The sequence below is a fragment of the Stegodyphus dumicola genome, chromosome 1, assembly GCF_044657685.1.
Source record: "Stegodyphus dumicola isolate Sdum_Otavi_A_Nest chromosome 1, ASM4465768v1".
NCBI classification, from domain to species: Eukaryota; Metazoa; Arthropoda; class Arachnida; order Araneae; family Eresidae; genus Stegodyphus; species Stegodyphus dumicola.
Window position 1 is genome coordinate 211,186,645 of NC_140768.1, and position 537,491 is coordinate 211,724,135.

The 537,491-nt window shown below is 33.3% G+C and overlaps 2 protein-coding genes and 2 non-coding genes across 4 annotated transcripts; 2 read left to right on the forward strand and 2 right to left on the reverse strand.

The window, feature by feature from the left end:
- The first annotated feature begins 37,350 nt into the window (after positions 1–37,350).
- LOC118184450 (uncharacterized) lies at positions 37,351–421,712 on the forward strand. The gene is made up of 12 exons (XM_085825143.1): positions 37,351–37,703; positions 82,910–82,955; positions 354,336–354,566; positions 367,500–367,709; positions 377,548–377,664; positions 381,297–381,546; positions 386,613–386,771; positions 386,893–387,222; positions 387,988–388,432; positions 393,020–393,121; positions 394,507–396,412; positions 408,865–421,712. Exons 1-12 carry the CDS (start codon positions 37,635–37,637, stop codon positions 409,557–409,559), a joined length of 4,560 nt encoding a protein of 1,519 aa, XP_085681269.1. The 5' UTR covers positions 37,351–37,634; the 3' UTR covers positions 409,560–421,712.
- Positions 421,713–424,572: 2,860 nt separating this feature from the next.
- Positions 424,573–474,709, reverse strand: LOC146999454 (uncharacterized). Its single transcript, XM_085825145.1, has 2 exons — positions 474,566–474,709; positions 424,573–428,317 (listed from the first exon to the last, which is right to left on the reverse strand). The coding sequence occupies exons 1-2, from the start codon at positions 474,575–474,577 to the stop codon at positions 425,048–425,050; spliced, it is 3,282 nt and encodes a 1,093-aa protein (XP_085681271.1). The 5' UTR covers positions 474,578–474,709; the 3' UTR covers positions 424,573–425,047.
- TRNAA-CGC (transfer RNA alanine (anticodon CGC)) lies at positions 440,160–440,231 on the reverse strand. The gene has a single exon. It is a non-coding gene; the product is annotated as a tRNA-Ala (tRNA).
- Positions 474,710–498,683: 23,974 nt separating the features above from the next.
- TRNAA-CGC (transfer RNA alanine (anticodon CGC)) lies at positions 498,684–498,755 on the forward strand. The gene has a single exon. It is a non-coding gene; the product is annotated as a tRNA-Ala (tRNA).
- The last annotated feature ends 38,736 nt before the right edge of the window (positions 498,756–537,491 follow it).

Here is a 537,491-nt window from a genome sequence, read left to right on the forward strand (position 1 = left end):
CTCCATTAACGTAATAGAATGTTATAAAACAATTTAAAGAGGAAACATTTGTTGCCATAAAACCAAAAACGTTCTCATAAAAGAAAAAGAAACTACATCAAACATAGTATCATACATTATATGAATAAAATATATGCCTCTTCAGTACCATACGATCATCCGGAAGTCACGTGTTTACAAACAATGAGGTCACGTCCGCTTTTAAAAGAGAGGCAACCATATCAAAAATGCATGTAATGGAGAAATAGCATCGTCTTGTAGCACGCCCAGTTCGGTGCTCTAAATCTAAGAATGTTCCAATATATACTGGTGTAAGTCAAAGAATGAACTTAATTTTGCTTTTGTTTTGTATAAAATATCTATATTTATCCTATTATAATGATTAATATTTTTTGTGGATTTGACCTAGATTGAAGTTAGTAGTTATGTTTGACTATTAGATTAATGGTATAAATAGGCAAAATATTTATTCTCTTTATTTCTCTTTCTGAAATTCTTTAACTAAAAGCCAAGTGTATGAGACCAAATACATTTCTTAAATAACTAAGGATAAAATACTTTCTCGATTTTTTTATTTATTTTCTTAACGCAAAGTGGCGTTAAGAAGAGCTTTTAGTCTCGAAACGGCATTTTGCTCTGAATCACGTAAGGCGTTGTATCACTTTTCAAATTGTTGCCACCAAATATTATCGCCCTGTGTTATTTAAAGAAATTAGACAATGACAATACGTATGCATGCATGTATATTTATTCCACTTTGAAAAAAACAACGGTTCCCTGAACCATCAAATTTTGAGTGATTTAGTATTCCACCCGAATATGAGCACCTAGAAACCTTAATTTGGAATTTAGAGTTTGTTTTATTGTCTATTTTATATTTAGTGAAACTCTGACGAATTTTTGATCAAAAAATTCAACATTTTAAAGTGAGAAAAGGCAACACTACGAAAAAAAAATATCTCCAGCGCGCGAGACTGTCTCCCGGAAGCGTAATGGCAGACCGCACATTGAGTTGAACAGTGTTAAACGAATGTCGCATACTGCGCATGCCCAGAAACAAATTTGGCGTAATTATTATGTTGGCGCGATTTGAAAAGAGGATAAATACGGTATGTGGTAGATGTACCGCCATCTGATTGTAAACAAATCCGGCGTTTAAGTCTTCGTAGAGTATATGTGCAATGTAAAGTAATTACTGTGTAAAATTAGATTTTTTTCCTGTACTGCTCCAACAACTGGAAAGTTGAACGATACGATCAAGTTTAAATTCGATTGAAGAGTGCAAAAAATGGGTAAAGGAAATCAACGTAAATGCAGATGCTCCAGTGGATAGCGCGAGCTTCAAACCAAATGCTATTGCAACATTGCTTTCAGGTATGTATATATTTTTCCATTTCAGTAAATTTGATATGTTATATGTGCAATATGTGATATATTGTATTTTAACACATATACAGTTCATTAACATTTTCTAAATTTCTATATAATGTAGCATTAAGAAAGATGTTTTAAGAAATAATTTGTTTCCTTACTGGTTTAATTTTTTCGAAAAGAAACATTATTTTCGAGAAACTTCAAGAAGAAAGTTATTAATATGTACAGCGTAATTTTATTACAGCTAAAACTGATGCAAGGTACTTGAGTCTTTTATCTCCAAATGTGTTGAAATGCTTTGGTTGAAGTTAATATGATATAAAATAATGTAATGAACTCGTAATGTAATGAATTGTGGTATAACTGTAAAGAATTGGTAAAAATAAAATATAATTAGTTCAAATTTACTTAACTCCTTATATTATCAAATATCTATTGAATAGAAAAACCTGTTGAAATATTAAATGTAACATGTTCTATTTTTAAAAGGCAGATGATTGTACAGCATGTAGGAATTGATGATGATTTTTAATAATCCTAAAGTAATAGTAAAGTCAACAATAAAGTATATTTTGATGTATGTAATTTTCATCAATGATTACATATCATTGCACTTTAATGTAAAGTATGCTTGGCTTGTTTTCATGTGTGCTATATATTATTGCAAATTAGTTCTTCATAAAATTGTATATTTCTGCAGTGAAAAAGTATGTATGCGATCATGCAAGTTGTAGGAAAACATGTACGTGTACTGCACATGTACCAGGATAACAATTATGGCTGTCAATCATCATTTGCTGACTGTAACTATCAAGCTGACTACGCAGACTATAGTAGCCAAAGATAAGTTGTAGAAAGTGTGTTTCAGAGTTGAATATATGAATTAAAATTAGTAGGATAATTATTCTTAACTAAATAGTAAAATTTAAATAAAATAAAAATAAAACCCCTTATTTCATTTTTTATAAATTCTCTTATTATTATGATGTGATTTCACAACCATTGACCCTCTCCTATTGTTAAATAATTCATTCAGCACTGAACAACATATTATTTTATTGGTATAAAAAATAATATATTTTGTGTGTATGACCAAGTTATGATCTAAGATTTTTCAATACTTGAATCACCCTTTTAAAGATTTTTATAAAATGATTTTTTTAATTTCAGGCATTGGCACAGTGAATGGCAGCTGAAAAATTTTAACCCTTGTTTCTGGAAGTGAAATGTTAGATGTAAGTAATGATGTCTGAGACCCTTATCACACGACATTTGTTCCACATGAACAACTTGTTTCGGACAATTTTTCTGCATGGTTTACTATTGAAAGAAAGACATGCGACTTTTTCCTTCCTTTCTAAAAAAATTGCAAATTGTTCGTTTTCAATCTATCAGCTTGTTTGCAATGGGGAACCAGTTTCCCATGTTAACCCCAAAGTGATCTATGATAATTGGCTGTTGTGACAAAGCAGAAAAAGTGTTCCAAACAGTTGTTCTTCCAAAACAAACCGACGTGTGATAGCATCCTTACTGTTAATAATACTGTGAAGCACTTAATTGTATGCTTTGCTAATGAATATGTACTAGGCAATTGTGGTTATTATGAAAGAAGTGAAATTTCAAATACAGTTGTTTCAGTTACAATTATTACAGATATTATTTAATTTTGTAATAATGCTAATTAAAAATATGAATTAAGAAAATGCAAAAATTAGTGTATAAGCATACTAAGTAGTTCAGAGTAAGACTTGTACTTAGTTTATAGTACGCACTTATTCACACATATGATGACTCGTACACTGATATAAATTTAGTATGCTTTTATACTGTTTACATGTCTTCTATATTCAGATTTGAATCATCATCTGCCAACAAATTCAGTTAATCAGGCATTGTTGACCTTATTAGTTTCTTGCAGATGTGTGAACTTTGGAAACATTTTTAGAATTAGTGTAGTTTTTGTTTGCTTTTCAGGTTTCCACATAATATCAACTAGAAACATTACCTCTTCATTTTAAAGGTCAAAGAGATAAAATAAAAAAAAAAAAATAGTTAATATCATACCTAAAATGTTCTTTTATTACACAACTATTATTTAAGCCATCCAAATGGATGCAAAATTTTTATAATACTTTTATTTAATTTTTCAGTATATGTTATTGAAGCCATTCAAATCCCACTTGGGCATTTTCAAGCATATTAGTTGTTGAATATTACGTCTGACTGTAAACACACAGGCAAAGTATGTATAATTATTATGTAATTTAACCTATCTTTCCTTCAAATATTTCTTTAAAATTACTGGAGACAGGCATACATTTGAGCTTCGATTAACAGACTTAGTGTAGTCGCCATAACGGATAAGATAACAGATGAATAATAGACCACCCATAATCACTAACATATAATGCAAGGATTTGAGAATAAAGATTGCTTATTAGCATAATAGTGCACTGAATATTAGATATAAAAATTATAGAACTGAAAGATTTGTCACATATCATCTATGCTTATTATTATATATATTGAAAATAAACAGTCTGCTTCTGCAACAGAATAAATATCGAGTGTCTTGAAATGTTTTGTATACCTGGAGCTTTACAGTTCAGTACATTATACAAAGAGCAGTACATATAATGATTATCAGGTCTGCATCAGGTCTTGTGTATAGATTTAGTTGATATTTCGTATCTTGTGTACAGATTTAGTTGATATTTTGCAAGACACGGCAATATTTCAGACTTTTATTCTAATTACTGTGACAAATCAATCGTAGTATATTACATTATGTAGCTTATATTAATACAGTCAAAAGTCTTTAATCCGGACTCGTCGGGACTTTGGCGATTCCGGATTATCGGTTTTTCCGGATTATAGATCATCAATTTAAATCTGGTAAGAGGGCATGCAGAAATTATAAAATTAAAAATATGAAACAGTAATTTATGAAATAAAGAGCAATTATGATCTAAAAGGTATCAAAACTTACAGAAAAAACCTTAATATTTATTTGTTTACTTTATTAAACATTTCTTTCAACGCGCGCATGCGTAAAACATACATTACGCATAGTCGAAATTAGAAAATTGCAACCAGAAAACTATTTGATGTGTATTCGTGATATTTATAATGACGATGAATTTGATTTAAATCATATCAAAGACGGAGTACATCGAGATAAAATACTACATTTAGTAAGGAATTATAAGCCAAATAAAATAAAAACATCTGCCCTGAAGATAAGGATAGTGCTGACAGGTCAACTTCCAGTTCATTGCGCGCCGCGACGTTCCCTCCCCCTCGTAGAGCAGCGTGAAATTGATAAAAAGATTTCGGAACAGTTAGAGAAACAAAGGATATGCCTTTATCCAATTTTTGCAGCAATTCCACTTTTTGTTTGACGGACATCGAAACATGCTTTCGCTTTGTAGATCCTTTGGCGGCTCCAGAATCGGAAATTCTTTTTGACATAATCGAAAGTTCAAGCTTACTTTTATAAAATTGCTCTAACAGTCTTCACAAAATAATAAGCCGGATCCAATTAGAAGATTAAGGAACAACGCAATCTGCAACATTAACTGAAATAGATAATTAGATAATTTTAGCTTAGCTTATACCGTCTGTTATACATTAAACGCGCATGCGTAAACGTATTATGCACGCGAGTAAACGCATATGCGCATTCGTAAAGGTATGCGTTTACGCATGCGCAGAAAGTTTGTAACTTTGAGGTCCGGATTATAGATCATTCCAGATTATGGACGTCCGAATTAAAGAATTTTGACTGTAATTTTCATACTTGTATATGTAATATTTTGGCAGGCACAGGAATGACCAAAGTTTGACAATATAACTGCATCATAGGCCGGTCATTGTTATGGCTGAATAGAAGGTTGCAAAATGACGACAAAGAAGGATTTAGCTTTTTAGATCCCACATCTTTATTCAATTCTTCCAGCAGATCATTTTGCCTTTAGATGAAATTCTCAAAATTATATATTCAATATTGATTTAAACTAAGTAAGATTAAATTTAGACTTTACGTCATATCTGCTTTAACAAAAGAAAGAACAAGATGGGAGGAGCAGCTGCAAGGTCTTGTAGCAACGGTAGAAGAAAGCAGTCTGACGAAGAATGGCACGTATTCCGTATGCGTACTAGCGGTTATATAACATGCCAGAATGTTCTCGATAGTACTGGTCTAGGATAAGATCCTGAAACTGCAGTAAGTTAATTATAGGTTGCATGCTCGCGCAGAACAAAGCCACTGTATTTTCTATATTTTACATGTATGTAATACATATTCTTTGTGTCTTGGTGAATACATTCTACCTCTCTGGCAGGTAACAGAAATTGACGAAAAGATTGATGAACATTTAATAATTTTAATGAGATTATCTAGGAAAGTAAAATAGTTTAAAACATATTAAATGTGGTTTTCCAGAATGTTTCCTACCATAGTTTTTAATCTCAGACTAAATGATACACATTATCTGGAAGTTCATATTCTTGTGTCATAAAGTATGCTTTATTGTAATTAGTCTTAGATTGTAAAGTTAAATTTATGAAAATATGATGAGTTAAAAATATATTGCAGATATTAAACTAGATTTTAATTATATGCAATTTTGAAATTTTAGAGATCTTGCTTCATGTAATTATTTTTAATGTTTTTATTAAATTCTTAATTAATGCTATTATGCATGCATTAGAAAGTGAAATGAAATAATACCTAGGGATATCATTTGGCTGCATTCTGTTGTTTCTCAGTTAAACTATTCTGCATTCAAAAAATTACTCAAGGATTCTCACGAATACCAGCTCAAACAGTTCCGAAGTATTTCTGCAAAATATACGTAATTACTTAAGAATTGTATCTTTTTGATAATATTTTTTTAGCCTTTACAAGTTACTGCCAAAATTATTTTGTAAATCAGAAATCTTCGAGGGGATTAGTGTGTCTGGCATAGTTACCCTGGTGCCACACTATAACACTGAAATTGATAGATGTATAATTGAATGTTTAATCAAAAATGTCTAATTCCTCTTTTATGATATTTCAAGAATTTATACTACTGAAACAAGAAATATTGGTACATTAACATTTTCTTAATATTCATTGTGTATTTGTTATGATGCATGTATTAATGTCATTACAAGTTAGCATTTGGTAATGTTTGTTTCAACAATTTAGGGTTTGATGAAGTGCCACAGAGATTATCGCTTAAAGAATGCGTGCAAGCCAACCACCAACACAAGATATTAAAAGAGCAATGAAAATGAAGATTTAACTATAAGGAAAAGTCTGACTAATATTACTACTCATAACACTGAATTGTTTCATATTATTGTAAATTTATGTGAGTTTTCTTGTATTCTGTTTATTTTGCAGCTTATGTTATTGTAAATTCATGTATGTTTTAATTCTTGCTCTGTCATGCATTTCATACAATAATCGTTTGTTGTGCATATTAATTATATGTGTATATATTACATCATTGAATCACTGTATTTGAATTTTAATAAACCTTTTTACCATTCAGTAGTACTTTTCCATAAAACCCTGAACATTCTAAACATCCCATATCACTAATCCTCGATTCTAAATAATACTTGAGTTTACTTAATTCATGTATTAATAACGAATTTGAAAAATAATACAATAGTGACATATTTTGAGGTAAAACAAATACTGCTCAATTGGACATTTTAAAATGTTTTTCCTTTTAATAGAGGAACATTTTTTAAGGATTTAATTATTAGTATTTGAATATTGTATTAATATATGATTAATTAGTATATGAATATATTGTGTGTAATGAATAAGTAAGGCAGTGAATAAATTTTGAACAATAATTTCAGATGAGGAAATATGATCTACCTGGGTTAAAAAATTAATCTTTAAATGCTATTTATGAGATTATATAGCTGAAATCTGTAGCCCAAAAGCAGTTAAAGCAACCCATCCCCAAAAAAGAAGACATTTTAAATAGTTTCTTCCAAAACTTGAAATATTTAAACATTACACGACCCTAAATTTCTAGTGAATTTAAAATACTCATTTCATTAACTTCAGCTATTGGCCATTATATGAAATTTTCCTATATTATTAAAATGTTCCTCATGATTTTGCAAGGTGAAGACCACAAATATTCTGCCCTCATAACTAATGATGATATAATAAGCATGAAGTAGATTTCAGTGTAAAGAATATGGAACTATATATTTTGCTCTTTGTTTATTAATTAGCTCACTTTTAAAAAATTCATATCATATAGTAAGCAGTATTCCTAATTTTTCTCATTTTCTTAATATTTCATTGAAGTATTTAAATGTTAATTTAATTAGCAATACCTAATAATGTCAAATGCATATATTATTATACAGAATGGGATTCTGACCATAACACTCGGGCAAAATGATATACATGTTAATTTTTGAACAAGTTTCTGCGTTATGCTTTTTACTCTCTACACAGTGTTTAATTTTTAATTATTATTTTTTATTATTTGTAGGACCTTAGGTCCTACAAAATGAAAATGGCTAAATTAAAATAGTGAATTGAGGTTGTAGAGTTCTCATTTATTTTTATTAACCAGTTATTTTATGATAATTAGCTTTTCCTTTCCATTTTCCTGCCAGAATGCTAATTTTGAGTGTATTCGAATGAGGTAGAAAGCAGTAGTATTGAAAGGAAGAGGTTTTAGATGGGAGAATCTATTTGAATATCATACTACAATATTAGGTCTGAGATAATTTGTGAAGTTTCTTTCTGTGTAGCCTTCGGACTAAATAAATTTACTTAGTTGAATTCATTTCGTTACTTTTGATTTACGCCATAAATGCTGGCTGATTCTGTATGAACACGCTGTGCACTCTGTTAATTTGTAAAAGGGTTTTTTTACACATATTCCAAACCTCTGTTGTAATTTCCAAAACATAACGAAAAGTCGCTTAAGTTTTCCAGAGTTCTCACACAGTATACATTACCAAAGTGGGTGAAACTCGTATAAGGTGTAAGAAAGACCAAAAGGAGATTTATTAAATCAAGAAAAGTAATCGGTGGAAAGGGCATTTAATCTTAATAATGAAAAATCGAATTTTACACCAAATATTCAAACTTTTGTAAATGTTTTATATTTAATTAGCGAGAGTTAAAAATAAAAATTACCTTTATATTCATAACATAGGTTACATTCTGTTAATTTCCCATAAATAAACATAAAGAATACATTGACAAAATCATTGTACTAAGCTATTTTGGTAAAATAAAATCTACTTTTTTCATTGTACTTCAAATTTAGGTTGTGTTCATGAAATTCTTTAATTAAACATTAACTTATACTTGATAATCAATCTTCATGTTCGAAAATAAGGTAACTGTAATTACATTTGTTTTATGATCAAATATTTTAATTTAGCATTTGAGCATTTCTAATGGCATTTCTTTTCCTGTTTGACATCTCTGCTCTGTTAAGGTTATAACCAATTAAATTGTTACTGTGTCTCTGAAAAATCAACAGCATTCTTAAACACCATTTTAAAAATATTTCTGTGTGTAGTATTTTATCAGAAGAATTATTTCTAAATAAATACAGAAGTTGTTATGAAAACATTTGAGAGTATATGTCTTGAAAGCGAAACAGTATTCGTAATGTTTAGTCAATTATGATATATTAACAGCTATCATAACTTTGCATGTATGTTGTATGCATTATATATATATATGCATAAAGACATAAGTAGAGCTGTTACAAAATAATCACGAAGTCTAATGGAACGTACTCATCACGCATACTGGGGGGGGGGGATCAAATTTATGTACGTATTTGCCAGTCTTAAAGAATTTTTGGGGGGAATTACAAATGTACCAATTTCTTATTAATATAAAATCATTTCTTAATTTTAAAGAAAAATTTATTTCTTAACTTACTAAGCCAGCTAAATCATAAACCGAAATACGTGTTTCTGCAGATATTCAGAACTTCCGGAACTACAAATACATTCACAGTTACAAAATATGTAAAATATATTTCTTTTAAATTCTTGGAATATTCGGAAAAATATCTAAATTCTAAGAAATGGTAAAATACGTTTCACTTGCAGATTCTTTGTTATTTATTTGATTATATCACCATTAATAACAATGTTCACCCCCCAAAATAAAAAATATATTGTTTATGTACTGAAGTCTTGGTTTGTTTCCCTTGACAAGTCAATTAATCTATCACCAATGACAATAGCTACCTTTTAAATACTTTTAATTTTGGTACTTAAAATGTTTGCATTTCAAAATAATATTTCTATGCAGCTTTTAAATAATTTTTAATGCAACAGAAATCTAAATAACATATTTTCCACTGCACTGGAATTCTAAATAACTTCAAATGCTGACTAAAATACATTCCAATATTTCATCCCTTTAAATTTCTATTCCTTGCAGATGATACAGGAAAAACCTTTCTAATCATATATTTCTAATTCTACCAGGAATTATTGATAAATAACCCGATGAAAAAATTGATACAGGCATAGATGGAGGAGATGTAAATAATTATTACGAAACAATGTGAAGCAGTGTTTGCATTCAAAATGTAAAGATGTTATACTTATGAAATTCTGCACTTCACTTTGGAACTGTACGAATTTTCGCTCAGAAAAAGACTGAAATTTAGGATATATTAGTTGAAAATTTATTCATTACACTTTTAAGGAATAAAAACAATTCAGAATTTACCATACGTTACATTCGTACATACGTAAAGAAACACGGACATACGTAAAAAATGTAGCAAGTGTTTGCAAATAACATTGAAGAAATTTTACAATTCCTTAATGCTGTTTATTTAATTCTTTTAAATAAGAAATAAAAGCGCGAATATACGTTAACAAACTAAGCGGGAAAATCCAGTTTACATTAATGAGAATTATAACATGTAAACAAATTACATCTAAACGAATTATTAAGCAAACGAATTATTAAATAACGAATTATTAAGCACAATATATGGTAAATATTATTAAATGCACTGTTAGACAAATTAAAATGAAACATATATTAGAAAAATAAGCACGTGCAATCGGTATGAACGTTAAAATAACTAATAAACAAAGTTCCACAACATTGCGGTTGTACACATCACTCGAAAAGACTCGACAGCCATGGAGATCACGAATAAGCTAGCGTAGGGTTGCTTTTAGTCGCCAATATTTCTTCCCGCGCCAAAGCTACACCATCAAGCATGCGCAGTAAGCGAAATTCGCTTAACACTGTTCAACTCAATGTGCGGTCTGCCATTACGCCTCCCGGAAATACTATATAAGCTGTTTTTAAATATTTTTATCCCAAAGGAACATTAGTCCAAAAGCTAGAAAAGTGTAAAAAACAGAGGTACCTAGAATTATCAAATTTTGGATAACATAGTCTTCCACCTGAACATGGGCACCTGAAAGGCCGAATTTGGAATTTGTTTTATTGTCTATTTGATATTTTGTAAAACTTTAACAATTTTTTTTTATTTAAAAACCAAACAGTTTCAAAGCGAGCCGTGGCCACAGTTTAGGGAATAAAGCATTTTTATTTCCAGTGAGCGAAAATATCTGTTGGAAATTCTAAAGATATGTTATTTTTCAAGTATTTTTAGCCCTAGAGGGAGGTATCCCTCGAAATGCTCTCGAAACCTGTACGTGCCTGTAAATGAAAAAAAAGCCCGTTTGGGCGTAATATAAAATCCGAAAGCTTTCAGGGTTTTTTTTATTCATTTATTTTTTAGCTTGTTTTTTAGCTCCTAATTTAGAAAGAAACTATTAAGACTATCAGGGAGTCTAGGAACTTGAAAAATCGTCAGTCCTTTTGTTGGATCAAAGCTACGGGTTTTCTAGTGTTCGCCGAACGCTCTAATCACATGCATCCCGAGGCCACGCACGGGAGATACAGTAATTTCCTTATATTCTGATCTATTTGAAAGGCGACAGGGAAAAGGCAAGAGACCGAATCGAGATGGAAGGGAATCCAGATGGTGAGCATTTATTTTGTACCACATATGTAGAAGTGATTAAAATTTTAGCCGCTGTACATAAAATCATCAGCTACGCCCTCGCCAAATTTCATATCGCCTTTGATTTGGTTTGGATTATTTAATTACGGCAAAGCATTCCAGGACTATTTGCATAAGGGGAGGGATGCATGCGAGGAGGAATTTCTACGATAAGCTGGTTCGTATACATGTTGCCATGAAGCCAGTCCATTCACAGTGATTCGATGATTTGGTTTGGTTTATTAGATTACGGCAAAGCACTCGAGGGCTATTTGCCTTAAAGGAGGGATGCCTTAGCGGAGGACTTTTTAATTGAAACTAGCTCGTATACACGTTACACATGGGGAAAACCACGAAAACACCCATGCAACCAGCCCGTTCGCGGGATTCGAACCTCGGACCGAACTACCAGGGTTCAGTGACGTTACCGCTCGGCCGCTGGTGAGCCCACAGTGATTCGAACCCTCGACCAAAATACCATTCTACAGCTACTTTACCGCTCGGTCGCTCGTGATCCCGCATTCATACCACGGATTTTCCTGTTTCCTAAAGGAATGGACTAACCGCTTACTAGGATTGCTTTTTTTCTTTACAGAATTTTGTTTTTCACATAAATGTGTTAAAACTGGAGAGGAATTAATTTTTTCCCCATTTCCAATCTTCTAAGCTGCAATAGTGCATTTGTGCTATATGAAATTTTTCTACCTGTATATTTTAGATTACATCGACAATAAAAATCTCATGGTCGTATTAATTCCGTAATAACGCAATTATTATAACATCAAGAGATGCATTTATACTGAAAATGGGCAATTATGCATTGAAATTTCATTTCATTCATTAACAGTATTCACAGTTCATACATATTCACAGTTCATATTCACAGTTTTACATAACAGAATGAAATTGGGATGGTATTAAGTTGCACTTTATAATAAATTTCTAGCTTTTTAAAGGCAGTTATTGATAGTGTTAGATGATATTACATTTTATAAATCTGAGTCAAACTTCATCTCGCTGAGCATAGGTGTCGTTATTTCATTTCCAAATACGTCAGTATTCTTTTTATATTTTATTTTACTCAAATGAATTATTCCTGTGTCCAAAGGTTGTATTTCACTTGAAGGAAAAATAAATTTTTCAATTAAAAAAAAATCATAACTTTTCAAATAAACATTAATATAATTTCTCTCAAATTCTTTGGTTTTAATTAATTTTAGTCGAGATTCAGAAATTCTCAAATATAAACAACATTTCGTAAGACCTAATAGCGAGATTTTCTAGTAAATTTCCAGATTTATTGCAACGGGATTTCAAGTAAAACTGCTAAATGGATATAAATAAAGGAACAAATATTCCCTTTAATGAGAGTAAAATATGGTTTGGCACTGCAAGACAGCTTCTTTAGTGTCCTTCAGAATAACAATGAAACAAATGGCAGTTCTGTGAAAGTAAATATCAAATGCATTAAAAAGTAGATAGATTTCACTTCTAATCGAAAAACATAAGTAGAAAGTTAAAATGGGCAACTTCTACTATGGTATGCAGTACAGGATTTATGCATAAGGCTACGCAAGCTATAGCTTAGGGCCGCCACTTTCTTGAGGGCCATTCAAAAAATTAAAATATAGTATAACAGACTTATAAAGGGCCCCATATCTCAAATAGCGTAGGGCCTTATCAAATCCGGCTCTAATGGTATGATTATTATGGTTAAATGAGTGAGTAATTGATGTTTTCTCAGATGAAAGAAATTCAGCTTAGATTATTCTGACGCCAATACCTGTTACTGCATGGTGTGTGTCAAAAAGATGACGAAACTTTCAAGGAAGAGCTGCAAGAGGTTTAGAGATGATTCGTATATGCTTAGGATAAACAATCAGATATGACATTGTCATACCAATTCAAAACATGGTTTAGCATAATTAATGAGTTATGCAGATAATCATTTAGCTCCATTTTATTCGTTATTAAGTGGCAATGATTGTTTTTTTTTCCACAAGACTATGGCTCATGTTTTGCATCTGTGCGGAAAAGTGGTTTTAAGAAAGAATAGATAAAGAATAGTTAAGAAAAGAAAGCAAAAGATAAAGAAAAGAAAGCAATAGATATTATGTACTAATATCAACAGGCTTAGACGTTAATAAGATTGGAAACGTGCTGGAATACTTTATAAACCGTTTTACTACAGTAATGAACATAGTAATTTACATAGGGATCGCAAATAATGAAAGGTTTCTGCTTACATAAAATGTGTATAATTTTATTGACAAAAAATTAATTAATGATAGACCAGTTATACTTGATTCATTTGTTAAGTTAGATTGATATTCAAAGAATAACCGAGTTTGTGATTAAAAAACGTTTCTGAAAGTTTTAGCTATTTTTAATGTTTTGCTGGAATCTGATTTCAAAAGTGGCATTAACAGATAATTGCCTTGTAATATCCTAGCTAATTTAGTAGTCCTTTAGAGTTAGATTACTTGAAAGCTGTGTAGCGAATTATCTCGCAGTTCTATTCAGCAAACAGTCCAAAGAAGGGTTAAATTTACCCTTTATACCAACGCAAAGTAATTGATAGACGTCCCCTTCTCGGGCTTACAATAAGCCTCCACTTGGCTTTAACTCAAGATGGAAAATATGAAACTAATCTAATACTAAATAAATAAAACCAGCCGCAGATGCACAGAAATAACAACAGAGTAAACCTTTAATTAATATTATCGATAAATACTAGCAGGAATGTAACAATACGGCCGAATAGTAGTAAGATTAGACTTTTAGCAACAACGTGGCCAGAAGGCAGAACATGCTGTCCTAATGCTCTACTAGGCTCTTCTAAAGTCTTCTAGTGAAGTATCCGAGATTTCAATTAAAATATTTGTTTCTATTTCTTTTACATAAAACGTAATCCTAAAACCTCATTCTAGTAGGAAAACGTATGTGGGAAACAAGAAAGTAAAGAAAAGGCTTGTTAAAAAAATACCTATTAAAAATAAACCATGTAGCTTATCACGTATTTTTCCCCACAAGTTTAATTTTTATCAGTTATTAAGAAAGGTTAAAAGTTGCTTTCCATAAATAAAATGCACTTATTACATAATTATGTAGAAATTTCAGCCCGTTAAAGCCATTCTTTTGCCTGTTAAGAACAAATAAGAGAATATTTCTTTACCTGTTGACAACTGCGTACATTTCTAAAAAAGTTTAAAAAATTTATATTCAAAAGTCATCATTAATTTATATAAAATACAGCTGTTCCCAACGGATGTTTTGTGTGGGGATTTGACGTATAATAGATGCTTCTTGGTCACTTGGGAGGGGAGTATTATATTTTTGCACACTTAATGTTCAAATGAGGAATAAGATAGAAATGACAACCAACGTCATTGTAAATTTTCTCAAAATGACGAAGGAACTTAATCTTTAAATCTCTAAAATGACTAAATTTGAAACGAAAGTTTAGACTGCCTTAAAGTTTGCTTTTTGGGTAATAGTTACTCCAAAAACATGGCTATACTTGAAGTTATGCTACAGAATATTAAATGCTTAATCTGCTTAGAGAGCACAAAACATCACTTTTAAGCTGAAAAGTCAGTTTTTAAACTGAATCTTAAGGAAGATGTGAGAAGAAAGAGGAGCGTTTTCGCGAAGACATTAAGAAATTAGAGAAAGGTATGGATGCTGTTCGAATATTACTGTGTAAAACTGCAGGTTAGTGCAGGATGCTGCGTTGGAATAATTTAGAGGGTACGCAAAAGTAACAAATGCAGCTTTACTGATGAAAGACTTCAACAGTATGAATAATCATATTTAGTGCATCTTTAAATTAATACACGCAGCACCTTTTACTTACACATACTATTATCTACTGCGCTCTGTTCCCTCATTCTAAGTCCTTCACTGATTTTTTTCTTTATCATCAACATTAGTATGTATAATAATTAAAAGAAATGTTAACAGAATGATAGTAAAATTTTGCGTTCTGGGAAATTATGATAATTTTCAGATTCAGAAGCCGAAACATTTGTAAAACAATAAATTAATAAATTGTAAAATAAAATATAACTATTTTGAAAAACTGAATTCGTATGCATAAAAATTGCAAGTTTCTAACTTCTTTATAAATACTCTGAAAATATATATTTACGTTTGAGGTTTTACGAAATGAAAAGCTAATTAGTTTTACTAACAGATATTACTTTGTAAAGGCATTAGGTATTTTTGGAAGCAGGAAAGATGAAAAATAGCAACCGCCTTCCCGGGAATCGGTCCACGGACCTCTTGGAATGCCGGCCCAGGGTGAAGAACCATTACACCACAAAGGCACGCTAGGGAAGTGGGAGAAATACCTTATGACTTGAAAATTCTAAATAAATCTTAAAATTAACAGCAATAAACCTAAAAAACTGCAAACTAAATAAATAAATTTATTTAGTTTATTGCAATTTTGTTCTACTTAAAAATGAAACCATAAAGCAATGACGAATTGCATTTACAGTTTTTACAGTTCTAACGTTTGCACTTCATGCGACAGACGTTCATTTTCATTATACATACGTTACGACTTCTTCAAATATTTCATATATGAAGTTCATTTTTACTTCCTTGTACGAAGTAAAAAGGAAGTATTGTAATCGCGAAAAGCTTCAGGCAGCATATTTCAACGAAAATATCCACTTTGACCGCTTTCGAATGCAATTTAACGATGTTGTTGCGTGATATCTGTACGTAAGGACAGAATAAAAAGACTCTTTTCCTCCAAAAAAAAAAAAAAAATAAAAAACTGCTTTAAAATGATTTTTGAAGAGAATTTTTCGGGGCGTCTGTACGAGCGTATGCACGTACGTGCGTACGAACCTGCGTACGTACATATCTCGCATAACTCAAAAACAAGTAGCTTCAGAACGTTAAATTTTGTATATAAGACTACTATAACATGTAGATGTGCACCTCGTATTTTGGTTTCAATCGGCCAAGCCAAACGTATATAAATAAATATATTTATAAATATATCCATTTTGTTACCCGGCTCAGTGATCTCAGTTTCTTTACTCTTATATGTTTGTATAAATTGTACATTTTTTGCTTTAAAAAATGATTGAATTATATTATTCTTATCTTCCGGTTAAGGGTTTTATGCCTTTAGTAAATCTGTATGCAATACTTTTAGAATTATCAACAATTTTAAAGTTGTTTAAGTGCCGCTAAGCCTAATAATACTTTTTTTGATGGCTGCCATTGCTTGTTTACGTTTGAAACAGCAGGATAGCGGATTTGTTGCCAATCTAGAGAAACTTAGCTTCGCAACAACAAAGATAACGCCTTCGTTTATTATTGAGAATTAAATCATGCTTATTCCTTTCTTGAATTTTTTCGAGGAAATAAGCGTTTAGAATTTACTTCGTAATTTTTAATACAGATATTTTGAGTTTTTATGTATTTTTGCCTTGTCGCGAAGTGAGAACTGAATTAATTGAATCAGAAATACTCAATCGTCTGTGAAAAACTGTTTCTTTTTTGTTTTGTTTGCTTAATTTCTTTTATACATCGTTCTAGCTTTATTATAGTATTTGAATAGAACATGTGGCAACGATTAGATAATTCTTTAAATGATATAAATTTTGTGCATTCAGAGTTATAATATGAACGCAATATAATACTATATGTTAAGAAAACCTAGCACCAGAGTGTCGCTATGGTAAACACAGTGAATTTTAAAGAATGCATTTATTCTATTGTGGTTTATGCACTGTCGGCGAAGTAGGTTTAATTCAATCTAATAAGTTCAAATAAAATGCAAGAAAAAATGCGTATAATTTAATATTCCGTACAAGGAATTCATCTGGTGTACACATCAAATTTTTTCATTTAAACCTCAGAAGAAGCCTCTGGGTATTTTTCAACCAGCCCCGAGAATGTGACTCTAAAGAACTGCTTTTTAAAATGCGAAAGAAACTGCATTAAGCCTCCAGAATTATTTTAAGTTCTCTTGTGGGCTCTTTTGATTTTTTAAGGGCTTAACGTCTAGGTTGTAAAATCCCTATGGTTTTTAGATATTTCTATTCTTTCCCTTTCGGAAGATATGACTAGCATTTAAAGTTTGGGGTTTAGTAGCCTTTTCCAGAGAATGAGAGCTGGAAGTACTTTGCGGTCGTAAGGTTTTTTTTTTAGTTTTCTATGAAGAATAAAAGCATTACGATTGAATCACATTTTAACTCGCTCTCCTTTTTACCCTTTTAACTTTTCTACTCATTTTCTCATATTGCTTTTCTCATTTTTTCTTCCTAATGTTTTTCACAACCTCACAGTCATTTATTTTTCTTTGAAGTAGCGGACAGACGGTAACCTTAATGTGAAAGCAAACTCCGCAAGCTTTTGTTCAAAATTCCTTTTTAAGTTCATGTTTAGATTACACAAGTTTTATCTGATGATATAAAAAGGTAACGAACTATTTCAATGTGCTTGTGATTAATTTATTTGGCAATAAATGCTAACGGAATATTCCATCCTAACTATTTTAAACTCAATATGATAAGCATTGCCAGTCTGTAAATGTAGCGGTAATCTTCAACTGTAAAATACTGCATACATTTATTTGAAATCCATATTTTAATGCAAGTAAAGACATTTAAAATATGCTTCTCTAAAAATAAAATTTTACTATACAAGTATATATTTATACTAAAATTCTATGTAATGATTCGATGCCTCATTAAAATCACATTAAGTTTTACTAAATGTGGATCGGTAGGAGGAACTATTCATTCTAATTTCCTTAAATCATATACGACACTCATTTCGAATATCTGCTTATTTTTTATTCATAAAATGCAGTGATTATTCAAGCAAAGCATTTTGTTTATTTACTTTTTTACGTTTCCAGAGATAGCAAAAGCGCAGAATCGGTTAACCTGCAAGAAAGCGATTCGTATTATTAAAAAAAAAGTAGTGAAAACAATAGAGATAAAAAATTAATTTCTTTCTAAATGCAGTTGCAGGAGCTTCTAATTTGTGATTTATTGGAGAAAGTAGGAGCTCTTTTCCGTTAATTTCAGAGTTTTTTTGGGGTACATTTCTTCTTTAACTGAGTATCCAAAAAATTGCTTTCTCTCTCTCTCTTTTGCTATTTTTTAATTTTGAATTTTTTATAAAGTATATTTTTTGTATATTAATGATATTTGTTTAAATTTTTTAATCTATTCCCAGAGTAAAGTAGTTCAATTTAACACAACGAAAACTTACAAAAAAATATTAGTCCACTATTCTCATTTAAAAATGTTTTCGGATAATAACCGAATAGATACTAATCTAAAACTAAAATAGAATACTTTCTACTTCTACATTTTTACAGTAATATACATGACCTCGCTTCCGCTGATACAGTGTATGCGAGTTCAGTTACTCACGTTTAATGCGTCTGAAAACTGAGGAATATATATAAAGAACAAAGTATGTCTGTTTGTCCTCTAATAACTCAGTCACTACTATAGCTATCGTCGCTAAACTTTATTCTTTTCTAGGACCTGGAAAAAACCGACGTTGACTTTTTACAAAAAAAAAAAAAAAAAAAAAAAAGTCGCTTAAATCAGAGATATTAATTAAAAACTCTGAAAAACGATAATTTTCGCCCTCATTTTTCCGAGTGGCAATAGTCTCGCAAGCTGGAGATGAAAATCTGCAGTTATTTCCACAGCTCTCTTTCAGATCCTAGAGTTTGTTAATAAAAAATTACTAGGTTTTACAAAGAAATAAAAATAGCATTGCCAAACATTAAATACATTATTTCCGATTCCAAAAATTTTTGGGAAGCCATTTGGACTATTCCCATCTTCGTACGATTTTAATCAGCTGAAATATTAATTGAAAACCCCCTAAAGCGCTAATTTTGGCACTCATTTGTCGCTATAGTGGCAACAGTCTAGCCCGTTGGAGATTAAAATGCTTTATTTCGAAAAGTGTTGCAACTGCTCGCTTTCAAATCAAAGAGTTCGTTATCAAATTTTGTGACTTTTACAAACATATACTACATAAAGAAGAATGCCTGTGTGTTTGTTTGTTCGCCTTATTGATTTCTGATGAATTTTTTGCCATAGTTAATCGACTAAAATTAAATATAGGTGAATTATTGGATGGAATATGAGCTTTTACAAACATTTGATTAGAAAGAGGAAAATAATTAAAAACTGTGTGTAATTGTTGCTGATATAATAAGAGAAAATTAGTTTATTTTTCTATGGAAATATTTTGTGTGGGTTCCATATCGCATCAGAGTGAAAAATGTATGAGTATGAATCGTAATTTTTGCATCGTTATTAGAGAAGGATTGCAGCGGTATCGTTCTCTCTGTTGTTAAATACATTACTCTCAATCTAACTCAACTGGCATCGGGTACTTCAGCTAGTACCTTATAAAAAGAATGTCTAGGAGAAATGGATCTTAACGTTATGAAATACACCAGGCGAAACAGGGTTTATTACATTTTCTCATGGCTATTCAGATTCTTTTTGTACGGTGCCCGATGTTATAGTGCTTATTCAATGCTTTGTTATGAAACCTAGATTTTTATTTAATATTCAGATAATTTGTATATCAATTTGATAACCCTTAATCTACACTATCTTTCTAATTTCCAAAGACTTTTGTAGTATAGGAAGAGGTATTTTATCCCATTCCTTTTGAACAGCCTTCCAAAGTCCAAAGAGGGTTGTAGGTCGACATCTGGACACTCCGCTTGTAGAGACATTAGGTTATTTCGAAGCAGGAGACATGAAAAATAAGTAATGCTCTCGCCGGGGCTCGAACCTTGAACCTCTCGAATACGCGTCGAGTCCGCTGGCAATTACACCACGAAGGCTTGCTAAGGCGAAGAAGGCGGGAGAGATACCTTATGTAAGCCCGCTTTTAAAGGGCGACTGGGAATTAGGGAACACAATAGCCAAATCCTGGTGGTGAAGAATAATCATCCACCACCTTAGAGTTTGGGCGCTATTGTAGATACATTAGATTACTTTTGATGTTGGAGAAGTGAAAAATGAGCAATGCTCTCGCCGAGACTTGAACCCTGGGTCTCTCGAATACGCGCCCAGCGTGCTGACCGTTACAGCCCGAAGGCATGCTTAGAAGGTGAGAGAAATACTTATACGCTTTTTAAAAGTCGAAAAGCGAAATTATCCATGGGTATCATCCATTGGAATATTTAGTAGGTATATGAGTGAAGAATAGGGGATTGATACTGTTTCTCTTTCCATTTTTTCCAGGAAATTGGTAGTGGATTTTAATTTGTGACTGCTTGCTTTGTATTAATGTTACTGATTGATGGGAGTGTGGCTAAAGCGAAGTTATTTCGTATTTTAAAATTGGATATCAGATATATTCCTCATAATATGTGGAATTTATCTTAACATTTTTCACCACTCTCTTTGTTTTTAATTTGCCGTTATATAAAAAACCAGCAACAATCATAAATCCGTTTGAAAAACTTTCCTTAGTTTCTTTGATCCATGCTTTAAGATTTTTTCTCCTCTTTGGTGGCAATAATGAATCTCTTTTTTATTACAGTCATTTAAATACACCCAAGATTCATCTATTATGACAATATTTTATTTTTGGGCGGATAAATATTTCTCATAAAGAATTCTGCAGCGCATTTTGCACTCTGCGATGTCTCGTACACAAAGATGACGCACATTGCGTCTTTTCGCCTTTTCAAGATTCAAATTAGATTTAATCGCATTGCTTACAGCTGACAGGGAGAATTTTAATGAATTTTCCAATGTCCTTTGACTTGAAAAAGTTTCTTTTAACATTAAATATCTTACCTTTGCAAAATTCGAAACATTTCGTTTTTCCTTATCTTATTTTTTATCTTATTTTTTAAACTTATTTTAGTATTAGGAAAATTTTTTCCACTTGAAGCCAAGCTTTGACGATTTTTTACTTTCTTGTCGACAATATTATCGATTGCAGCTTTAGATACTGAAACTCCGTGGCTTTCACATTGTCTTTAATAACTAGATACGAATAAATTAATTCAGAAATACCACAAACATAGCCTTTCAACCACTGCTTCTGTAAAAGTGCCATCTTGCATGAAAACAAAACTGTCAATTAGTAGAGGATAAATAATACTTTCAAAAATATAGCTGCAGTTAAAAAATAGATTTACAACCAGACGAACTGTTTTTATAGCAAAACAAAGTCGTCTAAAAATATACGAATAGCCTTTGTTTTTTTAACTGGAACAGAAGCGTACCGATTCGAATTTATAAAAGGGAGTAGTGTATTTTATCAAAAATTATTTTAGTTGACCTTAGAAGTTAATTTATTTGTTTTGAATTCTATTTAATCATAATTCTAGCGTATATTACTGACTATTTTAAATGAAGTTAGGTTTTCGTCTCTTAAAAATATGGTGCTCAATCAAGATTTCCTAAATTTTCTAGCTAAATTTCTAGCTGTCGTAATTTACTTTGCAGAAGCCTAAAAAAACTGAATACTTGACTTAGACTATTATTCCAAGAAGATATCAAAACATTATGGAATATAACCTTTTATGTTTCTAAATTCAATCAAATCTTTTAAGGTTTACTCCGCTTTCTCATCTGCGAGATGGATCACATGATGTCTATGTGCTATCACGTAACCGCAGTCATGGGTAACAACTTTAAAAGAGATTCATCTCGATTAGGATTTTATAGGAGACGTGAGAGTCTTCGAAAGAAAACCTAGTGAAATATTCAAATCAGTTTTAAACCTCAATAAAACTACTTTTTTTCAAAATTTGAAGTATATATTTTGAGATATCTTATTGTCAGTTTCGAGCAATAGTCAAAGAACTTTAGTAATATATGGAAGAATTACGCAGTGCTCTTCCAAAATGTGTTTTTAATCTTCCTCAACCAGCAAATAAAACCCTTGTATATATGGAATCGATGAAATTATTCCAATGATCTTTTTTTAAATTATCTTATTTTTACACCGTTCTGTATTTTATCACATAAAAGCTGTAGCTACAGAATTAAATAAAAGAAAACGTTTTGCTGATTTCAGATAATTTTGAAATGTCTTTCCAACCACATGACACGAAATTCAAACTGCTGCCATTGTACGCAAGGCTGGCTTTTGATGTCATGTTAAACTTCAAAAGTCCAATTTCAAGATATTGCTAGGACAGAATTTGCAACACTTGTGTAAAAAAAAATCTTCAAAATTAAAACATATACCGTTTCGAGAGAATTTGGAATAACGTTCCTTTGGGGGAAAAAAAGTAATATTAAAAACATCATATCTTCTGAATTTCCGATTGACAGTCTCGCGTGCTGGAGATAAAAATATTTTGTTCCGTCCAGTGTTGCCACTGCTCGCTTTGAAATTTTTGAGATTTTTAATCAAAAATTCGTTTAAGATTTACAAAATATGAAAGAAATAGTCAAACAAGTTCAAAATTTGAGCTTCTATGTGCCCATATTCGGCTGGAGAACTACGTTATTCAAAATTTGATGGCTCTTGAGTCTGATGGTTGTTTTTTCACAATGCAAGAAACATACATACATTCATGCCCATTCTTCATTATTTGATTTATTTAAATATAACGCAGGTCGATTATACTTGATGGCAACAACTGAAAACGTGATTCGACGAAAATAAGATTTAAAAAGTGATTCGGCGACGTTACGAGGTTAATAGACCTTCTGGGCTAACTCCCCTTTCGACTAAAAATATGAAGGTGTGTTATTGTTTATACACACATCAGATGTTAGTATTCTCTTTAAGAATAACATTTATTTGTAAGCTATGTAAATGAATTTCCGACGCTGGATAAAGAAACATTTTGAAATATTAAGAACAAAGCTGAGCAAAATTAAAAATCGTTTGCCTGCGAGTTCAGAAGACAAACAATTAACACTTAGAATGATCGCTCTTCCTAACACTCGAGAAACAGCCGCAGGTGTTATTTTGAGATCGCTGGCATCGAAATAAAGCTTTTAAAATTTTTATTACAATCTCACAAAGTTTATTGTTTATGTAAGCTTAATTAAGCATATTCTGTAATGATTTTACTAAAATGATTATTTTATTTTTATGTTAAGAATTTTTATGCCAAAAATGTGTTAAATAAATCATTAACCTGTAGAATAGAAAAGCAGACGATTGAAAATTCACAAAGCAAATTGACGTTTTTTAATAAGTCCGGAAATATAGAATTCAAACAGATGTAAACTTTAATTTAATAAATATGAATTTCATTACAGTGATATAAAATTTGAAATTTAAGCGTTTAGTATATCCCATTTTTGGAATATCTACATCTTCTTGCAGATAAGACCATTTGCTTTAAAATAATCGTTGTAATCTCACATTTTTTCGAATTTTAGAAAACTTCCATTGAATTATATATATTACAGTTTAATATCTTTCATTATTTACATAACATAAACGCAATTTATTTAAAATTATGTAACTGTACTACATTTGTCCCTTAAAATGTGTTTACTTACTATTATAAATTATTTAAACGCTTATACCTGTTTCACAAAATGCATAAAATTGACATGGATAATGGTCTTTTGTTGGTATAACAATTGATTTTTATTATTAAAATTTAATTGCTTCGGATGTTTTTCTTCATTACGAACTACCGGAGAACTTTAATTTAGGATCATCACTGAGGTAACATAGTATGAATAATTTCAATCTTGTACGCATTCGAGATCTAAGAAGAACGATCTGATCTACTGTGAAACTTCGGTTTACGAATGTAATTTTTTCTTAAAGGCCTTTCATCATCATAAACGTTCATAAACCGCAAATATTCCCATAAGCGTTAATATAAAAAGAAATGATTACACATTTTTGTTTATTTCGTAGAGTCATTAAGTCATATCGATTCAGTAACGTGAAAAATGTGCAGTGGCCTTGCTGAGATTCGAACTCCAGTTCGCTCGAATACGTTTCAAGAATGCTTCCAGTTACACCACGAATGCAGGCTGAAAGGAGGGAGAAAATACCTTACTTACTCCCTCTTTTATAGGGAGACTGGAGATCAGGAGCCTCAGTAGTCAGATTCTGGCGATGAAGAATTATCGTAGACCAACTTTTTAGTATACAGGAGCTACTTTTGATTTTTTACGATTTTTTTTATGTCAGGAGCTGAAGATATCCACAGTGCCCTCTTCAAGGACTCGAGCTCCATGCTTCTCGAAAACACGTCGGACGTGCTTCCAGTTATACGATGAATGCATGCTGAAAGAGGGAGAAAATACCTTATAATTGAAACTTTACAACAGTATTTTATGCACCACTTCATGACACAAAGCCGATGGAAGTAATTAAATGTAAAGAATAAATAATGAAATAAAATTATAAATAAACCATCACAATATTAAACATATGAAAGAGGATTTCATTTTACCATACCTCTCTCTATACAGTAGAATCAAAGCCGTAAATGGAAATTGAACGAGAAAGCAGAGGTATTATTGTTTTCATGGGAATTCCCCTTTGATAACTGTCTTTGGGAGAAATCTTGTTTATCTTTTCTTTGTTTCTTAGCACCGTTTGATTTCCTTAACATTTACTAGGCATTCGTTTCAGTCATAATTTATCCAATACAATTTATTGTTGTCTAATTTTTAATGTGTTTCTTAAAGTTAGACATAATCATGTTGTTGAAAATACTTATGATGTGACTTTGTTTCATCAGGACGTTATCGCTGCATAAAAAGTTTTCACCTTATGCCGTTTTGCACAAATTTAGCTGACAGATGAGCTTGGACTCTTCGTTTCTCTTATTCTGAAGACATTTCCTCAACAATTTTCCTTCATTGCCGCTTATGAAGTTGTTCCATTTCTCAGCTGAGCTCATTTTTTAACTCTGCAATATCTTCATTGTTATTTCCAAGTCCATGGTTTTCGCCTATAGACAAAACAGCATAGATTAAATAACATCATCTGCCTCAAAGCTTTCAGTCTTTGTGGACAACAGAATCCAGTGATAATTTTCTCCAGGTTGTATTTATGGTCCTTTACATCACTTGCTGCCATTCTTCGTAAATGAGGATTAAGCGATGGAAAATGTTAAAATGACTTGCTCCAGAAATCACTGAGTGTTGAGTCTACTCTTCAGACTTTGCGTCTGTAAAGGAGCTGAGTATGGATGTCGTTCCGTACTCATTTACATTATAAGGTATTTTCCCTCTCCTTTTCGCATGCCTTCGTGGTGTAACTGGAAGCATACACGAAGCGTATTCGAGAGGTCCAGGGTTCGAGTTCCGACGAGGGTACTGCACAATTTTCAAGTCTCCTACTTCAAAAAAATTCTAATGACTCTAAAACCTATAGCTAACTTTGTAACCCATACAATAAACACATTGCACATTCTAAATGCCTTTTCTTTCTCTATATATCTTTTTAATGTTCATGAAGATAAGAAATTATTTTATTTCAAAGTAATACATTAGAGACACTAGGTAAGGCAACTATTATCTGTATATATTGTATAATGTATCATGCAAAGTTTCAAATGGTCGGAGAGTAGCAAAACTAGTGCTTCTCATCAAAGCTCTGAATAAGCAATGAAATGCTGGTTCGAATCATGCAGATTTGTGCTTATCTTCGAGTATGCTGTAGGAAGACAGGTAACTTTAAAAGGAAGAGTATATAAGGTATTTTCTCATTCCTTTCCGCATGCCTTCGTTGTGTAATTGCAAATATATTCGTATTCGTTCGAGAGGTCCAGGCTTCAAGTCTTGGCGAAGGAATTGCACATTCTTCGCGTCTTCTGCTTGAAAGAAACCTAATGACTTTACAACATGATGATAAATCTCAAATTAAAAATGGAACTAAATATATTCTAAAGCATCTAGCACTATTTATGGGGTCTCATAGTTTGACGTTATGAACTTTATTAGTCCTAAATATTAACCAATAGCAAAATGGCATACGAGAATATAGTAATTTATGTTTCAGAAAATATTTTAGGTCACTGATATTTGATTATCACAGCATTCTTACTTACAGTTAATTTAACTTCATTTGGCATCGCCCTTTTATTTGCATCAGAGTTGCTTTAAGTCTTGAAGTGCCTTTTTTGTCCGTATGACATTTGTGACCACCTCAATTTTCAAATTGTTGTTATCAAATGTTATCGCGATATATTATCAAAAACATTAAATAACGAAGAATCCGTAGGTATGTATGCATGTTCCTCCCACTTTGTAAAAACGAGAACACTTTAGAGACATCGAGTTTTTAATACACATAGCCCTCCATCCAAACATCTGCACACGAAACCCTCAACTATGAATTTCGAATCCGTTTAATTTAACTTAATCAAATTTAATCTTTCTGCTACAGAGTAGAAAACCAAGTGAGTGTAAAGCAGCTAACGCAGTTTTAAAAAATATTTTTTCTACTTTTTAGCCTAATCGATTTAAATGAAAAACATTAAAATCTTTAAAAAAGCATAAAAATAAAATTAATTGAATTTAAAAATGAAAAAGCATAAAAATAAGAAAAGATAGGAAAGGTCTAATAAAAAATATTAAATATGTTTTATGAAATGATATGAACTAGATTCATTAAACTCATTTAAATTAAAAATTTTAGTATTAATTTCTAAACTCATTAAAATCGTATAAAATATATACTTTTTAATGATAACTCTTTTAGGCGGCTGGCAAGCGGCTATTATTCAAAGAAATAATATAATGAACATAAAAAAAAATTACAGCAACCCCTAATACTCTATCGTGAATTCTAAAGATATGCTGTTTTTAAATATTTTGTGATTTTGTTGCGAAGAAAGCGATGCTTAATAATGAAGTTAAACAGGCAAATTGTGTCAGCTGGAGCGACTCCAATAGCAGTTTAAATAACCTGAAATTCTCAGCGAGAATCTAAAGAACCTTAACAAACCCACTAATGCGACTTAAAAATCTGAATCCTTTGAGATTTTCTGCCTTTATTATTGTTATTTTAATATTCTGGCATAATTATTATTTTTGAAATTGTCGATGTTGGATTCGAAAAATTAAAGAAGGTAACTTTTAATACACTAGATTAAAATTCTCTTTAAAATACTTCTAATTCATGTTTAATTTAATATCAAACAACAGGTGATTGCAGTTTACAAGATTTGTATCAGATAACGTAACGTAGAGTCATGAGGCAAGAGACGCCATTGAAAATTATTGGAATCCTACTCTGCTGAAAAGAGATCGTGTGAAAAGTCACTTCTACCCAGGAAGATGTTACACGTTTAGGAGTGGCATTGAATCTGACAAGTGAGAGTTGTAAACACACCCTTTTGCGAAGTGAGAACAAAAATAAGAAAAGAAGGTACATAAATAAACCGATGGGTGAGAAGCTTATTTCACTCAACAACCGCCAGTGGCGCCACTGTAGTCTCACCTCAGCCGCCAAAGTTAGCAAGAGTTTCGTTACATGCATGTATTCCATTACTTGGCGATATATCGCCTAAGAATTTCTTACAGGAATACAAGTTTTAACTCGATTTTTGGATAGCAATTTTTAATTTTATTATGCAAAGTAACAGCAGTAGATTGCAATTTGAATTTTATGGATCTTATCCATTTTAAGATAACATGAGACTTTCTCAATATGCTGTGTCAATATACCACTCAATCCTCAATAATTTTCAGTATACTACATAATATTTTCTGGGATAATATTTCTCATAGATTCAAGGTGATACTTACGGAGCCTGAGAATGAAAATTATATCTCGTTTTTCCGGTGAAGCAAAGCTTGATTGTAGAATTCTTTTATAAGAAAACAAGAATACTATTATATGAGATATAGGAATACATTTAAAATGATGACTAGTGTGGATCGTTAGCTCATAATCTTCCTGTAGAAAACTGTTTACCACGTGGTGTTCTGTAACAAGAAAAAAAAATTTCTTCTTGTATGATATCAGACATTATGTGATACCTGCCAAAATGAAGGGAGGCCTTCGTGGAGAACTCTCTGAAAGAAACTGGAACTTATTCGTGTTCCAAAGGGACTTGGAAAAAACATGAAAACCGACCATGCAACTAGGCAGTTTCCCTGGGTGCGAATCTGGGACAAACTACAAGTATTCATCTGTTTGTAACCGCTCCGCCACTAGTTCAGCCTTCAAAGTAAATGAGTTTTCAGTGGGAAAAATTCAAATTTTTTACGTATGTGTTATACATTCTACAGCTAATACTGAAATCCGTCAACGCAAATGAATAACGGTAGCCTTTATACATGCATATATAAGTACAAATCATACCGTTAATACGTGTTTTATAAAATAAATAAAAGCACTACTGAGGTTGTAAGCTGCTACTTTTATCAATTCCAGTAAAATAAAATTTTTGAATTCATAGATAATTTTAAGATTTTTCTCCATCTTCTTAATGTTTCTCTTTGTCCTTGTTCTTGATGTTGGCAGACGTAATCGAGAACGAATTTCTTAGGCGTAATTTATCTTGTATACTGATAGACGTATTATTATCAAACTACGTTATGTATATGTGATTTTCAGAATTAGAGAGTTATGAATTTTCATCTTTTTGATTCTATCAACTTTTTGATTTCTATAATCTTTGCATACTTATTATGCTTTACTTAATCCTGCATACTTATTTTTGTGGTTTTTCCCGTGTGTAACATGTATAGGATCGAATTGCCCTTAGGATGACCTCCAAGATGGCATTCCTTCCTTTAGGCAGACAGACAGACCTCGAGTGCCTTAACTAAAAATGTACGAAGTTTTGACGAAAGGTCAAACTACCTAAGTATGTCTTTTATGTAATACTGGCTGTAGTAGCTCCAAGGAATGTTTTAAACGCACTATTTTTATTCCAAAGGGGCAATTTGCCCAGAAGAACTATTTTGACATTTTGGGTTGATTAACTTTTCAAATTGTTGCCACAATATTAGAGCCCTGTATTATATTTAAAGAAATTAAATAATGAAGAATCATCATAAAATTAGCTATGTTTCTCGCATTGTGATAAAACAGCGGTAACCAGAGCCACCAAAGTTTGAATAACGTAAGTTTCTACCCAAATATGGGCATCTGAAAGTCCAAATTTGGAATTTGTTATCTATTGCATATTTTGTAACACTTTACAAACGAATTGATTAAGAAACTCAACGATTTCAAAGCGAGCAAGGGCAACACTGTACGGGGAAAGAAAAAAAAAGAAGGAACGAACATTTTGATCTCCAGGGCGCGAGAGTGTGTATCGGAAATTCTAAAGATAGGCTCATTTTTAAAATTATTTTGCGATATCGCTGTTGATCTGAATTTTATGGTTTAAGTGAGAAGAACATGCTATTTAATAAGTATAGGTAACACACAAAACGTTAAAACGTTAAAAAAAACGTCGCTTTGGGCGTAATGGGAAATCTGAGAGCTTTCGGTTCCCTTCCCCCGCTTAGTGTGATCACATTATTTTGCTAACGTTAACTGACAAGTAGCAATAAAAGATGGAAAAAATTAAATATAGAGAAACGTATAAAAACCTTTTTTTTTTTTTTTAATAAATGTTTTCAGATAAATTTTTTTCAAGCAAAAAGAAAAAATTCTGCAGATTTTTTTTTTTTTTTTTCAAAAGCCCTCACCGATGTTATTATCCGACTTGTTGATCACAGTAACAGATCACAGTAACAGTGTTTTTCTATGTTTTCGTATATATATATATGTGCAAATCGATAACAATATCCGAATAATAACGTATATTGCGATCACATTAAGTGACGTCTACTGTATTTTTGAACTCTTAGAAATAACCGGAGGTGTGGTGGTGGTGGTGGTGTATTTATTTATGGTAAAGCACACTAGGGCTATCTGCCTAAGGGGAGGGATGCCTTCGTGGAGGAATTTCTAAGGGAAACTGACTCGTATACACGTTACACATGGGTAAAACCACGAAAACGCCCATGCAGCCAGCTCGTTCGCGGGATTCGAACCTCGGACCGAACTACCAGCGTTCAGCGTCTTTACCGCTGGCCCGCTGGTGGAGCAGAAATAACCGGATTTTGACTTAACACAATTTATAAAATTTTATACCTAAACTGGCACTTTTCGACAGATTAATTTGTTTATAATGCATGTATTTTTGAACTTTATAATTAATTTGCATTTTAAGTTTAATGATCTCAATCATTGTAATACACGTATTTAAATTTTTTATTAAAAAATTTCCACAGCTTTTATGTTACGTAATTTACCCGTATTGTCAACAAAGTTGCTATTTGCAAAATGCAAACATCTAGTTATTTTCAAAAATGACATCCACCTCTTTTAACATTGGCGTATCTATAATGACCTTCCTAGACCTTTTCATATGCGTTCTTGATTTTTATTAATTTGAGCCTTTATTATATTTAATGAAAAGTATATTTTCATATTTATCACAATACACAGAAATTCGAGCTTCGTCAATTTTTCATCTTTTGTTTTTATTATTTATTACTCGTTCTGCTCTCCGATTTGTCTGTATTTCAAAATTTTTCCCATTTATATCATCCAATATTACATTAGAAACGTCGAACTCTCTTTTTTTATTCAACTGATATAAATGTGCGACTTCCATGCCAGAAATCTATACAGATCGAGATTTTTGGTTTATTATATTATTTTTCAAATATATTCTTCTGATAGTTGATGAACAGTGTGGTCTTTATCGTCAAGTAATCCTCAATAACTAGATGCTTTTAATGTTATCGTAAAGAAAAGAAAATATTATTAAAGCATTTCCATTATTAACCCTTTCGCCGTTCTCTCCTGTCCACGAAAATTTCCCGCCAGAGTCCGTCTGTTTTGCGTAGCGTGTAATGTTGTTTTCTCTGTACATCATAACTTTCAATACATGACTTTTGTAGTGGATGAATGTCAATGAATATTAAGTAAAATTATACGGAAATAAAGCATAATGGAAAAATAATATCTCTGCTCATTTCTAACAGCAGCATAATTTGATAACATCTGATCCAGGCGGTCCACTCCTCCAATTTTGTTGTTGTAATCTTTTACAATTATTGGTTTTTTACAATTTTTTCCGTGTTCCAACACCAATCATCGAGTTACTATGGACTGTACTCATCAAACGTATATCCTTTTTGTCTTTCCAATTCACAACTTTATTTTTTCTCATTTTCGGCTGAGTAGATGTTGAAGCCATCTCTCACTGTCTTGTATCTTATGTAAAATGGCGCGAATATTTATAAAACCCGGGGCAAATTCAATTAGAAATAGAATGCCTGATTAGTGCTACCTTCTAGGAGGTATTAGAACAAACAAACAATAAAACCTCAAACAAGTAAACATTTAAAAAGCGTTTCAAACATTTAAAAGTTTTAAAATGTAGAAGAACGCTTGAGGCGCGTTACGGCCGCCCTGCGGAAGTTTCACTTGAACGCACTAGTCGCGTTACGGATGACGAAGAGGTTAAACATACATACTTGGTCAGAAAGGTTCCAAGACAAATATCGTAAGAAAATAGAAAATTGCATTTACCAAGTAATGATCCTAGCCTAGCTATCAAAGTAGATCCTTGGTTATCTATACACGACTGCCAACGTTTCTGGATGTCTTGGAAGCAAGTCTTCAACTGCTATGCTTGCAAGCTCATTTGTCACAGTCCATTGGATGTCTGCAATAATCTTGATACGCTTTCCTTTTAGTCACCTTTCACTCAGGAAAACAAGAAAAAATCACAATAATCTTTGACACAAATGTGAGATCTCATCTGGCTCTATCCAGTAGTTCAACAGAAATTCTTCGTTTTTCCTGTTTCTGTTCATCAGTTAGTGAGTGAGGGACGATTCTTGTATTAAAATCCCGTTTCCCTAAATATTCGCGTAAAATCTTTTGACACACATCACGACTTTAATTTAGTTCTTCTAATATCATACGCACAGTTACAAGACTATCTTCTTGCAATTACTGCCTTACTGCAATACCTGCCTGCGTTCCATGCCATCGGTATCACTGAATCTCTGCCATCATAAACCCTTTTGTGCCACTCGAGAGCACGACTACTTGAAAGCTCCTCACCTGCATATGCTTGCTTAATCATGTTTCCCGTTTCACTAAAGGTTTTCCCGAGCTTAATGCAGAAATTTATGTTCACTCTTTGTTCACGGTCAGCATCCACTGTGTCACCTTAACGAATGCGACAACAATCCGAACACTGTGTTGTTAAGCACAGCCCTGCCACCAGAGAGGTTTGCTCAGAAACATGGTTAAGATCATGTCAAGTAAGAATACATACCAAGTTACACAAAACCAACATTTGTGCCTTTTTTAGTACTGCAAACGCAGAAATTTAAAAACAAAAATGTGTCCTGGAACTTTTCGACACATTCTGAAAATTTGGCGACTTCTACTAAGGTGGTTGCGATAATATGTAAGCACCTGAAAATAATTTAATGCGAAAACTCTTGTAGGGGCTCTGTCAATCTAGGACCCCTCGGTAACTGCAAGGATGTTGTAGAGCCCTGAACTGGCCCTGAATCCTTTGACTGACCCCATACCAGTATAGTGCAGTATGTGTTTTCTGCAATGGCAATGTATCCTAAAGCAAATGATAGATATATGGTAATATGACGCAGTGCTCTAAAAGCTTCGGGAATATTTCAGACGATGACAGATATTTGCGTGTATGTGTTAAATTTTGAACGCCAGTATATATTTGACCCGTAGAAATGGCAACATAGATGTAAAGATTTTTCACATCTCAAGTGGGTTGCGTTTTCAAATAATTTAATATACGGTTCGAAACAAATTACGGGAGTAAACGAATTAATAATATGTAATAAAGGTTTCTTTTCAAATGATTATAATCACACGCATACTAATATTTTCTTTTTAAATTATTAAAAAGAAAGTATTTATACTTTATTCTTACTGAATTAAATCATTAATACTATAATCATAAATATACACAAGCTTCAGCCAAATCCATTTTTCAGTTAAAGCAATCTGATTTGTATCACTCCCTTCCCCCACCCCGAAAAAACGTAGAAAACAAATTATGGAACCTTAAAGACGTACCTAATAATAACTAATGTGCTAATAACAATGTAAATCAGAATAAAGCTGTCAAAGTAAAAGCATCTGTAAATAACATTACGTATAAATGAAAAAAGTGCAGAGAATTTCGGCAGAAGAGTAATAGAACTCAAGTATGGAGTAATGTTTTAGATATCTGTGTCAGAAATACGTTATAAATATGCGTTTAAAGACATGCTTAGAACAAGTATACTAGTGTATCAATGTCATTGCAGTTTAAGTCTTCAAATATTATCTATGATTTCCTTTCGTGCCTTTCATGCTTACAGAACTTAGAAGAGCGTAGAAGGGTTAAGATGAATAAAGGCGAGAGGAATAAAGACATAATATATATCGATATATGGTGAGTTTCAAAAATATACATTGAGATAAAAAATAGTGCTGCTCAGATCTTTTATTTTAGGTGAACAGTGTTGAATAAAACTAATACATGATGATATTCGTGTAAAGGCAAACAGAAAATAATCTAATGGCTTAATTTTCACGAAATATATGCATTTTTTATATTTGTGGAAATAAAAACATTTTAATAATGAAATCTTTATTGAGTTAAAACGCGATATACCACACTTGTCTCACGGGAAATGCAAACTTAGCCCTCAGAAGAGATGTAATACTGTTATACGGTTGAATATGAATTTATATTCCTCATATATAGCGCAGATGATTGAGAATTTTACTGCATATAATGGCTCATGAATGATATACAATTTGAAGGAATAAATAAATGTATACATATGTAGGGTGAGAGACAGAAATAGATACATAAGTATTTACGTATTAGCCCCCCTCCCGACTGTGAAAGTTAGCTGAAATGCCCTCAAAGTTGCACCAGTCTTTTCTGCGGAAATCATAAGCTTTCGTTTGGTTTATGTGATTACGGCAGAGCCTCGAAGGCTATCTGCGTAAGGGAGGGTTGCCTTCATGGAGGACTTCTTAAGGAAAACTGGCTCGTATACACGTTAAACTTGAGGAAAATCCCGAAAAAGTCTATGCAGGCAGCTCGTTCGGGAAATTCGAGCCTCGGACCGAGCTACCAGTGTTCAGCGACGTTACCGCTCGGCCACTGGTGGGCCTCGGAAATCACAAAGAGGCGCTTCTGTATTTAAGGAATATTTAGTATTCGACTCGCTTCATTTTTGCGTCTTGTAGAAAGGCTTTCGTCGATTTCTACTATTTTGTTAGGCACTCCGATCAAGAAGCTCTGTTTAGAACGTTATAAGTAAACATTCGCAGGTAATTGTTTCCCTCTATTAGTTTTTATCATATTCATTTGATACACATATACACATATTAATACACATATTTTTTGATTATATGATTCCATAAAACGGTAAGGACACAAGTTAATTTTTACAATCATTTTTTACAAAGTGCAAGACGAAAAATAAAGCAATAACAATAAATTTATAAACTTGGCTTATCGAGAATCTATCAGATTTTATCAAACTAAAATACAGATTTTATGAATGTGTTGTTATGTCACATAGGCTAAAAATTCGAATTAAAAAATTAAAATCAAAATATTTTTTTTTAATTCTGTTCTGCGCGATAACTGCAAAATTGAAATATAATAAATTTAAAGCATCTAAATAAATTAAAAGATTGGAACAAAAGCAAGTAAAGTAATGTGTAATATAATAATTGCAACCGTGTATAAGAGGTTTAACACAATATCAAAACTAATTCAATTAAAGAGAGAATTCATAGTAGAACAATCTCGAAAAATTAAATTGCGAAAGGGAAAATATACAAATAAAAATCAATCTCCTTTTATTGAAACTCCAATTCAGAACTCATCAGAGAAAAAGGAATTAAAGCTTAATAAAAGTCGATTCATATATGCGACTTATATATACATATATAATTTCTACTAAAATTAATCTTAGGAGATAATATAATGAATATTTCTTTAGTAAATAAATTATTATTAACTTACTTTGCAGCAATTGCGCAAGTAGTAGAATAACTCGATTTCGAACTAAGTGAATTTAAGATCATACATATATAAGGCCAAGAATAAATATATATAGGCCTCAATAAACGTGCTATATACTTAAGGCCAACAATATGTATCTATGTAATCAGTCTGTGCCATTATTGTAATAAGATGACTTGGTGAAAGTTGCAAAGGATTGACGATGGTTCTCTACGTTATAACTTGAAGCGAATTTACTGCGTAGTTACGAAGATAACACTAGGAGACAGATGTGGCCGTTGATTTAGAAAACGTAATTTTATTCTTTGATAATGCACATCATTACTATGGGTGCGCTATTCACCTCACAGTTTTATACAGCTTACATTTCTTAAATAATAGACTAAAGTTGGAAAAAATAAACTCTGCGTGGATAGCGGCAATGCGACGACGCGGATTGAAAAGCAGAAGCAGAAACAAAGAAAAGGAGAGATGCTTGATGCTTTGGTTGCATATTCTGGTTTACAGTGGGAATGAACTCCGCTCTGATGTCGATACCAATGATTATTAGTTACGGAGTGCCTATGGTTCAAAACCATGTACCTCCACATCAGAAAAATATCAAGTAATGAGCAGAAGTAGGAAAATTGCTGCGACGCAATTACCTCTTATACTATTTCAAATCACATGACAGATTAATGTCAAGATGTTGGATTTAGATTTCAATAAGTGCGCTTTAAAACTGCAGCTAAGTTTAGTTAGAAAATTTATTGCTGTTATTTCTAGAATGAAAACGGAAATTAAAGGGCTATTATTAATATATTATTTGAAAGATAGATATTTATATATATTAATAGTGAGATTATCTCTTCGGAAACAAACGTAGACATAATATTATTGTATTTAAAATCTATTTTAAGGGTGGATACTGTAAAATTACAGAAGATTTTTTAACTTTTAAAAATGAGTAATTAAACTCATTTTTAAAAGTTAAATATTATTGCTGGTTCCAGGCAAAAAGGTTGGATCGTACGATCAGATATCCATAATTATTTGCGATTTTATTAAAGAATGTCTAATACCCGTTGAAAAGTCAGCCGGTCAGACTTTTTCAAATGGAATCAGCAGTTATTTTTTAAATTAAAAAAAATACCGTAACTATATCTACATATCAATGAATAAATACAAAGTAAAAAGCAGTAATCCAGTTGCGCGCGGATAGCAGCAAAAACTGAGGGTAATAATGCAAAATTAAATTAAAAGATGCATTTAAAATTCATTACATATTCAATTCGGGATAAAACACATGGGAAAACGAAGAAACCAGAAGCACGGTGGCAAATTGCAAGAAATAGAGAAGCAAAATATTCAATTTCAAACGTATTTTATTTTGCATTATATATATATAGAGAGAGAGATAGATAGATAGATTTACTTATTAACTATATAATTTATGTATTCTATAAAATGAATAATAAGCGAATAAGAAAACGGCACGAATCGTAAGCTTACAGATATAACGATTGCCTCATTCTTTAATAAAATTCTGGATAACTCGTCTGCGCTTTTGCCATATTCAACTAAGCAACAAATAAACAGCTGTCAAATTTAAAAAAAAAAAAAAAATATATATATATATATATATATATATATATCCTTTTCCCATTGACAATATATATAGCACTCTCAGATGCTATATATATTCATGCTAATTGCATGGTCCGCCTGTTAAAAAATAAATGGGAATTATGATACATGTGTATCGCGTTTCCTCAGACGCGGCTGTTTGGTACGAACAATGTACGTCTGTAGCAATCCGTCAGGGAGAATGCCATGTAGTCAAATACGGTTTATTTCTTTGCGATTTGGCTATTGGCGATATCATAAGTTTGGCGGCATGAAGCAGTCACTCTTGGCGAGACACAGGAAACCCCGCGCTTGCGAAACGGAATCATTCCCCATTCACTCGATAGAACTCCGAATCGGCTATAGTTCCTGACATCGCTTCGGGCGGTGCAAAAGCGGCAGTGGGTGTAGTGTACGAAGCGAAACTTTTTAGTTAGTTTAACTCTGGTTTTCGTTTTTCAAAATTCATGAATCTGACGTGAAATCCGGCAGGTGGATTCCTGCAGCAAGTCAGTTTGTAGTTTTCGTGCACGGTGCATTTCTGGATTACTTCTCATCGAATTTGGAAAATAACAATATGGATTAATAAGAATGTGTGCTGGCATATGCCCATCGTAATGGGGGACCCAAAGACAGTTTTGGAAGGAAGTGTCAAGTACAGAGATAAGAAAAAGGTGATAATTCCATTTTTAATTATCAGTCCAATAATTCCCGTACTGCCAGTGCCAACTAGTATAGAAAATGAATACTGAAAATATATTTGAATATTTATTTTAATTGTGCAAGATGTGTTTTGATATGTAAAATTTATAGCATCTTGTAGAATTTATTTACTTTTTATGTATAAATAATATGCAAAATACGGTTTTTGAGTTGGCAGGAGGATATTGAATTTTTTTCAGTGCTTTTACCCGGAAATCGTTTCATGGAATTATTATTTAACGCTTTCATACTAATATATTGTTTGATAGTCTACAAATATTAGTGGAAAAAAACTCATCTGACTTGAATATTTAAAATATAATTCAAGTATTTTTTCGAAAAGCGTGAAAAAATTCTAGAAAAGATACCGAAATTGTCTCTTAACTTAGTTTTTAGTCGTCCTCAGTTTTTAGCCGCTAAATTCATTAAATGTGAAGAAATTAAGACTTAAATTTTATTTTTAATGCATTTTTGAGTCTATTCCAGGGAATGAATCCTCCCGTCTCCCTTTTTTATAATATGGCTATATAATACATGATTATATAATATAAATACATGTTACTCTTATGAAAGTAAAATAGTAGTGTACATATGCATAAAAAAACCTGTTCAATAAAAAGCACTGTTTTGATAAACGTATAAAATGCAAGTGTTTTCCAATTAGGAATACTGGGGAAAGAAAAAGTTAAAATTGTTTTTGAATTTAGTCATTTCTTTTAATTACTTGAGTAAAGGTAATTAAAATAACTCATTTCTTTGAATATATATGCATACATATTTAAAAAATATTCGAGGAAGGAAAAAAGGAAGCATAATGGGCGCTATAAGATGTTATGTAGAAATAACACACCAAAATGAACGAATGTAGTTTTAGAATATAATATTGTTGGATACGGATACAAACTGTTAACGGTACCTTGTGTTTTCATTGGTTACCGGATTGATTGTGTCACGTGGAGGATAAGTTAACAATTTGAAAATTTTATTTTCTGATTACGGCTAGTTAACTTTTAAACTATTAAGTCCACTATTTAAGACTTCCAGATTAGTTTTGAACTGCGCGCTCATAAGGGTGAAACTCAAAGTAATATTATATATGCGTTATATCACGTAATGTCCTCCTCCTTCCGATGCGATGGCAAATAATTCCGATTTCATATTTTGTTTTACATGCAATTCACATTTCTTCGTTTTTCTGATTAATTCAGAATTTGTTCTATGGTCAACAGACGTGATCTTCAGATCGAGTAACATTACATTCTTCAGCTGAATTTATTTACTTTGGAGTATGTATACATATTTATTATTTACCCTTTTTGAAAATAAGCGTTCCAGTGCATTTCCAGTTTCTACTGGTGGCTATGCTGTAAAGACCACTAGTTATTGGTATTTCGACCCGGATTCGAATTCAGGAAAAGCAGCTGGCAGCATTGCTGTTTTTCCTCTACGTATAACCCGACTACAAGCCACTTTCCCTTAGAGAGTCCTCCACGATGGCATCATTTAAGAAGATGTCCTTCATGTATATTACCATAATCCTATAATCTAACGTAACATATTTTAGTGTTTAGTCTAGAGCAGGGGTTCTCCACCAGGTGAAAATCCCTCCCAGGGAGGATTTCATAGGGAGGGGGAATGCGGTCAGCCCATTATTTAGCAGTTAAATATTTAGTTCATAAACACATGTTTTAGTATTCACCAATATTTACTTTATTCTTGTTGCTTAATTTATAAAATACGTCAGAAAATAATCTAATTAAATGCATATAAGTATTTTTCATGTTTTGAAAAGGAGGGCTATTCTAGCAGTAGTGAAGGTGTGTGTGGGCAAAAAAGGGTTTAGAATCACTGGTCGTTGGAGGTTCAATTTATGAGTGTGCAATATAAATGAATTCTTTATAAAAGAACGTATGCTAAAAAGATGTAGGTTCCCAAACGGGAATAGACTAAAAATACCATATAGAAAAACTTTCCTCGCAAGAATTATACTTTCCCTTTGACTAGATACATTAATGAAATATGAAAAATAATAAATTTGACTGAGAAATAGTTAATTTTATAATAAACTAATTATTCAGTAGGACAACGTTCTAATCAAATGAGTTTTTGTCCAATTTAAATATGCTTAAAATCTTAACACGTATTCTAGTTAGTGCGGTAGGATGAACAGTTAAAAGCGACTCCGTTCTTTTACTAGACAGACTATATATTTTACATGATTAAGTAAATTTATTTGACAAAATATTTGCTGCACTGTTAGTCTTCTACCAAAGTGATTTCATCAAGAAAGTGCATTTTGAGAAAATTTCAGATTATAAATTTCCAGATCAATTTTACCATTAGGTACTATTGACAAGTAATAAGCCTAAATTTTTACTTTTCAATGATAGTAAAGTTCGGCATTTATTTATACATTTTTATCTGCAAAAATAATATAAAGGTAAACATGTAATAAAAAGATAAAAATTAAAATATATTGAGGAAATCAAGGTTTGACGTAGAATTACTGTTTGAATAAAACAAAGGTATACAGACTTTTATAATTCGCTATTACAGAAATTCACTATTACTAATCAATTTTTTACCACAAAATAATAAAATGTAAAAATTATATTTAGAAATTGTGCAGTAAAGATGTTATATGGTATTAGTTACTTTAAATATTACACTAATGCTATAAAATAAAATATTTTTGAACCCACCAGCGGCCGAGCGGTAAAGTCTTTGAACACTGTAGTTCGGTCCGAAGTTCATATCCGTCGAACGGGCTGGCTGCGTGTGAGTTTTTGTGGATTTCCCCATGTGTAACATGTATACGAGCCAGTTTCTCTTAGAAAGTCCTCCACGAAGGCAATTAGTCCTTGTATGCTTTGCCGTAATTAAATAAATCAAACCAATTGAAATATTTTTACGAAACTATATATTAAGATGTACAAATATGGTTATTTTGATATCCACTTTTGCTCTGATGAATAATGTAATACTATTACAGGAAAGATAAAATGAAAGGTCTTAGACCTCGTCAACTGATAAATTCTAATCTTCATTTGGAGCTCTTACAAAATACCTAAGTTAAGTGCCCGTTCCTATGGAAGGCTATCTGAACTTGTGAGAAAAATAATAATACAACAATAAATGATGCTTAATTAAAACTAAATAAAATGAAAAGGGGTTAAATAAAATATTAATATCGACATGGACGCTTTCTTCCAGATGCATTCATGTTTCCCCACTTTTGCTGTTCCCGAGGAAAGTGAGATATATTAATATCAATTTTGTTAACTGCTAAATAAAGTATTGCAACAACAAAAGAATTTTGTGTCAATATTTGAACAAATAATTGTTATATAAGGAAGTTACAATGAGAATGAGCTTCTTGAAAGAACACACTGTTGTTGTAGTTAAGATACGAACTTTGCTTATTCCACCCGAACTCAAATCTCGGGAAAAGCGCTGCATGTGTGAATGCTTTGGAGATTTTGCTTACGTGTAACTGAATATGAGAAAATTTCCCGTAGAAAGACATTCACGAGGTTTTAACTTTCCTTACGTAAAAAGTCCTCGCGTGCTGTAACGGACTAAAATGGGCATTTTTGTACGGTTTTTGTTTTCATACTATGAATACTTCTGCTTGGAAACCATTGATTATTTAATTGATTCATTGGTTATTTATCCATTGATTTATTGATATCGCAGGTTTTAAGGTATTTAAGCCGAGTTAAGGTGACATCCTTAGCGATCATTCCTGTTTAAAAATTAAAGAAGAAAAAATGTTTCCCGACCTGATATTCATGACCCAGTCAGATATCTGCCCATTAGGGCAGCCGAGTGGTAAAATCGCTGAACATTGGTAGATTGGTCCGGGATTCTGAATCGCTGCGAAGAGGCTGGATACATGGGCGTTTTCGTAGTTTTCCCCATGTATAACGTGTATAAGAATCATTTTTCTCAGAACGTCGTCCACAAAGGCATTCCTTCCCGTAGGCAGATAGCCCTTGTGTGCTTTAATCAAATAAATCAAACTAGACATATATCTAACGTAGTAAACTCTCTATAAAACAATCACTCACAATTCCAAATGATTTGGTCTTATGTGAAGGTCGTCATTTTACTAAAGTAATATTCTACACAGAGTTTGATGTTAAGAAATAATGGCTTTTCCCAAAAGTGATCATCTTAGAGATACTGTCATTACGTTGAACTTCAATGTATCTAACGAAGTCACAGAATTGTGGTGTAAATTAAAAAAATATATTTTAGTGCAATTATTAGGTACACATATTTAGGTCCCTTCTTAAAAGGTTTTCGAAAACAAAAATGGCTACATGATTTAATTAAAAAATCCTTATATTGTTTTTGTCTCGCACAGTTAGCAATAAAATTGTATAGTGACAATTTTAATGGGAATTCACACTGTCTAGTGACACTGTAAATGACACTAATTTGCAGAATAGTAAGTTAGTTCATACTTTAAGAAGAACCCTGTCACTTTTTCTGACACGTAATAAGTTTTGAATCTTGTACAGAGGTTTCGAAAAAGTGACTTACAGGCTTATATCCATTTAAATATTGGTTGAGAGCATGTTCTTCATCCCAAAACTCCTTAAAATAGACTTGTATTGAAAGTTCCAACAGGATAAGTGGCAAATTTGTACAAAAACAAAATCTTTTTTATATGGTCCTTATAGAATAAAATTTGTAAAATAATTAATATGCTGTAAGTAATTAAAAGCAAAATGACCGATACCTTTCCATATAGCATTCATAGATATCCTTGATAATTTCAAAATACTAGCTAAAATTTTTTTATGTGTGCTTCTTTTATCTAAGGGAACATAAAAGCTACTTTTCTGAGGAAAATCTACAGCTCAAATGTTGAGATCTACGTCGGTATAATAGACTTTAGACAAATGTAAATAAATTCATACTAGAAATTATGCAGGTGAAGCTATGGAAAGCTTGTTTCCAGACCACTGAAGCATGATAAACATTTAACTAGTCGGGAGTTGTATTATATGCATACTATATAGTATTTTTACAGCCCACCCACAATAGCTAGACTTTTTCCATAAAATTCTCTATTTTACTATCTTTAAAAACTGACTAAAATAATATATCCAGGAATAATATTTAAAGAACTACAACTACAGCCTGTTTTTTAAACACCCGATTTAGAAAGAGGGAATTTCTTGGATAAACTGAACGATAGTCCGCAATTATTCAATAAAAGCAATTTTATTACTCCTAACTACATGATAAACATTCTAAAGACATGTTCTGGCATGCTGTTCTTTCAAACCCTAACTCCAAATCCAAATGTCAGTGTGTAGTTTTCGATTCTATAATAGGTGATCAGTAGTATAGTTCGGAATCTATAAGCTCAAGGGAATCAAACTTCCACTTCGTATAATTTCCGTTTCTGTATAATGCAGCATAAATACAAGCCAAAGCATAGCCCTAAGTACTAATTAAATATTTGTTTATCCCAAACCTTTTTTATTTTTAGTGTAAGGTTTCGTCAGATTTTCCCAAAAATTCAAGGAAATCTGTAAAATTAGAAAAGCGTTAATTTTCCGTTTATCACAATTATGCACCTTTAAATTGTTATCAGGGGGAATGATAAGATAGTGGGACGCCACTGAGAATAAGTCACTTCCCTTGTTTGAGGAAATAGATTAAGTAAAAAAAAAAAAAAAAAAAAAAAAAAAAAAAAATTCAGGCTTCAGTTTGATGAGAATACGCTTTATCTTATTTGTGAAAAACATTCTTGTCTGGTATTTGCATTGTCGCAGAATCGTTAAGCTTGTTTATGTATGTAATCTGTATAATTACTTATTTCGGAAGGTTACTTATTTCGTACATTGTACTGATACATAGATTTGTATAAATTAACCAATTCGGCTAATCTTTGGAATATGGTAACAGGTAGTTTGGCGACATTTTGGTAAGGCGATAAAGGTTACTAGCTAAGACTTTAGCAGTGTACATGGATAAAGTCAAGAGTGTGCGAAGTGCCATTTTTGTGCAATTCTGGGATGTTTTTTTAAGTGAAAATAGGTCGACGTATACATGGATGATACCGTGTATGTGCAATTCTTCAAAACGCGGCAAGCAGTGGGCGATTCTGCACTTTCTTCCAATTTCGCACCTAATCTTCGTCATGATTAAGCACTTTGGTTCCATAAAAGTTCTAGCATAAGCGTAATTCGGCTAGCAGATTGTTGTAAAAAAATGTTGAGTAAAAAAAAAAAAAAAAAAAGCCTTTACTTCGTGAAAACAAAATGGCGTTCAAAAAAATTCTAGCAGGTTGCTGTAGCAGGGTTGGTCGTAAAATTTTCGCCAAAAAATAGCCAAGTTACCATAATCCAAAGATTAACCAAAAAGGCTGCAAATTAACTTTACTAGCCATTAAATTACAAAAATTTATTTAAATTTAATTTTCAAATTTCAAATTTTCAAATCAAATTTAAAATTTCAAAAATTCAAGAAACTCTCAGTAAACTTATACAACTGCTTTTAACTTTTAGTTTATCATAATTGTGTTCCCTTAAATTGTTATAAAAAAACAATAAAAAAATAATGTGACGCCACTGCGAATAAGTTACTCCTCTTGTTTGAGGAGAGATATTAAGTAAAATACCAGAACTCAGGCTTCAGTTTGATGAGAATACGCTTATCTTATTTGCGAAAAACATTCTTCGCTGATATTTACATTGTCGCAACATTTTTAAGTTTGTTTATATGTAGTCTGTATAATAATGTATTAACATTATTTCATACGTTATATCGATACCTTGATTTGTCTAAATTAAAACAATATGCAAATTACCTTTACTACCTATTAAATTGCTGTATGTTTTTGAATATTTAAAATTTTATTTGAATAATAGTTTTATGTGTGCTTTCAAGCAGTCTATCAGTTGTACTTGAAAACTTTATAATTTTAACCACTTGATAACATTATATTTTTCTAAATATAAGTTTAACCCTTTCTAATGCAATAACTAGAAAAATGTAAGTTCATATGCCAGAAGCTTTCGTAAGTTTTAACACTGCTTTAAGAGAAAATGACAATTAATATATAAGAGGCATTTCCCAGTCGCTGAATAATTAAAAACCTCTGAATCTCTTCGAACAATTATACCCAGTACAATAGGCTCTCTTGATCGGGACTGGTTTGGTTTATTTGATTAGAGCAAAGCACTTAGAGGTTATCTGCCTAAGGGGAGAGATGTCTTCGTCGAGGATGTTTTTAAGTGAAATTGGCTTGTACACAGTTACAGAGAGGGGAAAATTACGAAAACGGTAATGCAAATAGTTCGCCGGGACTCGAACCTACGGATCGAACTACCAGTGTTCAGCGACTCAATTAACTTCCCGATAGAGCACGGCCCACCACTCGGGCACTGGTGGGCCGTGCTCTATCGGGAAGTTAATAGAGTTTTTGAGTTATGTAACATAAACAGCGGCCAACTTGGAAATCATCCATAGGAGTACGCCGTATTGGGCTACATTTATTTCCCATTTTATCTAAAAATCAGATTTGCCAAAATTGAAATAAGTATTAGATTGCGTATGAAAAAGTTCCTCTACACTGGGTTTAATAATTGCTATAGGGTCCACTGTTACGGAAACGGATGGCAGCATCGTTTTGATCAGACGAGACGTAAACTAACAAAATATCACCTAATGCCATATCTACCATGCAATGATACTGCATGTCACATATTGCATGTCATATGTAATAGAGAGATTGATTATATTGCGCGAACTTATCTAAGAAGTTAAAATTATATCACCTAATACCTTTCCTAGGATACACCATTCGTACCTTTAAATTACTTATTTTTAAGTCTTAATTAAATTGCTATTAATTGAGGGTCTCCATTTTATTTTATCGATTACTCAGATTGATGTCCATCATTGAATAAACTCAAGCCCGTACGACAGTATTTCATCACGACGTCTATTTAATAGTTCCTTCTCGGTCCACTACTGTGTGAATAGGGCCTCTAATTATTGGCAGTCTGACCCGGTTTAAATCTTTGCAAACTATTTACAGGTGTGGAAAGTATTGTGATTTTCCTCCTTGGTAACTTGATGACGAGACAGTTTGCTTTAGAAAGTCGATGAAGGTATTCCCTCACTAATAAATAGCCCTAGCATGCTTCCCTTGGTTCAACAGATCTGGGATCCAAGTAAAAGAATTGCTGTAAGGCGTTTTTATTTCTTTTCCCATGTAATGTAAATAAAGTACGTTTCTGTTATCAAGTCTTCCAAAATATATTCCTTTTAAAGCGGTGTAGGTACTTAAGTATTATTCCGTCGACCACAGTTGGTTATTATCGAAACATGAAAGTTGGTGGAAATCTTACCAAAACTGTGCCAATTATTGCTTAGAAATCTGAAAGAAGTGGCGCCTTTTTATTTGATAAACAATTAGTCTTCGACCAACTTTGTTTTTAAGATTAGTAACAACCCTTTTATCGAGTTTTACCATTTTGTTAGCCCCTCCCATTTCAACGAAACTTCTGTTTAGAACACTAGGCTCACAAATTCTTTTGTTCCAGTCCATTATGTTTTGTGTTGGCCATTCAGCATACCATATAGTCTCCATTAATACCCATTTTCTTATTGGCAGGCACCGATAACTTTGAAAATAATCCACTGATTGTTCTTCTGTAGAACGCAGAACGCAAATCCTAATACATTTTTCAAAATGCAAGTAGAAAAAACAGTAATACCAGTTAATTTTTATCCTTATTGATAAAAACAAAACGTGGTTTATCCAGAATCAAACGAAAGCATAGCTGTTATATTTGTGCTAATTAGGCCACGGTGCTAATTGGTGCTAAATCGCTCTGCCTGACTACAGTTCCATGGTCGATGGGATAATACCATGAACTACAGTAGTATTATTTTAAATTACAGTAGACTATTTTAAATTTCGTTTGACATAATACGTATGCATATTAAATGGATTGTGAGAAACATACGAGTGTTTTCTGCCTAAGAAGAAAGGATGCATATCTACTTGGCTACAGCTGAACCTGGAATAATTATCAAAACTGCTCATTTTTACAGATACGTTCATTTTAACATATAAAAATTCGATGTGTGGTGATTTGCTGCCATTTGGCCAGTAACTGAAACATCCCAGTTGGTATAGTGGTTAGTGACGCTGATTGCTCTACCGATGGGTCCACGTTCCAGTCGTGAGGAAAGCATGGATGCTTGTAAGAAAATATTGTTTTTTCAGCGAAAGGTAATCAAAATGCACGTAAAGTCAGCTCTAGAGCGTGTGCAACCGGTGAGAATGCAACGGGCGTCAGAATATAGGAGTAGACAAGTTTTTAGAGTTAGGAAGGAACACCCCGGCGGGAGAATTTTGGAGTCGGCGGAGTTTGCACTTTGCGGCTAAAATCTAGCGCCGGTCTTGAATACATGGAAAAGCCGAAAGTACTCTCAAGTCGAGAGGCTGGTAGTAGGAGAAAAGTGGTGGAAGATCCTCGAATAGTCCTCCGGGGTGTTCTCCCTCAGAACTAGGGTGGAAGCGCAAGAGTTAATAAGGCCCAGCGTTTTACCTGAAATATACTACGAGAATGAACAAGTGCTGGCAATAAACGGATATACATATTTAATGTGTGTTTAATTAATTTGATACTTTAAAGCCTTTAACACTAAGTACCATATGTCGAAAGCGCTAGTTGTTGTGAAAATATTAATATGTAGTGAAAATTATATTTAAGAAGAGCTATATGTAGTGAAAATATTTGTATGTAGTAAAAATACTTATATATTTTAATTAGGTGTATAAGTGGTAACCAAAATTTTGAATATCAATTTTATGAGCGATGAAATTATAATAGTGATTAAGAGTACATCACGTTGTTTCCGCAATAACCCGAATGATAGGGATAAAATATGTGACCTACAGAGGATAGCAAAATAAATTACTTACTCCAGACGTTGTGATAGTTGAGGAGAAAATACAAGTTATACAACTACAATTCACTCTTTTTATCTTCCTATCAAAAATTTTATTGTTGAGCTCGCACAAATAAACAAGAAAATTAAATATCAGATCATAACTATAGTCCTACTAAAAATACAGAGCGTCCACTCGTATCGATACACTACAGAGCACTATCCATTTGCATCACTTTCTATAAATCAAAAAAAAAAAAAAAAAAAAAAAAAAAAAACGGGAATTGAAGATATATGTAGACCAGGAGTATACTCATCTTGAAATTTCTTTTGATTTTGAAGCTTCTACCAGTGAATTAATTTGGAGCAGTCACCACGTGACGATAGACAATGGATGAGTCTTAAATTGCACAATGAGATCGTTTATGATTCTTGTTTTAAAACATCATTCCAATTTTCAGCAACTGCATATAGAATGAATATATTCAATAAAAAAACTACCGTTATCGGACTTTTCAGGAAAGTTAAACGTACATCATGACACGAGGCTGTAGGTGAAGAGACAGTCAGAGAAGAGACAGCCGAAGCCCGTCCTTCACCCTTGAACTCCCAGTAGCGAAGAGAAAAAAAAACCGGTCCAACAACTGCCACCAAGGGCTTGGACGGAACGATGACGATTCTTGAAGCGATAGTTTGATGATAGATGCCGGCTTGCTAGCACAGTAGTAAGGGGGATATTTTAATAAAATGTTGTTCAGTTGCTACGTATGCATTATACTCGTATTTTTATTCCTTTTTAAGCAAATAGTTATACACATTTTTTAGAGGAAAATTGGAATACTTCAGTTTTTGCATGTATTTATAAATAACCAATTTAAATTAGTTGTAAATTATTTTCGCATATTTACAATTTGAATAAAATATCCCAAAACTACGTCTCAGTAAATGCAACATTTTAAACGCTATTTGAAACACTAATTTTTAAGTCAACTCAATTATCACAATAAGGATATTATGAATTATTTAAGTTTTTGTGTTACTGTCGTCTATCAACATATTTATTTTTTAAAGATATTTATTAATGCGAATTTAATATAATTAGAAAACAATTACTCGCAACATCAATTTCGTGAGATTAAGCACGAGCAATTAAAATGATGTAAAAGCTTAAAGATATTCATAAATGCAGTTTATCTCTTTATATTCCATGTATTTAAATTTTCCATTATGCGAAATTTGCAGAACTTTCTTAATCTTTTATTTAGGCACTTTTATATCTATTAACTTCTGTTGTTATTACACAATTCTTTTACTCTGAGATATGTGTGATCCGAATTTATTCTCATTGCTTTCCCGAAACGGATAAAGTCCGTTACAAAACAATTTACTTATATCTGTAAACGAAAATTTATTGATGCCACAATGGTATGCGAGAAACGAGGAGAAATGCAATGTATATCCAGAGGATTGCAGGAAATGAAGAGCTCCGGGGTTCTTTTTCTAAAAAGCACACTAGGTTTATTATTACCGAATAAAATTCAGATATTTGCGCTTCAAAATCCCGTGGATAATTCGATTTGTTTTCATTACAGGAAAACTGTGTTGCAATTCATTTATTTAAGCTTCAAAATTAAATAAATATTTGCATTCCAAACTTCGCAATTAATTTTAAGCGTAAATTAGTTTAACTTGCGAGTTATAAATACATAGATAGAAATTAATGTAAATTCTTTTGGTAGGTAAAATGAAAACTGAATAATACTTATTTGGAAATAATTTTACATAAGATTCAATGTTCAGGAAAATGTTTTACATAAGTACACACGTAAACGTAGCACTATCGGTGGAGCGGTTGATGAAGACGGCTGTATGCCGATCAGTTAGTCTTAGATTGAATGTGAGTATAACTGTGGTATCAAAAACACAATGTACTCCCCAGTAATCACCATTACACGTACAATTCCAAAGTCACTTTTACACTCGTCGAAAATCTACGCCAAACACACTGAAACAATCAGCAATACTGACATCAGGCTATAACGGTGTAGACAGCCTCACGGCAAAGCACTAAAGTATAGCTCCCGACTCGGTTGATCACTCTCAATCTAGTCTCTGAACTCAAGACACTACTCTCTCCCCAAGGATAAGTAGAGTATATATAGCTTCAAGTCACCTTAGAGAATATTCTGGAGAAAACCTTTAAAAATGCGTTCTAGAATAGTCTTGCTCTGTCTTTGACATGTTACGAATAGATGTCTTCTTATGATGAAGTTCGAATTTTCTCATATAAGCATTCACCGACATATGCTGTGGTCCATAATATAGGTACCAAACACTGTTCATCGGAGCAAAAACTTTCACAACAGTGCCGCTATTTTAAGGTGATGATATCTTAAGATTTGAGAGTTAGTTTTAAATTTGCAAACAGTAAACATCATAAAAATGCCCAAACGTATGTTGGGAGAACTATTTTAGTAAGATTTTCATTTACTTTATTAAATACATTGAAAGGTAACCAAATTCAAGTAAAACTGCCCTTCTTAAAAACTCTAGCACCTTTGTAATGGCTGACAGTTGTTAAGGTATCCCCTGGATGCAATGCTGGTGAGATCTGATGGAAACAGAACGAAGGTACAACCGATACTATCAATGCGTGCATTCTCCTGTTTCTTGATATGATGACATAGCGTGGCCACCAGAATCCCCGAATTTTTTTTTCAGGCAAAATCATAATTAGAAAAAGTTGGAATACCTCAAGTCCTTTATGCATTCTTGATTTATTTGAATGATAATCTAAGTGTGAAGGGCAACACATTCCACCATATATGGGCCCACCAGCGGCCGAGCGGTAAAGTCGCTGAACACTGGTAGTTCGGTCCGAGGTTCGAATTCCGCGAACGGGCTGGCTGCATAGGTGTTTTCGTGATTTTCCCCATGTGTAACGTGTATACGAGCCAGTTTCTGTTAGAAAGTCCTCCACGAAGGCATCCCTCCCCTTAGGCAAAGAGTCCTCGAGGCTTTGCCGTAATTAAATAACCTAATCTAACCTAACAACCTCATATGCACATCAAAAAATGTGATTGTTAACGTGAGAAAAAACGAAGCAGTAGCTACGTCCAGCATCATACCTAAAATTATGAGCTCAAAAAATGGATTGACACTGAACGTACATATTAAAAACATAGTAAATACGCATACAGTACATCATAACTTAAATAGATGTTTATGTATTGAACGATTAGGATCTTTGGTGCGGCAGAATAGCTTTGGCAGTGATTTTTATACCGCTAATTGGATTCTGTCCAAGCTACACTTTTGTCTACTTCCCTTATGCGAGTTTTGGCTTTCTCTCTTTTTTAGCAATGCAAATTTCTCCAAATGATTGTTCCATCCTATGATAATTTTATTCGCTATTAAACGTTCTTCGAAAATTTTACTCATGTTAATGCCGTGCAGCAACAATAAATAAAAATATAGTAAAGTTTTTGTAAATAGGCTTTGACTTCTTTTACACTGATTTCCCGCTCTTGATTTTACTACTTGTTTGTATATTTCTCTACTGCATTTCTGACAGACTTAAAATTTTGCTCTATGGGAATTAGAATATTCTCGTACTTTTAGCAATATACAATATATATTCTTTCTGAAACAGTTTCTGTTCTTTGGGTAATCTGAAAGATCCATGCGCAGCTCTTTAAATCTAGTACTATAACAAGAATAATGAGCGCATGGTTTAAACAATTATGACTAAATTTGAGGACATGGTTGCTGTAATATGACAAATATGTATTGACAAGTTATCGCTATTTTTTGCCATCGCATTTAGCCACTTTTATGTAATAGGTAGCAACTCTTGCTGGATTCATAATTGCTAAAATATTTTCAAAATAACTGAAACTATGTTGACGTACAATGGATCAGAAATTTTTAGTACATTCCGTTCGTATACGTGATAGTATTTCACTATGTAATTAATTTAGATTTAAGTTCAAGTAATATTTTTTAAGGTTAAGTTTGAGATTATCTGTCATATAAAGTATTGAAAATTGTATTCTTATTTTCAAACATAAATCTAATAATTAAATAATTTATTTCTGGAAAGATGCTGGATTCGAAATTTTTAATACGTGAACTCTGTCAATAAGTAAAGGAAGTATTGTAATCACAAAAAATTTCGGATATCATATTTCAACTAAAATATTTATTTCGACCGCTATCGAATGCAATTTAACGTTGTTTTTGCGTGACATCTGTTCGTGAGGACAGAATAAAGGACTCTTTTTCACAAAACTGATTATAAAATGGATTTAAAATGGAATCGGAACAGATTTTTCGTGATGTCTGCACGTACGTATCTCGCATAGCTCAAAAATGGGTGTCATCGGAATATTGAAATTTTGTATATAGGACTGCTATAACATGCAGTTGTGCACCACTCTTTTGGTTCAAATTGGCCGCACCAAAAATATATCAATATATATATGTAATAGATTCTTTAGTAGACCGCAGGTGGTCTGTATCCACAATAAACATTTTTCTGCGACATCAATAGGATTTTGATGCAGTAGAATATACGACATCATATCGCAGAATTTTGATGTCGCAGAATATATGTCGCAGTCAATAATACTCGAAATGACGCATTGCAAATAGATGTTTCTATTTTTAGAATAGAGAAGGGAAATTATTACGCTGCTAATTTAATCTTTTACACATTCTTTATTTTTCTTACGTATTTATTGCCACTCTGTTACTCGGCTCGGTGAGCTCAGTTTTTTTAATTCTTTTATGTCGGTAAATTATGCACTTTTTGCTTTAAAAGGTATTGAATTATCTTCTTATGTTCTGGTTAAGGTTTTTGTGCCTTTAGTTAATCTGCATGTAATAGTTGTAGAATTATCAAATTTGTTTATGTACCACTATAGCTAATAGACCAGCCATATTTGTTTACTTTTGAAACTTAGGAGAATAGTGAATCATTTTTTGCATCTTCAGTGTCTTTCTGCCGAGTGGGACCAAAGTGCACCGAGAAATCTGCCTTATTGCTCGCTGGCCAAACTGCTTTTTTACGCAGAAACTAATTTTAATTGCATAAAAAAACTTTTTAAACTGTTTAAATTTTATTTGATGTTTATGTCCATATTTTTATTTTTAATGAAAATATTTTGAGTTTTTATCTCTTTTTGCAATGCCGCGAAGTGAGAACTGAATTAATTTAATGAGAAATATATCTCTAATGAAATTCGACGAAATAAGTTTAAATGAAGTGCAGGAAATATTGTGTATAATTTAATAGGCCGTACAAGGAAGTCATGTGGTGTCCACATCGGACTTTTTAGAATTAAACTTGAGTTTGTAAAATAATCATTTTGTCTCTGAAATTCATAATCATTTTTGAGTTTGAAACAAATCTTTATCTTTTAGAAAAGTTTGAATATAAATTTTTAAAACTTTATTTTTATGGGAAACGAGTATGTCCGTCGGAAAGATTTTGGTACGCGCTATATCAGTCCAGTTTTCAAAGCATGATTGAAGAAAAAATATATTGGAATCGTAGTATTAAATTTTTTCTTACATTTGAGTGACATTCTGTTAAGACAATCGTAACTGAAATAATCAATCTTCTTTTCTTTTATTAAAATTTGAATTCTTTCTGGCGAATTCTGAAGGCACTTTAAGAGAAATGTAATTCTTTTTATCGCTAGATGTAACCGTTAACAAGAGATGGCGACGGTTTTGATGTCCACATTTAATCTTGTTGCCTTAAAAGTAGCGTCTGTTTTTAACTTTTAACACTTCAAAGGGTACGAAAGACGTCATTTTTTGGTGTTTATATGTTGACTGCAGAAGTAGAATCCATCCGAACTCCCTTATAAGGTGATATTGCTGTTCCTCTTCAGTTAGAGATCACTTCAAGCACTCAGGACACTGACGGTGCGCTTATAATGAAATTGTTTTTCATCTCAGATTCTATTAAAGAAAACATGGTCTCGAAAACTTTTTAACCTTTCATTGAGCGCTGGGGTTAATTTATAAACATATGTATTCAATTGTTGTCATTCATAAAAAAGACTGTATTATTTTCTAAGCATTTTCATATTGCTTGATATTTTCAAGCCTCGCTGTTTCTGCACTTTATTTTAAATGGCATATGTTTCAGAAACATGAAATAGGAAATGCGAACAATGTTGACAACCTTTCTATCTGCAGGGCAGCTGAAAAATCGGTTTTCCTGTTATGCCTTGTCGAGGATCTATCCTTATTCTTTTGATTATGCATTGTTGCTAATTACAAGTCTTGTCTACGCGACGAAATTGTCGACTGTGTTCAAGTGTGTATCCTACGCAGAGGCGATCGTATGTCTCTGACGATTATTTACAAGACACAAATGAGTATTTATGTTGGTATTTATTATTGCACTATTTAGTACATTTTTTATCGTGTCTACCATATGCGAAAGTCGATTTTATACTAGTTTTATACTCTATGGCGTGACGATCTACACATTTTACGTTAAGTGATGAGATATAATATTTAAGTGATACCCACCAGTGCCAAATGTAAATTTAAAAACTGATCTGGGAATTTCATGTGCTTTATAGAAGACTTTCAGAAAGTACTTTTGTTTCTTGATGAAGAGGAGCTCCGAGTTTAGATCCCGCGAAATTAATAGTCTTGTGTAAAACCAAAGAGATTCAAAATTAAACAGTCATAAATTTTTTACGCTTACAAAATGTAGACAAACGTTCACGGAATAACAGAATTTTATAAAAATTATTAAAAAATGTTTAAAAATCATTGACAAGATTCTTAAGTCACTAACTCTGCAATGCTTTCATATTTTCTGAAAATGCGGATGTTATCGCTCTCAACTTCATTTTTTGCTGTAGTAGGGATAAAAGATAAGATTTATTATAGTATGGCAAATAGGGCTATCTGCTTAAAGTAAGAAACGTCTTCAGGAAGGACTTAGTAATGGTGCCTGGCATTCAAGAGAATATATTATAAAACATCCGCAGAACCAACAGCTTTACGGTAGTTTGAACTCAGTCGAAATACCAAAGTTCAACGGCCTTTTACGTTGTTGTGTCATGTTATTGCTCTTGTATGTTGCCAAAAGGGCATAATTTTGAACCTGGCATAGATGTTTGTAATTATAGTTCCTCTCCGAAATAGGAGTCTATGCAGCCAAGATACATTATAATTTTGTGCATGAAATATCAGAAATATGACCTGGATACTTTACATATTGCTGTCTTTTGCTCCGGTTTTCAATTACAAGAATTAACATATCGTATTACTTAAATATAACGATTTAAAATTCCTTTGAAGCAAACTTGAAAATTCATATCAAAGCCTTCAACTCTAGAATATTTATTTCGTTGGTTACTTGATTTGAAATAACAGCGAAAAGAACTAATACTTGATAGTGGTCCTCTGCCCCTTTGCGTATTCCCATTGCGCCTGAGGTACTAATCCGTGGATGAATTCTACCGTCTTTTGGCTATACAAAAAGCATCGTAAATTATCTTTTGCCGTGTTGATTATTAAGCGAAGTTCTTTTATTTACGCATAATGATATGCGTGATTGTATCGTATTTCCGATTAAACGGATAGCAATAATTTAATTGTGCTAAATAAGTAACATTCATTCGTAGCATATAAGTTGGTGAGTGTGTACGTGAATAGCAACTATGCAAGAGTTCGTGTTGCAGAATTTTGTATGATAAGAGGTTTGAAGCATATTTTCAAAACCCCTCGATTTGTATTATTCATTTATAAGATGATTATTATTTATTTTATTATGTATACTTTTCTTCGCATCGGTTTTTCCTGTATAATCTTTCTTAGAGGCAATATATTTAAAGGTGGAATCAAGAATATTTGAATATTAACGGACTATTTTCAAAATTAGAAAATGACATTTCTGAGAATTTTTTTACCAATCGTAATTAAAAGAACACGAACATAGTGAAATGCAATTCAAGAAATTTGAAATCTTTGTTTGTTAGAATTTGCATACCAGTCTTTTCTCATAACTGCTGCTACAGCTGTAGATTTTAAAATCGGCCGAATTTTTGAAGTTCCTTTTTAACTTCTTACAAGGTGTGTTTTTTTATTAAAGGTGTTCTGATTATTTGCTCTTCGGATTCCAACGTTTGGTAGAAATGTCATATTTCTGGTATATTTTCAAAGTATACACGCTACAAATACGCATAACCACATAAGTATTTCAGTACACATGAACTTATATCCTTTATATTTAACTCTTTCATGAGAATCAAATGCCCAAGTATTTCAAAAAGAAAAAATAAAATACCATCATAGCTGAATAATAGGAACCGGTGGTAAAAATATATGTATTGGTCACACAGATTTGTTTTTCCTCATTAAATTTCCTGTTTTGTATGAAATGCTTTGTCATTTATGAGCAAAATAGAGCTATAAAAATAGCCAAATGCATGCCTTTCGTCAATTCGTCAGTGAGTTAAGATTTCTCATTGGGTGCCAGTATTTATTTCCTGAAGTGCTGATCCTAGGCAAGTGATTGCCACGCTGTTTTCCAAAATAAATAGATCATTTCATGAAAATACTTTCAATACTGTAGGTGAGAGGACATCTAAATATAAAGCTTGAAACCAAAATTCTATTTATCTAAGTGCTGTTAGCTTCTTAAATTGTTTATTCTTTAGCTTTAAAACTAACATTACACTGAAGATTAGTGTCATAATATTACAATAGAAAACTTTATTTCGAAAATGCATTCACATTTTATTATTCACGTTATAAATAGAAAGAATCACCAGCCATGGAAAAGCCTAAAGCAAGAGATAAAGCATCCATAGAACTCCTGTCTTATCATTGACATTTATCCCTCTCTCTGTCCTCTTCAACATATTTTAAAACAGTGTTTATCCTTAAATATTTTGTTAGTAACTATTATTCTAAAAATATTTTTCTTTTAAAACTTATAGTTGTTGGTGTTCTCTTGTCCATGTATTTTATGGAAGATTGATTGCCAGAGGAGGTTGGAGGATGTTAAGGAGGTTGGACTTCTAACCACTACGCTTCAAAGACACTTTAAATTTACAAACATCCATGCCATCTCCTTAATCGAACCCGGGCTTTTCGGGACCGCAGGAAGCTCCCCTAACCGCTATACCATCTGGGCAGCAAACCTTTTATTAGTGTGGCCATTTTTCAATTTATGAAATCTTATCTCGTCGTGACCACGCGCTCGAAAGCCGTTGGGTTACGAACTCCCTTGTGGCTCGTACGACGTCTCAGTGAAGTGTTTTGCGGTCTATATCGTCTTTGGAGAGGTGTTACTGTCACACTGTGTCTTGAAACGGGAGTTCATAAGCACGAAAATCTGAGCTGTGGTAAGTTCCGAGGACTTCATATGGCTTAGTCGGATCAGCAATGTCATATGTAGAGGGTAAATGATTGGTGATCACTAAATAAGGTCCTTCACGTTTGAGCATTGATTTTTGACCTTTTTTACTTTGTGGTCTGCTAATCAGATGTAGCGTCACCCATACCTTATGTCTAGGGTCAATATTTAAAGAAAAAACATGAAGCCATTTTTCGGTATTATCTAGATAATTTGAGAGTTCACATCTTAGCAGTATATCTGACTAGATGAAATAATTGACCTCCCGTAGTTATATCTCATATTCGATTTACGTACTGGCCGAAGCTGTAAAAATAGTTCCTCGAGGACCTGAGTTTTATTACCAGGTTGTAGTAAATACTGATGCTTTTTGTACTTCACCTTATGCCAGTTACACATGAAGTTTTTTTAAAATTCTTAACAACGTATTATGATTCCTCTTAAATCATTCGTCAGATCATTCAAACTTGAAGAAGACAAAACTTTAAAACTTTAATTAATTAAACGTGTTATATGATTTTTAACTGTCTAAATGGCTACATGATACATTTTTAGATATTTCTTACGTAAAACAGAATTAAGTGAAAAGTAGTTGCTGACGTAAAATGGAACTGTGGAAATTCCTTTAAGAACCGAGCAGAATCTAAGCGAAGGAAAATCCTGAGCTTTAGTTGTTTAGTCTCGCGTAGATTCATCAGAAGCGGAGTGGAAAACATTGCTGTAGACTGGCATTTCGATGCACGTTCGGATCATTGCGAAAAGCTGGGTGTAAAGGTGTTTTAATTATTTTCTGTGCAGTGTAAATAAAGGCTGACTTTGCTTAGAAAACAACCCGTGATAGCATCCTTTCCCTTTAGTAGATCATGTACTTTTTTTGTTACGTATATTAAGCTTGAATCACTTGTAATTTAAGCAACGCTTACTGCTTATAGGAAGGTTCTTCGTGTGTAACACGAATATAAACATGTTCTTTTCAGAAAGAAATTTGGTTCTTTGTAGTACAACTCGCATCAAACTTTGGTCCATCCGCTGAACCAATCGTCATGGAATTTAAAGTGTTATTATTTGAAGGTATGCGCTCGACATTGTGAGGATTTAGAAGAAGAAATTTTTAACGTTACCATTACAGTGAAAATGTTTCGAAAAGGAACACGCACTTTTTCCTTGCGCAAATTTGCCAACGCATTGGAAAATCACAAATGGCGCTGGAATGATGACGAAATGCATGACGAAAATTGTTGACATTAAAACATTTGTAAAAAGAGATGTAAAGGATCCGTGATAACACAAGAAGAAACTATTTCTTCGTAAGGAAATATTTTCTTCATAATGTGCATCTCCAACTGAAGTTCTTTCTTTGACCAGCTTCATTTTTCAGCCTAGAGTGGAAATTGTTGTAGCCTATTAAGTTTTCCTATTTTCAAAGTAAGAATATTCGATAAAAAATTAGTATAGTATCATTATATTTAAACTCTTTGTCTGTTGAAATAACTAACCTAAGAGAGATACGTTTAGGAAATTTTCCCACCATGTTATTTTGTAATGGAGAAAAGATCTAGGAATTCTTCATAGGCTGATCTTCTATGAAGAAATTTCTTGCCATCCAAGAAATTACCTACCACAGAGACGTCTCTGAAAGACAGCCGTAGGTTAATTTACAGGTATTTACATACCTGCCTTATAGGTATCTCCTGGCTGACCAGTCAAAGATGGTAAACACTAGTAGTACGCACCGAATTTCACTTCTAGTAGAATGGGCTACATGCATAGTGGTTTCGTGATTTTACTCATGTGTAATATAAGCTAATAACCTACAGAAAAACCATGTACAAAGATATTTCTCTAATTAGGCAGACAGCTCTCCTGTGAAGACAAACTGATAAGCAATATATAAAGGATACATAAAACTGGTAAACAACAAAATATATTACATAAACACCCATTAAATATGCTCTTCACTTTCCTATAAAACTTTCTTCTCAGATAGTATCTGCATCTATTAAGAATATTTGAATACTTTTGCATAAATTTGAGTTTTACAAATAAACATTTTAAACTCAAAGAGCATAATATGCCAATAACAAACATTTTTAAATTAGTGTTTCTCAGCTAGTAAGCTACAGGGAAAATCATCTGTATCATCACTATTTCTCACATGATCTCTACACTGACCGTATTCTCGGAGTGCATTTCCATTTGCCTGGTCATATCAATGATGATTATGTTACACTCACCTACTATATTAGGTTTGCTTAGATTTGAATTATGCTTATGGTTTCATCCCTACATTGCTACGCTATCCTATTATTGGAACTGCAGAGCTAGCATCAAATTAAAGCTCCGCAATCAGTCTTAATTCAGAAGCGCAACATCAGGATAATGTTGGAACCGAAATGTTAATTCATTGTGATGGCGATTATAGGCAGTGATATTAGTGTTTCATGCTCGAGCAATTTGTGTTGATAATAATTTTCTTTTAGAAACTAGCTTTTTCCTTCCGTTAGATAGTACTAAGAGGATAAGAGTGAGAAATAATAAGAGTGCATCGTGAGAAATTAATCCTTTTAAATAGTCCAGCAAAGAGCAACAAACAAGTTATTAGCTCTTAAAAATTTCTAAAATGTCGTTTGCTAAAAACCTGAAATGAAATATTTGATTATAGTAAAGCACACAGTTGTCTGCCAGAAGGGTGTGGGTCCATGGAAGATGTTTTTATGGGGAAAATGCCAATAAATGCATTATACACACAAGACAAAATACCATTGGAATCAGTTCTTTAGACACCTGAGACTAAATATATGGCTTTTTCTATTTATTTGATATTCTTTATATGTGAAACATATCGAGTAAATTTAACACTCGTAAAGTTCATTAAGATTCACTCCTACGTTTAATGTTATTTAGGATAGAAAGTTTTTTTTTTTAAAAAATCGGTCTGGTCTCTAGGTAGTTATCAAGTAATAAATTTTGTAAGTATTGTAATCGCTAAAAAATTCGGGTATCAATTTCCCCAGAAATAGCCATTTTGACCGTTCCCCAGTCCATCTGGGTGATTTTTTTGCATAGCGTTTATACGTCCGGACAGAATAAATTTTTTTTTCCAAAACGGATCGTAAAATGGATTAAGGGAGTTTTCGTGACATCTATACATACCTACTAATATATGTATTTCGCAAAACTAAAGTCTAGTCGTAGAAAGACCTTTTATACTCTCTCACTATTCCTGTTATATTTGGAAAAGTTTTATTCTCCTTTACCTAATTACGGCAAAGCATTCGAGGACTATCTGCCTAAGAGGAGGGATGTCTTAGTGGGGGACTTTCTAAGGGAAACTGTGTAACGTATGCATGCACGTTACACATGGAGAAAGCTACAAACACGCCTGTGCAGCTGTCTCGTTCGGAGGAATTCGAACCTCGGACTAAAATGGACCCCAATTTTCAGCGACTTTACCGTTTGGCCGCTGGTGGACAATACTCGTTATGAAAAAATAAAATTATCAGAAGTTTGATTCCCATACGAAAAAAACCACCGTGATTTGTAATTTAAATTTTGCAATTTTTATGTTATTTTCAATTTTTCTTTTAGTAGATTGGCTAAATAAGTTAGAATAATTCAAGGAAATAAGTTTAAATGAAGTGCAGCAAAAAATATCTAATTTTATAGGCCGTGCAAAGTAGTCATGTGGTGTTCCATTAGATATGTTTTTTAATTGTAATAGTAGTGTGCATATTATTAATTAGCAATATTCAAAAATAGCTTATATAAAATATAAGTTTTCTAGTACCAAATACATTTTATTCAAAAACAAAAAAAAAAAAAAAAAAAAAAAAAAAAGAAAAAGAAAAAGAAAAAGAAAAAATACGTATTTGGTTTCTAAATTGCTTAGTTTGTAATGTAATCTCATGGTATTTTATAGACCTCATGAATGATTAATGTAATGATAGGGTGGAGTAACGTAATATAACGCGATATGCGTAGAGACTCAATGTAGACATTCAGGATCTCTCAATGTACCTCTCAGTGTGTTTCCAGACAAGTTTTGCCTCAGGCTACCAAAAGACTGAGTTTTATACGGATATCAAAAAGCAAATTAAAAAAATTTTCTGTAACACTACATAGCTCAGATAACAATATTAGGAATGTGCTGTTATGTCGAAAGCCAAACATTCTAACATTTTTCTATCGTATTAAATTGCTTAGACTGCAGTCATAAATATGAATTCAGTCTAAGCAATGTACATGATACCATGAACATGGATATCATGAATGAGTCAGCTGAATAGAATGAAAATTATGGAAAATATGAAGGAGAATTTAACATTCAAATGACTAGAAATGCAGAGAGAATGCACAAATCTCGCAGGAACCCTTTCTAAATGGTCAAAACGTGAGGCATACAAATAAGGTGCTGTAGACAAAGAATATGTATTGTTTTATTATGTATTATTTGTATACATAGACGTTCTTTGCTGTAGAGGAGCACGCAAGATATATATCATCATCCAGAAACTCAAAACTGTTCCGTAGGAATTACTAATATCAAAAAGCAGCAAGTAAGTAATCTACAGGTTTGAGCTATGAACATTTAAGAAAAGATTTGCACTTTCTCTTAGAAAAACAAAACATCAAACTCTATTTGTGTTTTATAAGAATAGGAAATACGGGTAGCAGTGTATATCCGAGAAAACATTTTAAAATTTAAATTTTATAAAAAAAATAGAAACTCCAAATCACTGAAATTATTAAGATAAAGAAAGTTTACTATGTACAACAATTTATGCCAGAAGCTGCCCAATATTTTCTTCTTGAAAAGTTGAGATTCAACATTTTGGGAGGTTTTGCATTTAAGGAGGTTGTCACAAAATATGGTATACGTTGAATTGTGGAAGGAGATAGTGCATATTCCCTCTTTTAATGGAAAGCAGGATAATGGGATGTTAAACAATTTAATATTTTGCAATATATTTATTAAAATAACGTAAGCTAAAACAGTACTAGTGACACACAACATATATGTTTCTTGGAACGATGAACATGAACGATGGGTCGTAAATTAGAGACAAATATGATAAAAGGCTTGCGCGAGCCTCCTAAAGCTCACTACTAACTACAGATTTCCAGCGTGGCGAATCAGCTCGTGTGAAGATGGATTATTATTGAGCCATGACATTGGTACTTTCACGAAGCATTTTGCCATTACCGTGACAGGAGTGTGGAAACGATGAACCGAAGAGAATCAGGTGAATCTAAATCCAGCACGCTACGCGAAACGTGACATCATGGAAGCATCATCCGCATGGCAGTGAAGAACCATGCTGGGCCTCGAGTATTAGGACAAGAAATGGAGAGGTATGACATTGTCTGCATTCAACAAGATCTCTGAAAGATATTGTGCAAACATTCTTTTTGCGATGGATTTCTTTGGCAATAGACCTTCGGCAATAGGTATGAACAATGAGCACATGAAGACTGAAAATCGCGTACATAACTGAAAACAAGGTATTGATAAGTATTCTTTTTACCTGGATTACAGCGAAATCCATACACGCATTAATCTTCCAGCATGCATCTCAGAACGTTATGCAACACGAAAAACAAGCGTAATGGTTTGGGAATCTTCGGATTACCTTAAGTGATCCCAGCCTCTGTGAAATGCAGGTACTATCAACAACAATCATTTTATTTAATTTCAGCTTCTACACTCTTAGCAGCGCATTCATGACGATACAGTTCGACAAAACAACATCTGACCATTTGCTACGTTGCTTATAATATTCGTCATCTTCACAGCACGAGATAAACTGCGCTGTTCCTGGGTTACCCTTTCGCCATATGTTTCTGCTTGAACATAGATGGGAATGATCACTCGAAGAGTGAATCGTTGCTCTTCAGCAGTCAGTACCGCCGAATTGTGCTCTAGGATCGAAGCTGCCCAGCAAGAATTTCAGGAACATGTACAAAAGCTTTGATTCGGGACACAACATCGGATTCACAAAATACAGATTTTTTGCATTAATGTGTCTGTCCTGATCTGAAACTTGAGTTATGTATCTGTATTACTATTAGTAATATGCGGTATCAATATCGTTTTGGTCAGATGAAGCCCATCAGTGGCCAAGAAGTCAAATCGTTGAATAATTTTAAAATTCGAACCAGACTCATATCTCTGCGAATGGGCTAGCTACATAGAATATTTAGCTGATTTCCCCATGTCTAACGTGGATATGAAACAGTTTCCCTTAAAATATTATCCACGAAAGCATCTATGCCCGTAGGCAGACAGCCCTCAAGTGCTTTGCCTTAATCTGAATATTTCAATCTACTCCAATCCATTCTAGTGTGATAATTCCTCCATAGTGCGGAAATTTTTCATAAATAAAATAATTATTTCCATTTTTAGGAAGTTATTAATAACGAAGACCTTATAACGCAAAATATTTCTTGGAAAATTATTTAGATTAAATGTGATGCGAATAGTTACATTGTCAATTATGTTCCTTCAATAAAAAAGCTCATAATGATTGAAGCTATACTATTCTGATATTGTTTGACCACGGGTAAGGGCATTCTTAATCCTCTGTGCACATGCGTCGTACAGATGTTTTAACAAAATAAAATGGATGGCTACGAACCCATCCATCATTTTAACCTTTATGAAATATTTTGAGTAACGAGGGCAAAGAGCATAAGCATCTCTAAGAGATCGGATATAACGGAATGGTCAAGTGCAATTTTAATTATAAAAATTCTTAGTGTCCTTTATGCTCTGAAGTAACCTTTAAGGAGCGTTTCTCTAACTCATATCTATGCAGGCTGGATCAGAATATTTGTAATGTAAATCTAGCGAGGGTCGCGGTGGGGTGGTCAGTCAATAGTTCGTCGTCAGTTTTATTCTCGGAGACTGAAACTGCTATCTCTATGGGCTTTCTGCAGTTTCCTCAATATGTAACGTGAATAAAAGACCAAAGGCAATCCGTCAGATTATCCTTCTTAAATCAGGTGGTCTTATGGGCGCTTATAGAGTAGTGTACCTCTAATAAGTCGTACATTGAGACATTCATCTGTAGGCAGAGAGATAAAAAGCGATTCGTCACCCTTAATTAACAATTGTTAATACTAACCAGTTAAATAATTAATAGTACATCTGCTACTGTCTTTGGCATTTAAATTTTCAGTGTTTTGTGTATAAATAGTTACATACAGACATCATTTAACAAAGATGTTCATTGGTTCTAGACCAAACTGCGCCTGATATTCCGAGAATTTCAAAGTATCGAAACGCAATTTCTTCGATTCCTAATCGTTTTGTAAAAGTAGAATACTCTGTAGAGTAATTAAATGATATTATGTTATGGCAGTTTGGATTTTGATGGATAGAAAACTGGATTTTTAGATTCTTATTAAGCTTTAGAATCGCATCTGATTGTATTCCTCTTATAAAAGTATTCCGTTTCCTATTTCAGATTCTGTATTTCATGTAAATTATCCTTATCTAATTAGAAAATTATGCTTAAATTTACGATATTCAACTTTCAGTGGTCGCTTTGTGATACACAAAGCGACCAGAAATTATTTCTAAAGAATAATTATAATTAACTGGATTTTATTGAAGTTGCCAGGTTTTATTGAAGTTAAGCTTGCATGTGGCCTTTTCTCATAATAAAATAATAGAAAAATTATGGAAACTTAGACCAGTTAAAAAAAAAAAAAAAAAAACTTACAAACAGGTTACGTATTTACGAATGTCTAGAACTTTAAAAATATTGGTTTGTTATGAATGCATTAAAGGTTATAAATATGTCTTTTGTTATTTATTACAATAAAGTAGCAAAAACATCTGTTAAAAAACCCAGTATTCAGTACAAAAGCGATAACATCGCCAAATTTAAAGATTAGCTATGGGTAATTGCTGATATTGTGAAGTAGTATTTTCAGGTAAAATTATATGAGAAACAATCCTTTCGTCTCTGAATTTGCTACGTAGACGGTACTTTCGCACCTTTTAATGGCAATAAAGATTTGTCTTAGATTTTATCTGTTCTGAATTCGAATGCTCCAGCCATCCAATTCACTTTCGAAAGTGTATCCTACAATTCCCTTACTTTCCTAAATGCTGTAATAATCGGCAATGAATTTGATTTCAGCACTACTGTTTACTGTAAACTTTTTTCTGTTTGTCTTCTCGTATTAGATCATAACCCTGCAAAGTTCGATTCCTGAAGATTCCATCTCTAACTTTAATTCGCGGGCACTTTATAGCATATCATGTCAGCGTGGTTTGAGATATATCGGCCAAACTAAAAGAGCGGTCAGAGTTTGGAACAACAATACAATTCGTACGTCAGAAAAGAAAAATATTCGATAGCTAATGATAGTTGGAAATTTACGACAATTTTGACTTGGGTATGCGAAAATTGTCCATGAACTTCTTCAGTTCGTGAACTGGATTTTCTTGAAGCTTTTCACTTTCACAAAAATTTGTCTTAGTTAATGACTTTAATTCAATCCTTTTTAACGCTTTTAAAAATTCTAATATCTTAACACTTTATGTTTCATCAGTATTTCCTCAAGAGATGGCTGTTCGCTTGTTTTAGCTTTTCTTCATCCTTTGGCTCTAGTATAAATACGATCGTGACCTCTCTCTTTTTAGCAATTTTTTTTTGCTGCTGACGAATACAGACTTGTACCTGTTCCTCCTCGAAATCGATAGTCTCGACTAAAGCTATGCCAAACATAAGGTTATTTTTTTTTTTTTTTTTGCTAAGTTTTATGTTTTACGTTGGTGTCTTTCTTTACTTTCTTGATGATCTTTTGTAGTTTTTGGTTAGTTTTAATTTTGTTTAGTGTATAATTGTTACTATTATGTTCTCAGTAATTTCCGTGGGAAGTGCATTTAAGTGTGCTGCCATTAACAGTTCAGAGGAAGGTCATACTTCAAAGAAAAAATTGGATTTCTTAATAGTGTGCCACAGAATTTTTAAATATTTCATAAACTTCTAATTTTCGATGCATAGCGAAAATAATACGTATAATCTCCTACAGTGTTATGTAACTTACAGGGTAATATCCATATAGATACTTAAGTAGGTATAATTCGTATTTGAATCGCAGTCTAAACCTATGATATGAATAAGTGAAGTGAATACATATATTTTCTTTTTTATGGTATTTTTTTTTCTATGCAGCTCGTTTAAATGTAAGAACGCAAAGAATGAAACGTACAATTTATTTAAAAACGTATAATTTATGTTAATATAGTGTTTACGTTATCGAGAAAGGTTTTAATGATAGAAAGGAATTGTTTGTTTTATTTGAGACTGTAAAATCTGAGCGTAGATTTTAGAACTATGCTGGATTTTGACGTTAGTTCAAAAACCCTCCTCGCTTAGTTCAAAAACTAGTTGCGTCGTAAAAGACGTTTCGACACTATGGGAGGGAAGGATTTTGTAAAAATGAAATGTAACTTTTTGGACAGTCCCTAATGAAAAATTTAAATTAATAAAATGTTTATTATGAGGGAATAAATGAAAAGACTCAAATCGTACCGTTGTGAACCTGATGCGAAGGTAGCCATAAATGAATTTATTATATTGGCGTTTTCTGTTCCTATTATCAATGCGATTTAAAACTTCTGAGGACAAATATACCAAACAGTTAAAAAAGGAAAAAGGGTTTTAAGGTAAATGGATGGTAATCGGTTTCAGTAAAACAGCATTTATTGTTCAATTTCTTGTTGGATCAGTAGAAGTACTTTTAAACTTAGTTTCAAATATTGCACCTAAAGGTATGAAACTCTTTTTTAAAAAACATTTAAGCTTATTGAATATTTTAGTTTAATTACGTTCATCATTTAAAAATATTTTCCTGAACATTTCCATCTTCAAGTATCGGAAATTCTCTTATAATCTAAAGAACAAAATCCTAAACCAACCTTTTTCAAAACATGTAGTGCATTAAATTAAGCACACTCATTTTTCGATCAGCCATAAAAATTCGAAGGAAATTTTTATTGTGGAATTAGCTCTTAAAATAATCAATAAAATAGCTCAGAATAATTTCTGTTAAAATTCACTGCAATCAACTCCAAACAGATCATATTTTGTTCATTTCCACCGTTATTTTGATGTGTACCTTTTACGACTATTACCTGCTGTGCATTCTTCTGATGATATTAATAGCGTACTGTATGAAGAATCAAATGATCCATTCGAGTGTTTAGATTTTTGTTGGCCATGATTTAGAAACAATATCTAGTTTTAGTTCTTTCTCCAATTATGTCAGACTTTCTAAAATGCTGACTCTGTAAATGTCACAAAATTTGCCCTGCAAACAAAGATAAGCCAAACCTTGCTGAATGGAATTAGCCATAGTTTTCTAGAAGCCATCCGAAACTTCAATGAGATATTTCACGTTAGCCATTCCTGTCTCGTTAGAGCCGCATTTTTATCTGCTGATCAATAAAATGTATTGCGGAGGAGGGGGGAGGAAGACGGCAAGTTTTCCGAACGCCAAGACACCCCACAGGTAACATATAGCGCCGTCAAAGTTTATTTCACCCTTCGCGAGCTTGGTTTACGGCCCATTTTGCGCTGACATCTACAAAATACGGCTTCTCGCCTTCGTAGCTATTCCCAAGCACCTTACTTATTGTCTCATAGCTTCCGATAATGGTGTATGGTATACAGTAAAATTCTGAGTTTGGATGAGTTTTTTTACGGCCCTGAGGTACGCAACAATTTTTAGAACTGATTCCCTATTCACTAAACTTAAATACGTTTTATTTCCTGTTATTTCTTAGAATAAAGTAGATTAATATGGAAGAATACAGAAACCGATAGATATGGATATCAGCAAGAAACTTGGAAAAAAGTTGCTCGAAAATCGTGGATTCCGAGTAGAGATCTCCAGATATCTATACTATCTCTATATGGAACTCGATTCTTTAAGACGTTTGATGTAGGTTTCGTTATCGAGGGAATAGTACACCATTTCTAGAGGGGATGGTACACTGTTTCACACTGTACATCGTTTCTAGAGATGTCGTAGCTTCTCATACACAAGTTATACATCCTCTTCGGAGAGTGGATATTAGCAGATGTGGCAACTTTCATCGCTCATGTTAAACCTACGTCCTCTTATCACTTGCAACCTCATTTATGTACGGTGAAGGGACAAGAAATTGCCTACAAATTTTCTGCAAAGCTTTTATAGCCGTATATAAGGCTTAGCATTATCTTGGGAAAAAAAAATTATTCACGAAGCATATCGGGCCCATCAGCGGCCGAGCGTAAAGTCGCTGGATATTGGTAGTTCGGATCGGGATTCGAATCCTGGCGAACGGTCTGGCTGCATGAGCGTTTCCGTGGTTTTCCCCGCGGGCAACATGTATACGAGCCAGTTCCCATTAGAAAGTCCTCCACGAAGGCATTCCATCTCTTAGGTAGATAGCCCTCGAGTGCTTAGTCATTTTCAAGTAAACCAAACCATCAAGCATTTCTTTTTTTTCCCGATTACTTTATTCAAATGTGCTTGCAAAGCATTAGCATAATAATCTATACTTGAAATTTGTTTTCGAAAACCTTCTTCACGATTCGATGAATATTAAGAAACAAAATCAGTATAACATCTTATTAGATACTGAAATTTTGGAGAATCGTCAGAGCCGGTTACTCGCTGTTATTTCCAAGCGCTTGCTTTGAAACGAGATCATAATGTCCATCTAATCGTTAATAGTAATTATTCCGCTATTTCTGTTAATTTATCAAAATAATTTCCGGTCGCTGAAAGAATGCCTCGCAGTACCAAACGTATACATTATGTTGTCGGTTAAGTTCATCGTAAATCTGAAAACACCTGGTGGAAATTTAATAAACCTGTTTATAAACGGGTAATGCATCACATCACTACCGAGCACATCAGCGGCCAAGCGCTAAAATTTCTGAACACTGGTAGTTCCGACTTAGGTTCGCTTCTAGGCGAACGGGCTGGCTAGATGGACATTTTTGTGTTTTTCTGCTTGTCACGTGAATATACATTAAACTCCACGAAGGCATTCCCCATTAGAAAGATAGCCCTAGAGTGCTTTGCCGTAATCAACTAACTTTTCAAGTTGTTGCCACGAAATATTATCGCCCTTATATTTAAATAAATAATGAAGAATAATGAAATAATTCTGGTCGGAAGAAAAGCATATTAATTTTCACATAGTGGTAAATTACCTTTTTTTCAAAAATTACAATGAAAAATATAAGAAAAATATTAATAATTTAAAAAAAAATATATGGAAATTTAGCCACTTAGTATTAAAGACAATGCAATATTTTTTTTTTTTTTTTTTAAATGTACTCGTTTCAAATATTCAGTTTCGAAATCACTTTTATTTATTTATTGCTTTATTTTCCAGCCAGAAAAAACTATTAGCGCGGTATATCTGAGATAATAAACATTTGTAAATATCCTCAAACTGTACGCCCACCAGCGGTCGAGCGGTAAAGTTGCTGAACATTGGTAGTTCGGTCCTGGATTATGGACTGTCTGCATGGGCGTACTCGTGTTTTTCCCATGTGTAACGTATATACGTGCCAGTTTCCAATATAAAGTTGCAGAGAGATTAGGATTTTTCGGAAGCAGGCAAGATGAAAAATTAGCAACGCCTTTTCGTCAGGAATCGAACCAAGGACTTCTGGAATACGCGCCCAGCTTGCAGACCACCACACCAGAAAAACATGCGAAAAAGGCGGAAGAAATACCTTGTATACTCCCCCTGTTAAAGGGCGACTGGAGTTTTTAGGTGACCCACAAGCCAAATCCTGGATGAGGAGGATCATCATCCACAACCCTTTTAGTTCGGGCGCCACTGCACATCAGGATTTTTTGGAAGCGGGCAAGATGAAAAATTAGCAACGCCCTCGCCGGGAATCGAACCGTGGACCTCTGGAATATGTGCCCATTGTGCAAACCACCACACCACGAAGGCATGCAAAGAAGGCGGAAGAAGTACCTTATAATGTTCTCCACGAAGGCATCTCTTTCCGTACGCAGATAACCCTTAGATGTTTTGTCATAATCAAATAAACCGAACCACAAAATCTACTTATTATATTAGGGGTGAAAAATCAAACTGATTATGTAACTTTGTAACAGATGTACAATTTCCAATCTGTAACAGATGTTCTTCTTGTAAAACAAAAATGGAAGAAAAAAAAAAAAAACTTGCGATAACAAAGAGGAAAAAATCTGATGTGGACACCGCATGACTTCCTTGAACGGCCTATTAAATTTTATACATTTTTGTTGCATTTCATTTAAACTTATTTCCTCTTCGCGGCGAAGAAAAATGCATAAATATGCAATGCATCTTCATTGAAACCTGCAAAATAAAGAAAACATAAAACACTAGATGCAGTTAAAAAACAGCTTTTACAATTAAAATTATAGTTTCTACACAAAAACAAGCAATTTGACCTGCAGTCAAGTAGGCAGATTTTTCGGTGCACAAAACTAAAAGTTTACTATTGGTCCCACTCTGGCAAAAAGACACTGAAGGTGAGTGAAGAAACTGATTTAATTCACCATTCATCTGAATTTCGAATATAAACAAATGGCGGTTCGTTAGGCTTAACTCACCACTTTTAAATTGTTGATAATTCTACAACTAGTGCATGCAGATTAACTAAAGGCATAAAAATCTTAACCGGAGCATGAAAACTACATAATTCAATCACTTTTAAAGCAAAAAAATGCACAATTTGCCAACATATAAGAATAAAATCTTAGCTCACCAAATCAGGTAACAGAGTGGGATTATATACATATATAATTTATACACGATTGATGCAACCGATTGCAACGATAAAGGGAGATGCGCAACTACATATTATAACAGTCTCATATAGAAAATTTCAACGTACTACAGCTACTCGTTTTTGAGGTATTCGAGAACATACGTTCACAGCTCATGGAAATATTCTCTCATGAATCTATTTGATGCGAAAACCGGTGAACAAACAATCAATTGCGTTACATATGTGAAAGAGCATTTTTTTAGAATGAATGACCGTATCTTAGCTTAACATATGAGAAATACTGGTTCACCATTCCATATGAGTTTGAGCTTCACATATACTATTTTGTGTATCTTAGGGAAATAATGCGCGACACCACAGTAAATGGTGGTTTACTAGTAAATTCTAAAGTAATTTTAAAATTCGTCTTGAAGTACAAATTGAAGAGAAAAGGGTGGTTTAGACAGAATTTCTTATTTTGTCGCCCCCCCCCGAGTACAAGTCAAAATTATTCATTTCTTAAATAAACAGTAAGTCAGTTACATTTATGATTCGATATTTATTTTTAAACCCATATTCTTGATAGGCAGCTTAATTATCATTAACTATTAGACCAATGTGTTGATGCATTTTGTATCTGAAACATCTTCGTTTGATTACCATTTTGAAAAACCCTTAAACTATATAAATATTGAGCATCTACTGTGAGAGATCTTCCCATCTTTAAGTACGGTAATTACCATCAATCAATGAATAACTCATTACCATTCATTGTTTGGTTAGTTTTTGAAATGTGTACTAAACCCAGTCTGTATACACATACATTTTTATCGATTGCTCATCATAATGGATATTAGTTTCAGACGCACATTTTTGGCGTATATAATCCTTTCCGAGATAAATTGATCCTAGTATCTGGCAATAATTCATCCTCAGAAGCTTTCCTTGTGAATTAACGGATTTAATGTTTTTCCCCTATTTCTTTTTTGTTTTTAAAATAAATTATGCGCAGATATTAATTTCATATCTGAATACTCTATTTTTATATTTGGAATCGCGATTCTCATCGAAAGCTTGAGAAGAATTAAAAAAAAATATTTGTATTAATTTGCAACTTGATGTAGTTAGTATGTTTATGTAATTACTCGCTTCTTCAATACACACGTGAAAGAAAATTCTAAATTATATATTTATGCAGCTATATATTTCAGACTGATGTCTGAAATATTTTGGGGAAAAATTCATAGCTTTGCAAGAAAACAGAACTAATTAATTCTTTAGATTTATTGAAATGAACATTTGAGTAATTCCCAAATCTGATGCAATATTTCTAAATATATTTTTCTTTTAATTGCTTATCTGGCTTTTAATGTCAGAAAGCATTAAAAAAATTTTCTTTTGCAATTTATGCCCGTTTTATTCACCGCTATATCCGACTACCGTGTTGCATATGAGCGAAATACATAAATTTCCTAATAGCTGATATTTCAAACAGAATTAATGGCAAATTTAAATTATTTAATTAATTTATATTTGGTAATATACCCACTAAAACATACACAAGCGTTTTTGTTATTAAATATTATAATCAGACAGCTTTTGCATACTGGAAATCGATGAATAGCGGGAAATCATATTTAGTATGAAGTAGCTACGGAGAGTATTCTTTAAAGCATTTAAATATTTTTTTTTTCATTTCTGATTTAAATGTTTCTCTTAAATGCTATCATGTGCCTTATGATTTCTAAAATTAAAAATATGCAATGAAAAGAAAATATTTAGACATGCGTATCGTATAACATTAAGATATTCGCATCAATAACCCAGTGGCGTAGTATTTGTTGTACAGGTATTCCCAGCATTGGGAACACTTTTATTAACGATTTTTTCCTACTTTAAAACGGGCTTCCTATAATGTTAAAATAATTAAATGAATGATACTGAAACTGAATGTATAAGGATAGTTGAAGCAATTGATTCACTCATTTTCGTATTTGTGCTCGGTTTTCATGATTTTCATCACGTGTAATGTTAAGTACCAACCTGTTTTCCCTAGACTGTTCTTTACGAACACATCATTTTTTTAGGCAGATAGTTCAAATGTGCTTTCCGTAATAAAATAATCTTATTTTTTCATGTATTATCTCTGAGCGTATGTATGTTTTAATATTTTACCATCTGCTAATTTATTATTATCTGTTTATTCATTTCTATGCACCACCTTCGATATTTCGAATTTACGCTTTTTTTTCCAAATGAATGCAAACGTACTCAGGTCTTGTGCCCTACGACTTTAAATTTTTATATTTGACATCAGTACTGAATGGATAAATAATTTAAGTGATCAAAGGGATTTAAAAATCATATAACGTTTTCAACAAAATTTACTTGCTAACATAAATTTTTCTATTTAAATTAAGTTCTCTACATTTGAAGATATCGAAAAATCACAACAGTAATGTGTAAGGTGTTATATCTTTAGATGTGTTTTATTAATGCCAGGTGTGAGACATTATGTGATTTTTATTATTATATGCACGTTTTATCATGTGCCACTACAATTATAATTTTTTTCGGAATGTATTTCACAGTTCGAAATTTAGGTTCATTCCAAATAAAAATCATCCATTTTTTATGATTTATTTTTAAAATTTGTATTTTTAAATAATATTTATAATTTTTTGGAAAAAAATTGTTGAACTATAACCTATAAAATTTTTGCCATCGTCTTAAAATAGATGTATTTCTAAGTGTACCTGCAAACAATTAGAGCTTTTTATTCAAAGTTTTCGAAGATGTACGTGAATTTATATATTCACGCGTTTTGAAATTTGCCATATTTGTTAAAAACGATAGTAACATCTAATGCGGTTTACGCACTTTGTTAAAATTATTGGAAAGTAGGAACGATGTGACATTTTTTCCCGCTCCTGCATAATAGAAGGGAAAGAAAAATAGGTTACCATAATATTAAGAAGTTCGCCAAATGAATTACTCTTGGCGCAAAGTGAAAAAAATGCGGCAAGCTAAATTTTTGAATTTCTCCTTGAACAATCCTATATATAAATCTAATGTACATCCTAAGTCGCGCTTTCGAGACGTGAAAAACGCAATTTGAATTTCGTCAATTGGCCCAGTAAAAGAGGAGATATAGAACTGTTCTTTTTTTTTCCGCAGTGTACATAAACATTTTTACTTAGAGTTGCGTATGACTGTGTCTTATGCAGCGGCATAATTTGTATTAATTGGTGAAATATATAATGTTATTCAGTTAAATTTATTGGGTCAGTTAAAAAGATTGCTGATTTAATGAGCGTTTTAAAATTTTTCTTGTGCTGATAGAAACTTAATCTTAGGTCAAATTTCCACCAGTTTGGTTAATTAGTGTATATACTTACTAGTGGTCTCGCTATCCCTTTTGCTAGGTTATGAAGACGCAGTAATTCGCGTATCCAAACTAAACGAAGACGGAGATTATCGCCAAATAATATATAGCAGCGAAATTAAATTTATTGAGTAACATGTAAATGTTTCTACAAAAATTGTAAATTGTAAATTCATTATTTGGCTGTTTTGCAGCTTTTATGTTAAGGGCATTCAGTCGAATAAAAAACATTTACAAAATAATCAAACCATTACTCTGCAAATGTTTTTTAAGTACATTATTACAGCGTATGTTAAATTTTCATTCACAAGATAAGTATCTTTTTATTTTGAAGAATTTTTAATATTTGCATAATCTATTATTTAATATATTTTTGAATTTCTGAAAGCGCTTTTTTATCATAATTTTCGGGAAAGTTTTAGCAGAAATAACTTAAAATCTTGTGCTAGTTCAGATAGTTGAATTCGGCTAGTTCGGCTGTTATTCAGCTAGTTGAATTGTCCGAATATCGAGCCGAATGGTTTAGCTGTCTAGAAAAGCTTTGATGATTGATACTAGATTCCTCTAAGCTTTTATTCGATGTCAAACAGAAATGTTTCTCCACCATCACGATGAAATTTTCCTAAAATTTGAACTCTTTTACTAGAGAACGGCAAAGCAATTTCTCTCTTAAATTAATTTCTTATATTAAAGTAATAGATTTCATATTTATCAGTTTCATGAATCTTAGGTAACAATTCAGATAAAAATACAGATTTCTTTCATTAATAATTTTCAGTCACTATTTATATCTATGCGAATACAGTGAAATATTTCATTGGAAATTGACTTAGAAAGGATTTTTTCTGCATGCCGGTTCTGACATCACTGATTAGTGTATTATCTGAGACGACCACCTCCACACGACCACTCCATCAAAAATATTTACAAAATAAGAAATGTTTTATATAATGTCATTCTACTCCGAAAAAGCAGTTCCAAGTCTCCATTAAACGTGTAAACGCAAACATTATCATTAATTGCATATATCTTCATGAAACGAAACGTAGCTCGCAAACAAAACTAAGGATAGTGTAGATAACTTTTAAAAATTCTCAAAACTATTTTCCAATTTTTACTTCTCAATGGTATTATAAAACTGACTTTTTAGGTGGATTTCACACACAGAAAACTGTTGCTAAGTCTTCTTTCGTAGTACTTAAACCTGTTACTGACAGGAACTAAGTAAGATGGATAATGCTTTTCATTAGTCTTTTGCCGTAAGCTGAATAAAAGATAATGTACACGCTGCAGTAAGACAACTGTCAAATAAATTTATTATGGATCAATATAAACACGAGTCTTGAATGTTTGTGCGTGTTTTGGTGATGACAAATGCAATTAGGCTTTGTAAATGAAATAATCTAATTCATTTCGCAAGAACTGTTAATTTAAACAATGATTGTAATAATTCATCTAAAATATTAGTTTACTTGAATCTCTCTAAAACAAACGTTAAAATTATAAAGGTATTTGCTACTAATTCAGCAAGTAACATATTGTTCGCCATAGGATTTCATATGAATTGGTTAAAAAAAAGACTATTAGTTATAATGCTTATTCTGTATGTACAAACATATTTATTATTTTGGTGCATTTTATAACAGTTTAACGTTTTCGTGATGTACGGTCACCAGTACCCGTTACCGAGCTAATGGAGTAATTTTATTGCATTAGCCGAACGATTTTATGCGCTTTGCTGGTCATATATGACCCCGACGTAGCTACTGAAATAACCAGATGTCGGTCATGACCCCATGGCGACCAATATATCTAATATGGCGGAAAAAAATTTGGGAATAAGCTAGCTGCTTAAATGGTATCGGGGATTTCTTGATTTTCTCCATGCGTAATCATGATCCTGTGGAAAATGAGTCAACATCCTGTGAGAGTCATTCACTAGTTGCCGAGATAAGATCGAGAAAGCTTGTAGTTTTATTCGGATTCAAATCCCAGTGAACGGGCTAACTGTAAAAGCAATTTCGTGAATACTAACAAGTTTCCCTCGGAAAGCTCTCCACTAAATCATCCTTCACCATATACGCAGTAGAGAATTTAAAGACATTGCCGTAATAAATAAACACAGCCCGTTAGAAAGTGTTTAACAAAAGGATTCTTCCTTCTTATCCTAAGCGCTCTAACAAGGACAGAGTAATTAAGACAACTGGAAAAGTGTTACTTCGACTCGTATTGGAACTAAGACGAACGGTCTAGCTGCCAGTTTCCCTTCGGGAATCCCCCACTAACATCCGAACGATAAAGTCGAGGTAGTTCGATTCCAAAAAAATCGGCTGGCTGCATAGATGTTTTCGTAGTTTGGATACGAACAATTTTCCGTTAGAAAGTCTTCCACGTAAGTATCTCTCTTAGGCAGATACTTGCACGCTTCGCCATAATCAAATAATCCAAACCAAATACTTAGAGGGTCCTCTGAAAAGGCATCCATTCCTTTAGCCAGCGGCCGAGCGGTAAAGTCTCTGAACACTGGTAGTTCGGTCCGGGGTTCGAATTCCGGCGAACGGGCTAGCTGCATGGGCTCTTTTATGGTTTTCCGGATGTGTAACGTATATACGAGCCAGTTTTCCTTAGAAAGTCCTCCACGAAGGCATCCCTTCTCTTAGGCAGATAGCCCTCCAGTGCTTTGCCATAATTAAGTATACCAATACCCTTTAGGCAGCTAACTATCGCAACGCTTGCCACAATCAAGCAACTAACCTAATCCTTTATCTTAGGACATCCTAATCCTTATCTTAGAGACATGCTTTCGCATATTTTGACATATTCAGACAATAAAGATATCAGGAAAAATTTATAACGCATTTAAGAACATGGTTTCAGGAATTCTCACCAGACAAGTCTGATATGGACTCAGTTCAGAATTTTTGCTATGCATGGTATTTTGGATATGCTCCGCATGATATTTTTTTACAACGCGCACTAGAGATTTTTAGGCTTTCGCCACTTACAAAGGCGAGAAGCGGTCGTCATTTCATTTTGGGGGCACCTAATAGGCGGCCACTTATGAATGGACTGACAATTTACACCCATGCCTTCTCGGGGATTCGAATCCGGGCTCTTTGGTATCGCAATAGGCTTCACTATACCATCTGGACGGCAGTGCTTTGGATATCTTAAATTACTAAAATTTAAGATCGTTGATAAGCGTAGGATAAATCGAGTTTTATCTTGATAATGTGAAATTTGCAAGTGGGCTACCTGGAAAGGAGCCTGTTTTAAATACGTAAGAGTAACGTAATGCATTCCAGATTTAATTGTATGTAAGTAAAATATTTTCGAACACAAAGTAATGAAAATACCGTCAGGATGAACAGCAACGCAGTAAACTAAAACTAGAAATTTGAGCACTTGGTGTGAAGCTAATTGAAGTATGAATTATATTGCGGTATTAAAATATTGAAATCTAATTCAGTATTAATACAGTTTTATTTTCCTTATATGAATTTATTTCACGGTCAAATTTAGTACCCATGCGGTACAACGGGGAATTACGTTTCTAGGACCTCGTAAAGGAAACCTTTTTATAACCCATGTGTGTTTGAAAATAATGTAAATAACGGAGGAAAGAACAAAATATTATTAAAATACTGATAAAATGCAAAATAGTTAGGTAATTTTAATTTACCATTGGGTAAAATTGAAAGTTATTGCAAGGATTTCCGATGTGACTCTTAAAATATACAAATGTGTGCAAAAGTAATGCAATTAATTGGAATTATCCTTGCCCAACCAATCATTTTGCTCGATACCTTGCCCATCGCGTGTAATTACTCCTTCGATGTCGTATAAAACGACTGGTAGCCAAAGGTGTTTTTAATATTAAGGAAGTCATAAAGTAAGAAAGTTCTCTACAATGATGACATTAAAACCAATTTTACTGTGGAGTTTTGTTTTTAATTAGTTTTTTCTTTTATATTTGTTAAATGTAAAGTGTTGTTTATGTAAATTTGCATAAGTGATTAAAAAGTAGATCTTTGCGCGAAACCGAAGTCGAGGAGCTTTGATTTGGCTTGAGTGCCGAAGCATTTCTAACTACTCGATGTCTGAGACACGAGGTTCAAATGTTTTTGAAAATCACTAATTTCGATTAAGCTTAAAATTTCACAATGATAAATGGCTTTAGAACCTTTTATATTTATATTTTATATAAATAAAACGCTCTTTCCAGTACTGCAGAACAGTTCCATAAATGTTTTTCAAAGTGTCGTACAAAATTTATTTTATGATGAAAAGTTCGATTTTTAGGATTCATGTATTGAAAAAAATCCGTCCTAAATATCTGAAACACTTTGACTTCTTAATGAAAAGTGATTTAGTTTACAAAGAAGTCGAAGTGAACCGCATTTAAATAACGCATTTAAATAGGTCTTAGGATTGTTAAAACATATTTTTTTTTCAAGCAAAATTTGAGAATCTACTATATTTCAGATTCTTAAAATGAAGATTTCTTTAAGCTTCATACTTCAACAACCGCAAAATTATCATCTCAGGAAAAAGAACAGCTTGCCGAGTTTTGAACTGATTCCATCATAGAGGCAGTCTTCTAAAAAGGGTGTATTCCTGTTCGGTTTTCACTCTGAGATGGAAATGAAAATAATGAAGCACTAGTTTTAACGTTTTGCCGCTCATTTCTTCATCTTCTTCAATTTATTGCCGTTCGCAGTTATCATGACAAACTGGAGGTTGTTCCTGATTTAAAATTTAATCTCTCCATATCTGATTCTGACTTCAGATAGCTGAATTCAGCAAAGCAGGCTCTAGTATTATTTTTTTAAAATTTTGTTTGTTATGTTAAGACATAACACAAAAGGTAAAATTAGTTTTCCTTGCAGACAGTCTTAATTTTTGTATTCTCATTGATCTGAGAGGAAATAAATTTAAATTAGCATGAATGTAATATAACTTGAACTTAATATGAACGAAGTTATGTATTCATTTAATTTACTATTGACTTGAAAATCTAATTGGTAATAAATGCGTTTATCGTAAGGGTTTTATTATAGATTACTGCCATTTGCTATGATTCAACACTATTTCAAAATATGCTCACATTTCTAGAATGAGATTTATCAATACCCAAAAAATTCATTAATTTACTAACTTTCTTATTTCCTTTTGCTAAAGCTAATGTTCAAAATAGTTACAATACATTAATAGCATATTTTTGTTAAAACTGTTCTATTAGGTGCATTTATTCGGGATTAAGACTGTATAAGGTATTTTCTCCCTACGTTCTGCATGCCTTCGTGGTGTAACGATTAGCATACTTGGCGCCTATTCGAGAGGTCCAGGTTCGAGTCCCGGCGAGGGCATTGCTCATTTTTCATGCCTCCCGCTTCAGAATAACCTAGTGACTCTACAGTGGCGCCCGAAGTATAAAAGGGGTGCATGATGATCAATGATTAGTAAAAATCAAAAATCAATGATAAGTAACAGAGGCTTATGTTTCCTTTTTGTTATTTTCAATATCTTAGCTGAAAAAGGTGGTTTTGCTTAATCTTTGAAACTACAGCGTGTTTCAAAAAGAATATACGTATTTCGAATGCATATATTTATTAAACTGTATGACATACGAATATGAAACTTTACACACATATGTACGAATTTCTCAAGTTCAGATTACAAATGTTCAATATGTCCTCCATCAGCGGCACGAACAATATCACATCGATACTCAAATTCCTCCCATACTCGGGCACGCATGTCCGTCGTCACTGATGTTATGGCAGTACGGATCCGGTTCCTCACCTCTTCCAGGTTCTGTGGGAGTGGGGGTACATAAACAACGTTATCTTTCACCGTGTTTCCATCAAAGAATGGGCCGTAAACAGATGATCGGGATATCGCACAAAACACATTGATTTTGGGGGAATCTCTTACATTTTCACTGGCTGCACGTGGGTTCTTTAGGCCCCAAGTTCGAACATTGTGTTTGTTTACATGACCATTAACATGAAAAGTCGCTTCATCACTGAACATGATGCGTTGTGCGAAAGTGTTATCATTGTCAATAGCATCAATAATCTCGTTACAAAATGCCACACGTTTGCGTTTGTCATCAGGACGCAGAGCCTGTAGCAAATATAACTTGTACGGCTTCATAACCAACCGACGTCTTAAAACACGCCAAATTGTTGTTGTAAGCAGTTGTAACTCCCGACTGGCATGACGAGTTGATTTTGAAGGACTACGTTGGAAAGCAGTTTGAATTCGTGCAACATTTTCGTCTTGAACACGAGGGTGGCCAGGACTCTTTCCTTTACATGCATATCCTGTATTTCCAAACTGTCGATACCATCTGCGAATGTTCCCCCATTCAGAGGATCACTTTGGTACCTCAACGACTAGATAGTGGAGGACGCGGGGCATATGCCTGTTTACCTATGTTAAACATCAGGCGCCCTCGTCCTCCGTCACCTGTCACCTTGGTACCTCAACTTAAAATGTCTTTGCACTGTAATCACGGAATTGCACTTCGAAAACTCGAGATGATTTCTGCTGTGGAGCAGCCGTTTTAAACATATGACGGTTACCACGCAAAACAGAAGACAACTGACATCTAGTGGATATTAATATAAACTAGACTATGTATTCGTTTAGCCAATAGCCGAGTCGAGGCGCAGTGATCGATAGTTTGGACAAAATAACACTTTGTAATACGTATATACTTTTTGAAATATTCTGTATAGGCCAGTTGTAAGAGGAGTAAGTAGTATCAGGCATGTTATGCAGTGATTTTTAAATTTTTTAACAGAATTTTCACTAAACATGATATTTATGACAAGTCTTGTTACGTAAGCACAGTCAATGCCCCACCGAAACAGGTGGTGGGAGGTTGCGTTGAACGTGCTCTGTCTTGGATACTAAATGGAGAAAAAATATTTCGTAAATTTTGATTTAACGTATGTTAATTTATCTTTTTTATTTATTTTGATTAAACATTAAGTTTTAAGATGCTGCTTTAATTTTTTTTTATTAATCGTAATATTTTTTTAACTCTACAGAAATGTCAGAAACCATACGATGGAGCATGTATAGCATGTGAGAATTTGCCCCGAGATTTTGATTCGCCTTGTTAAATTGCCTTCTTTAAATGTTAAGATGCAGATTACTTTTTCTATTTAATCTTTGTTCCTGAAATATAAAAATGGGTTTTTCTCACTCAAAGTTTAGACCCTCCCGAAGACTTCACCTCGGAAACAATCCTAACAGATGCCAATACAATACAAAATCTGCCATCTAACTGACAAGCTGAAAACGAAGCATTGGGAAAAGAATATAAACACATACTTAATGACACGCGAAAAAAGAAAAATAAAGCAAAGAAAAAGGTAAAAAAAAAAAAAAAAAAATCCACAGATTTACCATACAGATAACTGATGAATGAAATGATTAGAAACTCTGATACAGATTCTATACAAAAAGTGGTTTTAATTAAATTGCGAAGATGCTTATAACAACTCTGATGAAGAAGAATGCATGCAGTGCTTAATTTGCAAAATGTGGGCCACGATAAATGTGTGAGAGGAAACTGATCTATCATTTGTTTGCGTTAACTGAAATTCCAATGCACACTTTTATGCTGATTGATTAAATAAATTAGTTTATCTTTGTTTTACTATAAACCACATAATATCATTCATTATCGCCATATTAAGTAATGTTTTATTTAAATATTGTCTTTTTTATTTTACCGCTTATCTAAGGTCTTTTACGATTTGCTCCCAATTCCGGGGCAAATAGTAGTGGACGAATAGTTTAAGTAAAATATTTGTGTGCTAAAATCAACAAAATTGCCAAATGTTTGTTGTGCGAATATGATGAAGGGATAGTTATGCTGCAAAAATAAATAGCATTTATAATCAAGAAATCCTGAATAAATTTTAAAATATAAAGGTTTTCCAACAAAGTTTTACAACTAGACCCTTAATTCAGAAGTCAAACAACAAAAAACCAGCGTTATATTTTCAAATTTTCGCAGGACTAGTTTCGATGTTTTTATCGAACCATCATTCTCAGCTGCAAAAGCATAAATGAAAATTTTTGTTGTTTGACTTCTGAATTCGGGCTTGTTCGACATGTCATTGTATCTTAATTAACTAGACCCTTGCCTCCCTATTAGAAACTTACTCACGTTACATAGATTCCTGTTGCATATTATTGGTTTCTTTAGAATTTTATTTATACATTTTTTGAATGTATCTGAATATTTTTAATGATCATTTAGCAAGTGTTCAATATCTAGATAGGCACTGGCAGTACACAACATTGAGTAAATCCTAAATCTGGAAAAGCCGAGAAATATTGTTTTGGATAAAATTCAGTACTATCTTGTCAGTTATTCTAGAAAAATTGCGTTATAATTTAACATAGAAAAGATAATAAATTGAGGTTTTATTAAGATTTCTTGAATCGATAATTTTTTAGCTCATTAAAGCAAGTAAAATTGTTAACATGGATTTAATATATTAAAGATTTCCAATTTTCAATACATTTACTTGCTTTTCTGAAGGGAATAACTATACCTATCAGTGTATTTAGGATTTGCAATGTTGTGCACAATTTACATTTTTGCGAATTTACTGACGTATATATTTTTAGTAATTACTATATTTCTTCCATATACAGTGGAAATCACGGTGGGCTGTCGTTAGCAAGCTATCACCAGTAGCAGGTTTGTGATGATTTTTCTTTTATTTCTGTATTTTAACATTCTGAAAGTTCTCTATAATATCACATTGCCAACAATGCAGTAATTTAATTAAATTTCATCACTTCATATGTACGATTACCAAGTCATAACTGAATTATAAAATATGACCAAAGACGATATTTCTTGATTGTTTTATGAAATTAAATTTAACGAAAAAATTAATTTATTTTATTCAAGCTTATTATTTTCGAAAATTCATAAGTTTCAATTACCTTATCTCTATTATACTATTCTGTTATAACATTATTTAAAAAGTATGTTTTTAAATTGATTTTTCAAACATTGATAGACATTAATTTAAAGATTATTAGCCTTCCAGAGGAAGTTTTACAACATATTTATTTTCTCCAGATATCCTGGATTTATACATATTTCACAATATGTGTTGGCAAGTTTGAATACGGATTATTCGCAACACATATTCAGTTTTGATTGTCACATATGAAATGTGTGTTAACGTAAATCAGAAATATTTAACGTAGAAATATGAAATAATATGCAACTCTAAAGAAAACAGGTGTCAGGTTATTCAAATGTTGTAATAGAGTTTAATAATTTAATTAAACTATTAGTAATACTTTATAGATTATGATTATGATTAATGATAGATTATGATTAATTTTAATATTGTTTATTAAGTATATCTGTATTGTAATACACTTGCGTGTAACTGTGGATCGCGCAGTTTGCAAGCGTGTTTATCTTCTTATTTTCGTACTGCCTATGTAATGAAACCACGGTTCACGAATTTAATTCGTTCTTGAAGACCATCTAGGCCATTCGTCAACAGAAAACTATTTTCTCCATAAAAATTAATAAAAATCGGATGAATTCCTTCCCGGATCACAAACGATTGCTGATTTAATATTTACAACATTACTTTCTGTATTAATTCATAACCCAAATCTAAAATCCAATGTAAATCCATTAACTATAGAACGGGAAAATAAATACAATATTAAACAAACAACAAAACGATTTAATTTCCTTGAATATATATAAAGGTAAGATGATGGCATACGTTAAAATTTATGAAGATGTTATCGCGTGGATGAAGCGTCTTTTTTCATAAAACCATCCTTTTAGGAGACATATTCTTTTATCATTTCTTGATTTTTTGACAACCATTCAATTCACTGTGTCATTAAAAAGTTTTCTAATGTTTTTCGCTGTTGTTCAAGTTTTAAAATGTTTCTAAAATGAAAAAAAACACTGTCATTGAAAATGCTTATGCTGAATCTTACTACTGCTTTATAAGGGTGATATAGTTATGCGAAAACTTTGCACGAGTATCTTTCCCCTTTTTTTTCACAAATTTTGCGGCAAGAGAACTAAAATAATTTTTCCTTTTTAAGCTTGTTTTTAAGATCTTTCTTCAGCAATCATCTCTTGTTGTTGCTTCTGAAGTTGCTGTATTTCTTTGTTGATATTATTTTACCATTTATAATTTAATATAAATTGCAAGTATTTTATAAACTGCGCTCGGAAAAGACCTCATGTCAATCACTGCAGTCATCTTTATAAATGAGCTGCCAAGAGATTTAAATGTTTTTCATTTCAAAAGATATATTACATACTTACTCAGACATATACTCAGATATTTTACATATGATTCTTTTATCAAACCTCATCTCATGAATGGAGTACATATCTATCTTGGATTATAATTTAATACCTATCTCCCTGACTATTGCCTGAAGTGAACTTTTGTGTATTTTTAATCAGTTCAGTAATCTTAATGTATTATCTTGGATTTAAATCATTTCTCAAGTTATATAATCACTCATATCGCATGTTGAAACAGCTTCAGACAGAAAAGCATAAATAGTCTCCGTTTTATAATTGATTTATAATCTCCGATTGATACATTCCTGCATATAAATAGATATTTTCAGTTTTCTATTATGACTATCATTTTAATATTCTAATTTTATTCAAACCTGTTTTGCTTTTTAATTGATTGTTCAACACAAATTCTTGGAAAACTATTCTTGATGTAATCTTGGACTTTGACACCTGTACTGCGATTTTATTTTTATTAAAAAAATTTAAGAACCAATCCCTGCTTAAATAAGCGATAAAAATAGCTTTTAATAATCCACACCTCCTTTCTTTTCAGTATTTATCGTATTGGCAACAGTGCATAATTCTTTAGTGAGCAGTATGCAAAATCGGAATTCCCTTCGAACTTGCTCTATTATAAATAAATTATGCTTTCTTGTTAAGTTTTCTTGCAACTTCACATATAACTGACTTCTTAGGAGTTTATTGATTATCGTTTTCCAAAAAAATATGCAACTATAAACTGTCTAAAAATAATAAATTTTAATATTCGGTTAAACCAAATTGGTGAACCAGATGAATTCCAGCCCAGCTCTCAACCTGATCTTATCAATCTAATGTAACTTTTATAACTAGAATATTCTGAGAATCCATTGCCTATGAAAAGCATTTTATAAGAATTTACAGCAGAGTGTTTGTTTAGCAGAACATTACTGTGCAAATCTATTTCATTCTACACTTTTTCATTTAGTTGTATCCTGAACTGCTGACTGTTGAAAATCAGCACTGTTTCCACTTGGAAAAATGAGGGCGATAATTCTGTGCAGTTTTTAAATTTAATATTTCTCTTGGATACTGAACGTTTGTTGAAAAAAAAAAAACAACGGGGTGTTGTTAAATTTATTTATTAGGATAATTAATATTTGTATTAAGGGTTATTGCTAATTTCACTGTAATTTTGTTATATGTAATACTTTTTTTTAAAATTTGTAATTTTTTTTAAATTTGTTCTGCTGAGTAAAATTCTGCGCAGTTTTTAAATTTAACGTTTGGTGTTCCCTTCAGGCATTTTTCCGGTACATTTTAAAAGCCAGACGAAGGTTGGAAGAGTAGCTGCTCGTATTCAAATAAATGAATCTAACCTTACACATGCAATTTTTACTATAAAAATACAGCAAAGTAATTAAAATAAATGAACTTTCGTTTACCGGCACAAACGTAATGTTTTTGAAAATGATTATTATGCGCTAAATGTCAGTTTCTGTTATCTAGAAAATCAAACAGTAAAAGATTTCCCAAAAGCGGGAATAGAATAGAAACTTCTAAAAGCGATTTAAAATTTCTCTGGTTTCATTCCAATAGCCCGTAGAATAAACGTAACAGTTTTGGATTTAATAATTCTGGCTCGGGTACCACGTATATGGATACTGAATTAGACATTTACACATAAGCGTTTGCCAAGTGAAATAACTTTAGGCCACTTCTCAGGGGAATAGAGATATGGAGGCATTCTGAAATATCCGAAGAATCTCATCAGGGGAAGCGGCGTAAGGCTTATGTGTGATAATACGGGTCATTCTTATGCAGGTAGTAGGAGTATCGAGGAGAACGAAGTGGATGAGGAAAACCGAATCCTTGGAATTCCTTGACCAAGACTTAATTTTGCACCTTGCTAAGATCATTCCAACGGACTATTGCTTTCCAAATGGATTAAAATGCTTGGAGAAAGGAGATAAGCACATTAATCTGAAAGCATTGCTTTACTGTATATATACTGCCGTATACTTGTTCTGAAGATGTAGATTCTAATTAAATATTCAGCAGGTTTGGATAATGTGAAGAAGCTAAATAACGTATTTCTATATCCCGTTCTTGACTGTGTGGATATGTCTGAAGCCAGTTTGTTTCCTTATGCCATATTACACTGAAATATTAATTCAACATTTTTTATTTACCCTTGATATTCATTACAATGGCATCCACAATATCTCCCACATGCACAAACACACCGATCTTAAAATCAATATATTCAATCAATTCTTAAAATCAATATATTCAATCAATTCTTAAAATCAATATATTCAATCAATTCTTGAATACAATTGAATGAATTTGTTTGCGACCTTACTTAGCATCATAAGACACACACACAGATACACAATGCGTCTTCAAAGATTTAGGACTAACCAGCAAGCATTCCAAATTATAACTGCTGCACTTATTGCTGTGACATTTGAACTTGCTTTTCTTGAAATATCGGCGGCTTAAAATAGAACTTCCTATACTTTTAACGAGTCAATTTCCCTTAGAAAGTATTCCACGAAGGCATTTATCCCTTTAGACAGACAGCCCTCGATTCCTTTGAGATAAAGAAATAAACCAGACCAAAGCTATAACTTAATCATTAGCTTTCATCCTGGGAATGTTTGCTGTAATGAATTCGAAATTTGATTACAAAATCGCAATAACATTTAAAGCAGAATAAAGAACAATGGAAACGTATGGAATTTTGAGTAAATCATACGGCGATCAAGCATTAATACGATCTCTAATACGGATGTGTCATACTTGAAGCGAAGATGATCATGACGCAGTACTATCGGTCGCCCTTTGCCACCTTGAAACAATGAGTACATCGAGGAAGCTAATTAAATGTCACTTTGATCGATGACTTGCGTTGCTCGCTGGTGTATTATTCGACCAGAGTTCGGACCACAGAGAGTCCGTAGATTTTTGTAAGTGTGTAAGGTCTTTGCGAACTGGGGTTACTTAAAATATACAGCGAGCGTCTTGAGGGGTTTGATAGCTTGGAAAAGAGGGGTGGGAGGCTTTTGAATCCATTCTCCAGAAGATTCTCTTTCAAAATTGGGGCGCAACTTGGTAAAGTCATACTGTCTCCAAAGTGGTTCTAACACTGGTGAATCAAAGTCCGTACGAACAACAGACTCAAATCAGCGCTCTTCGTCGTGGACATATTCTGATGTTATTGTCAGCTAAGTCGTAACAACTCGGCAAATACTTCATGAGACATAAGATTGAAATTTTGGAGAAACTTAAATATTTTGAACCAAGTGCAAACGCATGCGATTAATATGGAATGGGATGTTCCACAACTCGTACATACATATAACAGAGTAATTTCATGGTATGTATAAGACAGCTTATTAGTATTTGAGGGAGAAATTCCTCTCCTTCATTAAAGCAATCTTCGAAGTACTAAGATTTCTAGAAGTTTGCTGTGCAACAGCTCCTCAGAGAAACTCGTTAAATTGTATATGGCTTTTAGATGAGCAGATTTGTTTAGCCTACTTGTTCTCTTAATTCCTGGCTTTCCAGAAATTCATAAATTCCTGGTCGAGATGCACGTTATTTTCCATGATATGAAATTTGGATTTATAGGCAATTCTAAGCACATCATATCCATATCTCAGGGCAGATGCAGAACTAGTGTTAAACGCACTTGGAGCAGCGCATGTAATTCTCTAATATCATGCTATTTGCACGCATATCATGGTATTATTCGTATTTGTTAATGTAAATGAGAATATTTAGTGTTCACGGCTTTCTCCAGATATGAATACGCTTGTAACCTAAACACTGAATCTTCACTTGTCATTTAACAAAACGCAAGCAGACTGTTGTTGATTCTAGTTTTGATGTTCTGTGCACTAATTCACGTGGGCTGTCTTGAGGTGGAACAGGAAAAAATTTTTCTTATGTAGTAACTGAAATCCGCTGAGTTGGCTTCCGTCCCAGAGTATAACATAATTTTTACAGAATTGGATACCTTATGTAGTAATTGAAACACTCCATTAGCTCTCTAACTTGAAGATGATTCTATCATTAAGCCTTCTGTATACGCTGTTCACCCTAAATATTTTCTAATGGCATCCGCAAATTTTGAATTCAGCTGCCTGAGCGACTGAGTCAACCAGTGGCAGAGTGCACAGGACAACTGAGCACTGATTGTTTGAACCGGCATCTAATCTTCATGAACGAGCTGTCTGCTTGGTGATTTCATGAATTTTTTCTCATTATGTAAATAAGAGGAAGATTTCCGTAGTATATTATTTAAGAAGACACCCATTCCTTTAGGCAGACAACCCTCATGTACTTTGTACTATCCAGTTAAATAAAGAAGAAACTAACGAGGTACAGCAGCAGATTGGATATATTCATCACATTGGATTAGATGACAATAATTGTGTATGGCTGTGCTTTACTTATTGAAAAAAGTATTAGAGTCGACTTCCAGAAATACAATCATTATTTTTAAAAGTAACTTTTGCGTGCTAGTGTCCATTCCTTTATGGATTTAGTGGTACGTAAAATGAAAAGGATATGATAGATTATATTTTTCAAATTAAGTCCTCTAAAGGTAGTCAATTAAATTAAAGGCAATTTTAGAGCTAAATTTCGTCGCTAAATTTTGTTTGACGAGCCTTTCTGCATCGAATTGGCGTTTTGATGATACGTTTAGAAATTATTTCTCATAAAATTAAGCAACAAATTATGATACATTTATTATTCAGTATCAAGTGAAGTGAAGTTCAGTCTTAGATTGGCATTGCTTACTTGAGATGGAACACCCACGCATGCAGAGAGTTAAATTACAGGTAATAATAAAACATAGTGAAATATTTCATACATGCCAAAATAATCTGCCTGCATTATGTAAAATATTGTTTAAGAAAGAAGGAATCCGTGTCGGTTTACAGAGGCGCATAAAGATTTTTCTTTAAACCTATCATTAATTTAAGGTTCAAGTTTATCTAATTTTGAATTTGATTTTTACAATTTCATTTGGTTCTCTTCTAGATAATATCTGGTTGTAAAAGGTTTCCCGCCAAAAAACATTCTTAATAAAGTTATAAAATACATGAAGGCAGTATTTTTAGTGCGGGTAGTAATCCCCATTCAAATCTATGATTTTTTACCAAAGTTCTGGTAGTTTTTCAGTCTTCGACTCAGAAACTTGTTGGCTGCGAGTCCAAAAATAAATCAACCTCATTTCGGACGTCCTGTGCAGAATGAAATACAGCATCAGCAAGATGTAGCTACAAATATGAAAAAAGGTAGGTATCCGAAGGAGCGGTATTGGGGCTATAGGGTGGGTGTGGCAGATCCCATTCGAGTTTGTACAGAGTCCAGCCGGTGAATGCAGACACATGTGGTCTTGTATTATCTTGATGGAACATTATTTTTTTGTACTGGATTTTAATTCGACGTTTTCTCTTGATAGCAGTGACAACAACGACATCACGATATACACCTAACTGTCGAGGATCTTACCTTTTTACCGATAATCTTTATGGATAATACCGCGGCAATTCCACCAGGTGCAAAGCTTAATCATTTTGTTAGCCAACTAGCGCTTTGCGACGCTGCCGACGAGCTGACCGGGCACACACCAACCTCTTTTCGGCGTGAGCTGTTGAAGAAAATCCATATTTCATCACAAGTGACGATCCGGTCTAGAATTTTGTCCTTGCGTTGATATTCGAGAAGATTAGTGCCGGCCCGAACACGTCTGGCCTTATCTGCTCGAATCAGCTCATACGGCACCCAGCGATTGAACTTGTACTTCAAGTTTATGCGATGTATAGAGCGACTAATAGACATGGCACTAACGTCTAACTTCCTTAACAAGCACTCGAGTAGTTGCATACCGATCTTCTTCCAGAAGTTCTCTGAGGCAGGTCTCATCAACATAAATATGCTGGCCAGAGCGCTTTGCTTCTTGAATGCCATAGTCCTCATTTTTAAACTTTCAGTACCAAACCTTCACAGTGTCATATGATACAACATTAATACCTAAAACTATATGTATGATTTGATGACATTCTGTACCTGACTTTTTGCTACAGAACTGAAAGTAAATAATGGTTTTAATTTCATAGCTTGATAATTCCATTTGAGACACCTCGTACTTGATGATAACGATATGCTTTTACAAATTTCACAACACAATGTGTTAAAACAAGTCTCTTTCTTTCAAATGCCAAAACTCGTTTGACAAAATGTGATTAAACATGCCATTGTGCAAACGAGATTTGTGGTGGCTGGGAACTTTCGTTATAACCCGATATTTATACTATTTGAATAGAAATTATGTTAAAAGTAATATTTGTAACACATACAAACCATTCACGTTTCGTGTGGCAACAAGAATATATTTAGGAAGCGTCTACGGAGCTTTTAAACAAAATCTAATCTAATATTAATACTCGTAACTCGTATTCGAAGTATTAATGCCAGTAAAAATTAGTTATTTTCTTTTAATTTGAACATTGAATGTTGCTCACTGTTATCGATTTGTGCTTCCGGAAATACTATGGGAGATAAAATCTACTTTTAGGAAGCTCAGCTTCATGGCTAACCACTAGGTTCACCCGCACGGTGTGTGACTTTTAACTTCTTCGTCACGTCCCAAGGAAAATCGATTTCTTTTTTTGCCCTTCTTTTACACTATTTCCTTTTTTTGCGTGTTCCGAATGAACTGTGGTTACAGCTACTGAGGTATTCTCTGGTCTTGCGATGAGTTATGGAGCAAGATTTTTCGTTCCGTGATTGATGCGTTTCTGATGGTGTTTGTTCTTTGCTCTCCGAGCGATGCCAACTTTTTAATCACAAATTGCTGTTTTTCATTTTTCGGTGAAAGTATTTTTTCACTACATTCTAAGTCGCGAGCGCACGCATACACTAAACAGGAAAATGTGCGTAAATTACAGTTTTGGTATGTTCCAAATGCTTTTTTTCACGTTACGATCAGCTAGATGAATATTTTTTAAGAGATGTGTTAAGTATTTTAAAGCAAATGGTCTTTTGGCAAAGATCCAGAGTTGAATATTTAACTCAAATTTTTTTCTATGTAAGAAGAGGGCAAGTTATGCAAGTAAATTTTATGAATAAAATAAATATTAAGAGAATGGCAGCGAACACTATATATACGTTTGCGCCATCTATTGTTCTGTTATTGTTCGGGGATCATGTAAACTGATGTGCTTGGTTTATTTGTAAACGCACAAATGATTAACAGAATAAGGAGACGTTCCAAATGTTCATGAATGGAGAAACGTAGTTCATTTGCAAAATGTAAAACAGCATAAAATGAGATACTAATTTTTGTTAAATTAAGGAACTTAATACATGTAAAAATATACGGTAATGAAATTATTCCTAAATTTTCACATTGATGTTCTTGGGAATCTTGATAGCCGCTTAGATGGGATAGTAGTTAGTGACGTTGACTACTGAACCGAAGGCTCTAGGTTGAATCCTGGAGAAGTCATGGATATTTGTAAATGTATAGTGTCTTCGCAGTCTGGGGACACACAAAATATAGAGCGAGCAAAAAGTTCTATATTGATTTGGTGGTAGAAAAAGAGGGGTGGTTGACGTTGGGACCTATCCGGGTGCTTTCCTTCAAAATTGGGAAGGGAACTGAGCAAAGTCGTATATGGTGGTATAGTCGTATACCAAGTTTAAGTTAAAATAAGAAGTTTAAGTTAAAATAAGAAAATTTAAGTTATTAGAAGTTTGTTGACCACGAGATAATGTATTCTCGATCTTTTTTTAGAGACTCTCATTCTTTATTTAACTAAATATAACAGGTAGACATATAACTCATTATACGTTTGTTTTGAAGCACAAACAAAATTCGTGCTACCTCAAAATATCATTTACGGCGACTACTACATGTATTTTTCCCCTGACAGATAGTTGAATTTCTGTTACACCCTTCGAAATATTTCTAAAGTTTTTCTTAATAGAGTACCTTCTATATGTTTCTTAATAGAAGACAATATCGTATCATTTTTAAGCATCACATTTCTCGAAACATTTTCAGTGAATCTGCAACTGTCCATACTGTTGTTGGTTGAAACTCTCCGTAAATACGAGTAAAACGCTGTCAAGGGGCTAAAATTATTGCTAATATGATATGTCTTAACACGTTCCCTGCCGCGTGGGGCGTATGCGCTACACGCTAAACTTTCGGTTCAAGCCATTTGGTATTATCATGGTAAAATGAAGAATTTTTTAAAAATTCATTATGCAGTCAACTATGGGCATCTTAGTACTACTGCTGATGCCATTATTTAATTGTGGGGCGTATACGCCCCACGCGGCGTGATGGGCAATTTTTTTTTTCTCCGTAACTTGTTTCAACTGCATTCCTCGTATTTCGATCAGTCATTTATTCGCGTGTCGTTGATACACTACTTACTGCTCACTGAAGCTGGGATTGATTTATAGTTCAGTGTGTTAGACGAAGGAAATACGATACGTACATACTATTTCAGTGTTATAAATTCGGATATTTTGCATTTAAAAATGGTTGCATTTTTTCCCGCCTTTTTTTCTTCAGACCTTTTCCAAATTTTACAATAATTACTCCTTATAAGCAGCAAAATTTTTTCTAGGATGATTCTGACGATGAGGAAGGCTACTTTAATTCGATAAGAAGGCGCTGTAAAATTTGTTACGAAAGAAATGTTAAAAATTTGGGTTCCCAATCGGCAAGAAACTGTGTAAAAGTTGCGACATTCTGCGATAGTTGTGTGGATAAACCACACTTATGTTTGCCATGTTTTAATAAAGTTCATTGTAACATCCCTTTGTAATTGCATACAAACTTGAATTTAACTAAAATGTTATATTTAAAACTGATATACGTACGATAAAAAATTATATGTGAGGATGCAACTTGCTTGGCATAGTAATGTTCAGCCAGGTATTTGTTAAACTAATTCCTAGAAAATTAAATTTATTGGTTTGTTGTGTTATGCATGTTAAACTATAATACCTTTCCTTGATAATTATGATTTTTGAGCTATTTTAATTATTGTAAGGCATACGCCAGAAACAAAATAATACAAATGTAAAGCGTGGACGGGGAAGTCTTCAAAAAACGGTCTGGCAAGGAACGTGTTAATTCCTCTTTTAACTTAATGTGTACCATAAAAGGGCAAAAAAGATATTAATTACACTGAACAGTTACCTAATTCTCATGTCGTATCCACTGACTAGTAGCCGAGTAGTTAAGGCTGCTTAAGTTCTGGTAGTAAACACTGGTAGTTCGACCTGGGCTCACATCGTGGCTAGCCAGCTTTCTAGTTGAGCTTTCTAGCCAGCTTTCTATTTTCGTGCATTTCTGTACCTGGTAAGTAGATGCGAACTGTTTTCCTTGAAAAAAACCTCATCGAAGGTGTACCTCTGTTTAAGTGAACCTGCGTCTTCGCAGCGACATGTCTTCGCATGTTCAGTTACATGTGACATGTGTGTTAGTTACGCGTGACATGTTCAGTTAAGTGAACATGTCTTCGCATGCTTTACGATAATTTAAATAAACCAAACCTTATATATATATACCCAAGAATGCGCTGCTTGCGTGGTCGTTTCTTATTTTCTTCGTTTGAATATAGTCAGTTTTCCTTAAAAAGTCATCCTCAAATGTATCCTTGTCTTGGCAGATATTTCAATTCTCCAATTCTAATTCATTTATATTTTAAACACAAATACGACAAAAATAGTACTACCTAAAATGTCTTTAACACACCTCCGCATTGTTTTAAAGCTTCACATTTGTTCTAATCGATCGGCTTTCGTTTCGAAATTGAAAGATTTTTCATATGCTTTGTGTTCATCATAAATTTCTTCAGCAGTTTAACTGAAACACTTCAGTCTGGAATTGAAGAAATTCATTGCTAAATGAAGAATAATTTTACATTACTTGAAGAATAATTTTACTTACATGATTTTATACATTTCAGATCGGTTTAAATGAAATTAATGTTAAATTAATGTTTCTGGACGCTGGTGAATTTTGAACTTTTTGTTTTTGCTGTAATACATATATTTAATTTTGCACTTCCTGTTTACGTGGGAGATTTTTCCAACAAGAATATACTGTATATAACTATAGACTGCGATATTCGGACTCTTAGGTGGACGAGTAAACATTTCACATTATTCAGCTTTTGTTGTATCGCATTTGCAGTATTTAATATTACCTTACTGAAGACTGTATATCTGTTTAACGGTTATTCTTAATACTATAGATCCAACCACAAAAATGAAACAAATTTTTTGCATGTGATCCTGATTTCTTTGTGAGACTTAGTTTGTCATATGGTTTCAAACGCTATTGTTTCTCGACTAATAACAGCAGAAAAGAGGAAAAAAACCCTTTCATCTCCACATAATAGTTGGTCTTTAACTGTCATGCGAGCAGAGCAATGCAAATCTATAATTTTGCTAAAAGTTCTCAGCTTTCAGTTGATGGGAAACCGAAGTAGTAAGTAGCACAGAAAAACAAGCATATTCATTTCTTAGTCATTTCTAATCATTTCAACAGCAACTGACGAAGAACTATTGCTGTTGACATAAATAATGAATAATTAATATTATTATAATTAATAATGAATTATTAAATAATGAATAATCTGCATGAATGTAGGTTCGCATTGTGAAAGCACGTCTGTACCTAGAGCCATTAAATTTCGAATAATGTAATCCTCCACCCGAACATGGGCACCTTAACGTCCTAATTTTAAATTTGTTTTATTATCTATGTCATATTTTGTAAAATTTTGACGACTTTTTGATTTTAACGGCGGTTTCAAAGCGAGCAATGTCAACTCTGTAGGGAAAAAACCTTTTTATCTCCAGCGTTCGAGACGCCTATCGGGAAATCTAAAGATATGCTGTTTTTAAATATTTTGTGATATTCTGGGTAACTGAATTTAATGTGGTTTAAGTGGAAAGAATAATAATATTTAATAACTAAAGGCAACAAAATGTTAAAAAATGCCCTTTTGGGAGTAATACGTAATCTGAAAGCCTCCAGATTAAAATTAAAAAAAAAATATTTATCTCCCTTTGGTGGCTAAATGTTCTTTGATGCATCAGGTTACAAATATTATTTCGCAGATGCATTGTGTTTTCTTATTTATAGATATCGAGCTTATAGATTAATTTAGTTAGATCTTGCAATACTTCGTCACATACTCGTATTTTATACTGTTTCAAAGTATTTCAAACAGCTTTTATCATAGTTTTAAAAATCTACTTTTTCTGCAATAAACGGAAATAGCTCCTTTTATTTACTGCTTACGGTAACGTAAACAGCGTTAAAAGATCAGCATCATACTGTGAATAATTACACTCATAGTCAATTATCTTTGTTTAAAGAATAAACAATGATTTTCAGGAAGTGAATTTTCAGCTGAGGAAATGATTTCCTCTTAAAGCGAAATAACTATTTAAACGAAGGAAATTGAAGTTTTAATAAAGAAATATTATTTAAAAATAGCATTCAGAAGATATCATTTTACTTCCTTTATTATTCGCTTTCATTTCACTTTCTCGGTTTTTCAATTCAACCTCTGTCAAAAGACCACTTTTGGATTAGTAGCTGTCGAACGCCGAAAGTGATAGAAAGAAAAGAAAAAAAGTTACTTTGGCATTCTCGCAGACGATGTGTCTTGGAGTTTAATGAAATACTCCAGTAAGTCTGTTTAAAATATTTTTAATTTTAATTTGGAAAAAAGGCGTCTACTCTTTAATGCAATAAATGAAGCGTTATAAGCAAAATGGGAAAAAAATTCTAAAGCGTCGTTTGGAGTTAATTATCTTCAAAGTCACTTTGAGTCGAATTTTTCTTGGAGTGATTTGTGATTTTGAAAACGTGAGATGCAGTTATATCCTTTACGAAAATCGCATATCTTATTTCAGCAGACGCGGTATTTTTCTAGTTGCTAAAAAGGTTTATTTATTTCAGCTTTAGACTTTTACATTTTTGTTTTATAATTTATTTGTGTAAAGTCTAATTTATACAAAGCAAATTAGCTGCAATTAAATTCATCGGGTTACTTTAATTTTTAAAAATCGGAAACTTATCTTCTTTCTCTCGTTCTTTTATGTTTAAACACATTTATAACTTTTATTAGATAACGCAAATTAAATGAGTGTAGATCAGAAAAGATAAGGTGATGTCATTCTCTTCCCTTCCCTCCCCGAAAAAAAAGGGGACTTAAATTAATTGAGTACAATTATTATTTTTTTAAGAGGCAAACGAGAGTAGGTGTTTTTTTTAACTTCTTGTGCTTTACCTTTATTTATTAAATATCATGTTCGACATACTCAAACCATAAAATTCAGTTCATTAGCAAGCAAAATAATTTTAAAATGAGCATATCTTTAGAATTTCCGATATAAAGTCTCGCTTGCTGGTGATATTTTTTTTCCCTACAGTGTTGCCGTTTCTCACTTTGAAATCATTTAGTTTGTTAATTGAAAATTCGTAGAAGTGTTACAAAATCAGAAATCTATAATAAAATAATTTTCAAATTCAAATTAGGGCTTCCACATGTCCATATTCTGTGGAAGATTACGTTATTCAAATTTTGATGGCTCTAGATACCGTTGTTTTATAACAATGCGAGAAACATACATACATATGCAGATTCTTCATTATTTAATTTCTTTAAATATAATACAGGGCGATAACATTTGGTGGCAACAATTTGAAAAGTGAAAAGCTTTTATCGTTAATTGCTGAAAAATGCAAAACGAAATTAATAGTCCTTCAGGGCAAAGATAGGACTTCGGACATATTTGTTCTCTTGCTGCTTTTTCAAACGATTTTTGGTAAGAGGCTTCGTTCTGTTCTTCCTTGAAATGGATATATATATTTTTTCAAAATTTGCGCTGTTTTTCAAGAATTTTATAACACAATTATTATTGTTTTATTGTTAGTTTATTTATGTACTTTTAATTTTTTGTTGCTGTATCTAATGCAAAAAGAAAATGCAGTATATAGTACCTATTCTCCAAATGCAACTAAATTTAGGGAAATTTGCGCAACACTTAATTCATAAAATTTTCTGAAATATGTAGTCTAAATTGATTATAACCGACTACGTAACTTGGCTACTAAAAGACGTGCAGTTCCGCTTTAAGATGCATCGTTCTGTTTGGCTTTGCTCATTCGTGTCAATTTATTTCATGTTATAAGCGCAAAAAATGTAATGATACGTGTATTTTTCATTATATTATGCCGTCGAGGAAGTAATAATGTTTTAGGTTAGTTGATTAGGAACATGTTCTGTCAAGTAATAAAAGAAAAACACGCTAACATAAAATTTGGAATTTGGGAAAAAAGCAGCATTATTTTTGAGTAGATTTTGGATAAAACTCTATTGATTTCGAAGGCGATCAGACACAGGTCCCTTTTCTTCAGGAGACTAACCAGCGGCCGAGTGTTAAAGCCGCTGAACACTCGTAGTTCGGTCAGGTGTTCGAATCCCGGCGACTAGCTGACTGCATGAGCGTTTTCATGGTTTTCCTCATGTGTAACGTGTATACGAGCCAGCTTCTATTAGAAAGTCCTCCACGAAGGCATACTTCGCCATAATTAAATGTACCATACCGTACCCTTTTCTTCAGGACCAAACAAAAAATATACAAAAAGTGGGGGAGCGGTGACGACAGTTTTTTTGTATCGAAAGTGATGAGCAGACCACAGTGAACACGAAAACAATATTTAAATTGCGATTACTTGAAGTGAGAGAAACCCTTTGCATCTTAACTGCTTAGAGCCTTCCGTATTCAAATGTAGCTTATGAAAAATGGCATAAAAGGGATATTTCAGGGGTTAGGGATTTTAATTGGTTTCCGAATATTTCGCTTGCCAGCAGATACAATTTTAAGCGGTATTTCTATTTTCTAAATTATTTACTTCATCTCTAATGGAACATGTAAAAAATGTTGTTTTAAATTTTTGATGTGTTTATATTACTTATTTATTGAAGGCATGTACAAGAGAAAATAATTATGTGTTGGGTCATATAATAGAAATAACAGGAAAAATTTTATTCAAAACTTCCAATGGATGGTCGGACATTATGTTTTAATAAATTCAACGAAGGTGTATTCGATTCAGATGTGTTTAATGCTAAGATAATGTCAGAAAGATAAAAATCTTTATCCGATTGCATATTTGTTCATGCACTACCTATTTTAAGTCCATCGGTGGCCGAATGGTAAGACTGCTGAACACTGTAAGTTCAACCGAGTTCAAAGCATGGCGAACGGACAGAATATTAGCTAGGTTTTCAACGCACAAGCACAGTCGAAGATTTCGCGCTGCCTCCTGTTTAGCAAGAATGGAAAAACCTTTCATTCTCAAACTTCGTAACATTGAGTTGGGCCCTCTCGTTGCTGTTTCCAGGCCCAGATATCCCCCTCCCTCCAACTAGCTGTTACCCTCTAAATGTTAAGACGTCAAATTCCGTGTAGATGGATGATTTTCCAATTCATTACACATGAAATTTTTTCCCTTATTCTAATGCATTCGATTTCGGATTGGATGTATATTAGAAGAAAAGGAGTCAAGGCAAAGGGTCGTTTTTAAATTATGAATATGGAAATACTACTTATTCATAACGTTTTGGAAAACTTCATGAAAAACCTGCTACGCTGAAAGGATTAACGCTGAATTTCCAAATAAGTCTCCAACTTGCTTTTTATGATACCTAAATTTAGAGACAGGATATGTGCAATTCTGTCATGAAACCCTCATTTGATTTCATACAGGCCCTATTAAGTTAACCTATTGATTCTTCCTCGTAGGAATTTTATGATGTTTAACAAATGGGCATTCTTCGATAAAGGAATAATTTCACCCTCTTTAGGGCGATTTTATGCATTTATTAAGATTCAGTAAGAATTTTTTCTTAGCATATTTTAGCAGTATAATCTTAGGAAAAAAAAATAACCCACTTTTGCAGAGAACAAATATCACTGGAACTAAATCCGTAGTGCCTTAACTTCAAAAGACGCGCATGCCCTGTACCACCCACTTTATCGCGTCCACCCTTCCCATTTCTCGCGTCCCGAAACTATTTCTAATATCTTTTTTTCTCTTTCTCGCCCCCTCTTTATCTCCTTTGTAAACCTTCCCGCGCTTAGTCGGAGAATTTTTACTCTCGAACAGTTCTTTTCAAAACATGACTTTACTGTGAGAAAAACTGGGAAGTGGTCTTTGTAGAGGTGCGTCCGCCCATGGCGCATTACGTCATGATAGAATACACAATCAAAACGGTTGCATGAGGGGAGGTAGTTGTTGTGCATGGATCTCCACCTCCCAGCCACCGTTGGTCTTTGTTATTTGGTAGACGCAGAATTTCTTAAAATGAGGCTTTCGATTGATTTTTTTATTCCCGGATTTAACTTGCCTGCGAAGTTTGCATCCGAAGATCTTTCTGAACAGAATTTGTGGACTACTGTTAAAGAAAGGGTTTGTTGCACAAAAGCTCGCTTTCATGTAACGTATTCTTAAGCAACCGTTTTACAACTGGCGAACTGAAAGGTAAAATGGTGTAAATCACGTATCTGTTCGTAAGTTGCCCATCCAAGTTTAAAAGGATGAAACGAGTGAAAGTTAACATATGTGAAACACTGTAACTCATGTAATATATTAATAAAATACTTCTCATCATAGTAACTGGAAACTTTTAGACTTCTTTTTGTATATAATAAGGGGGAAATTCAATCTAATAGTTATTATCTTAATACTTTCAATGGAAATATTTGCCGTGGCATTTTTCTGTTATCGGGATCAGACTCCGATATGTATGCATGGATGTGTACATGTGTGTATGTGTATGTGTGTGACACAAGCTCATATACACACATACCTGCATACACACATACATTTCTGAATTCGGTCCAGATAAGACATGAGTACTATTGTCGCAAATAAAACGAAGTGCTAAATGTAAATATAGTATGTATTCCAAATTAATTGCTCGGTAATTGGACTGAATATGAGGTACGTTAGTTAAATGGGTAATTTTCTTGTAAAACATTGAAATTAACATTTATTGATTATAAATTAGGGTAAAACGATATGTGCGTATAAATTGCTTTGTGTGTACAGGTTCGTAATAGACTAAATGCATACAGGTTCGATGATGGGTTGATAAAATTTATTTTGTCAAATGAAACACTTAAGAAATTTGGAACGTTCCACAGAAATACTCGTAGAAGTGTTCACAGTATCACAGAGTAATCAGTAGTTAAATTTCAGACCAAGAACTTCAAACACAAAGCAAGAAAAGCGCATCTAAAGAGCAAAGCTAATTCGGAGATATCTCAGTAGCATGAGTAGTAGTAGTGTAAAATGACAGTTCTGCACCAGGAAGAAGCGGCGAGCGTGCCCAATGACGTCACACATAAGACGTGGCAGGGGCAACGTCATCCATGACAACACAACAGAGGGCTGAGTCAATGACATCACGAGTGGGGATGAGTTGTTTAAGGCTGCTGGTTGAGTTATAGACATCCTGCTGTATTAATTTCAAATCTGAATTTAGATTTTCAAAATTTGCGACGGATCAAGTGAATATTTTCTACATCTTAAGTTTGGAGTTAGGTTCATGCTGCCCGCAATGGACAAAAAAGCGAATTGTGTATTTAAAAATTTTTCTTTTTAAAGTGTGTCGTTAAAACCATTCAGTGCGCGTCCCTGAAAACAATGTATGACAGAAAAACATATAGAAAGGTCTAATGGCAATGCTTCATATCATGAAAGTGAAACTACAGACATTTTTTTTTTATTTTTATTTATTTTACTTGATTTTATATTTTGATATTTTTATCCTTTCTAGTTTTCCATGACCTTTTAACTTAATTCTTATATTTTCTGTTTATAATAACATAGTTCTTTGGTGTAATGTTTTAGTACTTAACGTTTCTAATTTGTAATATTTTATTTAATTTTCCACAGATTTTTTTCATACCTTTCATAATTTTTAACATATTCTGAATTTGAACTTGCATGTTATATTTCGAGAGCGTTAATTGTTCACATACACGTATTTATTTGTTATATTATTTAATTTTAGATGCAATTTCGCACTTTTTTATTTTTAACGTTATAGTTTTCAACATATTCTGAATTTTAACTTATTTCTCATATTTTTCAATTATATATAACTACTGTTAATTATATCATTTAATTTTAAACATGATTTTTAACCTTTTTTACCTGTATTTTTTCTCCTTTTCTAGTTATCTATGCACACTTTAAACTTATTTGTTATATATTCTATTTATAAGTGATAAGCAACGGAGGACGTGGGCACTGTCCCTTTACCAAAAGGTTAATCGGTAAAGCACCACGTCCACCTATATCTAGAGCCTAAAGAGGAATCACAAGACGCCACGCACCGGGCGCCCAAACCCAGAGCCAAATTCAACCCGGGGGCAGTCCAACAGACCAAATGCCCAAGAAAGACAGTCCCAACAACCGCCCAGGCCCCACATATTCTATTTATAGATATACGTTTATTTTTCATATTTTTAGTTATTTTACTTAGTTTTATACGGAATTTCTGATTTATACGTGATTCAAGATTTGATGGCTCGAGGTAGTGCCGTTTTTTCACAGTGCGAGAAACATACATGCATTAATGCAGATTCTTCATTATTTAATTTCTTTAAATATAATGCAAGACTCTAATATTTGATGGCTTTAATTTGATAATTGAACCGATATTTATAGTGAATCAACGCAAAGTGCCAAAACGAAATTAATAGCCCTTCTGGGCTAACGCCCTAAAATAAATCCTGCTTTTAAAAATTGCAGAGTAGAAGGAAAATTAGAATTAACTATGTGTCCTTTTACAATGTATGTCAATAATTAAAGATAATTTTGAATGGATTGTTTGAAGTAATTCTTTAAATGCTAAGTTTCAAAACTTACACAGAAGCGCAAAATTTAATAAAATCAATTCCCCCCGTCTCAAAAAATTCGACTTGGTCCATATAATTTTAACAAAACTTTTATTCTATTAAAAAAAAAATTACACCCGAATAAAAACAACAACAACCCCCCCCCCAAAAAAAAAAAAAAAAAAAAAAAAAAAGCCGACTTCATGAATTAAAAATTACGTTATTTTTTCTCATTTTTCGTTTTTTTCCCGCCTCGCAGTTATTTTGATTCGCATGTTTTTGGAAGCGTGTTTCCCCTGCCTTGGTTCCGTTTTTGCCCTCCCCCTCCCTTGCAGCTTCGGATGATTGACAGTAGTCGTCTGGGTGAATTGCGTACTTGTAGACCTAACTTCAAGCTCGGAGTTTAAATAAAAAAGTGCTTCTGCTTCTTTTGTGATACGGAGAATACAATTTTCTCTTCGAGCATAGCTTTAAAAGAAGGGGGTTAAAGTGAAAAAAAAAAAGGAAACGAGAACTTTTTTTAAGCATTTATTTAATAGAAGATTCTTAGTTTCCTCGTTTAAGTTAGTTTTGTACTTTTGTTATATTTTTTCCCCTTGCCTAGTATTCATTCCCGCTTTTTGATATTTTTTCGCTCGTTTTTTAGCATTCAACTATTTAGGTAAAAAATAAAGTTCTTTAACCTTTTGTTTCCCACAGCGTGAGCAATTTAAATAGAATCTTAATTTATTTTTACTTAAAAGATAAATCAAACTGCTTTTGGTATTTCTGTACTTAATCCATCTAACATAATTACTTTGGGCACTAAATAATGAAATAATTACTGACTTCTAGCCTTTTGGCTTTTTTGGATTAATTGTTCGTTATTTGAGTCCAAAATAAATAACTGCTACTTTCCAGTTTTCAAAAATGTGCAAAATTAAGGTTTAATATAACTTTTCATTCATATAATTAAATGTGCTACATAAATTCACCCAGTCTTAGAGCAAATGTTGTTCGATGAAAAATATACACCGGGAAAAAAATTATTTTTAGCAAATTAAATGTAAATTAAGAAAACGTTTATTTTCAAACAACTAATTTATGCAAATTTTATTAATTGTGTTAACTTCATATTCAAACTATGTGGCTCACCAATGCGTGAATAGTTAAGGGAGCTTATTTAAAGTTTAGCCCACTTGTTACTACGTTTTATTCGTTTGACGAATAAAGTAAAACAGTATAGAAGATTGCCAGAAATGTTTTAACCGCCACAAAAGTTAATGAAGAATCTATTAAGAGATGCAATTTTAATTAAATACACATTGATTACATTCGATATCATTAAATAATAGCCAGTTATTTCTTTTCCTGAGAACAAACTCTCTGAAAATCACGAGTATTTTTGAAGCATAAATTTCGGTTTCGAATAATGCCAGATTTAAGATTTTTAGAGGTTCTGATCACCTAAAAGGTTTTGGTGCCTCCACGTATTGTTTACGCCAGCGTTTTCTTCATTTCTTTTCTCTTTCTCACAGTTTTAGCTTAGCTGCACCATACATTTCATGGTAAAGCCGTGATAGGAGGTTTTCTGTAGCTCCTTTTCCTGAATACCTAAGGACCTTTTTATCGTGCCCTCTTTTCTTGATGTCCTAAGCACGTGCTTATATTGCTTAATGGTTAATCCAGTTCTGATATTATCTACCTAAGATATCATCTTCCATATAAGATCAAAATCACCAGGAGCTGTGAACGATAATCTTAAGGAAGGTTCTCTGTATATTTACTGACAACTGAATGATAAAATTTACAAAATACTCATTTCATTCACTGCATTCTTATAGATTTGTTGACAAATTCGACTGATTTTGATTTTTGTTTTTTTTACATTTTTAAACAAAAGTATATATTATGCCAGAAACAGCCTCTTTCTATTGAAGAAAATGCAGCTTCATAGTTAAGAGTTTTAAGCTGGGTGAGAAGAACTATAGGGAATGCAAAGTATTCATTCCTCTTTTTAGCCGAGCGATAAAGGTCGTTGAACACTGGTAGTTCTGTTCGGGATTCCACTCCTGGCGAACGGCCTGACTGCATGGCCGTTTTCGTGGTTTCCCCGTGTGTTATGTGATCCAGTTCCCTTAGAGAATTATTCACGAATGCATTCTTTCCCTTAGCCAGACAGTTATAATTAATGCTTTGTCACAATTAAAAGAACCAAACTATTCCTTTCTTAAAGTTCTTTCTTAAGTTCCTTCTTTCTTCTTTTCTTAAAGTTTCTATTTTATTTAGAAAATTTGAGCATAATGCTGTTCATGTAATTAAAGTACGTCTTATACAGGGTAAATATGAACAAATGGACAAAATTTTAGGGGGTGATAGAAGTCAGCTATACGAGCAATATTCGTCATAGAATGTATAGTCGGAACACAAGCTGTGAGAAGTTCAAGGGTAGTGTTCGACTGCAACATTAAAAGAATTAGAGGAGATACTTCAGAAAACATTTTATTAAAAGGAATTTAAGCGATGTACATGCTCGAAGAAATTGCTTAAAAGACATTCCTCTAACTGTAATGCAGGCTTCATACCTACGGGATAGGGATTGACCCAATTTGGGAATTCAATAGGCATTTCCCGGATACCGCCGGCAACAACGGCGATCCTGGCGACTAGATTCGTTTAGGTTTCAACTGGCTATTCCTAGATTAGACTTTTCATATGGCTCCTCAAGAAAAAGTCCAAACGAGAGATCCAGTGATCTTGGTGGACAAGCTATGGGATCATCTTCACCAATCCATCACCTTTGAAATTTCGTGGTTCGTGTAACCAGCCATCGTCTCGGCAATCCACCCTATAAAATGTCTTTAGGTTCTAGGACAGACCCTTTTATACTATTTACAACGAATGCCAGCTAGCGACTCGCCGTTTGCTCTCTGACCGTATATTTCTATGACGAATATTACTCGTATGACTGCCTGCTACCACCCTCTAAAGTTTAGCCCACTTGTTCAGATTCGTCTGTATAACAGCTCAGTTAGCTGAAAAGTTCAAGTTTTTCATTGTATAAACTAGACCTGTAACTTGCACATTTTATTTGCGAGAACGGGATCATCCAATGGTTTTCTAGATCTACATTTTTAACTTGATTGATATTATTTGCTAAGTGAAAATAATTTAATGGTCTGGGAAGACTAAAGTGTAGTTTATGCAACTCGTACAAAAATTTATCATTCTCACCAATTCAAATGTAAAAAATCACACTTGAATTCCTTTACTATGAAATGCAAACACCTTTTTGAACTCGTTAAGATCTTGTTAATGCCTGTTTTTAAATAGCTAATCCTATTTATATTTTTGATCTCACAACCGGCTGCGGGGTAAAATCGTTGAATGAAGGTGATTTCGACCTGGGTTCGATTCCGAGGGAACGAGCTGATTGCTCGTTTTTCATTTTTTCGTTTTCATTCAAACGTTTTCATTGTTTCTCCTTGTATAATGTGCATACGAGGCAGTTTCCCTTAAAATATCTTCTCCGAAACCATCCTTCCTCTTAGCTCTAGTGAGCTTATAATTTACTAAATGGATACCATCATACTGTGACCTTCATGGAAACAATAAGGCAGATAAGTTGGCAAAGAAACGGGCTAGTATTCTTCAAATAAATAACATCCACATGCGTTTTTACACTGCCAAAAGCGTAATAAAAGTTACTACACAGAAGCTGTTTGGAAAGACGTTACTCAATGGAACAATCATGAATTAACAGAATTTTTGACATTCCTTTATGACCCAGAAAGAAATATTTGTCTATTTTTCGTCTTATTATTGGCCATGATTGCCTTTTAAACAGGCCCACCAGCGGCCGAGCGGTAAAGTCGCTGAACACTGGTAGTTCGGTCCGAGGTTCGAATCCCGCGAACGGGCTGGCTGCATGGGTGTTTTCGTGGTTTTCCCCATGTGTAACGTGTATACGAGCCAGTTTTCCTTAGAAAGTCCTCCACGAAAGGCATCCCTCCCCTTAGGCAGATAGCCCTAGTGTGCTTTGCCGTAATTAAATACACCACACCACCTTTTAAAACATCTTCATCGAATGAATACTATCCTAACCTCAGTATGTAAGCCGTGAGGAAGTTGATGCCTCACATCTACGTCGTTACTCTGCACTGGGAGAACTATTGGGTTTGGTTTGTGTGATTATGGCAAAGACTTGAGGGTTGTTTACCTAAGTGGAGGACTTTCTAAGGGAAACTAGTTTGTATACACGTTACACATGGGGGAAAAACACGGAAACGCCCATGTAGCTAGCCCATTCGCGGTATTCGACCTCGGATCGAACTACCAATGTTCAGTGACTTTGCCATTCGGCCACTGGTTGGGCTGAAAATATTGGGATGCGTTACACAAAATAGATTTAGAGATTATACAGTGGATTCTTTGCTGTTCTATATCATCTTTGATTGCTCTGTCTAAAATTGTCTTTTTAATCTTCCATTAGAAATAGTAATAAAATAATAATAATCTACTAATTCGAAACCTATTTGTGTTTTGTGAATGTCTATTGCCAGGTTCCATTTTAAGCAGCACCAAAACACATGTAAGAGAACACGCTACTACTTATTCAGGAGTCTTGTCATGTTACATGCTATCATGTAGTTCTTTGCCCTTTTTCCAAAAAACAGATGTACACATTTTAAAGGTAGAATGGCAGATTACTCGACGAAATTCTCCGTCTGCAAGTATTAATGCATGCTATTAATCCTGAACTATTCTGTTTACCCTTTTCTCCACTAAAAGCATTTAAATAGTTCATGCAGTTTATATACTGTTTGTATGAAAGAAAGAAAACCATTACAGTATCGGTATCGAAACAGAAATCACCATAACCCGCCATTTAAAGCAGTGAAATCCATTAAACTTTCAATTTGAAAAATATTAGTAAAATATACAAATCACTTCTTTCTTTTATATACTATTAGTTAGATTTTGAAAATACCCAATTTTATCCATGTCTTTCAGAAGTTGTATGTAATTCTTAATAATTTCCGAATGTTGTCCAATTTTGCCAGTGGAGGTCAAAGAGCAAAAATAAAATACTCCACTTGATAGGAATGAATTCGTATGGAGAGGCTAAGAAATTAAACATGTACTCCTCTTTCATTCATGCGCTCTTCTTTTCTGCCATTTTATTCAAACGGTTACATTAAGTGCTTATTTAGGATTAAAAAATATTTTTTTGGAATAAAATAGCCAAAGAAATTGAAGCTTGCCCCAAAAAAGTCTCATTTAGTAAGTTGCTTTAACAAAGCGTAAATTTTTTAAAAGTAATTGCTGTTAAATATCATTGAAACGAAACGGAAACTGTTATCACGAAAAAGCGAATGAAGAAGTAACTGGTCGAAAAAATACTTTTTTCCCACGCTGCAACCGTATTTCGTTTTCTGTTAGAGCACGATTTTTTCCTCCGTTCTTATTCATTTTATTCGTCGTAGTTTAATTTTTTTTTTAATCTTTCAAGTGGTGTTAAAAAGTAGTTATTTCTTTTCTCCCTCAGGAGTTAACATTAGAGAATGCCAGAAATTAAGAGTAATATATATTCTCTGTTTTATTTTTTTATTCAGGAAATTCTATCTGAAAGCGTTCTCCGAATTAGCATTCGCTGCTTGTAGCGGTTATATTTATTTTGCCACTTTGTGCTTGCTTAAAATTTTTTATTTGTATTTGTTTACCGAATATGTATTTTTAAATCTTATTAATTAATGTATTCAGAAACGGTTTTTATTTGATGACGAAAGATTCAAGAAATAAGTATTCAAGTTTTGTTCAAATATTGTTTTTGGAGTATACATATGAAAGAAAAGTTCATTATTAGTGTAAACGTATCACGAATGCGAACATTTCTTTAAAATTCTATAGTAATTTTTCTGCAAAGATTTTAAAATAACGCATATTTTATCTCAAAGATCATAATATAATTTATAGTTACGAAAATAATGAACTGAAAATAAATATTTGACTTTTTAACGCATCTCGATTATTTATTTACAAAAAGGATTTGTTTACACTTGCACATGGATTTTACGTTTAATTCACTGCTGACATGCTGAAGATTGATGTCTTTAATTTATCCCAAACATGTTCAATGGAACTGAGTTCTGGCGAATAAGCTGTTTGATACATTCGGATGCTATCTTAACTTTCAAGATATTCTTATAACATATAATAGAAATGATTGTGAGTATATTATCCCCATTACAGAAAACTAATGGCTTACAATCCACTAAAAGCTTTACTTTAAGTATTTCGTTTATACTTTTAGCTATTTTTGAAACCTTTGTAATAAATATGCAGATTTGTACGGCTTTATCCTGATTCTCTGCATACTAAAATCTCTTACTGTGATATAAGCACTTCAAAGCCATTTCTTTTCCCCAAATATCATGCCCCATAACCATGGCAACGACTACTGCGGGAAAAGGTCGAGTCTCTACTTCGTTAAAATCTTCTAATTACTTCTTTGCGGTGAAGACGATGTACGTTACGAACTTAACTGAGAGAAGGGCGACCTTGAAACAACAGATTAAACAGCGTGTAACAGACTATAGCAACCTGTTGCTGTAAAAGCCGAGTCTTTCATGAACATTCAATGGGAAGCTGGGTGTTTTAGCCTATCCTTAAGGAAATGATGCAGTTCAGAAGAAAGTAATTCAGTACTTAAAAAAATGAATGTATTATCACGATGGTAATGGCAATTTATAATAAATAAGGTAAAATGTAAAAATAACAAAACTCATCATTTCGATGCACTGCTGTGATTTTGTGCAAGATGTTCAAAATTCTGGAATTTTAATGTTCTCTTACATTATAAAGGTTTATCTATCTTTGGGTACGGTTAAATTTTTGTTATAGATTTCGTTGTATTTTCTCTGTTTAAATTGCCCATTAACTCCTGCAGATGTATTAAAATCATTCTTAATGGATTAATAGTATAATTTATCTGTGGATGTACTTCAATTACTTCCTCCCCTGAGCTGACAGCATTAGAAGTAAAGTTTGTCAGGTAATTAATTTCTGTTGCTGAACTTAAATGGAATTTTTTAATTTAAAGTAAGGTTTTGACTTAGTAGCGTTTTTGTAATAGGAGCTGATATTGCAAATAATTTGTTCATTTTGCGATCCGTTGCGAAATGTCCAACATTTTAATGAACATATAGTTGATATCTAACAAACTTTTAGTTATATTTTACAGGCGTGATACTAATATTTAGCTCAAATAAAGAACTGGTAGACTCAAACTAGTGGTAACTCTCCTACGATTGGAAAATGTGATTTCATTTGATAGTGTTCGCCTTAAGAGTAGTTGAGTTAAAACTTCCATACATATGGTACAGCTAACTATCGCTTTTCACCGGTATTTGTTCTTAAAATAGTATCATAAACTGAACTAACACAAAATCGGATCTATTGCACAATCTTAGAGATGTGCATTCACTATATTGCAACATTCATTCACAATAAGAACCGAGGCAAAATATCTATTGTCGTATTAAAACTGCGTTGAATAATTGCTACTTTTATCCTTACATATATTTTAAAGATGCCTTCAATTTATACATTATGAATGAGCAGAAATTGTTCAACAATAGCGTGGGATATATCCGTCGTGAGGTGGGTACTAGATATATTCAACATGAATGTAATGCGGGCATTTTCATATAGCATACGTTCGGATAAGACAAAGACTTTATTATAACACGCACAAAATAAACATATGCAATTTACTTGTACATAAAGTTAGTAACATATTATTCCGCTGGAGTTACACTATTACGTATTTTATCGTATTTTTTACGATAATAGTATGTAATAGTGTAAAAAATACGTATTTTTACGTATTTTTTACACTATTACGTATTTTATCGTGACAGTCTCTTCTTGTTCTATAATGTCTATTGTGTGTCATGTGAGAGAGAGGCGAAAACTCGCGCCCTTTTTTGGCTAAAGTGCGCATGCGTGGTGTTCATCAAATCATGATAGACCATTATACTGGTGCAAAGTTAAAGCTGAATTAATGTATTCCTATGAGAAATACTGAGGGTCAACGGTTGGAAATGACAGACGTTGTAAATCTGGGATTTCAAGAAACATGGAAATATGATTACTTCACTGAAGAAGTTATCAGTCATTTTATTTGACCTATTAGCTGGAACATTAGAAATTATTTTCAGCTGTTAAGGTTGCTTGATCTTGCGGCTTACTAAATCTAATTATGATCGCACTTTTACATTTTACTGTACCTTATTCGAGCTTAATTTTTCAATTATCGTCCAATTGAATTACAATAAACTGAGCTGCAGTAAAACTAGTTGATTATTCTTCTGCGCAAATGCTTTCTCCTACACTATTTACAAAAGACAGCTGTAAAACTGTAAATAATATATATATTTATATGTAAGATAAAAAGTCAGCTTTATAATTCCATTTAGCAATAGGCTTTTAATTCCTCATTTTTTATTTGGGTATTTCCTTTCTGTTTTAAAAGTAATGAAAACTTTCTGGACTGCGTTATTTCTAGGTGAATCTACGTCACATGGCTTGCGTAGCGCTTATGACGTAGCTGATTTAGAAACCAACTAGAAATTTCGAGAACTGAAACCTTTCTTATCTAAACCTTCTCTTGGTGAACTTCCCGGCTGGATTAAATAGGAGCACCAAAACTGTAAATATTCTTGAATAGGCACGATCAGAGGGCTAAATAAATTGTGGCCACAGATGTCCATTGAAATAACAATGAAATTTAATCCGCCTCGATTGCCACGTTTCCTAGTCATTGCGAATTCAACATTTTAGCATTCTACGCAATCGAAGTTTTTCAATATAGATCTACGTTCTATGCTATCGATGGCCTTCGTCATCAGAATTTCTGCGTTTCTACGTGTCAATGTTTCTACATCAGTACTTCTAAATTTGTTTTCATTATATGTATTCCATAATAAAGAATGAGTTAGTTAAGCAATGGGAATTAATGTTATAAAGTATTTCTCCCGCCTTCTTAGCATGCCTTCGTAGTGTAGTAGTCAGCACGCTGGACGCGTATTCGAGATTTCCGTGGTTTGAGTCCCGGCGAGGTCATTGCTCATTTTTCATGTCCCCTGCTTTGTAATTAACTAATGCCTCTACAGTGTTATATATATTCTGTATATCAGTCCATCGACTGAGCCAATCAATTGTTCACTTTCGTAATAACAATATATCTAGCAGTAACTGCATAAATAATATTAAAACATTGTATTCAAGCAATCATTTTATCTCTTCTAAAGTCTATGTCCTTCATCCTTACTTTGACCTTCAATTATGCGGGTCCAGACTCCTGAACATCAAGTTAGATCTAATAACTTGATATATATTCAGAGGATAGCATATGCGTATCCTTAATGCTAGCAATCTTGGATATAAAATAAATCTTAAATATCATAAAAAATTTTTCCTGGCTCATTTGCTTCCAAATAACATTTGGCAGTAAGATGGAGCACTTCTTCATTAGCGTTAAATCACACGAAGATGTCTGAATGAGGAACTTCTCAACGTGGATTTGGTTAGATGATTGGAGCTGATGACAACCTCACGTTAAAACTCTACATTACTTGATGTGCAAGAATGTACCAAAGACTAGGTGAATGCACCAGAGGTGACAAATTTTGTAAAAAGTAAAAACAATAACTGTCAATTATCCGGGCTAATGCCGGGGAAGAAGGTCACGAATAATCCAAATTATCAATTTTCCTGCATATTGTGTGCATTTGTTTCATAAAAAAATGAGTAATTACCGTATTTGCCGGCGTATAAGACATCTTACGTGAATTTCAACTTCCCCAGCAGTATCATTTGGTAAAATATCATTATCATTATTTAAAACATTGCCATTCCTTTCTTCTTCTTCACTAGCCTTTGCAATTTTTGGGGAAACAACAACAATTTCAGTTTCGTTCTGGTCATTATTAACATTATCATCATCTATTTCTTCATCAAAAAATCTTTGAAGGGCTTCTTCTAATGTAAGATACCTCGTTCTAGGCATTTTAAAACAACTAGAACATGAACCAGAACATCGAAAGGAATGAGTGGAAAAGGAGATTGACTACCCGTTTCCTGCTGACGTTGCGTCGACGCAACACCTGTTTTCCCTTCCTTCCCAACACAAATATAAACATGTGACTGATGTAATGTTCTGATAAACGGTGTCCTTGACTAAAAATAGATCACTCATAAAGACGGCGATTCTTTCGTTAAATATTTTCAGCAAAAATACCCGGTCGAAAATTTTGCTTAAATTTTGCTTAAAATATGAGATTAATTATTATATTAAAATAATAGTTGAAGGCAAATATCTTTTTACAGAAATAATCTTCATAATATTCCCTACACAAAATCATCTGTTGGTATAAAATATCTTAGGTAGTTATATTTATATACGCATTTATTTTGACCGTTGCGTCAACGCAACACCAGCGGCTTATGGGTTAAGTTTATTTTCAAAATCTTCTGTTGTGTGAGATCGAAATCGATCCCATACTAGTAGGGCAGGTTTCATTAACAGTCCGCCAAGGCACATTCACCAAATTTTATCTCTCTATAACTTCATTCCTCCTCTATCCATCCAGACTTTTGCGTGAATATGTATAAACACTCATTTAGACATTTTTAAAATCAATAGTGGGAGCACTTTTATCCCATCAGCACACCAGGTTAAAACAATCGTGTAGTGAGATTTTTTGTGCGCTAAAGTTTTTGTACCTTTAAAATCATGGATGTTGTGGAATTCAGAATCGCAAGGAAACGAGAAAAAAAAAATCACATGATTCCGAATAGAGAAATTTTCCAGAAATGAATTTAATCAAAAACTGAGTATTGACGTATAAGACGCATCACATTTTTCAGACCTATTTTCAAAGGAAAAAGGTGCGTCTTATACGCTGGCAAATACGGTACTTTGTTTTCGAGAACGTTTAAATATCTGTCGAATTTCACTGCGTGTTTCGAAATACTATATTTTTATTCGAATCCTCTTTTCGTCGAGGAAGTCGAATAGTGTTTCGATAGAGGTCATTGCTGTCTCGGAACTGATGTAATGAGCTGCCATGATCTTTCTCGCTCATATCTTCAGTATCACTCTCTACCTTTTCTGTTCTGTTTTCTGTCCTTGGGGCGTTTAAAACGATATCCCCATCACTCAAGCATTGAAAGTCCGACTCAGTCGAACGATTGTCGAAACATTCCTTGATTTCTGAAAATCGACATTTTCGAAGAATTTTACATTTTAAATTTTTTGACATACAACTGAACTTGTATGACAAAATCTTTAAAAAAAATATAGTAATAACTTCAATTATTACCTCAATCTTCTTCAAAATTAGATAAATCTCCAATTTCTACATTAAAGAAAAATCTTTCTTCGCCCTCATTTGTGCCTGTGTGATTTTTACACATTTTCGCGCATAGCGTTCAGTGTGCGAGCGTGACCACCGCCACTCACAGATATCCGCACCACCCCGATAATCTCGAGTCCATTGTAACTCAAGTAAATGAGGTAACTGGAAGAAGACAGGCAACAGATTGACATTTTTACAAAAACCAAAAGTTCACATAGTGAAATTTTATAAAAATAATGATAATATTTTTTTCCAACGGCAGATGTTGAACAATTACAAATGTTACCCAGTCCATTAGTCTATACAATGCCGGATGTAGTGGTCTCTTTATTATGGAGGCACCTAATAGGTGGGCCACAATCGCCTTTCCTATGAAAGGACGGACAGTTACAACCATGCTTTCTTCGAGATTCGAACCCATTCCCTTCGACATCGCAGTCAGCTTTCCTGACCACTATACCGACTGGGCGGGATAATGATAATATCAATTTGTCTATTTAACTATAATTTTGGTTTTATATATTTTCAGGGTATGAAATTTTGTTTATTTATTAGTAGCCCAAAGAGGCAATTTGCCCAGAAGAGTTATTGACTTCATTTTGGCATTTTGCGTTGTCCAATATAAAACGGCGTCTCACTTTTCAAATTGCTGCCACCAAATGTTATAGCCGTATTTAAAGAAATTAACTAATTAAGAATCTGTATGAATGTATGCATGTTTCTCCGATTGAAAAAAAAACAATGGTACCTAATGATGTCAGATCTTGAGTTACGTAGTCCTCCACTCGAATATGGGCATCTGGAAGCCCAACAGTGGAATTTGGAGTTTGTTTTATTATCTATTTCACATTTTGTTAAATGAATTTTTGACTAACAAACTCGACGATTTCAAAGCGAGCTATAACAACACTGTACGGAAATAATAATAATAATAATAATATCCAGCACGCAAGCCTGTGTATCGGAAATTTTAAAGATCTGCTCTTTTAAATATTTTACGATATTCCTCTTGAATTGAATTTTATGGTTTAAGTGCGAAAAATATGACTAACACACAAAACATTAAAAAAATGGCCCTTTTGATGCGTTATGTAAAATCTGAAAGTTTTCATTTTTGTGCTTTGGTCTGTTTATTTTTTTTAATTGTAATTTTATTGCTTGTTATAATTAGGCTCTAAATGTAAACCTTGTGTCTCTATATTGTTTTTATTAATTTTGCACTTATCTTATTAAATATATAAAGACCTAGCATTTTATTGATTGGCGTGTCCTATCCGAACATATCAATAACCTGCTGTCAATCGTTCATCTTTTTTATACGCAGGAAGAAGTTGATGTGTCTGTCAGAAGTAAGCTTCTAACTTTTCTTAAATCTACTTTGATGGAAAAAAAAAAAAAAAAAGATTGTTTTGAGCTCAGCTTCTCGGCTTTTACAACAGCTCGAGCTACGTAGTCGTTGTGAACATTAATCTTACAAAGTACTACATCCACATTTTTGGAGAGGGAAGAGAGGCGTTTTCTTAGTTTTTAGTCGTTTTCCTTCGTGATTTTTTTATAGGAATCCTTCTCGTATTATTCTTTCTAATCTAACCTGGAACTGCTTGTGTTTTACTTGGATATACCTTTCATTTTTTCATACTTTAAAGTTCTTATTGATTTCGTTTTAGATTTTTTCCCCCTCATGCGCGTTACTTTATAAGGAGAAGTTACTTTTTTTTGTTCCGTTTGAAACAAATGTTGTAGAGAAGAGTTTGGGCTGGCTACATGAATGATACATTTTACGCTTTAAGCTTGAGAACAAAAACTGGGAAAAATATTTTTTAAATATTTCTGTAGTAAGTCGGCTGCCAGACTGTGATAAGTTTTAAAAGAAAGTAAAGAAAATATTAGAGAAGAACGCTTGTGAAACGTGTGAAGTTTCTGGAACAACTGAAGTTGATTAAAATAGCAAAAAGTTTCTTTGTTTTTTCACGTAAGGTGCATTTTACCTTTAGGGATTGTAATAAAGCAGTAGTGAAAAGAAATGGGAAATGTAACTTCACATGTGCCACTTGTCTGTTTCAAAAGCTGTTATATGAAAGAACTGTTTTTATTTGTTTTTCTTTTGAGCGCTAAAAAGATGTTTTATTAGCTAAAGTTTTCGCTCACACTTGTCACTATAATAATTCAATTTGTAATATTTTTATTAATAAAAATGAAATTCTTTCATTGTTCTTTCAACAAAACTTTAAAGAATTTTTCTTTTTAAAATTTTCCTCCCTAAGTATGAACAATGCTGATCAATTTTATGTTTGCCAAGCGTGGATCATAAGTTTTAAAATAAAAAATCTGATGTGTACACCGCATGACTTCCTTGTACGGAATATTAAATTATACGCATTTTTTCTTGCATTTCATTTAACCTTATTGGATTGAATTAAATCTGCGTCGCCGATGGCGCATAAACCACAATAGAATAAATGCACACTTTAAAATTCACTCGAGTTGTTTACCATAACGACACTCTGTCGCTAGGTTCACTTAACAGCGTCATATTTCGTTCATATTATAACTCGGAATGCACAAAATTTATATCATTTGAAGAATTATCTAATCGTTGCCACATGGGCTATTCAAATACTATAATAAATTTAGAACGATGTATAAAAGAAATTAAGCAAACAAAACAAAAAAACAGTTTTTCCCTGACTATTCAGTATCTCGCATTCAATTAATTCAGTTCTCACTTCGCGACAAGGCAAAAATACATAACTTAAAATATCTATATTAAAAATTACGAAGTAAATCTTAAACTCTTATTTCCTCAATTCCAGAAATAATTAAGCATAATTTAATTCGCAATAATAAATGAAGGCGTTATCTTTGTTGTTGCGAAGCTTGGTCTCTCTAGATTGGCAACAAATCTACTATTCTGCTGTTTCAAATGTAAAGAAATATGTCCGCCATGTTATTTAAAAATTAGGCTTAACCGCACTTAAGGGGACCGTGGACTTTGAAAAAGCTAAAATTCGACCAAAATATCGAATTTTTTTTTTTACTCTCGTTGTATTACATATACTTAACTGCATCGTATGTAAGAAACCGAATTCAAATATTCTAATTTTTAACGAAGTTACAAGCATTTAAATTGTGTAAACAACATAAACTTTGCCCTTTAAATTTTCGGCAAAGTTTATGTTTCAACAGTTATGTTTATGTTTCAACAGTTATTTGCTGATATTTATATATTTATATGTTAAATTCTTTATATAAACCTGGCAATATAACGTTTTAACTGTAACTGCCATTTCACTGTTTACAGTTTAAAAGTGCTTTTCCTCGCTATTTTCTTTAGTTCTTTTGCTAAAAGTGTTTTGCTGTGTTTTATACAGCTACATTTTGCAGGACTGTTTATAACTGAGTTTCTTGGACTGGAAGAACTGCAGATTAATTTATAAACTCTTGCGTAAAAGTATATATATATATATATTGTCCATTATGCATGCCATAAGTCGTAGTTACCGTAAGCCTAAAGGGCGACCATCGAAGAAAAAACTTGCAGCTGTCAGCAAAATTGAAAAACGATGGGCAGCTCTTTCGGAAAATGACGTGACATTGAACAGTGAAGAAGTTTCTTCCAAAAATAAACAAACAATTTTTTCTGAAAGTTCTATAGTTGAAGCGAGTACTTCAATAAGTGCCAGTGTAAAGAAACTGAAGGAAAGTTTATTACGAACGCCTGACTGTGATAACCGAAATGATGATTCATATAATTTGATAAATCGTAAAATTTGGAATCCAATGCTATGTAACATAAAGTGTGACGAGTGCTCAACCAACTCTTTAGATATTGTTTCGAAAGGAATATATGGATATTCTACAAAACTTGAATTAGTTTGTAAAAACTGTGATAAAATATTTAGTTCAACATTTTCAAGTGAGCGGGTAAAACGGTCAAATACTTTTGATGTGAATACGAAACTTGTCGAAGCATTTTTGAAAATAGGCAAAGGCCACGCCGCCTTAGAAGTGTTTTCCATGATTATGGGAATTCATGCTATGAACAAAAAGACATTTGCTAAATATTTACACAGTTTGTCTGAAGAAAAGGGGAAACTAAAAGGTGATTTCCTTCAGTTTTCTCGAATTATTGTTCGAAACAAGCATAAAAAATTAATATAAATAATGATGAGTGTATAGATATCACAGTGTCGTATGATGGCACATGGCAAAAACGTGGGCATACATCACTGTATGGAATAGGTATCGTCATAGATGTCTTGACTGGGTTAGTTATCGACTACGAAATTCTGTCAAAATATTGTCCTGAATGTGTATGCGCAAAAAGAGATATGGGTGCTGACAGTGCGGAATTTCGTATATGGTTTGAAAGCCACAAATCAGTGTTCCAAAATTTTTTCTGGTTCGTCTAATGCTATGGAAAGGAAAGTCGCAGAAATTTTATGGAAACGGTCCATCAGTACATGTAATATGCGATATGTTGGGATACTTTCTGATGGGGATGCGAAAACATATCAACATTTATTAACTCTGAATCTTTATGGTAATGAAGTAAAAATTAGTAAAGAAGAATGTATCAACCATGTGGCAAAACGTTTAGGGGCAGGATTGCGCAATAAAGTTAAAGAGCTGCGTTCCAGAGGTATATGTATCGGTGGACGAAAAGAAGGTAATCTGAAGGAAACTACAATTTTAAAGTTAACAAACTATTACAGAAAGGCCATAAAAGATAACATACCGGATATAGACAAAATGAAATCTGCAGTTTATGCAAGCTTACTACACTGTTCATCTACTGATGTCTCACCAAAACATTCGAAATGTCCTACCGGTACTTTGTCATGGTGTTTTTCTCAACGTGCAGTAGCAATTGAAGAGCAGCCGAAAGCACATAAAGCCATGAAAACTAAAGTATCTGAAAGTGTTCTTTCTCAAATATTACCAATTTATCAAAGGCTAGCTAGCACAGAATTGCTGTCCAGATGCATTTCTGGTAAAACACAGAAGTCTGCTAAGCAATGTGTACTGGAGGTGGGCATTAGCACTACAAGTAATGACGAATTTTGAAAAACGCTAAGTGGAAATGTTGCGTTCCGCGATTACTTCATGCTATTAATGACGACGATCCCGATCGTCGAATGGAATTTTGTGAATGCTATCAACAAATGGTAACTAAAGATAAACAGTTTGTGACGAAGAGGTTTGTTTGATGAGGCCCAGTTTAAACTAAATGGAACAGTCGGTCGACATACTGTGCAACGAAATATCCTCACATCCATGTTGATAAGGCAGTCAGTCTACCAGGGGTTACAGTCTGGTGTGGATTTACTGCTGGGGGTTTGATAGGACCTTTCTTTTTTGATGGTACTGTCAGTCGAGAAGCGTATTTACAAATGTTACGTGCATTAATTCTACTAGGTCTACGTACGCTGCATGGAGACGATAAGGTCTCCATCAGCAGGATGGGGTCTCCCCACTACCACGTAGAATTAGGAGCTTTCCTGGATAACAATCTGCAGGGACATTGGACTGGACGAAGAGGGCCCATTGTGTTTCCTCTTTGTTCGCCAGATCATATCCACATGTACTTCTTCTTGTGGGGAACTGTGAAAGATGAAAGTATATCGAAGTAATCCGCGCACGCTCGAGAACCTTCGCTAGAAGATTACTGAGACACGTGCATTGGTCTTCATTTATACATTGCCCACTGTAGCTGCAGCGACCGCTCGTCGTTCTGTCTAGCCGCCAACAGCTAACATTATAAACATCTAATTTAAAAATATGCTTATTTGAAGATTTATAACACGTTTGGACAATAAATAAATGGAATTAAGAAATATGATAGTTTTTTTTCTTAAACGGTATACATTTTTCTGGCGGTTGTCCTTGCTGCTACAGCTTTAATTAAGCCTTATGAATATAATGTTTTAAAAGTCAATAACGTCTTTCGGTATAAGTAGAAAAAGAATAAGTCTATTGGTTGTTAGTCTTCCTGGAAACTGAATGAGCTAGCTGTGTGAGGTTTCTGTTGGAATTACATACATACTGCTACGAATTTTGTATATATGTAATTAATTTTGATCAAAGTTTATATAAAATTATATCTCTCTGTAATGCAACATGAAATGCATTGGAAAAGAGTACGAAGAGCGAAAAGAGAGCGAAGCTGTGTCGAAAAAATAAGACTACATGGCCAACTCTATTTAACATTAATGGAAAGGACTTCTAAATTCGCCGGATATTGCTAAGCTTTGCGAGATATCGCTCAATTTGCAAGATACCTCTAGATTTGGCGATGATTGTCGCCAAATTATAGTGACTTTTTCTCTGGTCCCTGTTAACTGTAGTTGATGCTGTAATTCAACAACTGTAATTGATCCCTATGTTTAACGTTAGCCGTATTAGGTCCTTATACGTAACTGTAACCGTATATGTCTTCCAGTAATTTTGAGAAATGGAAAGTACTGGACATTTTTAGGCTTCCGGGGAAAACTATGCAAGACCGGAGTGAGCGTCAGTTCTTGGCTCAGAGTTTGATATCCATGCGAGCTTCACTCCTTACATTATATTGTGTTTAACGTTCTTAATTCTTTAAAGTGTCAACTACTGAGTGGGATCTCTGATACTGAGAAGAGCTGCAGAGCTGTATGAGTACTTTTGAGGAAAGTTCTAGAACGGATAAGTATTTTTTGTGAAAATAAATTTTAACAAGGTAATATCGGTTTTGTGTTCATTTATTCCATTACGAACCCTTATGCAAGCAACAGTACTGATGCGAGGCATTTTCTTTTCATGGCAACTTCACGAAGTTATCCTTCCTGTTAAGCAGATGTCTCCTATTACCTTTCCTATAATTATGTAATCAGTACGATCTCAGTTTTATAAGAAATTTAAAAACAAGAGAGAAACATGAGATGAAATCTCATCGTAAATCATTTTCATATTATTATTTACTCTTTCTAAGCTGCACAGATATGCCATCAAGAAAAATTGAATAATGCGAATAATTATTTGCAATGAAATGAAAAATGTTCGTCAATAGGATCGGTCGGCGAGCAGATGGAATGATTTCAGCAAAACGAGATTAAACCTTTTATTTGCTCGCATGCTCCAAGAATTTGATTGTAGTGATGGCTGATTATAGCGATTTGTCAAAACGTTTTTACAGAACTAAATATTCAAAGAATTTGGTCATGTAATCTGTTAATCACAGACATTTTATTTATATTCTGGGCTTATTTTTAGCAGAATTTACCATCTCTAAATTTTATTTCGAATGTGTAGGAATTTGAATATAAAATCTGGAATATTTTTAATGTGAATAAGAGATAAATGTATTCCTTTTACGTAAGGTTCTTTCTATTAGTCCTTTTTCGTAAAATAATTGAGTGCTCCGTATTGTATATTTCCTTGTTATTAACGGCCCCCGAGGCTGAATCGCCTATCATGCGAGATCTATCGCCAAAATCTGGCTTCATGTTCTTACGCCTTGCCACGTGATCGTATAATAGCACATGCTGCGTATTCTTATACCTCACCACATAATGGTATATTAGCACAGGGTTGCATTTTTGCTCTCGCCGCGTGTTTTTATATTACTTACTCATTTTCCGTGAGGTATTCGAATTCACATTGTTTATTTTAAAATATATTCATTTGTTATGCTTGAATATGACGTTAACAATCTTTAATTTGCCAGGATGCCATATCATGTTTTCAAGAAAGAAATCTTTTTCATGACAAACGAGTATGCGAAAATGGCGCAACATGAAACTGTATGTTGACGATGAAACCATTTGGAGGTGCAATGTTAAAAACTGAAAAAATTGGGCCTCTGTTTTGGAAATGGGTTTGGCGGTTGTAGAATGTCTTTCGTTATTGCTATTAGATTTATATATTCTTGAGCAGAGAAGCTAACGTCCCTGAAATGGTATAATAAACAGATTAATATGTGTGAAAGGGCTGTCTTTGACTGGAACAATCACATGCTATAAAATAATAAGGATATGGATTCTTAGAACCATTCTAAGGAAACTGCATGTGAGTATTATATTATTAAATTCTTGCTTCACTAGCTTGACGATAGCTGAGATCTGGGCGCAATTCTAAAATCGCCAAATATATCAAGGGACCTCTATAGCAAAGAAATATTCGAGTGTTTAGCTGCTAAATTTTCATATCTTTTCATTGATGACGTACTATATTTGGGCTGTAAAAACTCATCTTCATTTGAGAGCAATAAGCAAGCAGTTTCATTCTTTTGTTGTAGTAAGTAACTAGTTATAAGACGTGCTATACGAGCTAAATGAAACAATGGCTATAAACTATATAAGTTAGCCTGCAGAGCGCAGACCCAGTGCTATGAAATTTAAAGAAAGTTTTACCCCAAATAATAAATTTAATCAGATAGACTCTCCTCAGTCGAAGCGATGTAGATCTCTTCAAAATCTCCCAATACTTTAAAAAAGGGAACAGATTGAATAATTATACCTATTTGGAACTTGTCAAGCAGAAAAAAAATGTTAGATGCTTGTAAACATATTTCCGTACTTAAGTATTAACTCAGTCACCTTGGGGTAATTGGGCTACCCTTTATGGTACTTTTCCGTTTCGCCGACGCAAATCTCGCCAAGCAGACTTTATTGGCGACAACATACAGTATACACATAAAATATTAAAAAAAATGTTAGTTCTAAGAATTCCTTTTTTGAAGGCATAAACATTTTAATATCGCTTAAAATTTTATAAAAAGCCGATAAAGACAATAAATTTGTAAAAAGACATTAATTTAAGAATTTACTACGCTTTCATGGCTCAACATCCTGATTCGCCGGTTCATATCGCGTGACCCAAGCGATCTCATCTCACGTAAACTACTCTCTACAAAAATCTAACGCTCTCAGTAATTATCTACATTAATTTCAAGTTAAATCTTAATTTAGAACACAAGTTTAAATGCAAGAAATATTTCAATTCGTACGAATAGCTTACTCAGAAATTATGTAAAACTGCAGTGCTTTACTTCGCTAATGCATTTTCATTAGAATTGATGAATTTAACCCTTGACTTTACCTTTTCTATATTTTCGGCTTCGGGTAAGCGCTGTGATCGCATCCTAATTGACTTGATTACCGAAAATGGCCTTGGACATAAAACTGAACTATCTGATAAAAATTCTATGTAATTATATGTCAGTATTGAAAGAAACAATCAATCTGATAAGAAAAAGCTGCGACTTGTTTTGAAAATGAGGCGTAATAGGTTACCAGCGAGAATATTCCGTTTGGCATCGGTTGTACCATTATTCGCGACTTTATCGCTTGCGCCGGCAAAACGCAAAAGTACCTTTTTTATATATGAAAATTTACGTATCTGGTGCAAATTAGCAATTTTTGAGAATTATTTTGAAAAGATTCCCAAACTATCGATAGGTATCATATGTGGAACAAAATCATCAACATATCAAACGAAAGCACACTTTAGCACATTAAAATACAAATTTTAATTATTAAATAATGATTACATGATACGTTAAAAATATTTAAAACATAAAACACGTTGTTCTCGAAATCCTTTTGCAATTTCTGAGCTCTTCGTCTCCGCTAATACACAGCCATCTGTTTTCTTTCATGCCTCGAAGGGGTAATTTGCCCATAAGGGCCGTTAATTTAGCTTTGGCATTTTGCGTTCATTCATTATAAATGGCGAATCAATTTTTTAAATTGTTGCCACCAACTATTAGAGCCCTGTATCATAGTTAAAGAAATTAAATAATTAAGAATCTGCATAAATGTGTGTGTGGTTTTCGCAGTGTGTTAAAACAACGGTACTTAGAGCCATCAGATTTTGAATAATGTACGTCTCCACGGGCATCTGGAAGCCTAAATTTGTTTTATTATTTATTTCATATTTTGTAAAGCATGAATGAGTTTTTGATTAAGAAATCCAACTATTTCAAAGCGAGCAATGGCAACACTGTATTGAAAAAATTTATCCCCAGCTCGCGAGACTGTGTATCGGCAATTCTAAAGATATGCTCATTTTAAAATTATTTTGCGATATTGCTGTTGAATGGAATTTACCTGTTTAAGTGCGAGGAACATGATATTTAATATATAAAGATAACCCACAAAATGTTCATAAAACGCCGTTTTGGGCCTAATGTAAAATACGAAAGCTCGCGGATTTTTTATTAAGGGAACTACTAACAAATTCAACTACTGACAGACTACTGACAAATTCGACATCGCTCTGAACTTCAGCATTGCTAAACGGCTATCTGCAAAATGCAACTATCATTGTTCCGTTTAGCGATTTTGCAGAAAAATGCTCTATTCCTGCCGAAGACTTACCTTAGCGTTCTTCTACTGCTAGAAAATTCCATAAGCGGACATTTTTATACTGAATTTAATGTAAAAAAATACTCTGATATAAAAGCCATTCGAACTTGGAATATAACTAAATGAACGCATACGGAAATTGCGACATTGCTTGCCTGAAAGATTGCTTTGAGCATTGGTTGTCTGAAGCATGTTTATTCGCATGGTTGCCAGAGTTTGGGAAGCTCTCATTATTTGGCAACTTCAACTGAGGTGATTGCGATAATATGTAAGTCCTATGCTTCTGTTCTGAGTCTCACAATTTAATGGGCGCACCGGTGTCTGTATAGTTAAGTTCGCTAAACAGTTTGTAGTTCGTCATAAGTTCTATTCCCAGCAAAATCTCTAGTTGCACCGGCGGTTTCATGCTTTTCTCCACGTGTAGCATAGATACTAGCCAGGTGCTGTTAAGACCTCCACGAAGGCGTTCTTCTTGCTAAGCAAATGGCCCTTCTTTGCTTTCGCATATTGACAAAAACGAAAGTAAAAACAGCAATTTAAAAATTTACCAGTTTTTTTCCCTCCTTTTCCTCTCTATATTTTTTAAGTTTTGTTTAGTAAATATTTTATCACAATGTTTTCTTTCATTATTCCCGTTTAATATTAACAAAAAGGATTTAATGATAATATTATATAAAGTAATCTAGATGGCCTATATATGGAAACTAAAAATTTCGCCATTAATTGCTAACCAATCCAAAATATTATTTTTCACTTGTTTCTCTTAACGTTTTAAGTGTTCCGATGATGTGTAAAAATCATTTTTAAAAAGCCAGGAATAGATCTAGCCCAAATTATGATTTGGCAAATTATGGTTACCATATGTTTTCTGATTCTGCATATTTACATTTTTGCCTTGCGTGGTATATTCCAAAATTTCCCCACATAATTATAAGAGATCGTTACGGATGTAACTCCAAAGTTAGGCAGAAAACGCCAAAAGCGATTGTTACGAAGCTAACAAACTGGCAGCTGAGAGAATGATATGCCTTTTTTGATGAATATACTTCGCAATAGCAGACTTGCAAAATTAACTTATTAATACGCAAATATCGGCTAATTATGTAGCATAGTAGAAACTTAATGATTTACGGATATAGCGACTTTTCCTGAAAATAAGTGATGTAGTTTCATAGTTATGAATAAAAGTCATTATGTAGGGTAAGCTCAAAGTGCGAGGTCTGCTAATAGGATTAATGTAAACAATCTGACGCTAATCGTTCAAACATGCATTCAGTTTTGCTAGAGATTATGAGATTAATGTTTTCCTGGTTTAATAACAGTCACTGAGGCACGCCTTGATGCGGAAGAGATTTTTCCTCCACAACGATTCTGACACGCCAAATTTTGAACGTTCTCGCTTTAGAAAAGGACCACAATAGCAATCAATACCACTCCTTCGAGACAAATCGCATCTTGTACTGCCTCGCTGCAGAACTTAAGTGTCATGTTCGCCACTTGCGCAACCATTAATAACACTGCAACGGAATTTACCGATAACGAATACATTAATAATGCTAGAAGCGGTTGTGGGCGAAGTTTTTTAAGCCTTCCCTTTTACTCTTTTGTTACTGATAGCAGAAAATCGGGTCGTAGAGAAGTCGGAAGGAGCTGGGTGGTCTCATATTTTATAGGGGTTATCGGAGAGGGTTGACGACAACGAGTGCCTGCAAAGCGGGAGTTGATTGATTTTATTGAAGCTTTTAAAGATTTCTCAGAAGGAGATGCCTGTAGCAGTCAAAGAAACTTGCAAAAGCCATTGTGTTCCGCTTCTGTGGACATGCGATATTCTCTTAACACTCCGATGTTTTATTAAATCGAGACTGCACTTTAAAGTGCATCTCGAAGATGTGACAGGGAAATAAATTTAGTCTTTGGTTGCGAAACCTATCATTTAACAGTATCCCCATTTTTCTCTTTTATTTAAGGCTTTTTTTCTATTGGAATTGAGTTTACTTTAGGGATATGAATAACGCTTATCCGCTTTGAATTTCACTCTAGGTATATAATCATCTGTGAATATGTGCTTATAAATTTATATTTGCTTTAGCTGTGGGATCTTCTATGAGTAGATGCTTATCAATCTGAATCTGCTTAAGTCACCTACTATGCTCCTAGCAGTATATTTTCTATTGACTTGTTTCATGACTTATGAGCTGTAGCCTGAAAATTTACGTCTGTCTCTGATAATACCTTATTGTTTGGGTGAAGCACTTTTATTTCCTATGAGAAACAATAGGCAGATAAAGGACTGCAAGAAGTTTACATTTCTACACAATATTAAAATATTATATACGAAGAAGGGCACTGGATAACCATTTAACAATGGTATCGTAAGCATAATTGAAAGCTCGTGTCATCAAAACCTACGCATGCAACGGGCAATAAGTAGCTCTCCCCTTTAATTGCCAAGTTGATTTCCAACTGCATTATTTTACGACGATGACAGAAACATTCATTCTGTGTTTCGCATAAGTTAACAAAAAAAATTAAGTTGTGTTCGACTAGATATACAATCTGATAGCGGTTTTATACGTAACAAATGAATTGCTAGTACAGTGCCGCTGGCCAGAATTATTTGAATCTTTTTTGGCCTGCTTCTTCATACTTTTATATGGATGCATGGGCGTTTTCGAGGTTTCCCCATGTGTAACGTGTATATGATCCAGTTTCCCTTTGAAAGTCTCCACGAAGGTATTAGCCCTTTAGGCAAGTAGCCCTCGAGACTTTGCCATAGTCTCGTAAACCAAACCTTGGTCTGCTGACCTTTGAGATATTTTTGCGATACCAATTAGACACGTGATTGCTTAGGTGAATATTTAAAACAGTACGTCTGGAAACGCAAACACATTTACATATTCGCAAACACTTTCGTAGGAACGTGATCATATGCCTCACAAATTGTGTAGCAGTATGTTTTTGTGGTAGACAAGAATATTGTTGCGTGCGTACGGGTTCGTTATGAAATGAATGCACAAGTCCGATGAAAAATGAACAAAAATTTATTATTATCACAACAAAAAAAATGCTTAAATTTTCTCAAATTATCATGCAGTATTACAATATCTCACAGTAGTTTTCTTTTAACTACTCAAATGTCCAATAGAACGTAATTCAAAACAGCTAAAGAACGCTAATCCGCGAATTCGCTACAATCAACAACAGTAGTTTTCTAAACAACAACAAACTAAGCAACTACTACAAACTGAGATGTTTTCCTCCTTTTATAACATTTTAAAATCACGCGCTAGAATTTTCCAGTACTTTCTCGAAATCAAAAAGAGATATTTATTTATTTAATGCACGCGCTCTTGTATTTTCAATTTTCCGGCTTAGCTTTCTTTTAATATTCGTCACGCGCTGCACTGCGCGAGAAATAAAACCATTTAATTTGTAATTGAACTAACATTAGCTTTTTAAATACCAAATTCGTAACACTGCCCCCTTCCCAAGGACTGCACGTCCCGGGCAGTACAATCCCTGGACAGGAAGCTAAACTTACAACTGTGGCATAAATGCAACTGAGGCATAAACATTACATTACAATATCAAACAATATAAACAATAAATGCAATAACTAACTTAAACAAATCAAATGCTATCAAATACTAAATGCAAATCAAATACTAAATACACATTTATAAACAAAAAGGACCATGGTCTGATACTATTTACAATTATTTACATTACGCACTATGGCCGTAGTAATGAGCTAACCTGTCGTAATGAACGACTTTAGGTTTAGAGTTCGAAGACTTACGAATCCGAACCACGACGTCATTCAGCCTTTTTAGGACTGTATACGGGCCATCCCAAGGTGACTGTAATTTCGGACAAAGTCCTTTCCGTCGAGTGGAATTCCACAACCACACCTTGTCTCCGTGGAACTGATGTTCAGTAGCTCTTGTGTCGTAGCGGGTCTTCATCTTCTCCGTCGCCAAGTTGACTCGCTCTCGTGCAAAGTTGTGCATCACTTCAAACCGGGCCTGGAGATCTTGAATATATTCCTCAGACGATGAAGGAGCATCCGGAGGGCGGCCAAACAATAGATCACAAGGCAGACGAAGGTCACGACCGAAGAGCATCTGTGATGGAGAATAGCCGGTAGTCTCGTGGACAGCACTGCGGTAAGCCAGTAAAAAGAGTGGTAATTTCTTGTCCCAGTCCTGTTGGTTACTGGAAACCACTAATGAGAGGTTATTAAGGATGGTTCGATTGAACCTCTCTACCATGCCGTCCGACTGGGGATGCAATGGCGTCGTTTGAGTTTTGTCAATGCCAAGTAGTTTGCATAGTTCTTTGATTACTGCCGAGGCAAAATTCCTTCCCTGATCGGAATGTAACTGAAGAGGCACTCCGAACCTGGAAATCCAGTGCTGTATCATTACCTCAGCTACTGTGACTGCCTCTTGATCAGGAATAGGATAAGCTTCAGGCCACCTGGTGAAGTAATCAATGACAACGAGTATGTATTTTTTGCCATCAGCAGTTCGTGGCAGAGGTCCCAGGATATCAAAGGCGATACGTTCAAAAGGCGCACCTACGTTGTAACGTTGCAGTCTGCCTCGGCTGCGTTTCCACGGTCCTTTCCGACCTGCACAGGCATCGCAAGATCGGCACCACTTTTGCACGTCATCCTTTGCATTATTCCAGTAAAAGCGCTCACGAACTCTCTGCAAGGTCTTCATTATTCCAAAGTGACCTCCAGTAGGAGTGCTATGTAACTCTTTAAGGACATCAGGAATGCGGGATCTTGGAAGTATAAGTTGCCATCGGAACGTCTTCCCATCATCCGATTCGAATTTCCGGTATAAGACGCCGTTTCGAATGTGAAGTGAATCCCAGAGTGCCCAATATTGTTTGGTTGTAGGACTACAGATAGAAATGTCTTGCCAGGTAGGTTTTCTGTTTGATGACTCCATTAAATCAATTATGGGTTTAATGTCGTGGTCTTCCAGCTGGTCTTTCCTGACTTCATCATCACTCCACGGTTCTCGATCAGCCGATGTTGATGTTGTAATTTGTCTTGCGACCGGAATCAGCAGCTCGTATTTCGCTTCCACCCTGGAACAATATCGGCAGCTTTCTTGGCAAGGTCTTCTAGACAGGGCGTCGGCGTTTCCGTGTGATGATCCCTTACGATGGCGGATAGTGATGTCATATTCTTGGAGTCTCTGTATCCACCTGGCTATTTGACCCTCAGGATTCTTGAAATTTAAAAGCCAGGTCAATGATGCATGATCGGTGCGGAGCAGGAATTTTCTGCCGTATAGATAGTGATGGAACTGTTCTACACCTTTGACTATGGCGAGCAACGTTTTCCTGGTGACACAATAATTCCTCTCCGGTTTAGACAGGCACTTGCTCCAGTATGCCACTACACGTTCTTGGCCGTCTAGTTCTTGGGACAAAACAGCACCAACACTTTCATTACTCGCGTCGGTGTCGAGAATAAATGGTTGGTCATGCTGAGGATACGTCAGGATTGGAGCAGATGTTAAAGCCTCCTTTAAGTTGTTAAATGCATCCTCGCATTCGTTTATCCACAAGAACTTTTGGTTGCTCTCTGTCAGCTTGTGTAGGGGTCTTGCGATGGAAGAAAAGTCTTTCACGAATTTCCTATAGTAGGTGCAAAGCCCTAGGAAGCTTCTCAGCTGATGGACATTTTCGGGACGTTTCCAGGATTTAACGGCTGATACCTTTTCAGGATCCGTGCGCACACCTTCTGCAGAGATGACATGTCCCAGATAAGTCACTTCCTTTCGGAACAATTTGCATTTAGCGGGACTCAGCTTCAGATTGGCTTCTTTCAGTTTCTGAAGCACCTTCCTAAGATTTTCTAAATGTTCTTCAAAACTCTTTCCGACGATGATGATGTCGTCCAGGTATATGAGGCAGGCTTCGTAGGAAAGGCCTTTCAAAACAGTTTCCATAAGACGTTCGAATGTTGCCGGCGCATTACACAGTCCAAACGGCATCACCTTGAATTGCCAAAGCCCTTGTCCCGTAGTAAATGCCGTCTTTTCTCGGTCTTCAGGCTGTATTTCTACCTGCCAATACCCACTCTTTAAATCAAGTGTTGAGAACCACTTGCTGCCAGAAAGAGTGTCTAGAATGTCGTCAATTCTAGGAAGAGGGTAACTGTCTTTCTTCGTAACCTCATTCAACCGGCGACAGTCGACGCAAAATCTTGTTGAGCCGTCTTTCTTTCTGACTAGGACGATGGGAGATGCCCATGGACTTACTGAAGGCTCGATGACATCGCTTTCTTTCATATCTTTTAACAGTGTTCGCACCTCTTCCTGTTTAGCAAACGGTAGACGTCTTGGATGTTGCTTGATCGGGGGATGATCGCCGGTATCTATTCTATGTTGTGTCAAACTAGTTCGACCCACGTCAGAAAACGAGCGGGAGAAAACAACTTGAAGATCTTTAATGACGCGATCGGCAGCATTCCTCTCTTTATCGTTTAATTGCGCATTCTGCAATAACTCCGATGTAATTCTCTCTGAGGACACGAATTCTTGGATGTTACTCTTTCTTTCAACCGTGGTTACTGGAGTACATGTTGCAACCACTTCACCTTTCTTAATAATTCTCCCCTTCTCAGTTACATTGGCGACTCTCACCGGGATAACCGTTCTGGATAGGTCGACGAGTGTTGAGGCTACTAGTACTCCTTTTGGGCTATTACAGTTATTGGGATATTCTATGATGCCGTAGCGGAAATTTCTGTTTTCGGCTATGGATCCAGGAAGTAAAATTTCTGTTCTTTCCGGTATTGTGATATTGTCTTGTGCTATGATTTTATGGACAGATTTAACTTCATCATTGACTCCAAATAACGCTATGTCCTCAGATGTAGAATGCAATTCGTTATTTTTAAAGTCCAAGGAAAAATTGTATTTCCTTAGAAAGTCCAATCCGAGTATGCAAGAATCAGTGATCTCTGCTACATATGCCGTGTGATGGTAAGCGGCACTTCCAAACGTGATGTTAGCATTTACTTTTCCATCGATGTTGATCTTCTCACCGGACACAGTCTGTAGGGTAACGCAGGGCGGCGTCCAGATAAGTTTGCTTCCCAGTTGTTGAGCCAAATCTTTTCGGATGATGGTAACTTTGGCTCCTGTATCTATCGTCATATTGCAGGGAACTCCATTAATATGTCCTATTATGAAAAGTCCATTACTGCCGCCTCTCACTGCAGAAATCTGAAGCGCTTTAAACTGGGGCTTTTCATGATCTGGCAACCTCCGCCCCGCGAGATGGCCACTAATTAGTTTCCCTGCTGTTTGTTAGGAGCGGTCTTAGCATCCGTGCCCTGGGGTGTTCTGCAGTTTCGTCGGATGTGTCCTTCAGCACCGCAGTTCCAGCACTTTACGGTCAGTTTCTTGTCACCAATATTCTGTCTCAAGGCGTTCAGTTGTCTAGTTAAATCGTCTAGACGAGCAGTGACTTGATCCCCTGGCTCCTGGACTTGAGCAGCTCTGACTGGATGGCGGTCTCGACGGGTGGCTTGCTGGGCTGCCTCAAATTTCATGGCATACACTAAAGCGCTTTTCAGATCTTTAACATCCGCCATTCGCAGTGCTTTCTGTATTTCAGGGTCCCGGATGCCATCGATGAAATATTGCAGGGACAGGATTTCCCTTGTTTCTGTCGGGCACTCCGAAAAGGCGTGATGTGACAGCCTTTCAACATCCGTGGCGAGCTCCTGAAGAGTTTCGGTGAGCTTCTGTTGACGAGATTTTAATTGGAGCCTGCTGTAGTCTTTTAAACATTTCTCGCCGAAGCGCAGCTCCAAAGCGCCGGATAGAGCTTCGAAATCTAGCCTTTGGTTTTCGGAAAGCGTCTGCAGGATATCCGCTGCGTCTGCTCTCAGAGAAGCGGCGAGATGACAGGCCTTAGCTTGGGAATCTCATCCATTCGCATCCGCAACGATAGAAAATTGTGTCCTATACACCTGCCAGGAGGTCTTCCCATCATATGTAGATAGTTTCAGAACGGAACGAGCAGGCATCGATAAAAATTTGAAACCTTCCGGATTGCTACCTGCCGTCGCTACGAATTTCTTTATATCATCAACTTCTTTGGTGACCGCAGAAACTCTATCATTAATTTGTTGTTCCACGGCAGAAACTCTCTCTTCTATTTCTTCTTTTACCGAAGAAACTTTTTCTTCAAAGTTTCCAACTTTATTCTCAACTGCGTCAATTCTGCCTTCCATAACCTCGAATTTGTTTTCTATTACGCTGGTAATTTCTCTTTTCATCTCTTCTTGTCTTGCTTCAATCTTTTCCTGATTACATTTCATCTCTGCTTTCATTTCTTCTTTAAACGAGGCAAACGCTGATATCAGCTGTCTTAATTGCTCTTCCATCGCTCTTGTGATTGGCATTCAAATCCCACTTCTGACACCAAAAATTGTTGCGTGCGTACGGGTTCGTTATGAAATGAATGCACAAGTCCGATGAAAAATGAACAAAAATTTATTATTATCACAACAAAAAAAATGCTTAAATTTTCTCAAATTATCATGCAGTATTACAATATCTCACAGTAGTTTTCTTTTAACTACTCAAATGTCCAATAGAACGTAATTCAAAACAGCTAAAGAACGCTAATCCGCGAATTCGCTACAATCAACAACAGTAGTTTTCTAAACAACAACAAACTAAGCAACTACTACAAACTGAGATGTTTTCCTCCTTTTATAACATTTTAAAATCACGCGCTAGAATTTTCCAGTACTTTCTCGAAATCAAAAAGAGATATTTATTTATTTAATGCACGCGCTCTTGTATTTTCAATTTTCCGGCTTAGCTTTCTTTTAATATTCGTCACGCGCTGCACTGCGCGAGAAATAAAACCATTTAATTTGTAATTGAACTAACATTAGCTTTTTAAATACCAAATTCGTAACAATATAATGAGGTATGTGAAATATAAAATGGTTTGTTTTATTTGATTAATGGCAAAGCACTCGAGGGCTATCTACCTTAAAGTAGGATTGCCTTCGTGGAAAACTTTCTAAGGAAACATCCAATGAAGAGGTTTAATAGCCTTTTAACATTTTGATGCCGTTCAGTAGTTCTACAGCGACGTAAATGTTTTTCTTCCAGCCATTACAGAATAATTTCGTATCGCTTTGTGATACAGCAATCGAGATGATACTGAGGGTAACTAATGAATTTAAAAGCATCATTTATAGGTTTATTAAGAATTTATCTGGAGCATTCCATGTATAAAAAGGTATTTCGGGAATATATATTGAATGAAACTGTCTACCGGCATAATTAAAATTTTTGAAACCTCTTGTCTAAATTTTATTCGCAAATAACTGTTAAAGTTACAATAAAAAATTAAAACATATATTTGTCACCAGAGTAAACAAATCTATACACGATAATAATTTAAATAACTTTATTTTTCAGTAATGAAAAACACCTGAAAAACTTCCTACGTAAGTAGACCATCGTGGCCCCCAAAGTTTTTTCTGTCTTTTTTTGTTTTGTTTATATTGTTAGTTGAATTTGCAGAATATAATAGGTTAATTATTAACGAATTCAAATGTGCTTATTGCTGTCTGTCTGGCATCTATTAGTCCTTTGCAATAGAGCCTTCTTGGACACTATATATATGCTTCATCATAAGCCCTGTCCATCCATCCGTCTTTTTATCTGTCTGTTGCCCTCAGAAGCAGCAAACTTGGATACTTTAGTAATGCGTATGCGCTTGACTGAACGGGTAACAAGTTCTAATTTATTTCAAGCAGCTCAAATTTGTATAAATATATTACAACAGAACGGAAGTCGCACTTGTGATTTTTATCATCGTGTTGTATCTCATTTAGGAAAATTTAAGTGGCTTGAAATAAGTGAACTTATTTGAGATTCAGTCTATAGGTAGTACTTAAGTACCCAAGATGGTTACTCCAGAGTTTAGGCAGATAGACTGACACTGTAGGCAAAAGAACAGATTAACAGGATGGATGGTGAGCAGGCAGCTTTTGAGCAACAGCAGTGATGACCAGCGTGCAGGAAATCAAATCAGGAGTCGCAAGTAGCTAGCATTACAATTAGTGTAGTTAAGAAGTACGCAGAATGGTTGAAGTTCCCACCTAAATTATGACTTCTTCATATTATTATGTTTCTTCTGTTATGTTGTTTAGGATTCTGTTTGTTTTAAGGAATAAAAAAATTTTACTAAAGCTCCTGTCTTTTTCCATAACGTTTAATAGTCGAAAGTGAAGTTCTTTCAAGTTTCATTTTGAGTTAGAAGGAACTGCAACAATAAATAGTTATTTTCAAGCTTAGTTACGTACAATATATTAAATCTGCATTAAGCTGTTTTGCATTATTGAAAAATAAAGTTATTGAAATTATTATCGTCTATAGATTTGTTTTCTCTGTTGACAAATATGTTTTAATTTTTTTATTATATAACTTTAAAAGTTATTTGCGAAATGTTACCTTTAAGAATCGTATGTTTAATATTCGCTTATTACAATCTGTTCTTTTGCATCACGCGTTCTGACGCATTTTATGCACAATATCACTAATTGCGATCCAAAACTTTTAGTTATATCATTTATCACGTTCACAGAACATTAAAATGTACATCTCGTAAGGGGGAGTGTATCGCATCCCCTTGTAATGCTCCCCTTTTCTCGCAATTCATGCCTGAGGAGTTAAGGGTCCGTTCCTAATTACAAAACTCAGTATCTGTAACAATTGAGATATCTTCCGTTCCAGAAAATCGTGATAACGCACCAATTGTGCTGTTGCGTAAGGAGAGACAAAGTGGGGACTACTTTCCTCCGCCGGAGCGTGCGATTGATTCTCTGGCCTTATATGGCGGAGGTGCAGCGTGGCACAAAGTACGGCGATATAATGTGCTTAATGAAGTGTTTGGGGCACCATTTAAGAGAAAGCGGATGGATTAATTGGCAATTTGGGAATCAGACCAGGGCAGAAAATGATGACACCAGGTTTTGTTGGACGACGATGCGAGAATTTGATTTGATGAGCATGTGTCTAAATTCTCCGTATTTGGTGTCGGAGAGTGTATAATTAAAGGTGAGCAATAATGATGCGCATTGATATAGCCAATCACATTGCAATAACTGCTCAGCATAAGAAGTTTCTGGTAACAATTATTTTGTAATTACCAGAGGCAATGTAAAGCTTCAAAAGGAAATCTGAAATGCGATATTAATTCAATGTTAGTGCATGACAACAAAGATACCTTTTAACTTTTTTACACCTTCTGTTGGTATTATTTTATCCAATAAATCAAGCCTAATTATAACTGTATCACAGTGGAAATAATATTCAGCTAGGTTTGACATTTCAGAATGTAATCATTTCCTGTGATTTTATCTAATCGTATGGAATTGCATCAGCAATCGTTTGATTCTGTGCATTTTATATGATTTAGTAATCCAACTCGCAGAAGCTTTGTAAATGATTGTGCATTTCTTCAGGAGTAACACAAATACATAAGAAACAGATGGGGTGGAAATCAGACCTGGACTATTTGAATTACTATAATGCACGCGATGGCTATTGCTTAAGGGAAAAGATGCCTTCAGAGAGAACGATTTACGGAAAAACTGGCTGGTATTCACGTTACACATGGGAAAATCTACGAAACCTTCTATACAGGCAAGGTGGTTAGTTAGGTTTTGAACTCAGGTCGAACTACCAATGTTCAGTGGCCTTAGCACTCAGCCAATGGTAGGTGTTAGAAAGATTCTGTAGATCTTGGATATCGCAAATATAAACGCAAACATCAATGCTTTGCATGCTCTTTTCGAGCCGATTTATTTGTGATGCAAATGAGTTGGCTGTGATTTTTCAAATACATTCAAAAAGCTGAGCGTTAGGTAATGGTCAAGATTTATTTATTGTGACTCAAAATTTCAGTGCAGCATAACAGACTTTCAAACATTTAGAGATAAATATTCAACTATTATTCCAAAACTAAATATTTTTCATTGTTCTCTGTGTCTAAATGCTATGATAAATCCATTACAAGTCATAATATTAAGCAGCGCTAATTAAATGACATAATTAAACATTTTAATACGAATTAAAATTAAAAAAAGTATTGGCATTGCGGTACAAATGTTATAAAGAGCCAGCTCTAGTAAGCTTTTATTGTAAACACGTAGGATTTAAAACCTGGAAAAGGTGCGGCTTAAGTTTATTAGCTACCTTATTAAAATTGATCGAAGGAACTGAGATTTGTTTTGTTGTGAGGAGACTTACACTTTTCCATCCCCCCTTCCGATGGCGGGGTCTAGACGTTTATAGGCGTTGGCCACTACTAAGGCCGAAAGTGGTGGTCGCTTTATTAAGGAGGCACCTAATAGATGGGCTACCGTTGCCTGCTATGAAAGAAAGGACAAATTACGTCCATGCCTTCTCCGAGATTCGAACTCGAGTCTTTCGGTAAGGCAGTCAGAGTCGCTAACCACTTTTCTGTCTGGGCGGCAGATTTTTATTGTAATCGTGATAAATCTAAGAAGAAAGTACTGAACTATGGAATTTAAGATAAAATCTAGTGCTCAATTTAAATTTGAAATGCTGTAAAATAAATTTGCTTTCAGCAAACCACGTATAAGGTATCCAAGAAGATTCGCTGAACTTGGAAGAAGTGTGTAGTTAGGAATATTATTTATGATCTTTGAGCAAGTGAAGTAAGTTTTGCTTCATTGGCATAAAGAGCCCAACGAATATTTAACAAATCTAGTAATAGAGAAATTGCTGGAAGTATTTAAATAAAGTATAACTTTCTGGCCAAATAGCTTGAAAACAACTATTTCTTAGCGAATCGAATCGAAGCGCAGTGTTGCAGCTCACCAAGACTAGCGTTAAAAAGCTCTATACTTTTGGAAATTCGTCTGTGCTTGTAAATGAAGAGAGATTTTATATTTTCGAGTGATTTAACAACATATTATGGGTCGAAAACTCATTACTGAACTTCAAATTAAAAATATTTCTCCTTCAGTAAAACATGGGGGTGTTAGCCAGATGGTTTGGGCTGCTATACAGGGTGTTCGGGATTAATGTGACATATTTATAATTGATTATATTTTTCCATAGGTTGAAGGTATTGACACACACTATTCGTCATTTAAAAGTTTGGACCCTTCTTCATTCATATACAAGATGTCAGAAAGGATCGATGACTGGAACCCACCTGAATGATGGAAGAGAATAACTTGCATCATGATGATTCGTGCCGGCCATCAAAATAAGGATATTATGACTGCTGCCCAGTGCTCCCTGAACACAGTAAAAACAATCAGGCATGAACTAGAGACTTGCAATGGTGACTACGAGGATGTAGCCACCACCAAAAGTCAAAAATGATTGTCTGAAAATTTCTACGACTTCACCAGTCCAAATGTTTGGCTTCCAAACTCCCCAGACTTTAACCCCATGAATTATTTTGTATGGGGCGCAGTTGAAAACGACACCAATCGCACTTCCAGTAATACAAAAGCCCAGTTAATGGATAAAATTAAAACAGTTTTTGAGGCCTTTCCCAGGGAGACTGTAGCATCAGCTTGTTCGAGGTTTTGAAGCAGGAATGAAGCTGTGATCGATGCTAATGGTGGTTGTGGTTATTTTGAGTGAATCTTGTTGATAGTATTGTAATTTACTCTGCCTGTAATTCTTTTTTGTCAATTCATTTAATTTAATAGATACAAAGCAGATTTTCGTTTTCCTTACGAAACTGTCAAATTTATCCCGTCTTGCCGTGTTTAAATTTTACATTTTATGGACAGAAAAATTTATAATTTTATACATTTGAATGTTTCAAAACAAAACTTTTAAAATACAGCTCACCATGAATGGAATATTATTACATTAAAGACGAAGCATAAAGCTCATATTTACACACAGTGAACTTTATATTACTATCCCTATGTAATCAAAATATTTGTATTTATTCCAGACTTTAATCCTAGTGAACATATTTGAGATTATTTGCAAGTAAAAATAAAGTCGGAATTTCCAACAAAAATGTACTTGGAAGAAAAACTCGCCATAAAATGGAAATAATAAAATCAAATTTTAATCAAGGCTTACCAATTACATAGCGGAAAATGCTACCGATCACTGGGAGTTCGGTCTGGGGGTCGAGTTCCAGCGAACGGGCTGGCTGCGTCATGGGTGTTCCCGTGGATTTCCCTGTATGTAACATTATACGAGACAGTTTCCTTTATAAAGTCCTCCACGATGTCATTCCTCTCCTTAGACAGATAGTTCTCGACTGCTTTGCCATAATCAAATAAAACAAACAAGTTGCGAAACTTATCTCGGCTACCTTTGAGAGATAACCATTTCTGAAAGTATTTTATCTGACAGCATAATTAAATAATTGTACTGAGCAACATTGATAGTTATGTGCAATCAATAGCAACGTAAGTGGATTAGATAGTAGCATCATGGTGAACATATGCAACGTAATTAAACAGAATTGAACAACATCGGTAATTGGGATATAATTAATAATTAAGTATTAATAATAAATAATAATTGTAATATAAGTAATAATTAGGATAAACATCTTCGCAGAAAAAGAAATATCTGGAACTTTGGTAATCTTCTTCGGAAGGTTTCATTACATCTTGAGTACATCTTTCAGTACATCTTCTTTATGAATGCAAGCAGCATATCATTTCCGTGTGGATATTATTAGTGATTTCTTAATATACGTATTTAAATTAAAGGTATCCAAAAAATTTTATTATTTTGCCTTTTTTGATAAAAATCATTACTTTTCATTTTACGTTTTTTCATCGAAAGTGAGTTTACAGCAGAATTCACCAGCCTTATTCTTAGAATCAAGTCGCCAGTTCGGTTGATGGCTGAGATAACATAGCTCATGAATCGATACTTGCGTATTAACGCAACCAAACTGGCGCTTTTTGGCGATTTTCTGCAGATAAAAAGGTGAAAATATGAAAGTTTCTTTTATGTTGCAAGTTGGTGATTTTTACTTTTTTAGAAATTCCCAAACTATCGATATGCATCGTAAATCGACGAACAGTATCAACATGCATAAAAAAATTAGCAATTTAAAATCCAAATTTTAATTATTAATTAAGGGTTATAGGATAGAAAAAATATAAAAAAATCGCAAAATCATTTTGTAATTTGATACTCTGATCTCCTGTAGTATACTCTGTTTTCGTTTAAAAAAGATCGGAGAACTGTACAAACCTGGCATCGGGTAAACTTCAGCATTATTAACAGGTTATCTTACAAACGCATCTCATTATCTCTCTCTTTAGCAATTTTGCGATAAAAATACTGTATCCTTGCTGAAATTTTACTGCAATTTTTTCCAGTTCTGGCAGATTCACTACCGAATAATTTAAAAATTGAGTCTCATACAAAAAGAGCAAAAATATCACGATTATACATAAAAATTATTGGAACAACAGAATAACAAAAAGAAAGCGTAAGGAAATGGCGTTATTGCTTGGCTGAAAGATTGTTACGAGTATGTTTGCTTGAAGAATATTTAGACGCATAGTTCCCAGAGTTTGGCACTTTCTGGTAATTTGGCGATTTCTGATAAAGTGGTTACGATAATACGTAAGTACCCATGAACCTTCTAAAAATATAATTTAACTGATTTAAAGTTATATATGCTGCTTGACAGGTAGAGTGTTTACGGGAGGCTGCTTTATTACCACAGCTTTCAACCTGGCATCTTGGTGAGACGTATTTGCTTGACACTGTTTTATCTACAGGGAAAAAATCGCTCTCCGAAGTCTTTTAAGTGTTCCGACATACGAGAAGATGTGTACAAGGAAACCATTTTCCAGGTATTTTAGATTGAAGCTAGAAATGTGCTGGACAATATCATACTATCGCCACTGACTCTCTGAATATTAGACCAACACCAAAGTCACCATTACATCATTCATGTGCCTGGAAACCTGCTGATGCGTAGTAGGAATATCAACGGTAATTTTGATAAATATTATACTCTATTAAAACGAAGCTTAAAAGTGACTTGTTTTCGTAAATTATCGTAATATGTGTTTGTTAGATTGATTATCAATAAAGGAATTTTAACTGATTTGTATTTTGCCAGGTAAATTTACTTTCTCTATCTGCTGTCAAATTGTTAGGAAAAAAATGCAGAAATATTTCGGATCAATTTTTCGAATTTTATAATTATGTTCTCTCTCTCTTTTTTTTAAAACAACGTTTAATATATATAACAGAATAGGTAGAAATACGTTTAAAATATTTTCTAAATTATAATAGCATTTATGCAAACTTTTAACATTCGTTAGTCAACCAATTAAGCCCATTAATTCAGTTAAATACTCGTACAAAAATATTTTAACCAATGTCACATCCATTTTGCCTTTGCCGTGTAAATTTTGTTTCCTGTTTTGGCCTATCCCCATAAAATTTCCAGAACTATGTTTTGAATGCATTATAAAAGACGGGAATATTAGTGATGTAAATCTGACCCTGCATATTGCATTTTTAAGCAGACAAATCGCACCTAAATATTATCAAGTTCTTTATTTTCACAACAAATATAGGCGGTCTAAGAAACAAAGCAGAAATAAGAGCGGCAGAAGGCTACTGTATCGTATTACGCCACATCTCCAAGTCAACAGGTAAATATAATCTCATAATAGGAAGCGACTGGCGCGGCTAAACTTGAAAATGCAAATTTTATCAGATTGGTAGAAAATGTTTACTGAAGAATCTGAATTCCAGACGAATTTCGAAAGATAAATCTTACCTAGTATGGGCAGGTATATCATTTACATAAAATACCGAATTCAGACGCAGTACACGAAAGCAACTCGCTTTCAATTTTAGTCAGGTCATTTTCAATGGCATGTTCATGATAGGTAAATCGGAAAATTTTGAAATCTTAGCTTAATTTATTCATTGTTGCATACTTTTATTAAGTAACAGCTGTTATTTATTTCAACTTTGTACCCGGTTGTCTGTGTAGGAGATGATATGAATAATAAACATTTGATGTGTTTCGCAGGTTCAGCTGTTAATAATAATTTAAGATTAATATTTCGTGAGGTTTTTATAGTTTCTAAGGGAAACGGGTTACCTTTCTTACAAAGTCCTTAATAATACCGTTCCTAAAACTGATGAACTTTTGATTGCTTTACGCTATAGGTAACGTAACCTAGCCTGTCAAACATTTATTCAGTCAAGATTTTAACATAATGTAATAGAAACAGATTTTTTACTACAGCAGCTAATGACAATTCACTATATTTCTGCTGTAGCCAATTCATCACAGGTCACTGAAATTTATATTTAACCTTAAAATTAGGCTCATCAATGGTTGAGTAAATAACTGATGATAGATGGTAATTCTATTCTGTTCTAGTTCAAATACCGGAAGATCAGCACTGGCTGCATGATATTTTCGTGTTTTATACAATCTGTAGCTTCAGTACGAGCTAACTTCCCTTAAGTCTTTGAGGGGCAAGAAATGGCAATTATTGTTTTAGCAAAACTATTGTTTTATATACTATATCGGGTGTTACAATGAAATTATTTGCGACAATTACACATATTTTGTCCAAGACGCATGAAAAAAATGACCACTTCTGGTAGTTAGTGTCAGTGACCATCGCCTACAAATCAGTTTCTATGGTACTCACGGAAACATTTTTTCTTTTTCAAGCAGAGTTCTTCTTTGCATGTGCTGCATTCCCACACTGTTCTTACAGGCCTTTTTCTTGGTGCTGTAGAGTGTACATCGTCGTGATGTTGTCTTCAATGGGGGATGCTTATTTTCTTGAAGACGAATTGCTGCATCAACAATGCATGCAATCTTATGTTTCTTGATTGCCATCTAGTGAGTTACAAGGAAACTTAAACAACGGTCAGTCTTGAAAACCACTCGCACGTCTGAATAAGGCGTTCAGTAGAAAAGGTGGTTACTGTAGGTAACGACCGCCCTTCAAACAGTTAAGGAGTCATCCACGAAGCAATTTCTCTTCTTAGGCATATAGGTTTAGTATGTTTTGCCCTAATTAAAAATGAACTATATGTTGAAATTATGTTAACAATCTCGTTGCTCAACTAGACTTACTTATCAATTGTGTAAAAACAGGAATCCGTAAATTCTAATTCAGAAAGAAATAAGTTGGCTCAAATGATAGTAACAAGAAATGCGTTTTTGAAAATTTATTTTACCTATATTTTTTGTATTTGTAGTACATCAGCGTGTCGGATGACCGTGTAAACGCGCCGGACATTCATTCACATTAGTTGGCTATGAATAAATAGCCTTTAGTGATTGAGCGTCGTAAAATCCAACCAATCTGGCCTCGGGTCATAATTACATTGGTACGCACAGATGCATTAAACCAGTTCGTAATGTGTTGCATGCAGATAACGCTAAGCCAGGCTTTGTAAATTTAAAGATTAGCTTATTATCCTTCTCTTCCATTCACTTTCATAATGATTGAGTGATATTCAGCGAGGTAAGGGCCTTTACCCTAAAAAACCAAACTCCACTCTCAGTATATTTGCTTTAAACTGTTCCATCTATGAACAGTTTTTCTCCCTCTCCCTACCCCTGAGGCTAATGAGAAGCCTACACCCCTTGTCCCATGGGGGTAGGGCTGAAAACCTTGTTCTTGTCTTGCCCTGCAAGCATAGATCAATCTTCATCTATTTCGAATACTTAATAGCCGAAGTATATTTAATGATATCAGGTTTTTCGAAGTTGAAGTTTTCGTGCTGTTTGTCGAAGCTATATTCATTAGCATGGATTACGTGAAGCTATATTCATTAGCATGGATTACGTGAAACTATATTCATTAGCATGGATTACGTGAAGCTATATTCATTAGCATGGATTACGTAATAAATTTCAAGTTGACTTAATATTTTCTTTAAAATATTGTTTGGTGCTGAATATAGTACTTTTATAAAGGTATCGAATTTTTTATATGAAGATCACTTTGCATATTACATCACCGTACCCACACTAAACCCGCGAATCTACACCACCATCATTGCGAAGAGTGGTTTGATAAATGTTATGATTTGAGAAGAAACGTATTATGACTTCCATACGATAATTCTTTTATAAACGTTTCGTAGAAGTTTCATGCCTGCTTTTCAGCTTAGCAGAAACATTGAAAAAACAATCCAACGTACGAAATGCATGAGAGTAAAAATAACATCTCCTTCCCCTCGCCAGGAAAAAAAAACTGCACTTCATGATTGTGGAATACAATAATCTATAAACGTTTTGAATAACTGATGTTAATATGCACATTAATTTAAGTTGATAATGAGTTTATTTAAATATTTATTACGTGTTTCAAAGTTTTACTTATTTGACTTTTACAGGACTAATTTTTTAGAAGCTCAAATATTTGCTTAGTTAAAAAAAATGTTTGCTTAGTTATACCAAAAAATGCAATCTAAAGAATTTAGAATACAATCTAAAACTTAAAAAGTAGATTACCATTAAAAGTTCCGAAAAGCAAAAAGTACATTAAAAAACTGAAAGCATAAACTGTCTATTAAAATATAAAAAAAAGGGTCCTATGTAAGAACTGAATGAGTTTTAAGCTGAAAGTGTTGCAAAAGACCTACTAAATTCAGATTTAAGCTTGGAAATTCTACGTATAGAATCAATTGTTTTTTCAAAAGGAGGAGTTCAAAATACCTATGCCATACGGTATATAGAGGGAGTGGAAATTACTCCATCGATAATTAACAAAATGAAATTTGTTGCCGAATGAAATTTTGAAGTCATTAAAAAATGATTTAAATATTTATGCCGTAACATTACGTAGCTATTTATTTCATCTGATCGCTGATATAAAACGCTTTAAATTAATGTTCCCCGTTACGTAAACTGGCAGAAGTATTTAGTTTGCCTGAACATGAAATTTGTGTAATTAAAGCAGTAAGACATTTTTTAAACTGCTGAAACCTTCCAAGATATTTTGTTGAGCTGAAAAAATCCTAGACCAGTACTTTCGAGAACATTCCAGCCTATTACGTAACCTATTAATAACGAGTTCGCGCCATTTTGCGTCAGAAGCTGTTCTCTCCCTCTGATGTCAAGACCTATGCCGCTGCTTCTTATCTGCCTTTCCTTTGTTCTAATCCTATGACGCATTGAAATTAATTTATTTAGTAAAGAGTGATAAAATGCCTTTCAATTGAATAAAGAGACGGAGATATAAACTTCTTCTGTGGCATCATTCTGCTGTATTCGACTCAGCCAAACAACGCCTGGTCTCTGATTCTAAGCTTCGTCACTCATGTGGCTGACTGTCAAAATATGACATATATATATATATATACACATTTATCTATCGATATATATATATATACATTTATCTATCGATATATATATATATACATTTATCTATCGATATATCTATCTATCTATCGATATTTATATATATATATATATATAATTGCATTAAAAGGATGTACAAAGTTCCATTGTGAATAACATGTCATATATCAAAATGTTTAATCAGTTCTTACTATGCCATGTCGAATGTTTGTGACTTTCCGACCTTTTATTGTTATTGAGGAAGATCTTAGGCGCGAATACAATATGACCTATCCTCTTTAAAAAAAAAAAAAAAAAAAAAAAAAAAAAAAAAAAAAAAAAAAAAAATGTTGTTCCGAATGTCAAGTAATTTTAGCCCTGACAGTACTTTGACATCTCATAGTTAATCACCAGAATTAACTGAGTTAAACAGTGTATGTCATTTTTGTAAAGTGATATGCTATATTTGCTGTGAATGCGTTACTCTAGCTTAGAATATGCGAGAGTAAAAGTCATATATTCAGAAAGGCCTGTTAGTCTGTAGAGCTCTTTAAGGCAGCAAATACAAAAAAGTAAACTCTGCTTTCGTCGGGACTTGAACTATGGATCTTCCAATTACTAGCCGTACGTGTTACCAGTTACACGACACGTGATCACAGTAGGGAAGACGAAAATTTGTTATACTTTTCTCCTATTAAAAATCATCCGGGAACACGGAAATGAGTTGCAGTTGGCCAAATTCAGGTAGTGACGAACTGATGTCCACTGCATTTTAGTCCGGCGCCATTTAGGATTATTAGGATATTTTAACCTCTGGAACTGGAATTTATGCGACTACCCATTTTATTCTTACCGAGAAGGGGGACTTCAAATATTCCGACACTAGTTATGCGTACTTGAACGCTGTGGCAAGAAGAAAACGTCTTATAAGCCCATTGACTCTCTTTATTTAAAATTAATGGTAAGAGCTTAATTACCTTCAGGACATGTATCACGTAATTCGCGGCTGGCGCATAGAAAATTTGTAAATTTATGTATAGTGAATGAAATGTAACTGGCCTGTTCGTAAGTATTATGATAACCAATGTATATACCAAGTATACAAGACCTTTGAATGCAGGCGGTCTCTCAACTTTGGCCCATTTTACATTCGCATAATTCGCTCTTATGCACGAGAGAGAGAGAGAGAGAGAGAGATAAATATACTTTTGGTGCAGCCGACTGCAACCAAAATGTTAGATGCGCAACTACACCTTATGAACAGTCCTCTATACAAAATTTCAACGCTCTGAAATTACTCGTTTTTGAGTTATGCGAGATACATATGGCGTACAGACGCCACGGAAAAAGATCCCTTGTGAATCCATTTTAAATCAGTTTTATAATTCGTTTGGGAAAAAGAGCCCTATCTTCTGTTTTTACGTACAGATGATACACAAGAACATCGTTAAATTGCATTAAATAGGCTCCAAATGGATTTTTTTTAAACATGATACCCGGAAATTTTCGTGATTACAATACTTTCTTTACCTCGAGCAAGGAAGTAAAAAGGTTGGTATTCAACTAACGCTTGATATGTTTTATAAAAACATCTGAAGTGCTTAAACGCGCCTCGTTAACTTAATTGGGTTTATTGATTAATAAATATTGTTATTGATAAATTAATATTTCATAATACAATTTTTATTTATTTTTAATCCCTTTTCAACATTCAGCATTCGCACACTCTTTCGGGAACCAATGATGTGCGAATGTCGAGGGCTATCTGTGCTGTGTTGAGTTCGCGGATTGACTTATTGTTGAGCCAGTTTCTTTTTAAAAAGGCTTTCAAAAAGATATCTGCTCTACAGATGGTTCTTGGGTGTCTCGTTTGAATCCATGACCTAACTATAAATATCTGTTATTCTTCCATCATAGCTACTTCCGTTGTACCAGTGTGAAAATCAGCCTCATTTTATGTTGAATTACACGGTAGTTTGGCTTAGACTGAACATGCATACATGTATATAGGCAACGAGATGAATGCGCTCTCGGAAATGATTTTTCCCAAAATTTTAAATCGGTCTTTTTAAATATTTTACTTAAAACACTTGATTTAATGGAAAATGTTTTTATTAAAATAAACAAACCGTACATTTTAAGTTTTAGAAGTTTGAAAACAATTCATTGTATATGTTTGATATAAATTATATAGAACTGTTCTTTGTACTGACATTCAGAAATAAATTTTAAATTTGTAGATTTCGCGTCGCAGTGTATTACCTACCGTTTTAAGTATCGCTATTCAAGAGCATAATCCTCCCATGACACATACTTGTTGGAGCCAGATTCTCAGTTCGAAATCGAAGAACCAACACTCCAATCAGTTCGGAAAAGGGTAAAATCCGGGATTTACCAACCGACACCTGATACCACCCTCCTTTCACCGAAAAATTTCCCTCCTCTCCATAAACGATTTAATCAGCATTTTCCTGCTGCCAAATACTTTTTTCTTTCTCCTGGAACTTGATTGCCACCACGAGGAAAGGCGCGACGCATCCTGAATGCTCCTTTCCCCCTGGAATTTTTATTATTTTGTCAAAAAAGTGTGCGCATTCTTTCGAAAGGGATGATATTTCTCGTCCCCGAATTTCATGTAGAATTGAAAAATTTAAATTGTGCGGACCTTTAAATTCGTACTAAGCTTTGAGAAATTGAAAGAATTTAATACTTTTCTTAGCTATTGATTCTCTCATCTGAAGGTTTAGTTTTTAACTTTGTTTACCTAGCATACATTAAACCCCCTCTAGCATTTAGTGTACAGTAATGACTAATAATATAATTACAGTATTATTTTACTCATAAGTAATTTATGACGTTGTTTCGTTTCAATATTTCTGGCAAGACACGTATACTTCCAGTTACAAAAATGTTTTAAGTAGCACAAGTATTCATGTTTGGGCGCTTTAGATTTTAAAACATTAATCTGGTAAAAACTGCAATATCTAACTAACCATGATAAATTAAAAGAGGTAATTGCTTCTATATTTGGTAATGCAATTAAATTAATAAATTTCGTTATTTAACTGCAACTGCTCTGTTTTTATTATGTGCGATATAAAAGTAGGTGAATTCTGTAAACAAAATTATTCTCATTAAACTGTAAATTATTTTTCTCCCTTTAGTACCTTTAATTATGTCCATTTTAAATAAAGATTTATTCTATGAAACCCTTATTTTAACCTTTTCCCCCCTTCTTTTTAGTCTCAGTTAATAAAGAAAAATAACTAGATGCCATTAAGAGAAGAAATCGCTTTGAATTTTCAGTTTCGAAAATTTGATGTAACTTCAATGTTACAACAAGAATTTTATTTGAAACTAAAATAAAAAATCTGATGTGTACACCACATGACTTCCTTGTATCGGAATATTAAATTATACGCATTTTTTCTTGCATTTCATTTAAACTTATTGGATTGAATTATATCTACTTCGAATTAAATCTTAAAATAAAAAATCTGATGTGTACACCACATGACTTCCTTGTAGTGGAATATTAAATTGGAATATTAAATTATACGCATTTTTTCTTGCATTTCATTTAAACATATTGGATTGAATTAAATCTACTTCGCCGACAGCGCATAAACCGCAATAGAATAAATGCATTCTCTAAAATTCACTGTAGTATTTGTTTACCATAGCGACACTCTGACACTAGATTCACTTAACAGTATTAATAATTATATAACATTTAACTAATATAATAATTATATAACAGTCAATAATTATGTAACAGTTAACTTATATAATAATTATATAACAGTTAATAATTATGTAACAGTTACCTTACATAATAACTATTAACTGTTATATAATCTAATAATTATATAACACTTAACGTATATATTTCGCTCATATTATAACTCATAATGCACAAAATTTATATCATTTAAAGAATAATGTAATCGTTGCCACATGTTCTATTCAAATACTATAATAAAGCTAGAATGATGTATAAAATAAATTAAGAAAACAAAACAAAAAAGAAACAGTTTTTCACAGACGATTGAGTATTTCTCATTTAATTAATTCAGTTCTCACTTCGCGAGAAGGCAAAAATACATAAAAACTCAAAATATCTATATTAAAAATTACGAAGTAAATGTCAAACGCTTATTTCCTCGAAAAAATTCCAGAAAGGATTAAGCATGATTCAATTAGCAATAATAAATGAAGGCGTCATCTTTGTTGTTGCGAAGCTAAGTTTCTCTAGATTGGCAACAAATCCACTAGTCTCCTGTTTCAAATGTAAACATCAATGGCCGCCATTAAAAACAGGCTTAGCGGCAATTAAACAACTTTAAAATTGCTGATAATTCTAAAAATATTGCACACAGATTTACTAAAGGCATAAAAATCCTTAACCGGAAGATAAAAACATCATAATTCAATCATTTTAAAGCAAAAAATGTACAATTTACAAGCATATAAGAGTAAAGAAACTGAGATCACTGAGCCGGGTAACAGAGTGGATATATATATAAATATATTTATATACGTTTGGTGCAGCCGATTGCAACCAAAATACGAGGTGCACATCTACATGTTATAGCAGTCCTACATACAAAATTTCAACGTTTTGAGGCTACTCGTTTTTGAGTTTTGCGAGATACGTAAGTACGTACGCACGTACGTACATACGTTCGTACAGACGCCACGAAAAATCATCTTCAGAAATAATTTTAAAGCAGTTTTATAATTTGTTTTGAAGGAAAAGAGTATTTTATTCTGTCCTTACGTACAGATATCACGCAAAAACATCGTTAAATTGCATTCGATAGCGGTCAAAATGGATATTTTCGTTGAAATATGCTGCCTGAAAATTTTCGCGATTACATAACGTCCTTTTTACTTCGTACAAGGAAGTAAAAAGAGTATTTTCCATATCATCATTACGTGTACCAAGATGCAAACTCAAACTGCATTTTTCTTCCGTTTGCATCAGAGTGCAACACAGTTGCACAAAATGCACAAAAAGGCTCAATTAACATTTTTTCGCTCTTTCTTTCCAAAGCGGTCAAAGTTTTTGGTTTGTAATCTTTGAAATTATCAAAACTTTATATCCGATAAATATTTAGATGTTTTAAAATTATAAACGTCAAATAGTCTAAAGTCGAGTGATTGGGAAAAATTCGTCAAAAACTCATAAATGAAGTTACCATTCTCACATAAATTTCATTGAAAAAATAGTTTCCGCTCTCTACGATGATACAAACAGTAAAATTCTGATATGCGTAGTTCGCTGGTTAGACGAATATATGTCCAGATAATAGTTTAAATATTAAATAAAAAAAATATTCGAATATTGAAAAATATCACTGCACAAACTGTTTGTATATAAATTTTGACCTCGATAGCTTATTAAAATAGATTAAAAATCGATGACAAAATTCTAGTAACAGTGAAACACCACGCGTGAACTAAATAAGTTTATATTAAATCGAATTGAAAAGGTCCTAAATAGTGATAAACATCAAAATGACCGTGACTTTCCCTTCGTTTCAGGCCCACCAGCGGCTGAATAATAAAGTCGCTGAACATGGTAGTTCTGTCAGATGCCCAAGCAGCCATTCCGCGAACGGGCTGGCTGCTTGGGCATTTTCGTTGTTTTTTCTATGTGTAACGCTTATACGAGCCAGTCTCTCTTAGAAAGTCCTCCACGAAGGCATCCCTCCTTTTAAGCAGATATATGTAGCCATTTTGCCTTTGACGAAGAGAGACTTGTACCTGCTTGACCTCAAAATCGATAGTCTTAATTAAAATCTATGCTAAACACAAAGTTGTTGCTTTGCCTAATTTTATGTTTTACTTCTCTTCTTTTTTTATCTCTAATGTGTATACAGTTCACTTAGTTTACCAGTATAATTTCTAAATAGGCGATTTATTAAAATCTTAGGTTTAGTACATCTCACTTTGAAAGGAAGTACGGTATATTTGTTCCAGGAAAAATATTTCTTGAAGTTACTCTTTTTATCATTTCCTACATCTGTCCTCATTTTTATCCTGTTCCGCCTATTTCGATTTCGTCCTACTTTGGGTCTTTTTACCTGATAGAAACTGAAGCCTGGACATTTCTTTGGACATTTCTTCTTTGACAGCTCTCTTGTATTCTATCTACATCTCGAGCCGTTGAATTGTGACCCTTATATGATGCAGAAGAGGAGGGGGGGGATCTTCTGAAATTTTAGATATGGTTCACTTCATAGAGCTGTCACATGTCTTTTATTTTCCTCTGTATTCTTTTTATACTTCTCCATATATGTTCTTCGCTTTTAATATTGTAGGACAAAAATTCACAAATCTATTCTGTAGAGCCTGGATTATTTTTACATTTGATTTTTTGTTTCATCTGCTTCAGGGCTGTGTAGTAACTGAAAAGAGCGATTTTAATTTATGAACTTGTCATAATCATTTTGAGTAATATTGAACTAGAAATATCGTTAGGTGTTTTATTAACAGATTTCTGTATCATTAACTTATGAACTTGTTAAAATAATCATAAAATTTATACATATTACTACTGTCATATCACCACACATTTTTAAAAGGCTGCAAAAATATAACCTAATGTTAATAACAGAAAAATGATGAAAATAGCATTTTACGCAAATCAGTTTAGAACACATTTTTGTTTCTTTTCTATTTGAAGATTGATATAAATTTATGTTTCTGCTATAACATATGGGCAATAAAATATTTAAAATGTTGTAGTAATGCGAAATATATACTCTTAATTTTTAAGACCAACACCAGCAGCAGAATTGTCGTAGTTAAACTGCTCCTGTCCTTATTTAAAATAAATTTCATGTATGAAAATATTTGCTCCCATTTATAAGTTGAACTGCGAATAAAATGGCAAAGCTAGTGTTTTGGAATAATAGATTATGGATGGATCAACGTTGCGAAACTTATGGATATGTCTTTGAAATTGGTACAATTTTTATTTTTTAAAAATAAAAATGCATGTTTGTTACTGTAACCATGTAATCAAAGGAAATGGTTACTGCTATTATTTATTTGTGGTTTAAAGTTACGTTTCATTATTAATTTTTATATATTATACATTATTTTCAAAATTCAGGTGAGTCACTTAAATTTATGAAAGTGAAGCTCAGTGACTCAAGGATCATGACTCGCTGAAGGGCTGTTCTGCCCTCTTCCACGATCTCAGCAACAAAGCTTGAAAAATTACCATTTTTGCAAACTTTTATTCGATGGAACTTAAAATTTATAATTTATCTTTCAAGCTTCTTTTTTAAATCCCTTAGTTTATTAATTAGTGTGAGAATAAATTTGGGAGAAAAGTGAAATATCTTAACAACAAAACACTGCCGCGTGGAAGATAAAAATATTTTAATTCGTGCAGAAGCAACGTATTTCTTTGAAATCGCCGAGTTTGTTTATTAAAGGCGAAATACAAATATATTGTGAGTTGTAACATACTTTAATATCGCCCAGTTCTGAATAAATTTGAAAATAATTTTCTTGCTTCGCAGAGTGGCAACACGGTGACACTGTTTGACACAACACGGTTTTGTTATATTATAGATACACACCTTTATAAAGGTAAGAGTGCCTTTCTGTTACCTTCTGTGAATGAAATATTTAATCAGAATTTTTCTGTTACTGTTTCAAGTTAAATTTCTGAGTTGGATTTAATCGAACGGTAAATTTTAATTTCAGTTTCGTTTAAAATGGCCAATTATATTCATTATTTTACACATCTAATAAGCAGCTAAAATTGGAAAACGCACCAGTTTACAATTGGTTTACTTGTTCTAGTATTCTAATGCATTGATTACTTCTTCGCGGAAACTAGCTCAAGTTTCATGCCGTCTCTCTTTACCGCTAAGAGCCCACGGGAGCTTCCGAATCAAATTATTCAACAACGCGCATGCGTAATGGTTCGAGTTATCATTTTCCGCTACATTAATTCGACCAGTCTTCAATAACTTCTGCACGATATCTAGTCGTTAATATTTTGGACAAAATTTTTTCTGTGTACACTCCTTTCTGTTAATACACATTTTATTTCTGTCACATTCTGCGTCGTGATCATTTAGTGAAACATTTCTGAGACTTCGTTTTGAATTCTTCTCGTAATTAAAATGGGAGCATAACCTATGTTTAAAATGTAATAAAATGTTTTACCTAATAAATGTAGGTCGTTAAATGCGTTATTCGAGCTTAATGAACTTAGTTTAATGATGTTTAATAGCTATTAATTTTAACGGTTGGAGTTTTTAAGAGCTACTAACGTAATGATGTTGAAAGATCGATAGATGTTTAACGGAATATGTTTTTATCTAATATTTTAAAGTAGTTTTTATAGTCTAATTGTTTTATCCAATAAAATAATTAACAGTAACTGAAGAATCAACTACTTTTACCGTTAAAAGTGAAATGCTTATTTATCTAACCGTAACAGCCGTGTTAAATTATTAAGTATATGATTTAAAATGATTCCGGAATACTTTGCTTCAGTTCTCTTAATATATTTCTAAACATTCAATTAACTGGATACTAGAACATTTTAGACTTGGTTTCAAGAGTAAATTCAGAACGTTTTGTCTCTAAAAATAGAAACTGTGCTTCAATAGAGTTCTTCTCAATGAAATATGTAACCTAGGTTTTAATGCAAAAATTACGTGTAATATCAAACATCATATTAATTTAATATAAAGTAATCAAATGACTCCTTGAAGTTTACAGATATGGAGAAAGGAGTATGAATAACATACACCACAATTCCAGAGAAATTAGCTGAGTTTCTTGCTGAATTTTAAGTTGGGAAGCTTAGTCCAAAAAATCCCTTTTACGTTGCAAGGTTTTTAGCTCAAAGGGGCGTTAGCCCAGAAGGGCTATTATTCTCGAAACGGCATTTTGCGTCGGTTCACTATAAATGTCCCTTTCACTTTACAAATTGTTCCCACCAAATATTATCGCCTGTATTATATTTAATGGAATGTTGCATGAATGAATGTCTGTTTGTCGCATTGTGAAAAAACATTGGTACCCATCAAATTTTGAATGACTTAGTACTCAACCCTAATATGGACGCCTGAAAGCCGGAATTTATTTTATTGTCTGTTTCATATTTTGTAAAACTTTACCGAATTTTTGGCTAAAAACTTAGCAATTCCAAAGCAAGTAGTGACAAGTACGAACTAAAATATTTTTATCTCCAACGCGGGAGATTGTTCATTGGAAATTCTAAAGATAGGCTGCTTTAAAATATTTTTAAGAGCCTTAGCCAAATTTCCCTCTAAGTACGTATGTGTGGGTGAATGAAAAAATGCCTCTTTGGCAGTAACATTAAACCTGAAAGCTTTCAGATTTTTTTTTTATAAGGGTAGGTTACTTTCTACACTTTACAGTGTGTGCAATTAAGTGTAAAGATGAATTTTTGATGAAACTGTGACAGATATTTTTTCACAATTCGACAAAAGTAGACTAATTTTACACTTCTTCTATAGTTTATTGCTAGTTTATTACAAACTGGCTGTATTGCCAATTTTAGTATCTATTAACATGGTGGCATTTTATTTAACTGAAATATTGCGGCGAGGTGAGATTAAAACGTTGTTTGGAATATTGGGGACACAAGAGTATGACATAAGGAACCCAAAGAGGCTGTCTCGGCGACTTCTGAAACGAGTTCGTATAATGTTGCCTAAATTGAGAGTTGAAAAAAAACTTTCTTTCCAGACAAAACAAGAGTTTGATATTGTTACGAAAAGTACAGGCGCGGTAAGATGGTTTCCCCGCAAAGCAGTTTTAGGGTTGCCATACATTGGCAGGGGAAGACAGGGTTGCCACATTTGGCGAGAACTCGCCTGCTTGCCGATATTTGGCGACAGAATTGGCGATATACCATGGACGGATGGAGAACTTTCTGGAACGAATTCTTACTGGTTTAGCCCTAACATGTTACTTAATACAACCCTTACATGGATAAAAGGTCATTCTGGTATACATGGAAACGAAACTGCAGATCAATTAGCTAAAGAGGCTGCTATAGATCGAAATGCAATTACTATAGATATTCCATGGCCTATATCACACTTGAAAAATATTCTCAAATCAACAGCAATTTTAAAATGGCAGAATGAGTGGAACAATAGTGATACTGGTAGAACTCTCCTACATTTTACAAATGTTGATGTACAACGGCTCATCACAAACGGTCATTTAGTCCATTATGTCTCAGGCCACGGACCATTTCCAACCTATTTTTTAAAAAGATTTTGTATTTCACACACCAATACATGCAGTTGCGTCAAACAGGAACGCCTGAACACTATATCACGAACTGTCCGTTAACCAATGTTTTTCATATAAACATGCCTTCTACAAATGTTGAAGCGTTTAAAAAATTCTTAAACAAAAATATATAGTACAAATAATCACGAAAACAATGCAAATGCTGGGAACAGACCTATGTCAAGTTATATAATTTATTCAAATGCTAAAAATTAAATATCATTTAAAGGATTCTACTTTCAAAATTACCTCTAAATATACATATGGAACATATGTAATAAATCGTGATATTAAGATATGTCAAATAAAAATAATAAATAAATTTATTTATTCAGGGAAATACCATACATTCATAATGGCAATGAATTTTAAAATATGCATTTACCATGCAGAAGAAGAAATTTATAAAGAAGCAATACGATTTAAGGGTAAAAGTAAATCTAAAGCGCAGATCTTTCAACTGTTCCCTTAAAGAATATGGAGGCTACCTATGAAAATGAAGCATTTAATTCTTACAGGAAGATTCTACAAAGAAGAAAGAGAAATTTATTTAACTTTTATAAAAAGAAGTTAAAAGGTAAAAGGACAAGTAATTTATGAAGAAGTAAAGTTTTTCTTAAGAAACAAGAACTAACAAGAATGTTTTTCTTAATTGTCCAATAAAGGAAGAAGGGGGAAGACTCTACATGATTCAGCCATAGAAAGGAACTAATGTCACATTACAATTAGAATAAATGTACCTTTGAATTTGCTAACCAGTAAAATCTACTGTCTATTTACTAGTTAAGACATTTTTCATTAAATAAGAGTGTTTCATTAAAAGAAGGGGAAAATTTTACAGGAAGATGTTTTATTAAAAAAATAGAGAATAAGATATCAAGTTATTTATAAAGAAACCACGAGGACGAGAAGATGATGAAATTAATGAAAGGGGAAGTGAGAATTTAAGAAGAAATAATTCATAATGATGGATTTCATATTTGTCCTATATATGAAGAATGAAGGGAACATAACGGAAGTTACAGGAAGAGAAGAAGCTGAGTAGAAGAAGCTTAAGGAATTGAGATATAGATGAAGATACTCCATAGTATAAGAATAACTAAAGATTTAGGAAACAAGGAGTAGTATTCAAAATGATTTAGCTAATGAAGAACTACTCAATCGTTTAAGGAAAGGCAGAAGAAGGAGGCTTCAAAGGAAAAAGATTTTAAAGGGAAAATGTATAAAATTACAAATAAAGGTTTTAAAAAGAAAAATTAAATTTTTCTGTAGGAGGTGGAAAGAATATGTTAACAAGCAATTCATAAAGATGGATTTCTTATTCAGTATATTAAGTAAAAAGATAAAGGATATATAGGAAGAAAATACATGTAAAATGGAGAAAAGAAATTAAGATAGAAGAAAGGAAGATTTAACGAAGATTAAATGAAAGAGAATAACGAAGAAAAGAAGAAGAACGAAAGAGAACTTCTTGAAGAAGAACGAAGGAATAAGTTTCAGACGTTTTTTACTAAGGACAAATTTCGACATTTTATAAAGAATTACTTACAAAGATACACTTCATGAAAGACTCTAAAGTACTACTTTAAAGATTTTTATTTTTATTTATTTTTTTTATATGGCACTATATGGCAATGATGTTCTCGAACATAAGCCGAAAGCTATATAAATCCTGCTGGTCCGCAGTCACTCAGTGACCACCTCAGACCTTTATCAATCTGCCATGAAGTCTTAATGTCAAGTGCCCACTGGGCTTTATTTTTCATCAGCCGGACAAATCGAGCATAGCGCGATATTTCGGCAATAACCGTGCAGACCAGTCAGTCAGTGTGTGTGCCTCGTCTAGCGAGCTGATTGATAGTTAGTCATTGAGCAAGTGTCTCGAAGTCTAGCGCCGAGTTGGTCGTCGAGTGTAGCGAGAGAGTCTTTTAGTGCATCGCGCATTAGTGCATCGTCGAGTTTTGTTTTAGACTGTGTTGAGTCGTGAGCTATACTCTTGTGTATCGTCGAGTGCATCACGTGGAGAGTCTCGAGAGTACGTGGAGTTCCGAGAACGACGCTCCACCGTTATTGCCTGACAGTGTGAAGGCTGTGTCGCTAAACGTGTCAGCGTATTTATAACAGTTCGAGAACTGTAAAAGTGACTTTGGAGCTGTCCTGATTAATATTGGCTAAATAAAGTGTTTTTCGATACTTCATCGAATGTCGCCGTTATTCACTCTAAATCTACAAACCCCGTACGAACGTAAAGGAAGAAAATAACGTAACAACTGGTGTCAGAAAACAAAAACGCTACAATATATTTTCATTCCATGGTGATTGATGAGATCGATGATGAAATGATATATTATAAAAATTGAGGATGTTGCTGGAAGAGTAAATAGCACCAAAATCTATGATCGCATTTTTTCCTTTCAATCACATGCAACCAGAATTACCGAGAGAAAATTCTTGCATAATACGCCCAGTTTTCCCAGAGCGTCATATTTAAGTTATTGTCCACGCAAAGTGACAAACAGATGAATGTATAACCAAACATCATCGTAAAATATCCATCTCCTAAAAAACTGGGAAATTTAAACTTTAGATGGGGCGTAGAGGTAAAATATGTAAATATATTATACCGAAAATACACAGAATCGCTCTTCTAACAATGAATAACCTCCTTCGTCACACTATGCTTTTCTAAAGCCAAAAGCGAAGAGCTTTCGTTTTATAACTTTATTCATGAAAAGAAACAAATAAAACACAAAATACATTTGTGAAACAAAACACACAAGGGAGCAACGCCAGCTCGATAGAGACAGTAAATAGAGTGAATCTCCCGTGGAATTTAAGGAAGTGCTATCGAAAATTCACCTCGACGTTTTCCTCATTCCCTTCTTCATTCTTACATCCGGGATATATTTCCAACCCCCACCGCCTTCGAAATAAAAGGGTAAGAGAAAGTGAAAGAAAAAAAAATTGCCCTCAGACAGAGAGAAAGGCGAAATTGAAGTCGACTTTCTTTTGACGTGTCCTCGACAATACTTCACGCCACATTTCGCCCATCTATCAGCTTGCAGTTCGTATGTGAGGAAATAATAAAAAAATACACAATATGAGAATCGGAAGAATAGCTCATAACTGTCGGCATCTTTTTTCTTTCCCATCAGTTGTCAAGAGCCCGTTATAACGCGTTTTTGACTTTGTAGAAAGATTTAACGAAAAGTTCGAAGATTTAATTTTCTTTTGTTTTGGTCTATGAAGGACATGAGTGGACAGCAGAGGCAGAGAAAATTGTCCTCTCAAGTCACTCTTGACTTTAAAAAAATTGACGGTAGGCTCTCTGTTTTAGTTTAAAGATCCGATGGTGTTTGATGTGTAGGATTGCTAACGGAGGTTTGAGGATGTGATAAAACAAACAATAAATTCTATACACACATATTTTATTTTTAATTTATTTATTCAAAATGATCTTATGTAAAATTGGTCAATGATATGACGAATAAGATACATAATTTAAGATGTCTGCAGTTATATTTCTAGTAAATGTCAAATCTATAAATAAATTGCCTCGTGTGTTCGGATAGTTATTTGACACTATATTGAGATTAAAATGGTGTTTCAGAAAATCAAACGTCTTATTATTTCGTTTGCTGTTTGCATTGAAATCTCCCATCATAATAATATCATCTGTATCTACAGTAAATTCTTCATCGATCAATAAAGTAAACGAGAACATCTTCAAATTTCTCAAATTAACAGTTAGATGAATATATACGGATGTCAAATAAATCTTGACTGTCCGTTAACAGTTACATCAACCGTACAAATATCGCCTGTTTCTGAATCCTGTATTCTCTTACGTAGCTTAACAGTAAATTCTGTTGGTACACAATCTGCGACACTCATTAAATTTATATAAACTGCAGCCCGCTAGCTTGATAAAATTTACTAAAATTTTACTAAAATTATTTACGTATATACAAAGTTCGTAACATTATTATTTAATAATATATGGTCAGGCGGGGCATTATTCCGCACAATTGTATGTATACATGGCGTGATTGTGAATATTGAAGTTGTTGACTGACAAATTGTTGAATGCGTTGCTCCATTAGTTTTTAAATCTACCAGTTTTCTTATTTCAGCAATTTTCTGAACCTCGCGTTCTGGGAGAATTTTGATTATCGTGTAATACAATTTTTTGTGTGATTCCCATCTCTGAACAAAGACTACAAAGGCGATATAAAACTTCACTTCTGATGAAGATTTTAAAATCATTCTTCTATATCTGGAACTTTTGAGCAATTTTTAACCCTAAATAATAGAAATAAGGACTTCTAATGAAAACAGCTCAAAGTTTGCACACGTATATTTCTGTGCAGTTAGTTTCCTCCTTCTTTAAGTAATGTTTCAATAAATAATGTTTGATAACAGCCTAAAGCTACGGGGTGCTTGAAGAAGGGACATTTTCATTGGAAAACAAAATTTTATACACATCGATAATAATGCCTCCAGAACTGTTTGTTATTCTCCGATACACTTAATTATCAAACTGATACAACATTGGACTTTTCAGTGTATTGATAATTAAATGAGGTCCTAATCAATAAACATAATCCTACGTTATATATCAGGAGAAAGGGAATTTGTGAGCGCCTAACTCAGTTTAAATAAGAAAATATTTACTTGCCTTAATTGTAAAATCTTCGGATGTAAATTCTTCTTACAGTTTCTAGTTTAAATCTTCGTTAATTGCAATTAACGGAATGAGGATTTATTAAAGCTTGTGCTGCTGAATTAATTTCCAGGCAAAGTAATTCATATCGTGATACCTAATCATAATATCGAAACCATAAAGACTTATTCTTTACGATTGATCCATATAAGTACTGAGACAATAGACGTAAAGAATCATTTGATGTTGAGGATATGTTTATCAAATTAACCGCAACAAATTATCAGAATTATTAATTACTGTAATTTTTTATTATAGAAGTCACAAACTTAAAGAATAACAAAATAAAAGAATTCCTATCCCTTTGAGTAGTATCATCAGTTTACATATGGTGTTTCACAGATAGAAGACTGAGTTAGCGTCTCCTGAAAATATAATATGTAAGACAGACGTGTAGTTCTGAAAGGGCATAATCAAGGATTCTAAGTTGCCGCCTTCTTCCTAAGACCTTGTTATTTCCTTTTGGGCGCCAAAGAATTCGACGTTTCATGTCTGCGTACATCTCATTAAGATGAGTTAGTCTGATGTCATCCTTTTTTTCGTTTGCAGAAATTAATGTGATCCAGGATCTGAAGACCTAATCCTCTGAAGACGGTGGAATATTTGAAGAAGATACTGTAGTTTCTTCTATCATTCTCTAAACATAAGAAGTCGCTCTCTCGTAGTCTTAAAGACCCTGTTATAAATCCATGTGGTCAAACATATTAGAAACTATCATTGTTGCAGTGCAGATGACTTTCAACGCATTTTCAAAATTAAGAAACCTTACGACGTTTTCATTAGGTCTATGTATGGCATATAGGATCTGGCTTCTTCAAAGATAGCACACCTACCAATGGCTGAGCAGTAAAGTCAATACGCTGGTCACTACTACACCACAATGGACTAAAGTCACTACTACACCACAGTGGACTAAAATCAATACTACATCACAATGGACTGGGGTTTCGAAACCGAACGAACGGGCTGGCTGTTTTGACGTTTTCCCCATGTGTAACGTGGACGCGATCTAGATTTCCTTGGGAAGTCCTCCACGAAGGCATCTCCCTTCTAAGGCAAGTAGCCTTCGTGTACTTCGATCCAGAATCAAATAAAACAAATCTTCAAAGATAGGAAGATCTTCTGTACATTTTTATGTAAGATTTCCTGAAGACGTGTGCATGTGTTGTTGAAATATCGCTACTTTTTCATAGCTGCATATAAGTCTTCCAGATGTTGATTTGCAAGGATAGCGATGCTTTAGAATTTAAACTAGAATCTACAGTTATTCACAGCAGTATGTTGTGCTGAAAAATAAAATAGTCCTACAGCTCATGTTACTTCAGAAAAACTCCGATTTTGAGTCAAAATACCTATATTAGAATAAAGCTATATATAATATCATATATAAATAATAATAATATAATAATAATAATCCTAAGTCGCGCTTTCGAAATAGGAAAAATGCAATTTGAATTTCGTCAATCGGCCCAGTAGAACGGAAGATATAGAACTGTCTTTTTTTCGCAGTATACCTCTGTTCTTTTGAAATTGTAAAAAAGAATGTTTATTGGCACTTCTTATAAAAGCTTATATTTTATATATTTATTTGAAACCTGAAGACTGAGAAAGATCAATGACAATCGTATTCTTCTTAAGATGTACTAAGCTGAAAGTTATTCACCTCATACTCTCTAATTTTAGCTGCGAACAGTTTTGTTTCTTTCGACTATTTGCATTTATTCTGTCAAATAATTGTAATTTAAGTAAGTGTTTTAACAAGTGATTAGTAAAACTTGTATTCTTTTCCAGTAAATTAATATATCTTTAATCCATACCTTAAAAACTTAATGCGGGTCATTTCTAAACTGTTTTAAAACTACTCTGCTATTCTTTTATTCTATGAATAAAATAAATAAAGAGTTAAAAATTGTTTTCGCGGAATAAATCCGAGTGTCACAGAAGATAAAGCATAAAATTCAATTTCATGTTTTTTCCTTCAGTTATAAACCTTCCTCACTGAAAATGAAATGTCTCTAATCCTAGTGAATGTTGAATCTAGCCTAAATTTTTCGCGATATATTTTTCTATTTCTAAATTTTGATTTTGCAGTTGAAATTCTTTGTAACTTTTTCAATTTCTTTCCACAGTGAGTATTAAGAGTATTTTCCCTGTTCTTTCAAAAGTGAGAGACATCTGTAAATATTTCCAGATGTTACCAACAAAAAGAACAAAAAATTCCACCAAGACTCTATTTCTGCTTTTGATAGTGTTACAGTAGCAGAATCTGTAAATGCGATAAAGAAAAAATAAAAAATTTATGCTTTCTTTCTCCTTTTTTTTAATAAAAAAAACCTTACGATCACTAGTAAATAATAAAAGAAAAAAACGTAAGCCTGAACCGCAAAATGATGTTTTTGACTACCCCCGCTCAACAACCCCTTTATGGTGCAAGAGAGTATAAATAAATCGTTAGGAGCATTATAGAAAATGGTGTGTTTCTGTCACACGACTTTGCTGAGAGATTTGGTTTAATGTTGTTTCCCCTACACAAAACGTGCATACTTTTCTCGAAATCAATTTGGTTAAAAAGAAAGTTTTTTTGAGTTACCCCTGGCTTTCCATTAATGATAAAATAAGTTAGATTTTCGAGCGAACAGTTTCAGTGTCGCTTTTGGATGTAACTGGAAGAAGTATTGACTTAACTTTGCAATCAATGAAACGGGAAAAAAGGAAACTCTCGCTTTCTTACGGTTTTGTTAAAAAGCTGAATGAATTGCTGTATATTTATCAATTCAGTTAGGATATTCTTTTTCGTCCTCTTTCTTTATATATGTAAAAATATATTAAGGGAAGTATGTAAAGATATGTATACAGAGAACGTCTGCACACTTTTTAGATGATTTCATTGTAATTACGAAAATATTTTACCTAAAATATTTTAGTTTTAAATGTTCTGTTAGATAATCCTTATTCTTTCCTATTGTTCTACATCAACGACAATAAAGACGATAATTCGCGGACATAATTTTCAAGACAATAAGCTTTTCGTAGTAACAGAAGAGGGATTTTATCGCATTCCTTTTGAACAGATTTTCAAGTTAAAGGAGCACGTCTGGTCGACGTTTGCTGAGTCACATTTAAAAATCCAAAAGCGCAAAAATCCATGGGTAATGTTATCAGGAGATTTAAATAAGATATGAGGGAAGACTATTGCCTTGATATTCATTTCTTGTTCGATTTTTTACAAGAAATTCACAGTACCTTTTGACGTGTGGCTGTTTGCTTTCTCTTGATGCAGTTCCATTGATTTATGGCTCTGTGTATAAAGAGAAGGTATTTCATATTCGACAATTGGGTATAAAATATGTTTCTGATAATATGCGGAGTTGATCTTAACATATTCCTCCGCTCTCTTTATTTTTAATTTGCCGCTAAATGAAAAACCAGCAACAATCATAAATCCCTTAGAAAAACTTTCTCTAAATTCTTTGAACCATGCTTTAAGATATTTTTCCCGTTTGGTGGTAATAAATAGATCCCTTTTTATTGCAGTCACTTAAATACACCCACGGTTCACGTATTATGACAACATTTTTCCATTTTTATTCGGATATATGTTTGAAATAAAGAATTCTGCAGTGTCTGCGGTTGGCAATATATGGTGAAGAAAGGCAATGCACATTACGTTTTTTTATTTATTTATTTATTTATTTTTTTGCCTTCATAAGATTTATAAAATTCAAATCAGCATTAACCACTTTGTTTACAGTTGACACTGAGATTTTTAATGATTTTGTAACTGTCGTTCGATTTGGCGGATTTAATATTAGAAACCTTATCTCTGCAACATTCGAAACCTTCCTTTGTTTCCTTGGATACATATTTTGAACAATTTTTCCACATGAAGCCACACATTTTTTTTCTTCCTTTCTTGTTGACAGTATTATCTACCGTAGCTTTTAGATATTGAAATCCCTTACACCTTCAGAGTTTTATTAATAACTAGATTCGAAATACTTTCTTTGTAGTGAGCACAAACATAGTCTTCCATCCATTGCTTCTTTGAAAGCGCCATTTACATGAAATCAAAACTGTCAAGTAAGAGACGATTGTAATATATCTTCAAAAATATAGTTGCAGTTCCGAGCAGACGATTTTTTATAGCAAAGCAAAATCGTCAAAAACGTGTGCAATCAGCCTCATTTTAGGTTTCCTGTGTTAAGATTTTAATAGTTTTTGTGGTTTTGAAACTGTATTAAAGTATTAAGTATTTTATGCTGAATGTATTTTCAATGTGTAAATGCATTCTTATTTCAAAGTTGTTAATGATAATTCACAAAATTGCCTTCTTGGTGTAACACTTTACTTTTATATGTTAGAGTATATAGCATGCAGCATAGTTATTACTACTTCCGGTATTTCATCATATTTACCGAATTTGAATTTTTAGCTTTAGGAGTTGGAAAGTGGTTACAGTAAGAAATGAAATTTATTGAATAAATGAAATTTAACAGTGCAAGTTTCATTCCCCCATCCCTAATGATTTTCAGTGTAATTTTTCTTTAATTTGAACTGATTTGAATTTTATTTGATTTGAACTGTCTTCATCTAATGCAGAAATTTGTAGAACTTGTATGAAGACTCCACGGATTATTAATCAGTTAAATCTGTATTTAATTTTATTTACAGAAATATATGACGCATTATTATGCCCAATAGTATGAAATCAGCAAAACAAAAAAAAACATAAATTCAGAGTATATTGATAAGTATTAACGTATTTTTCATGAAAATCGTTTCATAGATTATTTAATAACATTTATCATGCACTATAGAGTGAACTAAAATTAGTTAGAAATTCCTTATAAAATGCCACCGCGCATCGCGAAATCGTTCTGAACATGCCAGGTTTTTTTGTATTCCAGAGTTGGCAGCGACAGAATGCAGTAGCAGTAATTTTTAATTTGAAGCCGGCTTTATAATATAGTTCACATAATTTTAATATATTTAAAATAGAAATATTTTCACATATACGATATTTTAAGTATAAGATTTTTTAAGTATAAAAGAAAAAAAGCGTTTAAATAAATTTCCAATAAATCATTTAATATTTCTTCAAATATATCAGTATTCAGTTATATAAGTATTTCAATTGTTTATTTAACATTTTTTACCTCACTAAATAAACTAAAAATGACTTATTTATTGTTTATTTTGAATGCAGATGTTATTCCATTATTGTGTGAAAAATAAAAAGTCAGCTATGCTTGCCATCAGACAGATATAGCTATACCATTTTTACAGCAATTCACGGCAACCAATAAAATATCATATTTGACAAGAATAACTTAGACAGGATATCTCCCCTTGCTTGATATTAAATGCAGCATCCAAAAATATTAAAACGTCACTTTTCGTCGCTATTCCCAATAAGCTCTTCTCCCTTTTCCTAAATTTAATAAATACGGGCATTTGCATCGTTAAGTGTAAAAAGACCTGGTAAAAGTTATTTTGCAAAGATTTAAAATATGCGCATACCTTAAACGCTGTCGGTTGTTTGAGAAAGAGTAAGAGGCAGGGCCGCTGTTGTTTGGTAGGAACAGGTTTTGTTTATTTTAGTCCGTAAGCGTAAAAATTAATAAGAGTAATTTTGTAACCCGTATTCACAAGGGGTGGTATGCATATTGCGCAATTGTAAGGCCGAGGAGGCTTTTGCTTGGTCAGTTTTGCAATAGTTAGGATTGTTATTTATAACCAATCCCTTTTTTACAGACTTTAAGTACGTATGTTATTAATGCAAATGTTCAAATTTGCATAGTATGTTTCTTTGTCTTTTATATGCAGAATTTTAATAAATGTAAGTTTTGTTTAAATAATGGTAGGTATCCTGTCGCGGTTGTTTTTAATGGAGTAATTCCTCATTTTATTTTCCTTTTGTTTATTTCTTTAAAGTGCATGCTTGTTTTGTCTATCTTTACTCACACATTTGAAAACTTATGAACTGCCGAATGAATTTAGTGAGAAATTAACTTGCATGAAAGCCCATAGTTTGATGAATTATTTTGCATAATACATTCAGTTTTCCCTTGGTAGAGAGAGAGAGCATTTTAATTTTTAATTAGGTTAGCGTGATCTTTCCAAAAATCTATCATTTATGTATGGATATAAGCATTGGTACTAATAATTATGGACGATTAATTATTTTAATTATTTCTGCGCAAGAAATAATACACATTTCTATGAAATATACTTTTTCAATCGAATATATGCTGCTTTTCACATTATATCAAATAAATGCTTTTGATATGCAAAGAAACGAATCGTTGTACAAAGAAACGAATCGAGATACACTGAAATTATTGTAATGTAATACTGGAACATATTAATTGTAGTCTTTTGCCCTATCTTTGTAAAACTTAGATAGGTTCTTAGGAGCAGGAAGTACGAAAAATAGTTACACCTTGTCTGGGATTCGAACCGACGGATCTTCCGATTACTAGTTGTACGTTCTACCAATTAAACCAAAACAGAGCGCATGGGAAAAGCAAAAGGCCCTTATAATCCCAATGGTACTCTTAAAGCATGTTATTACACTATATTAGCTGTAAATTATTTGTGATAAACGGATCAAAAAATATACGTTCAAGCTTATGTCAATATTTTAAAATTAATGTTTGAATTAAAAACGCTTTGAAGCAGTTAAAATATATTCATATTAAAATAATTTCATGAGTAATCTAAATATCTAATTTGGAAGCTTCCATCTGGTCTGAGTAAATTTTAGTAGGTTGTTGAAGAACTTGTTGGCGCGAAGCATTTCTTGCAGTCATACTCTTGCAGATATCAAACTATTTATTTCAAAGGGAAACGAAAACGAATTTTACTTTGTATGGACATTTGAGTATGTGTGTTCATCTAACATCATGTGGACAAACTGTGACAAAAATAGATGCAGAGAAATAAGATTTTGTTTAACACGTTCACTGCTAGGCGACATTTTCGAAAACGTTATATTAATTATAATAAATCTCTCGAATTGCGCCAAACTGTTGTGTTTTTTTCTAATCCCCAAAGCCAGATACTTTTAAAGAACATAAATATACTACGAGTTTGGTCGTGTTTCGTCGTAGATAAAACAAAAAAACGTCCTCCGAATTAATTCGTAGCTGGCGCCTAAACACAAACTTCAACCTACGAGATAACTCGTGGCTGGCAGCAAACGTGTTAAACTGGTTAGGATTAAAACATGCCTAGCTTGCTTCTAGTGATACTTTCCTGATATATTAATGATTCTTGATTAAGAGTGTTCTATATCCTTGTGTTATGACTTTTCAAAACTTTACGGTAATGAGAAGCGGCATTTATTTAACAAAAACAATTTGAGGATTTTGAATCTGTATCAGTTTCTTAAGTGATTAGTGTACGTTAGATATGACAGGTACAGATTGAAATGTAGTAGGGCACCCAATGTTTCCTATAATTAAATGGTTATAGCCCTATTAAACTTCCATATTTGTTAATTTTGAATGTAATAAACAAATGTTTACAGTCGGTGCTTTTGAACTTACAAACTTTGGGGTCATTTTCAGAATTTTGGTAGTACAAATTTTGTAATGGTGGGAAAATATAGCTGTTTGGTGACAATTTGGTAGTCGCTTAGATACGACAGATCTATTTAACTTGATAAAGGCTACTGATAGATTATATGCAGAGCTTTCAAGGTTACTCTGTAAAATTTCAATGAAAAGAAGGATCACAGTTTACTAACAAATTTGATATCTTCCTGACTTGACACTGTCTTGTCTATGCACTAATTTTTTTTCTACTTAGTTGTAGCCTGAAACATACTTAATACAATAAACTTAAATACAATATATTTTCATTTGTTAATGCTGAGTATTCAACATGCATTCAACAAAATTGGCTTTTGACTTTCGTTATAATATTCAAGACAATAAGTGAATATTCAGAATTTGAATTTTTAAAGTAATAAATTGTGAGCGACATCGAGAGAGCGTGAAAGATTTGGAATTTTTGCTCAAGCCACCTTACATTTAGTGTGAACGGTAGCGGAGTAAAACAATACACATTTAAATAAAAGATAAAGGATATCTCTAAAAATTTCACTGTCGGAAACATATAATCGTTAAAAACCATTTATAAACTGGAGCAACGGCAACGGAGTAAAATGAGAACAACTGGGAGAAGTCCAGTTGAAAGGTAAATCTCAGAAGAAATAAAATAGTACTAAAACCTGAGAAACTGAGAACAAACAGAAACGACACCCTTAGGTAATGCAATGCAATCCAATCCACAACTCTCCCCCTATCTTAGAAAAGAGTGAAAACGTAGAAAAAAAAACAAAGCCGCTGCAACAAATATTAGGAAACAGATTCCCTGAATTCTAGAAGTATCCTAAGATTCACGAGAAAGGGGCTCACGAGCTATTATTTTGTACATTTTAATGTAAAACTTTAACTGAGTCTTATTAAGGAGAATATCCATAAGGCATGTTTGACAAATCAGAATATAGATTCTTACGGGAATCCTTCCTTCATGTGTGGTGTTTTACGTCTGATTTCGGAATTTTGTTTTTCACGCTTGTTCAAAGTCTTCCTACAGTTATATTTTAATATAGTAGTTGATGTGTTGTACAGCTTTCCCCTTTCTCTGGTATAAATATTTAATCCTTTCTTCTCAAAGAGGGTGTGCTCAATAGTTGAAGTTCTTCCTAATTCAGTTCACTGTCATAACTATTTCGATGTTTGTTCTTCTCGTAGTTAATCCAATTAATACGGAGCGGATAAAATAGTTGAAAACTGCCCTGATTCATAATCCGGTGCTGGGGCCCGCTTCATAGTAATTTTCGTAGCTTTTCTGAATCGCAGTGTGTGTAGGAGCTAATTTTTCATAGAAAGTGGAGCACGAAGGCATAACTTCCCAAACGCAGATAGACTTTGCGTGTTTCGTAATGATAAAAGATTTTAATTTTTGAAAAGTATGTTATTGATTTAAATATAACAAGACTTCATATGTAAGATTATTTTAAATTTTGGAAGATATTTTACAAGAAAACTTTCCGTGCAAGACTGCCATACAGAATTAATTCAAACTGTTATTTCAATCACTTTAGCATGCTAAAGTTAGTTAAGTGCAGTGTTCAGATAAATATATATTATGATATATGTCTGTGTTAACATTTTGTGTTTTATGTATTCCATTACTTTATTGTGGATACATTTACTATATTTTCTAATTATAAACAAAGAATTATCAAGCTATTAAAAAATTAGAACGTTTTCAAGGGTAATTCCGGATTTCATTAGAAACTATGCTTCGGAACATCTTTGTAGTATGTAAATATTTCTTTTATTTTATGCACCACGGTTTATACGTTTCGTCTGAATTAATAAATGATAAATTAATAAAGAAAACATCTGATGACCAACTGTGTTTTATTGGTACTTTTGTTCATATACTTATATCGATATATATTGTCACTATTTTTCTCTTTATTAGGAATAAACATGGTTGAGTGAACAAAGCTGCAAAGTACTGGTGATTTTATGTTCGATTCGATATGCTATGGCGGAAAGAACGTATAGCCAAAACATTATTATGTTTTTCGTTTTGTAATAGGAGAGAATACATTCTGTTACAAATTCGTTCATGACAGTATAACTGTTATGCTACGATATTTGCTATCACAGCGCACTTGAGGTTTCTTTACATTAAAAGGAATATTTTTATGGAAAACTTTCTTAGAAAACTAGTTAATATTGAAGTCGGATGTGGAGAGATCTACCAAGTACTCTGCAGCAGTCTATTTATGCCTATTACGACTCAACATTCAAAGTTGCAGAACGAACTACGAATGTTCAGGTGTTTCAAGTACTGAGCCATTGATAGGTCCTTCCTATTAAGTATTTGGCTCCAGTTAAGGTTTTTTATGCTTTTAGTTAATCTGCATGCAATAACTTTAGAATTATCAACAATCTAAAATTTTAAGTGGCTAGGTCTCGCGAGGCTATCTTTTATTTATATTTGAAACGCTTAGTAAAATATCGAATTAAGTCAGCTGGCGCACCAACTACGGTGTCTTTTTGCCCAGTTGGACCCAAACTAAACTCAATTTTGTGCATCGAATTTTTTTTTTTCGTTCACGTTGGCCGAATTGCTTGTTTTGGTGTAGAAACTCTATTTTAATTGTAAAAATTGCTTTTTAAACTCCTTTTCATTGTATTTGGTGTTTTAAGTTTTAAAGAAAATTGAGTTTTATGTATTTTGGCCATGCCGAGAAAAGAGAACTGACTTGATTGAGTTGAAAATATATCTTCAGTGAAATTCAAGGAAATAAGTTTAAATGAAGAGCAGCAAAAAGTGTGTATAATTTAATAGGCTGTACAAGGAAGTTGTGTAGTGTCCACAATAGATATTTTAAGTTACCAGAAAGAAAGAAAATTTGTATTTGCTTTCTTGCTAAAATCTCTCACTTTTCTATACGTTGTTTCAGAAATGAAGCATTAACAACTTAGTAGTAAAATTACATTCCTTCAGTGCTACAAACTTATAGAAGAGCTTTGCAAAATAGGTATGTAATGCTTTTATTTGAACATAAGGGGGCTTGTCGTATTTTATATATTTTTCAAGTAATCAATTAGAGCTATTGTCTATTGTTAAAGGCTTAAATAAATGTACTTGTACATATATTTACAGTATTCAGTACACCTGCATATATGTTTCAAATAATGAATGGTCATTTGAACTGCTTTCTGGAAATGTCAGTTTACTGTCATATTGTAGCGCCGTTTGCAGAACATGTATGTATCCTCTTTTATAAAAGGTATTTTGTAGGGTTCCTTTCACCATGCAGATTTTTAAGATAATTTGCTTTCATTACAAATGACATAATATTTATGATTAAAAATAGAAACTCTCAAAAAAGGCTTTGTTATAAAAATATAATTTAAGATGGCTTATGTCAGTATCTTCTAATACATTCTTTTATATATGCGTTCAATTATTTAAGATTCCGTTTTAAGTAAAATAACGTTTAAGCGTTAAGTTTTACTGCATTTACCGAAATTAGTTTAAATTTGCTTCTGTATTGAAACTTCATTTTCAACAAATAGGTGTGTAAAGAAAGTCGTTTTACAGGTGTTTGGAAGCTGCGTAACCAAGTCGGTTCCCTCATTTAAAACGAAGACGATTGAAAACATTAAGGATTTCTGAAGTTTCGTTTCTTTACAAACTGTTTCTTTAAAACCATTCTGCTTAATATGAATTAGCCTGTATATATATACGGCATCCATGTATGACAATTCTGCAGTTTAGCGTTTTTTTATTAAATTAAAATTTTTCATATTAAATACGACTTCGGATAAATAAGCTTAACATGGGGAATGAAAAAAGAATTCGGCAAGAAATTTATTGAACAGTTGTTTACATCCATTTAAAACCATCCATTGCTTTAAAATTTAGCAAGTTGTTTCTTTTAATGTAAAATTTACGGGAAACGCGATAGATTAGGTAATGCATTTTTGAAATGCACTTTTGACGGGTACTCAATAGGGCTTATACGAAAGGAATAGATACACATAATACACATAATCGGCACATAATAATATACACATAATAATATACACATAATCGGCATAATATAATCGGCAATAATATACACATAATCGGCGAATTTAAAGAACTATTTTTAAGTAAGATTTTTTTTTTTTTTTTTTTCGTTGCTTAAATAGCAGCATCGTTATTATTAATGAGATCATAACCTTTCCACCTTGAGTTGCGTCAGTGTATCAGAAATCAGACCTCTGTTACTGGTTTGTTACATCTGAGTTGTTTACTGTTCACTAGCGTGTACTTTAAATCATATCAATATAGATATTAGGAACATTAATCGTAAATTTTGGGACATTATTATTGTATTGTTTGGGACATTATTATTATTATTATTGTACCGTGGTTACTCAACTTAAGGGCGCATGAATCCTGTATGAGAATATTTTGTAGTAATGTCAATAAATTGGAGAACTCGAGGAAATATGACAAGAATTTCAGCAATTTGTCTAAAGGGATTTATCTGCATTGTGGTCATATTAGGAACAAACTCTCACGTAACCTTCATAATTCTAAGTATTGGGTACTAATTTTAACATAGTTTATAAAATTCTTTTTGAAAAACAATGCTTGAGGAAACACGTAAATATTAATTTACTATTTTGCTAGTTATTACATTGAACTTCATTTATTTCTTATATTTTAACTTTTTAGAAAATTTACCATGTAAATTCTTTTTGTATTACTCTCATATTTACTTATTACGAAAGTGAAATTTTACTGACTGGTACACTTTTCACGATTGCTGCCAACGGTAACATAAAACGGTCATCCAGTCACTTTCCTGTTAAATAATCTGAATTACACATTTTCTAAGTAATGTGCGATATAAAAATTAAAATTTAAAATTGACTTTGAATGAACATTTAAATGAAATCCTGAAATTCGATCTTGTACTAAAAATTCGAATAAATAAACTTGTGGACCAATGAAAAGAAATAAAAAAAATTAACACTAGTATATTGAGAAAGATTATATTATTTTTTCTTTTAGACGCAATACATGATTAATTAAAAAAAAATGAACCGTTATTATGAAATATATAAAACAAGAAAAAGGCGACAAAAATTATACGTGAAATAGTATCTTATGTGATGTTGTAAAATACTTATCACTAAATGAACTTTCTTTAAATAAAAAAAAATTCTCCTATTATAGAAGAAAATTTTTAAATTATGGCTAATTAAAATAGAGAAGTATCGGATAGAAATTAATTACTCTGTTTCATGTCCAGAAGTTCAGGGCCGTCAATGACCAAATCGATAAAATCAGGGACTACATGTGACTTCAAGCACAATGGGTTGTCTGCGAAGTTGGTTTTCTAGGCTTCCTCGTGTGTTATTTAATGTAACCGGTTTCATTTAGAATTATTTCTGCGAAGGTGAACTCCAAGAACCACTGAAATAAGTATTCCCCAAATGCCTGTTTTCTAATAAGGGATACGGAATACATTTTTAGGCTTCGAAGCAGAGCTATAATTTAAATAAAAAAATGTGTTTTTAATACGTACACAGTAATTCATGTGAATTTAAGTCTATGTGGTTTTATAAAGTAAGTTATCGAATATAATTAGAATAAAATTATTTAGGTGCATTTTGCTGTGCGTGAAAACAATCTGTAACGTATTTTCTTCCTCCATTCCGCATGCCTTCGTGTGGTAATTGGGAGCACGCTCCAAACATTTTCGAGAGGTTCAGGGTTGGAATCCCGGCTAGGGAATTGCACATATTTCACGTATACTGCTTCAATAATTTCTGATGACGTTACAAGTGACACCCGAACTGAAAGGTGGTGCAAGATAAGTCGTCACCACCAGGACTTGGAAACTGGGTATTCCTTTAAAACCCCAGTATTCCTTTAAAAGGGAGAATATGTAAGATATTTTCTCCCTCCTTTCCGCATGCCTTCGTGGTGTAACTGGAAGCAGAGGTTCGGGGTTCGAGTCTCGGCGAAGGTAACCCCCCTTTTTAACGTCTTATGCTTCAAAAAATCCTAATGAGTCTACTAATCTGTATATTTATATTAATAATTGTAAAAGAACTGTGAAATTAAAATGTTCATACATAAATTATCAGACATTTAAAATTGCTTACTTGTGCAAACTGTTAGACTCCGCAGTAACATACGTAACAGTGAGCTGTATTTCCACCGGAAAACAAGCCACGTATCATACAGCTGATAGCTGGGGCTGCTAACCACTACATTGCAAAGATACTCACGGGGGACATATCTTAATTTCTTATTTCCCCCCAAAGGACAACTGGGAAGAGAGGATGAGACCCAACTGGTCAAACCTTAGTAGTGATACCTTATCCTCCAAAATATTTTGTAGAGACATTAGGTAATTTGTGGAGGCCAGAAGAAATGAAAAATTAGCAATGCCTTCGCCGGGAATCGAGCCACGGACGTCTGGAATACCGGCCCAGCGTGCAGAACAACTACGCCACGAAGGCACGCTAGGAAGGTGGGAGAAATACCTTATGTAGTCCCCCTTTTAAAAGCTGACTAGGTTTTTAGGGGACTCAATCTCCAAATCCTGGGTGTGGAGAGAAAACTCATCCAACAACCCTTTAGTTCCGGCGCCCCTTTAGAGACATTAGGTAAATTTTGGAAGCAGAAGAGAGGAAAAATTAGCAATGCCTTAAAAATTAGTTATTAATCAAAAATTAGCCAGCGTGCCGAATCACTACACCACAAAGGTACTCTAGGAAGGAGGGAGAAATACCTTATAATTTTACTTCGACAGATACGCTGAAACCGGCTTTTAGAGCTGAAAACTTAAACAACAATGCGCCGTGCTAGGAACCGAGCTGTACAGATGTTAGCTAGATATGATAACCATTACACCACAGGGTAAACATGAAACTGCCTTAGTTATTCTTGCAGTTTAATTCAAAAAGAGAAGGAATTAAAAGCGAGCATTTTAATTACGGGCAAATCTTGATATAATTTCTTTACAAATTTAAACAATGAATGAATACATACGACTTATTTGTGTTAACGAAAATAATTTAGCGCATCGAATCTTGATTCGGATATTAAAGAAAATAAATCTCCAAACAGTTATCTCAAATTTTGTGATTGAGTTTGTAACATTTTAAGATATTGTTGCTTCCGTCTCAGATTCATATCCCGCTTATGAAATGAGGTGGTTGAGTAGGGTTTCTTCTGTGACAGAAATATAAATATAGGCTTGTTTTCCTCAGAAATTTTTTCATGAAAAAATAATGCCTCCGTTAAACAGAAATTTCTCAGCGTTCAAATAACCATCAAGACATGGTTTCAAAGGAGATGGGCCAATCTGTGCTGGAGTGACTAGTGTTTTAAAAATCTGATAGTCAAATCTGTTACCGACTCAGGTATTTAAAAGATGGCAAGTATTTTGTTGAATAGTCAATGCTTTCAAAACGTGTAATATTTTAGTCCTAATTTCTTATCATGAAAATGAAAAAGAGTTTGTTGCGTAAACTGTTTTTATAAGTTTTTTTTTTTTTTTATTTTTAAGTCCCATTTTACAAGCATTTTTTTAAGGTTTAGTTCTCACACATAAAATAAATACGAGCCAGTTTTTCTTAGGAAGTCATCTTCAATAATATTTTTTTAAAAGGTAATCATTTCTTGCATTTTACGGAAATAAACATCATGACAATAAAAAGAACATACCTTGTTCCGAAATGAGTCATTTGAGATGCTTATTATCCCTTCGAAAATGAAACATGTTCAGTAGAAAGCGGTTATAACATACCTTGTGTCATATCTTCGCCTTTTCTCGTAGTTATTATTTTGTCATGCACTCATGCAAAGGGAAGGGAAAAGGCAAGTTAGAAATGAACTATAAAGTTTTATAATTAATTGTTTTCTCATCTTGCTGTACAGAAAAAGAGAAAATTGTGCTTCCGTTGAAAATAAATTGGGTAATTCAGTTGCAGTTGGAAACACTTTTATTATCGTTTAACTTCTCTGCAATACCAGCAGTGGGATTCCAAATCAAAGTTCTCTAAAGAGACTTGGAACGAAAAAGTGTCACTAAATTTAAATGAGAAGCGCGAGAGTAAAAGCACTCCATGGTATAGCTTCTAAACAGTTTCCTTACCACCCTTTAATAATGACTCGTACTGCGTGTTTAACACCTGCTCTACCTGAGGCACAATTTGTTACTTTTCCAGTGTTAATAGCTAAGCGTTTCGTTTTCCCCTACCCCGTGGTTTTCTGTAATGCAGTGTGCATATCCTCTCCCCTCCCTTTTTCAGTATACTACGCACGCGCAAGAGAACAGGCTACGAAGGTGAACTAAAGTTACTGAACAGAATAGGGCTCGTATACAAAATTAAAAATATAACCTGATCTTAAATCTAATCCTGAGATATTCATATTTTGTACTAAAAGGCATAAAAAATTAGCATCGCGGTAAAATGAGTCGAAGAAGAGTTTGTTCCTCTTTACATAAAAGTTACGATTAAAGTATTTTTTTACTTATTTAAATATCTTACGCTAAATAAATTTGTATTTTATCGCTTATAATTTTTATTACCTTTAATCGTTTATGGTTCATTAAAAGGATTATCAATTTTATGTACACTATTAATACTTCTTGCTGATTTTACTATAAATAGAATATCTGAGAAATTTTAAAAGCACCACTAGTAAATGTTTTTAAACTTAGACGGTATATCGTAATAAATAAAATTATATAGGTTAATTTTTTTAAGTAATTTGAGATCTGTCATACATTCTCTATAGTTTTCACAGGTCTGTATACTTTTCATATTCGAATTTCATGATTCGAAACTCTATCAAAAGCCTGTAATACAGAAATACGATCAAACATCTCTAACTGAATGACAAATTTCTGCTTTTCTACGGTATGCATTAGCCATATAGTTACTATTTTTCAATTTTATGCATTTTTATGATCTTCTCATTTCCGATCCAGTAGTTTCATCGTTTTCATAAAATTGGCTTTAAATATTAACAGAATGCAATGCTTTGCTTTACAAAACTTCTACTTCTATCTGGCATGTATGATTATTTGAATCTTATCATTATTCTCTATGCAACTTAAATTCCTTACTATTTCCAAAAACATTTCCTGTTACTTTCTACTGGTATACATAAAAGGTAGCATTTATTTAAATTTACCAGTTATTTTGTGTTACGTATTGTTACTGTCATTTCTCCATTTCTGTTTTCCTGCCAGAATGAAAATTTTAGTTCGCGCGTATTTAAATGAGGTAGAAAGAGATAGCATTTAGAGGGAAGTTTTATTTGGCTGTTAAATCATGCTTAAACAGAGCGTGTTCCACCTGCTGAAGGCCACGTTACTAGTTGAAATTCTAGGACAGAGGTCTGTCTTTGTCGTTGCTTTATTATCGCCAATAGTGCTTGTCTCGCTGGAGTAGGTTTGAACCAATTGAGAAGAAGAGCTTTCTATTCAGGTATTTGAGTTCTGAGTTGAAAGGGTCATTTACACCCTTCTTAATTTTTTGTGTGATTAACGAGAGATAGCGATAAGTCTCAAACATCTGCTAAAGTTTCTTGACTTAGCGAATGCTATCTAAAAGAATGAGACTTAACGGACTTTTTAATGTTTGTGATGTTAGAAACACCCGGAGTTATTCCTTTATTTATAAACTAAATTCAGGGTTCGTACGGTTTTTAAGAGTCCTTAAAAGTCCTTAAGGTTTTTGGAATTGATTTTTGGTCCTCAAATGTCCTTCAGTTGGGCCAAAATCGGCAGAAGGTCCTTGATTTTAATCATCAGAAATTCCTGTCTGTTTTTACGACTGCCATTTTGAATGTGAATTAGCATTTTGCAGAAATATTTTTGGATTCACTGACAAATATGGCTATTTTTTGAATAGGTTCATGAGTTATAATTTGTTCTTATTTGTAATATAAATAATGGTGGGATACTCGAGTTTCTGGGCAAGAAGCCAAACATACGCATTTCAGAATTATTTCATTTTTTGTAATGAAGAGCTCTCAAACAACTTTCCGCTAATTCAGAAGTCAAACAACAAAAATCAGCGTTATACCTACAAAATTCTTTCCGCTTTTGGGGATGTGAATTCTTTTATTAAACGGTTCTAAATTTGGCGATTATCAACATTTTGGCGATTTTAAGATCGATTTCTATAGAAAAATTTTAATTCTGAGATCTGGGAATTTTTGACGATTTCTTAAAACCTTCTAACATTGATAAATTTCATTAAAATAATGGTAATATATTGGAATTATATTTAAGAAATAACAGTAAAATAAAGCATTTTTTCCAATGTCATGTTAAAATGTTCCATTTTGGCCACATATTATACAATTTTTTAATCTGAAAAATAAGCAAGGAATAATGCTATAAAGCACAGTTTACAAAACAGTTAAAATAGCTGTATAATTAATTAAAAATGTCTTTTTAATTTTTTCATGGTAAGAACTTTTCCCATTTCTCTGGGGACCGCTGGACCGACAGTATTAAAGTTAAAAAATAAGTATAGTCTTAATGAGATGTGATCAAATCTAGTTTTAATGAAATTTATTGAAACATTTTAAACAAAAATACGGCTTAGCTTTACACATATTACAATACGAAACAACTATTTTGGTAACATTTTTGGCTATCTTGCATCAAAATAGTTTTGAATTGTCATAATAACATTTCGAACAATAATTTCGGACTTTATGTGCGTCTCCTTCCTTTTTGTATAATTTATGAATAATTTAAGTCGGCAATATTGCACCACTTGATCTGAATATTGCCGCCGGCTGAACGGAAATGATAGCAAATTCGGCGCCGGGCTCAGCGTGTTAAACCTTTACCATAGTCACAAGGTAAAACACAAAAATATAAATTTCATGTGAAACTTATTCTTTGCATCTAGTGAGACTTAATGCAAAACAACTTATCACCGCTAATGCTTTAGTGGCTTAATAGAACCTTAAAGTATATTAACTGAGTTACAACCCCTGGAACTGTACACGAAGCTACGACACTAACAGCGTCAGACAGAGGTCAGCTAACTCAAAATTTGCTTACTGTACCTACATCAGGCCTTTCAGGTTTGTTCGGATCAGCAAGCCTCTCTATAGGCAAGAAGGAGTGGTGACGACAGCCAGTCTTTTGTTATAAATCATGCTGATTTTGATTTTAATGCTCATTTTAACCTATGCTGATTGACATAAAATCTACTTACTATTTACTAAACCTCTAGACTGAGCAAGTATGTGACAAAATGAGACATTAAAAATATGCTTACTGTTAGTAAAACGTAACTAAAATGTCACTTACCTTCTTTCAAATATGTCCAGTTATTATGAGTGTAAAATACTATTTAATGCTACTTGATAAATTTCATAAAATTAATTTTATTTTCAAACATATTAATAATTATGTTAATTAAGTTATGTTTAATAATAATTCATCCTACTCTCTTTCAGGTATAGATATAATATTTTTAATTGAATTTATTCAGTTTCCATTTGCTCATAGGTTCTTAATTTTTTTCCTTAATGGTCCTTAAAAGTACTTAATTTCCTTGTGCAGAAATGTGTACGAACCCTGTAAATTTGCATATATCCTTTAATTGACCGGGAATACGAGCTGCCGAGCCTTGGTCGCTGAAAACTGGTAGTTCCGACCTGGGCTCGATTCCAGGCGAACGGGTTGCCTGCACGGGTATTTTGTGGTTTTTCCCATGTGTCTCAGTGCACATAAAACATATATACGAGTCATTTTCCCTTAGAAAGTCTTCCACGAAGGCATCAAATTTATGCAGATAATTCTAGTGTGATTTGCCGTAAATTTACCAAACTAACCTTAATTCATCAATAGCACTCAACATTTTACACATTTTCATCATAGCTTAGCATTGGATAACTGCAGCTTTTAGTGCAAACGTGGCATAATTCATTGCTTTAATTTCGATAATGATCGCCCCTTCTTATTTTTCCCTTTTCCATTTCTTAAATCACACTCCACATTTGGAGTAATGAGAAACTTTCTAGTCCTTATCTGTACGGTTTTACCCTTCGTTAAATTGACTAGCTTATAAAATCTGATTCTAGTATTTCAAAAATCATCAACTCTTATGGTTACTGTTATCTTGATCGGTGTTTTATTTCTGGCAAAAACTTCCAAATTCATGTACGTTTTCAATTAACGTGCTTTAAACATTCCCTGTTTCATAGTACTTGTAGAATGTTTTTCTCATATCTGACGGCTTTGTATATTATATTTAAAGTCAGTTTTGGTAAGTATTTCTCTAAAAATAAGGAAATCGGACGCCGTTATTTTCGTATTTAAAATCTGCGTTGCTAATATGTCTTTACACTTAGGAAAATTAACTAGAAATATGAAATTGCCTTTAGTAATGTCGTCGGAAAAAAAGTCTTCGATAACAGAAACCATTTTCTTGTTTGTCACCGAAAACTGCAAACGTCTTAGTGATATTTATTTCACAGGTTGATATTACTAAAGGTTATTTTTACCTTTATTTCATATATTTCACTTTATTATCTGTGAATACATTTGTTTCTGGATACTAATTTTTATAATTTCAGTTTTCTTGAGAAATTGGAAACTAGATTACGGAAATTCTCCTTGCATTTAGTTATTCTGAGTGTAATAAAACATTAAAATCTTTAGTTTCAGTCATTCAGACTTTGATGTTCCTACCAAAAGCGAAGTGTTTAAGACCGCTGAATAGTGGCAGTTCCACCTGCTTTTGAGCCCAGGCGAACGGAATGGCTGCATGGTTTGTTTTTGGTGTTTATGCATTGTGTAAATGAACACGAGGCAGTCTTCATTAGAAATTCATCATAGTTTTCTTTAGAAAGTCCTCACGTAAACATCCTCTCGCAAGCATATAGTCCTCATGTTCTTGGCCATATTGTTTAAGTAACCAACCAATCAGACTTTGAGTGATAACTTCAGCAGCTAAGTGGCCGAGCACGTCATACAACACTGTCAGTGGTAGTTCTGTACAAGGCTCATGTCCTTGAAAGACGAAGTGACTGCATATTTTTCGGGCTATTCGTATATATTGACTGCATATTGCCCAGTTTTCGGGGCTATCAGCGGCGGAGTAGTAAAATTGTTAAACACTGATAATTTCGATTCCAAGCAAATGGGCTGGCTGCATGAGATTTTGTGATTTTCCCAATCTGTAACGAATATACAAGCAGTTACCCTATTAAAACCCTCCACGAAGGCACACACACCCTTAGGCCTAGTGTGCGTTGTCACAATTAACTAGACCAAACCCTCCCAGTTTTCATTCGTCCTGTACAAAAATGTGTAACTCGGAAGTTACACATTTTTGTACAATTTGTACATGTCAGGACGTGGAAAAGACGAAAACTGTTTTAATTACATCTTTTGAAGTTAAGTGAAAATTGCAGAACTTTAGCCAAAGATTTTCCTTTAGGAGCTAAAGGTTTTACTACTAGAAGACAAAGTAAATATTATCCAATAAAAGCATTATTGCTTACTTTCTGTAATTCGTGATATAAATTTAATTAAGAAGCGAGTTACAATTCATATGATTGATACTTCCTGTAAATATTTATATATTCCTGGGAAACTAAATAAGCGACAATATTGTTTTCCCTTCGCTTCGTGGATTAAGTCCGTTAAACCATCTATGTCTACTTTTAGTCTTATTACATTGTATTGAATCCGCTAGTTCATCTTTTCATTTGCTAATGGCTAGAAAAGTAATTAAAAACTTCCTGCAACGTGCTTTCAACTCGCTAATATTTACGCTTTCCCTCTTTTACCTTAAACACACGTGACCCCAAGGCAGTGTCGAACGGGACAGCACGTGTTGGTGGCAATTACCGATATCAGTGAAGCGTTCGCAGCGAGAAGCTGATTCACCCTGTCAACCCCACTTCTCTGCACAGCTGGAGCACCCTGCAGGGTTGCGTTTGTTTAACGCTCACGGCCGTACCACCTCTTCACTATTCAATTTTTTTTTAACCTCCAGCATACTATTTCATTTGAATTTTTGGGAGAAGATTGGAAGTTTCTCTGCTGTGATTTTTCAGACTTCTTTATTGAAGTTGAGAAATCTGCTCTTTGTTTCAAGGTAGGTGGTAGGAGTATTAACAAGTAGAATATCCAATTTAATATATGCAACAGACGCAAATTAATGTGACACCGTTAGCATTCTATTCATTTAAAAAATAAAACGATTCAAGAAATGAGCGAATATATGTTTCTTTATACAGTTCCACGAACGGTACATCTTGTTCCGACATTTCAAAACACCGAAAATATTCCTTAAGGTAGCATGTATAAATATCAGTTCCTTTACGGAAGTGATCCAATATGTGTAAGATTTCTTTACAGTTCCATGAAGTAACTTTCAGCAACTCCCGACTTGCCTTTCTAATCATCATACTGGCAATGAATTGAGCACTTAATCTATCTCTTACCTAGTTGTATCCAAAAAATTGCATATCAAGTAGCGTGGCTTATTAAATGCCCCGTTCTTAAGTAAAGGTGTGTAGGTTTTGTATAAATGAATTTAATTTCCACTAATGCATAATTTTTTAATGAAGTCTGAGCACTGAACTAAACAGAAACTATAATAAACTGTTTGGGGATACGTATGTCCAGAATAAAACGGCAACATGAATGTAAGCCAAAACATGCATGTTTATGATTTTGTATTAAACAAAGCATTTTATTCTCCGATTTGTTAACATGTCCTACCTAAAGTTTCACCACAAAAAGCCCATTCGTTGGCAACCAAAATTACGTGGGTTACCGAATAGTGTTTCAATGCTTTCTTCCATTCACTCATTGGCAGGTGTGCATTTAGGGTTATTTTCATTTGTTTAAAGACATTGTTTCTCACCTAAATCTTTAAATTCTTCAATAAGCGCTGGATATTGGAGGACGAAGGCCATGCACCTGGTTACCTCTGGTAGCCGGCTGGTGCCCCTGTTCTCCGTCACCTGTTTAAAGACACAATGCTTAAATCATTGCAACCCATTTTTCAAAATGAATGAGTTTATTATCGATTTTTGTGTAATTATATAGTTCTCCAGCTATTTTTAATTGCCCATCATTATAATAACCGTAGAGATTGCCGGACGACTCAATGTCCAGTTGGTCTTTTAAATGCATGTATCACAATTCAAAGGATGGCTGTTCAGTAATTTGCCAATCTGACACCAGTTTAGTACCAAAACTCCTCTTTGCTGGTATGTCAGAAAGCACGTTGAGATTTACCTGAATGCGAAATACCAAATCAGCATGCCCTGCTTAAGTATTCTCGAAGCAAAAATGGCGAATTAGAGCTTAAGAGAGTAAGCAAAATTTAACCAGAGAGAAAAATAGTCAGCCTGCGGTGTCAGACGTTCTCTATCTAAGCTCAAGAAAACTTCGCTTATTTTTACTTTAACTAATTTATATTTTGATCAGAACTGTTGAAAGTAGAAGTGAGTATAAAGCCAAAATATCAAAACGACTAGTTAAAGTAACAAAACTTTCCAAAGCAAAATTTTAATTCCTTAAATATTTTAACTCGTTTTATTATGAAATTTCTATAGGGCATTACATGTCAAATTGTAAAATGTATAAAAATAAATTGTCAAAAAATGTGAGCAGTTTGAAAATTTTCATTTTTGTTATTTTCATTGAAATAAGGCTTTTATTTTCTGCCTTATCATGAGAAATATTTGAGAAACATATTTGTAAGCACTTTGAATTGGGTGCTGGGTGTTAAATTTATGATTTGTAATTTATAGCCGAATGATTTCGAAATATGCTGTCTAGTTGTAGAGCCTATTACAGAATTTTTTGAAGTCGGTAAACTAAAAGAAATTCCCAGTGCCTTCGCCTGGATTCGAAATCTGGACCTTTCGATGTTAGCCGGACTTGCTTTGCAATTACACTACGAGAGAAGAAGAGAGAAAATACCTTATACGGTATATCGTACGTTTGTAGTAGCATTTTATGCTTCTAAGAAACGCACAATGTTATTTCGCGTCATCATATCCTAAAATTAAATAACTTATTCTAAATTAAGTATATTGCTTACTTTATCTTTTAAAAAATGTATGTAATTGTAACAAAGTATACATCAGTGGTTACGTACTTTATTTACTTAAATAGTAATCTTACGTGTATAATTAAAATAGTAAAGCCTTTTAATATTAAGTAGAAAATTTTAGGAAAATGATTAAAATACGTTTACGTTGTGAGCTGTAAAGTTCCGTAAAAATAAATTTAACTTTTTATCTATGTCCTTTTGAATAAAACTTCAAATTAATAAGCAAAATGTCAGTGTAGTTATTAAATGAAAACATAACTGACCTACATCATTTTCTTATGTTTCTCACCGAACAAATTTAGCTTCGCAAACCAATTGAAAAATTGTTTTGCAATTAATTTTTCTGTTCTACGTAAAACTATATTCATAATTAAATTTGTTTCTGGCCTCTTAAGAATATTTAAGAGTCTGTAGCTAGCTTTTTTTCGAGCAGTCTTGTAACAAAGAACTAAAATTTCCCAACTCTGATACCTTTTTTAGTAGTTAGGTGCACATCAGATGATTTCTGTCATTTTAAGTATAATTCCTGCTTCAGTTATATAAATGGAGCTTAGTTTATGTTTAGAAGTTTTATCAAAATCGTTTTCTGTTCGTTCGGTGGCTCAAATCGATTGGTAGTTGCTTATAAGTTCTTGATGCATATTTATAATCAGTATCTCTGTGTCGTCATTAGCTGGTTAACTTACTATTTAAACAAATGAAGATATAAATTTATTGACCAACTTCTGGTAATGAAGTTCAATCAATGATTAACTGTTGCACCGTTCATTAAAAAATTGTTTGTAGGTGCTGCATATTATTTTTGCCGATCGATTAGCCATGTACAGAGTATCACTGAGAAGATGGTCATTAACATTAAAGAATGATACAGCATGATGAAAATAAGAATTTTCGTAACACAGAACAAGATCGGTGTTCAAGTTATGTGGTTTGTCGAAGAGCGTTTGCTGTTCAGTTTTTAAAAGGGCCACACATTTCGCTGTGATGCATGTATTGCAATTGTTGGTCGTTCATTTGAACAGTTTTGATACCTATCAAACAATAGTTCTTGTAAATATCCGCTATTAAAATGACTTGTCCATGTTCCTCATACTTGCTATGATTTCTCATTTTCGCAGCATATCCCCCGCTTACTGTATTATAAAAATTGTTATTTTTCCATATTCCGTCACTCCTAAAAGTTGTAATCATCTTTCCTGTTGCATTCTGTAATTAGGGCCAGATGTGCCTGCAATTCGGACCTGTGATTAGGGCCTGCAACTCTATAATTAGGGGCAAATTGTCCCGGACAACCATGGATTAGTAATTACATCAGAAGCTGTGTCTTGTGCTTCCGAAAAGTCCAATATTTGTAAGGGAGTATTCGTAAAATCTGACAAAGATGCTAATTGGATAGACAAAAAAGAAAAAATTCGACAAAATATTCGTAATGTTTTACAGGCATGCAGGTACTTTTTTGGATAAAATCGGGTAGTTTTGAAAATCTTGCTGGATAACTTTCCTAACGCAACTTCGCATCATCTACATCTTTCTACAGACTTACTAAAGAACGTTTGCAATCCACTTTTCAACATTTTTTTGCTGGAGCTTTTTGCATTTTATTTTATTATCTTCGTACCAAATATTGTTTGGATTGCCGGAAGTACGGTATTTTAATTTAAAACTTATTGGCGTTTTTACATTAAATTAATACCAAATTCTTTTGGAGAATGCCAAATTTATTTGGTGAAATTGAGACTGGGGGGGGTAAAGAAATTGTATTACTATAGATTCCCGGTCATTTTAGCCTTTAAGGTAGCGATCAGACCGAAAAACTTGCAAAAATAGCTATAGAAAAGTGTGCATTCGTAAAATTTTGAAACAAAAGTGAAGAGGTGAACGCATGATGCGTGTCTCAACCATGAACTGGACAGATAACCAGACAAAACACGGGAATTAGCTGTGGCCGGTTTTAGGCTTATAACTTTTTTTTTTTACTTTTACACTGCTAAGGAGGACTACTGACCGGGAACAAGCCCTTGCAGTACGATGTCCGCCCTGCAGAAGCCATAACGGCATTTATTAAGTCTAAATTTTAAAAAAAGATTACAGAGTCACATCTAGATAGGGAATACAAAGGACTACCTTGAATACATATGACATTCTTGATAGCATAGATTTTTAAAAAAAAAACTTAGAAGTACAAAGATGCATTGATACAAAACTGGTAAGGGTAAAACAAAAACAGTAAAATTTAAGACTAACAATGGAATTTCAAGCCTGCAGTTATACATCACACTGACTTATTATTATACACTTACTATAATTCCGCACATTACTAAAAAAAACATATTATGCAATATATTACTATAATACTGAGCAACACACTAACATAGTAAAACTGATACTACAAATAAAATACACCATATACACTGCTCGTATCAGAAAAGTACACACTGACATAGTAAAGCTGATACTACAAATAAAAGACAACATATACACTGCTCGTATCAGAAAAGTAGACAATTCTGTACATGATGCTGTACTGTAACGCTAAAGCTAATCAAAAGTACACTATACAATAACCTTTGGAAACAGTCACAGTGATAATTAGGAAGATAACATATTGTAGCAGAGTTAGAATATGAGTCATTTCAAAATATTAAATCCAGCATAACATGTCAATACGTATTTACAAAGTTCTACAACCAAGAAAGTCTGGTTCAATACTACTATTATACATCACACTTACTTCTCATTATACGACCCTAAACTGTTATACTCCCCGTTAATAGAAAATAAATTATACAAGATACTTAATGGAATACTGTACATACACTGAAATGAAATGGCGAATACTACAAAATAACAATCAATATAAAATGTGCTTATCAGAAAGTTGGTTCTGCGGCCACGAATATTTGTTAGAAACTTACATTTTGCACAATACTAGAAACTGTAACAAAACATTTGCACACAATATTTCATGGTACTAGCTGAGAGCTCTATATATGTATTTACTATTATACCGCAAACTTAATTTGAAAACATAACACAACGCACTTACTACTGAACAGGTCAATACACTAAGACAATATGTAAATTGAAATACACAGAATACAATACAAAAATTAAGGAAACACAATAAAATTTAAAGATTAGTAATAAATAGAAGCGACACTGAAGTACAAATAGACAGACATTGATTGTGGTAATCTGCATCTAGGAGGTAACATGTTCCAGCAAAGTTATTCATGTACTGCACTAAACATGGCTGTCATGCATATACGTAACATAGGTACAATGGCATGCCATTAGTCTCTGAAATTGTCCTAATTTCAGTAGTTGAATATTATCGTATATAATAAGATACCAAATTTGTAAGGTAAGAATTATGAAAGCTACTGATCTTCTATAGTTGTTGGCTTAGAATTGCCTGCTGTACCTGCTGTTGACACCGCTTCTGTTAAACAGAATTCACGAACACAAATGTCCATTACTCGATGAATCTGATTAAATGCGAGCTTACTTCTCTTGAGGGTGGCTGACCAACCGGACCAGTGTGCTTCAGAGGTTTTTTTTTTAAATGAAATGGTATCGTCAGAGAGCATTCGAAAGCAAAGTGATCCGGATCACCTAGTGTTTCACATATACAACTGTCTGCAGTAGCTAATCTGAAGCGCCGTAAGTAGCTTGGAAATGGTCTGTGTCCAGTAAACAAATGTGTAAGATGAGCACTACTAGTGACCAGATTCAGACCAACTTTGGGGAAGAAAGGAAAGGCTCTGCGGCCTGTGGTGGAGTTGTTCCAGCTCTGTTGCCAAATTTCTAACATTTTGAGTTCGGTAATCTTTTTTAAATAGGAAACTGGTGCTTTTAGGGGTGTTACAGGCATATTCAAGTCGTTAGCTTCTAGCTTAGCAAGCCTATCGGCCTTTTCATTTCCAGCAATGCCTACATGCGCTGGAACTCAGCTCAAGTACGGTCGTTGGTACTCAGAGATCTGAAGTAGAGCATCCCTAATAATGTGGACAGAATCCGCTTTGCTGCTGAGGCCTTTAATGGCCAGTAGGCTCGATGCTGAATCACTCAGTATTCTGCCTGGTCCTGTTAGGTTTTGCTTAATATAATCTAATACTACTTTAATTGCTACAAGTTCCGTCTGAAATACACTATTGTAATCTGACAGCCTCTGTGACCAAGTGTAGCAGATAGTATTGCCTCGCATGACGCAGAAGCCGCTACCTGTGCCAAGCTCCATTTTGGAACCATCCGTATAAAGACAAATTTCGTGCCTAGCTGGAACTAAGGGCTCTATGGTGATTTTGTCATCATAATTTATTTCCGCCGGATGTCCCAGAGAACGAGGGGAATGATCCTCGTAATCACGAGAGCGGTAATGGGTACCCCAGGATCCGTGCTTGTCCAGCTTTCCTCTCCACGACAAGATCCAATGGTGGTAACCCAGCGAACACGTGCAATGAATCTGTCGAGGTGGTCCTATAAGCTTTAGTTATCATGAGGAGTTGGAGACGCTGAATAGAATTGAGTTTCCTCCTCAGGTTTCCATTGAGATGAATACCCCATGCTGAAGACCCGTACAAAATCACCCTCTCTGTTATTGTGCGATACCAGATCTTCAACATGTCTGGTCTAATGCCCCAATACATGCCAGTAGTTCGTCTCATGTTATTGGTAAGAGATACTACTTTCTGGTGTATATTATGCAAATGTGGAATCCAGTTGAGACCGTTGTCTATGATGACACCTAGATATTTCAACTGGGAAACAGTCTTGACTGGATGACCTAATAATCTTATAGTTGGATTCCGCCTCAGTGGCCCTTTACGCCCTATGAGTAAAATGTTAGTTTTGGACGCTGAAATTTCCAATTTGAAATCGGCTGCCCATTGTGCAAAGAGGTTCAGTGTTCGCTGTACATTCTCCTGCAGTCTTATAACGTTCACTACTACTTAGCGAGCCACTTCATGTAACTCCATGTAACATGTATTTTCCCCAAACATGTATCGTTTAGGTATTCTTACCAGCTCAAACTTCCCACTTTGTGGCCTAAATGTTGAAATGCACACCATCGCAAGGTGCATGGCGCTTCATACAGCCTCTGACGTGGAGGGGAATTGGAACGCCTAGAGGCCAAATGATGAGATATTGACTTTTTACATTATAGGTTTACAGAGTTTTGTTCTGTTGGCATAATGTTTTTCTTGTTCTTTCCCACTGGAAATACAAACAAAACATTGAATTAATGTTTTTTGAAGTGGTATTGTCTTTCCTAGAATTATCTTTGCTTTATTGTTTTTCCTGTAATATCGTGACCCAATATATAATCTAAGATCTAAAACGTAGCAGTACCTATAAAAATTGCATACAGTACAGATATGAACAAATCCAAACGATTATGCAAATAATAGGTGTCATTAAAATGTCTTTTTATGAATTGCTTTAATTATGTAAATGTTTATATGTAAAAATTATCAAATAAATTATCAAATTTACAGTAGTATTAAAAGTAAATTAAAATTATTATGAAGTACTAATGCTATTCTAAATCTTCAATTTTCTTTATTACATGTAATTTTAAATTATTAAAGTTAAGCCCCTCCATATGTAGTAGGCAATTTTTTAAATATTTATTTAAAGAAGTTTTTATATGAATGGTTAATATAAATTCAATTATGGGATTTTATTGGTAGTATATTTCAAGTTTATGCACATAGGTCATTGATAAAAAGTAATTTTATTGCCCATAAATGTGTAAGGAGAGATCCAAAATCTTTAAAAATTTTTAATAAGGACTATTTAAGTTTCTTAATGAGCAGTGTCCTCATAAAAATATTAAAGCGGCGTGTAAGTAAAATAGAATTAAATTCTTAATAGCTTATTTAATATGGCAAAACGCTTAAGGATTGTGCACTTAAGGTGTCCTGCATGGACTGCCTGGTTCCAAGGAAAACTGCCTGGTAATTATGTAATGCATCATAAAACAAAATTCCATGTAAACCTAAGTTAACCCATTAATTTTTTTGTTTTATCCGAACTCGATTTGTATTTTGTAAGTTATCTACTTCGGCATCTCTTTTAATATATAAATGCCAAAGAACAAATTCAAATGAAATCTGCGAACTTTTACAAATATTTCGCAATTTTGTTACGAAAATTCATCTGCTAATACGATTTTACTATCAAAATTCAATTTTTACAAATATTTTTACTTTTTATGAAAATATCAATATTGTACCAATTTTACTATTTGTCGCCAAACATGTATTTTAAGCATGTAGATGTAAGCTGTATTCGGGTTAACACCTTGCATTACATTTCTTCCTTATATCAAGAACACATTTTCCTTTGTAAAGATATGATTATTTTGTTGTGCTCTACAAAGCTTAGAATGTTTTGGCGAAGTAAGATTGTACAAATTTGAATTCACTTTTTTGCGAACTTTATAATGATTTTTAACAGATATTAAAATACTGTGTGTTTTAGAAAAAATGCATTAAAAATGAATTATTTTATTTCCTTCCTGTCATGTGTCCGAATCAAATTTAGATTAAAGAGAAACTCTTCAACGTAAAATTTAAAAATAGTTTGATGTAAACTTTGAGTTAGAACTATATAGGTTTCTAGGGCGATCTGACGAATTCCCGCCTCTTCAGGAGCAAAACAAATTTTGCAGCATGGGAGGATCAACAACTGTGTTTACTTCGAAGACTGGACCGTGCAAACCAAAGAAGGACGTAGCGCCATCTGTCGAGGAAAATATTAATGAAACGTAAAATTTTAAAGTGTAAGATAGAAATAGAGTGGAAATAATATTATGCGCTAAAGAATATAAATTTTTAAAATTGCGAGAATTTTCTAAATTACACTTCAGCAAAAACAAAACTAATTCTGCAGTTATATTAAAACTAATTTCAGTACTTCTTTTCCTTTTTTATAATAAGTGTTCCCCACTTCCTTCTAATTGTTTCAAAATCATCATATGTGGGTCAATATTCTCTAAGTTTCATTTTACGCTTTCTGTCTGATTATTACTTTTTAGTACCAGAGGTGCTATTAGTCACAAAACTCATTTTTTTGTCCGTATCACTTTTGTGCCCAAGTCGTATTACAAATTATTTTCTCGAAATGTTATCACCGTGTATTATATATATACTATATAAACTTAATTAATGGATATTCTGTATATATGCATGTTCCTCACATTGTGAAAAAACGACAAAATCTAAAAGCCAGCGAATTTTTAACAGACGTAGTCCTCCTCCCGAATATAGTGATTTCGAAGCCGAAATTTTGAATTTCGAATTTTTTTTATTTATTTCATATGTGCAACTCAACGAATTTTTTTAACGAACTCTGCAATGTTAAAAAAAATTGGCAACAATGTGTGAACACAAGATGTTTTATCTCCAGCAAGCCAGACCGTTGCCATTAGGAAAAATGTGAGATCTTTTATAATCCTCGAATTCGACGATTTGAAAGCAATTTGTAGCCACTGCCTCAAATAAAATATTTGTGTCTCCACACGCCATTGTGTTACCATCAGTAAAACGTAAGATATTTAACTTTCAAATTTAAGCTTTCTGTTATTGAGTAGCAAACCAAGTGACTAAAAAGCAGTAAACGCACTTTTTAATTTTTTTTTTCCAGTTTTTATTGATTTAGATAAAAATGCGTTTAAATCAGGGTTCATCACATTAGAGATATTATTATTATAAAATGACAGTAGCTGTGGTCGCATTAAAATCATTATGTACTTTTTTATAATAATTATTTTAGGTGGCTGGTAACGGAAGTGGCTAGTCTTCAAAGAGATAATACTACAAATATAAAAAATGGCAACCTCTAACACTGTTAGTAATAAATATATGCTGTTTTTAAATGTTTTATATTTTGAATTTGAATTTTATGAGGTAAAAGAGCGAAGAAAGCGGTGCTTAATAATAAAGCTAAAAAAAGTATGCTGAAGTGAGTCGAAGAGCAGATTGGCAACCTGCGATACTAAGGCAGAGCATAAAAAAGCATAACAAAGCCTCTGGTGCAGCGTTAAAAATCTGAATCCTTTTAGATTTCCTTTCTTTTTTTACTTTTAAAAAATCTTTTGATATTTAATCTTGAGAAATTGGCAGCTATGAGAATATATGGAATAATAATAATATAGAATCATATTTCTTGTGAGAATGCTCCTGGCGTAGATCTAGTACCTTAATTCGTAGATTTTTAAACAAAAAAAGGGTGCTTTGAAATTTAAACTAAAATATGAAGTAAATTATGATACTTTTAATAGTAAAGAGCTTTTAATTTCATTAAATTTTAATTTTAGTATGTAACTGCGACATCAGTTTTCGGGAAAATATAAATTCCTTAAAAACACGGATTTATCACAGGTCAGAATAATATTATGAACTGAACATCTTTACAATATATTCTTTATCTTCTTAGTACTCCTTATATCTAACACAAACATTAGTCGTCACACAATCCAGTCATTCATCTCTGTTATTTTAAGTCTCTTTTTTCCTCCCCTTTTCTTTCATGAAAGGACTTTGCACGCGGTGCGAGTACACTAGTAGTTAAAAGCTTCCATTCATAAAATCCTCTCCAGACTTGTTACGTTTTGAATTAAGATCGCAAGAATTTGTCTTTCGTGCGACGTGACACTAATGGATGTGAAGTTTAAGTAACTTGATACAGATAAATGGATTGAAATATTTTGTATTTTTTCTGATTTTCTAATATATTTCTCTGAACTGAGGAATTTATTTTAATAGGCGTATAATTTATGAATTTAATTATTTTGGCCATTTTCACTGAAAGTGGTGCAAGTCCGTTTTCCGTTTTTGTCAAAAGTTAGTTAATGATAATAATAAATGCAATCTGCTGTGATAGCTTTTTACCTTTGAACAGTTCCTCCAAAAATCCTTCAATTTTCATCATTTTATCAATATAAATTTACTTATTTAATGAAATTATAAATATAATTGAGTTCTTCAACAATATAATATTTAGTTCAAAAATTATGCTGCATAAATTAAAAAATTATCCTACATGATGGATCTATTACATTATGTTCCTTCAATACATCATGACTATTTTCAAAACCTTTCTTGTAATGATAAAAATTAAAAATGGCACATAATATAAAGTAGTGATATTCATTCATAATAATTATTGATATGAAGTTGTAAAGTAACTGAAAGGGCATTTTCTGAAGAAATACTGAAGTAAAGCCTTTATTTTTTTGACATATTTAATAAAAACGTCTTAAAAATTGGTTTGATTCAATTAAAATCTCATATTTAATACTTCACAAATGTTTGATTTTTCACATTTGTTGACTATGAAAGTGGTAAGAGTCCATTTGAGGTAATTAAAAGTATAAATCTCTTTTTAGCTAATACTTTCATAAGGATCACATTATAAATTTAAAATTTAAAAAATGTAAAATGAGCTTATTAACATATACCAATGTTTTTCAAACCATTTAGATGCAAACCCTTGAATGTTTCCATATATTATAAAATAAACTTACCTAATTTCAAAGAAAATGGCTCAAATAATGGCTCTTTTGAGGCTACAAGATTTTGAGATTTCCTTTCATTTACGATTGCTGAAGACATGGAGGCATTATTATGCATCTTTGAATTTAGTCTCATCTTTAAATAAACTCTTAAATACTGGAATTCTGACTAAATAAGCTTTAAATTTCTTCTAAATGTGTTTAACTGCATCTCAATTTCTGAAAGACAGAATGTAATAAATAAAATAAGTCGTGCTTTAATTTTAATGATGAACAGAATTATTAGGCTTATAATATTTTTCTAAATTCTAATATTTGAAAGTCTTCAAAAATTATTTGTCATTAGTTTGTTTTGGTGTGATAAATAATAAAAGCTGGTAATTTTCGATTAAATCTTCAATCTTGTCCATTATTCATCTCTGTACTGATGGAATTTTTAACTTAATCTGTGTTTCTACAGTACAGTACATTTAAAAAACTGTCTGTTCAGAAATAATTTTCAGAGAACGAATTCATTAACCATTTCTTGATAACCAATCATAGATCCAGTTAATTTAAGTATGTTTATGAATACAGGCAAAATGTTCTTGAAGCAAAATTTTAATTATATCTATTATATTAATTTCTGTATGAAATATTATAATTCGTAATTATTTATTGGCATGATGAGAGAATTAAGTGGAGAAGACAACAATTCCCTTTTTAATCATGACAAAAATCAGCTGCATAGATAATTGGAAATTGCAGCGTAATGAATGAATACATGGAATTTTGGAATAAGCACGATCAGCTTGGTAATTAAACATCATTATTTTTGGATGACGAATTTAGCACATATCTTCTTAACTGGTACAACACTATGGGTGTTAAACGCGCCCTACAATTTTATATACGCAATTAACATTTAAAATAATGGATAGGATTAGTTAGCAGATGCTAAACAAAGCTTGCCAGTAGGAAGGCGAAGTAACAAAAAAAAAAAAAATGCGCACAGGACAGTTGAAATATTTATGGCTCTGAAAGTCTTTGTTTATGTTCTTGATAGCGAATGTGCAAAAGTTTCCGCAATGCAGAGAAATGATGACGCAAAATCGTGCAGTACACATTCTTGAAAAGGGGGATGCACTTCATTAAAATTAAGAATTTAAAGGTCTACAGGCGAATTTCTCTTTCCTATTTCATGTTTTACATACATGAATAAATGTATATTATATATAAATAAATAAACATGTAAAATTACATATATATATATAAATATGTATGTAAAATTCTGGTTGTTAACTGAGAGTTTTTGTTTTCATACGCTTAGAGCGGCCAAATAATAAAATCACTGAATTCTTTAGTTTAGTCCCTGTTCAAATTTCGCTGAACGGCTAGCTGTAAAGAAGACTTGAGGATGGGGATGTTTCCTTGGGTAACGAAATACGAACTAATCTTCTTCAACAGGTCTTCCACAAAGGCACCTCCTTCTGCTCATGCTTTACGGTAATTGGAATAATGCAATGCAGTTAAGAACTAATTACCAGTCTACCAATGATACAGTCGAAGTTGTTTATAAAGCTGCAGAAAAATGACAGTTGCAAAGTTCATTTTTTTTCTTATAATGATAAAGGTTGAAAGAAATTGTGACTATAGTTCGGCTCAGACTTGATTCTTGAGGAATGCGCCAGATGTATGGTATTTAGCGGTGCTTCCTGTGTATTACGTTACAAAAATTATCGTGCACGCTTTTGGTGTTTAAGTGGTTACCACATCTAACTAGTATTGGAAAAACTGTGGTTTAAATCTAGGCGAGGGTACAAACTGATTTTCAAATTTCCTGCCTCAGAAATGTAAATTTTAGTGGTATTCGAATTAAAATATAGAGAATGACAACCCGTCTTCACATAAATTTGATTGACTGGGTCTCATACTTCCCTGAGAGACGGTATAGTGGTTAGAGGAGACTGACTGCGAAATCAAAGGGCCCGGGTTGGAATCCCGGAGCAGGCATGGATGTAATTGTATGCCCCTTCATAGGAGGCAAAGACGGCCCATCTATTAGATGCCTCCATAATATAAAGAGACCGCCACATCTGGCCTTAGGAGGAAAATTCCTGTCAATGGAAAAAAATTCTCTGAGAGAAGGAGAATGTGAGGAATCACTCGTGTGTATTGTTGTGGTTAGTGTATGTGGTTAGCACGAGCACCCGTGTATCCGTCGGCATTATATTTGTCATACTTTTCCGTCGGCATTATATTTATATCAAATCCGTCGGCATTATATTTGTCACACTTCATATTCATGTTGCAAAGACTATACCGAAAAAGCTGTATAATCTTTGCAACATGAATATGAAGCCAGTTTCTTAAGAGGGATGGTTTCGTAGATGTCTTTATGAAGCTCTTAGTCCTGTCATTCTTTGCGATACTAAAGTAAAACATTCTTTGATTCGCAGTTTAGAATTCATTTTCTATTTCCGTACCATATACCACATGTTTACCTATCTATGTGGTTATTACGTTAAATGTGAATCTTGTCACTCTTCTACGAGATTTATAGGTGCAATATCATTCAACTTTAGCAGTTTCAATTTGCCACCACTTCATTAAAAGATTGCAACCGTAACATTTAAACCTGATCTCAAAGTCATAGGTGGTTTGTGCATTTTAGCAGGAATTATATTGTAAGTAATCTGTAAAGCTATTTTGTTAAAGTTTAGAGTAACGGATATGTGTTAAAAGAAACGCTGGGTGTAAAATGCGAATAGAGTAAGCCAATCACCTGAATAACATATGGAGAAGATGATGTAACGCTATAAATTCACGAAGAAAGCAAATTGATACCTAGAGGGGCATTGTCGGCGCCATTTTCTGGGAAAGCCATTTCCTAATTCATTTGCCTTTTTCATTAATGAGGATAATATTTTCCTTTTTACTTGTTTCATTTTTGCTCCCTTATGTTTAATTTCTATTAAAAGTGTTAAAAGGTACTATTTTCTTCCTCCTTTCCCAGGGTTCGTAGCGGTCCTTACAAGTGTAGGATTTAATTTCATTTATATTTAGTTTGTATTATTTACTTTATCACATCGTCATGAACATATAGGACCTGACATATATATGAAAATTACGTTCTTATATAATTGCTCCTAATAGCTCTCATGCAAATTTTCGAGAAAGAGGATAATGTTTCCAAGTAAGTCAGCTTTGCATATAGGCTTGAAATTTAAAGGCTTGATATGCTACATTTTTTACAAGGAAAGCAGTTAAATAATTTTGAGTATTTTTATCTTAAATAAAAGCAGTGGCAATCGGTTTAAGGTAATATTTAGGAAGACATCATAAACTGTTTTAACATATTTGAAAAGTTTGGCTGTTCATTTAAGACAGTGTTAGGCTGTGCTTATAAAATATAAAGGGAGAATAAAGGAAGAAAAATTTTCTTACATTCGAACCAGTAAGATGTTTCAAACAGCAATTTTTTTGAAAAGGTGAAATTAATGTATACATTTCTTCCTGGCAAATCCTAACTGTCAAACATGAAATTATGCTGATTTTTTGCTGTACAAATTCCATTTATTCTGTAATTGGCAATGCTTTAACCATGATGCGAAGTAGAAATTCTCAACGAACTTAATTACCGAATTCACAAATTGCTGCATGGGTCTGTATTTCTCCATTTTGCTTCTAATGATGGGTCATTTTCAGCGTCAGATTTCGTATTCGCATCGAAAGGAAAAAAATTTTCCCGTTACTAGAAAGAGAGGGAAAAAATAATCTAAATGAGAAACGCCGGTTTTTATCCCCCGACCCAGAATTTTTTATAAAATTTTACACGTCATTTATTTAACTTCTTCACAGTTTTATACTACTGCAGTTTTCATATGTCTCTTTTAATGACAGGGTGAAACGAAAGATGTAAAACTTTTGCTCATTTGCGAAATTCATTTTTTAAAATTTTCCTTCACGCCGATTGATTGTGAAAAACATTAATTACCGTACTGTGGAGGAAAAAAAAATATGTAAAAATAAAAAGGACTGTTTAAGTAAATGTGAAGTGGAATGAAGTTTTTAATCATTAGTTATTAAAAGTTTTGCATGCATTTTTATCTTACGCTATATCTATAATTTATATCTTTTTGGGAAAGGAAGGGGAAAGATGATTGAGTGATGCAAATTCTTGTAGATTTGTCTTTTCTAATAAATACACTGGTGTGCAAAAATTAAGGACGAAGTTGAAAAATTAGCATATCAGCTGAACGAAGAGGCAGAGCGGACACAAAGACCAATCAGGAGATTAAGTAAGGTGATGTACGGTAGCCGCAGATATGCAGGTAGACGTAATGGGAGAGTGTCTGAGTAGTATAAAGCATGTTGTCGGTGTAAGATCAGTATTTCTGGCAAAGAGATTGCACGCCGTATAGCAGTTAAAATCACACCGAGTTGCTGCCTTAGCGAGAAATGGCGAATAATCAATCTGTTAGACGACATCTGGATACTTTTACCCGAGGTCGAATCATTGGGAAGTTAGAGGAAGGCCGCAGTGTGACAAGTGTGGCTGCAGAGTTCGGAATTGCTCACAGCATCGTTTCACGACTTTGGAGACAATTTCAAACTACAGGAACAGCTATCCGGGGGTTTAGTAGTGGTCGTCCACGAGGAACCACACCCGCAGATGACCGGTGTATTGCCTTACAGGTCAGAAGAAACAGGCCGCAGACAGCGGGAGAAATCGCTAGACACATGACACAGGCGACTGGACGACCGATATCGCGTTTTACCGTGGCCAGAAGACTGCACGGTGGTGGTCTGTTTGCACGACGCCCTGTACGGTGTGTACCTCTAACGCCTGCCCATCGGAGAAGGCGTTCTCTGTGGTGCCGGAACACCGGAATTGGAGAGACAATGAATGGATCGAGTACTCTTTACAGATGAGAGCAGATTCAGTCTGAGTAGCGATTCTCATCGCATACTCATCTGGAGAGAGCGGGGAAGCCGCAATCATCCCTCGAACATCATTGAAAGGGACAGGTATGGAGGTGGCGGTGTTCTCGTTTGGGAAGGCATCATGCTTGGTAGTCGTACAGACCTTCACATCTTCGACGCAGGTTCAGTCAACGGGACCCGTTATTGTAACGAGATTCTTCTTCCATATGTGCGTCTTTTTAGAGGCGCTATGGGTCCGCAGTTCCTTTTCATGGACGACAATGCACCATGTCATCGCACAGTAGCTGCCGAACAGCTCTTAGAGAGTGAGAATATTGAACGTATGGATTGGTCGGCACGATCTCCGGATCTCAATCCCATCGAGCATGTATGGGATTTTCTAGGCAGACGCTTGGCAGCTCGTACCTTACCACCAGTAACGATTCCTGAGCTTCGATTGGCGCTGCAAGACGAATGGGCAGCAATGCCTCAACAACTCATTGACACCCTCATTCTCAGCATGGGCAGACGCTGTGAAACCTGCCTAGCAGTCAGGGGAGATCATATCCCCTATTAAAGACCGGATGTTTCTTGCTGGACACCCATCACAGGGATGTTTCAGCCTTCAGTCGCATTGCGCTCCATGCTACTTTTTCAATAAAGCTTCTTTTTACCCCTCTGATTTCTCTTTTAGTAAGTGTTGCTTACATTACTCGTATCCTTACGTATTGGGGATCTTACGGTATTAAATGTGTTGATTTGGAAAGCTTTTGTACAAAGTTATATTGAAAAAACCGTCTCGTCCTTAATTTTTGTACACCAGTGTATATGTGTTTACCAGTGAATTGGTGTTTTAAATCTAAGATGTATCTGCTAAATTATTTTACTCGGAGGATAATTTTTTCATTGGACTATAAACATATCCTATTTTGAGAATTTTATTTTTCTTTAATATTCGTAGACAAAGTATGTTTTAATTTTTATTAAAGATTTTCTGCGTCATTATGCTCATTCCATTTTTTTCATCTGTGCTCATTTCAGCGCATTACTGTAACTTATTTTAAAACAATAAAAAGTTACGCTTTAATAATGCAGCCTTAAGACTATAAGCTTAAAATCATTTACAATAAAACAATCGAAGTTAAATCTGACCATTAAGGTAAAGCAACTAATAATGTAATAGTGTAGTGATTTTTAAACTATAAAAAATGCCTTCTAGAAAAATCTATTTTCTTGAGAAGCCTTAAAATTTTTAAATAACATAAATAACAGTACCCCACTTAATAAAGTGCAAGTTGTTAAGAATTATCGCATTGGTCTCAAAACTTTTGTGACATTTCAATTAAATTCTTTCTTACGAACTCCTTTTTCGAACAGTTTTTGCTGCCCGTTAGAATCCACTGAAATATGTTTCAAATAGTATAACTAAGTAAAACATAGCATTAAAATAGATATGAGTGGTAGTTTTTAATATTGTTACTAATTTTACATATATATAAGTAGTTTTAGTGAAATTATATGTCAAACGGTAACATTTTTTGTTTAATGTAACATGAAACGCTTGAAAAGGACGAAGCTCTGCCGGAAAAATAAGCTTACAGCGCCATATCTATTTAACATTGTGTTAAATCACTGTCTTTGATGGGATATGGTCAAGAAGGCGTTGTTTTTAACAACTAATTATTGTCGTCAAATTTCGTCTAGAAATCGCGAAAAGTCGCCAGATTTGGAGATATTTTGGTCCGGTTACAGTATACCTGTAATTATTACCGTAACTGAATAACTGTAATTGATCCCTTGTTACTGTAATCATACCCCATCCTTATATATGTATTTTGAGAAGTGGAAGGTACTAGAGATTTCTCAGCGGCCGGGTGAAAACTATATAATGCCCGAAGAAAACATCAATTCTCAGTTCAGAGTCGACTACGGAGTATTGAGATATCTCTGTGGGACCTTCGCTCTTTAATTGCGCTTTGCATAACGTTCTTAGTAGTTTGAAGTGTAACTACGGATTGCGCTCTGAAGTGATGTAAAGAGCTGTCTGAGTGCTTTTGTGGAAAGTTCTAGAACAGCAAAGTGTTTCGTTTAGGGAAATAAATTTTAGCAAGCTATCATCGGCTCTGTGCGCAGTAAATCCTTTATGAACTCCTAAGCACGCGACAACGTATTTATATTTTTAGTATGAACTTAGTTTTAGTGTATCTAGATTTTTAGTACAAACCAGTAGTTTATTCAAATATACTAAAATAAATATTTTTATCTACCTATATGATAAAAAGGTGTATCGAAATAAAAGTAATTGTGAGACAGTGAGAAATTCTTTTTATACGCACATAACTATTAAAAAACCATGAATGTTTTCAATACCTTTCAGCTTTACTAACATAGTAAAAGCCTTCGGCAACAATTCACAGACTATCATAAAGCCCTCAAGGCCCTCAAGAGCTTTCTTTGCTCTGGTCCAATAATAGAATACCAGAACGTGACTTAGCTCCTCTTAAACGTAGGCGGGAAGTTTCAGGCTGGATTTTTATGGTCGGCCCTTCTCACATCGGATGTCACCTTCGTTATTTAAGCAATGCTTTCTACCCCCCTCCACTCATTTCTCTTCCACTCTTCCTTACGGTCGTAGGATTTTCGAGGTATTACGTATCCGCAACATCAGCGTCTTGTCATTGAGATAAGTTTATAAGTGTAACATGTGTTGGGGTTTTATTATGTCACTTCTGGAAAAATATAACATCGGATTTTGAAACCTCAGACAGTTGTTAATCATAAGACCTCTTCGGTTGGATTAACTGGCGTACCGTGCATAGTTGCTATGCCTTTTATCATTGTGATTTATTTGAGTTTAAAATGAAAATATCCTGACATTTTATAAATATCATATGTGTGTAAAGATAAGTTCCAAAAAGAAACAGAAGAAAAAGATAAGCTGCTTTCTGTTTCGTTTAGAAAAGGGTAACGTCTTATGTATTACTATGATAACTATTTTTAAAGCTAACATTTTTTTTCAAAACAGTTGAAGGAAGATTCAGCTTCATAAGCTATAGAACTAAGAATGATTTTGAAACAAAAACTGGATAATATGTTTTTGTCATATTCGTCGAGTACCTCGCCTTTTAATTTAATCTATTGACAAAATATTTATGTTATAGTTAGGTTTCATTGAATAAAGTGTGACTTTATTCAGTTAAACATAATTATAACTTAAATATTTAACGCATCAGTATCAGAAGGTCATTATTTAATAATGTACAGTTTTGAGCCACTGTTTTTTTATATTTATTCTAAAAATATTGAAACGTACTTCTACTAGTGCCTTGAAACGATATAATTGAAGAACATAGAAGAAATTAAATTAAAGTCAGCGTGAAAGCGTCACAGAATTTAACCGACGTTGACTAAACTCATTTAATTTAAAGGCTACTCTACACATTATCCTCAATTTATAACCCTTCGAAGCCTGCTTGCAGAAAAAAATTGTTTTTTTTTTTATCTGGCTAAAATGCAAAGGTTACGTTTTCTTACTTTATTAATTAATGGTAATAAATGTATACTTACCTTCTTTAACCTAATTTAAAATTAATCATTTTGAGGGTTGCTAGTTGGAATGGGTTAGAGAACTATAATGGCAGTCACAGGAAATGAACTTGATGGTAATTTAGGTGAAAACGTTTAGTCAACTAACTACTCCAATATTCTATGGTCCATTCAGTTTATACAGACAACCAACTGCTGAATAATGAATATTCTGTTCATTTCATGTTCGAATCCCAGATAAGATATCAGAGAAATTGAAGGTAAGGAAAGATAGGTACGAGATTCCTGGATTCCAACGACCAAGGGGCAGTGTCTCAAAACTAGAATGGAGTTTAAACAGGTAGCTTTTACATACTTCGCTTAATCAAATAAGTTTATCCGCGTAAAATATGAAAATTTACTATTGTAGTGTCTGTGTACGAGGGTCACTTTAAATCTGTCGAGCCTAAAATCTTTTCAAGAGAATTCACTAAGACACCGTCGGGTCCATCCCATTCTCAAATTGTTTAAGATCGTGGGCTGCGCCTGGATTATATAATACAGTCCTGTCAAACCACCTAACAAGCATAACTGATAGTAGAAGCAAGTAGAGACTGCATGAAGAATTAATCATCATAACCTAATGCTCAGACAGTATAGTGATCAGGGGAGCCTACTGCAATGGCGAAGGTCACAAGTTCGAATCCCGGAGAATGCAGGAATGTTTTTAAATGTGTAGTGCACTAAGCCCTTATGCCGCAAACAGACCATACATGGACAGCCGAAAGTCCTCTCGAGAGGTTGGTGTTAGGGAAAGAAGTCTAAGAGATTCTTACACCCGTCTCTCCCCGGGGTTCCCTCTATCAAAATTAGGGCAGAACTGAGAGAAATCGTACTGTCACCTGTCTGTTAGTTAAGGCTATAACCAAAGGCAGGTGCAATCTTTCTCTCCTTGCCATGATGAATTTCGTGGGCTTGTTCTGATGCTACTGTCAGACATCTGATATAAAACGGATAATATATCAACGGCTATTAAATTAAAGATTAGTTTTGAAAGTTTCAAGTTTCGTAAAATTTAATTTTGTATTAATATATATTCTTTCTTTTATTAAAGTTTCAACCATTATGGTAGATTTTATGATACGAATTCATTAATTCATTTATGTTCCAATCGTGCTGATGTAAGTTCAAATAATCTGATTTCCAATTAATTATAACACTGGAAAGCAAAGTCATAATCCATGCGGAAAATCCTATTGTTCATGCAGCTCATTTGTTTTAATTTTGTAATGGTCCTCTCGTTTAGCCCGTCCTCTTATCTCAACGAACGATTGTCCAATTATTGGAGTCAAAGCAGTGGAAACTATAATTACTCTTTATGCAAAATGAACAGTACAGCCATCAATTCGCCTAACATTGCATGCAAGCGATTTTGTCAAAACCTGCCTCTTGCAGGTGAAACTGAAAATATTCTGTGAGGAATTTGCATTGCTGATGCAAACTAAACAAAAGGATAATACTTTAATTGGATTTTATAGGTTCAAAAATAATTGCAAAGTGGATGTTGGATCCCCAGGGCTTCTCATAATGGTTATGGCTTTTTAAATCCATGAAAATAATACATCATGGTTTTATCGTTCTTTTTCTTTTTTTTAAGCTCTGCTTCTTTGGGGAAGGAAGGTCGGATGAGGGTGGAAGAGGTAATGGTCGACGACGGAAGAATAATAGCGTGAAAAAAATATTAGATATCCGAATTTAATTCATCTTCTACTGGGCATTTGTCATTCTTACGGGCGCTATCGTGTCCCCGAGCTTTACCTAAATGTCATATACGTGATGGTCATACTAAGTCTAAGGGGGGGGCAAGGCAATAATGGGGACATAATGTCTCTTTTTTAGGTGGATGAAAGCTCAGGATTTTCCAACCATTAAATATCCATTTTGTTCATTAATACGGAATTGTCTAACATTTTATTTTTTGCCGTTTCGTATTATAACGTCGTAAACACTGAAAAGGCGTTTGAGTCATTCAACCAGTAGTGTAATTTACGTTAACTTAACGACAGTACTTTTCAATAAATAGAGCTTATTATTTTGATGTATGAAATTAAATGTTCTAGAGGAAGTCTTTTTCATGTGATCAGTGCAATTCGGGTAATTTTACTATTCGCCGGTACCAACTGCAAATTTGAAAATTTGCCATTTGCGTAGTTGCCATTTGCATTAAAAGTTTGACACGCGTTTGGTTTGGAGACGAGAAATTTGTTCGCTCATAATACGTCTTCGATGTGCATCTCCTGTAATGTCACGTTCCCATTTAGCATAGTGTGGAAGATTTGAAAACGAAATATAAAAGTTGTACGAACCAAAATATACATTCAGGGCTTTTGTTTTTTATGCAAACAATATGAAAATCGCTAAAAATACCAATAATCCCACTTAAAAAATTAAAACTACTTAGTTACCACGTGAACCACATTTACCAGAGGTTCTTTAAAAAAAATCCTGAGAAGGAAAATGACAGTGAAACGGCCGTAACGTGCAATTTTTTTATACTGTCGTGAGATTTATTGTGTCAAAGAAACAAAGCATTCCGATTGTGCTAGCTTATAATCTGTTTATGCTATCAATATACTTATATAACAATGAGATATAGTTATATAATACTTTTATTTTGTAGAAAAGGTTACTCAAAATATAATAAACTTAGGTTACAGTTGAGAAGTTGGAATTTTATCCTTGAAGATATATTTTTTGCTGTTATTGTCTTGTCCTCATTACATGGAACAATGATTGCCAGAGCCCACTCCAAAGAGAGGTTAGATTTCTATTTTTCCACCCCAATTCGGGGGTCTCTCATACTTCTCCCTTCCACCAAACCCCACGAGAAGACTTTCGGCTCGCTGCATACTTAGAATGCCACCATGCTACATAACACTCTACATTTACAAACATCCATGTCTTCTCCGGGACTCGAACTCGGTCCCTTCGACACCGCAGTAGTCTCCCCATAACTACTATACCATCTGGGCAAAATAACTTATTTAATCTTCATTTTTATAAAATAATAAATATAAAAAAGATATCGCAGAATTAATTGTGCATATTTAATGTACTGATGCTTAAGAAAGGTATGAAACTAATAGAGAAAGTGGTTTAAAAATTAGAAATATTCTTGTGATTTATTTCACTAAGAAAAGAGCATTAGGCGATGGCATCTATTTTATCACTGAAACGGAGAACATAAATTCCATACAGTTTCTGTTGGAGAAATTGTCTCAAATTATATCTGGTAATTAATTATCAAGGGTGCTTTGGATATTTTTCACTTCAAAGCAGTTCAGAATTCCACTGGCATCATAATTTTCTCTGATTCCAAATCTGCGCTCTAGGCGATCCAGAGGGGCAACTCTCAACTTTACCAGGATATTCTTCTGTTCACAAAAGCTATAGTGGCTATCCCAAAAGCTTACAACCTATAGTGCATTATAGCACACGTCGATATTTCTGGCAATGAGCCAGCCGGCTGCCTTGTCAAAAACGTCCGGAATGGTACTCAGCTTTCCCAAAGTTTAACCCTTGGCGATTCAGAAGCAATAGCCAGCCGAATACTCATGTGTCAACAAGTATCCCCAGATTGTCAGTGAAGTTATAATTGCTGCCCTCACTGGTCCTGTGCACATTTTAACATTACTGTCCTGCCATACTGGTCAGGCATTTTAGAATTGATCTTGTTCCACCGGAGTGCCAGCTCCTATATTCTTCGAGGATCTTCGACCTCGCTATGGCTGTTTTAAATACTTTTGATCCTGTTTGACCTTTCTGCACTAACGTTTGGACAAGACCAACAACAATCAGCTGTACGTCGCTCGTCGTGCCCATTTACCTAACTCTCCTGATATCTGAAAGGTTCCATCTTATTTTGATATTTGTTCTCCATTTTCTAAATATCTTGATATTATCCTTCCCCATGTTTATCACTCACAATAAGAAAGTAGGTAATGATTTTCGTGGATATCTGCATTCTAGCTTGCAGTAACTATGCAGGAAATCTTGAACTTATTATCGGTAATTTTCTACATTTTCCCCCGGAAATCTATGTATCATTTCATAAAAGTCCATCCAGGTTGCTAATTCAAAATAGATTAAATTTTTCTGAGAGTTTTAATCTTATTAGTCTTCAACTTCGGGTGTCGATGAATACTCCTATTTTTACCTTTGCGTGCCTATTCTTTAGAAACTGATTTCTGAAGAATGAGAAACTCCATTTTTATATGTGACTGTTATAAACTTTTCATTACGTCTGTTTCATATGTAGATAGGGTGACAATATTAAAAAAAAAAAAAAAGCCAACGTATAGCGGTGATCTTCTTTTGTACAACTGGGGGGAAGACATCTAAAATTACGTATCTTCATTACCTCGAAGAATATTTAGATTGTTATTGCGTGTGGGTTTATGCATTTATGGAGTAGACAACAGTGTTTCGAGTTACCTATCAATAAATAAATGTTTATCCCTTTTGGATGTACGTTTATGCCTGGCCAATTTCTTTGATGTAATTAGTTTCTGAAGAGAAACTAAACGTTTTACATCTAACGTTTTTACTTTTCTAACTTTTTTAACATTTATTTCTCTGAATATATTATTTACATACCTATGCCGGTACAACTCCTCCAAAATTGACTTTTATTGGCAAATTTCAAAGAATTTTCTTCTATATTAACAGAATTGTACTTAATTAATGGCATGATTTATCCGTCATTTGAGAGTAAATTTCATTAAAAATAAATTAAGATACGAGTCTTTACTATACTATGAGTGTTAATGCCTATATATTTATCTACATTGCCTGATATGCAGGTAGTTCGAAAATATCCTTAATTTTCACTTAGCATTGTACTGGTCATGAAAGGGATTGTATTGATTTAAGTAAAATGGAGGAAGATCTATATTTTTGTATTAATGTTCTTCAACAGATTCAGGGTTGAATTAAATGCCTATTTTTACCCATAAAGCAAAAACTTTAATTAGATTATTATTTTATTAATTTTATAATTAATAAGAAGTTATATAAGAAGTTTGACTCCCACGTGGCAAAAATTCATCAGGATATTTAATTTTAAAATTTGCAATTTTTGATGTCATATGCAACTTAGCTTGAGTGATCGGTTAATTTAGTTAGAACAATTCGACGAAATAAGTTTAAACGGAGTACAACAATAAATGTGTGTAATTTAATAGGCATGTGTCATGTGGCAGGAAGTCATGTGGCGTTTACGTCACATATTTTTATTATTATTAAAATTTGTGCTAGATTTTCCACTTTTTAAAAGTCATCGTATATATTAACTTAACATCTCGTTTATCAAGTAAACTCATAGTCGGACATAGAATTTTTTCTTACAACTTACTTTAATTTAAATGTTTGTATTTCCTCATTTTCTCTTTCAATTCCTAACTCGTAATGGCAAATATTTTAGTCTGTAGTCGCTGCAAAATTAAAATTTCCCAACATTATTCTGCTTATGTGACATTTATCCTTGAGTAGAAAAGCATCTCTAATGTAAATAATTCAATTACTCCATTCTATTACAGTTTTAGTCTCCCTGTATCCCTCCTTAAGGAAATAACTCGATTCTTAATTCCTTGCACCAGTAATAAATAAATTGTATTTCAAACGTGATCCGTCTTTCTTCAAACCGCTCATCATTCTTACTTTCTGTGTGCAGTTTTCATCATTGCGCTTTTGCAATAGATTTTATGTAGTAATGTATAATTTCATTACATGAGAAAGTTAAAACATTCTCTGCTGTTCGGCAAAATTCCAGTGCTCTGTGTATGGAAGGGTGATTTCGATTCATTATTTATTAAATCTTAGAGATAAAGAAAATATTAAATGTGAAGCACATTAAGAGTCAAATTCATGATCAAAATATATAGCCCAAACTGAAAAGGTGGTTGATATGGGAGGGCAAACATTTATTAGAAAGTTTTCGATTAGCGTTATCTGAAATTCTCAATAATGATTAATACATAAAAACCAGAAAATAGCAAAAGAAACTTTGTTTATTATTCCCCCACATTTGTACAAAATTTATGAGTATAAAAAGCTGTGGATTTTTACATATGTTTAGGAAATTCATTAACAATGTACTTTGTGCACATAAAAAGGAATAGGACAGTACTATATCTCCCGTTCTAATGGGCCGATTGACGAAATTCAACTTGCCTTTTCGTGTCTCGAAAACGCGACTCAGGATATATATTAAATTTACATTTAGCATTTTTCTAACATTGGTATTTTGGCACAAAATCGGACTTTTCCTGAAATTACATGCCGAATTTTTTCCGTTTTTCGTTTCTATGACTAAAATTACCCCTACATATTAAAATTTGGAAAATTTGGTGAGAACTATATGGACAAATTAAAAAATTTATTTTGGTGCACTTTTTACAGTTTTCGCAAAAAATAATTCATTTGAAGAAATTCTTAATTTATGTTAACCTATTTTCTTTTCCATTTCACTACGCACAAACAGGAAAAAGGCGCCTATTTCATTCTTCAAATAATTTTAACAAAGTGCGTAAATCACATTTGGCGTTATTATCGCTTATAAGGAATATGCCAAATTTCAAAACCCGCCAATATATAAATCCGCATACATCTTAGGAAAGTTTGAATAAACAACTGTAATTGTTCGCAGGTACGCTTAGTATCTATATCTACTTCAATATCTAATACTATATCTACTTCAAGATGACAGCAAAACTTTTATAGGTTATAATTATAAAAGTTCTTCAAAAAGTTATAAAAATTATTCATAAATACAAATTTTATTAAAAAATTATGAAATACCTACGAATGTTATTTGGATTGAACTGAAAACTTGAACTGTGATAGAAGAAAAATGCTATTCATAAATCAAATTCATAAAATAAAAATGCAAATCATAAATGCTATTTTTAATGGAGTTTGTAAGTTATTTTGCTTATAATATACTCTAACTTTAGTTTTTTTTTTTTTTTTTTTTTTCAGGTAAGGATTTTCATGTTTCTCAGATTTCTGTACTTGGTGAGTTATTTTTTATTGGAATATTGCTGTTATTCTTTTGTCATTGTTGAAACATGAAATATATACTATGTCTATTTTAATAAAATGAATTTTTCAACAATTTTTCTTTATTGAATAAAATAAAACGGTTTGCAAATATATGCTCAAAATATCCAACTCTTTTCTTGCCACCCTTATAATTACAAAGAACACAAACGTTAAAAATATATTGTTTGCAGCTTATCGATAAATGATTTCCTCTCCAAGTTTGCTTAATTATGACTTTTTGGAATTTAACGTTACTTGACTTGACTTCTTATTCCGCTTTATAACTTAATAAGGCAGTGGTTAAAATTACTACTATCTCATTGCTTTCGAATTTGTACATTTGAGGGTGAAAAAGGACTATCCTAATTTCAGCTAAAACTTTTATGATTTAGATTCGTAAATAAAGATATATGATGAAAGCTGTCTACTTGAATGCTTGGGTAACACTTCATTTCTCTTAAAAAGTTCAATGAACTTCTAAGTGCTTTCTTACAAGCCAACTATTGGTATGCTTTTTCATTTTTGTAATTGTTTGAAATTCTGCCTAAACGGCTCTTTTTTTAACATAAGATATTATTTTAAAAAATAAAACCTAGTCTGCAAAGACACCTGTTTCGTGATTATGAATATACGAGTTACTGTATAACTTTGTTGTACAAAAAGGAAATAATAATGCATTTACGTGGGTGAGAATCTTTTAAAGAAATCAAGCTTTTTGCTTTCTTGTAAAATACAATCTGCAGCCTTCGTCAACAAACAAAAATATTACTAATCAGGTCTTCGCCCGAAACTTCTAAACGAAGTTTATCTAACGGAGGCGATGTTTTTACTCATGAAAATAGCCATAAGCTACGTTTTATAAATAAAATATCATGTTTCGTGATATATAATTATTTCTTAAATCATTTGGTTATTTGCAATTTATCGATAGCTTTTGATTTTCAAATTTTAAACTGTAGCAGTAGTAGTCTTAACCTTTCACGGAGGTATGCAAAAAAGCAAATACTAATTAATTTAGTCTCTAAATTTTAAGGCTGTTAAAAACTTAGTAAATTGGAATTGCTTTTATCATACATATGGCAAAGTTGAATTGGGCTCAAACTGGAAGAGAATTTGTAGTCGAATGCTAGTGAATTTTGGCTTGTCATGACACTAGAAAGTAATGGCATATTACTGTATTTTATGTCATAGGTCACTCCTGATCTAACCGATTTATACATCAATAGGCAGTTGCTGCTAACCGTTGCCATTTGCTCTCACTCTTCTCTCATCAGTACAAGCATATCCTTAACAGACGTTTCTGAAATTTATAACTGTACATGCACTTTGAAGACGTATGTTAAAGGGAAAATGCATAGAAAATTATATTTATTTGTTATTATAAGCAATATAATCTAAAGCACAAAAGATGATATACATAATTTTTAATAACACTTAAACGTGCATGCTTCAGTGCAATATTTGAAAATTTTTAGTCCAAAGAGATAATTTGCCCTGAAGGACTATTTCCTGTTTCGTTTTGTCATTTTGCATTGGTTCACTATAAATGTCGCTTCACTTTTCAAATTGTTGCCACCAAATATTATCGCCCTGTGTTATAGCATTCAAAGAAACGGAATAGTGAAGAATCTCCATAAATGTATATATGCATCGCGCATTGGGATAAAACAACGCTACCTAGAGCCATCCAATTTTAAATAACGTAATCCACCTCTCGAATATGGGCATGTGGAAGCACAAACTTGAAATTATATTTTGTGAAACTTTAATTTCAATTTTTGATTAACAAACTCAAGGATTTCAAATCGAGCAATGGCTACGTTGTACAGAAAAAAAAAAACATTTTTATCCCCAGCGAGAGGGACTGCATATCGGAAATTTTAAAGATATGCTCATTTTAAAATTATTTTGCGATATTGCTCTTGAACTGAATTTTAGTTTAAGTGCGAAGAACATAATATTTAATGAATAAAGGTAACACAAAAATGTTAAAAAAAACGCCCGTTTGGACGTAATTTAAAATCTGAAACCTTTCATATTTTTATATATTGTTTTAATTATAAGTCTAGTTACGTTTTCAAGTCTGAGAGAATCCGTGCTAATTTTAATGGGTTTAGTGCTTTTCTGTGCGCATAAAATTCTTCTCATTTTTTTATGAACTACGTAACACACAGTAAAGAAAATAATAATGCAGTAAAGAATTATTTATTCCTTTTACTATTGTTAAAATTCTTGATATATAGATATGGTTATTGATATTTCCTTTCACAAACCTGCCTTTTCGTTCAAAAATATTTTCTCCTCTGCGTAAAATCGTCTAACAGCTATCACATGGCGTGAAAAATATCATGTAATCCTTGTGTTTTAAGAGCCAGTTCGTTTTACCGTGTTTTCTTGGGCTGTAACAATCCGCTTAACTTGTCACATAATCTCTTTAAAGAAGGGGATGAACAATTTTAATCATGTTTTAATCTTAATCTGGAAGGAACACTTCTTAACTGATCCGATTTATTTCTCTAAAGACAGCTTTATTCCGTTTAGACACAGTACTGTGATCCTTCAAGGCATGTATTTATTAGTGGTGTTTTTAATTATATTGTTAGATGCAATGGAAGGACTTTAAGCTTAATTGTTTTACTTTATAAAGATTATCGAAATTCCTAATTTAGAAAATTATTTAAAAGACAAATCGATATTGGAAATGGGAAAAAAATACGTTCTAAATTAATTTTATCAAAACTAACATACTGTATGCACAAATGAAGTACTGATTAAAGCAAATGCCATGGCAATGCTGAAATTTTCCACATCAGTTAGAAATGCCTCACTTATATACTGAAAAAAGAGCTATTCTAATCCCATACCTTCCAGATGTATTAACGATATGAACTTTGTCCTAGAAAACATTCTATTTCGAAAGCACAATAATTGAGCATTTTTTGGGGGAAAAGGGGTTGGAAATGAAAGTTCTTTAAAATACTGACCGTACTCTACATGGAAGCGAATATGGAATCTTGGAGTAATCGACGAGCCGATAAACAGCTATTTGTTGAAAGGAATGTCTTAATTCCTGTACTTTATACTGAATTAAAATTTGCTATGGCTAATCAATGACTCATAGTGCACACAAAGAACAGTGAGCTTGTATAAAGAACGCAGCAATATTCATAATATAAATTTGCGTCTAAAAAGCTAGTAAAAGGCTTGGCAGTGTCTCTTGAACAAAGGATATTTTATCCCAAATTATTCTTGCGCTACAGTAGTGGCAAGAATAAGATCATCTTTTATAACATTGACTGCCGACATGCACGAGGCCTAATTAGAGCTGAGCGGTTTGGAGACCGAAAAAGTTTTATATTCTCATATAAAACTACAGAAAAGTTACCTTCAGTGAAACAGGCCTTGACAAACGTGAACTTCGCTGTGGCCCACCGGTGAATTACGAGGGCCCACAAACAAACTTATCATGATCTACCGGTGGGTCACGCGGCAGCTAAGTTGTTAATTTTCCATGGGTGCTATAACGCTCATCTTCTTTACATCAAGCCCGGGAATTCTGAAGTATGTGTTGTTTGTAACTTTAGACAAGTCATAAACACTCAATATTTAAATATGTGCTTATAGTTTAATTATGTAACTCAAAAATATTGGTACACTAAATGGAAATGGTTTAAATGCCAAAATTTTGTTAATTTGTAAAAATGTAAAGTTAATGTCTTTGTAAATAAGTATGTTAACTTGTAAATAAATAAGTGTTAATTTGTAAATAAATAAGCAAATATATGGTACGTAATCGCTTTTCTATTTCTAAATGAAACAAAGTGTAAAATCATATATAGAGACTTTGGTTAAATAAGACGGACAAGAGGTCTGAATGACTTGACTTTTTGAAGTCTCGGTAACTAGAGTTTCATCGAATTCTAAAAAATATTTGTCATATTATATTACGGATGGGAACTCTTATTAAATAATAACTATCACAGTTTTGGAAATAATATAAGTTAACGGGAAAAAAGGTGTAGACATATCCATATCTTTAAGAATACCATTAGGCTTTACGAATACCATAAATAGCATTTTTAAACAACATATAGTATCATAGATAAAAGATAAAACGAATACGCGGGAAAATGAGGCGGTTTAAAAAGTAAAATGGAGGTGAAAGAGCAGTTGGTGGCTCATTTATACAACAGCATGGAAGACAGCACAAGACAGGCTGTCATAAATACGAAGATAAAAGGTATGTTACACATTGAAGTATAAAAAACCCTGATTAATACTATAAAGACTTATAATTAAGCAAATTAATATTTACACATTTGATTCACTGTTAATTTTATTCCATGAGATTTTTGATAAGTTACTTTTAGCACCGTTGATATATGCAACTGAGACACATGTTGGTGTCATAAACTGACGAAAAATTTGTCTTATCAATATCAAGGAATAATAAACACTATTAAAATAACACTATTTACTTCGTAGTAATTGTATTGGACAATAAAACACTGCCGCGCAGTTGATTCGAAATTGCAGTGTAGTGGATGACCGGATGAAATTCTGGAAAAAGCACGACTAGCTTGTTATTTAAGCATCATTTATTTCTGGATAATGAATTTCCTAGCATATATTCTTAATTGGTAGAGCATTAGAGGTGCTAAACGCACGCACATGTCTCTCACACGCACTTACCTCACGATCTGATGTCACAAACTCTTAAGAGCTCAAAGCGCATGCGCAGACGCTAGTAATTAGATGCGCGCGCAGGCGAAAACAGTAGCAACATGCATAACACAAGCCCCCCCCCAAAAAAAAACCATTTATTACTCTACGTAATACAATTTTGTTAGCAGTTTATTAAAAATATATAAAGACACTGGAATTTTTACAGACTCTTTCTGGTAGCTGCAGTTTAGCAATTGCTGCAAATAATGCCTCAAACATGAAATTAGAGCTTATTATTCCGCTGACAGAAGATCGAAAGTACTAAGCAAATCGATTATTTTGCAAATTTACAGAAGACAGGTGCAATTTTGTACGTTGTCCCATAAAATATTATATTTTTTGTCTTTAAATTTTGAAACTGAATTCGATTATGCGTTTGATACCTAAGTCATAAATTGACATAAAACATATTTACATGACATAGATATTTTGCAGTAACATAAATTTTAATTACATTTTAAGCTCAAAGGAAAACTGAATGGTAATTTATCTTTTTTCTCTATGACATCGTAATTTATTACGATCTTTGAAGAATTTCCGACTTTTGCGTTTAATAAATTATCAGAATTTTTTTTCAGCGTGTGGCAATTTTTCAACACATTAAGTTTCATCCGGTGAATAGATTTATACACTAAACATTTCCTCTGCAGTTAATTCAAATTATCTTATCGTTTCATTACGCGAAAGTAACGTTTTTAGGGTCAGGGTCTTTCATTTTTATCTTCATAAGCTGATGAATTAGATTTATGAATTTTGTTCATTAAATACTAAGTCACGTAATCCAAAATTATTTCTAAAAAGTGTTTTATGTTGTTGATTATTATGTGTTATAAATTAAAAAGAATTTTAGATCAGTGCAATAAAGGCCGAATTTAAGATGCGAGTAATTTTTTTCCCGAAGATTCCATTTTAAAGTCTCCAAACTACAAGAAAAAGTTTCATTTTTAATTACTTCAGTGTTATTTGATATGAAGAACTGCTTTTAATGGGGAAGGCGAAAAGCCTGAAAGGATTCAGATTTCATTGTCACACCAGAGTTTGTTAAAACTCTTAGACCGACATATCTGTATATATACGGCCTAGAATACATTTTGTAACCCTTTACATGCGTGCATCTTGAAACATATCCACGAAATTAAGGCAGTATATTGAAAGGACCAGGTATATAGTAGAACGGGCAATTCGGTATTAAAATCAATAAAATACTAAGGTAAAAGTTTACAATTGGGTGCCCCTTGTTTATTAACGATTCTTTTTTGACGCCAAGATCGGCGCCAGGAAGGCACAATTTCAAGATGGCCGTTACACAAAATCAAAATAAGAAGTCAAAGAATTGCACAAGATCTGTGTCCATGTACACATCGATATGTTTTTACTTAAAAAACATCCTAGAATTGCACAACCTAGGCATTGCGCACTGCTTTAAATATGTCCATGTACACATCAATCTATTTTCATTTAAATAAAATCGAGAAGCTAAAACAAAGTTAAAACTATCGTGGTAACCAGAAGTGAGGTTTCATCGCCAAAATAAAATTAAAAAAAAAAATGTCGCTAATCGAAGGGATACCCAATTCTACACTAGAGCCAATACTACTTTCTCATGGCGGTTGTGAAAACTTTGTGGTTTCTCGAAATGCTCTGCCTGATGGAGATTTACGAGTTTTAATGCCCTCCTTGTGCTCGCAGTTACCAAACTTCTCTTAAACTCTGCTGATACATTTTTTTGCCTTTTTAACTTTGTTAATAAACATTGCTTTCTTTTCACTTAAACCACAAAAAATTCAATTACAAGATCACTAAATTTTTAAATGTTGCGTAGTTTTAGAATTCCCCTGAGTGCTAAGTGTCCTTGTACATTTTCCTCCATGTTTCGGTCTTTCCTCGGTTCATCATATCAATGTTCAGTTTATTATTGTTCATATATATAATGTAATAACTCGTGTGGTTTATTCAACCATGAGATTCTTCTATACAGTATAATTGTATTCCTCTCATTCTCCAATTTCATTTATTAAAATACTAGATTATAAGAACCTATTAAATTTTGAAACAAAAGTGCAGCAAAAAAAAAAAAAAAAAAAAAAAAAAAAAAACGGAGACCTACTATCGGGAAAATTCAGTTCTACTTTTCTTAGTAAATTAAATATTGTTGCGGGCGTGCGGGTTCGTAATGGGTTGAATGCTAATAGGACCGATGAGATAGCTTGACAAAATTTATTTTACCAAAAGAAACATTTTACAGTTCTAGAACTTTCCACAAAAGTACTTGTACAGCGCTTTACAGTATCACAGAGCACAATCAGTAGTTGCACTTCAAACTACTAAGAACGTTAAACACAAAGTAATGCAAAGCGCATCTAAAAATGGGAAGCTTACCCGGAGATATCCTCAGTACTCAAACTCACGCTGAAGCAATAACTGAGAGCATATGCTGTGTTCGATTTTATATAGTTGTCACCCGGGCGCCGAGATGTCTCTAATACTTTCTGTTTCTCGAAATTACTGAAGGCATATGCGGACCAAATATCGGTTACAGTTGCACAGAATGTCAATTACAGTTATTCAGTAACAGTAATCACTACAGATATAAAGGGACTGGACCCAAATGCCGCCAAATGGTTCCCAAATTTTGCGCCTTCTGTTGATTTCCCGTCAATTTTTCCGACAAAAATGAGTCGCCAAAACTTTGCCGGATTGGTGATATCTTGCCAATTGAGTGAGGTAGCCCTTTCCTCAATGTTAAACAGACATGCCCCTGTATTCTTATTTTTCTTCCACAGCTTCACTTCTTTAGATTTTTAATGTTTCATTATACAAAATACTGCAATTTTACATATAATTTCAATAAAATCATTTATATTTATACAAAATCCGTAACAATGCTATTATTATAATAGAAACGCCAGTAGTGATGTAGTATGCAATCGACTGCGTTTCTTTTTCAGATGGTGGGTACAAATTTAGTTGTTTTTTAATCATTTATTTCTAAAAATGTTAGATCTCATACTATATAATTACCGAAACATTATTTTACTTCATAACAATATTTTCCCATGTCAGCGATACTGAAAGTGTGCGCGTTATAATCGATGTTGCTGTTAAATCGAATATATAAAGTTATGTTTTCAAATATCTGAATGATGTATCTAACAGTGAGTTTCAATAGAATAGAAACAAATATAAAGAGAATAAGTTTGACAGAAAAAATAAAGCACTTAATATCTTTTCAGTAAAGATTACGTTTCCGGAGCAAGAAAACTAAATTATGTGTTATGCGATGCCATTAAATGTACCAACAAAAGAAGAGTTGTATTTGCTACACATTTTTATTTTTAAATAAGACATGCAGTTGGTCATTTGATAATAACCACTTGGTTGAGGTAGATATAATTCTGTGCCTGACTAAACCTTTGCTTTTTATTGTAATCCCAAACTCTAACTTATCTGTAAATCTCGCATTAACCAAATGACTGGTCAATTTAATGCATCTTCGCGTAAACGTGAAAGGCTTTCCTGCACCAGTAAATGCATAACGAACCTGAAGGCTTATAAATGTTTTATTTCATTCATAGAAGTTTGAAAGAACTTCATTCTTTCTCTGTTACCCATGAATCATTTAATAGTAAACTGTTAGCGCCATCTGCACTTTGATGTAATAGTGTTATATCGTAAACTCTTAATGACTCTCATTAATCATGAATACCTCTTGGCTACTGCACAGATTTCCTCGTGAAAGTGAAAAAAGAAAGGATCTTCTCTTGGGTCATGTCGTGACTAGTCGGCTGCATGCTTTTAGCTTTGGAATTGCAAATTAGATTAGCATGGAGGGTATTAATTGTATCGTTAGGATAATTTGAGAGAGAGAAAAACATAGAGCACTTCCCTTGCTTGTCTCTTTTGCGTTTAAATTACACTGATTAAGTTAAGGATATCATTTGCATCTGACTGTTAAGTGAACCTAGGGGTGATGTCTTTATTTATAATGTCCTTTTAAAGGTTATCTATTGGTGTCAGCATGGGATAGTGTTATTTAATAATAAAACAGTTGCCAGAAATGTTTGTTTAAAGATTAGTGATTTAAAGACGAGTATATGTGTTTTTTTGATAGTATGGTTACACTGAACGGATAAGAACTGAGGAAAAATTAAAGATCCATTATTTTGAAGTATGCAGTGCTGTCTTAACAGGTGAAACGTTTCGGAAACATCTACTTGTCACAGATGCAACACATTGTAGAGACATAAGTGTATTTTTGGAAGTAGGAGAATTGAAAAATCACCAGCCTCCTTCGGCAGAAATCGAACCATGGACCTCTGAGAAATACCAGCTCATTGTGCTGACCGCTACACCACGAAGGCACGCTAGGAACGCGGGAGAAATACCTTATATACTCCCCCTTTTAAAGGGCGACTGGGGTTTTTAGGGGACCCAATCGCGAAATTCTGGGTGAGGAGAATCATCGTCCAACACCCTTTTAGTTCGAGCGCCACTGTAGAGACATTACGTATATTTTTTGGAAGCATGAAAGTTAAAAAATAAGCAATCACCTTCGCCGGGAATTGAATCACGGACCTCTGAAATACCGGCTCAGTGTGCCGACCACTACACCACGAAGGCATGCTAGGAAGGCGGGAGAAATATACCTTATAACATAAATAATTTCATGCGAATTCATGATAATAAATACGTAAAAATTTCTTATAATGGTAGGATATTGTACATTTCGCAATTGTTTCGTAATGGCATGGATTTTTTTTAGCTTTTACTTATTGGACCCACCATATGTTTGTAACGATTCTTCTTACTTTTTTGTCTACTTCTTTTCCACCAATATTGGACAGCCATGCGCTGAGGTTTAGTTAGCGTTTCGGCCAAAATCCTCATAATCGGAACTGTTTAATAACTAACCGTAACCGCCAGTCTGTCTCTGGACAAGTTTTTGTGTCATCCAACCGGATAGTGGTTAGTGACGCTGACTGACATACCGAAGGACCTTTGTTTGAATCCGGAAGAAGGCACGGATGTTTGTAAACGTATACGTATAGTGGCATGGAAGCACACTGAATACACGGCAAACCTAAAGTCCTCTCGAGAGATTGGTGGGAGAGGAAGAGGGGTAGGAGACCCTCAGACCCGTTCCCCGAGATGCTATCTCCCAAAATTGCTGGCGGAACTGAGCTAAAGTCGGAATGTCACCTATATACCTCAAGGCTCTTGCTAACGACAGGCGCGTTTGACTTAATGCCACGAAGAATGTCGTGGGCTTACGCTGACAACTGAGATTTGTAACAAAAACGCAGTTCTTATATACAAGGTCATTCCCAGGGAAACACAAAATAACCAGCCCTGCTGTGCAGTAATGATTTATCTCATAATTCTTTCATTAATTTGAAAGTATTTGACAATGTTTAGCATCTGAATTAGTGTCTCACAGCTTGGACATTTATGTCATCTGACAATGGTCACCGAACAAATATAAAAGGCGCTATTGATATGTGTTTGAGATAAAGAGCACGCTTGAAAATTTAATTTACTTAAACAATAATTAATAATTTCAGTTGATCCTTTTTAAGCATCCTGGTTACGGTGATATGTAGATTCATTTTTTTTAAAATTCCACAGTAGCTAAAATTACAAACTATCTGTCTAAAACTGTGAAAACCAGACCACAAGTCCATACTTACAGTGATAATCCAGTACTTGCTGACAGGATGTCTTTCAGTGTATTACTGCTACGGCTCGCTGTAGCAGTAAAAACGTGCATATTGTACTGACTCTATTATTATAAATGCTGTGAGAAATTTGTTCTAGAAAATTATGTTTACATATTGTGTGAGATTTATATAATTTTTTATGCAATGCAAATGCCATAAAACATAAAACCTTTTATATGCTTTTCGTCGAAGCTGCCGTGCTACTTTTGGGTTTGCTTTCTTAAGTTTCCCATTATGTAACATAATACGGGTCATTTTACGTCAAAAAGTCATCCACAAAGGTATTACTTCCCATTGGGCAAATAGGCCTCTTATATTTAGCCATAATCAAATAACGTAAACGAATTGATAGCTGCAAATCACTTTTAAAAGACATTCACCATATTGTTGTTGCAAAGATAAAAATGTACACAAAATAAGTCTCAAAAAGGGATTCGTGAACCCTTAAAAATTTAAAACTATGATCTATTATAGGTCATATACATAATCGAAATGCAAGAATGTTTTACTCCGGTAAATTATGCACTGAATTTTTGTCAAAGTTCCTTATATCCGTACTATCTTAAATCTGATGCAACTTTTTCTGCCTCTTGGAATTAATATTTTAATTTTATTCAAATATTATGCAAATGTGAAAATGCAAAACAAAATGTTAAATGAAATGGCATTAATTTCATTTATAGCAACAGTGAATTTCGAGGTTATAAAACAATTGTGTTGAATTTTATATTAATATTTGCTAAAGCTGTTGTGACTGAAAAGAAAATAAAAACAAAATGCCCTATTAGTATGCTCTGCAAAATCATTCTCAACAGGCAGATTATTAAAACTTAGCTACAATTGTTTCCCTAACCTATTCGTCATATAAAAAGACAAAAAAAATATAGTGAGTACCATACATCACTTGTCAGGAAAGTTCCTTTTTTCCTCACGGACCTCCCACGATCTTTGTTTTTGTTAAGGAGAAATGCATAAAACAATATTCCACTACACTCATATTCTTCATCTCTGTATTTCATTTTCCTTTTCCGTTTATTTATAATGCCTCCCAATATAGCGTGCCTCTGGCTGGGTTTGTAATAGACAATAGTTTCGCTAAAAGGTACCTTAGAAAATATTTCGTATTGCGCTTGGTCGAATTTTGGTATCCTGTTGTAAATATATTTCTAATGAATAATATTATCTCGTTTGCTGTTGACGTGTTTCCAGGCTTCTGCATTACTTAAATTGTTTGCGTGCTTTAGTTTTGGATTAGTTTATTGATTTATGTTTATTCGTTTGTTTAATACCTTTACAAACTGTCAAATAAAACGTAAGATAAATGGATCGTAAATTTGTTTTGTGCATCAGCAACGATGTTTTATGCTTCGCAAAAATACTATATGCAGGCTTAAAAACTGAATACTAAAGCTTATTTTAATATTCATTCTTATATGCATGATTTTGTATGTCTGAGTACTGCTACACTACTGTATGTTTATGTTTCTTACCTTACGTATACTTGTATATGCCTAAGAATGTATATGCCTCAATTCCTTATATGTATATTCTGCGGACGGAACAAAATTTGCGTTTTTTTATGCTTGGAAAGCGCGACTTAGGGTATATTTTAAATTTATATATAGCTTCGTTAAAACATGGGTATTTTGTCAAAAAGTCAGACTTTTCTCGAATGGCGTACCAATTTTTTTCCATATTTCTAAGACTCAAATTATACCGAACTGCCAAGTTTGGTAAAAATCGTAGAAGTAGTATTTAAAAAAAAATAAGCTCTCAAAATTTTAGCTCCTCCGTGTTAGCTCTGGATTTACTATATATATTTATAAATCTCTTTTTCTATCAAACTTAATTCATTCTTACTTTCACAGTTCGATATTAGGTTTAATCCAAATACAATTCGCAGATCTTTTCTGATTTATTTTTAGAGTTTATAATTTTTAATATTTTAAAAACATTTTTCCGAAAAATTTTTGAATTATAACTTATAAAAATGTTTACCACCATTTGAAAGTATGTGTGTACTTTCAAACAATTAGACTTTTTAATTCAAAAATTTCCAAGATACACTGAATTTAATTACTGGCGCATTTGGAAATTTTAGCGTATTTGTTATAAGCGATAATAACGCCAAACGCCACTTCGTTTGAAATAATTCTTTTGAATAATTCTTTTCCGTTCGTGCGCAATGAAAGGGAAAGGAAAATAAGTTACCGTAAAGTAAAAGAATTTCGCCAAGTGAAGAATTTCTTGGCTCAAACTGTAAAAACTGCTCCAAGATTAGACATATTTGAGTCGTAGACTCAAAATAAGGAAAACAATCGGTATGTCATTTCGGAAAAATTCCTATTTTGTATAAAAATGCCTATTTTAGAGCAATGATGTATAGCATATAAATGTAATAAATAACCTAAGTCGCGCTTTTGCAATGCGAAAAGTTCAAATTTTGTCATTCGGCCCATTAAAAATAGGATATATAGAACTGTCCTCTGTTTATTTATTTTGTGCAGAGTGTACATAATCCCATACTTCTTAATGGTGGTACTGAATCATCGTAATTTGTGTGTATTCCAAAGTTTCTTTTTTTTCATTAACCTTGGCAAATCTAGACAAAAATAAATCACTATATAATTAGCTCATTTACAAGAATGATCATTCTTATGATTAATATAGTATATTAAACAAGGATATTATTATATTTACGTTTTGTTACTCGGAAATTCTTAGATATCTATTTCGCAATGCTTCTTCTTATATGAAAGAAATCTTCATTTTGTGTTTCTTAAATTTTAATATGTTTACAGTTACATGAAATTATTTTACCTACTTATACCTAATGTTAATGGATATTCGCATTTGAGTTTGGGTAGAATTTACTTTTGATTACTTATCAAAAGTAAATTCAAAATATTGCTTTGTATTTCAAGTCCAGTTGACACAGGTTTTATGAAATTAAAATACTTTTCCCATATTCTGTTCTTTGTGAGCGTAATTACTCTAAACCTGATTCGAATGCTATCATTAGTAATGTTATTAAACGTTCCATATTGTAAAGAAAATCTCTTATTTTCAAAAAGCGCAATGTTACTTTCATATTGGTATAAAATAGTATTTCAGATTTTCTGTTCTTAGGTAATTTATAATATGCTTTTCTTAATGTCATTAAATAGTCTGTAGAATAAGTTAAAAAATAAATTTTATGTCTTTCTTAATGTCATTAATTATATATATATATATATGTGTGTGTGTGTGTGAAACTAAGAAAACGGTACAATTTTCAGTAAAAAATAAATTTTATGTCAAAGCACGAAAAACTAACAAATTTTTCATTAATAATCTCCGATTTCTCGTTTTTCAATTACGTTTCCAACTTCATCTCCTTCGAGTTCTGCAAAACGTTTTCTCAAGTTAATGAATTAAGTTTTTTTCCTTAACGCAGTCACTACTAAATATGTCAATTTAATTTCATCATTTTAATTCCAATCCGTAGTATTCTACGGATTTACACGTCTTATAATATTTTAATTCTTTTACTTTTATATCCCCCCTGGTGTATAATGTAATAATTATTTTTATACTTAACGTATTATCACGTCGAGATTGTTAGTTGGCTGTCATAGAAACATGAAAGATAACGAAGATCCCGGCAAATCCGTTCCAATTATTATTGCGGAATGCTGAAGGAAATGATGCCTCTTTATTAGGCAATGAATATTCTGTCTGCTTCGTTTTTGAGCTTCGTAAAAAGGTTTCTTATTTTACTCTATTTTGTAAGGCAGTGCGATTTTACGGGAAGCTCTGTTTAGTACGCTAGGAGTACAAACTTCCTGCATGTAATTGTTCCAATCTGTTAATGTTTGTTCGGCCATATTCAACTTAATAGCGTGTCCATAAATGCACGCTTGTTTTTATGGCAAGGCCCTGTAAATTTGAAAATAATCCGCTAATTGCTGCTCTGTGGAAAGCTATTCCGAAATTTTATTTTTTTTCAAAATGCAAGAAACAAAATACAGAAATAAACAGTTAACTTATAATCTTATTCGTAAAAGCCAAAACGGGATTTATCAATAATCAGTTGCGTTATATGGAAAGAAAGCACAGATGTTATGAATGTGTTGTTACATCAAGCTTAATCATAACTAGCTCCAAATCTTGCTGTTTAGAGATCATCGGTATTATGCGTTAAGAACCTTATTTTCGTTTTCGGAATATTTTTGCTGTTTAAGTGTCGTTTTCCTCCGAAATGCACAAGTTTCGCATAAAAGGAATGTCACTTTTAAATTCAAGTTTAAGTCAAGTTTTAAATTGGCATATTTCTTATTATTTACATTATATAAAGGAAAATATTTATGTGCATAGCATGAAAATTGTTTTCTTTATAATTTATGAATATGTAAATAATAATATCTACGTATTCTCGCTAAGCTTTTTGCTGAAGATATTATTGTGTCCCTGGTATCCTCGTAGTACTGCGGTATCGTCAAAAAAAAGCATACATATAATATTGTTATCTTAAACTGATTCAATAAATCTTCTCGTCGAAAACTATATTTTGAAACGGTTTTAATGCTGGGACTACACACTACTGTTATAGAGTACAAAATGATTATAGAAATGTCCTAAAGAAAAATAACAATGTATGACTCATCATGCGCGACCCTATATTAGGAATTTAGTGTTTAGAAAGTTGTTGGAGGCATTTTACAAAAGTATTCCTTGTTTAATGAATAATAACTTTTTTTTTATTGAAAAAGCACTTGAAAACTAGACAAAGTAGATAGATTTCTAGTTTCACTACGTCTTTCTGCCCGCATTTAAAAAAATCAGTTATCACACATTAATCAAAGGCGGGTAGGGGTTTTGCAGGTTAACTAGTATGAAGACACAATATAGGAACTGAAGGACCATTCTTCAAAAATATTCATTCTTATATGTGTTATTCCCTTTCAACGGGGCACCCTGTATATGCAACTTTGTGAATAAGTGTCAGTTAATATGACAAGCACTTGCATTCCAATATTATTTAAATGAGAAACTTTACAGTTTTAATTTACACCTCAGGTTCTATAATCGTTATAACGCTTTTACTTGTTACACATTACTGCCGTCATTATATTTATTCGTATTGTCATTTTTAATGTCATATTGACATTCATTTAAGATAAAAAGTTTTGATTTGGAGGCTATCTGCCTTAGGGGGGATGCCTTCATGGAGGCTTTCTAAGGAAAACCGGCTTTTATACACGTTGCACGTGGGGAAGATCACAAAAACACCCATGCAGCCAGCCCGATCGCGGGATTCGGACCTCGAACCAAACTACCAGTGTTCAGTGACTTTAACATTCGGGCGCTGGTGGGCCTTGCACATAAAAAAGTAGAAATATTCTTGTGAAGCATCTCCCATTAAATTCATATTCTGTCTCGATGCAGATAATTTTAAATGTATGTATTACATGTGCAAGTAGCATTGGTAGCTTTTAATTTTAACCATGCAACATTATTCTAAATATAACTATGAATATTTGGTTCTAGTAGATTGCGAAGCAACAGTAGAAATAAGATAATGAAAGCCAAACGATAAAAATAATCATTAATTGAGTACTTCTGATATGCGCTTTGTGAAATAATTTTTCCCCAGTTTAATTTTAAAAGTTTTAAATTCCTATTAAGAGTAATTGCCTTAGTAGCATTGAATAGCGCAGCATTTCTTTCTAGTTTTTTACTCATTCCGTGATATGGACTTTTTTTTCTTATTTAAATAATCATGATTAAAAGAATTATGGACATAAAAAATGCATTTAATATCACTAATTATTTTCTTCAGTCGTTTATTCCAATTTTTTCATTTTCAATTTCTTGCGCCTAGTACTTTTATTCGTAACTGTAACTTTTGGAGTGGCTCGGGCAGGGATACGCTCTCGTGCGACTTTTTCGCTAGCTCTCAAGCACGAAACAATCACGGACATTGAGTACGGGGTAGGTGCACGCTGTTATTTTTCTCCACATATAATAAAACGATAGTGCCAGAGATGTCATTTTTCAACAACCATTTTCTGTGCTGCTCATTAAATTTTCTACGTTTCTTGAGCCTTTATTTTTTTTTTTTTTGTTACATTGACAACACTGCAGAAATTCTCTGAGTATGGAAACTGAATGTGAATAACTGGCCAAGTAATATTAAAAAATTCTTTTATTAAGTATCGTGAATTGTTTATCTATATTCAACTTTATTTTTGCGAAATTTTAATTTTTTTTGCATTTTTTAAATAGTAGAAAATGCAATATCGCTTATCTATTAAGTCGTGTCAATAATTTCGAGTTAGAAACTGATGCCTGAATTTTACAGGTTTTAGGGAACATTTAATTATGTTTGCCAGAAACGTTAAGTTAAATATTATTATTTAAAATTAAGAACGAAATATAACATCTATTAATATGTACTTTCGAAGATTAATCTTTTATATTTTTCTTATGTTATTCCATCAACGTATTTAGATAAAAATGATTCGTATTCATCTCGGATTCAAGTTTTTTAACCGAAATATTTAATTTTTCCGTTAGTAACTTCGAAAAAACTAAGCTTTATTGGAAGGAGCAAAAAATTTGCCGTATGGGTGATATTATATACGAGTGTGCTGCAACCCTCCCGGCCAATCATAATCGGCCTCATGGTTAACGCAGCACACCCAACACAGACAAACAAAAATACAGTTACAAGATTAAAACAGAAATACAGTCAAAAGTGCCAAACCAAAATTCCTAGTATTATTCCATATTCATTTATAAAGTTCATGAAATCCTTATTTTTTTGCAGTTTTCGTAGTACTTTAAGGCAATGTACGACATTTCGTCGAAGACTGCGTAGTATTGAGACATGTTAAGAAACACATGGTAACATAAAGGAATTCTACTGCCGCAATAAAGAGTTTGGGTTAGCAAATGATTTGGCGATAGAGTATCGTTAATTAATTAAATATAAAACTAATTTAAACTTGAATTTTAAAACTACACATAAAAATTAAATTACGATTTAAAAATTTCAGAATACACTTGAACGCCTTAAAGATTTTGCCATTTAAGATAAAAAGAGTTTTAAAAATGTTCTTGAAAAATGGGAAAAAAAATTCTTGGATGGCAATATGCTAAATGATTTTCATGTCTAATAATCCAAACTCTGAGATTTTCAGTTATAGTGTCGTATCGTATACGCAGTTAATTTATAATTATCGTATACGCAGTTAATAATGCTCATTTATATTGAGTGTATTATAAGTGATTTTAAATATAGATCATACTTAAATTCCTCATTTCGAACTCAAGAATCATGAGTGCAATGACTTACAGCATCAGACAAAGTATGGGGATTTTTGTGGTATCACAGATTTTTCAAGAACAGATCCCTATTTTTCAAGAACATTTTTAAAACTCTTTTTATCTTAAATGGCAAAATCTTTAAGGCGTTCAAGTGTATTCTGAAATTTTTAAATCCTAATTTAATTTTTATGTGTAGTTTTAAATTCAAGTTTAAATTAGTTTTATATTTAATTAGTTAACGATACTCTATCGCCAAATCATTTGCTAACCCAAACTCTTTATTGCGGCAGTAGAATTCCTTTATGTTACCATGTGTTTCCTTAACATGTCTCAATACTACGCAGTCTTCGACGAAATGTCGTACATTGCCTTAAAGTACTACAAAAACTGCAATAAAGTAAGGATTTCATGAACTTTATAAATGAATATAGAATAATACTAGGAATTTTGGTTTGCCACTTTTGACTGTATTTTTGTTTTAATCTTGTAACTGTAAATTTTGTTTTTGTCTCCTTCGGAATTCTACGAGGTCCACAACAGGAGACTTCGAGGACCTGAGATTGAGAACTGCTGAGTTAAACAGTCATGGGAATTTTACGAGTTGTAGAAGTAATCTCCTATAAATTCAAGATACAGAAAATAAAATCACGTATAAAACAAGCTTCTTGTAATAGCAATGTCAGATGCTAAGACGAAAAGTATAGATATTATTATTGTATCTACTAACGGCAATTGCAACTTATATTTTATAAAGTTTAATTCTTTAAGATACAAATACGCGTTTCTTTCATCGATCGTCTGCGCTTGAGTTTGGCAAAAAAAAAATGTCTCTAAATGAAGTGGGAGTGCATTGCGTTCTATTTTTAAATTTCGCCAATTCTAGGAGCTGAACATAATAAGATTCTCGAAGACTTTCCTATTTGTATAATAATTAATGAACTAATTGCTATGCTGAAAAATAAATTGCTAAACGCTTTTTCCAGTGAAACAATAGAATATTCTTTCTGATATTACAACATCGATATATGGGTTTGTTTTTCTAGTAAAGTCTTCTTTTAGCTATAATTAACTAAACACTTCAAAGCAATGATCAGGCTCCTTAGCGATTTTATCGAGGTAATTTGATTATTTGAACCTTGGCTTAAAGTGTTTGGAAGTAATATTTTTCTGCACGAAGCAAATCTGTGATGCCACAAAAATCCCCATACTTTGTCTGATGCTGTAAGTCATTGCACTCATGATTCTTGAGTTCGAAATGAGGAATTTAAGTATGATCTATATTTAAAATCCCTTATTATAATACACTCAATATAAATGAGCATTATTAAAAGGAGATACTATTATACGTGGCAGACAGTTTAGGCATATTAATTTCGATACAGTAGGTGACGAAGAGTGAATTTGTTTAATTTTCATCCACATGATCAGGGTTTTTTTTGTACTATTCAGGCTTATGTGGTTTCAAAATCGTTTGTGTGGTCATACGAATCTTCATATAGTACATGCAGTAAATTAATACCATTTTTTCGTTACGGAGCTTTCATTTTTTATTTATTTTACTTACTGCGCCATTTTTAAGTAGGTTGCCAATCTACCAAGTATAACAGAAAAGCATATCCAAAAATCTTAATACATTCGTAATCTTGTAAAGCAAATTTCGCAATCTTGATTAGGCATTATTAGTAAATAAGTGTGCTAATTAATATATGCATAATTTATATATTTATAAGTTGATATAATTTCAATTCTTTACATTTTATTTCATAGTATGTATAAGAAAAGGATTATACAAATAATCGTTGCCATAAAAATGTCAGCTCTTTTTGCATTTTATCCATCAGGCTGGTCAGGAAAAAAAGAAGTTACTCATAGCTCTTGCCATGGAACTTAAATTTAAAATATGCAAAAGTATTTATTGAGAAATGCAGCAGTACTAAAAATGTGGTAGACAAACGCAGCTTGTAAATTTAAACCTAATTAGCCACTCAGTTACATATGTTAAACCTTCTACTGCTTCCAACGAATCCTTTACTTTTGCACTTTACTAGAAATCTAAGCTTCAAAGCAAGGAGAAGTAAAACGCGACTGAAAGGCTTATACGGTGTCTTCTAATACAAGTAAAATTTATCAAAATCCAGCTACAGCTACTCGCGGAATCTCAGAAATACAATATTTTAATATATATGTATATAATGCAGACAACATTACTAGTCTGGCTTCTGCTACCGTTTATTCTAGCTAGAACGCCAGCTAATGCAAATCACTCACCATAACACTGGTTTGCATAGAGATAGCTTCTCAGGGAGAAATATCTTTCAGTAGACTTGTAAGAGTTCTCTGTACCTAAACTTTGAACTCTATCGTTATTTAAACTCAACCTAATTTGCGTTCTGGTCACGGCTGATGGAAGAAGCAGAGGTTACTGGAAAGAACTAACATAAAAATGTGTTAGGTAAAATAAACCTTACCTGCTTCTTTCAAAATATGACACTTATTGACGCTAAGCCTGTGTTAAGGGCTTTCTTTCTTTTCACCATCGACGGAACAGCTGGCCCACTGGGTTAGGTGCTTTTCAGCCTGTTGGATCCCGTCGATGGAATTAAAAATAAATACATGAATAAACATAAATAAAGAGCTTAGTACTGTTTCTTCCGGAGATTGGCCATGGAACGAGGAACATTGAAGTAAGAACTAGAACATGGAAAGAAGGTGCATGGTGGGGACTGCTGAGAAGCGGAACACTTTTCACTATTATCGTGCATGTTAGGCATACAGTTATATTAAGGATGTGCTATAAAAATCAGGTAAAGATGTAAAGATGACCAAATACATTACAAATTGTGGGATACATTAAATGAGTTCTGGATTAATCATAATATTAAATATAATTAAAAACAGCAAAAACAAAACAAAAAAAAAAAAAAAAAAAACACAAGACATTAAGTAAATTGATATACGTACAGAGCAGGCTGCTGACGGCACGGTGTCCAAGGAAAGAAGTCACTTCAGGTTGTCAGCAATGCTTTTAGCAATGATAGTGCAGTCTCTAATGCGGCTGAGCGCATATTTATTCTTAATTGTGTTCTTGAACCATGCTGGCATATTGATTGCAGTTGGTCTTTTTAAGTGTGAATTCCCTGTGCGCGAGCTGTCAAACAGACTGTGTTAACTGCTGTCATATGCCAAGTGACAAATATGTATATATTCTCCTACTCATTTTTATAATATTATTAATTTTTTTAATCTTTCGAGATTGTGCCAGTAATTACTGTCGGTCCTATGCCGGTGTTGATCCTGAGCCAGTATGGATTTTACTTTGTCTTATAAATGCAAGCTGTTTCTATCATTATCCTCACCACATCAACGTATTTGCCCCCCCCCAAAAAAAGTAATTTTGATTTCTTTTTATTCCCTTCTCCCCTTCCTTTTTTTCTGACCTGAAAGTGAAACGTAAAAAACTCAAAAAAAAATAATAAATACGACAAACATTTATTTGCATTGATTTTTGTTATATTGATTTTTTTCCTAGACAAACATCAAATGAAGGAAACCTGAGACATGAATGATAGGAGGTCTGCCCAACAATAATTCAGTATCAGTAGCTTCCACAACTGCAGCCTACATTATTTAAAATCTCGATTTTATTGATTGAATTATAACTGCACGAAGTTGAGAAGAAACCAGCTTTTCGAAGCCCATCATTTCGACAACTAGAACACAACCGCTTTATATTTCTGCCAGATTTTTTCATTTTTTACGAATGCTAATAAATACATTTTAGCTCGGGGGACAGAAATTCGATAATATACCTAGTGAATGAAGGGAAAGAAGTTTTACGCAAACCTTTCGAAATCAATATTTAAAAAATTTAAGAACAGAAGGATAGAATTCCTATCAACGAAGGGTATGTTTTTCTTCTTGCTGGTCGTTTTTCAATTCTATTTTTTTTTCTTTCCCATTCTTCTCATTTTATTCCCATGCACTTAACGAAGCTTTTTCTTATTAAAATATTTTTCTATGTATTTGAAAAGCATTCGATTCAGTTTGGAGCCTGGGGCTACGGCAGCGCTGTGTTTGGGTTGTATGGAACTGCAAGAATATTGGATGTATATTTAAGAAAGTGGACTGTGTCGAGTGATTGCTTCACATTTTTGTCGTCGAAACAAAATGCATGACCAGAAGGGCAGTACATAAAATTCCTATGAAATAAATAAAGTCAATTCTGTATTTTTTTATATTCAGTTGTCTACCTAATTTTCTTTCCAACTTGATTTCAGGAGTTGTGATGGAACGGCCTACAAGTTTTTCTTGCAACTCGCTCAGTCATGTATATAGTATTCTAAAAAAGGTCGCTTCAGGCTTTACATCCTTAAAATAATCCTAGTTTCATATTTCTTATTGCAAAATGTTTCAGCATAAAGTACAAAACTTTATGAAAAAAATTTCGGTACCATGGATAGGGACGTTCCGCTATTATAAAGAATAAATATTTGATTACGAAGAATATCTGAAGAGGAATTTATCAGCTGCTTTATTTATTTAATACATTGAAGCAACATATTCAGTATTTCTCTGTGTAGTCTCCTACAACTGCAATACACTTTGTATAATATTTTTCTCTTCAGTTCTCCCATACAACATACTTATTTCCGTGCCCAGGAAGTTTCTGAATTCCAGAAGGAAAAGTCTTTGACCTGCATGTTGATCCATTCTTGCGAGCGTCAATAATCTGCTCATTAGATCTGAATTTCTTCCCTTTTAAAAGTTTTTAATTTATGACTATCTTTAACTTATGCTTCCACATTATCACCACTAAGTTTTAAGTTCGTCAGAGAGCTATGATGATTATTCAATCTACCAAAATTAATGCATCAGCATCAGTTAAGTTTACTTCATTGGATGATATTTTCGGGCGACGAGCATGTGGTTCATTTATAATTCTCACTTCTTCTTTCAAAGATTTGCTTCAATCACACTGTACAAAAGAGACATCTCTTAAATGATTTTTTAGGCATCCAATAAATCTGTAACGGAATAACACCTTCGTTATTCAAAAATGTTATGAAGACTTATTGTGTAACACTCTTGTTAATCTCACTTCTACTCTGCCCTGTTGATTACAAGTAACAACAGTTATAGAGAAAAATCTAGCAATATTATTGGCAGGTTGAAACATGTACTTGTTTGTCCAATGATACATGATGACGTTGATCTTGTAGAGTCATTAGGTTATTTTGAAAAAATGTGCAGTGCCCTCGCCGTGACTCGAAGCCTGGACCTCTCGAATACACTTCGAGTATGCTTCCAGTTACATCACGAAGGCATACGAAAAGAAGGGAGAAAATACCTCATAAACTCTTTACAAGAACGGATCCTTTTTGCAATTTAAAGCCCCCTCAGACCTGGTCCCTATCGGCTATATTATCTTCCAGTCAGTATAGAATTCATTATGATTTAATAGGTTAAATACAAAAGGCTTGCATAAAACTCGCGGAGATATATTTGAAAACAAATTTACTTCTGTATTATTAGTAGCTTTCAATGGAATTAAATTAATTAGAAATTAAAATTTCCAAAATTATTAAATACAAAATCAAGCATTCTCTAAAATTTCTGTCAAATTTAGATAGAAATACGAACTAAGAGCCCCATTTTGATAAACCCCATTTTCGCACACGGATATATATATATATATATGTAGCTGACCTTGAGAGACTATAAATATAAATCGCTGCTAATTTTGTAAGAAAAAAAGCGGAGTTTTTATATTTAAATCATAAATCTTGAGGAAATATTTCACTAATTAGACTTTCGGTTTTACGGAGGTATATAATAAATCTGACTTTTTATTTACAGTACATTCCTACACTTCGCTGTTCCTATAAAATTCTGCAGCATAATTTGACAAAATCTGAAACTTGAAGTACATGTCTAGAATCAATATTTACGGTAATAATGCGTGTAGCTACCTTTTCTGAACAGTAACATTATTCCTTAAAATGAGTTTCACTTTGATTTTATCCGTCTTAACTTTTTGATTTCGCTTATTACGTTACGCAAGTTATTCTAATTTAAAAATAATCAGAATGATACCCATTTATTGCTTTCTAGGAGTTCGTCAATTTACGTAGCTGTTATCTCAGTTTATCAGGTTTAATTAAGCATATAGAGGATGGCCGTTGATAAATAAAATGCATAGTATTATAGTAGGAAGTTTTCATTGGAAAATAAAGATTAAGAAGTAGTTTTACTGTTTATATGTGTTAGTTTATTTAAATGTTTCTGAAGCATAATGTAATTTTAGATAATGTAACAGGTTAATGTATATCCAAATGTGAACTACAAGTGAGTATTATGTTATTGCTTTTAATTTTTATTTCTCATACTTTTAAATGCTTAAGCAATAAATGCCCATTAATGTGATCCATATGACCATGCATCTGTAACTAATTTCATTGCTTCATTAATTAACCATTGGTAATTCAATCATTTTTATACATTTTAAAGTGTCATTTTAAGAAATACATCCGGACCAATTCATTATGGATATATGATATAATTATCAAAATATAGGTATATAGCTTCATTATAATGAAAGAAACTTTATTTTTGACTGCATCGTAATTCCAGTAAAATTTCTAATGTTTCATTAGATTTGAAATTAGATTCACTTTCCTTCAAGTGCAACTAATGTAATGTTACTAACTTCATCTTTCCTTACTCTTCCGCGAAGAAAGAAAAGAAGAAAGAACAGAGGGAAAAAAATCGAATGATGTGAAAGTTTAGCTTTTGGGAGTGGCAACTTTAATGTCATTGCCTCTGGTGTAACTTGAAACTTTGTTATGGTATGATTATCTCTTGCGGAAGCGTTCAGTACTTTAAAAAATACTCCATCTTACTGCACTTATAAAGGAAGCGCTTATATACAATCACTTCTGCAACATTTTCATTCTTCTCTTTGAAGATAATTCTGTGTGTGCGAATCTGCTTTAGAGTAGGAAAATGGGAAGTGTTTTAAACTTTTAAAATATTTAATTTATTTTGCTACTTTTTAATCTTAAAAAGTTAACGTCCCTTTTACAAGGAATGTGAACAAATTAATTTCTACCATTAACTTTTGGGAACGATTTCCAATTACAATTTTCTTAATAGTATGTGAGACTGAAAAAGTTATGTTATAATTCTCTATAAGTAAGTTAGTTATCGATTATATTTTAATTGTTTTAATTTTATTATTTTCATAGTTTTCCAGCCGAACTGTTTTCTCGTTGTATTTAAGCGTTGTAACAGCGATAATATTTCGTGAAGTTTGAAGCATAAGTTGATAGAAAGCTTCAAAATGGCATAATTTATTTTCATATTACAAAGCGACCATAACCTCTTTATATTGCATAACATGAACACTTTAAAAATTGTTTTTCAAAAATATGCATAGAACTTTTTAGTTGAGTTTCTCCTTGAGAAAAATATTAAAAAAATTTAGGACTGGGATTTTTGATCTGCTATTAAAAACTGCATTATTACTGAAAATTTCATTTTGTTTTTTAGCCCACTTTCAAGAGTCTGAACCGAGGGAGAATTAACTAATTTATCATTTAAAGTTCGCTCGATGTCTGAGTGACCGAAGTCGTTAAATACTTATAGTTCATACTGGCATATGGTTCTACCAGCGGCAGAGCAGTAGCGTCGCTGAACACTGGTAGGTCGGTTCGGGGTTCGAATCCCAGCGAATGGGCTGGAAACATGGGAGCTTTTCCTATGCGTAACATATATACGATCCTCTTAGAATTTCCTCCACGAAGGCATCACTCCCGTTAGGCAGATAGCCCTCGAGTGCTATGCCATTATAATTAAATAAACCACACCGTACTAGAGTATATATACGTAGTGAATGGGGTTGGTTGCAAGAGATTTTCAGTTTTTGCTAATCGTAACAAGGTTTTATTTTCTTATTTTGAAATGTCCTCAACAGAAGTATTCTTCTTTTGGTAAATAGCTCTGGCCTACTTTGCCTCAAGAAAACTACCTCTTAAAAAGTTGTTGAACTATAATTTTCTGACAGTTTGCTGTTTTTCATACTAAGCCATTGTTTTATGTCTAGATATGATTAGTTTTCTACAGCAAAGACACAAAGGAGGCCTATCTGTACAAAGGACTTGTCTATAAATAACTGCCATACATTTATTTTATATGAAAATTATTTACAAAATCATTAGTTTGCCAACTGGTAACAACATCATTCTGTAAGGGAATTCTGCCTTTGCAATTAATGCGTAATCTCTAAAATTTTCGCATCGCTTGCATGAAATCACTCTTAGAAATTCTGCATTAGCATGTGCATCACACACTTGCACAAAATTGCACGGTAAGCGGTGGCTGTGTGGATAAAACTGCTGAACACTACTGGTAAAGTGCTGGTTTCATTTGTTTTGTAGGTTTTAGAGCTGGTTTCATAGTTTATTTCCATGTGTAACGCGAGTGTGAACCAGTTTTCCGCAGGAAATCTTCCGCGCAGTCATCTCTTCGTTCAGACATGTAGCAGATTATTTTAGTAAAATGTTTTATCATTATCTATATACAAATTTGTAGTTATAATTATTTATACAAACATCATAAAATATCACACGAAAACATATTTTAGTCATTTTAGCAAAATTTTTATCTGGATGGATGTATAATTTAAAAATTTCATGTAAGCTGAAAATCGGCATTATAAAATCATTCCGAGTTCTAAAGTATATGGACATCCTTCTATTCCTTTAACTAATATTTAAAAGGAGATTAATGAAAAATTCGAACATTGCTTCAGTATACTGAAGAAAACAATCACCTTTAATTTGAGCTAATCGATAAAGTTTCTGAATCATCCGTGTCTAACTGGGGAAATCCGAAATATCCGCTTAGATGTAAAACTAGATGGTCAAAAGAGAGCTGAATAAAATGAAAAGTTGATTTATTTGAAGCATCGAAGTTATTCCGCAAGAAATGCCTTTGCAATTAATGCGTTATTGAGAGCATTCCTATAACTGAGGATTAATGTAGATGATGGAAAGTTTCTAGTAACACGGGGAAGTCGAATTTACAGAAAAACCATCATAACAAATAAAAATTTTATGTTTGGGAGACAAGTGTAGCAAATTAACAAAGATAATTTATCAGGATTCGCAATCAGTCAAACTTTCACACAGAAGAATCATTAGTATGGTAAAAGGAATGGCTCATGGTATTAATATTAATCGGAATTCGATCTTAGACGCTAATCCTCTGCTGGATTTAGCTAGAAAAGGCACATCAGTATCGCTGTGATTCATCCAGTCGTCACCTATACATCTCTTTTTAGGGTTTCTTTTACAAATACAGAGCTTTCTTCTCTTTAAGTGTTAAATAATAAATATTTGAGAACTACTTCTTTATGATAAACTCAGTGTTAATTGTGACTTGAAACGTGAGGTGTGCGCAAAAATAACTTGTAAAGGACTAATGAACAGATTTCAGGAAAAGCAGATTTTGTGCAGCTCTCAATTTCAAGCAAAATCTTCATTACGAGGTAATCCTGGAAATAACTCAGGACTTATGCAACACTTCTCAGAAGATATGCCATTGTTTAAAATTCAAGATGGTCTTCGTGAATCTGCGCAAACTTACACAGGGTGCTAACTTTTCCGCTGGTGGTTACCTTAACCTCTTTCTTCATTCTTGTCCCAGCTGCTGTCTTCCATGGGGTTTACAATTCCGATGTATTCGCCGTCAAGTCCTTTATGGATTTTCTTGTTGTAAGCAAGAAATAATAATTGTAAGCAATTCCAGCGGTATACTAGTAACTTAGATTTGTATCAAGGATTTTTGACTATGACAAAGCATACAAGAACCACCTGCTTAAGGGAAGGAATACCTTCTTGGAGAAACTGAATAGGAATATGAAAAGGGAACTTATAGTAAATAGTTTGTTGTGTGTGATAAATATGATATAAAACTGAAACGGCGCAGAGGTTCGTAAAAACTAATTTGCTACTTAAAGAAAATGCGATGACTGCGATTGGGTCAAAATGATCTTAAAATATGCTGACTTGTATGATTTGAGAAATATTCGGCATATTTGAGAATGTTTGAAGAACTATTTGGTACTTATCAGTGTTTTCAGTATTGTAGTATTAGTATCTTGTGTGTATATATATATCTTTTTTCTGCAGAGGGGGTAATGCACTGGGAGCAAAAACCTTAAACAACGAATCAAATAGCTTTGATCTGTTAAATATCATGCGTATGTGTTTAAGAAGTTATGCAATCTCTCATAAATTCGAGCAAGGCTGCTAATATTTCATGCAAGTTATGCCACTAAAATATCAGTTACATTAATATCGCTAGCACACATTCGCTTGAAATATGAATAAATCAGGCGCAGTCATAGATGTGCGAAAGGACGGTTATTTACTTATGACGTAATTTATTTCAATAAAAACAACATAATATTTCCTGCGGCTCGTCCCTCAGTTTATGGTTTTAGTTCCCACCACAACGTCCCTTCCATACAGAATGGGGTGTAAATGTAAGAGGCTTATGCTCGTAGCTGGCCGCTTTAAATCTAAACATGTAGCAAATGCATGAATCATGAGTGCTCCATAATGCAATACTCAACGCTAGAGGGGTTTTCCTATTCTGTTCTCCGTGCCCCACACGTCCACACTACTCTGCTTCCTAATTTGACTACGAGGATACACGACATTGAGAGGGGCTGCTGCATTTGGCAATATATCGCCTGTCTAGTATTGATTTTGTGATCTAGTATACATAGTAGGACGTTTTTTATGTTGCTTGTATTTTTCATCTTAAAAAATTATTTGTTTTATCTTACAACACTTTTTTTCCTGCATAGTCTAGCTTCGCTGTTCCTTATCAAGTAATAAAAGCTGATTCTTATTGTCAAATGGTATGTGTACGTATATATACTCATAGAGAAGAAACTTCGTGGCCCCTCATGGCGACCACTTCTTGTAAACGACAACGAAGAAAAGTGACTACTGCTTCTTAAGAGTACTCATACACCTTAAAACCCTCAAGATCTTCGTATATGTTACTGTTGGAAGAATTGGGATAACTTATTTATTTTATAAGCAATTATTTCCAACTTTTTACAGCTGATTGCATAATATAGCTGCTTTCTGAATTAGTAAACAGAAAGTTTGTGTTGCCACAAATATTTTTATAATTTAATCTTCTTTGTGAGAAATATTTTTATGCGTTCCTGTCACGTTTCCACCTAGCGCGCACAGTTTAAATCATTCTGTTGCATAAATTAATTCCATATTTAATATATTGGTTTTAAAACATTTGAAAACTGTGAACCAAAAATCCTAAGAATTCTGTGTTAAATTTTTATTGTATTTGGAGTTGAGTTTATAAAATGTATTATATTAAAAAGTCTGTAATGTTTTCGTGCAAAACATTTTTAGTATTAAAATATTCATCATAATTTGGTTCAGTTAGAGGATAGTGCCCATATAAAGAATTCCAACAAATTTCAAGTATGTATCAGTAGCCATTTTAAAAATATCATGCGCGCGAATTGGAAACATGACGTAAACGCTTAAAAATGTTTTGTCACGAAGCAGATTAAATTATAAAAATATTTCTGGTTACCAGTACCCAAAGTAGCTATATTATGTAGTCAGCTGTCAAAAGTTGGAATTAATTGCTTTTAAAATAAATAAAATATGCCAATTCTTGCAACAGTTACAGATTAGAATATCTTGAGGGTTTTAAGGTGTATGTGATGTGATATGTGATTATGGCAAAGCCTCGAGGGCTATCTGCCTAAAGGGAGGGATGCCTTCGTGGAGGACTTTCAAAGTGAAACTGGCTCGTATACACGTTACACATGGGGAAAACCACAAAACGCCCATGCAGTCAGCCCGTTCGCGGGATGCGAACCTCGAACCGAACTACCAGTGTTCAACGACTTTACCGCTCTGCCGCTGGTTGGCGTTTTAATGTGTATGAGTCCTCTTAAAACATAAAAATAGTTACTCATAATATTTTTCTAAAAGAACACAATCTAATCGAGAACGTTATGTACGGTTTTTCGCTATTATCAAAAATATTTTCCAAATTTTAATTCGCTGAATCTAACATATTCCTAAGTATTTTACATATTAAGAAATGTATCTCCAAAAGAAAATCTTGCTATTAGAAAGTACGATTTAGAAGCATTTTATGCATTTTTGAGCCGTACATTTTATCTTTACATTATCACAATGTTTTTACCGGCTCGTTTGGGACACAAATTATTTCAAGTGCTTCGTAATATTTTAAAACTGGTAAAGATTAATTTAAAACAATTTATAGTATTCATGAGATGGATAATTTTTTTATCGCTCATTACCCGCTTAATCATTGATATTAAAATGTGCATGGGACTGAAAACATAAACCAAAGGTAGCCGCAAAGCTATGTGTCAGTGTTTAAGTATCAAGTGAAGGGAAAAAAAAATATACATTAAGACGCAGATGTTTAAAGATCGTCAATACAAAAATGCAACTATTAGAAATGCAACTATTTTAGAAAACAGGTGATTAATCAAATAACGAAATCAAGTAGGCAAATTTCATAGTAAGAATAATGAGTGTTTTTGAAATTATTAAAATTATTAAACAAGTTCTTAGAAAAGGATACTTCTCTTTGCATATAACATTTCTCTTTTCTGCATTCTAAAACATTATTAGTCCATAGGGGCGTTAGACCCAAAGGGCTATTGGTCTCGAAACGGGATTTTGCGTCGTTTCACTTTCTGCGTTGATTATTTTTTTTTCAAAATGTTGCCACCAAATATTATCGCCATGTATTATATTTAAAGAAACTAAATAATGTAGAATTTTCATTAATGTTTCTCGCAATGTGAAAAAACTACGGCACTTAGAGCCATCAAATTTTGCATAACGTAGGCCTCCAACCAAACATGGGAACTTGGAAGCCACAGTTTTGAATTTCGGATTTGTTTTATTATCTATTTCAAATTTTGCAAATTTTTAACGAATTTTTGATTAACAAGCTCATCGTTTTCAAAGCAAACAATGGCAACACGGTACGAAAAAAAAAACATTTTTGTCTCCAGTGCACGGTACTGGGAATCAGAAATTCTAAAGATATGCTCTTTTGCCGTTTTAAAATATTTTGTGTTATTGTTGTGTGTTAATTAAATTTTATGTGGTTAAGTGCGAAGAACATTTTTTATTTTTTTAAGTATATGCGTAAAAATATTAATGCAGATAAAAAAAGTTAACAAAGAATGTAAATTTCGAAATTTTTCCTGAATTTCTGAATAATTTTTTCAGAATTTATTAGGGAATTTTTCAAATTTCTTACGTACAGTTATTAACTGTTAAATGTATTCTTATAGCTGAGAAGGTTGGAAACTGAACGTTTCTTGTAAAAGAGGTGTACCAGTTTCCCAATCAAGTAATACCCCACCCATAGTTTAATTTTCAGTTTCGGGAGTGTTATGGCATTGTAACCCACATGTACCCGAGTGAATTAGTTTACCGAAAATTGATAGATTCCCTCAGATTTCAAATATCATCATTAATTCGTTTTGGCTATGTGTATGTTTCTACAGTTTAAACACGATCCACTTCCTTAAGTAAGTTCTTCTAAAAGATAGTTCTTTTAAAAGAAGTAACATATGTTCTTTGTCATAATCACATATCATTACACAATATATATAACTGAAGAACAAGACGGTTTAGTCCAATCATTTTAAACAACAAAATTTAAAAATTCGGATTTCAAATGTAAATTTTTATTCTTTGTTTTTATTTGTAATGAAAGCGTGACTGTCACAGGTAGAACTTTATAAAGTTCTTAGGTTTTAAACCGCGTATAAATTTCATATTTTACTTGGATCCTTGCTGATTTCAAAACTTAAAAACTAATTATCAGTTAACATTGAATGTTTCGGTTTTCTAAAATTATACATTTGGGACCAATATTATTATCTTTTTTTCAACAGACGACTTCAACCTGGTTTAATTACATTTTAATTCAAATTTATAAAAACTGAAATAACTGTCATTAGCATTTTTAAATTGGGTTCGTGGTTTAAATTATCAAATAGTCATACATTTTGAATTGTTTTCCTTATCAATGATTGTATTTCGTAATCTTTATATTTCATATTTCATCTTTCCCTGATTTTAAGCATATCTTTATTTTTCCTTTCACATTATTTCCGCTTTCAAACCTGTTCCATTTTTCATTAGATACCAGTCTCTGTGAGTTAGAACTGACTTGCAACCACTTCTCTCCGTTCCTTCATCACTAGTTAAAATGATGCTGACTTTTGAAGTACCTTTTCTAAGACTGTAGTTTCTTTCAAGTTGTGTTATGATATAGCTACTCTTTTAGTGTATGTTCTAGAGACTGTGAGAATGTTTTTATTATGCCAGCACATTGATTTATATTAAGATTATGCCAGCAGAATTGATTCATATTAAGGTTATGCGAGCAGAAAATTGAAAAGTTCTCCAGTACCCGCTTGACCAGAGATCTGAATAACCAACCACATAAGCTTGGGTATAAGATCAGATCTTAAATTAAGTACCGTTCTAAACTGTCCAACTTGGGGGAAGGGCAAGGAGAAATTCGAGTCATTAATTATTGTGATTCTGTAAGTACATAACCACCGAAAGTCTTAACCAATGGAACTGTTTTTTCAAAATATTGTACTATAGATTTTAAGGTTATGATAAAAATAGATGTGAAATATTGAAAATTCTTGCAACATGAGCAAATCGTAGATCGCAGTGTTATTTTAAATACTTAGCACCTGAAAACAAAGAGAGTAGGAAGACAATTAGCTGCACATTTATGTTAACATACTGAAGAATAAATAAATAGCTATATAGAACAAAAAATAGATAGTTAGATACTATGTTGATGACGCTGCTAAATATAAGAGACACTGTTTGGCATTAATTTATTATTTGCAACATCTCTCACATACATCTGACATTTAGCCTTTACCTCTCCTACCTTTTTTCTTAAACCCAACTTTATAATTCCTTTTTTACAGTTGCCAAAATTAAATATGAAATACCATATTGCTAATGAATCCATTTTCTTTTTTAAATGATTAAGTTGGTAAATAACTTGCATTTATCTCGTGAATGTAAATAATTTGTAAATGGTGAGGATGATTTGACAGCAAGTTTTGAAAAATATAAGTAAATTTATCTTCTGTTTTTTTTTCTTCTAGTCGCTGCGTCATTTGCTCCCATAAGACTCCTCTCTCACGAAGAAAAAATCTCGAAAGTGTTTTCACTTAAAGGGAACTTTACAATTTGAAAGCATGGCTAAATACTTCACTGGGATGTTTATCGAATGCAACTTTCATTTCTATTCCCTTATTCAAATTTAATTGAAAAACTTCATTTATTTAATTAGTATGCTTTCACTGCTGTGTTAAATTTAAATTGATTTTGCCCATCACAGTCAAATTTAAAATAAGAGCATTTACGAGTTCGCATTTAAATTGCCAAATGTATTTCTCTCGTATTTTCTTAGATTATCATCGTACTCAGACGTTAGCTAAGTTCGAGTCTTGAATCCAAAACCTAAAATGGTGGAAAACAATAACTGTTTTATAAATTAAGTAGTCGGGATTTGGTTACGTCTAGTTTCATATTGTACAGAAGTATAAAAAATATTTTCGCGCACACCCGTCGAGAGCTATCGTATTTTCCATTCTTCTTCTATCTGCGTTATCGTATCCTCCTCTCATCTTGATACATTTTCAAAAGATTGTCAAACGGAACTGAAATTCTATCGCATTTTAAGACGGCTGTTAATTCTTAACAGACTGGCATCAATTTCCATCATTTCCGCATATGACTCAACGACTTTTATGGCTTTAAAGTTTTTTTCTTATTTGCATATTATCATAATTCAGCTTCTAGTTAAATTATCTTTACTTCCTATTAAGGTTTTGATACTTTTTTGCGGGACTATGACTCAAATTTGTCTGTATGAAATTTTTATTGGACAAAAGTGAGTTGTTTAATAGCCAATAATTTTAATTGATGAAATATAAATAAAATAAAAAAGTAAAATCCGAAAGCTTTCATATTTTATAATAGGCTCAAAGGGACTTTTCAGTCCAAAGGGATTTGAATCCCGAAGGACTATTAGTTTCGCTTTGGCATTTTGCGTCGGACTCATAAATGTCGGTTCACTTTTCAAACTGTTGCCACAAAATGTTAGAATCCTGCATTATATTTGAAGAAATTAAATAATGAAAAATCTGCATAAATGTATGTATATTTCTCGTATTGTGATAAAACAACGGTACATAGAGTCATCGAATTTTGAATAACGTAATCCTCCAACGAATATGAGCATGTGGAAGACCAAATTTGAAATTTGAAATTTGTTTTATGATCGATTTCCTATTTTTTAAAACTTTGACGAATTTTTGATTAACAAACTCAAGGATTTCAAAACGAGCAATGGCAACGTTGTGCAGAAAAAACATTTTTATCTCCAGCGGAGTCTCTGTATCGGAAATTCTAAAGATATGCTCGTTTTAAAACTATTTTGCGATATTGCTGTTGCACTGGATTTTATGGTTTAAGTGCGAGGAACATGATATTTAATAAAGAAAGGTAACACACAAAATGTTAAAAAACGCCCCTTTGGACGTAATTTAAAATCTGAAACATTTCAGATTTTTTATTTTTATTTAATGTTTTGTGTGTTACCCTTATTTATTAAATATGTTCTTCACGCTTAAACCACATTAAACTGAATTCAACAGCGATATCACAAAATATTAAAAATCTGCGTAGCTTTAGAATTTCCGATAGACAGTCTCGCGCTGGAGATAAAAGGATTGTTTTCTGTGAAGTTTTGCTACTGCTCGCTTTGAATCGTTGAGTTTATTAATCAAAAATTCGTTTTAAAAAAAAAAGTTTTAAAAAATAGGATATAGGGCAGCGGTTCTCAACCTTTTGACTAACGCGTACCATCTAAACAAAACCTGAAAACCTTTAGTACCACCACTACAAAGTACTAATACCACCATCACTCTTGAGCAAAGCTCAGATCGCATAAATTTACGAATGTTAGATAAAAAAACTCAACCAGGATGTTGGGGTTTTAATTTTTGAATTTAATAGTTAAAAATACTTTGCTTCTTTGCGTACCACCGATTGACAACCCCTGATATAGATAATAAAGCAAATTCAAAATTCGGGCTTCCAGGTGCCCATGTTCGGATAGAGGATTACGTTATTCAAAATGTGATGACTCTAGATATCGTCGTTTTTCTCACAATGCGAGAAACATTCATTGATTCATGCAGATTCTTCATTATTATTTTCTTAAATATAATACAGGGCGATAATATCCGGCGGCAACAATTTAAAAATTGTTTCGCCGTTTATAGTGAAACGCCGCTAATTGCCGTTTTAAGTCTAATAGCCCTTCTGGGCTACTGCCGCTTTGGGTAAAAGCTATATTTTAAAAATATTTCAAACTTTTACCTTTCTATGGATCATTTTCATAAAACTTAATAAACTAGAGCCGCCGAATAATAAAACGGTTTGAGGGATTCTCAAGAATGTAATTTAAATTATTTTACGCAGTTAATAGTATTTTCAAAGAGTGTGCCTATATGCTAAAATTTCAATTTAAACATTTTCAAAAGGACTTTTTATATTTTTAAAATTAGGAGTCCATAAAATTAGTTTCCGCTCTAATAAGTTTTTCTTGGATGGTAATATGTAATGAGTTGAAATCTTTTATTTAGTAAACAAGATGGAACTGCTATTATTTGAATCTTTTTACATAACTGCCTTACTTTTATAAAATGCGATTTTCATATTCTTTTTATGAGAAAGAAAACTTTTTATTCAAAATTCATCATTAAGAGATGGCCAGTCGATTATTCTGTACAGAGGTACTTAATGTGTGGCATTAAAAACCTCGTCTCGGCCCTCAAAAAGTGTAAATTTAATCTAAAAAAAGTAAATCGTGCACTAAAAAAACTTATGAAACTCGGAAGATTAGCGTTTCAAATGAAATAAATTTTACGTTTTTGTTTTCCTATTTTTTTAGTTTTTATTAATTTTTATGTTTTACATTTGTATAGTGTTATTAGAGAAATTGGCCAGTTGCCATATTGTTGGGCTCGGAATCGAATCTCGTAGAAGGCATGGGTTTTGTAAATTTATAATGTTTTGTCGAAGTAGATAAAAATCTGTTAAGTCGAATACCTGCCCCTAAAATTTAGTGCTAGAGTAAAATAAATACTGGTCCACTAGATTCTATCTGTGGGATTTCTCTCTCATAATTGGATTGGAGCTGAGGAAAAGTCGCACGCTCATCAAAAACGTACTCTGGTCGACGATAGATTTTTTGACCACTCTGAACATACTGAATACATGGAGGACATACTGAATTCGATGTCCTGATTGATATCCGAAGTATGATTTTGCTTCGGATTTCGAAGGTATTTGAAATCTTAAATATTCGAAGGTATTTGAAATCTTAAATAGCTGGTATGATGATATTTATAAATAACAATGAAATCACTGAACAGAAGCCGCTATTTGAACTTCGGGTGTCTCGTTTTAAATTCTTATTGCTGCCGGCCAACCGGTATTGTGGTTAATAACTCAGACTGCTGTACTGAAGGGTCCGAGTACAAATTCCTGATAAGACATTTGTGTTTGTAAATGTATTGAGTCTGTGCGGCATCTGAGCGTTCAGAATATGTGGCGAGGCTGAGAAAATTGGTATTGTCACCTGTATGGTGCCCCAGAGTCTAAAAATGACAGCCGCAATCGTTTCTAATTGTCACGATGAATTTTGTGGAATTGTTCTGATAACAGATTAGCGAGATTAGCCACAACAAAAAAATTCTTATTGCCTGGCTTTAACGTATCAAAATGCAGCGATATGTACCTGAGACGACTACCCAGTTTCAAGACAATTTTCGTCATCTGTGGTAGTGGTGGTTGTCTTTTAGAATTCTGACTATAGTGATGTTCAATAAATTTGTGTTCTAAGAAAAACTGCAAGCTTTCAAACGTGTCCGCTGTAGGAGATCTCATTGCATCATTAAGAAACATATTGCCTCCTTTTATTGCACTTATAAAGAAGGCAGTGTTAAAGTTTGAAAAATATGTTAAATGTTCCACATAGTTGTAATAATTTATTATTACGGCTCTAACTGCCTGCTGAGTTAACCTTACGAAATATCACTGCTTATCTCCCTCACACAATCAACTTATTCAAACACAGATTTAAAATTCAAGAACATTTATTCGAATTTGGTTGATTGCAACTAAAAATAAAATTTATCAATGAAAGGATTAATTTCTTATCAGCAAGAAATTGTAACAATCAGGCAATCTTCGTTAAATTAAATCCTTGAAGGAAGAAACCTCATTATTTTTATCCTTAGCTAATCACTGTAGGAAGAGTTTCCTTTATCACCTAGAGAGGCAATGGGACTTGAAGCTGCCTCCAACAGTTATTACTTCATTCCAAAGCAGATAGCTGAAAAGACAGCAACAGTCATCAATAGCAAGGCAGCTCTTCATGCATTAATGCGCAATGTAAAGTTAATAAATACTCACTAGCTTTTAAACTTTCTTAAGCCTACTTTACATTTGCCTAATCTTCTGGTCTGAACGAAAATATGTGATAAGAATAAAAAAAAAAAAAGATAAAGATTATTGTTTGAGGGAAAACACTGTCGAGACTTTAAGCTTGGTAATTTTGTGTACAGAGACTAGATTTTGAACTGCTGTACCTTATCATGTAAATGGTAGTTAGTGTGAACAATAATATCATGATAGTAGAGTTAAGACTTAGTAAACGTTTCTCCCTTCACGTACATATATACGCATTTTCGTGAGTAAATCATTCATGATTTTTCATTTATAACAACGTATGGTTTCAACCAAATTATTTTTAAAAAACCAATCAAAGCAGAACGTAATTTCTTCTAATTTTTCAAAAATATTGCGAGACATATAAAATAAAACTAAACTGTAAAAACAATTAAATATGACATTGGCTGGAATGTAAATTTGCTTCGAATTACTAGATGATCCTGCTTTAGGAAATATTTTACTCATCAAATCTGAGAGGATCACAGATAAAACGGCTTTACGCATACAGACTTGTGTTTAACATGAAACAGGACATCGGATAAACTGAATGAGCGTATAATGCTCTTTAATTAAGAATTAAGTTATAATTAAGAATTAATTAAAAAATAATATATTTTTACATATAGGCTGCTCATATAAAACGAGTATGTTTTTCGAAATGGCATTTTAGTGCTAATGTTGTACTTATGAAACAGTACATACGTAAAAATACAGCAAACGAAAAATGCAGCAGCCAGTAGAACCATATTTTTACAATAAGTGATATAAACCTTTCTTCACTGATATATTTTTATTTAACACGAATTTTATCGCATTAGTTCAGCTCTTTACTAGCGCAAACGAAGAAGCGCATTATGTGATTTTTAACGTCTGTTTGCCTGAGGCACGACGTAAATAATAGAATAAAACTGCTTGAGTATTTTATTTTGTAAAACATTTCCGTAAAATGTTTATTAAATTACACGTAGTTGATGTAACGGAGATGCTTTTATTTCCTAATGTCTAGATATATATATTGAGTTTTTTTTTTTTTTGGTAGATCCTCAGGATATTTAATCTTAAGCGTGTAAAAGGAGGCACAGGCACAAAAGTAAACAAATGCTTGGCGAATATTTGGCGCAGTTTTTCTACCACTGGCAACCCCACCAATGCGTGTCCCCAACCATCAATAGGGTAGTCACGCTATGTTGGCCACACTTCCCATTTCGGGCCCTTCTCATGCTATAGGACCATCGTAAACAGGGGCCCCTTCCTACTCTAATGGCAGAAAGACATTTCTCGCTTTAACCTGCGCAACGTTTTCTGGTAATAGCATTTTCGTTTTATTATTTCCCTGAGCACCACCTAGCAGGCACTCTATTCAATTCTTTGCATGCTGTTGCTGAGATATCTGCATAAATCCGAGCGGTTCCTGCCGACCGGACTTGACATGCATATTCAATTTGTTTTTATGGAGTAAAAAGGATTGGGTATGCATATATTTGGGGATCTGGGAACACTTTCTGCTCCGTTTCTGGAATATTACCTTCGCTATTCAGCGCGAGCAAGTGCTTCTTGGAGGGCTAGGTAATGATTCTGAAGTTTCCGTTACTCGTAGCTTCTAATATGTGTCGCTGAAGAAGCATAAATTATTTTTAGACATTTTTTAGGTTAATTTTATTGTTAATGTCTTTGTAAAATGAAACTCAGTCGTACCTTTGTATTTGCTGAATCAGTGTTTTCTGTTTTAGTTCTCAGCTGCTCATTCTGATCTTCAAAACAGTTCGGAAAGTTGAAGAAACATTATGCATGCAAAGTAAACAAACAATAAATAAAATACGTAGGAAATTTTTTAAATTACAATTTTTAAGTCAAATCCAGAAAAAAAAAACTTTTCTGATATAATATTTTTGACTACATGTGTTAAAGTAAAGTCAGGGGCGGGTTCTAGTCTAAATTCTACAAGAGGAATTTTGATGAACTAAACTTTACGCTCACCAGTGATCAAGCAGATTTAATGTGATTTTTTAAAAACGTTAGTCACAATATAATAGCTAAAATCTATTTTCAAATTATTAGTGCTTTTGCTTAAAATTGTGGTATTTACTTTTTATGCGCTTTGTTTACATTTTAGAACTTATAGAACGCGAAAAGTTTGGTTCAGTTAACTATGACAAAACACGCTGCGGCTAGCAGACCTGCCTAAAGAAAAGGGTGCCTTCGTGGAGCACTTTCTAAAGGAAACTGGCTCGCATACGCATTACAACTGGGGAAAACAACGAACATGACCATTCAGCCAGCCCGTTCGCTGAAATCGAACCCAATCGAACTGCTAGTGTACAGCGATTTCACCGCTTGATCACTGGTGGACGTAAAGACTTAGAAGGAAAGGAAATCACTGCCATGAACATCTACAGCTTATTCTTTCTAATATGGTTAAGATTGCATTGTTCATTAAATTTATGTTTGATTTAATCTAATGTCATTATCGCTTAAAATCATGTGCGGGATAATAAGAAAGGATTAAATATTTTGACTCACTTGCACCTTATTCGGTAACATAAAGCTCAAAATTCTGCAATGATTAGTTTGGTCGTTAAACAAAGATTTTTGACAAAATTCAGTAAAATAAAATATAACTGTCAAATTTTGAAGAGTTACTAATCATCTTCTTTTCGCAAATGCGTATGTGGGAAATGTTTCATTAGGATTGGTTCCGTAGAAGGAAGCCAAAAGGAATTTCAAGCTGGCGGATTGTGAACAATTACAAATGTAACCCAGTCCATTAATTTGTACAAGGCCGGATGTGGCGGTCTCTTTATTACGGAGGCACCTAATAGGTGGACCACCAACACCTTTCCTATGAAGGGACGGACAGTTACAACCATGCCTTCTCCGGGATTCGAACCCAGGCATCGAAGTCAGCTTCTCTGACTACTGTACGACTGGGAGGCTCGGCGAATTACATAGATTTCATAGTTTTCTTTGGCTCGAGCAGTCGCTTAACATTGGTAGTTCGGTCCGAGGTTCGAATTCCGCGAACGGGATGGCTGCATGGGCGTTTTCGCGGTTTTCACCATGTGTAATGTGTATACGAGCCAGTTTCCCTTAGAAAGTTCTCCACGAAGGCATCCCTTCAATTAGGCAGATAGCCCTAGTGTGCTTTGTCATACTTAAATAAACTAAACCAAATAAACCATAGTTTTCTTTATTATGTTACGTGAATATAAAGCACTTTCTTTTAAAAATATTCCATGAAGGCCTTACTTAGGCAAAAAACTCCTATGTCTTTTATATTTATCCGAATAATAACCTGAATTATCCGAATAATGTCGATATAATGTACTGACATTTATTTACTGTATTGTAATAATTTTGCTGTCATTTCGTGTAATTTTATTTCTGAATGGATAAGTCGTTTGAAGCATTAACTCCATTTTTACTTTTTTTCCTGTATTCCAAATGTTTTTTCAGCAGAAGGAAAGGCCTATAAATTATTTGTGGCGTTCCGACAGATACTTCAACTTCTATTCATGAGATGGCGCCACGTGTAAAATCCAGTTCTTAATCGGAGCAGCAAAGCGACATCTTTACTCACTCAGACTTCTCGACACACAACTGTACGCGACGGTAGCACGAACTGTGTTCCGAGCTCTGTGTTGATCTCTGCAATGTAATTTAAATTGTAATTTAGTACTTAATATATTCTTTTGTTATAGGAGATTGTCTATTCTTATTTTCTTTAATTGTATCATGCATTAAGCACACACGACCACCAAAAGTGGTGACCTTTTGACTGAGCACGCTACTGAGAATGGATTTTCAACGACCCTAAGCCACGTGCATCCAAGGCATTCTGAAGAACTGACTAAAAATAACAACGAATATGGACATTAAACGTATGCTACAACGTACCCCTTCAATTATTTCTAGATGTATTGATATATATTGCTTGTGTTTTTTCAAAGTCGTGCATATCATCGCAAGGAGCTTCAGCAAATCATCAATGTGATCTGTTCCGTTCCGCTGACTTCGCCAGTCGTGCAATAATTCTTCGATCATTCAACTTTTGTGACAAATGTGATACAATAGTGATTTTTGCTAAATGTGCTACATCAGTAATTTTTCTGCAACGTGCTACGGCAAAATTCTTCCCTCAGTGTTCGAAAGTAGCGAATTTTTTTCCCACGTGCTACAGGAGTGATTTCCTTTTTCCTTCGAAAGTGCCTTAGCAGTGTGAAGTGGTGATTTTGTGTGTGCGCAATACAAAATGAACGCATCATTTTTTTTTTCTCAAATAAGGGTTTCTGTTCAAATGCATTTCGGTAAAATATTATTTGTGTATGTAATTGCTGACCCTGTCTTATTTGTGTGTGTATCATTACGTAAATTTTTTATGCATGGTTAAAATATTTATTGTTATGGCAAAATATCAATAGTGTATCATCTTGCTACAATATTTGTGCTGTTAAGTGTTTATTAATTAAAGTGAAAATTATCTATCAGTATGCCCGACGATATTCCACCAGAGCCACAAATCACACGCGTTGCGGTGAAGCCACCGCCTTTCTGGAAAAATAATCCTTCATTGTGGTTCGCTCAGATCGAAGCCCAATTTTCTATCGCTCGCATTAGTGAGGATTCTACAAAATTCAACCACGTAGTTGCAGCAATTGAGTCTGATATTCTGAATTCAGTGCATGACTTAATTCTCAAACCACCTGATTGTGATAAATACTCCAAACTGAAACAGCGGCTCATTGAAATCTATTCAGAAAGTGAATCTTCAAAAATACGTACTTTACTACAAGGACTTGAACTTGGAGATCAGCGACCTTCATACTTGCTGTCACGAATGCGTGATCTGGCAGGAAGCCATTTTAGTGACGACTTGTTGAAGTCACTGTGGCTTTCGCGTCTCCCTAATAACATACAAATAATTCTTGCTGCTTCCAATGAAGATCTAACCCGTTTAGCAGCAATGGCTGACAAAATTAATGAACTTGTTACTCCAGCTTATGTCAGTGCTGCTAATGCTGCACCTTCCAGTTCGAACAACAAGTGGCTGAATTGACCAAAAAAGTATCTGAACTCTCTACAAGTCTTCATGCTTCACGGAGATACAATCGATCAAATCAGGGCCCACGTAATAAATTTCGTGCTCCAAGCAGGAATCAATCTCGTCACAATACTCGAACGCAGCAGGAATCAATCTCGTCACAATACTCGAACGCAGTACAAAGAACTCACAAGTGGCATATGTTTTCATCATATGAATTTTGGGGCGCAAGCTCGCAAGTGTGCCCCTCCATGCACTTTTGTACAAGCGGGAAACTAAATGGGCGGTCTTCTGCTGGCCAACAGAATGTCCGCCACATCGACAGAATAGTACTGGCTGATCGTTCAACTCAGTTATGTTTTCTAGTAGATACTGGAGCTGACATATCAGTGCTACCGAGAACTAAAACAAATGCTCACCAACTTAATAAACTTGTACTGTATGCAGCCAATGGTACCCAAATTGCAACCTACGGCACCAAACTATTGACACTTGATTTAAACTTGCGCCGGACTTTCAACTGGCCTTTTATTATAGCGGATGTAACTCAAGCAATTATTGGTGTCGACTTCTTGACACATTTCCACCTTCTAGTGGATGTCAAGAATAATTGCTTAATTGATGCTACAACTCAGCTGACATCACAGGGCCAAGCTTCTCACGTATCAAACGTACCTACCAACATAAGTGTTTTATCGGGCAGCACACGGTTTCATCGGTTATTAGCAGAATTCCCTGACATTTTAAACCCATCCAAATCAGGGCAGCATACTCATCAGCCAGAAGTCTATCATCACATTGAAACACATGGCCCACCTGTATTTTCCAAGCCTCGTCGTCTTTCTCCAGAGATGCTAAAAGCTGCTCGCAAAGAATTTGAATTCATGCTAGCACAGGGAACCATTCGCCCATCTAAAAGTCCATGGGACAGTCCACTTCACATGGTTAAAAAGTTTAATGGTGACTGGCGGCCTTGTGGAGATTATCGTCGACTTAATGCCGTCACAGTCCCTGACAGATATCCAGTCCCACATATCCAAGACTGTACCCATCTTTTTCATGGAACAAACATATTTTCTACCCTCGATCTTGCCAGAGCATATCATCAGATCCCAGTGCATGCTGAAGATGTGCCCAAGACCGCAGTGACTACACCATTTGGCCTCTTTGAGTACTTATATATACCATTTGGCCTTCGCAATGCTGGCCAAACATTTCAGCGTTTCATACACCAAGTACTGTCTGGTCTCGATTTCTGCATTCCATATTTTGATGATATCCTGGTTGCATCTACAGATGCGGAAGAACATTTTCAACATCTGCGTCAGATTTTCACTCGCCTTAAAGATCATGGATTAAAACTAAATCCATCCAAATGTGTACTTGGTCAACCCTCAGTTTCCTTTCTTGGATGTCTTATCACCCAGAACGGAATTAAACCTTTACCGGAAAGAGTCAAAGCAATTAACGACCTACCTCAGCCCAAAACCATCTCTGAACTGAAGCGTTTTCTAGCAATGTTAAATTTCTACCAACGCTTTCTGCCAAATGCCGCAAAAACACAAGCCTGCTTACATGAGTTTCTGAAGAATAGCAAAAAAAAATTATCAACGAGCTGTCCCTTGGACTGAATCTGCATCTGCAGCATTCGTGCAATGCAAACACGATCTGGCAAATGCAGCCACACTTTCTTATCACTCACCTAGTGATCAGCTCTCTATAATGGTAGATGCATCTGACACGGCCATAGGAGCAGTGCTTCAAGCCCATACCACTAAAGGACTTTCCCCAATGGCATTCTTTTCCAGAAAACTTACTACTGCAGAAAGGAAATATAGCACATATGACAGAGAGCTACTTGCTGTGTACTGTGTTGTTAAATACTTCCGGCACAACTTGGAAGGACACGACTTCATCATTTTCACCGATCATCGACCATTAACCTTCGCTTTTAGAAAAAACTCTGACTCATGTTCTCCTCGTCAGCTTCGACATCTGGATTTCATCGCCCAGTTTAGTACAGATATCAGATATGTCTCTGGTACTGATAATTGTGTCGCTGATGCCTTGTCTCGGGTAAACAATATCAACCTCACTACCCCAGATTTCTCTGAAATTGCAAAAGCTCAACTGCATGATGAGGAACTCAAGAACCTAATCTCAAATCCACAAACCTCCCTTCAGTTACAACCGCTGCACATTGATCCAACGCTTAAAATTTACTGTGACATAGAGAACAATAGAATACGTCCCTATATTCCTGTCAATTTTAGACGTGAAGTGTTTAATGCCTTGCACAATTTGGCACATCCTGGAATCCGTGCCACCAAAAAGCTGATCGCAGACAGATTTGTCTGGCCAGCGATGAATCAAGACATCACAGAATGGACTCGTTCATGTATTAGATGTCAACGGTGTAAAGTATCCCGTCACACTCACAGTCCTATTCAACAATTTAACCTTCCAGCAAGACGCTTTGATCATGTACACTTAGACTTGGTTGGCCCATTGCCTCCTTCAAATGGTTACACTTACCTCCTCACTTGTATTGATCGGTACACAAGATGGCCTGAAGCCATTCCTATTGAAAATATATCCGCTGAAACTGTAGCTCGAGCATTCATCTCCCAGTGGCTTTCAAGATTTGGCATGCCTACCACCATCACTACTGACCAAGGCCGACAATTTCAATGTCACTTGTTCGCATCCCTCACCTCTCTTCTTGGCATTCGCCATATTCGCACAACACCATACCATCCATCTGGAAATGGCATGGTGGAACGCTTTCACCGATCTCTCAAACAAGGTCTGAAGTGCCACAGTAGCACACACTGGACAGAAGCCTTACCCCTAGTCTTGCTTGGTCTTCGCACAGCATTCAAAGAAGACATTGGTAGCACTTGTGCTGAAATGTTATATGGTGCAACCCTCCGTCTGCCAGGTGAATTCTTTCACCCAGAATCTATTCCAGTTATCGACCCTCCAACATTCCTTCAACGTTTACGTGAGACCATGAGCAATATCTCGCCAACCCCAGCATCTTCGCATAACCAGCCAAGCTATTTTGTACATCCTGCGCTTGAGACATCTTCGCACGTATTCGTGCGCAACGATGCAATCAAGCCAACTTTAACACCTTCATACGATGGTCCATTCAAAGTTGTCAAACGAACACCGAAACATTTCACCATCATCTGCAATGGCAAACAATCAGTGATTGGAATCGATCGTCTCAAACCAGCATTTCTAATGCAAGATCCAACAACTTCCTCATCAACATCACTCCCGGAAGAAAGCTTACATCCCGTTAAAGAGCAACCTAAAACTACCAGATCTGGAAGAAAGGTTAAATTTAACCCAAAGTACTTATAACGTACCGATGGTACTTGGGGGGGAGTACTGTGGCGTTCCGACAGATACTTCAACTTCTATTCATGAGATGGCGCCACGTGTAAAATCCAGTTCTTAATCGGAGCAGCAAAGCGACATCTTTACTCACTCAGACTTCTCGACACACAACTGTACGCGACGGTGTTCCGACGGTAGCACGAACTGTGTTCCGAGCTCTGTGTTGATCTCTGCAATGTAATTTAAATTGTAATTTAGTACTTAATATATTCTTTTGTTATAGGAGATTGTCTATTCTTATTTTCTTTAATTATATCATGCATTAAGCACACACGACCACCAAAAATTCTTATAAATGGAAAATAAATTCTTATAATAGGGAAAATTCTATGAATCCTTATCATAGGAAAAATTATTATATTTTGTCTTTTTATGTTTTATTTCCCAAATGTTTACGCCAGATGTGGACTGTAGGTTTTGAATAGAATTATCGTGTTGTTAAACGTTTCAGATTTGAAATAAAATCATTTTGGAAAGCACGTGTATTAAGAAAAATAATATTAGCTCACCGTATTAGCTGCTCTTAATTCATGCGTATTAATTATTAATGCGTATTAGCTTATATAATTCATACTTTTTTTAAACTAGCTTTAAAATTAATAAAACATTTTAGAAATTATTACATAAGTAGTTATTTTCTGTTTAAATATTTAATTAATTAAACGTAGCGTATCCTTATTGTAAAATTATTAACATCCTCTTTAAGAAAAGTAAAAGATTATGACAGAAAGGAAAAAAATGTTAAAAAATTTCGTTGATAAATACATTTATTTTTCTATGGACTTTCAAGTACTTTTTGCTCAGATTATTTTTCCGTATTCCCATACAAAAGAGATATCATTTCGGTCCTAAGATAACTAATTTCACATTTCTTTGATATAAAGAGTTTTAATTCTATTTAATTTAATGAATTTCCAATCCTCCTTTTAATGAACATTTGAAACTTCATTAAAATGATAGAACTTTTAAGGTTTAAGATTTTTCTATCCTCATTTCCTTTATTGATTCCGCAGATTTAAATTCACAATAAATAATAAACTCTAATAACTCTTTTCGTAATAAATCTTTTCCTTGAAAATTATATAACAATGTTATATTAACTTTATTAGGAAACATGTGCGGTTTAAAGTAATGTGATAATATCTATTTGAATAGATTTTTTAATTAAATAATTCAGTATGGAATCAATAATTTAATCAATTTCAGCCTATTCTTAATTTTATTATTGCACTACAACTAGGTAAAATAAATTGCTGTGATAGAAGAAAAACGTTACAGTACGCAGGATGTGATTAAGTACATCTAAACTTATCTAAACAAGTTCCTTTGAAACAGCCCTCCTCAATCACTGTCCAGTGATATTTTGCTAAAATATCTCAATTCCTGTCTCACGTTTTTTACGCTTCCTAGGTAATTGATAATTATTATGACAAAATGCTGGATTTTAAACCTCGAAAGCATTAATCATGTTGATAATCTTCATGAGGTCTATTATTCTTAAGCATATTTTCTGTTTGTTATCGTTACTATAATGCATCTGATGAGAACTTTTCTTAAGCTGTATGTAGGTTTGATGTTTTTACCAGAACTACACTTATTTCATCTTTATGCATCATGCGTACAAGGGTGAATGTTCAGTAACTAAAAATTAACAAACTTAAGTTCATAAGCCCCAAGTTGTTTCGGGGAATCTTTAAAAAAAATTTGATGTGGACCCCACGACTTCCTTATATGGCCTATTAAATTAAAGACATTTTTGCTGCATTTCATTAAAACCTTTTTTCTCGAATTTCATTATAGATATATTTCTCGTTCGATTAATTCAGTTCTCACTTCAAGGCAAAGCAAAATACCTAAAAACTCAAAACATCTTCAATAAAATTTGTAAAATATAGAAAAACATCAGATACAGTTAAAACAGTTTAAAAAACAACTTTTACAATTAAAATTAGTTTCTACGCAAAAAACAAGCAATTCGGCCAGCGGGAAAGAAGGCAGATTTTTCGGTGCACAAAATTAAAAAAATTGCTTTTGGTCCCACCCGCTAAAAAGACATTGAAGGGGCAGAAACTGACGTAATTCACTATTCTACTGAATTCCAAGTGTAAGGAAATGGTGGTTCATTAGGCTTAACTTACTACTCAAACTTTTAAATTGTTGATAATACTACAAACATTGCATGCAGATAAACAAAATGCACAGAAACCTTACGCGGAAGATAAAAACCACATAATTCAATTATTTTTAAAGCAAAAATGCACAATTTGCCAACATAGAAGAGGGAAAAAAACTAAGCTCACTGAGTCAGGTAGCAGAGTGGGAATATATATATTTATATACGATTGGTTCAGCCAATTGCAATGAAAAAGGGAGTTGCACAACTATATGTTATAACAGTCCCATAATATAAAATTTCAGCGTTCTACGGTTACTCATTCTTGAGTTATGAGAGATACATACATACGTACAGACGTCAAGAAAAAATCTCTTTTCAATCCATTTTACATCCATTGTAAAATTCGTTTTGGTAAAAACGGTCCTTTATTCTGTCCGTACTTAACAGATATCGCGCAAAAACGTAATTCAAATTGTTTCGAGAGCCGTTGAAATATGATGTTACTTGGTAAAAGGAAGTGAAAATGTTAACTGTTGGTGTAAATAACATTCCGACTGGATGTTTATATTTCAAACTGTGTTTTGATCTGAATGTAATCAAACCTTATATTAAATACTGGCACGAAATCATGGTTGCGATACTAGCGCAAATTTAGCTTTCACCATATTGGTGAAATTTTTAAAATGACTTAAGTTATGCATGTAATTAATTAAAATTTTCTAAAAAATGTGTAATTATATATCGTATTGTAGTGAAAAAAAATTCGTGTGTATCTAGAAATCAATTAACAACTCTTTTATCCGGATTTAAGCGAATTTAAAGAAAGTGGTTAATATTTGTAATGGTTTGTCGGTGGCTCAGTTAGAAGGCGATATCATGAAAACTACGTATAACATGTAATAGTAATTTGAAACTTAGGGTACTTTTTCTTCTCAACAAGTGTTCCTAATGATATTTTCTTGTATATTTCTGGATATCTTTCTTGTTTCCTGTTGCTTATGATTCATATATGGGATTTATCCGTCCCTCCGGGATAGTGGTTAGTGACTCTGACTACCGTACCGAAGACCCGGGTTCGAATCGCGGAGAAAGCATGGATGTTCGTAAATGTATAGTGTCTGTGCGGCATGGGCGTTAGAGAAGGGAGACCCTCGAGACCCTCTGATTCGTCCTCCCCGGTGTGCTCTCCTTCAAATTTGAGAGCGGAACTGCGAGATGCATATGACTCCTTGCCAGGAGGAATGTTGTGGACTACGGCTGACCTTGGACTTGGCGGACAAGTGAGATTGGCAACAACAACACATATGATTCAGGCTCACAGTAATGCAGATTATTTTCTTTTGTGTGTGTTTGCGCGTCATTAAAGCGGGATGTAAGACAAATTTTGCTCTACCTTCTAATTTTTTTTTTTTTTTTTTTTTTTTTTTTTTATGTAGTAAAATTTGCGTGTGCTTCTATGTGAGGGTTCGAGTTCGTTATGCATTTCACTTTTCTCAGTATGTTTACCATGCGGGATGTTCGTTACTCCCATTATACTGCTACTCACACAAAATATTCAGTATGTCCGTAATTGATTTTATAATATTAATGTTAAAAATATTGAGAACGTTTTTTTAAAGGTTTAAACTAAATTTGGGAGTCTAGTTATTAAAATATATAGTCAGCGTCATCAAATGAAACCGAATAATTGCTTTCGTAATTAAATGCTTTAAATAAATTTTCTGAAAATGATCTGCGTAAACTGTCCGCCTAAGTAACTTATAAAATACCTTAAAATATACAGATATTAACAATAAATTGAACAAAATACTGTAGTTTAAAAATAATGTAAATAAATTATTGCCAAATATATCATAATATTTGGAGTAAACTAGATACTAATGACCTGCTATTTCGTTGCTTCTGTTATAAAAATCGATGATAGTTGCTGATTATATCTTTTTTAAAGTCTTGAAGCCGTCTTAAAATTAAACCTCAATTTTCACCGCATTAATAAAAAGTTTCGCTTACATTTAAAAAAGACGTTGATGTTTTTTCGGGGGTGAAGTGAGCATTTCATTGCGCATCGAAGTAGAAGGAAAACTGCTCGAAATAATTGTTACAAATACCCTTTGAGTTTCAAGAAACTTCACGGTTCCTCTGGCTCTTCCTCAGCCATACATCACTCGCAAAGTAAAGTCGTCAATTAATGAAGGCCGCTCTATATTTACAGCATATACTCTTTCTCTGCATCGAGGCGGCATTTTATCTCTGCTCTTGTTTTTAATGTTTCTTTATTGGTTGCTCTTTACTAATATGCAACGCTATCCTGTGTAATTACCGTTCCTTGACGCAGGCCGAGTATTTATTAGCATGTCAAAAAGGCAACACGATACAATGTAGTTGTGGTTTTTAAGATTTCCGCCCGCATATCACTGTAGAGAATGGAAACACGCTTTATAAGGTCTTGTGGTGCTATTGTTGATGGTATCTGCTGTCAAAGTATAATCGGTAGTTTACTGAAGGAGGTGGTCAGATGTTTCTATTGTGTTTTAATTCAATTTCAGTTTATTATCTTTCACTGTAGCGTTGTGGATATATTTCGCGATTTTTTTTTTTTTTTTAGTCCAAAGAGGCTTTGTCCCTGAAGGACTTATGTTTTCGTTTTACTATTTGTGTTGGTTCACTATAAATGTCCGTTTCACTTTTCAAACTGTTGCAAAATGTTGTTTTCAAAATGTTGTTAGAGTCCTGCATTATATTTGAAGAAATTAAATAATGAAAAGTCTGCATAAATGTATGTATATTTCTCACATTGTGATAACACAACGGTACCTAGAGCCATTGAATTTTGAATGACATAATCCTCCTGCAAATATGGGCATGTGGAAGCCGAAATTTGTTTGATTATCGATTTCGTCTTTTGTAAAACTTTAACGAATTTTTGAGTGACAAACTCAACGATTTAAAAGCGAGCAATGGCAACACTCTACAGGGAAAAAAAACATTTTATCTCCAGCGCGCGGAACTGTGTATCGGAAATTCTAAAGATAGGCTGAATTTAAATATTTTGCGATATTGCTCTTGAATTGAATTTTATGGTTTAAGTGCAAAGAGCGTAATATTTAATAAAAAAGGTAACATACAAAATGTTAAAAAGACGCCGCTTTGGACATAATTTAGAATATGAAACATTTCAGATTTTTATTTTTTATTTATTTTATTTATTGATTTTTGAAGTTTTGAGAATTTAAACTTGAAATAGTGCTTATTGCTGATATCCAAAAAGTATAAATGAGAAACAATTCATTAAAAAAAAAAAAAAAAAAAAGATTCAGTTGGCCAAACTCTAGCAACCATGCGCATAGCCATTCCTCCGGCAATCAAGCGCATAACTATCCTTCAGTTAAGCAACCCCTCCATTTTCTTATGCGTTCTTTTTTTGTTGTAATTCAAATTCGAACGGTTTTATAAACAAAGGTGATATTTTTTGCCGTAATTTTAAAATGTGAGCTTGTAGAATTTGTCAGCAATGGAAGAAACTGGAGTATAATAATTTCTGCAGGTATTCAGAATTTTTCTAAAAACGTTTTAAAGGAACAACAAGGAAATGCCTTTCCCTAGATAACAGCTGTTGTCAAATGTTGCCCGAAGCCCAGTCTTCGCAGTTATCTGATGTTTTTTGTTTAACGGAAAACAGATCGCTGTGTACTTTGGGAGAGGAGTATTGTAGAAAAGTTACAGAAAGATTTGAATAAGATATCCGATAAATATAGATAGTATGGAAATCTTTCTAAAAAGGTGCAAAAACCACCAACTTATATCCGAGAAGTAACATTCACCTTTTCATCTGTAAAAAATGGCCAAATCGGGACAAGATGGTTGCGTTAATACGTATGTACTTATATACTTTTGCTGAGGCCTATTGCGATTAAAAAAGGCAGGTGCACAACTATTATAAAAGTCATGTATGCAAAGTTTCAACGTTTTATGGCCAATCGTTTTTGAGATTTATGTGAGATGCATACATGCGTACATATTTTTTTTGCTGCAAAAAATTCCTTTTTGAGTGCATTTTACAGTTCGTTTGGGGAGAAAGAGTCTTTTATTCTATCCGAACATACAAATGTCGCACAAAGCAAATCGTCTAAATGTATTCGGGTAGGATCATAATGGATATTTCTATCGAAATATGGTACTCTAAATTTTTCGGTATTACAATAATTCCTTTACTTCATCCAAGAAAGTTAAAAAAAGGTATAAACTAAGCATGTCGCATTGATTTTTTAAGAACAAAACGATGCAATCTTATTTGTGTTTCATAAAACTTGTTCAAAATTAAAGTAGTATAATCTACAACTGTAATAATTATTTATAAATCACTAAAATAATAAAAAGTACGTTTTCATATTAAAACCGTGCAGTAAATGAGTCACAAAAATTGTGGAAATAGAGCAAATTCCTTTTTAGAGCCTCTACTTTACATTAAAAAAAAAAACCTAAAATATCTATGGTTTATTCATGTTAAGTACCGGTTTTTTTTTAAAATTTTTTTATTACTATTATTCAACTGACGGTACTCGGAGACCTCTGTAGCTTGAACTTCAACCGCAAAGCCACGAAATTTTGTACAGGGACTATTGACGACATGGGGAAAAGGAATCCTTTAATCCTTGTTCAAAGCTTCTTCATTTTGACAAAATCTAATTTACTTCCTAAAGAATAAACTTTGGAAAACAAGGTAGTAGTTTCTTTTTCATGTTAAATTTTTTCCCAATCTAAAACTATGTCTGGGTTTCATTTACCTAGAAATAATTTCATTAACACGATTAAAGAAACGAAATATGGCATAGTTTTCATAATAGTACCATGAGTTTTCTTCATAACTGAATTTTGTTCCTTGGAATTGTAGGATGTCATGAAAATGTAATGAAAAAGCGAAGTATAAAATATTATACTTCTCAGAATGAGAAAGAATAAATATATATTAAATATGAATAAATAATATATCTTTCTCATCTCATGTTAAATGCGCTTTTGTGTTTTTGAACACATTTCACTTTTAAAATAATATAATTAAATATTTAATTCAGAAATTTAATTATTTATATTTTTATTGACCTCTCTTAATAAATATATATTGAGACTTTATTTTTAAATACGTCGTTGTCCGAAAATAATATATTTTCCCTCTAAAATGCTATTCTGAAAATAATAACATGAGTCGTTTATACGGAGCTTAAAGTTTATAAAATATATCCAGATAAGCTATTACTTATTCCTCAATATTTGTGCAAAAAGAGCATTCTTAGTTTTTCATCAGAATATGGGATTTAAGCCATTCAGTAAAACATTTTAAATGCATTAAACTTAAATATATGGGTCGTTTAGTATGCAAATATATTTCTTCTGAAACATTTTAAGCCCATCAGCGGCCGAGCGATAAAGTTGCTGAACACTGGTAGTTCGGTCCGAGGCTCGAATCCTGCGAACGGGCTGGCTGCATTGGTTATTTCGTAGTTTTCCCCATGTGTAACGTTTATACGAGCCAGTTTCCTTTAGAACGTCCTCCACGAAGGCATCCCTCCCCTTAGGCAGATAGCCCTAGTGTGCTTTGCCATAATTAAATACACCACCACACCACCACCGAATCTCGCGAACAGGCTGGCTGCATGGGCGTTTTCATGGTTTTCCCAGTGTGTAACGTGTATTCCCCTAGAAAGTCCTCCACGAAGGCATACATCCCTTTAGGCAGATAGCCCTAGTATGCTTTGTCATAAGTAAATACACACGTATTTAATTGTGGCAAAGCACACTAGGGCATACACACACTGAAACATTTTTAAAAAATGGAGCGTATTGTTATAAAAGATGTTTGATAAGAGCTATATGTGGATTATTTTTCTTAAAGGTTGAGCCTAAATATGTACTTCGGCATGAAGTTCTAAAATAAGGTAAAAATAAACTTTATTAGAACAGTTTCATCAATGTGGATAAAATTGTGAATTTAATTTTTTTTTTTTTTTTTTTTTTTTAACATTTCCCCTGCAGAATACATTCGCCAATTGGAAAAGTTCATTACGCGCTAAGTTTTAAGGGGACTCATACACCTTAAAACCCTCAAGATCTTCTAATGTGTGACTGCTGCAAGAATTAGGCTTTTTTATTTATTTTAAAAGCAATTACTTCCAACTTTTGACAGCTGACTACATAATATAGCTGCTTTGGGCACTGGTAACCAGAAAGATTGTGTTGCTACAAATATTTTTGTAACTTAATCTGCTTTGTGACAAAAGTTTTTTATGCGTTCACGTCATGTTTCCACTTTGCACGCATGATATTTTTTTTAAATGGCTACTGATACATACTTGAAATTTGCTGGAATTCTTTATATAGGCAATATGCTCTAACTGAATCAAAAATGTGATGAATATTTTAATATTAAAAATATTTTTCACGAAAACATTAGACTTTTTTTAATAAAATACATTTTATAAACTCAACTCCTAATAAAATAAAAATTTAACATGGAATTCGTAGGATTTTTGATTCACAGTAATTTCCAAATGTTTTAAAACCAATATATTAAGTATGTTGCTTTCTGATGTCTTCACGTAAGTGTATACGGACTTTTTTCCCCTGTGCCTTTTGTTTAACTTTTGAAAAATATAATGAATAATTTACCAGTTAAAAATTTGGCGCTGCAAGTATCTTAAAAAAGAAACATTAGGTCAGCGATTTTCAGTCCTTGGGTTGCTCCCCAAGAAGGGCGTGATAACTATAACTGGAAGCCTCTAGCATATCGAAAAGAAAATATTAAAAAAAATTGCTGAAAGGAAAGCAAAAAAAAAAAATACATTCTGACATTCGTTGAGAAACGCTGCGTTAGATTTTATATTTTTACCGCTTTTGCACCGACGAAGTCAAAACGTTTCTGATAAAATTCTATATGATAGGTTTAAGGAAAGTGTGTAATATCAGAATTAAAGACTTAGCCCACGTTTGTTGAGCAGCTTATGTAAATAACTATGTTATGCTCTGGGAAATACCGTAAATATATCATATTTAAATCATATGTTAAACTGGATCAACAAATCTGTAGTTCAAAATAGGATAGTAAAATCAAAATAGGTGTAAAAGGTAGTTTTTATAGTTACTAACGCGTGTAATGTATTAAAGACAGAATAATTAATTATGAGAAGAGTAAGGCTGTTTGAAACATTATAGTAAAGATTGTAAGGGTATGTTTATCATCATTTTTCTGTAAGCAATTAATGGAAAGGCGTATTTGAAAAGTTATGAAAATCCTTAAGCGTCCTTGGATACATTGCTTTAATACATTTTTTACAAACCCTTGTTCAGAGAAATTGGTATTTCTTCTCATTTGCAATATATAGATAACATTATTGAATTCGTAACCTTGCATTGATAGCATATGCTCCCAAAACGTCATAACGTTGCGGAAATTTGATTTAAATAGCATTCCATATTTCCCCCATCAAAAATACGATTTCTCTATGATTCATTTCTTATCCTTCCAGAGGATAAGTATCTTTCTACTATTCTTATCTCCGAACCTATAGATCAAAAAGTGCATTAGTAAAACAAGCAATTTTCTCATATTCCATTCATACAGTGAATCATACTTTTAAAAAACACGAAGTTCAATCCTGTAATATACCCATTTTTTTTCTATCTTATCTGTGAGAAAAATGGGTTTGGGGTCTGTTTTTAATCATCATAGCGCAAATTCGTCCTTTTTAGTAGTTCCTCCGCTATCGTATAAATCACTTTTTCTTCTCATTCCAAACTCCATCAATCAATAAATGATTTTGGCACATCACTTTATTATATCCATTCGGAAGGATTTATTGATTTCTTCAGAAATGTTACCTCCCTCCGTTCGCTTTGGATTTCACGCCGCATGATGACTTATCGATAAGAAAAGATATTGAAAGTATGTAGCTTCTCTATATTTTATTTTAAAGGCATTATTCAGCTTTTACACAATCCTAATTATTCCTTGTTCAAAGACTGTATTTGAATGCTGGAGGAGCTAATTTACGGGGAAATTAAGTATTTGGGGAGCATAGTACCAAACGTAGTCCTGTCGCAACCTCAGTTTGATGCTACGTTAATCGGTTGTTAGAAATCAGATGGTTTTGTAGCATTGTTAATTTTACTGACGTGGTTGCATTTTGTGAATGCCTTGATCTCGCTTAACCTGAAAAATTATCATCTTATCAAATTTCCTTTAACCACTCCTTGATTTGTTCAATTTGTATTAGGTAAAACCATAGATCCATTGAGTTCTGTGATGGATTGTAACTGGCCCAGTCTCTTCTGCACCTCCGAACCGGATTAAGGCACATTGCTGAACTTCATTTCCGTCATATTCACGAATACTGATGATAGCATTTACGGATGTTTACCTCCTCTAAAGATTAAGTCCTCGTGTCTTTGCCTTCAAGAAGATTTTTTACTTAATGCGCGCCTTGAAGAGGGATGTATCTGCTTATACCCTGAAAAATTCATGCTTATCTTCTCTGTGCGATGTTGACTGCCTAGTTGTTTATTGATTAAAAAAAAAAACTTTCCATTTACGGAAAACAGAATGGTCAAAACTCATTTACCTGAAAAACCTAAGTGATGGAGATGGTGAATCCTGCTTGTTTGAAGCATACTATTGCAACAGAAACAAAACAATGAATACAATTTTTATTGATGAATCGAATGAAATTAATTGATTAGGCAGTGATTCTTGAAATAAACTTTAAGTAGCGTAATTAAAAGAAAGCTTACAAATTATTTTATGTTAGATCTGTATATTGCTATATAAGGTTTACTTATTGCTCTCATTCTATTTGTAAACGTCCATTTGCTGTTCTGTTCGGCGACCTTTTATCTGTATCCCTCTGTTCTTTGCTGCACAATCTTTATTTCTTTCTCCCTTAGTTGTCCATATATGTGTTAGTCTTTTTTTTCATTCTCTGTCTGTCTGTTTCCCATTAATGCTGTTTGTGTAACTTCTTTTTCTGCCTGTTTGAGCCTTTGTTCCAAATATTGCATCAAGTTATTTTGCTATCTATTCGCTAACTCTGTATGTTTCTATTTCTGTCTACGTTTCTGCCTAAATTGTCCAACTATTTTTCGATTTCATTGGAGCTAAATTAATCATAAACCTACCATTTTATTTCATCTAAAAGTAATTGCAGTAAGTCTGTTTAAATGTGTATAATTGGATGGAACTGGAACAAAATAAGAAAATAATGTTTTTTTTTTTTTTAATAATTCCCATAAATGGATGCCATAGAAATGAAACAAAAAAAATTTTAATGGGTTTTTAAAAGAGTATTCTTCACTGGATACTATAACAACTTTAATCTTTATTTGGTTGTAAGTCTATTATTAGTTAATACTTGTACAAAATAATACAGTGGCGTGTTTCATGTGAGTAGTAAATTTTCATGATGGTAACGCAAATTAAAAATAATAGATTTTTAGAAGTTTTCTATCCAGTTATCTTTAAATTTTACCATAAATGAAATTTAAAAAAAAATATTTTGATTCTTTGAAAGTTTATGCGTCGATTGTTTTCCAAACTGTGTTATTCGATTCGGAAATTTTCAATTCTTTATTACAAATAGAAAAAAAAAGTGCCAGTTAAATGTTTGTCTCGTAGCTCAGCTTTAGAGAAATCAGTAAAAAATCAGATTCCATTTTTTCCTTGTGATATAACTCTGTAAGACTCTTAAAGATTCTACGCCTATCAGCGGCCGAACTGAACACTGGTAGTTCGGTTCGGGGTTCATGTTCCGACGAACGGGCTGGCTGCATGGGCATTTTCGTGGTTTTCTCCATGTGTGACGTGTATACGAGCCAGTTCCCCTTAAAACATACTCCACGAAGGCATCCCTCCACCTACGCAGATATCCCTCGCGGCCTGTGCTGTTATCAAATAAGCTAAACCAGACCTAAAGATTCTAGTTTAGGTTATACAATAAACTTTCTAATTATATAATATTTGAACTAGAGGCTTATATAAAGTATCCAAACTTATTAACTCTTATATTTGATCGGCCAAAATCTGAAGATTAGAAATTGTAAATTTTTTGTTTTTTAAAATCAAATATTTAAATTTATATCTGTAGTAATTCAATTGATACATAAAAAACAGAATTTCATATTTTATAAAAAGCTAATCATGATTGCTCTCTCTAGGGAGTTTCAAATGAGAATATCTTCTTTATCTAACACTTGAATTATTACTACGCGTTACTGATATTTTAAACTATTACTACTAATATTTTAAAGCCCTGGTATTGAAACTTTATTGTAGTACGATCTGATAAAAATGCAAACAGCTCCAAAAAACAAATGCACTTTACATTATGCACTATCATAAATTTTTGGGTCTCCAAATGGTTCGCGACCCATAGTTTGAATACTACTGCTTTAAAGTATTATATTACACTGTAACCTCCGGAACCATTAGAAGTCTAGAAAATCCATTTCAAGTGTGGAAAACTGAACGCCATAATAAGGATCTGAATGTGGGGAGCCTAACCATTGCGATCGAATGAATGATAAATGCAGCTGCAGTAGAAAAAGGAAATCTAAAAAATAGTTTCTATCTATAATAATTGTCTATACTTATATACAGGTTTATCTCTGATTTCTTAGTGAATGTAAAAATCACACTCAGGAAATAAAAATGTTATCTTTTTATTTTCCTTTGTGTTAAAAGCTTTCTTAAAAAATTTAAATTCTTAGCGATTTAATCCTGTGCTAACAAATCGAGTTTTTCTTTTCATTTACTCTAAACCGGATCGCATATATTGTTTAACTAGTTTGTGTTTTTTCTAACTTTCCCATAAAGGGTAGACTGACCACGGCTGCAGCATATCCATAATTGTATACAGGGTGGTGCATATTGTTTCTATCAACTTTTAAATAAAAGCAGAAAGAAGGTGAGCGCTTAAGTAACATTTTACGTGGCTGTGAAGCAACAGTAAACTCATCATTCAATGTTTAATGCAGTAAAGTTATGCAGATGTCAGTGAACCTTGAAAATAATATTCTGTAAAATATATAAATACAGAATATTATTCTATTTCTGGGAATGTTTATTTTATTATAGGCGTTTTGTTGGATAATTATTTTCTATAACTATCTCCAGACCTACAGCTTCTTAAAAAAAATACAGGGAAGGAAAACAGACGAAATTCAACTTGCATTTTCATGTCTCGAAAGCACGACTTAAAATATATATTAGATTAATATATACTAATATTCTTATGTAAATGTTTTCACAAAAAAGCCCAATTTTTCTGAAACGGCATACCTATTTTTTCCGCATTTCGATTCAAATTATGCCAAAGTGCCAAGTCTCGTAAACATTGCGTTATTAGTTTTTAAAAAATTAGCTCTCAAACTTTCATCTCCTTAGTGTTAATAGAATTTGGTATGTATTTATAAATATCTCTTTTGTTTATTAATCTTATTCACAATTCATATTTTAAGTTCAATATTACATATAAGTCTAATACATATCCTAAGTCGCGCTTTCAAGACATGAAAAATGCAAGTTGAATTTCTTCATTTCGCCCAGTAGAACGAGAGATACAGAATTGCCCCCTCCCCATTTTTTCGGGGCTACACATATTGATTACATAAACGTATTATTGCCTTTGTTTCATTTTATACATTTCCTGTTTCGTTGTTACTAAATTAGTTTTTCACTAAATTGCTAATTTTTTACATTAGTTACTTTTTTACATTAGTTTATATTTATTTTAACTAACATTTATTTTAAGTTTAAACTATCTTTCCTGTATTTTAAGTTTAAACTTACTTTCCCCTGGAACTGCCAATGCCAGAGTATGTAAATTTTAGTAGAACGCGCAAGGATTCAAATTATCAGCGGAAGTATCCTGAGTTAAATAGAAAGGAAACGAGTTCGAGGTGTGCTATTCTTACTTCACGAGCGCGGAGGTAGTTAGCCAGAAATTGAAGAACCCCGCGTTTCGGCCTGTGTGCTTGCCTGGAAGAATTGTTAATCGTTCAAGTGATCTTCAAGTTTGCTCAATTAGCAGCGGTATTGTAAAACGCGGTGAGGTTAGTTACTTTTAGAGAGCCTCGTAGTTAGAGTCTTGTCTTTAATTTCTTTTCAGGTTATTATTTTTATTTTACCGCCGAGTTGGCGTAGTTTGTGAGCGTCAAGAGCACGCACTTCTAATTTATTACGTTGAATAAAAAGGGACTTAAACCCTTAACAAGACTCTGTCATTCATCCAGTTTCAACAGTCACCTCTTGGTTGCGTGCAAGTTGGAGGCGCGCAACGCTACAACTTTAAGAATTTAACTTTAAAATTTATTAACTTTTAACGTTAAGAAGAATTCTATCTTAGCCTTATTTTAATTTAATCAAAAAAATACAAGCCAGTTTTGTATAACAAAATAGAGCTAAAATGATTTTAAAGTATCATAATTATATATTTCATGTGGGTTTCACGTTATGTCATTTTGTACATTTATTTCTGGAATATTGTTTCCTTTCTTTCCCCTCTCCTTCTGCTTCTCTCCGCCTCAGAAGCGGAAAGGCGGGTGGCGATTAGTTACATTGCAAGCGATGTTAATGCATACAGCACTGTAATTTATTTTGTAGAAAAACATGTAACTTAAAAGACGTATATCGCTTAAACTCCATTTAACTGCTTAATGTACTTCTTTAAATAAGTCCCTCCTTTGTAATTTAGTTTCTCCCCTTGTCTAATGGGGACATCAAACACGATTTCACTTACAGAAGTACCTTAATTACATTTTTGTCATTTTCAGACTAGGAAGGAAAAAACAGGTAACTCCCCACTACATGACTGTATCTGCTATTACTTACATCCTTGAAGTAATGGAAAAATTGCTAATTTTACGCAGCGTATGCATGGGATTGATTAAGGGTTTTTATCCTTCACCCCCTTTCCCTCCATATGGGTTTTCCTCCCAAATTGTGGCAAAAAAATAGATGAAAAATGTGCATTTGATCCAAAGAGAAGGGAAACAGATCTAGATGATGAATAGTGTGTGTGTAACCCTTGGTGTCCCTCCCCTTCTATACCCCCTTCTTCCACCGTGGTTCCACCCATATTTCATTCACTTAGTGTAGAACGTGTTCCCGTCATCTGTTCGCTTTGGTATAGTCATTCCCTCATTATTATAGCACAGTTCCAAACTGTTACTCTTGGTAAAGACTTTGTCAGTGATATGCCAGAATATGTGATTTATCGTATTTTAAACCTTTCTTGCTGAACGTGGATAAAGAAAATATGGAAATTACAGTCATTTGGTTGTATTTTATTCTTCGGAACATAAGAAAAGTCTGATTCTGTTGAAATATAAAGTAACTGAAAAACATGTAACTAATACACTGCTTTTTAATACGCTATTATGCGCTGTTTTCTAATTATCATGAGCTACTCTATCTTTGTAAATATGGACTGTATTTTAAAAAAAAAATAATCGTAAGCAGTTCTCTTAAAACAAAAATAATACCCATTTTCCCCGTCTAAATGCTTTTTGGTACTAAAAATAATTGACTGAAAAAATATGTAAAAAACTCTTTAAACTCAATTTAACTCATATTCTTCATCATCTGTTTAAGCTTCTTGGATATTGTTAGTCAAAGAATAGTCCTATGAGAATACTCTTAGTGTGCCATGAGAGTACTCTTAGTATGCAGCAGTTAGCATATCGGCTCTGCACATCGATGATCCATGTTTGATATCGAGCGAAGGTACAATCGATTTTCAGGGAATTTCATTCCTAAATTAATTACAGGTCCATTTCCTTATTCCTGATATATCTACAGTTTAAAATGAAATGTACTCATCCCATTTTGCCCACTTCATCACGCGTTTTGAGCTATGATACAGTCAGCTCTTAAGGGCTTAATTTCAAGTATGGTTGCTTGCCTTGCCATATTTATTACTTTATTTCCATGCATAAATATCATTATACATGGTTTATTAATACCTCTGCCCTCATTCCGAGTGGTATATCAGATGTTTTAGCAGATGTAATTTTTAATATAGAAATTTTGAGTTTTTATGTATTTTTGCCTTGTCGCGAAGAGAGAACTGAAGAAGAAATACTGAATCGCCTGTGAAAAACTGTTTTTTTTTTAGTCCAAAGGAGCTTTGTCCCCGAAGGACTCGTTCTGCGGTTTTGCGTTGAATCACTATAAATGTCAGTTTCATTTTCAAACTGTTGCCACCAAATGTTAGAGTCCTGCATTATATTTGAAGAAATTAAATAATGAAAAATCTTCATAAATGTATGCATATTTCTCGCATTGTGATAAAACAACGGTACATAGAGCCATCGAATTTTGAATGACGTAATCCTCCTACGATTATGGGCATGTGGAAGACCAAATTTCAAATTTGGAATTTGTTTTATTATCAATTTCATATTCTGTAAAACTTTAACGAATTTTTCATTAACAAACTCAAGGATTTCAAAGCGAGCAATGGCAACACTCTACGGGAGAGGAAAAAAAAAGGAAAACTTTTTATCTCCAGCTCGCGGAACTATGTATCGGAAATTCTAAAGATAGGCTCATTTTAAAATTATTTTGCGACATTGTTATTGAACTGAAATTTATTGTTTAAGTGCGAAGAACATGATATTTAATAAATAAAGGTAACACACAAAACGTTAAAAAAAGTCACTTTGGACGTAATTTAAAATCTGAAACATTTCAGATTTATTTATTTATTTATTTATTTATTTAACTTCTTTTATACATCGTTTTAGATTTTTTATAGTATTTGAATAGAACTTGTTGCAATGATGAGGTAATTCTTCAGATAATATAAATTTTGTCCATTCTAAGTTAGAAAATGGATGAAAGTGAACCTAGCGCCAGAGTGTCACTATGGTTAAGCAAATATAGTGAATTTTAGAGATTGCATTTATTCTATTATGGTTTGTGAGTTTTCGGTAAAGTAGATTTAATTCAATTCCATAAGTTTAAATGAAATGCAAGAAAAATTCCGTATAATTTAATATTCCGTACAAGGAAGTCATGTGGTGCGTATATCAGATTTTTTTAACTTAACGAAATAAATTTTGTAAAATGTTTTTAATCTGACTTCTTTTGCGTTTTTTGGTCATTATACTTAAATTTATAGAAATGCTATAGGTCTTACAAAAAATAAAACACAAAAGTTGGACATACTCCCCGCCCGGTCCCGAAAATCCGACCTGAGGTATTTAATTTCAAGATTTGACATTTCTGACCTCGTTTTCATTGCACTTTAAGGAGTCGGTTAATAAAATTATTCGAGGTTGATTTTCCCCATTAAATGCCTTTCAATAATATTTCTTTTTAAATTAGTAGTGTATTTAATTTATTATTTTGTGACATCTGGTATGCTGAAAGGATTTTCTCTCAAATAAGTTAGAATTTTCAAAGGCTAAAAGGTCGTTATTAATATTTTCATGAAGTTTTATTGCTTTAAAATTATAACCTAGTAATCACGCTAAGTATTCAGTAAAATACAATATATTTCATTTTTAATTAATGCGAATATTATGAGTTTGGCTACGTGTCAGTTTTAAGGCCTGTCAGTGTTTTCTAAAATATTCATTCTATAAAGTGTTGTGAATACGATTTCAATTTTGAGAAATAAACTCATCAATACTTTTACAATAATCTCCATAAAATGCTTCTCCTCATTTAATCTCTTAAATTCAGAAACCTGTTTCTAACTTGATACTTTTAATTAAACATAAATGAAAACATCTAGTTCTTCAATTTGCGTAAGGTCCCTAAGTGTCATATACGACTTTAATATCGAATATCTCTGTCAATATTCGTCGTACGAGTGTCAAATCTTTTGTTTTATTTTTTATAACGGGTGCAGAATTTTCTTGAATATTATACGGACTTGAGGGATGTATAAAAATTTGAATTTTGTAACTTTTACAGGACTGATTGGGTTAAATTTACCAAAACAAAATATACCGAAACAAAACTCTTTACATCATTTAAAGCAATTGCAACTGGAAGTATAAGCCTACGACACGACTACGAAATTAAAAGCCGGGTAATTACTTTTATGGGCACAAATATACTACTAAATAATATGCTACCTTTTCTTTGAAATTCTTTAGTCTTCAAAATCAGATTTCTCAGTAATACAAATAAATAATTAATACTTAAAAATCTAAAAATTAGATTTTATTGAAAGACTCTTCTTAGAAATAATATCAACTGAAAACATTACAGATAAACGGTTAATAGAAATAAAACCTTTCGTCTCTGTGGCATCAAAGAAAGCTCGCCAAATCATTTCTGCTCTTGCGTAAATCACTGTCGTCCCAATCTGATCTTGAATGTCGCCAAAAAGCGCATAACGAAATGCAAAAGTGCGAGATAACACATATCCTCCACAATCCCTCTCCCTGCGTGTTTTCGTCGCTCTCTTATCATCCCCACTTTTTTATCCATTATTTTATTCGAGATATAGTCATTCACACGGAAGTTTAATTTACTGAGCATCATTTGTAACGAGGAGGTGATTCCCTTTGTTCTGATCGTGATAGGGCGTGTTCTCATCCAAAGACTAGTATGCAATGATGGGTGTTACACAATGGATGTTCTGATTGGATGGGTATGTGGCGGCGTGATTGCATGCAAAAAACATGGGTGCTCAAAAAAGCATAACATGTTTTAAACAGCTGTTCCATAAAGTTAATTCTTTCTTATCAACCCCTGCATTGTATTTTATCTGAATACCTAAACTTTTTTATTTATTTCCTTTGGCCTTTTATCTCAATTGCCTTTATAAACATTTTTCTATGGTATTTTGTAATAGATACTAGAATTTTATTTTTTTTAAATATGCATTAAGGTATTAAGGTTTGCTGTCATCAAAAGAAAAATGCTGATAGTACTCCAGATAGGCTATGTTGAATTACTAATACATGTATTTTATGTATAAAAATATATTATGTGAATTCTTAAGATAACTGGTTAATTATTTGTTGAACACCTCTGCCAACTATTGATGACAATTGCAGCAGTAATCAGCCTGAGGCAAAGTCCTAAACATTTAGTGTATAAATGTGTACATTTACGGCCATCTCACTGCAACCTGATTCCTTCCGTGTCATCATACACTCGATGACAGACAACAGTTTTCCATAAACTAACACTCGAGAACATACCAGTTTAAACATTAGAATGAACCTGAAGGTTCTAATTGGTACTGCCAATTCCATTAACAATTAATGATCCACCAGTATCCATCTTGTATTACCCAGTATCCATCTTGTAAAAGTGTATTGGAGACAAAGGCTATTTATCGATCATGCTTAGTAGAAAACTCAAGTTGCTGAATCTAAGTAACTACGTAAGGACTGCTTCTAAAACATTACACCAAAATTTTACTATATGTGAGGCAAAGATTTGTCTAGTTCTATTTTAATTTACTACAAATGATAACAAAGCTCGATGGAATATGTTCTTAATATCATTTAAGCAACGTAAAGCTATCAAAGAAATATATACAGTACACTGTTTGATAATGTTTCCAGATCATTATTTTGAATTTTCAAAACACAGTGGCCTACGCATTTAATTGCTTCTGTTATGCTGTGACGAAACATGCTGCACATTACTGGTAATATTGGGAGCATGAAAGATCGTAGCGTTGTTGTGTTGAAGAACCAATGATGTAAATGGAACCAAAGCTTGTCAGGCAGATTGTTCGAGACGCTTGAACATTATCAAAACCTATTGCAGGCGATGTTCAACCTAATGTGTTATCGGTCATGGACGTTGCCATAATGACTCGAAAAAACAAATATGAGACAAACCAGCATGACAAGTAAAAATCATTACGTTGATTATCATTCATTGAGGCGAATAGATCAATGATATCTTCAATGAGAACTTCAGCGATAATTTTTTTTGTTTTGTTTAGACGTCGATTATTTGATAAATTTATGCACGTTAACATTTCGGTGAAACGAAAATCACATTCCGTATGCGATCTTTACACTTGCCATCAGACGGACATCATATGCGTTGGTATTTATTTAGACAAGTGATTTCTTCTTGTTCGCATCATGTGCGTTCTGAGAGCTCGAGATTTGGAAACGAGTTTATTCAACACATTTTGCTACCTCCATTGAATGCTCTGTAATATTTATTATTCAAGGTATGATCTTTGTATTAAATCGCTAAAATCTCTAGATACTAAGTGTAACTTGCCTTTTTTTATATCATGAGATTCATTCTAGTTGAAAATTGATGGGACAGCAGTGGACACCACCAGCAATCGAAACTCCAGAATCGTTTCCACTTAGTTCAGTTCCATGTGTCGTTCCGTCGACACATGGAACTGAGCTAACGGATTCAGTTCCGTGTGTCGACTAGCTCCGCTATGCCTGCAGTTCAGATTTTTCAACTTGGTGCCCTATGGGAGAAAACTGGTTTTGGAGATGGGTCGGCTACGTCAGTTGTCTCCATTAGCTCAAATAAACCCCAGTGGGAACGGCGCTTTTCAGAGCAAGAACTCCATAAATTAAGGGAACATGTTAAAAAGGATTTGATGTTCGATTCATCAGGACTATATTCGTAGACTCCATCATTCTTTGTGATACTTCTTTGCTATTCACGGTAAAGCCATCAGTTATTGGGCTATCATCTTACACTGTCAACGGCGCTGCTTGGATAGCATATTGCTGGGGAAGTCAGTTGCCCTAGCCTTTGACTTGGGTTTTAATTTCACAGAAGACATGGGAATTAGTAACTCTTCTCAATTTCCTGCGGATTTAATGTTTTTGTATCCTTTGCGGTGTACTGTGGGCAACCTTCTCGATTATGTAGTTGCTAAATGAATTATGAGTTAAAATGAAGTATTTGGCCATTCTTGACCAGTATTTTTAAACTAAGCATCCGGCCACGTGTAAAGTGAAAAGGAAAAGGAACACTACAGCTGTATCTCTCTATGAAAATAGAATCATAATTTACGAGTTCTATTTAAGCTCTTTATCCTAATCCACTGATTTGATTAATTACATTATCAAGCAGTGGATTAAGAAGTGAACCGAAAATATGAGATGAAAATTTTAAAGTGAGAATTTTTATGTGTGTGAATTGTGGACATCTTTTCCATCAATCTTACCATGACTAAGATATGCCTGCCTAAGATAACTAAGATAACCCAATACGAGATAATTAAGATAACTAAGATTGTCTAAAATGAATTGTCTAAGAAATGTCTATGATAACTCAATAAGATAGATATATCTTTTCATAACTAAGATAACTAATTCAAGTACGTTGAGACGTATTTGAGTCACCTTAGCGTGCTTAAGCCCATTAAACAGTAACTCTGGCTTGCGTTGTGTTCAAAATTTAATAACAAATCTCTCAAGATTGTCAGACTTTCAGTTCACATTTCTTGTAATATGTTTAAGAATAGTAGTATATTTAGATTTGTGTTAATGTGTGCTATAAAAAAGCAAGCAGGTAAAGTAACTATTTTTAATTTGGTTGATGTTGTAAAAGAATATCGTACTGACCTAATGAAATAGTTTCGTATGCATGGCGTTACTTAGAAGAAATGCATGAAATAACCTATAAAATGACCACTAAAATTTCCTCCAGGATAATTGTGATTTTCAAAATAAGAGCAAAACTATTATCTTCATGTGAAGAGTTATTTTCATCTTTTAATCAATATTATTACAAATATTTTGAAAAGGGTGAGCTGTAAGAGAATTCTGCTATACGAAATCACATCATGGAAGTTAAAAAACCAAGCACAGTTTATATAATGTTTTATGCTTATTCATCAGCTTTATTTTAATGATTTTCGTTATTTCCTTAGCATTGAATTTATTAAAATTTCTGACGATGATTTCTGATGATGATTCAGAATTTCTATCATTTGGACATTATTAATGTAAACAGACAGGATCAGCTGTCGTAGTAAGACTTCTTACAGTGCGAATATAATTTTAAAACTATCAGTACATACATATCACATTTATTTGATTTTAATCTGCAGATCATTATGATAATGCTAAAACACGAAGATGAATTATTATCACAAATTCAGGCTTCAGGGCTGCTACTATTTTTATCTAAAGATTAAAAAAATGTTTCGGTATAGTGGTTAGGGGAGTTAAAACGCTGAATTGGCTTCCGACCCAGGTATACTTGATATATCCATGCAGAATTGGTTACCAACCCAGCGGGAGTTAACCACTAGCTGCCACGCCGCTGCTCTGAGCAGCCCCAGCAGAGAAGACGACATTTAATAAATGAAAAAAATAAATATACATGTGCATACGAGGCACTTGAAGAAGAGTATAATCAAAATATACACATATAAAATACCAACTCAGATACAGATATATACACACACTTATATACATATATATTCCGACGAAGCCTCTTGTGGTACTAAAGGGCCCAAGTTCGTATCCCGGAGAAGACGTTTGTAAATGTAATAGTGTCGGAGCGGTATGGCGGCACTCTAAATATGCGGCAAGCCGAAAATCTTCTCGTGAATTGATGGAAGGGCTGAGGGGTGCTCTCCCTCAAAATAGGGGTGGAAAATAGAAGTCGAACCTCTCTTTGGAGTAGGTGTTGGGAACCGTTGTTCCATGTAATATGAACTAGCAACAACAACAAATTTTCATTTGCAAGTTTATTTTTAAATTTTGGATAGATGTTTCCTCAAAACTCGCATTTTTGAATTACGCTTGTTTTCTTCCCAAGTAGGTTTAAGCAGGATGTTTTATGAACATTCCACAGCTGAATATATCTTAAAGAGCGTATTGTAGACTTTGGTTTCAGTTTAAAATATAAGTTGCCTCTCTGTTTTATTTGTCTAGCTACTATGCTCAGCGCCGCCCAAGCCGTATAGTGGTTAGTGGAACAAACTGTAAAACCTATGGGCCCGGGTACGAATCTCGGACAAGGCATAGATATTTGTACACGTATAGTGTTCGTACGGTATGAGGCAGTCAAAATACGTCGCGAGAAGAAAGCTGTCTCAAGAGGTCGATGGTAGAAGATGAAGGGTGGAAGACCCCATGGACTGCTCCTCGGCGTTTTCTTTCTCAAAATTGGGGCCGTTGAACAGCTAAGTTAAACAGTACCTCAATTACTGTAATATAATAAAGGGGCTGACGTAGCTTTTACCTGTACCTATCGCTGCAGTGGTTAGCGAGTTGGTAACCGTATCGTTGGACTTGGATTTGATTCTCAGAAAAGACATGAATATTTGTTATTGTCTATCCATCCTTTCTTGGAGCTGTAACTTTGGGTTTCCAACTGAAGTGCGCAGTGAATGACACGCTTGGTGATGAAACAGCTACATAAATAATGGGTTCGGCCATTTCCGACAAGATTTCGAGTAGATGGTGTCCTACCGTAGTATAACAAACTGTTTGAAGAAAAAAATTGAATAAAAATGTCTCTCGAATTGTGAAGAATTTAGTAGCGATACAAATATTAATAACAATGTGCAAAATTTTTAAAAAAATTGAAGATCCAACGAAAATTGCAAAAACAAGTTAAGCAGGTAAATGAAAAAAAAATGTTTTCAGTAGATGAATTAGTTTATTATAATAGAGCAAAGCATATTATGATTCTCTGCTGAACGTTTTCTCTTCGGGCGTCGTGCTAAGAAAGTTCCTCCCTGCGCCTGTGACGTTGGAGCGCTGAATGTTATTAATGTGCCCTAGCGCATTTTGCAATTAAGCCTGATATGCGGAAATAGTTTCTGTAAAACCTGCCTTTTATCTAAATATTTGGATTCCTGCCTGTGTTATTTAAGTTATTTCTTGTTATACAAACAGAAAATTCTAATACTTAAAATAAAAGTTCAGAATAATAAGGATTATATATTCCCATATTTAAATAATTTCGGTACCATAATAAAATAAAGAACTTAAAAATTTAAATTCAGTACTTTTTGTTGTGACTTCACTTGTCTGACAGTAACATCATAACAAGCCCACGAAATTCATCGTGGCAAGGATTGTAAGATAGCGTTTGTCGTTGTCAAGAGTCTTGAGCAGCATATTGGTGACAGTACGACTTTGCCCAGTTCCGCCCCTAATTTTGATGGGGAACAGCTCGGAGGAGGAACGTGTCCGAAAGTCTACCACAACCTCTCGAGAGGACTTTCGTCTCGCCACATATTTAGAGTGCTCTTACGGCGCACAGACGCTATAAATTTGCAAACATCCATGCCTTCTCTGGGATTCGAAACGGGCCTTCCGATACGGTAGTCAGCGTCGCCAACCACTATCCCGTTTAAGCGGCATATAGTACTTATTGCCATATTTACCTACACAAATTTTAAGCCGCTTGCAATGGGTGAAACTTTTCTAAATTATTTACTCGTGTTGTTTGTGCCACGGATTTTATTTTCATAGAATAAAATAATAAATAATTTTGATCACAACAATACTAACACTCTAAAGATCGTATTCATAAAGTTTTCGCAGCATTCTGATGTCATTTATGCGCATTTAAAACATGAATAAAAGCTCCGTTTCGGAGTATGAAATGTGATACGGTGGAACGTCAGTGACGCTTTGCTCCTGTATCACACTTATACGGTGGTCCCAAAAAGAGAAAAGAGATCTATCATATATGATACGCTGAGAGCGAAGTGGTAAAGAGAAAGGATGCCTTCGTGGAGATTTTTCTATGGGAAACTGGCACATATTCATGCTACGTAGGGAAAAACTATACACTCACTCCTTGCTCCCGAAATCGAACCCGGTCTAACTACCAGTATAAGCTCACCATCGGCCGAGCGGTAAAGCAGCTGAACACTTTTCGACCGGGGCTCGAATCTCGGGGAAAGATTTAGCTGCATGGGCGTTTTCATGATTTTCTACGTTTATTACGTAGATACTAGTCAATTTCCATTAGAAGGTTCTCCACGAAAACATCCCACCACTTAAGCAGATAGCTGTCGTATGATTTCTCATAATCAAATAAAACAGATCAAAAGAGCACTACTCAGCGATTTTAACCACTTAATTATTTCTTAATTAGTAGAGAGACTTCCTTATGTGATGAAAATTAGCTGAAATACATCTAATTTAAATTTTTGTGGTTCATATCAAAATACTTCTAACGACAATTAAATGTTAAGTTTCCAAAAAATTATTTGTTAAAAAACTTTCATTTCTTTTTATTTCCGCCTTTACAATTTTTTAATTTTCTAAGAAATAACTTTTCTAAAAATGTAGTACTTCATTTTGTCTCAGACAAACATTAAAATACAATCATATTTTTCAATCTCCCTTTTGTACAGTGTTTAAATACGTTATTCGTTTTATAAAATTATGTTTAAAGCATACTTGAAGCCATTTATTAAATCTTGTGAAAGCGATGTAAGTTATATAATTTTTTACCTTTTTTCAAGCTCAGTTTTATATTTATTTCTGAAACTGTTCTTTCCCCTTCGTCTTTCACTTCAAAATGTCTCAACAGGGTAAGAAATGAATTGCCAAGTTTTTTCCCTCTCTCTACAAAAGCCCAGTATAAAAATTTAAACACCTATGTTTCTGCTAAAATGTTTCATGTAACTAAAATTTTTATAATTTGGAAAGGTACCCTTATTTAATAAATTTCTTTACTTACAGACATCTTCAAATAATCAACTAATGTATAGGCATTTAGTCATACAATGTTTATAAGAAGTATTTGCAAATAATTAATACTATGTTGTCTTCAATTGATGATTCAATATCCTGTGGTTTTATTTCGTCGAATGCCACAACCATCATATTTATTTTTTTTAGGAAAAAAGAAAGAATATAAGTTTTTTCTGTATTTATATAGATATATTTGGGATAATTTAGTTAGATATTGGTTGAGGGATAACGATACATTAAATATGTAGCTGCAATCTTACCGCTTATTTGTGTCTTATTTCTTAACAAACACATGCATTTTATTTATTGGTACACATAAGTTAAGCTTTCCCAAAACATGCGCACATTCTTTGAAAGATTTTACTTTTTATTGACGTATTTGTAGTTAAGGTATTAAAAGCGGCTCTAGAGGGCCAACCAAGAGAGAGAAGCGGCGAACAAAGACACTTCGCAAATGATTTCTGGGTGAGATTGATTTAGTTTTGGTTCGGTGTGATTCATTAATAAGTTTCAATCCCGAAATTTGAATATAATGATTGGCTGAAGACCTACGTAAGTGAGAGTTCACAACTCTCTGCTAAGTACCTTCAGAGAATGTCCCAGAGGTGCTTGACTGGATTTAGATCAAAACCATTTAGGCCAAACATGGCCAACTATAACATGAATAGGATTGTCATTATTGATGAGTTGACAGTCATTATTTAATGAGATGCAACATGGTTTTTTATGAACAATAAGCCAGGCCCACATAGCGTCTGAATGGATACACGTTAGGGAAAAAAAACCTCTGTACAGTAGCGATCCTTATCGGCCGAACCCCTTCGGAAGCTGTAGAGTTCGTCACAAACACCAGGAGTTATGGCTCTCTAAATGAGAGTTCGAGAGCTTCTTTCAATTCCTTGTGTCTCTTTCGATGCGTAGATGACCAGAACTGCTTATGAGACTAAATCGGCTTTCATCCGTAAGGAAACTTGACCTCGCTTGTACGCTCCAGTCTTTGTGTTTATTTCAAACACCGAGGAAATTCCATCTCGGATTGAATATTCATCAATCGCACATACCGCGCCGGCCGCCAAGCAAACAAACCATGTGTATGCACTCTACTGATCACGATAAAACTCGATGCCGGATGTTCAGTTGAATGTTGCATAAATCTTGCAATTTCACCCCTTGTCTGCCTGCAATCTGTTCTCGTAGAATGAGATACCATTTTTGTAGGGCTATTTGTACTGAATTAATGTTAAATCTTCGTTATACCTGTTGTTCAAAATGCCATCTAAACACGTGACATAATGCTATGTTTCAAACTATGACTGCACTAGCTACATTTCGATGTCTAACTTTTTGATGGTTCAACCTTATTCTGCCGTTCCAGTTATGTGACCCCAAGTAAGTCAGATGTGCCGCGGTTCTGTCTGGCATGCCTGTCTATTTCTCTATGACAGCAACACACCATCATTCAAATCAATGATCGTTTAGCTCTGTCGTGTTTTATACCCAACCTACACCGTAGTACGTCATGTTTCGAATATAGTGCTCTTTGCAAGAAAATCGTTTGCAGTGAATATGACATCGTATCATATATAGTATTAAGAGATCGTACTGTATAAAGTACTAAGAAATCTCCGATTGATTAAGAATCGGTTCTGGCTGTTCATTCCATCGTTTTGGTTATATTTGCAGTTTAAGTTTTTAACATCGTTAATGTTAAAATATTTTAATTAGGAATTTACATCAGTTATGTCAAGAATGAATATTTTAGTTAATTTTAGAAATTTATTTTAAATAATTAGAAAAATCTTTTTCTCTAAACATTAAGTAATGCCCTCAATTAACACGGTGTGAGAAAATGCTTTTATAGGTCATTATAAATCGTGTTGTATCATTCTAAAAATGGAACTTCTTCCCTGAACGATTCTTTGTATATCCTAGGAAGAACGTTACTATTTCGATATCCTGATATTAACAAGTAGAAAGTTTTTTTTTTCTTCTTAATTGCTGAAACCAGAATATAGAAAAAAGGTTTCCTCACGTGGAATTTTTTGTATACCTTTTCGGTACTTTTCCGTTTACCCGGCGCAAATCTCGCCAAGCAGACTTTATTGGCGACAACACACAGTATACACATAAAAAATTTTAACAAATGTTAGTTCTAAGAAATTTTTATTTTGAAGGCATAAACATTTTAATATCGTTTAAAGTTTTGTAAAAAGACAATAAATAAAAGACAATAAATTTGTAAAAAGACATTAAGAATTTATTATGCTTTCGTGGTACTGCATCCTGATTCGCCGTTTCATATCACGTGACCCAAAGTTATCTCGTCACACGTAAACTATGTTACAAAAATCTAATTCTCTCAGTAATTATCTACATTCTTAATTTGAAATATAAGTTTAAATGCAAGAATTATTTCAATTCGTACGATTAGCTTACTCAGAAATTATGTGAAACCGCAGTGCTTTACTTCGCTAGTGCATTCTCATTAGAATTGATGAATTTAACCCTTGACTTTGCCTTTTCTATATTTTCGCCTTTGAGAGAGCGGTGTTATTGCATCCTAATTGACTTAATTACTGCGAATGGCCTTATGGCATAAAACTGAATTATCTGGTACAAATTCTATGTAATTGTATACTAGTATTGAAAGAAACAATCAATATGATAAGAAATGGCTGCGACTTGTTTAGAAAATAAGGCGTAAAAGGTTACCAGCGAGAAAATTCCGTTTAGCATCGGTTGTACCATTTTTGGCGACTTTTACGCTTGCGCCGACAAAATGGAAAAGTACCAAATTTTCTTTTCTATTTCATACATTTATTACAATGTTTACACTTTAATGATTTTAAGACAGAGCAAGCACATAAATATTGTAAAAAATATTTGGAGTTTCAAAATTTTAAATCCTTAAATTTTATATTTTATTCTTTGAATAATTTATGTATGTCAGCATTTGTTTTGAGGGGGAGGAGGATAATACGCATTTCGTATTTTACCCTTTACTTAATTTTTCATTTGAAATTACATTCATTTTGTATTTCGTATTTATTATTTCGTTGGAAACAACATTAATTTGAATTTACATTAGGAATAGTATTTATTTGGCATGCGAGGTTTTTGCTAGTCCCTTCTTTCCTTTATATTTAGGAAAACAGAATATTAATGTTTTAAAATAAATATATGCTAAATGTTCGAAAGCGCTTTCGCTCAAAATGTCATTTCACAGTGCAAAATTTGTTCACCCTTCAGCTCTGTTTCCACTTTAAATTAAAAATGTAAATTTGGAGCCCAGCTTTTGAACATCACGTAAATATACACTGGAACTCAGAAGTCATATTTTAATTCCAATGGCAATTTCAGCTTAGTAACCATTTGTGAGATAATGACACGAAGCCGAAACGTGGATGAGGCATACGTAAGTAAATTGTCTTTCTCAGTGTCTGAAATTTACACTTTTGTAATGACTTTCTTTGCGACGATTTTCTGATTAATCTATTCCTATTTCAGATATTCATCGCAAAAAGAAATTAGTTTTCCCCGCATTTCCCATACATATCAAAGACATTTCTCTCCAATTACTTTTATGAGCATGGGTACAAATGCCACGTGATACGCAGTTCAGTTTAAAAATCTATATCAAACTGCAACTACAAAGTCTTAACATAATAATTGTTATAAATATTATTATATTAATTGTCGTAAAAATAATGGTAGGGTTTGTAATTAGATATATTGTAATAAGCATTAAACAATATTCTTTGCAGCATTTATATTGCAAGCCTATTTTATGAAAAATTAAAATTGTTTTTACAAATGCTTCATTAACAGGATGCGCATATCGAGTTAACTCAGTCTTCATACAAGCAAGAAAGTTCTTAATGCTGTTATGTTTATTTTCAGATTAACAAGAATCGTTTCACAGCAAATCAGCAAACGTATCACCAGTATCTTAAGCATATACCATGGCTGAATGGTTAAAGACGGCCGACTACTGGTAATTCGAACTAAGTTTGAACCCACGCTAACGGGCTGGCTGCGTAGTTGGTTTTAGTGGTTTCCTCGTGTGTAACCTGAATTCGAGCCTGTTTCCTTTAGAAGTTCATCCACGAAATTATTCCTCCTCTTAAGCAAATTGCCGTCTTGTGCTTTCGCATTGAAGTAAACTTAAACCATATATATTGGACTCTAATTACGAGAAAATCTCAAAATCCTGCTCCGAAAAATAGACAGATAACCCTCGCGTATTTTACTATATTCAAGTAACCTAACTTTACCTGCGCTGAGAAGAACGCCTTCATTTGTTCATAAGAATTCATTTTCCATAAATAGTAACATTGTTCAAAACTTATTTAAGCACAGTGCGCTTCTTATAGCTCTCTGCTAGCGTTTAGCATGCCTCATAGTTAAAAATTGTCTTGGGTCTTTTGTATTCATATTTTTCTAACAAACTATGGTTAATTATTAGAGTAAGGATTCTGTTCTATAGTCGTTTCCTGTATAATTTGGCTACTATCACCTGAACAGGGCAGACATACATAAGTAAGGCCTAATTTTACCGATGAAGATAAGTCTTTTACTGTTTGTGGCAAGATTACATCCTAATGAGAACAAAAGCCTCAACACCGATACCTAAGTTTTAAAAGACCTCGAGATGTGTCCTTTGAACAAAAGCTTTAAAGCTATTGTGACTCCTAAATATTTAAACGCTCGTTTTATGAAAGCAAATATCACCATTGAAAGTAATATTACATGCTGTATCTTATGCCAGTGAAGGAGAATCGTTGAGAATTTGCTAGCATTAAGATTAATTCTCCATTTAGAATACCAAATTTCAACACCACTGAGGGCTGTATGATGCTTGGTCATAGCACATGCGGTCTTAGAGTTAATTAAGGTGAATGTGTCATCTGCATACATTCATGTTGTAATCCCAGAATCAGTCAAAAAGCCATTAATGTACAAGTTGATGTTCAAAGAATTAATATACAAATTTGTACATAATGTACAAACTTAATGTAAAATTTGACCCCAATACATAGGGTTGGGGTACTCCAGCTTTCATTGTCTTGATAGCAGAGAAGGTTTCATTTATGGTTACCCTAAAATTTCTGCCTTTGAGATACTCGGATTCATTTGTATGAGAGAGGAAAGAAAGATTTGTTCTAAGAACTTCCAAAGAAGCCCATGGTACCAAATCTTCTTAAAGCCATTTTCAAAGACATAAAGCCCGCTGTTGTACTTTCTTATTTTTTATGAAGTTTTCGCAATCTTCTCAACGATGCATAGGATATGATTTGCTATGCAGTGATTTTCTCTAACACCAAACTACAGAGACGTCAGGACATTATTTAGGCGGATTAAATCATTTAATCTTTTAATTATAATAATTTCGAAAATATTACCAATAGAAGATATCAGATTAACTGGATAGCATTTAACGAGTACCGAGGGTATTTTCCAGGCTTGAGAAACTTGTATTAAAAAAATAATTATCAGAAAGAGATTTTTGTAAGAAGGAATATAAATGATGTCCTATTAAAGCGATCAGGTCCTGCGGCTTTCCTGTTATGCAATCAACAAAAACTAGTCACGGCTTCCAACAAACTGTGGGGAGCTAGTGATTATTAAGAACATCATTTAAAACGGTTACAGGCTTTTCTTCTCTGGATTAGCTGCTATTGCTCGAACAGAGTGTATGTGCATAAATAAAGTCTAATCTTAGTAACGATATCAAGCTATGAGTAGAAGGGCATTCACAGATATATTCTATTTAACTGATGTATAGATGTACTATATTTGCCCGCACCAGTTGCTTAGCACGTGATGGCATCTGTCTCAGGACTACGAATATACCTTCTGACGAGATTATCCGTATTCTATGAATTCTATGTCTATGTTTGCGAAATCTAGACACAGCTGCAGCTCAAGTCTTTGAGTAAATGCATTAACAATATCATTTCTTGTTTAGGCAAGGCCTCTGTCTGTAACTGCAGAAGAGTTTTGGGCAAGAGTTTTCTCATACATGAAAAGGTCTGTGCCTATTGATATATTGGCAATAACTGCGTCCCATTATTCTTCACGCTGAAGGTAAAGTAGTTGTTTGACATATCGCCACGCAACATTAAACTAGTATTTGATTCTTGATTCTCTTGTACGCTTCCAAAGTTTGTTCATTTTATTTTCATTTTTGATTTCATCAAAGATGTTACTTGGTAATGCATAATGGAGTTCTTTATTTTTATCCTGGAAGATAATTCAAGAGCAATCTGAATTTGTTCAGTAATAAAACTCTTGTCGTCTTAATTTGATTGATATTTCGCAGAGGGAGAGAGATGTCTTGACCCTAATCGTGAGATACTCTTGAAACTGGTTCCAGTTAACAATTGGAGAGTAACTGGAGAGGTATCATATAAAACCTGTACAAAATAATTCGATTGTTATACGAGTTCAGTTCATCATGCACGGTACGAAAAGGAACCTGCGAAATGTTTTTGGAAACCAGAATGTCCAAGACAACTTGGTGATGAGTGCCGTTAAATGATTCTATCTAGGTCCAGACCAGAGATCCCTTTCTAAGTCTTTAAGGGCTTTTTCATTACCATTTCACTCTCCAGACGTTCCAGAAAGATAACTTGAAATTAATATCTCCTGCAAGGATCACGGGAAAACCATAACTGAAAACAGCGAGAAGATCACAGAGTTCAAATTTGCTTCTAAGAGGATAGTAAGCAGAAATCACTAACGACTTCCCTAGAGAGATTTCAGTCCGGATAGCTGGTGCTTAAATATAATGTAGAGCTGGCACCAAGAACGGTGTTCTCTTGATTTGTATATAGGTTGCGGTACCAACTCCTCTATTATGGGTTTTATTACTTCTGAAACAGTTGGTTCATAATCTCAGCTCTAAGGCAGGCCCTGCTGTCGATTTCATAACCAAAAGAATGTAAATGTCATTAACAGCCAAGATGCTCTTGAGCTCTTCTAATTGAATTATTTGTTCATTTGCAATGAAATAGGCGAACTAATGTGAGATAATGGGGCACTTCAGTTATTTATCAGTAGTGATGTTTAAAGATTTGTATACTACTTTGTTTAAAGATATTCCAACTTCTAAAACATCAAGAGCATATTTTGTTTCTTGAATCTTTGGAAAATTTCATGAAATGCTTTTATGTCAAAGTTTTGATCAGATCTAAAAGATCCGTATCCTCTTTTATAGGTTTTTTTTCCATCCTGAGTGATTGCAACTCTGCTGGTTTTGCGACTTGAATTTTCTCCAGAAACTAAATCGCTGTGTAAGCTTGATTATTTTCGATAGCTTTGCTTGTACAAATCCGAATTTTCACATATTTATTAAAGCATTATGAATATTTTACTGTCTAGAATGCTTGCTTTGTAGAAATCATATAAAAATTTACGTATGTAGAACCCTCCTCTAGATCTTTTATAAAATTGTGTACCCTAAATTGAAAAACATTTTGCTTGAAAATAAACGTCTAAAGTCAATTTCGAAGTAAATAAATTAGACAGCCATCTTTTTTTAATTCACATATTGTATGCACCTTAAACCCCTTCAAACAAGAAAAGGAGTGGCTGTACCCTTAGATTAGGGTATTTATTTATTAACACGAAAAGGATCCTCGTACTTTAAACCTGGAATCATTTTCTTTAAATGTACTGTTTTCATTCCTTGGATATATTTCAAGACGTACATATAAATACTTATTTAAAGATACTAAAATTTATTAAATATTTAAAGATATTAAGGTATTAATTAACTATACATACTTATTTAAAAGTATTCTAGGCCATATATATACAGCCTAGCCAGTTGGAGGGTTTTAAGAATAATATGCATTATAATGATATGTAAGTACATTAGAATAAAATGCATGCGTATATTCAAATAATTATTTCCGGAAATCTTATGGTTAAAGTAATACAGGAAGCAATATTTACCTCGTTGGTACGAAGTAAAGAAAGTATTTTCAAAGGAAAAAATTTCGGGTTTCAAATTTCAACGGAAATATACATTTTGATAATTTTCTCCGGAACGTCTGTAGGTACGAACAAAATAAAGGCCTCCTTATTCGAAAACGGATTTTGAAATTGATTCAAAATGGATTTTCGTGACGTCCGTGCGTATGTATCTCGCATAACTTAAAAATGATTAGCCGTAGAACGTTGAAATTTTGCATATAAGAGTGATATATCATCTAGTAGTGCACCCTCCTTTTTTATTGCAATCGTCAGCATCGGCAAGTACGTTTATATATATAAATCTGTAGAATCGGTATTTACTGTCTAGGAATATGATGTTCGTAAACTTACTTCTTAGGTGGCTGTCTAGGGGCTAATAAACTAATCCGATTTATGTAAAACTTGAATATTTAATGAAACATGAATAGTTGCTACAAACTACAAAGTAATTACATACGTAGAAGGAAATAGATGAGATTATTTACAAATGAAGAGAAGGAATCGTATTTTATAAGCAAACATCTTTGAATCGCGTCATCGTCTTAATAGCGGAATTGTCTGCCTTCTATCATCGAGTAAAGTAAAAGATTTATTCTCACAGCTTGTCGCGTTATCCGATTATAATGAACGATGCCATCGCACATATATATATATATATATATATATATATATATATTGATTTTAATTTTAATGTATTGGCATATTATATATAGGCAATTTTAATTTTTTATGTATAGGCATTTTATATATTGACATTTATAATACATGTTTCTTGTAACTTCCTAATATATATATATATATATATATATTTTTCCGTCCATCTTTTTTTCATGTGAGTTAACTTTTCACATTACACAACGGTCAGATTAATTAATTTTTTTCGTGCAATAGCAAGTCTTCCATCACTAAAATTTGGCAGTTTTATCGCGCTTATACAGTTTTTCCAGTTTTACCAGGCAAATTTCTTATTGTTTATGTAGTACTATGTTACAACATTTCGTGCAGCTACAGCTCCTGGTAACTTTTTAGCAAGGTTGCTGTAATGTTCCTACCTACTACTATTCTTTCATATCTTTTTTCAGCATTATGCGCAAAAGTTTTTGAGACCAGATAGGTCTTTCGTCTAATTACCAGTTCACTTTACATTTTCTTTTTCAATCATATATATATACATCATCCACCTTTACTCGGCTAAAAAAAGTCCTTAGCCAGCCTTTATTTTTCTTTATTTTTGCAATACATACAGACATACTATTCTAATTACATAAGTGTTTTAAATGACAAAAAATTCATGTTTTGGCAATTTCAAATTTTAAAAAAAAATTAATTTTTGACAAACGACGAAATCTAACATTTAACTCTCTCGCGCGTTTCCCATGTGCATATTTGAGAAAGGTTTATTTTATTTTTGAAAAACAGAAGTGCAAAAAATTTGAATCCCGTACGACAAAAATTGAACAAGATATTTAATTTCGAAATTTGCAGTTTTTGATGTCTTTTTCAAATTGTGTCGACAGATTGTTTAATTAAGTTAGGATAATACAAGGAAATAAGTTTAAACGAAATGTTGCAAAAATGTGTATAATTTAATTGGAGTACAAGGAAGTAGTGTGGTGTCCAAATCAGACTTTTATTCTTTGTAATCAGATCCTTTGAGGGAAATATATATATCTATCAGTAAAAAAGATGACCTGAATACATTTTGACTTTTTCCACTTGGATAATCTGTACGCGACATTCTACCTAGACTTTTACAGCATTGTAGTAAGTGATCGTAGCTTTCTCTATCTTTTCCTTTGTTTCTGAACATTATAAGGATCCCTACCTTTATTTCGCCTGAAATTTCCACAAAACAAAAAAGTGTTATTGAGGAAAAAAATTAAAAGCGTTCTTGAGTTCCTTTAGATTAAACCGAAGCAAAAACAATTAAAAATACTGCAGAATGCATTTTATTCCCAATATTTGCATATTCGCAAATTTATGAATATTAAATAGTCCCAGTTTCTCCTGTCATTATTTTTATTATAGGCAGAACAGCCTTTTTACTAGCAATTCCATTGTCACTTCATTTGTTTGAGCGAATCGTTTGCTTAAGCAAATAAGTTTTCATTTAATTACAAATATTTGTTCTTGGGAATTTGAGTACTTAATTGGGAGTGACATAATCAAATCTTCCCAAACGTGTAAGTTTCCTTTATTTTTTGCCCTGGCCTGCGTACCTATAGTAGTCACGAAATAATCCAAATATATTGCTGATTTTGTAGGTAAATTATTATGTGAACTTCATTACTGGAAATATGCTAAGTACTTAATAAATGCCGAACTTGGAGTTTTACATACGAGTGTTCAGTAGAGAGAAAAAAGCTTATAAAAATAATCAGTTTGTTATTTTTCAGATTTTGATTAAACTGGTTGTAAAGTATTGATTTTTTATCTAATCAGTTATTTTATTATTTAATCAAACCTGTTATTTTTAGCTTTACTGGCATTTCTTCCTTTAAGTTTTCCTCCAGCTTCTAATTTTAGTCTGGGTATATTCAAATTAGGCCACATCGTGCTCAGTGGACAATTTTCTTTTCGTCGAAGAAATCCTTCGAATGGATTGGCCAGCATGTTCCCCAGATATGAACCCCAAAAGACATGTTTAGGACATTCTAGGGAAAAGGATTGCTAGTCGCCGATCACCCCCAGAAACAGTTCCTCAATTTGAAAGCTTTCTTCTACAGGAGTGAGAAAAGATATCCCAATTTTTCATTAATAACCTCATCGATTCCATGCCTCGCACTGAAACTCATTTGCATTCAGGAAATCACATTTTTGTGTTCGTATAATGTGAACGAATTGCATATTTTTTGTTTATCGAAATTATCGTCAATAAAATTTAATCATACCTTGTTTCTTTCTTCCTTTCCTTTTCTTATATCTTACAACACCTGTACCAATGGATCAGATTATAGAGATGTCTTTGCGCATCAGTTTCTCATCAGCTATTCTCTGATGTTTTACATTGGCTTAATGGAATATACAATTCACTTTAATTTTGATGTCTTCCGCTGGAGCTTCTTACAAATACCTTCGAATAGGGTCCCATACGTTTTTACTGCTTCTACGAAATGTCTGTGAGATAGAAACATTTTATACGACCAGGAGAATATAGTAGATAACCCAATGTTTAATGCGGAAATTTGTATGAGGTGAAGGTTTTTTCCACGTGTGAAACATTTTATTTTTATTAGGCAAAAACGGATATTATTTTTGTTTAAAATGAGAAGCGAAATATTCTCTGTTTTTTTGCCCGTTTGTGACCATGATACATCAGTCAAAAAGCATTTCCTCATCTGAAGTTTATATTCAGAATCATAATATCCCCTAAATGTTTTGAGGAATGTATATGCATTTTGGTTATGTGACCATAGGTTTTATTTCCTTAGATATTTATTTTCAGTAGGAACTCGGAATTGAAGTTTTTTTTTTTTTTTAAATTTGGGTTGGAGATTGTTAATGAATTATTTTAAAACTCTGACTGTGATGTTTGTATAATTGTAAAATATTAATTTTTACATGTTTCACTAGAGGAAACATCCAGTTAATAAAACTTTCATGCTTTGAAGATGTGCAAGTTTGAACCTATGAACGCATATAACTTTTAACCGAAATCTTCTGAATGCATCTATCTGCTTTTGATCTTTGTACCGAACATACTACTTCATATTGTTGCAAGTGAAATAGTGGATTTTTAAAGATGAATGAATTAAGAAGCGTATAAGTCTAACATTTGTTAATCAAAATAATCTCTAGCAGTACCATTGCATTGTTGCCAACACCGGAAAGGTCCTTTAACTGCATTTGTAGAAAGCAGTGTTTCTGGAAGTGCTGAAGTCTTACTGCCAAACAAGCTGATGCGTCATTTGCAAAGCGTTTCTTTAACAAAAATTAATCAGGTGCTGAGAAAATCGTTAATCTCGTTGGGAAAAAGGTTTTTGGTCAATAGATTTAAAATATCACAATTTTATTGTATTTTAGTCCAAAGGGGCAATTTGTCCTGAAGGACTATTATTTTCGTTTTAGCATTTTGCGTTGGTGCACTATAAATGTCCGATTCACTTTTCGAATTGTTGCCACCTTATATTATCGCCCTTTATTATATTTAAAGAAATTAAATAATGAAAAATCTGCATATATGTATGTATGTTTTCGCATTGTGATAAAACAACTTACCTATAGAGCCATCCAATTTTGAATAACATACGTTTCCACCCAAATTTCCCCAAATTTGAAGTTTGTTTTATTATCTATTTCATATTTTGTAAACCTTTAATGAATTTTTTATTAACAAACTCAACGATTTCAAGCGAGCAATGGCAACACTCTATTGGAGGGGGACACATCTTTTTATCTCCAACGCGCGGAATTGTGTATCGGAAATTCTAAATATATGCTCACTTTAAAAATATTTTGCGGCATTGCTATTGAACTAAGTTTTATGGTTTGAGTATGTAGAACAGGATATTTAATAAATAAAGCTGACACCAAAAACTTTACAAAAATGCCCCTTTGGATGTAATTTAAAGTCTAAAACCTTTCAGATTTGTATTTTATTATTTTAATACATAACTGAAGTACTGAATTTAATTTATTGAAAATTTTATCATTCGATTCGATTAACTTTATATTTAAAATATCGTGATTTTATTCTAATTTGTTTGGAGATCTGTAAGTCATTTTTCAGTGGAGTATAGAGGATGATCCATAATTTCGTGTCCCAAATTGCTAATTTACTGTCTGTTGACGTTAATGTATATGTCCTGCCTTATCCTAGAGCAACAGGTGTCTGTCGTTTTACAAGTGATGGCTGCTTAATGCGTAATTGTCATGCATTTGCCACATATCTGAGAAATATTGTGTTGCAGTTTTCGTTTCACGTCAAGGATTGAGTAATGAATACCTCTATTTGAACATTAGTATGCAATAAATAACAGTTTCCTTTTACGCAAACGGCGCAGCAATGCTACATTTACGTAATTCGTTGCAAGAACCAAAACCTTCTTTACTTCTTAAGAGAGAACAATGCATTTCCAAACGTCTCTCTTTATTTTTCTCAGTGAGGTCATTATGCACACATTGCTCGAGAACCGACCAATGATCGAGCAGTAAAGTTGCTGGACACTGGTAGATCCGTCTGGAGTTCGAATCTCGGCAAACGGGATGGCTGCATAGACGTTTTCGTGTTTATCCCCCATGTGCAACGTGTATAAGGACCAGTTTCCCTTAGAAAGGCCTCCATGAAGGCGTTTAATCTTTTCGGTGTACTTTCGTATACTTCTTGTTGTTTTTTTAATTATATGAAATATTTTGCAAATTTAATTATTTTACGTCCACTTCCTTTCTGAATCTCTTCAAGAACAGATAGATAATACTAATCTGTCTGCTATGATTATATACGTAAATTGCGTATCTGAAGGCATAGATCGCTTCAGTTTCGCTCAAAAATGAGATCGAATTCTTGCGGCATCCACTTTAGCAAGCATTCTGTTCTCAAGCGCAGAATGCAAATTAACTAATTTTTCAACGTCCGCGGCGATGGCTCAGCGACCTTCGCTTGTATCTCTTTGGATGGAATAATTCTTCGCCCACCGCATCGTGAAAATAAAACTATAGCGAAGATAGCAAGAATCCTACTAGCGTTTGACGTTTATTAACGGCCTCATTACGCTCTATTTGTGCTTTCATATATTATGCATCATAGTATCTACATCGTCGAGTGGACCAATGGCATGAGTCTTAAGGGTATGGTTTTTCGCTTTGGATTCAGGATTAAGCAAAGCATACAGGATAAAACAAATATTAAAAAACCCAGCATAAATTTTTGTAAATGATAAAATACAGTATTTGATTCTCATTTTCATTAGGGACGAGAGCATTCTTCAAAATGGTTTTAACAAAATTATGGTATTTCGAAGCAAGTAAGACTGTAAAATTTAGTTTACTTTTTCTAGGTTTTCATCTGCGGTAATTTATTTTTTCCATAGCAAGCAACTTACATTCGTACAATTTTCTTTTCCCTGCTATCAATAGTTTATCAAAACCCACAGTATATGTAAAATTTTAAAACTAATTTTTTAACAAATTCCATTGAACTGGCGAAATGACAAATGAAACCTTTATTCTATGATACCTGAGCTTGCTTTCCTAAATTATTGCCTGCTCATGAACAGACATTTTTGTGAATTTAATCACTTCTTTTGATTTGGTAAGCATCTACGGATTTAAAAACTGAGCAAAGAATAACAGCAAAGTGTTGCAGGAACAATAACGTTTTTTTGCCTTGAAGAAAGCAAGGAGAGACATTTAGAAAATGCTGTGGAAAGCATACGTGAATCAAGCAATAACACGGTCTAGTGCTTTTCAATGGTACGGACGGCTGCGAGATCGCTGCGAAGATGATGACATTGAACGCAGGAATGGTGGTCTTGTTCACTTTCGAACAGATGAGAACATCGAAACGTTTCGATAATTGTTGCCGAAAAATTGTCACCTGTCTCTTTGAATGATAGATGGCTAGTTGTTATGGAAGGACTGTCGTTGAAGATCTTGAAAAAAAAAGATATTTTATCTTTCATGCATTGACTGCAGATAGAATATAGAATTTCTGCATGTCATGAATTGATCCAAATAACAAACATTAATCAAGATATTTTTAAACAAATTTTACTAGAAGAAAAATCTGGTGCTTTACATAATGATCCCAAGATGAAATAGCAATCATACGCTTGTGTTGGAGAAGATTCACTACATCCCCAGAAACTTCGGTCTTAGAAGTCTCAGTAAAGACCATGTTGGTGAATGCTTGTGACTCGAAAGGAACAATAAGAATTGTTTTCTGAGGGCGGATGGTGTACACGAATATTAAAAAGAGAGTGGACGCTTTCTAAACAGTATTCAACATATTAGACTAGAAACCAACCGCGGTTTCTGGTGCACAACACTGTCTACTTGCATTTACGATGACTGCAGTTAAATGCAGTGTTGAGTTACAATACCATCTTGTAAGAATGAAGCTAAAATATTAACACATAATATTGATATTTTGGAGGGGGGGACAAAATTATCAGATATATCAAATACATCATCTAACTATAAATTAGATGTTTTACAGCGGAAGAACTGAGAATTTTGAGACCTATAGTGAGCATATATTGTTACTAAAAGTAATTTTCTGAGGTAATTTTTCTAACCTTCTGCTGACAACCAAATACACATTTTCAGTCCAGCTGAAGCAGTGCCGTCCGCCATGAAACTTTCTTGGAAGAATTTGATATTGTGGTTGTAAATTTCAGTCAAAGATCTCCATTAGTCTTCAACAAATATGTTACAGATCGCCGTTCTTCAATAAAAGATTACACAAATATGATGACTATTTTTATGTTATAGCTTTTGGTCCTGCCACGGTCGCTGCTCATCCAACAAAACTGTTCTTTGAAGTTAAATAAGAAGCGTGTTTTTTCTGTCAGGGGAATAGCTGCTTGCAAGAAGAGAAGTGTGCTTTGAAAACACAAGTATACAAGGGGGAAAATTACTTGATATTACTTTTTAATAATTCTTAACACTTTTTTGTAGAGACGTTGTATTAGAATCCATCTGGTCATTCCAGTATACGCTTACCGCATTTTCTCATTATTTCATTCAACTATGAATAATAGTATTTAAGCGACTAAGTGCGTTTTTTACAGGTCCCAATCAATGTTATATAGTTGGTAATCACAGTCGTATAACTTTTATCTTTCAGTTACGCGCTTTTCATCTATTTTTAATATTGCGAAGTAAGAACTACTTTATGTTTATTTAATTTTATATTTTGAATTGACTTGCTTCTTTTTTAATCTATTGCTTTACAACGTGATAATAAAAAATTAAAATATTTTAATCTATGTTTAAAGTGCCACCATAAATATTTTCTTTTCTTCAAGCAACGATGTTCATTTATTTATGCTAAAAACAGTGTTTGGTAAAGTACTATAACTCGTCATTAAAATTTCATAAACTGAAAAGCGTGAACATTGTAGTTGCTGGCACCGAGTTCAAAATATTTAGCAGCTAACTTAGAAATTTAAAACTTGTATATAATGTAAAACATTACGCGGCATTATTTCATAATACTAACATCTATATATATATATATATATATATATATATTTTACGTTTCCATTTATATTTTATACCAATTAAATCTCAATTTTTCGTCCCCGTAAATAATTTTTCTTCAAAAAAATGTGCATGTTTTTACGGTTTTAAATCCTTTGCTAATAAAAAATCCTGTAGTTTTACTGATTTAATTCTATATTTTATTTGTAGCAGTTTGTCGATTTATCTGTTTTGATGTTCTTTTATACAACCTTTCTCTTTCAGATTCAATGAGCGAATATTTCCGTTTGCTTATTTCGTCTAACTTCTTAATCATTTGTCTTGATATGGAATCCATATTGTTATTAAACAGGTGGTTATAGTGAATAGCTCCTAACACTAATACTGTTATTGACATTCACTGCGTGTCTCTGAAATGATCTAAAAGAAGTAGAATTTATCATTCTACTTCTTTTAGAATCAAAAATATCATGATTTCTTTAAAGAAGATAAATTCTAATCTTCTTTAAAATAGCAAGATTTGCGATAAAACCTTAAGCAGCTGTAAATATGTTCTGACTTCGGCACATTTGCTTGACGAAAGGAGCATATGAAGCAAAACGAAGCATGGTTCGGTAATGAAACTATTTTAGATGCATGGAGAAAATGCACATACATCATTTTTATAATATAAGCTTTTACTGTAATGTAATCATTAAAGCACCGTAATTTACCTTTGCCTGTTTTTATAAACTATCATTCATTAATAAAATTCTCGATGTTACAAAATATTTTGCTATAAGTACCGCGATATAAGTTTTTTTTTCATCATAAAATCACGATGAACAGAACTGAGGGTACCAACTAAAGCTCTGATCATATTAGATCTTTAAATGCCAGTTATTATCTATTCGGTCTATTTTCAATATAAAGTCTTTGATGATGAAGTATTTAATGACGCATAATAATAATATCTCTAAATATCTCTAAAGCGAATTTCTCAACTATAGCTTCTTCTTGATTCAGATATACTCAAAATCAGTGCTTCTGAATCTCATACAGGTTTAGTATACACTTAAAGGGGAAAAAATTCAATCAAGCTAATAGCACTCGAAGCGCACTTCGAAGATAAACTGCCCTGTAAAAAAAATCCTAGCTTCTTTTCCCGGGATGGTAAAGAAAATAAACTTGATGTAATAGCAATAACACCAGCGTTCCAACATGTATGGGCATCTCTATTCTGTAGCGTCTATGGCACAGAACGTGAGAGCTCACGTGTTTAAATATGTATGTCTGGGTGTCTTTTCCTGGTCCAGGATCTTACCTCGTAACGAGAAAATGGTTTCGGAGCTCGGATGGATTTAAGACCCTTGCTCCATCCCTGTGACTACTGAGTTGAGTTGCACTGCTCCTTTTTCGAAGAAGTAAGATGAAGTTAGCTTCTGTAAAGTTACAGAAAACGTCATCAGACTAGTTATTTAGTGTTTATTTTCCCTACTGAATAAGTTTTATATACACGAATCGTGCAGTTTGAGGAGGAATGAAATGGGAATAGATGGGATACCTTGAAAGTTTAAAACAGCTTCCGTGAGTGGTTTTTATTTCCTGTCCAGTGATAAGTTTCAGATTTTCGAGATTCGGTTGAATTTTCTTACGAGAAGTTGTGAGAACCTAATACTAAAATATTTATATTTTACAACGTATTTAATATTGTTTATATGTTTTAATTTATGGCTATGTATGTATGTCCAGGTATTTTGACTTTACGTTATATTTATTCTTTTGATCTTTATTAAATAGCTGAACTTTTATGATGATGCTTGTGTTACATTTGTCATAGATTTTAATTCCTCTGTTTATTCTCTTATGTTCAACTTCAGTATTTCATTAGTTTTTTTCCCCCAAATGCTACTTTTGTCATGAGACGTAACATACAATTGTAGGCTTTCATTTTTCTTTTTGTTTTCACATTTCAACATGGAAATTAATATTGTGTAGTAGAATAATATATAATTAATATCAAAGTTCCTTGCCAGTATTTTTCTTACAACATCAGACTACCACATTCTTCTAATTCCAAAGAGACTCGCACTGCCTTCGAATGGCTGGATGTTTCAAACCAGTTGAGCTTATTCTGAGACGATAAACCTTATTGTTTAGAAATCAATTTGGAATCTCAAGAGCAAAGATATTTCAAGTTGAGCTATTTCCTCTCGAGATTTTTAATCTGGAGTTAGTGCTGCAAAGGCAGAATAAAGATATTTCGAATTGAGACCTTCAAGTAGTTTCTTTTCTCGCAGAATTAAAATGAAGCAATTTTTTTCCTGAGGAATATTTCGGGTAAAAGCATCCCTCGTAATTTTTCCCATTAAAATACACGTTGGTATTTTAAGAAATTATAACTGGTGCCGCATTTAAAAAATACTGTAAAAGAACGTAAGATATTATTTCTGTTATTCTTACAATTATAATGAAGAATGTACAGCTATTCAATATTTCACAAAGAGTTGAGAATTCATTTATAAATAAGCCACATTACGGGCATATGAGGCTAAGTTACGGTTAGAATGTCAGAAAAACTATCAATATGCTAAAATACGAGTTAAATCGCTGTAATAAAAACAGGCATCCCAAATTGAATACCATCTGTGACGTGTATACGAGCCAGTTTCCCTTAGAAAGTCCTCCACGAAGGCATTCCTCCCCTTAGGCAGATAGCCCTAGTATGCTTTGCCATAATCTCAATAAACCAAACCAACCAAACCAAACCCAAATTGAATAAGACAGACTGAAGAAGATAACTGAATTATTTGAACTCGTGTTCAATAAAATAGGCTTTTAATCCAAAATTTCGTGTTATAAAAATATACTTTTAAGTAGTTAAATAAAGGTAAATCAAAGTATAAAGCTTCAAGAAAAGCGAAGACGTTTTCTAAGTGTTGTCACTCTTTACTTAATAGTGTTGGAAAATTTCTGTAAATCTGCTGATACGTTACTGAGATATTGCAGTGGGAATCCTGTTTAAATATTAAAGTGGAAATAACTGTCGGTCCCTTCTTAGGAGGTAAAGGTGACCCATCTATTAGGTGCTTCCATAATAAAGTGATCAGCACTTCTGCCTTTAGCAGTGGACAAACCGAAATGGGCTGAGGGCCAGCAATTGGGGGGGGGCATTAAAAATTATTAAATGAAAATATAATGTATTCAAGAACTTGCTGGTGGTTTAATATACAAAGACTGCCCAAAACATTCGGTAGATGGCATCCGAAAACAAAAAAAATAAAAAATAATAATCATACAAAAAAAAGGTAATCTTAAATGTTTCAGAATTTAAATTAAGTCCAAAGGGGCGGTTTTTTAAATATTTTGTCTGTTACCTAATTTATTAAGCATCACGTTCTTCGCACTTAAACCATAAAACTCAGTTCAAGAGCAATATCGCAAAACAGTTTTCAAAGCCTATCCTTTAGAATTTCCGATACAGAGTCTAGCGCGCTGAAGATAAAAATATTTTTTCTGCACAACGTTGCCATTGCTCGCTTTGGAATCCTTGAGTTTGTTAATCAAAGATTCGTTAATTTTTTACAAAATGTTTAATTGATAATAAAACAAATTCCAGATATCAAATTTGGGCTTCCACATGCCCATATTCGTAGTAGGATTCCGTCATTCAAAATTCGATGGCTCTAGGTACTGTTGTTTTATCACAATGCGAGAAATGTGCATACATTTATGCAGATTTTTCATTATTTAATTTCTTCACATATAATGCAGGAGTCTAGCATTTAGTGGCAACAGTTTGAAAAGTGAAACGGACATTTATAGTGAACTAACGCAAAATCGCAAAGCGAAAACAATAGTTCTTCAGGGACAAAGCCCCTTTGGACTAAAAATAAAATAAATTACACTTACTGTCTCTCAAAATAATCGCCATATTCTACAATGCATTTTAACAACATTAAGTTTTTAGAAATGGTCATCAAACGCCTGTTTAAGTGTTGTTTTTCAGAACCAATACCAGACGTTCTTAAATGGCCAATGCGTTGGCCATACATGATTCTCTTTAAAAAGGAAACTGAAGTCCACACTCGTCAGATCAGAAAATACAGTGGATAATCGAAATGTTTCAAATTTTATTTCTTTAAATTATGTATTGTAATATGAAAAAAGTAAAACATTTTGTTTAAAAACATACAGCTAGTTAATGAGGGATGGAGGGCAATACCTGTTAACCACTGGAAAAAAAAAGATATCCCCATTAATCGTTAAAAAAAACTGAAGAATTATGTCGCTCTAAGGCATGATTGAACGCGCAGCATCTGCACTAGTCGGGCAAGTGTATTGAAGAAGACGATATTACATTTCCAAGACCGAGCATTCTTGCGGGCAGCTCTATCTGGATAGCAGAGAAAACGGTGAAAGCTATTCCATCGGTTACCCTTTGGATTCTGAAACGAAATTATAGCATTATGCCTCAACGAATATTCGTAGAAAAAGTCTTACCTGCAGATATTATTGGATCTTACCAGCACATGGTGGTGTAGTTTTAAGAAGTTCATTCCGTTTTCTTTTTATTTGTTAGCTTATGCTACAAACAGATCTTACATATACCTAAATTTCCGCGGATGATGGGGCGCCTTGCTCCTTAACTAATGCCCATTCTCATTCCCCATTAATCATTGTTAGCCTCTTTCTTATGAAGAATGCTTTGCAGTCATTCGATCATTTCTCGGATACATTTAAATGACTTTAAATACGGTGTGGTAACATGTATGAGTATACAAACCGATTCAGCGCTCACAGTGTCCATCTTTGCTGGCATGACTCTAATGCATGCATCATTTGTATGATTTACTTGAACTTAGCTGGCTGATGCTACAGTTTAATGAAGGCAATGGCAATTAACTCTTTTCAAGAAGGTATTGTTCTGTTTTACGATCACAGACAATATTATCAAGACCATTTCCCAGAGTATTTTCCAAAATGTTTCGCCCCAGGGTTAGTAATATGCCTAGGAGGAGAGATGATGTTATTTTAGTAGCCTCATAAGCTTTTGGATTTAATCCCCGAAGATTTTTCTTGTTGGGGATTGTCAAGGATTCTTGTCAAGGATCTTCATGCTTCAACTCCCAACAATTGGTCAAGATCTTAGCAACCATATCGTATATGTTGCTTGTTCTAGTCAAAAATGATGTACTAGTACGCGTTAATAACAAAACGACTCATCGTATATAAATATATGCCCGCTCTACCAAAGAAGGTGATACGCTGAATATTTGTAAAATATAAAATACAGGAATTTATAAACTTGCCTACATTTCAATGTAATAAAATTTTGCATCTGTACATTAGTTTCTTAGGTATTGTTTTTAATGTTGCATGAGATTATAATTAACTCTGTGCTGTGCAGTAGTGATTTTGAATAATTCTCTGAGATTTGAAAGCATTACTAGCGATCAATAATATATTTAACACAACAGAAATATGCATGTATATTTTAGCATTTTACATTGGAAATATCTTGGGAATTATTGCAGTTTTTACGCTTTGGTTGCAGATTCAGCAAGTTAGAATAGAACGCTGTCTTATTGTTATTTTTTTAGGGATAATATAAAAATTGTATGGGGAAAGTCTAAAAAATTAAAACGTTGAAATGGCTCACCTAGAAATTGTAATGAAGTTCTAGTTTTGAAAGTTTAACAATATTTCAAGTAACCATTCTTCTTTATTTCTAAAATGAAAGAACATAACCCATGTATACTCCTCTTAAAAACGTGGACCAGTTCTTTTAAACTGTCTGACGTATTTCATTCATACGTATTTCGTGTTTACCTGCCAAATAAATATTATATTTCTTGAAATACTTTGCTGAATCTTGTAATCATTCTCTGCATACTTGTAGTCAAGCATATTACTGCTTCAGCTTATATAAAAACTATTGTCTATCACATGATTAGTATAGGATTTTTGGCTACAACTGTACAAATATTACATTGTAGAAAACTCTACTTCTGATTAAATAATGTACATCCTGGATAGATCTTCACAAATGAAATAAATTGGTGCGGAACGTAGCTTCATTACTTTGCCTTGATTTTATCGAACAGTATGTGTGCACTGATACTAAATTGATTCTGAAAAATATAGGAAGCATTATGTAGAGAATCAATGGTTCAACTATACAAGATATTTTATTATTGTAGATTGACAAGAACATTTTGAAACTTTAGATCGTCCCTTATAAACGCCGAATAGATTTCTTCGTGCGCTTTAAACTCGGAAGATACATTCATCAGTATTTAGTTTTAAACTTTTCCGTACCTCACAAAGTGGATCAAAATCGATAATAGGGAAGACACATTTTGGACAAGAGACACGTGACCCTTTGTTGAGGGAATTAATCTTTGTTTGCCAACTAAAGTAAGTCATTTCACGTCTCTTAACAGAATTTTAAGTTTTGCGATCCCGTCACAAGCAAAGGCGTCTTTTGTGCTACACATACTAGCTTCTGAATAAATAAGTGGATAGGCGAGCGCTAGAGTGAAGAAAGCCAGATAAAATGAAGGGCACGTTCGCATATTTGTACGGTTTATTTTGAGACTGCCATTGTTCTCTGCGTTATATCATCGTAGAAATAAAGAAGTTATTTAACATAAGTATGCAGTTACTCCTCCTCCCAAACTGTGTAAGACCGTGAAAAAAGATTAAAGAAAATAAATAGAGGCGAACTTTTATAAATACCTTTTTGAGGTTAATTTATAGAAGATTTATGAAATTTAGTTAGCAATATTTTTTAATCTTAAGAAGATTAGTGTCGTTTGAAACACCATAAAGAAGTTCTGAGCGGTGAAGATAACCATAGTAAAGAATTTTAGTTATTTTCTGTATCTTTGGTGGGTTTTTTATTGTATTTAAAGAACATATAAATGGCTGTATTAATTCTAGGTAATTTGTTTTCTAATTCCAGTTAACTGCGATTTATTTTTGTTATCTGGAAGCAATAGTCTTATTCTTAATTTCACTATAATGTTTTCATTAAATTGAGCTTTTTATGAAGCATCTGCCTAGGATTTGTTATCTATTAAAGTAAATTACTTCGGAATTATAAAATAATTTATGGTTCACAGGTTAACTTTTCCCTACACTAACTCTGGCTAATTTCTAAGATAAATTTTTTTCTGTGCTTTTCAAAGGTTTGATCGAAAATTCAGGTTTTACGTTTCTAGTCTATCAGTTCATTTTTCATTCAAATAATTTTAGGTTATTTATTCTTGCTTGCTAATCTTAAAATACAGGCTTTTGTTTCACGTACGTACAAAGAAATGCTTTACATAACTTGTGTTTTATTGTTTCCACTAGGAAACTTTTGAGTTATAGGAAAATAAAAATATTATCACTTTAGGAAAATATCTGTAACAAACCTCATGCTCAACAGATCTGATGAAATAAATACATCAATTCATGGCTATAGCATGAATAATGAAATCTTTCCTTTTTTAAACTTTTTTAAAAGTGTATAATTCTTAAAGTGGCATTAATTTACTACAAAATAATGTTACAATATGTCTCTTTACTTCCTTACATGAAGTAAAAAGGAAGTATTGTAATCACGAAAAGTTTCAGGTATCACATTTCAACGAAAATATCCATTTTCACCGCTATCGAATGCAATTTAACGATGTTTTTGAGTGACATCTGTACGTAAGGACAGTATAAAGAACTCTTTCTCCCCCCCCCCAAAAAAAAAATTCTAAAACTAATTTAAAATGAATTCTGAAAAATTTTTTTCGTGGCGTCGATGCGTACGTACGTACGTATGTATCTCGCATAACTCAAAAACGAGTAGCCTCAGAGCGTTGAAATTTTGTATATAGTATATAGTTTTGTATATAGTATATAGTGAAATTTTGTATACTGTGCTATAACATGCAGATGTGCACCTCGTATTTTGGTTGCAATCGGCCGCATATATATCCACTCTGTTACTCGGCTCGGTGATCTCAGTTTTATTATTCTTATATGTATGTAAATTGTGCACTTTTTGCTTTAAAAATAATTGAATTAGGTTGTTCTTATCTTCCGGTTAAGGTGTTTATGCCTTTAGTAAATCTGTATGCAATATTTTTAGAATTATCAATAATTTAAAAGCTGTTTAAGTGTCACTAAGCCTAATTATTTTTCCATGGCGGCCATTGCTTGTTTACCTTTGAAACAGCAGAATAGTAGATTTGTAGCCAATCTAGAGAGAGTAAGCTTCGCGATAACAAACATAACACTTTCTTTTATTATTGCGAATTAAATCATGCTTAATCTATTCTGGAATTTATTCGAGGAAATAAGTTTTTAAGATTTACTTCGTAATTTTTAATACAGACGTCTTGAGTTTTAATGTATTTTTGCCTTGTCGCGAAGTGAGAACTGAATTAATTGAATGAGAAATACTGAATCGTCTGTAAAAACTGTTTCTTTTGTTGTTATTGTTCTTTGCTGCTTAATTCCTTTTTTACATCTTTTTAGATTTATTATAATATTTGAATAGAACATGTGGCAACGATTAGATAATTGTTAAGATGATATAATATTTGTGCATTCTGAGTTAAAAACTGAACGAAATGTAACGCTGTTAAGTGAACCTAGGGCCAGAGTGTCGCTATGGTATGGTAAACAAATATAATGAATTTTAAAGAGTGTATTTATTCTATTGTGGTTTATGCACTATCGACGAAGTGGATTTAATTCAATCCAATAAGGTAAATGAAATGTAAGAAAAAATAGTTATAATTTAATATTCCGTACAAGGAAGTTATGTGGTTCACACATCAGATTTTTATAATTTGGCATTGCTATTTTTAATTTTAAGACTAAGATTTTGTGTTCTGTATCCCTAATTTCTGAGGAAATAATTCGTAAACTAGTAGACTTACTCGTAACATATTACATAAAATTATTTCACACGTCATACTGAAACTTGCATACGAAACTCGAGTTGTAATTTCACTTCTAATCTTAAAATTTTAAGTTTTAAAATTTTTTAGGAAATTTTTTAATCTTTGATGATAAATTCCTCAAACTAAATGATGTTAAACTGTTATCTAATAATCTGAATTTTCAAGCTACAGTTTTTTTTTCAGGAGGAGACAAACCGATTTAGTTTCATAAAAGAAATGGAATTGTGAAGTTGTTGTCAATGTCAGTTGCGAGATATTTTATTGTCGAACTACAGTTCAGCTGTCATGTGTGAATTTATTTTAATTCTAAAGAACACCTCCTCGAGTCTTGTTATTGAAATTATAGATTTCAGTTATTATTTAAATGAGAACTATTAATTCATTACTTGTAGATTAGTAGTATTGTAAATAAGCTTAGAAATCTTTGATTCCAACAGAGTTCGATTAAATCCTTAAATAAATCTAAATATTCAAATCTACGTGATAATAAATATAGATAATTTCTGAATAAAGGTCAACATGTAGAAGAATAATTTCTTTAATCGTTTCTAAATTTCTAAAGCTTGGGCTTTAAGGTGAGTGCAAGATGGTTTATTTGTTCTTCATTGCTTTTATTTAAAATTTCTGTAGCAAAGCCTTTCCTTTTACACAGAGCATGTACTGTACCTGAAGTTACTGTCTTACCTTTGCCATAAAATCAAATACATCTCCTGGTAGTTTTAAATTTTGTTGGCAGCCATCAAAGTCTAACAAATAATACATCCCGTCATCTCTTCAAGAGTTTACTCTAGCCTTGGGGAAAACAGGAGATGGATTTGACTTAAAATTAGATATGCAAATGACGCTGAAACTATTTTTGCCAGTAGAAAGTATCGAAACAGTTTCCACTAAAGATAAAATTGATTTTTTTCAGCTTTATTCAACATTTACATTTTTCTTTTTTTTTTTTCTTTTTTTTTTCTTTTTTTTTTTTCAGATGAATTAAACTCTTAGATTGTTTTGAATATGAAGCACGTGGGATATTCCACTATCTAAGATTTAACTTGAAGAAAAACTGCATTCCTCCTGCACTGCTTATTTTTTTTAATATTTTCTTTATTCCGATTTCCATATAAAATGGATGAATTATTATGCACACATTAATAAAGACTGATATCGATTTTGGCTTCAAGCAGGATTATTGTGGATAGACGGGGAGATGAAGGCATATGCGGGATTCGCTGGAAGTTTTATTCTTTTTTTAAATTCTGTAAACCGATAGCATTACCTTTTATACGGGAAAATGTTCTTAGACTTGGGGAATGTTCAAAGACTCAATGTGTTTGTTTTGGATTAATGCGTTCAGTTAAGCACTTCTCAGAGAAGTTTTGGTCCTGATCGTATACAAAGTATTCATATTCGGAGATTAGCAATAAGGAAAGAAGAGTACGAGACTCTTAAATTCCATCTCACTGAGTGATAGGAGTAAAAAATTAGAAAGGAACTTATGCGATAACTGTTGTATGCTTCACACAAGCCATCGGCCCACCAGCGGCCGAGTGGTAAAGTCGCTGAACACTGGTAGTTCGGTCTGGGGCTCAAATTCCACGTACGGGCTGGCTGCATGGGAGTTTTCGTGGTTTTAACCATGTGTACCGTCTATGAACCAGTTTCCCTTAGAAAGCCCTTCACGAAGGTTTCCCTTTCCTTAGGCAGGTAGCCCTCGAGTGTTTGGCCGAAATCAAATGAACCGACCCCTCTCTTCGCCTAAATAAAACAATCCATCTCTACTTGATTTTGGTTATTTTAGGGCATTAGAGAAACGTAAAGTGCCAAGGCGTCCATTACGTTGTAATAGTCAAAGGAAGATCCTTAGGAAATCTATACAAGATTTTCACTGCTTAAATATTTGGAAAAATGTAATCTTTAGAGTCAACTTCTCGGAAATTTTATCTGAATCTGATTACAGTCTTTTGCACATATGCTTTCAGCTTTTTAACTAAAACGCTTCGTTTAGCCATCATTCCTAGGAATATCTAGATATTTCAACTTAATCGATGAGAAACTTTTCTTAGTATTCTCAGTGTTTTCTTTCTCGCTGTATGCAATAACTTACCTATTTTTAATTTAATAAAATCTCATCTCTGTATCCTCTTTTACTGTTTCAAATTTGGTTACAGAGCAAGAGCGTCTTTATACGTATTGTAAAAAAAAGATCAGTGTTTTTCATTACAGTAAAGACAGTTTTTTCTTCGAGGAGTATGAGCTTCAAATATATTTTATTTTCAGCATATCCTGTAGTTTTACCTAGTATTGATCCTAATCGTGAATCTGATCCTGAGTGTTATTAATAATTTATTAATGTAAGTGATTAATAAAAAAAAACTGAAACAAACCTTTTTCTTCCTCAGTTATTTGGAAATTATTTGTTGGACCACCAGCATGATTACTAAATTCTACAGTGTGTCAAATCTCATCGCTTGTCATTCATTTGTAAAGTTACTTTCAGGGTCACATTCAAATATTAATTGCGGAAATTATAAAATTCCGCATTTATCTACAGCTTGGTATTTTGCACTTCACTAAAATAATACACTATCTTGCAATCTATAAATGTTTGAGAATCTCCTTTTTTCATTTGAAAGAAAGAGAAATAACAGAACCTTCAAGTCTAAATATGAGGAAAAATCAACACGGCATTATCATCCAGCAAAAACCTGGCAAATATCTAAAAGAATTTCACTTCCGTTAGTATTTTCACAATTTACGTTTCGTAAAATATGCCGAAGGGATTGTAAGCATAATACGAAACATTCTGATGGCATTTCATAATAATATAGTTAAAGTGTTTTTATTTACCTTACAGTCTTAATTTTTCAGAACTTGTATTTCTTTCCAGTTGAATTATTATAATGTTCTAAGATTAGTTTCATCTGATTTGATATTCTGAACGTATTAGTTACATATTCATCGGTGTGCTCAAAATATGAAATCTTTGACTATATTTTCAAGGAAAATATCAATTTTGATCGCTCTCGAATCCATTTGCATATTTTTTTTTTTGCGTGACATCTGTACGTACGGACAGAATAAAAGGCTTTTTTTAACATATTGTAAAATGTATTCAGAAGAGATTTTTTTCTTGGCGTCTGTACGTACGTATGTATCTCGCGTAACTCAAAAACGATTAGCCATAGAACTTAAAAAATTTTAATATGGGACTGATATAGTATTTAGTTGTGCATCTCTATTTTTTGTTGCAAACTGCCGCACCAAACATATTATGTACCCACCCTTTAACCCGGTTCAGTGAGCTCTGTTTTCATTCTTATATGTTGGTAAATTGCGCATTTTTTATTTTAAAAAGGACTAAATTATGTTGCTCTTATGTTCCGGTTAAGGATTTTATTCCTTTAGTTAATCTTCAAAATATAGTTGTAGAATTATCTACAATTCAGAAGGGAAAGTGACGCTAGGCCTGATGTGTCTATTTGTTTAAATTTCAAAATCTTGGAAATATAGTGAATTAAATCAGGTGATGCACAAACTTCAATGTCTTTATGCCCACTGGGAACAAAAGTTAACTTTCAATTTATTTGCCAAAATTTCTTTGTTCACCACCTTTTAGTTCGGGAGCCATTGTAGAGAAAATATGTTTTTATGTTTTTTTTTTTTTTTTTTTTTTTTTTTTAACAGGAGACGTAAATATATCTAGTCCCCTGGCCGGGACTCCAACGCTGATGCTCTCGAACGCAGAGTATGCTACCGTGTTACACCGCGAAGCCGGGCGTAAAGGAGGGAGAAAATACCTTAAAAGCTCAGTTAATAATTCTCAGAGATCAAAAATTTTAAATTATGCAGAGAAATCTTTAAATCATCATAGATTCTTATTTGCTTCTTTTTTCAATTTAAAATTTTATATTTGTTTCTTTTCTAATTTTAAATTAGTTATGACTAATTACAACAAATGTACCATTTCAGTTTTATTCTAAACTTAAATTCAGTAATTTTCGGCTTGTCTTTTATTGGCCTAACTTAGGCAACTCAACTGTTAGATGAGTTACCACCAGCACGAGAATAATGAATTTGCATCACGAATAAAAAAATAGTCCCTAAACGTTTATCTGAATCACATAGTAGCATTTCAATTTCATGCTATCAAAATTTTTTCAGAATAAAAGAGATTTAAAATCTGGATTTTTGAATCTATAAAATTAATCTGAAACCTCGTAAATACAATTGACTTCTCATATAAGTTTTATTGACTGAGATATCGATATTTCGTAATTCTGAAATTCAAAAATTTTTGCCTTTTTTTAAGTCGAAAATTTTTGCCAATTAAAACCGCACTACGATAATCCCCTGTGGTTACTTTGGTCTTCTCTAGAGGTGATTATCTTAGAGATGCTGTGTTCCGAACTGATGTTTAAGTACTCAAAAAGAGGTGATTATCTTAAGGAAATGGTCGCTATTAGAGTGAACACTGTACTTAATTCTTTTAAAACGTTTACCTTCAAATTTCAATCAAAATATATAAATTAAATACAAGCCCCCCCCCCAAAAAAAATCTGAAAGGTTTCAGATTTTAAATTACGTCCAAGAGGGCGTTTTTATAATGTTTTGTGTGTTACCTTTATTTATTAAATATCATGTTCTTTGCACTTAAACCATAAGTTCAGTTCAATAGCAATGTCGCAAAATAATTTTAAAATGAGCCTATCTTTAGAATTTCCGATACACAGTTCCACACCCGCTGGAGATTAAAAGTTTTTTTTCTCGCCGTAGAGTGTTGCCATTGCTCTCTTGTAAATTGTTGATTTTGTTTAAAAATTCGTTAAATTTTTACAAAATATGAATTCGATAATAAAACAAATTTCAAATTTGATCTTCCACATGCCCATATTCGTAGGGGGATTACGTGATTCAAAATTCGATGGCTCTATGTACCGTTGTTTTATCGCAGTGCGATAAATATACATATATTTATGCAGATATTTTATTATTTAATTTCTTCAAATATAATGCAGGGCTCTAACATTTGGTGGCAACACTTTGAAAAATGAAACGGACATTTATAGTGATACAACGCAAAATCGCAAAACGAAAACAATAGTCCTTCAGGGACAAAGCCCCTTTGAACTAAAAAGTAACGTTGATTACGAAATACATCATCATTTAAATGATATAGGTTTAAGTTAGTTTAAATTGATTTTTAACATGACATGTAAATGAATTAAGTTATACTCGTAAATTAATTCAAGTGACCTTAAGCTATCAACAAGTATAAAATAATACGTAATCGATAGCATTGTACTTATATTGAGAAAGGGATTGTTCATTAAGAGCAAATGTTCAAAGAATTATCGTAACTGTAATTTAACGCATAAATATGTATTTTGAGTAACACTATCATATGTTTCACTTATGAAAATTAGTGATATTATCATTTTCATACTATTTAATCGAAATGTCTCATCGTATAATAATTTTTGTTTGAGCAATCATGTTGCTAAATTAACTAATAATTTATCTGACAGTACCAATTTACCAATCCTTCATATCAAAATTCATACATTTACAAATATGTTCGGACTTCGGAATTTCTCTTCCTGTTATGAATTTTCCTCCCTTTTCGCTTGTCCGCTAATTTATCAGAATCACTTCCATTCCATTCTGTATATAATTAAATTGTTACATATTACTTAATTTCATGAATGCACCATTTCCAGCTCTGATCCTGAAATCTGTGTATTTAAATAAGTTCTCACCCACCATCCTTATTTGGAGAGTTATTGTCCGCTTGACAATGCTGTGATTATTCTGTATCTCTGAAATGGAGAGAGAGTAATGGCTGAAGATGATTTATCGTGTCCTTAATTTATGTTACACGAGCTTTCCAGAATTTGTAATTCTGTACAATTTAGATTTAAAGGCAATAGAAATTGTTTCCATATTTCCTTTTTTTATTATTTATTTTTCTGTCAGCTTAATTCTGGAAGCAAGGTATAAATAATTCTCGATATACAACAATTAGTCTTCCAGATTTTGAGATGGGGGTGTTCTTTACCAAATATGTTTCACAAACAATAAATACGTAACACATGGACTGTATTCCTTCACTTTTATTTCATTACACTAATTATAAATAAGATGTCAGCGATGCGAAATAATTGATACAAAATAAGCGAGCCATTCTACATGGCTGACACAAACACAATTCTATCACCATGACCATGAAACCATCACCAGTTTTAATACTAACAACTCTGAGTCTATGATCTGAGCCCGGATGAATAGCAATTATTCTTCCTAAGCTCCATTTAAGAGGCGGAAGATTGTCTTCTTTGATGAGGACTAAGTTATTGACTTCTAAATTGTTTTGACTTTTTTGCCATTTAGGTCTTTGCTGAAGCTGAGACAGATATTCTCCTTTTCCAGAACTGCTGAAACATAAACTGTCTGACATGCCATCTGTCAAGGTGATTGAAGGAACTATAATTTAGGTCTGGTTCAGGTATGGCAGCTAAAGTTCCTATTAGGAAATGACCAGGTGTTAATGCAGTTAAATCATTTGGATCAGCTGATGTTGGAAACAATGGCCTAGAGTTGAGACAAGTCTCAACCTGCGCTATCAAGGTCTGAAATTCCGGATATGTCAGCACAGTATCACCAACAGTTCTTTTTAGATGTAAGTTCATTGACTTTACTGCCGATTCCCATAGCCCACCAAAATGGAGAGATGATGGCGGGTTGAATATCCATTTTATTTCCTCTAAAGACAAAAATTTATGAATTTCTTGATTTTGCTTACATTGCAAAAAACATTTTCTGATTTCTTTGTCTGTACCTTTAAAGTTAGTACCGCAGTCACTATAAATCTCAAATGGTTTCCCTCTTCTTGCAATAAATCGTTTCAATGCACTTAAAAATGCCTTTTTTGACAAATCTTCTACCACTTCAAGATGTACTGCCTTGATTACAAAACACGCAAATAAGTATACGTAACATTTAAATGATTTTTGTCCACGTCCTGCACGATGTTTAATCATGAACGGTCCAGAAAAATCTATTCCAGTTCGATGAAATGGTCGCGATTGTGTTACTCTAGATTCCGGTAGATCAGCCATTATTTGACTTGCAGTTTTAGCTCTAAGTTTGTAACACGTGATACGAGATCTTAACTACTTTTCGGATAGCATATCTAGCAGATATGATCCAAAATTGCTGTCTAATTAAAGATAGAAGAAGTTCTGGTGCTGCATGCAGATATTTGACATGAAAGTGTCTAATTATGATTTCTGTCAGATTGTGGTTTGAAGGTAATAAGATTGGATGTTTTTCCTTTTCTGATAGTTGCGCATTTTGCAGTCTTCCTCCTACACGTAACACTTTGTTGTCATCTAAAATTGGACACAAGCTAAAGAGGTTGCTGTTTGTAGGTAAGTCCTTTCCCAACTCCAAACATTGAATTTCTTTAAAAAAGTGAAATCGCTGTATTATTCGGACAATACAGAAAGTTGCAGCTCGAATTTCATTACTAGATAAAAAAAGAAGTATTTCTTTCTAGATATGCTACTTTAGAATTCGATATGAATCTTAATATCCAAGCAAATATGCGTTGTAACTTTGGAAATGAAGATATATTTCATATAGTATCAAGTTCCTGTACAGGTTCAGAAACTACAAATAAGACTGTTTTACGTGCATCTGGTAATGCCTCTTCATCTATAAGAATATTTTTAGACAAGGCAATCTCACTGCACTTTAACTAAGAAGTACCATTCCACCACAATTGATGAGATAATAGTTCTGCAGGAAATTGCGCACGTGAAGCACAATCAGCTGGATTTTCTTTTCCATCAACATGACTCCAGTTCTCAGGTGGTAAGATGGATTGTATTTCAGAAACTCTATTGGATACGAATACTTGCCATTTTTTAGGATCTGACCTTAGCCATGACAACACGATTTGTGAATCACTCCAAGGCTTGCACTAAATCAAAATTTATAACTAATGCAGCTTTTACAGACTCAATCAAGCGTGCCAATAACACTGCTGCACACAATTCCAGTCTTGGAATCGTAATAGATTTTAATGGTGCTACACGAGTTTTAACTGTTACAAGTTTAACATTAATGTCAGAGTTATTGCAAGTTTTGATATACACTCATGTCCATAAATTAAGGATAATGCAAAATCAGGCAAAGGAAGAGTTAGAAGCAAAACAAATTTGACTTATTTGTAAAGCTTATTTATTAAACAAAAGGTAAAGAGCAAACAAAGATGCTATATGTTTGATATTATTAAAAAAATTAGCGATTTTTTTCTCCCTGGAGCAAATTACAAAAAAAAAACCTATGTACAAAAAACCAATATTACATGGTTGGTATGATTGTTAATACATTGTATGTCTGCCAGACGATGCAATACAGTCCGTACAACGCCTAGGCATGTTGAGTATCAAATTATCGATCTGATCTTGGAGGATATTACACCACTCAGGAGGCAATGCTCTCCGAAGTTCCGGTAGACATGTAGGAGGAGGTTGACGGACTGCAACTCGTCGGCCAAGCATGTCCCCCACATGTTCTACTGGATTTAAGTCCGGTGAGAATGCTGGCCAGTCCATACGGGGGATATCCTCCGATTGAAGGCATTCGCTTACGATGTTTGCACATTGAGGACGGGCGTTGTCATCCATAAACACAAATTGTGCGCCCATGGCGTCCCGAAACAAACGTACATGTTGTTCCAGAATGACGTCCCGATAGATTTGGCTTGTCATGGTTCCAATTTGAACATGCAAGTCAGTTCTGGAACCCAGAATAATTCCACCCCAAACGAGCACTGTACCACCGTACCGGTGTCGTTCAATATGTTTTCTTGGTGTAACGGGTACCTGAAGCTCTCCATATGAAAGTCCGGCGAGAATCGAACTGTAAGCTAAACCTGGACTCGTCGAAAAACATCACACAAGCCCGTTGTTGCGGTGTCCACAATGCATGCTCTCTACTCCAGGCTAATCGCAGACAACAGTGAGTTGCAGTAAGTGGAACGCATCTGACAGGTCTACGAGCATATAGACCAATCTGCCCTAAACGTCTGTACACGGTCTGCCTTGAAATTGTCGTACCAGTGGCTGAAAAGAGCTGAAGAGACAGGTCTGAGGCTGTGCATCGCCTGTTTCTTTTGGCAGTAACTGCCAAATACCGGTCCTCATTCGGCTTTGTAACTCTGGGGTGACCTGTGCTGTAACGTCTACTCCCATTACCATCATCTTGGAATCGTTGTCAAAGCCTGGAGATGACACTCTGGGCAATTCCAAGTTCGTCTGATACTTCCAGTTGGGTACGCCCACATTCCAGACGGCCGATAATTCTACCACGTAAAAAATCATCCAAATGCGTCCTTTGTGTCATAACTATTCGGTTATTGCACTTAAATGCTTATAAAGCGCCTGCGAACAATTTTACTTCTTTGCCTGTATTCCTTAAATATCACTCTCTTACACTCTCGTCATTGTGACGTACCATCGGTGTCATCTGGTTACTTCCTGAAATTTGCATATCATTCTTGAAGATGTGTGTAGTGATTTTACAGGTGATATATTTATTTTAGAGTTCGATTTCCGCGTGACTCCGAATTATCCTTAATTTATGGACATGAGTGTAAATAACTGCTGCATAACCCCTTTCAGACGCATCACAAAATCCGTGAAGTTCACATCGAAAATAATCAGGTAGCAGAATTTTCCTAGGTATATTTATAGAATTCAAAGGTTTAACTTCTCTACATAGATTTCTCCAATTTCGATCAATCTCTTCTGTTACATGATCATCCCATGATAAATGTAATTTCCACAATTGCAGAAGGATCATTTTAGCGAGAATTACAAACAGAGCTATCCACGCCAATGGATCGAATAGCTTTGCTACGAATGACAAAATAATCCTTTTAGTCGGAACACTTTGATACTCTATTACACCAACATTACATTTGAATTCACCATTGTCCGGATGCCATTCTAATCCCAGAACTTTCAATGTTTTATCTTCTATTACACGATGAATATTGTCACTATCTGTGTTTGTTAAGCCAGAGGTTTTTAACAATGACGGTTCACTTGTCGACCATTTGTGAAGCTCAAAGCCACCCCTTTTTAGCAGTTGTTGCAATTCGTCTATCAATGCAATACCTTCCGAACTATCGTTTACACCAATTAACATACCATCAACATAAAAATGTCTTAAAACTATATTTTTTGCCTTTGGAAAGTTCAGTCCTTCATCAATCGCTAACTGACTCAAAACTTTGGTTGCAAAATATGGAGCTGCTGCAGTTCCATATGTAAATGTTTTTCAAACGACAAACTCGTATCTGTTTATACGGGGTATCTCTCCATAATATTCTCTGAAAATCTCTATCTTTTTCATGAACCCTTATCTGTCTGTACATCATTTTAATATCAGCGGTTATCGCAATGTTATGAAGTCTAAATCTTAGTAAAATACAAATTAAGTCATCTTCTATTTTTGGGCCTATCATAAGCGTATCATTTAAAGAAACATCTGTGGTTGTTTTAGCACTCGCATCGAAAACAACTCTCAATTTTGTTGTTAAGCTAGAGTACTTTAACACTCTAGCTTAACAACAAAATTGAGTGATGTGGGATATAATAGTGTTTATTCCCTAATTCTTAATCTGTGTTTGGCACTAATTCTATGAGTTCTAGTGAAAAGTACTCTTTCATAAACTGAATATACTGGTTGTAAATTTCTTTCATAGATAACAGCCTCTTCTCCAAGTATTGAAATCTTCTGTACGCCATTTCACGGGAGTCACCTAGAATATCTCTATTATGTTTGAATGGTAATGCAACTGAAAAACCACCTGATGTGTCTCTAAAATGCGAGTTTTTAAAATGTTCTTCACAAATTGTTTCTTCATTTATTAAAGGTTGTACATTTGGAAACTTTTCTAACTCCCAGAAAGAATTTATTAACTCATCTGTGTTTGTATTCAAGTGATTTACATATACTGGCTCAATATTTTTAGTACCTGAAATTATCCAGCCCAACCTCGAATTTAGAGCAATTGGTAGATCAGGACCACGTTTGACAATTTCTCGCGTCATTAAATGCAGAAATACACTTACTCCAAATAAAATGTCAACTGGTTGTGACTTGTAAAATAATGGATCAGCTAATTGTAAATCACTGAATTTATCGAAGATGATTGATGGCAGAGATACATAGGGAATGTTATCTGTCATCTTGTACACTACAAACGCTGATGTTGATACACGAGTATCACTCTTAAAAAGAGAAGTGAATACTAAATCGACTTCCCCATTACTTATAGTATTAAATTCTCCTAGACGTGATACAGAAATGAAATTATCTTTCACTCCTAATCATAATTCCTTCACACAATCCCTTGAAATAATTTATCTCTGAGATCCAGTGTCACATAAACATCTACACTTCACAAATTGTTGTTCAGAATTTTTAACTTTTATTAAAGCAGTACACAATAAAATGTGACTGGTTTGATTACTTTTTGCATTCGAATCATAATGAGAGGCACAAACTGTGGCTGAAACATCCTTAGGACTCATTAATTCATCTCTTTTAGGAATAGATTGCGTAGACGGAGATATACTGTTTAACTGAGTTTTATTCTTTGAATTATTTACAATGTGTAAAATACTGTGATGTTTCTTAAAGCAATGTTGACATGTATTTAACTCTTACATTTTTTTGAGCAAGTGCATATTAGATAAACAATTAAAACAGTAGCGATTACATTTTACAAATTCGATTCTTTGCTGAACCGATAAATTTAGAAATTTCGAACATTTGACTAAACTATGATCTTCTTTATAATAACCACAACCCAAAGTAGCAACCAGAACATTATTCATATTTTGAAACACAGATTTAGGTACCTTATTACTTGTTGATTTGCTATTTTGAAGTGTTCTTGCATAGTTTTTTAGGAATTCAATTAAAGTCGTAAGTTTTGAAATCTCATTACATTTTAACTGACGTTCCCACCATAATTTTGTAGAAGGGTCCAATTTTTGCAAAATTAAATGAATCATTAAAGTGTCACCAAAATTATCAATGGTTGGATTCAGTACTTCTAAAGAACGAATTACTTCAATAATATTGTCAACTAAATTTAAAATAGCAAATGCTGATTCATTTTGAATAGTTGGTAAGCTTAGAAAACGTTTAATATATGCAAAAATTTGTTCTCTCTTATTTGAATATCTGTCGTCTAACAGATTCCACGCTATTTCAAAATTACAATCCGAAATTTGTATGGTTTGAATAATGCGCTATACTTCACCTTTCAACGAAGCCTTCAAATGCTGCAATTTTTTAGCATTAGATAAATTTGTATTATTTCTTACACAAGCACTGAAAAGATCTTTAAAAGCTATCCATTCCGTAATATTACCAACAAAAGTCTGTAATGTTATCTTGGGTAATTTAATATTGTCAAGAACCTGTTCTGAAATTACACTATTAGAATTATTTTTACTATTTTGATTTTTTAATATTTTTTCACCTTTAAATTTCTACAAATAAATTTTATCTGTTTACGCCTGAACTCTATCTATTTCTTTTTCTAATTATTTAGTATCTATAATTAAACTTTCGATTTCAGAATCAAACTTCCTTAACTCAGTTTCTTTTTGTTTCAATAATTCGACACATTCCTCTAGTTCTATTAAATTAATTTCATCTACAGTTAAAATAGTTTCAATTTTCTTTACATAATTAGTAACACTCCTGCGTAATACCGCTCCTTTTGTTTTAAAAGTTATAAGTTCACACATAATTGATCAATTCAAAAACAGAAATTGTTCTTAAATCACTTAACACTGTTATTAAAACGAAATCGGAACACCTTCTATGCTGTATTACAAGACTGAATATAAATGTTCAAATCCACTTACCTCACAAAGTGGAGTAATTTTTCACCAACAAATATACATATTTGCGTTGTTACAATGCGCTTAGAACAGTCACTATCTTCACTAGCACTCCGGCTAGACTTTTGACCAATAATAAATGTTCTTTACTTAATATGTTTCACAAATACGTAACACGTGGACTATATTCCTTCACTTTTATTTCATTAAACTAATTATAAATATAAGATGTCAGAGATGCGAAATAATTGACACAAAATAAGCGATCCATTTTACATGGCTGTCATAAACACTATTCTATCAATCAATTATCTTGTTGCCACACATAAAGTTCAAAACCTAAAGGAAAAACAAAAGAAATTTACGCTGTTTGCAAGAATAAAATGAAGCAAACGGTACTCACATAAACAGGGGGGAAGGGGTATGTTTAAGTAGAGGATCATACATCTTTTACTTGGCTAACTGTAAGGCTGTAATGTAAGCTTACTGTGCTCTAGTGTAGGAAAAGGTGCTCTTTGATTTGGCGCAATACTGACCTACTACTGGTTTTCTGGTAACTCGGAATCGACTGTTTTCCCTAAATCATGGCAGTCATTTTTTCTTACGTTTTATGTTTAATCTGATTGGAGCTTCTTAGTTTAATGATCGAGGGCTACGTTATTTATAGTACGTGAAACACGTACTACAAGTCAAATGTTTTGAAATTTTAAGTTATTGGAATTTTAATTGACCTTTTCCATTAGATGGCTGGTTCTAACTAATTGTTGTCCTGTCATTTTCACAAAAACGTACCTCTGACAAAATAAATACTAGTTTTTTTCCCCTTGGTTTTCCGTACTCCAAAGGATAACAAAGCTCTTCAGCTGTCATGGGATGACATTTTTTATTCCTATTTTGCGGAATTTTATGTGGCGTCACTGCTACCAAGATCAGTAAGAGGAGGATCCGTTCCGGGATTGTATTAATTGCATAAAGAAAATGTATGTGCCTCAGTTATCCGACACTAACGGTGAACGAGGCAAGTACTTTTGTTTTAGGCACCGACTTGAGCTATAGCCATCTTGGAAACATTGCTTCTTGGCTCCATTCTTGATGTAAAAATAATTGGTAAAAATATCAAGGGGGAGCGGACGCAATACATGAATATCGAAAACTGTGAACTATATGCTTAAAAACGTATTTATTTTAAGCGCATTTGTTAGAAAGAGTATTCAAGGAAACTTCATAGTTAATATTACAAATTGTACGTAAATGTTGAAACTTTCATCTCGTCTATTTATTAAAATTCTATATGATTGTTTTTATTTATGCAGACATCAAAGAAGCTACCCTGTTAGTATAATGGTAAGAGAGTCGCTTCGATCTCCACTGAATTGCTTTCGGAGATTTCGTTTCCCATAATCAGAGAATGAGCGTTGCTCTTTTTTACTGCATGACGCCATTTTGACTGTAAACAAACATATTCCCTGTTGCCAGTCTCCAAACCTAAAGTAAATGAAATTACTTGAACCGAAGATTACATCTATAATTATTTCCAGTTACTTCGTAAAATAACATTCAAATATAATTTTGTCATACAGTGATTAAAATACGGCACTGCATTTCTTCCTGAGATCGCGAAATCTTAATCGGTTGAGAACCTCTGAATTAGAGCATTTTGAATTTAAGACATTTTTTAACTACCGATGACTATATATATATATATATATATATATATATATTAAAAAGAAGTATTATTTTTAACACATTGTAAATTTTATAAACATTTTCTAACACATTGTAAATTTTATAAAACAAGAAGTTATACAATTTCACTTACAGTTCTGTAGAAATAAGATGAAAAGTCATATACATTGATTTTTCTCAGGATCTGCGAACATATTTTATCAATTAAATCCGTGTTCTCTTTGTGGATTCAATATTTGTCGCATAGAAATTTCATCTATAGAAACTATCTGAAAACTGTATGCTATAGTTTTTTCTGAGCTAAAATTCCATAGATGCATCAAAATGCCTCTGAAAGTTGTACTTCTCTAGATAGCAATAATTACTGGTAAAACGTAATATTTAATCATGTCTCGTGGAACATCTATTGCCTGATGCCATCAGTTTAGCATCACGTGCAAAACAAATTATTTTCACTAATATTTATGCCAATAAAAGTATAGAATGAATTAAATTTTTTGCTACACATTAAATCATATTGGAGTAAATTTGTTAAGTTATAACGTTGCGCGCCTCCAACTTGCACGCAACCAAGAGGTGACTGTGAAAGCTGTATAAAACACAGAGTCTTGTAAAGGGTTTAAGTCCCTTTTTATTCAACGTAATAAATTACAATTGCGTCCTCTTGACGCTTACAGACGGTGCCAACTCGGCAGTCAAATAAAAATAATAACCTGAAAAGAAACTAAAGACAAGATTCTAACTACGAGGCTCTCTAAAATAACTAACTCACCGCGTTTTACGATACCGCTGCTAATTCAACAGACTTGAAGCTCACTTGAACGATTAACACTACTTCCCGCCAAGCACATAGGCCGAAACGCGGGGTCCTTCAAATTCTCGCTAACTACCTCCGCGCTCGCTAAGTAAGAATATCACACCGAACTCGTTTCCTTCTATTTAAATCATAATACTTCCGCTGATAATTTGAATGCTTGCGCGTTCTACTCAAATTTACATATTCTGGCATTGGCAGTTCCAGGGGAAAGTAAGGCTTGACAGGAAAGATAGTTTAAACTTAAAATAAATGTTAGTTAAAATAAATATAAACCCTACATTTGCCGCTGCCAGAATTTGGAAAACTTGGAAGCAGGTCCTACAAACGACCTGTTGTAAGTTTCTCTAATTCTGAATTAATTGGCGAGAACCTCGTTTACACAAAAAAAAAATATCTTATGTAACCATTTGTATACTAAAATTCTGTTGATCGTTACAAAGCTCTCTTCTTACAGCAACTTTTCCTGGACTTCATCAATCAATCTTGGTCTTTCCTTCCAGCATCTGGAAGGAATAAGTATCAGTATCTTTCTACATACATTATAATTTACACTTTCTTGACACAATAAATTTTTGTTTTTAAACGATTCGTTTTTCTTAGTTATTGCTTACTTCACATTCATTCAATTTTTCAAGCATTAATTTAACTTTACCCTGGCTCTCCACCGTGTGTGGTGTCAAACGGGAATATTCGTGTTTTAGTCTTACAACACTTCCCCTAACCACCATGATTTGTTAGAATTCAACGACCAAATAGACACACCTTACTCGACATTCTACAACTCAATGAGCTACTTTAGTAGTCTTAAAAATTCAAATGTAGGTGGAAAACCCTACAAAACACATTCATTCTAACATCCCCCTCATTCATCTTTAAACATGCAGGCTTTCGCTCTAAAGCATGACTTTATCTGCAATTTAATACTTAAATTTTGACTTCATTGCTTTTAAGCATTCACTTTTAGCATCTACAATTTTATGCTTCTAGACTAAATTCTTCTTTTACATAACATTCAAGTATTTACGTACATTTACAAAATTTTAATACATATGCTTTTTACAATTTACCATAAAATGAATAAGAGAAAATAAATTTTTACTTTACTCATTCTTCGCCAAGCTGGCGGCACTGAAACTAAAATTCTTATTAATACAAGAATACGAAGTTATTTTTATCTCCGGCCAAATTTTGGCTTTAACATAACAGATTTAGTCTTTCGACCAACAGAAAATGCTTGTTCTTAGCTTTTATACTTCAAGAAAATAATACTTTTGCCTTAGCTAAATAAAGTAAAACAAAACTAAGTCTCAACCGAGACATATTGACTTTCGTCAAAACATAGAACTTCGTACTTATGCATAACATTTCGGAACAAAAGAGAAAAAAAAAATTTATAGAAGGTTTTAACTTATCTTTGAGTTTTCGATGCTTGAAACTCCGTCATTCGTTTTTGGCAGAATTGGTCCCAAGTTAGAGGTTTCATGGATGTTAATCTTCTCCTTACTGCCCTCCGAGTGTCGTCCACCTGACTTTTTCTTTTGCGTCCTCTACATGCTGGCCTCTTGACGGAGTAATCGTCTGGTTGTTGGCCTTTCCGTTTCTCCCTGGGACGGCTGGTCTTGACGTCCTCCGGTCTGGAGTCCTTGAATTTCTTCTGTTCCTCGTATTTTTGTGCCTCCTGTTGGCGTTTCAGTTTCCGGAACGGCGGCCTTGCTGGCACCTGACTCTGTGGCCGTGTGCGCGTTCTCCTTGATGTGTAATTTCTCCTGCCATCCTTTGTAGGTGGTGTTTTTCTCTTTACCACGGTTTCTTTACCCGGTTCATCTGTATTTTTGTTTTTCTTAAACGCTGGAGTTTGAAAATTATTTTTTCTTTTTGATACCGACGTCCGGGTTGTAGAAGTGCTAGGTCTCTCTTCAGTTCTCTGTTTCTTGGGTTTTGGAATAGTTGTTGTCTCTGGCCCTTCTATTTCGTTTAGACTTGAGTCCTGCAAGAAACTTTTAAGGATTTCAAAATCATTTGGATTATAGTATTTTTTCACCTGGTCGGGACTTGCTTTACAGATTTCCCCTCTCTCGTTCTTAAGATATAAGACTACTCCTTTGATTTCCTGAATTACATAGGGGCCTTCAAACTTTGGAGCTAGCTTTGCCATAAAATTGTCTGGGGCACTTGATAAAGAAAATTTCCGCTTCAATACTTTATCCCCAACTTTAAAATCTGCTTCACGGCGTTTTCTATCGTAATATAGTTTCTGCCTATTTCTTGCCGTATCCGAGCTTTTAAGTGCCTGATCAATTAGCTTTTGCACATCTTTTTGTTTAAACTCCTGCTCTCTTTGTTGCACAAAGAATAATTTATCTAAAGGCGTAATTAATTTTCGGCCTAAGAATAATTCTGCTGGAGTTTTTTCCGTAGTATCATGATGTGCCGTTCTTAAAGCATAAGCTAATTCATTTATGTAGCCATCCCAGCGCTTGTGATGTGTGCTCACGTAACTGCGAATTATTTTTACTATGTTTTTATTAACTCTTTCTGCTATGTTAGCTTGTGGTCTGTACGGAACCATTTTGATATGGCGTATGCCAAGTCCATTGCATATGTTTTCAAATATTTGACTAATGAATTGTTTTCCGTTATCGCTAATGACTTTTATCGGTGCACCGTATTTTAAAATGTATCTGTGTAAGAATGCATCTGCGACTGTTTTGGCTGACGCGCGTTTAAGAGGAACAATTTCTATCCATTTTGAAAAATGATCTACTATTACTAAAAGAAAACGATTTTTATTTAACTCGCTCTGGGGGAAGGGACCAAGGAGATCTATGCCTAAAATTTCATTCGGAAATGTAGCGCGAATGCTATTTAAGTACCCGGCCGGGCTGTAATTAATATCATTTATTAACTGACATTGATTGCAGGACCTGACATACGCCGTTACTGTTTTGTATAATTGCGGGAAAAATACCGCCTCGCGTACCCTTTTTATAGTCTTTCTGACCACTAGGTGGCCCGCTGTTTTTTCTTCGTGCAACTCCTTCAAAATGCTTAATCGAAGCGAGGCTGGGATGACTGGCTTATACTCAAGATTTTCGTTTGTTGTTTTCGTATAGAATAATAAATTATCTATTATTTCATAGTTTTTTGCTCTATTTCTTATCGCATCGATATCTGTGTGCTCGAAGCTTTCGGGGTCTTTCAAATACGCATAGATATTTCCAAATTCAGGATCAGCTTTCAGTTCAGTAATAACCGTATCCCTAGAATCTAAAATTTTTGAAGTCAACACAGCGCATTTAAGTTCATTTCCTTCATCGTCCAGTTTTATACGAGAAAGTGCGTTAGCTACATTGTTTTCCTTACCCAGTTTATATTTTATTGTGATATTATATTCTTGGAGTTTTAAAGCCCATCTTATTAACCTGGGCGTTAGGTTTTTCCCCGAGTAAAGTCTACCAACAGCCGCATGATCCGAAAAGACTGTTACTGGCGATTTGCCGAAATAAACTCGAAATTTGTGTACAGCCATTAATACGGCTAATGTTTCTCTTTCTGTAGCTGTATAATTCCTTTGTGTCTGATTCAATGTTTTACTAAAAAATGCCAGCGGATGGTTATTTTGCATAAGAACCGCACCCACCGCATAGTCTCACGCATCTGCTGCAATTTCCAGGTTTTCGTCTCCCTCCGGGAATTTTAAAACAGGGGCATTAATAAGCGCTTCTTTTAATCTTTCAAAAGCTGTGTTAGCTTCAGCTGTCCACGTAAATTTAGCCCTTTTTCTTTTGATTACTAAGAGTGGTTCAACAATATTAGCGAAATCTTTTATGAAAGATCGATAGTAAGAACATAATCCAAGTAACGAAGAAAGTTTCTTGGCGGTGTTGGGCGGTGGGAAATTCTTAATAGCTTTTATTTTTGAATCTTGCGTTTCTATACCCTTTTGCGAAATTTTATAACCGAGATATTTAAGTTCTTTAGTTGCGAACTTGCATTTTGAGGCGTTAATTGTAAGACCGGCCTCTTTTAATAATTTAAAAACTTGTTCGAGGTCATTAATGTGTTGTTCCAACGTCCTACTCGTTATAATTATATCATCTAGATAAATTAAAGTTGATTTTCCTAGGACAGGCTTTAGAACAATGTCCATAGCTCTCTGGAATGTTGATGGGGCCCCACATAACCCAAAGGGCATGCGTAAAAATGCATAAGTGCCCGATTTTGTTATAAACGCGGTTTTGTGTATATCTTCGGGTCTCATAGCTATTTGATAGTAGCCAGACGTTAAGTCCAAAGTAGACATATATCTTGTCGATTTGATCTGTCTAATGATCTCGTCTATAACCGGCAAAGGGTAAACTGGAAATTTAGTAATACTATTTAGTTTTCTGTAATCAATAGCAAACCTCCAAGCCCTTTTATCCGAAGGAGGAAACTCGTTCTTTTTCCTACATAGTACGACTGGACTCGCGTACTCACTATTTATGGGCGTTATTATTTTATTCTTTAACATCTCCTGAATATGTTCTTCGATGATTAGGTCTTTTTGTTTATCATAACGATACGGTTTAGTCCTACAAGGTTTTTCGGCATTTAATTGAATCTTGTGAGTTACTATCTGGCAGTTTCCTGGTTTTTCTGAAAACAAATGAGAAAAATTACTCACCACTTGCTGTATTGCTTTACTTTCATGGTCATTCAGATGGCTAAGGTCCAATTGCGGTGTCTCCACAGGTTCCACCACCCTCTGGTCCATCTCCAACACCACGGAACTATCTTGAAAATTTAATTTGGCCCTTGCGGCCCTTAAAATGTCCATACCTAAAATAAGAGAGTGTTGTAGATCTTTCACCACAAAAATTAATACTTTGAGACTTTCCTCTTTTACCTGTAAGTTTAATGATACTTTCCCGATGCAGTGACATGTTTTTCCTTGCGCCGCTATAATTTCCGTATTTTTGGTTTTAAACAATCGTATCCTATAAAAATTCTTTTTGAAGAAATTTTCACTCATAAAATTTCCTTCTGCTCCTGTATCGATGAGGGCTTCTACTGGTACATCGCCAACCAGGACTTGTATAATTGGTAGCTGTGAGTTTTTTACGATGACCGTGTTTAAATGTCTATTTGAGGGTTTTTTTAAAACTTCCGGGGTCTGGACCCTCCCTTTCACAGGCCCCTCTACTCGTTTAAAGCTTTCCTTTCAATCTGTGTCTTCTGGGTACGCGGATGTTTATTTTCAAATTTTCTTTTTGGGCCTTGACCTTCGAGTTTCGATGCGTTAGCTTGATAGTTCTTTCCCCCATAAGAGCGATTTCCATTTCTGGTTTCCTCCTTCCTTCGGGTACTTTGAGAATATGTTTCCCCTCTCGCTTTTTCCGCTATTCTGCGATTTTGAAACTTCACCGCCAATTCGAAAAGTTCCTGCAATGTGCTTGGGTTTCTAATTTCAAAGTAGTCTTGGACAGCGGGTAACAATCTTGGTAATATTATTTCAATAATCTCCGCATCGGGTTTCTTTCCATACAGCATATCCGTTAGCTTGATTTTTCGTAGAAAAAAGTCCGTCAATTCTGCTGTATCCCGTTGATAGAAACTATATAGCTCGGCTTCCAGCCGTGCGCGATCTTTCACTATGGGGAAGGCCTTTACTAACGATTTTTTGAAATTTTCAAATGTATACGTCGGGCTTCCAAATTCACCTAGTAAAAATTTGCCTATGTTTTTCCACCATAGCGCGCCTGTCCTCTTAGTGCTGATGTGGCGATGGCAACTTTTTGTCTTTCAGGCACAGGGTAGAGCTAAAAGTGGTTTTCTAGACCTTCTAGAAATACAGCCAGCGAATTTTTTCCGTCGAAATGGACGTTTGGCTTGATTGATGCTCTCAAAGTCTGGACCAGGTATCCAAATCCTTCTAACTGACTTGTCATTTCTTGGTGTTGTCCAGCGGCTTCCATCCAATTTTCGGCCATTTCAGTTCGATAATTGTTCGGGCGCCAATATAACGTTGCGCGCCTCCAACTTGCACGCAACCAAGAGGTGACTGTGAAAGCTGTATAAAACACAGAGTCTTGTAAAGGGTTTAAGTCCCTTTTTATTCAACGTAATAAATTACAATTGCGTCCTCTTGACGCTTACAGACGGTGCCAACTCGGCAGTCAAATAAAAATAATAACCTGAAAAGAAACTAAAGACAAGATTCTAACTACGAGGCTCTCTAAAATAACTAACTCACCGCGTTTTACAATACCGCTGCTAATTCAGCAGACTTGAAGCTCACTGGAACGATTAACACTACTTCCCGCCAAGCACATAGGCCGAAACGCGGGGTTCTTCAAATTCTCGCTAACTACCTCCGCGCTCGCTAAGTAAGAATATCACACCGAACTCGTTTCCTTCTATTTAAATCATAATACTTCCGCTGATAATTTGAATGCTTGCGCGTTCTACTCAAATTTACATATTCTGGCATTGGCAGTTCCAGGGAAAAGTAAGGCTTGACAGGAAAGATAGTTTAAACTTAAAATAAATGTTAGTTAAAATAAATATAAATCCTACAAAGTATATATAGAAATTTAAAAATTAAATCAGTTAACTTCTCTTCTAATACGTTGCTTAGATTTTACTATACCTGGGATTATTTGATTTTTTGTGTATATTTAAGTCTTTCTTAAGAAAATCTTAAATGTACTTCAAAGAATAAAACTTCCAAAAGTTTAATAAAAATTCAAAATATTCATAAGAACACTTATAGCAGTGCAAGGATCAATTATAAAAACTAATTACTTTATGATACATTTAAAGTGAACTGAAGCGGTACATAAACACTGCTAATATTTGTTTTTCATCCTCCGATGAATATTTGCTGATTTTTGAAACTTAGTATTTAATATCATCTCACTCTTCGTAATTACTTCCAAGTAGGTGACAGTCATTGCTATTTTGCATATCATATTAGGCCGAAAAGCCAGACATGTTGATAACTCAAGGTAGAAACCATGACGTATATGCATCGTAAACAATCTACAACATCGTTTTCATTATTTTATGGCTATACTGATAATAATTCTGACTATACATCATTGTATTCAAAACATCTATAAGAAAACCCATTATATGCGGGCTGCATATATTTTAATTCGCCTAATGATCGATTTTCCATACATAAACTTAATTTTCTCGAAAGGCTGTAAATGTTATAATATAAAGAATATGAAACTTTCACTGATGCCGAAAATATGTACTACATTGTACAAGCATGGACTACTCTTTAGATGTGTTTGTGAGTTCTGTTTCTGTGTTTAGTGTGTTTCTGAGAAACGCGTTTGTGACCAGTGGCCGTTGGCTAACTCAAGAAAATAATGATGTTTTCTTCTTGGTCGGATTCATGGCGGCACTTTTGAATGATGGAATGGTAATTTTCATAGTTTTCATTATGATGTGTATAAGGCATTTCTCCCGCCTTCTTAACATGCCTTCGTAGTGTAGTGGTTAGCTCGCTTGGCGCGTATTCAAGAAGCCCGTGTTTTGTGTCCCGGCGAAGGCGTTGCTCATTTTTCAATCTCTTGCTTCCGAAATATCCTAATGTCTCTACAGTGGCGCCTGAACTAAAAGGAGGTGAATGATTATTCTTCATCACCAGGATTTGGCGTTTCGGTCCCCTAAAACCCCTGTCGCCCTTTAAAAGGGGAAGTTTATAAGGTATTTCTCCCGCCCTCGTACTGTAGTGGACAGCACGCTCGGCGCATATTCGAGAGGCCCGTGGTTGGAGTCCCGGTGAAGGCGTTGCTCATTTTTCAATCTCTCTTGCTTCCAAAAAATCCTGTCTCTACATATGTACTAATTGTAAAACAGGAATTTCAACGAGAAATTTCTGATGCAAGCATCACTTCCAAAAATGATAGTCAAGAGTGCTTTATTTTAATTAATTAATCAACGAAGCATAACTACTTAATTAAATATTTCTTGCAAAGACGGCTAATAGGTCAAATTTACTTTTAAATACAAATTAGGTCTTTCAAATACCAAGGCTCACCATCAGCCGAATAGTAAAACCGCTGAGCACTGTTTACGTTCAAATCCAGGCAAACGGGTTGACTACATGGGACGTTCAGTGGTTTCCTTCTTATGTAACATGAGTACGAGCCGGTTTTCTTTAAAAAATGAAGAAATAAGAAATTAATTATTCTTTAAAAAATAAAGAATAATTAATTTCTATAAAAGCATCTTTCAAATTTGGCTGATAGCTCTTGAGTGTTTTCCTATAATTTAAATAATCCTAATTCAAAAAATGCACATTTTGTATTACGACGTTACATATTTAATAAAGATAGTATAATAGAAATTTATGGTAAGTTTTAAAACATTCAAAATCGGATCATTAAGGTCATTGCATCTTACAAGCTTTGAAATATTGGGAAAAGTTATTTTTCAAGAATGTGCTATTATCAAAAATTCGGAATACTTTAAATGTATGATAGGAAGTCAACAAGTGAGCCAATTCTGTTCCAGAAAAATAATATTCATAAGTCATAAATCTTTAACATTCTTTTAAAAATAAAATATGTTGATGAAAAATGCATAAAATAACCTAAGGGTTGTTGGAAGTCTAAGCATGAGAGTTTCAGTGCTGCTTATATTCGACAAAACTAACTATGTTCCTCTTAACATTTAGTGTAAATAAAGAATGCTCACAACTCCAGCCCGCAGATTGGTGTGAGGTGTTTGCCATTTTTCAGTTGCATTCTTGTGGAATCGGAGTAAACCAAGCTTTTTTTCACATTAGTTACCAGAGCAGAGCTGAGCCCATTGGCACTCTGTAAATAGTCTTACATGGTATTAACACTCGAACTACGCCAGAAGCCACAGCTCTCTCTTCTTCGCTTGCTAAGAATATCCTTAATCGTCTTTCTGTTGTTGCCCAGAATCTGTTCGCCAGCCCAAGCGACGCTAATTGGGAAAGAGTTTCGTAGTCACGGTTGCGGTCAATAAGTGAATTGGGGGCTGATTAGAGTGCGGGGATTCTCCCGTGGCTCCCTCCAGTCTTCTAGTTACCAGCGGACACTCCTTTTCTCTGGAAATGGAGAAGAGGATGGAGAAAGAGATGAATGCAAATGGTTTGAGCCAGGAAACTTGACAGAGTTTGGAGTAAAATGCATTTCAACTCGCGTTCAAACAAGACAGGTTACCAATTAGTCTCGAAATTCTAATATTACTGTATTGCAGTACATCACGTACTCGTTTTCGGTTACGGATGGGTTCAATCTGGAATAGCGAGGAAATGAAAATGCGCGGGATGTATCTTAGTAATTTAACAGCTCAATTTATAATAAATAATTTGGTAAGATTTCATCTCTAATAGATATATAAGCGTATTCTGTGTGTTGATAATGCTTATCGGTATGTAACACTGGGAGTTCGTTTACGGTAGCTTTGCATTCATTCAAATTATAATGTCTCCCCATTACTTTTATTCAGTCGTACTGGAAGAATATAAATGCAGCGTGCCTTCTCTATGATGGCACTCGCAGTTCGAGATAATTTTGGTCTTCTGTAGAGTGAATGATATTCTTAGAGAAATGAAATTTGCCTTTGTGTTTCATTGAGTTAAAATGTATTATATTCAATAGCTATGCTTATGTATGTCCTTTTAAATTATGCTTACTTTCAGAGGTGATCATCACTAAGGGTTCATTGTATTTACTTCTTATTAACGCAGCAAAAATAATGTCACCGTACGCAATTGTAACTGTTCAACTCAAACAATATATCTATAAAGAAAGAAAAAGAATTCGTGAGATAGAAATTGTTGATTGATTAATCCTCTGCAGTTCCTTATCTTGATTTTACGTATTCCCATAATTTAGTCTTTCCATCTTCGCTATATCGTTACGGTAGCACAAATGTTTCGAAAACTCCTTGCTTATTTAAATTTGAGGAAATCGGTAAACCTTAAATTCATGGATTGGAGCAAAATTGCACACCAAGGGGCTGAATCGTGATCTTTCTTTATAAAAGTACAAAATGAAAAAGATCGTGTTAAAAAAGTTTTGCGTCAAAAACATTTTGTATTCAAGAAGTCTTAAAAGTATAGAGTTCTTGTCGGACAGTTTTATTTAAAACGTAAATAGGTTATCTGGTCGTTCTTAAATAACATCAGTCGAAATACGTATTTATGCCTCTCCTGACATCCCTAGAAAAACAAAAAAAAAATTTATATTTATCATAGAAAGGCCGTTTAATCGTTTTTCGATAGCTTGCATTGTATGAAAATATTAATCCAGTATTACAGAAATTTCCCAATAAAAGGAAATCTGTGAATTAAACTGTGAAGAGACTGACAGTTGTTTCGGGCCAAAGAAATATTATTGTCTTTGCTCAAATGTCTCTAAAATGCGATATCATGATGAAAGGTCGAAAGATTCATTTCTTCTATTCACACTGCGTTCCCAACTAAGATGTTACGCGTAATGCGCTTTGTATATTTCTTTCATAGTAGAGTACGCTAATGGCTTTTAAGAGCCAACTTTCAAGTATTACCATTTTAACGCAGATGTCAAGAAGTTTCCTCGAACCTTTTTTTAACAGGGGTACTTTTTATATCCTTTTGCGGAAGATGTTGCTCTAGAAGTAGAATAAATAAATAAAAGGCAAGGATCAGTGATTATAGTGACATCTATTGAACAAAATAAAAATTAAATGATTCAAAAACAGTTAAAAGTCTATTTTATTCGATCCGTGTATAATCCGATAGACTGATAGACAAAAAGCTGAAACATTTGGACAAACTGGGCTGAAACTACTGGAACCAAAGACACTCAGACGGCTTATCGTCCCGTCTTCTTTCTAGCCACAGAGATCTCAAATTCGAAGGCAAGGTTCAAAATAAAACTATTATATTAACACGCAACCTTATCTGTTACACGAAACTTAATATATAACACAACACAAACTCCTCAGCTTCCAGGTACTTCATTATAAAGTCAAACTAAATGTGAAATTTAAATTATAATGCGCCTAAGCCTTGGTTCGGTTCTAAATAATTGAATGCTAGAATTCTATAAATTCAATCCAAGTAGGAAGAAAGTGTATAAGGACCAAATGAAAGGAATACAATCCGATCCACCCGGTCTAAAAGTCGAATATATGATCTTGTTTGGGTCACCTCTAAGTTCACCACGAAAAAGTGCGTAAGTGTATTGGAAATTCTCCTCCTTTCTGTATGCCTTCATGGTGTAACGGTTATCACACTCGGCGCGTATTCGAGAAGCCAGATTCGAGTCCCGCAGAAGGCATTTCTCATTTTTTGTGTTTCTTACTTAAAGTAATATAATGACTCTACAAGTGTAACAGGGAAACAACGGTCAGCAAAAGCTACCAAAATCTCTGTGTCCCAACTCTAGAATTCTGCATTTATTTCTACTTTAATTTACATTCTGCTTGAAATCCAGTTGTCAGGAACAGATGTGAAAGTAAAAGCAAACAATGCGATAACTCGGTTGTTTAACATGAAATCTGATAGCCTATAACACTTATTTTCAAATTATGTGTAAACAGTTTTTAACTTGTATAAATCGACCTGAAACCTTCAGCAGTTAACATTTTCTAAAAATTGTGACTTTTACGTACAAATACATGGTAATACTTATGGCACATGATACTGGCCGATTGATTAAGATCGCTGAATACTGTAAACTGGGCCTAAGTCCAGCCCAAAGCCTCCAGCCACCTGGTCGGTTTGGCTGCATGGTCAGTTTTTCGTGGTTTGAATACGATACAGTTCTCCTTAGAAAGTCTTCTATGTAGTTATTTCCCCTTAGGCATGTAACTCTCCTTTGGTTTTCCATATTCGAATACCTAACTTAATCTAGTCTTTAAATATGGGAAATCTTGCGTTAGTATGATCTACCTGAGAGCGGATTAGGTTACTTGGTTTGGGCGCAAATACGCGAAGACTGTATGCTTAAGGGGAGGAATGCTTTCGTGAAGGATGTTTTAAGGAAAACTTCTTTTTCAACCAACGCGCGTGTTTGGCAAATTAGCCATTTGACTCCGAACCATCTAGTATATTCATGCCCATACTTTCATTGTGTCTTCTCGGGTTTCTACCTCCTCAGCGTTGCAAGTGCGGAGAGGATCAACGTTCTCTTCTCCTGAGTTACCTAAAGGTTTTAGGAAAACTTGACTCGAAGTCACATTACAGATAGATAAAATCACGAAAATTCCCCTACAGCAATCCCGTTCGCCGGTATTTAAACCCTAGTCGACGTGCTGCTACTTGGTATCAGAGACCAGCTACTACTTACTACTTTAGTACAGTAAAGTTTTTTAAATAAGCAGGTATATACTTCAACAAGAAGTTCTGCATAAATTAATAATTTATGATTGATGATAATTTTCAACCACGCTTTAATTTTGGAATTTAAAGCTCAGTAGTAAAATTTTTGATCTCTTTTTATGGTTATAAGTGATGCCTCAAAAGGACCACAGTAGCTCTCTGTTTATAAGTGATGTCCGAGATGCATTCTTTATTGCTGTGAGAAGGCTCTTTCACTCTACGACATTAAAATATTTGAACATTTGGAATAGCTATCACATTCGTAGCAATAAGCTTTAAGTGAAAATAGCTGATTATTTTGCAGTGCTTTTACCCAGCATCGCCCTTAAGAGAAACTATGAATTCCAGCCCTTCAGCCCTATAGATATTTCAATTAATCTTACATTCAGGTAAAAAGGACTGTTGAAGAAACAGAAGTTTTGTCACAAAATGTATTTCTTTTCCAAAGTTTTATTTGTTTCCAGTGTAGAAAATCCGGAAAAACGACTTTGACGCTTGAGAAATTGGGCGCCTTTCCGGGCCCTATATATCTGGCGGAAGCTGACAAAGTGAAGGTGATCAAGGGAGTAATGAGTCAACAAATCTTAATCCTCTTTCGGTTTATCCGGAAACCCTTCTCAGTCCGACCGAGACTAGCGGCCAAGTTCGACGGACTAGAAATCTTATTGATCCTCGACGTAATAACCCGAGAAGGCCCGAAATACTATTCAAGCTCTATTGACCGCGTTGTAAGGTACGGAAAGAAGGAGATTATTAGATGCTGGAATCACGTGGTGAAGGAAATTCGTCTTTATGAGATCTCTTGAATAAATTCTTCTATTATTGTTTTTGCGAGTACTTTCAAAGGATTCGTATAAATAAGTAGAAACGTTATATGGAAGTTGTACAAGAATTGAAGAGAATTGTATCTTCCGATTATTACAAAGTACGATTGAATAAAATTGGGTTTTGATGAAAGATTCCTCTATCGGTAATATTTGACTTTGTTGAAGTTAAAGGATATTCTGAACAATCGGGATAAAAGTTTTGCAATCTTGTGGGTTTATTATACGTGAAATTTGCTTGAACTTTCGACTGAAACAGAGGCTTTCTGAGATTGTTTAGTTTGAAGAATCCAGAATATCTTAATTACCCATGAGAATAGCTGTTGCCAAAAGGGTCAAGAGTTTTAATAATCATGAATTAGAAACTGGCCAGAAAGTTTTAACTGAACCTAATGGTCAGTTCATGATAAATAAATATTCAAACTCTTCTGTTTCTTTTTATGTACTAATTTATAATAAATTAACGGAATTGAACATTTTTTTTCAGTCTAAAGTATAATAAAATTGCAGTTTTTATTTTAGATTTTAATACAGATTATATTATTCATATATAAATACAGTCATATGTAAAATAGTTTATATGAAATGTAAAGTTGTGTGTTTGGCACTGCTTTTTGTTTGGCGGAATTTCCCATTTTTTTTTTAATCATTTAATATAGGATTTTGTGAAAGACGTGACAAAACAGAACGACACATATATCTGAAAACATTGCTTTTATTGCATTGTGGCTATTAATATTATTAATAGCCACAATGCAATAAAAGTAATGTAATTATGCTTCGAGAAGGCTAGCTTAGAGTGGACGAGAAGAGAATCTTAGAATGCACTTGGCCCCTTTAAACTTCCTTCTTTGGCGACTTGACACCTTTAGATTTCCTCTTATTGCGGTTTCTAAAGGAAAATATGTATCGAACGCCTGTGGTTGATAATGCAGCTCTGGGTGCCTGAATTACGGATGATACAGAGGATTAATAGGAAACCAATAAGAAATTTTACAGTTGTAAGAAACCTTTTTGACTAGTTATTTCCAACTGTGCAATATCCACAGGTACAGTTAGACGTGAGTAAAGTACAGAATTTCACCATTGATCGTATAGGTATAGTCCAGTCCCACCAACTGTGCAGTTCCGCTCAATTTTTAAAGACGACCACTCCACAGTTAAACTGGTTTCTATCAAATCATTATTAATTTCCCACCTACTTTTACTCCAGAAGCTTTTCGTCAACAAATATTTCCATCTGCGGCAAATAAGCAGACTCCATATTATCTATTTAGATTCCCAGTTACAAAAGATTTCCACGTTCGCCATCCATTACAAATAAATTCAAAATATGTAGCCATTTTTATGAAAAAGAAAGGATATATTAAAACCATCATCAAGATAATGAATATGGTAGCAAACGTAGGCATAAATTAATGTCATCTCTGATGAAGAATTCTTCCATCTGAATAAAATTCCATAATGTCATCAGTTCCAAGCCCCTCAGGTCTTTTCCACGCACAGAATGTACATTTAGTGATTAGATTTCAATTGCAAAATATCTTATAAGCTGAAGTCTATCATCATAGCACGCACTATATCGTCATAAGTCACGTATATTACGAATTCGTTCTCACAAATATATTCAAATATTAATGCTGGAGAAATATTGTTCCTTCAAAAGACATCTAACATACAGAAAGCTGCAGTTGAAGGACAGCATCTGTTGATCCCACGTTAAAGCACAAGCCCCTCGCCAATTAACAACAACAACCTCGGGCAGCGGTCCAAAGGTCTTACACTCCTCTTTCCCTACCTTCAACCTCTCGAGTGGACTTTCGGCTCGCAATGCAACCCCTAGTGCAAGTATCTATAATGCAATACTCGTATTGATCTTAAATATATGTTCCATTCTTTTTCATCACTTCTTTCTCGGCCTCTGTTTAAAGTGATGAGCTAAATAATATTTAAACAGACATAAGTGACAAACATTCGTGACAGATTTTTTAGAATGTCACGTTCTTGAGATTATGTAATTTTTGATGCGATCTAGCATTTGAAGTTCATTAGAAGGATCATAACATTTTGAAGGTAGATCTCAGAGGAAATATCTTCATGCTGGAGAACATACTTCAGTTAATATGAGGTTTTTAAATAAATTACTAATTAATGTGCTTACAGTAAGGTCTTAAATTTTCAGATACCTCCTAACAGTTGAATCCAGCAGTGAAGTGTAGATATATTTAAAATCACAAGCTTTTCTAAAACTCCTTGAAATTGAAATTTATTTTTTCTTCCATTGATGATTCATTTAAAGTCTTCCTATTCCCGCTCATACTTTATTACTTAAATGTACTGAACTTCCAAAGCGTACTTTTTCCCAATAATCACTGTTATATTATATAGAAAAATATTTGTATTTTTTTAATTTTAAATATTATTTTCCAGTTTTTCGTAGGCATTAAATGTATTTAATCTGAAATGTATTACAGTTTGAGTATTAATTATCATGGAGAGTTATAAATTATTTTTGTACCTAAAATTTATAACCGCATTCGAGAAACAAATTTAACGTATTTTCCTTTCATTAGCAGCTTGGGAAAAATCAATGAAACTTCTTCACGATAAAAGCATGTGTAGTAAGCATTTCAATTCAAAATCTTCTTTGACTTATATTCTTTATAATGACAGAAGAGCATTATATTCGTTTTCGAAATAATGAATCATTAACCAGAATAAGCTCTTGAGTAATTTTTAAAACAATCTTAACTTTTCAATGATTTCACGTGGCGTTAAAATTACCGTTACTTAAGATTACCGTGATGGAGTAATGGCATTAAGGGCTCTTGGGGGATTTCGCAAATATTGAAGAAATTTACTTCCATGGCACTTCAGGTAAACTTTGATTTATGTTACGTTTTAACGAAAAAAAAAAAGGATATAAATGAAAGAAAGAAAGTTCTTCCTTCATGAACGAAATTAAGTGCATTTAAATTATATAGAGTATTTTACTTCTCTCTTACAAAAATGTATCCAGTAATTTAAAAATTTTATTACCCATGTTTATATGTTAGGATATCATGGTTTCAGATCTCTTTATGTTATGTGTCGCTATGTTAGGATATCATGGCTTCAGATATCTTTATATCATGTATAGTGAGAGATATAGCTATACTATTAAAATCTATGTGGGTCTGTCTGTCTGTAACATCATCTCCTCCGTGACGACGGGAAGTTGAGTTTTGAGAGAGGTTCCCCCCCCCCCGGATTCCGAAAATTCATGAGAAGTTATTTCGACCAACCTTATCTTCTTACGATTTAAATTAGCCGATATTTAAAACTCTGAAAACGCTATATTGACAATAGAAACGTTATTTACGAATTAGTTGTTTGCTTGAAATGCCTGCTCATTGGCGGACTTGTCTACAAGTTTCCGTTTCACTGAGTTATAGAAAAAGCTTTGAAAGACAGGTTTATAAGATTGGTAATCCGATCGGTATGCACATTATCGGTATTTAATATTAAATTAATACAAACGTTAAGTACTATAACTGGAACTACGGTTATAATATAATAATTGGCAAAACGCACTTTATTTTCTCATAGATTATTATAATTAGGTGGATTTTGACTTTACATGTCCGTTAACTAAGACTTCACACTGAGTTCATTTAAGGTGTTTAAAGATAATAATATCGTAAAATATAATAAAAAGAGTAGGAAATAAAAACAGATAAATATTCAGTGCTTTTTTTCTTTTTTAAATTAGTTCTAGTTTCTTGTTTATTTTAAGTGTCGTTCTGTTCCAGAGGGAGTAGACGATTGAACCTCAAATTTGGAAAATTTTTAATTTTATCTAAGTTTCGTTCATTTGATTATGGCAATGCACTCGAGGGTTATCTGCCTAAAGGAAGGGATGCCTTTGTGAAGGACGTTCTAATAGAAACTGGCTCGTATACACGTTACACATGGAGAAAACCAGGAAAACGCCCGTGCAGACATCTCGTTCATCTGGAATCGAACCCAGGACGGAGTACCGGTGCTCAGCGTCTTTACCGATCTGAGGTCTAATTTTGTCTACATTTGATAAATTGCATCGCCTCTGAAAGATTTCTCATTTACTATTAAATAGGGTCTGCTGAATAATGCTCGAGTTTGAACGCAGTCTGATACTGAATCATTGATTGAGCTCAGGAATGGTGAATACTACAGCAATACGAGTGCTTAATTAGCATCGTTTAACTCCCTATAATAATTGCACGTCAGTTGATTGTTCTTGCATGTGTCAAGTTACATGTGTCACATAAATATTTACATGTGGGCATCATATTCATGTCTTATTTTATAACTATCGTAATTACACATTCGATTGTCTCGTAACTGTTCGTATTTATGAATATCTGTTTTATATAACTGTCCTAAGTACAATTATCTGTCTGCCAATTATTAATACATGTCAAAGTCTGTTTTATAACTGTGTTCTTACTTGTGATTGTCTGTCTGGTATAATTTTTTGTACGGGAGTCAAGGCCCGCAAGTGGCCAAGTGGTTAAAACCGCTCAACATTAGTAGTTCCACTTGGGTTTAAATTCCGGCTAACAGGCTGGTTGCATTAGTCTTTTTGCGACGTAATTAGTAAGACGTAAATATGAGCGAGTTTTCCTTAAAATATCCTCCATGAAAGCATCCCTCTTTACTCGAGCTTAGCCTCTGCGTAATTTAACGTATCGGAATGAAGAAAACAAACTAAGAGACGCTAATGATACCAAATCTTCTAATCATATATCACTTACGCCAAGATTACAGACCGGTTTATGTTTAATATCAGTTACTGGCGGGGGTTCCTAACTGAACGGATAAGACTGCTGAACACTGGTAATTGAACTTCCCGGGACGCGGATTGTCTATGTGGGCATTATTTTTCACATGAAATGTAGATTTAGTTTACCTTAGAAAATTCTCTAGTAAAAGTATTCCGTCTAGGCAGATACTCTTACTGGTTATCATATTATCTAAATAACTTCAGTCAAAATGGTGGGGCATTTTACACGCAGTCCTTATATAATTAAACGAAAATTATGTGCATTTCATCGTCCTTAAAGAAATTATAAATAATTTGGTGCTAGTCCCTTGCCTTAACGAACAAATGACTTTTCCTTCATACCGTCATAATCAATACTTAAAACAAGCTGTAATAACAAGATATAACTGTTTTTCGGCTAAACAGCCCAGTTTCTCTTAAGAATGCAATCTCTGACAATACTCATAGTTTGTGTTAATGACTCTGGCTGAAACCTGGATACTTAAATTTAATGCTTGATTGTTCCTGCATCCAATAAGAAAACTCGTTATCTTTAATGTTCTGTCTAAATTTTGTACTGTAAGACTGTTGTTTATTAGATAGTAGTAATGCTACATCCATTTACTTTATACTCAGAATTATTTTTAAATATCGTATTTATTTTATTTTTGAAAAATTTCTTGTTTCATTTTCTGGTAAAGGTAACGTCATTTTTCTGCCACGGTATTTCACACTATTTTGTATTTTAATAGTTATTGGTATTTTAAACATTTTCATGCCTCTTTATAACTTTTAATAACAGGTTTTTGTAATTATTTTTAATATAGGAATTCTTAGAACTAAATTTAGGGAAATCGTGTCATCCTCCAGGTTGTATTAAAATTAAGAAATGACTTTTAATGTTTTGTTATATTAATGTACTTTATGCTTCTGCATATTATAACCATGAATAATAAATACATCGAATGCAATATTGAAATTGCATATTTCTTTAAATATGCAGCATAATTTTACGTTATGCGTCTTATATGTTACGTTATATGAACGTTTACTAAAAATATTACATTCCTTCAGTAAAAACGTTTAAAATGTATATAAAAGTTTTAGCTAATCAGTTCTGAATAAGTTTTTTAAAAGTACTTTACTGTATTATGCAAGCATGTTATAAGGTATTTTCTCCCTCCTTCGAGCATGCCTTCGTGGTGTAGCGGTAGCACACTCAGCGCGTATTCAGGAAGTCCAAGTTTAAGTCCCGGCAAGGGTACTGCACATTTTTCACATCTTGTGGTTCAAAATAACCTAATGACTCTACAGTGGCGCCCGAACTAAAAAAGGTAGTGGACAATTCATCACAACCAGGATTTTGCGATCGGTTACCCTAATCCCTAGTCGCCCTTTAAAAGGTATGTAAGGTATTTTCTGTCTCCTTAAAACATGCCTTCGTGGCGTAATGGTGATGTACTCGGTGCTTATATGAGAAGTCCAGGTTCGAGTCGCAGCGAGGACATTGCTCATTTTTCACGTCTACAGCTTCAACAAAAGCCCTAATAACCGTACATTGGCCCCCGAGCTAAGAGGTGGTGCACAATAGTTCGTTATTACAAGGATTTGCGACTGTATCCCGTAATCCGTAGTCGCCATTTAAAAGGGGGAGCATATAAGGAATTTTCTCTTTCCTTTCAGCGTGCCTTCGGGGTGTTAACGGTAGCATACTCGGCCCATATTCGAAACGGCCAGGTTCGAGTCCCAGCGCTTACATTGCTCATTTATCATACCTCGCAATATCATGCATTTAATTATTTCCATCTGCCTACAGATGATTTTAAAAAAATTACTGAGCAACGTTCAGTGCTTAAGTGTTATGTTATAGTTAAATGTCGAGCTGTTTTTTAAAATGTTAATTTTAGATATTTTCTTTGCAGAGAAACTTTCATTCATAACAGTTAACTACGAATTACATGTACTTTTTAAGCGAATTCAAGGAAATTTTGAATAATATAAAATGGACAGTTTAGCAAACAATTCTAGGTAAATTGATTTATATACAGTAATAATACACGTTAATGTGTATACATGTACATGTACTATTTATATAGAATAGATATAAATGTATAGATAAAAGAACTATTAAACGTAGATAAAGATTTTGAGAAGTAGAAAGACTAGAAGATAAAGAAGAAATGAAAACGTTGTAAAGAGTCGTGTAACTCCGAGAATGAGTATAAAGAAATATACATTCATTATATAATACACATAATTATGCACATTTATTTATACATATAGTACTTATTTGTTATAACGTTGCTGTCGCCATATCATCTTTTGAGATATTATACAACGTTGTCTAATATAACGAGTCAATACTGCATTTTTAAAATAATAGTTTTAGTAATAAAGTAGTAGTTTTCTTGCGTCAGATTTTCTCAAAAATACCGCCAGTAGCCTGATAGGATCGGAAGAACAACAACTTAAAAACAGACTACTTCGCGTAACTCTCTATCTGCACACAACTCAAAACGAACTCATCTTCGTTCATTTTCTATGGATGCAAAGAGTTAGCAATATTGATAGTCATTGATAGTCATGATCAACATATTTTTTCAACTGTTTTTTCGAGTAATTAGACTGATTTTCTAGAAATGAGAAAACAGCAATCCTATGATGTAGAATTTGATTGTAAAGCTCTAAATGATACGTTCGTTTATTCGTGTGGAATTTTATCTTTTTCAGCGAGGATTTCTTTAATTTTTAGCACGTCTAACGTGATTACGAGACAGTTTCCGTCAAATTGTCTTCAACGAAGGCATCCTTCCTTCGTGTTGGCAGATTGACGTCATCATCTGAATTATTCAATCAATTCATTTTCAGTTTAATTCGTGTGTATGTCATGTGAGTTTCAGTACATAATCCTGCTTTTGTATTGTAAGATGTTTCTTCCTCATTACTGCGTGCCTTTGTGGTATGACTGGAAAGCACATCCAGCTAGTAATAGGTGTTCGAGTCACACTAGATATTTATGCTAGTTCGTTCTTCTAAAAGCCCAATGATTTCTACAGTTTATTTAAAGTATAAAAAAAATAGAAAATCATCATCCTCATTCTTATTTATGCTTAATACTAAATGTTTTCCGTTTAACATTAATTTTCAAATTTTGCATTAAAATTCTCATTTATGTAGAATTGCGTTTTTGCATATTAAATATAAAGTGCAATTTCTTGAAGTCAAAAATAAATAAATAAAATAACATTATTATTTGCAACAAGTTTTGTGCTCGATTTTTAGTGAAATCAACATATAATAATTAAAACTTTCGATTCTTTTTTTTTTTTTTTTCAAACTGGAAATAAGTTCTTCTTCAACTACATTTTATGCTAAAAAGAGCGATGTGAGAGCTCCTTTATTTTCTTACTCTCCTGTGGGAATTGATTTCATCAATATCGTTTTCTCCCTTTTCCACGATTAAAACTTGTAGTCATCATCGTAATCGTGTGTGGAAAGCGCAAATGGCCCTAAATGTAGAAGTTTGATAGGGGCTGGGGAAGGAGTCGTTATCTCCTTCTTTTACCCTAACAGGTACTTAGCACTGGAAAGATGACTGCGTAAAATGTGGCCTATGTTCATCCACCCGTATGGAATGCCTCCGTGGGCTAAAGTTTTTTTTTTTTTTCCCTTTCTTAGGGGGACGTATTTACATTAATATTACTTTATAAGTTTCGCTGTTATCTTAGGATGTTTATTGCAATTGTTTATTCTTTCTAATCATTCATGTATAAGTAGCACTCAACGTTCATGTATTCATACTGTAGAAGCAATTAAAGAAATGCAGCTATAAAGGCAAAAAAGTTTAGATATGTATCTCTGTGTATTAATTAACAATCCGCTTTTAAAAAATTTGCATTCACATTTTCAAGTCTTTTTTTTTAAAAAAAACTACTGTTACGTATTTAACTTAATAAATACTTTAAAGAGTAATAAGACGGCTTATTTGTGTTATTTTTTTAATGTAGCCACTTTTATGAAACCACTTAAATGATCCACCAGCGGCCGAACGGTAAAGTCGCTGATGAACCCTGGTAGTTCGGTCCGAGGCTCAAACCCCAAGAACGGGCTGGCTGCAGGGGCATTATCATGGTTTTCCCCATGTGTAAACGTGCATAAAACTTCGTGAAGGACCAGTTTCCCTTAGTCCTTCACGAAGGCATACCTCCGGTTATAGGAGGAAGATAGCCCTCGATGTTTTACCATAATCACACGAAACAAATAAACAATTATCATTAAATGAGCAAATATACGCACAGTAAAAATATTATTGTGAAGATCATAAATACAAACTGGTAGAATATTTTTAAATAATACGATACATTTGCAAATAATTACATAAGAAATCAAAGCTTTAAATCGCAATAGTTGATTGAAAAATCTTAGAAGTTAACAAGCACTGAGGTTGTTTATACATTTTTAGAACGATTTCGGTAGAGAATTAAAGAAGAAAAAAATGCTTTGTAATAAAAGTTTCTGGCAACAGCTTATTATTTGAAATAAAAAAAGGTCTACGTGTATTAAATTTATTCTTGTTTCAAAATGTCGTATGTAAACAACATGTGTATTGAAGGATATATTTTCGCGCTTTTCGAAGAGAAATATTCCTATTCCATAATTGAAAAGCATTGTCAAATGAATGGTATTTAAATTTCTACGTGCAAAATAAGCAATAATATTAATCGGAAAGGGAAAAACTGTGAGTCATTACTTCTATTTAGAAGGAAGACTCCAAACGAACACCCGAAAAAGGGGACGTACTGCTTCTAATGTGTCTAAAGTTAAATCGTTGATAACTCAGAAATCAATTTCAAAGTCTTTAAATACACCTGTTGCAACAATAAATAAAATAATAAACTGAGATTTACAGCTTAGAAAAGCTAAAAAATATAACATTCACAAGCTTTTGCTGAGGCATGTGGCTCAACGCAGAACAATTTATAGAACCTTGTATGAAAACTATTTAGAAAAAGATATATTGAAATACATTGTGACCCATGATGAAGCATGAATTAACCTAAAGAACTGCAGCAAAAAGAGGTTATTATGGAAAACGAAGAGGCAAAATGTACAAACCTGCTCCCATTAGTACAGAGAAAGTTTTTGTAAGGGTTTTATGATTATCTCTGGATTTTCTTACAATGGGAAATTAAAGATAAGAAGAGTGAGGGAAAGAGTTAAAATGACCAGAGCGTATTATAAGGGAAAGTTTTACGTCCGATATTTCCAGAAGAAATTCCCTGTCTTTATCCCAATGGCTTTGAGAGTGAAAATTCCTCAAAACCATCAAATTATACTTCGTAAATTCTCCCTGCATTCTTTGAATACGAAATTAAGGCTGATGTGTAATGCATATATACCTTTCAACATGTTCCTGAGAAGTCCCCTAACTTTCCTCCATTAACTATTGTTCCTTTGGTCTTTGAAAGAGCTCTTTCTAAGTGTAGACCTACTGCGACTAAGGGACTCTGGAAAACAGTGAACGAAGAATGGAAGTCTTTCCTGAAAATTTTTCGAAAGCATGGAAAACATGATGCGGACTATTGAAAATATATCCTTTAATTTTTAAACCTGAATTAAACGGCACCGATATCTTTTTAAAAATCTGTAAACACCCTGTGTTATATAGACATTTATAGTTTTGCTAGATTATTTATAGTCTCCTAATACATACTCGCCAAACTTCACTTCTCAAAACGAAAGCCTTCTTGAATATCTGAAGGAAGTTCATTTGTTTTAGCTTTACATAATGAGAAAACATTGAAATCATCGTGTAGCCAGAACTTTCGTTCGCCTCGAACAGAATTCGAAAAACACTACTAGTATTCTGTGGCTTGGTGGGTTTGCTTATAGTTTGAACTCGGCTTAGATTAGTTACATTGATTAGTAAAATGTTCCTTAAGTAAAGGAAAACATTCTGTTTAAAAAAGAAGAAATCTTATCGACAGTTATCAATGCCAATTACTGTTATATAGTAGTTCACATATAAATGAGGAAATAAGAGCATCTAACGCTTTAAGTATAAACCTCACCAACACGTTGTGGTATGTCAGTAAGATAAATAAGGAAGATATCTACAATACCAGTGAGAATTTTGATTAGATATTTTTGGATGTTATGAGATCATTCTTATCGATATATAACATCAGAGACTTACCATACTTATAAGGGTACAGAACGTAACATCTATTGACTCATATACTCTTATAGTATAGTTCAGAAGAGTGATACAAGACCTTGAAATTCAGTTTCCCGAGGTATCACCTATGATGTTCACATCCTGGTTATCCATGGTAGCATGATAGTTTTGTCCAATAGTTAAAGCGTTGTATTAATACAGGCTGATCAAACGGGATAGTGGTTAAGGGCCAGGGATCGAAGCCCAGAAAAGGCATAACTGTTTGTAAATGTTAATGTCTGTGCCGCCTGGAGGCACTCAAAATATATGGCCAGCTGAAAGTCCTTTTGAGCGGACTGGGTGGTAGTAAGAGAGGGGAAACCTTCGGATCCACCTCGAGTGCTTTCTTTTAAAACTGGGGTTTGATTGGGCAAAATCGTAGCGTCCACCCATCTGGTACTCAAGGCTCTTTCCAACGACAGATGCAATCTTGTAATCCTTGCCACGATACAATTCTGGGGCTTGTTCTGCTTAGATCAGATAAGTGAGACTAGCAACAACGACGGCAGATTAATACAGACAATGGTTTCCCCTGATAAATAATGATAATCCCCTGATAATAGGGGGTCTATCTAATAATCAGAAAAACCCATAGTAGTACCACACGTTTAAGCTGTAACCCTGTAGAGTCATTAGGTTATTTTAAAGCAACAGGTGTGAAAAATGTGTAATGCTCTAACCGGGATTTCAACCCCGAACCTCTCGAATACGCTTAAAGTACTTAAGTACGCATCCAATTACATCACGAAGGCATGTGGAAAGGAGGGGTAAATACCTCATATATCACCCTTTTAAAGGGCGATTGGGCATGAGGGGACCCAATTGCCAAATCATGATTATGACGAATTATAGTCCGCCACCTTTTAATTCGGGCTTCACTTGTAATCATTACGTTATTTCAAAGCAGCAGGTACAAAAATGTGCAGTGCCTTCGGGGCTCGAACCATGACCTTTCCGAATATGCCTCGAGTATGCTTCCAAATCCACCACGAAGGCATGCGGAAAGGAGGAAACAAATTTCTTATAACTTATTTCTTAATAGTAGTTCATAAAACTGAAAGACCTAAATATTAATTCCTATTTTTCTTGCGAAATGGCACTACCATGACAAAAATATGTTGCCAAACGATCACTGTGCCCTGAGAAGAAAAATCTTTTTATTTTCAAGATTTCTTTTAGTTTTTTAATGTAACTCAATTTTTCCGCCAAAGGGTTTCGTAAAGGGAGAATTCATAAAGTTTTTATCTACGAAAATAAACTTCGATCACAATAATAATAATAATAATTAGGTTATTACGTACTTATTACATTATGTTATCAGATAAATCTTTTCTACGAAAAAATTACATCTTACGAATCTGAAAATTTATGTGTTTCGATTTTTCAAATTACCGTTATTACCATGAACTAGCTAGTCAAACGACTTTGAAAGCATATTACATATTATTGCGGGAATGCGGGGCATACAGTAATTGTGACTGATTTACTGGTTTGGCACAGACATTTACAAGGAGGGTAAACAAACCAACATCGAATTGATAATGATAATATTCGCTTGTGTATTGTACTCTATCCATAAGCCATCTAATCTAACGGCAATTGTATACAGACACGCAAAGCCTCCACCAGGAGACTTAAGTAGATAATCAATCATTCATCATATGAAGATCCATTTCTGGCAACTATCGAACCGATTCTATCTTGACGTAAATTCTGATCATTCAGTGAGTCGTATTTAGAAATAATTCAACACCGTTGGTAATTGAGTATTGGTTCCTTTTGATATTAAGATAGGTTTTTAATACATTATGTTTACAAAATAAACCATTACTTCTTGAACAACAAACCAACCAATTACCAAGAAATGAATGTGTCCAGAAACAGCAAGTTATGAACACTTTCACTGACTAATTGATGTTAAGATTGATGTTCTAGAAACTGATTCAAATAATTTGTAATTATGCTTTGAAATAGAGCAGAGATAGCAGAGATTTTTGATTGCTGAACTCAATTAACCATTGCACTGTTTTTGCTACTGGGAATAAATCTGACATCTTGTAAGCATTCAGATCTACTTCCCTGGCAAGCAGGAAAAGCGTGCATTATATTATATTGCATTACTAAAACTGTGTAAATGAATCAGCCTGAAAGCTAAATCACATGTTTATTAGAACCCTTGGTTAGATGATTTATTTAAAAATTGTTGTGTTGTGACTGCTTTTGTATTATATTTATTAAGTTGCCGTTCTTGATATACTATATAGCAAAGATATTGCGTTTTACTGATAATATGTATCGAGAATTTGAAAACTTTCCTTTGAAATAATTAAACATTAAGTATAGAAGTAGAACATGAACTAAAAATTGATTTTGAAATATTTTTAGACTTCTAAAATACAAAGAAAACCCTGTGACTCATATCATCCTCTAATTAGCTTATTAATATCTACATTTTTTATTTATTATCCCAAAGGGCTATTAATTTCGTTTTGGCACTTTGCATTGAAAACTAAGTGTCGATTTACTTTCCAAACTGTTACCACTAAATATTACAGCCCTGTATTATATTTTAAAAAATTAAATAATGAAGAATCTTCATAGAAATATGTATGTTTCTCGCACTATGATAAAACAACAGTACCTAGAGCCATTAAATTTTGAATAACGTAAGTTTCTGCCCGAATGTGCAATTTGTTTTATTATCTATTTCATAGTTTGTAAAACTTTAACGAATTTTGACTAACAAACTCAACGATTTCAATGCGAGCAATAGCAACACCGTACGGGGGAAAAATTATCTCTAACGCACGAGACTGTGTATTGGAAATTCTAAAGATATGCTCATTTAAAAATTATTTTGCAATATTGCTGTTGGAATGAATTTTATGGCTTAACTGCGAAGAACATCATATTTAATAAATAAAGGTGACCAACCCACAAAACGTTAAAAAATCTGAAAGCTTTCAGATTTTTTTCTTTTTTTAATAAATTTAAATCTCTCACGACATTAACCACCCAATACAATGTGAAAAATTAAAATAAGTTTTTATAAAATAAGCTTTTATTTCGAATTTCATAAAATAATTAAGGAACTAAAAGGAGAAAAATAGTTCATCTTATAAGAGATTGAATAGTTCTCTTTACAAAATTCACGTAAAGATTTATATGACGAATAATAAAAGCGTGGGGCTTCGTTGATAAATTTATAAAGATAATAGCTTATGTTTTTAGAAAAGCAATTCGATTATTAGATTTCGTTGTATTTATTATTTTGTGATGTAAATTTGTAGATAAATAATATATGACAAATTATTTGACGTGTTTTGCCTAAACGTTAATTTTATAAAAACTCTTTTTCTTTTTTTTTTCCTTTTCAATGGGCATTACGAGTTATTAATCAGTTCAGTTTAAAAATAGTTTTCAGCAATCGCTACTGTAATGCCAATAATTCTCTTGTTATTTGCAATCTTACGATAAATTACATTATTTTTAAATTTGCATTAGAAAGGAGAAAAATGTATATAAACGTATAAACGAGGAAAAATTAAAAATGACACAGCAAATATCACTGTAAGTCATTTTAAACGTTAATAAATCATTAAACTCTTTCAGTTTTCTTTAAAATTAAAAAAAATACATTTACCGTTAGTTTGTTTAATCAGTAAAGAAAGCAGGGGGGAAAATATCATTTCTGAAGTCTCAGAAAATTTTTATAGTGAGCTTAATTTCTTTGCAAGTAGTTCTTTCTAGAAAGAGGAAGGAGATTAACCAATAATAGTAATATAAATATATAAAATTGATACGAGAGAATCCGTACAGAAGCAATAAACCAGTGCGACGTATAATGACTTGAACGTGACGCCAAAGGGAGAATCGCTAAAATCTGAAGTATATATATTTAATATAAAAATTGCCCAGTGAATATCTTTTATCATTCATGTTTTAAAAATGGATGGATGGTTTATTTTATAAACTGTGAAATTTTTTAAATTTGAGAGAACATGCTTTTTAAGACGTTGAAATTATAATGGCCGGCAAACGGTCGAAAAAATGCGCGAAAATTCACCAAACAATCAGAAATTGCGTTAAAAATGTCATATTTCAATCAAATAATTTTTCTGTATGCGGTGGTGCAAACAGTAAAATTATTAGATGTTTTAGTTTGTTTGTTAACGAAGATATGAGCGAAAACCCGTTTCAGCATTTTTAAGAAAATCTAAGTCGGTTGAAAGTTGACAACATGGTTGAAAACCATCCTTTGTATCATCACATTCTACTTTCTTCCAGAAATAACGTGTTTGCAAAATTTAAGATCAAAAGTTTATTAGGAAATAGTTTAAAAATCGATTAGAAATTTTTGATCATCGCGATATAAAAATACTGTGACTGAGCTTAAATAGAAGCTTACAAAATGACTATTGTCTCTAAGTATATAAATATATAAACGACACTGATAATTATTGCCATTGTTTCAACTTAAACACTCTTAAACTAACCTACAATTTCAAATATATTACCTAAGAGACTAAAATGTCTAATAACAGTATTGTACTAAAATATTTTATGTGCTAAACGAGTAAAAAAACTGACAAGGCATTAAATCTTCCAGTTTGTATAAAAAATAGCAAAATATAATTTTAACCGATCACAAACTTCATTACCATTTCTAAATCACTGTTTCATTGGCTTTTCAGCGTGGTATGATTTGTCATATAAGCTTTATAGTGCCTCATAAATGATTCATCGTGTCCATGGCTATTCAACACGTTCTTTTCACGTGGATTTTTCTTAGCAACCTCTAATCCTTCCGTAAACTTCACCAGATTGCAGAAATATGTGGTGTGTAAATAACGAGCGAATCTGTAATTTAGAAAGAGTTTTGGCATTACGTCAATAAAACAGTTATTTCACAAGCGTCTCACTTGTATGCCGATGAGTGTTCTTGTACTTGCCAACGCTTATGCATAGAAATCGCGAATAGGTAAAATCGAGGATTTTTTTTTTTTTTTTTTTTTTTTTTTTTTTTTTTTACACTGAATCCATTTATTGTGTTGTTACATATTTAAGCTTTAGTATTCCTGACAGCCACCTATAAGTAGTGGCGGGCAAAGTTTGTTACTTTTAGATGGAGTGTTAGTGAAATTTTAGCTCAATTTTATCTCTTAGCTTTCTAGAATTTTAGTTAACCTCGAACACGATAAGTCTTCGGAATCCCTGAACAAATGACTAATATCTGTGCAAGTATCACTTTGCAGAGTTATTCATGCAAGTACTCGATATATCGCGAAAATTCCAGAAAATACAAATTATAAATATGTGATTGCGCCCTTCTGATAGCCTGATTCGGGAACTAGAGTGTGATGTGGTTACGGTAGCATCCAGAAGGAAACTCTCCTTCGGGCGCCAGTGATTAATCACATCCGAGAGTCCTCACTAGACGGGGAGAATAAAATTGTTATTTCTACTCTAGCTGGCACAGTCAATACACCTACGATTCCCGCTTTACTCCTGGGTACCTGACCTACTCCTGACTCTTTTAACGAAAAGTGCACATTAGAAAGCAGGATATTAATGGTCACTATCCATTTTCAATGCTTAGCTTCAGTTTGGGGAATGATGTTCAGCACCACCTCAGTTTTTTTTCTTTTTTTAAGAAGAAGAATTGTTATTGAGAGATGGGTTAAATTTCTTCCATTATGTATCCACGTCGTCCAACGCAGTTGATATGAATCATATAGGGTTTAATGAACACTTGAAATACGTCTCCTGTAATAAAGGACATTTTTAATTTTATACATCTCGGTAGTTACATTTAAGTAAATACATTTTTATGGTTGCAGGCATCTGAAATTTTCATGCTTAAGAACTATAACCTTTAACTATCTCTTAGCTTCTTCTTGTATTTAAATTAATTACTCATAAGATGTTTTTTAAAAGACAAACAAATATTAATAAAAGATAAATTGTGTTCGTAACTTAATTGCATGTAACTTAAACAGACACACTTATCACAACAGACGTTCTTAATGCATCGTACATGTCTATAGCTTCTCGAATGTAAACAGAACAGCAATTTGAATAGCTGTTGCCATTTCTCCGTAAGTATTTTGTCTAATAACAACAAGTAATTTAAAACATAATTCCTAACCAGATAAACTAATGTCACAAATCCAAGCACAAATCCAAATTAATTTGATAAGAGATGCTTCAGGATTGGTAAATTGGAAACAATCGTCTAAGGAAAATTATTTTAGGGTACTTGTAATTCAGCGCTAAGGGAACCGTAACCTCTATTTGAAACAACCTCTACGAACCAAATTTTTCAACATTGAAGTTTATAAAATCGTTGATATTATTGTTAATAATTTAGAAGTGGAACTCAAATGCGCCTTAAAATGAGTTCATCTCCCCGATTAAAAGAACTATAAGAAAAATGTATAAAAAAGGTTTTCTTATCCCGATAATTTTGCAAAAATATTTTATATATTAACAGGTAAAACCGTATTTAGCAAATGTGATTGTTCTGTAATTTTGGTACATCTGCATTTAACAAAATAATAAACAATAAAATACATTGCTAAAATATTTCAGTTTTTAACCTCCTTTCCTTCCTTTTTTAATACTTTTATGTGGCTTTTAGATATTATCGTTGAAAATATGTAGCTTTCGTTATATTCCTATGAAACGGCATTGTTATATCGTTAGCAGTTCTTGCACAAATCACACCTTTCATAAAATTATCTTATTTTTAAGTTTTAATTCTAAATGATTGAATTATCATAATTATGTAGAGAAATACTGAGAACGTTTAATGCATTGTTGAGAAAAGTAGAAAATAACGTATGAACTGCGATATTAAGGCAATAAAATCCTGCGCTATTTTAGTGAATTATCAGGAATAATTATCAAGGTTTGAATGTAAAACATTCTGTAGCAGCAGGAGTGTAAAAGAAGCCTGTGCTCACGCGGTAACAATAGGCTATGAAATTCGAGATAATTCTGTTAAAGACACAAAGCTCAGTCTATTGATAAAAGTGAAAATAACTGCGAAATAATTTCCTTAAAAGCTGAAGGTAAAGACGCATTGAAATTTGGAATATTGCCAAAATTAAAAATTTTCTCTTGAATTTGGAACGGTTATAGAACTTTTGAAACTTCATTCGCCAAAGGGAGATTCTTTTGAATGATTTTTGATGCCGAAAGATGGAAAATGTAATCTTTTAATTAACAGTATTAGTCAGAAGAGGATTTATGTGTTTCTTTTTGCCAATATCATGTTCGTTAGTGCGAAAAGCTCTTTTAGTCTAACCAATGTATATTAAACCACATTGGCAAGGAATACTGCATGTAGTCCAGAGTTCATAACCGGAATCGAGTTATAAAAAACTTTTAAATTGTTGATAATTCCACAATTATTGCATGCAGGTTAACTAAAGGCATAAAAATCATAACCGGAACAAAATAATTCAATCCTTTGTAAAGCAAAAAATACACAATTTACAAACATCAAAGAATAAAGAAACTGAGCCGAGTAACAGAGTGTGTATATTTATATACTTTTGGTGCGGGCGATCACAACCAAAATGGAAGATGCACATCTACATGTTAATAACTGTCCTATATACAAAATTTCAAGGTTCTAAGGCTACTCGTTTTTGAGTTATGCGAGATACGTACGTACGTACAGGCGACACGAAAAATCTCTTCAGAATTCATTTTAAATCAGTTTTATATTTTTTTTTTCTGGGAGGGGGAGTCTTTTATTCTGTCATTACGTAAAGACGTCGCCCAAAAACATCTTTAAATTGCATTCGATAGTGGTCAAAATGGATATTTTCGTTGAAATATGATACCCGAAATTTTTCGCGATTACAATACTTACTTCCTTTTTACTTCGTACAAGGAAGTAAAAAATATTTAACTAAAAGTAGGCTTTCTTTTAAGTTGCATATATAAATGCCTTATTTATATATGCAACTTAAAAGAAAGTCAGTAAAACGATTCTCGTTTTGAATTTGGAAGTTGTTTAACATTTGTATAAGAACATGTTCATATTCCATTACTTTACAACATCCATTTACGTATTTTTTACTAAGATACCGTTTCTTTTAACACCGCATTTTCTGTGATTAAGATTAATCGATTCAGAGTCTCTTTGGATGATATTTATGTCAAGCGCAATCTCTTTTCATTCGAATCGGAGCTTGAGAAAGGAAATTCTTTGATCTAGTTGCTCGTAATTTCTCGTAAGAGATTTAACCCACTGCTGACCTTGCAATTTGGCATGGGTATATCTTATTGTGTCTAAGTTAGCGCAAGGAACATTTACTAATATTCGTATATTAAGTAGGCATTAAACACAAGCTTCAACTAATGAAATGGTGATTATCTCATCTTTCATAAAATTTAACAAAATGCATAGAAGGAAACATGCATATGTATTTTAAGTAATAACATCTAATGCGAGATAATAATTTTCTGTTGTTGTTATCCTTTCTCATTTGTCTGACCTTATCAGAACAAGTCCACGAGTTTTATTCTGACAAATATCGTGACAAAGAGCACAAGATTGCTTCTCTGCTCCTACCACTGAACCATTCGAAAGGACACTTTGCTCGCGGTGCATTTTGGGTGCTCCCATGCCGCACAGACACTGTACACATACACAATTCATGCCTTTTTGTGCTCCATCAAAACAGCAGCTAGAAGCGCTAACCAGTATACCTATGCAGGCGGCTAGTCGTTTTCTAATTAATATAAGCACACTTTTGGTTTTCTTTTTCCTTGCTAATAGAAACCTTCAATTAGCTCTCTACAAGTGATCATCAAACTTCTTTTGGCCAGCACGTGAATTCTGAAGCTATGCTGTTTTTAGATATTTTGTTGCTGTATTGTATATGGCGTAAGTGCGAAGAAAATGACGCTTAGTAATGGAGCCAAAATGATAAAAAAAAGAAAAGGATTAGCGGGAATGAATTGAACAGCAAACTGGTAGACTCCGAACTCAGCGAGGACGTGGAAAACTTTAAAAAAAACCTTTTGATCGACCGTTAAAATCTGAACCCTTTGAAATTTTTCTTTTTCCTGATTTTTATTTATTTATTATCGGTTTTATAAACAAATATTTACCAGTGTATATTATATTGTGAGATACTACAACGTCATTTTTAGAATTTAATGAAATCTTAGATGTTTCTTTTATGCTAGTTTATTTACTTTTCTATAAGCCTTTTATTGCAAATTTTGCCGTAATCATTGAGCGAACATAAATACTCGAGCATCATGGCTTACGTAAAGGGCTCACAATTCACTGTTTTGTATGCAATTTATTGAGATAATTTGTTTACATTTTAAAACAATGTTTATTTGCCTCTCATTAATAATAGTTGAAAATTTGATCTTAAAGACAAAAAACTGAACCATCGCTATTTTTCTCTGCTTTTTCGGTATAAAGAAAAATTTGTCATTCGTAGTATTATTATTCTGGAAATTTTAATCGAACGTTTAATAGCATAGTATTTTCGTTGCTCTGTTTTGAGCAACGTAAACGGAACTTTTTATTTAAAACTTGTTGCATAATATGAGCTCTTAATTATGTTTTAATCGATAAGCTGAATAAACGAATACTGTACATAGTTAACGATGTTTTTCTTGTAGATTGCCTTCATATCCAGCTGTACAGAGATAGCAAAGAAAGGTGTAAAAATGGCCCAACGAAAGCATCTTTGTCTTTGGAGGAGTTCTTGGGTATGGAAACCGGGTTCACTTTGGATAAAGAAAGTAACACCATGGCACTTATATGCTCGGAGTTGGTGGTAGCATTAGCTTTTGACAATAGAGAACTCTTAATACAGTGGCAAGTCAAGATAAGGGCTAACCTTGTGGAAGGTAAGCTTAGTATTATTTAAAGTACTACTTTAAGTCAAGGTTACATTAAGCGTTACTAAAGGCTATTTTTAATGTACAAATCTCTGTCATAAAACTATGTTCTGCAAAATCCGCTTCCGTGCAACAGCTCTCGATAAGATTCGTGTAACGTCTCATTAATAGATAGCACTCGCTACTAGCTAATAAAGTAAAAGGGCCGTGCCAAAAACTGCTTGCTGAATCAGATGTTAAATAACAAAAACACTAATCATTTCCAAAAACAAATCTATTAATGATTATAATCAGATGTCAGATATAAACAAAACATTAAGAATTTCCAAAACTAAGCGATTACGCAAAATTTAATTATAATTGAGTGAAAATACATTTGCGTAATAAAGAGCTGATGTTTAATAAATTTCAAAATGAAAATCTTTAAAACAAAATATTTTAAAAAAATTAATCTAAAACCTGTTTTGTTCAGCTTGAAACGCACCAAAAAGTATGAAATAAAGTAATTATATGACTTCTTGATCCCAAGACTCAAAAATTTCGTTTGCTCCTAATATCTTTGCATCTATGCTAATTCTAAAACATCCAATAAATGTTATTTAAATATTGTTTATGTTAATTGCTTATGTTTATGTTAAATATGTAATGTTGTTAAGCTAATTTGTTAATTCTAAAGCATCCAATAAATATAAAGATGTTAAGAGCAACTACAGATTTTCAGTGTTGGGGTCAAGAAGTCATATAATTATTTTATGTCGTACATTTTAGTGCGAATGAAGCTAACAGAAATAACCTTTAGAATATTTTTGTTATATTTTATGTCACGGAGAATTTGCATGAATGTAGGTACGTTTCTCTCACAATGAAAAAAAACGACTGTACCTACAGCCATCAAATTTTGAAAAACGTAATTCTCTACCCGGACATCGGTACATGGAAGCCCGAATTTTGAATTTGTTTTGTTATCACTTTCATATTTTGTAAAACTTTAGCGAATTTTTAATTAACAAACGTAACTGTTTCAACGCGAATAATGGCAACACTGTACGGAAAAACGTTTTTTTATCTCCAACGAGCGATGTTGTCTATCGGAATACTGTTTTTAAATATTTTCTGGTATTTGCTGTTGAATTGAATTTTATGTGGTTTAAATGTCAAGAACATGATATTTAATAGATAAAAGTAACACACAAAACTTGAAAACAAAACTCCTTTAGGTGTAATATAAAATCTTAAAGCTCTCAGATGTTTTATTTTGCTTTTATTGTTTGTTTGTTTTTAATAGTAAAGTTTTGTACTGTGTTGCAAACTTAACATAGAATCTGTAAAAATACTAGCACAAAACTTTTCAGGAAGCAAACGATTTACAGCATTTACAAGCAGAACCTTTGATTCCTTCAATATTTATTTTACAAGTAGGATTTATACATGTATTTTAATTAAAAGTTTAAAATAACACAGAAAATTGTATGAATACTGTAATTTCAGTACTGTGAATGAAGGGTTTTGTATAAAATCTTTAACATTATTCTAAAATTTGCAATACAGCTTATTAAAATTTGCAATACAAAACGTACTCATTACATTTTAATGAGTTAAAAATTAACCTTTCAGTCCGCTTAGTTTTAGAGCTTGCAAAGACATGTTTAAAAATATTTCCAAAGCATGGCTGCAAATTTAATGCCGAACGCTGCTAGGTGAAACCGTTAACTATCAAGTGCCTACAGTACGGTCAGAAATTATCTCTCAGAATTCAAGTTAGAAGTAAAACTTGAGTAGGAAAGATATGGAATTGAAACTTTTACAGCTCTTTTATAACTCTATTTTAGAGCATCCAGCTAAGAAAGTGAATCAAAGTTCTTAATTTTAAGCCATCGACTGGGGTATAACTTATTATACCCCAGTAATGTCATAATGTTGTATATTTTACAGTTTTCTAACTCTTGCTGCGCTGAGGTAGAGTGGTTAGCTGTTATAGTGGTTAGTGACCCTGATTGCTGTAGCGATAGGCCCGTGTTCGAATCCCGGAGAAGGCATGGTTGTAACTGTTTGTCACTTCATAGCAGGCAATGGTGGCCAACTTCTAAGGAACTTTTTTCATTTCTGTGCTGGAACTCCAGCATAAACGTTCCCACAACTAACTGAAGAGCCTTTCTTAACTCTGGGAATGCAACTTTCGTAAAGATATCGTTATATTAATGCCAAAACACTGTAATGGAGGTTTGTGTCTTGTAGAAAAATAGCCGACTTTGCTTAAAGGTGACAGCACCTTTATAACAAGTCACCTTTATGAAGCGACCGTTCTGCCTGTACTCGAACTGAAATTTTTGCCTTTGGCTACTTTTATTTTTCCATAAGAATATATGATTTCATCAGTATTATTAATTGGTCTTAGAATTTTTTAAGTAACCAACTTTCCGCATATCTGTCATTTTTCTCATACACTGAAATCAGACGTTGCTACACCAATAGAAATTATACCACGAGTTATCTTCAAAAATGCATCTTCCATTTCAAATTCCTTTTCAATTTGAAAAACAGATGGATGATTTATTAATAAATAGCATAAATTTTTAGGATAGTAAAATTTTTTAAAAAATATCATTAAAAAATGGCGAAATATGTTTTCTAGACTGATGGTTATTTAGCAAACAAAGTGGGTGCGTACATTAAAACAAGTTTTACCACCCACCATATAAGTGTGAAAACAATGGGTATGTTTCTTCGTTTGTTGCAATTCAGTTTTTGACGCGTCCAAGACTTCTGGATGAATCAATATTTTATAAGGGTTAATTGTCCTTGTTTCAATCGAGACTAAACAAATATTACACTAAGATAAATGTATCAATATACCAAGATATATGTAACAGCCGATCTTACAAAAGGTGGGATCCATTATTAAGTATGTGTAAGCTGTGACTTTTTTCTCACTTCCAATAAACAGATACTGCTCAAGTTTCTTCAAATGTTTTTCCCACTTATATTCGTTTGTAAACATTCCAGGTATTCTCCTTTTCCTTCTTTACTTCAAATGATTCAGCTGTGGATATCGATAATGATCCTCTTCACCAGGTAACAAAACACCTCGCATATTGGCAACTGCACAATTTTCGCTGTGTTTGCTGTATAGGGAAACGTTTAGCGCTAATGACTCTGAATGTAAGAAAGGGCTTTTTTTGCTTTTTGAAATATATAAAATTAACGGATGAAACAAATTATCGAACGCTCCTTTATATAATGTTTAAAGCAAGTGTTGTAGGATCAAAAATGTAGAAAGAAGGTATTTTATTTTATACTTGAGGAATTTAATGGTTGTCGAATAATAATTCAAACATGAGAGCTAGAGCTGCATAAAAATGCTGCTGTTTTTAGATGGTTGGCATAAATTAAATCTTGTACTTGAAGAAAACAAAAATATTTGTATTTAATCTAAATGTAACCCTCATAATTTGCCAAACTCAAATAACTGTACTAGAATTTAATACTGCCTAAAGAAATGTGGCACGGTAAACTAATGAAATAGAGTTAATGTTTGAAGATTATCTCAGAAAGTTTTCTCAATCTTTGTATCACTTCTTAAGGACTTATATTTCTTAGTTTACTTATATTTATGCTCCAATAGGTAAATTCATGCAAAATTTATTGCTTGTGCAACTAACATTAAAATTTTAAGTGGCGACAAATTTTGGAACATATCTTAGAAAGAATATTTTTCCACTCATAAAACAATCTTATTAAGTTCAGTAATAGTCTCGTATTCTTTTAAAACATAAACTAACGAGCTTTAGGACGACTGTAGAGCAAGGGTTCCAAACGTTTTGTCCCTAAGAGCACATTCTGGAATATATTGTTACGTTCGTACGGGGTTTGTAGATTTGGAGTGAATAACGACGGCAGCACTCAGCTACAAAATCACGTTTTACAGTCGTCGAAGATCTACAATAGACTCGCTGAAACAATCAGCGACACAGCCTTCAGGTTATCAGGCTATAACGGTGAAGACAGCTTCACTGCAAAGCACCAGAGTACAGCTCATGACTCTGCTCGGTCGTTTTCGGAACTCCACGTACTCTCGAGACTCTTTACGCTACAACTCGCGATTCACTCGACGACACACAGAGCACAGCTCCCGACTCTTCGGTTCAGTCGTTCCCAGAGCTCAACACACTCTCTCGACGATGCACTAACTCGCGATACACTAAGAGACTCTTTCGATGCACTCGACGACCCACTCAGGACTCGCTTCCCGGCTATCAACTCGATCGATTACGCACGAACTAACTCGAGACTAACTCTCTCGCACTCACTCTCCACGTACCAGCAGGGTTTATATAGCTTTTGGCTTGTGTTCGACAGCATTCTGGGCTAAACTGGTAAGAATTCGTTCCAGAAGGTTCTCCATCCGTCCATGGCATATCGTCAATTTTGTTGCCAAATGTCGCAAAAATGGGCGATTTCTCGCTAAATCTGGAAACCCTGTCTTCCTTTGCCATTCTCTGGCAATCCTCAACCTGCTTTGCGGGCAAGCTCTCTCACCGTCCCTGTACATTTCGGAACAATATATTGCACGGCGGGTACCATTTACAATCAAGGTGAATTTTTAGTTGGATAGAGTTAATAATACATTCACATAAAAAAATAAAGAAATAAAAAAAAAGAGATCGGATGCATTTCGCTTTGTGCTGGTATCTGTGTTGGAGAAATTTCTATTTCATTAAAATTAGAAAACTTTCACATAGAATTTAATTGAAATCTAAAAATTTTTATTGTGATTGCGCAGTGGTGGGCGCACGTTAAATGACCGTCGGGAGCCATGGTGCCCGCGTGCATAGGATTGGTAACCCCTGCTGTAGAGGAATTATTCTCGGGATTTGACAGCATACAAACAAAGTCAGACTCTTTATTCAAACACAAAGAGTTTCAAAGACAACCGACCCCGCTTGGGTTTGCATAAGCCAACACTTCTGGCGTAACTTAAACAAGTAATGATGAAGTTATTATAATTAAGGGGGCTCATACACCTTAAACCCCTTATGACCTTCGAATATGTGACTTTTGTGCAAGAATTGGGATAATTTATTTATTTTAAAAGCAAACTTTTTACATCTGACTACATAATATAGCTGCTCTAGAAACTAGTAACCAGAAAGTTTGTGTTGCCACAAATATTTTTGTAATTTAATCCGCTTTGTGACAAACGTTTACGTCATGTTTCCACCTTGCGCGCATGATATTTTAAAAATGGCTAATGGTACATAGTTGAAATTTGATGGAATTCTTTATATGGGCACTATTTTTTACCTGAACCAAAAATCTGATGAACACTTTAATATTAAAAAATTTTATGCACGAAAACATTACAGATTTTTTTAATAAAATAAATTTTTTAAACTCAACTCCAAATAAAATAAAAAATTAACATGAAATTCTTAGAATTTTAGGTTCACAGTAGTTTCCAAATGTTATAAAAGCTATATATTTAATATGAAATTAAATTATGCAACAGAATGTTTTAAACTGTGCGCGCAATGTGGAAACTTGACGAAACATTTTGTCACAAAGCGGATTTAATTATAAAAATATTTGTGGCAACACAAACATTCGGATTACTATTTCAGAAAGCAGCTATATTATGCAGTCAGCTGTAAAAATTTGGAAGTAATTGCTTTTAAAATAAATAAGTTATCCCAATTCTTGCAACAGTCACATATTCGAAGATCTTATGGGTTTTAAGGTGTATGAGTCTTAAAGTAACAACGTGGTCTTCAAGCAGGCATAACACGCTCTAAAAGCACCTTCCGAAACCTTCGCTTAAACAACACTTCTTTCTCCTTTAATTTGAATAAAAGCGCGCTAACCGAATAAAATTCCAGCAGGAAAGCGTGGGTGAAAAAGGAATGTTGCTTTATCTAAAAATTACTGTTAGTCAAAATAAATGAATCTCCACTAAGCACAATATTCGGTTTCCGGGATGCAAATTATCAAACGGTTTCATGCATGGGATAAATATGCATATCATCAATGCTAAAGTGAAGTCAAGGCTATCATGAATAAGTTTAGATGAAACAAAAGCTTTAAAAACTAAGCCATGTAATATTATCAAAAGCAAAATAAAACTTCACTTTTAACATCTTAAACAATGGAAAATATTTAAAATATCAACTAAACATTCGTCAGTCATGATTCTCGTATTTTATCATTGAACTAGTGTTCTGATGATATGCAAAATAGTAGTTTATATGATTTTATTTTATAATTATTTTATTTTCGTAAATAACTTACTTCAAACTGACTTATTAGTTTTCAGACAAAACGCATGTAATGTGAATATGTTCTCTTCTGTTTGCAATGAGATTCTATTCTGAAAAGTACTTCCTAACTTTTGAAATCGGTTTCTGTACACTGAATGAAGCCTAGTCTACTTTAAGCATACTTGAAAAAATTCAGCTCACGATGTACACAATCATTTAACGCGTGCCTGTTCCACACAATCAAACATTGAATGTATAGTTAATTGAATATTCTGCTGAATAATGAAGACACGATTGCCCATCAGCGACCGAAGACACGATTGCCCATCAGCGACCGAGCGGTAAAATAGCTGAATACTGATAGTTTCTACCTGGTTTCGATTCCAAGCGGACGGCTGAATGCATGGGTTTTTCGCAGTTTTCCTCATGTGCAACGTGTATACGTGCCAGTTTTCCTTAGAGAGTTTTACACGAAAACATTCCTTCCCTTAGGCAGATACCCTAGTGTGCTTAGCCATAATAAACTGAGCCAATGAACCAAAAATAACAGCAGTCATCTTTTAAAGTAGACAAAACACAATATCCTAGTGAATGACTGAAGTATGCATCATTAGTATTTCCTCTCGAAGTACGCACAAAAATTATGCAGAAACACTAAATAATGTTATTCACAGAGGCTTTTCAGACACAATTTTTTTCAGCATAAAATAACAGCCTTTGAATGTTTAGTTTGCAAGTACAATGTCTGAATTTTTAGATTGCATGTTGCCGTTCACACGGGAAAGTGATTTAGTCAATCTGACTGCCGTACCGAAAGTCCCGGGTTTGAATCCCGGAGAAGGCATGGATGTAAATTGTCTTTTACTTCATAGAAGGCAACAGTGGCCCACCAATTGGATGTCACCATAATACAAAGACCACCGCTTCTGGCCTTAGTAGTGGCCAACACTTAGAGTGGCTAATGTTTGCCACTATTTAAAAAAACGTTTGCAAGTAAACTAAAACTCCGTACGTCTGATCCATAACATATTTGCTTGCAAAACTGCCATGTGTCGAATCGCGTTTTTTTGACCTTATAAATGTTCAAAATTTGCAGTTCCTATTGATTATGTACTTTTACACCAAAAATCGAAAAGACATTAACTGTCTATTTTATAGAAATAACAACACAAAACTCAATGAAAATGAAACTCTAAAATGAGCAGGCTCCTGCCTGTTATCCTTAGCAAACAAGAAAACTGTTATTGAACTAATTGAATCGAAAATAATCTAATGTCTGAAGTAATGTCTCCTTTTTTTTAAGTTTCAGGCTTTCCAATAAATAATTTTAAAAAAAAGCGATTTTATAATCTAGAAACTGAAACACATGTTGAATTTAGCAGCCCACGCCTTTCCTTCGTGGAAATTCTACCACTGCATTTTGTTAAAACAAAGAATATATTCAGAATTAGAAAAGAACTCGTCACGTGATTTCATCTCCTGGGGGCAATTAAAAGTATTAGCTTTCTAATGTCGGAGCCCACAATCTTGCATGCAAACATATGCTATGACCTAAAACGATGTAGTTGTCTGATTTTAAAGAAAAAGCACAATTCTTTTCCTACTCTAAATTGCATACTCTAGATTTCTAATGATGTGTTTGGGGATCATTTTACTGGACAACAAGGGAGTTAACTACTCTTACTAATAGCTGTAATTAACGTTGCATCGCAATAAATCTTAAGTTCTACGTAAATACACGATTTTATCTGTACTGTGGTCTCATCTGGACCATTACCTTTCCAGAAAGAACTTTAGATGTAATCATTCTGAGCCTCTGAGACTAGTTTGTATTGTAAGGCAGTAGCTACCAGATTTTTTAATGAGTAATTTTCTGAATTCATTTCTTTCACTAATGAATGAGAATTGCATTAAGTTTTATACTTTTATTGCGAATTTTAGGATAATTCTATAAATAAAGTTCAGTATTGTATGCAGGTGCAGTAAATTGTATACATACACCTGTATGAAGAATAGTAGCCGGATATGATAATAGTCTTCTGTATAAACTTCATTTAGTGTACTCTTGAGGCATTTTTATCTCAATAGCTAACACAAGTTCTGACTCCTAAAACATCCAATATTTATACTATGTTAAGTAATGCTGGTTGCACACCAATGCTAAATATTTCGTACGGAAATTATTCAGTATTGATTGCTTAATCTGTTCAGTCTAACTGGTATTTTATGGTATGAGATACATTACGCATGGGAAGAAAAGAAAGAATGACCTTCTTTGTTTACATTAGTTATACGTAATTCACGTGATCTCCGTAGTCATCTACACAGTTTTTTAACATTAGCAATACATTCGTCACGTGATCTCTGTGGTCAACTGCACTCTTTGTTTACTTTAGCTATACATAAGTCACGTGAGCTCTGAGGCCATCTGCATTGTTTGTTTATATTAACTGTACGTAAGTCACGGGGTGTCTAAGGCATTAGAAATGTATCTCATTATCCTTAAGCGTTTTAATTTCTTTCGATGTCCTTTGAGAAAGATTTTCCAGGTTTCGCTGCGTAGGCGGAGAGGAAATAATACATATATAAGGGTCCCTACAGCAATCCCTAGCACAAAACTGTACACAAATATGTTTGATAATTTTAAAGTACGATTAAAATTAGGCACATAGGCTTAAGTTACTTGATTAATGATATTTTCAGCAAACCCGTTGCACAACTCGGTTACCATTTCTCTGATTCATTTCCAGTTAATCATTTACCACCGTCTGTTAGAATATTTTATTATCTATTGCATTTTAACAAAATGCTCCATACACCTAAAAATACATATAAGTTAAGAGAAATTTTCTTTCAATGTTACAAAAAATTTTTGTTGTAAATCAATGGTCAGTTGGTTAAAGTTATGAAATGAATATGGTTTGTGACAATATCGACACTCGAAGGTTATCTAGAGGTTAATTTGCGTCCCCTTTCTGTGAAATTTGAGCCAGTGTACATTCGGAAGGGCTACGCTAGTGACAGAATAGTTCACTCCCGGCGAAAGGGCTCAATATACAAGTGTTTTTATAGCTTTTCCTAACATAAACACGAGCCGGCTTTCCTTAGAAGGTCCTTCGCAAAGGCATCTCTCCCTTAGGATTTAACTCTTGTGTGCATTGTCGTATCCAAACAAAATTGTCTTAACAAGTCTTCCATTAAAGCCCTCGGACAGACAGCCCTCGCATATCTTTCCATAACTGAGTAATTGATCATTACGGATAATAATTGATCATTATGGATCGAAATTAATCATTTACAAGTTTTGTGAATACTGTTAAGTGGTAGGTAATAACCAAATAATTGTGATGACAGATTTTGTTTTAAAATATTTTATTTATTTTTCATTTGAGATTATAGAAGCTCTAATTTTTATTTATTTTTGATTTCATCATGTTTAACTCTAAATCAGTATTTTCCTTTATTTATTTCCTTTATTATTAAATAGTATTTTCCTTTATTATTAAATCAGTATTTTCCTTTATTTATCGATATTTTCCTTAATTTATTTCCTTGTGAAAAATAACAATGTATTCTTTAATTATTTCTATTTCTTTTTTTATTACAATATTTGGAGATATCAAAAATACATTTTTAATTCGTTAGATTGTAATGCACTGGATGAAGAAAGAGTAAATTCGATTAACCATCCTATTATATTCCATGATTAAGAAACCGGAACGAAGTCCAACGATCAGATTGGCTGCAAGTAGGTTTCTGTAATTATCTCATTGTATGACGTTAATACGTCCCAGGTTTCCTTAAAAAGTCCTCCATATCGCTTACCATAGTCATATAGACCTTTTTTTCTATGCTTTATCTTATGAAGTTAAGAAAAAAAAATCTAAATGAAAGGCGTCAACTTTGCAATATTTTGAAGCCATTAAGCTCTAGTTATTTGTCACAGATTATTAAATGGATACATATTAACTGAACCTTAATACAGTGCCTAATGTTCAGTTAGTTATTTTCGTCTACATTAATGTTTAAAATTAAGAGAAATTTCATGTATTTGAGATTTTTGTTTGAAAAATACGAACGGAAAATGCAAGTTATGTTTCCAAAAAAATGTGAATATTTAAAGTCGAGTACGCAAGCGTACACATACAGAGTATAGCAGAGTATTTGCAAAAAGTACCATTCATCCGCTCTTCTTCTTAAGCCTCTTTCGTCGTGTTATTTTACAATTTTGCGTGAAATTCAATTCAAACAGTTAAAATGAGTAACTAGCGACATGTCTAGGATAAGAATAAGAGGGCGAATTCCTCAGGAGATTGGAAGCAGGCAGTTGCAAGTTCAGATCCTAGAGGCTACAAATGTAGCCCCCAAAGTCATGTTCAACTCAGGGATCAGTTTAAGGATACCAGATCCGTAGCAAGAAAGCCTGACCATGGTCTTTCATTCCAGTCAGATCGTTATGGTCCACTTCAGTGAGGCGTAACAGGAGGGCATAGGCTTCTCAGCTTTCTCCATGTGGCCACAGAAAGCCGAGTTCTAAAGCATGTTGTTTTTAAAAGGCTGCGTAAGAGAGATATGTTTACCAGAAGACCTACTGTTAACATCCCGCTAATGAGCAGAAAAGCGTCATCTAGTATCGTGCATAGAATATCGATTTTGGAACAAGCATCAGTGGTAATTATTCCCTTCACAGATGAGTGCTGATTCACACTTTCACAGCTTAGCCACTGATTCTCGAAGTACTTTCATCATCATCATCTGAAGAATACCAGATACGCGTAACATGCTATCTAGTATCCAAGAAAGGTGGTAAGATCCATCCAACAATCATATATTCTTATATGTGATTTCATATTTGAAAAAAGTAGTTTGAGTCTCTGTGGCAGTTGTTCCACTTCAACAGCAACTGACCATGGTCAGGCAGATTTTAGGTAGAGTGAGGAAAGCGAGCTCCATTGCATCGCGGTTTGATGGTCTGGTTAGGCATGAAGTTCGAGATACGCACAGACCTTCACATATTTGACAGACTTTGTGACTGCTGCGAGATACAGGTAGAGTTCATAGAGCACGACATTCGCCTTTACATAGTTGGAGTTTATGTTTAATTCATTTTTATTGATGGCAATCCTCGTCCACCAGTCAGAATGGCCAACTGTTTCTTCAAACATGAATCCTGCACGCCTGGACGCTCTTGAAAATGCAAATGGAGCTTGCCTTCCTCGCTCATCCTGAAACATGCAGGGTCTAAAAATAGTGTAACAGCTTTAATATCGTTATTAATCTCTCGTGCATTTGAAATAGATGAATAATAAATAATGTACAGATTACTGCCAATATTGAAATGCAGGCTCGAGAGCTGCATTCATTTTCTCACACGAAGCATGTAATTATTTTTTTTAATAAGTTTATAGAATATGTTTTCTCTTCTTGTTTGTATGTCGCCATTTTTTTTAGTGTTAAATAAAAGTTATTGCTGTGTTCCATCATTGGAGTTGCTTCATTTCGCCAAAGAAGTATCACGGTCATAATTATTTTGGAGGCACCGGCGAGATACGAACTCGCGATCTCCTGTTTGTGATAATTTTGGCGAAATGAAGCAACTCCAATGATGGAACACAGCAATAACTTTTATTTAACACTCAAAAAAATGGCGACATACAAGCAAGAAGAGAAAACATATTCTATAAACTTATTTTAAAAAAAAATAATTACATGCTTCGTGCGAGAAAAAGAATGCAGCTCTCGAGCCTGCATTTCAATATTGCCAGTAATCTGTACATTATTTATTATTCATCTATTTCAAATGCACGAAAGATTAATAACGATATTAAAGCTGTTACAATAGCATTGATGCTGAAGTGGAAGAACAACTGCCACAAGGACTTATAAACTACTTTTTTCCCAAATATCAAGTTGCATATAAGAATATATGACTATTAGAATTATACCCCTTTTACTCCTTTTCTTTATTCGTTTTTCTATTCTCTCTCTAAAAGCTTTGAGAAATCGAGCATCTGTACCATGACTTCTGTAAGGTATATATGTTTTTATTATGTCAACCTTTATCCGTACTGAATTTTATTAGAATTTATTCAATATTTCTGTACATAATCAACGAAACATGAACATTCTCTTAATTTTCAACATTGGTGCAGATGAATTGCATATGATGTTCGCATCAGTCACAAAAATTAAAAATTAAATTTTACAAACTTTTAAATTTCGATTTTTAAGCGTTTTAAAAATGAGGTACGTAATGCAAAACGAATAATAAAACATTGCAGTAACAGTAATAATATTGAAATAGAATTCGAGGACAAAGCACAGATATCTAATTTAATAATTTATAATGAACGTACAACTAATTATCATTATTTCCTATCAAATACATTAACCGAAGAAGCGATTTCGTTTTTTCTTTGGTTTTTCTTCTTGAGTTTCATATAAATCTTCCCTATTTAATATTTTCAATAGTTATACATTGTATGTATTAATTTATTGAATTTTGTTATTTTAATTGAACGATGCATACATTATATTTGAAATGACCCCTCTTTTAACTACAAACTTAAATTTGAAATCAATACATTAAAATTCTTAATCCTAAATAAATATAAAAACATGTTTCAGATGTTACAATATCGTTAAAGTCCGTAAAATGTCATATAATTTAATTATGCACTTTCTTTTTCAGAACAACAGTTTCTAGTGCAGATAGCTCATGTTCCAGCAAAAAGTAAACTGCCTTGCGGGCCAGCTCGTTTGCATCTGCAAGATCACACCTTCTGTCTAGTTTCTGGTGTTCCTCCGCGATTACTGGGTACGTGGCCAATAAAGGAACTTAGACGGTTTGGAGTCATAGAGGGAAAATTTTGTTTCGAAGGAGGTTCATTGTGTGGAAGAGGTATATTCCTTTTGTTTATTTCAATAAATAATGCACCATGGCCATTTATTGTTATAAGTAAAATAACACTAATCTACTGTCGTAGGAATATTTTATGCATTACATTATGTACACTTAGCAAGCGAACTATATTGTAAAGGTTTTACGCATGACTTAATTTTCATAAATGTGTAGTTATTTTGTAATATGAATGTCATGAAAATTAGAGATAAGCAGATGAACCCATCGTTGAGGTATATGTATAACAAAACGTAATTGGTCCGATTTAAGTTAACTGCCTGTTTGTTTTTACGGTGAAATGAAATATCAAGACCTGAGAAAAATTTCTAATCAAATGATAGCCGATATATGCAAACAGACTGCAGAAGAGTCCTGGACTGGAAAGATGAGCTGTTGGACAAAATAGAATAACAGTTTAACAAGTGTTTTTTTTTTTTTTTTTTGTAGTTTAAATTTTTACTTCCTTGTACGAAGTAAAGGAAGTTTTTTAATCGCGAAAAACTTCGGGAATCGGATTTCAACGAAAATAAGCACTTTGACCGTTCTCGAATCCATTTGTACGAATGTTTTGCAAGACATTTGGATTTATGGACAGAATAAAGGACTCTTCTTTCCCAAAGGGTTTGCAAAATGCATTCAAAAGGACCGGATTAGGTTTGACTCCAAACTAACGGTTACAATTTCTTTCCAGCATTTCGAGCAAGCTTTCGTACAAACTTCTAATTAATTTAAATCTAGACATCTGAAAACAAATAAATATTTCATAAACTGAGGAGTTTAATAATTACTCTAAACAAACACAACTTTGATCCATAGGCATCTAAGTGTCCTAGAGTCAACAGTCAAACTCATAAATTATTTCTTAAACTGAAATTTGTTTTGCTAATTGTAAGAATAAAGTGTGTGATGGGTGGCGTGAATCAAAGATTAATAAATGTAAAATCTATGGTAGATCGCGTTGTGGCACAATAACCCATAAATACTTACAAACGTGCAGATCGAAATGTATGATCTAAAAGAGAATATGAAATTAAAATAACTTACCCCCAAAGATGACAATTCAAATAATACAAATCAAGTAATATTTATTATATCTTGACATCATTAAATTTTGAATGAGTACTAGCGTAAAGTAAGCAATTATCCGCCAGACAGAAGAATATCAGTCCTACAATTTAAATCCGAACCTCTCGTACGAGTTGTGCGTTGTATTCCAATCAAAGTAGATCTCATTCCATCAACGTAAAGCAAAGTCTCGGTGAGAAAAAACAAAATTTAACGGCAGAAGTTGAGTTAGCTTGCTATACTAATATATTTTTGAAGAAGGCGAATTGTTAAATCATCCGGAAAGATCAAGCATGTGCACAAGAAAACTTCTCGAAGTCTTTAAATTGTAGAACATTATTAATTTTCGGAAGTTGCTATGTATATGGATCTATTTAGTTGAATTTTATATTCCAGTCTTTTTCACTAGAATACCATGGCTGTACATCCAGCAACGGAGATGGCAGTCAAAAACCGAGAAGAAAGAAGAAAAAAATGGCACACGCATCAGCCGTGGTCAGGACAGCCAGAGAGCCGTATTACACCTTCGGACCCCAGCAGCAGAAGAAAGAGAAACCGCTTGTAGCCGTCAATTTCGTTTAGTCATTCGGCGGTTGAAGTTAACACACTTGACGCTGAATAAATGTGGAGTCTTGCCTGCACACTAATTAATTTTAATATTCACATTTATTATAAAGAAACTGAAGAAGCCTTAAATTACTGATTGGCCGCATGATATAAACCGCATATTTTGTCCTTAATTGTGAAAAATAAAGACGCCTCTTATATTTGCGACTTTACAAAAATAATTATTATTACGAATTTTGTACGTAGGTAAATAATTTTAGTGAAATTATATGAGAAATTGTAACATTTTTTGTATAATGTGGCATGAAGTAACGAAGGCTATCTCTGTAGACTTGCGGGACATCGTCAACCTTTTGATGGCTTTGGCGATTAATTTTTGTCGCAAAATTTAGGGAGAACTCGACAAACGTCGCCAAAATCACTTTGCGACCTTTTGGCGACATTTTTTTGTAGTCCTGTGTAACTAACTGGTATTGGAATTCGATAATCGTAATTTATCCCCTAAGTGTAACTGTAACAATATCTAATCCTCATATGCCTTCCAGCAATTTTGAGAAGTAGAAGGTACTAGAGATTTTTCAGCGCCCGGGGGGGGACTGTATAAATCAGTTTCTCACTTTTTCACTACAGAGTCGACTTCGAGGATATTGAGATATTTCGGTGTGAGCTTCGCTCTTTAGATGTATTTTTGATTATGTTTAAAATTCTTGGCAGTTTGAGCTGTAACTACTGATTGGTCTGTATGATGGTGAGAAGAGTTGTAAGAGTGTTTTTGTGGGAAGTTCCAGAACTGTGAAGTGTTTCTTTTAGTGAAATAATTTTATGAAGCTATCATCGGTTCTTTGCGTTCAGTCAATTAATGGACGCGTACGCAAGTAATCACATTCAGATGCCGATTTCTCATTCTGAGATAATGACATTGCAACAACATTGTCGAAACGTATTGTCAACGCATTTAATTTGATTTTATTTCTTAGATTTGAGCTATTCACTTCTACGGATTTACTGGTTTGTTGCCAATATAAAACATCGTGCAGAGAAAAAAAGCATCATCAAACCTAAGAATAAGGTGTAGTTATGATTCAAGTTTCAGACTTGTAGTTTGTTCGGTCGCTAATGTCACAAGCAAAAAGAGACGCCGGAAGGAAATATGAACTTGACCAATCTAATGGAATGAGTGCCGACAGTTAACAGAAAGTTACCAAAGCACCTAATTGTAACCTAGACTCTTCGATTATAATACTATCGTTGCGTGAGTACGATTCATAATAGCTTGAATGCTCAAGTAATTGATGATAGCTTACTAAAATTTATTTTCCAGGAGAAATAAAGGACACACCAGCGGCCGAACGGTGAAGCGGCTGAACACTGGTATTTCGGTCGGAGGTTCGAATCCCGCGAACGGGCTGGCTGCATGGGCGTTTTCGTGGTTTTCTCCATGTGTGACGTGTATACGAGGCAGTTCCCTTAGAAAGCCCACCACGAAGGCATCCGTTCCTTTAGGCAGATAGCCCTCGTGTACTTTACCGTAATTGAATAATCCTAATCCCAGAAGAAATAAATACTTCACCAGTTCTGAAACTTTCCGCAAAAGTACTCATACAGTTCCTCTCAGTATCACAGAGTACAATCAGTAGTTACACTTCAAATTGCTAAGAGCGTTAAACCCAATGCAAAGCAGAGCGCGTCTAAAAAGCGAAGCTTATATGGAGATATCTCAATGCTCCGAACTCACGCTGAAGTAAATAATCTTTCTACTTATAAACTGATGCTGTCCCCGGTCTTATATAGTTTCCTCCCGACCACCGAGAGATTTCTAGTAGCCTCCACTTGTCAAAATTATCGGACGGCCGGATACGGTTGCAGCTACATATCTAGATTAATTACATGTATTCAATATAAATGCCAATTACAGTTATACATGAACCGGATAAAAATGTCGCCAAGTTTGGCAACTTTTGGCCGCCAAATTTGATGACTGAAATTAGTCGCCAAAATCGTCGCCAGCTTGGCGATATCTTCCCAATTTAACGAGACAGCCATTTGCTCAATGTTAAATAGACGTGCGCCTGTAGTCTTAATATTCCGACAAAGATTCTCTTGTTTAGATTTTTCATGTTACATTGTACCCACAAAATACTACTATTTCACATATAATTTCAGTTAAATTATTACGTATGTTTAAAATTAGTAACACTATTATGTATTTTCAGTGTTTTGATAAAATAAAATACTAATATCTACCTCTTTATCTACCGGTAATTATATTTCCTTAAATCTGCCAGTAAATGATTACGATATTTTCTTTTTTAGGGTGCAACTTATATGCGTGCAATATAGTATTTAGAGTATGATTAGCTAGCTAATATATTACGTGATACTTCCATATGACTGGCTTTCAAACAGAATAATCTTCTGTTGTCGTTTTTGCAGAACTAGCCAAAAATATCATCAAGCAATCACTTCTCATTTGCAGAATATATTTGTGTACAATGACTTCTTCTAGCCTCGAGTACATTTAAAAAAATTAGTATCTGTTTAGACAATGAACTCGATTCCAGTATGCAAGCTCTAGTGGTTGAGTCAATTAATCCAAATAATGAGGGAGAAGCAGTATACTTCCTATAGAAATCAAAAGTGAATATATTTTACTTTTTATTTAAAAAACATGTTGCAATTGCAGCTTATTTTATTTTGAACAAATTTGTCTACTTACGGTTTATACAAATTTTTATGAAGTTTATAAGCAAAACGTAAAATTCGGATAATAAGTGGTGTGAAATACAAAAATTGACCTGTCGCTAAGCGGATAAAACTCATAAATATTAGTTCAAAGCGTGTTCACATCCCTACGAACGGGAATTATAAACAGAACATAAAATTCTAATAATATGTGGTGTGAAATATAAAGTTTTAATTGTCGCCAAGCGGATAAGATTTCTGAATATATATAGTTCGACACTGACAAAATGGCTGTTGTTTAGGAATTTTCACTTTTTTTTTTTTTTTTTTTTTTTTTTTTTTTTTCTATGTGTAACTGGAATACCAATCACTTTCTTCTAGAAAGCCCTACACTAAGGCAAATATTCCTCATGTGCTTTGCCATAATCAGTTATCCTAACATAAAATATAAAGAGCTTGCATACATAAATATCTTCTTAATTTTAATAAGTCTCAAATTACTTGCTAAGTATCTGATAAAATGCCTTTCATTGGAAAAGATGTCTTCAAATAAGTATCGATCCTTAAAATTTATAAACATTTTTAAGAAGCGCTACTTAAACTCTTATGACTTAAAACAATTTTAAAAATTTATTCCTGTAACGTAACCATTGAAAAAGATGAAGGTGTTTTAAACGCATCTAGTTCTGCTTTTACGTGGTATTTAGTTTCTCGAGAAATGCCTGTAAAAATTTACAATACATATGCAGATTTTTTAGAAAATTTACCTCTAAATTAGTAAATCAAGGAAAAGAGTAAGTTGCTTTTAAACACATTTTATTAAATTATTAATTAAATATTACTTCTTATCATTTGAATATCATTTTAAATTTATAAATTTACCACACAGTGTTAACATCAAAGAAATTATACTTCATCAAGAAAGTAATTTTTTCGTGGAATTATACCAAAACAGAACGTTCAGATTTTACTCATTCCCAGCTCCTGTTGTGTGCCGAATGAAGTGGATTTTATAATTTTTATCTATTAAATGCATTATCGCATTAATTAGTTTTATCATATTTGTGTTAACCTGGAACCTGAAATTGGTATTTCGGAATTTGCTTAACATGAACTAAGGTTTTGATAACTGAAAGAGGAATTTCTGGTAACTTTCTGGAACAAAGCCAAACAATCTTTTTTATCTTAGATATGTTAATCTAGTATACTTATCTCGTTATGTATGATCTCCAAAATTTTAATATTCAAAAATGTATTTTTACAAACCCAAAACTACTCCAAAAATTTTGACTTCGAAAGACACCCTTCTGTTTAATAAAAATACATAAATTTTCACTGGAGAAAAATATTTTTAGTCCAAAGAAGGCTTTATCCCTTAGGAACTATTGTTTTCGCTTTGGCATTTTGCGTTGAAAACTTTAAGTCTGTATCACTTTTCGAATTGGGGCCCACCAGCGGCCGAGCGGTAAAGTCGCTGAACACTGGTAGTTCGGTCCGAGGCTCGAATCCCGCGAACGGGCTGGCTGCATGGGTGTTTTCGTGGTTTTCCCCATGTGTAACGTGTATACAAGCCAGTTTCCCTTAGAAAGTCCTCCACGAAAGGCATCCCTCCTCTTAGGCAGGTAGCCCTAGTGTGCTTTGCCATAATTAAATACACCGACACCGACACACACCGACACTTTTCGAATTGTTGCCACTAAATGTTATCGCCCTGTATTATATTTAAAGAAATGAAATAATGAAGAATCTGCATAAATGTATCTATGTTTCTTGCATTGCGATAAAACAACGGTACCTAGAGCCATCAAAATTTGAATGAAGGATTTCAAAGCGAGCAATGGCAACATTGCACAGATAAAACATTTTTATCTCCAGTGCGTGAGACTGTGTATCGGAGATTCTAAAGATATGCTCAAATTAAAATTATTTTGTGATATTGCTCCTGAATTTTATGGTTTAAGTGCGAAGAACATGATATTTAATAAATAAAGGTAACACACAAAATGTTAAAAAAAGTTCCTTTGGACGTAATTTAAAATCTGAAACCTTTCAGATTTTTTTACAGTTTAAATTTAGATGGATATTTTTCTAAAGGTGCTATTTCTGCTACATTGAGCAGAAACGAAGCATATGGAAAAAGAACTGGACTTTTTTTCCAAATTTATTAAATTTAAAATGGCCCATCTAATTTTTTAAATGTTATAAATTCTTTTATGTAACTTAAATTAATATAGACATTAATGAAAACTACTTAAACCTCGAAAACAACTATTCAGCATGGGTTGGTAGATTGATTTTATGCCTTACTAAATAAAGTAAAATGTTATACTGACGTTTAATTGAACTTAGATCAACACATTGGCTACCACATTACCATTACTATGGCACTTAGTAAGTGATAATGCTTTATAAATATGCAGTGTCTATAGAGAAACATTTATACACGCATTAAACTCCAGTTCATTTACTGGGCTTAATGAATGGTTATTTCCTTAAGCGGTGTCTATTTGCTCACTAAGCACTTAAACGTCGATAGGAATGTGGATCTAATTTTGTTTAGAAGGTTAATTCTAATTACCCTAATAAAAAATACATTTCAGATAACTCCAAGCATGTTATTCCCAAACTATGAATCATTGCCATTTCCTGTAAACTAATTTATTTACTTGCCGCAATATAAGTTACAAGTGCCCTTCGCTGTTGTAAACAAGGTCTATGACGTCATTTCTCTTCAGTCTAAAATTTAAAACCTGCTTACCAGCACGCCGAAAACTCCAACATTACACAAGAGGACCCTCAATTATGGTATCAGTATTTCTGTAAAAGATAGTCAAAAGCAAGCCCTGCTTAATAATATAATGAATGCTGTCTAAGCTTGCAAATAAATTCTTGTGATGTAGCATTTCTTGCTACGCTCCGCAAATCCTTCGACGTTAACAATTTTAAGACAATATTTAACAAAATTTTACTATGCGTATCTTTAGGGAAAACTGTTTGCTTGGAGAAATTATTTTAAGGATTTCGCATATGGAATTTCTTAAGAAATATGCATGCGAATTTCGTCTTATGTTTAAACATTTTTTTAAGTTGCTGGAGTATGTTTTGTTACGAATAGCGTAATTGCATTCTGAAGTGAATTATTTTATTTCCGAAAATATATTTTATGTTATTTATTTTTATACGATTATAAAAATTTGTATTCCTTTAAAACTCTTATATATTTGGAATTGAATTGTTTAAATTAAATTACTATATAAATTTTAATTATTTTACAGAAGAACTGTATTTTGTGAATAAATATCATGTAATTCCAAGTATTCGATTTCGAACTTAGCGAGCTAGCTGTGTAATTTTTGTTTCCTTTCATGTGTGCTATTAAAAAGTAAATTTTCCTTTTAATATATTCCACTAAATCATCCCTTATCGCTTGTAATATGTAATATTACACGAGATAGGTATTTTAATGCTAGCTGAAACTGTGTCGGTATTTTTAGGTTCTTTTCAGTATTTTCAGTCTTCTGCGTATTAGGAAAATTGGATTCCGTTTTAATAAATAAATTGTATTCCATTATAATATATAAAAAGCGTTTTTTGTATTTGCTCCCAAATGTTATAAAGTGGATAAAAACCTCTAAACATAGAAACTTTCACACTCTTTTAAACCCCATGAAAGAATCAAACTAGTTTTAACTCTGTGAGCAACACAAAAGGTATTTTTAATAGAACTAATGCGTTGTAAGTTCTATATGCTATGAATATATATGCTATGGCGAAAGATATGAAATGGTGCAGTGGCGTCATCTGTATTCGGTTGTTGGGAACAACAGCTGCTGGGGAAAGTTGTTTCGACTTATGTGTTGGTAGATGGCACCAGCAAAGATCGATGCTTATTAAAACGTTCCACTAATGTTAAGGCCAGATCCTCTGTGACCTCGAATCGAGCAATTAACCCCCCCCCAAAAAAATGCACTTTTAATTCCAACACCGAGGAAACTACTTCTTTTGTGGAGAGTGAGGTCTCTACAAAGCCCTTCCCGAAGTTCTTTTCTTTGATGAGTATGATATTTTTGCTAGACAAGGTATTGTAGCGCAAACTACCCTGTTGAGCTAATGGTCGCAGTTTGAACCCCAGGTCTGTTTGTGCGCGTATGTTTGTTTGGCCATTAAGTTGCAGTGCGAAACGAGATCCTCTAGTCGAAGTTTCTGTGACACAATTGTTTGCCTGTCTTTACTAGTAGCAGTACTGCCATTCACGTCCGTGTCATCATTTTGGTGAAGAAGTGAATTCTATGACGGCGGACTTTGTTCGGTGTATTATGCTGATGTGAACAACTGTTAGATGGGAACGCTGTTTGGTTCTGTTAATGAAAATGTCTGTCCATAAATGGTACCATGATGGTCGATATCTATTCCTGCTTTGCAAATGTCAAGGCTTGAGCTGTATTCAGAAAAGTAATCTTGCAGTGACGACTCAAATGATTAAGCCGAGAGTGTGCTCCCAACTGAAAGCGCTAAAAAACAATATTTTAGCGGTTAGTGAAGTCGTTTCAATACCATTAAAACAGTTATCTGGCCTAATGTGTATCTAAGAATGCGTAATTTAGGTGGTTACCACCAGCAAATAGCATTATTTTGAGTTTCCGGAGAGAGCTTTTAATTTTTGCAGATACTATTCTGTACAATACTAACAGGTATGTGCTGCTAATTTAAAAACAAAAAATTGTGAGAACTGTATTATGCAAAGTGGTTATCATCTCGGCTGTGTTTTCATGAACTGATGCTTATTTCCTGCAGAACGAATTTCAGTTTCTACTGAAATATTTCCCTGTCTTATGCCCTGTGAAGTCACATATGATATCGGTTAGTCTAAATCATCCAAAAGAATTCATTGACGAGAGACGGGGGGAGGAATCTTTCTGTAGAAACAGTGATTTTTCGTAATTTTCGGTACGTGGTAATGTATTATCATCCACTTTTTAGAGCAATATATAAGAAAGATACTTCTCTTCACTAAGGTAGATAGATCATACATAGCTGTAATTAATTTTATAGTACATTTTTGTATTTTTTAAGCTAGGAGATTTCATCTTCGTATTGAATGGATTAATTCATCTTCTTATCGAATGGATTTCTCAAACTCTCGAAACTTAAATAAATAAAGTATATGAAGGTGGAGAACATTTTCCCGTTTTCCCTCATTAAATATCTTTTTTCTGATGTAGGTTCAGTGTAATGAAAGACCTTCATATCTTCTCATTAAAAGAATTCATTTATTATTTTCTTCAAAAATTATTATATTCAAAATTCCAAAGCTGAAATTTTAAACTATTCGATGTTCATTATCATTCTTGAAGTAAAGGATACATTTTCCTAAGCAACTGAACATAAAAATACTACACTTTAATAAAATATGCAGAGAAATATGAGGCAATGGACATATGACATTGTACATGAAATGTTTAAAATTTCCATTAAATGATTTTTTTTCTGTGAAAATAATTCATTTCTTCTTGTTTCCTTTCAGGTGAAGGTCTGCACGTGCTACTTACCAATCAATCCGAAGAACTATCCCAAGCCATGGACCTGGCGTCCAAAGGCAAACTCCTCGGGAAAAGAAAAACGCTATCTAGGAAAAACTCTGGTAATTGAATATACGTTCCCTATAACGCACTGGCTCCTCTGCGAGTTCAAATTGAATTGTTCTCTGCGGCAGTAGATTTTGAAACCGAATTTGATAACCCGGCCTATGAAATTCAACTTCCACGAAGTCCCATGAGCGATATCGCCTTTTGTGTTCCTGTATATTATTGTTTTTTACATCATTTGAAACGTAATATCTTCTGTGGACTAAGAACTTATAAAAGCCTTTGTAATTTCCCCAGCGTGTTTTTTCGTGGCTGGAAATTTTTCATTTGGGCTCGTTATAGTTGGAAAATAAATGGCGGGAAAGAAATCAGTTGTTTTCCTGTTTTAAATGTATTACGTGTTCTTTTTTATAATTGTTAAAAGTCATTTACTTTCATGATGAATTCCTATCTCTAATGTTAGTTATATAAAAGCACAATCTACTTTTGCTTTATTTGTAGTTTTATTGTTAGAAAGATATTTAAAATGTGCATTTTTATCTGCGGAAGAATATTTAGAAAAGTATGTAATGGATTTAAACTACTTATAAATTTTGATTCAATAACTTTGATGATAAATTGTTACTAGAGACTATGAAATGTTTAAAGTTAATAAAATATATACATATATATAACTTAGAAAGTAATGAAATAAAATCTTTATTATTGTGTAAATATATTCAACTAATCTATATAAAATAGTAAGGCCTTGGTATAAATTGTTTTTGTAATAATCACCATAGGTGTCTAAACATGATAGCCAATGATATACCTAAGCAACTCTGTTTAAGTAAAAGAGATTAGAAGCAAATGCATGAAGGCACACCATGAGGTTTGCTGAGTTTTCTTGTTGGCTATGTTTTACCTGGAATCTCTTTAATAATCCGAGGAAACGAGATAAGGTGCTAGATCATGTCTTTAGGGAGGTTGGTTCACTAGTTCTTATTCTAAGCGTCGTAAACGTTCAACAAGCAGATAACCAAGTATAGTCTGGCATTATTTCTCTTGTATGTGCCTATTCATAGTAAAACGCTAATTTGTAGTATTAGTAGTTAATAGGAATTGTTGCACAATAGATGGCAGAATCTGTCATTTCTTCATTGGTGAAGTAACCGATAAAATGTGCGTCCATATAGTCTAAATGAATTTTTTAAAGGTGTAAATAAATTGCAGTTGCATATCATGAATGTTTGCTTCGTCTTCCGTATCATGTAATGCGTTCATGTTTCAGTATTTATAAAAGTAGTAAAAGTACTGTCTAAACGTACTATGCAGAAAGTGCATTTTTAGCTTCTACTTCACGGAATTCATGAAAGGCAATCCAGTTTTAAAGACTTTCCAATCTTGCAGGAATCTCCTCAGTATCCGACGTGAACATGTTTTACTGGACTGTGTACATTATGTATGATATCGTGCACAATTCCCATTAAGATTGTCCTATTCAATAGCAGTATCAACCAGCTCGAATACGCCGATCTTCCTGAAGTGCATCAGTGGCAAGACTAGATACGTTGTTCTAACCTGAATTCGAGCTCGAGAAATCCTTTCCGTGTGAAAGATAATCCTCGATAGTCGTTTTATTCTTGAGATAAACAATAAACAAAAAAAATCATTTTGAATCATTAAACGATAAACAAAATGGACATTTTGACTACGGAGGTTGCTACTTATCTTGAAGGTCTGTATCTACGTATCTTGAAGGTTGCTACTTATCTTGAAGGTATCGTTATCAAACCCAGCGTACAAAACTATGCTTGTTTTTGTGACATAATACCCTATAAGTCTGAAAGCTGGCGATTAATGCCTTTTAGACACAGAAATCTCATCACTCTCCGCGATGAAATGTTGAAGCATGATTTTTTATGTGCAGTCAATTCCTGACTGTACGTATTGGATTTTGAAGCGCACTCCTGATTCAAAGTATATGTTTTTGAAGCTTCTAAAAAACTTGGTCCAATCGGTACAGTAAAGAGGGGGTCACATTATCTGATAAAAATATCTGATAAAATATATATTATCTGATAAAAATATGCATATCCTCATGCACAAAATTTATTATTTATTAACAACCAAGTATTTATCAACGAATTTCTTAATATGTATTACTTTATATATTAATACGTATTATATATGTGAAAAAAATTCATTTGCCTTTTAATACAAAAGATATAATTGCAAAATTTTAATAAAGTGCTTTGTAAATGTATTTAAAAATATTTATATCAAACTAGATACAAATGTGCCGTTTTCTGAATGGTTAGAACTTTTATGTAGCTTGATAAATGGGATAGCAACTGCAAAGAGTATATACAAGATGCTCGTCTTAAATTTTTGTTCTTATATTACTTTTCTATGTCTCATGCGGGAAAATAATAGCTTAAAAAGATGCTTACTTTCAAAAGGAGATGTCTTAACTGGTTTCTGGTGGTGTAATTTTTATTTTTGGTAGGTGTATAATTCACAAAATTCCCATTAACCCTTTGGCCTATAACCACGAGTCTGACTCGTGGTAAAGAATTTGTGTCATAAACAAAAGCCACGAGTCTGACTCGTGGTAAGGAATTTGTGCATAAAATTCCGCTTGTTATTATTAGAACAAGCGTTTGGAGTTATTCTACATCGAATATTTTTCCTTTGATTGTAACGTCAGTATTTCGTTTTTTTCAGTTGTTTCTGACGAAACTGGATGATCTGTTATTTTAGTTCCCCCGTAAAGCTCGTTACGGTCACACGTTTCAATTATAATTTAGTATAAAGAATTAAAAAAACTCTTATACCCATCATGCAATTATTTCTGTCAACTGATCAATTGATTATGATTACACCCTAAACGTCTTAAAATTGCTATTTGTACCAAAACATTGTTTATTATTTCACAGTTCCTTTCGTTACACTCAAATATATATATCATGAAAAATATACATTTTGCGCCAGTTCGGGTACAAGGCTGGACAGTTGAATGGCACGGCGCGCGACCGACTTTCTTGTTTCCTATAGCTCGCGCAATTGGCATATATCGTGTAGGCTAAGTGGTTAAGTTGATTTTAGTTACGTTGCTTGTATTTCTACAACTATGCACATTGTAGCTACTTTGGCAAGAGCATAGATTACTTTTATGTTAACTAAGAATAGAGTATAATTATATATTCAATATTTTTTGATAAAATGGCAGTAAATGCCGCTTTATGTTTGCTGTTTATATGAGTTATGCCGACAGAATTCAAAAGTGAATTAAGTTGTTGATCTTAATGAGATAATGGTATAATTTCAGTTTAATTTTGAATTCTGTTATGCTTTGAAATATCATTTAAAAATTATTTACGTCTTAAAGAATCATGCTGAGGTCAATTTTATCAACTATAATATCCATTAAAATCAGTCAACAAGTTCTTATTTACAAACTCAACTTCTTATGCGCGTACCGTTGCCTTAGTTTTTCAATTGCTAACGCAATTATACGAAAGTATTTTGTGGGACGTTTGAGGCATTCAGAGATTATACAGCCTGTTTAAAAGAAATGCTTTGTTCACCGAAATATGCTAACAATTTACCTGTAATCTGCTCATTGAGTGTGGTGATTATTAATGTTTTAAACGTTTGGTATTTTATTTTTAAACTGCTAAATATCATATCTCTTCGGTCATTACAGTTCTTGAATCGTCAACACGATATCCTCTTCACAAAAGAACCCACCACGATGCTAGCAAGAGTACAGGAGGAGATTCGAGTCGTCAGCTCCTGAGTTCAGGGTCTGAGGGCAGTACCTGTGACGCCTGTTCAGAAATTCTTAGATCAGCGGACTCATGCGGTGATGATATGCTGGTGTATAATTCTAGTAGTGCTTCCATGAAAGCTTCATCATGTAGGATTCATTATAGGTGGCCCTCATGTCTGTCAAGGTAAGTAAGAAAATCTGTAAGAATAACGTATTAAAGAACACGTATATAATCTGAAAACCGTGTATCTCTCAATATGAAATGCAGAATGTCCTAAATATTCTAAAAATTTTTACCTGTCTTGCTTTGTTTCCGTTCAGACAGAGGCTTCTTGCATTCGCTGCCAGAACTACTGTAAATTTTTTATTCAACTGGGCATAGTCAAGAATATACCAATAGAGCTGCTTCTGCAGTTGTAGAAACCAAAACGTTTGTATAATTTATTGCAATTTATCTTGCATTTTCCAAAGGATCCATCCATCTGTGTTTCTTCGTGTTGGACAAACACTTTTATACTTCAAGTCATTTGTGGCATTCATTCGAGCATTTCAGGGGAAGTCTGCCGTGTTGTGTGCTCCATTTGTTCGGTGGTTGCATGACGCAAGTCAGCAGTTTGCCTTTGGATATCACCCTTTTAAGGCGTTATTTAGTTTAGTGGCCCAGTGTACGAAGAGGCAGTGAAATTGTATTGAAGATGTTGCCCAGCCGTATATCCATTCAGCGTATAAGAAATTTTTCATGTAACAAGTCATATATGTGAAAGGAAAAGGGCGCTAAAATTTTTCTGCATCGCACCTGTACACTCATTGCCCTCTTTTTCAATTCATCCAGTATTTCGCTTTTGTAAATTTAATACAGCATTTCAAGTTGTATCAAAAGCATAAAGTTCGAATATATAGTATGTCTTCATGCCTAACAAGTCATCATATATGAGGGAATGTGTAGTGCTCGCATAATTACAGTTCCATATAATTACTTCAAAACAGTTTGTTGATATAATATAAACGTGTTAAGACTTCGGAGAAGAAGTGTACAAAGTTGTTGTTCCCTTAAATTTGGTTTTGGGTTTCGTAATTTGTAATTAAATGCCGTGCCATACATGAAAGTTTCATTGAAGTAATGTGTTTTTCCAGTGTGTTTTACTTGAAAAAAGGTGCTTCTAGAAAAAGAGATGAACTTACATGATGCCCATATAAAATCGGTCTAATTTTCTTAGTTAACGAGTTTGTGTTTTCTTATTGCAACATCTACCCCTAAATTTTAGTTTTAATTTCCGTTTTCAAAACGCGTGGATCACAGTATCACTTTCTCTTTTAACCTTACTCTATATAATGTTTCTTTATCTACATAGATTACTTTTACAAACTACCTTGTGTCTATTATTAAAAAAAATTATGCAATAGACGATTAAGAAATGGAATCAAACTCCCTGCTTATTTTATAAGAGTTAATATATTTATATTTTTGTAGCCTTGTTTAAAGCTTAATGTTTTATGAATTATTTGTAATTGTATTCATCGTATATTGCTTGAAAGAAAATACATCGATATTTAAAATTAATTTAGGGGATAATCGTTTTTAAAAACGAAGATTTTTCATTAAAATTCATTTCCTATTAAGAAATTATCCAGATATTTTAACTTGTTTAAGATAAAAAATGATTACTTTATATAAAAAGACGAACTTTAAAATTAAAACCTACCCACTAATAAATCGTTGTGCATTTATCTTTAAAATCTGAACATTAATTATTTCAAGGAAAATTAAGTATTCTTTTAATTCATAACGAAACCTGAGTACCCTCCGTAATATATCTAACGTGCCTGTATAATATATGCGTGAAATTTAATTCAATATATATTATAAAATATTATTTTTACAATTTTTATTTTTATAAGTTTTGATAGTTTTTCTCTCAAAGATGAATGAAAAATTAGCTGAGCCCTCTTAAATTTTAGGTTCTGCAAAGCCTTTTGTGATAATAATTGATGATAAAGTATAATAAATGCATGATGTGGTGCAAATAACATGTATGCATAAACCATGGTAATGTAAATGTTACTAAAATAACTGTAAATTGATATCTAGAAACTGCTTTTGAGGGAAGAATTTAAAACTTGTTCTGCTACCTAAATAGTAGAACTTTATAACGTGATAAGTAAAACATTTCATAGCTGTTACAGAAGCAGCTCTGAAACTGGCCTATATATTTGAGAGCTGAATTAAATAATAAATCTCGGAAAACATCACCACTGGTGATGTTTTTCGAGATCACAAGTGTCCAAAAATGCTAAACTAGCTGCAGCCGTCAATGTTTATCTTGGTCATGTTTTCACTGTATTTACATGCACACTGGTCAGCTATTGTAATCCTATTAATACCTTGTTGCTCCAACTATGGTATGCAAACCAGCTGCGACTAGCTTGTCAAGGCATGAATTCCAAAAGTCTTTGATAAATGTCAAGAGAAAGATTGAATCAGGTTTGCAAGCAGAGGTCACGTAATTCTCGTAGATGATGAAGTGGCTGGTGAGCTCTGAGCTAGTGCTGTAGGTCAAGACATCAAGTGGAATTCATCAGCATATACCTCAAACCACTGTCGCACAATTTCATTCTTGTGACAAGAAGCGTTGTCTTGTTAGAAGAATCCATTTTCTGTGAGGTAGACAGAAACCATGGAAGAACAGTGAAAACAGATGTATACGTGTCTGTCAAATGTTCGCCTTACGTACAACACCGAAATAACACCTCTGTTAGACCACAAGTGCTTGAGGTATTGCTAGTTCAGCTTCTATCCCAGTTTTCAAAGAGAACAACCCTTTGGGAATCCTGAGGATCTCCCACTTCCTCTTCCCCTAGCATCAACTTCTCTTTAGGACTTTCGTCTGGCCTTTTACTGAATATCTACTAGCCTCTCAGACACTATACTCTTAAAAGTATCTCTGACTTCTCAGAGATTCGAACCCTAGCCCATCGTTACGGCAGTCAGCGTCGCTAACCATTACACCAGCTAGGCGCCCGTACCCTGATACATACATTGGCATGATATAAAACAAAATCTTGGTTTATCCGATCAGGAAATTCTTCTCGATTATTGCATGGACGAATCGTGATAGTGGCAGTTTAGTGTAGACATAAACATTAATGATGATAGGTTGACAGAAACCTGTGGGAAGAGCATCTGCTGCAGAATACCTTCAGCAAAGTCTGATGAACTGCATTCTCCAATGCACTAGTTTGTATAAATATTACTTAATTATGATTACAAAGGAAAACATTTAATGTAAAACTTTAATTAACTTTCTGGGTTTATATATCTGGAAAATTTTTCTAAAGAACTTCGAAAACTCTTACATGGAAACTTGAAATACAACGACTGCCAAATTTGTTGTACAGGGGATGTTGTAGATTCTATCGTTATTATATTAGATAAGCGAACCCGCTCTTTTATGGGATCAGATCAGATCAGAGCTGTTTGCTCACTGAAATGAATCTGTTAATTTCATGACTCACGGCTTACTAACAATAACCTCGATGAAAATACTCGATCTGAAACGATGAGTGAATCAAGAACAGTTAGCGAAGATGGAGCTAAAGGTGGGAAAAATCGAACGAGTAGCAAGATCGGAATCGGTTTGTGAGACTGGAACGAAGAGCCAAAGGAATCGAGGTAGCCGTGGGATCATAAAATTCGGTTCAATCAAATGCTGACTCCATTTGTATCATTTTTACCACGGAGATGGTTGTTATACATTTAGTCCTTTCATACATAGGTAAACAATACAGGAAAAATTTATTGTTTTATGCAGACTCACTGAGCGTGGTAAAAGCACTAGAATCGCATTTAGATAATAGAGATTCGTGAACCGTAGAAGTGTTAAAATATATTGTCAGTTTTAGAGTCAAAATGTCATCAGATGCTTTATTGCTGTATATTAAATTATGCTTAGATAAAAGAGGTGGAATTGGGGAGAATTGAGAGCGAATTGGTGGGGTTCGCTGCAAAATATGCCTGTGAAACATCCATCTGATCGGCCCACTATTCAGATATCAATAGAATGATGGGAGTGAAAAATCTAATGAAATGGCACAGGCACTGTGATGTACAAATGAGCAATAAAATTAAGAACTAAATAAAACGAAAAGTGGAATATTGCAAGTGTGCCTTAAATCATAAGGAGTAAGTTCTTGGGACACGGATAAAAGTAGGTCACTCATAACTGGTTAAATGAGACTTGCTCAGCGCAATACTATTCTAAATATTAAACATATTTTAATTTATTGTCCTGTTTTTGGCTTTCGAGATTTATATTTTTATAACTGCGAGATTTTTATTTGGAGGAAAGTCCCATGGTAACATTTTGAACTTTTTAAAAGCTATAAAACTTTGTCAATTTCTCTGAACGCATTTAACTTTATTTGTGCGCGTTTGGGAAGTGTAACCAGATACTAATTATATAGATATTTTCAAAATGCATTACAACATAGTTTGAAGATGAATCTTTGGAAATCTTATTCCTACACTATACAGGTTTCATCTGTATTTAATAGTTTTTTGTGACCTCGATGTTGTTTGATTTTACTGTAATTTTCGATAATTTTATACTTATATGTAAATTTATGTTTAATATGTACTTGCGAGTGTATACTAACTTGGAAAGCGTGTCTTTGTCTTTTATCATCTTAACCTTTGAAAATACACAACATGTGTCTGTCGCAGCTAAAGCTCTTTGGTTCTGTGCGAAAACAGAAAACGAATTAACCAACCAATCATTTTAGTTCAGCTTTTCATCCACTGTACCAGGTTTTGGTAAGTTTAAAAACACATAGATTATAATGTATCATTAATTTTTTATAATTTTTCTATATTATAGTATATTAATCGAACTAAGGAGCTTGTGTTTTATTCAAATGAAGAACAAACTAATTGTCATCACACTCATGTTTCCTTCCAATATTCACCTACCTTTTGTTTTTTAATCTAACTTAAAATGTAAGCGTCTTTTATTCGAAGGGTTTATTCTCGAGTAATTAAATTTGTAACAATATTTCAATATGTGGATGATTTGAAATCAGTTTACCGCGCTTATATGGTAACGAAAGTTTCAATCCTAACTTTAATCTACATAAAAGTTAATCTGTTTTGAGAAATGCAGCTTTCATATCAGTTTCGATGTAAATTTTAGTTATAGTTTTATCTATTCATGTTTAGGTATTTTAGTGCTCATCATATTTTTTTTTACCTTTCAGATGGGGTCAGAGCTCTACAACTGCAAGTGATGTAGAAAGTGCAGATACTATGTCTGTCACTCTAAGTGATTTCCAGGGATCGTCACAATCAGCCACGATATCAAAGACTAGTGGGCATGGACAGTCTCTTTCGTGTCTTTGTGATAGTCAGGGAACATGGTAAGTTAAGGTTTCCTTAAATTCGCGAATAATTTTTCTTTCGGGGCTTAGACTTTCTCCTTTGCATTAGTTCTTAGATTGTCTTCCTTAGATATATATAATACTATAATTCATTTTACAGGCCTTTTAATCAGTGTTCTAAATGCGGCAGACATTTCTACAGTCGTAACAGTTTACAAAATTGTCGAAATAAGCAACCCCCTTCACCAGAAAATCCAGTAAAAGACTCTGCCAATGGTTTTAGCCCCCAGTGGACAATGGATTCGTTGGTGGGTTCTTCTTCCGATACTCAGCAATCTAGAAAAGATTCCGCCTATCAGTTGATGAATCCACCTTCTGACAGGGCTTCGCTCTGTTCTCATGCTAGTCACAGCAGCAGTGCAAGCGCTGCCAGTAGCAGTGGATCAGAATACTCTGTGCCGCGGAATTATTTAGAGACATTATATGACAGGTAAGATCGTCAAGGACTAGAATACAACGAACATATGTTTCAATTATTTGCATTATGAGTGAAAAGTTTAAGATGAGTAAAATACAACTGTTTATTGAAAATATATTTATACTTTTTTAAATTTCGTCTTTTTCCCTTTTCTGGCATTTACCTAGTAGATTCAACTTTTGAAAAATCTTTTAACGATAATAAAAGTAAATATTAAAATACTCATTCCTTTTCTTTTCATTGCAACGTACTATAAATTCACGCCCTTATAATGTAAAATCAACTGAAACAGAGAAAAAAATAGTAGCTTGATTATATTTTATGGAAATAAGTAATACTTAGAAGAATGTGTAAGGGAAAATATAAATGCATGTTTAATCAATCACTAAAATTATTTTAATAAATGTTTCCTAACTCTCAAAAGAAAATGCAGTACAAACAGAATTCTAAAAAATAGCCAAATGAGAAAAAAAATGAGAACTAAGTTTTAAACACAGAGAATCATGGGACCATGAAATTTAGCTTTCAAACTGAAGTGATTATGGTATAGTTTTTGAATTCATTTATATATCAATCATGGTCGCCTAAAAAGGCTAGTAATTTAGAAATTCGGTTTTTAGAAGTTATTATGCAGAAATATCTTGGTGATCACTGTAATTCTACAATGTTATGCTATCTTTATAAATAATAATCATGAAGCCACCACATTGCTTGCACTATTCGGTCCTAAAACTCCACGTTTATCATGAAATCTGATATATGTAAATTCTTTTCCAGGCCCAAAACTATGCAGCATGCTCTTCATACCACTTCGAATGCCAAAACGTCTGAACCACGACGCACAAGTGCCACTTCCGAACACCCAATTCTCAGTCAGGCGTCTGTTGAGAATTGCATTCTGTGCCCTTGCCATGAACCTATTAAAGACTGGGTTGCATCATCAATGTCAACTTCACAAGAAAAACTGTTCGGATCGCAAGAATGCGCTTGTTGGAACAAACTTTCTATGTCTGTTAGGAGTGAAGTAGACATAAGGCTTATGAACGGTAGAAAAAGTGCTAGTGCCAACCCCTCTCCAAATTCATCTCCTAAGAAAACAAAGTACAATTCCTTAAGGCCAAGCAATAATGCTGCTTTCGACTGTGACCCGACATGCACGTGTGGGAAAACGGATCCATATGCGAATTATTCGATTCCTAGATCTGCATTAGTGAACCAAAAGGTGAGTAAAGCATGATATATCTGCATGAATACTAAATTCGACTTTTTTTGCATGCATGTCAAATCAAATGCTTTCTAGATGCTCGAATTTCTTGGCAAGAGACAGCTTATATCTTCAACAGCTGGTAAATGGTCTTGCATCCACCAACTGCTCAAGACATTTAGCAAACTATCTAGGATTTCCGAAGTATGAAACACCGCAAGTCTTAAGTATGGAAGAATGCGTTAATTTCTTATGAAATGAGCATTGTTTAAATTTCTGAAGAGGCTCTTAATACATTTATTACACCGAACTTTTATTCTTTTTTTTAAAATTTCGGTCCTTAATTCTGTTATAATGAGCAAAACGATATTATTGTGAAGCCTAACAAGGATCGAATCAAACTTAAATTTATGATTGAAAGAAGTAGAGCTTAATGGATTGTAAATGATTCTGCTTAATTCCTTTATATCTAAAACTATATTAATTATTATATCCATTTTAATTTTAATAATTATTGATAATTCCATGAACCGATTTAAAATCTTCGCAACAAATAAACTACAGAACTGATTCACATTTCATTGCACTCAAATAGAAATGAATTTACCAAATGTTATTATCATATATCACAAATCTTGCATGTTTCCACAGTTGATGATACAATATATGATATAAAGCATTTCGACCCACACATCTGCCAGTATATCATGATTTGTCGGAGCCACAGCATTGGAGATATAGTCGCAAAGATCTTGGACGTAAGTGGAGAGCAGACGTTCAAAGCATTTTTGACAAATACCACAAAGAAAGGTAGCATCGAATTAATTAGGTCCAGAAATTTGAGAGCGTTTTTCTCCTTGCCCTGTGCATGCCAGTAAGGTGGATAAAGATGCATAGGATTTTGATTGATTATTCTGTGCATCCTTGGCATCAGGTAATCATGAATGCCATAAGCTGAGATAATCACCATTAGTCATCTTTCTAATATGTCAAAGTAAATCCTCCCAGTGCGTAATATATGCCTGCTTAATCGGAAAAAAAGGGACGCAAAGAGCGTTTGCAAAACGTGAACAAAATAAACATTAAATTATTTGCTTCTATATCCCTGTAATAAAATTTTGTAACTGTGTTATGTGACAATCAGGTTTCAAAGAATGTTAAATAAGTCTGTCTGGATTTCAGGAAACAATAGGCAAGTAATATTTTGTGACAGGCGGCTAGAAAATAGATAAAGAAAAGTATCAGAATAAAATATTTTCTTTTATAATATTTCATAGCATGATAAGAGAAATACTTCTGTCGCTCCAATGTTTTGTATCCAAAGAATTGTTTATAATAAAAGCCGCTAAATGAGCAGAAAAATCTGAAAGTCTTTCAGTTGGAACAATTGCTATGGTTCTATGGTTTCCGATTCCTTTAATGAGAAGTTTTAAAAAAATTACGCTACGACTCTCTTTCTTTGGCCTAGACTATTGTCAAGTAGAAGTTCTCATAGTGTATAAATTTAATGAACTTTTACATCCTGTGAAGATGTTCAAAAGGATTCTATTTAAGACACAATAACACGCCGAATAAATACTAATTCAGAAGTCAAACAACAGTTTTTGTTGTTTGACTTCTGAATTAGGATTCTATTTGTCAACTTAATTAGCATGTGTAACAATCTTTTATAACTGTAATAACCCCGTGGACACCTCTTTAGTATTATTTTTACAGTTCATTATAACATTGAGCTCCTGGTATTTATTATATTTATCTGTTATTTATGTTACACTAAAACAGATGTCCCATTTACTCTGTGAATTTAAAATTGTATTGAAACTATATGGTAATCTCTTTGTCCTAAATCATTATCTTTAATAAATACTGGATGCGGGTGTACGATGGGATTGCACAAAGTACCGTAATAAGTGGACTCTAAATCCTTTGGAAAGCTTCAACTCTTCACTTACTCAACCTTTCTTTGTAAATTCTTATAAAACGTGCAAATTTTTAATAGTTAGTTAGTATGGAAAAGCATTACATGTCTACCCATGGTACATCGCAGGTGTCCCCTCCATACTTTTTTACCTGTACATATCGCTATAATGAGCTAAATCGTCTCAGAGCCTTTTAGGCTTGACGGAAAGGAAAGAATGTTGTTGGAAAGAAAATGTTCCTTGGTGAGGGATTATCGCAACAGCTAGAAAGTCTGAAATCCAGAAAAGTTGAAATATATAGAAAACCAATTCCTTATATGATCTTAGAAAAGCTTTAACTGAAAAACGTGCAGTTAATTAAGTAAGTAGCCATTTAAATGTTTAGATTGCTTTTAGACTTCGTAAATAAATAAAATGCAGACAGACTGTCTCGATCGCATCATTTATTGAGTCGTTTCGTCTGACTCACTGGATAAACTGATTCTTCTTTTGTATGCCATATTTTGGACTTGACATCATTTCAATGATTTAGTAACGTCTCTATTGACGTATAATAATGTAAAAATTTAATGAAATAATAAAGGAATATTTGTAAATTCTGCGCTTATATTGATTATCTGTCTACCATAGTAACTTGCTTTTAATCATGATCGAAAATGGGTGGAATATAGAATGGTTGAGCTAAAGATAAAAAATCAACTTAATGCTCAATATTAATTTGTTCATTTCTGAAAGAAATTCAAAATCATGTACATCAGTTCAAACATTTGTTCGTAAAATTGTTCCACACAACATCGCTGCAAGTTTATTTGCTAAGAAATTTTGAATTAATTTTTTACGGTCTTTCAAATATCTGTGTATATGTTAAATTTGAGGTATGACACTCTTGAGATGTTTTATCTGTACCCATATACAACTGAAAATAAAATAAAGAAACAGTCAATGAAATAATCGATATGAATAGGAGTAAATTGTTTTCTGTGGGTAGAACACTCTTCGTATAAAAGAGTGTTATATATACTGGTGAACAAAATTAAGCGATGGAACAATTTTCCCAAGTATATCGAGAAATATTGGATAGAAATAAATGAAATTAGGTAAAATTATAGTTCACTGTATGACAATATTGTGTACAAAGTAACTGAAACTAACACTGAAAATGCTATTCCTTAGCATGTGTTACTGCCAAGTGGTGTGTGCTTGCGTTGTGATCATGTGTATGGTGTTTGGTCACCTCTGACAGACAGGCAGAACGAGTAGCAAGAGAGTTCACGAGTGCCTGTAAAAGTCTCACCCACTCCTACACCAAAACTGTTTTTAACTCCTGAATGTTTCTGAGTGGGATTCGATGTACAGCAGTAGTTCTCCCAAGAACATCCCAAACGTGTTCAATAGGATTAAGGTTAGAAACTTTGAATGGCCAAATCAATTCGGTGAATATCTTCACTTTTCAGTTAGTCATCAACCAGGTGGCCCTATGTGGTCGTGCATTGTCGTCTGTAAAAATGAACTCAGGGCCAACTGCAGCCCTTAAACGTCGCACTTAGGGCTATAGGATCTCCTACCTGTACCTCTCTGCATTCATGGGACCAGTGCGAAATACACGGAGCAGTGTGCGAGTATCTTGCATGATCCATGTCTAAACCATCACTCCTTCACCACCATATTAGTCCCTTTCCATATTGTTTTTGGGATAGTATAGGGTTCCAGGTTATCTTTATATCAATAATCGCCAAGAATCAGGTTACAGACTGAATCTAGACTCATCCGTGAATAGAAAATTAGCCCACTAAAGATGTTCAGTGCTGTTGCCGTATGCACCATTGTAAATGGTCTCTTTTGTAGGAGTGATTGAGTGTGATGCAATATAGCGGGCTTTCTTGCATAAAGTCCTGTGTCACAGAGCCTTCTGGCAACTATCTTCCTGAAACTGATGTTCCTGTGGCAGTAGTGAGGCCAAGAGACAGTTATGTGTCTGAAGGTGTCCTCTGGCGCTTGGCTGAAAATACCAAATACCCGTCATCATTGGTAGTTGCGGCTCTTGAGCAGCCTTGTCCCGGTCCTGTGAACACTGGCCCGCTGTTTTCTAACTCATTCCACAAATTAAGGACACTTGGTGTTACATTCAGTTCTCATGCAACCTAAGCTTAGGACTGCGTTGCCTGAAACCTATGCACGATTATCCATCTGATACCTACGTCTAAGTGACGACGTAGACTCTTTTCATCTAAAAAATAGAAAAACCCAACAAGTTATTCAATAAAGACAATAAAAACCAGTACTGTGTTGCAGAGCGGAATGAGGTGAGCAGCTGGAAGCAGACTTTTTTACCTCCTGCTGGCGTAGACGCCAACATGAATACGCAAACTTATCTTAGTGACACCAGTGTCGCAGTGACAGTATATGGCAACCAACTGTCCAGACTTTGTGTGGTATTTTAGGAGAAATGTGGGGAAATGTTTTCCATCTCTTAATTTTGTCCACCAGTGTATATAACGCAATTATCTTTATCATTTCACGAACCAGGAATTGTTTTAAAGCATAGAGGAGTATTTATTAATTTGCGTTTACTTCTGATTTCTTATTAGATTAATTTTGGGATAAATATTGATTTAACAAATTTCAAGAAAAGGTTGTATTAAAGTGCTTTATCTTTAAAACTTATAAAATGATTTTTCGCTTCTAGGAAGTACCAGTAGCTTCTGCACAGGCAAATGGAAACAAAGATGCCAAAACTCATGTACCTGCTATTCCTTCAGAGGATTATGACGTTCCTAAGAAATACACGGTGAGAAAATTTGATTTTTTAGTGTTTTATATTTACGGTCGAAGTTTTGAGTCGGACATGAAAGCGAATTTTTTGCGAAATCAGTTTAAATTTTGTTCTGCTAAATTTTACCTCACTTTCACAGAAACTGAAATGAACTCAGGGACATATATAAAAGATCTCATATATAAAAGATTATTTTGCTTTTATTTTTCTTATGTAAGTAAATATATTTCTTAAATATCTTGACAATGACAATTATTAAAACCCATCGAAATATATACATCCTGTATACATATAGTTTATTTTTAGCTCAAAAGAACGTTAGCCCAAATGGCCAATTCAGTCTCGAAACTGCATTTTGCGTCTTCGACTTTAAACTTCTGCATCATTTCGGATTTTTGCCACCAAATATTACCTCCTTGTATTATTTTTAAAGAAATTAAATAATGAATCTACATTTATGCATGTATGTGTATTCTCTGCCTCGTAAAAAGTAACGATGGTACTTAAGCCATTAAATTTCAAATAAGGTAGGCTTTCACCCGAACTGGAAACCCGAGTTTTGAATTTCCATTTCTATATTTCATATTTTCTAAAACTAACGAATTAACGAATTTTTTCTGATTTTTTTTTTGGGGGGGGGCTTGTTTTGTAAATGTTCATAATTGTTTTTATATATCTTTGTTTTGGTATCAATCATAGAGTAAAATGCGCTATGATTGTAAGTGCAGTGGTATAATAAATGCAATTAAATTATTTTCTTTCTGTTTTGCTTTCCAACTATGGTAATGATAATGATACAGATAATTTTTTAATGTTTCAGTTTTTAAAATGATTATTAGTATTTCTGTAATACAGCTTGTGATTATGTCTCGAGTATATATAAAATAAAATAAAGTCGATGTATTCTTAACTCATATGTCTGCCGTACCCGTAAAAAAGTTAAAATTAATCTCTAGAAATCACCAGAGTATAACTCTAACGCTACCAACTTTTTGACATTGAAGAAACTTCGTCCTAGATGCTTACTGATTCCAGCAAATAGATTTGGCATCCTGGAAATATGAAAAACGTTGTCGTATGAGAGAAATATTTATTGCAAGCCTACTGGGCTAACATTCTAATAGATCATAATTAATATAATCGTTTTAAATGTGATGTTATATGATGTGTTCACAGATTCATTCCTTTTCTCCCTTTTACGAGATACTCTCAAATACCCTCAAACCTGAAGTGAAAAAGGAAATAAACTTGCTACATGTAGTTTATGTATAATATAACAAAATATGTTTTATAACAATGAAAGGACTTCGTTTTTCAGAGTAAATTTTATGATAGCTATTTGAATATATATTTTTAAAGAATTAGAATCAATTTTAAAAATGTATTTTATTTTCTTGCAGGATTTACTTTCTAACTGTGATATGAACCAGAAAGCCTCAGCAATGAAAACTGTTACAAACGGTCCTTCCTGTTCCTGCATGAGCGCTTGTAAAATTGTTCAAAATATCGAGCTCTTCAAAATGGCTTCCAAGCATTCCTACAACTATCAACATGGGTCTCTTAACCCTCCTTCTGCAGACGCATTGCAGATGTGTGCGTGCCAGAGAGTTATGCTATGGGCTGGTAGTTTAGTACCTTGTCTAGGACCTCAAAGAGCTACAGTCGATTCTGGGTGGCAATACTCTAAGTCTCTGAACTCTGATAACAAAAGCTGTGCCAGAGCATGGTTCGATCACTCAGTAACTGTGTGTAATGAACCTCACAAAACAGCAGAAATTGTAATGATGAACGGGAAATTAAAGCATGTTCTTCGTGGAACAAGTACAGAATCAAGTGCCGATGAAAATCGAATGCCACCTTTTGCGAGACCACGCTCAAGCACTATATCATATCCTTTACTCCCAAGTCGAAATTCAAGCGACTCCACAGTATTCAACTATGCAAACATTGAATTTTCCCAAGAGACGAACGATAAAATTGTTAAAGTGAGTGAAGATGCTTCTTCTTCTACCAATTACGCTAATATAGAATTCGCAGAGACACTGTCTCTCTATGAAAATTCAAACGTAGTTTTATCTCGTTTGGAAACAGATGAGAAAAACACTGAACCTGTTTATCCAGATAAACCTCCTTTACCCCCTAGATCTCAAATGCCCACTTCTAAAAAAAGCTCTGAAAATGTGAATCATAGTGATCTGAAGGATCGGTGCAATTGTAAACAATACTGTATACGTCGAAGCCCAAAGAAAGCAACACTAAAGCAAGTTAATGGCAGTGCGTATGAAATGATGTGCTATCAGAAACCTCCGGAATCTACCCAAGATGATGACGATTACTTAATGATGCAACCGTTATGTGCAAAAACGGAGAATTCCTCCTCTCCATCTAAACAATCTCTTGAGTCTCAAAATCTGCAATCTGCTTCAAATGCGTTGGGGAAGCAAAACGAAGAGAATGAAGCTGAACAGGGCATAGAACCAACACTCCCTCTCAGACCTTTCATGCCATATTCTTATCCTAGCGTAGAAATGAATGATTCGAACGACCAGGATGGAATCTGCGTAGAATCTTTATCCAGAAAGAACCAGCTTATAAACGATGAGTTGCATTTTAGATCTATGAGATCTAACTCTCTAAGTGAACTCAAAAAGAAAGTGCTTATGAGAAAACGTTCAAGCTCTGTAGATGGTAAAAATAATGGCTATCATCATAATGAACCTGGTATGGAAGTAGAATCTGTTCCAGCGTCTCCTGTTTGTAGTCCAAGACCTGTTCAGCGTAAAAACTCTTTGTTTTCTAAATTGAACCTTAGGTCAAAAGAAAAGTCTATGAGCACCAATGAAATAACGCCTCCCATTCCTATATCAAGTTGCAATTCTTCCATTCTTAATAATATGCATAAAAGTGGTCTTCACCGTTCAGCTGACTGTCTAAAGCTTAACGAAGATTACGTGAATTCTGATGATGACTTGAATTCTGATACGAGTGATTTCAGTATACAAAAGGAATCTTCGTCACCATCTTCTATGAAACGTTCATCGAGTGTACCATGTAGAGCGGGTATGCCAAATGTTTGCAGTTCAAGCCCGGTTAAAACTAATGGCACTATTATGGAACTGAATGATTTAAATAAAGATAGTTCAACTGTTACAATAACTGAAAATGACGAAAATTGTGAAGAGCTTGGACATAGGAAATACAGTTTAGACAGCCATGAAAGGCCAAAGCAAAAAGTCAGATCCAACTGTGATAACGTGTACAGACAAGAATGCTTAGATGAATGTGATACAGTTATGGAATTGCAAGGTAAATTTTTGGTATTCATTTTGATTGTTTTATTATATTTTTAATTTCGTTTTTATGCATATTTTCGTTTGCATTCTATTCATATAAAAAATCTTTGCAGTATATTTATATTTTTTTAATAATTATATGTTAGTATCCAAGAATTTACCCCTTATATGTTCCAAAACGTACCGCGGATACGTGAAATTGCAGGTAATAACAAATGCTACAGTAGTGACCAAAATTGTGGACACTTTTGGAAATTTTTATGTTTTTGAACTTTGTATGCTTATAGAAAATGTTACGTTTCGCAAAATGCAAACTTGTATATATCATTTTAAAGAGAACTTATTACTGAATTCAATACAAAACACAAAATTCAATTATTTTCGATACCAAAAAAGTTATATGTACTTTAATATAAATAAAAAACACAGTTATAAAGTGGTTTGTAATGTCTAGCTTTCCTGGCCAATCACTGTTCTTGTTCTGAGAACCAATCAAATGTTAGTAACTGCCAGTAGAAGCTGACATCATGTTTACACTTGAAATAATTTATTATTCTGCTTTGTTCTGTAGAAGCAGGACCTGTTTCTTACACACTGCAATTACAAGTAGGATTTTTTGTAAAAATTTTTAATATTTCATTTTAATATTAAAGAAGCAATGACATCAAATAAAAGAGTAGATTGGACACTTAGAAAGAGATGTAATATTATTGTGTTACGAGAAAGTGGTCTTTCCTGTGCTGAAATTGCAAGACAGGTGGGTGGTTCACTGACTACACCTGGAGTCCGAAAGTTTTGTTTACGATATCAGGAGACAAATTCAATAAAAAACAAAGAAGGAAAAGGCCGAAAAAGGCGCACCACATCTATTGATGACAGAAGAATAAAAAAGACTGTCTCCAAGATAGAAAAATGTCATCAGCGACCATCAGAAGTGATCTGAATGATGCTGGTGTTTCCATCAGTTCAAGAACAATCAGGAGAGGATTAACAGATGTCGGACTGAGAGGTAGAATTCCACGAAAAAAGCCTTATCTTAATTTTCAGCAACGAAAAAAAAAGACTAAAGTGGGCAAAGGAACACATTAATTGGACAGATGATCAGTGGTCACAAGTTATATGGAGTGATGAAACTAAGATATCGTTATTCGGGAGTGATGGTGTTATGTAGAGAAATTACCGGATAGCGTTATAAAAATTATGTGAATGATTTTCTGATTTATGGAAATCTTAATTTCTATTTGATTATGAATTATTTATTTTAAGGCTTTAATTTTGGGGAAAAACAGATGCTTCTGGAAATATTATTTAGTTTAAATGAATATTATTTATTTTCTTTTATTTGCAAATCTTGTACAAAACTTTGATTCATTGTGAAAAAGCAGGGAAAGGGAGGCAATTTTCGCCATGTCTTGATTTCGCGCGCTTTAGAATGTTCGAGAAAGAATTTTCATTGTTAGTTGACCTTAAGAGAGGAAAGTACGTGACGGAAAGGTCAAAGGTTGCTACTTGTCTTTCAATGTAAGTCATTCAGGTTTTTGGCGATTGAGGGTCCGGTTGTTGGCTAAGTGAAGAAGAACGCGCATGCGCGATCACCCTTATTTCCGCATTCTGGAGTTGAAAACGAAGATTTTGCCATAATTAAGGGGGCGATAAGTGAAGCTAGAGTGGGAGCCCGTTTTGGGAAGGAGACGAAGAAAATTCGAGCGAGACACACTTACTTTTGGCTGACTCTCGGACTGACTCGCTGATTTTTGGGCTTGCTGGACAAAATGTGACTCCGAGAAGTGTTTTCCGGCGGGGAGCGGCAAATATGCTCCCCGGCCGCGTTTTGGTTAAGAGGCGAGACTCTCTTACACACTTACTCTTGGACTCGCTGACTTTCGGGTTTGCTGGACTTGTGGACGTTGCTCTTGAAAACTGGCTTGAAGAAAATTGGAGTTGGATTCTCTCCCTTACTGACTGGTGGGTGGAACTTACTTGGGACGTTACCCGTGAAGCTTGCTCTTGGGATGAGTAAGAACAGGCGAGCAGTAATTTCCTAGCAACAACGGTTCTGACCGGCGAAATTTGAACGAGTTACCTGCGTGTTGACATAGGACTTTCAGGACCAAGCGGATAGCTGTCCTGGGCAGCAGTGCTCCTGTTTCTGTTCTACAGTAGTGAAGTGGAGTCTACATTTTTAGAACCAGTGTCAAGATGAGCCCGGCCGACATCAACGCGGGATAAGATAAGAGTCCTCCGCTTCAAGATGTCCCTTCAAGATAAGTTTTATTTTTTTTTTTGGTGTGTTTGAACTTTAGGCAAGCTTTTCAAAAACGTCCTTAGCAGTAAAAAAAAAAAAAAAAAAAAACGACGTCAAATCTAAAATTAACTCTCAGGCCTTAAATTGTTTCCCTTCCCTTTCTTTTAAATCACCAGACAAACCTTAAGTTTTTTTTATGAATTTAAATGAACAGACTCTCAGATGAGGTTAAGATTTTTCTTATTGTGTTGTAATTGAATAAACTGATATTTAATCTGGAACCTCTTACAGTATGTTTTCTTTATATATTTAATATGAACTTTTCCTTTATATCTTGTATATGTTTTATGTTTTCGATCCTCTCACGGCGCGGTCCCGGAATGCATTTTTTTCACAACGCAAAAATGCTGTACACGTTTCACTATACGATCACTCCCTTTAACGGCAAGTAGTTTCATATTTAACATTTAACAATATAGGAATTTCAGATATAACATGGTACCTAGAAGTAAAGCTATTTAACCATGGTTTCGAAACTTTCTCTTCATAACATTGGTGCCGTGACCTCTTCCAATATAACATTGGTGCCGTGACCTCTGCTTAGTGAAGGATCGAATCAGTAACTGATTTTGTGAATTTATTTATTTCGTATAACTTACTGTTTTAAGAAGGTGTTAAATTTTAGGTGCTAGGATTAATTAGAGTTTTTGATTTGTGTTTGCTTATTTGTTAATACGAGAGTGATAAAGTTTGAAAATGTGTGTGAATTTCAGGAATTTTGGACTTTAACGTTAGGCACACAGAATTTAACTTTAAATTTAGGAAAAATATATATTTTTAATGTAGGAGAATAGATACTGTACATTTTTACTGTTGGAAATCCTTGAGTGTTTTCTAGATGTGTATTTTTGATTTTCGACGTACTGATTTATGATACAAGATGGAAAATGAATTATTTCACGATAATCCTATGCTATTTGTGTATCCTTGTATAAAGTTTCGAGTGCTTGTCGGTAAAAACTGGACTCATTTTTTGAGCACTATTAAGAGAGCGAGACTTAAGGACTCTAATTATTTTACTGAATGAGACAAGCCATAGCTATGCGTAGCTAGAAATTTTTTTTTTGTGTGTGTGTTTTTGCTAATTATTTAACCTAGAATCTTGTGAAATGTGTAATTGTGAGGGGTAACGTTAGAGAAATTTTGATTTTTTTGAATTAATTGAATAATATTTTGTGAAATGTATGTAATGTTTTCATAATTATCTAGCGTAGTATATTATTGCTTTTTGAATTACAATGTTTTGATATGATCCCAGTATATTGTGTAATTGTTAGTAATTTAATTTAGTATTGAGCAATGAATTTTATAAGTTCTTAAGGCATAATGATACAAATGAATGAGTTAGAAAAATTGAAGATTGTTTTTCAATTGCAAAATTCTGTTTTAAAATTAACATGGGTTAGATTTGGATTTTTGCCTGAGATCAGCAATAGTGATGTTTGCATATTTAATTTTTTTTTGGATTGAATTCTTCAGCTTGAGTGAAGTTCTAATTAGTTTAATGAGTCAGAGTAATTGAGATTAGTTATCTTCTGAGTTTAAGTTTGTGAAGAGTTGTCATGTGAGAATTGTTTAAACAGTAGAAATTTAGTCTTGTGAATTGTAGAAAGTGAATTTTAATGAGAATTTTGGTGACAACGGGAATTTGGTTTGTGGAAATTTTTAGATAAGTTTGAGAAGATTAGTTACTTATGCTCTGTACTCATGTGTGGGAATTTTCTGTTGATTACAAGTAGTTTGTCTTGAATTTGCTAGTGAATCGTAATAGATTTGATCTGAGTTATTGAATTTTCTTTCTTGGTTGGACTTGTTGCTGAATTTGGGGTTAATTCTTGTTTTGGCTTAAGTTTTGTATTTGAATTGGTAGTATGAAGATAGTTGTATCAGGTTTTGTTTTGTTTTGGTGGTTTCTGCCAAGGTCCGTAAAATGTAAGTTCTCTGATGTTTGGTTTCTGTGGAAGAATTGAGATTTCTGTGGTCATAGGAAAATAGTAGAATTTGAGTTATGGATTTCATTTGTGTGATTTTTAGGGATTTTGAGTTACGAGTTATGAGTATTTTTTTTAGTTTAGCACTTTTGAGAACTTTGCATTTGTTGCTTGCAGTTAGGTCTTGCGTGAAGTTGTAATGTCCTGAAAGCTCGTTTTCTGGTAAATACTTGCACTTCATGGTGGCACTTGACCTCTTACACCGGGGCAAACAGGAACTTGTTATCTGAGAAAACTATTGTTGTATCTTTTTTTCATTGTGTTGGTTCAGACTGGTAACGTTTCAGTCAGCGCACTTTTCTTTCCGAAATAAGAGATCTTATGTTCTCTTTCAACGTGTCTGTAGGTTTGCTTGATACGTAAAGTTTGGGTCTGTCATTCATAATACAGCGCTTTTCTCAGCTTACATGGACGCGGTAAAGAGTTACTTTGTTTCTTTTGTTTGGTTGCAGGTGTTGCTGATGGCTGCTACTTAGGTTACTATACAACGTTTTGGGAAGAGTCTGATGCAGAATAGATCTCAGTTTTTGCCTAAATTGGGGGGTTTGTCTTGAACACTTTGTTGATTTGTGATATTTTATTTAGTGTTCTAGTAACGTGCTTCAGTCCAGCTTTGATTGATTTCTTTGACTAGTTGAAATTTTTTTTGTGGGCCTAATGGATTTTTAGAATTACTGAAATTTTTATTGTCTTACTAAGGGGACTTAAGTTTGGTGTGGTTTACTCACTAGTGTTTACTTTAAGGTTTGAAAATTTTTTTAGCGACACTTCACTCTTGCTGGTTGATTTTTTTGGCTGGATTTGAATTACAGTGAAATATTTTTGACTTGATATGGTTTAACGTAATGATTAGGTGTGTATTGGTTTAGGTATTGCAGTTTAATTTTTTTTTTTTTTAAATATCACTGATCTCATTACTCATTTGAATTATGTACGAAATTTTTACAGTTTAATTGTATTTTCATTTTATGTGTATATGTGTATCTTGGTAGTATTTGTAAATTTTTGGCCAAACGTTATTTTGTATATGCATTAGGTTGTATTATTACTATTATTTTTGTGTGTCTTGGATAAAATTCTAATTGGTATTTGCACAGCGTATTCTGGATGCTATTTTTGGAATTGATTTTGGTTGGATTGAATTTTTGGACAATCACGTTTTCTTTCTTTCTGATTTTTTTGTGTGGGGTATTTTCGGCTGGTTCCGAGGTTCCTTGTGTTGTAACGTTCTTTTCTTTTCTAATGCTTGGCCCTGATCAGGCCGCTTTTGTTCTTAGACGTGATTGTTTGGGATTCATTCCTGGAAGTTATTCAATTTCGTAGTACTTAAGGGGGTCTTTACTCCTTTTTTTTGAATACGTTCATGTGACATATTTTATATGGAATTGTTTGAATTATTAGTGTGTTTATTTTCTCAGGAATGTATTTGATGTATCTGCGGCGCGTTAATTATCTTATTTTTACTTATTTCATTTTTTTGGTGTGAACAATTGGATTAGATTATTTCCTTCTTCGGGTGTGAGTATCCGAACACATTCAGTGGCTTATCTATTGTAAGGCAAAAATTGAAAGATAAAGTCTTCTTCAACTTTGAAAGAGTGATTGTTCTTCCTTGGTCGAAGGTGAGACGTAGGAGGGTGAAATCTGGTTTCTTTTAAGGTCAAGTTCCTCTACTAAGGAGTATTGTGGTGCTGAGTTCACATTCCGGGGTTGGTTGCTTTCATTTTCTCGCGTTGAAGGCTGCAGGGGGGAGTTGTTAACACAATGATTTCTAACGACAGGGTTTTCCCTCGCTTGCATTGACAACTCCGTACTCATTTAATGTACTCCATGATTGTGCTCAGCAGAAATTGTCACAATAGTAGAATGTGTTCGACCTCAGGTGAAATTGTTTACATTAATGGACTGAAAAGGAATGAATAGATAAATAAACGTTCAGAAATGTGGCCACACAGAGACTGCAACACTAATGTGATGCAATGAACTGGAAAAAAAAAAGAGAAATTCTTTTTGTCATTATTGATTGATCTTAGACATATTTTGTTTGTGATTAGCGCCTTATTTTTATTTTTATATTTGTATGTGTTCTGAATATTTCTATGTAATTAAGTGATTTAATTGATGTTTTTGATTAATTATTTTTGATGATCTTCCTTGAGTATTTTAATTAGTAATTGCTTTGATTAATCTTGTTGTTTTACTTGCACATTTTGGACTTTACATTTAATGTGTCAGTAACGTCACTGTACCAAGGAGTCGTATGAAATATTGTTACATCATGTTATCCTTTAGCCTTATTGCACAGTATGAGTCATGGTATTTCAAGAAGTGTCTGTCTGCTAAATTTTGGTAAACCAAAATTTAATTCCTTAGGGGAAAGGAATGTTATGTAGAGAAATTACCGGATAGCGTTATAAAAATTATGTGAATGATTTTCTGATTTATGGAAATCTTAATTTCTATTTGATTATGAATTATTTATTTTAAGGCTTTAATTTTGGGGAAAAACAGATGCTTCTGGAAATATTATTTAGTTTAAATGAATATTATTTATTTTCTTTTATTTGCAAATCTTGTACAAAACTTTGATTCATTGTGAAAAAGCAGGGAAAGGGAGGCAATTTTCGCCAAGTCTTGATTTCGCGCGCTTTAGAATGTTCGAGAAAGAATTTTCATTGTTAGTTGACCTTAAGAGAGGAAAGTACGTGACGGAAAGGTCAAAGGTTGCTACTTGTCTTTCAATGTAAGTCATTCAGGTTTTTGGCGATTGAGGGTCCGGTTGTTGGCTAAGTGAAGAAGAACGCGCATGCGCGATCACCCTTATTTCCGCATTCTGGAGTTGAAAACGAAGATTTTGCCATAATTAAGGGGGCGATAAGTGAAGCCAGAGTGGGAGCCCGTTTTGGGAAGGAGACGAAGAAAATTCGAGCGAGACACACTTACTTTTGGCTGACTCTCGGACTGACTCGCTGATTTTTGGGCTTGCTGGACAAAATGTAAGTGACTCCGAGAGGTGTTTTCCGGCGGGGAGCGGCAAATATGCTCCCCGGCCGCGTTTTGGTTAAGAGGCGAGACTCTCTTACACACTTACTCTTGGACTCGCTGACTTTCGGGTTTGCTGGACTTGTGGACGTTGCTCTTGAAAACTGGCTTGAAGAAAATTGGAGTTGGATTCTCTCCCTTACTGACTGGTGGGTGGAACTTACTTGGGACGTTACCCGTGAAGCTTGCTCTTGGGATGAGTAAGAACAGGCGAGCAGTAATTTCCTAGCAACAACGTTTCTGACCGGCGAAATTTGAACGAGTTACCTGCGTGTTGACATAGGACTTTCAGGACCAAGCGGATAGCCGTCCTGGGCAGCAGTGCTCCTGTTTCTGTTCTACAGTAGTGAAGTGGTGTCTACATTTTTAGAACCAGTGTCAAGATGAGCCCGGCCGACATCAACGCGGGATAAGATAAGAGTCCTCCGCTTCAAGATGTCCCTTCAAGATAAGTTTTATTTTTTTTTTTTTTTTGGTGTGTTTGAACTTTAGGCGAGCTTTTCAAAAACGTCCTTAGCAGTAAAAAAAAAAAAAACAACGTCAAATCTAAAATTTAACTCTCAGGCCTTAAATTGTTTCCCTTCCCTTTCTTTTAAATCACCAGACAAACCTTAAGTTTTTTTATGAATTTAAATGAACAGACTCTCAGATGAGGTTAAGATTTTTCTTATTGTGTTGTAATTGAATAAACTGATATTTAATCTGGAACCTCTTACAGTATGTTTTCTTTATATATTTAATATGAACTTTTCTTTTATATCTTGTATATGTTTTATGTTTTCGATCCTCTCACGGCGCGGTCCTGGAATGCATTTTTTTCACAACGCAAAAATGCTGTACACGTTTCACTATACGATCACTCCCTTTAACGGCAAGTAGTTTCATATTTAACATTTAACAATATAGGAATTTCAGATATAACATGGTACCTAGAAGTAAAGCTATTTAACCATGGTCTCGAAACAATTTTAACATAACAATGGGCGAAAATATGTAAGACGTAAAATAGGAGAAAATCTACATCCTGACTGCATTCAAACAACTGTGAAGAACCCAGTTAGTGCTATGATTTGGTCATGCATGTCAGCAGATGGTATTGGTCGCCTTCATGTCATCGATGGAACACTGAATGCCAGAAAATACATTGACACTATTCTAGAACCAAAACTTCTACCTTCCATCAGAGATCTCTTTCCCAACAATGCTTCGTTTATTTTTCAGCAGGATTCTGCTCCTTGCCACACGGCCAAAATATCGAAAGAGTGGTTTCGTACAAAGAGCATTAAATTGTTGTCATGGCCAGGAAACAGTCCTGACCTCAATCCTATCGAAAATTTGTGGCACCGTTTGAAAACTCTTGTCCGAATGAGGCGCCCATCAAATAAAAGGGAACTAATTGAGGCTATGGCATCATGTAATAACAAAAAAAGAGCTTAAAACACTTGTCAGCTCAATGAAACGTCGATGTGAAGCTGTAATCAAAATTAAAGGGTACGCTACTAAGTACTGATAACTCACTGCTATCATCACTATCTAATGTATATCGATAACTATTATCGTTTAACTTTTTTTTGTACTGCAAATAATTGAATTTTGTGTTTTGTATTGAATTCTGTAATAAATTCTCCTTTAAATTATATATACAAGTTTTCATTTTGTCAAAAGTAACGTTTTCTATAAGCATACAAAGTTCAAAAACATAAAAATTTCCAAAAGTGTCCACAATTTTGGCCACCACTGTATGTTAAATATTATCATGCAACATACTCTTACGAAATGTCCAGGCGCGGTAAGATAGCTTCCCCGCAAAGCAGGTTTAGGGTTGCCATAAAATGATAAGGAAAGCAGGGTTGCCACATTTAGCGAGAAATCGCCCATTTGGCGACAAAATCCGCGATATGTTATGGACGGATGGAGAACCTTCTGGAACGAATTTTTACCAGTTTAGCCCAGAATGTTCACGAACACAAGCCAAAAACTACATAAACCCTGCTGGTACGCGAAGAGTGTGGGCGAGATAGTGTCTCGAGTTAGTCAGTCCGTACGGAGTCGATCGAGTTGACAGCCGGGCAGCGAGCGCCGTGTAGGTCGTCGAATGCATCGAAAGAGCCTCTTAGTATATCGCGGTTAGTCCATCATCGAGAGAGTGTGTTGAGCTTCGGGAACGACTGAACCGAAGAGTCGGGAGCTGTGGTCTGTGTGTCGTCGAGTGAATCGCGAGTTCTAGCGTGGAGAGTCTCGAGAGTACGTGGAGTTCCGACAAGACCGAGCAGAGTCGGGAGCTGTACTCTGGTGCTTTGCAGTGAAGCTATCTCCACAGTTTTTGCCTTACAGTGTAAAGACTGTGTCGCTGATCGTTCCAGCGTTTTTATAGTAGATCTTGGAAGTTTTTTGGATTTGTCCTGATTAATATTGGTAAATAAAGTGTGTTTCGATACTCCAAGTGCTGTCGTCATTATTCGCTCCAAATCCACTCGAACCCCGTACGAACGTGAAAGAAGAAAATAACGTAACAACTGGTGTCAGAAAATAATGCAACAGTACGTAACTGAGGTTACGTTTAAGTGATAAATTATGCAAATAAGATATTACCAATATTAAATATTGCAAATAATTTAATTATGTATTGTATATTGTACTACTTAGTAAAGCAATGTAAAATGTATTCACCTGGCACATATTTTTTCACAAACCTTTTAAAATGAAAGGATTCTTTCATTTTAATTTAATCCGCAATTAGACGACAAACATGAAGAAATGCAGTTTTTGTACTTTATAAGCAAAGCATACGGGTTAAAAGGATATTAAAAATAAGAGTTAATGATTTCTCTAAACCTAACAGTAGTCCCATGCATTTGTAGCAGCACGTTGTTGCAGGGTTTTAATCAAACTGTGCTAGTTACCTCAATCTGTTTCTCTTCTGTCTCAAAGCATTGTTTGTTCTCAGTTTACTTCTGCTAGGATCTTGCACCCGAAAGCTAACACGAGTGAATTACCTTTCTTGTGGTTAAAGAAAGTTACATGCGTAGTCATTTATATTTAACGACAAAGCAATTGATATAAAAATAATCCGGTTATGGCATTCACGAACAGAGCTAGACTCTGCCAGGCGTTGTTTATAAATATTATATCTTGGTAATTTTCAATAATCTCTACAATGCAGGTTATGCCTATATGTATCTTACTCCCGTGTGGCGTGTCATCAGGAGCGTTTATCTCTTATTTGGTAAGAGCCACATCATACATTTATGTCGTCACGATATCTACAGTAATTGCTGCAAATTTATTGCTCAGCTATCGTTGTGTGAAGTCAAAGCATTAGAATGAGATATATCTCGATTTAGTTGTTCGTGAGTGCTCACTTTTTCGTCTTTATCAACCACATTTTTACAATCCTCTAAAAGCCGGCAGAACATTGCTATTGCAATAGCTTATCTGCCATGCAGCTGACTTTAGCATCATATTTTCCTGCTTTAATTCCACACTCTGAAGAATATAGATGCAATTGGAACATTTACTTTTATATCGAAAGACTTTTTTTTAATTGCGCGTTGGATTGGACGATGTTCATGGTACTAGGTGAACGAGTTAGTCATCCTGGAGAAAACTTATGTATTGTAGCATAAAATTCTGCCCCATTTATATCTGCACATCATGTGTCAACAAAGTTATAACAGTAGATTCATGCAAGATCGAAAATTTAAGAACAAGCTTTCTTATATATAAATATACAGTTTCTCTAAGTCTATACAACTCTTGTCACGTCCGCATAGCTTCTTGAGTGATTCTTAAAAAATCATCTTTTGCAATGCAAGTCTCCATTTGATTTTCTGAATATCTTCAACGTTACTGAAAAAATAACTTCGAGATTATTTTAGAAAAGAGATGAGATTGAACTTTAGTGAACAGAAAGTAATTTGTTTGTGCTAAAGCTTGCGAATAAGAAGTGTGGTTGAGAATTCTAATAATTTCTTTATGAGAAATGGCTTGACGAGACTGAAATTATGTGATAGTACACTGCTATTTTGCAGAAACCTGTTATTACAAACTTAACATGATGAAATCTCTGCAGAAGTGTGGCTATTACGTCTTTATAAAATGCAAAAGACGATGTTTGTCTCTCAAGAAAAAATTCCTTGTGAATTATTCCTTCTTAGTCACAAACGTCACCACCATAGTCTTTTCCCAAGATTTCTTAAATTGAAGTTTCTGTGGCCGAGATGAAACTTCCTCAATCCAAACCAGATGATTATATCTTTGTCTCAAGTTTATAAGAAAAGTACTAAACTTCGTTTCCAGTCACAGTTTTGTTCAAAACATCAGGATCAATTCCCAATTTATAGGAAAACTTTATTCCAATTCTTTGCTCATCTTTCGAATCCGTGACAAAAGATGTTATGAAGATTAATGTAAATTATAGAGTGCATAGCACCTTCTGTCCGTTGCAGATGATATTTTCGAAGACTCATATTCAGCAGCAAATGTTGTCACTTAGCGTTTATCGTTTAGCAAGTTTGCTGTAATTTATTAAAATTTAGTCTTTAAACTTTGTAAATGCATTTCAGATTGCCATGTAGTTTGGAATGAATACTTTAATGTTGTTTTTTGCATCTACAATGTACAGACATTGGAAAATGTCTTCGAACTATTTTACATAAACATAGACTTAGTCGATTTAATGACCTAAAGAAACGTAGCTGATTTTTTCAGTTATTAAACATTTATCAACACTACGCACGAGATCAAATGCAAATATTAATTTGGAAATCATATGTTACAGTTAAAGAGGTGTAGTAAGACATTTCATATTATATTACATTTTTAAGGCCTTCTTCAATTTGATTTTTCATGCGTAAAAATATATAAATTTCAGATTCCTTGTGAATGCATATTAAATCAGAAATAATTATTTTTAATAGAAAAGAATCTTGTTAGAAGTAAAAGGATTTCATTTGGTAGAATTATTTCCTACATTTTAAACATTAAAATTTCGTAAAAAATCAGCGGGCGTTTTAAATACGAGTTTGCTGCCTATCTACCGGATTTAGTTTCTTAAGAAAATGTTATGTTTTTTACTTTACATTAAATAATGTAATACGATTTTATAATAATTTATTCCTTTCGTAGGTGTCCTTAGGAGAAACCATACACATATTCCTTTGACAGAAAGAGGTGCTCTAGTCGAAAACTGCAGAAGTGCTACTAGCAGTTGCAGTTCTTCCGATATCAGTGATTATATGGAATCACTATCCTTTATTTCCAGAAGTAGTAGCAGCAGCAGTGGGAGTACTAGTAGCGCCGATTATGTGCGTAGTGAAGACTTGTACCATTTGAAACCTTTGCCTAGACCACTACCGAAAAATAATTTTTCTATTAGCAACTGCACAGTTCCTTCTGTTCATCATCAAAGTAGGCATTCCCCTGGGGAAGTCAATGGTGTCGATATTTCAAATCGGTTCATGAACCATCGAGGCCTTGTGGATATTTCTGATTCTTCCTCGGCTGGAGGAAGCTCTAGTGGATCCTACCAAGACCCCAAACCTTGCTATCTTGGCAAAGACGAATCGAAAATGAGGCCTTGCACTGGTGTGCACTCTAACAGGGACTCCAGATCTTCAACTTCCTCAACTAGCTCATTAAGTACTTCCCCTAGTGTCACGGATTACAGCTCCTCTACATCTTCATCTCCCCCATGTCAGAATGTGTCTTCTAGATCGATTTACGGCAAGAGTCAGCAAGACACCAAGGCTGAGCCTGACATGGCTCAACGTAGCATGTTTGTTTATTCTACTTCAAAAAATGAGCCCGAGAAGACTTCGTAGTTCTGAATAATTTCTAACCCATGACGGAATAATTCAAAGTTTTTAATATTTGGATGAAAATGTGTGATCGCAATTTAGTATTTATTTTAATGCCAGTAGTTTTTTAAGAGTATTATAGAACTGGTTTTTTAATGTATTGTTTTTCTTTGTAAGTGAGTGTGAATGATGTTGTAAATTTTATGTGTAGAGTTTTTTAAATATATTTTAAGCGTGTTTAAATGGAAACACAGTTTTTTACGAGACATAGAATAGTTTGAATTCTAATGGGAAATTTTTAAAAATTTCAACGTGTTTGATTTTCTTTTGAAAATTTTATTTCTGTTCAACATATTTTTTGTCTTTAGAAATATTTTTAATTTGTGATGCATGAATAAAATTTAATTATGATTTCATTTGTTTCATGCTTAAAACTTTGACTCAGATTCCGCCAGAACTGAGGAGAGCGAGATTTATGACACTTTAGGGTGAATTAGAATTACAGGAAATCATAAAAAATCTTAGTTATTTTGATGTTAAAAATTCCTGCATATCTTCATTTTTCTCTAGCATATCAATTATATACTTCTGACATATCATTTTTAAAATTATTAATATTTTCTTGAAAGTAATTTCAAACACAAATGAAAGCTGATATTTTAGAACATCAGAATCTTTATATATTTCTTAAATGTAAAATTGGTTAGATTTTGGTATAAAGTATCTTTGTCAGAATAGCTCATTCGTTATTTATTCCTCGATCATAGTAAGAGGAAATGTCGAAACAATTTGAATAATTTGGAAGCACAACTGTATTAAAAGTCAAAAAATAGAAAATATTTTAAATGTTATATTATTTCATAATTAATTCAGAATTTATTGTGATGTTGTCTTCTCAACATGCACAAATCTGCATACATGAAATATTTGTTACTAATGCATGATTTATCTTCCATACGTGGAAACTCCAAAATATAATCTTAAGTTCTAAAATTATATTTTTCCTGAGTTAGCTTAGCTTTCATAAATTTTCTTTGAGAGTTTTCTGTGAATGCTCCAACCCTTGAAAAGATTCGATACCAAGATATGTTGCCTCTAAGTTCAGATTTATTATTAAATTAGAAAGGAAGAAAACTGTTGGTAGCATAAATGAATAAAGAACGTAAGTGTAAATAGATTGAACGTGTTGAAATACAAGTCTTAATGAACTAGTATAATTATATTTCATATTGTACTATCTAACATACACACGGAGCATTGTAATTAGTTAAACATAAGATATAGAGCTTATACCCTTTGAATATTAGGGTTAGAAAAAACAAGCGGGACTTTTTTCTCATAGAAGCAAAAGTTCAGAACTGTACACTAGTAAAGTATATCTTTATTTTAACAATAGGAACACACCGAATAATTAAATGTTAACCTTTTCCCGGGGGCTGGGACATATATGTCTCGCACGTTGACTACTTTAAATGTGTCTCAAGAAATTTCAGTAAACTATGGAGATTTAAAATTTACTCCTTAATATGGGTTAGGAAGTGGAATACTCTGTCGATTTGTTTTTCTGTTCCTTTCAGTTAAAATGAGTGACTAAATGGCCAAAATACATTCGAAATTGGACCCTATAGCCCACGGGAAAAGGTTAAATGATAAAATAATAAATAACAAGAACAAACGAAGCGTTAGTAAATTTGCAATTTGGATCAGTATCAATTGAAGCCGATTTTATTTGACTTCTATTTCTTACTTTGACATTTATGTATTTCTTGGCCAAATGTTACTTTAAATTGTTGACTTTTACCTGTAGAGAACTCTAAATATGTGAAGACAGTATTTAAATTTTACATAAAGAACAGCAACATTATACATAGCATTCCGTAAACTGATATGAAAAACCATTTTTGTGTTTTTTTAACTAAACGACCATTTTTTAAAACATTTGAAGTAAATACGATGAAGAACGATGTGTGTTAGTATCTTCCTCAAAATTTCTTCTCCCATAAAAGACATTTATTTCTGTAGGTTTTTGTCTCTCTGTTATTATAATTTATAAGATGTTTTTTTATTCGAGTTATAATGGTTATTGACAGGGCCATAATTAATTTCTAGAGCTTTCTAAGTCTCATTTCTCAGCTGAAGAATCATTTGCAAGATAAACTGACTCCCAAAAAAGTTATAATGGCGACCGAATAGTACACTTTATATAATTTAATTAATAGGTAATTAAATCCTTTTATAATTGCTGTCATAGTTTTAGTTTTTAAATTATAAACTATTTTTATGGCAAACATTTAAATTAAATACCTCCATACATTCAAATCGAATAACAATTTTTATATTTTTGCTCCTATTTTTTCTACAAAATTCAGGATGTCTGCCTTGGTTATTCTAATTGAAGAATAAATTTATCCGCTTTAATTTTTTAGTTTACATAATATATTTAGATAAACAGAGTAACCGATTCTACAGAGTACCAACCGCCTATAGGAAAACGGATTCCAAGTAAGAGATTTCTGCCTTTCTTAGGCATGTGTTATTTATAAACGTTCAAAACGAAAGAGCTGCAGGGAAGTCCAGATTGAACTACCCCTCTCGAAGACTTTCAGTGGTTTTGTTTAAATTACTCGTCTCATAATTAAAATTATATACATGCCATTTAATATTTCATCAGAATTTTTAGTATAAAAATACACCCTTTTGCTTTGGATTTGAATAACATATAACAAGTGTTCTAGAATTTCAAATTCTCATTTTAAAGGATAAATAAAGTTTTATTAATTTTAAATCATATTTTTAAGTGCAAAGTATTTAACGAATGGTAGACGTTACTTCCTCATTGTAGGTTACCGTAGAAAATGTGAGATATGTAGTTCTCAGTTACATATTTTTGCATTGGTCAAAGCCTAAATCTGTACATCTGTGTTAGCCTTTGAAATATATTTCCAACATTTCTAAATTAAGAACATTACATTATATGTTAAGAAATAGTTGTTACCAAAGTGAGATCATTGATTATAAATAACTTTAAAAGCATATAGTGAAATTTAAGCAAATTTTAGATTTTCTTGCAGGATACATTTTTATTAATTACATAAGTTGGAGTTCCTACATTTGAACAAAATTCTGGACTATTTTTATTTCAAACGGAGGTCTGATTTTGATTTATATTACAAGCATGGTAGCCCATACGTAATTATTTTATTCAATATTAAACTGCGGTAAAGACTAACATAATACAGTTTAAGGTCTTGTAAAATAAAAGAAAAATATTCAGTTTAACTGTACCATTTAATTTTTATTTTTCATCAACCCTTTTGTAAATTTTGCACGTAAGTCAATTCTGCATAGGAACCCACATTTCAAATTACTCCCCGAAATTCCCCCGCAAATTAATTTGTCTTGTATTTTTTCATCGAATAATTACTAACGTTTTCAGTACGTTAACGGTGTTTCAAAAACATTAATCGAAAGTATAATTATTGATTTTTTTATCATTAAAATGTACGTAAAATATCTATCTTTATTAACTGTGTTTTTGGTAAAAGCTCTTCTTACTTAAAATCGTATAAGAACTGCGGTTAACGTAATATACTTCTGATTGCCATGCACAGTTAGAACAAGAAATGGAGAATACTTTGTTTCCAAGCCTAATGTTTACTTAGCATTATCATGTTCTGCTAATGTGAACAATATATGTCAAAGGTTTAGTTTGTTAGCTGAAAGATATTAGTATTAAAACAATAAATCTTTATTTTTTGAATGAGCTTGTAACTGAGACTGCAATAACATTTAGTGAAAATTAATTATCATATTTCTGTAAATTATTTTGAACCATCAACATAATGGTTTTTATAATCTTAAAAATGTATATCATATAATAGATGACATTGGCAGCAGCTTGCGCCCTGAAATGTATAAATGAATTATAAGTGTATGTCATCTATTCATATTTAAAGTGATCGATTTACAAAGTTATAAAATTAATCTGAACCCTTTTTGAAACTTAGTTTTATTCCAGAACTGAATACATGTGTCATTAACTTAAGTTTCGAAGTTTTATTAACTGTGTTCAATATTAAAGGCCTATAAATCAATAAAATTATTCACTGTTAGGAGAACTGAATTTTCGTTTCGTTTTCATGGTAGTGTAATATATATAAAAATACTGAGTGTAAATGTGAATATAATTCAGAAATTTTGAAAGGCATATGGCATTTCCTAATAAATATTTCATTCAGCTTTATTAATTTCAATGAAAGTTTTGCTTCGAGAATTAAGAAAATGTTAATTAAGAATGCAGTTATCGAAACCTTGGAAGTATTTCAATGAAAACCGTTAAACTGGCTAATTGCTAATAATTATATATTAGTTTATTTTTAATTAAGTCAGTTGTTGCCAAATGTACCAAACGCAATGCAACGTTCATGTGTGTTTACGTATTTTAAAACTGCATAATTAATGCTGATGAAATGAGGATTTATTTTGAAGTTTGTTTAGGATTATCAGTTTCATAAAATTACCAACATTTATGCACTGGAGAAGAAATCATATCTGGTGAATTAAAATTACATATCTCATGAAAGATAAAACTTTTTATATCGAATATTTTAGACAATTTATTGTCCTATGTGCGTAATAAATGTGTTGGGCTATGTTGGGCATTAAATTCGAATGCTAATTTTAATTCGTCTTATGAACAATTTATCAGAATTTGATTTATTGTTTGAATATATAAGCATTATAGGTTTGGACAAACATAAATCATTATTTTTAATACTTTGTTATTCTGTTTCTTCAAGTATTAAAGTATAATTTAATCACTTCGAATTACTTTAAACGGATTCTTATTTCAATTGGACCTTTTCTGTAATGCAAATATATCTGTAAAAAATTTCACTTGTACCTAAAATTATATGTATATTGAATTTATAAACAAAATTCTGTATATTGTATGTTGGGACCAATTGAAGTAGATGATAGAAATTTAAATATTGGTATTTATATCCGAAATATATCATATCTGATATAAAAAATTAAGTACAATGTTATAGATAGTAGTGCTTTCGATAAATTAATAAAAATCTTGTCTACCTATCGAAAAATTCAATGAGAGTTAATACTCTCTGCAACTGATGTTAAAAATATTTGCAGTTTATAAGAAATTATATAAATATGCGTGTAATGAAATTTTTCAGCTTGTAAAGTGTATGTTAAGTACATGCTCTGTAAGTTCAGGGAATTTGTGCTTCGGAAGAAGTAAAATGTCTTTTGTCTCTCGCAATTATTCTGGAAGAAATTACACCTAAATAAGATTTATTAATAATTAACTATCTCCGTAATGAATAAAACCCATTATTAATTGTCAATTAGCTGTACGAAGAATGGCTCGTTATTTATGCCGGAAAACAATGAATTGCTAAGACTCGTTTATGTTTTGTTTAAAATAATATTCCATTGAAAATAATCCCCCCAAAAATTTTTTAACTACTTTTATATCTAACCTTTGCCAATATTTTATATTAATAGATTTTATTTTTTTGTCCCTTTATATTTCAGTAGAATTTTGAGAAAATATTTATAACGACATTCACTGCAGCATTTTTCATTGTTTGATCTAAAATAACTAACGTCTGCTTATAACTGATAAGTTGAAGAATCCATTAAATTTTTTAAAACAATTTTGTAGCTTCAGATTATTAAAAAACCTGGATAATATGAAATTAAATATTAACAGAAACTTAAAACATATAGTTAATCTAGCTTAAAATCTCGAGTAAATTGGACAAAATGCATGAAGTAAGCAATTACTGCGACTTATACTGCAACTTATAAAAAAAATAAAAAGTTGCCGAATAGATAATAAATATTCATTATACTATGTGCATTTTTTATGAGTTAAAATATTTTTATAATCCTTGGCACTGCTTTATTGTTCGGATAATTTTCTCATGGTAAATAAATAACATTGTAAATAAAAAATGGAAATAGCAAAAAATTCCTTCACTGGTGATAGATTATGCTTAAGCTTTGCAGCCTGTTTTGTCATGCAATCTCTGAATGTATAATCATTCTTAAGAAAATGGAAGATAAATATACTTCTCCCACTGCAGATTTCGTTATATTTACTTTATTGTATGTCAATGGGTTTCGTTTTTAAAACCATTTTTGTGTCAGAAATATTATTGTTATATAAAAGAGATTTTGATGCAAGCCAAAGAATATGTAACCCAGAACATTAAAAAAAATAACTACAGACACTTTAAATACCTGTTTGTTTTCATTATTTTAACTTCTTTTTTAAAATATTTAAAAATCACAGTTTATGTTCCCATAGCTGATAACTGTTATGTTCTTCATGAAAGTAATTGCATAAAATCGCATCTCATTGTAAAAGTAGCAAAATTCAGCCTGCAAAATTTGAATTTCGTTTTAAGTCGAAATAGTTGGTTTAATTGTTCATGAAAGTTCAAAGCAGGGTAATTGGTAAATAAAATGTTGATCAAATGAAATTCATGTATTTGTTGCAATATAGGAAATTTTTTTAAAAAAATCATACTTCTTGAAATATTTCGTGAATTCAAAAATTTGTCATGTTCCCATTTATTAGTGATGAAAACCGACTTTGTATTCTCATATTTAGTGTGTTGCTTAAGCTCAATGGATAGACTGAAGCGCTAAAACGACTATTTATTTGCCTTCCAGGTTTGGCTTCTGTCTTGCCTTAATTCTTCTAAAACCAGTGCCAACCAAAGATTCATTTTTCGTGACTTTAACATTGGGCTGGAGACTATGGTACTTACAGAGAGCGTTTTTATGAGTCTTTTAAAGCTTCAAAGTTTGGTCTAATTTGTTTTATTACAGCAAAGCACTCTAGGGCTATCTGCCCAAAAGGAGGGATGCCACCGTGCAGGATTTTCTAAACTTTTATTATATAGGAGGGATATATAGGTATGCTATATAATAAGTACCTATGTTATATGTAAGAGAAAACTACAACAACGCCAATACAGCCATACGCCATATTCGCCCGTAATCTAACCGAAGTCAAACTGCAGTGTTTAACGACTTTATTGCTCAGCGTTGATGGTCACTAAATCTTTCGGGACGTTTTGTACTTTGATTAGCCATACTTAGTATTTTAGTTATTTCTTTCCATTATAGTTAACATGTATTACACACTGAAAACCAACTGCAATGGAAATCATCTACCTACTATGATGATTTAAAATACTATTATCTTAAAGATTATAATTTTTTTAGATTAAAAGAGTTGTTCTGGTTTATATAGGAGTAATAGAAAACCTGTCAAAAATATAATTGTTTCAGTGGGTCCGCAATGATGTTAAGATAACTATCGCTGATCATTCTAACTCGGATAAAGAGTTCTAAATTTTTGCATGAAAACATGGCTTTCGCATGTTTTCTCTCAAACGAGCATCCAAGTGCCATATTCTCTGGTGACTGCTGACGAGCATGAACTCGTCCATTTGTGGGATGGACCAGAAAGTGGGATTAGTTAAGTTACAAGATTTTTCATCCATTGAAATCTACAAGCTACCGATCTGTCGGTCTGAAATTACAAGTCGCTGAACACTGGTAGTTCGACCCGAGTTTGAATTCTTGTGAACAGATTGGCTGTATATGACCTTCACGAAGGCATGCTCCTCTTAGGCAGGTAGTTCCCGTGTTGCTTTGCCTTATTTAATTTATCAAATCACGAAGCATCCTTCCCCACAAGCGCATAGCCCTTGAGTTGCTGCCCTTAATAAATTAACCAAACCTTTTTATTTCATCGATTATTTAACGTTGATGTCTATTCGCTGTCGGCGAGGGATTGCAGTTAGCATAAACTGGGATTGCATAATCTAGACCTATAGTTACGTCACCTTATGTGCAAAATGATCTTTGTTCACTGGGCTGTGAAACATTTCCCTGTCCACTACTGTTATAGTTACGGTTGATATGTCATGCTGTGTTGGTTTTTAGTCGCTATGAAAACAATGTGTGCAAATATCTCCTGCCCGTTTGCCTCAATGAACTGTGATCGACATACAGTGGGATAAAACTTCTCAGTTTGCCCATTCTACCACTTTTATTACACATACACAGCAGCTTCAAATGAGCAACCTAGAACCCGCTACATTTCGAAAATATTATTCTTGGGATTCCTATCAGATTATTCTTTTCAGATTCATATAAATCATCAACTTCATCCTAATATCAGATCCATAATTTATGGAAGTTGACCTTAGGGATGCATATATACTCCTGTGTGGCAGCTTATTCTACAGCCATAGCAGAAAGATGGGTATCACAAAGCAAAAACAAAAAAAAAACTTTACAGGGAAGATAAGTGTAAATAAGTAGTTATTTCATATACTTTAGAAGCATAATTTAGTTATTCATTTCTATCGAATAGACTAAAATGTTAATGTAAGAGAAAAGAGGTCTATTTTTTACTTTTCTGCTTGTATATTCAAGGTGGCACTCTTGAATATAAAATGTTTGCAAGAATCTAAAGTTTACTTTTCAACATATCCTTCCTCTCTGTTGTATTTTACATTGATTTATCAAAATGTCTCAAAGCAACGTTCTAATACTGTACAAAAATAATAATTTAAATTGGATCTGACGAACTACTTGATTGTAAAAAACTGGATGTCAATAGCGACATATTTGAGTCAATCGTGAGTTATTTTTATGTAATGTTAACAGATTATTACATCAGGGTCCCCGCATCCACAGTTAATGCATTTCAAGGATTACCCCGAAACAGCGATAAATAGGATATTCAAATAACTACGGTATAATTTATAATTATAAATATATTTATAATTATAACTACGGTATAATTTATAATTATGCAATAATTCCTTATATAATTTATAAATTATGCAAGTAGAAATTTCAATTCTAATGATTTATAAATTATACAAGCAAGACATTGCCAATATAAAAAAAATATTTAAGATATTGCATACTATAATGCATTACATAACGGGGCTTCGGAACATATATACTGTACCATCACAGTATACCCTGTCCTATATACATGAAAGTAAGGAATTCTGACGTTTTAAAAATGAAAATGGGGAATTTGAAGAATAAGAATTAAAAAAACTGCAGTTTCAATGAATAGTAAATACAATAATCATGTATTTATCTAATACTAATGGCACATTAGCAGCTTAAAGGAATTTATAGAATTAAAATTACGTTTACATCCCTTGATATGGTGGAGCGTTAGCAAGAATCCTAAGGCAAACTGGGTGCCATAACACATTGCTGATGAGCGCAGGATGAGTGTTTGAAGAAAGGGAGGGTTAAAAATCGAGAAGTCAAATATTCTATAACTATTAGTATCTAGGACCGCTTACCAACATATTTATGACCATCAAATTAGTATATAAAGTCTAAAGGATTTCATGCTGTTTGAGAATTCATATAAAGTTGCTCAATGACGAATTTCATTCTCCATACGGGTATATAGGCCAAACTGAGAGTCCAGATACGTTTTTTTTTTTTTTTTTTTTTAACGTCTATACTTTGTCTGTCTGTTGTCAATTGGCTTGCCATTTTAATAGTTACGCCACATGTTTTCTGCGCTTTGCTGTTCTAAACCGGGTACTTTGGTATCATCGCAACTACCTTGGCGAAATTTGGTGATTTTTTGAAGAAGGAAAAGAATGATAATTTCAAATAGAAGAAAGATATTTATCTCATAATACATATTATTAGGTACATATTTTAATTTTAGTTCAGATTTTATCCCCGAAAACAATTTAGAAAATTACTTACAAATGGTGTCTCCAGCCACGTAATTAAATTATTTCATTCTACCACAGTCTTATAGACCATTTGTAACTCTTCCAATCAAAATTCAACTCTCGTTAATTCTTTACTCCAGCAGTATATAAATATGACTGCTGTAATAAATGGCAGATGACTAATTTTGAGCCAATCACCGCTTCGAATGCATACTTATTCGTGTTACATTTTTTTGACGCTGCATTTCCAAAAACGTTGTTTTCCAAAATACAACTTCAGCAAATGCGAATCTTAACATTTCCGCCTTTGTGGTAAAATATTATATTCCTGCACAAATTTCACAAAACTTTTTTCGTTTGCAGGCAGCCCCCAAAAATGCAATATTTCAAAATTCAGCTGAAGACAAAAGTTTCCCAGTTTGCCTTTAGAGCTTCTAATACAACTAAAACAGCATGTACGAAAATGGCGACACTATTTATTCATTGGTTTGATTTGTTCGAGGTCTATATAGTGTGGAATGCTTTTGTGGAGGACTTTCCAAGAGAAACTGCTTTCTATACATATACATATGAAAAACACCACGAAAAGGGCCGTGTAGCCAGCCCGTTCATGCGCCCTCATGCGCTGGTGGACCGTTGCTTATTCAAACTTACAGTTATCGATATGATTATTGAAGAATTGTTTTGTGCATGATTGCCACAGTGTGGCGATGTCTACCCAAGGTGCTTACATAATACCAAAGTGTACTCTAAACCGTGGGTACCGGGTATGACTGCATTTTACATTTTTCTCGCCCTCCGGCAAAACACAACATTGGTGTAAGGCGGTGAGTATCTCTTTTTACAAAAGGCTAGATAATATTATTGTAAACAAATAAATCGATTGCGTTCAAGGCAATTCCTAAATTTCATGTAATTGTTTTTCCAATGACGAGCACTTGCCTATAAAGGCCTATATATATAACCTTGACCACTTCTATCCATTTTATTGTTGAGGCACCTAATATGAGGCTACCGTTCCCTCCTATCAAAGGGCAGACAGCTTTACATCCATGCCTTCTCCGGGATTCCTACCCGAGCCCTTCTGTATCACAGTCAGGCTCTCCTAACCACTATACCGTCTGGACGGCATTTCATGGAATATTTGCGAAATAAAACTAGAGTGATTTCAATTATACTGTAACTGCAGTTTGAAATAAGATTGAAAGTAAGACTTTATTTCTTCCAAACGGCCCGTGACTGGCTAAGAAATAAATGTATTCTAAATGTTTTTCATTCTTAAATTTTCTCATCTAAAAATATTAGTTCCTGTCCTGAGAACACTTTAAAAAAGTCAGAACTATTTTAAGAAATACGAGTTTATTTATCCATCTTGATAAACACGTTAACTTTTTATTTATTGAATCAAATGAAAGTTAAATTTTCTTTTTTTAATAAATTAACGAAATTACTTTTATAAAGAACATTATATACTCTGAAAGGTATGGCTTGGATAGCAGATTTTTATGTATAAATGTTTGCGTTAATTTCTTCCAGTTAATTGCGATGTACTGATAAGACTTTTGTAACTTTATATTCTATCAAATACATTGGAAATGCCTTCCTGTAATTAGCATGTAATATAGTTACGGGTACCAAAAAGCGTGTGTAGTATCTGGAATCAAAAATATGTAAAAAAAAATCTATTGCATTTTTTTTGTATTGCATTGATCACAGAAGGTGATACCTATGCTATAAAATAAAATTGCAAGATAATCAATTGGGAAATTATCTATTGTTAGAACATACAAAAATTTTGAGTGCTTTCTGAAATTACAAAAAGAAAAAAATTATACTCACCCTGTTGCCTGTATGCTAATGCTTAGGTATGTTCCAACAAAATATTTCTGTTAAGAGCTTAAGCATGTGAATTTTGTAAATTAAAGGAAATTAATTGTTGAGATTTCCTTCCTTATGAAAGTGCTGTAATATAGAATGAGCTTGTTAGAAACTCAGTCTAAGGTTGTGTAAACAATGTTTGCATGGTCGTATTTGGTATCTATGAAAAAGTAAATCGTGTGCATTTCTGTGTTTTTTGGTAATAAAGTACTACTTACGTAAAACAAAATTTAAGTACAAAAATTTCGCTTAATTTTATTGTGCAATGTGATTTAATTATCTACGTTCAGGTTCATAAATGCAATGAAAACTTTGTACATATATTGCAATAAAAAATTTCTTTGAAAATTTCTGGTATCTTCTTTTTGTCACTGAAAAGAGGAAACGATTCAGGTAACGTTATATAAATTTTAAGCATATAAATATTAATAACATTCATTATTATCACTACAATGACCATAAATCAACTACAATTATTAAATTGCTTTATTTATTGCAATAAAAGTTTGATTATTCGAGCTTAGTTATCCTAATCGCCCACCCCTCCATCTGAAAGGCTCTGTTTCTTCAATCAGGATAATAAAATAATTTACCAGTTTGTTAAATCACATTATGGGACATAATATCTATCGTATTTCTAGAGCATTTATTCATTAGAATGATCGAATTTCAACTTCTATTAAAAATTCTATCATTATTGAAAATTAAAATGTTTTATTATTTAGTCTAAATTCTGTAGTAAAATTCTGTAGGTTTTTGAGTGTGACCAGATACAGGATCCCCTTCTTTTCCAGAAGCAAAAAAAAAAAATTTTTTTTAATGAGAGGATTGAGGACTATTTTTGTACAGAAGCAATGGAGCACAGCGCGAACGTAGGATCTATCGAGAAAAAAATGTATGATAAAAAGTGAAAGCCGCCATATTAGAATTCTGAAAGAGTGAGAAAGAATTAGCTTGGAATTAATATCATTATTAATTCCAAGCTAATTTCTAGAAGATAAATTATTACGAATGTGAAAATATTCAAACAAATCCGGTTCACCAACAAAAGAAAATATATTGATAATTTTAACCGAGCCAAAGTAAGCTGATAAGCTGAACAAGTCTATCAGCATTTTTATGAGCAAAAACTGCTCCTGCTTGAGATTATAAAAATTTTTTTAGCAACAGAATCATGCGAAATCAAATATTAACAGCCACTTAGAACGTATAGTTAATCTCCGGGGGGGGGAATTAAAAGTCTCGAATAAGCTCGAAATAAAAAAAAAAATTCTAAAATAAGCTTTTATTTTAAATTCGTAAAATAATTAACGAACTAAAAGGAGAAAAATTATTTATCACAGCTTAATGGGGAACAAAAGATTAAATAATTTTCATTATAAAAGTCGTCTACAATTTTTATATCACGAATAGTAAAAGTAGATGCTCCCTTGAAACATATATAAGGATAATGGCTTATACTTTTGATAAATACAGTTTGATTATTTGTATTTCACTATTTAAGTGCTCCATGTTTCGTAAGGTTGTGAATAATAAGAGAAATGTTGGAAATAAAAAAAAAATGATTATTTGTGGCTGAGAAACAGTTTTTCAATTTAATTATTTGATTGTATTGGTTTATTGATTTGCTTACTTTTTTTGTCTGATGACATGCGTTTCATACTAAGAAAGAAAATAATACAAAAATTGTAAAACAAGCGTTTGTATAAAAGTCAGAAAATAAATAATGAATTAAAAGAAGAAATATCATTCATATTGTTTAACAGGAACATGAAATTAAACAACTCGCTTTATAAAATTCATCTAGAAGTTTATGTCCTAAATAATAAAAGCAGGCTCACCAGCGGGCGGGGAATAAAGTCACTGAATACTGGTAGTTCAGTCCGAGGTTTGAATCCCGCGAACGGGCTGGCTGCATTGCCATTTTCGTGGTTTTAATTGTGTAAATTATTTCTTTGATTTGCACATCAAAAAATGAATGGAAATCAGATAAGCCCCCAAAACTTCTGCTTGCAATGAAAGCAACATGTTTTGCTAATAAATTATTTAAGAAGAAAAGATACGTTTTAAATTTAAGCAATTTTCTACAGATGTACGAAATAAATGGCGTTAGATACATCCTTTAATAACTAAAATAATGCCACATTATCATCAAAATTATCACGTGATATAATATAAATTATATCGGATATGTGATATTATTAAAAATAAAATGTATTAATTAATAAGTGTTTTTTACTTTTAAATTGTTAAGCAGTCGCAATTATAATTTGATCGATAATAAAAGAGCTTACACTTAGTCAAATGCCAGCCTCAATGAATTTGCTATTTTCCACGTCATTTTGGAGATAAACATTTTACGCCTCATACAAACGGCAATATATATTACTTTATCAGGAATCATAAAGGATCTGGTTACATAAAGTAACGTACCTGATCAAAGCTTTGAGACAACTTCAACCTTCTTTTAATGCTTCTCAGGTCAAGTTCTGTACCGATGTATGTAATATATGGCGTTAAAAACATCTTTCTATATTGAAATAATCAATCGTATGTTTAAAAAGGTTAATAGTTATTTAAATTATAAACTAATTTTAGACACATTGTAAATTATAAATAACATCAGTTAAACATCTTCTTAAACTCGAAGGTACTTACGTATCATCCCGTCGCCTGAGAAACTGTCTCTAGACAGAGCGATTTATAGCCAGGTACGGATAAGCACGACATAGCAACATCTGCGTTTTCGTCTTGTGTAACCCTAACTGATTCTCAATAAAACAACTTCTGTTTTTGAAAACGGATAGCACTAGTGATTCAGTGTGAAAAACTGTGATGAGAGAATATTCACTGGAAAAGATACGTTGCTTAAGAACTGTAAAATCACATTTATGACTGCATTTCATTTCATTTATAGAAGGTCAAAGAAATTAACATCTGTTGAAATATATGGAAAAAAGAAGAGCTAGATATGGCCGACAAAGCAGTTATAGATTTGAATCATTTTGTTTGAAGTTTGTTCACGTAGCAGTCTAAAGCTAAAGAGAGAGCTTCCGGCAAAATAAGAGAGCCTAACTAAATTATAGAAATCCATTAACATAACGATTGCTTATTAAATAAATAGGCATCAGTTCCTTCACGATTCAGCCGGAATGTCTGGCGGAACTTTCGTCGCCCGATGTAACCAATTTTCACGATTGACGGAATAATACGTAAGTACCAAAAGGAAATATGAATATTGCTTTTAAACCGCTCAGCTAACATAGCAATGTTTTAATTTGAAAAACAATTACGGAGTTTATCTTCAATCTAATAGCATTACCTCTATAACTGGAAAGTTGCTGAGTAGGTGATAAATATCATGGTAATTTAACGTAACCATTAAAAATAGATGACACTATCAAAACTGAATAGTTTATTTGGAACACTTCGAAGATTTGTATGAAAGATTTGTTTTCTCAAAGTAATCATGCAACGTAAGCATAAATGATCTTTTTCACTGTAAGCAAAATCATACATTTCATTAAAAATGTATTTAATTTTTTTTAGAAACACAATGAATCCTTCTGAAAACAACCACCTGTTGTTTCAGATAATTTTGATCTTCTCTATAAGAGCATCGTCTTAAAGAAGTTAAGCCACATATTGATATTTATTTATGTTTTCAAATATACCGGTCACTTTTGAAGGCGATATTTTTTAAAGTATTCGAAAAGTTGTTGCCACAAAAGGGTTCATTGTTTTCTAAAATAATTATTCACAACAGCAAATGCATAATAAAACGAAATTTGAGCTCTATTTTTATTCAAATATATTTCATTTTGTTAAACTTTTAAGTTTATTTAAAAGACAGTGCAATAAATAAAATTAATCTCCTCCATTCATCCCCATCATCATCATCATAGGAGTAGTAACTTGTTGTTCCAAGACACCAGATGGAAAAATCCACTGATTGAATATCCATGGCTGAGTCGCTTCCCAGATGTCCTTCTGTAGTTGATTCTGTGGTGTTGATACATTGATAATTTCCGAAGGCTTTTTGCTATTTGGCGCTTGAGTTGTAGATACATGCTTTTTGTTCTGTTGCATTTTATTTGGCTCTATGAAACTCCATTGAGTGTTTTTCCATGTCATGTCTTCTTCTTGTAAGGTTTTCATTTTTGAAGGTTTAATGGAAGTGTCATCTTGCCACCCTGCATTAAACGGAAAAGATGAGTCATAATCTACTCCAAACAACTTTTCAGGACTTTCAGTTGTTGTCTGTTTCCATTTTGGATTAACGGGTTTAAAAGGATTTAGTTTACATGGCTTACACTTTTTATGATTAAATTTCCAGCTTTTACTTGGAGGTGTAAATGTTTCAATTTCTCTTTGATTCATGGAGAAAGGATTGAATATATTTCTAAAAGGGTCAGCTATGCTAACCGATGGTTCATTTGGTAAAATAATATACCATCGTATACCCGACTGCTCATTATTTGGGAAAAATGATGGATTAGCTGCTACTTGAAGTCTAGTTTTAAAAGGTGACCTTGAAATTTCTGAATTAGGTTGAAGCCAGTTTTTTAGCCTATTTGTTTGTCTAAGAAATGGAAAGGAAGGTATTCCTCCAAAGGATTTTCGTTGGATATTTTCAGGCTGCTCATTTTTTGATAACTGCCCATTCTCTTTATTAGTAAACATATTATCTCCGCCTCTTTCAAAAGATTCTAAGCTTCTTATATGTTTAGAAGAAATGTGTTTAAATGTATTGTTAATTTCAGGTATGTTTTCTGGATTTAAAACGGAAATAATTCCCGAAAACAGCGTTATTGGCTTTGGGATGCTGTAGTTATAATTTGTGTGATTTTTCTCTGGTTTGAATTCCTGCACTTCTCCACTTGTATTTTCACCCTTAACTTCAGGATCACTGACAATAGTGGGTTTTGAAATAGGAGTTAATAATGTCTGAGGTGCAATACCCGACACATTCAACCTCGAGAAAAAATTTTTTATAGCGTCATGTATATTAAAATCTTGCCTATCCTCTACTTCTCTCCTATTTCGTAATAAAATTTTATCATTGTTTGTATGTGAACTATCTTGAATTAATAAACTGATCATCTTTTCCTTTAGATTTTGACTCCGATTATTTGAATTGTAATTCAAAACAATCTGATGTTGTGTAGTGTTATCAAGGTGCAATATTTGTTGGGAATTTGTTTTTGGCACATTGGGATCCAGAGTGCGTATGGTATTTAGGATCGACTCAGAAGGTATTTGAATTCTGTGCACAATTTTGTGATAGTTGGCAGTACTGTAATTATGATTTATAGCGCTCTGGTGTGCAATACTTTGATTTTTTTTATATTCTTCAATCCGGTTATACTCATTTATAACTGGGTCGAAATAGATGCCTGGAAGTCTTTTCTCTTCTCCCAGTCCGCTATCTGAATTATTCTTCAGAGCACTTGAAACGTTATAAATATTCCGGATCGGCGCATCTTTAATGCCAGTCTTAAACGGATCCCCTGTGCCGGTTCTCATCTCGTAGCCCCACGTGTCTTCATCGAGCAAATCCACCCTGTCAATTTGCAATTCAGATTTTTTAGTGCGCTCAGCGACGTCTTCGAAGACAGAATAATTTTCTCCGGATTCTTCATTCGAATTTAATGGCGGTAAAGTGACTTCGCTTTTGTTTCGCGCAGGAGTCTCTGCTTGATTGGATACCCGAGAAATGTTGGAAAAAAGGGTGTTATCTGATTTTGCATGCCACATAAATCTTCTGTTTCTCAAGCTGTTCTTCTCTTTATGAAGTAGCCTTCTTGGATTCATTGCATATGGATAAATGTGCAACAAAACGGAATTTATTAGTGGGTTAGCATTTTCATTCTTCAGTCTAATCCAAAGGTCGTAGTTTGTATCATTAAGCAAATTTCTTATGTCCGAAACGTTTTTAATGTCTTTCATAATATGTAACTCTTCTTCAGAGGAAGTTGTTCCATTGGTTGTATTTGCGATCGACTTCTGCAATTTGGTATCATTTTTAGAGATTTTATCTATATGTGCCATCCATTCAGAGCTTCTTTTGATCCTTTTTTGTAGATTATTCGTTTCACTATGCGATATTGAATGCATTGGCTTAACAAAATCTGAGTTGTGTTCAGATCCATTTTGCAAAGCATTCAGTCTCTCTAAATTACTTTTTCTACTATTTCTAAGCAGTAAATTGCCCGAATGTTTCTTTGGTAGTTGAATATGAATTGCTGTGATCAAAATAGGCAATGACTCATTCACCATTAAAACTTCATAAGGTTTCAGCCTTTCAACGTGAGTATAATTATTTTTCTGTAGATCACTGTCAGGCTTTGCTACAATATTTTCCGCATGTAACTTTAAATCATTGTTTAGACCAGCAACTGTCGAATTTCTTTTCCATGGTTGAAACCTCTGTTCTTCAGGAGACCTTTCTTGTAGTTTGAAATGCGTGCTGTTACCATTAACATTTTGGTAAATGTTTGTAACTGGCATTTCAATATCTAGCAACTCTACGCCTTTTTCAGGGTTATTTAGAGAATGCGTAGTCATTGAATTAACATCAATTGATTTATTAATTAAAAAATAATTAAGCAAGTCAATATTCTTGGCAGCTGTGCTATCTTGTGTTAGGCTTAGTAAAATTACTCCTGTCCTGGGAGGTACATAAAATGTTTTGTTATTTTTATTGTCTCCTGGTCCCGCTGTGCTTTCTTTTCCATTCAACATCTTTGTTATGTTTGCATTGTTCCATTTATTCGATGGCGAATATTGAATTCGAACTTTTCTTGGAACTTTCCGCTTCTGGGTTCTTTCTTCCATAAGCAGGAAATGATTAGCATGAGCGTTACCATCTGCTCTTCTTGGATCTAGTTTATTAAAATAAGAAACGAAAGGTTCTTCGCTATTTTTGCGAGTATCGAAAAACACTTTCCACTTCGGAATCGGGTACCAGGTGTTTATTTCTCGTAGTGGAATATTTTCGTGAATATTTGAAGGTGACGCTGGTTTTGATGACAATAGCAAACATGACGAATCGGAACCACAACTGACATCAGCTTGTAGTAACGATTTTCTGGATGAAGCGACTCCACAGCATGAGATGAAAATGGCAAGAAAAATCTGAAATTGGAGAAGATGCTACATTATAAAATTCAAGTATTTAAAGTTTGAAAGGATAATAGCAGTAAATGTTGAATAAATTATTAACTATATCCAAGCAAAATAGAAAAATAATATTTGGCTATATATAAGTACTAGAAATTATTTTTGAAAAGCTGCTATATTAAATAAAAATAATTAAGTTATCAGATCGTAATTAGTACTGAGAAGTTTAGCAGGAAAAAACAAGAAACACGAGAAAAAGTGTTTTCAGTCAATGACTGACAAAATTTCGGAGTAAATACAGAGGCCAGGACAAATGGTTTTTACAAGTTGGAATCTAGCTAATTTGTTATTTGTTAAATTATTTGTTGAAGGAATTAATATTTAACCAGTATTACCAGAAATTCATTTAGAAGTAAAATATAATAATACTGAATATACAATGCTTCCTATAAATTTAGATGCCTTTCAAAATATCATAAAAAATTCAACAAACTGGAGCCTTAAAATGGATTTTGTACCGGCAAATTTATTGAAATCGTAATTTTTTGGCATAAGAAGAATTTTTCGTTCAGACTTTCGCCAACTGGCTTTGTTTTCATGAACATATTAAGAAAAGAATGAGATTATGTGGCATAGTATGAACAGAATTATATATGATAAATCCAGTAATGACAATCCAGTTTATAAGATGTTTATTAACTTGTGAGCACTGCAGAGTACGGAACATAGCAGTTCCGCGATGAGCTCTGAATTGCACATCTTTTAAATTATATAAATTTGTATATTTCATGTTCACCTTCTTTTAAATTATGTAAATATGCTATATTAATGGTACAGCTCCATCTATGGGTAAACATTTGAACTAAAATTTATTGAAAACTCCCGCTCTATAAATCAACCAAATCCTTCTCTGCGTAAATCTTTAGGTACAAACCCCACTCTGGTTTGCCAGAAACCCCACTCTGGCAAATTTGGTTATTTTATCTGATATTTTTTAATTGTGTCCAAATTTATGGGACATTTCGTAAATACCTAGCAAATGTATTAGGTACAAATGAAATAACATTCGCAGCTAAATGGTTCGGTTTGAATACTTTTTATTAGTGTAGAATATTAGAGTTACCTACCATGTTCCTAGGACTTAGGAAGGATGTCTTCATGGAGGTCTTTCTAATAAAAAGCGATTAGTACTCCCGATGCATTTGAGTGTAAGACATTAATATTTAAATTTATTACTCATGTCTTAAACTAGGAAAAGTGTTATGCCAAACTAGGAAAAAGTGTTAACGAATACTAGTAAGTATTCGTTACGTTTAACATCAAAGAAAAGTTTCGAAATTTTTTTAAAATTTCACATCTTTAAGAATATTGTTACGAGCGATTCATAAAACACACTGTATTAACATCCTAGTGGAATTAATCCCCTCAACGTAAAATTTAAATATTTAAACTAAATTCAATTATACATTAAAACTGCTTTTATGTGAAAAAATGTGGATAAGGAAAATTTAATAAATTTTAATTTTCTAATCATTGTTGCTGATGCTTTAAACTGTTTCTGCTAAATATTTTAATCCAATGAAAAGCTGCACCATCTACGTTGAGTGTGATTGAACTCCTATGAGCATTCTTTTGTTTTTAATTCTATAAGGGGCAGTCATTTGTGCGCATGAAATGGTCAGAGATGAACAATATTTTTCATACTACAGAAGTATATTTCAATGTATTATTTGAAATCAGGAACATGTGTGAAGTGCAAAGGCGAACAAAATTTGATACTTCTTCATCATAACGACAATAAACATTATACGATAAGTTCAGCTAAAAAAGATTGTATGTAGTGGGAAACAAAGTGGTACGGCAAGAACAGAATGAAACGAACAAAAGCACTGAAAAGAATGTGTTATAGACTCTATCTCAAAATCCTAGAGAAAAATAACGTTTCCCGTCGAAATCATATTCGCTGTTTGTCGGTCTATTCTACAACATTACAGCCTAAACTTTGGTAAAAATGGCGGCCATTTCTGAGCATTTATAACGTATGTGACACCAGAAACAAACCCTGTTTGCTTTGCTGTTTGTATTTTTATTATAAATCTCAGTAAATGCAAACTTTATTTTGAGGCACCCACTATTTATTGTAATACAGATAAGATAAAAATATTTTTCGTTGAATATATTTTACTTTAACAAGTTATTAGTAGCCAAAAATATATTTTATTTCTGAAAACGAAACCGTAAAAAACATTAGAATATTTTCCGTTTCTAGACAACCTGCATCAAGTAATTTTGTGCAGAACAATATACGCGCCATTGTTGCTTATTGGCTATCGTTAAATTATTACTTCTATTTCTTATAACAGCGTTATGTTTTCAAGTAAGTTTTGTCTATAAAACGTTTTTAAAGGGGTCGATTTATACTCTTTGTTTAGTGACTAATTAACCTAAGAGACGTATTTCTTAGAGTTAGAAACCTTTTATCTAAAGAACAAAAAAAGGTGAGCTTGTCACCAAAATTTCATTATTAGTTTTACAGGTTGTTATACACCGAAATTTCATTATTAGTTGTTATCTTACCTCCCTATCTATACAGATCCACCTCAGTTTCGATGGAGAGCACTTTAGGAACAAATCCAATGGTTTCCCATAATATCAAGCTTTCGGAAGGAATATTTGGGTCGCCAGTATTTTAAGAGTCCCATGTCACGCAAATGCTTATAAACATTCATACCTTTTCCGAGATTCAGTCTCGGCACAACGGTACAGCAGCCAACCTCGTTAATCACTACGAAACGATCAAGGATGCAACTTTTATAACAGGAGAGGAGACCGGAGACCACTGGGTGAGCAGCTATGCCGCCATGAAAACTTTCAGCTTTATTGCTCACTCAGTGGGACCATGTTTATTTGAAATTTTATATTACAATAAAAATTTGATTTTTATGTATACATAATTTTGACATGTACTTGAAATACATTGACAGAATTCTTATAAATATTAACAGAAATTTTGATGGTAAGTACATAGAATATAGAATGCATAATGTAGAATACAAATAAAGATTTAGATACAAAATTTTGGTTATATACATAATAAATAAAATAGAATTTTGATGATTTGTTGAAATGTAATATTAGTTCACAGTTGATAAATAGCTTATAAATCATAAATCAACTTTTACAATAGACGAAATAAGCTGACGACGAAAGTATGTTTTTTCATTGGAACTATTAACTGACTTATATAACTTTCCAGAAAAATTTATTTGGCGCATGTTGTTTTATAGCGAATAAAATTCAGCATATATACTACACTTTTCCTTAAAAAATTACGCAATTAATTTTATTTAATTAAAACTGCTTTAAGACAGCCTGATTCTGTTTCAAATGAAATAAATTATGAATTCACCAGTATAATGTTAAATTAAGCGTGAGAATAAAAGTAGATGAAAACAAGAAACTATATTCCTTTATTTTAGTTAAAAGGAAATTCATATTAATTTGCGCATTCTGTAAAATTAAACAACAAAAAAACCTGTTTTCATTTTTTCGAGAGAATGAAGAAATTATTTTATATTTGAGTAAAACAAATCACATAAACTATTTTCCTTCAGCTGAACCTAAATTTAGATCAATTATTTTATCTATGTAAAAAAATAATCAATCCGTTAATAACGTAAACCTGTGTAAAATAATATAAAATACTTTATAATCTGAGTTCATCTTTGCAGAATATTTCATTTCGTTCGGTTAATAACTCAAAGCATGAACAATTATTTCGTGAATTACAACCCTACTCAGAATATATTGTTTCATGATATTCAGTGATAATATTACAACTCCATTTCGTTGACTAATATACTATACGCATTGTGCGCCAATGGATTGTAACAGTTCATTGATTTCTATTATACGAAGTATTGACTCCGCCCCAGCTGGCGATTTCACTTCCACCCAATGTTATTGGCCCTGTGGCGAAAATTAATGTTACAAGCCAAAGTCCCACGGTTATCTGATGGCTTTTCGCAGAGCGATGATCGCCTTTCTCTATATGGCTTCCTACTTGTTTATGTTTGGGAACATTTCGACTTTCAGAACTGATAAAATATATAACTTCTGCTCAACTTGAAAATCATATATATATATGTGTGTGTGTGTGTGTGTGTGTATGAACATTTTTTATTATTCAAACAATTCGATTTAGGATTCGTTTATAATTTCATACGTCGTAATACTGCAAGGATACAAGTTTAGGATACCTTCATGTGTTACTTATTTATCTAAATGAAGTTGTAAGTTTCGTAGGTCAGATTGCATGTCTGATAATTTTATTTAATCTTTCTTTGCAGTTTATAATTATGTATTATTATACAATTTCTAATTCAAAATTGTAATATGGTGTGTTTTCTTGCGATGGTAAGTGTTGTTATAACAGGAAATTAGGCAGGTTCACTTTAAAAGTAGTATTGTTGCGTGCGTAAGGGTTCGTAATATATTGAATGCATACAGGTCTGATGACAGGTTAATAACAAATGAAACACTTCAAAGTTCTGGAATTTTCCACAGAAATACTCGTGCAGGTGTTCACAGTATCACAGAGTACAATCAATAGTTACACTTAAAACTACTAAGAACGTTAAACACAACGCAACGTAAAGAGCACCCAAACAGAAAGCTAAGCCGGAGATATGTCAATTCACCTTGAACTAACAATTCGCAACAATAGTAACTAAACAACTGAGAGCAGATACTCTCTCTCCGGCCTAATATAGTTTTCAACTGGCCGCAGAGATATTTCTAGTACTTTCTGCTTCTCGAAATTACTGGAAATCAAAATGAAGGTCGAATTACCGTTGCAACTAATATAGTGATAAATTACATTTGTTCAATTACAAAGCCTATTACGGTGATCCAGGGACCGAATCAAAATGTGGCCAAATGGTTGCCAGGTTTGGCGACTTTTGACGATTTCTCGCCAAATTCTTCGACAAAATAAGTCGTCGAAACCGTTGTCAGCTTGACGATATCTGGCCAAATTACCGAGATACCCATTTATTCAATGTTAAATGGGCTTCCCTGTGTCCTTACCTTTCCGGCATAGCTCGTCTCTTTAGATTTTTCGCGTTACATTACGCAGCAAAGTACAACGATTTCATAAATGATCATCTATCTATGTACAAAATACATAGATATTCGTAACAATATTATATTATTTTATTACATACATTATATTATTGTTATTGTTATTCATAACAAAATAAAATTCATAAGAGTATTAAGAAGTTCAGATATTTTAATAGAAATTTACTCTTATTTCACAGTCATTTTAAACATATTAAAAATGAAACTGATATTTTCATCATTTACGCGATATATAAATAGCATAAATAAAATTCTGTTTTTTTATAGAATGGACTTTCTCGGTGGTAACTCGACAGATAGCCCTTCGAGTATCCAAATCAAAAAGTATCCAAATCATTTTCAGTATCCAAATCAAAAAGAAATACTATTCCAAAACTCAAGGTATATGAAACTGCTTAGACAAAAGTTTAAAGAAAAATTGTTTTTAGTTTCAGTTATTTAAGAGTTTGGTATATGGTATATTCAAAGAAATTTCTTTTATTTTCCGTGAAAGTAAAGCGTATTTTTACATTTGAAAACAAATATATCCGATATTATATTTTCTGCTTATTGAAAAAAATGCAAACTTCATTAAGTTATCTAATAAGCTAGAAAACTAAAAAGATGAATGTTTACTCTTTTTTACTTTCTTGTACGAAGTACAAAGGAAGTATTGTAATCGCGAAAAGTTTCAGGCAACATATTTCAACGAAAATATCCATTTTGACCGCTATCGAATGCAATTTAACGATGTTTTTGCGTAATATCTGTGCGTAAGACAGAATAAAAGACACCTTTCCTCCAAAAAAATTATAAAAGTGCTTTAAAATTAATTCTGAAGAGAATTTTTCGTGGCGTCTGTACGAACGTATGTACGTACGTACGTATCTCCCATAACTCAAAAACGAGTAGCCTCAGAACGTTGAACTTTTGTATATAGGACTGCTATAACATGTAGATGTGCACCTCGTATTGTGGTTGAAATCGGCCGCACCAAACGTATATAAATATATTTATATATATATCCACTCTGTTACCCGGCTCAGTGATCTCAGTATATTTACTCTTATATGTTTGTAAATTGTACATTTTTTGCTTTAAAAATGATTGAATTATGTTGTTTTTATCTTCCGGTTAAGGTTTTTATGCCTTTCGTAATTCTGGAAGCAATATTTGTACAATTATCAACAATTTAAAAGCTGTTTAAGTGCGGTTAAGTTTTAAATAACATGGCGGACATATTTGTTTACATTTGAATCAGCAGAATTGTAGATTTGTTGCCAATCTAGAGAGACTAAGCTTCGCAACACAAAAATAACGCCTTCATTTATTATTGTGAATTAAATCATGCTTAATCCTTTCTGGAATTTTTTCGAGGAAATAAGTGTTTAAGATTTACTTCGTAATTTTTAATGCAGATATTTTGAGTTTTTATGTATTTTTGCCTTGTCGCGAAGTGAGAGCTGAATTAATTGAATGAGAAATACTAAATCGTCTGTGAAAAACTTTTGCTTTTCTGTTTTGTTTGCTTAATTTCTTTCATACATCGTTTTAGCTTTATTATAGTATTTGAATAGAACACGTGGCAACGATAATTCTTCAAATGATATAAATTTTGTGCATTCAGAGTGTCGTTATAGTAAACAAATATAGTGAATTTTAAAGAGTGCATTTATTCTGTTGTGGTTTATGCGCTGTCGACGAAGTTGATTTAATTCAATCCAATCAATTTTAATGAAATTTAAGAAAAAATGCGTATAATTTAATATTCCGTACAAGGAAGTCATGTGGTGTACACATCAGATTTTTTAAATTTAATTCTTAAAATATTGCACTTGAGAATTAGAAGACAAAATTAAATGCGTCATTTTAATATTAAATGTAAATCGTGTCTTCAATAGCTATATGGCGTTTAAAGAATAAAAACGTTCGCATTAGTAGATACTTGGCGAGTAATGACTTTTGCACTCCTATCTGAATATTTTTCTCGTTTTTTTAAATTTTATTCTGCAGAGGGTAATCGAATAATGTCTTTTCATTTCTGTTACCGAACGTATTTATTTCAAGCCATGAGTTTCTCAGAAAGAAGCCAAAAATTTCATTATTTGATAAAGACTTGTATGACACTATCTCTCGAGAACGTTTTCTTTATTAGTTAAAACTGATTAGATTTCATATTTGTCTAATTTAAAAAATAATAGTACATATTTTCAGGAACAAAATCTATAGATTTTAACACTACCATTAATGCATGTATATGGAGCATTAAATTTATTTTACATTGGTGTATTTATTTCCATAAATGTACAAAGCTTCATGTATAATGGTATATTAACTTTAATAGTTTTTATTAATAGTTTTTTATGTTTTATTAATAAACATTGTCTTAAAAATAATGCAATTTGATTTTAAAAGTAAATGTGTAAAACAGTTCCTATAAAAACCGAGTCTACTACGGCACCCATCACTAGAAATTATGTTCCAGTGTCCATATGCCATATTGGTGCGTTTTTTAGGATGTGTAAAATATTTCTCTCGCCTTTTTAGTATGCCTTCGTAGTGTAATAGCCAGCACACTCGGTGAGTATCAAGAGGTCTGAGGTTCGAGTCCCGGCGAGGGCACTGCTCATTTTTCATGTCTTCCGTATCAAAATAACCTAATGTCTCTACAGATGTCCCTATGGTTTTTCCTAATTTGTAATGCAGAAAATAGCCAGTATCTTTTAGACACAGATTCCTAAAATGCCTTAATACTGTGGTTCATATTTGTTTTGGGACATTTGTATTTTTCTGGTTTATTTACAAATATAAATTACTAAATATTATCCGAAACCACCTTGTTTTTTTTTCACGTATACTATTGATCATCTTTCTTTGAAACCTGCTGGTCTTCATAAAGTTATTCGAAACTTTTCTAGCAACAAAAAATAGCTTAATAAAAAGAACTTGAAGCTGAACTCAAATAAGTATTCGGACACTTGCAAGTGTCCGAATCACTTCGGAATAAGCAGTTTATATTTCATAAAAAGAGGAAAATAACGGGACATTTAGTACTCCATTAGATATCTTTTAGCTAAAATACCCCTTTCATGCGCTTAGGCAAGGATTAGCTTTAGCAAACTGTTTTTCTTTTTTTTCTTTTTCTTTTTTTTTTTTTTTTTTTTCGAGTAGGGATGCTCCATTTCTTTCCATTCCTCCTTAAAAAGTGCATTTTACAGAGTTTTCAAAGAAATGTCATTTTGTTTATTCTTTTCTCCAAGTTACTCCATATATGTTCGATAGTACCGTATTTACGCGAATCTAATGCGCATCGTTTTTGGCCAAATGTAGTACTCAAAATTGGGGTGCGCATTAGATTCGATGGCGCATTAGATTCGAGTGCAAAGTTCGCCGATGACGTCAGCAGCTCGCCGATGACCTCAACCGAATTAAATCGTAACAATGGATTACTGTATTTCTCGACTACATTTACCGTTACATTTATCATTGACACATTATTGCATAGAGGATACAAACTGCAGAGTACGTAGTCACGAGATGGAGAACAAGCTGAGAAGAATGTCATATGACGCTACTTTCAAACGTAAAGTAATTCTTTATCCTGAAAGAAATGGCAATAGAAAGGCTGGGAGAGAGTTAAACATAGCTGAGAGCAATGTTCGCTTGTGGCGGCAACAGAAATTGGCACTGTTTGCAACTAGCCCACTAATAGGTTAATTCTATGTTCTGTTACTTTATGTATAAATCCATTGTTGTATAAAATATGGTATCTAAATTTAAATAAAATTATCATACCATTGATTGATAGTTTATATACAAATCCATTGTTGTATAAAATAAGATTCAATAAATTCCTTATATCATTGATGCGCATTACATTCGCCGACAAACAATTTTTTTATTATTTAAAGTTTTAAAATGGGGATGCGCATTAGATTCGATGGCGCATTAGATTCGCATAAATACGGTATTTAAGTCCGAAGAATACGGAGGAGTTTCGACAATTTCAGAACAGTTGTATAACAACCACAAGCAATCATTTAATGCTGTGTGTGTAGAATCGCTATCCTAAAAACTTGAATGTATTTTGCATTCCAAGTTTTCTTGAACATTGTCTCAAGTTTCCGATAGGAATATTTATATAGTTATACCGATTCATATCATTTTCTATAAAAGTAAATTTTCCATTCCAGAAACATGCCCAAATCATCATGCATTCTCTTTCATGCTTAACGGCAGGCAGTTGGTTTTCCGGATTCACTTCATCATTTGGCTTTCGCCCCACAGCAATTCGTCTGTAAGACTAAAATATATTACATTTTGACTCGTCTGCAAATATAGAATTATTCCAAAATGATAAATCTTTGCTTAGTATGGATTTTGCAAACACCAAACTTTACACCTGGCTCCTGTATTCGCAATAGTTGATCTCAGTCACATACTTTCAATCATAAAAGTGTTTTAAATGACAAAAATATTGTTCTCAAAATGTCAAATTATTTTTAAAAAGGGATTTTGTGCAAATAACGAAATCTAACTTTTAATGCATAAAACAAAAATGGGTTGTAGTCATACAAACAAACATGTTCTGTAATTATAATACCACCTTTCTTGAATATGTTACTATTCATTACTCTTAGCAATTGTTACGAGACCCTTGTACAGCAGCAAATCTTTTAACAAGCAGTTTTAAGACATAAAAAATATATTTAGCAAAAATAAACATTTGGAAATATTTTACAGGGAAAGAGTTTCACTTCTTTCTCACTTAACGTTAAAACATGTAGAGTAGTTTTGATCTAGATTTTAATAAAACACTTATGCTTACAAGCATTATATTATACTGTTAAAACCTGCACCAGATTTTTAGAATTAAGTAGGGAAAATAAGGTTCAATAATTAGGTTCAATAATAACCAAAATTGCTTCTCAGAATTTATTAACTAGGATTATACTTGCAGTACTTTAACATCATAGTCGTATGCAATTCATTTACTCAAGATTAAATAGTCATTTGTTAAAATAAAGGTTTAAAACTTTATATTTTAAGAGATAGAAAAATGCATACCGACACAGTTTTAAACTTTTTGATCATTTTAGATTTTTATACATAATTTTAAATATTATTTCTATGCCATTTTCTAAAGACTATGTACTATAATTATTTAAAAGAGTTTTCTAAAACATTTTCTTAAAATACTTTCGTATCTAGAAAATCGTTGATGAAAAATTTTAACTTCAATCCTTATCCAAGGTTTCCAAATCTGGCATTCTTTCTCCTTCAGACGGCAGATTGAATCAGCATTTTTCTGAGCGTATATTTATGAAATTCTGAAGAAAAGGGAACATTTTATTCGTGTAACCTTTTGACTAAAATTTCACTTTTTTAATTATAACTTTTTATCTATAGATTTCATGTGATTCAGTTGCAGGAAAAACGCATACGAGTTGTCCATGTGATCCTGCGCAACTGAAACAATTGCAAGTGAAATATGATATTATTTAACCTTGGCTACTGCAGGCATGTAATCGAAAGGCAATGCATTCATTCTGTAAATAAAAGATATAAAGTTCATTTCCAGTAGATCCAGTTTCATACAGTTTTTGGTGAAAATGTAAATTTAGTTTAAGGTCTGCTTTGACTAAACATTTTTCCTTCTTTTACTTTTTATGTTTGCTTGTGTCTTATTAAATTGCAGCTGGGAAGGTGTTGGTTTTTATGGTTTAATAAGCAGAATGCTGCTAACATTACATTTTATAAGGAAGAAAAAAATCGCTCATTATACCATCTATTACTTAATTTAAGTCGACAGAATGGAAATTTATCTGCAAGAAAATTATGATACAGCATTTTCGTAAGAAAGCTTTCTTGAATAGTTAATATCAGAAAATGTGCGTATTATAAGCAGCAAATAATTTAGTATAGAATTCTATATTCATTTAATCAATCTATATTAAATTCTGTGTTAACTCATAAAAGATATGGAATTCAAAAGATTTAATGTCTCCTTATTTTCGAACACGTAGCTTTTTTCAAAAAAAAAAGAAAAAAGAGATGAAAATAAGGAAAGAAGAAGAAGAGAAACATTAAAGAAAGGAAAAGACAGAATAGTGATTAAAAAACAATTTCAGAGCATATTTTGCACTTTAAGTTTTTAATTATATACTACTTTGATCGTTCTTAATGTCTTACAAAAGCGCATAAGCAAAATTTATGTATAAAAGGTATTCCATTCTTACGTCACCATTTATTTTCGACAAATAATATTAAACATGGTACTTAAAATGTAATAAACTGACTTTTTCAAATAGCTTAAAATTTTCTCACGTTGTTTATAAATTAAAAATCATTTTCCTTTAAAACAGGCTTCCTTCACCAGGAAAATTTCAGAATCCTCTTTTATCTAACTATTTATCACATAAAAAAATCGCATTCTCAAATTCTCAAGAAAAACCCAGTTTGGCGGGACAGATATCAAAGCTTGAGCTATTCATGATTAGGGCTTATTGACAACGCGAAACGTAACCACATTTTACTATTAACAGTCACACCAATTTTGTAAATTAAATTGCAGTGAATTAAATTTTTATGTAAATAAAACTTATTTAATATGCTTTTAAATTTTGTAAATCAATATATGTTGAATTAAATTATTTCTTACGGAATGAATATCTATTAAAAATGAAGAAGATAAAAACATCACAACTTCGTGCAGAAATAATGTAAAAGAGACTCATGGAGATGCCGGGGTTTGAACCCGGGGCATCTCACATGCGAAGCGAGCTCTCTACCACTGAGCTACATCCCCTTACATTGAAGCTTTGTAATAAAAGCTTCGTAGATATTTATTTGTTCAGCCAGCTCAATTTTAGAAACATCTGTCCCAACAATTCAGATTTGACCAATAAAGATAGTCACAGATGATTTATTAGATGTGTTTGTTTTCTTTGTGTACAGACATCTCCTTTTTTCCGCTTTTTTCATTTTCTTTAACTTGACTAGCGTGTTAAAACTCAGAAATTTTTCTCTAGACTAAATATTTACACTGGAAATTATATCACTTTGGTCTTTTCTAAGCCTAGATATAAGTTTAGAGTTTTTTCCCTATTATTTTTTAATAACATTTTCTTTTGAAACCGTTCTTAAGTAAAAAGTTGTAAAATTACTAAAAATTTACAATTATTTTATGCTGTTGAATCGGTTAAGGCATAGAGAAGGTGAATGTCTTTATGCGTTACTTTTTCAGAGAAACGGGCTCATATTCGTGTTACGAAGAAAGGAGGGCGAATAACGAAAAGCACATGCAGTTAAATCCACTCATCGGGATTCGAATCATTTCGAACTACCAGGTATCTAAAATGTTCCTGTCGTAATTTTCAGTGAGAAATAACGATTCAGTATTTTCGTGCAAAGTAATTTTAGTCGGCAAAATCTCCGTCAGCTTATGTTAATTATATATGTTCCAAACGAGTAACAAGCTTAGTAATACCACATTTGTTAACTCTTTGAAGGGCGGTGGTTACCTACAGTATTGAACGTCTTACTCACTCGTATGAATGGTTTTCAAGACTGATCGTTTCTGAAGTTCCCTTGTAGCTCACTAGATGGCAATCAAGAAACATAAGCCAATCCAGAAACATGAGCCAGTAGTCGATGCAGCAATTCGTCTTCAATAAGCATCAGCCATCGACGACAACATCACGACGATGTGCACTCTGCAGCACCAAGAAAAAACCTATAAGAACAGTGTGGAAATGCAGTACATGCCAAGTTTCACTCTGCTTCAACAGGAAAACTGTTTCCATGCTTAGTATAGAGACTGATTTGCAAGGATGTGTTCTGTGGGCGGTGGTCACTGACACTAAGCACCACAAGTGGTCATTTTTTTCACGCGTCCTGGACAAAATATGTGTAATAGTCGCAAATACTTTCATTGTAACACCTGATATAGTAAATAAAACAAGAGTTTTGCTGAATAAGTTAATTGCCTTTTCCTGCCCCTCAAAGAGTTAATGTTCCTTTTCCTAGATGCAAAATATTGTTTTGTGTCCTGTGTGACATCATCTCGGATTCGGAACTGCTGCTCATGCAAATGGTTATCCATGGCAATGCCCAGATGATATAAAGTTGAAACAATGTTCGAAGCGTAATTTCGTTGAATTAAAACTAAGTGTGTTGATCATCTCGGTCACTTTCACCATATAAGGTAGGGCGTTCTCTTGAAGAATGATCATTCTTTTCTTGTTGACTAGTACTGGTTGCTTCTGATGTACAGAACCTGCAACCCTTTGCAACTATGATAAGAACATCTAAACTGCGGTGGTTTTGCCACTGTCTAGTAGTTCAAAGTCCACAATACTAGCGATGGTACACCAGACTCAAAGCAGTAAATTCTGCTGATAAATGTTTAGTTTGGGCGCATATGCCACAGAAACAGGGAACGACCAATAATGTTTTATTTTTCAGTTAATTCATATAATAATGTTTTATTTTATATTAAAAACATAAAATAAAACATTATTATATTAATTAACTGTAATAATAATGTTTATTTTGCAGTATGCGATCCATTTCTCGTCACATGTCAATATCTGCTCTAATAATTGGGCTTTCTTCTCAGGTGGCAGCAATGCAAAGGGAATGCTGAGCCGCTGAAGTTTGATTTCCTCGGTTGAAACGTGAGGAACCCACTTAGTGAGCTTTCATGTATTCCGAAGGTTATGCAGATGCACTCAAATAGTTTTCTCTGACACTCAAATACTTTCCCAGTTCCTTGCATGTTTAGTATTGAATACGCTCCATGCCGTCCTTCAGCACGGCTTAATCGATAGTGGATAGGTGCCCAGTTCGATGCTTGTTCATCTTCCTATGCAAATCAATTAAACTACTTTTGCACTGTGATGTCACTTACCGTGGCTTTCCAAACGTGAAGCATATTTTCGGACCGATCTACAGCATTACTGCCCAGTTTAGACTCCTAAAGTAAGCACAACCGTAAATTATCCTTCGATACTGTCATGTTCACTTTAGAATTGTAGATCCTACCGAATTGCTTTCTTCGACAATAATGACATGCGTCACAACTCTGCACTAACTGAGGTTTGATGAGAACATTAATATCTTAAATCATCCCTACAAGGAGTCAATTTAAGTTTAAATTCCACTGTTCGCTCCAATGGCACAAATGACTTAAGTATTCAGCGGTTTTATCCACTTGGCTCCCATTCGGCACGATTATTTTAAAGCTAAAACATTTTAAACATTCTTAAATTAAAAAATGACCAATTGCACACAGCATATATAGTGTACTGTAATAATACATAAAACTTAAAATAACACTAACATATACTGAAATGAAGCTGGATCTCTTTAATGTAAGTTAATTTCCAGTTTACTTCATAATTGCTTCAAAAGCTCATACCAGAGGACTGTTGTATCCAAACTATGGTAATAAATTCCACATACTATTACCCACAGATTAACAACGAACTGCCCTTTCGAAGCTTTCTTTGTTCATTAGAAAACTAGCTAAGCATAAAGTTATGCAAGTCATATAAAAAAACATATGTCATATTTCAAACTGGTCAAAATTGACTGCGAAATGAACTACAGGGCCTAATTTCAGCCACATAAGTACATCCCAAGTCATAACTGAAATTTCACCATCTGAAATTTACTTTGGGATATTCAAGGACTATATGTTTTGGAGGCTTACACCATACTCTAACACGCTGTTGAATACAAATCATTTGGCATCTAATCGTCCAGCACTACCTTTTAATGATACTGTTATATAGTCCAATTCTGAATTCTTCCTTTTATTTCCAGTCGTTCATTCTTCATTCCCATTCCATTCGGTGAACATCGATCATTCTTGATGAATTCAGAATTTGACACAGGTTATCAAAAGATGGAAAATGCAGCAACTAACACTTTTCGATAAGTACACTAGAGGAACGGGCACCCAGACCTAGCTATGCTCAGAGACAGCCTTACACAGTTAAATGCGTCAACCCCTAGAGGCGATCCAAGGAGACATAACCCTCCCGGTCAATCAAGAAGGGTTTAAATTTTTCACACAGTCTGGTTTAAAGCACACAAGTTAAGGATGGAAGGATGGACGTCATTCGCATCCATCACAAAGGTAACAAAGTCATAGCCAGATATCGACCGTACCCCATGCTGGATGAATAATCAAGCCAAAATTAATACTGTATGCTTCGGTAACTATAGCCCCCTCTCAAGTTTTCATTAAAGCTTTCTGGTCTTCCTTCAATATTATTCTCAATAAATTTGATTTTTCAGTTTAAAAGAAGCAATAACAAGATAATACAATGTATATAAACGAAGTAACATACAATTCAGTATAATGTCGTTCAATATCGGAAAGCAGTATAATTTCAATTAACTAGCATCTGCCACTTTTAGTGCACTTTTAGTGGAAAGTTAAAGAATGGTTGTGATAAAAGTATGTAAAACAGATTGAATCATCAGAAGTTGAACGTTTGGAAATAGAAGAAATGTAGTTTTAGGGCAGAGGTAATGTTATTATCTATAAACCATCTCATCTAATTTACCTTATTTTAAACACAAAACCAAGCCCACCACTAGCGTTTATACTTTCTTTGTCTATCTGCATCTATGTTTAAAGTCACCTGTTTTAACTGATGTGGAAGCTTTCTGAAAATTTTTATCATAATTTTTGTAGCACTAAAAGCAGCTCGCATATCAGCCTTAAATTTTAGAGAAAAACTAAAGGCCTTTCAAAACTAAATGCTGAGGGACAGGCGCACTTTTTGTTTTCTTTCGTGGAAACAAAAATTATTGTTTTATTTTTGGTTAGGTGATCTAGTGTAAGTCTTTCATAAGAAATCTGGCGTGGACACCACATGATTTCCTTGTACGACCTATTAAATTATACACTCTTTTTTCTCTATTTCCTTTAAACTCATTTTCTCGAATTTCATTAGAGATATATTTCTCATTCAAGTAATTCAGTTCTCACTTCACGGCAAGGGAAAAATACATAAAAACCCAAAACATCTTCATTTAAAATTGTAAAATACAGAAAAATATAAAACACCAAATACAATTAAAACAATACAATTAAACAAACAGCTTTACAATTAAAATTAGTTTTTACCCCCCAAACAAGCAATTCTTCCAGCGGGTAAGGAGGGAAATGTTTTCGGTACACAAAACTGAAAGTTTGGAATTAACAGTTTGGAAACACATTATGATGTTTTACTTTTTTTCTTACTCGCAAAAAGACACTGAAAGTGTAGAAACTGATTTAATTCACTATTCTACTAAAAAATTTCAAATGTAAACAAATGGCGGCTACGTTAGGCTTAGTAGCCCTTAAACAACTTTTAAGTTGTCGGTAATTCTACAATTACTTCATGCATAAAGCCCTTAAGCGAATATAAGAACAACATACTGAAACCACTTTTAAAGCAAAAAATGCTTAATTTACCAATATATAAGAATAAAAATCGGAGCTCACCGAACCAGGTAACAGAGTTAGTATATATATTTATATACTTTTGGTGTGACCGATTCAACCAAAAAGGAAGGTGCACACAGAGACATGTTATAGCAGTCCCATATACAAAATTTCAATCTTCTGAGGGTACTTGTTTTTGAGTTATGCGAGTTTGTACGTATGGAATACGTTTGTACGTAAAAAAATCTCTCCTGAATCTATTTTAAGTCCATTTTACAGTTCGTTTTTGGTGAAAAAAAAGTCCTCTATAATGTCCGTACGTACAGATGTCACGTAAAAACATCTTTCAAATGGATTCAAAAGCAGTCAAAATGGATATTTCCTTTGAAATCTGATACGTGAAAGTTTTTGCGAGTACAATACTTCCTTGTCCGAAGTGCAAGGAAGCAGAAATGTGTAGAATAAAGTAAACTGTCAGAAAATGAAAAAAACTTTAGGTATGCGAAAAGGGCTGATTATTAATTCATACAAAAAAATGTTTGAATGTATTAGACTAAATAAATATATTTTTAAATCAATCACTTGTAAGATTATTTTCGATTAAAAATAATAATATCATAATAAAATATTTAGCATAAGTGCATATAAATATTCGTGTTTGATAATCTTTCTTTCCAATTCCGCCTAGATTTATTTATTCAAATATTGGGAGGCAAAGGTAGAATTTTGTGTAATTCTAAATAATGTGACCTACTTTATCGTTCAGAACAAATGTTATCCTTTTATGTATTCTGTAAGAAATAAAAATTATTGAGAAAGAAAGAGAAATTTTAAACATTCGATTTTTAAGAATTATCGGTGAACTAGAACGTTTTTATGCGCACATAAAATACTATACACTTATTAAAAAAATTTCAGGTTTATTTTATGTATCTTTTACTTAGGGTTCATGATTATGCACACGAAATTTTGTTTCAGATATTTTGTAAACTGTATTATTAAACTTTGCATTTTTTAAATTAAATCTTTATTCAAATAAGGAGTAACATAAACAGACCAACAAAGTTGAATAAAATTTCATTTAAAAGTTGTTTATTCTATGGCAGTTAATGAACTGATATCCTAAAATAATGGGCGACAGAAGATGAATGAATACACAAAAACCTGTTAGTGTTCCAGCTGCTTTAGCTTTCAACCAGGCTGAGCTTTGAGTATATCGTTTCGACATGCACAATCGTCCGTTAATTGTGAGTTCCGTACTGAGGAATCAAACAGGAAATCTGAAGTTCAAAGCTAATTAAGAAATACATTTTGTGTTATAAAAGTTCGCAATATAACTTGGATGTGCAATTGACCACTCAACCGTTAGCTTTTAAATTGATCGTGAACTGTATATGTAAATATTTAACAAACATTTCTATGTTTAATAATTTCACATTAAATGTATTGCTAAATATTTGCTGAACACAACATATTGCATCGCACGGAACGCAAATGTATACTTTAAACTGCCTCTCATCTGTAGAGAATAGTCCACTACTCATCTAAAGCATCATACTCAGTCTTTCACTGCCAAAACTCTATCTAACTCGAATCCTTTTAACCACATTTTCTTCGAATCTAATTTCCTCATCAGTTTCTCAAATGATTCTACGTAGTCTAATAAAGAATACATCTATTCAGATTTTACTACCTTTATGTACCTTTTCAAATAATTTAAGCACTATCCATCCTCTGGTAAACATTTGCAATCATTAAATTAATGCAAGAGGGAAAATATTCCTATAAGACTAAAACCCTTAAAATATCGTTCTACTTTTAACTACATTTTGATCGTTGAGGGCCCACGTCAGTTAACAAGATTTTCGTATTCCCCCTGCGTTCTTGAGACGTAAAAGATGACTTTTACTGCCCTTTTATGAGTACTTTACTTTTATCACCGTATTTTATGTTAAAGAAACACCGTTTTTAGAGGGCAATTACTTTTACCATGTGCCTCTGTTGTTGCTTGAACAGAATAGTAAAATATTCTCTGATAAACCAATTCTTAATACACAAGTTACCTTTCAGAGTGCCTAATTCCGCCTTGATATAAATCAGCGTGAGAAGGAAAGTTATTATATAAATGAATAGCCTCAGAAAGAAATCCAGGCCAAAATTTTGCTTTAGATGCATTAATTAACGTCAAACCGTTTAGTATTCAAACTCCAGCGTTGCAAATACGTAAATTATGCGAAGTAGCATTTCATTAAGTTTAACTTGAATTCATTAATGAAAAGGTTAAATGGCCTGGAGTAGGTTAAATAATGTTTATTTTATAAATATGTCCTAGAAATAAAGAAGTGCAGTGACGGAAGCGATTAAAGGAATAACTATGAAAACTTTATGAAACTTTAATTATTTTACTTCTAAAAGCATGGAATTTACACAAGATCTTTATTTCCTGATTCCTGCCATATTTTCGAAATAAAGAATTGTCTATAAATAAAATTTGAGAAGGTGGTGTTATAAATTTATAAAGTATTTTCTCCTCCTTTCTATCATGCCTTCGTAGTGTAACGGTAGCATACTCGGAGAGTATAAGAGACGTGCAGCTTTGAGTCCCGGCGAAGACATTGCTCATTTTTCACATCTCCTGCTTTAAAAAGTCCTAATGACTCTACAATTGCGCCCGAACTAAAAGCTAGTCAAAATTCCTTTTCAACGAAAAGTTAGTTCCACCTCCAACGAATATTTCACCCGCGTATTCGGACAATCTTTGCATGAAAAATGTGAAGTATCCCTTTACTCTCTATTTCACACATCGCTAAAGAACAAGAGCACAAATTTAATTTTCCTCGAACGAAGGGAAGTTTCATAGAACTTCGTGATAATGTCAATTTCACCATCAATGAACTACCTTTCATTAGACGTCGATTAATATTATTACCATAAAGCACCCTTTCTTTTTATAGCTGTTCCGTTAATGTTTTCGACTTGTGTATATACTAAAATAACGCAAGGGATAATTAATGACATTTATTAATTGAAAAAGATAACAAATTAACGATAACAAAGTTAATTTCCAAACGAATTAATTGTTTAAAAATACATAGCGTTCAAATAGTCATATGTTCCGAGAGATGTTCTCTTGTGAAATACTAGCTATTTTCAGCTATTTTTGGTTGAGTTCAGATATTTTTAAATCACGATTTTTAATGATTTTGTACCACAGACAGACAAGTTTAAAAAAAATTTCCAAGAAAATCATTATTGCTTTTGGATAATGCTCCTTCTTACCTGAATGAAGAGCTTCAAGAAGGAAAAATACAGGCCATGTTTTTACTAACTGTGACATTTGACAGGCTGCCGTGACACTGCCAAATGTCACAGTTAGGATAGTCTTCCAAATGCCACGCAGTCCATGGATCAAGGCGTTTGATAAACTTTTAAAAGAAATTATTGCAAGAATCTTTTGTCGACTTTAATTGATGCTATAATCGAGGAGAAGGCATGATCTAGAGCACCGGTTCTCAAACTGTGGTATTGTAATGTACCACTGGTGGTACATTACAATATTTTTAGTGGTACAATTTGTACAGAAAAAAATTAAATGAATGTTCAAAATGAATGTCAAATTGCGCCCCCTTTAACATTTTATTTTAAGCTTTATTATTCAGAAATACATATATTTTCCAAGTGTTTGACTTTTACGACTCTAGCTTTAATGTTGAAATGACGACTTTTCCAAGAGCTTCGAACAATTTCCCGACATTACAATTTCCCAGAATCGTAGTGGCATTCCAGCATACTTGTGGTGTACTTATTTATATTTTAATTAATGTAAAATTATTAATTAAAATATAAATAAGTCTGTAAATAATTTTACATTAATTAATTAATTAATGTAAAAGTTTCATTTGCGAATATAATTAAATAATACAAATTTAAAGGTTTTTATTCTTTGATTATATATACTCCATTTAGGATGCACGGATTTTTAATGACGAAATGCTTTATGGTGGTACATATATTTTTGTTTCATATTTATGTGGTACAACATTTGAACATTTTGAGAATAGAATAGTTTTGAACTTAAAGGTCTTTGCCTGTTACGTAGCTTGATCGTGGTAAAGTGTCAGCTAAAAATCAGTTAAAAAGTCATGAAAAGTTCTCTTAAGTGAAGGTGGGGGACAGGAAGAACTCCAAAATGTGTTAAACTTGAGAAGGTTATTTAACCAGGAGGATATATCTATGCTTAAAAAAGCCCCTGGATATGACAGAGCAACAAGGGAGGACTTGAATGAATTGTTTTCTCAGAATGAGGAATATGAAGTGAAAGACGAAAAAATCGTTAATATGTTGCTTCGCTAGAAAGATGCAGAAGCTAATGAAGTAGTAATGACAAAAACGAGGGATAGAATTTTTCCCACCCAAGGAACATGAAACCCTGCAGATAGCGTTGAAATACGTAAAACAGCATGAAGCTCTGAAATGCATGGAGGAAACTTCATCGACGAAGGTTTTACTTTTGCCAGAGACTACGAAATCAAGCTGGGAGAAAATGTCAAACAGCAAGCAAACAAAAGCTAATTACTAACAATTTTCATCAGATTTCATTCTTCTTTGTAGTTAGTTCTTTGTGGTTACCTATAAGATAAATCTGTAATTTGTTCAAGTTACTAGTATATAAGTTTTGAAATGCTTAATGTATTGTGCTAGTTTTAAAGGTAGTATTTGTTATTTCCCGCGATGTTCAACCTTCCCAATCATCCGATCAGGCCACGATCCGTGTTGGATAATCGTAACTCTACTGTGTATATTTTCTATATTTAAATCCTTATATATTTGTCAGTGTCTATTATATCTGTATTTATAGTATTTGGTACTTAAATTGCTTTTACAAGCACCCTTTATTATTATAATTTTAATAAACAATGATTTCTTAGTTTTTTTTTATATAAAAATACATCTAATACTGCATTTGTACAACATTTTCATCAAAACAGCATATTTTTCTCAAATAAGCGAACATTAAGTAGATGAAATTTAATATTTCAATCTGAATCGATTAAAACGTTTAAAAATACAATATGGATAAAAACAGTTAATATTTGTAACTAGAGTACATTAAGTGGCATTCTTTAGTTGTGTATTTATTTCCTATTCGTGTACTCATATATATATATATAAACGAATTGTAAAAGTTACTTTATTTTTTATCTTTAGAGCCATAAAATACATTTAAGCCAAGTTTATTCGTACTAATGAAAATCCACGTTCACGAAAATAGTCCACTCTGTAAATTTTGATGTCCCATTAAATAACAAGTTGTTACAGCTTATATTATTTGATCTATTTTAGTTAGTTTACTGTTGCAAGGATATGTATATAAAAAGTGATTGCGTGAAGGTGTTTTTGAATAAATCAAAATGCTGGACTGGCATTTACCATGTCAGTCCAGCATTTTGATTTATTCAAAAAGCTGGACTGGCATGGTAAATGGCATGGAAAAGTTAAGCTTTCCTCGGTTTGGAAAAAAAACAGTCCAAGAACAGTAAGTGCAAAATGATTATACGCCTAAAAGACGCAAAGTTCATTTTTCTATCCTAAAACGAACCAATAAAATTAGGGTAACCAATAAACTCAAAATAGATTAACAAATAACTAAAACTGTTAATTCTTGTTATTATCTGAAGTATTTTAAAACAAATGTAAATTCCAGGTTAAAAACTGTTTAAAAGTAAATCACTTTTCGAAATAGTTATCCAGCAAATTTACTGTATTTCATTGATGTTGCAAAATGTACAATTGATCACATCTTAATTTTAAAACATAAATGTTATGAATCATAGCTTCAAAAGTATATTTTAAGTAAGTTTGTAGAGACATTCGGTTATTTTGAGGCTGGAGAGATGAAAAATTAGCAACGCCTTCGCCGGGAATCGAACCTCTGAAATACCGGTTCAATGTGCTGACCACTACACCATTAAGGTACGCTAGGAAAGCGGGAGATATACCTTCTATACTCCCCTTTTTAAAGGGAGACTAGGGTTTTTAGGAGACCCAATCATCAAATCCTGGGTGTGGAGAATCTTCATCTAGCACCCTTTTAGTTCGAACGCTACTATAGAGACATTAGATTAACTGGAAACAAAAGAAATTGAAAAATTTGCAACCGCCTTCGCCGGGAATCGAACCACGGACCTCTGGAACACCGGCCCAGCGTGCAGAACCACCTCACCACGAAGGGACGCTAGCAAAGTGGGAGAAATACTTTATAAGTTCACCCCAGGTGATAACAACGATGACCCCGGGCAAAAAATAAAAATGATGTTGGATTTTGATAGCCTAAGGCATCGTTTCCCGAAATCTTTTTCGAATGGGTCCTACTTTACAAATTTTAAAAATTAGACGTTCCACGGACAACCTTACTCTTGTACCCTTCGCAAGCAATTTTTTAATATAAACTTCCTACCAGTATACTTTAAGATTTTACATACAATGAACTAAAATTCATTTAACTTTATATTGGTATTAAGTAGATATATTAAGAGAAGAAAACGCATATTCATTTTTAATAATTCAAGGATATTAAAATTTAGATTAACCTTTCACTTGTTAACTTATAATTGAATAAATGTTGATACTCTCATGAGACAAATTAGCCTGTTGATTCTTTCATAGCTGTTCTATGTTTAGCAGTAGGTTAGTAAGAAGCACCACAGTTATAGTGCTTTAAATCTCTCTTTTGTAAGACTAGTGTAGGAAGTCCATACGTATGGTACACGATAATATATTTCATAAAATATCAGTCTTGGGTCAACATTCTAAAGGTAATTGCCACGGAAAATTTTCCAACTTAGCAATTTTCATCTATAATGTGATATAAATAGTTTTTTTTCTTTCGAAAATCTTGGAGTACCTCAAGTTTCAAAGGCCTCAGTTTGAGAAACGCTGCTCTAAGGCAAAAGAGCATAAAATATCTCTTATCATAGTTCATTTGTTCTTTATACTCCCCTTTTTAAAGGGAGACTAGGGTTTTTAGGAGACCCAATCATCAAATCCTGGGTGTGGAGAATCTTCATCTAGCACCCTTTTAGTTCGAACGCTACTATAGAGACATTAGATTAACTGGAAACAAAAGAAATTGAAAAATTTGCAATCGCCTTCGCCGGGAATCGAACCACGGACCTCTGGAACACCGGCCCAGCGTGCAGAACCACCTCACCACGAAGGGACGCTAGCAAAGTGGGAGAAATACTTTATAAGTTCACCCCAGGTGATAACAACGATGACCCCGGGCAAAAAATAAAAATGATGTTGGATTTTGATAGCCTAAGGCATCGTTTCCCGAAATCTTTTTCGAATGGGTCCTACTTTACAAATTTTAAAAATTAGACGTTCCACGGACAACCTTACTCTTGTACCCTTCGCAAGCAATTTTTTAATATAAACTTCCTACCAGTATACTTTAAGATTTTACATACAATGAACTAAAATTCATTTAATTTTATATTGGTATTAAGTAGATATATTAAGAGAAGAAAACGCATATTCATTTTTAATAATTCAAGGATATTAAAATTTAGATTAACCTTTCACTTGTTAACTTATAATTGAATAAATGTTGATACTCTCATGAGACAAATTAGCCTGTTGATTCTTTCATAGCTGTTCTATGTTTAGCAGTAGGTTAGTAAGAAGCACCACAGTTATAGTGCTTTAAATCTCTCTTTTGTAAGACTAGTGTAGGAAGTCCATACGTATGGTACACGATAATATATTTCATAAAATATCAGTCTTGGGTCAACATTCTAAAGGTAATTGCCACGGAAAATTTTCCAACTTAGCAATTTTCATCTATAATGTGATATAAATAGTTTTTTTTCTTTCGAAAATCTTGGAGTACCTCAAGTTTCAAAGGCCTCAGTTTGAGAAACGCTGCTCTAAGGCAAAAGAGCATAAAATATCTCTTATCATAGTTCATTTGTTCTTTATACTCCCCTTTTTAAAGGGAGACTAGGGTTTTTAGGAGACCCAATCATCAAATCCTGGGTGTGGAGAATCTTCATCTAGCACCCTTTTAGTTTGAACGCTACTATAGAGACATTAGATTAACTGGAAACAAAAGAAATTGAAAAATTTGCAACCGCCTTCGCCGGGAATCGAACCACGGACCTCTGGAACACCGGCCCAGCGTGCAGAACCACCTCACCACGAAGGGACGCTAGCAAAGTGGGAGAAATACTTTATAAGTTCACCCCAGGTGATAACAACGATGACCCCGGGCAAAAAATAAAAATGATGTTGGATTTTGATAGCCTAAGGCATCGTTTCCCGAAATCTTTTTCGAATGGGTCCTACTTTACAAATTTTAAAAATTAGACGTTCCACGGACAACCTTACTCTTGTACCCTTCGCAAGCAATTTTTTAATATAAACTTCCTACCAGTATACTTTAAGATTTTACATACAATGAACTAAAATTCATTTAATTTTATATTGGTATTAAGTAGATATATTAAGAGAAGAAAACGCATATTCATTTTTAATAATTCAAGGATATTAAAATTTAGATTAACCTTTCACTTGTTAACTTATAATTCAATAAATGTTGATACTCTCATGAGACAAATTAGCCTGTTGATTCTTTCATAGCTGTTCTATGTTTAGCAGTAGGCTAGTAAGAAGCACCACAGTTATAGTGCTTTAAATCTCTCTTTTGTAAGACTAGTGTAGGAAGTCAATACGTATGGTACACGATAATATATTTCATAAAATATCAGTCTTGGGTCAACATTCTAAAGGTAATTGCCACGGAAAATTTTCCAACTTAGCAATTTTCATCTATAATGTGATATAAATAGTTTTTTTTCTTTCGAAAATCTTGGAGTACCTCAAGTTTCAAAGGCCTCAGTTTGAGAAACGCTGCTCTAAGGCAAAAGAGCATAAAATATCTCTTATCATAGTTCATTTGTTCTTTATACTCCCCTTTTTAAAGGGAGACTAGGGTTTTTAGGGGACCCAATCATCAAATCCTGGGTGTGGAGAATCTTCATCTAGCACCCTTTTAGTTTGAACGCTACTATAGAGACATTACATTAACTGGAAAAAAAAGAAATTGAAAAATTTGCAACCGCCTTCGCCGGGAATCGAACCACGGACCTCTGGAACACCGGCCCAGCGTGCAGAACCACCTCACCACGAAGGGACGCTAGCAAAGTGGGAGAAATACTTTATAAGTTCACCCCAGGTGATAACAACGATGACCCCGGGCAAAAAATAAAAATGATGTTGGATTTTGATAGCCTAAGGCATCGTTTCCCGAAATCTTTTTCGAATGGGTCCTACTTTACAAATTTTAAAAATTAGACGTTCCACGGACAACCTTACTCTTGTACCCTTCGCAAGCAATTTTTTAATATAAACTTCCTACCAGTATACTTTAAGATTTTACATACAATGAACTAAAATTCATTTAATTTTATATTGGTATTAAGTAGATATATTAAGAGAAGAAAACGCATATTCATTTTTAATAATTCAAGGATATTAAAATTTAGATTAACCTTTCACTTGTTAACTTATAATTGAATAAATGTTGATACTCTCATGAGATAAATTAGCCTGTTGATTCTTTCATAGCTGTTCTATGTTTAGCAGTAGGCTAGTAAGAAGCACCACAGTTATAGTGCTTTAAATCTCTCTTTTGTAAGACTAGTGTAGGAAGTCCATACGTATGGTACACGATAATATATTTCATAAAATATCAGTCTTGGGTCAACATTCTAAAGGTAATTGCCACGGAAAATTTTCCAACTTAGCAATTTTCATCTATAATGTGATATAAATAGTTTTTTTTCTTTCGAAAATCTTGGAGTACCTCAAGTTTCAAAGGCCTCAGTTTGAGAAACGCTGCTCTAAGGCAAAAGAGCATAAAATATCTCTTATCATAGTTCATTTGTTCTTTATACTCCCCTTTTTAAAGGGAGACTAGGGTTTTTAGGGGACCCAATCATCAAATCCTGGGTGTGGAGAATCTTCATCTAGCACCCTTTTAGTTTGAACGCTACTATAGAGACATTAGATTAACTGGAAACAAAAGAAATTGAAAAATTTGCAACCGCCTTCGCCGGGAATCGAACCACGGACCTCTGGAACACCGGCCCAGCGTGCAGAACCACCTCACCACGAAGGGACGCTAGCAAAGTGGGAGAAATACTTTATAAGTTCACCCCAGGTGATAACAACGATGACCCCGGGCAAAAAATAAAAATGATGTTGGATTTTGATAGCCTAAGGCATCGTTTCCCGAAATCTTTTTCGAATGGGTCCTACTTTACAAATTTTAAAAATTAGACGTTCCACGGACAACCTTACTCTTGTACCCTTCGCAAGCAATTTTTTAATATAAACTTCCTACCAGTATACTTTAAGATTTTACATACAATGAACTAAAATTCATTTAACTTTATATTGGTATTAAGTAGATATATTAAGAGAAGAAAACGCATATTCATTTTTAATAATTCAAGGATATTAAAATTTAGATTAGCCTTTCACTTGTTAACTTATAATTGAATAAATGTTGATACTCTCATGAGACAAATTAGCCTGTTGATTCTTTCATAGCTGTTCTATGTTTAGCAGTAGGTTAGTAAGAAGCACCACAGTTATAGTGCTTTAAATCTCTCTTTTGTAAGACTAGTGTAGGAAGTCCATACGTATGGTACACGATAATATATTTCATAAAATATCAGTCTTGGGTCAACATTCTAAAGGTAATTGCCACGGAAAATTTTCCAACTTAGCAATTTTCATCTATAATGTGATATAAATAGTTTTTTTTCTTTCGAAAATCTTGGAGTACCTCAAGTTTCAAAGGCCTCAGTTTGAGAAACGCTGCTCTAAGGCAAAAGAGCATAAAATATCTCTTATCATAGTTCATTTGTTCTTTATACTCCCCTTTTTAAAGGGAGACTAGGGTTTTTAGGGGACCCAATCATCAAATCCTGGGTGTGGAGAATCTTCATCTAGCACCCTTTTAGTTCGAACGCTACTATAGAGACATTAGATTAACTGGAAACAAAAGAAATTGAAAAATTTGCAACCGCCTTCGCCGGGAATCGAGCCACGGACCTCTGGAACACCGGCCCAGCGTGCAGAACCACCTCACCACGAAGGGACGCTAGCAAAGTGGGAGAAATACTTTATAAGTTCACCCCAGGTGATAACAACGATGACCCCGGGCAAAAAATAAAAATGATGTTGGATTTTGATAGCCTAAGGCATCGTTTCCCGAAATCTTTTTCGAATGGGTCCTACTTTACAAATTTTAAAAATTAGACGTTCCACGGACAACCTTACTCTTGTACCCTTCGCAAGCAATTTTTTAATATAAACTTCCTACCAGTATACTTTAAGATTTTACATACAATGAACTAAAATTCATTTAACTTTATATTGGTATTAAGTAGATATATTAAGAGAAGAAAACGCATATTCATTTTTAATAATTCAAGGATATTAAAATTTAGATTAACCTTTCACTTGTTAACTTATAATTGAATAAATGTTGATACTCTCATGAGACAAATTAGCCTGTTGATTCTTTCATAGCTGTTCTATGTTTAGCAGTAGGTTAGTAAGAAGCACCACAGTTATAGTGCTTTAAATCTCTCTTTTGTAAGACTAGTGTAGGAAGTCCATACGTATGGTACACGATAATATATTTCATAAAATATCAGTCTTGGGTCAACATTCTAAAGGTAATTGCCACGGAAAATTTTCCAACTTAGCAATTTTCATCTATAATGTGATATAAATAGTTTTTTTTCTTTCGAAAATCTTGGAGTACCTCAAGTTTCAAAGGCCTCAGTTTGAGAAACGCTGCTCTAAGGCAAAAGAGCATAAAATATCTCTTATCATAGTTCATTTGTTCTTTATACTCCCCTTTTTAAAGGGAGACTAGGGTTTTTAGGAGACCCAATCATCAAATCCTGGGTGTGGAGAATCTTCATCTAGCACCCTTTTAGTTCGAACGCTACTATAGAGACATTAGATTAACTGGAAACAAAAGAAATTGAAAAATTTGCAACCGCCTTCGCCGGGAATCGAACCACGGACCTCTGGAACACCGGCCCAGCGTGCAGAACCACCTCACCACGAAGGGACGCTAGCAAAGTGGGAGAAATACTTTATAAGTTCACCCCAGGTGATAACAACGATGACCCCGGGCAAAAAATAAAAATGATGTTGGATTTTGATAGCCTAAGGCATCGTTTCCCGAAATCTTTTTCGAATGGGTCCTACTTTACAAATTTTAAAAATTAGACGTTCCACGGACAACCTTACTCTTGTACCCTTCGCAAGCAATTTTTTAATATAAACTTCCTACCAGTATACTTTAAGATTTTACATACAATGAACTAAAATTCATTTAACTTTATATTGGTATTAAGTAGATATATTAAGAGAAGAAAACGCATATTCATTTTTAATAATTCAAGGATATTAAAATTTAGATTAACCTTTCACTTGTTAACTTATAATTGAATAAATGTTGATACTCTCATGAGACAAATTAGCCTGTTGATTCTTTCATAGCTGTTCTATGTTTAGCAGTAGGTTAGTAAGAAGCACCACAGTTATAGTGCTTTAAATCTCTCTTTTGTAAGACTAGTGTAGGAAGTCCATACCTATGGTACACGATAATATATTTCATAAAATATCAGTCTTGGGTCAACATTCTAAAGGTAATTGCCACGGAAAATTTTCCAACTTAGCAATTTTCATCTATAATGTGATATAAATAGTTTTTTTTCTTTCGAAAATCTTGGAGTACCTCAAGTTTCAAAGGCCTCAGTTTGAGAAACGCTGCTCTAAGGCAAAAGAGCATAAAATATCTCTTATCATAGTTCATTTGTTCTTTATACTCCCCTTTTTAAAGGGAGACTAGGGTTTTTAGGGGACCCAATCATCAAATCCTGGGTGTGGAGAATCTTCATCTAGCACCCTTTTAGTTTGAACGCTACTATAGAGACATTAGATTAACTGGAAACAAAAGAAATTGAAAAATTTGCAACCGCCTTCGCCGGGAATCGAACCACGGACCTCTGGAACACCGGCCCAGCGTGCAGAACCACCTCACCACGAAGGGACGCTAGCAAAGTGGGAGAAATACTTTATAAGTTCACCCCAGGTGATAACAACGATGACCCCGGGCAAAAAATAAAAATGATGTTGGATTTTGATAGCCTAAGGCATCGTTTCCCGAAATCTTTTTCGAATGGGTCCTACTTTACAAATTTTAAAAATTAGACGTTCCACGGACAACCTTACTCTTGTACCCTTCGCAAGCAATTTTTTAATATAAACTTCCTACCAGTATACTTTAAGATTTTACATACAATGAACTAAAATTCATTTAATTTTATATTGGTATTAAGTAGATATATTAAGAGAAGAAAACGCATATTCATTTTTAATAATTCAAGGATATTAAAATTTAGATTAACCTTTCACTTGTTAACTTATAATTGAATAAATGTTCATACTCTCATGAGACAAATTAGCCTGTTGATTCTTTCATAGCTGTTCTATGTTTAGCAGTAGGCTAGTAAGAAGCACCACAGTTATAGTGCTTTAAATCTCTCTTTTGTAAGACTAGTGTAGGAAGTCCATACGTATGGTACACGATAATATATTTCATAAAATATCAGTCTTGGGTCAACATTCTAAAGGTAATTGCCACGGAAAATTTTCCAACTTAGCAATTTTCATCTATAATGTGATATAAATAGTTTTTTTTCTTTCGAAAATCTTGGAGTACCTCAAGTTTCAAAGGCCTCAGTTTGAGAAACGCTGCTCTAAGGCAAAAGAGCATAAAATATCTCTTATCATAGTTCATTTGTTCTTTATACTCCCCTTTTTAAAGGGAGACTAGGGTTTTTAGGGGACCCAATCATCAAATCCTGGGTGTGGAGAATCTTCATCTAGCACCCTTTTAGTTTGAACGCTACTATAGAGACATTAGATTAACTGGAAACAAAAGAAATTGAAAAATTTGCAACCGCCTTCGCCGGGAATCGAACCACGGACCTCTGGAACACCGGCCCAGCGTGCAGAACCACCTCACCACGAAGGGACGCTAGCAAAGTGGGAGAAATACTTTATAAGTTCACCCCAGGTGATAACAACGATGACCCCGGGCAAAAAATAAAAATGATGTTGGATTTTGATAGCCTAAGGCATCGTTTCCCGAAATCTTTTTCGAATGGGTCCTACTTTACAAATTTTAAAAATTAGACGTTCCACGGACAACCTTACTCTTGTACCCTTCGCAAGCAATTTTTTAATATAAACTTCCTACCAGTATACTTTAAGATTTTACATACAATGAACTAAAATTCATTTAATTTTATATTGGTATTAAGTAGATATATTAAGAGAAGAAAACGCATATTCATTTTTAATAATTCAAGGATATTAAAATTTAGATTAACCTTTCACTTGTTAACTTATAATTGAATAAATGTTGATACTCTCATGAGATAAATTAGCCTGTTGATTCTTTCATAGCTGTTCTATGTTTAGCAGTAGGCTAGTAAGAAGCACCACAGTTATAGTGCTTTAAATCTCTCTTTTGTAAGACTAGTGTAGGAAGTCCATACGTATGGTACACGATAATATATTTCATAAAATATCAGTCTTGGGTCAACATTCTAAAGGTAATTGCCACGGAAAATTTTCCAACTTAGCAATTTTCATCTATAATGTGATATAAATAGTTTTTTTTCTTTCGAAAATCTTGGAGTACCTCAAGTTTCAAAGGCCTCAGTTTGAGAAACGCTGCTCTAAGGCAAAAGAGCATAAAATATCTCTTATCATAGTTCATTTGTTCTTTATACTCCCCTTTTTAAAGGGAGACTAGGGTTTTTAGGGGACCCAATCATCAAATCCTGGGTGTGGAGAATCTTCATCTAGCACCCTTTTAGTTCGAACGCTACTATAGAGACATTAGATTAACTGGAAACAAAAGAAATTGAAAAATTTGCAACCGCCTTCGCCGGGAATCGAACCACGGACCTCTGGAACACCGGCCCAGCGTGCAGAACCACCTCACCACGAAGGGACGCTAGCAAAGTGGGAGAAATACTTTATAAGTTCACCCCAGGTGATAACAACGATGACCCCGGGCAAAAAATAAAAATGATGTTGGATTTTGATAGCCTAAGGCATCGTTTCCCGAAATCTTTTTCGAATGGGTCCTACTTTACAAATTTTAAAAATTAGACGTTCCACGGACAACCTTACTCTTGTACCCTTCGCAAGCAATTTTTTAATATAAACTTCCTACCAGTATACTTTAAGATTTTACATACAATGAACTAAAATTCATTTAATTTTATATTGGTATTAAGTAGATATATTAAGAGAAGAAAACGCATATTCATTTTTAATAATTCAAGGATATTAAAATTTAGATTAACCTTTCACTTGTTAACTTATAATTGAATAAATGTTGATACTCTCATGAGATAAATTAGCCTGTTGATTCTTTCATAGCTGTTCTATGTTTAGCAGTAGGCTAGTAAGAAGCACCACAGTTATAGTGCTTTAAATCTCTCTTTTGTAAGACTAGTGTAGGAAGTCCATACGTATGGTACACGATAATATATTTCATAAAATATCAGTCTTGGGTCAACATTCTAAAGGTAATTGCCACGGAAAATTTTCCAACTTAGCAATTTTCATCTATAATGTGATATAAATAGTTTTTTTTCTTTCGAAAATCTTGGAGTACCTCAAGTTTCAAAGGCCTCAGTTTGAGAAACGCTGCTCTAAGGCAAAAGAGCATAAAATATCTCTTATCATAGTTCATTTGTTCTTTATACTCCCCTTTTTAAAGGGAGACTAGGGTTTTTAGGGGACCCAATCATCAAATCCTGGGTGTGGAGAATCTTCATCTAGCACCCTTTTAGTTCGAACGCTACTATAGAGACATTAGATTAACTGGAAACAAAAGAAATTGAAAAATTTGCAACCGCCTTCGCCGGGAATCGAACCACGGACCTCTGGAACACCGGCCCAGCGTGCAGAACCACCTCACCACGAAGGGACGCTAGCAAAGTGGGAGAAATACTTTATAAGTTCACCCCAGGTGATAACAACGATGACCCCGGGCAAAAAATAAAAATGATGTTGGATTTTGATAGCCTAAGGCATCGTTTCCCGAAATCTTTTTCGAATGGGTCCTACTTTACAAATTTTAAAAATTAGACGTTCCACGGACAACCTTACTCTTGTACCCTTCGCAAGCAATTTTTTAATATAAACTTCCTACCAGTATACTTTAAGATTTTACATACAATGAACTAAAATTCATTTAACTTTATATTGGTATTAAGTAGATATATTAAGAGAAGAAAACGCATATTCATTTTTAATAATTCAAGGATATTAAAATTTAGATTAACCTTTCACTTGTTAACTTATAATTGAATAAATGTTGATACTCTCATGAGATAAATTAGCCTGTTGATTCTTTCATAGCTGTTCTATGTTTAGCAGTAGGTTAGTAAGAAGCACCACAGTTATAGTGCTTTAAATCTCTCTTTTGTAAGACTAGTGTAGGAAGTCCATACGTATGGTACACGATAATATATTTCATAAAATATCAGTCTTGGGTCAACATTCTAAAGGTAATTGCCACGGAAAATTTTCCAACTTAGCAATTTTCATCTATAATGTGATATAAATAGTTTTTTTTCTTTCGAAAATCTTGGAGTACCTCAAGTTTCAAAGGCCTCAGTTTGAGAAACGCTGCTCTAAGGCAAAAGAGCATAAAATATCTCTTATCATAGTTCATTTGTTCTTTATACTCCCCTTTTTAAAGGGAGACTAGGGTTTTTAGGGGACCCAATCATCAAATCCTGGGTGTGGAGAATCTTCATCTAGCACCCTTTTAGTTCGAACGCTACTATAGAGACATTAGATTAACTGGAAACAAAAGAAATTGAAAAATTTGCAACCGCCTTCGCCGGGAATCGAACCACGGACCTCTGGAACACCGGCCCAGCGTGCAGAACCACCTCACCACGAAGGGACGCTAGCAAAGTGGGAGAAATACTTTATAAGTTCACCCCAGGTGATAACAACGATGACCCCGGGCAAAAAATAAAAATGATGTTGGATTTTGATAGCCTAAGGCATCGTTTCCCGAAATCTTTTTCGAATGGGTCCTACTTTACAAATTTTAAAAATTAGACGTTCCACGGACAACCTTACTCTTGTACCCTTCGCAAGCAATTTTTTAATATAAACTTCCTACCAGTATACTTTAAGATTTTACATACAATGAACTAAAATTCATTTAACTTTATATTGGTATTAAGTAGATATATTAAGAGAAGAAAACGCATATTCATTTTTAATAATTCAAGGATATTAAAATTTAGATTAACCTTTCACTTGTTAACTTATAATTGAATAAATGTTGATACTCTCATGAGACAAATTAGCCTGTTGATTCTTTCATAGCTGTTCTATGTTTAGCAGTAGGTTAGTAAGAAGCACCACAGTTATAGTGCTTTAAATCTCTCTTTTGTAAGACTAGTGTAGGAAGTCCATACGTATGGTACACGATAATATATTTCATAAAATATCAGTCTTGGGTCAACATTCTAAAGGTAATTGCCACGGAAAATTTTCCAACTTAGCAATTTTCATCTATAATGTGATATAAATAGTTTTTTTACTTTCGAAAATCTTGGAGTACCTCAAGTTTCAAAGGCCTCAGTTTGAGAAACGCTGCTCTAAGGCAAAAGAGCATAAAATATCTCTTATCATAGTTCATTTGTTCTTTATACTCCCCTTTTTAAAGGGAGACTAGGGTTTTTAGGAGACCCAATCATCAAATCCTGGGTGTGGAGAATCTTCATCTAGCACCCTTTTAGTTCGAACGCTACTATAGAGACATTAGATTAACTGGAAACAAAAGAAATTGAAAAATTTGCAACCGCCTTCGCCGGGAATCGAACCACGGACCTCTGGAACACCGGCCCAGCGTGCAGAACCACCTCACCACGAAGGGACGCTAGCAAAGTGGGAGAAATACTTTATAAGTTCACCCCAGGTGATAACAACGATGACCCCGGGCAAAAAATAAAAATGATGTTGGATTTTGATAGCCTAAGGCATCGTTTCCCGAAATCTTTTTCGAATGGGTCCTACTTTACAAATTTTAAAAATTAGACGTTCCACGGACAACCTTACTCTTGTACCCTTCGCAAGCAATTTTTTAATATAAACTTCCTACCAGTATACTTTAAGATTTTACATACAATGAACTAAAATTCATTTAACTTTATATTGGTATTAAGTAGATATATTAAGAGAAGAAAACGCATATTCATTTTTAATAATTCAAGGATATTAAAATTTAGATTAACCTTTCACTTGTTAACTTATAATTGAATAAATGTTGATACTCTCATGAGACAAATTAGCCTGTTGATTCTTTCATAGCTGTTCTATGTTTAGCAGTAGGTTAGTAAGAAGCACCACAGTTATAGTGCTTTAAATCTCTCTTTTGTAAGACTAGTGTAGGAAGTCCATACCTATGGTACACGATAATATATTTCATAAAATATCAGTCTTGGGTCAACATTCTAAAGGTAATTGCCACGGAAAATTTTCCAACTTAGCAATTTTCATCTATAATGTTATATAAATAGTTTTTTTTCTTTCGAAAATCTTGGAGTACCTCAAGTTTCAAAGGCCTCAGTTTGAGAAACGCTGCTCTAAGGCAAAAGAGCATAAAATATCTCTTATCATAGTTCATTTGTTCTTTATACTCCCCTTTTTAAAGGGAGACTAGGGTTTTTAGGGGACCCAATCATCAAATCCTGGGTGTGGAGAATCTTCATCTAGCACCCTTTTAGTTTGAACGCTACTATAGAGACATTAGATTAACTGGAAACAAAAGAAATTGAAAAATTTGCAACCGCCTTCGCCGGGAATCGAACCACGGACCTCTGGAACACCGGCCCAGCGTGCAGAACCACCTCACCACGAAGGGACGCTAGCAAAGTGGGAGAAATACTTTATAAGTTCACCCCAGGTGATAACAACGATGACCCCGGGCAAAAAATAAAAATGATGTTGGATTTTGATAGCCTAAGGCATCGTTTCCCGAAATCTTTTTCGAATGGGTCCTACTTTACAAATTTTAAAAATTAGACGTTCCACGGACAACCTTACTCTTGTACCCTTCGCAAGCAATTTTTTAATATAAACTTCCTACCAGTATACTTTAAGATTTTACATACAATGAACTAAAATTCATTTAATTTTATATTGGTATTAAGTAGATATATTAAGAGAAGAAAACGCATATTCATTTTTAATAATTCAAGGATATTAAAATTTAGATTAACCTTTCACTTGTTAACTTATAATTGAATAAATGTTGATACTCTCATGAGACAAATTAGCCTGTTGATTCTTTCATAGCTGTTCTATGTTTAGCAGTAGGTTAGTAAGAAGCACCACAGTTATAGTGCTTTAAATCTCTCTTTTGTAAGACTAGTGTAGGAAGTCCATACCTATGGTACACGATAATATATTTCATAAAATATCAGTCTTGGGTCAACATTCTAAAGGTAATTGCCACGGAAAATTTTCCAACTTAGCAATTTTCATCTATAATGTGATATAAATAGTTTTTTTTCTTTCGAAAATCTTGGAGTACCTCAAGTTTCAAAGGCCTCAGTTTGAGAAACGCTGCTCTAAGGCAAAAGAGCATAAAATATCTCTTATCATAGTTCATTTGTTCTTTATACTCCCCTTTTTAAAGGGAGACTAGGGTTTTTAGGGGACCCAATCATCAAATCCTGGGTGTGGAGAATCTTCATCTAGCACCCTTTTAGTTTGAACGCTACTATAGAGACATTAGATTAACTGGAAACAAAAGAAATTGAAAAATTTGCAACCGCCTTCGCCGGGAATCGAACCACGGACCTCTGGAACACCGGCCCAGCGTGCAGAACCACCTCACCACGAAGGGACGCTAGCAAAGTGGGAGAAATACTTTATAAGTTCACCCCAGGTGATAACAACGATGACCCCGGGCAAAAAATAAAAATGATGTTGGATTTTGATAGCCTAAGGCATCGTTTCCCGAAATCTTTTTCGAATGGGTCCTACTTTACAAATTTTAAAAATTAGACGTTCCACGGACAACCTTACTCTTGTACCCTTCGCAAGCAATTTTTTAATATAAACTTCCTACCAGTATACTTTAAGATTTTACATACAATGAACTAAAATTCATTTAATTTTATATTGGTATTAAGTAGATATATTAAGAGAAGAAAACGCATATTCATTTTTAATAATTCAAGGATATTAAAATTTAGATTAACCTTTCACTTGTTAACTTATAATTGAATAAATGTTGATACTCTCATGAGACAAATTAGCCTGTTGATTCTTTCATAGCTGTTCTATGTTTAGCAGTAGGTTAGTAAGAAGCACCACAGTTATAGTGCTTTAAATCTCTCTTTTGTAAGACTAGTGTAGGAAGTCCATACCTATGGTACACGATAATATATTTCATAAAATATCAGTCTTGGGTCAACATTCTAAAGGTAATTGCCACGGAAAATTTTCCAACTTAGCAATTTTCATCTATAATGTGATATAAATAGTTTTTTTTCTTTCGAAAATCTTGGAGTACCTCAAGTTTCAAAGGCCTCAGTTTGAGAAACGCTGCTCTAAGGCAAAAGAGCATAAAATATCTCTTATCATAGTTCATTTGTTCTTTATACTCCCCTTTTTAAAGGGAGACTAGGGTTTTTAGGGGACCCAATCATCAAATCCTGGGTGTGGAGAATCTTCATCTAGCACCCTTTTAGTTTGAACGCTACTATAGAGACATTAGATTAACTGGAAACAAAAGAAATTGAAAAATTTGCAACCGCCTTCGCCGGGAATCGAACCACGGACCTCTGGAACACCGGCCCAGCGTGCAGAACCACCTCACCACTAAGGGACGCTAGCAAAGTGGGAGAAATACTTTATAAGTTCACCCCAGGTGATAACAACGATGACCCCGGGCAAAAAATAAAAATGATGTTGGATTTTGATAGCCTAAGGCATCGTTTCCCGAAATCTTTTTCGAATGGGTCCTACTTTACAAATTTTAAAAATTAGACGTTCCACGGACAACCTTACTCTTGTACCCTTCGCAAGCAATTTTTTAATATAAACTTCCTACCAGTATACTTTAAGATTTTACATACAATGAACTAAAATTCATTTAATTTTATATTGGTATTAAGTAGATATATTAAGAGAAGAAAACGCATATTCATTTTTAATAATTCAAGGATATTAAAATTTAGATTAACCTTTCACTTGTTAACTTATAATTGAATAAATGTTGATACTCTCATGAGACAAATTAGCCTGTTGATTCTTTCATAGCTGTTCTATGTTTAGCAGTAGGCTAGTAAGAAGCACCACAGTTATAGTGCTTTAAATCTCTCTTTTGTAAGACTAGTGTAGGAAGTCCATACGTATGGTACACGATAATATATTTCATAAAATATCAGTCTTGGGTCAACATTCTAAAGGTAATTGCCACGGAAAATTTTCCAACTTAGCAATTTTCATCTATAATGTGATATAAATAGTTTTTTTTCTTTCGAAAATCTTGGAGTACCTCAAGTTTCAAAGGCCTCAGTTTGAGAAACGCTGCTCTAAGGCAAAAGAGCATAAAATATCTCTTATCATAGTTCATTTGTTCTTTATACTCCCCTTTTTAAAGGGAGACTAGGGTTTTTAGGGGACCCAATCATCAAATCCTGGGTGTGGAGAATCTTCATCTAGCACCCTTTTAGTTTGAACGCTACTATAGAGACATTAGATTAACTGGAAACAAAAGAAATTGAAAAATTTGCAACCGCCTTCGCCGGGAATCGAACCACGGACCTCTGGAACACCGGCCCAGCGTGCAGAACCACCTCACCACGAAGGGACGCTAGCAAAGTGGGAGAAATACTTTATAAGTTCACCCCAGGTGATAACAACGATGACCCCGGGCAAAAAATAAAAATGATGTTGGATTTTGATAGCCTAAGGCATCGTTTCCCGAAATCTTTTTCGAATGGGTCCTACTTTACAAATTTTAAAAATGAGACGTTCCACGGACAACCTTACTCTTGTACCCTTCGCAAGCAATTTTTTAATATAAACTTCCTACCAGTATACTTTAAGATTTTACATACAATGAACTAAAATTCATTTAATTTTATATTGGTATTAAGTAGATATATTAAGAGAAGAAAACGCATATTCATTTTTAATAATTCAAGGATATTAAAATTTAGGTTAACCTTTCACTTGTTAACTTATAATTGAATAAATGTTGATACTCTCATGAGATAAATTAGCCTGTTGATTCTTTCATAGCTGTTCTATGTTTAGCAGTAGGCTAGTAAGAAGCACCACAGTTATAGTGCTTTAAATCTCTCTTTTGTAAGACTAGTGTAGGAAGTCCATACGTATGGTACACGATAATATATTTCATAAAATATCAGTCTTGGGTCAACATTCTAAAGGTAATTGCCACGGAAAATTTTCCAACTTAGCAATTTTCATCTATAATGTGATATAAATAGTTTTTTTTCTTTCGAAAATCTTGGAGTACCTCAAGTTTCAAAGGCCTCAGTTTGAGAAACGCTGCTCTAAGGCAAAAGAGCATAAAATATCTCTTATCATAGTTCATTTGTTCTTTATACTCCCCTTTTTAAAGGGAGACTAGGGTTTTTAGGGGACCCAATCATCAAATCCTGGGTGTGGAGAATCTTCATCTAGCACCCTTTTAGTTCGAACGCTACTATAGAGACATTAGATTAACTGGAAACAAAAGAAATTGAAAAATTTGCAACCGCCTTCGCCGGGAATCGAACCACGGACCTCTGGAACACCGGCCCAGCGTGCAGAACCACCTCACCACGAAGGGACGCTAGCAAAGTGGGAGAAATACTTTATAAGTTCACCCCAGGTGATAACAACGATGACCCCGGGCAAAAAATAAAAATGATGTTGGATTTTGATAGCCTAAGGCATCGTTTCCCGAAATCTTTTTCGAATGGGTCCTACTTTACAAATTTTAAAAATTAGACGTTCCACGGACAACCTTACTCTTGTACCCTTCGCAAGCAATTTTTTAATATAAACTTCCTACCAGTATACTTTAAGATTTTACATACAATGAACTAAAATTCATTTAACTTTATATTGGTGTTAAGTAGATATATTAAGAGAAGAAAACGCATATTCATTTTTAATAATTCAAGGATATTAAAATTTAGATTAACCTTTCACTTGTTAACTTATAATTGAATAAATGTTGATACTCTCATGAGACAAATTAGCCTGTTGATTCTTTCATAGCTGTTCTATGTTTAGCAGTAGGTTAGTAAGAAGCACCACAGTTATAGTGCTTTAAATCTCTCTTTTGTAAGACTAGTGTAGGAAGTCCATACGTATGGTACACGATAATATATTTCATAAAATATCAGTCTTGGGTCAACATTCTAAAGGTAATTGCCACGGAAAATTTTCCAACTTAGCAATTTTCATCTATAATGTGATATAAATAGTTTTTTTTCTTTCGAAAATCTTGGAGTACCTCAAGTTTCAAAGGCCTCAGTTTGAGAAACGCTGCTCTAAGGCAAAAGAGCATAAAATATCTCTTATCATAGTTCATTTGTTCTTTATACTCCCCTTTTTAAAGGGAGACTAGGGTTTTTAGGAGACCCAATCATCAAATCCTGGGTGTGGAGAATCTTCATCTAGCACCCTTTTAGTTCGAACGCTACTATAGAGACATTAGATTAACTGGAAACAAAAGAAATTGAAAAATTTGCAACCGCCTTCGCCGGGAATCGAACCACGGACCTCTGGAACACCGGCCCAGCGTGCAGAACCACCTCACCACGAAGGGACGCTAGCAAAGTGGGAGAAATACTTTATAAGTTCACCCCAGGTGATAACAACGATGACCCCGGGCAAAAATTAAAAATGATGTTGGATTTTGATAGCCTAAGGCATCGTTTCCCGAAATCTTTTTCGAATGGGTCCTACTTTACAAATTTTAAAAATTAGACGTTCCACGGACAACCTTACTCTTGTACCCTTCGCAAGCAATTTTTTAATATAAACTTCCTACCAGTATACTTTAAGATTTTACATACAATGAACTAAAATTCATTTAACTTTATATTGGTATTAAGTAGATATATTAAGAGAAGAAAACGCATATTCATTTTTAATAATTCAAGGATATTAAAATTTAGATTAACCTTTCACTTGTTAACTTATAATTGAATAAATGTTGATACTCTCATGAGACAAATTAGCCTGTTGATTCTTTCATAGCTGTTCTATGTTTAGCAGTAGGTTAGTAAGAAGCACCACAGTTATAGTGCTTTAAATCTCTCTTTTGTAAGACTAGTGTAGGAAGTCCATACCTATGGTACACGATAATATATTTCATAAAATATCAGTCTTGGGTCAACATTCTAAAGGTAATTGCCACGGAAAATTTTCCAACTTAGCAATTTTCATCTATAATGTGATATAAATAGTTTTTTTTCTTTCGAAAATCTTGGAGTACCTCAAGTTTCAAAGGCCTCAGTTTGAGAAACGCTGCTCTAAGGCAAAAGAGCATAAAATATCTCTTATCATAGTTCATTTGTTCTTTATACTCCCCTTTTTAAAGGGAGACTAGGGTTTTTAGGGGACCCAATCATCAAATCCTGGGTGTGGAGAATCTTCATCTAGCACCCTTTTAGTTTGAACGCTACTATAGAGACATTAGATTAACTGGAAACAAAAGAAATTGAAAAATTTGCAACCGCCTTCGCCGGGAATCGAACCACGGACCTCTGGAACACCGGCCCAGCGTGCAGAACCACCTCACCACGAAGGGACGCTAGCAAAGTGGGAGAAATACTTTATAAGTTCACCCCAGGTGATAACAACGATGACCCCGGGCAAAAAATAAAAATGATGTTGGATTTTGATAGCCTAAGGCATCGTTTCCCGAAATCTTTTTCGAATGGGTCCTACTTTACAAATTTTAAAAATTAGACGTTCCACGGACAACCTTACTCTTGTACCCTTCGCAAGCAATTTTTTAATATAAACTTCCTACCAGTATACTTTAAGATTTTACATACAATGAACTAAAATTCATTTAATTTTATATTGGTATTAAGTAGATATATTAAGAGAAGAAAACGCATATTCATTTTTAATAATTCAAGGATATTAAAATTTAGATTAACCTTTCACTTGTTAACTTATAATTGAATAAATGTTGATACTCTCATGAGATAAATTAGCCTGTTGATTCTTTCATAGCTGTTCTATGTTTAGCAGTAGGCTAGTAAGAAGCACCACAGTTATAGTGCTTTAAATCTCTCTTTTGTAAGACTAGTGTAGGAAGTCCATACGTATGGTACACGATAATATATTTCATAAAATATCAGTCTTGGGTCAACATTCTAAAGGTAATTGCCACGGAAAATTTTCCAACTTAGCAATTTTCATCTATAATGTGATATAAATAGTTTTTTTTCTTTCGAAAATCTTGGAGTACCTCAAGTTTCAAAGGCCTCAGTTTGAGAAACGCTGCTCTAAGGCAAAAGAGCATAAAATATCTCTTATCATAGTTCATTTGTTCTTTATACTCCCCTTTTTAAAGGGAGACTAGGGTTTTTAGGGGACCCAATCATCAAATCCTGGGTGTGGAGAATCTTCATCTAGCACCCTTTTAGTTCGAACGCTACTATAGAGACATTAGATTAACTGGAAACAAAAGAAATTGAAAAATTTGCAACCGCCTTCGCCGGGAATCGAACCACGGACCTCTGGAACACCGGCCCAGCGTGCAGAACCACCTCACCACGAAGGGACGCTAGCAAAGTGGGAGAAATACTTTATAAGTTCACCCCAGGTGATAACAACGATGACCCCGAGCAAAAAATAAAAATGATGTTGGATTTTGATAGCCTAAGGCATCGTTTCCCGAAATCTTTTTCGAATGGGTCCTACTTTACAAATTTTAAAAATTAGACGTTCCACGGACAACCTTACTCTTGTACCCTTCGCAAGCAATTTTTTAATATAAACTTCCTACCAGTATACTTTAAGATTTTACATACAATGAACTAAAATTCATTTAATTTTATATTGGTATTAAGTAGATATATTAAGAGAAGAAAACGCATATTCATTTTTAATAATTCAAGGATATTAAAATTTAGATTAACCTTTCACTTGTTAACTTATAATTGAATAAATGTTGATACTCTCATGAGATAAATTAGCCTGTTGATTCTTTCATAGCTGTTCTATGTTTAGCAGTAGGCTAGTAAGAAGCACCACAGTTATAGTGCTTTAAATCTCTCTTTTGTAAGACTAGTGTAGGAAGTCCATACCTATGGTACACGATAATATATTTCATAAAATATCAGTCTTGGGTCAACATTCTAAAGGTAATTGCCACGGAAAATTTTCCAACTTAGCAATTTTCATCTATAATGTGATATAAATAGTTTTTTTTCTTTCGAAAATCTTGGAGTACCTCAAGTTTCAAAGGCCTCAGTTTGAGAAACGCTGCTCTAAGGCAAAAGAGCATAAAATATCTCTTATCATAGTTCATTTGTTCTTTATACTCCCCTTTTTAAAGGGAGACTAGGGTTTTTAGGGGACCCAATCATCAAATCCTGGGTGTGGAGAATCTTCATCTAGCACCCTTTTAGTTCGAACGCTACTATAGAGACATTAGATTAACTGGAAACAAAAGAAATTGAAAAATTTGCAACCGCCTTCGCCGGGAATCGAACCACGGACCTCTGGAACACCGGCCCAGCGTGCAGAACCACCTCACCACGAAGGGACGCTAGCAAAGTGGGAGAAATACTTTATAAGTTCACCCCAGGTGATAACAACGATGACCCCGGGCAAAAAATAAAAATGATGTTGGATTTTGATAGCCTAAGGCATCGTTTCCCGAAATCTTTTTCGAATGGGTCCTACTTTACAAATTTTAAAAATTAGACGTTCCACGGACAACCTTACTCTTGTACCCTTCGCAAGCAATTTTTTAATATAAACTTCCTACCAGTATACTTTAAGATTTTACATACAATGAACTAAAATTCATTTAATTTTATATTGGTATTAAGTAGATATATTAAGAGAAGAAAACGCATATTCATTTTTAATAATTCAAGGATATTAAAATTTAGATTAACCTTTCACTTGTTAACTTATAATTGAATAAATGTTGATACTCTCATGAGATAAATTAGCCTGTTGATTCTTTCATAGCTCTTCTATGTTTAGCAGTAGGCTAGTAAGAAGCACCACAGTTATAGTGCTTTAAATCTCTCTTTTGTAAGACTAGTGTAGGAAGTCCATACGTATGGTACACGATAATATATTTCATAAAATATCAGTCTTGGGTCAACATTCTAAAGGTAATTGCCACGGAAAATTTTCCAACTTAGCAATTTTCATCTATAATGTGATATAAATAGTTTTTTTTCTTTCGAAAATCTTGGAGTACCTCAAGTTTCAAAGGCCTCAGTTTGAGAAACGCTGCTCTAAGGCAAAAGAGCATAAAATATCTCTTATCATAGTTCATTTGTTCTTTATACTAATAACGTATTCCTGTGGAAGTAACATTATATGTTTGCTGTAAGTGTTGAATTATTAATTCATGTATAAGTAAAGTGTTTTGAATCCACTTGAACTGAGTACTCGCTTTGAAATGCGAGAGCTGAAGTTCTATCTTTTGCATATTTCAGTGTTTTTATCAAAACTGACCGAAACTGGATTAACAAAATTGTTCATATCGTGGTCACATTAAGAAACAATGGCCTTTCTTCTTTATTTCGTTCATAACATTGAGCAATTAATTTTCATGTTTTTAAGAGTAAGTTCTGAATTTATGTAAATAACTATTAAATAAAATAAAAATTTAAAGAAGTGAACAAGAAAATGAAAATCTAAAGATGTTTCGAATTCGTTTTCAAATGATACTGGACTTTTAGCAAAACAGCTCGTGAATTTTATAAAATATTTAACAACTACTGTATTTAAATAAATGTTTTTGAATTGAAGAGAATCGAATACATTTTGATTAGAATGCAGAAAAAGCTGCACGTCGTAAAACAACAGAAGAAAAATTAAAGACGGTATTTAGTAAGTAGAAAAAAATCTATCCCTTTTTGGAAACACATTTTTTCTAAATTAAATCGCGAATATATTTTCTGTAACAATGAAAAGCGAATTAAAAAGCTGACTAATTATATCATATTTACTAATAGTTCAACCAGAATCGGCTCAAGTATGGATAGGGAATGGCAGTTAAGTTCTGCTCACAAAAAGATATATTTTACTTTGAGTTATTAAATGATTTAATTTATATGAAGCGCTAACTTAACTGTTGAGTAAAGCACCAGGAATTCTAGAGATTTACTGGTATCTGCACTCATATACGTTCTAGATTCGTAGAGACATTAGGATTTTTTATGCTGAGTGACCTAAAGAATGAGCAATGCCCTCGCCTAAACTCGAACCACGGGAATCTTGAATACGCGCCGAGTGTGCTGACCACTACACCACAAAAGCGTGCTAAAAAGGCGGGAAAAGTACCATATACACTCCCCCTTTTAAAGGGCGACTGGGGATTACGTGCCCAGTCGCTAAATTCCTGGTGATGCATAATCCATATCTATTTTTTGTTTAGTTCGGGACCCACTGTAGAGACATTAAGAATTTTTTTTAAGCAGTAGACATGAAAAATGAGCAATGCCCTCACCGGGACTCGAACCTCGGACCTCTCGAATACGCACCGAGCCTGCTGACTTTTGCACCACGAAGGCATGCTAAGGAGGCGGGAGAAATACCTCATAGGGTGACAGTCTTGTTTGGGTTATGAATAGAATTAAAATACCACTTGGCTCACAAATTGTAACATAGTTGTTGTTGCAAATTGACCTAAAGTTTAGGATATGGAATTTTCGTTTTATTCAACCTATATATTTATTAATACATCCTCAAATCATATTATTTTAAACAAAAAGTTATATACGCTGTTAAATTAACATTTATGGTAATCAAATTTGTAAATCATTAGTTGTTCAGAAAACTTTTAGTTAGAACTCAGAACTTAGTATTTCGGAGTCGATTCGATTCAGACTTGCTTTAATCTAAAAAATAACGCTTCTTTTAAGACCTGCCTATAAAAAGAAATCATGATGAGTGACAGTGATATTTAAAGAGGATTATGTCACAAATTATTTTAAAATAACATAGATTTCTCTTGATTTAAAAATATTTTATTATTATTTGAAGAATGAAAATTTTCACATATTATATATCTTGCCTTCCCTCTTCTTTTAGCCATTAATACACGAAATCTAGAGAATAGCCTTTTTATCTTTAAGTTATCCGAACTAAATTGAAGCTTAAAGATAAAAAACTATGAAACACAAAAAATAGTATAAATTTCACTCTAACATCTCTCTTATTTTATCAGAATTAAGAATTTAGTCAAAAAATATTCTTCCAATAACTAAGATTAATAAACAAAAACAAAGCAAAAAAAAGGAGGAAACTCTACTCACCAGGCGATGCATATTTGACTGAAGTAATGTAATTCACTCTAGTTAAAATTCTCCGAGTATTGGATGGCGATATTCTCTCAGTTTTCTTTCGGCAAGGAATTTATGAAAATTACACAGGTCGAAAAACCTCTCTAACGAGATGAACCTCCATTAAATATCTCGACCCCTCCTCAATATTCATACACGCATGCACGAGCTCCAACGAAACTGGGAGGGTAGGTTTGGACACCGAGAAAGGTACCACAAAATTTCTTGTCATCCAGGGCTGCGTCTTTTCGACTCTGGTGACAAATCAGGCATGTCAATGACACGAACTACATTCACAAGTTTCAGATGTTCTTCTTTTATCTTCTTCGTTATAAAATGTTTGCAATGATTTGTAGAAAATCTCTGACAACGTCGTATAGCACAAAGCAACTAAACGTAATTTATCACTTATTCTACTGCAATTACATATATCTTACAATAACTCTGTATACTAGAACCTCAAATATCGGAATTCAATGAGCCACAGCTCTTTCGATTCGAAAAATCCTGATAATTTTGTCTTTTTCCCAAAATCTATTTATCTGTCTATCTATAGGTAGATAGGTAGACAGACAGATATATATATATATAATTTAAATTTTAAATATAAATTAAAAGCAAAATTAAAAATCGTGTCCAATAGTAAAGTAGTAAAAAATGAAATTCATTCAAAACAATGTAAACAATCACTACATAAAAGACATGATACAAATTGTAGGGTTTTTATTATTTCAATTGACCAGTTATTATGATTTAGACCTTTACTATCACTTCTTCCTTCCATTTCCACATCATAATGCTTATTTATTAGCTAGTATTTAAATTGAGGGTTTTAGATCGTTGAGATAGAGTGCGTTCTGCCTTTCGAGGCCACGCTATTAGGTTGCTCCTAGCTTAGATAAAATTTTTAGTCTTCGGTCTTGCGTCATAATTACCGATATTTTCATATCTATACCGGTTACTTTTGTGAGCCAACTTTGCGTTAAATTGATTTTTGTAGCCTTCAGCTACAAGCATGCTCGAATTTAAATTTTACATTTGACTGTGACTTTAACTTATATCGTAACAAGTGGTTGACTAAATTTTAAGCACGAGCTGCGCATTTATGTTCACTTTCTGATTTAATAAAAAGGTTTGTTTAAACTTGTCCCTGTCGTTAAATTTATAATTAGCGATTATTCGCTATCGGTCATCTAAAGTTTGGGTTAAGTTAATGGTTAAGTGAAAAAACTTTAAATAAATTAATGGTTAAGCGAAAGAAACTTTAAATAAATAATTTTCTGGTAAAATTAAAATCAAATAAAACTGAGAGCAATTTCACAAACAATACTCAAATACGGCAACGCAGAACAAAAACGAAACTTTGATAAAACAATGCATACAATTACACACACAGAAAAAAAGCTCAAAACATATTTGCCCCGTAAAATTCAATGTTGACTTTACTTTTTATTTAATTAAACACAAAATCTACTTTCCCTTCAATTGCAACGCATACAATGAAATAAATTTTTATTTTCACAGACTTTAAACAAATAATTTAATTTTTATTTTCACTACACTCATATTTAAAAAAAAATGTTTTCTATAGCATGACATAATTTACTTATTTTTAATTAAGCTTAAACTGAACATACTTTTATAGATTTAAAACCATAATATAATAAATTTAAAAGTATTATTGTATTTTTTTCATTTAAAATGTGTAATAAATTTATAATTTTATTTAGGTATGTAATTTTAGGTATGTAAATTAGGTACATAATTTTATTTTTGCTTTTAGTGCTCTCAAATTAAACAAACAGAATTATTTTTATAAGCGCTATATTTACCTGCTTTCTTCTATTTAAAATTAAATAGCACACAATTTGTTATTCATTAAAAATAATAAAACTATAAACTAAAATTATAATACAGTTTTTAAACCTCTTGCATTTTACATTTGCAACAAATTTGCAGATTTTTTAAAACTGGTGTCTTATTTATTGCAGATATGCATTTAAACTAGATGCTCACAACACATTTAACGCAAATTGTGTACCGAATACTGATACTGGAATACTTATTGTACTGTATTATACTTTTACATTATTTAAAATAACGAAAAAATTATTAAAACGTAAACAAATTAAAAGAAAGCTTTTTTCTGGTGATAGAAATATGATCAAACGATCTGCAATTTTATTTCTGCTGCATGCAGTTTTCCGCCTTATTTCTCGGAATAGCGGTGCTCGCAAATACCGGTAATAAATTTGTAATTTCGGAAAATCTACGGCGTATTATTATAGAGAATGATTTTTTATCGCTACCAACTATGAATTAGACCTGTATTTATCAAATTATACAGAAACATCGGTATTAAACCTTACCACTCTAAGGCGATATCTAAGACTATGGAAACCCAAAATCATTTAGATTCATGGGTATACTGCATTTGAGGATTCTAAGAAAATTATATAGTACAGTTTTTAAGACATTATTTTTTATAAATTCCAACATACAAATTATAGGAAAGAAGGAAACCCCGTATTTCGCTTCTAAGCAAGTGAAATTCATTTAAAACGAATATTACATGTTTTATTATTTCAGTATCGTATACAGACGAAAGTTTTCATCCTTTGGAATTGCCTGTATAATTTAGCTCTTTTTACTTCCTTGTACGAAGTAAAAAGGAAATATTATAATCGCGAAAAGATTCATGCATCATATTTCAACTCAAACATCCATTTTCACCGCTATCGAATGCAATTTAACGATGTTTTTGCGTGACATCTGTACGTAAGGACAGGATAAAGGACTCTTTTCCCACCAAAAAAAAATTAAAAACTAAATTAAATGAATTCTGAAGAGAATTTTTCTTGGCGTCTGTGCGTACGTACGTATGTACGTATGTATCTCGCATAACTCAAAAACGAGTAGCCTCAGAAAGTTGAAAATTTGTATATAGGACTGCTATAACATGTATATGTGCACCTCGTATATTGATTGCAATCGGCCTCAATAAAAGTATAAAAATATGTATATATATATATATATATATATATATATATATAACAAAGTATATATATATACTTTGTTACTCGGCTCAGTGATCTCAGTTTTATTATTCTTATGTGTTTGTAAATTGTGCATATTCTGCTTTAAAAATGATTGAATTATGTTGTTTCTTTCTTCCGGTTAAGGTTGTTTATACCTTTAGTAAATCTGTATGCAATATTTTTAGAATTATCAACAACTTAAAAGTTGTTTAAGTGCCGCTAAGCCTAATAATTTTTGCCATGTCGGCCATTGTTTGTTTACATTTGAAACAACAGAATAATAGTAGATTTGTTGCGAATCTAGAGAAAGTAAGCAATAACAAAGCTAACCCCTTCTTTTATTATTGCGAAATAAATTATGCTTAATCCATTCTGGAATTTATTCGAGGAAATAAGTGTTTAAGATTTACTTCATAATTTTTAATTTAGACATCTTGAGTTTTTATGTATTTTTGACCTTGTAGCGAAATGAGAACTGAATTAATTGAATGAGAAATAATGAATCGTCTGTGAAAAGCTGTTTCTTTTTTGTTGCTGTTGTTGTTCTTTGCTTAATTTCTTTTATACATCGTTTTAGATTTATTTTAGTATTTGAATAGAACATGTGGCATCGATTAGATAATTCTTAAGATGATATAAATTTTGTGCATTCTGAGTTAAAAAATGAACGAAATGGAACGCTGTTAAGTGAACCTAGGGCAAGAGTGTCGCAATGGTAAACAAATATAGTGAATTTTAAAGAGTGCATTTATTCTGTTGTGATTTATACGCTATCGACGAATAGATTTAATTCAATCTAATAAGTTTAAATGAAATGCAAGAAAAATGGGTTTAATTTAATATTCCGCTCGAGGAAGTCATGTGGTGCACGCATCAGATTTTTTTCCAGAAAAGAACCTATAATGAAATGCATCTATTGTAATAAATTCGTTTGTTATTTCTTCTAGAACTTGTTTTCCATCCTTTTCTTCCAACCAAAATGTATTCCGCCAATTTTCCTGTAGATAACTGTTAATAATGGTACTGTCTCTCTAGTTTTCATCATTATCTTGAGTGCTAATATACAGAAATGTAGCCGTGTTATTATGGAATGCTAATACAAAAAGTTAAATTAGAAACTAAGTTACATACAGCCTATTTCTACTTAATTGTCAATGTATAATGTTTTGCTTCACCCTCGCAATTACAAAGAGATAACTTAACACATTTTTCTCCATTAAAAATTATTAGTTTTCATTAAAGATAAATTTAAGGAAATTTAAAGTTTCCTCGATTTCTTGAGGATGTATTGTTTTATAGGATCTAACTCTCTTTGCCCACATAAACTAATCTAGATCCTACTAATGAACAGGCAACTTCTCTCGCAGTCCTGAAATAATGCCAGTACAGAAGAAGGGTGGAAATAACCCTTTGGTATTTTCAACTATTAACAGAAAGGACGTGCACTCGCTCCGACAACTTGTGGTGGAAACTAAGAATTTGTAACACAATAAATCCAAGTCTAAAAAGAGTAGTGCTGAGCTAGCACTTTAAGTTACTGCTAAACTAAATTGACTTGACGACCTAACAGGCGTGGTAATTATTCAAATGGCCAAAAGGCGTAGCAGCAAGGTCAGAAACAAAACGTGTGCTGGCTAGCGAAAACACGCTCTGAATAAACTCCCAGATTACCCCGTTTTAATACGCACTTAACTTTAAATCTACGTTCTGGGGAGGAAATGCGAAGGAAAGATGAGGAGTTCAGGAAAGATAACAAAAATTTGATTAATAGGTTAAAAGAACTAAGAGTAACCCTAAAGTATAATCAGGCAATATAAATTCGCAAAAATAAACGGAAATCCGGGAAAACAGATTCATCTGGGAAAAGACGCTAATTATCAGGAACAATTTTGTTCGTTTGTTTGTTTCTTGCATAATGTAAACTCAAGAAGCAAAGTTATCAAAATTATTGTAATTTAGTTTCCTATTTCGAAGTTTAAAAATTCTCACGATCTAGTGTTTGATCTAAGATTCTTAACCTCGATATATGAGATATTAATTTAAGAAAATGTTACAAACGCGTCTGTATACGCACGTTGAGAATTTTAAGGTAATTTTGAAAAGAACTACGTTTTATAAAGCATTTCCGTTCGAAGAAATAATTTTTATCATAGTCAACTGATATCATAATTTATGGTAAAATTTATGATTTTTAAAAATTATTATTTAATTATTTATTGAAAAGAAATGTTCATAAATTCTAAATTAACGACCGCATAAAATCATTTCATAATTTTTTTCAATAACTGGCGTTTGCTTATCTTAAATGAAATTAATACAATAGTAATTCACTGTTTTCGTATTTTCTTCGTTACTAATCAGTATTCTCCTTGATATTTAACATTTTTGAAAAGTTTCGTATCCCTCACATTACAATAGCCTGCAAATAACTTTCATAGGAAATCCTGAAAACATGTACCCTATATTTTTTTTTTTAATGGGTAATTATTAAAATTTATGTATCAATAACTAATATATTATAGCTAAGACTGAAACTATATTCAAAATTGTTTATCAAAATGAAAGTTAACATGATAATTATAACTTGTCATAAAAACAGGTACTCAGTTATCTGAAATACACTGTTAAAAATTTAGCTGAAAGTTTTCCCAAGTAATGGTACTAAAAATATTGCAACCGAAAGACGGTGTTGGTGTGTTGAGTTATGGCAAAGCATACGAGGGCTATCTCCCTAAGGGGGGGAATGCCTTCTGCCTTCGTGGAGGACTTTCTAAGGCAAACTGGCTCGTATACACGTTACACATGGGGAAAGCCACGAAAACGCCCATGCAGCCAGCCCGTTCACGGGATTCGAACCTCGGACCGAACTACCTGTGTTCAGTGACTTTACCGCTCGGCCGCTGGTAGGCCCAAACGACGGTGAAACATTGATCCATTATTAGTTGAGTGTTTGAAACCTTTGATAACATGTTGACCCATAAATTGGCAATACGTTGAACCATGAATGTAGAATTTGGAACCATGAGTTAGGAATATATTAAACCATAAATTGAGATTATATTAAATCATGAACTGGGAATATTCGTTAAACAGGAATTAGGACTATATTACACCATGGATTGAGGATACCTTAAACCATTAATTATAATTATGTTTACCCTTAATTGTGACTATTTGGGGCCATTAACTGTAAAGTATAGGAAGTTTACTTGAGAGCTCAAGCATAAAATTTCCTATTAGCCTTTTTCTACTATTTTTTTTAATTTAATTACTGCTATGAGTATGACTCCTTCTTCTGCTCTTATAAGAACATTTCAGGAACTTTAAATTATATTGGTTCTCAAAAATCATGATAAATATATTAAGATTCCTTCTTTATAGCAATAAAATAATAAAATACAAAACGCAGTAATAAAAGTCATATATCTTACATAGTTTTCTAGCCGTATTTCTTATATAAATTTTAGTATCTAAGAAATACGTTACTTTAAGTAACTTTCTTCTTCTTTGTTAAAATAGTCTGGCAGAGTCTTAATCATCTCAATGCGTCGGTTTTGTTTTATCGTAGAATATCACTTCACGATAGATGGGACGTGGCGGACAGCTGCTGGACCTCCTCGCTCACCGGACATCAATCAGCTGGACTTTTTCTTCTGGGGGCACATGGAATGTTTAATGTACGAAATGCCTGCGGATTTGACTGAAAGTGTCGATACGAGAATCGTTGTTGCCACAGACAAAATTAATACAACACCCTTCCAAAGAATGCTCCAGTCATTCATTCGTCGGTGTGAACTGGGCAACAACACTCGTGGTCGCCACTTTGAGAACATGCTTTGAGTTTTTCTCTGATCACTAATCAGGTCGTGCATCTTTCGGTATCGTTAATCGCTTTCCCAACGCTGTTGTAAATTCATGTCTTAATTCTAATTCTACTATTTTCTGCCCCTCAGAGGGAAATGCGATCCTATATTTCCTGCTAATTATTGCTCATCTAGAAGAGGACCCCTTTTATTTATAGAGGTAATTATTTCCGTAAGTAGGACAAGTAGGATAAAAACATGATCCGTTCACGACATTCAAACAATCACTATGTATAATTAATATTAGTAATTTTTTAGTTCAATAATTTATTGACAAAATTTAAATCGAGAACAGCTTTAAAATACATACCGAGATACCGCGAAGCAAAACATACATAATGTAACTCGATGAAAACAGTGCAGACAACTTCTCCATAAATTCTTTTTAATATGGTTATTCTTCCTTTCAGTCCTAAAAATAATAAAACTTTTTAATAAATCTTTCTGAAGTGTATTGTTCCAAAATTAAACCTTTCCATGAGATTAATATATAACATTACAGGATATTCTTTATTCAGCTAAAAGTTAAATATCTAAAACCCCTAACAGATGTAAAGCCAATTATCGCTATGCCGATTAAACACTTTTATTTAAACAGAGCCTTGAACGTAAATGCACGTTCTTGTGCAACAAAATTAGCCACAACGTAGGGTGATACAAGTATACAACTAACGTAACTGTCAAATTCAACTTAAAACGTAGAATAGCAGTCAAAGACTAAACAATTTCATTTTAGTTTTAGCTGGCACAGAAATTCTAACCAGCGAATCAAATGCAAATATCGGAAGCGATAACGCATAACAGAATAATTAAAACTTATCAGAGCTTAAAGAAAGTAACGTAACATGCCTGCGAAAGGCAGAAACACGCCTTGTAGTACATTACAAAAAAAAAAAAAAAAAAAAAAAAAAAAAAAAAAAAAAAACTCAGTTTAAATATCGTTTAACCGATTTTCATTCTGGTGAGGAATTGTAAAGAAGAAATTACGGTAAAGTTTCAAATTATAAGTAATTGGTTAATTTAAACAATAACCTTATAACATTAATGGCAAGTGTGCTACTGTATGCCATAATGGCTATAACGAAACTGAAGTTTTTACCTTGTAGAGTTTGGTTTCCTTACGTAGCGTAAAAACTATACCAAAACTCTAAAAGACCATATGTGAGTTTTTCACTATGTCTCGTAAACATTACGGAGACAGGAAAAGGATATAAATGACCCTTTTATTCACTCAAATGAAGTTTAACAGACAGCATCAACTCGTGTTTTCAGAAGCCAACAGTTATGACTTAAATCAAAGCCAATACATTAATTAAAACTAATGAAAGTAAGTTAGCCTAACGGCTTCACGAATACAATAACATGCAAGCTGGTTTCGACCTAACAAGCCTAATGGCAAGAATAACTCAACGTAGCAGAATACTAGTCGCAAGAGAATCAAAGCAAAGTGGTCTTCAAGCAGGTAGAACACGCTCTGATCCTACCCTCTAAAATATTTTTAAATAGTTTCTTCTTTCTACCTGATTTGAATATCACGCTAGCAAAAAATTTACATTCTAGCAAAAAAAAAAAAAAAAAAAAAAAGGCAATGAGCTAGGCTAAAATGTTAACTGAAAATTGACTGAAATGCATAAAAATAAATTTTGAGTTTTATTATTAAATATGTGAATGTTTAATTTCTTCATCTATTGTTTTTTAAATCGGGTACCTTAATTTAAATAACAATGTGAATGGTCTTGAAGCTGCGTTTAACTCTTCCACTTCCTAATATTTTATTAACAATGTGTAGGAAATGAATTGAATTGTTTCGATTATGGCAAAGCGGTCAAGGGATCAAATACTTTGGTGGGTGTCTTTCCAAGAGACTGGCTTATATTCACATTACACAGAAATACATAAAGAAAACCACTTGAGTATAAATTATCCCTTTTATTGTTAACACGGAAGGTAATGTCGCCCAGTGGTTAGGGGAGCCTACTACGGTACCGAAGGGCCTGGGTTCGAATCCCGGGTAAGAGATGGATTTTTTAAATGTATAGTGTCGGTGCGGCATGGCGGCATTCTAAATATGCGGCGAGCCTAAAGTCCTCTCGTGTGGATTGGTGGGAGAGGAGAGGGGTGGGAGGAGCACCCCGGATCCCCCCCTGGGGTGCTCTTCCTTAAAATTGGGGGTGGAAAATAGAAGTCCAACTTGAGATTCGGAGTAGGTTTTGGCAACCATTGTTCCATGCAATACGAACAGGACAACAACAATAACAGAAGGTAATTATAGTAATCGACGAAATATTCTTAACTAACAACAGCGAGTACTGTGCAAATATCTGTTACTGTTCCGAGCCATTAAACTTTGAATTTTTGTATATGAGCATCATAAAACTCCATTCAGCTGTTTATATTATATAATACAACAAAGAAAAGAGATAAGCGTTGTCCAGCGAGTGTATTCACAAATAAAACATATTTTAACTTCAACATTCTAAGCCAAAAACCTATTCCGCAAAAGTTCAAGCTCCAAGACTTGTTGAAACTCAGCCTTATGATTTAAGCTCCTAATAACTCCTCAAAACAAACCACTCCCTGCCAGAAACAAAACAACGACCATTAAACCAAACGTGCATTTTTCACAGTCGCTTGTCATGGTACTCCAGCGCCCTAGTAAGCAAAGAAGGAAAGGATGTAGGATGTATGACTTGGTGCTTTTTGATAAAACGCTTCCGAGTTGTGAACTCGGGCTGTTAACGAAGTGGAAAAAGCCCCCCGGCCAAGCGTAAATATGCTTTCCTTGCTCTTAATGAGGTATAACCGTGACTTGTTGTACGACGTCATGATGAATACGAAGTTTCATAATGGAACTTTTGGATTTTGTTGAGGGTTAGAGAACCCTAGAGTGAAATGCTGTTGCTGTTATTTAAAACGTTCAGAAGAAATAAAGAAAGAAGGCTGTCTGTAATGTAATAATAACTTTTGAAATTAATGTCTGTAAAAATCTTACGGAAGTTTTCCCGTTTAATAGCTCCTCTTTGTAAACAAGAAAGTGTAACGTGTTAGAAAACGCTGATATTTCAAATAACAAAAACTGCTACCTTATCGTTATATTTTAATTACCTTACTTAATAAACGGCTGTAAGCGATTGCCACTAAGCTGGCATTAAAAACTGCGCTTGGCGTTAAAGGTGCCATATATGACAGTTACGCTTGTGACGGGTGCACCCGTATATATTACATGTTTAAAATCAAATCTACGCGAATTTCATGGTTAAGTACAAATTGTCTGAAGCTAGTTAAGGAAACCAGTACCTCACCTATTAGAGTATATCTTCGCGCCTGAAGACGTTCTGGACTTTCATTTAAATCAAATTATATTAGTTGCGCCCAATGAAAGTAAAACAGTTGAAAGATAGGAGCAAAGCTGATATTCAGCTGGTTTGACTGATTCAGCAGATCTTAAAATATTTTTAGTTTGGCGAACCGATTGTCAAAATTGAATAGTAATATTTATTTAGTCAATTTATGACTACTAATTTAATCAATTTATAACTACGAATTAGTAAATAATTTTGTGGGATATTTAGGGAACGAACCTGTTCCTAAAAGTTTTGGATCCAAGGTAGGATTTATTTAGATTAGAGTAACTGTAATTACACGACAGCTGTCTGCCTAAGCAGAGGAAGCCTATGTGGAGGACCTTCTAAAAGAAACCTACTCAAACGGAGCACATGTCGAGATCCTGCGCTTTCAAATTTTTTTCCTTGCAAGTACATTTATGAACTGAACATTGGATTGGGAAGTCTCCTTAAAAGAACATTTTACAAATGCTTTCAAGGGGACTTTCAAATCATCTTATGTTATTTAAAATACATAAATTTTCACGTATTTTCTTTTCAATTTTAGTTTTTAAAAATATATGCAGTTAGAAGCCAGACAAAGCATTGTATCGTAATTTTTATGTTATTTTTAAAGAACAGACGCAATACCGTCCTTTCCTTGTTGATGAGTGAGCATTCAGTAACCTTCAATCAAAAATTTGATACGTTCGGCTTTTCTATAAGAATATTAATATTACTGATAATTCTTTTATTTTAATTAGTAAATATTTAATTACTGGGAGGTAGGGAACTACACTTCTTTTCCATTTAAAGTTCTAAGCTACTAAATTATGAAGTATAATGAGCAAAATGATGAGACTTTTTAAACAGTTTTTAAAATTAATGTTCAAGATGGTCGGAACATAAATATCACCGAATGATCTTTTAGAACAGATTATTTCTTCTGAATACGAAAAAAAATTGAAATTTACATCTTATTCGTATACTTAATGAGTTCATAAGCAATTTATTTGACTAAACTTGGTCATATCTCTCTAACTAATTAGGATTTCTCGAAAAATCCATCAGAATTCTCTAGACCTTCCTACTTTACACTTTCATTTTAAAAAAATGTAAAAGAAACAAGATTTTAAAATGTCTAGGTTTGTAATTTGCACAAAATAAACAAAATGCAGTCATGGAAATAAAACGCATTACAGGTGAAATATGCTATTTTAGTTAAATAATTTTGAATGAAAAATATTGAACTATAAATTTATTTCACGAAATACTTTTTGTACGTTATGTAAAATATAATTTGCGTTAGTAGGGTATAATTTGTTGAAAAATATAGAGAGGATTGTGTTCTCCATAAAATATTTCCCCTGGACCTCCAGTTGGACTCTTCAATAGAGCTCAGCAGCAGAACTCTGAATATCCGTTGTGCTAAATATGTCTGAAATCTATCAGGATAATTCTGCTATCTTTTTTTTCTCTTTTCCTAGGCTAAATATGTATTTACTGTAATATGAGTAACAGGACTGAATTTTGCCGTTTACCATATTATATTTCAAGAAAAATTATATAGTTAAAAAATTTACTTTTAGTTAATTACTCAATAAAATTGATTAGAAAATTACTCAATAAAATTGATTTTTATTTGTGTGAATATAAGTAATATTCCTGTTTCAACTAAAATAAAGCAACGGAATAAATTTTTACTTACTCAAATGCTAAATTAAATAGATTACTTTATTTTGTTTCCATCTGGTTTAAAATTAACCAAATAAATAAGTAAATTCTTTATTTACATAAAAAAATGCATAACTTAGACAGATGCTTAATTAAATATATTACTTTATTTTGTTTCCATCTGGATTAAAATTAACCAAATAAATAAATAAATTCTTTATTTACATAAAATAAAATGCATAACTTACTCGTTTTTAAGTAATTCAAAAATACATTATTTTGTGGCAAAAATTATAAAATTAACAATGTAATGAATATTAGATTTACACAGAATGAAGAAGAAACGATCCGATTAATTGTCTATCGTATGTTTGGATATCCATATATCAACAAAGGAGTTGGACAGTTGTATTACACTTACTAACCCTGCCACAGAGATATTCTGTGTTATGATTCTAACCGATAAAATATATTTAAAATTTGTAGACCTGGACGAATACGCGCCAAGTGTGGTACTGTCACACTACGAAAGCATGCTGGAGGAAGGGAGAAAATACATTCTAAAGTAATCGGAAGTTATTTTCTTGTCTAAGTGACAAGCGATACAACGGTTCTTCCCCTGATATTAAAAAAAATTGTTATGTGTGGCATTGGGGCATTAGTACTTTCTACCATTTTATACCCGTATTCCCTCATGAATGCATGTTTCTTTACATTCATATCAACATGACTGTAGCACCAGGACCGACATTTCCTAGAATCCATAGACTTCTGCTAGCACATGATCTATGCAGCAACTCAGACGTGATTTCGATCCCGCGCCGATGTTGCTTCTACACCGCGTCCGTATTCCGCCTATCTATTTTGCGTAGCTTAGTGTTACTTCGCTTCCATTGTGTGCCGATCCTACGCAAAATTAATCGTATGCATTTGATGAATCTGTGCAACTAACAAATAAGCAGAAACCCTCCTAATCATTGCATCATTTTGAAAATTTTCTTTTCATTATGTTTATCTTTATGTCGATTATAAACTATGTTGATTTTACCAAATGTCGATCCTTAAGTAACATCAATAGATACTATTATATAAAGACAATTATGCAGAATGGCTATATTCGCCAACCAAAAATTATCGAAAAGGTCACATTTAGATTTTCATTCCAGCGGTGAGTAATTGAGTAAAGGAACTTAACTGTTACGAAAACTGAATTAAGAAATGTAGATTTAGGCTAGCCTTAGTAGTGTTTCTTATTCATCTATATAAGACGCCTAAAGCCGCCCAAATGGTAAAGTGGTTAGGGAACCTATTGCGAAACCGAAGGGCACGGGTTCGAATCCCGGAGAAGGCATGGATGTTTGTAAATGTATAGTGTCTGTGTGACATGGGAATAAACGTGCGGCAAGCCGAAAGTCCTTTCGAGAGATTGGTAACATGGGAAGAGGGGTGAGAGACCCTCGGACCCGTCCTTCCGGGCTGCTGTTCATCAAAATTGGGGGCAGAACTGATCAAAGTCGTATTGTCATATGTTTGATGGTCAAGGATCTGACCAGGCATAATCTTGACCTCCTTGCCACGATGAATTCCGTGGGCTTGTGCTGATGTTACTGTCAAACAAGTGAGAGAAGTTACTACGACTACAACAACAAGACTAAATAATGTCTTTACATATTTCCTAAATCCGTTGAAAAGTATGACAGCATAATCTCATTAAAAATGTTTCGCATTCAATATGAAATCTGTAATTTTTCCATCACTGCTCAAAGTTTCGAGAAATATGCAAGTTTGAGAATTTTATACATTGCAGTTTTCTAGAGAATAACAGATCAGTGTTTCTCACACTTTTGGTTTGCAGTCCACTTTTATAAATAGTGAATTATTATTAATGAAACTGACAGTAAATACATAGTCATATTTGAATAAAAAAGAAAGGAAGTAACCTGTGACCAAAAAAAGCTTAATAAGAAGGATGACAGTGAGCAGTCACTATGAGTTTGTCAATATTCAGCTGCAGGTGTTTTAGCAACCTAATGAAATCTCCGTAAATTAGTTATCAGTAGCAGCCCCATAAGTGCTCGAGTAGTTAACATCGCTGACTACTGGTAGTTCGACCTAGGTTTGAACCCAGGCGAAAGGGCTGGCTTCATAGTTGGTTTTTCGTTGCTTTTCCCATATGTAACATGAATGAGACCCAATTTCTCTTAGAACGTCCTCCATGAAGCCATGCCTCCTCTTAGACATAGCCCTCGTGTTCTTTGCCATGGTCAAATAACCTGACTAATCTAGATATTTGTAAGAAATTTCTTTTATCAGTTGTTAAAATTGTCACTGAATTGAAGTCGCATTCCGCTGAATAAGACGAAGAAACTAACGACGACGAGTTTGTAACGAAGAAATTTCGTCAAAAACTTTCCTAAATTATGATCTTTATAAAAATATTTCATAAATTCAAGTATCTGCTTCTGCAGCCAGATTTAAATTTAAATTTTAGTCATTTATTTGTTCTTGGCTCAATAAATTCTTTAGAGTTTGGAGATACTCCTGACAGCACACAATTATTTTTTTCTAAAAGGCTTAAGTACATCCATTTTTTGTTAAAATCCAATTCCAAAGCCTTGAAATATCGGCAGTATTGAAATAAAACTTCTTTACTCATTTCTACGTTTGATAAATGTGTGACGTAGCTAAATTCAGTCAATGCACTATAAAGCATTTTAAATTAGGTAAGCATCAGCTTGATGAGTACATCCTTGCCGCCATGGATGACAAGTCCCCTCTCCGAACAAAAGTGCAGGGTCATTTGGATCGGTGACGACTTATGCCTTGAATCCTGATGAAGCCTATCAATTGTTTTTATCAAACGAACATATTTGTATAGGGCAGAGACTGTACTAGGATATGGATCTATTCTGACAGTACAGTTAGGGTCGTCTCCAAGCACAGACAGACTCTTGAAGGAAAATTTCGCAAGCCAGCTGCATTAGCTAACATCAGGTCTAATTAAACTTTCTCTCTCTCACATTACCTTCCCCAAACTAAGAAAATAACATAAAAGCCATCATTCGCCTAAATTAACTAAGATCTAATTTATTATTTCTAATTGTGAAGTGTTATAAAATCTGCTAGGACTCATTTTCATGATTTTAGAAAATTACAGTCGCTGGATGTTTTATTACTAGTTGCTTTGTTCAAGACAGCTTGCAGAAAAGCAAAAGGAGAAAAAGCTTAGAATTGTATTCTCTTGCTTATATGTATAAATACATTGTTTTAGTCCTTCAAATACTTCTGTTTACATTCAGATGGCTTATGCATTTGCAAGTAGCTTATAGGTTTAATTTTTTATCGTGTATCGTAGATCTTCAGAACGTTTTCAGCCTTACATTAAGCTATCACTTGTATCTTTGAATATGTAAGAGTTTTAAGATCTTTAGCTTGAATAGTATGTAAAATGCTTAAGACGACACCTTTTTCCGTCAGAAATTCTAAAGTAACATTTTATCTGCAAAGAGCGGTAAAAGAGCTAATGATCAGCAATTATTTAAAAATCATCTTTAAATCGTACAATTTCATTGCAAATTTATCAACGTTATATAGCAGCAAAATTGTTTAGATACTGGTATTCAAAGTTACGGATTGACAAAAAAAATGTGATAACTCGAAACATAATCGGTTTGTTGTAACGAAATTCGGTATAGAAATGACAAGTACCATGAGACAGTCAATAGTAACTAACATAACAAAATATGCATGGGTAAAAGATTTGCGGTATTCAAATGAAACCAAAAATGGCTAAAGCATGGCATTTATGTTTCCAGAATGGTCCAGCTAAAAAAAGCTGCTCTTATCCTGCCCAGCTCATATGCCTTACAACGAGCCTGAGAATAAGCATAGATCTTGATCATACATTAAGCCAATAAATCTCATCCTTCTTAAAGCGAGGGCTTTAATATCTGAAGGGTCCTCGGAAGGCGTTCACACAGCGCACTTACGTCCTAAAGCATTCGAAAATGTTGTATATAGCCCAAGTGGCCGGTCATATTGGATATATGACCGGCCACTTGGGCAGAACATAAGAAATCTATCCTCTTAATGCAGAAAATTCTTAGGCACTTGAGCTCTGACTGGTCTTGCTTTATATAAAAAAAGTTTTCAGTAAAAGATTCTCTAACAAATCTGAAAAATCCTCATATAAGGTTTAAGAATCTCATCTCTCTAACGTCGTATGGTTACAGTTCCCGCACAGAAGCATCAGGGTGAGAGGCCACCCAATATGATATTTTCCCACACAAAGATTCCACCTCCACGAAAGTTAGTCAATTTCTCTTGTTAGAGAGACGATAGCGCGGTCTGTGGATTCTCTAGATGAAGATTCGTCAAAAATCAGTATGTATGCTAAATCTCGACTCATCATTGAAAAAAGCTTAAACTTATTATGCTTATGGCTCTAAGAATGGCGTATCTAGCTCCCCAAAAGACGTACTCTTATCTGATATCTGATAGAGGACACAGACTATCAGCCAGACGTTAGGCATCTGCCTATAGTTTGACTGGGAATTGTTATTTCAGATATCTGACAGAGCTTTTTGGCAGTCGCTTGTCAATGACATCATGCATATAATGCCATGCATCGGTACTCTGCTGTTATGATTGCTGTTGGATAATCTCCGCAAGTTTTCTTGGTAATGGTATCCTTATAATGTATTTCTCCAGTTTTCTTAGCATGCCTTCGCGGTATAATGGTCAGCACACTCGGTGCGTATTCGAGAGGTCCAGGGTTCGAGTCTCAGCTAGGGCATTGCTCAATTTTCATGTATTCCTGCTTCAAAAAATTCTAATGTCTCTACAGTGGCACCGGAAGTAAAAACGGTAGTGGATGATAATTCTCCACTCCCCAACATTTGGCGACTATATTGATCCCCCTTTTACCCTTAGTCTGAAAATGACGCCATAAATTGTATACCTTCATTCGAGACACTTGTAACCATTGAGGAACATTCACTTCTGGCCTGTTCATGGCTATCCGTCTCAAATCATTGTCTGAAAGATTGAGAAACTAAATTTTAAAGGAAAATCGTTCTAGTCTATAGAGGAATCTCATACATTTAGAAACAAATCACTATTATACTTTCTTAAATTCATTTATTCTTAACAACTACTATATCCTTACATTATATTTTTCGTTTTCTACTTGTAAATTACATATAACATTTTTAAAATATCAATGATATAAATTTGAAACTTTAATTTTGGTCTCTGTTGTTACAAAAGTTCTATGTAAATTAGAATCGCAAAAAAAGTTGTATAACTAAATAATATTTCAAAAAAATTGTAGAATTCCCCACTGTGTAATTCTAAGTTACTGTTGGAAGTGAAGAATCTTAAGACCTAATAAGCGAATAATCACTTGAGTTCGTGTGACAGGAAACAACAAATAGAAGGGTAAATAACTCTTTATTATTCCAATTAAAGTATAATAAAACTCCGTCTTGGAGTTGTACAAAAAAATGCCGACCCTTGGGCTTGAACGTAAGAGACTAAGAATCAAATTTAACTAATCTTAACTAAAGAGATATAGCCGAAGCTATCAAAATTCTAACAGAGTTGGCCTCTTGACTCTAATTGACTGCGAAGCTATCAAGGATCTTAAGTACGGCCGCGCGTAATATTAGCTTACGAGAGAGTAGCCTAAAAAGGCGGACGCGTGCAACCAGAATATCCGGTATCTCTCTCACTAAGACTGTAGAGCTTCGCGGATAAATACCGCTCTTCCTCATTAAAATTCAGACGGGATTCTAAAACTAAGTTCTAACCAGAAGTGGTAAGTTGAAGTAAGAATTGATAGGAAAGGAAGTTTAACTCAAAATTTAACTGTTAATAAAATTAACATAATCCTTACAAATTACAAAATAATTCTTTATTTTGAAGCAAACTCTTTTAACGTTTCCTACTCAACACGTATCGTAACACCTACATACCAGGATGTAACGTTTCATGCTTATCGAAAGAAATTTAACTCCCACTTTATACCACATTTAACTAAATTTCAAACAAATACATGGTAAATATGTCGGATGTATACTAAAATTCTGACTTGAATCAATGGAACCAGCCCAGCACAATAGGAAAATTTTAAAAACTTCAATTCAAAATCACTTGTATATATAAATTTAGCTTTTTCTTTTTCTGATTTGCCTTGATTTTCTATAACCAAACGAAAAAACTTCCCTGATCAAGTAAGATGTAGTTATAAATTTAAGAAGTGATTATTTTTCGTATTTTCTGCAATGAATATTAAAAAAACATTATAAAAATTAATCTTACTTATTATTTTGAAATAAATGTAAGAAATGTATGCAGAAAAAATGAAATTACTACTTAAGCATATCTAAATAATATTATTACGTACCATATAAATCATTTAAACAACATAAAAAGATAAATAGAATTTTAAAAACCAATATCAAGTTCTAGAAAAAAAAAGGTTAATTCTAAAAATATTGCTAAAGCAATTCAACATTATTCCTAATAAATATTTCTCTTTTGGTGTTTCTGAACTGTGAAACTGAGGAAATTAGAATTACGCTGAACTTTAAAAATATTTAATTAACATAGTTATTTACTGCTGTGCTCAAACTCCGAACAACACTACATACTTTTCAAGGACAATGACACTTCAAAAAAAAGTGATAGCAGAACAGTAACATTTATAAGTAAAAGAGTAAATAGCTCGATTCAAAACTACAGATATGTGATTAATAGAAATGTTTCGGGCTTACACTAGCTTTTATTAATTTTCTTTTTTAAGAGGGATGATTTTCGTTTACTGTGCATTATTTAAAACTTGAACTTTATTATTTAAGATTGAGATTTTCAGAGGATTGAGCAGCGTTTTTTTTTTTTTTTTAACTTCCCTCACTTTTTAAAAAAATCATTTTCCCTGACTTCTTCCAACCATCGTTAATTTCGAGGATTTTTCAGGTGAGTAAGAACTCTGTAATAATATTTTTAAATTTATGCTAAATTTGTAGGTTTACCCTTCTTTCTGAATCCGAAACTAACCCCGCTCATCAAGATTAATTTTACTGAAATTCCCGTTAGCCCTGTTCTGACAGTGGTAATTACATTGTCGATAGCGCATAAACCACAATAGAATAAATGCACTCTTTAAAATTCACTATATTTGTTTACCATAACGACACTCTGGCGATAGGTTCACTTAAAAGCGTTATATTTCGTTCATATTAGTATAACTTAGAAGGTACAAAATTCCTCAAAATGCTCATTTGAAAAATGATATAATCGTTGACACATGTTCTATTCAAATACTATAATTAATCTAGAACTATGTATAAAAGAGATTAAGCAAACAAAACAAAAAAGAAATAGTTTTACACAGACGATTCAGTATTTCTCATTCAATTAAGTCAGTTTTCACTTCGAGACAAGGCAATAATACATAAAAACTCAAAATATCTGTATTAAAAATTACGAAGTAAATCTTAAACACTTATTTCCTCGAAAAAATTACACAAAGGATTAAGCATGATTTAATTCACAATAATAAATGAAGGCGTTATTTTTGTTGCTGCGAAGCTACATTTCTCTAAATTGGCAACAAATCCACTACTCTGCTGTTTCAAATGTAAACAAGCAATGGCCGCCATCAAAAAAATTATTAGGCTTAGCGGCACTTAAACAACTTTAAAATTATTTATAATTCTAAACATATTGCATACAGATTTACTAAAGGCATAAAAACTTTAACCGGAGGATCAGAACAACATAATTCAATCATTTTTAAAGCAAAAAATGTACAATTTACAAACATACAAGAGTAAATATACTGAGATCACTGAGCCGGGTAACAGAGTGGATATATATATAAATCTATTTATATACGTTTGGTGCTGCCGATTGCAACCAAAATACGAAGTGCGCATCTACATGTTATAGCAGTCCTGTATACAAAATTTCAACGTTCTGAGGCTACTCGTTTTTGAGTTATGCGAGATACGTACGTACGTACGTTCGTACAGACGCCACGAAAAATTCTCTTCAGAATTCATTTTAAAGCAGTTTTATAATTTTTTTGAAGGAAAAGTCTTTTATTCTATTCTCACGTACAGATATCAGGCAAAAACATCGTTAAATTGCATTCGATAGCGGTCAAAATGGATATTTTCGTTAAAATATGCTGCTTGAAACTTTTCGCGATTACAATACTTCGTTTTTACTTCGTACAAGGAAGTAAAAACAAACAGTCAAATAAAACGACATAAATAGAAAATATAATGTATTTTTTTTTTTTTTTTTGGTATAAAAATAAGTAGAAAATACAGTATACTCTACTTAAAAAACACAATAAATTACAATTTTAATGTCAGTTTAGAGGAAAGTCAAAAGGTTTCAACAAAAGCTGCGTATTACTTTTGTTAGGAAAATTAGTTTACTTCCTGTTTATAATGTCTTGGAACTGTTTAGATCAACATTTACAAGTAGTCTGCAATGATCTCAGCATTTTTATAAGATGCTATGTCAACGGAGAGAGAGTTCGAGAAATGGGAGCAAGATCGGTTATGAAATTTGAATCGTCGTCGAGGAAACTCACCCAAACTTCAGACTCCTTATCAAGAAATTAAACGATGTGATAGTGTATATATAAAGAACTAGTAAAGTATTACTGGTAAAGAACCCTAAAGTAGCGCACCACGACAGATTTGCTTCTTACTAGGCAATGAGGGTTAGTTTTTCCTAGTCTTTGGAATTTCACTGCTTAGGATAGGCTTTTTTTTTAAAGAGAAGGCATTGTTGCAAATTTCTGTAACTATTTCAGATCATACGACTTTTTTAAAAATTTTGTTGTTGTTGTGTGTGTATTATATTTAATACTAGAAGCTGCACGGCTAGGCTTCGTCTGGCTTTTAAATGAATCGGAAACATGCCTGAAGGGAACACCAAACGTTAAATTTAAAACCTGCGCAGAATTTTACTCTGCAGTACAACTTCATAAAAAGACCCACAAATTAAAAAAATGTATTACATATAACAAAATTGAAATGAAATAAGCAATATCCCTTAATAAAAATATTAATTAGCCTAATAAATAAATAAACTAACCAACTTCCCGTTGTCTTCTTTCATTAAACGTCCAATATCCAAGAGAAACATTAAATTAAAAAACTGCACAGAATTATTTCCCTCATTTTTCCAAGTGGCAACAGGGCTGATTTTCAACAGTCAGCAGTCCAGTATACAATTGAATTAAAACTGTTACCAAAACCACATTTCTAAAATGTTTTTCAAAATGATGCGATAAAATCGAAAAGATAAAATTTAAAAAAATATAATTCGAATTTCGAAAAACTCGCTTCAAGGTGCACTGGCTCTTGTCTAGATGCACCTATATACCAAATTTCGTAGCCCTGGGTCTATTAGCTTACGCGCAGCATGAATGAAAGACACGCAGACTCTTTCTTTTATTATATGTAGAGATTATTAAATAAACTAAAATTCAAATAAAAAATCTTAAGCTCCGTAAGGCAATGTAATGTGACTCTAGACTGTCTGTAGATGGCATATCGTAAATAAGATTTTGTACATTTTCTCAGTATCTCGTTTTGCACTAAAGGGACCATACTATGTAGAGATCCTGAAAGTAACCCTGTGAGAAAATGTGGAATCTTTACATTCTCTCAAAATCCTGACCTAGTGAAAATGCTTTAGAGATACACTATTATGTAACATTAAGCACCGCACTTGGGAAAGTTGGTTTGCTTTAATTAATTATAGCAACGCATTCGAAGTCTATCTGCCTAAGAGAAGGGACGCCTTCCTGTAGGACTTTCAGAGGGATACTGGTTCGTATATGCGTCGCATATGGCGAAAACCCCGAAAACGCCCATGCAGCTAGCCCGTTCGCCGATATTCGAACTTCGAACCGAACTACCAGTATTCAGCAACTTTACCGCTCGACCGCTGGTGGACCGAGGTACTTGGGAAGATGTGTTTGGGAAGCGGTGCGGATATTCTAGGGTATCGTCAAAATGTGCGCAGATATCTTCAGCAGCACATTCTGCATATGCTGAGGAACTTTTTTATTATTATTAAAGATAAGTGTGCGTTTTGTGTTACATTTTATACAGAGTTCTAGAATAATTAGATTTATTTTGGAGCAGGAAATACGGAAAACAAGAGATAAGTCAGGGGAATGGATTCACGTTTTCAGGCACCTACGCTGGAACTCTTATCCTATGTCGAGCAGAACTAGAATACTTACATAGTTTACGTAATGAGCATAAAATTAATAATTCTATCAAAAATCATCCCAGTACGTGATTGCAGAATAAAATCAGATGTTGAGTTCTATGGTTGAAAAAAATGTGGAAGCGTTAAGCGTTTGTAATAACAACGTAAGTTAAAAGATGGAGCAGTTATTAGAAAGAATTCAGAAACTTATCTGAAGAGCGTTGTAGAGTGGCGTACAGGATGCAAGGCGTTCGAAGCTCGAAAGGACTTCTGTTCAAACGAGATGTGCCTTCTTCGGGATTCGAACTCTGGGCCTCTCAGTTAAACCGGGCGTGCATCCAACGACCCCATGAAGGCAGCTAGTAAGGAGAAGGGAAATTCCTTACAGAGTTACCAAAAAATAGATATCTTAATGAAAAATGCAATATTTTACTTTAAGGAAAATATACTTTAGATGCCGAATAATTAATAAAAAGGTAATTTTAAATTACTCCCATAGTTATTCTTAAAAATTATATTAAGAGATTATTATTCGTAATTTAAATTATATCTTAGGTTTTTTAATGATTTTTTTAAATTTTAGTCTATGATTAATACAATGCAAGTACACTTTTTATGAAGTCATAAATTATTTTTTTAATGCATGTAGTTATACTCTTTTTTACGAAAGTTCTCTTTACACCTGTTTGCTTTTACGAAAGAGCTCTCAATAGTCTATGTTTTCGTTAATCGAAAGAAATCTGAAATTATTTTTCTTTCTGGGACAGGAAATGGATAATATTTAGGTTTAGCCCAGATTTTTCCAGAATGTTTTGAGAGTCTACAAGCAGCTGTAGGACTAAAAATGCGTCAGGAAATTACGTATTTTTCCACCCAACCCGTATTCTGCTTAGGGGAGATTACTATGATACTGCAAACGGAAATGAGCGAAGTCGTATTGTCAGCGTATGGTGCTCAAGGCTCTTGCCAACGACAGGCGCTATCTTGCCCTCTATGCCACGATGAATTTCGTGGGCTTGTTCTGAAGTCACTGTGAGGCAAGTGACATGAGTCACAACACAAAATTTAAGTGTTCTGATATACCGTTATAGCAGTTAAAAGTCTTCCACATCAGCTGCAGCAAACGAGTTCAGACATCGAAACAGACCAATAGAGATGGTGTAGATGTTGGTAACGAACTTTCTGGTGACTAACAGCATAAGCTGAGCATACGTTAACATTTCAGCACTGTCCTTAATAACATTTTCAGCACTGTCTTAAAACTCAAATCATTTATAGCTCCTATTCCGATGACTCATTATAACAGATCATCATCATTACCATCATCTCATAACTACCCTTAAAAAGTGTGCTGATTGTCTTCTGAATATCTTTCGTAATTTCTAAAAGAGCTGTGTATTCTAAAATAACATTAACAGAGCACTGCGTAAATACTCAATGCAGTATATTAATGTTATTCTTAATTTTATAGTAATTTACGGTGCAAACTAGAGGCTTTTGAATCTGAGAAAGTTAAAAAATGTGCTCTATATAAAGTAACTGCGTATGTATTTATTTCCCTTTACGCTATTTTATGCTTAAAAAGTTTAGTATGAAAATGCCCTACTTTCAGGTAGCAGAGAAAGCTTATATATCTATACCTAGACTTATCAGTCGTGTATGATGCCACATGACATGGAAGTTTTCAGTCGCTAAATCGTGAAAATGCACGAAATGCATTAATTATGAGTGATCAGTTTATTTAAGGAAGTTAGTCTAGTGAAAGAAGCTGAACAAACAAAAAAATAATATCGGTCCTCAAAGATTGCAAGCAGCTTTAATATGCCATCTCCCAATCTAATTTTATTTGTTATCTTACTTGCACAGCACTAACTGAATGGATAGGACCGATTCAGATGAACAAATAACTGTATGAAAGTAGTACTTAGATTTTTCAAACTGTAGCCAAGGGGATGTAGCTCAGTGGTAGAGCGCTCGCTTCGCATGTGAGAGGCCCCGGGTTCAAACCCCGGCATCTCCATTTCTTATTTTACATAGTATATGTTATTCATAGAGGAGTAGAAGATTTTTAATTAAAATAATATTATATTAGAAATATATAATTTTATAAAAAACATTTCTTATTAAAATTTATCTGAGGAGTGAATAGTTAAAAATAGGTGGAAGCGAAAATATAACTTAGTTTTTTTTCAAAAGTTTATTAAAAAAATAACATAAAAATAATTTCATCTCGAATCTCAACAGCATTTGGTGAAAAACATGCAGAACTGGAATTGTAAATAATAAAATTTTAAAATGATTAGGTCCAAAGACTATGTTTGAAAATACGTAAAAAAATTGTACGTAATCATGAAAAGTATAGCGCGGAAGAAATAATGTCATGATTCCGCTTTAAGTATTTGATAGAATCACATTTTCTGATTTAAATGTTTTAAAATCAAAAGAAATTCTTTAACTGAAGAACATCATAATCTGCTTTTAAGATTATCTCTTTCGTAGCATAATCCGAATTGCGAAAAAATTACCGATTCGGAATAATGGCGAACACTTTATTTTAATTACTTTTGCTTGCAACATCAATTGCTACATTTCAAGCATTTTATTTCTTCACAAACTCTCATTAACTCGAAATTTGGTACTCATATTTTCTGTTTATATTAAATTAGATACTATTTCTTTACATTTTCTAATCTTCACTTCACATTTACCTCATAGCAGCTCTTAGTCCTTTTTATTTATTACACATTTTAAATAACTATTTTTCCTATAATAAAAACTAACTCATTTATTATTTCATTGCATATTTATATTGCTGTTTTTGTACTGTTCCTGTCGCCTATATATAGCATCAAGATACCACAGCCCTATTAAAGAACAACTGTTATTGGTAATTTTAATATTTAGTGTTAGTGACAATAAATTAACATTCCTTAAAAAGCAACAATCTGTTAATTTTCTTGTAACACAGAATTAAAATTCAGTTTTAGCAAAACCTATATTTCTGAAATTCAACATCAAAAAACGTTTATGATGGAGAGAGGGGCAATGAAATTTCGTATTGCTGCTTTTTTAATATTTATTTCTTTGCAATAGCATTACATTCTAACTTAAGCCTGAATTTTTTTAAAATATTTACAAATATTAACTATTTACATTGTTTCCTTCCCCCAAAGGAAAATAATATTAACTGTCTTCATTGTTTTCTAAATTTAACATAACAAATAAGCATATTATGTACTAAATTTTTTAACCGTTAACTCTTAACAAAGCCTCTACAATTCCAATTCGAAAGACTACAGCTACTGTTTATCCATGGCAGCAGCCTATAAAAGTTAAGAAGGTATGCATGAAAATAATAAAAATGAATTAAACGAAATAACATTGTAAAGTGTATAAGTTGTAAAGTGTATAAAGCAGAGTTGTAAAGTGTATAAAATATATAAAATTATATTGGCATGAAAAAAAAGGATATTTTAGTTCAAGTGGTAATTTTTTTGTATATGTACATATTTATATACATATAGGCATAGAGAGAGATATAGGTAGATATATTGGTTGGTACATTAAACAAATTTATGCTGCACGTTTTCGTATCTTCAGCTGTATTGACAGAAATGAAAATTTCAGAAAAAAATATAAGTACTTGTTTAAAAATTGTTTTGACAGAAACAGAGTTTATTGTAGTAGAAATTTTGGTAGAAATATGTCCTTTTAATGCCTTTCATTCAACTTTACTTTTTTAAATTCTCATTAGAAATGCATATGAATTGAGGTAAATATTTGCGTCAGGGTTTCATAGAAATTGATACATTTAATTTCTTTTGATGCAGCTTCATACTCTATAACGCCTGCATGTATAAAGAAAGACTTGATCGCGTCTAAATGTATTTATCAGAAATCAAAAACAACTTCTCTCAAAAAATATGTTAACATGCCATTTTACATTATGGTCGTTTGTCATATGACTTAGTCGTTTGTCAGAACAGAACGGTATATTTATAAGAAGCCAAATATTTCTTAGGCTATTACACTTACGGATGATATCGATTACTCCGACTAAGAAAACAACTGCTCTCCAAAAAATTATTTCAAAGAAATTTCTGACTGAAAAACTCACTGCCTGAATTTATAAACTAAAATATTTACCATATTATTTTCAAATTTAATAAGTAAACCATTTAGAATCTAAACTCTGTAAAGGAAAGGAATCAATATTGTGTGCAGGATGTGTCCTGCGTGTATATACGTAGTGTTGTAAATTTTTATCAAATTGTGTTTATGTAGTTTTAATTTAGTTTTTATGTTATTTTTGCAACGGTACACATCGCTTTTGTTTATTCATTTACTTGCTTAGAAAAAATTTCCGTTCTTTCATTACAGTTACATTTTATGCAGTACTTTTATTGTATAGTTTTGTTTTATAGAATCTTAATGTCTTATTTTTTTTTAAATTTTTGTTTATCAAATGCAAATCTGTTGTCCACTAGGTCATTAGGCTGCGTGCTCTACAGTACTTTTCCCCAAGACAATTAAAATGAGGTAACACGGAGCATTCGCCAGTGTGAACAGCTGTCGTATCTTGTCCAGTTGAACACAAAATACAAATAGAAGAGTCGACAATATTAAAACGAAATAAATAAGCATGGAGCCAATCATTTCCAGTCATCAGTCTAAATGTGGCCAGCGCAGTTGCACAAGGAGCATCCAGTACAAGATGGGAAACGTGCTGAGAACAGTCTAAGATTTAGTACAGGTCACTAATGAAAGGACAGTCTGAAGATTCATTTAACATCCAGTTTTGAAGAATGAAAGGGCAATTTTCTGTTTGATTATGAATTAAACTGCGACTTCTTTTTTTCAAAAATGATCCGATTTCTAATTTCCCTCAACACCACAATGGCAGGGCATCCATTGGAAAGACACTACATTGACTTCTCTTAAACAGAAATCTATACTGCTGGACAAGAGGGTTTTTATTCCTCTGATTAGATAATAAAGCCGCAAGAGCAGATGTTGAATCGTAGATTATTTCAGCCCTTTCAATGAAATTCTGGCGAATGGAAAATTGCTGAAGAGTTGCATAGATCGATTCCAACTCACCGTCAAAATTTCCGATTGCTAAATAAAAACAGAAATGTTCACTAAAAATACCAGCTCCAGCCCCTTGAGTAAAATCCGGTAGTGAACCATCTGTATCAATGTGAAGTCATTCATAAGTAGAACAGCGATCGTAGATAGTTACCAGAGCAATTGCACGGAGTCCTTCAGGACAGCAATCTGACTTTTTTTAATTTCTGATTTAGTTCCAGTTTTACATCAATGTCCATGCAGTCCAAGAGGTTAACAAGGGAGTGTAACTTAATAAGCGTGTGGCTAATTAAATGGAAACACTTCACACTGGATAAAATCACTTTCCGTTTTTAGGTTGCGTTTTTAATTGGATTGTAAGTTCTCCAAAAAGAGTTAGAGAAACTACTAAGAACTGTCTTGTTGCTGTCTTATTTTGTTTATTTTTCGAATATTGTATCGTAATTTTTTTAATTCTGAACTGAGTTGTCAGGATTTATAAAAATTGATTGTAATCTGAATTGTAAGGATAATTCATGCATAATAAGAAAGATGTGCAGATACACTTCTACAAAATCTTAGTGACAAAATTGATGCTCTGAATTTACCACCAGCCTAGTGATATTAAATAAATTTCAGGGAAATCTCATTATTAAAGTCTTTTCTCTGGGGCAATTCTATAAATATTGGTTATATTAAAAAGTACTGTTATTTAATTCAGTCATACGTTCAGAGTCTTCCACTGATTTATTAGAAGGCATCTTGCTCAAAAATTATATTGCTTTAGATTTTATTTCTCTAAATGATTTTGTTTGCAGTGTTTCTCCTATTATAATGGATAACTTGCTTTATCTTCTTTTTTTCCTCCTTGTGTTATTTATAGCTGTTTGTCTTGTTCTATGATTTGTTATTTATTTCAAAAGTTTCAATTTTTTCCTTTTCATCTCTTATAGTTATTAAGCAGATCTGTACTAGCCCTTAGCACTGAACAGTGCTGCACATAAAGAAAATTAAAAAAAACTTAAATTCTAAAACTGCAATTTTGAGTTTATGACAATTTATACATTTTTAAGAGAATATATTATAATTTAAAAGTCTTTTTTGTTACTACTGCTGAAAACGCTTTCAGGATTTCTTTAAAGAATAGTCCTTTATAGAATCATTTACACAAAGCTAATTTTCCAATGATAAAAGGGTCATTACAGTTTCCTTCTAAGAAAACTCTAAATGACCTTTTTGTATGCGCATATTTTATATTGCTTTAGAAAACGTTCGAAATAGTGTGAATATTACTCACAAGCGCGCAAGTAATTCATAATAGTCTGTTGGAATATTACCGAGAAATTCCATTTTCAATGTGCTTAAATATAAAATATATATAAAACATATTTGAAGGGAAAAGCAAATGCATAAATAACACTCAGAACTCCCAAACGTTTTACACTTCAGTAAAGAGATCTGCTCTTACGAAATAATATATATGATAAACAACTCAAGAGCAAACACATGCAATGACTTCCGTAATAACAGGTCAATATTTTCCTCCGCTTGTGGCAACACAACTCGAAAGGAAAAGCAGAAATTCTTTCATCTGAAAGTTGAGTGATAACTGCGCAAGAAGGGTCCACAAGATCAAACAGTGATCCATCAAAAAGGGGGACTTAAAGGACACGTGATTTCCATTACACGTCGATAAGGAGGAAGAGGTCAAGACTCGATACGACTTTCTTGACCAGCTGACCGATCTTTTGGTCATCAAAAGTGAAGGGCTGCTGAAAACATAAGTTGCTAGATATGGGTACTTTTGTACACGTATTCTGTAGCTGTCTTACGCAATACTGAACTACTATTTTGTTTTCCATCTAAATAAATTTTACCATGATAGAAAATTAATAATTTCGTTTCGGGTTTTTATTCATTTATTTATTTTAAGCATTTAAATCTGGGAAGAGGGTCTAAGTCAAATGGCACTTTCTTTCAGAAAGAATTTTGCGTATTGTGGGTAGATTTATTTTTCTGGTATAAGAAGCAATTTAAATTAATACTGCATATACGGTACATTTTAAAATTTAAATTTCTAATAACTGACACTTCGCTGGTTGAACTTGCAGATGAAAATGAATGTGAAATAAACTCCTTCAAGATGATTTCTGTCCCTCCTTTGTTAAGTAATGTTTTATATACAGAAATAATAAATGGAGGAATATCACGAAAGGCAATATTAAAACTGTGTGTTATGGTTACTTCTAATAAGTATTTTAGTGAATATGAAGTCCACCACATAAAATTTATGAACTAAAAAACTTTAATTCCTAATTGGAAATTTTACCACTCATTTTTCTTCTACAACACTGAGCTAGGTTCAGATGATACGAGGGTCACTCTGAAAATTTTGAAATGCACATCGGTTTTTAAAGTTAGGACATTTTGGACATTTTGGGAGTTTTTAAAAGTAGTGTCCTCCGGCATCAGTGCACACCTGTCAGCGAATTTTCCAAAGATTTTAATCTCTCAAGCCACTCAGGTCTTGTAATCGATGAAAACATTCATTTATAGCCACATCAATCTCATCTTTGGAATGAAAGCTACGTCCGTTTAAGTTCTTTTTTAGATTAAAAAATAGCAAAAGTCATACATACCTAGATCGGTTAAATAGGGTGTATGTTCTGTCTACTTTTACCATACTTGCTTTATCTTCTTTAAGTGGTAAAATTTAATTCCTCGGTGCAACTAACTAGTACATGTATCTTCTGAACCAGAAACTGACTTTCTTAGGTTGTACAGAACCAGATAACTACTGATAAACCAAACTCAGTGGCGTAACAGCCCTAATGGGCCAAGGCCTGCAGTGCCCGAAATCTGTCTTACATTAGCCAAATAAAAAATAAAAGACATATAAGGCAACATTAAGAACAGAAGATATATTTTTATTCTTATAATGAAAGTAGGAGATTAAATTGACAAGGTTTAACATATTCAAGCCAAAGGAAAACAAGATTTGATGTGGACTTCCGTGTACAGCCTATTAAATTATATGTATTTTTTGCTTCACTTTATTTAAATTTATTTTATTTAAATTTATTTATAGAATTATTCTAATTTAATTAACATGTCCTTCAAGAAAATATGAAAATGACATCAAAAATAGCAAATTTTCAAAACAAATATCCCGGTCAATTTTTTTGTACGGGAGTTAAACTTCCTTTAATTTTATTTTTTCATAACGAGTATAAAACTTTCCCAAATATAAGTATAGGAAACGGGAGACCGCATTAAAAATTGTATTTCGTTATTTGTCCAAAATTATTTTTTTTTAAATTTGACAACCCTGCTAAAAATGCCCCGTAGAAACCCACAGACTGAAACCCGTACAACTGTACGGGTCCCGTAGGCCAAATCCCCGTAAAAACCCATACAAAGAAACCCGTACGGTTGTACGGGGACCCGTACGCCAAATACCCATAAAAACCCATAAAAAGAAACCCGTATGTTTGTATGGGTACCCGTAGGCCAAATACCCGTAAAAACACATAAAAAGAAACCCGTACGTCTGTACGGGTACCCATAGGCCAAATACCCATAAAAACCCATAGAAAGAAACCTGCATGTCTGCATGTAGGCCAAATACCCATAAAAAACCTGTAAACAGAAACCCGTACGACTGTACGGATACGAGTAGGCCAAATCTCTGTAGAAACCTGTAGAACTGTAGGCAGTATAAACAAAATCCCAGTAGAAACCCATAGCCAAAAATCAGAACTTTATATGGATATCCATTGGCCAAATTTCCATTAAAAACATGGATATTGTGTAGGTCTATGCCTTGTAAAAACCAGTAAACAAAAGCATGTACACCTATACAGGCACCCATACGCCAAATCCTGTAAAAACCACTATACAAAATTCCACAGACCAATAAAGGTACCTCTTGGAAAAATCGCTGCACAAAACAGTAAACAAAAACCCATAAACAGAACCAATAGCATTATACCATAGTGGAGTATCCATACATAGAATCGTACATAGAACGGGTATCCATATACAGAATCCCTATAAAAAACAATACACAAAAATAGAACTGTAAATCAAATTTCCCTAAAAACATAAACCAGCAGAAGTACATAATTAGCACTGATGAAATGTACAGAACTAAATGGCGGAGAAAGCATGTAAAGTAATTTTAAATAAAATTCAATGCGAATAAATAAAAATTTTTTAAATATCTAGAAGCCTACGAGCCCCTGTCCTTCTTAACGCACGTCAATATCTATAAACATATTACAAAATATTTGTATAAATTCTCTTTAAAAATTTTAAACTACCTTTATATAATTTTGAAAATAAAATGAATAGAAAGATAATAACCAAAGTTATGATTCACAGCCTTCGAACGATATATGCACATATATATATGTAAGAAAAATAAGGAATAAGCAAAATATTAAATTAACAGCGTAAAATTAATTTTCCTTCTCTATTCTAAAAACAGTAATCTTTCTGCACTGCATCATTTCGAGATTAATTCATGTCATATGACTCTTACATAATTTGATGTTGTAAAAGAAACTAAAACTCAAATAGCCAATAGTAATTTTACAGCAGTATTAACTATCAAATACGAGTAAAAATACATCGAGAACCAAAATTAACTCGGTCTGAATTAAGATTTCACCCTTAACATAACGCATTTGCTTTTTACGCTTTGGCCTAGCTGAATTGCAGTCTGTCTGCTCCTTGTTTCTTACTACACATTTATCAAAAATGTTAATTTTTGGAATAGGCATAAATAATGTGCCAATTTGTTTGTAGCTGCAATATATTTTCTGAAAGAAAAGTTGAATTAAATCTACCTCGACTGCCAAATTTCTTATTCATTGTGGATTGGAGTTTCAACATCTCTAAGCCATCAAAATTCTTGCTGTTCATTACGGATTCAGCTGCTTGTATTCGACTACAGAATCTTTTACATATATATATATATATATATATATATACATATCATTTCATTTGATGGTTGCGAATCATTACTTTGACTGTATATATATTATTGATTTCATTATAAATATATACATATAGTATCTCACTGCATATATTTGTATTTCAGTTCTTTAATTGGGAAATTAAACAATTGTATTTAATCACATCAGCTTGTTTAACAATTTAATACCTAATGAGAAATGTATTGCCAAAAGATGGTACTTTCTAGCATCTGCTTAAATTTTAAGTTACCTACAATGCACTAAACCAAATTAAAAAACAAAACTAGAAGAAACCCAAATTTTCAGGAAGAGAAACATTATTAACAAGCAAGCAAAAAGAATACGGGACTTGCAAATTAGAAACTTAACATAGAGTTCAAATTTAGCATACTTTCTATCCCATTAAAGCTCGCTTACCACTGATAGTAACACCCTACAGTTTATTATGACACGCATACAAATAGATGTTTTGCGTGGAAGAAAGGATGAATCCTAGAATATAATATAGTGAAGAAATAATAATATGCAAACACTGCGTCGAACCCTTATTACAATACTTTGAATGTTACCTGTATCTCTCAAAAGATAAATGAAACATGAAGATAGCATATAATAAACTTAATAATACCCAAAATACAATAAATTATATTGTAACAAAACGAATTTAAAAAAATTTACAAGTCTCAACAAATACCAATTCTCAACGCACAGTTCGGGAATTAACGAAACATCTCATAGCGTATAATGTTTTATTCTGTATCTCACTTTTAGTGCTATATAATCTTCCACGGATTTTATATAAATAAAATCTATAATAATGAGTACTTATACTATATGTAGTTCTTGATGTAAAAAAGATCAACTTTCGTACTGTAAAAATTCCATCTATGTGAATAAGTATGAATATACTCATATACACATAATTATACTAAATAACTAATTTAATGAAACTAAATTCGGCTAATCTTTGGAATATGGTAACAGGTAGTTTGGCGACATTTTGGTAAGGCGATAAAGGTTACTAGCTAGGACTTTAGCAGTGTACATGGATAAAGTCAAGAGTGTGCGTAATGCCATTTTTGTGCAATTCTGGGATGCTTTTTTTTAAGTGAAAATAGGTCGACGTGTACATGGATGATACCGTGTATGTGCAATTCTTTAAAACAGGGCAAGCAGTGGGCGATTCTGCACTTTGTCCTAATTTCGCATCTAATCTTCGTCATGATTAAGCACTTTTGTTCCATAAAGGTTCTAGCATAAGCGTAATTCGGCTAGCAGATTGTTGGAAAAAAAAGTTGAGGGGAAAAAAAAAAAACATGCCTTTACTTCGTGAAAACAAAATGGCGTCCAAACAAAAACTAGTAGGTTGCTGTAGCAGGGTTGGTCGCCAAATTTTCGCCAAAAAATCGCCAAGTTACCATAATTCAAAGATTAACCCTAAATTCCTATAGAAAAATGGGGAAAGTGTAGAATCGCCCACTGCTTGGCGTGTTTTTAAGAATTGCACATACTCGGTATCCATGTACACATCGACGTATTTTCACTTAAAAGAAATCCCAGAATTGCACAAAAATGTCATTGAGCACTCCTTTGACTTTATCCATGTACACATCGACCTATTTTCACTTAAAAAGTCAAAAGAAAATTGACAAAAATCCAATTCTTTTTATATTTGTGGAGCGCATAGGTTGCTGTGTATATGGCGGACGTTGTGGGATTATGCAGCGTCGCATAATCCCACAACGTCCGCCACTAACAGAAGTCAACATGAACATCACCCTGTGCTGCTAACATGTCACCGCGCTCGGCATGCTCATATACTCAGCAACCTATGCGCTCCACAAATATATATTCGCCGGACCTCTACGTGTCCCCCATATCAATGTCCAGCAATCACATGTTATTTCCATCTTATGGCCCCTCGTCTGTAAACACACCCCACGATGTACAGTATATGTGATCAATGAGGCCAAATATGTATCTGACATGTAGTATACGTGAATTATTATTTTTTTAGTGTGTTTTATTTGTCATAAGTCTTCAGTGTTAATCAAGTGTATCCCTCTCCCCCCTTTTTTTCCCTCTGCATGTGTGTTTTCTGTAAATTTTCATGTTTTTTTGTGTTTTCATACATTTAGTACCTAGCTCTGAGCCCCTCACCTGTAAATCTGTCCCACAAGTCTCATACCTGTAATTATGTAATTAGTCAAGCAATGTTAATAAGTCGCCCCTGTTTGGCCATGTAAACTCCTGCACCCTTAATAAGCTCCCTGTGTGGACTCTTGAGGCCACAGGGAGTTGTTGCCATTAGATAGTGGAAGGCGAGGGACACATGCCTGTTTATCTCTGGTAGCCACCAGGTGTCCCCGTCTTCCGTCACCTACCTACCTACTTTAGTAAAAAGTGCCAAATAAATAAGTGGGCAATTCTGCACTTTGCCCGAAAAAATATATAAAAATGCCATTTACCTATATATATATTAATAATTTATTATTACACAAGGTTTTTCATATATCATCTCAAAGGAACATAAATTTAATTAAAGCGATGCATTATTGGAATTATTGAAATAGTCAGAGTTTTAGGTGTAAGTTATTTAGATTTCTATTGTAGAAAGAATACTTTAGAAAATGTATAGAAATATTATTTTGAACCATAAAAATTCTAAATAGTAAAATTTAAAGTACTGAAAAGGTAGCTATTGTTTTTGACAGTAGATTATATAATATAAAAATACCTCATGCTGAGCATTTTCTGAAATTACAATGCCAAATGAAATTTATATAGTGCAGTATTTAGCAATAATAACTTTTTGTAAACAAATGTAGCTATATTCGCTTAATTGTAATGACAGTAATTTTAACTGCATTTGTATAAGGCTGTACAGAAGATTTATTTATATGGGTTTTCATCCGCAGAGAACAGCCGGATTCTCTGTGAAAGTGCTTCCGAAAATAATGTTTAAATATTACTCTAACTATATTTGAAAGCAATGCTATAACAGTGCCCTTATAAGACTCATGATCCGAAAAGCTTTGGTTTTAATTTCTCGTAAAAACTTTCAATTACTTCTGAAAAATTCATATCCACGTAAAAATTACTACACCGAAGTCAATTGATTATACAGCAAAACGTTCCTAAAACAATCAACTCCACAATTTCAGATAATGCCAGTTTCCTGTAGCCTGACAAAACTATGAGTGCTTTTTTAAGTCCTGTTATTTAATTATTGTCCTGACAAATGCGCCATTATCAGAGGTGGTCATTTAAGAAAATAACCACTATATGAGGTTTCAACTTAATTTAATTTTTTTCAAATAAATAATTCACTTTTTATAACTCCAAGACTAGTACATTTAATATTACATAAATCTTATTCATTATTACATACATACCACATTTTACATACATAAATATTTAATGTAAAAATGTGGTTCTAGTCTCATACTTGTAAAGAAAAATAGACCAAAAAGAAAAAACAATGTAAGCTACTATGATCATCTAAATTTTCACATAATTTTAGAAGTGGTAAAAAGATTCCTTAAGCTTGTATGTCTACCCCATTCAATAAGTAGTAAACACATTAAATATTTTAATGTTTATTTCATTAATAAAACTTACCTTTTTTGCTCGCGAAATATAATTAGTACATTTTTTAAAACGTAAAAAACATTCTTTTTGCTCGACCACATCACATTAGTCGAAAAATTGAAAATTGAATCATGCAAGATCATTTTTAAGTAAGGTATGCTCATATTTATTTGTACATAATATTCAAATGATAAAGCATCTACATGAACAAGCTTTAAAAAACTATTTCTAAACTGTAATAAAAAAAATTTCCAAAATACAGTTTCAGTAGAATGCAAAAACTATATTTCTGCATCTGATCACATCTGCATCTGCACACTGAACCAAATTATCAAGTCTGAAATTATCACTTTTCAGTCTTTAAGCACATTGTTTTTCAGGATAAAAGTAAAGATGGAAAATCAATTTCACGTTCAGAAACTCCATTTCACAACTAGTCAGTTATCAGCAACGTTCTCTCAAACATTAGACACGATTACACCTGCATGGCTTTAGTGGTATATTCATAGTCAGTGCTGGTATTTTATTATTTATTACTAATTTCTAAACAGTAAAACATAGTAAAATTTGTAATACAGTAAATCATAGTAAATAATATATTGCATTACTACAACCACGAAGAAAATAACACCATTATCGCACAACAATAACTAGAGAGGCGCCATATTGCTTGCTTGAGAAACTTCTGAGAGTGGGGGAGGGAGGGCGAATTTTTTTTTTTCACGTCAGCGTTAACAGGGAGAAAAGTTTTGCGATTCTGAATGAACTAGTTTGCGTTAAAGAGATGTTGGTTGATACCGGTGTTTATTTGTAATATCAGAAATGTAAGTGCTTATGTGTGTGTATTCAGAGAACCAACTCGTAGCAAAAACCACCTCCCTAAGACGACCGCCTCTGAAAGAGACCAGTATTTCTGAAAACATATAAAGTATACTTTGGTATTGAATATTCCCTCTGTAAGGCGACCATACACAAAGAAAATTCTGCGAGTGTGGCTGGTCGCCTTAGAGAGATTCATTCCGTAGATGCAATGTCCCTTAGACGACCACCTCTAAAAGATAAACGTATCTCTGAGAACGTGAGTATATATTGGAATTGAGCATCACCTCTCTAAGGCAACCATTTGCAAAGATGAATTTTTATTTGTGGCTGGTCGCCTTAGCGAGACCTCGTTGCCTGTTATTGTTTCCGAAAAAAAATTTAAATTAAATAAATAAGCATATGTAGTAAAAATCCTCTCTAAAACGACCACCTGTTTTTCCAGGTTACTCTGATGGTCTTAAAGAGATCATATTTTCATTCTGTTAATTTTAATTTTTACAAGAAGTCTATTAACGTCAGAGAAAAAAAAATAGCATAAACCCATATAAATCAACAGAAGATTTATTATTATATTGATACCAGTAAGAAAACCAGTAAAAGTCAATATAAACCTATACAAACCAGTACAAAGTTCTGCCATTGAAAATGTTGGTTGTATGGGTGTCAAGTGATACCAGTAAGAAAAACCCACAGAGATCAATAGAAACCAGTAAAACTCAGTAGAGACCATCAAAATTTCTATAGGTACCAGTAGAAAGTTTTACTGGCTTCGATGGGTCATTTTGAAACCAGTAAGAAAAACCCACAGAGACCAACAGAAACCAGTAAAAGTCAATAAAAACACATAAAATCTTATGGGTACCCATAAAAAGTTTTACTGGTTTCTATGGGGCATTTTTAGCAGGGAATGCCAAAACATAAATATTTTCGTCATTTAAAACACTCCTGTAAATGTAACTACTTGACTATTGTGAACATTAACGATTGTGAACGTAAAGGCCGGGTATAGACTTCTAAGCCGGGTAGAGGATGGACATATATATATATATATGTGTGTGTGTGTGTGTGTGTGTGTGTGTGCATATATGTGTGTGTGTACGTTTGGTATTACCGTTTGCAATAAAAATAGAGGTGTAGAACTAGATCTTATAGCAAGCCTATAAGGTATTTCTCTCTTCTTCTTGGCATGACTTCGTGCCGTAATGGTCTGTACGCTGGGCGCGTATTCCAGAGTTCCGCGGTTCGATTCCCGGCGAAGGCGGTTGCTAATTTTTCATCTTTCCTGCTTCCAAAATAACCTAATACATCTACAAGCTCATATACGAAATTTCAAGTTCTACGGCTAATCATTTCTGAATTGTGTGAATATGCATACATACATGAGTAACTTACCCACTTACAGACATACAGACATACGTACGGTCTTACAGACATACACCCATTTCATGACGTCTGTAAGTGCTTACTTTATGTATGTATGCATGTATCTCATAACATGCATAAAGTACGCACTTACAGACGTCATGCAAAAGTCCCTTTTGAATCTATTTTGCAATCCGTTTTGATAAAGAGATCCTATATTCTTTCTCTACGTGCAGATCTCACGCAAACTTATCGTCCAAATCGATTCGGCAATGGTCAAAATGGATATTTTCGCTGAAAATATGATATCCGACGTTTTTCGCCTTTACAATACTTCTTTTATTTCGTACAAGGAAGTAAAACACAATCATTATGATTTTTGGTAATTTCTAGTATTAAATAAATTTTTAAGTCAAAATTTACATATTCAGTCCTTACAAAAATGGCAACATACCACGCATTCAAAATTTTCTATGAATTTTCTTAAACATAAGTTTACAATGTAATATTTAAAGCTAAGGTTTTGTGTTAATGTTTAAGGGAGTTTACTTTTTATTAGCTGAAAACTGTCTACGGCAGAAATTCAAAACGAAAATGCTGCTTTCTAAAGAAATAATTTAAATTTTTTAACATCTTCCTAGAATATTTTTATAAGCTTGTTGAGTGCCATTTTTCAGAAGATTTACATTCTGATGAATTTTGAGATATTCGTATTTTACTGCAAACGTTTTTCCAAGGAATAAAAAATAAAATGCTAAGTTGGTAAAATGAAATCATCTTTTATGCATTAGCCGACATTTAAAAATGTTTGTCTTTAATCTCTGGTAAACAGTCTGGGAACACAAAGCAAACAAAAAAATGAGAAAATTTCCAATAAATTTAAGCTATTCTCCTACAGTTATACGCATTTATTTTATCAACTTTATTCTTCTATTTCTTGAACAGACTTTTATGTCAATTTTTTTCTGCCAAAACGAGCAAAGTAAATGTTATATTTACCTTTGATTCATGAAAGTGGCTTAAAACCAATACCGCTGAGTAAAGTAACGATTCTTAAAAAAATTCTTACTGACAGCAAGCGATTTTTTTTTTTTTTTTTACTTTCGTCTTGCACTCCGCGAAGCTGAAATCTGCACCATCAGCAGAAGAGTCATTCAATATTCCATTTTTACAACCTTTGTTTTATGCATTTTGTTATCCTTCTTTTTATCGAGCTTTCTGCAAGAGTGAAAAATATGAACGAAGGTGAGTAACCAGAAAAAAAAATATGAAAAACAGTAAGCAAACAAAAACCAGAAATGCGAACGTTGCAAAAATTTTGTTTTTCCGTTTCTCTATCAATAATACATGCCTTCCATCGGTTTTGAATTGTATTTTCATGCTTCATCCATGTGTGGGAGAACAGATGTATCACGAATATATTTTTTTCATTGTGAAGACTAGGCGAACGTAAGTAATGTTGGTCATTTTGAAAATCGGGTAAGTAACAAAGAAAGGGGTAAAATTTATGATAGGGAATGAAACATTTGTATTTTTTCACTTTATTTCTTGTCCTGGGGAATATATTTTATCATATTGTGAGTAAAATCGGAAAAACAGAACCTTGAAGTTTTTATTAACTTTCCGTCCACTAAGGTTGAGGCTATAATAAACTCTTCAGTGAATTCGTGCTAAGAATAGTGATGCATTATTTCCAAAGAAGTGCCGTACTCTGGAAATACTTACAAATATTAGAAAATTATACGTATATTATTCTGCAGGCGTAATGCAGCTTTGAGTTAAAGTAAACAAATTAAGAGCGAATATTTATTCCATTGCATGGAAATATTTAATTATGTTTTTATTTTTAAAATAATTGAAGAAAATTATTGTAGTTGTTCCTTTTAGATTATCTAAAGAAGAAATAACTATTATTCCAAAAGGGACGTTAGTCTCAAATGGGATATTAATCTCGAAACGGCAGTTTTCCTGGAAACACTTAAATGAATTGCACCACTTTTTAGATTGTTACCACCAAATATTACCGCCTGTATTAGATTTAAATAAATTAATAATGAAGACTCTGCATGAATGTATGCATATTTCTCGCAATGTAAAAAAACGACGGTACTTAGAGCCATTTAATTTTAAATAACATAGTCTAGTTGCCTTGAACTAAAAGGCATCAGCTTTGTATAAAAATTTTATTGATATTATTCTAAAACATGAAATATTTAAAAGAAAAATTTGCCTGCAGCACAGTGCGGCTAACAACGCTATTCTACTGAAACATAAACATGAACAACTGTTGCCATTCACACAAATTCAATAGTAAAATAAAGCATGTTGCCAGTAATAAGATTATTGTAAAAATCATAACATAAAATTAAATAGTGAGAAAATGAATAAGGCAAAAGAAAAAAAAACAAAAGAAATGCAAATATTAAATATACATCCAACATAGTCCTCTATCTGAAAACGGGTACCTGTAAGCCCGAATTTTGAATTTCGAATTTGTTACATATTTTGTGAAACTTTAACGAGTTTTTCGTTAAGAGACTCAACTATTTCAAAGCGAGCAGTGGCAACGCTGCGAAACAAAATATTTTTATCTTCAGCGGGCAAAACTGTCTATCGGAAATTCTGAAAATATGCTTTTTTCAAACATTTTGCGAATTTGCTGTTGAATCAAATTTTATGTCGTGTAAAGGCCTAGAATTTGATATTTAATAAATAAACACGCAACACGTTATTAATATAAAGATAAAAATGTTTTGTAGAGCCATCGTAGCAAGAAAATTGAAGACTGATACGATGAAATGACTTAGAGGAAAGGAAACAGAAAAATGTTATGCCAACACTTAACGCTGAATCAATAATTCTACACGTACACTGCTTAAAAAAATTTTAATTTTTTTTTTTTTTTTTTTTTTTTTTTTTCTTTGCAATTTTGCAATTTTGCTGTTGAATTGTATATGGCGTAAGTGCGAAGAAAATGGTACTTAGTAATAAAGCTGAAAAGACAAAAAAAAAAAAAAAAAATGAGAGTGAGTGTAACAGCAGAATGGTAGACTGCAAGCTGAGCGAGAGCTTAAAAACCTTAACAAAATCTTTCGGGCCACCGTTAAAGTATTAAAATTTGGGCCACCGTTAAACCTATCAGATTTTTTTTCCTTTAAATGAATTTATGACAGCTAGGTTGTCTTAGAAAGCAAAAGTTCCGTCACATAGTCCAGAAATGAAAATTAAATTAAACAATGAGCGAGAATTTAAGTGAAACGAAAGAGTATAGGTAACTAAAAGTTCTGTGTCTCTGATTCTCCTACCGGAATTCTCTACTGAATGGCAATAACATTTAGTTTAGCTTTCATGTGTAGTTATTTTTTAGAAGGCGTATAATATAGAAGCCGCGTTCTTAATCTTAATTTAATATTTATTTTGTTAATAGTTGAATTATTGTTGTATTCTTCAGCCATGAAAACGGGTATTAAATTTTATATTGTAACTTCAGAGCGAAACACAAATACTAAATGTTTAGTTGATTTCACAAACTGATGTGATTATTTTCGTCTTTAACTTAGATTTAATGAATTTTGAGTTAAAAATGGAACAAGAATTCGTATGGCAATCTTGGAAGATTACCCAGTATTTAGATTAAGTGTTTAGATTGTATCTTAATAAATTTTACATTTATTAAATAAATTTATTAAATTACAATGTATCTTAATAAATTTGAATTAAAAAGTAGCTAATACAAATATGTTCTTTTGTAACAGCTTATAGAGCAACACCACATTTTAGCATTTTAAATAATGAAAACGATTAGTTTTACTTTAAAAATGATATTATTATTTTCGCTTGCGGAGATATTATCATATGTTCCTTAATAAAAAAAAATCAAAAATGTTTGGATCACTAAATTAAAGGAGATTGACATTTGAAATATTCCCTTTTTATCTGCATCTTCTGAAACAGACACATATATATATATATATATATTGTTGCATTTCTATACAGATTCGTGGATTTGGAGTGACTGACGACAACACTTGATGAAGAATGAAAACACAATTTATTAGCCAGTATTATTCAACACGACAAGCACGCTAAAACCTTGCCTTCAGGCTATCAAGCTATAACGGTGGTGACTGTTTCACGGCAGAGTACAGCTCCCGACTCATTTCGGTCGTTCTCGGAACTCTACCTACTCGCGAGACTCTCCACGCTACAACTCGCAATAAGCACTAGAGTACAGTTCCTGACTCGGTTCGGTAGTTTTCGGAGCTGAACACATTCTAAGATAAAACTCGACGATGCACTAACTCGCGATACACTAAGAGACTGTTTCGTCACTAGACTGACAGTCAACTCGTTAGACGGTACACTGACTGACTCACTAGACTGTTTGACTCGATAGACTAAGAGACACTCGACAGACTCGCGATCGGCTGACGTTAGCCTACGAGACACACTGTATTCCGTGTACCAGCAGAGTTTATATAGCTTTCGGCCTGTCTTCGAGAACATTCTGAGCCAAACCTGTAAAAATTTGTTCTAGAAGGTTCTCCATCCGTGTATGGCATATTGCCAGTTTTGTCACCAAAAGTCTAAATCTGGCAACCCTGCCTTTCCTTCCCATTTTATGGCAACCCTAAACCTGCCTTGCGGGGAAGCTATCTTATCGCGGTTGGGCATTTCGTAATAATATATATAACTGTGGCTCTTAAATCCCATAAGGTAAAAATAATTTGCTATTATATACATTATTCTTCACTGCAACAATATGCTGTAAATCGATCAATAATGTAAATGTATAAAGTTCTAGTTAATTTACGTGTCCTTGGCACTACAGACCAGGGAATAGTCTCTAGACATACTTACGGGTATGTCTAGAGACTATTCCCTGGTCTCTTTACATCTAAAAAATATAAGTCCGAAGGAGGATTAAAATAGCCCTTTATTCGCTCAAAGAAAAATTCAGAGACGGCCTCTTCTCGGTCTTACAGGAAAGCCTTCCCATGGCCTTAACTTAAGATAAAAAATAAGAAACTAATCTAATTCTAAGTAGCTAAACTTTATCCGAAGCTGTACAGAGATAATTAAACCTCATCGAAGAATACTAACAGGCAAGTAAGACTACGGCCGTACGTAATAAGATAGGCTTAAAGCAGCGACGCGGTCAGAAGGCAGAACACGCTCTACTAAAAGCTTCTGAGTTCTTCTACCGAAGTGACTGAATTTCCCAATAAATACTGGTTCTACTTCATTTACATAAAACGCGATACTGAAATTTGATTCTCGCAAGACGTTGTAGGTGGAAACCAAGAATTAAGGAAAAATGTTTCGAAATTAAAAATAACTATTAGAAAGTTAAAATAATCCTTGCAAAGTAGTAGAAGAAACAGTGAAATGCATGATATTTCAAAGAAACATGGTTTATAGTATATACGAGTTATTCAAAATTAATAGGCAAAAGACACTTAACTTATTTATAGTTAATGTTTTGAAGAGAAATTAAGCAAAAAATTTTAATTTCAACACATGAATTAGGGACACAAGTTGGTTGTTTAATTTATTATAGCAAAGCATACGTGCTATCACAAACGTGTAGAAATTTCTAAGCAAATCAATTCACATTCACATTACACACGGAGAAAAACCAACCAATTTACCATGCATCGAAACCCGAAAGAATTAAAGGTAAGCGGATTAGGTGAAAATGGTAAACTTATTTTTAAATAAAAAGAAACAGCATAAGAAAATTTTGCGTTACACCCAAAAGAGGCGTTTTTTAACACTTAGTATGCTACCTTTACTTATTAAATATTATGTACTTCCTACTTAAACCATAAAATTTAATTCAATAGCAATATCGCAAAATAATTTTAAAATGAGCCTATGTTTAGAATTTCCGATACACAGTCTCGCGCGCTGGAGATAATTTTTTTTTCCGCACAGTGTTTCCATTCCTCGCTTTGAAACCGTTGAGTTTGTTAATCAAAAATTCGTTAAGGTGCTACAAAATATGAAATCGGTAATAAAACAAATTCGAAATTTCGAATTAGGGCTTCCAGATGCCCTTATTCGGTGGAGGATTACGTTATTTAAAATTTGATGGCTCTAGGTACTGTCGTTTGATCACAATCTGAGAAACATACATACATTTATGCAGATGCTTCATTATTTAATTTCTTTAAATATAATACAGGGCAAGAATATTTGGTGGCAACAGTTCGAAAAGTGAAACAGACATTTAAAGTTTTCAACGTAAAATGCAAAAATGAAATGAATAGCCCGTATCTAAGTTATATAAATTTCATAGTATATTCCATGCCTATTCCATAGTATCTACTTACCAAAGGATTTTCATTTAAAAAATTTATAGTTTCATTTTCTTCCACGCCTGACCAACATACAGAGATCACATTTTTAAATCATTTAACTACTTTTTTAGACAGGAAATGAATTATACTTCTCCCCCTCTCCAACACAAGTAAGTTTAATACTATACGTATTTGAAATATCATTGTAATATCATTACGTATCAGAAACATATTATGAAATCATTATTATAATTTGAAAAATTAAATTATTGATTGCTAGGAGAAATTATTGATTGCCATTATATTTCAAAGTATAATTAATATTTAAAAAATAAACCATTGCTTATTATAACTCGGCTGTATTTAAGCAATAAAAAAATCGTGTTGCGAGCGGAAAGTTTTACTATGCTTGGTGTCATAAAATATACTCGTACATTTCTCAGGTCACAATCACTTAACTGTACAGCTGTGCTATCATTCCCATTCGTGTGACTTTCCCTTGCATCTTGATGCATCTTCATCTTTTTGTTACGTCGGCAAATACCGACATAGCCTACTATTTCTGACTTTCTTCCTTCGGTACGGCAATTAAATTACATGTTTACTTTATTTGTAGGAAGCTGTTCCGCTTAGCGGTGCACGTGATACTAATAGTAATTGGATAAGTGGATTAAGAGTAATATTCTTGGCAACCAAAGGATTATAATTCAAACACCGCAAAAAATATTAAAATGAATAAATTTTTCTCTTCTTACATTTCATGAGAAACACTTGTATAGAAATAATTTAACAAGTAACATTTATTTAATAGAATCTATAATATATAAGAAAAGTTAACATTAACTTATATTAAAATGAAAATTTCAGTTTTGATGTGCTTGCGATTCTTCCCTTTATCCCTTCCAAGAAGAGAAACTTTCGTTAAATTTACGAGATTTTTTAAATCATTTTTAATACACAATTATATTTCCTAAATTTAAAAATATATATATTCCTTTAAGATATGCTATGCATTTAATAGTCAAAAAATAGCGAATATCATTATTTAGTTTACAAGATAGATGAATTATTACTCTTAAAAGCATAAACCATTCCTAGTATGTGCACTGCTGGCTTTCCAAAATGCATCCCGAAGAAGGACAAGAGATATGAAAACCAAATTTATTTCAGAAATTACATATAGCATCAATATTAATTTATTTGAAACACAGCTTTATTAGAAGAGAGGAAGACGAGACAATCAGTAATGAATGTTGCCCCCACGCTTGTCAATAACCACTACTATAAGCTGTGGCACTGAGAGAAAAAGGCTTTGGATGGGTTGTTGTGGAATCGTATATCATGCTACCTTCACAAGTAGCCAATGTTTATCTGGTGTACCCTGAGAGTGCGACATGCCGAGCTAGCCGTTCTCCAGTTATTCATCAGACATAATCGATGAGCGATAGATCTAGAGAACGGGCAAGCCAGGATAACTATGCAATATGGTAGTCTGAGAAGAAAGTTTAAATATTGCGCGCAACGTGTGGTCACGCATTGTCTTAAAATGTAGCCCAGACAAGCCCTTAGGTAGCGAAAGAGAACAAGCTACGAAACCTCAGAGATACAGCATTAGGTGGTGTAATGTATTTTGCTGTAATTGACAAAACTGGCAATCTTCTTATTAGAACATAAATTTTATTTCTAGTTCACGGAGATAGATAATTTGACGAAATTCAATAGTGGCAAAACTTCCATACTACTACTAGCTGGTAAAAACTTCAGAATTTAATCTTTTAAAACAATATCTCACGTTGCTGAGCAACGGTTACATAATACAAATATGAGGTTGCCACTTCAACAATAATTATATTTATTTATTAAATAACAAGATATTATAGTGTTAAGCGTACTAATAATGCGTACTAGAGGGTACGGGACTGGATCCAATACTACAATTTGCAATAACATTGGGTGAAGGACCAGTATATTGTATCATAACACAGTAGTCGAGCAGCCTTTCTCCATGGTGTCTCCAAACTCTAATCCGACCATCGTGGTACTGCAGGCAAAAGCGTGATTTCTCCAAAAAAAAAAAAAAAATACCATGCTATTCGGATGATCAGACATCTCCGCCGTTCAATGTACCATTGCAAATGCAAAAGTCTCCAGTTTATCGTTAGAGGTTATAAAGTATTTCTCCCGCCTTCTTAGCATACCTTCGTAGTGTAGTGGTCAGTAACTGGGCGCGTATTCCAGAGGTCTGTGGCTCGACTCCCAGCGAAGGCGTTGCTCTGTTTTCATCTTCCCTGCTTCAAAATAACCTACTGTCTCTACAGTGGCGCCCGGACTAAAAGGGTGGTAGATGATGATTCTCCACACCCAGGATTTGGCGATTGGATTCCCTAAACCCCAGTCGCCCTTTAAAAGGAGGAGTATGTAAAGTATTTCTCCAGCCTTCTTAGCATACCTTCGTATTGTAGTAGTCAGTACGCTGGGCGAGTATTCCTGAGGTCCGTGGTTCGGCCCGTGCCATGGGCGTCATTTGCATATTCCCTCGCGGTATACCAACGATGCAAGTTTCACGCAGTTCGGATGCTTTCTTCATGTTGCATTTTGGATAGGCAGCAGTTAAGGAAATGATGGCTACAGGTCTTACTTCCTTAAGTATTGATCCCAGACACATACGTCCATTTATAATAGCATATTTTATGAAAACATGTTCGACACAGGAAGTAAAAAGAATTTGTAAATACAAACTCTAATTTCTTAGAGTAAACTATCCACTTAGTAAGATGTCAAATACGCAATGCTCCGTGATTATGAGTGACTCACGAGGAAATTTTTACAATTACTGACGATTGCATGCAAGTACTGATTTTTGCTATTGATGGCATCAAGTAAGAGGTTAGTAAATGTCCATGCATTACAGAATTATTAATCATTAAACCAATAACTTTCGTTTTAAAATTATTTCTTAAATCTATCAATAAATATTTAAGCTTATTTGATGTTATACAATACAAAGTGATCTGTATCCTTAACTTTTTCTCCGGCTTTTCCATTAATTTTACAATCCAGTACATACACCTTTTGTATTTAACTTATCGCAGTTAATATGATAAAGCCTAACTCATGAAATCATAATTAATAGGATAATTAAAAAAGCCCAATTTATTCATGCACTTTTAATAAGTGGGTTTTCTTCTGTACGAAGAGATCACACACACAAAAAAACTTGTATTTAGAAAATCCTTCTAATCTGAGTGCGGAAGCAGTGCCCACTACCGGATCACTTTAAAAATTGGGGTCCACTAAAGAAGAGTACATCATGACGTTGCACACAAATAAAGCGACAATAGTCTCCTACAGTGTATTACTTAGACTTTAGCAGATTTCTTTGGACATGCTAAAGCGAAGTATAATTTCAGTTGTTCCTGGATACTCCAGACATTATTTTCCAGAACGAGGGCATTTCTCTCAGCTGGTCTCTGGATGTTTGCAACTAGGCTAACATTTCCTGATCAGATGCACTGAATATAATATAATAGCCTTCTCCTTTTCCTTTTAGTTTTGCAAATGTAATTTTCTTTTAGAAATTTAACTAAGATTACTAACACTCTGTATATCAATGGAATTAGGCTAGCATCTAAACGTTTTCCAAACGCAGTATACACGGAAATAAACTGAATAAACTGACTAGGGATAACACACACACATACACACAAAAGACCGCAGTGTTATAGTGCTAAATACTGCTGGCTACCTTATCATTGGTCCCGGACTCAAATCCTGCGAAAGGTTTGGTGTTTGTAAGTGCACAGTGTCTGGCAACATGGGGGCACTTAATGTACTGGTGAGCCAAAACTCTTTTTGAATGTCTTAATGGTAGGAGAAGAGGTATGGAAGAACCTCAGATACATCCTTCGTACTATGCTTAATCCAAATTTCGAGAGAACTGCTCTTTCTCTCTGGTGTAAAACTTGTCACCTCCTGTGGTACACATTGGGCAATGTTCTCCATGACGAGACGGCTAATGATCGATGAATATTGAACAGTCTTAATGAATGCATTAAGTTGGAAGGGATGACCATTTGAAATAACAACAATAAAAAAATTCCACAATTACATTATTGCTATTTTTTTTAGAGATAACGTTATTATCTGTCATAGAATCCAACATAAAGTTTCGCATCATTTCTATGGGTATCTTAATAGTCTCATTAACAGATTTTCATCTTAAATAATTTTTTCATTACCTTTTCAAATTCAACTTCGATGTTGTCTAAATACAGAACAAATGGGATACTGGCATGAAGATGAACACAGCAGAGAAAGAGAGTAAAAGCTTTTTTATTATAATTACGTAACAAACGGCACGATGTTAGGTGAGTACAACTAAAACACTGTCCGGTAGCGGTGAGAATGTAAACTTAACAATGCTAACAATAAATTTAAAGGATAAAAATATAGTTATAGACTACACAATTTAATTTAATCTGCCAGGCTGACTCAGAAACCTACACCGGCGAAATACTAACTAGACGTCCAGAATGCATAGCCGCTACTAAGCTTAACAACTGGAGACAAAATAGTAAACGTGCGCCTCACTAGCGAAATTACGTTTTGTCTCACCCTTTCGTTTCAACAGTTTAAATACTCTCGTTCACCTACTTAATTTACATCATAGCGAGGAAATGCGAGGGGAAATAAGAGAATTCAGGAAAGTCTTGCAAATTAAGGTAACTGTTAGAAAACTAAACGGGAATCTATAACTATTCATTAAGAATTAATGCACATTTGAACAAATGCTTCATAAATCATTCGAATCAAAAGAAAATAAAGATATATTTCTTATACATCCAGTCGATTAAGTTACTCTGTATGTTTCGTAGATTCTAAATAATTTTCTTCCAAAAATATGAATCCAACAACCTAGAGATCCAATTCCTTCACTGCAGGAATTTATTGCATTAGTTTCTACCTCTCAATATTTTGCTTCTTCCATAAAGATGTTCTTTATTAACCCCAATCCAGTAGACCGTGAAATAATGTCTCTAGCGTTAACGTTCATTCGTCACCTCATCCGTCACCAAAATTCAGATATGGAATAAACTCTTCTCTGGTTTGGATATTAATTAAATATATAAGTTCAAGAATGACAAGTCAGAAATCTGAAATTCTTTACACACACACACACACAGATGAGATCTCTTCCGCAAAACACGTTTGATGCAGACAGATACTTGTTTTCAATGACGAAGTATTTCTATAAATTTCTGGAATTGAAAACCCGAGAGAAACATAAAATAAGTAACTCAACAACCTTGATTTGGCGTTGATTTAGTCAAGACCTCAGTCGATGCAAATTTGTTTGCTCCCGACGAAAAGAGACCTGTATCTGTTTGCCTTTGAAATTGATTAGAATCTTGAATAAATCTACGCCAAACTCAAGTTGAATTAGTAATTCTAAAAACTGAACGTTAGCGAAAACTGTAGACATGGGCTTCGTCAGATAGTCTGCTAATGAGGAAGGCATTGGAAACAAATAATTATATCAATAACTTTAAGGTATTTTCTTTCTCCTTCCTGCATGCTTTCGTGGGGCAGTGTAACGTCGTCAGCTATTTTCCCACGGCTCCCACGAAGTCTGCGCCAGATGACCACCCTGATGACACTTACGAATTCTTGAGGTCGAACGTGACCCCCAACAAAGTGCGGAAAGCATATTGTTTTTACGAAAGGAGAAAACTTTCATACAAGTTCTCACGGGTTGTGGAGTGTTCATTGTGTGTATGCGATAGACTGTCGCCAACTGCCTGTTTCTCGAAATAATTTAGATAGACCTCCCAAAAAGACGTTCTGAATTTTCCCACGGAAAAATTTCAGTTTCTCAGGCTGTCAAGACAGTATCTGAGAACAAATCAGCGCCTGTTAACCAATGGAGAGATGCTCCGAAAAAGACGTTTAGCGAATCACTGCAGCCCTGAGGCGTACGCACAAGACACGCCCAGAAACCTGGACATAAAAACAGTGAGTGAAAATAATTAGAGAGTTTTTAGTCTGCAGAATACGCAGTCGTTGCGTAGAGAAGAGAGAGCCTTTCTCTTGTATTTTACGGCTCTTCCCGAGTCGCTACTAAGCTCTGTCAAGAGCGGGAAAAAGAAACCCTCAAAGAAGCGTAGCCGGACTTTTTCTCCGCTACCTCTGTTTGAACTCAAGTGATTATCGTTTCCTATTGTAAACGGACTACTTTGCTAAGCAAACTACTTTGTTATGATAAGCAGTTGAACTTACCTTAAAATTCAATTTGTGAAATTTAACACTTACCTTTATTTACGCTACCAATAATAAAAACCTGACTGTTCTAAAGTCGCTACAGGCAGCGATAGCACACTCGGCGCGTATTCGAGAAGTCTAGAGTTCCATTATCCCGGCCAAGAGATTGCACATTTTTCATGTCTCCTGCTTCAAAACAACCTAATGGCTCTACAAAATTTTATTTAACTATTTCATTTAAAAGGGACTGGTAAATAGACTACAGAATATAACGTTGCATCAACGCTTATAGTGTTTATGCATTAGTAATACAATATTTACTCGATTTCAGAGGAGAGCAAGGGCTTTGTTTGCAACTCTTCATTTGTTAATGATTGGTGTAGGTACATAATTAGAGCCACATTGATTGAATGAGAAATATATCTCTAAGGAAATTCGAAGAAATATGTTTTAATTAAGTGCGGCAAAAAATGTTTAGAATTTAAGAAGCCGTATAAGGAAGTCATGAGGTTTTGATATTTAATTTTAATGTCATTCTTTTTGCTATTATATTTACTCGCTGTAATACCCGCCTGAGTTCAGTGTTACAGATAGTGCTCTGTTTCTCAGTTAAAATACTGTAGCAAGCTTTGAAAACTCAGGGCGTCAACTTAATTAAAACAATAAATGCAAACTTAGAATGGAGCCATGCGGGTTCATTCCAAAGAGATATGTACTGTCAGTGTATTTTTGTAACATTTTTTGATTTTGTTAAATAATTTTTCTAAACTGTTTAATTTTCTCAGAATTTGCAAAATATTTTCCCAGAATTGTAAAATCTGCTTAGGATCTCAGATCCACTTACAACTCCGCTCATCAAACTTTGTATTACTCTTGGTAAAATATTAGTGCTTTAATTTGTCAAAACTTCTACAGTGTAAAAACCTTTTATAGCATCTATGTTATACATGTAACAAACTTTTATACTTCACAGAAAAATCTCTGTAAAATGTAACATTCTTTGTAACTGTGTAACAATCTTTGTAAAAGTGTAAAAAATTCTCTATATTTATATCACCACTATATTAAAATTTTTTATCTGAAGAATTTTTTTTAAATAAAAGCTGCTAAATGAGCAGAAAAAGCTGAAAGTCTGTCAGACGAAAGAGCTGTTCATTCTGTGGTTTCCTGTCAGTGAAGGTAAAATTGCAATTATCTCAACCACAGATTCTATCTTAAACTACAGATATCTCAAACCTATAACACAAATGTAAAATTTGATTAATATAGAATTTTGAAATCTTTTTTAATATAAAATTATTTTTTAAACTCAGTTTAAAATCTGACACAATTTTTGGATCTTTTCATCACTCCACAGTTTCGTAATTATGCATTTTCAAAGTAGAGTAGCTTGGTGGTGTTGCCATCTAGTGTGAAAAACCTATAACATATTCTAAACCTTTGAATTAAAATATTTTTTCGTGCTCATCAAAACTCTTTATTAAATTTCCAGACTATTTAATTTGTTATTCATACAGAGTACGAAAAGATAAATAATTATGATTCGTAAAAAGTTATTCTTAAATTGTTTGCGAATCGTTTATTTATCTGTTTAATTTTCTTTGAAATATGTCCAGCTGATTTTAGACTCAACAAAATGTAGTCTGATTTAAAAGATTGTAGTAATATATTAAAATTTCTTTCAGAAGTTTAACAACTTTAGTGAAAGAAGTTTCAGAACTTTTGTGAAAGATTATTATTTTTATTTAAATATACATGCCTGATTTACTGACAAAATCATAAAAATGATGATACATTTTAATCGGGAATTCCGAAAGGAAATAACTATAAAATATATATTACATATAGTTTTTCAGATAAATTACTTGAAAAGTAATAAAAGGCCATTTGTTTCATTAAGATTAAGATGTTCGGTAGTTAGCATATTTCCGTATTTCGGTAGTAAACCGAAACTGCGTATTTCGGTAGTTAGCAACTGCGTACATGCTACGCATAGAGTTTATCAATTTTGAATATTTTCTTCATACAGCTTTGAAATGTATTTTTGAAAAGTTCATTTGTATATTTGGTGTTAGTATATGTTCAAATTTGTAGCTAAACACACTCTGGAAAGTGAAATATTTCTCAAAATATGCACTTTAACTTAACAATTACCTGTATTGTATTTAATATAAGAAAATATATAGATTTTTATGGACGAGAACGCTACTTTACTACTTTCGAATAGTTAATCGACATTCAGTTTCACTTCTTAGTATAGAAACACATCTCTTAGGAACTTACTAGTAGAACTCTTAACATCCGGAACTTCAATTATTCGAATCGCTTATCGTTACTATCAAGCTACTTAATATAATATAAGAGTTAATTACAGTTCATATATTTTTAAAAATCTGCTAAAATTATTTAGATGAGTATGCGAGACGCTTTAATTGATCTACAATATACAGCATTGATTAGCCACAACAAGGGCACTTTCTACATAGTGACATTGTGCAAATCACCTTTTCAGACTAGGAATTATTTTTCAATAATATACAGTTTACTGAAGTTAACTAATTCCTTTAATTATAACACTAAGGAACATAAGTTTCGTTGTCTTAAATCTGTGACATTTTTTTTACCAGCGTTTGCCCTTGAGCCCAAATTATTTTCGTTTCGTTAGCATATAAATTATTTCTCCCGTCTTTTTAGCATGCTTTCGTGGTGTAATGGTCAGCGCACTCGACACGCATTCGAAAGATCCGAGTTTCGAAACCCGGCGAGGGCACTGCTCATTTTTCATCTCTCCAGCTTTCAAAAAATGCTAATGTCTCTATAGTGGCGCCCGAACTAAAAAAAGGTGGTGGATGATAATTCTCCACCACAGGATTTGGCGATCTGAGTCTTGAGAATTAAACTGTTGCTGATTCGGGAAGCCTAAATAACAGGAAAGCAAACATCCGTGAATACTCAATCATTAGTAAAATGCAATACCTTATTTTCTCTACTGCTTTTCCTTTCGCATATATTCCCTCTAGCGTTTTATCTCACTGTGTTCAGTGAATGAGCACCCCTAAATTTTAGGATCAATTCCTCCGTGTAGCAATTGTTTTCTTCTTACTAACAAAGACAAACCACCGGTAACTGCCTGCGAAAATCACGCTGAACCCTTCCCCTCTAATTGTTGAACTTATACCAGCTAATACAAGAACCGATCAATCACAGCAAAGCAGACGTGAACTGACATTCAATATATAATTTAGAATCAACTGCACATTCAACTTCTCTAATTATTTATGAATGACTTGAGACCTAAAGAGTAGCAAAAATAGTAATAAGTACGAAAGAAATTCAATTTATTAAATATTTTAATATTAATATTTTTTCTTCTCGGAATGTAGCTTTCTTTTATAGATATAACATTGGGATAGTTACCTGGAATTTATTCATGACTACTTTTCATTTATTACGTTATTCGAAAATAAAATTATTTGCAAAGTTTCCCCCTCTGAATTTTCGAACGATAAAATTAGCAAAAAAAGAGGGAAATACTGTATTTTTTAACTGCATAATCTTCGTTATAGATAACTATCTATTTATTAATGTAGTAATATAGAAAAGAAAAAAAATCCTTCCCATTAGAATGCATTTGAAACAAAAGTAAATTATCGGATTCTTCCGAAAATTTGAATGAACTGTATTCCTATTTTGTCCAGATATTTGGAGTAAATATCAAAATATATCGATATTACCAGATGAAAAATTCATTCGCCTTTGGAATTTTTAATCCGGGGTAATAGTGCCGCCATCTATTGGGATTTCTTTACATTAAAATTCACATTTGACAAACCGATATTTATGAATTAAAAAAATTTCTTTTCTAAACTCAACCCCTCCCATTTTTGAACTTCTGTATTTTTTAGTCGAAGAGACTTTTGACCTCTGAGTAAATTTTTATTCTTTTCTTCCCTATATGAATTTTGGTTTAAAGTAGTCTTCGATTTTAATTAAAAGGAATCCTTCAAAATGCTGAAAAATATAGATATTATTTTGCAAATAGCATAGAAAATAGCAAAATTAATAAAATAATGAAGAGTAATAAAAACTGTATTTTGATGTTTAAATATTTTGCCAAATTATCAAAACTGTTTTCATTTAATTAAGGTTTGAATTTACTTTCAGAAATTATTAAAATTTTATTCTCAAGATACCTTCTTTTAACGCCCTTGCATTAAATGTATACCGAATTAACTGAAAATTTATTCATATAGAGTATTTCATTGCTCTTGTAAATTTTAACAAATTTATCTTTGTATGTAAAATTTTCAGCGTAAGATAAATTAAGTTCCTTACAATAATAACAATAATAATAATAATAAAATTATTTTTCATTTTATTTATTTTTATTGGGAAGTTACACTTAACACTTTTCCAACACTCCATAATATAACTATCCTTATTTTTGCGAAATTTAAATGACAAGCTTTCGCGTTACGTACGTAACACAAAACTTAAAATTTGTAATTAAACCTATGCAGATAGCAGGAAGACTTGTTTCAGTCATTATGTGAAGGCGAACTTTAGAATATATGTAATATTCACCTCGAAGTGATGAAATACTGAAGTATCTTTTCTGAAATTTTGCCCTCTAAAATATAATAATATTCAAAAAGAACATTTTTTTCTAAATTAATGCAACCCATATATCAACATCAACCGTCGGAATTTTTTCTAAAACCTACTGTTAAAATAAAGTTTACATGAAAATAATTTGAATTGATTAATATTCAACAATAAGCGTGGAGTCCATATCACAAGTGAATTTTTCAGCATTTTTTTTTTTTTTTTTAGAAATTATATTTTTACGAATTTTCTATAAATGTCAATAATATTAGTGAAATTATACATAAAATTGTATTATCTCTTATATAATGTAACATTAAATGCCTCAAGAAAGCGAAGCACAGCCGGAAAAATAAAATTACAAAGGCAGCTTCGTTTAACATTGAGGCAGATAAGATAGCGCCAAATTAGCGATTGTTTTGGCAACTAAGTCTTATCACTAAAATTGGTGATAAATCGCTCAGAAGCACCAAATTTGGCGACATATGGATCCGATCCCTGTACAAGGCGGTCGCAGTAAAAATATAGGACCGGAGAGAGCATCAGTTCTCCAGTTGTTTAGTAGGATTGATTTCGGTGTATTGAGAGATCTCCGTGCGAGCTTCGCCTTTTAGATGTGATTTGCATTGTGTTATGTTTAGCGTTGTAATTAGTCTGAAGAGTAACTGCTGATTCTGCTCTATAATACTGAGAACAGCTGTACGAGTACTTTTGTGAAAAATTCGAGAAATGTAAAATGTTTATTTTGAGAAAATAAATTTTATTTAGCTGTCATCGATTCTGTGCGCATTCAGTCCATTACGAGCCCGCACGCATGTAACAATATGTTTTATTGAAACTTTTGGAAATGGTTTATAGATTTCATTGATACAATAAGTGCGGCCTCATCATAAACGATGCTTGATACTTTATTTATGTTAAGTTAGAATACAGCGCCACCTATTGGATAAGTAGAGAAACTCTCACTTGACCATCTGGATTCGGCTAAGCAACATGCCAGAGCATGTATTAGATCTGAATAGTTAATTACTGTAAATAAATTAGTTAGTTCTTTTGCTATATAGTCCACTTATTAGTTTAGATTCATAGTACAATTTAGTATTGTGTGAAATCACCGCTTGTAAATAACGTCGGTATAGAACATTGCATTTTGCTTCAAAATAATAACCCTTCAAATATTAACGTCTCTTTTTATAAGCGCAATAGTTCTCGAATGGCTATGACTGCCGAATGTTGATAATTCGATTCAGAAATTTGCGTACGTGTATTTATGGTTTTCCAGTTGTGCAATATAAATGCGAGCCAGGCTCATAAATGCCAGGCAATATAAAGGCGAAATGGCTCGCATTTATATTGCACAACTGGAAAACAACTTTGAAAGTCTCCGCCGTTTGCGTTCACTTCCGTTGCCTGAAAGTCATAGTACGCTTCGATTTAATTAACTAAAACCCAACTGCAGGATGATTCAAAACTAGAGAAATACACTTCAAGGAGGTACAGGGTAGAACCAGATGACTCGGGATCCCATAGCAATGCACGGTCGGAAATCAGGGGTTGGTAAAGTCTATTTCATGAATATATATATTTCAATACTATATTTATGCTATGTTTTATTTATTTATTTTTTTTTTGGGGGGGGTTCCCAAGAAAATAGGAACCCTAAGCTATAGCTTGTGTAACTTATATGCAAATCCTGCACTGCTCATAACCCAAAATGGCAAACTTCGCCAGTTTCAAACAGCATTACGTAACGCAGTGGATGACACAGGGATCTCAAACAAAGCAGTAGTGGTAGAGCTCAGAAGTTGGGAGGGAGACATTTTATTAATATTCGTAATTTTGTTTTTTCCCTTTTCCTGGCCAAAAAGTTTGCAGATTTTGTATTAATCTTTTCATGATCTACATGATTTTCTGACAAAGCAGAACCTGGTCAAGACTTACAATATCTATTAAGAACACACCACCTTAGGGTAAAAATACCACCTTAGGGATATTGATTAAAGCTAAATAAGCTATTTACCAAAAACACTGTCACGTTCTTCTTAACATTGCATCGGTAACTCTAAACATTTGCTGCTGTGTAGCTTTTAAACATTTCGTGATTTTGTTGTTGAAGTGCATGTAGCACAAGTGCGAAGAAAACGATACTTAATAATAATAAAGCTAAAAAAAAAAAGGGGGGGTTAGCAGAAGTGTTGTGCAAACTGTGAGCTCGACGAGAGCGTGAAATCCTTAACAAGTTTTTTCGGGTGACCATTAAAATCTGAGTTTTTTGTAAAATTAAAAATTTGATTCTAAGTTTTCTGAAATTTATGGTAAACAGTTCAATGCGAATAATTAATCTGAGATTTTTAGACTACAGTTTAATTTTTTTCCCTGCTTGCGTAATTTGCAATATGAGATGCTCAGGGAGGTTTTACTATTGAATGCTCGCATACGTATTCTTTTCCGCTTACATTGTTCAAAAGCTGTTGTGCATTGTAAAAGTAACACATACAATGAAGATTCATTTTCATTGTAATGTAGTACAAATCCGATAACGACACAACACTGTATTATTAACAGTCCTTTCAATTTTGCTAAATAAACATGTTGAACATCATATGCACTTATGCAATTTAAGGGTGGGTATTCATGTGAGATACAAGAAAGATATTACGATGAATATAGCTCATGTGGTTTCGAAATAGTTATTACGAAATTTATTGAATATAGACATATAAATAACTTGAAGTATCTTCAAAACATTTTGTCCCTAATAATTAAGAACAAACCTTCTTAGCTACTATCAAAAACCGCAACAAATAAATACAATACAAATTCATCATCAGTCCTGACATTCATCTTCCCTGATGCATATAAAGATTAATTTTAATTTTTCATTAAATTTGTCAAGCATTTCGGTTTATTCATAAAAATTATTTTTACATATAGATATTATAGATAACCTTTGCGGATTGTTATCAACTGTTTAACAACGAATTCAACAATTCAACGTTCATAGAACGCGGGTTAACACTAAATTGCAGCTGTTATCAGCTTGATCCAATTGATTGTGGCGCCATCTGACGTGCTCTGCGAGTGACATGTTCTTAATGACAACCGAATCAATATAAGCGCGGGTATCTTATCAGAAAACTAATTGGAATTTAATCACCTTTATTCGGCTAACGATTTTAAGCAGAGATAATAATCAGGTGTGATTGCTTCTGTAAATGAACTTCAATAGCTGAATTTTGGATTTATTATGCGATTAAACGATAAATTAAATAAGTTACTATTTATAGTAAATGTTTAAAATGAAATGCATAAATAATTAATAAATTTATAACGGGTGAAGTATTGTTGAAGATACTTCGTTTAGATAAAAAGAAATATCATTAATAAAAAAATTACCACAAAATATATGGCAATCTTTTAAGTATGGCTTAATTTAGAAAAGGAAAACATCGTGTAATTTAACATCCCTGCAAAGAAAATTACCTGAACTTTTATTAGTGGCTTTCCGAGATCAATCACATCTTGAATTGATAAATTATCAAAACATTATTATCATTTAACGATAATAAATTTCTTAAGGGGACTTTCTCTGACGTTTTAAATGTAAATTAGTGATGTCTAGAAACGTAGTTAACTTTTTTCCTTTGACTCCCCGGGCACCACATATGTACAACACGGGGCTTACAGAAGTAAGTTAACTAAAACATTAAAAGTTACATGTATAAATAAACACTAAAAATTACATGCATAAATAAAGCGAACAAAAGCAGAGAACAGCAGTCTGGACTTCACGAAAACAGATAAGTTCACTGGCCAAGTCATTCCGAACATTTTCAAATCGTTCTATAAGCATATTCTAGGGCCATCAAATGTAGGGCACGGTTGCATAAGTCACTAACAGCGCCATCGTTCAACTGGAATATAAATTTGCGTATACACTTTTAAAACCTAAACAAAGTGTTTGTGTAATCTTTATCATTTAAATTAAAAATTAAATAAATGTTAGTATGGATAAGCCTGCCAGTTCGTGTACAGTTGTTTTATAAGGTATTACTCCCACCTTCTTAGCATGCCTTCGTGGTGTAATGGCCAGCACGCTCGGCGCGTATTCGATAGGTTCAAATCCCAGCGAAGGCATTGCTCATTTTTAATCTCTCCTGCTTTCAAAAAATACCTAATGTCTATACAATGGTGCCCAAACTAAAATGGTGGCAGATGATTGATGATTCTTCACCACCAGGATTTGGCGATTAGATCGCCTAATCCCCAGTCGCCCTTTAAAAGGAGAAGTATATAAGGTATTTCTCCCGCCTTCTTAGCATGCTTTCGTGGTGTAATGGCCAGCACATTCGGCGAGTATCTCCCGCTTCGAAATAATCTAATGTCTCTACAGTTCTTAAGTTCTTATGCTTTTACATATGCTGGTAAGAAGCAAAGCATTCATAGTGCTTTGAATCCCTCTTTTGTTGCTAATACAATTTAGGAAGTCTATAGATAGGGTAACCGGCTTTTTAAATTTTATAAAATATGAAACTTAGGAGATAAAGCTACAGACGATTACCTTGTGTAATGTCCAGACTCTTTCGGCTATACTGTAGTATACACAATTAATTTGAATTTAGCCCCCCCTAAAAATCTACGAGAAATGCAAGCGTAGGCTTTGACGACCACAGTTTGAGAATCTCTGTATTAGATCATACCTGTGTAACTGTGAACAAGGGGAGTCATTGAGAAATCTTAAATATACTGATAAAGTATATTTAAGATTGAATGAAAGAACTGATAAATATTGTAGAGAAAGATGAGCTTGATGACTTTGTTGCTAAATTGGGAAATACATTAGTTGAGAGAACCAATATAGTCTAGAGATTTAAGAATATTATTCTGCGGTGGATACCGTAACTGCAGAGATTGAAACGACGGATTTGAGCATTTAGAAAACAGTACCAGATTTAAAATATTGGTAAAAATGTTCATATATAAAAGAAGACCCGATATAAAAGGAAACTAGCTGCATATAAGAAAATGATGAAGATAGTAAAAACGGCCAGAGTCACATCGGATTCTTTGTTGACAGTGCAAAATATTCTAGAGGATTTCTTCGGGCGGCATAATTGGTAAAACACGTGTCTCGGAAATGATTATCAGAGAAAAGGGTAATACTTATACGAAAAATTTTGAGGTTATAAAGGGTTATTTTACTAGTAACTTTCACTGTGGCTCTGATGAAGGTTTTTTTTAGGGGGGGGGTATGGATTTGTTGCAGAATGGCGGTTGTGTTTCAGATTATCTGCTGTTTAGTTTGTCCTAAATTAGCAACGTGGATAAGAAACTGCGTAATTGTAGTGCCCCAGGACCGGATGGTATCCCCACGACTATGGTAAAATTTTTATTTTGTAAATATTCTGATTTCTTTGCGGTATTCTAAATGCCTTGATTTAAGCTATTTTCCTAAAGTGTGGAAAGTTTCTAAAGTTTTGTTTATTCCAAAGTTTGCTGTGGCGACCAGGCGGATATGTGTAGTAAAATTTTGTGCAAACGTTTTGAATAAGTTACTTACAAAAATATTGTACTACCTTTTATTAAAAAATGATTTTATATCTACAAAAACATAAGGATTTACACGAGGCAGCTTCACAAAATGGTCTCCTTCGATGTCTCGGAAGCATTTGACTTTGTTAGATGGTCGTATTTTCTCTTCACACTTAGAGATTTGGGAACACCCAAAAGTATTTATAGAATCCTTCTTAATAATTTTAACGAAAGGAAAGTGATTTAGAGATTTAATAGAGATATTTGTATTGAAAGAATGGTTTACAAAGGATTCCCACAGTGTTCCTGTTAAAAATATGAGAATGATATATGATTTTGATTACAATCAAATAATTACTGGACACGGGCGCTTCCCGGAGTACCTGAAAAGATTTAATTTGCAAAATAATAGTCTGTAGTTTTTGTAGTGCTGAAGGTAAAGCACGGCACTTTGACGAAGACTGCGTATTATTGCCACACGTTAGGGAAAAACATAGTAGCATAAACGAATTCTGCTGCCTCAGGAAAGAGCTTCGATTTGCAAAGAATATGATGAACTTTATAAATGGCAATAGAATAATACTGATAATTTTGGTCAGATGTTTTTAACTGTATTTTAATTTAATCTGTGTTGGGTGTGCTGCATAAACCATAAAGCTAATGATTATCGCCCAGAAGGGTTGCAGCACACTCGTATATTACCTGCATAATTGGGAATTTCAAAGTTTTGAAAGATTTGATTTAATTTTATCCTTTGCTATTTGTTCGTTTTTGCAGAAGTGAAACAAATCTTAATTTGTTTTCGAATTTGAACCTGAATTCAAAAAAGCTCTTGAATCCTTCGAAGGAGAATATAATAATAACAATACTTAATATTAAATGTTTGTCATCAAACAAAATTGCAATACGTCTTAAATAAAAAAATAATTAAGGAATATAATTTTCAAAAATATACTTATATTTTTTTAAGGAGACACAAATGAAATATGATAAATGAACTGCGTAATTAAACACAATCTTAAGGTCGAAGTTCACTTTGCTTTTACATAAGCATTTGAATAACCATTCATATTTTTACATTTTTTCAGAATATGTTTCAGTAAAAGCAAGTTGAGACAGGAAGAATCATTAAACAATGAATGTTAAATTTTCTCCAGAAAATTGAAAGTGTGACACTTAGGGAAACCGAGTACACCGAAATGTCAATAACTGCATTCGTTTTTTAAAGAATAGGCTCTTCTGGACACAAAAAATATCTTTCCGAGATTTTGGGCCCACCAGCGGCCGAGCGATAAAGACGCAGAACACTGGTAGTTCGGTCCGAGGTTCGAATCCCGCGAACGGGCTGGCTGCATGGCCGTTTTCGTGGTTTTCTCAATGTGTAACGTGTATATAAACCAGTTTTCCTTAGAAAGTTCTCCACGAAAGCATCCTTCCCTTTAGGCAGATAGCCCTCTTGTGCTTTGCTATAATTAAATAATCCAATCCAATCCTTTCCGAGATTTTGAATTAAAACATATGAAGACTTGTTATTTCAAAAGATTCGAATAGCGAAAAAAGTGCAAAATTTGAGTTTTAGAATCTCGAAACCTTTTCAAAATTCGCGGAACTCAAGGATTCGAGAATTCTATTGTCTCATTTCTGAACTGTTGTTGCATTGTTTCGAGTTAGGAAATCGCAACATATCTAAAGTTCATGATGCCGTTCATGATGTTAAATGAAGTTGGCTTTGAATTGTTTGCTGAAGCTTCTTGAATGACCTTCTAGATGAGTCTGGAGTATAATGGCAATAAACCGTCGGCATATGCTTATGTATACAATGTGACCAAGACTTCTGTAAATTTAGACATGTTGAAAGAAGACACTTTCAAGTTAAATTTTGCTTGGAAGCTGCGCAACATTTTATCATAAATGGGGCAAGTTTTATTTGTTTTTATATTTTACTTTATTTCCTGTTTTAATACACTAGCGTTAAAAAAGAAACACTATGAACTTTCCATTTCATTCTGATATATTCCAACAGCGTAAAAAGCTAAAGTTTTTAGATACAAAAGCTTTATAAATACTGATATGCAATTATAATATCTGGGGTTGCATCTTTATGTGTTTTGAAGTCAAATATCTAGTTTGTTTTCAGATGAAAGTGTTTTCAGATCAGTAGATACTGAGTTTAAAACTAGCAACGAGTGATTATTTAGTATTTTAAAAATTGAGTGCTCATAACAGAAGCGTGAGATA

Excerpts from the sequence above, each read along its gene's own strand:
- LOC118184450 (XM_085825143.1), top strand. The coding sequence starts at position 37,635 with ATGCCCATCGTAATGGGGGACCCAAAGACAGTTTTGGAAGGAAGTGTC. Across the intron at positions 354,567-367,499 it reads AAGGGCTAACCTTGTGGAAG|AACAACAGTTTCTAGTGCAG; the intron begins GTAAGCTTAGTA and ends TTTCTTTTTCAG. Across the intron at positions 393,122-394,506 it reads ACGTTCCTAAGAAATACACG|GATTTACTTTCTAACTGTGA; the intron begins GTGAGAAAATTT and ends ATTTTCTTGCAG.